General features: G+C 44.3%; 1 protein-coding gene across 2 annotated transcripts; it reads right to left on the bottom strand.

Moving 5' to 3' along the window:
* Window positions 1-108,098: 108,098 nt before the first annotated feature.
* On the bottom strand, window positions 108,099-471,614 carry RAF1 (Raf-1 proto-oncogene, serine/threonine kinase). Of its 2 annotated transcripts, XM_069206643.1 has the most exons (18): window positions 471,327-471,596; window positions 365,753-365,985; window positions 312,122-312,234; window positions 307,709-307,811; window positions 287,819-287,976; window positions 286,557-286,652; window positions 272,178-272,331; window positions 253,850-253,877; window positions 253,626-253,750; window positions 252,800-252,917; window positions 212,054-212,138; window positions 182,639-182,815; window positions 169,484-169,530; window positions 161,908-162,026; window positions 150,035-150,166; window positions 147,427-147,465; window positions 140,072-140,206; window positions 108,099-109,220 (listed from the first exon to the last, which is right to left on the bottom strand). In XM_069206643.1, exons 2-18 carry the CDS (start codon window positions 365,957-365,959, stop codon window positions 109,080-109,082), a joined length of 1,977 nt encoding a protein of 658 aa, XP_069062744.1. In that variant the 5' UTR covers window positions 365,960-365,985; window positions 471,327-471,596; the 3' UTR covers window positions 108,099-109,079. The 2 variants fall into 2 exon arrangements, with proteins under 2 accessions (XP_069062744.1, XP_069062745.1); XM_069206644.1 differs by lacking the exon at window positions 147,427-147,465 and having other exon boundaries at window positions 471,327-471,614.
* Window positions 471,615-501,493: the final 29,879 nt, after the last annotated feature.

Raw genomic sequence — 501,493 nt, 5'->3', positions numbered from 1 at the left:
GAAAAAGTAAGAAACATAGTGGGAGTATGGGCTCTGCCCTTTCGGATGATGTTTTGAGTGGTACCTTGTGTCTCAATGAGATAAAAAATTAGTGAAGAAACTGACTTGGGAAAGACTTCTCACCATATTGTATCTCATTAACAACAGGTTCCTGAATCTGGTTGGATCGTATTGCTCTGATTACTTGGTATGGTTTAATCCTTTTTCTCAAATAACCCTGAGCCTTTCCAAAAAGGCATGTATGCACCCAAATAAAGCTTTCAGTTTAGCTCTGCTGCTGACAACTGGTGCCAGTGCAAATCCTTTAGGGTCTGGGATACATGACACCTATTGTGAAGACTTGAACTTCATCATATTGAAAGATCTGCAGCTTACCAAAGTTCTTTCAATAAGACCTAAGAAGGAGGGCTCTTCTTAAATCTGCTTTTTGCTCCGTCTACTACTTGAGCAGTAACCACTTTTTTATATCCTTCCATGAGATTACTTGCCCCTCTTAGAAGCTATAGATGGTGGTTGGGCAATGAAATAATCAAGTTTAGATCATCCTTTGAAAAAATATGCCCTGGCTTTATGGTCTTCTATTTAGGATGGATTTTTATTCTATCTAAGGGAATGGTCAGTTCCGATAATGATAAAAGGTTTTGAGTCATTTAGGCTTGCCACTGGGCACTGATCCAAATTAGTATTGCTTTGAATGTTCCTTCGACATCACCTGTGTGCCATTAAAGTAACTGTTGAGTGAACTTCCAGGTGTCTGTAGCGGATCATGTAGGGGATTGATAAAATGTAAATGAATGGAGACAGACTAAACATGAGGAAGTCCATATGGAAGAGGTGTCTTCTCTGCCTTTGATAGCCAGATGTTTACCCTTGCTGATCTGCTATTAGGAAATGAGCAGAGCCGTGCCTTAGATACATCCAACATTCCCCTCACCCTATCCAAACCTTTTAGCAAGATTTGGTTGTCAAGGTTGGTAAAGGCAGCCAGTAAGTCCATCATCATTAAAGCTGTCTATATAGAATGTTGCCATTCACTTAGTAGGCTGCTACTCTCTGATCTTAGGGTGGACTGAGCATTGCTTTCTCCATACCTTTAAGGTGAAGAGGGGTTTTCAACTATGGTCCTTGGATCAATGGTAAGAATGTTCTTTTAATGAACAAGGTAGCACAGTTCCTTCTCAATTTAACTGGTGTCTTTCTTTATTGAAAAGACTGATAATTTAATGAAAAACAGATGCAATCATATCCACATGATCCTTAATTAACATGGGAAGGACATTGGTGTAATGTTGACTTTTAGTCATTTTTAGTAACACTGTCATTTTGTTAAATGTATTGAAGATAAATAGCTTTTAGTCATCCTTTGTCTCAATGCCTTTCAATATTTAGCTTTTACCTTTATCACCAGTTGGTGAAGAGGGTGCCCATTGGCAATGATATGGAATGCATAGAAGAAGAAGGCGGCTGAGGAATTCTGTCTGGAAAGAATTGAGATTTGGTAATTTAATAACTGGGGATGAGGCATACACTCTGGGTTAGACAAAGTTGCCCCAGTCGTACAGGTCTAAGGGTATCTGATGTATGGGCCTATCTCTAACCTCACAATTATTCTACTTACAACATTCAAAAGTTAGCATTTATAGTACTTTATTGTTGAGAGCCTTACTCAGTCGTAATGTTTATTTGGATCCTCAGGAAAGGGGGTTCTCAGTTCACCTGATCCTCTCTTCATAAATGGCTATTAGTTCTTGGACCTTTTCATTGAATTTTGTGTACTGCATTATTAAACAGTTTTTAAATGATTGCACTGAATATTGAAGGGTTCTAATCAATTGTATGTGATTGGTGCAACATCATACCCGTTGATACACATGAAAAATGGATAATAACAGCAATGAATACATCTCAAAATAAAGAGAGGTTGCTAACAAGAATATGATGAATTTTAGTCATTCAGTGAGGTTTGCTAGTGCAGCTCAACAGACAATAAGTGGCCTTTGAGAACTGTTATGGAACTGCAGAGGTGTTTCTGTTTTATTACTGTTGTGTTTCAAACTGTCTCAATACATTCATAGGCCATTAGCTAGTTAGTCGGAATGAAAATAGTCAGTGGGAGTCTCATTTTCCCATGTTTCTTGGGGACCTGGATGCCATCAGAATAAATTTAAAAAGGAATAGCCAAAAAATATTGGTCTTTGTTTTGTAGAATCTGAGTTTCCAGTAGAGGAATTGGACACAATACAATCCTTTAAGTTGGACTGTGACCCTGCAAGGTGTCAAAAGCTATTTGAATTTGATAGATTTTTGGTAAATTGATTAGTACAATACACAGATTTCAACAACACTGTTTTTTTTATTGATGTCTGACGATTTCAGAGGTCCATGGAGGTCCTATCTGGTGGTATCCATAGGAGTTCAGTTTGAGAACTTTTTTCTGCAGCATTCTTATAAAAAAAATGTAATGGGCTGCTGGTCTTAAATCACCCTGTTTGGACGTCCACCTAGGGACTTGCATACAATTTTAGTCCTGTTGAGCCTATGCCTCCAGTGATGTTAAACTAGTGATGTAGAACACTGAATGCTTCATTTTTCATAACAAGTAGCAGAAGTAGTCAACTGTTGTCCTTGTCCTCTGATGAATATAATATAATATATTACAGTAGTTCCTTGGGTTTGCTCTTGTTTTCTTACCATAGTTCCTCTCAGGCTTTCTTAAAAAGCAGGCATCTGCCTCTTCACGTTCTAAACTCTTTTGGGCTAACGAACACACACAACGTGAATTTTAGGGCTTTTAGATACTAATCTCTCGTGTGTTCCAAGATAAGTTTTAGCATAACCCAATCTCGCAGACCTAAAAACACTGTTGCCTCCTGCATTCTGATACAAGTTGAGTGGTCACCTTCCCCCTGAGGTTACTGATATTCGGTCAATGATCAAATGCAAGGTCAGCGGCTTTCCACCTTTATGTCCTGTTCGATGTATTCTGCAATGCTGCCAGCAGTACCGAGCCACATGACTTTTGTTGCCCTTGTGCTTTGAGAGTTCGCTTCACAGCAGTTACCTTTTTTGGCCAAGTCCCTGATTATGGTAGTTATATTCATTATTGTCTGGGGCAGGTGCGTTTTTGGTTACAACATGCACTTAGGTGCAAGTACACAATAGTGAGAGTAGTGATTCTTGTCATCCTAGTGTTGTGACCACTCTGCTGCTAGCCCAAACACTTTCAACAAGCCTCCTTGTGTAGTTTTGCTCTTGGCTGAAGTTGTGGAAGATTGTGTTTCATCTAGAATCCTAGATTTCCCATCTATTTGATTTCTGCCATACCTCCTGAGTAGCGATATCATCCTTTTTCATGCCAAGTAACAAGTGACATTTTAAAACAATCTTAGCACGTTGTTACTTGTTTTTGAGCTGCATCTGTCAGGTAATTAAAGAGGCAAAAAGAATACCCTAAAACATTAGCCCAGCACAAAATGAAAACATTCGGCCTTAACCTTGACATATGCTGTACATTTTCAGAAAGAGAACAGCACTTTGGCTGGGTTATGTTCAAAATATGGAGTAGTGGGAATTCACGAATTCCTGTCGGATTTTATGTAAAAGATGACCTATGAAGAGGAAGATGATTGATGACCGTGTTATGTGCTGCCCTATGCTTCGTTCATTGTCCTAATCATAATGATTGAATTTGTTTTTTTTAGAATTATGTTAAAGATCACAACAAATTGTTTTGTCATCTTTCTGAGACACTTATTGTTTCATAAATGTTCTTCTATAGGCCAGCGTTCTAGTTTCAAGTTAGAAATATGTCCGGCACTGCACTGTTGATGGACTAAGATGTTTGTAGGTGTGTAGGACACAAACAAGCAAATGGCTACAGAATTAGGAAAAATGAGGAAAGAATCCCAATGACCTAAAGCAAGAATTCAATTCTACTAAACAATTGATTTCCCTGTCCATTCGTAAATCTTCCATAAGAATATCAAGATATTATTTATTTTATCTGTAATGAGGACATGTTGGCAATTACTTTAATGTACTGACTCTGGGTTGTATTGCTTAATGGAATGCTCGTTAAAATTACCACAGTATGTAGTGGATGTTAAATTGGTTTCCAACATTTACATAGGTTAAAAACAGCAGTTGTGTTCATGCGAGTATTTTTCTGACACGTCAACATTTTATATTCTTGCAAACAGGGTAAATAACAGGACAAGTCGAACACTGGTGCTTTTTTATATATGTAGTTCATGTTGTATTAGGGCTTGTGACTGACTTAACGTGGAGTGTCATGCACTGGACTTGAATCCCCGTAGTTATGGCAGGCAACTTAATTTTGTAGTGATTTGTGTATTTTTCATTTTGCCTGTGCATGATATGGATGTAAGACTGTCTGGGCTGCTCAGAAATATACAGAATATGAAATAAATAAACATACCCAAGGTGCCACCCTTTCCGCTTCCACCGTGAACAAAGTTGGGCAGACAAAGGCACCATCCATGTACCTGTAGGGAAAGTAACCTCAGATATCAATAAATATAAATTTGGTTCCCTAAATCGTAAAATAGTACTTTACAAATGTGCATAAATAATCTTAGCTCGTATTTGCCTGTGCATGCTCTACCAATTATCTGTTGTTGAAAGCACTGACATAAGCTGTGCACTGAATATGCTGGAGAGTTGTTGGAACTGTCTTGATCATACACTGATGTAGTGGTAACCTTGTGTTGTAGTTTTCAGTCTGTTTAGTGGACTCTTGTACATTCAACAATGTCCTACCATTGTATTAAAGAACATAATGCAGGCAGCTAACAAAGAGACACTGTATTGTGTTGCTGAGGTGTCACACAATCTGTATGTGGGATAAGGTAAATGCTCTGTGGTATCTATACATGCATACTCCTTCGATGAATAGCAGCAGATATGGCCCATTTTTTCTCATGAACTCCTGTACCTTTATTTAAAATCTTTGTTGATGGAACTTTTGCCGATGTAGCCAGATCTAGTTAAATATAAATGTAAATGCATATATTTAAAACAGGAAATAAATCATGGATTGTGTGTACATATAATTTAGCTCTTAGTGCCTTGAACATAAAATGTAGGATATTTTTTGAGTTCTTCCTAATAAAGTTTTACAGATTGAATTATTGAAAGATGTTCTGGGCTCTGGTTTTACTTATAGTAAATGTCTTTACATATGTTAGCACCACAGAAAATTTGATAATGTTTGTTTCTCCCTGGCGTTTACTCATCTTGAGAAATATTTCAGACATCCGAAAAAAGCTGCCTATTTTTAACTGCTGCTTTCCAGGCAGCAGACAGACTCCAGGAGTGGAGTGGCATGACAGCACCCAAGAGGTATGCCCCTAGTCAGAGCGGACACTGCCGTGCATTCATGGAAGCTTTTTTTCATGCACTACAGACACAACTGATATAGAGGCCCATGTATATTTTTTGTCTCTTTTTGTGCCTCAGGATTTGTCATGCTGAGGGCTTGATATAATCCTGTAGGGAGTAGAGGTTCAAGATGCTGTTGGCACACCAACAGCATCAATGTAGGCCTTGTTTGGGCCATTGAGGGAAAAGCAGGACAGAGGCTTTGTACTTCGGCGCACTGACAATCCAATTGTGGGTCAGCCTCAAACCCCGTTCGAGACATAACTGCTGCATTCTGGAGAAAAATGGTGTTCCACTGCAAACCATCTAAACAGCATGCATTTCAAGTACCACTAAGGTTCGGCTAGGGTAAGTGTCAACAGCAGGCAGTAGTCATCTAGAGATCCAGTCTTAAGACACAGAGTCCATTCGTGAATATGTCTTACCCAGGTAAAGGACTTTTGACACTATGCAGCAACTTTGTAAGAACATGCTTTCCTTTCCTCTCAGATGCATACTGTTGCCTCTTCTCCTGTTGCCTTTACTCCGATTATTTCCTGCCTTACCTCTATTACCTTTATCTCAACAACCTATATTTAGCATTCATTTTACCATTACCGGGGAACCTTCTCCTTGTCATCACAATTATTACATAAATATTATCTAACTTTAGCAATGCATATTAAGATTTTTTCTTTTTTAGTATTGATGTATTATTAGTTGCTAGCTTTAATGAACGCTATAACCCTAATCCTTAATTTTTATGTGTACCAAAATCCTGTAATTTAATGAAATGAAATGAAATACATTTAAGCTTAATTTCTATGGGCCTCATTATGAGTTTGGCGGTCCATGGACCGCCACGGTGGCAGTGGCGGTCCGACCACAGTCAGGTTGGCGGTCAGACCGTTATATTACCAGTCATGTTGGCCTATAGAGCAAAGACTGCCACAGTCTTGCTGGCACCGTCTGTGGCACAGACCGCCACTGTCACGAGGCAGCACAAACAGGCAGGCAGAGCCTGTGTTGCCACCGGACCAATTCCAGGTTTGCACACCACTGATGTGACCGTGGCAGGCCAACCACCACTTCTCAGAAGGTGCAATGGACAGTATAAAGGGAGACACTCACCTCCAGGCAGTCTTACTCGTCAAATGCCACCATGGAGCCATCACACGCCTGTCGCTTTCTGATGGTTCTCAAAGATGAACAAAACCAACACCGCCGTCGATGCCACCGTTCACAAGTACACACACCTACCCTTATCAGAATGCTTAATAACAGATGATAGCGACATTATACACATCATGGGAGGGCACGCCGTGGGCACCAAGTACATGTCACATCCCGTACACAGTGTACATCAAGACGGACACATTCACAATACGCCCCCTTTACGTAGCTCAATCATACTGCATTGCAACACCACACAAAAATATGCTGCTACACATCTCTGTAACAGGGACAGTGAAGTCTACACAACATTCCCCCACACATCACAGACTACACACAAACATCGCATATACAAAAACAACCCACAAACTGACATTCCACGTAGGCCAGGGACTGTCGTCACATACAACATACAAATGTATCAATGTGTCATGGAACACAAGCAACACCATTTTGAAACAGCCCCACAGTGGACACACACATCAGAGCTCAACGGAAGCACAATGGCGTGCACAATAGACAAAGAGCACCATGCATACAATACTTGCACAATTGAGATAGGGGCACCAGGAACACTCAGGGAAGGATGCTGGATGGGACACATCACCTTGCAACTGCCCATAAAACATTTGCAGAGGAAAGGGCCCTACGTGTGTCTCAAGGACAAAAAGTACTAGACACAAATGCCATGCCCAACTGCACAAAGTGGAAGTGCAAACCAACAAGCGCAAACATCTCCAACTGCATTAGACATACCTCTACAGGAACTAGCTGCAAGGGGCACACATCTAAATGGACGCATACACAGGCAAATGCAAAAAAAAGCTAGCACAACTGAACACATTCCATGTCTGCACTAACAAAACCCAAGCTGACACACATCAGATAAATACATAAGCCATATCAAGGGACAAGTATGACACCATACACGCTCACAATGGACAACACAAGTTGAAATGATTACCATAACAAACAGAACACAATGCCATGACACCGCAATTGCATTCACACCCACATATCCATACACTCAACATATACCCTTCTCTTGGGGGACACAGCACTGCCCACAGAGTCACATACTGCAAATAGCAGAAAATGGAGCAGCAAGCAGACTGAAACACACACAACTGTAGCCACACAACAGAAGTTACTCAGAGACAACAGTAAGGTAGAAAAGGAATTGCAGGACAAATGTATATCCCAAAACAAATCTACTATTTGGGTTAATTAACTAGAAAAATATTAAAGTCCAAAGGCCATTGGCCAGTTTATATTCCAGTCCAATAATAGCACATTGTTGTGCCTAAACATGACTCTCAACTGCCATGTAACCTCCACAGGAAGGGGCATCAAGGGGGCAGGGGGGCACCTCTGGGATTATGAGGAGGGGATGTTGAGGGGTTCAGTTTTGGGAGGGAGGTTTGGGTTTGGGTTTGGATTTGAAAGGGGTGGTCACCTTCAGAGGGGTAGGTTTCTTCTTGGGAGGGTAATGGTATGGGTGCTTGCAGGGTGGCAGGGAAGGCCTTGGTGGTGGAAGGGACTTCCTGGAAAATGAGTGGGGGGGCCTCTTGGGTTTGGTGCAGGGGGTGGAGGAAATGGGGTAAAGGTTAAGGTCTAACAAAAAAAGTATCTTAGGGGCACTGGGACGGTCATCATAAGGGGGTGGGATTTGGAGGTTGAGGGAGTGGTCGTAGGCTGTGTCGGTGTGGATGTTTTGGGTGCATGCTCATGGGAAGTCTGCTTGTGTTTGGTGGGTGTCTGTTGTGTGGGTGTTTGTATTTCTTGTGGGGCTGGGAGGCAGAGGTGCTGGGGGATGCAGTGGTGCGTGGATGTATGGCTGTTGGGTGGTAACTGCAGGTATAGTGGATGTGGTAGATGTTTGTGTGTCTATATTTGTGGTGTCTGCAGGTGTGGTGCTTGTGGTGGATGTCTGCAGGTCTGCTGGGGTGGTGCTTTTGGGTTTGATGGATGTGGTGGGTGTGTCAGTGACTGTTGGTGTAGTTCCTGTGGGTATGCCCGATGTGATGTGTGATGCTGTGGGTGGTGGGAGTGTCATGGGAAGTTGTGACTGTTGCTGTGTCTATAGGTGGATGTTTGTGTGTGTCAGTGTGTTTTTTGGTGCTTGTGTTTGTGTGCACTCCTCTAGGATGTTGAGGTGAATGTCTGCAGATCGGTCTGTGTGCTTTGGGTAGGTAGGGGATGGGTGTGGTGGCCGTGGTGGATATGGTGGGTGAAATGCTGGGTGTGGTGGTGTTGAAGTAAGCCTCAGCAAGGCCTACTAGTGCAAGGGGTTCACCCACCTCATGGAACTTCTGTTTGATCCCTAATCCTTTCAGGACATACTTAATAACTTCCCCAACAAAATGGGGTCCGTTATCATTCCGTAAAAGTCTGCAAACACCAAACCTAGGGAAAAATTGCTTCAAAAGCACCTTCGCTGTGATAATGGCAGTATTATCCTCTGTGCTACGCGGTCTGCAAGAGCATTACCTTGCCCTATTTTATCGGTCACTTTCTTGTGTGCACTACATTTTTTTGGATATGTCAATGCAGTCAAGAGGTTATGCACTAATTCTCCGTGCATTATCTGCATCCTGTGGGATGTGAGAAAGCCTCTCTCCTTCCAAAGCAAACCAAAATCATGAGCCACTCCAAAAGCATAGCGGCTGTCTGTATAAATGTTCACACATAAGTCAGTACTAAGCTCACATGCTTGTGTCAAAGCTATTAGTTCAGCTGCTTGAGCTGACTTCTGTGGTATACGAGCTATCTCCACTACCGCGTGTATCGTGGTGATTGCATATGCAGCTGAGGTCATACCGTCTGGCAACTTCAAACAAGACCCATCAACCCACAATTCCCCGTCTACATCTGGAAGGGGCGTATCTTGTAAATCAATATGACCCTTTGTCTGTTCTTCGGTAAGGAATATACAATCATGTGTTTCTTCTGACTGAGGCTGAGTCACCAGATATGGCAACAAAGTGGCTGGATTTAGTGTTGCACATCTCTTCATTGTAATGTGAGGAGCCAGCAATGTCAATTCATATCCTGTCGGGTGAGCGCTAGTTAAATGTTGCGTCTTTGTTTGATTTAAAAGAGCATCAACCGCATGGGGTAGTAACACCAACAGCTTATGTGACAAAACTATCCCTTCACTCTGATGTATTGACACAGCTGTTGCGGCAACTGAACGAAAACACCCAGGCAACGCTCGAGCGACAGGATCAAGTATTGCTGAAAAATATGCACAGGGACGCTGCTTATCGCCATGTGTCTGTACTAAAACTGACAATGCACATCCATCTTTCTCATGTCCGTAAAGTGCAAAAGGCTTCGTGTAATCTGGAGTACTTAGCACTGGTGCTGAACAAAGGGCTTGTCGTAGCTGCCAGAAAGCAGTCTCACTTTCATCTGTCCATGGGAGGGGCATTGGAGTATCTTTAGTCAAATGTGCTAGCAAAGGTTTGACAATGTGTGAAAACCCTAATATCCATTGCCTACAAAAAGAAGTAAGACCAAGGAATGCACGAACATCTTTCTGAGTAGAGGGTACTGGTGTGTCTAAAATTGCTTGAATACGCTCTGATGTAAGTGCACGGCCCTCCTTAGACAAAAAGTGACCTAAATAGGTTACCTTTGGTCTACAATATTGCAATTTCTTTCGTGACACTTTATGATGGTGTGAAGCAAGAAAAGAAAGTAAGGACAAAGTGCACTTTTCACATTGCTCAGGGGTATCAGCTGCCAACAAAATATCATCGACATATTGTATGAGAGCCACACCTTCAGGCAAAACAAAAGAATCAAGTTGTCCAAAGTCATAGTACAAGAACTAATTGCTCCCTCAACTTCCTCATAAAAGGCGGGTGTATTTTTCCTCGGGTCAGTTAATGCTATTTTAAGTGCCATTACATCTGCCCTATTCCAAGGAGTGTACACCCAATTATAAATAAAATAACCCTTAGCATCAACAGAAGTTTTATCATCACTTGTACCCGATCCTTTAGGAGGAACATACAAAGGCGCGGCCTCCCGCATTGGTTTCGCGTGAACTATCATAATCTTATCTGTTCCAAAGATGGAAGCTTGCACCCCGCCGGTCTGAGATGTCCGTGCAACTACGGCCCTTTTCTCCTCTCGCAAACGGTCAGCTGCAACACATAATTTCATCAAACGCCTGATTGCATCAGCCACCTGGGAGAAAACAAAAAGACCGTCACACATTTGCTTATGATCAGCTGCTACATCATCGGGCTCTAACTCATCAGAATATTTCCGATATAGTTCAATAACTTCTGTGCCAAATGCCTCAGTAAAATATAGCTGCTCCTTTTCCATCCACCCTTTCATGTTGTCTAAAAGTTCAGAAGCAGAGACAACGCTACGAATTGTTTTACGAGCAATAGATCTAAGCTCAGACGCACGGTCAGCAGGCAACACAGAGCGACTGTCTCGTATCTTCTGTTGCTCCGAACCGGAGACCTCCGCTAACTCATGAGGGGCAGAAGGAACGACATACGGAGGTGAAGGGCGATCTAGTAATAAAAAAATCATCTTGCGGTTTATTAAGGATAGGATAGAGAGGTTGCCTAACAGTTTATTGGCCAGTTACCTGTAATTTACGTTCTTTCTCTTCTAGCTCCTTTAAGTCATTTATGTATTTCTTTCTCATTTCCAATGCTTTCACATATACATTCTTCCGCTGCTCTTTCTCAAGCAAGGCTTGCTCACGCTTCACTCGTCCACGCACTTATTTCTCCCATATTCATACACAGTCAAACATATCTTGCCTAGACTTTCGCTTACACATACATTGTTCCACATACTCAATCTTTCGCGAATCAAATGACCCATGCATAGGCCAACGTAACTCCGGATCCGCACAAGTGTATTTATTCCATAATGTGCTGTACATTATAGAAGAAAGACCATATTTAACATACATATCTCTATTGGGCGTCCCCCCTGGGGGTGCCGGTTGTGATTCTTCCAGTCTCAAATTGGTACCATTACAAAAGCAACACATCCTACGAAGTGCGCTAAAAAACAGGCATGCCAAAAATAGTGCAGAATATGCAATATTATAATCAAAGTAGCACTTAAGGTGCCGTTCAAATCAAAATTAAATTGGAGAAAATTCTCCTCATTACCTGCCTATATAAATTGCAATTTATATATCAATTCAAAGGACACAAATTGACTAGTCACCCAAAACACGAGAGCCACAGTAAGTAGTGCTAAACTTCATTACCAAACAAAGGCATCAAAACCCACAGCAAGTGCCGTAAAATGGCTCTTACCAATCACAGGGTGTCCAGGTTCCAACTCCCAAGTTCTAAAATCGACCAAATGGTCACTGCATGACGAATGAACAAAAAGGATCTCAGTCGAGGACCGGCGCCACCTGGATGGTCAAGTCAGAAGGAATGGAAAAACGCTGTGGTTGCCAAGACTCGGGTCTCCTCAGGCATTGATCGTCCACAGCGAGATCCCAATCCTTCGTCGCGAGCAATCCGTTGGGCGTCCAAGTCGCCGATGAGCCCCACGTTCGGGTGCCAATTTGTTGAAGTAAGCCTCAGCAAGGCCTACTTGTGCAAGGGGTTCACCCTTCTCTGCACAAAGTCCTCAGACCATATAGGAAGAAGTTGGCACAGAAACTGAAATAAAAGACAAAGTTTATTAAACCTCATGAGGTGGTACTACAGTTCAAACAGCACCCTTCGGTAATGTTTGAAGTAGCACACTGAACTGAGAGAGCATGGTCCTTTTATACCCACACAGGGGCTAAAAGGAGGTGGTTCAATTATAGAAGCAAGATGTACATACATGTAAGGTCATATGGAAATGCACAGTCGACAGGTAGGAGGGGCTAACAGTTTTCAAGGACTAACAGCTGCAGACCTTACTGGGCATGTGCGAAAGTGGGAGATGCTAAATATAACTTGTCACTAGGCAGATTTTCAAGAGTAGTTAACAGGAAGGTAGGACAGAGCACATGGCAGCATGTGGCAGAGATAATGGCTGCCTTGAATACAAAATGGATTCCGCCAAATGTTCACAATAGTTGCTAAATACAAGATGTCTTCTGCTAATGCTTAATCTAATCGCTATTAAGTTACAACAGTGGGGGTGTCTAGGAAAATGGTGACTGTATGTGTGCTGGTGTGTTTTGTGATGCTTGTGTGTGCTGCTCTTGTGTGTTGATGTCGGTACGTGCAAATGTGTCTGTGTGCTTTGGCTAGGTAGGGCAAGGGGGGTTTAGAGTGGAAATGTGGAGGGGGGGCAGAAGGTGACTGGCTGCCATCAGTGAGGACCCCAGTGCCTGAAAATAACTCTGTAGGCAAGACATTGCACCATGAACGCCATCCAGGAATGCATTGGTTTGCTGTAGTGGTGTTGCCAATCTGTGGATGACATTCACTATGGTTGTCTGACCCACTGAGATACTTCTCAGGAGGTCAATAGCTTCCTCACCGAGGGCAGTATGGCTAACAGGGGCTGGGGCAGAGGTGCCTGTGGCAAAGGAGACACCCACCATCTTGCTTAAGCAGCCATGGGGAGCAAAAGGGAGTGCGGTGATAGAACAGCAGGTGGCAGACAAGGATGGTACAGGTGGATGCCCCAATGGGTCCGCCAACACCAGGCAGTGTCCACTGGAGGAGGAATCTGAAAATGAGGATAAACTGGTCTCCCTCATGGCACTTCCCTCACCCTCTGGGCCGCTGGGTCCCTCTGTGTCTGTGGTGTCTTGACCTGAGGTCCCGTGGCTGGATGATTCCCCACTTGGCTCGTCCCAGTCTCCTTCACTTGCCTGTGCTGATGCTGCAAAGTCAAAGAGGAATAGGGTCATCACATGTCCATGAACACACTTGAACAACAGCGCCGACTAGCAAACAATCATGATGTCAAGTAGGCCCCAGGAACAATCTCCACCTAAGTGGACCATACATGTACCATATCATATGCATGCATGCCATCTGAACTGGCAACACTTGCCCATAAGTAAATCAGAATCTCACAATACTACAGTTGCATGGCTGAAGTTGTGCAATCACCATGACCTGTCATAGGTTTGGAGACAATATCACCCAAAAATAGTTGCCCCATGAAGCAAATCACAGTCACCTCTTGGCAGACAAATGTGAAACAATGCAAAGTCCATTACCACAGATCCCACACAAGGCCATGCACACATCCATTTATCACATACATCATCATTTTACAATAAGCAAATAATGGTCCAAACTTCAGACATGTTGATGGCAAAAGTACAATAGCCAGATAGGCCACACACTTGAACATTGCAGACATGTCCAATATGTCAGAGAGAGATGGCCCCAGAAAAACCATGCAATGAATCAGCAAGCCCCAGGATGATAACCACTAATGTTTGGCACCCCTTACAATGACATACCCTGATTGCTTCAGTAGAAGCCATCAGTCCTTTACATGTTGGAGAGACACAGAAGTATAAGGACTTCTAGGAGGCACACAACATGTTGCCCAATGGGAAGCTACATCACTGCCCCTATCATGGTTATGCAAACCCAGATGTCTGTTTGTGAATGTATGTCTGTACCCAAACATGTGTCTAGAACATAACTGCAAATCACTCCATTATGCATGTCATCAGTCAGGGCACATACCTTATCCTTTATAAATGTGCAGTGCATGTTTCATCATAAGGCAACATCAAGCTCAAAGATATTCACATTGTGGCTCTGAACTCTAGGCCTACCTATCATGTCCCTCATTGCTACTGGAGTAGAACATGCCAAATAGCATGCTATGATGCATGAGGGAATGTGTCAGCCAATGAACAGTAGTGACATACTCCTGTATGTAAAAAGAACAGATGATGGACGGAATGCTGAATAATGCAAACATTCAGCCCCCATCACAAAGATCTGGGTTTAATCCATTGGCTTTTTTTGCTCACCACGCCACCCCTGTTTGGACCCAGCCATATGCAAATCGATCTTGACCCTGTTCCTCATGGTCACAGTCCAGCCCGAACTGCCAAGCCAGGTCCTCCCTGGACTGGAAACAAGCATCCTAGGACCGGTTTCACCCTTCATCAGCTAGGCCAACTTGAATCCAGATCTCTGTACTGGGGGTGAATGTTTGACATTGTTCAGCATTCCGTCCATCACTTGTTCTTTTTTGCATTTGTCACCCTAGGTGGGAAGGGTATGCCCAGACGTGGGTCCCATGCTCCCCATGCCCCAGGATTCAAGCTAGCCTGGCTGAGGAGGGGTGATACCTGGCCTGGCAGTTCGGGCTGGACTGTTCCCCTGGGGAACAGGGTCAAGACGGATTTGCATATGGCTGCGTCCAAACTGAAATGGCATGGGCAGCAAAGAAATGTTGGATTTAGGCCCAGATCTCTGTACTGGGTGTGATTGTTTGACATTGTTCAGCATTCCGTCCATCACTTGCTCTTTTCACACTCCTGTATGTGGCACAAATAGAAATGTAAACCCATTGAAATTGACTATTCCACAAACAGTTTGACATACACAGATAGGTGAGGGAATACAGACATCATCCCGTCAACTTAGGTAGATCATCCATGAAACTTCAGCTTTTAAATCTTTCCTAAAGAGGAAGGGACAAGTAGGCACAAGGAATGCTGGCAACAGTGATGGCACATAAATGTCAATGGACATTCCCCACTTACCAAGAGAACGTAGTGATCCATAGCTGTACACAAAGAACAGTGTAAGTCCTGTCACATGTATGTTGGACACCTCCAACATTACAGACTGCAATGAGGCACCAGCAACCATCATACACGGAGAAAACAAGATTCTGGGTGGCAAATGCCAACCTATACATTTATACAGACACATGGCTGACTATAGTGATCCATTACCTACTTACCTGTGGCCTTTAACACTGAGTAGTGGTCTGTTGTTTAGAAATTACACACACTACAACAATAATCAGTACTTCAGTGAGCAATGTACACAGCCATATGTGTTTTTTTCAGAGCAAGTGGTGTGAGGATTCCAGTCATATGTTTTCCTAGATCCATGCTCCAATAGGCACGGCACAGCAGTATAAAACACATGACATGTCAACTCAAATAATCTCTTCTCCACAGTGTGCCACGTGGCTCATCCATAATAGGATAAACAGACAGAACCTCACTCAATCACTTGGCAACAGGACAGACAAGAATATGCCCTGTACGTACCTTCCCTTGTGGCAGCTGTGCGGGTCTTGGGCTCAATTCCCTTGGACCAGATAATTCTCGCCTCAGTGCCAAATCTAATTAATGGGTCCCACTCTGTAACTCTGGGCAATAGCCTGCTTAATCTCCACAATGGCCCTGACAGCACTTGGATGCCTGGCTTCACCCTGGGGGTTGCCCAGGAGTGGGTACCTCACAGGGAAAAGCCAGGAGGAGCTCCACAGCGGTATGCGTACAGTGTCTTGAGACCCTGACGGGTGAGTAGTGCACTATACAAGTGCGAAGTTTACGTTTACATATGCAACATTCATGAGGAAAGAGATGTCAGTGGATGGCTGTAATGCACCCTCACCTAGTTATGTGTATCCAATGAACACACACACACTACATTAGAACTGAAGTCAACATGTGGCACTGGCCACCACTACATGCAGATTGAGTCCCCCATTGATGGCACAGAAACCGCACCTACAGGCAAATGAGTACTCAATGTGCCACACATGGGGACATTTTAGCCTGTGAGGAGAGCAGGGATGGTTAAGTAAAGAGAAAACTGTGCACATGCGACAATTACCTACTCCTCTGGTGCACCATCAAGCTGTTCATTCAGGGGTAGGACCTCAGTCACTAGCTTCTCCAACTCCTCTGGTGAGAAGACAGGAGCCCTACAACCTGTTGGATGTGGCACGTTTACTCCCAGAGGCAATACACAGCAGTTTGGTAGTGGAGGTCTTGCTGGCAGCAGTGTCAGGAGTCGAGTGAGGGATTTAGCAGAAAATGGGGGTCACATCCGCCATGTACGTGATCATCTCTGCGGGCAGGCACAGCCATCAGCCCACAACCGCCACTGGCAACAATGTTAGCCTATGACTGCGTCCGCTGCGATTGCAACTGCCTACCGCCATGACGACTTCTGCTGCCGGTTGGGGGTGGTTCCTAATGTCCAGTGGAGGAGGTCAGTCAGCCGCCATTTTAGAGGGCTGAAATGTGGGATTGGGTTAATAGCTTTCCGGCACACATCAGAATTGTTTTTTTTTTTTGTACAAATACCTCCTGGTCCTATCATGTACGTCCTAATACTCAAACACTATTGCTGTATGTTGCAGGGCACAGATGGTAATTCACAGTGGGGCACAGTGTACACCCATTATTGGTAATTTTTGTGCTCCGTAGGTTTAGTCACATTCCAAGGGACATTTGTGATGCAAAATTTGGATTTAGGTCCAGTTACATGTTGTAGTGAATCCTAGTTTGTTTTAATGGTATACAGGAGTTAGCTTAGCCTTTGGCTTGCAGACTCGTGCCCCGTCACCTAGTGACTTTTACCCTACTTAGCTTGCTTGCTCTGTTTTAGCGCATTTATTTAAATCTTTCAAGATGCCTTCCTTGTTTTTACTTAGGCCCATGTTTTAGTTTTGCGTTATCAGTGCCACCTCGCTAAGGTGTCAATATCAAGTGACAAAGATACACAAACTCTAGGTGTTCACATGAGGTAATTTCCCTTTTCACACTTTCAAGGGAATTGTTTATGTAAATTACCATCCCAAGCATGTCTTGTTATCTTTTGTTTGGGAACAGACCTACGTCAGGGGTCAAAGCAGATCTGTATAAATACTCCTCACTTGAACAGATAGTCAGAGGGATTCTGGCCAGATGCCATCGCTGCTATCGATGCTGCTCATCGCCTTGACGCTGACCCAGTCTTCGTGTCTCTACAGAGTCTGAGCTAGAGACCTCATTCCAAGGTAGCAAGGGTTGGGGGGCTCTTCTCATGGACATGGCATTGGCAGATTAGGTTTAACACGCCTAGGTCTCTTTTAGGTTAGAGATTAGGTAGATGACATTAGGGTATTAGGACATATTTCTCATCTCATGTCATTAGTCATTGCAAGATTGTGGGGTTCTTTGTATTAATGACTCTTGTCTTTACCATTCTGTTTCTTGCACTGTTCATTATTCTAATCATTGAAGCCCATGCAACGTATTGCAGATCGCAGTTTTGCTAAATAAAACCTATTGAAACTTTACTGCTTCTTCTTCATTGCCTGTGTTTGATGGAGACATGTTGTCCATGTGAGAAAGGGGTAATCTCCGTTTAACCACGACACTCCCTGAGATGTCACACTCTTGAGTCTATGTGTAAAGGCTGCCACAAATCACATTTTACTGTTTGGATTTTTGGTGAGGTGCTGCTTGTGAGCCAGGGGGGTTGGGACAACAGTTGCAATTTGTTGTAGGATTGGCATAGTCACCTACAAACATAAGTACTATCGTCCTTAAACCAGCAGTCTTGCCTAGAGCAAGAGTCAAACTACGACAATGTGGTCTACACACGTGTGGCAAAACAAAGGGGTAACGTGAACCCTGTGTCATTGACAGCTGTGATGTGTATTGTTTGCCATGTCCATCTCTAATAATATGTCTTGTCACATGTTAACCTGTATGTTGCTGTGGACACAGTGACTAATGTCAGAACTAATTTCTTGTCATTTTTAGGTACCAAGGGAGGATATGACAACCACTGGTCTACCGTCCCCTGCCAGACTTACAGGCCATGGAAAAAAGACATATTATACTCCTGAATCGGCAAACAATAGTGGCTCTATGTCAGTTGGAGCCAGATCTGATGCCAGTTATTAGTCACCCAAACAGCATACCACCCATTGTATACGTCATGTAAATGTTGCACTTTCTAGCCACAGGGACCTTCTAACATGTAGTGGCCCAAACTGGTGGTATGTCCCAACCTATGTTCAGTCTGGTGTTGAGGGATGTCCTCTCAGCAATGTTTAAACAACTGGACAGCTACATCCAGTTTCCCCGACATGAGGATTTAGCCCATGTGAAGGCTGACTTTTATAGTTTTGCATGCATCCCACATGTGGTGGAGACACATGTGTTGGCTTGGTTGCACCACATTCAAAAAACAAAAAGTATACCACAACCGAAAGAATATCCATTCTATCAACATCCAAACTGTATGTTTGGCGGACCTCTACATCTGTGCCCATTTCCCGGGTTCAGTCCATGATGCCTTCACTATGCGAAACAGCACAATCCACCAGCTGATGTCACAACTGTACCCAGATAGGGCCTGGCCGGTTGGTAAATAAAATCTGTACTGTTTGTAAGTGTGTGCAATGTCTGGTGAGGATTTTCTGATGAGAGGGACTCATTGTTGCACATATGTCCCATTCCTCAACAGGAGCATATCAAAACTATTCTTGGTTGTTGACGCCGCTGAGGAATACAACTATGCCAGGGGAAGTTCGCTTCAATAAGGCCCATGTAAGAACAAGGAGGGTAGTGGAGCGGGCTTTTGGGCTCCTGAAGGCCATATTTAGGTGTCTGGACTGTACAGGTAGAGCTCACCCTGGAAAGTGTGTAAGATCTTTGTGGCCTGCTCCATGCTCCATAACCTTGCCCTAAGGAGGAACATCCTATACTTCCCAGAGGAAGGGAAGCCTGCAGTACCACCAGATGAGCCTCCTCAAATGCCACATGTGGATGACAGTGGTGAAGAGAAAGGAGCAAACTTGTGGCAGGGTCTCATACTACTTTTCTTTAAGTATGTCATGTGATGTAATGGGTGTGGCTGTATGCAGGACTGTAGTTGTCAGAAGATGTGGAGTTGAGTGTCTTGCCATTACACTGGGGAGCTGATGTTAGGCAATATTGAGCCGTTGGGTGCTTGAAGAGTTAGCCTCTGACATATTCCCACCTTGATGATGTTGCTTTGTTTGTGTCAGTGTCATTACATTGTAACTTCATTTCCAGATGCTGCTTGGTATGTGATTTGCGTAATAGGTATGTTTCCAAATCAATGCTCCTTTTTTTTTGCCTTTGTACAGGTTCCTTCACCCTGACGTTCTCATGTGGGCATTTCAGAGAGGTGACATGGGCAGGTATCTGATGCTGTGCCAACGTAGGAAGTGAAAATAGATTGTTCCAGGTAATGTGGGTCACAGATTTTCGGATGTATGAGATCTGTGCCAAACCAGGTTGGACTGTGTGCGGGTGGAAGGACTGAAATGCACATTGTACTTGTCTAGTGTGCTTTGGTGGACCCATTGCTACATGTGTGTGAACATATGGCCATGAAATATGTTGTCTGCGAGTGCAAGCAAGAAATTGACCCTTTACATAGGCTAAACACTATCCTTGCATGACTTTACCTTAGGTGTGTTTCATCATTGCAGGCAACTTTGCCTGTGCCACAACACTGACGTGTGTATCATACCAGCAGACACATGGTGATTGGATTATGGTGGACCAGGGATCAGAGACTGTTGTACTGCCCTCTGTCTGTATCTTGTATTATGTGATGTTGGATTACTTAGTTTTAGTATGTGATAAGGCCCAAGCTGGTGACACCATTCACTTATCTGTTTTGCCAATTCTACAGAACAATGTCTGACAAGGTCCTTCCTGTCTGGGGGACTGTACCTCTGTAGATCTCCCCTGACACAACATGAGTCAGCCATTCTTGCCTCTGACAGTCCAGATATATGGACAGCCTATTTGCTGCATGGTACAATAAAATGTTTGGTGTGACTAGACACTCGTAGGAATGTGTTGGTAGTAATCCTTAGCAGGACACTGTATCTGTAAGACATCCCTCCTTGCACTAGTGTCTTGCGTCTTCATCATTTGCTTCACATGCTCTTGCATCTCTACATAAATACAACGAAAACAGTAGCAAACAGACACACATTTTGTGATAGATGGATTTATTTAACATTTGTGCATAAACTGACATTGGGGCCTGATGGAAAAGGAAATTGAAGGGTTCAGTCATGGCTGATGAAATCATTGGAGTAGATGCCACAGCACTGTAAGTCTAAATTCCGGTGTACTCCCCCATAGGAAATGGAAGGTAGTTGAAGAACAGTCAACAGAGTGAAAATGTGGCACACAAAGGAGTTCATTCAGGCCACTTGTTGGAAGTGGTTGGTGTCTGGCCATCTGCACCTCCTGAATAATTTGCTGGATGTCCCTACTTGTGTAGGGGTTGAGCTAGAGCTACGGAGGCAGGGCTGTCTGTGGTGGGTTCTTCCCATGACAAGGCCTTTCTTTCTCTGGTTGGCATTGATGACGATGGGCCTGGTGTTGCTGTGCTAAAGGAAGGGGGAGAGTGTTGCTGACAGTCCCTGATTACGTACTGCTAATGACCCTCAACACCCCTGTTAGGGGGGCCAGTTTGGTATTGGTGCCCTCCCACTGCTCAAGCATATCCCTATGGATGTCCCTCTGCAGCTGCTTGATCTCAGAGTTTAGTAAGTACCTGGCCATTCACGCCTTAGGACTCTTGATAGACCCCCAAGACTTGGCTGATAGTGTCCTGGCTTGAAGCATCCCCAGTGGCCTCACTCTAGTGGCCAACAAAATTCCTCCCACGCACCCTAGCCCTCTCTGGCTAGTGGAAGCTCCACCTGTTGATGTGATAGATACATGTGCTATTGTGACATCTACCTCCAAATGTTATCGTAGATGGACTCTCCAGGCAAAACTGCTGGTTTAGGGATGAAATCACTTTTGTTTGTAGGTGACAAAGCCAATCCTACAGCAAGTTGCCCTAACCTTCCTGGCTCACAAGCAGTACCTCACTAAAAACCCAAACAGTAAAAGGTGATTTCTGATAGCCCTTACACATGGACTCTAGGGTACGACATCTCAAGGAAGTCATGGTTAAACGGAGAGTACCCTTTTCTCATATGAGCAACACGTCTCAGTCAAACACAGGCAATAAAGGAGATGCAGTGAAGTTTTAAATAGGTTTTATTAACAAGACTGTAATCTACTGTAAAATGCATGAGCTGCAACGATTAGGATAATGAACAATGCAAGAAGCAGAATTGTAAAGATGAGTCATAAATACAAAGACCCCCACCATCTTGCAATAAGATGAAATGTAAAAGATCCCTAAAACCCTAGCATAGAGAACCTAATCTCAATCCTGAAGAGAACTAGGTGTAATAAACCTAATCTGCCAGTCCCTTGTCCATGAGAAGCACCCCCCAACCCTCGTTATCATGAAATGAGGTCTCTAGAACAGACTCCACGGGGACATAAAGGCTGGGTCTGCATCAAGGCGACGTGTAGCATAGATAGAGTAGATGGAATCTGGTTGGAATCCCTCTGATAACCTTGTCTGCGTGAGATGTACTTATAGGGATCTTGTAGGACCCTGATGCAGGTATTTTCCCAAACAGGCATGCTTGGGACGGCAATTATATAAGCAATTCCTTCCAAAAGTACATTATGTTCCTGTCACACGTAAGTGGGGGAAATGGACATGATGTGAATACCTATGTATCTCACTTAACTTTGACGCTGATAGTGATGCCTTCACAGAGTGGCAATGGTAACCTAAAATCAAAACATCTCACTAACTATAAACAAGACAGCCATTTTGAAAGAAATAATTAAATAAATAGGCTAAGATAGAGCAAGCTAAGTAGGTTAAAAGTCACTAGGGGACGGAGGCACAGGCCTGCAAGCCAGAAGGCTGAGCTAAACTCATGATTCCCATTAAAACTAAATAGGATCCACTACAAAGCTAACAGTGACATTTTGCGCAGCCAGTGTAGATATTTGATTTGCAGGTGATACTATTGTGAAAGGTAACCATGCTATTGGTTGTATTGAGCTGACAATTGTGAAGCATGTCAGTTCCATTAAAGTCCAGCAGCTGCTGAATTTAGCAGTACATTTGCACTTGGGAGAATGGGCAGAGATTTACGTTTTGCCAGCAGTGGCTGGGTAGAATGTGACTTTGACCATTTTGCGGTGTAGTTGAATGTTATGCAGGCCGAAGCAGGAGTTTGTTGTATATGTGACTTGAGTCATGTGGTCAGTGCATTGTTAATGTGTCTGCAGCCAATACCATTTAGATGATGCATCTTGAGGCCTAGTTGATAATTTATGTTGCACCGTGTGAGCTGTCCTTCTTGTCCTCAATACTTTCATCTTGGCTTAGCAGTTCAAGGTAGAGCTCAGTGGACAGCCACATCTCCGAGTTGGACATGATATGTATCTTAGTCCCCCCCCGTGGAGTATACATGATTTGAGAGTGATCAGGCTAGGATATTTGAACCAGTGACCACTGTTCTGCTATTTGGAGTCACTTGAATAGTGCCTCCTGGTACTTGCATTTCTGGTCACTTTCCTAGTTCCCAACACCAGCCAAATATTATCCTCCCTGGTGAGTAAACGTCCTTTGGGAGTTCACTTGCAGATGCACTGGGGCAAGTGGACACTTGGCTGGTGATTGGAGTCAGTAAATCAGGGCCCATTCAGCTTAGCATTCAGGTCACTCCTAGTTTCCAATGCTAGCCAAATATCATCCTCCCAGGTGAGTAAATGTCCTTTGTGAGTTAATAAAGAAAGGTAGTTGGACAAGTGTGCATTGGGCTTGTGTTTGGAATTGGTGAGACAGAGCCTCCTGACCTTAGCACTCATGTCACTTCCTCTACAAGAATCTTTGGAGAAGAGGACACTGGACTGGTGGTTTTAGTGACAGTATGACCCAATTGTTCGTTACAGTCATGTAACACCCTGTACTACACGTTCTTTACAAATGTTTTCCTCCCATGTGAATAGGAGTATCCCTTATGTGATGGGTCAACTCCAGAGGCACCGTGTTTGGCTATTAGGTGAGCACATGGAAGTAAGTCAGTGGGAATGGTTGTCTGGGTCTGGGGTTATCCCTCCAGGTTAGTGTGCGTCTAACATTTGTTCCTCGCCATTTGCAGGTGACTCTGGTTACTCCAACCTGTCATGGCTACTGACCCCAGTGAGGAATCCCAGGACCAGGTCAGAGGAACGCTACAATGAGGCCCATTGGTGAAGTAGGAGAGTGATCGAGCGGACCTTCGGCCTCCTGAAGGCCAGGTTCAGGTGCCTCCATATGACAGGTGGATCCCTATTCTACTCACCAAAGAAGGTGTGCCAGATCATCATGGCCTGCTGTATGCTTCACAACTTGGCTTTGCTATGCCAGGTGCCTTTTCTGCAGGAGGATGGACCAGTTGCAGCTGTGGAGCCTGTGGACAGTGATGAGGAGGAAGCAGAGGAAGAAGACATGCACAACAGGGACTCAGTGATCCTGCAATATTTAGAGTGAGACACAGGTAGAAATCCAAACCTGCCTACTACATGTACTTTGACACTACTAACTCTCTCCTGTCTGTCGTTTTCACCCAGTGGATGGTCACTGAGTTGTCACTTTCCCTTACGATTTCACAGATGTGGGTCCCACTGTGTGACATCTGCTTAGATTCCTCATGGACTAGAGCTGTGTGACATAGGTATGTTGACATTACTATTTAAAAAACATTTTATCACTGTAATTGCTAATACCCTATTTCGAAATCACAGACAGACTCCAGATCATTTTGTGCTTTAGGTGTGTTTATTTAAATGCTCAAAATTGGCGGGGGTAGTGAAATGGTGAGGGGTGATGGCGGAGGAGTGTCCATGGCAGAGTCCAGTCTATTAGTCTCACAGGTGCATTGCCCATATGGGCATAGGAAGTGGAGCTGGGGTAGTTTAATTATGGACAGGGTGACAAAGTGGGACAGTAGGATGACAATCAGGGTGGTCTAATTTCTTGGCGGGGGTCTTGGCATCGTTCTCTGTCTTGTTCCTGGATCTCAGGGACCGTTTGCGGGGTGGTTCTCCCTCTGCAGGGGGTGGGGTGCTGGTGTGGTGGTCCTGTGGCGGGGCGTCCTGCCCACTAGCGCCGGCGGAGGTGGTGGGCAGTTCATCGTCCATGCTAGTGTCAGGGGCCCCTTGTTGTGCCACAGTGTCCCTCCGGGTGTTGAGTACTTCCTTCAGCACCCCTACAATGGTGCCCAGGGTGGAATTGATGGCTCCGAGTTCCTCCCTGAAGCCCAAATAGGGTTCCTCCTGCAGGCGCTGGGTCTCCTGAAACTTGGCCAGTACCGTTGCAATTGTCTCCTGGGAGTGGTGGTAGGCTCCCATGATGGAGGAGAGGGCCTTGTGGAGAGTGAGTTCCCTTGGCCTGTCTGCCCCCTGTCGCACAGCAGCCCTCCCAGTTCCCTTGTGTTCCTGGGCCTCCGTCCCCTGGACCGTGTGCCCACTACCACTGCCCCCAGGTCCCTGTTGTTGTTGGGGTGGTGGGTTAGCCTGGGTTCCCTGTAGTGGTGGACACACAGCTGATTGACGTGTCCTGGGGACGGAGGTATGGGCCTGCTGGGTGGGTGCTATGCTGGTGTTTCCAGAGGGGGGAAGGTCTGTGGTGGCCTGTGCCTGTGTGAGGGGAACCGACTGTCCAGAGGTCCCCGATGGTCCGGGCTGGTCATCTAGATCCAGTTGGACAGAGGTGCTGTTATCACTGTGGGCCTCTTCTGTTGGTGGTGTGGACATGTGTGGACCCTCCTGTCCGGTGACGTTGGGTAGGGGTCCTTCAGGGGTATAAAAGGATGTTTATTAAATCTGTGTGTGTAATGGTGTGCAATGGGTGGGTGACCATGTACCCCAGTGCCAGCATTCCTGTGTGGGAGCTTGTGTGATGATGGTTTAGGGGGGTGTATGGGTATGTGCAGTGGGCATGCTTTGGTGATGGGTGTCCATGCTTTGTTGTTGCATGCAGGGCTTGGTGTTGGATGTGTGGTTTGTGATGTTGGGACATATGTGAGGAGTTGGGGTGCTGGGGGTGAGGGTGAGGGTGGGGGTATGTGATAGCATGCAGGGAGGGTGGGGGATGTAATAGTAAAGCTTTGTCTTACCAGAGTCCATTCCTCCACCTACTCCTGCAAGGCCCTCAGGATGCAGAATCGCCAAGACCTGCTCCTCCCATGTTGTTAGTTGTGGGGGAGGGGGCGGGGGTTCGCCACCAGGCCGCTGAACCGCCAGGTGGTGTCTTGAGACCACAGAACGCACCTTCCCCCGTAGGTCGTTCCACCTCTTCCTGATGTCCTCCCGATTTCTTGGGTGTTGTCCCACTGCGTTGATCCTGTCCACTATTCTTCGCCATAGCTCCATCTTCCTAGCTATGGAGGTGTGCTGCACCTGTGCTCCGAATAGCTGTGGCTCTACTCAGACGATTTCCTCCACCATGACCCTGAGCTCCTCCGAGAACCTGGGGTGTCTTTGCCATGCCATGGGGTGGTCTAGGTGATGTGTGGGGTGGAGTGTGTGGTGATAAGTGTGGTGATATGTAGTGGTGTGTTGTGTGAGGTGCGTGGAAGTTGTGTGGGTGATGGTGTTGTGTGCCTGTGGATGCTGTTGTTCTTGCTGGTGGTGTCTCTCTCTGGCCTTCTTTCTGAATTTTTTGTCATGGGGGTTTGTGGGTGATGTGGGTGTGTGTTTTATATTGTAATGGGTGTGTGGGAGTGGTGTGTGTATGTGTATCAGGTGTGTGTATTTTGAATTGTCCAATCTGGCTGTGTTTTGTAAGAGTGTGTGTATTTTGAGCGCGCTGGTGTGTACCGCCAATGGAGTACCGCGGTTGAAAGACCGCCGCGTGGATTCGCGTGTCGTGATAGTGTGGGCGTATTTCTGTTGGCGTGACGGTGTCTGTTTTGTTTTCACCAGTTTATCACTGACCTTTGGTGTGGCGGACTTGTGTGGGTGTCTGACTTTTGGCGGATTCCGAGATGTGGGTCATAATAGCTGAGGCGGAATTCCACGGCGGTGTGTTGGCGGTCTTCTGCACAGCGGTAAGCGCCTTTTACTGCCAATGTTCTAATGACCGCTTTTACGTACCCACCATGGCAGTCTCTTCATTGTTACCCATGTGTAATGTAGAAGTTGGTATTCTGGCAGTTGCCTGTAGGGACTGTATGCAGAGAGTCATTCTTACATAGTGTGAATGTTTTGGTTCTTTCATGCCTAAGGAGTTTACCCTTCAGAAGCCACAGATGTGTGATGGGTCTCATAGTGGCTTACATCCCACTCAGGTTGCTAGAGCTTGGCCTGCATGATGTCAGTAAGATTGCTTAGTCATGGTAGCGCTTGAGCATGGTAGTGGGTTACTCTGCAGATGGAAAAATGTATGTCTGTCTTCATGTCCATGTACTTATTGGCTTGTATGTGTCACACTTGGGAAGTATTGACAAATAGGAAAATTCTAGCTTGATGTTACTGACATATATGTGACTCAGCCATTTGTGCTGAGACTTGTTTACATGATTTCTTGTTTTGTCCTTTGCCTCCATGCAGGTCAATGCCCATCATAAGAAGGGAATATGGAGAGCCATCACCAAGAAGGTGCGGACCCTGGGGTCCAAATCCGGCAGAGCCCACGCTGCAGAAAAAGGTGAGAGGACATGAGACGCTGGGCCCGGAAGATCGCGGAGGCCCAGCTGGTGCTGTCCTCCCAGCACAGTCGGGGTGGCCATTGGACAATGACCCCCCTTAATGGCCCACATTCTGGCGGTGGCCTATCCGGAGCTTGATGAATGTTTGAGGGCAGCACAGCAGCCACAAGGGATGAGTACAAGCATATTCCTGTCTGTCCCATTGCCAAGTGATTGACAGCTCCCATTGACAATTCGGGATGAGCCATGTGTCACACAGTAGATGAGTGATAGTTTGTGTAGACATGCCATGTGTTGCATACTAATGTGCCTTGCCTATTGGCTCGGGAACCGAGAACACACCTGGGTGGGAATCCACAAATCACTTGCTCTGCAGGGACGACATATGGCTATGTACATTGATCAATCAAGTACTGTTTGTTGTTGTAGTGGGAGTAAATTCTATGCAACAGATGACTACTCCTAAAGCTTCCAGGCCAACGGTAAGTAGGAGATGGATCACTGTCCTCTGCCACATGACTAGGTAAATGTGTATTTAGGCATCTGCCACCCAGAAGCTAGTTGTCCTCAGCATATGATCGGTGCTGGTGCCTCACTGCAGTCTGTACTGTGAAGATGTTTAACATACATGTGACAGGGCTTACATTGTTCTTTGGGTGCCTCTATAGATCACTACTTTCACGTGGAAAGTGAGGAATGTCCATTGACACGATTTATGTGCCATCACTGTTGCCCACATTCCTTGTACCTACATGTCAGCATGTGTCTCTTTCTCTTTAGAAAACATGTCTAAGCTGCAATTTCATGCATGATCTATCTATGTTGATGAGATGATGTCTGTATTTCTTCACATATATGTGCATATCAAACTGTTTGTGGAATAGTGAATTTATAATGGCGATACATTTCATGTTGTGCCACATACAGCAGTATGTCCCCATTGTTTATTGTCTGACACGTATCCTCACCCGTCATAGCATGTTATTTGGCATGAACAACTGCAGTATCAATGAGGGACATGACAGGTAGGCCTAGAGTATAGGGTCACAATGTGAATATCTATGCCCTTGATGTGGAATCATGTGGAAAAGTGCACTGCACGTGTGTAGTGGGTAAGGTTTGTGCCCTGACTATTGGCATGCATCATGGAGTCACTTGCAGTTATGTTGAAATCACATGTGATTGGGGACAAGCATTCAACCATATGCAGACAGCGGGGTCTGCGTGACCAAAATTGGGACAGTGATGTAGCATCCCACTGGGCAGCATGTTGAGGGCCTTCTTCAAGTACTTGTACATCTCTGTGACTCTCCAACATGCAAAGGACTAATGGCTTCTACTGATGCCCTCAGAGTATGTAATTGTAAGGGGTGCCAGACATTAGTGGTAATTACCCGGGGCTTTCTGACTCATTGTGGTGTGTATTTTGGGGACATCTCTCCCTGACATTTTGCACATGATGTCTGCAGTGTCCATTTCCATGCCACATGGGTGGCCTATCTGAGCAACATTAAAACTACCTCCATAACATTATTCTGGCAACTTTCACTTGGTGAAGTGTGCGTTGTTAATGTGTTCCCAGGGTGACATGGGTATTTCCATGTCACCTTCTCCAGGATATTGCACCAGTGCCATCAAGAAGGCATGATTTTGTTTCATCATGTCTTTTTGTTGGGTCATCATGTATGTGACAAATAGATGTCTGCATGACCTTGTGTGGGATCTGGGGGAATGCATTTTGCATTGGCCTACTATTGTATGCCAACAGGTGACAGAGGCCTGCTCCTTGGGACAAATCTTTTATGATGATGTGTCTCCTAAGGGTTGACTGGTTATTGTGATTGCACAGCCATGCAATTGTAGTTGTCTGAGATCTTGCTTTTCCTGTGGTCAACTGTTGACAGTTCATATGGCAAGCATGCATGCATATGGTATGGCACTTGTGTGGGCCATTAGGTGGAGTTTGTTGTTGGGGCCTACTTGACATCATGGTAATGTATGCTAATCAGATCTATTGTTCAAGTGTGATCATGGATACATGATGACCCTATTTCGTTATGTATTTGCAGCATCAGCACCGGCAAACGAGGGAGACTGGGCATAGCCTAGTGGGGAAACATCTGGCCATGGGACCTCGTGTCAAGATACCACAGACACAGTGGGACCCAGTGGCCTGGAGGGTGAGGGGAGTGCTATGGGGGAGACCACAACATCATCATCATCATCGGTTTCTTCCTTCAGTGGACACTCCCTAGTGGTGGCTGACCCATCGGGGCATCCGCCTCTACCACTCCCTGTTCTATCATCACCCTCCCTGTTGCTTCCCACCAAGTTGGCCGTGGCTGCTCACCCGGGGGGGGGGGGGAACATCTCCTTTGCCACAGCCACCTCTGCCCCAGCCCCTGTTACCCTCAGTGAGGAGGCTATTGGCCTCTTGAGGAATATCTCTGGTGGTCAGACAGCCATTGTGAATGCCATCCAGGGATTGGCAAATCAGCTACAACAGACCAAGGCATTCCTGGTGGAATGTCTGGCCTACAGAGATCTTTTCATGCTGTGGCCCCCACACTGACTGCAACCAGTCACCCCTACCTTCAGTACCCCCTCCACCTCCCTCTTCCCACTCCAAGTCCCCCCTTCCTCTACCTAGCCAAAGCGCACAGATACATTCCAATGCACCCACATCAACACACAAGAGTAACACACACAAGCACCACAAAACACACCAGCGCGCACACAAACAGCCACTCATAGACACAACAGTCCCCACTTCCCCAGACACCCCCACCACACCTGGCATTCCACCCACCATATCCAGCACACCCACCACACCCATCATGCCCAAAAGCAAAACAAGGCAACAGTGATTGAAGTTAGCCACACATTTCATAAAGTAATCAAAATATCAATAGATAGTGCTCAAACACTATAACACATCCGTTGCCACCATGTGTAACCTGGAATCACAATAAAGAAAACCAGTTAATAACGAAAGAGAGAAAATATAGTAGAGCACTCAAAATCTATATATGACCCTCATATAATAGTCAATAAAGTCTCTCATCACCCATCATACCCACAGACACCACTCCAGTAGACCCCCCGACATCCACAACAAGCACCATACCCACAGACACCACAACAGACACAGACATCCACCACATCCAGCATACTACAGACATCCACCATCCCCAGCACCTCCACCTCTCAGTCCCCCATGACATATAAACACACTCACTCACCAACCCTCGCAACAAACACCACCAAACAAAAGCATACCTCCCAGAAGCACACACCCATAACTTCCACACCTAAATAGCAATCACTCCCTCGACCTCCAAACCCTAACCCCGCTTCTGATCACCGTCCCTGTAGCCCTAAGACATTTTTTAAAGATTACCTTAACCTTTTTTCTATTTCTTCCACCCTGTTCCAAGCCTAAAAGGCCCCCACCCACCTCCTAGCCTCTCCCTTCTACCTCCAGTCTCCCCTGCTCCGCCTGCAAGCACCCATACCGCCCCAAGGAGAAGCCCATCCTTCTCAAAAAGCAGTTCTCTCCTCCCAAACCCAAGACCAACCTCCCCAAATCTGACCACCCAAGGATGATCCCTGAAGTGCCGGCCTTCCCACTTGATGCTCATTCCTGTGGAGGTTACATGGTAGTTAGGAGTCAGGTTTTGGCACAATATTGTGCTATTTTGAACCAGATAATGGACTGGCCAATGGCCTTTATGCTACTTCCATTGGTTATAATAAACCCAAACAGTTGTTTTATTTGGTACACCTTTGTCCTGCAATTCCCTTTTTACTGTTATATTGTTCCTGAGTGACTTGTGTTGTGTGCCTGCTTGCTGTTCCTTTTGCTGTTGTTTACAGAATGTGACTTTGTGGGCAGTGCTGTTGTACCCCACAACAAGGATATGCTCAGTGTGTGGAAATGTGGGTGTTCATGCAATGGTGGTGTCATGGCATTGTGTGCTGTATGTTGTGGTAGGTATTTCATCTTGTGTTCTCCACTGTGAGCATGTATGGTGTTAGACTTGCCCCCCTGATATGGGTCATGTGTTCATCTGATGTGTGTGAGCTTGAATTTTGTTTGTGCAGACATGTGTTCAGCTGTGCTAGTTTTGTTTGCATTTGAGTGTGCATGTGTCCATTTAGCTGTGTGTACCTTGCAGCTAGTTCCTGTAAATGTATGTCCCATGCAATTGAAGTTGTAGGTGCTTTGTGGACTTGCACCTCCGTTTCGTGCAGATAGACATGTCATTTGGGTCTAGTTTTGTTTGTCTCTGAGACAGATGTAGGGCTGTTTCCTGTGCAGATGTTGTTTTATGGGCATGTGCAAGTGTTGTGTCCCAGTGCAGCCTCCTTCCCCGAGTGCTACTGATGACCCCATCCCAAACGTCCAGATAGTATTGATTGCATAGTGATCTTTGTCTACTTTTCTTTCTGTATATTGTACATGCCATTGTCCTTCAATTGTGCTGTGATGTGTGTCCATTGCAGGGCTGTTTCATGGGAGTGTTGTTTGTGTTCCATGCCACATCCATACATATGTGTGTTGAATGTGACAGGAGTCAATGGCATGTGTGCAATGTTTGTGTGAGTTGGTTTGTATATGTGATTTTAGTTTGTTGGTGTTGTGTGAGAGAATGTTGTGTACCCTTCACTTTCCCTCTGCCTGAGATGAGCGGATGTGTGTTTCTGTACAGTGTTGCAATGTAGTGACCTGCCCAAAGGGGGTGTATTGTGAATGCGTCCATCCTTTTGTCTGTTTCCGACTGTGTAGACAATGAGACGTGTACTTGATACCTGTATCATGTGGATGACGGTGCAACGACCGGTAGTAACGGTTGATGAGACAGGTAGATGTGTGTACTTATGGTCATTTGGGCCAACGAGGACTTGGATTTTGGTCTCCAAGGATCAGCAGCAGGATGTGGATGATGGGCTCCATGGCGACATTGGACGTGTAAGGCTGCCTGCAGGTGAGTGTCTCCCTTTAGAGTCCCTGTTTCCGCCTGCTGGGATGTGGTGGTTGGACCGCCATGGTCACATTGGCAGTGTGCAGCCTCATAATATATCTGGCGGAAACAGTGTTTCCACCGGCCTGTTTGTGCTGCCTCTTGACTATGGTGGTCTGTGCTGCTTGGTGGTGCCAGCGGAACCGTGGTGGATTTCCTCCATAGGCCTTAGTGACTCGTAATACAGTGGTCCGACCGCCAACCTGTTGGTGGTCAGACCTCCACCGTTGCAGTTGACAGATCACCAAATTCATAATGAGTCCCTTAACCTTGTACATGTCTGCTCAATAAAAGAAAAATAAGGAATCCTCCAAATAGCATGGATCAGTGACAGTTTCATTTGTTGATTTTGGCCAAACTTGACAAGAATGGCAGATATAAGTCAAACTTTCTTGTGCTCAGAATCTGACCCTATAAATGTTTCTTCTAAAGGTGGATTCCTTACAACCCAAAATCACACCCCTCATTTCAGTTACACGACAGAGGCATGGGCAAAGTGGGCAGTTGCTCTGGCCCCCACTTTTAAAGGGGCCCCCTGAGAAAGTGATCTCTATAAATCACCATTATTTCCCTTTCCTAACCTCTTTTCCTCTTCATTACTGCCTCAAACTCAGACTATCTTTCTGCCAAGTGTAATTTGATGGACAAGCTATTTTCAAGCATTGTGACCCAGTTTCCGAAAATGTAACATATTATTCCATATTTTTGGCATCATGCAGGTTTGAATTCTCAGAAATATTCTAATATTCAAAGCCTTTCAGAACAGGGAACCCTAAAATAAGTTTTGCCTAGGGACTCAAAAATCCTTAAAATTATACTAATACTAATGGGCAAGTTCCATTAGTGCACCCTGATTGTGTACTCTTTATTGTCCTGTATATCCTGCAGCAGTTCTTCCTGTCTGTTCAGAGTTAACTAACCATCTGTATGCACCCAACAGATCCACAAAACCTCACCATCTTATTAAAGCAGCGCAGCTGGTACTTCTTGTGCGGACCTGCGTTTTTAAAACAAACGTCCTGGGTTTGGGTTGTGTTGTATTGCCTTGTTTGTCTGGAGATGCAGCAGCATAATCCGTTCTACCTATTTAAGAGTAACAGTCTAAGCCCTTGAAGTATAATGTAGGATTTTGTGATACTTTCCACCCAGGGATGGCGAATCTTTGCCAGACTATGCTCAGTGAACTGCTGAAGTTAAGGACTAGGGCTTATTGAGTTATTTGAATCACATTAGGAAACTGTCAGGAAAAGCCAGTTGGATAAAAGAGACTCACATTTAATTTCTGTTGAGAACTTTATTTTATTGGGGTTCTTTCTGTGGTATCTGTTAATCATCAGACAGTATTTGAGTACTTTACAAGAGGAGTAGGCAACCTGCAAGCATGAGTACCTGATGGTTGTGAAGATGTGACACAGCTCAAGGCAAAGAGACATCAACATGTAGGTGGGAAGGGGAGAGGTGGAGTCATAATCTGGATAAAAAGAGATGGGGGTTATATTTTTACTAACGTGTAGCACAAAAGGAACAGCCTAAGGTGCAAAGGAAGACTATGCCAAAACTTTGAGAATTTTCATTTTGCAACAGAAGTTCTGCAGATGGTGTGAAAATGTAACGTTTTCTTGTAAGCCACTCTTGTCATTCATAGTCTTTTGTATTTCACTTTGATGTAGTGCTTACTTACCTCTTACAGATGCTACAAACAACTTTTCAATTCATTGAGCAAGTATTTCCTCCCTCTACAGCGCATTGATAGAAGAAAGGTGTTGGTTCAGGTGTTGTCAAATAGTGCTGGATTTTGGTGTAGTGCTTGAGCTCCATACTTGGTGTGGCACCATTTAGGAGCATTTTACACATGTAGTGTTAGGCAAGAGGAATGTGAGGGATAGTTCTGTTTGTTGTTCATACACACCAGGCAGGGTTGAGGTTCAATTGTGGGATGGTTTTTGGAAGCACCCATGTTTTATTGATTTTCTGAATTCTATATGATTTTATGCTGTTTTCTAAGCTTATAAGCCTCTACTGAGAAGGTCCTTCCATCAAAGTAGGTCCTCTAAAAAGGGGGAATTATCAGGATGGTGTCTTTGGTTGTACAATGTGAGTTCTTATTATAGGACGCTTGCTCCCGTTTCAAGAAACCCCATTGTACAGTGCAAAGTGCTTTGAATGAGATTCATCTTACAATTGTTAACCATCGTAGAGCCTTGAGGCAGGATCAATGTGATCTCATCTGATAAGGTCTTGAGGTTGTCTAAATGAAGCATGGTGGATTATGTGTACTTGTCTATTGTCTACATGTTCTGAAGAAGACCACATTTGCATAGTTTTAGGTGACATCACAAGGACTGGTAATGCCTTTACTCAGCGAGAGAAAGATACATTCCAGTATTCCAATCCTGTAAAATGAATCTCTTGTTACTTTGGAACTGAAATGAGAAGTTTAAATTGTGTTCATACTAAGAGTTTTCACCTCATTCAATGAGACTTCCCTCTATCCCAGTGGTTCCCAACCTTTTGACTTCTGTGGACCCCCACTTTATCACTACTGGAACCCGGGGACCCCTAATGAATCATATTGGAATCCGGGTACCCCCACTGAATCATTACTGAAAGCTGGGGAGCTAATCTGTTATTATCACATTTATTGAGCAGTTGCGGACCCCCAAGGGTCCCCGGACCACAGGTTGGGAACCACTGCTCTATCCCGTTTAAAGAGACCAAGAACCTTAATGGATATGATTTTACAGAGATTCAAAGGAGGGCTACTCTGTAGGATTCATTTTTGGAGGGGTTAAGCTCAAGACCATTCTTTAACATCCATAATTCCACTGACTACAGTCCTTACGTTTTGACCGCTGTAGCTTTAATAAGGGTTCAGTGCCACCTGTGTGGTTGCACCTGGTAAACTTCAAGAACTTCACAAGATCAGGAAAAGGGCATAGGTACACACCGAACTGCAAAGTCGGTAATGAGGGGAGGGAGCACACTGCCAATCATACCAGCATGGTTCACCCCGTTGCATTATGGTAAATGCAGTACTCTTACTTCAAAGTTGCTGTAGTTTTTAATAAAAGTTGTTGCAAGTCGTGCTGTTATCTCTAGACACGGATTCTTGAGTTTAGCCCGTCATCAGTAGAGAGCAGAAGTAGTAGAGAGCAGAGAAAAGTGATCTGGCATTTCTGAAATGCTGCCCAAATCTATACTTTTAGGCCGATATTTATACCTTCTGACGCAAACCAGCGCCGGCGCTGTTTTGCATCAAAAATGTTACCGCCGGCTAATGCCATTCCTACAAGCCATGCGGGTGCCTTTTTTAAGGAATGACGTTAGCCGGCACTGCGGACTGGTCAGAGTAAAAAAAAAAAATGACTCAAACCAGGCAGCGCCGGCGTAGGGGAAAATGGGGGTTGTGCGTCAAAAAATGGTGCAAGTCAGGTTTGTAGCAAAAATCATGCCTCAAGCCGGACTTGCGCCATTTTTTGACACACAACCCCCATTGAAATGACTCCTGTCTTAGCAAAGACAGGAGTCATGCCCCGTTGCCCAATGGCCATGCCCAGGGGACTTATGTCCCCAGGGCATGGTTATTGGACACAGTGGCATTCAGGGGGGCCCAAATTAGGCCCCCCCATGCCACTTTAAAAATAAATAAAAATACTTACCTCAACTTACCTGGGATGGGTCCCCCCATCCATGGGTGCCCTCCGAGGGTGGCAGGGGGTGCCCCTGGGGGCAGGGAAGGGCACCTCTGGACTCCTTCCATGGTCAGAGACCATGGAAGTGAGCCCACTGGTCCCTTAACGCTTGCCCTCACCCAGGCGTTAAAAAACTGCGCACATCAGGCTGTGTGCCATTTTTTAAGGCCCGCCCCCTCCTGTGCGTCAAAATGACACAGGAGTATAAATAAGGCACACAGGCCTTAAAGTAATTTTTGGGACGGGAACGCCTACCTTGCATGCCATTAACGCAAGGTTGTTTCCCGCATCCAAAAAATTATGCACACTGAGTTTTTTTTACGTCCGCGGGGTCGGGCGTCATTGTATAAATATGGGGCAAGGTTTGCGCTGAATGTGTGTCAAACTTTTTGGCGCAAACAGAGTATAAATATGCCCCTCAATGTTTTGGGTCTAATTTGGATCATGTGGGAGGCACGCAGGTGCATCCCAGACTTGCTTGCTCAAAGGAGCCTTTTAAACATAAAGGGGGGAAGGTACACACTGCTTCTCATCCCAGCGTGGTTCACCCCATTGCTTTCTGGTAAAAGCAATACACTTCAAAGTTAGTGGTTTTATAATTTGTTATATGTACATCAAGGTGTGTATTATTTTATGTTTGGGACAATTCGAAATCATGTTAGAGGCACATAGGTGCATCCCAGGTGAGCTTTTTGGCTCAAAAGAGACTTTTCAACACAAGGTGGGAGGAAGCACACTGCTTCTCATCCCAGCACGGTTCACCCCATTGCATTCTGGTAAATGCAGGACACTTAGGGGCATATTTATACTCCGTCTGCGCCGAATGTGCGTCAAACATTTTGACGCACATTCGGCGCAAAACTTGCCCCATATTTAAACTTTGATGCCCGACCCCGCAGACGCCAAAATCCCGCCATGCGCGTAATTTTCTGGATGCGGGAAACCGCCTTGCGTTAATCATATGCAAGGTAGGCATTCCCGTCCAAAAAATGACAAATGGCCATGCGTCGTATTTATGGTTCCGGGCAAAAATCCTGCACGGCCGGGAGGCGGAGTCAGAAAATGACACACAGCCCAATTTGCGTCAAAAATTAATGCCTGGGTCAGGGCAGGCGTTAAAATGGGGCAAACACACCTGAATATAATCAGAACACACAGAAGCAACAGCAGAGCAGCAAAAGGGAGACATGGAGGTGCTTCTCATCCAGCATGCACGCAGACGCAGAGCCCAGCAACAACAACAGCAGCTACCACAACACCAGCAGGGACCCCAAAGGCAGAGCAGAAGTCAGGAGAGGATATTCCACACCAGGACAACCCTTCATGGCCTCAGGGAACATGACATCATCCAGAGGTACAGGTTGAATTGGCAGGCCATTCAGCAGCTGCTGCGCAACATAGAGCCACAGTTGGCACCCACCTTGCTGACACCCCGCACCATCCCAACAGAAACCAAGGTGCTAGCTGTACTTCACATGTTGGCAAGTGGCTCCTTTCAAAGCACTGGCGCCCTGGTTGCCGGAATATCACAGCCATCATTCTCTGCCTTCTTGCCAAAAGTACTGGATGCCATCATTGGACTCACACCCCGCCACATCTGCTTCCCAAACACACAGCAGAAGCAGCAGAAGACAAAACAGGGGTTTTACCTCATTAATGGATTCCCACTCGTCCTTGGTGCCATCGACTGCACACATGTACGCTTGTGCCACCTGGTGCAACTGAACACCTCTACCGCAACAGGAAGCACACACACTCCATCAATGTGCAGGCCATTGTCGATCACCAAGGATTATTCACCAACATCATGGCAAAGTATCCTGGGAGTGTCCATGACTCATTCATCTTCCGTCACTGTACCATCAATCAACACTTCCAGGATGGACGATATGGCAATGGACTACTTGTTGGTAAGTACAGAAACCTACTTATATACACACTGCACAGCAACCCTCTAGGACACACAACGCATACACCACGACAGCAACATGTGGACAGGAACACAATGAGGTTGTGACATCGCTAGCCATGTTTGATAGGTCTGCAGTGAGCCTGTCACACATCTGAAATTAGTGTACAGTCAAATGTTAAGACGTCAATGATCACAACGTATGGAGAGGTTTGGCCAATTGTCACCTTGCAAAATGTAAGCGTCTCAATGATGTTTAAATTAATCCATTGCATATGTCTAAAAGTATGGGATGTCCAGGGTACATAGATGTTAACGTGTTACCACCACTGTCAAATTGAATCTGTGTATGGAACTATCATCTCACCCCCAGTGAAGACACAGGGACACCTGTATCACAAGTCACAATGCTAGGGAGTGCACACTGTACTGCAAATACCGAAACATACTGCTGACAACCGGTCAGCAGGCAAACACTCATTCAGCCAAGGAAACAACCCAATGCAGATGGTACATCCTAGAAGCCTAGGAAGCAACACAATAACACAAAAGAGTCACAGACAACACAAGACAACTACTGCCGTGCAAGGTGATTTTAATGTGGCAATCTACATCAACATGATCCCAATCATTTTCTTTTTTTAGCTGATCAGGAGTATGGGATCCAGCCATGGATTATGACACCATTTGGCAACCCAAGCACTGCAGCAGAGCGTGCCTACAATGAGGCACATAGGAGGACACGCACCATTTTGGAGAGGACCTTCGGCATCCTCAAGTCGAGATTCAGGTGCCTCGACATCACTGGTGGCAGCCTCCTATATTCACCAGAAATGGTCTGTAAGATCATTTTAACATGTGCCATCCTGCACAACATTTGCATACGAAGGAACATTCCCCTATTAGAACCAGCTCCACAAATGCCTGAAGAGGAGGAAGAGGAGGATGCTGGCCTGCAACATGAGGGGGAACAACAAAACACAGCTGCTGGATTGCGTAGGCGCCAACATATTGTGAACAATTTATTTTAAAACAACTCACCATCACCACTGTAGCAACATATGTAAATAAACACCGATAATAATCACCATATCATGGTCTGGCTAATCATTTTTGCTCACCTTTATCTCTAACTATCAGAATAACAGTGTAGCCTCACCCAGCATTGCTGATATACGGATCAGGACACAGAACCTTTTTAAAGCAATTGTGATGCGTATTACACAACAGTCACATACACACACAATGTAAAAGACATATATCCTGTACATTTCACCTTTGAAGGGCAATTGCAGAGGACCACACCTATTTCACACATACATGTTGGCAACATGGTTCATCGCAGCATATGGCACACAACTAAGACACCATCAGTCAAAAAAATGCATCATACATGAGGCAGTGGATGTGCTATTGCAATGGTAGCAGGAATGTATGACCAGACCCTTGACAGCAGTAAGTCATACAGCACCTATCTTGGCAAGGTCTATCTGTGACTAGAGTTCCATATAAGTAGAACATAGACAGCACAAGTGCCACACCTATGACAAGCATTGCACACATGACATTCCATGTACATGTCAGCCCTTTTCCTAACTCCTGACACACCCATGCTCCTGGTCTCACCCCACCTGTTTGAAGAGGCCCCTGGAATGGTAATATGTGTCCCCAGATATTCCCTCCTCTCCACACACAGACTAACAATAGTAATCCAGTGTGCTACACCCTTTCCTATGGTATGCCATTGTCATAGTACATCTGACTGCATGGACGTCAGGTCAATTAATACACTGGCTTGTAGTTTCTAAGCCCTGTTATCACCTGTAGATTGCTTCCCATGTGAAAGGTACTGTTGGCCATTTGAACTGGAATCACACCTACAGGACTTGTGATAAACTGATGCAGCACACACCTGTGATCGCCTCCATGCAGACCACTCATTTGAACATGCACTGCCCCTGGAGATGCTTGGAACAGCATAGAAGTTGCCATTTTGTCAATTTTGTCAAATACACTGTAATGCATTGCTAGAAATTAAGCCGTGTAACACAGCCCTTGGGTTTATGTGTCACCTTCCAAAACACAGGACAAACGCAGTTTCCCATGTCAACTGTCTTGGTCTTCCTCCGACCAGTGTAAGTCAGACCACTGAGTATGTACCTTGTGAAATTGCTGGATCCTGATTGACCCTGCATCCCATCAGCCTGACTGGCACCTGTCTGTGCGTTACCCTAAAGGTTCCTTGTGGCTACATAAGTACCACACTTGCTTTCCCAAACCTCACATTCCTCAGGAGGTATTTTGTCAGGTGCTTCCTCAATGCATACCCAAATACATTGTATAGCATCATCTACATTTTAATTGTACCATAATTGTAAAATTGTCTTTGAATACCAAAATCATGGCCTATCCCTTGTTTGGGTCTCATGTATGCATGAAAGACAAAGTGTGACTGTACCAGAGCCGTATGCAGGGATTGGGTATGGTGCCGCCAGCAGAACGAGCAACCTCTGATAATGTGCATGAAAAGTCCACACATGTTAGGACCCTGACAGTTCACACGCTGAATCAGATTGCTCACTACATATTGATGGCATGTGCGTGCTGAATAGCTCCAAGATCAATCAACACAGAGGCTATGATGTTCCCAGATGCAGTGGGAACTTTACAGGCCAACCTGTGTACAAATGTTGTAATGACACCTGCCGGAACATGACTCCTGAGATATGATCTCACTCAGCACACCAAGGTTGCTCTGTTGACAGTCTCATAACACGTCTGCAGTGACAGGGTGGGACCATCCCCATGTAGGTTCTCATGTCCTCATCGACTTTACTTCCATTGATCTCCAAAGCATACTCAGTAGATACAGGAATAGCCGCCACTGACTCATGATGAGACCTGGACGTAACTGTGACAACATAGACCCCTAAAAATATACAGGATCAATATTGGACCACACACATGAACCAGACACCTCTGTGCAATTGATCATTGGAAATATGTGGCCACGTGCTGCCTCATCTGCTGGTCCACCACTGCCACAGGAGAGTTGTGGCTCAGTCATATGACCACAAATGTGGGGGGAAATTACAGTTGTCAGTCACCATTGGCTGTCTATGCCAATATCATGGTACCCACTTAGTCTGTACATGTGCCTGACTCACGGTGGGTTCACCAACAAGTGCCTAGGAAGCAGTTTCCAAATTTCCAGGACACGGGATGGGCAACTTTTGGACCATTGACATGAACTAGCATCTGCCATCTATCCAGTGCATGCTTTGTCATTTGTGGTGTCTACGTTACCCAAAATCTTGGAAGTGCACACAACAGATGTTGCTACATGTAAGACTGACACATGTCCACTTGCATCTAATGTTTGGACACATTGACTTCACATTCATACAAGCACATTTTCAATAATGCATCTTGGGATGCACACACACTGGGTCAACAACTACATTAGTAGCCAATGCACACACATTGAGCCATAGGCATTGAGGTATTGTACTTATGTGCGTCACCTTGCTATCCTCTCCTGACGCCAAACATGCCCAATTTGTGCAATACATATATGTAGGCCACACATATGGCCATCTAGTGCGTCAGCCAAGAGTGAAAATCCTGTTAAGGAAGTAGCGGATCAGGGTCCGCAGCAGTATGATGTCTTGCATGTGCCCATTCACCGTCAAGACCAAAGTGGGTGCAATCGGCCTATCTCAGTTGTGTCACAAATCTTACATAACATGAAAATGGCAAAATGACCCAAACCCGGTTAATGCCCTGAAATGTTGACGCATACGTGTCAAAAAATGACGCTTATGCCTGAAAAACGACGCATAATGCCCTGAAAACACCATTGACTCTTCCACACTGTACCTCAGAAAATTGGTTAAGTGTTGGCCTATTTCCAAATATATGGATGTGGGCTCATTTTTACTCCAGTGCATCAAACAAAATGACGCCCAGACTGTATGCGTCAAAAATGTTTGCCGCACGCATAACGATAAAAACGGCGGCCATTTTATGCAGGAAGTGATGTAATAGGATATCCTGTTTACAGATCATGTACAGTGGGTGTACTTTCACTGTCACTTTCACTTTGCAGTCTGTGATTCTTCTAGATTGTGTGGCTGTGTTCAGAGTTTTGTCTAGTGAAATTGTGCTTTTGTCTCCTGTGTGGTCCATTACTTGTCAGTTTGTGAATAAAATATTGTTGTTGTATCCTGTCTGAGTTTTTATTGTGTACTATTGTCCAGTATTGTATTGTCGTTGTTGTTTTTGGGAGTCTGTTGTGGGTAGTGATAGTTTGGGGATAGTTGGGCTCTTTCAGTTGTTTAGTTTACGTTTTTCTTATTCTACTTTCCCCCCTATTCTCCTTTGTTCTCCTTTATCCCCTACTCCCCTTTTTTTTGTGCTAAGATGTTGGGTAGGCCACGTCTTGGCAAGATGGGTGAGGAGGAGCTTGAGGGGTTCATATGGCTGTTGTGCCATTTCCTCCCCCTTATGATTGAGGCAGGTGGGCGGGTGATACAGGGGGTATCACACCGAGGCACGGAGGATCCAGTGGGGAAAGGTTCTGCATCACTTGCAACGTGTATATCGGAGCTAGAGGAATGACCACCAGCTGAAGCACCGCTGGGCTGACCTCATCTCCAGGGAGCAAGATCTGCTGGACCACCTGGGAATTGTGATTGGTGGCCCTGTTGGTGAGTAAAAATCATGTAAATGTGCACAATTAAATGCTCTGTAGTGACATCAGATGATTTGTACAATATCTGCTGGCTATGTTGTTGAGTGTGTGGAATGCTTTGGAAACATACAGGGTCATTGATGGACTATGTTAAGGACCGCAATTGCTAGCTGCCAGGAAGCAAGTGCTCTGCAAACTTACTGTATACGTTTGCTTAATGTGAGTTGGTGCCGCCTTTGTGTCAAACAGCAACACAAATCAGGAGCCAATTATGTTTATATAGGTCACATTTGCCTGTGAGGTATAGATTTTCAAAATCATTACCGACCTTTGTTGACGCAACAGCTAGACTGACTTTCGAAACACTATATGATGCAGAAAATGAGTGCAGGCTTCACGTCAATTGATGATAGCAATGTGGCCCAAACATATGTCTCATGTGTGTCTGGTGAGTGTGTAAGGAAAGCGATCACGGAAGTTCTATGAATGTTAGGGATTATTATGGTCCTTCATCATTTCGGATACATGTCAGATCTGTATTTGGAGACAGGGAAAAAGTGCAAGGTGCCCTCAGCTAACATCTTACACTGGTATTTGGTGTTTGTTGTTCCACCTTTCGTGTAGGGATGGCTGGCCAAAGGTATGCACATGGGTTCATATCTCTATGGTTGGTGCAACTCATCCTAGCTGGGCCACATCAAATGAAGAAACTGTAACAACGTGATGGCTTACAACTGTCCCTGCCCCTCTGTACATTGTACCTATGTGTCATAAATTTGTAATTTGGTTGAATGGTAATGCACTCCTCAGGGAAACTGGCTTGGGGTGTCTCTCTTGGATACACATGATGAGACGAATACACTCCATTATTATGTCTGCTCACTAATGAAGGAGCATGTTTGCCACCACATGATAGTTAGGGCCACTGCATGTGTTCAGATATATGTGTAATTGTCACAGGAGACCCATGCTATGTACATGTTAGCCGTGATATATCAGATGCAGTATCATCATGTCTGAATGGCTTTCATTACTTATGCCATCTTACACATTGTTTTTGTCTTTGGAATTGTTGGTCAGTGCACAGATTTTGAGCACATTTCTTCCTTCCATGCCGTACAGGTGGACCGGCACCCTACACTGTGGGAGAGGTGGCTACATTTGAGGACCCCAACCACTCCAGTAAGTGTTGATATGTCTGTTATGTGTTGTGTTTGCTGGTGATGTGTGATGGACTCCTGTGTGTTGAACACATAGCAAGGTGTGATGCGCTGGTCAATCATTTGTCTTGTTCCATGAGTGGGATTTCAGTTTCTCACCATTTTTTAGTTGGCCAATGCTTATCCTATTGTCTTATTTAGGGATTCTAGGTCAGTCATGTAGGCCCCACAATGTGAATGGGGAAGAGTCATGTGGATTACACTTGTATCAGCAAGAGTCGCACTGGACCTAATCTGTGATTTAGTCAGCCTGTCAGACCCACATTTTCCCAGAATGGGGCTGTAAAATGCTTATAAACAGACTTCTGCTTCCTTATTCACTAATGTACCGATTAGACTGTCGGTTGAACTTCCTAGCAGCATGTAGCTCCACATGTAGTGCTACGAGTATGTGGCACTTGAGTGCAGTTTTCTAGGTGTGCATGCAAATCATGGCCAGGGGTGTTCTTGCATCTCCGTGTTAGTTGTAAGTCATGGCTTACTGGAAGTATATGATGTGGACAAAGGTCTGCATTACCAGACATGTGTGGCGCTGGGATTGGTCAAAGGGTTTGCTGTCTCCTATTTGTATTTACACCTTACCTGTGGTGTGTGTGTGTTGAGCCAAACACATGTCCTGCTTTCATAAGCTTCCTGGGTGTCCATGTTGTTTGAAATTGTTAGTTGTTTCTCCACCCCCCACCCTCAAATACAGGCATGGGTTTGTGAATAGTGTACGTAGGACTGATGATACAAGTTTGGTACACAGACATGTAAATCAGTGAATCTTTGGTCTGAACCTAGTATACACACTCAGGTTTAGCACATGATGGCCCTAGATTTCCATCCCGTACAATGACATTTGTAGCCCTGGCATTGGCGAAGGATGTGCTGCATGATTGTTAGCTGACAACTGGCAGAACTCTGATGTTAAACCATGCCAGTTGTTACCCATCTTGTAGAGTTTGGATGTGCTATGTGTGATACGACCTTTGTAGGCTGGCCTGCCATGTACTTCTGCAGAGACATTCAATGATCTGTATGATGATATGAGCTGTTACAAGTACAGTAGATGTATTGTCTGATTTACTTCTTGTGCCATTTCACACAATGCAGTTCCTAATGTAATTTTTTTCATTTGTATTCACAGCTGTTAATATGACACCCATCCAGGTGTGTGAATTCCAGAGGCGTGCAATGCAGTACCAGCATATACTGCAGGTAGAGTCGGGGTACCGAAGAATGGCCCGCAGATACAGGACGAACGGGCCTCTGGAGCCTGGAGGGCTTTCCCACAGGGTGGCCCTTTTTTGCCCACCACAGCCACCACCAGCACCACCACCCAGGTGGCACCGCCAACAGCATTCACCGTTGTGGCAACAACATCAGGAAGTGCTCCAGACCCTAGCACTGGACCACCTGCCGGGCAGCCAACAGACATTGACCATACACGGCCCCACACTTCCTCAGCTGGCACACAGACCACCCCAGCTGCAACTATTGACCCTGCTGCTTTTGTGGACATGCAACACAAAATGGACAGTGTCCTCAGAAAAATGAGTTGCCTGCGGCAGGATGTTCGCCATATCAACCGGCGGGTGCGGTCCCTCCGGAGGGCCAACCTCAAGACATTTTTGATGGACATGATTCCCTCCCCTCCCTCATTCTTATACTTGTACTTAGGGGGCTTAGTGTTAGGTTAGTATAGGCTGTTAGTTTAGTTAGTGTTAGTGGGTGGGGGTCCGCATTATTTCAAATGTTTCTTTTTGAGTGTGTGGGTGGGTGTGTGTTTGGGGGGGCTATGTTGGGGTTCTCGTGTGTTTTGAGGGTTCCAAGGACCTCTTGGAGGGTCTGGTGGCTGATGTTTGTCAGCTCGTCATCCATGTCATCAGGGTAGTCCTGGACAGGCATATCCGCAGGAGATCCATCGTCCTCTGCAATGAAATAGGGTACAATTAGTGTGTCTGTGTTGTGGCATTGGTGATGTGACATGCCTGCCTTGTGATGATTTTCACATTGTGATCTTGTTTCCTGTTCATTGCTCCAGTCTTTCAGATGGGCATTCTCCCAGGCCTATGCCCCACCTGCATGTCACTTGTATTGTGGTAAGTTATTAGACTTGTCAGCATAATCTCCTCTAGGTGTAGGTTTAGGCCAAATAGTGATTTGCCACCTTCTTGTCCTACTCAACCCTCTGTCTACATCCATTCTCATGGCGAGACCTTTCACTGTCTGTGGGTGCTCTGATGGCACTAGCAGCACACTTAATAATCTGGACCTGCCCCAGTCTCTGATCTTTCACATCCACTTATATGTAGTTGAAATGTAGCGTATCCTATGCATAGCATTGTTATGGCACAATATGGATGTTAGCATTTGTAATGTGTACAGCTGATGTTGGGGAATGTGTGGACATTGGATTGCCCTGATAGTTGTAGCAGTGTACTATTTCCTCCTCTAACTGTGCAGTGTATTTCAGTGACCAGTTACATGTTGCCTGAGCAGTATAACATTTGGGATGTTGCATTGTGACCCAAGCACAGGATGGACCCTGGCATATGCTGCATGGGTGTGACCTTAGTGCTGTGTAGCTCCTACTGTTGATGACATTGGCTGATGTTTGCGGGAACTATGGGCATTCACAATTGACAGGACTGGAACATTTGTCTTGTTTCAGGGGATTGTTAAAGTTGTCATCCTCAACCCACTAATTTAGGTGTGTATGATCCATGGGGACGTTACTGCCATTGGCTACTTGACCAGCACACACAGCGGAGGTGGTAGTGGCAACTGTTGTCACTGTTACATTCCAGTTGTCGGTATGGCTAGAGGTTGTTAATTGGGCCCTAGTTAATGTAAGGTGGTATAGTGGCTGACGTGTGATGGGATGTCAGTTTGACATTGTGCCCTTCCCTCCTGGCGTGGCTTTACCTTTGCTCCATTGTTGGCATGGCAGCATAGCCCCATGGAACTTTTGTTGGTGTTGTGTTATGGTGTGCCCCAGCTTTTCTCTGTACAGGCCATGCCCCCATGCCATACCCCCTTACCCATGCCACTCCATGTATAAGATGACTTCTATGCATTTTGTGGTCGGTATCCCCCCCCCGGTTGTAGTTGACATAAGTGTATTTTAATTCCCCATGCGACTTACCCTGCATGTGTGTTGTCACCTGGTAGTCTGCGCTGTCCTGTCCTTGAATCCCTGTGACGATCTCCTCCGGGATGATGGCCGCGACCATCTCCTCCATGTGGTCCAGGGCCTCCTGTGGTGCTGGACTCCCACCTCCAGTCTGCAGTGCTGCCTTCCTGTTCCTGGCCATCTTTTCCTTGGTCCTGCGCTTGCAGTCATGCCAGCGTTTCTTGCACTCAATGACTGTTCTGCGTACTTCTGCCACACTGTTAATCTTGTCAACAATTTGTTGCCATATTGCATCTCTCCTACTGATTGGCAACTTTGAGGTGACAAACAGTTGGTGCTGGTGTTCCGTCACCTATTTAACCAGGATTTCCTGCTCCTCTGCACTGAAGCTACACTTTCTTTTCTTCTTCAAACTGTCCTGGGTCTTGTGTGGGTCCTCCTGGCTGGTTCCTGGTCTGTTGTCATCTTCCTGGGGTCTGTACAGGCATCTGGCTCTCCTCTGCTGAAATGGCTGTTTTTGTGGGGAATTTTGACGCTATTGCGTCAAAAAACTCTGCATATCCGGTTTGCGGTGTCGTAAATCGCCCCACAGTCATTTCCGCCACGTTAACGTCGTTTTGCTTTACGACTTGATGCTGCGGTGTGCGTAAAAAAAAATGACTTACACCTGTGGTTTGCGCCGCTGGGCGTCAAAGTATAAATATGACGCCCGCACGGCGCACCGAAATGGCGTCAGCCGGCGGTAATTTTTTTACGCAAAACTGCGCAAAAGTGAAATATGGGCCCTTGTTCAAAGTTGCTGTAGTTATTCACCAAAGTTGGTGCAGTTGTCTCTTGACACGTGTTTCTGGGTTTAGCTCTTAATTGTTAGAGAGCAGAGAAAAGTCCTCTGGGGTTGCTGAAATGATGCCCAAGACTTCACAGGCCACAGTACGACTCCACATGCACACAGGTGTATCCCAGGTGAGCTTGTTGGCTCAAAGGAGCCTTTAAACACAAGAGTGGAGGGAGCACACTGCTTCTCATCCCAGCATGGTTCACCCGATTTAAATCTGGTAAATGCAGTACACTTAATTCAAAGTTGCTGTAGTTTTTCACCAAAGTTGGTGCAGGCAGTGCTGTTATCTCTAGGCATGTGTTTCTGGTTTTAGCCCTTCATCAAGAGAGAGCATAAAAAAGCCATCTGGGGTCGCTAAGCTGTCCAAGACTTCACAGGTCACAGTACCACTCCACAGGCACACAGGTGCATCCCAGGTGATCTTGTCAGCTCATTGGCTCAAGGAAACCTTTTAAACACATGGGAAAGGGAGCACACTATCTCTCATCCCAGCACGATTCACCCATTGCATTCTGGTAAATCTTTTCATCAGGGTTACTCAAGCCTCATCAGGCAGGATTTCGATTTTTCACCAAACAAACTGTCTCTTTCCGAGGAGTTTCATCTCCTCCAGAGACATAAAGAACAGTCATACAGAAGTACGTAACAGAAAGGCAGAGGCAGAAAAAAAACAGAACAAAAACGATGGCAATGCAGAAAAAGGCAGCGAACAGTCATGGGGATGAGGACTCAGGAAACAATAATGGAATAAAAGTAACAACTGACAGTAATTAACCTTTCCAGGGTATTGACTGACGGGGAGGTGTTGAGATTGCGACTCTTCTTTTGTCCTGATGTCTTTATGACTATGCCCAATTGTGGGTAGATTTATGTAAGTTTGCCCGTAAGTTAAAACTGCATGGTATGATAAAGGACATTGTTGGGTCTACAAATACAATTCAAGTGGAACACACAAATGTATTAATTGATGACAGTGAAATGTTGCATTCTCTCCATGAAGTATGTAATCAAACAAAAGTGGATGTGACTAGTAATGTTGTTGGTCCTTTTGGCCCCACACTGTTGAAGGTTATCCCAAAATGGCATGGGGGTACATACAGATTTGACAGAGGAAACAAAATTTTGGCAAAATATATTACAGTTGCCAAAGGACAATATTGATGTGTTTTGTGATCTTGTTGCTATGGATATGTTGAATTTGCAGAGAAGTGGATTGAGGAAGCAATTTCAGTACGAGCCAATGGGAATCAGTTATATCTTTAAAAAATGATGATGGTATAGTCAACAAATCCTCTGACAAAGTGGGAAATGTGCTCATCATGTCAAGAGAAAATTATGTAGTAGAAGCCTATAGACAACTGAATGATAAATGATGTTACCAGAGGATTGATACAACATATTATGCAGCACTTGAACTCAGGTATTCAGATTGTCTTAAGAAATGGTATAATAGTAAACTTATTAGTCGAGATGAAATGCAGTTTCTGAAGAATGGGACACCAACTGCCCCATTATTAGACCTATTGCGTAAAATTCATAAAAATCATACACTCCCTTCCTGGATGACCAATTGTGTCATCAAAGAATAGTCTTTTTGAAAACACTTCTGTGAATGTAGATCATTTCCTATTCCCCTTTGTACAAAATTTAACATTATTTGTCAGGGAAACCAAGGATTTCATAACTAAGATACAGAACCTTCACTGGGAATAATAATACATCATGGTTTGTCTAGTTATTGAGAGTCTCTGTACAAGCATTAACCATGAAGATGGGCTCAAAGCTTGCAAATACTTTCTACAAACCAGGGGGATTAACTACCTTGAGCTTACACATATGTTATTACAAATGATCAGTATGTGTTTATCAGTAAATGTTTTTATGTTTGAAGATAAAAAAAAATTAAACAAATACAAGGTATGGCTATGGGCACCTATTTCACCCCCAGCTATGTCAGCTTGATGGTAGGCTGGTGGGAGGAACAGGTGCTCTGGAGTAGTGACTTGGAACATTGGACAACCAAGATTATCATCTGGTTCCACTACATCTATGCTGTATTTTGTATTTGGAGTAGCCTTCAATAGGAGCTGAATGAGTTTCTAAGAGCCCTGAAATGTAACCATTTAAACTTGAGGTTCACTATGAACTATAGTAGGAAAACTGTAGGATTTTTGGATTTAAGCCTAATAGTTCAAGAGGGGAACCAAGTGACAGAGATATTTAGTAAAGACACAGCTGGGAGCTCTCTTTTACACGTGTCTAACAACCATCCACCGAATTGTAAATGCAGTATTCCATTTAGTGACTGACATTTGTGCAAAACGCAATTGTAGTACAGAAAAGGCCTACTAAAAAAACAAAATTGCCATGAATTAAAAGATTTAAACAGCGGGGATAGCCAAATAAAATGCTTAATTTGGCAAGTACACAAGCTGATAATGTCAGAGAGGAATCCTATTCAAACCTACGCTTCCGGGAACTACATAGGAGAATGAACACATTAGGTTCATCACAAAATTCACACAAATTGAGACAAATACTAAGAGGTAGGACATTTTGGCAAAGGACCCCATTCTGAAACAAAAGGCGGGAGTACACCCCTCTATAACCTTCCAGAGAAACATGTCCTTGTAGGACATGTTGGTCCATAGTTTTCTGTCACTGTAGCAAAATATGTGGCTTAGGCAGGCAAGGGGGTTCAAGCACTGTGGCCAATGTAAGGCTTGAAAATTTAGCATCAATGTCCAGGAAAAAAAAACACTTGCATGCACACAAAGACAAAGGAAAATATCCAAGTTAATCATGTGTAAGACTGAGTTTGTTGCATATGTAAAGGTTTGACCGTATAACAAATGTTTTACATTGGATCTGCAACATTTCCACTGAAGAAAAATATATTGGAGCACTGGCATGCCATAATAAATAATTACCTCAATTATGGTGTGGCAAAACATTTTACTGAACACCATGAAGAGGACACGAAAAAAAGCCCAATTCTTTGGCATTGACTCAGTGCCCCAATGTCCAGGAGGGAGTAACAGGATAGCATCCCTTCGTAAATTAGAATCAAGATGTATCCTTGAAGCATGCTGTGCCTCACCCATGGGGATGAATGAGGCTGAAGAATAATTTACACTCCTTTGATCTGGAGGATAACATTTAATATGGTTTAATCTGATTAGACCTCTCGTAGCTACTTTGATGATTTAATCTGTAACTGGTATTATATTTTATATGCACGTTGTGATTTTTTAAAATTATTTTATGTTGCGGGACTATTTGGGATCATGTGGTTTTAACCTTTGTTCATGTATTGTGTATACACCAAAGAGGGTCCCCATGCATTGTTTTTGAAATGTCAAGCTACTTAAGCTATGAAAGGTTAATATGTCTCAAATTAATTATGTGACATTAATTTTATATATATATATATATATATAACCTGGGAAATGAATGTTGCACTTAAAATGGGACCTTATGATAAAGTAATGAATTTAAGTAATTTGTATTTTGCAATGAACCTTGGATATAATTTGTGTAGTCTTTTTTCACTTTTTTACTTTAACGCGATGACGTTAAATCCAGGGGAATGGGTCATGTGACCAAGACCATGTAGGTCAAAACATGTTGTCTTTGTTTTTTTGCCTCAAAAAATGGTGTTGGATGCACACTGCTGGCCGGAGTGGCTCATTTTATTCACCTTGCAGAAGGGTGGTGAGTTGGTGATTTATATGAACAAAGGTTACAGGGATGTTATAGTTAGGTTCAGATTTTAAACACACAAAGCTGTAGAAATTCAGCATTTATACTTATTTCAAGAAACTATAACTCATTCTCCAAGGTAACTATAACTTGTGCCCTTGCCTGGCGCAGTTTTCTCATCAATAATTGTATTGCAAATGTTGCAACGTTATCATCAATGATGTCATACAAGATGTCAGGACTGATGTAATATGTGGGTTAATTAGCAGTGCATGGTGAGGGCACAAGTTATAGTTAACTTGGGGCACAAAGAAATTTGTATATGTAGGGACACGGATCCACAGCGGTGGATAAGCAGATCCACGCACCAACAGCAATGCCGTGATTGGCTGGCCACTATTTTATCTGTCGAGACACAGGGCCTCAAAATGAAAGTTTAAAGTGATTGAAGGGATCAGGGTAGGGGTACTTGACCTACGGGTGTGATAGATGGGACCTCTGATGAGCAAGAAATTGCCAAAAAAACGTTTTTTTCCACTTGTGCAGAACCATCTGGGTGCTCAGCGCTGGCCCCATGTGAATCTGCGATGTAGCCACTGATTCAGACCCCAATTAAAAAAGAAAATACACCCACTCAAAACTCACACACTTTACCCACAAAACCACTCGCACCTAATCAGCCACTCACACACCCACTTACACAACTACACGCTGATACAGCCACTCATACACCCATTCACAAACCCAAAGCATGGGGTTGGCTGCATTAGGGGGTGTTGGCCACAGACTAGGCCCTGTGGCCAATGGCGACTGTGGATTAACATATGGTAATTAAATATTACTTTGTTTAAAAAAAAAGTTTAAATTCACTGAAAAAAAAAAAAAAAGTTACAGGGAAGTTATAGTCAGCAAAAAGAATTTAAAAAAAACTTACAAATTCTCTAAAAAAATAAAGGTTACAGGGACATTTTAATTAGGTTCTGATTTTACACACTCAAAACCATAAATATTCAGTAGTTATAGTTATGCCTATCTCAAGAAACTATAACTTGTGCCCTATGGTAACTATAACTCGCACTTTGCCATGCACAGTTTGCTCATCAATCATTTTATTGCAAATGTTGCAGTGATAATTTAAATGATGTCAAAGAAGATGTCATGTATGATGTATAATATGGGGTAATTAGCAGTGCATGGTGAGGGCGCAAGTTATTGTTACCTTAAAGCACGAGTTATAGTTACTTGAAATAAATAACTATAACTGCTGAATTTCTTTGGTTTTGTACGTTTGTAATGTGAGCGTAACTATAACGTCCCTGTAACCTTTGATTTTTTTCAGTTAATTTCTGTGGTTGTTTTGATTCTTTTTTTAACGTTAAGTAATTTTAATTACTTTACGTTAATCGAACTACCGCTGTGCGTGGCTGGGGTTGGTCGCACGGCCTGGCTGCATTAACCCCATTAAGCAGCCAACCCTGTACCATGCACACCATTCACAAAAAAGAAAAGGGGGCAGGGTAGGAATCCCCTGACCCTCTAGCCTTGATGCTAGGATTCCCCCTGGCACCCTGCCAGGGCACAAAAGCATTTAAATTTCACCAGGAAATCGCAGTGGATTTGTGAATATGCAAAAAAAAAAAAATGCTGCCTCCCACTCTTGTTTTCACTTTAGACCCTGGGTGGGTCAGGTTTCAGGGGCATTAGGGATTAAAGAAAAAAAAAAAAAGAGTGGGTGCACGGGGCCCTTGTTCTTGGGCTCATTGAGGACTGGGGACCACCACCTCCTGGGGCTTTTTTTTTTTTTTTTTAAATATAAACAAAGGAGGGGGCCAAGCAGACCGGGGCTAAATGTAAAAAATTTTGAAGGGTCCATGCGGACACCACCACCACCTCATTGAGGCCAGTAATGATTTACAACTGGAGGGTCCTAACTATAACTACCCACTGAGATAAATATATATATTTATATCAGTAGCCACTCCGGAGTTAGGATTCCAAAGGATAGGAGGTCCGCTGAATTTTGATTGGTAATAACTTTCCTACTGTTTGACGAATCTCTGTGAAACTATGCAGACCTATTCCTTTTTCTAGACTGGCTGAGGATGCAAAGTTTTGTGGTGTTAAGGTAAGGGAGCGCAAAGAACAAAAGGGTGTCTTTAAACACTTTTTTCCATCAATGCATTTTCTGTAGACTTCTTAGACAAAATAGCTGAACAGATTTTTATGAAATTTGGTAGGAATACTGATTAAGGTATGGAAAGGATCATTTTTCTGATTTGATATATGGGGGCATGGTAAACAGTGATGACAAAAATAACAAAGCACAATATTATTTGTTTATGAAAGCTGTTACAAAATAAAAAGGCAGTCTTGTTGTTTGGACCACACTTTGGCTGTGTTCTGAGTTTCTAAGTGAAATATAGTTTACTAATATTATTTAAACCTATAGGAAGAAATGAGGCATTAAAATCTGACTATTTAAGGAAAAGGTATTTTTAATAGTGTTTATATCTTTTTTTAAAGTTTACGGAGTTCCGCAGTACTTACTTGGAAGGAAGCCTTCTGTGGTACCTACCGAAAAAAAAAAAAAATTATGACAAAAGAGACTCAACTGATACCACACTCCAAGACATGCTAGCCCCCTCTCCAACAGGCTACTTCAATGTATAACATGCCACTCCACACACCTCCACTCTAAGACACTGTCACGCACCACTCATTCTACAACACGAGATTCTAAGACACCACGGCCACTCTGACACACCAATCTACTGTACGTCATTCAACTCCACAACATTCTGCTGTACGCCACAACACTGTATGCCACTCCACGAAACTGACACTTTACTCCACTCAATGCCACTCTAGGACACTGTACTCCACTCTACACAACTTTACTCCACTCTGTCACACTATTCCACTCAACCACACTCTGCAAATTCCATGACACTCCACTATAAAACACTGTACTCCACTATGACACTCTACTCCATTCTGTGTCACTTCACAGCACTCTACTTGGCAACATGTCACTCGTTGACACTCGACTCTACGACACCCCACTGTATGACATGTCGCTCCACTGTACAACATGCCACTCAAAAACATACCACTCCACTGTGCGGCACTCCACACCCCTGCATGCTTAACACACAGTACAACACACCACTCTACGACATGCCACTCAGGTCTATGCCACTCCAGTCTACTGTTCACAACAAGACACTATACGCCACTCTATGGCACTCTGCAAAATTCTACTTCACTCTACACAACTCCCTCTATGCCACTTTACTCCGCTATACCATAATCTACAACACGCAAGTCCACTTTGCCACTCCCCTCTATGATATTTTACTCCACTCTACAACACTCTGCACCACTTGATGATACTCGGTTTGATAACACTCCACTCAATGACACTTTATGACCCTATATGCCACTCCACTCTACCATAGGCTATGATGCACTACTCCGCAACACTCTACGCCACCGTATGCCCCTCAACGACACTGCACTCTATAATTTTGGCTGTCACCGAACTCACGCATACTTGTTTGATTACATGGACTCTTACTATCTCTGTATATTTTTTCATACTTTGCAATACTAAGGATTAAAGCATCTGTTACAAATTTACCCATCGTGGAGTGCCCTGGTTGCTCTTTCTAGGTTTTGCACTCTATAATTTGAAACACATTTTTATTTTAAATAAACTCCGACATTTAATGAAAAACACAAAAGGTTAAGGCTTAGTTAGGAAACCTTGATTTAGTATTTCTATGCAGAACCAACTTAAACTACATAAACATTAGAAATTCTAAATTTATCATTAGAGCTTTACAGTTCTAACTTAAGGTTAGAATTTGTGCCCCAACCAAAACTAACTATAATGCATGCACATCCATACAGTGTTGTCAACTTGCTAGCCAGACTAAATCAACTAAACTTGCACCTTCCCCATGCACTGCTTATACCCTATCATACTACATCACTTATGGCATGGTCAATCATAACATTCATAACAACACTCATGACATCTCACATGACATAATTTTTTAGACGAGTGTGTATGGTAGAGTGACAACAGTTAATTTAGGCAGATTAGTGAGTTGACAACACTCAGCCCCTCATTATGACATTGGCAGTCTTTTTGGAAGACTGCTGTGCTGGCGGCTGCAAAAAGACCGCCAGTGTTGGTAGTCTCACGACTGCCGTATTACGAGTCTGAGACCGAATACCGCCAGATTACAGCCACAAAACAGACACTGCCAGGCCAGCCGAGGGCGGGAGAGAGTTGGTTCTACCGCCAGCACCGCCACACCGCAAGGACTCTGCCCACCGTATTACGAGCAGTAATATGTCACGGCAGTCCTTGCAAAGTGGTGCAGCATTGATAGTGGAAGCGCTGACATCCACCCTCTCCTGGACGACCACCTTGATATAGGCTGCTGTGCGGCCCAGACAAGTAGGTGGAGTGACTGAAAGGGAGGTGGGTGTGGCAGGTACATGTATGGGGTGTGTGTATGTGTGTGTGACTGTATGTATGTATGTATGCTTGCATAGAGGGGGGAGTGTGAATGAATGAGGAGGGGGTGTGGGAGTGAATGAATGCGGAGGGGGGTGGAGGTGTATATGAATGCTGGGGGGGTGTGCATGTGTGCAAGCAAGTGGGGTGTTTGTATGTCAGTGTGAGAGAGAGTGGGGGTTTGTGTATGTCAGTGTGAAAGTGAGTGGGGATGCGTGTATTTAATTTGAGAATGAGTGGGGGTGTTTGTATGTCCATGTGAGAGCGAGTGGGGGCATTTGTATGTATGCCTTCGGTTGGGTGGGCGGGGTGTGTCTGCAAGTGTATGGACGGGTGGGGGTGTGTGTTTGCAAGTATGTGGATGGGTGGGGGGTGTTTGCAAGTGTGTGGATGGATGGGGGGTGTTTGCAAGTGTGTGGATGGGTGGGAGGGTGTTTGCAAGTGTGTAGACGTGTGGGAGTGCGTGTATGTCAGTGTGAGAGTGAGTGGAGGTTCGTGTATATCAGTGTGAGAGCAAGAGGGGGTGCGTGTATGTCAGTGTGAGAGCGAGTGGGGGAGTGTTTGTATGTCAGTGTGAGAGCAAGTGGGGGTGTTTGCATGCGGTCGGCGTGTCTGCAATTGTGTGGATGGGGCGGGGGTGTCTGCAAGTGGGTGGGGGGGTGTTTGCAAACTTGTGGGTGTGTGCCATCAGTAGGAATGGGGATTCCGGTCGCCGGGTGCATTACCGCTAGAGTTTTCGTGGCGGGGCAACCACCGCGAATAGCTTTGCAGTTTGCTGCCTCCTAATATGGCTGGCGGTCTTAGGCCTCGTGCCGGCCTGGAGGAGCTCATGGCCAGCTGCAGCTGTCCAGCATTTGGCGGCATTGTGGCGGTTTGGCTTCAGCCAAACCGCATGACTTGTAAAGCGGCGGTCTTAAGACTGCCATGCTCGTAGTGAGGGTCTCAGTATGGTGGTGTGTGAGTAACTTTGTGTAGCTGATATTAATGCAAATGGCTATCCACCTCAACAAGGTCCTCTTCTGTATATAGCCTTCCCTTTCTTCACTCCAGAGAACCGCACAAAAAGCAGATTGTCCACTCAATGATCCTTAATACAATTGTTGTAAAAGCTTAAAACTATTTTGGAGCCCAAACCAGTGCAGCCTCTACCCTTTAAAAGTGTTAAATTGTACAAAACACACTAGTAGAGTATTGGGTTGTACAACATTGATGGGAGACCCACCAGGTAAGATGGTGCACAAGACCTCAGCACCAATTTGTTCATTAAAAAATTGGTATAGAATGCACTGAAGTAGTTCACTTAAGTGGCGAGCTGACAATCACAATAAGGAAGCCAATCTTCAAGTTCAGGAGATACATCGAGCAGCTATACATTGGCTCAAAGGGTGAACATGAGTAATGTCAAGACCAATTTGAAGTGGAAACATCTGTTAAACCTTCACTAGATCTAATCACAACAGGTGATTTAAACAAGGATGGTTGGTCCAGTAAACATACAAATTCCTAACAAATAACCAATTACAGTGCCCACAACAAAGTCTTGCTGGGCTAAAGAGAAAACAAATGAAAGGACATCCAATAGCTTTGCCTGAATGGGGTTTGCATTCCAGGCACAACACCAGGTCACAAATGTTTCCGAGCCTCCAACGTAAATGGATTTAATGGAGGGGCTCCTAGTGGTGTAGATGACAACCACCACCTCAGTCAGCAGATCAAAAAAGATCAATTGCTGCTGCTTAATTCCCACGCATGGGAGTGTCTATTGGATAGATTCAGGTGGAAGACCTTGCTGAGAGAGGAGGTCCACCCAAAATGGTAGGGTGATGAAAAATCAGATGCTCATGCTTCTGGTATCACATTACAGTGGCTCATTCGTTCCCTATGGTCTTCAGAAACTGGGACAGGAGTGGAAGAGGTTAGAAGGTACAGGAGTCTCTGGTTTCATTCCTGCCAGAATGCTTCTCCTAGTGAGTGTTCTTGTGGAAACTCCAACATAAAACCTGTTGCCACTGTTCTTTTCCACCATGGGGAAAACATCTAGCCAGGATTCTCGCCACAGCTGGAGGAGTCCCAGCACCACATTGGGATGTAGACCTCACTTGTGACCAGCCAGATGACATCTGCTCAGTTTGTCTGTGCTGGCATTCAGAGATCCTGCCATGTGATTGGTGAGCAGAAAGATTCCCCGGTTCTCCAACCATTTCCAGAGATGCAAAGCCTCTTGGCACAGACCCCACTCCTCCTTCCCTTTTGCAGTACCTCATGGTGGTGTTCTCTGTGAGAATCTGCACCAGCCTCCCCTTGATGGCCAGTAGGATAGCCTTCAGGGCCAGATGAATGGTACACAGCTCCAGCATATCAATGTGGAGCGAGCCACCAATTGGAGACCAGAATCCTCTGATTTCTACATCATCCAGGTGACCCCTCAACAGTGATGCATCAATTTCATTTTCAGCTCTGAGCGGGGAAGGCAGTGAGGCTTGCCGCTGGACAAATTGTGGCTGATCAGCCACCATTGCAGATCTTGAGCTGTCTTCTCCGAGACACGGATGGTGTATAAAAGGGGGCTTTGATGCAGGCCTATCTGGGATTTCCTTTGACACAGAATCAGGTGAACCTTCAGCTTATTTATGGTGCAAACCAACAATTTCAAAAGGTCTGGTGTTGTCCGGATATGGCCCATGACTGACTGACTGTGTGTTGAACCTGCCTTCAACGTATGTAAACATACTTCCAAAGATGGACAGTGACCACTGACCTTACCTCTGTGAACATATGGGGTTTGCTGGTGGGGCTGAAAGGAAACACAGTAAACTGAAAATGCTCCTGGCCCACTTTGAACTGCAAGTAAAGCCTGTGGTACTACAGGACTGTTTTGTTAGTACGAGGATGCTGCACAGTTATTTGGGTCCAGAGCAGATAAGGTCTGGGCCAATGCGAGCACATTAATATGCTGCTGGGTCGATAACGGCCCAGGGAACTCTTACACCTCAGTGCCAGTGAAGAAACTGGCTCAATGAGTGGGAAACTCAGAGGAGCACGAATTATATATTGATGCTCTCATGTCTTGCCTTGGAGTTGGAATGGTGGGAGGGGGTTGAGTAGCTTTTTATACCAGGATGGAGTCAGGCTCCTTGACTTGTAGCAGGAGTGCAACCTGCTCGAAGGCCACAAGAGTTTCCTCCTCCCCCCCCCACCATATTAGACGCTTTGGATTCTGAACCAGAGGGGAATTCAGATTCTGAAGCAGTTCTTGTACTAGGTACCTCCTGTAAAACAAATCAAAGTCCCTCCTTAAGGGAGCAGAATATCGAGTGGGCTCAAACAAGGAACAGAGAGTGACAGCAAAGAGTAAATGGGAGCATTCAGCCAATAAGCAAGCATCTGCTGTTGTGTACAAAGTAGCTGATCCTTCTTCCCTAAAGAAACCCAATCCAGTGGTAACCTTCTCAAGAGTGGTAGACTTAGATTCCCAACCAACCCTTACCTCAATATGTGAATTACTCAGTGCGCATAGGGAGGAGTATTTCAAATATAGTTTACAATCAAAACAGGCAACCTTGAAAGAAAGAAAAAAAAAAGAATGCAGTGCGAAAAATGTCCATGATGGTCTTTTCCATTGGTGTGCGTCCAGTTGAAGCAGAAGAATGTACTAGCACCTTGGAAGACAAACCAGTCAGTATGCAGAAGTAATTCACACAGAACAGGAGCAGAGATTGAGAGATGTGGCTTGAAAACTCAAAGATATGGAGACTAGAAAGAGGTGTAACAAATTTTAAATTCTGCGCATTAATGAAGAAGCAGAAGGAGACGATCCCAGAACATTCACTGTCCAGCTATTTCAGATGGCCTTTTCTACATTGGCAGATTGGGATATAGATAGCCAAACCCAGCGGATGCATTGTTTACCCCTTCAGCAACCTAACGATGTGGATGGTATCCTTGGGAGATTTTAATAAAAGTCAGCCTCTTCATCTTTCAACAGATAATGTTCAAGCTGCACTGACTAGCAAACCAGTAAAGGTGGGAATGATTATTTTTTTTCATCCTCTCAGACTTCTGTTTTTCTTCAGTTGAGCAACACTGACATGCGCAACAAATGATTACCCCACTTAAGGATGCAAGGGCACAGATGTTCTTACAAGCACAAGCCAAATCAAAAACAATGAAGGCAAATGGGGCAATAAAACTGTACATCCGAGCAGAAAGTACAAAAAAAAAACTGTCAGACGTGTGGTAACAGAGGCATACCTCTGACACTGACTGATCAAAAGACATGCTTGGATAATGGTATTTGAAAAGCTTGAGGTAAATCACAAGGTCTTGGAGAGAAGTTGTGTGGTTGGCAAGTGTGTTTTTATATACTTTGTGTTGTATACTTTGCCTTATAGGTAGAAGTGGGGTCTAGAGCTCTGCAAGGAAGTGGTAGGTGGGAAGGTAGCATATGGTATGGGGGAGGAAGGGAAAGGGATGTAGCAGATAGTTTGTGAACATAGCGTGAAAGGTTACAAGGTCTTAAGTAAGGATCAGACTGGTTGGGAAAAGAATATAGTATAATGGTGTTTTCAAATAGAAGCTGAATGAACATAGATCAATGAACAAATGACTTACCTTTGGTAAGCATTATCTGGTAGAGACATATTTTAGTTGCAGATACCTCACCTTAGAATTCCCCCAGGTGTCAGTCTGGATCCAGATATTTTTCCTGACAAGTTCCCCTGGCACTGTCAGGTGGCGTTGTTGGGCTCTGCGTCTGTTGTCGGAATTGTGCGTGCCGGATATGACATTGCGGGACCTATATAGGTGCCACCCTGACGTGCTGGCGTCATTCACAACTTTCTACACCAGAAGCGCAGAGCCATGAAGGATACTGACACTGATGCCTCAGACAGGGAAGTCCTTGTCCCTAGAACTCAGTTTGCAGAGCGGGGAGGATGGGTGGGTCGGTAAGGAATCTGCAACCAGAATATGTCTCTACCAGATAATGCGTTACCGAAGGTAAGTAACTTGTTCATCTGATAGAGACTTCTAGTTGCAGATTCCTCACTTTAGAATAGATGCCCAAGCAATACCACCCCCGGAGGCGGGCCTGCAAACCAAAATAATACTAGGAAGTCTTGCAGGACCAGACAGGCAAAATACCCTCCCTTCAGACCTGACTGTCCTAGCAGTAGTGGTTGGTGAGCCTGTTCAATGTCGCCCACGTTGCTACTGGACAGATGTCCATGACTGGAACTCAGTGTGCTAATGCAGTGGTTGCAGCTATAGCTTTGGTAGGGTGTGCATGCAATCCCTCTGGTGGTTGCTTCTTAGCCAATGTGTAGCACATTTTAATGCAGAGAACGACCCATCTGCAGATGGTCCTATTCTGCACTGCCCGGCCTTTCTTCGCACCCACATATCCCACAAAGAGTTGATCATCCACCCGGAATGCTTTGGTACGATCAAGGTAGAACGCCAATGTTCTTTTTGGGTTCAGGTGGTGGAGTCTCTCCTTTTCCTTAGAGGGATGTGGGGGCGCATAAAAAGTGGGCAAGGTGATGGACTGGGCTACATAAGCAGGCATAACCACCTTTGGTAAGAAGGAAGCCTTGGTACAAAGCACCACCTTGTCAGGATGGATGAACAGGAAGGGTGGCTTTGAAGAAAGGGGCTGCATTTCATTCACCCTGCGGACAGAAGTGATGGCCACAAGGAAGGCTGTTTTTAAAGTTAAAATCCTGAGTGGGCAGTTATGAATTGGCACAAAAGGAGGAAATTAAGAACCAGATTAAAATCCCATTGGGGCATAATGAAGGGTGAAGGAGGAAACATATGGGTAAGACCCTTTAGGAATCTACTAACAATAGGAGATTTAAACGCGGAGTGTTGGCCAGGTAATCTCAGACAAGCTGAGATAAAAGACAAATAACCTTTGAGGGTGCACAACGCAGAGTTCTGCTGGGCTAAAGAAAGTATAAACAAGATGACCTCAGAGAGAGGGTCAAAAACGGGGGTCAACAGACCTGTCTGTGTACCATGCCACAAATGTATTCCGTTGATAAGCATATTTCATTTTGGTGGAGGGACGCCCGGCTGCCAAGATAACATTACAGACTTCCGGCGGAAGGTCAAAAGTTGTCAACTGCTGCCACTCAATCTCCAGAAGGTGGAGACCGGACAGGTTCGGGATGCGAACCGGACCCTGCAGCTATGACAGAAGATCCTCCGGAAGGGACAGTCTGATTGGAGGATTGTTGGCCATGCTCAAGAGCTCGGGATACCAGACTCTTCATGCCCAGTCCGGAGCCACAAGGATTACTTGGGCCCGGTAGTTCCTGATCTTCTTCAGAACTCTGGGCAGAAGTGGTATAGGTGGAAATCCATAGAGGCCTGAGTTCCACTCGAGACAAAAAGCATCGCAAGCGAGTGCCACCTTGGAAACTCCAAATGCGCAAAACAGCTGACATTGCCCATTTTCTACAGAGACGAACAGATCTAACCAAGACTCTCCCCACTGCTGAAGGAGACCTTGTGCCACCCCTGGATGGAGGCACCATCCATGATCAAACAGGCATTGATGGCTGAGTTTGTCTGTTCCGGCGTTCAGCGAGCCCACCAGGTATCGAGACACCAGGGAAATGCCCTGATGTTCCAGCCTTGTCCAGAGTCACAGAGCCTTCTGACCCCACCCTGACTGTTGAGGTTACCACATGGTGGTGGTGTTGTCTATGAATACCTGTACAACCTTCCCTTTGAGAGAGGGAAAGAATGCTTTCAATGCTAGCCATATTGCCCCAAGCTCCAAAATATTGATGTGGAGCCCGGACTCCACCGGAGACCAGACGCTTTTGATCTCTGTCTCTCCTATGTGACCGCCCCATCCCAGGAAGTGATACATCCGTCAATGCTGTCAGATGTAGTTGGGGAAGGGAAGAGGGATCTGCCTCTGACCCAATCGGGGTTCAAGAGCCAGCACTGCGGGTCTATTGCAGTTCCCTCTGAGATCTGGCCCATGTCAGAGAGATACCCCATATGCTGCGCCCACTGGAACTTCAGGTCTCACTGCAGAGCCCACGTATGCCATCTAGCATATGTCACCAACAGAATGCAGGAGGCCATGAGGCCCAGCAGCCTCAAAGTTATTCTGACCAAAATCTAGGATAGAGGCTGAGACATTTGTATAATAGCCTGAATATCCTGGACTTGCCATAACCTCAGCCGCTCTTCTCACCACCATGGAACAGGACTCTCCCTCCTCCATAGCCACAGTAGGGAGAGAAAGCATGCTAGCATCAGGGGATGTGTCCACACCACTGGCTTCACCCAGGTCTGCACGTCAGTCCATTGGGTCTTCAAGCTGGTATTTTAAAGAGTCCAGCGACCCCTCCCAATCCTCAAGTACTCCAACCCATAAGAATAAAGGTCAGGATCTGACCTAGGTAGCAAGAACTCCTCGGAAGTTGGAATCTGCTTTGCGCGATGCCGGTCCGGCTCCATGTTGGCGTTGACATTGAGGATGGGGTCGATGCCAACCATTGGCACGGCCGGCGTCAGGAGCATCGCAGTTAAAACCTTCCTCGAGGAAGGTTGAGATAGCATGGCCGACAGGTTCAGATCCGCGGATGGATTCCTGGGTGCCCTCCGAAGTCGAGGCTGAAGCCGCCAACCCCACGGGCCCAGAGGCACTCTAGCGTGGTCAGACTTCGCAAATTAGGCACACGGCCTCGTGGAACTCATGCAGTTGGGCAGAAGTGGCCCCGGCTCCTGGAAACTCAAGGAGGTGCAGAGCCGACCCAGAAGCCGGCTCTGAGGATGGAGGCCTAGAGCAAAAATGCTCCTTTTCATGCATCTCATCAGCTGACCGATGGGGCGGAGACGAAGAATGCTTGCTCTTCTTATACTTTTTCCTGTGCTCACCTAAACATCCAGAGGACTTGAGGGTGGGCTGCGTGACCCGTCTCGGGAACTTTCTCTCGACCGAGACTGGAAGCGACGTGGAGCTGAGCCCCGGGCCGCAAGTAGCTTTAGGGACTGCTCCATCAAAGCTTTCAGATTTTTGGCCTGGCACTCGAGCACGACTTCAGGTCGTGGTCGCACTTCAAACACCAGAGACACATGAGGTGTGGAGCCATCATGGACATCATCCAATGACAGGAGTCGGAAGGCATGAACCAGGTCTTCTGTGATGACATCTTGATGAACCAGAAGAGTAAAAAAAAAAAAAAGGCTTTGAAAAAAGTCAAACAGTCCAGTCAGGAAACGGCCATAGCGGTACATCTTCCTCCGATCTGCGGGCAGGGTATCACAGAAAGAAAAGAACTGAAGTCAGCACACTGGGGTGGCACCTGTATATGTCCCACAACGTTATATTCGCTGCGCACACAAAACCGATGACAGACTGCAACTAGAAGTTGCTATCAGATAACTGAAATACAAATTATGAGGGAAGACCTATTTCACATATGGGCTGAAATAGTGAACCTTCAAGAAACAAAACTCACTAAGAGACATGCTCATAAACTACAGTGGCTAGACTTTAGGTTATTAGGCACCACTGAACATGAAATGCTGGTTATAGGGGTCACTCAGTCAAATATCAGAATTGCGAAGTCAGCATATCATTAGGGATGAGATGGGCCGTTGGCTCTTGGCTGGTGTAAGGCATGGGAGCTTTCAGGTAACTTTGACTTTTTTTTTTTATATGGGACACATGAAGATGATCGTTTAATATTCAACCAGCTACTTTTAGAACTAGCAAACCAAGCCAGGACAGACCTATCATATTTTGCGCAATATTAATCTCCCTCTGATGCCAGGGGCAGACATTTCTGGAGGCCCTCAATATTCACATATGAGAAACTCTAGAGAAGCCATAATACACATACAGATTCCCCCATCACCTGAACGTCCAGTGGACTTGAGTGGGGTCTCTGTGACCTGTCTCGGGACCTTTCTCTCGACTGAGACTGGGAATGACGTGGAGCTGAGCCCCGGGCTGCAAGTAGCTTTAGGGACCGCTCCCTCAAAGTTTTCAGATTCATGGTCCGGCACTCAGAGCACGACTTCAGGTTGTGGTCGCACTTCAAACACCAGAGACACATGAGGTGTGGAACCATCACGGACATCATCCGATGACAGGAGTCGCAAGGCACGTACCTGGTCTTTCGTGATGACATCTTGACGAACCAGAAGTGTAAAAAAAGGCTTTGAAAAAAGTCAAAAACTCCAGTCAGAAAATGACCATAGGGGTAGATCTTCTTCTGATCTACGGGCAGGCTGTTGTGGAAAGAAAATAATTGAAGTCAGCACGCTGGGGTGGCACCTACATAGGTCCCGCAATGTCATATCTGGTGCTCACCATACCGACGACAGACTGTAACTAGAAGTTGCTATCAGATAACTGAAATACAAATTATGACGGAAGACCTATTTCACATTTGGGCTGAAATAGTGAACCTTCAAGAAACAAAACTCACTAAGAGACATGCTCATAAACTACAGTGGCTAGGCTTTAGGTGATTAGGCACCACTTAACATGAAATGCTGGTTAGAGGGGTCACTCAGTCAAATATCAGAATTGCGAAGTCAGCATATCATTAAGGATGAGATGGGCCGTTGGCTCTTGGCTGGTATAAGGCATGGGAGCTTTCAGGTAACTGACTTTTTTTTATATATGGGACTCATAAAGATGATCCTTTAATACTCAACCAGCTACTTTTAGAACTAGCAAACCAAGCCATGGCGGACCTATCATTTTGTGGGGTATTAATCTCCCTCTGATGCCAGGGGCAGACATTTCTGGAGGCCCTCATTATTCACATATGAGAAACTCTAGAGAAGCCATAGTACACATTCTGGAGAAGCAGAAGATTATCAATGGATGGAGACATCACCATCCTCTTTCTTGTTCCTGGATTCACTTATTCTGCTCCCACAAAATAGGTTATAGAATTTTTTTTTATCATTGTCTCTCAAAATATCGCCCCTTTAATACCCATTGGAATCCATACTAGAATTATATCGGACCATATTCTGCTGGTATTAAAATTTTCCGGATAATATTGACTTTTGGATAAAAACATAAGACGGGTGTATATATGGCAGATCACTTTTGAATAATGAACATTATGTATTACGTGTCAAAAGACCCGACTGATTTTAATCAAAGAAAATCTCTACCTCACCAATTAGCATGGTATGGGACTCATTGAAGGTTGTGATAAGGGGTGCCTCCACTTGGTTGTCAAAATTAAGTGGATAGTTAAGCTTTATTACGCGACTCTTTAATTCATTTAGAAACAACTCATTCCACAATAGCTGCACAGGGGTCCCTTTCTAGTCCTGAAGAACCCATGCACCAAAAACTTGTTATAACAAGAATGCAGCAGAAGAAAAAATATTGGATAAGGCCAATAGTCCTGCTTAAGAGGCATCTAAGATGCTTTGAAAATAAATGAATAATGAAAACATGGGACAAATTCTGGCACTCCGTATTAAGCAATGAGCAAATAACAATACTATGGTGGTCATTCTGACCTCGGCGGTAAAAGGCGCCTACCGCCGGTCAGAAATCCTCCAAAATTCCGCTGCGGTCGCGGTAACCCGCCACGGTCATTCTGACCCGCAGCAGCCAAACCTCCGAAAATCCGACAGCCACAACAGACCGCCAGACCAGCGGTCGGCGGAAAAGTGGAGGTGACCAAACCTCCACCGTCACGCCAACAGAAATACGCCCATGCCATTACGACCCATGAATCCACGCGGCGGTCATTCAAACGCGGTTTTCCATTGGCGGTACACACCGCCGCGGTCAGAATACACACAAACGAACAAAACTCAGCCACATTGGCCGATTCGAATTGCACACACCTGATACACATACACACACCACTCCCACACACACAATACAATATAAAACACACACCCACATCACCCACAAACCCCTACGACAAAAAATTCAGAAAGAAGCACCGAGAGACACATCATCGAACACAGAATACCATCACACAGAGGCACACTACACCATCACCCACACAATATCCACACACAAAACAACACACACCACCACACTCAACACACTTAACTACACATACTCCACCCCACACATCATACACACCACTCCATGGCACCCCAAAGACAGCCCCGCTTCTCAGACGAAGAACTCAGGGTCATGGTGGAGGAAATCGTTCGGGTAGAGCCCCAGCTCTTCGGCACACAGGTCCAATACACCAGCATTGCCCGGAGGACGGAGCTATGGCAGAGGATTGTCGACAGGGTCAACGCTGTGGGACAGCACCCCAGAAATCGGGAAGACATCAGGAAGCGATGGAACGACCTACGGGGGAAGGTGCGTTCCATGGTATCCCGGCACAACATTGCCGTGCAGAAGACTGGCGGAGGACCCCCACCTCAACCCCCACAATTTACAACATGGGAGGAGGAAGTCTTGAACATCCTGCATCCTGACGGCCTCGCAGGAGTCGGCGGAGGAATGGACACTGGTAAGTTGAAGCTTCACTACTGCTTCCCCCCCACCTGCATGCCAAATCATACCCCAACCCTCACCCCCATCCTCGAACCCCACCCTCACCCCCACCCCCATCCTCACCCCCACCCTCACCACCATCCTCACCCCCACCACCATCCTCACCCCCACCCCCAGCACACCTATTCCCTGCCAATGTCTCACCATCACAACCCACACATCCCAAAACCTAGGCCTGCATGCGTCCACTAAGCATGGACACCCATCACCAAAGCATGCCCAATGCATATACACATCCCCCCCACAAGCCACCCTCACCAAAGCCCCCACACACGAATGCCAGCACTTGGGGACACGGGAACCCACAGATACACCCATATGCCACACATTGAAACTATAACCATACCTCTATACCCCTGCAGGACCCGACCGCCAACACACCGCCACGGAGGGCCCAGAATTCTCCACACCCCCCACCCAAGAGGCCATCAGCGATGACAGCAGCTCTGTCGACCTGGACACCGATGACCAGCCCGGACCATCGGGGACCTCTGGACAGTCGGTTCCCCTCAGACAGCCACAGGCCACCACAGACCCAAACCCCTCTGGGAACACCAGCACAGCTCCCACCCAGCGGGCCCATGCCTCTGTCTCCAGGGCGCGTCAATCTGCGGTGTGTCTACCACTACAGGGCACCCAGGATAACCCACCACCCCAACAACAACAGGGACCTGGGGGCAGTGGTAGTGGGCACACCGGCCAGGGGGCAGAGGCCCAGGGAAACAGGGCAACTCGGAGGGCAGCTGTGCGACAAGGGGGGGACGGGCCCAGGGAACCCACTCTCCACGAGGCCCTCACCACCATCATGGGAGCATACAACCGCTCCCAGGAGACGATGGCGACGGTACTGGCCCGGTTCCAGGAGATCCAGGCACTGCAGGAGGAACACTATCGGGGGTACAGGGAGGACATCAGAGCCCTCACCTCCACCCTGGTTACCATGGTCGGGCTGCTGCAGGACCTCATCAACACCAGGACGGACACTCAACACCAACAAAGGGCCCCTGCCACTAGCCTGGACCAAGAACAGCCAACCAACTCCGCCGGCGCTAGTGGTCAGGAGGCCCCCGCACAACAGCAGCCCACCAGACCCCCACCTCCTGCAGGAGAAGAACCATCCCGCAAGAGGGCCCTGAGATCTCGCAAGAAGACAGAGTAGGATGTCAAGACCCCCGCCAGCAAAGGATACCAGCTGATGTCATCCCACTGTCCCACATTGTCACCCTGTCCATCCTTGAACTGCCCATGCTCCATCTCTCCACAGGCCTCTGGACAATGCACCTGTGTGACTGTTACTCTGGACTCTGCCATGGACATTCCTTCACGTTAGCCCCCACCCACTTGAAACCACCCATCCCATTTTGAGCACTTAAATAAACACCCATTTAGCACAAAACTATCTGGAGTCTGGCTGTGATTTCAAAATATTGTAATTGACATGACATTGCAAATATGTCCTTGTACATAGTGAAGTCAACAAACAGCTGCCACAAAGCTGTAGTCCATGGGGAAACGAAGCACAGGACTCGTAGTGGGGACCCCAGATCTGAAATAGGGAGGGAAAAGCCACAACTCAGTCATCATACACTGGGGCAAATAGACAGGCAGCAGAGATGCAGGAGAGTAGTTCACATTCACTAAATTATGTTTGAATTGTTACCTGTGTCCTATTGGAAGTACTGTTCAATGATTCTGTCCCTGTTGTCTGTTTCAGCCCCGTCGTCTTCCTCCTCGTCACTCTCCACAGGTTCCACAGCTGCCACTACACCACCGTCTCGACCATTCTCCTGCAGGAAAGGCACCTGGCGGCGCAAAGCCAGGTTGTGAAGCATGCAGCAGGCCACGATGATGTGACACACCTTCTTAGGTGAGTACATTAGGGATCCACCTGTCATATGCAGGCACCTAAACCTGGCCTTTAGGAGGCCAAAGGTGCGTTCGATCACCCTCCTAGTACGCCCATGGGCCTCATTGTACCGTTCCTCTGCCCTGGTCCGGGGATTCCTTACTGGGGTCAGTAGCCACGACAGGTTGGGGTACCCAGAGTCCCCCAATAGCCATACACGGTGTCTCTCTAGCTGTTCCATCACGTAAGGGATGCTGCTATTCCTCAGGATCAAGGCGTCATGCACTGACCCAGGGAACTTGGCATTTACATGCGAGATGTACTGGTCAGCCAAACACACCACCTGGATGTTCATGGAATGGTAACTTTTTCTGTTCCTGTACACCTGCTCTCTGTCTCTTGGGGGAACCAAAGCCACATGGTTCCCATCAATGGCACCAATGACGTTGGGAATATGTCCAAGGGCGTAGAAATCACCCTTCACTGTAGCCAATTCGCCCACCTCAGGGAAAATGATGTAGCTTCTCACGTATTTCATCAGGGCAGACAACACTCTGGATAACACCTTCGAAAACATGGGCTGAGACATCCCAGAAGCAATTCCCACTGTTGTCTGAAATGACCCACTTGCCAGGAAATGGAGTACTGACAGGACCTGCACCAGAGGGGGAATCCCTGTGGGTTGGCGGATGGGGGACATCAGGTCGGGCTCCAGCTGGGCACACAGTTCATGTATAGTGGCACGGTCAAGCCGGTAGGTCAGGATAATGTGGCGTTCTTCCATTGTCGACAGGTCCACCAGCGGTCGGTACACGCGAGGATTCATCCGTCTCCTCGCCAAACCCAGCGGACGGTGCCTAGGAAGGACAACATGGAGCACAGAGTCAAGCAACCCACAGGTACGTACTCACAGCTTGCACAGTAAACGATTCTCTATGCAGTGAATGGCGTGTCTGAGTGGCTATGCAAGGCCTAGGCCTGTGTGACGCAGTTGAAATTGAGCCATGTGGACCCTCGAAATGGCGGCTGCCTGACCTGTGAAGTGTGACAATGGGATGTGAGGTCAATGCGCTGGCGTGGCACACCGCGGCGGTCGGCGGGCGAAGACCGCGGCGCGAAGCCGCATTGGTTAACATTGAAGCCTATGGGTTTCAGGAGCCAATGGCGAAGGGCGCCGGCGGTGGCGGTACGCACCGCCGCGGTACGCACCGCCGCGGACGTGACCGCCATTTCCTATCTACTTATCCACTTGCGACTTGAACTTTCACAGGAGAGGACCTATACTGCAAGTGTTGCTGTGACCTCGGTCTGGAAGGGACAATGGCTGCTGCGACTGGGGAAAGGGCCCCTGCCTTCACTGGAGAGGAGTATGAGAAAATTGTGGATGGGGTCCTCCCCCAGTATGCGCCACTCTACGGTCCTCCAGACCAACAAGTGAGTTTATTTCAATATGGATTTGGGGCCACTGGCTGGCTTGGGGGCCTGGCGGGGGGCCTGGCGGGGATGGGGGGCATGTTGGGCCTGGCGGGGGGCCTGGCGGGGATGGGGGGCATGTTGGGCCTGGCGGGGGGCCTGGCGGGGATGGGGGTCATGTTGGGCCTGGCGGAGGGCCTGGCGGGGGGCCTGGCGGGGATGGGGGGCATGTTGGGCCTGGCGGGGGGGCCTGGCGGGGGGCCTGGCGGGGATGGGGGGCATGTTGGGCCTGGCGGGGGGCCTGGCGGGGATGGGGGGCATGTTGGGCCTGGCGGAGGGCCTGGCGGGGGGCCTGGCGGGGATGGGGGGCATGTTGGGCCTGGCGGGGGGCCTGGCGGGGATGGGGGCCATGTTGGGCCTGGCGGGGGGCCTGGCGGGGATGGGGGGCATGTTGGGCCTGGCGGGGGGCCTGGCGGGGGCCTGGCGGGGATGGGGGGCATGTTGGGCCTGGCGGGGGGCCTGGCGGGGGGCCTGGCGGGGATGGGGGGCGTTGGGCCACTGGCAACGATAATGCAGACAAACTTGAACGTGGTATTTCTCCCTCCCTGTACGTGTCACATAGGTCCGCGCCCATGAGAAGATCGGGATTTGGCGTGCCATCGCCAAGGAAGTCCGGACCCTAGGGGTCCACCATCGATGGGGCACCCACTGCCGCAAGAGGTGGGAGGACATCCGCCGCGGGACCAAGAAGACCGCTGAGTCTCTGCTGCGGATGGCCTCCCAACGTAGGCGGGGTGCCTGCCGTCAACTGACCCCCCTGATGTTCCGGATCCTGGCGGTGGCCTACCCTGATTTGGATGGGCGCGTGAGGGCAGCACAGCAGACACAAGGGGGTGAGTACAAGCATAATCTACTCTGTTGTCGCGAAGTGGAGGTGTCTGGGTGGGGGAGGAGGGCTGTGGGTCCCCCTAGGCCAGGGCGATATCTGTAGGCTGGGCACCCCCGTAAGCCCCTATGTCCCCAGCCACCACCCTCAGTAGTGTGTCAGTACAGCCATCCCTGGGCCGTGTCATCCATGGGTGCAGTTGTCAACTCTAGGCGTGTAGGGCATGTTCCACGGAATGCGTAGCGGACCCCAAGTGCGCAACTTAGTGCAGGGGGCATCTGTGTCTGTCATGTCCGCTAACTGTACCGGTGATCCATGTACTCAAAATCTCTTTATTTCTCTCTCCCCCCCCCCCTTTTTGTTTGTCCTTCTGTGCTTGTGTGCATCAGCATCATCAGGCGGAGGAGAAGTGGCATCGGGGCAGGAGGGAGCTGCATCTCACATGGCCCAGGAGGGCCATGCCACAGAGTCTGACTGGACCAGTGAGACGGAGGGCGAGGGGAGCTCCACGACGGGGACGACTGGACCCTGCAGCGACACGGACACGTCCTCGGAAGGGAGCTCCCTTGCGGGGGTGGCACCATCCGTGCCCCCCGCCATTACAGGTACAGCCGCCACCCAGCGCACCATCTCCGCCCTCCCAGCAGCCCCTCAGCGTTCGCCCCGTGCCCGCTCTGCCAGGAAGCCGGGCATCTCCTTCGCCCCAGGCACCTCAGGCCCTGCCCCTGTTACCCCCGCTGCCCTCAGTGAGGAGGTCATTGACCTCCTCCGAACGCTCATTGTTGGGCAGACTACCCTTTTGAATGCCATCCAGGGGGTGGAGAGGGAGGTTCATCGCAGCAATGCGTACCTGGAGGGCATTCATTCGGGTCAGGCTGCCCATCAGCGATCGTTCCAGGCTCTGGCCTCAGCACTGACGGCAGCCATTGTCCCTGTCTCCTGCCTCCCTCTACTAACTCCCTCCTCCCAGTCTCCTGTTCCTCTGCCTGTCCCACCCACACCATCAGACCAGCCTGCACACACCTCAACACCCAAGAGCAGCTCATCCAAACATAAGCACCACAGATCACGCAGACATTCACACAAGCAACATTCCGATGCAGACATGCCAACAGTCACTACCACCTCTGTGACCCCCACCTCCTCGTCTCCCTCCTCCCTCCCTGTGACGTCTACACTCACACCTTCATTCACCTCACCATCAGCCAGTGTTTCCATCACCAGCATACCCTCCACTCCAGTCCGCACACGTGCAGTCACCACCCCCACTGCCATTTACACGTCCCCTGTGTCCTCTCCCACTGTGTCTGTCACCCCCTCTTCCACACCACACAAACGCAGCCACCCACCCACCCAACAGCCATCCACCTCACGACAGCCTCCCGCTCCTGCACCTGCACCCAAAGACAGCAAACTTGTCTCGCCTACAACCACATCCTCTCCCTCCACTCCCATACCCACTGTACCTACCACTCTCCATTGTCCCAAGAAAATCTATCTCTCTACTGCTACCTTCTTTCCTGACCCTGAGCCCCCCCCTCCTTCTCGTCGGGGTAAAAAGAGCACCTCAGCCACCACCAGCCCTGCAGCCCCCTTGACAAGGGTGCAGGGGTATTGGAGCCCACCAGCCCGCAGGTCTGGATCTTCGCCCAGCAGCAAGGGGACAGCCAGCCCACCCCCTGGGAAGAGGAGCAGAAGGCGGAAGGGCCGCCGCCGGAGCCCGGATTCGATATCCCCCCAGGACACTAGCCAGCCACCGTCAACAGCCACAACTCCAAAGGGAGGAAAGGGCCACAGACTCCCGACTAAGGAGGGCAAGGGCAGCAAGGCGGAGAAGTCAGGCAGCAGGCCTGCTGCCCATGGAGGACCCGTCACAGCTGCCCAGGAGGAGCCCGCAACCCCCATAGCCGCTGCCCCGGGAGGAACCGGCACAGCTGCCCCGGGAGAGCCCACCACCCCCATAGCCGCTGCCCAGGGAGGACCCAGCCCAGCTGGCCAGGAGGGCCCCACCACCCACAGCCCAGGTGGGCATTGAAGGAGCACCATCCCCGCTGCCCAGGAGGGCACCACCAGGCAATGAGCAGTTGGCCATAGAATGGCCGCCGTCTCCAGCACCGCTCCGCTGGGGCCCGCCGTCTCAAGAACCGCTGAACTGGGCCCCGCCGTCTCCAGCACCGCTCCGCTGGGGCCCGCCGTCTCAAGAACCGCTGAACTGGGCCCGCCGTCTCCAGCACCGCTCCGCTGGGGCCCGCCGTCTCAAGAACCGCTGAACTGGGCCATTCAAGGCAAGAACCGCTGAACAGGGCCCCGCCGTCTCCAGCACCGCTCCGCTGGGGCCCGCCGTCTCAAGAACCGCTGAACTGGGCCCTTCAAGGCAAGAACCGCTGAACTGGGCCCTTCAAGGCAAGAACCGCTGAACTGGGCCCCGCCGTCTCCAGCACCGCTCCGCTGGGGCCCGCCGTCTCAAGAACCGCTGAACTGGGCCCTTCAAGGCAAGAACCGCTGAACTGGGCCCTTCAAGGCAAGAACCGCTGAACAGGGCCCCGCCGTCTCCAGCACCGCTCCGCTGGGGCCCGCCGTCTCAAGAACCGCTGAACTGGGCCCTTCAAGGCAAGAACCGCTGAACAGGGCCCGCCGTCTCCAGCACCGCTCCGCTGGGGCCCGCCGTCTCAAGAACCGCTGAACTGGGCCCTTCAAGGCAGGAACCGCTGGCCCTTTGGCAGACGTGGCAGGGCAGGATCTGTCTCGGGCAGGGCTGCAGGATGTCCTCTGGCCAACATGCCTCCTCCAGTGGCAGTGGAGTCTGTTATGGACTGCTTGGACTGTGGCTTTGCCCTCCCCAGGATGGCCCAGTGGGCAGGCCACCCACTGTATGGACTGTGGCTTTGCTCTCCCCAGGATGGCCCAGTGGGCAGGCCACCCACTGTATGGACTGTTTGGACTGTGGCTTTGCTCTCCCCAGGATGGCCCAGTGGGCAGGCCACCCACTGTATGGACTGTATGGACTGTGGCTTTGCTCTCCCCAGGATGGCCCAGTGGGCAGGCCACCCACTGTATGGACTGTGGCTTTGCTCTCCCCAGGATGGCCCAGTGGGCAGGCCACCCACTGTATGGACTGTTTGGACTGTGGCTTTGCTCTCCCCAGGATGGCCCAGTGGGCAGGCCACCCACTGTATGGACTGTTTGGACTGTGGCTTTGCTCTCCCCAGGATGGCCCAGTGGGCAGGCCACCCACTGTATGGACTGTATGGACTGTGGCTTTGCTCTCCCCAGGATGGCCCAGTGGGCAGGCCACCCACTGTATGGACTGTTTGGACTGTGGCTTTGCTCTCCCCAGGATGGCCCAGTGGGCAGGCCACCCACTGTATGGACTGTTTGGACTGTGGCTTTGCTCTCCCCAGGAAGGGCCAGTGGTCATGGAGTCCCCTCGTGGATCTGGCGTCGTGTACTCAAGTGGCTGAGGTGCCCCCCCTTCCCTTCCCCCTGAGGTGCCTGTCCTTTTTTCTTTCTGATGCCCCTGCAATGTTCTCTCCGTGGAGTTCTTGTCGTGGGACTGGGCCTTGCCCCTTTGCTCAGGACCCCTGTGGTCCACGGACAGTGGTTGGACTACATTTAGTGGCTGTATATATTTTGTACATAGTTTATTTATTTATTTGGATTACTGCTGTCCATTTTTCAATATATCTGCCCGTTTGAGATCTCTTCTTTTGGTCTTTGCATTATTTCGGAAGGGGGGGGTTTGTGGGTTGTGACAGTGATCTGTGGGAATGCATTGATGTGTGTGTTGTAGTGGGTGTGGGTGGGTGGGTGTGTGCCGGTAATCTTTGCCCTCCCCTGTGTCGTAGGTGCAGTACTCACCGATGTCTTCCGCGCCGCCGGGCGTGCTCCTGGTACAGGAGCAGGTATAGGAGTGCGGGGATGACCTGCAACTCGGGTTCCATACTGCCGGAATCTCGCGTGCTGTATGTGGAGGTGAGCGTTTTCCCGTTCGTAGTCTGTTTCCGCCGTGTTTTTATCGGCGGGGCTCCCGCCCCGGAAAAGGTGGCGGATTGGTGGGTCGTGATAGGGTGGGCGGTACATTGTCTGCCGCCTGGCTGTTGGCGGGGACCGCCGCGCTGTTTGTTTGTTCCGCCGTGGCGGGCGGAGTGTTAATGCGGCGGGCTGTGTTGGCGGTTCCCGCCAGGGTCAGAATTGCATATTTTGGACCGCCGGCCTGTTGGCGGGTTGGCCGCCGCTTTATCACCGACCGCCAGGGTCAGAATGAGGGCCAATATCTGCAATGACGTGCATATCCTGCAACGTGGTCAAAGGCCGATTTATATTAAGAAAACTGCACCACTTCTATAGAGGAGATTCAGTAATGTTTGAGAAAGTGTGTATTTATCAAATCTGCATGATGTGGGGGCCGCAATTAAGATTTCCCCATCACACAGATACAGCTAGCTAGAGTACTTTAAGGTGGTAGGGCCCGACTTATAGCCTCAAAACTCTATAGAAAAATAAGCTAACATTATTATCTCAGTCTTGCTCATATTAATGTACTTATTTGATCATGCTGGTTGGTTTACCGCAGTCATCAAAACACACTTCTAGAGTCATATGTGGCAGCACACAAGGGGTAATGTCCGGGATAATCCTGTGGGATCAGTGGGCCCTCTCAGCTCACAAGAGCTCCTGAGTAAGTTCGGAGGGGACCTCCATATACTTTGCAGCCCCCCCTCAAGTTTACTTACGCCACTGTATTGAATGCTTTAAATCTTGAGCATGGCATGGAATGACAAATTTCCTAGTAAACATGAAGGAAAATTTCAGTTCTATTAAGGACACGAAGGAGAGGATTATGCCTTGCTTTCTTCCTTTATTTTATACAGCAGCTTCAACATAAACCATAACAAAAAACTACTGTTCCCATCAAACCTAGGCAAAAGAATTGCAAGTCCCATGACCAATGAGCCAGTCCTCATTCAGTGCCATCCTTGTGACGTCCTCTTTCTTGGATGCATCAACCTTCCAGAGGGAGGTGGACTGCTGAAAGAGCCGACCTGTAAGAATTTATTGTTCTGTATGCTAACCCACAGGTTGCAAGGGATGGGGACCACTTGGCACCCCATGGGATTGTGGTTGTTTTGAACATACCAATGTAACCCACCTGAACCATGCTGACCTGTAACGTTTGTTTGTTTGTTCCGCCTGCCCATGCCGCTGCCAGCATGCTTTCAGCTTCCTCTGATAACTCTGTGACTCCCCAGCGTTGCCTGAAATCCGTAAGGCCATAAGCGGCAGTCAGCCTAGTTTCACCCATTGGTGGGACAGTTGCCCATGGGATCCTGGCAGAGATGCGGAACATGGGGTAGAAGGATTGGAGAATCCCAAGAAAGTTCCAGAAGTACCGGAAACCAGACTTGTGACCTCCAGCAAGGAGTGATCAGGACTACCTTGGCCTTCTGCCTTCAAACATGTGCTGTCAATCTTGTAATGAGGGGAAACTCATACCCTTGTTCCTTTGACCAATCCTGCAGAAATGCATCAGTCTCTGTCGCCAGAGGATCCGGCCTCCAACTGAAGAAACAAGGAACTTGGTGATCCAGCCTGGACGCAAACAGGTATATTGAGAATGGGCCCCAAAGTGCGTCCAAAAGTTGGGAAATTGTTTGAATCGAATTTTTTAAGAATTAATGCTTTCTAGCAAGCAACTAGCACTCAAAGGGTTAAAAAAAAAAGGTCACACTGGAAAGGTACAAAGACCAGAGTTCAGGCCACCCACAAGGTAACACTGCCACACTTACTTTCAGAAGTGTTTCTTGAAACAGGAAATTGGTCCACAGCACCAGCCAAGGGTTCAGAGGCTCTGATTTGCCTCTTGGGGTCTGGGACTACAGCTCCCACAGTGCACCTCTTCAACTTATGGAGTTGCTCCAAACAACTCCAAACTTCTGGAGGTCCAGAGGTCCTTTTTGGGTCATTGACATATCCACAACTTGATCCAAGGTTCCAGAAGCTGAGTTGCTCCATGGGAGTTGGGACTACAATTCCCAGAATGCACCTGGTCAGACTCCTCAGATGGCCACTGGACGATGGTCAGCTGGGCTCTGCTTGCAGGACTTGATGCAGGGGACTCTGGGCAGCTCCTTTGTATCTGTAGCAAATAGGGAGTCCCTTCTTGAAGCAGTAGAACACAGGCAAAGTCCTTTTAGGGGGAAGTCCAAGTGTGCAGCTGGTGCAGTCCTTTAGAGTGCAGTGTCCAGGTACAGGTCAGGGGTCCAGCAGGGCAGTCCTTTTTCTGATGTTCTTCCTTTTTGTGATCTGGTAGGGAACTGAGGTGTGGGTGCAGCTCTGCCATATTTATCCTTGCTCCTGGGTGAAAAACAGGAAACACAGGGGGTCCTGGTTCTCCAATCAGGTGCAGGGTCCTTACCCCTGTGATAACCACTTCCTGGGAAGTGTGGCAGAAATCCCAGGGAGCAACATTCCTTAAAAATCCATCATGGCTGAAAGTGATGTTTGGAGGTTACAACTGGTTAAGTCTAACCACTGGTGTGGCTAAAAATCCTAAACACACCCCTCTCCTAATCTAATCAGGGGGCACCAATTTGTCTGGGTTTGCAGGGTGTGAGGGAAGTGCCGGGTAACTCCAAATGTCCTTCCCTGCCTTTGAAGACTAGTTTGGCAGCCCTCCCCCTTCCTGCCTCTCCATCTGCTGAGGGAAGTTCTCCTCCCCCAGGCACATCTCTTTGTGTTCAGCCCAGGCTACTTCACACCTCATCAAGGCAGCCTGGCCAGGCTGCCAGAGGCTGGCCAATCAGAGCAAAGCACTAAAGGGCTGAAGTTGGCAACTTTTTAGATAAAGTTTAAAACTCTTTACCTGAACACGTTATATTAAATCCAACAATTGTAAGTTATGGGATGTATTATAACAATTAATTGTATACCAAACTTGAGGTATCTGACACTTAAGAGGACTTTATAAATTAAAATAAAGTCTCCCCATTCTAGCCTATCGAGGCCATTCATTACAATGGGGGAAACACAAATTTGGCTGTTTTACCTCACCAGGGCTTATAAAACTATTTTTCTAAGGTCCCTGCTTACTGGCACCCAGCCCTAGGGGCACATAAGGCACACCTTAGGGGTGACTTATTTGTACAAATAAGGTAGTTTAAGACTTTGGAAGTACTTTTAATTCAAAGTCATATTTGCATGTAACTTTAATTTAAAAGCAGCCAGCAAGGCAGACCTGCCTTTAAAATGACACTGGGCACCTCAGCAGTGCAAGCCAAGTAGCTTGGCATTAAATGAGGACTGGCTCATTGGCCATGGGACTTGTAGTTCTTTTCCCTAGGTTTCATGGGAAAAGTAGTTTTTTGTTATGGTTTATGTTGAAGCTGCTACATGAAATAAAGGAACAAATCAAGGCATAATCCTCTCCTCCAGTCCTGACATAGAATTCATTCACCCTTTATCTGGGACTGTCTACACATATCGTTAGTGTGGTTAATATGTCTGACAAAACTACACTCAAAAGGGGGAGTAGGCAGGACTGTCCCCTCTCAGCTCAGTTATTTGCTCTTTACTTAAAACCCTTTCTAAGACATATTAAAGCGTCCTGATATACCTACCATAATCTTGAATGGGACAGAAGTAAAAACAAATGCTGCCTACGCTGACGATGTGTCCATATACCAGACATAGCAATTACATCTATAGAGTTTGTAGCTGCCAAATTTGAGAACAGATCTGTTTTTTTTAATCACAATGGAAGTTGTATATGTTCATTTACATTACGTGCAAGAAACCACTTACTAAGAGTATGGAACTTACACCAAGGTTGGAAGAGATGTACAAATATATTAAGAACCATTAATTCAATCTTTCTTCTCAAGCATGCATAAGTGGCATTGAGTTCCTATTGTAATAATAGGTCTTTGTAACCTAGCCAAGATAAAAATGTCACCACAATTCTCATATCTATTTTGGCCACTTGTCTAATGTTACAGCAAGGTTTTCTTTAAAAGACTCGATTCATCTTACAATTGCTTTATTTAGGGGTACAAAACATCAAGAAGGGCAATTAGACTTGTACAGCTACCAACCAATAAGGGAGAAAAGGTCTCTTCTCTTGGGTCACTTTTGCCTCAAGTCTTTCTATTGTTCTGGTCGGACAAGTCCCTCCTGGCCTCTATCCAGAATTGTCCAGCCATATGGGCTTTGTTCAGCCCTCTAATTACTAAGAAACAAATTAGGGCACTGTCAGTAAAAGTTCACATTTGGCAGGTGTAGGAAGCTGGCTCTGTATATACTATATCAAAGTGAGGTATGGTGTGCACAGAGTCCAGGGGTTCCCCGGAGGCTTTACAGACGCTAAAGTGGATAATACTAATGCTCTCTTTTGTGGTAGTCTGGTCGAGTAGTTAGGCTTATCAGAGGGTAGTGCTAAGCATTTGTTGTTCACACACAGATAACAAATGAGGCACACAATTACTAAATCCAGTCCAATGTTTTAAGTATCAAAAATATACTTTGTTACTTTATTTTTAGAACGAAAAGGATCTTTGTTGCAGTTAAGTACAGTTTCAAGAATGTATCACTTTCACGTATCAAATGCACTTTGTAATTCACAGATATACAACAGAATTCAGGTAAATAATACATTTCAATATCAAAAGTAGTTATTACAATTTTCATTGAAGGCAATGCAGTCCTAGGGTGGAAAAAGTACATACACAGTTTACAGGTTAGTACGCGACTTACAGTCCCAGTCTTCAGCGGTTAAGGTGTCCGCAAAGTTTTGGAAGACACCAAGGATGCACCACCAGCAACACTGGGCGAGCTGGGTGCAGAGATCAAAGTTGGTGTCAAGTGCCTATTGGAATCCTATGGAGACTGGGGTACTTGGAAGTGAACAGGTTACAGGTAAGTACCTGCAGTCTCATGGCACGGAACCTGGGGGGTTTAGGTCAAGACGGGGGGAGCACAGGTAAGCACCAAACACACACCATCAACGGCACAGGGCCAGACAGGCGCAGGGTGCAAACACAGTGTAGGGCACTCAATACTTTCCTATGAGGAACTCAGGGTTCACAAAGAGGCTGCAGGCTTGGTCCAGGGGGTGGGTTGAAGAAGACCGACAGCTGGACAGGTAAGTTGAGGCCGATTCTGGATGTCGATGGACTGACAGCTGGGTTCCACAAGGCCAGGGTGCTGCGGGTGCAGCGGTACCATTAGGCATCGGGTATCTTCACCGGATCCAGTCGCGGTCAGGGGTGTCCTCTGAATTCAGGCTGCAGGCATCGTCGTGGTGGCCAGGAGGGGTCAACCCAGGGTGGATTCGAGATCGGAATTGCCTGGGGACTCTCTCTGGTCAGGTGGGCCACCTCAAATCGGCCCAGGGGAGTTAAGTGCAACGTGAGCAGGACTCGCAGATCTGGAGGGCTCTGGAGTACTTGTTGGAGGTTTCTTTGTGGACAGGGACACTGTCCTTGGGAGTTCTTGGTACTTAGGTAGGAAGGCAGTCCTCTAGGGATTTGCAGAGGCTGCTGGTACTGCAGGATGATTTGTCTTCTTGTAGCAGAAGTCGTAAAGCTGCAGACAGGCCGGTAGGGCTGGGGCATAGTCAGTTGTCATCTGGAGTCTTCACTGGTAGTGCAGTTCTTCAGTCCTTCTTTAAGGTCGCCAGGAATCTGAAGAGCAAGATTCAGGGGTGCCCCTAGATACTAGATTTAGGTGCGTTACAGAGGTTAGAGGTCAGTAGTCCATGGTTACTGACCATGAGGGTGGCTACACCCTTCCTGTGTCCACTCCCTTTGGGGAGGTGGGCACATTCCTAACCCTATTGGCTATCTCCCTCCAAAACAAGATGGAGGATTCTGCCAGGAAGGGTTCACCTCAGTTTTGGGCACCCTAGCAGTGGTACCTGCTGGGGTGGACACTTCTCCTGGTGTTTACTAATGTTCCTGCCGGACCTGCTGCCAAAAGAGGGGCTAGTGCAGGGGGTGGGCATCTTCACTAGCTTGAGTGCCGTGTAGCAGCAGAACAGAAGGCAGGAGCCTTTGAAGCTCACCACCAAGTGTTGCTGTTCCTGCAGAGGGGAGATGTGAAGTATCCCCACCCAGAGCAGGCTTTGTCCCCTACCTCAGAGAACACAAAGGCTCTCACCCCATGGGGTCAGAAACTTGTCTGTCAGTGGCAGGCTGGCATAGACCGATCAGCTACAAACATGAGAGTTGGGTAAATTTCAGTGGGGATCTCTAAGATGCCCTTTGTGTGCATTTTACAATAAATGCAACACTGACATCAGTATTGGTTTATTGAGCTGAGAAGTTTGATACCAAACTTCCCAGCATTCAGTGACGCCATCATGGAGCTGTGGAGTTTGTAATGACCAACCCCCAGCCCATGTACTCAATATGGCTACACTGCACTTACAAGGTCTAAAAATGGATGTAAACACTGTGGGGGCATATTGCTCATGCAGCTATGCCCTCACCTGTGATGTTGTGCACCCTGCCTTAGGGCTGTAAGGCCTGCTAGAGGGGTGACTTACCTATGCCAAAGGCAGTGGTTTGTGGGCATGGCACCCAATGTGGGATGCCATGTCGACTTTACCTTTTTCTCCCCACCAACACACAACACCAACACACATGGCATAGTGCATGTGTTTGGTGAGGGGTCCCTTAATGTGGCACAATACATGCTGCAGCCCTTAGGGACCCTCCATGGCTACAGGGCCCTTGGTACCAATGGTACCTTTTACAAGGGACCTAGCTGAGGTTTGCAGGATCCAGCATACACTCAGTCAAGTTAGCATCAGATAACAGGGGTGGGGGGGGGGGGGAGGGGGGGTGGTGACCATGCCAAAAGGGGCACTTTCCTACACAACCCCCTCCCGAACCTGGAAAGTCCATCTCCATTGGCATAGGCAGCCGCAGGTCTGTGTTCTACTGTAAAGTCCATTCCCTGTATGTAGAAAAATCACCTCAAAAGTTTAGAGTTCTGGCCTTTCATCTGCATAAACCACCTGAGAGGTCTGTGGTCAGTTTGAACAATGAAGTGAGTATCAAACAAGTGTGGTCTCTACTTATTCAGGGACCAAACCACAGCAAATGCCTCCCTCTCAATGGCACTCCAAGGCTGTTCTATAGGAAGGGAGTAACCTCCTGCTAATAAAAGCAACAGGCTGGTCATGGCCATCCTCATTGGTTTGGGACAGGACTGCTCCTATCCCATGTTCAGAGGCATCTGTCTGCACAATGAACTGCTGATAGTCTGGAACTTGTGCTGAGCACAGTGGCTCCTTCAGGGTGTCAAAGGCCTTTTGACAACTAACTGTCTTGTTTACGTTTCTGGGCATCTTCTTGGAGGTGAGTTTTGTGAGGGGGGGTCACAATGGACCCATATCACTTCACAAATCTCCTGTAATATCCAGTCAAGCCAAGGAATGTACTTACTTGAGCCTGGGTGGTAGGAGCTTCTCAGTCCAGAATTGTATGGATCTTGGGCTGTAATGGTTGAACATGGCCTCCATCTACAAGGTGGCCTAAGTATACAACAGTGCCCCGCCCTATCTGGCATTTGGATGCCCTAATAGTGAGGCCTGCAGATTGCAGGGTGTACAAAACCTTCACCAGGTGGACCAGAAGATCCTGCCAGGTGGAACTAAAGACAGCAATATCATCTAGATATGTTGCACTAAAGGTCTCCAATTCAACAAGGACCTGATTCACCAACCTTTTGGAAGATGGCAGGGGCATTCTTTAAACCAAAGGGCATAACAGTGAACTGATAATGCCCATCAGGTGTTGTGAATGCTGTCTTTTCTTTTGCTCCTGGCGCCACGTGAACTTGCCAGTACCCTGCAGTTAAGTCAAAGGTACTGAGAAACTTTGTTGCACCTAACTTGTCTATCAGCTTATCAGCCCTGGGTATGGGATGAGCCTCTGTTTTGGTGACATAGTTGAGACCTCTGTAATCCACACATAACCTCATTTCTTTCTTTCCACCCTGGGGTGGAGGCTTGGTGCTAGCCCAGGGGCTGTCAGAGGGTTCAATAACCCCTAAATCGAGCATCCTGTTGACTTCAACTTTGATGCGCTCCCTAACTTGGTAAGACTGCTGATAAATCTTAGATTTGACAGGCAAGCTGGCTCCAGTGTCCACATTATGGGTACACCAGTGTTGTCTGTCCAGGGGTTAAGGAGAAGAGCTCTGCAGTCAGCCTGCTGTTGGGCAGTGAGGGTGTCTAAGTAGACAACTCCAACAACTGATCCATCTTTAGGACTGCAATAGATGAGATCAGGGAAAGGTTCACTCTGTTTCCTGATCCTCATCAGTAACCATCAGCCCTGTCACAGGAAAGTTATAGGCAGTTCACATGGATCACCCTCTTGGGTGTCCTGCTAGTGCCCAGGTCTACCAAGTAGGTGACCTCACTTTTCTTTTCAAGGATAGGGTAAGGGCCACTCCATGTGTCCTGAAGTGCCCTTGGGGCTGCAGGTTCCAGAACCTACACCGTCTGCTCTTGTTTGAACTCTACTAGTGCAGCCTTTTGGTCGTACCACTGCTTCTGGACCTGTAGGCTGGCCTTAGGGTTGTTGGATGCTTTCTCCATGTACTCTGCCACCCTGGAATGTAGGCCCCTTACATAGTCCACCACATCCTGCTTAGGTTTGTGGAGAGGTCTCTCCCAACCCTCCTTCAGAAGATCAAGTGTTCTCCTAACAGGATGGCCAAACAGAAGCTCAAATGGGGAAACCCTACTCCCTTCTGAGGCACTGCTCTGTAGGTGAAAAACAGGCATGGCAAAAGGACATCCAATCTCCTTTTGAGCTTTTCAGGGAGTCCCCTGATCATACCTTTCAATGTCTTGTTGAACCTTTCAACAAATCCATTGGTTTGTGGGTGATAAGGTGTTGTGAACCTGTGGGTCACCCCACACTCATTCCACATGTTTTAAGTAAGCTGACATGAAGTTGGCGCCTCTGTCACAAACCACCTCCTTAGAAAACCCTACCCTGGTAAAGATACAATTGAGGGGCTTAGCTACTGCAGGGGCTGTAGTAGACCTAAGGAGAATTGCTTCAGGATACCTGGTATAATATGATCCACTACTACCAGTATATTTTGGTTTCCTGAGGCTGTGTCTGTGCTACTATGTCCACACCAACCCTATCAAAGGGAACCCCAACCACTGGTAGTGGAATTAAGGGGACCTTTTTGTGTTCACCTGCCTTGCCACTGGCTTGGCAGGTGACACAGGAGTTGCAAAACTCCTTCATCTTTTAAGACATGTTGGGCCAATAGAAATGGCTGACTAGCCAATTCCAAACTTTGGTTGGGCCCAAATTCCCAGCTAGGGGAGTGCCATGGGCTAAGGTGAGGATGAATTCCCTGAACTGCTAAAGCAGTACCACTCTCCTAGTGGCCCCAGGTTTGGGGTCTCTGGCCTCAGTGTACAAGCGTCCCTCTCCTTCTGTGCTGCAGCTTGCTGTCTCAGGCCTTCAAGAGTTGGACAGGTCCTCTGTACTTGGCAAAGCTGGTCCCTAGAGGGCCCACCCCGGGCCCGGGAGCTACAGTTCAAGTTCCATGGGCTCAGTTCCCTCTGAGGTTGGTAAGGCTTCTTCCTGAGAAGAGGAGTCTTGAGCGTTTTGCTGTTCAGTAGCTGGTCTCCCAGTCGTCATGCCCTTCCTCTTGGAAGGTTGGGCCATAATTCCAGGCTCCAACACATCTCTGCTTTGTGCTCCGGTTTTCACACACACCACCTGCATGGGTTTTGAGTTCTACCTCAGCCAACGCTGAGGACTCCAGGTCATTCCCTATCCTTTTGGGATTAAAGTTTTTACCTTTGTACCCGTGAGAAGATTGTGCAAGTTTTTTGGGACCTGTAGAAGACTTTAATTTTTAGTTGGCTCACCACCCTTCCCCTGGTGAGGCTTAGGGCCACATGTAGCAAAGTTCGACTTGCAACTCGAAAATTGCGAGTCAATGCGACTCGCAATTTGCGAGTCGCAAATCCAAATGCAGGGGTCCTTGACACTTATTGCGACTTGCAAGGGGATCGCAATTGCCCACCTCATGAATTTTCATGAGGTAGGTCGCAATTTGTGACCCTCTTGGGAAACGAGATGCATTACAAAAACAAAAAATGAAACGTTTTTGTTTCATTTTTTCATAGCAGGCAGTAGTCCGTAGAAAAAATGTTTTCTGTGACATTCACAAAGGGGAAGGGGCCCCAGGTGGACCCCTTCCCGTTTGCGAATGTGTTACCACCAGTGTGACACTGGTGGTAACTGCGATTGCTTTGCGACCGCGGTCACAAAACAACCCTACATCGCACTGCGAGTCACAATTAGGAAGGGAACACCCCTTCCTAATTGCGAGTCGCAAACTTGTTTTGCGATTCGGTAACAATGTTCCCGAATCGCACATCTGGGTTTGTGCATCGGGAAGTGCTTTTTGCACATTGCAAAAAGCCAGATTCGCTGTTTGCGAGGTGCAAAAAGCTTCGTTCATGTGGCCCTTAGTAACCCCTTTCTTTTTGTCAACCCCAGTGGAAGTCTTGGTCACCCTAGTTTTGACCCAGTGGTCTGCCTTCTTTCTCCATTCTTGGGGAGGAACTGGACCTAGATATACCAGGGATTGATGCAACGTTTCGTTAAAGCAGTTACTTAAGATGTGTTCTTTCATAAAGAAATTATAAAGCCCATCATAGTCATGCACTTCACTTCCAGTTAACTATCTAGTGTTTTCACTGAGTAGTCGAGGAAGTCAATCCAGGCTTGGCTCGAGGTTTTATGACCCCTCCCCCCGAACCCATTTCTGTACTCCTCAGTGGTGAGTCCAAAGCCCTCAATCAGGGTAGCCTTCATGATGTAATAGGACTCAGCATCTGCTCCAGTGAGTGTGAGGAGTGTATCCCTACACTTACCAGTGAACAGTTCCCAAAGGAGAGCTCCACAGTGAGACTTTTCACTTTTCTCATTCCACAAGCCCTCTCAAAGGGTGTGAACCATTCGGTAATGTCATCACCATACTCATACTTGGGGACAATCCCTTTGTAGATCTTATTGTCATACGATTGCTCTCTTTCCCTAGTTATTAAGTTGCTGCCTCCATTAATAGGCGCTAGACCCAATTCTACTCTCTCTCTTTGAATAGCTAGGAGTGTATCCTCCAAAGCTATTCTTTTGGCCAACCTTGCTTAAAAGCTGTCCTCTTCACTGAGGCTGTCCTCAGTGGACTCAGTAGAACCTGATCCACCTGTGTGAGACCTAAGTGCTGTGAGTACCATCCTTGGGGACAGGGGCACAGAGGCCCTGCCCTCCCTAGTTAGGGTAGGAGGTGGGGAGTTATCGTCTTTCCTAACTTCCTCTTCTGAGGGGAGGTCATCCTCCTCAGAAGGGTGGACCTTTGAATACTCTGCCAAGAGCTCCTAGAGCTGGACCTTGGTAGGGTCGGAACCAGTTGTATTTAATACCTCTGAGTCTGTAGAAAGACCTTAGCTCTCCCATCTTGAGATGAAATTAAGGGGTCAGGTTGAACTCCACAACCATGTTCTCTGAGTTAATCATTATCCACTAAAGTTGGGGATTTCATGTAGGAACTAAACCTACTTCTAGATACTCTACCTCTAATTATTGTAACTTTTTAAACTTTAAAAGAAATCCTAAATGGGTCTTAACCACTTGGAAAATTGTTAATTCAAAAATCAATTGAATCTAAATGCAGTTTTGGAACTAAGTCATGTGATCAGACGTCGGCAGAGTAGTCCAGCAAATGAAAGTCGTAGACCCCGCCAATGTAGGAATCTGGATCTGTATATACTATACTGAAGTGAGCTATAGTATTTGAAGAGTCCAGGAGTTCCCCAGAGGATTTACAGAGGCTAAAGCAGATATATCTAATGCTTTCTTCTGTAGCAGTGTGGTTGAGCAGTTAGGCTTATCAGAGGGTAGTGCTAAGCATTTGTTGTGTACACATAGTCAAGAAATGAGGCACACACTTAATGACTAACTCCAGTCCAATTTTGTATGTATCAAAAAAATATAATTTATTTTATTTCTAGAACCAAAAGGATCTTTGTTGCAGGTAAGTACAGTTTCAAGAATGTATCACTTTCAAGTATCAAATGCACTGTGTAATTCACAGATATGAGTTTTCAGGTAAGTGATACTTTTCAATATCAAAAGTAGTCAGTTTCAAGAATGTATCAAATGCACTTTGTGTGTAATTCACAGATAAAAGAGTTTTCAGGTAAGTAATACTTTTCAATATCAAAAGTAGACAGTGCAATTTTCATTGAAGGCAATGCAGTCCTGGGGGGGAATAAGTACAAACACCATGTACAGGTAAGTGCTAGACTTACAGTTCCAGTCCTCAGGGGTTAAGGTGTCTACAGGGCAAAGTTTAGGGAGTCACCAAGGGCACACCACCAGCAACATAGGACCGGCTGGGTGGAGAGGTCAAAGTTGGTGTTGAGCACCCAACTGAATCCTATGGCGCCTGGGGACACTTGGAAGTGAACGGGTTGCAGGTAAGTACCCACAGTCTCAGGGCACTGGCCCTGAGGGGTTATGTTAGCACCAGTGTGGGGACGCAAGTAAGCATCAAACACACACCCTCAGTGGCACAGAGTCAGCCAGGTGCAAACACAGCGTCAGGCACCCAATGCTTTCCTATGATGAACTCTGGGTTTACAAAGAGGTTGCAGGCTTGGTCCAGGGGATCAGCTGAAGAAGACTAGCGGCTAGACAGGTAAGATGAAGCTCCTCAGGACGTTGATGGACCATCAGCTGGGATCCCCAAGCGCCAGGGGGCTGTGGGGTAGGGGTACCTTTAGGTGTTGGGTATCTTCACCAGATCCCGTCACAGTTAGGTGTGTCCTCTGGATTCAGGCTGCAGGCATCTTGGTGGTGGCCAGGAGGGGTAAACCCGGGGTGGGCTCAAGGTCAGAATCACCTGGGCACTCTCTCTGGTTAGGTGGGCCACCTGGACTCGGGCCGTGGGTGTCGGTGCAGAGTGGGCAGGACTCACGGATCCGGAGTGCTCTGTAGCCCCTGTTGGAAGTTTCTTTGGAAGTTTCTTTGTGGACAGGGCCGCTGTCCTCTGCATTTCTTGGTCCATAGGTAGGCAGGCAGTCTTCTAGGGGTTTACAGAAGTCGCTGGACCTGAAAGACGAGTCTTCTTCTTGTAGCAGGAGTCTTGAAGCTGCAGACAGGCCGGTAGGGCTGGGGCCAAATCAGTTGTTGTCTGGAGTCTCCACTGCTGGTGCGACTTTTCAGTCCTTCTTCTTTAAGGCACCAGGAATCTGAAGAGCAAGGTTCAGGGGTGTCCCTAAATACTAGATTTAGGGACGTTACAAGGGTCAGAGGGCAGGAGCCAATGGCTACTGACCCTGAGGGTGGCCACACCCTTCCTATGCCCGCTCCCTTTGGGAAGGTGGGCACATTCCTAACCCTGTTGGCTATCTCCCTCCAAACAATATAAAGGATTCTGCCAGGAGGGGTTTGCCTCAGCTCTGGGTACCATAGGGGTAGTCACAGTTAAGGTGGACACTCCTCTTGGTGTTTAGTCATTTTCCTGCCTGCCGGACCTGCCACTAAAAGTGGGGCTTGGTCTGGGGGGCGGGCATCTCCACTAGCTGTAGTGCCCTGAGGCAGCAGAACAAAGGGCAAGAGCATTGGAGGCTCACCACAAAGTGTTGCTGTTCCTGCAGGGGGAAGGTGTGAAGTACCCCCACCTAGAGCAGGTTTTGTCCCCGACCCCGGAGAGCACATAGACTCTCACTCCATGCGGTCAGAAACATTTCTGGTGGTGACAGGCTGGCATAGACCGGTCAGCCACACACAAGAGTGTTGGGTACATTTCAGGGAGCATCTCTAAGATGGCCCCTGCGTGCACTTTACAATAAATCCAACACTGGCATCAGTGTGGGTTTATTGTGCTGAGAAGTTTGATACCAAACTTCCCACCATTCATTAAAGCCATCTTGTAGCTGTGGAGTTCGTAATGACCAACTCCCAGCCCTTGTACTCAATTTGGCTACTCTGCACTTACAATGTCTAACAATGGACTTAGACACTGTCAGGGCAAATTGCTTATGCAGCTATGCCCTCACCTGTGGTGTAGCGCCTGTAAGGCCTGCTAGAGGGGTGACTTACCTATGCCACAAGCAGTGGTTTGTGGGCATGGCACCCAGGTTAGGATGCCATGTTGACTCTCCCCACCAACACGCACAATCTGCAATGACAATGTGCATGTGTTTGGTGAGGGGTCCCCTTTGGATGGCACAATACATGCTGTAGCCCTTAGGGACCCTTGGTACCACTGATCCTTTTCACAAGGAACTCAGCTGTGGGCCAGAAGAACGAGTTACTTACCTTCGGTAACGACTTTTCTGGTGGATACATTAGCTACCTGTGGATTCCTCACCTAATGAATACTCCCATGGCGCCAGCATTCGACGGAAATCTTCTTACTAGTCTCTGCACGTCGACGAGGACGTCACTCTAGCCCACACGACGCCGTCTGACGTCATACAGGCAATAAGAGGTCCTCGACGACGTGCGGACGTCAGTACCAATCATTTTTTACGTGCATGAGAACAACCAGGCAATGCAATGAAAGAGCAAGGCAACATCCCATTATATTGTAAAAATACACAACATTGCATGAATAACTGTAAATCTTTTATATATATATAACTCTCTCTTTTTAAAAATATATACACACATCAAGTATATACACAAAGATATATACATATATACATATATATAAATATATTATATACAACATCTATTGCACCCTCAAAGACCAAGAGGAGCGCACTGAAGGATTACTTGGTAAGACCAGAAAGGCAACGGGGAGGCGGGTGGGACCGTGAGGAATCCACAGGTAGCTAATGTATCCACCAGAAAAGTCGTTACCGATGGTAAGTAACTCGTTCTTCTGATGGATACAACTACCTGTGGATTCCTCACCTAATGAATAGAGTCCCAAAGCAGTACCACGCCCGGCGGTGGGTGCCTAAATTGTCAAACCAAGAAATCCTGCAGCACTGACCGTGCAAAATGGCCGTCTCTTCTAACCTCAGAATCCAAACAGTAATGTTTTGCAAAAGTGTGAAGGGACGACCAAGTTGCGGCCTTGCAGATGTCGACCACAGGAACACCCCTGGCCAAGGCCGAAGTGGCAGACTTAGCTCTGGTGGAATGAGCTCTAATGCCCTCAGGAGGATCCTTCTTTGCCAAAGAGTAACAGATTTTAATGCAAAGAACAACCCACCTGGATAGTGTTCTCTTGTGGACTGCCTTTCCTCTCCTCTTGCCCACATATCCAATAAACAGCTGATCCTCCAGCCTGAAATCCTTTGTTCTATCAATAAAGAAGCTCAACGCTCTCTTTGGGTCCAGACGGTGCAGTCTTTCTTCCTCTTTGGAAGGATGAGGCGGAGGATAGAACGTGGACAAAGTAATTGCCTGAGCCAAATGAAAGGGTGAAACAACCTTCGGGAGGAAAGCAGCCTTGGTCCTCAACACCACCTTATCCCCATAAAAAGTTGTATAAGGGGGCTTTACTGATAAGGCCTGCAACTCACTCACTCTCCTTGCTGATGTTATAGCTATCAGGAAGACTGTTTTCAAAACCAAATACCATAAGGGGCAAGAATGCATAGGTTCAAAAGGGGACCCCAGAAGGAAAGTCAGGACCAAGGACAAATCCCATTGCGGCATATCGAATGGCTTTGGAGGATATTTATTTAGAAGACCTTTCAGGAATCTGATAACAATAGGGGATTTAAATAAAGATGGTTGGTCTGGAAGACATATGAAGGCTGACAAGGCCGATAAATAACCCTTAATGGTAGCCACTGCACAACCTTTCTGCGCTAGAGACAGAGCAAAAGACAAAACGTCCGATAGATGAGCATGCAAAGGATCAATCTGCCTCTCTCCACACCACGCAACAAATTTAGACCATCTATTAGTGTAGATAGATTTAGTGAAGTGTCGCCTGGCCGCTAATATAACATCCACTACCTCAGGCGGGACAGAGAAGGAACTCAGGTTGCCCCGTTCAATCTCCAGGCATGTAGGTGCAGACTCTGGAGGTTGGGGTGTAGAACCTGCCCCTGCGACTGCGAGAGGAGGTCTGCCCTGAAAGGGAGACGGAGCGGAGGGCACATTGAGAGTTGGAGAAGGTCGGAGTACCATACCCTCCTTGGCCAATCCGGAGCTATTAGGATGACTAGAGCCCGGTCCTGGCGAATCTTCCTCAATAGTCGAGGAATCAAGGGTATGGGAGGAAACGCGTAAAGCAACTGGCCGCACCAGGTTATTTGAAACGCGTCCCCCAACGCTCCCTGCATCGGATACTGGAGGCTGCAGAATAACGGACAATGCGCGTTCTCTCGAGTGGCAAACAGATCTACCCGAGGAAACCCCCACCTCTGGAAGATTAAACGGACTTGATCTGGATGGAGACGCCACTCATGGTCTGCCGAGAATTGGCGACTGAGACTGTCCGCACGCACGTTCAAGACTCCGGCCAGATGGTTTGCTATCAAGCAAATCTGATGGTCCTTTGCCCAGGACCATAGTCGAAGAGCTTCTCTGCAGAGAAGGTACGACCCCACTCCTCCCTGCTTGTTTATGTACCACATCGTGGTAGTATTGTCCGTTAGGACCTGTACCGACTGACCACGAAGGGAATGGAGGAAGGCCTTGAGAGCCAGACGCACAGCCCGTAACTCTAACAGATTGATGTGAAACATCTGTTCCTCTGGAGACCAAAGACCTTTGATCTCCAGATCCCCCAGATGAGCTCCCCACCCTAGAGTGGAAGCATCCGTTATGACTGTGGCCACTGGTGGCGACTGCTGGAACGGCTTTCCTTGTGAAAGATTGTTGCTTGCAATCCACCACTTCAAATCCACAGCAGCATCTCTGGAGATCTTGACAGTACTCTCTAGATCCCCTTTGTGTTGAGACCACTGCCTTCGGAGGCACCACTGAAGAGCCCTCGTGTGCCAGCGAGCATGCGTGACCAACAGAATGCAGGAGGCAAACAGACCGAGCAGACGAAGGACCTTGAGGACTGGAACTACCGCTCCATTTCGAAACATTGGAACCAAATCCTGAATATCTTGAATCCGCTGAGGCGGAGGAAAGGCCCGACCCAATGTTGTATCCAGTACTGCCCCTATGAACAGGAGGCGCTGAGAGGGCTCTAGGTGAGATTTGGGCTCGTTCACCGAAAAACCCAGGTCGAACAACAACTGGGTTGTTGACTGCAGATGATGCGACACAAGCTCCGGGGACTTGGCTTTGATCAACCAGTCGTCCAAGTAAGGGAATACTGCTATCCCCTTTCTTTCTGAGTTCTGCCGCAACCACCGACATCACCTTCGTGAAGACTCGAGGTGCTGAAGTAAGACCAAACGGAAGGACCGCAAACTGATAGTGTTGCGATCCCACCACAAACCGGAGATACTTCCTGTGTGACTTGAGTATCGGGATATGAAAGTAAGCATCCTGCAAGTCGACAGACACCATCCAGTCTTCCTTGTTCAACGCCAAAAGCACCTGTGCTAGGGTCAGCATCTTGAATTGTTCCTGCTTGAGGAATCAATTCAAGATCCTCAGGTCCAGAATTGGTCTCAAACGACCATCCTTCTTGGGAATCAGGAAATACCTTGAGTAACATCCTCGACCCCTTTCCTGCTCTGGGACCAACTCCACCGCGCCCTTGGAAAGGAGGGCTTGTACCTCCTGTTCTAGCAACAGGAGGTGTTCTTCTGAACAATAAGAAGGGCGGGGCGGGATGAGGGGCGGGAACTCCCGAAAGGGAAGGGTGTAGCCTTTTCCCACAATACTGAGAACCCAAGTGTCCGTTGTAACAGTCTTCCATTTGGTGAGAAAATGCTGTAATCTTCCCCCTACAGGAGAGGAGTGATTGGGAAATGGTGGAAGCCTAAGGCTGCTTCCCCTGCTGCACCCCGCCAGAGGACGAGGAAGAGGCAGAGTGCTGCTGAGAGGCTCCTCTGGTGCGGACCCTACCTCTCCGCCTGAAAGATCTATAGGGATGGGAAGAGGCAGGTTGCTGATATCTTCCCCGAAAGGAAGAGGAGGAAGAGCCACGCCCAAATCCTCGAAACCTCCTGAAAAATCTGGAAGAGGCCGTGGAAGAAGGAGCTTGGAGCCCTAACGACTTAGCCGTGGCCCTGCTTTCCTTAAAACGTTCCAAGGCCGAATCAGCCTTGGCTCCAAACAGTTTGTCCCCATCAAACGGGAGATCCAACAATGTGGACTGTACATCTGCAGAAAAGCCCGAGTTACGGAGCCAGGCCTGTCTCCTTGCCACCACAGTTGTGCCCATTGCTCTGGCTACCGAGTCGGTGGTATCCAGTCCCGTCTGGATAATCTGGGTCGCAGCAGCCTGGGCATTTGAGACAAGATCCAAAAGACCCTGGGGAAGCTCTGTAAACGATGAGGAAATGTCAGCCATCAGAGCATGAATATACCTCCCCAGGATACAGGTTGCATTGGTGGCTTTTAACGCCAGACTGCAGGACGAAAAAAATTTCTTCGACTGCGCTTCTAGCTTCTTTGAATCTCTGTCCCCAGGCACCGTCGGGAAAGAACCAGGCGCTGACTTGGATGAACAGGAGGCCTGCACCACCAAGCTCTCCGGCGTAGGGTGCCTAGATAGAAACCCAGGGTCAGTCGGAGCCGCCCGATACCTCCTGGCCACGGCTCTGTGAACTGCTGGGGAAGATGCCGGCCTCTTCCACACCTCTATCACCGGATCCAGCAGAGCGTCATTAAATGGCAACAGAGGCTCCGCCGCAGCTGAGGCCGGATGTAGCACCTCTGTTAAAAGGTTTTGTTTAGCCTCCACCACCGGCAAAGGCAGGTCCAAAAAACTAGCTGCCTTCCGTACCACTGCATGAAAGGAAGCAGCCTCCTCAGTATATTCCCCCGGGGACGAAAGATCCCACTCAGGGGAAGTGTCCAGCCCACTGGCCGACTCCAGTCCACGCAGCCCATCACCCGAGTCCTCTAGCTCTCCTTCCTCCAGGGCTCGTTGGTACTCCTGCTCTTCTAATACACGGAGAGCACGTCTCCTGGAATGAAGTCGCTGTTCAATACGCGGAGTCGACAATGCCTCCGCCGAAGTCGAAGATCGGCGCCGATCTTCAGAAGCCACCGACGCCGCGTCCGGCGCCACAGGTAACTTCGGCGCCGACAAAAGAGCAGCTGAAGCAGATGGACCCACCGGAGTCACAGGCCGAAATCCCGACTTCGACGTCGACGGGATGGAAATCCCCGGGGCCAATCCTTCTGAAGCCACCGGAGCGGCCACCGGCGCCGACACTGGCGCCGAGCCCACGTTCCCAAAAGGGAGAAAGGGCATAAAGGGTGCCGGCCGAAGAGGCGCAGGATCACCCAAAGAAAAGGCCAAAGGCCCAGCCGGAGCACCCCCTGGAGCCATCTGTTGGAAGATGGCATACATCGCATTCAAGAATGCGGAACTATCGGCTGCAGGGGTGGGAAAAGCCGGATACTGAGGTGCCTGTCTCGGAGGCGACCCCGACGCCGGCCTCGGCGTCTGCGCCGGAGAAAACACCTGAGGCTCCAATACCTCAATCACCGACGCCTGTCCAGGTGAAGTCGGAGACGCCGGAGAGGGCAACGGCGTCGAAGGATGCGGCGTAACCGTGGGACTGATCTCCCATGTCCTTCGGCGCCGATCCGAAGACCTGGAACGAGACTCCTTCGAATGACGCCGAGATTCTCTACGGCGCCGGGAGTCTCGATGACGCCGATGTCTTGGAGAAGAAGACTTCTTGTGATGCTTCTCCTTCGATTTAGCCATAAACAGCTTCGCCTCACGTTCCTTGAGGGCCTTTGGATTCATGTGCTGGCATGAATCACAAGTCGAGACGTCGTGGTCGGAGCTCAAACACCAAAGGCAATCGGAATGAGGATCCGTCACCGACATCTTGCCTCCACACTCACGACAAGGCTTAAATCCAGACTTTCTCTGCGACATTATTACCACAGCGAAAGACTACGCAGCAAAAATACACTGTAACCAAAAAAGTTACAGTTGCTCCCTCGAAGATAACCGTTTCGAATGCACGGAAAAAAGGGAACTGACGTCCGCACGTCGTCGAGGACCTCTTATTGCCTGTATGACGTCAGACGGCGTCGCGTGGGCTAGAGTGACGTCCTCGTCGACGTGCAGAGACTAGTAAGAAGATTTCCGTCGAATGCTGGCGCCATGGGAGTATTCATTAGGTGAGGAATCCACAGGTAGTTGTATCCATCAGAAGTGTGCCAATTGTGAAAGAAATGTTGCAGTTTAAGGAACAAACACAGGTGCTGGGGCCTGGTTAGAGGGATCCCGGCACACACACAGTCAAGTTAGCATCAGATATCTGGCAAAAAGTGGGGTGGGGGTGACCATGCCAAAAGGGGCACTTTCCTATATCAGGCCTTAAGCTATAGAATTAATTCCCAAACTATCACAAAATATATTACTCCATGGTTTAACCCTGGTTTCCTTAATTTTGCTTCAGACATGTATGACTGTCAATGGGCAAAATCTAAATTGCAGGTTGAGGAGCAACTTTTCAAGGAAGGGGTCATCCAGTAATTTGAAAATCTGGTAAAGTTATATGGTGTTCCAAAGTATGGATTCTTTACGTTTTTACAAATGAGACAGTTTTTAGGGTAAATTTCACTAAACGGTATTTGGTTAACAGGTATACCTTGTATGTTGAGAGAGGCTGATTTAGAGATTGGTGGATGGGATACTTTGTTACGAATGTGACATATATCCTGTCCACCGTATTACAAGTGCCGTAAAAAATAATGCACTTGTAATACTTTGGACTGGATATCTGTCATGTTTGTGATCGAATATCCCATCCTCCAACCTATAAATTGAGCCCTAAATCTTTAACTAAAGGCATATTCTTTAACATTTGCTCTGCTATTGCACATACAGCTGATGTACGTGCAATATATCTTACAGAAAATGGTTATCAGCACAGTTAAATACTATTATCAGATTAGCTGGTTCCACCTCATTTTAAAATTATACAAGCAGGCAGTCAAGATAAACTCAGAGGTGGTGTAGCAGTTATTTTCCTTGATTCTATCCATTAAAAAAAGCTGAACTTTCTAAATTGTCCATCATGAGGCCTCCTAGTGTTATTTATGCAAAATAACAATCATATATTACTTTTCTGTAGGTTTACCACCCTCCCCAAGCCTCACCAGTCTCACTAAATATGTTTTTTATGAAGACTTAAGTTTGTAAGGAAAACGTCATCCTCCAAGATGATTTACATGTATGGGTGAATACCACCATGTGCCAATCAGCTAATTTCAAACAAACAGTAAGCCTCTTCACATTTAAATTGATTTCAACAAACAAACTCACTCAGCATGCCATCTGACCCAATATTTTCAAATATCAAAGGCATTACAGTCAATAAACATACACTTTTAATATAGTCAGATCATATGGTGATTCCTATTAAATTTAAATAGTCTACTGATAACAAAAGAACCTCTCTAAAAACAACAGGAGAAAAACAAAGTGAGCCTGGAAATAATTTTCTGCCTGAGAATATAAAGAAATTCAAAGAATTTCAGAAAAATCTCACTGGCAAAGAAATATCTGAAGATACAAACTGACTGGTATCTGACCTTATAATTCCTATTTTGTTTTAGATCTTATCAATCAAAGTAAATTCAGTCATAAAATACATTTAACCCTTTGCTTTTTAAGAAACCTGTCTCCATTAAATAAGAGCTGCTCCAGATTGAGCGCAAATAGCGTAAAACATATGAACCGCGTTTAAAAACTGTATTCTCAAACAAAATTCTAAAGAGTACCACAAGCAGACCAAACAAGCTAAACGTTCCCTTTTCAGTTATTATATAATGTCCCTAATCTCTCTAAAGAAAATGTTACCCAGTAAAAGAAAGCTAATCTTCTGAATGGAACCAAGTACAAATTACTCAAAATACAATACCTATTCTGTGTGGTCATCTTTCATCTTGTTTCACCAAGATAGAAAACAATTAGACACAAAGCTTAGACGGACCCAATATTCAGATCTAATATTCCCTTGGTGGTAACACAGGATGAACTGGGTTTGGTTTCTGACAAGTTTTTTCCAACTTTAGAGTCCATACCGAGGGATACGATTATACTAAGGCATCCCTCTGGTTCCTCTTTTGGTATCCACCCTGCAAAATTTATGAAAGAATTATCACTTGGCACGATAAGGAAATATGTGTCATTTTCTGTAACTTACCTGAAATTGGTATAGTACCCAACATTTGGAAAATGGCTGTTCTTAAACCATTACTTAAACAAAATAAAAAAAATAAAACATTTTTTTGAACCCGGCCATTTTCCATCTTCCTTTTTCTAATTTGTTGTAGAAAATGGTCTCTTTACATCTCCTCAAATATGTTGAGCTAATCAACCTATCGGATATTGATCAAGCAAGATTCATAGTGGGCCACTGTACAGATCTTGTTGTAGTATCAGTGCTTGATGACCTATGAATGATAATGGATGCCAAAGGTCTAGGAGCCTTGGTTAACTTGGAACTCTTGGCCGTGATATGACCAGATCATATTTGAAAGACTATACATTATGGGGCTCAGAGGACCTTTCTCAGTTTGGTTTAAATAATTTCTATAAACAGAACACAAAAAGTCTTTCTTCCCCTTTTCTCATCCTTTGCAAAAGAAACTTGTTACTGCGCATTACAGGTATTAAGTTTATTTCAGTCACTTTTCAATATTTATATGTGCCCACTCACCTCGGTTACTGCATAGCCTTGGTATAATTTTTTTTTTTTTATGTACACAGATGACAGTCGATTTCTGGATTGTCTCCAGACACAAATCAATCTAACCTTTCAACTACAAGTCTTTAGGCAACCAGATGGTGGACGCCTACAAATTAATAAAATTAAATTCTGACAAAACTGAAATACTTCTAAAATCACCAAAAATCTGTATCAGGGACTTGATGTGGCCAACTATAATGGGGCAACCACCCCTAACACTTTCTTCAATATGTAATTGAGGAATCCACCTTGACTCTAGTCATAACTTCTCCGCTCTGGTAGCTTATGTGGCAAAGTCTGGCTTTTTTTCATTGCTTCAACCTATCTCACCGCTTTTAGATAAGGAATGAAAATGTCACTTACCCAGTGTGCATCTGTTCGTGGCATCAGTCGCTGGAGATTCACATGTTCTGCATAGCTCGCCATCTGGTGTTGGGTCGGAGTGTTACAAGTTGTTTTTCTTCGAAGAAGTCTTTCGAGTCACGGGACCGAGTGACTCCTCCTTCTGTCTCCATTGCGCATGGGCGTCGACTCCATCTTCGATTGTTTTCCCCGCAGAGGGTGAGGTAGGAGTTGTGTTGTAGTAATAGTGCCCATGCAATGGAGTGACTAAGTATGTACCTATTTAAGGTTAAAATAATATATATACAAATGTACAAAGTTGAAGCTAACTTCCAAACTGCTACAGGCTCCCGGGGAGGTGGGTGGGCACATGTGAATCTCCAGCGACTGATGCCACGAACAGATGTACACTGGGTAAGTGACATTTTCAGTTCGATGGCATCTGTCGCTGTAGATACACATGTTCTGCATAGACTAGTAAGCAGTTATCTCCCCAAAAGCAGTGGCTCAGCCTGTAGGAATGGAAGTGGTTTGAAATAATGTTCTTAACACGGCTTGACCTACTGTGGCTTGCTGTGCGGATAACACGTCTACACAGTAGTGCTTGGTGAACGTGTGTGGCGTAGACCATGTGGCTGCCTTACATATTTCTTGCATTGGGATGTTTCCTAGAAAGGCCATGGTAGCACCTTTTTTTCTGGTTGAGTGTGCCCTTGGTGTAATGGGCAGTTGTCGTTTTGCTTTAAGGTAGCAGATTTGGATGCATTTAACTATCCATCTGGCTATACCTTGTTTTGATATTGGGTTTCCTGCATGAGGTTTTTGGATCGCAATAAATAGTTGTTTAGTCTTTCTGATGTTTTTCGTTCTGTCAATGTAGTACATTAATGCTCTTTTGACATCTAATGTATGTGGTGCCCTCTCAGCTACGGAATCTGGCTGTGGGAAGAACACTGGTAGTTCCACTGTTTGATTTAGGTGGAACGGTGAAATAACCTTTGGTAAAAATTTAGGATTAGTCCTTAGGACGACTTTATTTTTGTGTAGTTGTATAAAAGGTTCTTGTATTGTAAACGCCTGAATTTCGCTTACTCTTCTTAGAGATGTAATGGCGATGAGAAATGCAACCTTACAGGTTAGGAACTGTATTTCGCAAGAGTGCATGGGTTCAAAAGGTGGACCCATGAGTCTTGTTAAAACAACATTTAAGTTCCATGAAGGAACAGGTGGTGTTCTTGGTGGTATAATTCTTTTAAGGCCTTCCATGAATGCTTCAATGACTGGTATCCTATATAGGGAAGTTGAATAGGTAGTCTGCAGGTATGCAGATATTGCCGCAAGGTGTATTTTAATGGAAGAGAAGGCTAGGTTAGATTTTTGTAAGTGAAGCAAGTAACCCACTACGTCCTTTGGAGTTGCGTGTAAAGGTTGGATCTGATTAGGATGGCAGTAGCAGACAAACCTCTTCCATTTACTTGCATAGCAGTGCCTAGTGGACGGCCTTCTGGCTTGCTTTATGACGTCCATACATTCTTGGGTAAGTTTAAGTGTCCGAATTCTAGGATTTCAGGAGCCAGATTGCTAGATTCAGAGATGCTGGATCTGGATGTCTGATCTGTTGGTTGTGTTGTGTTAACAGATCCGGCCTGTTGGGCAATTTGATGTGGGGTACTACTGATAGGTCTAGCAGTGTTGTGTACCAGGGTTGCCTTGCCCAAGTTGGTGCTATTAAAATGAGTTTGAGTTTGTTTTGACTCAATTTGTTTACCAGATAAGGAAGGAGAGGGAGAGGAGGAAAAGCGTAGGCAAATATCCCTGACCAGTTCATCCATAGGGCATTGCCTTGGGACTGCCTGTGTGGGTATCTGGATGCAAAGTTTTGGCATTTTGCGTTCTCTCTTGTTGCAAACAAGTCTATTTGAGGTGTTCCCCAGAGTCTGAAGTAAGTGTTTAGAATTTGGGGGTGAATTTCCCATTCGTGGACCTGTTGGTGATCTCGAGAGAGATTGTCTGCAAGTTGATTCTGGATCCCTGGAATAAACTGCGCTATTAGGCGAATGTGGTTGTGAATTGCCCATCGCCATATCTTCTGTGCTAGAAGGCTCAACTGCGTTGAGTGTGTCCCCCCCTGTTTGTTTAGATAATACATTGTTGTCATGTTGTCTGTTTTGACAAGAATGCATTTGTGAGTTATAATTGGTTGGAAAGCCCGTAATGCTTGAAAAACTGCTAGCATTTCTAGGTGATTTATATGCAGTTTTGTTTGATGTACGTTCCATTGTCCTTGTATGCTGTGTTGATCGAGGTGTGCTCCCCACCCTGTCATGGAAGCATCTGTTATTACGCATTGTGGCACTGGGTCTTGGAATGGCCGCCCTTTGTTTAAATTTATACTGTTCCACCATAGAAGCGAGAGGTAAGTTTGGCGGTCTAATAACACCAGATCTAGAAGGTGACCCTGTGCTTGTGACCATTGTGATGCTAGGCACTGTTGTAAGGGCCTCATGTGTAGTCTTGCGTTCGGGACAATGGCTATGCATGAAGACATCATGCCTAGGAGTTGTAATATCATCTTTGCTTGTATTGTTTGTGTTGGATACATGCGTTGTATGATCTTGTTGAAATTTTGAATTCTTTGTGGACTTGGAGTGGCTACTCCTTTTGTTGTGTCTATTATGGCTCCCAGGTATTGTTGTACCTTGCACGGCAAAATGTTGGATTTTGCAAAGTTGACGGTGAAACCTAGTTTGTAGAGGGTTTGTATGATTTGATTTGTGTGTTGTAAGCACTTTGTTAGTGAATTGGTTTTGATTAGCCAGTCGTCTAGATACGGGAATACATGTATTTGCTGCCTTCTGATGTGTGCAGCCACTACTGCTAGACATTTTGTAAAGACTCTTGGTGCGGTTGTTAAACCAAAAGGCAATACTTTGAATTGGTAATGTATTCCTTTGAATACGAACCGTAGGTATTTCCTGTGCGACGGATGTATTGGTATATGGAAATACGCGTCTTTGAGGTCTAAGGTTGTCATGTAGTCCTGTAGTTTTAGCAATGGTAACACTTCTTGTAGCGTGACCATGTGAAAGTGGTCTGATTTGATGTAGGTGTTTAGTATTCTGAGGTCTAGGATTGGTCTCAGTGTTTTGTCCTTTTTTGGTATTAAGAAGTACAGTGAATAGACTCCTGTGTTTGTTTGTGTGTTTGGTACTAATTCGATTGCATTCTTTTGCAATAGTGCTTGAACTTCTATTTCCAGAAGTTCGGAATGTTGTTTTGATAAATTCTGTGCTTTTGGTGGTATGTTTGGAGGGAATTGTAGGAATTCTATGCAATAACCATGTTGGATAATTGCTAAGACCCAAGTGTCTGTAGTTATTTCCTCCCATGCTTTGTAATAATGACCTATTCTTCCCCCCACTGGTGTTGTGTGGAGGGGGTGAGTGACATCTGAGTCACTGCTTGGTTGTAGGGGTTTTGGGGCTTTGAAATTTTCCTCTATTTCTAGGGAATTGCCCTCCTCTGTATTGGCCCCGAAAGCCTCCCCTGTACTGTCCCTGGTAGCTGGACGGTGTTGCCTGCGAGGTGCTGGCTTGTGTGGCCTGACCCCGAAACCCCCCTCTAAAGGGTGTCTTGCGGAAGGTGCTGTAGGTTCCTCTGCTCTGCGGGGAGTAGAGTGCGCCCATGGCTTTAGCAGTGTCAGTGTCTTTTTTAAGTTTTTCGATTGCCGTGTCCACTTCTGGTCCGAACAGTTGTTTTTCGTTGAATGGCATATTGAGCACTGCCTGCTGTATCTCTGGTTTGAACCCAGACGTTCTTAGCCATGCGTGCCTTCTAATGGTCACAGATGTATTAATTGTTCTTGCAGCTGTGTCTGCTGCGTCCATAGAAGATCGTATCTGGTTATTTGATATGTTCTGTCCTTCCTCAACCACCTGCTTTGCCCTCTTTTGTAGTTCCTTGGGAAGATGCTCGATGAGGTGTTGCATCTCATCCCAATGGGCTCTGTCATAGCGCGCAAGTAGTGCTTGAGAGTTAGCGATGCGCCACTGGTTTGCAGCTTGTACTGCGACTCTTTTCCCAGCTGCATCGAACTTGCGGCTCTCTTTATCTGGGGGTGGTGCATCCCCAGATGTGTGGGAGTTGGCTCTTTTCCGAGCTGCTCCTACTACGACGGAATCTGGTGGCAGCTGTGTGGTGATGAAAACAGGGTCTGTAGGAGGTGCCTTATACTTTTTTTCCACCCTTGGCGTTATTGCCCTACTTTTGACCGGCTCCTTGAAGATTTCCTTTGCGTGCCGAAGCATACCTGGCAGCATAGGCAGGCTTTGGTAGGAGCTGTGGGTGGAGGAGAGGGTGTTGAATAAAAAGTCATCCTCGACTTGTTCTGAGTGGAGGTTTACGTTGTGGAATTGTGCTGCTCTAGCCACCACTTGAGAGTATGCTGAGCTGTCTTCTGGTGGTGAGGGCTTTGTTGGATATGCCTCCGGACTGTTGTCCGACACTGGGGCGTCATATAAGTCCCAAGCGTCTTGATCCTGGTCACCTTGGCTCATGGTGGTGTGAGCCGGGGAATGTGACGGAGTTTGCGCTGGTGAGACGTTAATTACAGGTGGAGGAGAGGGTGGCGGAGTCACCTTTTTCACCATTTTTGTTTGTGGCGCCTGGTCTGTTTGAAACTCCAGTCTCCTTTTTCTCCTAATAGGGGGAAGGGTGCTTATTCTTCCCGTTCCCTGCTGTATGAAAATACGTTTTTGCGTATGGTCCACTTCGGTGGATTGCAGCTCTTCCTCAAACCTATGCTTTCGCATCTGAGAGGACAGTGATTGTTCCTCTGTATAAGAGCCTGGACCTGGGTCGGTTCCGGGTTGTTTTGGCACCGAAACCCTGCCTGTATCTCTTTTCGGCTCCGAGGTGGCTTTTTTCTTTTTTGGAGTCGAAACCTCTCGGCGTCGATCTTCGTCGGTGCCGCTGTCTCGGCGTCGAGCCGCTTCTACACCGCTATCTCAGTGTCGTTGCTTTTCTCCAGCACTTTCTCGATCCCGAGAAGGCTGCGTGCCGGTGTCTCGACCGGAGTCGGACGATCTCAGCACTGTTTTGGCCTTTTTCGGTGCCGATGGTCGGTCACCGAATTTATGGGTGGAGCCATGGCCTGGTGGCAGTGGCGTCCCCTGGGCCTTGTCACTTTTCTTCTGTGTTGTTTTCGACGTCTTACTCACGGTTCTTTGATCGTCGAATTCCTCGGAGTCCGATTCGTGGATCGAAAAGGTTTCTTCTTCCTCTTGTTCCTCGAACTCTCGGTGCGCTGTCGGCGTGGACGCCATCTGAAGTCTCCTGGCTCGACGGTCACGGAGTGTCTTTCGGGACCGGAACGCACGACAGGCCTTGCAAGTCTCTTCACTGTGCTCAGGTGACAGGCACAGGTTACAGACCAAATGTTGGTCTGTATACGGGTAGTTGTTGTGGCATTTGGGACAAAAACGGAACGGGGTCCGTTCCATCGACGTTGTTCGACACGCGGTCGGGCCGACCAGGCCCCGACGGGGGATCGAAAACTACCCCGAAGGGCACCGGAGCACGTCGATCTTCGATGCGGTGTTGAATCTAACTACGCCGATCCCGAACGCAACAATACCGACGAAAATCTTCCGATATTAACTAACTTTCCGTTCCGAAACTTTTGGGGAGATAACTGCTTACTAGTCTATGCAGAACATGTGTATCTACAGCGACAGGTGCCATCGAACTGAAAATGTCACTTACCCAGTGTACATCTGTTCGTGGCATCAGTCGCTGGAGATTCACATGTGCCCACCCACCTCCCCGGGAGCCTGTAGCAGTTTGGAAGTTAGCTTCAACTTTGTACATTTGTATATATATTATTTTAACCTTAAATAGGTACGTACTTAGTCACTCCATTGCATGGGCACTATTACTACAACACAACTCCTACCTCACCCTCTGCGGGGAAAACAATCGAAGATGGAGTCGACGCCCATGCGCAATGGAGACAGAAGGAGGAGTCACTCGGTCCCGTGACTCGAAAGACTTCTTCGAAGAAAAACAACTTGTAACACTCCGACCCAACACCAGATGGCGAGCTATGCAGAACATGTGTATCTACAGCACAGATGCCATCGAACTTAAGAATACCTGTAATCAATGCATTATACAGTCATGAATCATCTATGTCAACAGGGTCTTGCTGGTTGTGCCGAAAAAACATATTAGCAAATACAGTTGTTTGAAAACATTGCAATTCAACTACCTTGTGAATTGAAAAGGTTTGCCCTAGTTACCTTAGCTGGCAAGAAACTACACTGGCTTCCAGTGCAAGTCTGAATAATTTTTAAAGCTGCAACTACTGTACATAAAACTGTTTACTATAACATCCCTGCTTTTTATGGCCCAGAAATGTTTCTGATATTGCCCTTCCGGATCTCTATGCTCCAATGGGAAGTTCTTTTGTAAATTCCCTAAGGTCGGACTTCTACTTTCAGCAATCAAGCACTCTCAGTGACTGCAGCAAACCTTTTGATGTCCTACCTGTTCAGCTGTCAAAAAAATCCTCTCTTTTACTCTTCAGGAAATCTCTGAAAACACATCTTTTTAAATAATACCGATTTCACAGTCATCTTCTCAACCTCGACAGAAGCACCAAGATACCTTTTTGATGAATGATGTGATTAATAAATAAACTAAACATAAACCTATCCCCTTTATAGATGTATTATATGCCTTAAACCTTAATTCATATCCATTCTATGTTACTTAAGAGGCATATGAATAATTATCATCTGGTTACTTGTTGGGAAGACAGTGTTAGTGACAGGATTTATAGAGCGCATGGCTACTCAGGAGTGTCCCTGCGCTTAAGGCCTAGTCAGATGCAAAGACAATCGTTGTAGAAGTAGCCAGGGCTTAAGCTTTTTCTTAAAGCTTAAGCCCTGGCTATTTCTACAATGATTGTCTTTGCATCTGTTATATAACAGTTACAACAAAGGAAGTGTATCAAGTCATATCCTCAGTGATCGTATATGGAATGTCTCTAGACGCACAATACATCACTTTAAGTCAGCATCAAAAACATTAAATTATTGGGGTTTCCGATTCTGCATGTTTTCACTGCTCCCCAATGCAGGTGGATAACATACATATTTCTATTAACTGTAGTATGCCTGGATTTCTGGCCTTAAAGTTTAAAGTAAGCCACTAAATTGCTTCAGTTTAATGTTCCCTTTCCACATAAGCTCATACTAGTTGATTATCCCTCTGAAATTTTGTATGAACTGGTTGGTAGTATTTTTTCTTGTCATCATTACAGTTCGGTTCTACAATACTAGTGCATCCGTCATATGGTGGGCAGAATTCATAGATGTTTGTGGGATGGAAATATCTATTGTACGAAATAATCCAGATGACTAATATTGCATATATGGTCGCTAGTCTTAAAATGGGTGTGAACCTTACCTCTCGATTCTCAGATTCCATGAACAGATAATACTTGTAGGATTATTATGTTATAACTTTTTAATTGCATGTATTTCTGTGTACTGATAATGGTGCTACTCATATTGATAATTAATGTTGTGCTATCCTTTCACAGAACAAAATATATATTTTTTTAAAAGCAGGAAGATGTTACTATTTGCATCACTCAAAATTTAGGTTATTGAGGAATTCCTACCCGCCTTTACAGCTAAGATTTCTAGCTCTGCAAGTAACTGTTCCTCAATTCACCTGCATAAGTGTTGCATCGAGAGCTTGATGTTTTGGCTTAGTTACTTAATATGGTGTCCCCTAAGCAGAAAGGATCTGACATCTTTATGGAATGCTGCAAAAAAAGACCACAGAGCCTGATTTAGAGGTGGCCCAACCAAGTTTCTAAAAGAGTTCACAGTTTTAGGAGTGGAAGATGGCATATGGTAGTTAAGTAGAATAGTTGATGAAAACATGTTCCTTTAAGTTCTCGTTCCTTTTGAACGTGATACCTATAAGCAGTGTTTTAACTCTCCAAAGACTAAAGTTTAAGCGAAGTATCTACAGAAAGGAGAAGTACCAAATTTATTTAGAATTACCTGTGTGGCAAATCACAACGCTATGCTCTCCAGAAAGAGAATAAGCCAAACTGGAAGAAAAAAAAAAAATCAACAAAGAAGAAGATGAGTACTCTTACATAAATAGCTGTGCATCCATGATGCTGCTTCAAAGGGATACAAGAACTTCAAAAATTCAAGCCAGGCACGATCTACAGCACAGGAACGTTTGCTGACCACTTCATCTTCACTGTATTCTTTTGAGCATTCAGAGAGGATAGGAAATTTACAATATTGATGAGTCAACACCACAGGACTGTCAGTGACACCCCCTTACTGCATTCAATGTAGGGGGCTAATGGTTGATTCCCCTTCCCCTCAAGTGGATTATAATATAAATTCCAAGCTGAACATACTGCCTAAAGTTAAGGCAGTACTATGGCTGGCAAACAAAAGCAATGGGCGAACTGTTGGATCACATTAAGCTTACTCTTATACTTGATATTGCCTTGTTTAGAGCTGGCTTAATAAGTTGCACAAATGCAATCAGGGTACTCTTTCAATTCAGTCAACAGCTTTAGGATTGTTACATTTACCTTACGTGTATTGGAAAATAAAGCAATAAAGCAGGGGGTGGAGGATCCCCCATGGAAACAATGGATTGGTTGACTTCTCCATCCTTCCTGGTTGACTATATTAACACTGGCTTCCATTGCTTCAGGTGCAATGAGTACTGACTGCTTATGAACAGCAAGGGTGGGATGTGCCATTACCTTTAATTGACCATGCAGGGGTAGGACGTCTGTGCTTATTTGAACATTAGAAATTATGCTGGGCTGTATCTACTTACTCCTGGAGCTGTAGTTCCCTTTGTAATCTTGCCTCATTTACTACAAGGACTTGTGGGGACATTATATCACATATTGCACATTGGTATTTTAGATAAGAGACCTGAAATATATGTAGTCAGAATCAGATCCCTGCCCAACAAAATACTAAGTGGGAATAAAAAAACGAATGAAACCAGCATTTTTGTCTTTGCACCTATTATGTAAAACATGGTTCAGGAGAAAGTATGCCTACACCTTGAAACCTGATGAAGTTCCAAAAACACTTAAAACATACCTAAATGTTGTCCATCTTAAATTACATGTTAATCACTTTAAACCACTGGCACTCTTAAACAATATGGGCTATTCTATGGTTTTCTCAGTTCTCAACGTGTTTGGCCTGTATGCAGTGTTTAATGTAAAACACTCTGGTACCCTTGTGGTGAACAGCACGCTTTTCTTAAAGAGAGTATGCTTCTTTTGGGGTAAAGGTGTAGTCAGGAATTTCAATTGAGTTGAAAAAAGTGTACCAAACTATAATTGGCCTACTAATTGTGTGGAAAGAAATGCGATATGAAACAGTGGATAAAACTTTAACACAAATTTAATTTATTAAAATAGGATAATCAGGGGAACTATGGTTTACAATAAATGTATTTGCTCAGGAGCAATGAAAGAGCATTGTAACAAAATTAAAACCCAAATCAGCAACTAAAAAACTGTATATGTTCCCACAGTTCCCCCTTTATAGTGCATCTCTCTGAAGACAGCTCTAGACAATTGCTAAGGCAGTTCCAAGGCTCTGCTGACTGAGGAGAAACACTGCAAGGAAAACAGTTTTGCAGAGACTTGCATAGTCATAAGGGAGACATTCTGAGCAGGATTCCTCAGTGGGCAGCAGGAAACAAATCCATAGTACCAAAGTAAGTTCACTTGAGTTCTCCAAAGTTGGTCACACTCCACTTGGGCAAATTGTCTTCCTCTCTGGGCCCATACAGAGAAAACAGCATTACTTTTTTAGCAGAGTTCTGTCCCAATGTTTGTTATTTTTCTTTACCACTGTGCAAAATAATCTTCTTAAGCCCTTATAATTTGTTTAAAAGAAGTGGTGTATCATGTGCAGGTGCTGATTTCCCTTCCTTCCCTTGAATCTTCAACTGAGAGGCAGAAGCAATTGTGTTACAGATCACAGGTAAATGAGAATTTTGTGGATGTGCAGACGTGTTCCTCCAAAAATGTGACCATTCTAGGATATTCGTGAGTAGAATAGAGACTGGTGCCTGGAAAATATTGTACAAAATCACCTATCCACTAAGACAAAAATTACAGTTTTTGGGTTGTAGGCCTTCAGTGGTGTACCAATAAACAAGTTCTTGGTATAGGGCACAATGAACAATTTCTTTGGAGGTTTAGTACTGTAGAAGTATTCAGACTGAGTTTGGATTCAAAGAATAAAAAGCCAGTGTGGTGATTTTGCATCCAGGAGGAAACAGAACCAGAACCCTCCATGTACAGTCATGTTGTTCACCCCCAGATGAACTTTCATAAGAGGCTACATGATTTACACTTAAAACACTGGTAACCTTGTAGATGTTAATGTACAAGAATTGATGTCTTCTGTGTGAGAAGCGCGGTGCAGTGATGGCTCAGAAGCGCTGCGGTTGATTTTGGGTAAAGAGTGCTGCAGCAATTCAATTGAAGATAAAATCTGCAATAAAAGAAGAACAGATTTATTATTTTTTTAATATCAACTAATAAAGTCTCTACTTAATGTTTTCAAGTGAAATGCATAATGGGATTTATTACACTGATTTTTGTGTTCTCAGTCTTTGAAACTGACATTACATTAAAGGTGGCAGTCATTTAAATTCTAAAGCTTCCTTATCTTAAAAACTGTAGATGAGGTACAAGGAGATACCTTTTACTAACTCAACATCAACTTGTCTTAACCAGAGCACCATACAGTGCTCTGACGAGAGATCCAGGCCGACTAATGCTCTGCTGTACCACTTTTCCAAGCATTGCACTCATATCTAAGACTAGGTCAGGTCACGGGTAAACAAACCTTTTTTTTTAGTTCCTGTTCATCATAAACACGGTATAGCCATTCCTGTGTAAGCTCTGCATTGGGTACTGGGAGCCATAGTGAAGATATTCGGAAGATATTCACTATGGCTCCCAGTACCCAATGCAGGCTGGTATTACTTGCCTTGTCTTATCTTTCATTTAAAAGTAAGTATTATAGCATCAGCAAAGAGCATCATGGGAACTATGATCCAATGCACACATTTTTCAATCCTCTAGGAGACTCAATATGTTTTCATTTTATAGTTGTCCATATGAGCATTCGAAACAGAACATGCCACAGGAAACCAAGCAGCAAAGCATACAATAGCCTTATCAAGTCAGGAAAGAGTGTGAAGTCCAGGTCTCAACACTGTTCAATATCTACATTACACGAATAATTATTTATATTCATGCAGTGTAGTGCATATATCTCACACACACACACTCTCTCACTCTCACTCCCTCTATATATATATATATATACACACACACACACACACACACAAAATACTACTTCGCGTGTAGGGAACTGTTAGTAGTGTTTGTGTGTAATGTTGTAGATTCAGATGTTTAGCTTACTCCAGTGATCTAGTGTTGGGCTCAGAAGTTTGCAAGTTATGGTTTTCTAAAAAGTCTTGAGTGCCAATGTACATTATGCATAGGAACCGCCTCAATCTTAGATTGTTTTCTGCACAGCGGGTGTGAGGATATATATGGAGTGTTGGTGTGGTGCAGAAGCAAAATGTGGAGTAAGTATAGTGATTAGGAATAGATCTGTAAGAGGCACATACATCTGGGGAGGATTGTGGGTGAGTATGACTCTACACCACTGCACACTGTGAACAGATGCTTGCAGGGAAAGTAGCATTTTGCAAATGTCTGTAGATACACATTCCTAGCACAGACTGAACAGCAGTGCCCTCTAGCGTGTGGATGGTGCAGATATGTGGAACACTGTACTCAGAACAGCGATGATTAGTAAAAGAGTATCAGGTTGATCAGGTGGTTGCTTTACAAATATGTTGCCTAGGAAGGCGATAGTAGCCCGCTTTTTACGAGCGGTGTGCCCTAGGAGGGGTATGAAAGAATCTCTTTGCCTTGAAGCAGTAGGTCTGAATGCATTTGGCCACCTACCTGGCTATGCCAGCACTGGAGTACACTAAAATATACAAAAAAGTGATAGATGGAATGTTTGAATTAATCTCAGCCACTGGTAATTACTTGGGCAGCATCCCAATTCATTGTTATTTTATACATCAGATTATCTCACTCTGGATACAGCTGTATGCAAATCAGTCTTGAACCCTGCTCCATTTGTATCAGTCCAGCCCGAACTGGTTCACCTTGAACTGGGTCACAAGTGACCAAGGACCAGTTTAGCCCTAGTTATCTGCTTATCAGGCAGGCATAGCTTGCTTCCAGTGACACAGTGTGCACGGGGACCCACGTCTGGGAATACCCATACCACTCATGGCAACATACTGAACTATACAAAAAAGTGATGGATTAAATGCTTGAATTAATCTCGGCCACTGGTAATTACTTGGGGCCACACCCCAATCCATTGTAATTTGGCACATCATGGGCCCTCAGTTTGGAGCCAACTATATGCAAATCAGTCTTGACCCTGCTCCAATCAGAGCAGTTCAGCTCGAACTGCCAAGCTAGATCCTCCCTGAACCGGAACACAAGCAACCCAGGGCTGAATTCGCCCTGGATATGGGCACTTCAGTGCTTAGCTGAGGCAGGTCCTATGTTGGAACCTCCTTTGCCTCTGCCCCTATTGTTCCATCTGTAGTATCACCTACAGTATTCCTTTGGAGGCCCGATGGTAGTAAGTGTGTTGTTGCCTCTGGTCCGAGAGTAGCTCTTCCAGAAAGGCAGTATTGGCCCTACCTCTTGGTTGGTGCTTCCGAAAGGAGCACCTAAGTGTTGCAGCCTGGACAGCCACCATTGACTTGGCTGTCTGTATTTTTCATTTTTTTAAGCATCTCATCAACTTATAGCCCAAAAAGGTCTCCCGTTAAACAGGAGGTTGATGAGATGCTGCTGCACCTCCTGTTTAAACCAGAGATATGTAGCCAGAAGTAGCGCTGGTTTATGATGCTTGTGTTGACTCACCTAGAGGCTGTGCTGGTGGCATCTAACGAACAATGGATGTAGATGTTGGAGATGATTTTGTCCTCAGACAAAGGGGGTGATTCTCACCCTGGCGGGCGGCGGAGGCCGCCCGCCAGAGTTCCCCCCTCCAGAATATCGCACCGCGGTCATTAGACCGCTGCGGGTATTCTGGGTTTTACACTGGGCTGGCGGGCGACCGCCAAAAGGCCGCCCGCCAGTCCAGTGTAAAACAACCTTCCCACAAGGACGCCGGCTCCGAATGGAGCCGGCGGAGTGGGAAGGTTCGACGGGTGCAGTGGCACCCGTCGCGAATTTCACTGTCTGCAATGCAGACAGTGAAATTCATTGTGGGGCCCTCTTACGGGGGCCCCTGCAGTGCCCATGCCAGGGGCCCCACGACACCCCATACCGCCATCCTGTTCCTGGCGGGCGAACCGCCAGGAACAGGATGGCGGTATGGGGTGTCTGAATCCCCATTCAGAAGGGCAGCGGAAAACCGGCGGGAGACCGCCGGTTTTCCACTTCTGACCGCGGCCGAACCGCTGCGGTCAGAATGCCCTGCGGGGCACCGCCAGCCTGTTGGCGGTGCCCCCGTCATTTTAGCCCTGGCGGTCGACGACCGCCAGGGTTAGAATGACCCCCAAAGTCTCTTCTCCTCTATTCTAGAATTATTCCAGGAGGTGTTTAAGGAGGTCCTCCATCTCCTCTTATTGTGACTTGATAGGAGCGCAACCGAACTGGCTATGTACCAATGGGAAAGCTGCTCCCACCGCCACCCTCTAACCCACAGCATTGATCTTTTTACTATCCTTAGCAGAGGATATATCCAATGCCAGTAGAGGCTTGGGTGGCTCAGGGCTCGATGCCCTACTCCTGTGGGAGTGGTGTTCTGCCTCACTGTGAGGTCCTAGGGTCTTATGTTTTTCATGACTAGCTGAGATACTCATGGCACTATGCGTGGTCTACTCCAAAACCCACTCTTTGGTGCCAAATTAATGTCATTTGGCTGGTCTACTTTGGACTTGCTCCGCGAGGGCAAGCCCAGAGGGGCTGCCTTCCTCCTGTACTTGGGTGCAGAGAGATGCCCAACATGCTGCGAACCTAGCAATGTTTGCTCTGGTGCCAGAGGATCTTCTTAGACCACAAGGAGCAGGTGATATTGTCGTGATCAGTGGGGAGGCAAAGGCTGCTTACACTAGTTTTGACTGTCCCAGAATATTTCATGTGACACTGAGGACAGTACTGGAACTTGTGCGTTCCATCACCCATGGCGCTTTCTCAAGTGTCAAAGTCTGGAAGTGTGCAGGGTCCCGGAATGGGGCTGGGACACGGACGTTTTTCAACAATGACTATGGGCCTTAAGGTTGAGGGCTTCCCAGTGAAGTCCTTGATGACGGACCATGAGGCAGCCTGATGCAAGAGATAGATCAGGAAACCAATTGGAATGAGTAGATTACAGCAAACTCTGAGCCCACTCAGTGCACAGCCAAACCTGCTGCCAGGAAACAAAAATAAAAACTTTGAGCTAGGTGACAATGTGATGACTGTGATTATGAATTACAGAAAGCATATTTATATCAGGATTTTGTGCATAGAACGTTATAGAAAAATGATTTGGCATTATATTAAAAAAAAGAACTTGACTTTCTGAGATTTTGAATCCAGGACCTGGCATGTGTGACAAGATGATTAGGTGAACTGGAGTGGTGCATGAGCCCGTTATGATATGATCTGCACAATAAGATAGAAAATGTTACTCTGGAAATTACAATATTCGATCTTGTTATAATAATGTACATGTTAATTTAGCCATTTGGTCCTAGAATTATGAACATAACTGTAGCTCTGAGTCATGAGATAATAGATCTATACTAGGTTTTATTCTATAAGCATTTGCACTTTGAGACATAGTTCTACTAACAAAGTGGTGATTGTGATATATAACATTGGACTGATCATAGGCTTTGCAATTCACATATTTATACTTCAAGACATGGTTTCAATAAAGTGGAGACCGCAATTCCAATTAAACTATGGATTTATATTGAATGACAATTTAAAGGAAATAATATGATAAAAGAACTGAAGCTCTGAGATTTGAAATTGAGAACCTCAGCATATGTTACAAGATGATGAAATAATTTGAGCTATGCACTCATACTTTAAAGACAATCTCCAGGCAATATCATCTTACAAAATGATGAATGAATTTGAGTCATGCGTCTACGTTATGGTCATATAATATGAAAGAACGTTACTATGCTATGAACGGTGAGATTAGATCCATGATTCAGTGATGCACGTCACTTTTGGAAAAAGATCTTGCATTAACTGATTTGTTTTAATGTTGCTTATAACACAAATTATTGATAATTATCTACGTCACTTTTAATCACTACCGTATCAAGATGACGTAACCAGTGAGTGTTTATGATGAACAGATTTAACATCTGACTGTTTATCAATTGATATATTGTTTAGTAAGAGTTTGATAAATCATCATAATTAGGATTTTGTTCCCTGTTGTATCTGCACCGATTAACGAGGAGTTTAAAAATGTGTTTTATGTTCCATAAGGTAAAAATGATGACTGTTTTCTCTTGTTGCTGGTGAAACAGTAGCAGTCTAGTTGCTATATGTGATTAGCAGTGACAAAGAGCTTTCTTACTCTGGAAGACTGAGATAGTTGAAATGTACGAACTCAGGTACTAGATCTGGGTGTCTGAGCTGGCACTTGTGTCACATGAGAAGTCTGGCCTGTTTGAAAGCTTCTCGTGGGAACTGATTGACATTTCTAGGTGCATTAAATACGAGTACTCTCTTGCCCATGTTGGTGACGCTAAGATGAGGGTCATGGATCCCTAGCTTATATTGCTCACTACATAAGGGATGTTAGGAAGAGGTGAGAAAAAAATAATAAAAGAGTAGGAAAATATCCCTGACCAGTCGTCCATAGTGCATTGCCCATGGACTGTGGGTGGGGGTACCTGGAGGTGATAGTCTGGTATTTTGTGTTTTTGAGAGTGGCAACAGGTCTATGGACAGGGCCCCCACACTGCTGAAAGTACTTACCAAGGACTTGGGGTGGGACACCCATTCGTGGACTTGTTGATGTGCTATGTTCAGCAGGTCTGCAAAGTCATCCTCCACTCCCATCAAGTGCTCTGCCAACCAGCAACTGTTGTTGGAGGTTGCCCAGTACCAAATTTCCTCAGCTGGTTCAGACAGCTAAGGGGTGTGGGTGCCTCCCAGTTTCTGGATGCAGGACATGGCTGTCATGCTGTCCATCTTTAGTAGTACTGTCTTGCTTTGGTTGACTTTGAAAAAGGCTGAAGGATAGTTTGATGGTTAGCAGTGTCAGGTAGTTTATGCAATATCCCTGGTACAGAGGAGTCTACTCACCTTACGGAGGTGAGCGCTCCTCCCCAAGGGAGACACTTCGTGGTGGTGGTCACCTGCGGAAGGACATCTAGAAAGGGCCTGCTGAGAGACAGGTTGTTGCTGTTCCACTAAAGCAGAGTGCTCCGAGCCCTGGTTGTTACTAAAAAATAGATCCTCCGAAGCATTTATGCATGTCCGTATTTCCTCCAGAGGCATCCCTTGAGTGGAAACACATGTAACTTAACTTATGGCCTTCATCCCTCACAGTTTGCATGTGATGGGACAATGTGTCTGAAAAAGAGGCAGCAGCTGTTGAAATGCCATTACAATCTGTTCTTTGGGACGTGCTTTCCGTGTTATAGAGTGAAGCCCCAAAATAGCTGAACCTGCTGTGTTTGAAGGTGCAAGTTTTTCACACTGATAGTGAAATCTAGTCTGTTAGTGTGTGCTAGGCATTGAGGTTTGAGACTGCCCTTAATAAGCCAATTGTGTAAGTATGGAAAGACATATGGGGCATTTCTGCACAGGTGAGCTGCTACTAATGACACTTCGTAAACACCCTTAGAGGTGTAATGAATCAGAAGGGTAACATCTTGAACTGGTAGTGCCTTCCACATGCCATGCATCAAAGGTAGAGGTAGTACACTAGGTAGATCAGCGTGTGCATCTTTCAGATCCAGAGCTGAAATGTAGTCATCATGACAGAGGAGCTAAATGAGGTCATGCAGGGCGAGCATATGAAAATGTTCTCATGAGTTGAACCTGCTCAACAGCAGGAGTTCTAGAATCAGCTTCAGGGAGCTGTTCTATTTGGGAATGGGAAGTGGAAGAAGTACACTGTTGGAAGCACTTGAACTTCTTCCTCTGGAGGTAGTCTAAGCTTGGGACTTGCAAGAGGGTGTTATGTTTAGTGGGATGGTGTTGAAAATGTGGCAGTACCCTTCTTGCACAATGGAAAGGACCCACTGATCGGAGGTAATGGCCTTCCACTGAAGGAAGAAGTACCACAGCCTTCCCCTGGCAGGTGTTGTGTGATTAGGGAGAAGTGATAGGGAATCACTGTGCGCCAGCGGAGGTGCCTCTAGCGGAGTCCCCTCTGCTCTACCACAGTCTTTTCCTCTGCGGGCCCCTAGCTAGGAGGTGTTTGTTTTCTGGGTGTCCTGAAATGGCTGCCAGTTTTGCTGGCATGGAGATCTATGGCCCGAGCATGTCGATTTAACACTACTCCTGGTTTGCTATCTGCAAAAGGCAGACTTGGGGACTGCAGGGCACGCATGGACTTCCTAATGTCCGTTCACTTCTTGATTTTTCTTAAGCGTAAGGTCGACCTGGGCCACCAGCAAATAATCGCCAGGCATGCTTGCAGAGGAGAATGATAGCAGTAATCGCTTTAGCTGCAGCATCTGTTACATCAAGGGTGAATCAGATGTTAGCTTTGGTAATGGTTTTGCTCTCAGCAATTAACTCCTGTCCTCATTTGGAGTGGGTCTCTGTGAGGAGCTTCCCTGGCTCATCTGTGTGTTTAGACTCTTTATGAGGTGGAGGAGTGTCCCCTGTTGCTTGTGCAGATGTCCTATTATGGTCAGGTTACACAACTAGGAAGGCCGGCGTGACTTGCCCATGGATATATGCGGTGCCACTGAGGGCACCGCATATATATATTTTTTATTTTTACAGTGGGAATGACCACTTTAGTCTTTACAGGTTCCTTAAGAGTTGTCGTTGGCTAACCTAAGCATCCCCTTCAGCATAGGAGGTAATGCAGTATGCTCTGTTTTGCAGAGGGTCTGGACCAAGAAGTCATCCACATTCTGCATTGTGTAGTGGTGTTAGGTTGCCCCTTGTATAAGAACAAGGTAGGGTTCAAGGCTGGGATCTTCTGGAGTGTCAACTATGTAGTCCTTTCATAGGCGTTCTCCCTTCCAGGGCCTAAAGGGAATTTTCATGTGGATTCTGTAGGATATAAAGGCTCCCAGTATCTGAGTAAGTGTCCCTCATTGGAGGGAATTAAATTTGAAGGTCGTGGTAATAGTGGAGCAGGTGGTTTTGTAGGTAAGGGCGGGGGGAAATGGTGGCATGCTAGTTGCTGCATCCCTGAATCTTTTGGGTGAAGGCAACCTCAAAGCATAGTTTCTCTCCAAAAGCCAGCCTGTGTTTCTTTTGGATCCAGATAAGTCCTTGACTATGTGGTTTGGGAAGAATCTTACCACTGTCCGGAAAAATAACCAATTTTTTTGCTTTGCATCAAAGACCTCAGACTGTTTTTCGAAGACTGATGGCCTCTGTGTTATCCATCCTTGGCATTAAGGGGGGCTTCGGCACTGGTTTCAATGCTGGTTGTGGAGGAGCTTTCAGTGGCAATTTCTGATCAGGGTGCAGCTTTTTGGAGCCTCAGGGTCGAAGCAGAGTTTTTTTAACTGTTTTTTTTTTTTAGAGTTTTCTATAAAACAATACATGATGTGAAACACCACATCCATCAACAATACTACTTGGGATTCAACATAAAATAATACAGAATAGTGTTGGCGTAACTACCATGGTATAGCCAATATTGGCTAATATTTTCACGTTCACGTTTTTGTGTATGACAGTATACTGCATGTACATCGACAGCAAGGGGCCCATCCCCACCTCCTCTATATCAATGTCATAGTGTTTAAAAGACCCCAAACTCATAGAACTTTTTCAGGCAGCCTCTTGCCTTATAGGTGACATTTTCCACTATCATATAGAGGTCCATCCCTGGCCTCCATTCTCTGAGAGTGGGCAACTCAGGGAGCACCCCAATGTTTGGCCACATCTCGCTTCACCACTACAAGACCCAGGTTGCTAAAGAGAAGTTTGGATCTGGGTATGTCCACTTCCATGGGTATCCCCATACAGAACAAACTTAGGCTCCATTGGCAGGCATTCTCTCAGTCTTCCAGCATGCACATATTACAGGGCACACTGTATGATGAATGACCCATCTTCGTCGCCACATCTCAGGCAGCTAGGAGCCTCTGTCTTACCAAATCTATGCAAACAGACCCCATCATAATATATCCTGTGGATGACCTTGAACTGAATGAGTCGTAGGCATGATTTGTTTGTAACCTCCTTTGGGTGCATCAGGACTGCCTCCTAGACTGTGCCGTTCAGTTTCTGCACCTCCCGCACCCATGCTAATCTCAGTTTCTTTAGGGTGCCCGGGATGTTACTGAGAATAGTCTTGTATTTCCATGAGACCGCTTTCCCTGCTATCTCACCTTACAGGAGCCTCCCCTCCAGTGGTGCATATTCTGGAATATCTCCTATTTCGATCTTTTTTGCCTGCCAGTCGTGCTGTAGCTGCAGGTATTTAAAATACTGTGTATTATGTAAGCGATATTCCTGCAGTAGGGAACTAAAGGGGACCAGTGAGCCTTCCTCTATGAGGTCGCCCAACCTAGAAAACCTGATAGTGTTCCACTGTCCCAGATTCTTTCAACCGTGTTCCTACCCAAAGGGACATCACATTGGGCTATCCTTGTGCCCCATTTCGTCAGTCTCTCTACCTTTCCAAGCCTCAATGGTCATCTGGGTCACTGTCAGTAGGTTTGTTGACTCTTTCTCCCCATATAGTTAGTGTAGGTTTGGGCAGGTTTGGAACTCTGTCCTCTCCAGCGCATAGTAGGGTGGCCCAAGGGCATATACCGCCAGTTATTGACTATTAGGTGTGCTGCCCAGTAGTGCCCCTGGATATTGGAGAGGGAGATGCCCTTGCTGTATTGGTTCCTTTGCAGTGTCCCTGTGCCACCTTTGGGTGATCCCCATTCCACAGCAACGTCCGGACTTCACAGTCTATTTTAACAATGACGTAGTCTGGGATCTTATGACAAGTGTTTTGGAGGGTACACAAGAGTTTAAGGAGTGTAACCATCTTACATAGCTGCCCTTCATAGTAGAGTCAGGCACAGCGTCCTCCATCCTTTTTCATCCCCATGGAAGTCCGCGAGAACACTCCGGCTGTTGTGATCTAGGCTGACGTCTGTGTTTGAGGTCACATATATCCCCAGCTATTTGAATCCTTGCCTGTCAATCTGTAACTGCCCTGGGTAGTCTTGTTTGTCAAAATGACATCGAGCCGGGTATAGGCTTGTCTTATCCCAGGTGATTCGGTAGCCCGCATGGGCCCCATACTTTTCTAACATTTGGAAAGTGCTTGGGAGCGTCTGAGCCAGCCTAGTTACATAGAAGAGGATATTATCATTGGCATACACAAATATCCGTTCATCTCCCTTCTCTACCTCCCTCTCTCTGAATCCTGAAATGTCTGGAATTAATTCTAGTTATACAAGCTAAGGGCTCCAGCACAAGGGTGAATAGAATAAGGGATAGAGGGCCCCCTTGCCTCGTACCCTGTAGTGGACAGCTTGACATTTACCCTGACTATGGTGGCCAGGTTTTTGTAGGACAGGTCTATCCAGGCCATGAATTTGGGGCCAAACCTCATCAGAGCCTGTTGCAGGAATGGCCAGTGAACAGCATCAACTATCTTCTCAGCATCTAAAGACAGGATTATGTGGGGTTCTTTCCTGAACTGATCTGCCTCAAGCCAGTTGTAGAGCCTGAGGAGGTTGAGCCTGGTCGACCTTCTGGGAATAAAGCCTGATTGATCCCTATGTATTAAGTTGGTAATCACCGGTAAGAGTCTGGAGAAAAGTATTATGGACAATATTTTTGTCTCAATGGTCCGGAGTGAGATGGGGTGGTAGGAACTGTACTGTGTTGTGTACTTTCTTGGTTTGTGGATCACTACTATGGAAGCACTAGGGAGGTCTAGTGGGCAGGCGGCCCTCCTCCTTTGCATCTCTAAACATTTTGAGCAGATGAGGACCCAAGAGTCCCATGCTTTTTTTTCTTTAGTGTAAAGTTCCGCCAGTATGCCATTCGGGCCCAGTGTCTTCAAACTGTCTATTGCTGCCATCACCTCACGAAGGCCTACATCCTCCTCGAGGGCCTGTCTTTCTTCCCCTGTTAGGATTGGGACTGTCACTACTCTCAAGTAATCCCTCATCTGTTTGGTGTCTGCCAATGGCCGAGCCCTATAGAAGGTGGCATAGTTCTGCGCAATCTCCCTAGACATGATGCAGGAAGTTCCATCTTCCTTTAATATATTAGCCACCCACCTGGCCTCAGCTTCTCTTCTACCTAGCCAGGTAACAGCTGCCCTGCTTTGTCCCCAGTGTCATATAAGTGAACTTGCATGGATAGGATCAAGGCTCTGGCTTCTTGATGGGCCAGTGCCTGATATTCCCTAACGCATTATGGTGGGTTTGGATTCTGCCCCAGGTCAGCCCTCCAGACCCAAGAATGTCGATTTCCGGTCCCCCATTTCCTGCATTTCTTTCTTTCTCTTGTGAGCTATAATATTTTGCACACAGTCTCTAAGGACAACTTCATAAGCCTCACAAAAGACCACAGCTGATGTCCCAGAGTCTTTATTCTCCTTAAAATATAGAGCTGTATCCACACCAATATCTTGGCCACTGTCTATCCTTCAGCTCCCAAGCATTCAGTCTACAGGCCGGCGCCCCACCCCCTCTTGTGACGGCGCCTCAAAAGTTAGCCAGAGTGGCAAGTAGTCAGACAGTCCCCTGGCCAAGTACTCCATGTTTTCTATCCCTTTCACCTTCCCGGATGGTGCAAAGGTGTCTGTCTGGAGAACACCGTATGGGCTCCCGAAAAGTAGGAAGATGCACAGTTGTTGGGGTGATGTTGATGCCAGAGGTCCAAGAGCCCCATGGCCACTACAAAGCCTGGCAGTGCTGTCTCCTTTTGTAGTCCTCATGCCGGAATAGTGCGATCTAGGGTAGGGTTCATTACATCATTAAAGTCACCTCCTACAATGTGTGCAGAAAAGCCCGACACAAGCAGTATCCCTGCTACATAAGTGTTGGCTTTTGTAATCTTGGGGAGAGGAAGTGGTTATGGGGCGTATGCGCGGGCCAGGGTCACGTTTCTCTGGTCCCAGAGTCCCTTTGCCACCACATTGGTCCCATTTGGGTCTGCCCATTCCTTCCATATGTGGAAAGGGGGGTAACTAATCAGGATGGCCACTCCGGAACATCCTGCTGTGAAACCTGCATGGGCCAGAATCCTATATGCCCCTCTACCCCGGAAACAACAGTGGGACCCTTGCACTGTGTCTCCTGTAGAAGAATGATGTTGGTTTATGTCTCTTAATATACCTGGCTACCTACCCTCTTTTGATCTTGTTGCCATGCCCATTCACATTCCAAGACATTAGTGAGTGTCTCCCATCATCTTGCTCACCTGCCACTTTCATCATTCATGCTGCACATTGATGTCCAGCCTCCTCGCAGAGAAGCCCCGTCATCTGTATTTGCATAAGTCATAAACACATCCCACATGTAGCAACAACAACTTAACTTCTCTATCTAACTTTCCAACCCCTACCCTCCCCCACCTCCTGCGCATTTACCCCAATTTGTCAACATGACAAATGTGTCATGGTTCATGCCTGGGAGGTCTGCAGGCCTCTCAACCCAATCCTGAACTGCCCCATAAAACTCAATCCGGGGCCTATTGGGAAAAAACCCAACAGGTTAACAAAGAAGACACCCCTCTCACATTTCGTAGGTTTCTCTATGGGGGTGGTGGCAGGGGGGGTGTGTAGCGAGCTGCTCCTCCTCCTCCTGTACTCCACCAGCTCACTCAGTCTATCAGTCATGTTCCCTGTTGGATCTGTGGCAGGGTCTGGGGGGACCCTAGGTGGTGATTCCACCTCAAGACCACTGCGGCCTCTCCCTGACTTCTGAGTTTTGGGTCTCACTCCCTCCAGTGTTGCCCCCTGCTGCATCTCCCGGTTGCCTCTGTCCCTGTGTCAGGCAGGGCATTCTTCCAACCAGGCCCATGCCTCCTCAGGTGCCTGAAAGAAGTTCTTCTTGCCCTCAAAGATGAACTTAAGCTGAACTGGAACAACAACATATATATATGGTATGTTCAATGAACTAATATTCTGCTTGGCTGAGTCAAAGGTCTGCCTTTATTTCTGTATTTTTCTGGAGGAGCCTGGGAAGATTATGATTCTGGACTGAGCATGTCAGACCTCCCCCAGTCTTCGGATCTGTTTTAGTATCCTATCCCTGTCTTGGTAGTTTAGAAAGCGGGCAATGACAGGTAGCGGCGGCTCACCCACCAGGGTTTTTGCACTTAGGGCTCAGTGGACCCGTTCAATGACAAAACAGGAGGAGAATTTTGCTAGCGAGAGGGAGTCTCTCCACCACTGATCCAGAAATACGGCCCTCCACACACTCTGGGAAGCCCTTAAAGCACAGGTTGTTTCTTCCCACACAATTTAAAGCATCGCCCACCCTACAGGCCACATCTTTAAGGACAGTTCAAAGTTCTGCAACTTCTCGGGTGAGGTTCCGTGATGAATCCTCTAGTTCAGATATCCTACTTTTTGCATGCATGACCCTCTTTGAAAGGTTGTGAAGGTCTTGGCGAAGTAGAGGGACCTCCAAACTGATTTCTTAGATCCTCCCTTTCATGGTTTCTCATAAAATGTTTATGGCCTGCAGGAGTGCTGCATTATCGGGCATGCCTGTTGACCCTTCAGTAAGCCCCCTCAAACTTCTGTAGTCTCTCGTGTTCTGCGGAGGAGCCCCAGGCCGAGGCAATGGAGGCTCCGACTGCCTCTCCGATGCATCCAGGTTTCCTTTGCCCCTGCCAGTTCATCTCCTAGGGTAATCCTGGCCCAGTACGGCTCCCGGTCGGGTCAGTGCCACCAGGGCCACCCCTACCACCACCACCACGTCCGCCATCATTCCTGAACCCTCCTGGCACAGTGTCTCATCCAGCAGGTTCTCTACTTGCCCACACCTCCAGACCTCACATCAGTGGGTATCACGGCTCCTCACCTCCATATCAGGGTCACAGAGGGCTGCATCAGCTCAGTCCAGGGCCATCCCACACCAATGGTTGGAGATGGCAGCGGGTATAGGCGCCACCAGTCAGGACCCCAATACCCTGGCCCGGGTCTGGCACTGATCGGCAATCAGGACAGTTGTCGGTGGCATCCATGTTTACTGTTATCTTTTGTTGAAACATTGGGAAGCAGATTTCAGCCTAATTCCCTCACATAGTAAAATAGCTCAATTTGTACATTCCTCGTATTTTCCCAGATCAGTCTTCTTCCTACATTATTGTAGTGTTCTGCAAATGTTTAAGGCCCCTTTTGTAAATGTGCATCTTGGTAGTAAAATACAGCTGGGGCAGACATAAAAAAAAAAAGCTTCACAATCTTATTCTACTACCTTACATAGGTGGCATAATACTTACTGTCTCATGAGCTCTTTAATGCTGTGCCATAATCAGTGAAGGTTTTGTCATAAGACGTGATGTTCATCTACTGAAGCTATTTTTTATAGTGTAATATGTGAGGTCGTTGATAATATTCCTAGTGATGTATTTTTTTAAATGTCGTATGAGGTAAATATATGTATTGTTATGTATTAAAATTGCTTTTTAAACCTAATCGCAAATCAACTCGAAAAATACAGAGGTTAATGACAGATGTTGTAAAACAATAGTGTGTATAGAAATAAATGGTAGATATTAAAGTGTGTGCATATATATGGAAAATGTCACATATATCTGTTCATGGCATGTAGTGCTGCAGATTCACATGCTATGCATAGCTCTTCTGACATCTAGTGTTGGGCTCGGAGTGTTACAAGTTGTTTTTCTTCGAAGAATTATTTTCGGAGTCATGGGATCGAGTGACTCCTCCTCTCGGTTACAGTGCGCATGGGCATTGACTCCATTGTTAGACTGTTTTCAGCAAAGGGTGAATGAAAGAGTGATAGAGTATAAGAATATAAAGAGATGTCCATGCAAGTGTAAATGTATCTACATATGTACAAATGATAAACTTAAATGACTACAGGCATCCGGGAAGGAGGGAGGGTGCATGTGAATCTGCAGCACTACATGCCACGAACAGATGTACACTGGGTAAGTGACATTTTCCTTTCTATGGCATGTGTAGCTGCAGATACACATGCTATGCATCGACTACAAAGCAGTTAGTCCTCCCAAAAAATAGCGGTGTCTAGCCTGTAGGAGTTGAAGTTGTTTGAAATCGGGTTCTTAAGACAGCCTGGCCTACAGTGGTCTGTTGCTGTGAGAAAACATCAACACAATAGTGTTTTGTAAATGTATGAGGAGTAGACCATGTAGCAGCTTTACATATATCAGCCATTGATACGTTTCCTAAAAATGCAATTGACGCACCTTTCTTTCTTGTAGAATGTGCTCTAGGAGTGAGCAAAATTTGTCTTTTTGCTTTGATGTCGCATGTTTGTATGCATCTAACAATCCATCTTGCTAAGCCTTGTTTAGATATAGGATTGCCTTTACGTAGTTGTTGAAAAGCAACAAAACGTTGTTTTGTTTTCCTAAAATCTTTAGTTCTATTTATATAGTACATAAGAACTCTTTTGAGATCTAGAGTATGAAGAGCTCTTTCTGCAACTGAGTCTGGCTGTGGGAAGAAGACTGGCAATTCCAATGTTTGGTTGATGTGAAGAAGAGATACTACTATTGGTAGAGATTTTGGATTTGTCCTAAGTATAACTTTATGTTTGTGTGCTTGGAAAAAAGGTTCCTCAAGAGTGAACACTTGTATTTCACTAACTTTTCACAATGAAGTAATAGCTAAAAGGAAGACAACCTTCCATGTTAAAAAACTGAATTTCACAAGAGTGCATGGGTTCAAAAGGTGGGCCCACAAGTCTGGTAAGTACGATATTTAGATTCCAAGAAGGAACAAGTGGTGTTCTAGGTGGAATAATAAGTCTTAATCCTTCCATGAAAGGTTTAGTAACAGGAACTCTGAATAGAGAAGTGTGTTAAATAGTTTGTAAGTATGCAAATATTGCAGTAAGGTGGATTTTGATGGATGAGAAAGTTACATTTGATTTTTGCAAATGAAGTAGGTAGTATACAATATTTTTTATAGATGCTGTAAGTGGATCAGTGTTTTTAGATTGACAGTAGTAAACAAATCTTTTCCATTTGTTAGCATAACATTGTCTGGTAGTAGGTTTACGTGCCTGCTTAAGCACTTCCTTAAGTTCTGATGGAAGTTTTAGGTAACCAAATTCTATGACTTCAGGAGCCAAATCGCTAAATTGAGAGCATTGGGGTTTGGGGGCCTTTTGACCTTTGTTTTATGTTAACAAATCTAGTCTGTTTGTGAGTTTTGAATGAGGCACTACAGACAGGTCTAGGAGTGTTGTGTACCAATGTTGACGTGTCCATGTTGGGGCTATGAGTATCATGGTCAGAGATGTCTGATGTAGTTTGCTGACCAGAAAGGGAAGGAGTGGGAGAGGGGGAAAAGCGTAAGCAAATATCCCTGACCAATTGATCCATAGAACATTGACCTTGGATAGGGGATGTGGGTGTCTGGATGCGAAGTTTTGTCGTTTTGCCTTTTCACTTGTTGCGAATAGGTCTATTTCTGGTGTTCCCCACATTTGAAAGTACTTTTGAAGTACTTGGGAGTGAATCTCCCATGCATGAGTTTGTTAGTGATTCCTACTTAGGAGATCCGCTAGCCGATTGTGTATTCCTGGAATGTATTCTTCTAACAGATCAATGTGATTGTGAATTTCCCATTTCCATATAGTCTGGGCAGGCAGGGACAACTGAGATTAATGTGTCCGCCCTGTTTTTTGAGGTAATACATGGTTGTCATGTCTGTTTTTATCAGAACAGTCTTGTGTTTGAGAAGGGGTTGAAACGCTTTTAGGGCAGGAAACACAGCCAATAATTCTAGGTGTTTTATGTGAAATTGTTTCTGTTTGAGATCCCATTCCCCTTGAATGGTATGATTGTTGAGATGAGCTCCCCAACCTATCATTGATGCATCTGTTGTTATTATGGTCTGAGGCACAGGGTCTTGAAATGACCGCCCCTTCATTAGATTGCTGAGATTCCACCACTGAAGGGACGTGTGCGTTTGGTGGTCCATCAACACTAGATCTTTAAGTTGACCCTGTGCCTGAGACCATTGTTGTGAGAGGCATTGTTCTAAGGGCCTCATGGTTAATCTTGAATGTGGAACTATGGCTATGCAAGATGTCATCATCCCTAGAATTTTCATGATGAATCTTAAAGTGTATTGTTGATTTGGCTCTATGTGTGGTATGAGATTCTGGAAGCCTGTATCCTTTGTGTATCTGGATATGATAGGGACTTTTGAGTATTTAGAATAGCACTTAGGTAAGGTTGTACCTGTGTTGGTTGAAGGTGAGATGTCTGGTAATTTAGAGTGAAGCCTAATGTATGTAGGGTTTCTATTACATACGGAGTGTGTTGTTGGCATTGCGTAAAATTGCTTGATTTTATTAGCCAATCGTCTAGATATGGAAAGACATAAATGTGTTGCCTTCTTAAGTAGGCTGCTACTACTGTTAGACATTTCGAGAATACTCTTGGAGTTGTTGTTATGCCGAATGGCAAAACTTTGAACTGGTAATGTTTTCCTGCTATGACGAACCTGAGGTATTTTCTGTGAGCTGGATGGATGGGTATATGGAAATACGCATCTTTGAGGTCTAAAGCAGTCATGTAATCTTGTTTCTGTAGTAGTGGAATGACATGCTGCAGAGTTACCATGTGAAAATGTTCTGACAGGATGTATAGATTGAGAGGCCTGAGGTCTAGGATAGGCCTTAGAGTGCCATCGTTTTGGGGAATGAGGAAGTATAGTGAGTATACTCCTGTTCCTTGCTGAGAATGTGGGAACAATTATATTGCTTGTTTTAGTAGTAGAGATGGTACCTCCTGTTGCAACAGAACGTTGAGTTCTGGGGACAATTTGTGGTAGCGTGGTGGAATGTTTGGAGGGGTGGAGATTAATTCTAGGTAACAGCCATTGCGGATAATTGATAACAGCAAATTGTCTGTGGTGATATTTTGCCAATGAGAGTGGAATTGCTGTAGTCTTCCCACCACAGTAGATGTGTGTGGTGGAGGGGTAGGAAAGACGTCACTGTTTGGATGGTGTAGTGGCTTGTTTTGAGGCTTGAAACATGCCTCTGTTTCCAAAATATTGTCCTCTATAGGACCCTCTAAACCACCCTCTGATATTGTTGCTGCTGCTGTCCCTGCTTTGCCTGGGAGGTAGAAGCTTCAGAGGATTGTGGTTTGATTCCTCCCCTAAACTGTGACCTGCGAAAGGAGCCTCTGTACGGTGTTGTGTATAATGCTCCCATTGCTTTGGCAGTATCTGAGTCTTTCCTCAGATTTTCTATTAGTTGTATCGACCTTAGGCCCAAATAAGTGTTTTTTTTTTTTCATCAAAAGGCATGTTAGGTACTGTCTGTTGAATTTCTGGTTTAAAACCAGAAGAGCGTAACCATGCATGCCTTCTTATTGTAATGGCAGTATTTACACTCCTTGTGGCTGTATCGGTAGCATGGCGGGCAGACCTTATCTGTTTGTTACTTATGGCCTGTACCTCTTTTACAACCTGTTGTGCTCTCTTCTGATGCTCTTTTGGGAAGTGCTGTATGATGTCTTGCATCTCATCCCAGTGGGCTCTATCATATCTGGCAAGAAGTGCTTGCGAATTCGCAATTCGCCATTGGTTGGCCGCTTGCGTGGCTACTCTCTTGCCAGCAGCATCAAACTTCGTACTCTCCTTATCAGGTGAAGGAGCATCCACTGAGGATTGGCTGTTAGCTCTTTTCCTAGTCACACTCACCACTACTGAGTCTGGAGGAACTTGGTATGTGATGTAGTCTGGGTCTGTAGGAGCAGGTTTGTATTTTTTGTCAATCCTGGGAGTAATTACTCTAGCTTTGACCGGCTCACCAAACCTTTGGTCCACATGTTTGACCATTTCAGGCAACATGGGAAGGCACTGGTATCTAGAGTGAGTGGAAGACAGAGTGTTGAACAAGAAATCCTCGTCGAGGGGACCAGTATGCATAAGTCCCCATGATAAGCAGCTGCCCTAGAAACAACCTGAGTTTAGGCAGTAGTGTCCTCTGGTGGAGAAGGTTTGGAAGGGTATAGGTCAGGATCATTATCTGGAATAGGATCTGGGTCATATAGATCCCCAGGATCTACTGTATCTCCATGAGAGTATTGTGAGTGTGTTGGAGAAGGCAATGGTGGTGGACTATTGTGTGGAGGTGAAAACGAAAACTGTGGAGAATGAGGAGGAGAAGTAGGGACAGGTGCTGGTTTCTTCCTTTGCTTTTGGACTTTTGCTGGTGGTTGAACAAAGTCTAATTCCTCTTGAAAAGCCAGCTTACCTATAGTTTGCAAAGGAGGTGCAGTAATAATTCTGCCAGTCTCTTTTTTGTATATGGATTGTGGATTGTCTTTCATCCATAACCTCCAATATAGGCTGAATCTCAGTGTCCTCATCAGAAGGCCTGTAAGATTCTTGCATCAGCTTTGAGGTTTGTTTAAGTAGGCTCGAAAGTCCTTGTTCCTCTGTGTAAGAGGCTTTTTTCGGTTCAGAAGTCTGAATCTTTTTCGGTCCCAAAAATGTAGTCGGCTGTTTCGGCTCCAAAGCAGGGCGTCGAATCTTCAACTCTGAAGAGTGAGGAAGCTTACTGGAGTCAGAGGCGGAACTTTTAACCGACTTACTCGACACCGAAGTGGACGGAGGAGTGGTCTTTTTTGGCGCCAAACCAAAAGGTCGGTTGATATCAGTCTTTTTATGGCCCAAACCATGCCCTTCTGGCAGTGGGGTATCCAAGGCCTTCGGTACTTTTTTATATATAGGCGTAGGGGCAAACGTACTCATGTGCTGGCCAGCAGTGATAGGCCTATCTTCTTCCAATTCCTGCTCGGAGTCGGTATCTCGGATGGAGACTGCTGTTTGCGCCTGTTCTTCTTCCATGACGTCGAGATGCTCTGTTCTTTTCGACACCATTTCTAATCTTCGGGCTCTCCGATCTCTTAAGGTCTTCTTGGTGGTCCGGAGAAAGGCACAAATTACAAACCAGATGTTGGTCTGTGTAGGGAACCTTCACGTGGCACTGAGGGCAGAATCGAAATGGAGTCCAATCCATCAGGCTTCCACGCGGTTGGCCCAAACAGGCCTGAGTCGGGTGCACACGCCCAGAATGGCGAAATCTAGATTGCAACGCTACTATCGGTTCGAGGCTAGATGGAATACGCGATTGAAACAATACCAACGATTAAATACGTTTTCTAAGGTTTTCCGATTCAAAATCTCGGAGCAAGAGGAGACACGTCCGAACCCAACAGCGGAAAGAAAACAATCTAACAATGGAGTTGATGTCCATGCGCACTGTAACTGAGAGGAGGAGTCACTCGATCCCGTGACTCCGAAAATACTTCTTCATAGAAAACAACTTGTAACACTCCGAGCCCAACACTAGATGTTAGAAGAGCTATGTATAGCATGTGTATCTGCAGCTACACATGCCATTGAACATATATACGCACACATACACACACACACACACACACACACACACACACACACACACACACACACACACACACACACACACACACACACACATATATAGAGAGAGGGAGAAAGAGAAAGAGAGAGATGACTTGGGCTCTTCTGTTCCTGATCTTCATCTTCAGAACTCTGGGCAGGAGGGGCAGAGGTGGGAAGGCATACAGGAGAACCTAGGGTAGACCTTTATGGGAACTCTACTGTGCAAGTGTCTGGACACTGACCATTCTTGACAGTGGCAAAAGGGTCCAACCAGGGCTCTCTCCATTGTTGGAAGACACCCTGTGCGACTTCAGGTTGTAGCTGCCATTTGTGACCTGGCGTCATCCAAACTGGTGTTCAATGATTTTGCCAGGCGGTTCACAATCAAGGAGCTGCCCTAACAGGAAATCTACCTCCACAGTCAAAGAGCCTCCTGACACACTCCACTCTGCTTGCTGCAGTACCACATGGGGGTTGTGCTGTCTATGAAAACCCATACCTGCCGCCCCCTAATGGACAGTAGGGCGACGTTCAATGCCAGGTGAAGGGCCCACAACTCTGAAGATTGATTAGAAGATGGTTTATCACCAGAGACCAGAGTTCTCCACCTTTCCCAGATAACGTCCACAACACAGCAATCACACATCCATCACCATCGTCCGCTCTGGGTGGGAAAGGAAAAGGGTTTACAACTGGTTAGGTTGCGGTCTAGCAGTCACCACTGCAATTCTTGTGCAGCCTCCTTTGAAACTTGGATGACATCTACCAGGTTTCCTTGGTGCTGGGCCCTCTCAAGCTCCAGATCCCACTGCAGAGCCCACATATGCCACTTGGCAAAGTGAACAAGCAGGATGCATAAAGCAGACAGGCCAAAAAGCATCAGAGCTGCTCTCATTGAGACCCAGGTACAAACCTGAAACATCGAGGTCATAGCCCAAATGTCATGGACTCAGGATAGGTGTGCCTCTGAAAGCTGCTCTGATGTGGGACAAAGGTGCAGTGGGTGGGAAAGGAAGGGAATAGCCTCACTGGACATCTTGGAGCACCCATCTGTCTGATGAGATGGAATGCCTCCCACATAATGGGCATGCACTACTAAAGGTAAACTACAGCAGCTTGGAAGCTGATGCCACAGCGGAAGTGGATTGGGAAGATAGAAGCCCCTGGTGACCTAGTGTTACCTTCCTGATCCCCAACCCTGAATTCGAAAGGACCAGGGAGGCTGCAGGGGGGGTATGGGACCCATCAAAAGGCATATCCAAATGGGATGCCTGCACATCTCCAGAAAAACCTGTGGATTCAATTCACACATGATGACAAAGTGACAACTGCTCGCCCCAAATGACAGATAGTATGAATACTATCATGAATCACATATTTGACAGCATCCTGATTATCTTTAAAAGGTTTGAGCGAAGTAGGCCCTAAACTTTTCCTTGACTGCCTGCAAGATCTCAATGGCCATGTCCAAGAGGACTTCTGTATAAAGGCCAAGCAGGTGAACCACGTTGTCCGACCTCAAGGTCAGGTTTGCTGAAGAGAATGTTTTTTTATGGAACGCTACAGTCCTTCTTGACTCCCTGTCTAGGGGGGTCATGGGAAATACATTAAGATTCACCATGCTGGTGGAAGCTTTGATTACCAAACTCTCAGGAGTAGGATGCTGTATAGGAGAATCAGGATCGCCAGGCACCAGTCTGTGGTGTCTGGCCATCTGTCTGGCTACTGATGGGCAACAGCAAGGCTTAGCCCAAGTATCCATTACAGAGTCTGTCAGACCTTCGTTGAATAGGAGAATAGGCTCAGAGGAAGCAGTCCCAGGTTGCTGAGCGTCTGGAAGGATGTTTTGCTTAACTTCAGAGAAGGCTATTGTAGATCCAGAACTTCAAAAGGCATATCTATTTACGACAGGAAAGAAAGCACTTTCTTCAGCTGGCAGCCCATTGGAGAAAATGAAAATGAGTTACTTACCTGTAACTGCAGTTCTCCAGTATTGGTATCTTTCATAGATTCACATGCTTGAATCATCCCCGTCGTCGAGGTGGGAGCCTCAAGGTAAGTTTAAATACATAAAGCAGTAAGTCAGTAAGTTTAAAACCAGTAGGCCTTATAGGCTATTTTACAGTCTATCCACTTTGTTTTGTGAAAAGACCCAAACCTCAGTGTTAACCAATCAGGATTCAGCCCCTCCCAAACACTCCCAACAGAGGCTGAATTCCCTCAGATTTTCTAGTAGAAGTGCAAAGTTTAATATCTGTATAATAGGAGAGCCTCTGAGGGGAGGAGGGTGGGTCGCATGTGAATCTATGAAATATACCAATACTGGAGAACTGCAGTTACAGGTAAGTAACTCATTTTCTTCTCCAGTATTGGATCTTTCATAGATTCACATGCTTGAATCAGAATAACGAGCAGTAATGTTTGAGAATTAGCTAATTAATTTGACTGTCATTTTATCGTAATTCTCTAAGTGATCTCAATTACGTTAGTATACATTTATATCTATATAAGAATAATAGAAAAAACCTGTATGGCAGAAAATTATGACACAATGGGGGTGATTGGGCCAGGGTCGGCGGGAGCACCGCCAACAGGCTGGCGGTGCCCCGCAGGGCATTCTGACCGCGGCGGTTTGGCCGCGGTCAGATGTGGAAAACCGGCGGTCTCCCGCCGGTTTTCCGCTGCCCTGGGAATCCCCCGTGGCGCCCTAGCTTGCTGCGCCGCCACGGGGGATTCTGACAGCCCATACAGCCATCCTGTTCCTGGCGGTTCTCCCGCCAGGAACAGGATGGCGGTATGGGTTGTCGTGGGGCCCCTGGGGGCCCCTGCAGTGCCCATGCCAGTGGCATGGGCACTGCAGGGGCCCCCGTAAGAGGGCTCCACTTTGTATTTCAGTGTCTGCATTGCAGACACTGAAATACGCGACGGGTGCCACTGCACCCGTCGCACCTTCCCACTCCGCCGGCTCAATTCTGAGCCGGCGTCCTCGTGGGAAGGGGGTTTTACACTGGGCTGGCAGGCGGCCTTTTGGCGGTCGCCCGCCAGCCCAGTGTAAAACTAAGAATAGCCGCAGCGGTCTAACGACCGCGGTGCGGTATTCTGGAGGGAGGAAGTCTGGCGGGCGGCCTCTGCCGCCCGCCAGACTTAGAATGAGGGCCAATATGTGTTGTTGTTGTTTTGAGGTCTACAACATGTTAACAATATGAAAAAGCGTTGATATTACGACTAATTTGAAGAACAATCTTAGAGTAAACCACACTGTGATATAAAATTAGATATTAACAAGACTGAGAAACAATATCGAACATACCTTGAGTGTGGTGGTGGGATGTGTAAGAGGCTCACCTTACCGAAATAAATGTCTCAGCACTGCCTGTCCCACTGCTGTATCAACGTTACTAGTTTCCTCGAGACAATAGTGCTTTATAAACGTATGCTGGCTGGACCATGTGGCCGCTCTGCAGATGCAATGTAGTGGCACACCAGCAAAGAGTGCAGCTGAAGTGGCTACCAATCTTGTAGAATGGGCTCTCACCTTGCTGTGGAGCGGTTTACCGGCTTTTGCATGGCAGAATTGAATTGCCAGGCCAATCCATCTGGCTATAGTCTGTTTGGACACCGCATACCCCTTTCTCGTTCCGCCAAATGCAACAAATAATTGGTCAGACTGGCGGATGACTCGTGTTTTCTGTAAGTAAAACTTTAGACACCTTTTTATATCCAGGGAATGTAATGTCCTTTCAGCTACTGTTCGTGGATTTGGAAAAAAGGTTTTCAAGATGACTGGTTCATTCAAGTGAAACGTTGATGGAACTTTCGGGATGAACTTAGGATTTGTTCGTAGGATCACACCGGAATATGTAAATTGGAGGAAAGGCTGTTTGACAGTAAATGCCTGAATGTCGCTGACTCTTTTGGCTGAAGTAAGAGCTAGTAGTAACGCTGTTTTACATGAGATGAATTTTAGATCGGCTCTGTGGATCGGCTCAAAGGGAGCTTTCATGAGCTGCATTAATACAACATTCAGGGACCATAACGGCGGAGGTTTTCGAACTGGTGGGAAAACACGAAAAAGGCCCTTCATGAATTGTTTGACAATTCTTCTGGAGCATAATGAGACCATGTGTGGTGATCTACGGTACCTCGATATTGCTGCCAGATGCACTCGAATGGAGGAGTATGAAAGTCCTGACTTTGCCAAGAGCAAGAGATATGGAAGTATCTGCTCTGGAGGAGCGGAAAAGGGATGTATACCTTCTGCTGCACACCATATACAAAAACGTTTCCATTTAAGTCTATAGGTTTTGTTGGTAGTGTCAGCTCTAGAGTTTGCTAAGATGTCTCTACACTCCGAGGAAATGTTGAGATTTAGACACTCATTGTATTCAAGAGCCAAGCCGACAAATGAAGAGATGACAGATCTGGATGCCTGACTTGTCCCTGGTGCATCGTCAAGAGAGTCGGACTCTGTCTGAGTTGCACATGTGGCTGTTCGGAGAGCATTAGGAGCTCCGTGTACCAGACCTGTCTGGGCCATCTGGGAGCTATGAATAGGAGGCAACACTCCTCCGTCTTTAGTTTGTTGATGACTCTCGGAATGAGCGGGATCGGAGGAAAAGCGTAGGTATAGACCCCGGACCATCTCATCGAAAACGCATTCCCCCACGAACCTTTCTGGGGAAGCCACCTTGCGTAATACTGGCATTTCTTGTTCTCGAGTGTGGCAAATAGGTCGAGGTTCGGTTTGCCCCATAATAGAAAAAGTCGATTGAGAAGTTTCTGGTCTGGCTCCCACTCGTGATAAGGTATCACTGTCCTGCTCAGGGTGTCTGCCAGAACGTTGGTTTGTCCTGGCACATGCTCCGCTTTGAGTGAAATATTGTGCTTGATGGCCCATGTCCAGATTTCTTGAGCTAGCTGCGAGAGTTGTAGGGATCTCGTGCCTCCTTGCTTGTTTAGATAAAACATGCTGGTTGTGTTGTCCGTCCTGATTAAGACGCTTGAATTTTGTAGTTTTGGCAAGAAAGCTTTTAGAGCTAAGTGTATCGCTTTGAGTTCTAGGTAACTGATGTGGAGTTGAACCTCTTTTGCATTCCAGGATCCGCTGATTTGCAGGTCCTGGCAGTGTGCACCCCATCCTTCGAGAGAGGCATCCGTTGTTACTATGTAACTGGGTGTTTGATGAAGGAATGAAAGTCCGTTTGACAAATTGGTTAGTGTCGCCCACCAACTCATGGTGTTTTGCATTAGAGGTGTTATGTGAATCTTGTCTTCGAACGAACCGTTGACCTGGGCACATTGTATGTCCAATTGCTCTTGCAGGGGTCGCATATGGAGCCTGCAGTCTGGGACTAGCGGAATCAAGATGAGATCATCCCTAGCAATGATTTGTAGATGCGGACTGAAACAAACTTTTTTGTAGAGAGTCTGCGTGCTAAGGAGGTTAGTTTTTGTTTCCTCTCGTGAGACGGGTACGCTTTGTTGTGGACCGTGTCTAGTATTGCTCCTAAGAAGTTTAATACTTGTTTGGGGTGAAGCTGAGACTTTTGGTAGTTGACTACAAACCCCAGGCTGTTTAACAATTGAAGGCAATACGAAATCTGACGTATTACTTGCGGCTTTGAGGGTGCCTTTATGAGCCAGTCGCCCAAGTAAGGAAAAACCTGGATACCCGACTGGCGGAGATGCGCTGCTACCGGAGCCAACATTTTTGTGAAGATTCTGGGGGCCGATTTGAGACCGAATGGGAGAACTCGAAATTGGAGGTGCATACCACCCACTCTGAACCTGAGGAATTTGCGGTGGTTGCAATGTATGGGAATATGAAAGTAAGCATCCTGGAGGTCTAGGGATGCCATCAGATCTCCAGCATTTAAAAGACGCAGGACATCCTGAAGTGTTACCATCCTGAACGACTGTTTCTTTAGAAACTGGTTTAGTGCTCTTAAGTCCAGGATGGGGCGCCAGTCCCCGGAGGGTTTCTTTACGAGAAAGAAGCGGGAATAGAATCCTCTGTTCTTCTGAGAAAAAGGGACTGGCTTTATCCCTCCTTTGCCCAGCATCACTTTTACTTCCTTGAGGAGTTGGTTCATCCTCGGGGGTGGTGTGCCCGATGGAGGAACAGTTGGTGGTGTTTGCGTGAATTCTAGAGTATGACCTCTAGCCACTATATCGAGCACCCATCTGTCTGATGTTATAGCCGCCCATTGAAGGAAATAGGAAGTGATGCGACCTCTGACCCTCGATATTGGTGGGGGGGAGAATGCTGGAATGACTGGCGGGTCATTGTTTTCTGCCCGTGTCTCTTCCTCGGGCAGCTCCTCTTCCTCTAGTTGGATGTTTATAAGCTGCAGTCGGTGGTAACCTGTAATGCTGCTGTTGCTGGTGGTACTGGTGTTGTGATCCTGTGGAGGAAGACTGATACTGGGATCTGTACTGTTGGTATCCCCCTCGAAAGGAGTAACCTCCTCTTCCCCTTGCTCCACGAAAAGGTTGCTTTTTATATTGAAGGGTACCTAGAGATTTTGCCGTATCCGTATCCGTTTTGATGGCCTGTAACATGTCGTCGACATGCTTCCCAAACAAACTCTCACCATCAAAAGGCATGTCGAGAACGCGACTCTGGACCTCCGGTCGAAATGATGTAGCCTTTAGCCATCCTTGCCTTCGCAGGACTGCTGCGCTAGCCAATTGCCTGAACCCAGTTAGAGAAATGTCTATTGCGCGGTCTATAATCTCTGCGGCAACCCTTTCTCCCTCCTGCAACACCTTTTTTGCTTCCACCTTGACGTCCTCTGGCAGGAGATCCAAAAAAGCAGACATGTCTGCCCACATTTGGCGATCATATCTTCCCAGGATGGCAAGGGAGTTAGCCGCCTTAACTTTAACCGCTGCTACAGAGGAGATTTTTTTACCAATGTTGTCTAATCTCCTCCCCTCCTTGTCTGGGGGAGATGCTATAGGCGCGGAGGGGGTTTCTGGAACGTCGCTGCGCTGCCTGTGATATTACTGAATCAGGTTTTGGCTGTGACACTAAACAGGCTGGAGAATCATCCGGGGCCCTGTACTTCTTCTCTAGTCTTGGCATTTGTGAAGGCACTGTTGCAGGATTTTTCATTGCTTTCAAGCCTTCCTGCCATAAGAAATCTACTATGGGTATCGCTCTTACCGATCTCTTTGATGGCTCTTTGAAGTCGTACAGAAAACACTCTGTTTCATGGGAGACAATTGAAAGGCCAAAACGCTTTGCCGCTCTCTCTATCAGATTATGAAAACCTCCTATATCTTCTGGAGGCGAATCTACTGGACCTGCTGGAGGTGGAGATGGTGTGGGGACGAGATAATCATCCCATTCACTAGTCACAGAATCTCTTAGCTCACCCTCTTCTCTTTCGTCGTCTGACGAGGGATGAGCTTCCTGCGTTTGGCTAGTTAATGGTATGCTAGCCTGTGGTGTTTCCGGAAGACTAGTAGTCTGGGTTTGACGAGGTGTCTGGTAGCTTTCAGGTCTAGGTGGCGTGGTCTGCGTTGATGGTGGAAACCTTCTATAGTAGTCATTAAGCATATATTGTAGGTCCGCCACTAGTGTGCTAGGCATGGAGAGGGCCGATTGTTGCTCTGCCTGTGGGTAGGATGTTGAAGCATAACTAGGCTGGTAATGCTGTTCGTCTTCATCATCAAAATCCTGGCACTTGACATGGAGTTGAGACGGGCTACTCGCTGCCCCAAACATTCCCTCGTTTTGGGAGTATGCGTCATCATCATCATCATCTAAGAGATGTTGTGGGGGGTATGGCAATACCTTGCTTGGGGAGGTATGCATTCGCAGAATATGGGAAGCTTTGTCCCCCATGGTGATAAGTGAAAGAGGTAAGAACCTGGTTGAGTCGTCCTGAGGATAAGGCAGACTAGTTGACGATTGGTGCGGTGGAGTACCCAGGAGGGTCGATGGTCTAAACATTGGCAGTGCTGTGGACGATATGCTCGTCGACGGTTGGACGGATCCTTTGTCGGTGGTTCCTTCGTCGACGGTGTCTTCGTCGACCGTTGTTTCATCGACGTATCCTCTGTAGGTGCCGTCGGCGGCGGTGTCTTCTTAAACCTCATTGAGAGGTGCTTCATAGACGGGAGTGCCCTGGTCGATTGGTGGACCCAGGAGGCCTCCGCCATCGACGATGTGTTTGCCGACGAAGCCTTTTTAAATATTTTTGCCGTAATTATCGACAACACTGTAGTAGATGTCACCGTCGACACCGTCGTCAACGGGGTGGTCGTCAACGTTTTTTTCTTCTCCTGAAGAGACTTTTTCCGGCTCTTTCTGGGGTGACAGAGACAGGGATGTCTTTTTTTAGATACTTTTCCTATGTAAAGGCGTAGTAGCTCTGAATGAACCTTTTTTGGCAAATTTTTGTATGTCTCTGAATGGGAAATATCCTTATTTGTCTCAGTAGAGACTTAGTTTTATCTTTTTGGCCACCTTCCTTGGTGGCTCATCAGACACTCTCCCTCTCTCACCTGTTCTTTTCTGAGGGTGAGAAGCATGAGATGACGCTTCACTTTCGTCTGAGGAAGGATGTTCCATGGCTTTCTGCTTCTGCAGCCATAAGAGAAGTCTACCCTCACGGTCCTTGAGGGTTTTTTGACTAAAGGTGCGACAGATCTTGCAGTCTCTCACCTTGTGGTCTGGATGGAGGCAGTAGATGCATTTCTTGTGGGGGTCATCAACATGTAGTCTCTTCTTCCCACAACTGTCACAGTCTCTGAACAGACCCTTTTTTGTCTTTTCAGACATGATAAAGCTGTAAAGCTAGTTTCCTGACAGAAACAATTTTCAGTCAGAAATAAAGTAAACTGAGCAGAGCTCAGGGAGACTCCCTTCACACGACGTGCGGTAGAAAATCTGAGGGAATTCAGCCTCTGTTGGGAGTGTTTGGGAGGGGCTGAATCCTGATTGGTTGACACTAAGGTTTGGGTCTTTTCACAAAACAAAGTGGATAGACTGTAAAATAGCCTATAAGGCCTACTGAGGCTTACTGGTTTTAAACTTACTGACTTACTGCTTTATGTATTTAAACTTACCGTGAGGCTCCCACCTGGACGACGGGGATGATTCAAGCATGTGAATCTATGAAAGATCCAATACTGGAGAACAACCAGTTATCAGGGTAAGTATGAGGCCTACTGGCTCCTCCTAAATCCATGTATAAACTGTCATCATCGCAAGGTGGTAAATCATCCCCATCGCCACCACTGTCATCCTCGGGTGATGATAACCTCTGGTCAGAATCAGAACCAAAAAAGTTGACAGAGCTTCTGAGGATGGCTCTGCAGTAGAGGGAGTGTATTGATTGAGTAAGGTTGTACAGGAACTAGGTGAACTGCAGTGGAACAGGAGTGCAACCTCTGTTTCGGTCTAGACAAATTCAGCTCACTGATGGACAGCACTGGATCCCTCTCCAGCATCTGAGACATCACGACCAGTGATGATGAAAGAGGAACCAGCACAGGTCTCGGACCTAGAATTGAAGTCAGCACTTGAGTCACTGAGCAACCCAAGATAGGCTCCAGGGGCTCAGATGACACTGAGGAAGGGATCCACAAAGAGGTCCACTTGGAGGCCTCTGCAAGTGCTTGGGGCCAGAAGGCATGTCAGACTGAGCCAAAAGTGTGCAAAAAATACACAGCACGATCTCCATAAAGACCTTCATTTGTTACAGGGTACCGGATAGTCAAAGGAACTCAGGGCACATCAAGATCAACTGCAGAATTGGATCCTCAATCAGGACCCGGGAGCGAAATTGACTGGCATCTTGACACCCTTGCAACTCCTATTTCGATACAGAGTGGTGGCATGAAGCTGAGTTCCACTTCGACTTATGTTTCCTCATTGATTGGGATGACAACTTATTGGATGACTTGGCAAAGAAAACCTGCCACAGGATCAGGTCTGCACCCTCGACTTGGAGCAGGTCTCGAGTGAGAACTTCTTTCAATGTTCGGTGACATAAACCTTTGCTTTTTGGTCACAGGTCTCGTTTGAGTGAATGAGGGCACACTGTTCGTATGGCTTGGAGTTGTGCCCCAAGACCAAACACCAAAGGCACACCTTGTGTGGGTCCGTTAACAACATCAGTTTTTGACTTGCACAGCATACTGTGGGCCCTGTAGTTTTAGCTGGGGACGTCATTCAATTGCATACTGCATTTCAATTTGAAAAACTCCTCAAAACATACCAAAAAAGAGATGGATCTGGATCCGCACTTGAAGGCACGGAAAGGAACTGACATTAGAGCCAGGGATGGCGCTTAAATGCAGCTCCACTTCCCTTCAAACATAGCCAGTGTGGAGCCATGCAACGTTACCTAGCAGGGTGTGGAAACACTGCTGTGAAAGTCTTCTGATTCTATTATGCCACCTGGGAAATAACTGAAGGTGGGGAATCTGAGGTAGAAATAGTCATCAGAAATCATTAGTAATTGAGCTGTTTTGATTGCACTTGCCTGTGGAAAGAGAGGTCTCTCCTCCTTTACTTTTTTCAAACAGTCTGCTACAAGTCTCTTCATAGCTTTGGGACAGTTTTTGTACAGTTTGCTCAGGTCCGGAGAAGCATATCCCCGGCCAACCATGAAGATTATCTAGACAGGGAGGCAAAAAATATGAAAATAAGCTACACACTCTAAACACATTCATATCCAGATGTTTTACGCATATATTTTTTATGGCACATTAGGCACTTTTTCTGATAGAAGATCGAGTAAAATAAATACTTCATGAATTGCATGTGTGAAAAATAAAGCAAACATCCATTTTAGTACAAAGAAGCATATATTTATATTAATTTCAATTGCTTATGAACTGGATGATATGCAAACAGAAACGAAGTAAAGGTGGAGAATTGTGTAATATTTTTTCCACTAGTGCCTCAAAAAGGGGAGCGGGAAGGCCCATATGTTCCCGGAAAGATCATTACTGGCATAGCAGAAAGGCAGGCTTTTAAGCAAGACGTGGTGTGTCAACTGAATGAAGCATGGAACTGGTATCAAACCATATTTATTGAAACATCATGGTATATTATGAAGCTAAATGGCAAAATGTATGCTGTCAAGGTTACTGTCTTGCTTGAAATTAATTTGTGAAGAAAGAGTGATCAAAGGATTTTGACAAAAAGTTTGGATTAAGAAACAGAATGCAGCTGTCCACCCAAACCCACGCAAGATAGAAATGCCGCAGCAAGTTGGGCACATCAGTTTAAAATAGTCTCTCGTCTTGGAAAATCCCCAAGAACTATTAAATGATGCATCCTCAATTTGCAGTCCTTGAACGCCAGCAGACACAAGCTGGATCCACATGCCAACTGCCAATCTAGTCACAGTGGCAGGCAGAGAATCGATTACGTTGGGGCTTTCACCAATCCCACCTCCCATACATGGGTGAAAATAGCTGGAAACTATTTCCTGTGTGAGTGACATACAACATATACAAACATGCTTGGAAACAGTTTATCAAACTTATGACATATTAAAGCTAACCATAAAGCCTTTTCCCGTATGGTGGCACACAATTCTGTGACAACTGTAGGAAACGGTTTACATCTACTTAATCCCCTTGAATTTTCGTGTTTGGACTACCTGGATTTTAGGGGCGAACGCAAAGTGTGCCGTCCCTGTTGTAATCTCTCTTTGGGCTTCTAACCACGCTCATGTCATGTCAGTCACTTCCACTGGTTCGTGGGCTTGCCTTTTAAAATCTGCTTGCTTTCATCAGTGAAAGGCATGCATACGGCATGCCTTTACCCGTGTTTATCTCTCCTCGAGCCCATTAACTAACTACTGAAAAACATAAAAGACTCAATGTTTTCCGTATGGTTTCTGGACTACTTTTTCCTTTTTTTTTCGCATCACGATCTCGCTGGGCAGTAGTTGAGTGCTTTGCATGACATTGATCCTGTTACATATGTAATTGCACTTTTGACGGTTATATAGATAATTTCACTTTTGCCAGTTACAAGGATAATTGGACTTTTGCTGATAGGTTTCACTGCGAGCAAACTTTTATTTCCCTTTGTGTGTCTGCTTTGCACTGATGCCTGCCGTTGGCTCGCTTATGTGAAACTTTTACTTTTCAGTTTATATGTCAAGAAAAGTCCAGTTAGTTATGGGAAACTGTTTCACTTTTCATTTTCAATTTATGTGGCACTAAAAGTCCGGTTAGGAGTTTACAATGCTAATATCTGTAACTCGAGCAAACACGGGGCCCATTGCATTGCAAATGCTTGTTTAATTTTACTGTGAGCGAGTCTCTCAATAAATTCTGGGAAACTGGATTGATAACCACCTGCGTCTACTTTTTAAAATAAGGTTGCTGCTGCAGAGCTAGAGGTTCGGGGCTGGTCAGACGAGATGCAAGGTGAATTCAATCTAGCTCTTCAGGGATTGAATTAAATTGTGAGTGGGCATTCATAGTGCAGGACTGTAGTGCTCCCTGAAAAGGATGGGTGCTCATTGCATTATACCTTATGTGCAAAAATCTGTGCAACCACACTTTTTTGCCCTAATCAGGCCAATAAATTCTGGTCAGGTATCAACTTTAGGGAAAACATATACAGTGACTGTTGATACACTGTCACCTTTGAGATAACTGTGTCTTGTGGCACTTTAAAAACTGTCATAGCCATAATCAAATTCAGGCCATTTTCTCCCCTAGTGGGTTAATTACGTTAAATAATCTGCTCCTCAGCACGAAGAACAAAACCCACCCTACACAATGGAGCCATTAACAGTTCTTTGTCCTGTTCCTGGGAGTTGAAGGGTTGGGAAGGAAATCTATATGTGCTGCTTATCTCCACACACTACCCCTGGCAAGGGCAAGTCCAGCCCACAGAAACAAAAAAGGAAGGCCAGACTTCTGTAGCCACACACGAGGGGCTCCCCACTAAAGTTGTGATGGGAAGGAGTCAGCCAGCTGTGTCAGTTGGGGTGGTCTTTTCATAGACCACTTGAAGTAGCCATCTTAAAATGCCCCACAATGTTGAGCAGGAGGGCTGGGGCAGGGATGGAGTGATGTGGCTCTCTCAGACTGGGCAATGGTGGGCAGAATTTTCCACCTCCCCTTGAGAACCCATGCACAATTGAGTGGGACTTGGGAAGACACTTGAACTGGGTGTGTGACACAGGAGTAATGCCCATCGGGAAAAAGCTGCCACTTCACTCCAACTGGCACGCAGGACTAGGATGGATCTATCCTGGCCAGTGGTGCCAGTCCTTTTATGCACCTAAGATGCAGCTGGGCTAATGGACTTACTGAGGAACCCTTGAGGGCTCTCCTGAGATGTCTGTGGACTAGCCCTTTACTCCGCTGACAGACAGCTGCTATTCAATTAGCCAGGAGGCTGTGAGACCTGGGGAACACGGCATGATCCATCCAGAGATGGTTTGTTTGTGAACTGCCTTGCCTTTCTTCACACCCGCAAAACCAACAAAAGTTGATCGTCCTCCCGATCGATGTAAAATTATAGCACTTTTTTCGGGTTCAGATGGTGGAGTCTCTCCTCTTCCTTGATAGGATAGGGAGCAGTTTGAGGGGCAAAAAAAGAAGGCAATGTGATGGTCTGCCTGACATGAAAAGATGTGACTATCTTTGGTAGAAAAGAGGCACAGGTCCTAAGGACCAATTTGTCTGAGAAAATATTTGTGTACAGGGGATGAACCTTAAAGTGCCTGCAACTCACTAACTCACTTCTGATGGTCAGCAGTCTGAGGGCAGCTGTGCATCGGCTCAAATGGTGAACACATGAGAAATGTGAGAGCTAAATTAAGATCCCATTGGGGCATAATAGAGGGTGTAGGGACGAAATATGCTGCAAACCTTTTGGCAGCCAAAACATGGAGGGACGCCTGACTGCCAAGATAAAGATAAAGATAAAAACACTATTTCAAACCACTTCAACTCCTACAGGCTAACCACCGCTTATTTGGGGGGAGAACTGGTTTTTAGTCTATGCACAGCATGTGTATCTGCAGCTACACATGCCATCGAGCGGAAAATGTCACTTACCTAGGGTACATCTGTTAGTGGCATGTAGTGCTGCAGATTCACATGCGCCCTCCCTCCTCCCCGGGAGCCTGTAGTTGTTGTAGTGCTCACTTCTACATATGTGTATATATATATATATATATTTGCATGGACATCTTATTTACTTCTTATATATCTATAGTTGTACATGCACAATCTTTCACTCCTTGCTTCACCCTTCTGCGGGAAAACAACCTAACAAAGGAGTTGATGCCCATGCGCACTATCACCGAGAGGAGGAGTCAACTCGATCCCATGACTCAAAATAAGACTTCTTTGAAGAAAAACAACTTGTAACACTCCGAGCCCAACACTAGATGGCAGACTGTGCACCACAGCATGTGTATCTGCAGCTACACATACCATTGAACATATATATATATATATATATATGTAATATATATATATAGCAGTATTTCTATAGCACGGATCAACATCAGGGGGCTAGTCCTTTCAGATTACTTAAAGGTAAAAAGACTTGTGCATGTGTTGTGTCTTTGGTGGCTGTTAACTTCAGGACAGCGATAGTGGCAGAGGATAAATAACAAGCAAAATGAGGCAAGACCTCGAATATGATGAGCTACGTTTTAAAGTGGAACATACAGCTAGACTGTGTGTTTCGTGGAGCGTTGCTGTAGGTAATTCCTACTACAATGAGCCTGACAGTGAAGTGATGGCTAACATTAATGCTGTGAATAAGGGCCTGATTACAACTTTGGAGGAGGTGTTAATCCGTCCCAAAAGTGACGTTAAAGTGACAGATATACCACCAGCCGTATTACGAGTCCATTATATCCTATGGAACTCGTAATACGGCTGGTGGTATATCCGTCACATTTGGGACGGATTAACACCTCCTCCAAAGTTGTAATCAGGCCCTAAATCTCTTGGTAAATTGGTGAAAGATGAGAATGGTAAACGTCAGGCTCGACATTGCTCTAAAATGGGATTTCGAAAGGGTTACAAAAGTTACCATTAATGATCGATATTTAACACAATAGACCACCCCAGATGCTGCTGGAATGATAGTTGAAACAGTTGGGGTTACATGCATGAATGGGATTGTATTGCAGCAAGAGTTAAAAGTGGTCTTACTTCTTGGTATGTGACAGAGTCTGTGTGTTGTTTCAAGCAGTGGGGTGATCCAATATTTTGGGGATCATACTTGAATAATAAGAGATGCTCAAAAAGCTTCAGCCTGAAACATTCCGAAATGGTCATCATATCCCCTGGCCAAATATACACCACTCCATCAACAACATCCTTCTTTGGCAGCGATTCAAAGTTCCCTTGAAAGTATAATAAAGTATAATTCTTGTTGAGCTTATAATCACCTATCCCCCCACCCAGTGCTGTGGCAAAAGCAAAAATAAATCCATGACCAATTAAAATAAATAAAAGTAGAGATTATTCTTCACCCCACAGAATACCTGGGAGACATGACAGGATGAGCAACCCACTGAAGCCTGACTGCTAATCGCTTTGTTTATTTAACCATGACACTCAAAAAAAAAAACAAAAAAAAAAAAAGAATACTTTACGTACCTCAGACAAAAAGATAGCTGTACCAGACTACTGGATCTGCTTCATCAACTTCCCATATTTGTGCACACAGCTTATTTATTGTCAGGCAGCTGCTTCATAATACTTTATTGGCAATTATGTGAATGCCCATAAATCTGGAGATCTGTCTCTACACCTACATTCTGCCTCACAGTAAAAGTCCTTAATAATGAAACACAATGTCCCCCTGACATTCCCCCAAACCTGTTGTAGGTCGATCATTCAAAAAGGCTCTCATTATAAAATAGGGATTAGCAAACCCATCGGGTCGCACTACCTATATGGAGTGCCGTGTGGAGCGCCAGCTTCACAACAATCCATCGAATAAAGTGAATTACTGACGCATCTATAACACAAACCTCAAGGTAATGGTCTTTTATTAGGTGGGTCTTTAGCTGTGCTGGCCATTTCACCACCTGCATCGCAACAATGATAAAATAAAGAAACATATACCCGCTATACAAAAGAAAAAAAAATTAACAGGATGTGTGCACCCTCTAAGTTTAAAATAAAAAAAGAAATGCACAACAAATGGGAGGCGGGCATGTACTGTGCATATCGACATGATTATTCATGCTGTGTTATGCCCAGGATTGTGTTGCTTATGTTAAAATAATAAAATGTTGTTAAAAAAAGGGGGAGGGGGAGGGGGATGGGCGGGTCAAAAATACCATCAAAAAGGAAAACGTCCAGATTGTTACCTGCCCCAAATTATCAAAAGGAAGGTGCAGTGTTGCCCTTTTCCAAAATCAAAGAGTAAAGGAGAAGAGCAGCATGAAAAAAGGTCACAGAGCAGAGAAACGGAAAACGCATGTGCTGCTATTATCAACCCTATTGGTGGACTACCTATCTAGCCGACATCTGATGTTTTAATGGACAATCAAAATACCACAAAGCATGGCCATTGGTATCCAACAAATTGGGAAACTGGGGAAAAAATGTAGACTAAGTAATGCTACTTAGAAGTGAGAGAAAGAACATTTATATAGTTTTACAAGTGTCAGATAAAATTGAGCATTTAATGTTTGAAGGAAGGTATTCTAGTGTTGTGCAAGCAAACACTACAGTATCTATATTTAGCACCATTATTATAATAATACTTAAAAAGTATATAAATTAAAAAAAGAATGAAATTATAAAAAAGAAACCACAAACTAAGATCAGACCTATACAAAAGCATAAAATAAACATGAACACTTCGAAATAGTTGGGAATGAAAAGAGGTGGTCAAGTCAACAGAAACCAAAAGACCATGAGAACAACAAGTGAAAAAAGCAATATGCATTAAGGACAATTAAAAACATTTTTGGGGAACAAGATGATTATACCACACTTTTGGAAGGCACATCAGTCATTATGAAGCAGTCACACCAGGAACCTGGCCTTTCATACCACAATAACATACTTTGAGTGTGTTAGATGTGCTTACTCTGCTTTGTGTTTCTGAAATTGACAGATTAGCACCGTTGGAATTTCTTATCAGTCTTAAAAAACACACACAGTGTTAATACACACCATCTCAGACTACTTGCTTGGTTGCTTGCTATGCACATACATTACAGAAAGGCGCAGTAATGTACATTTTGTCCATTCAGGATGAGTAATTTTTGACCAGAGGGTTAACACTGCACGAGAAGAGAATCGCTGATCACTTTTTATCACATGGACTGCTGACTGTTACGTTTCATTAAAAGTTGCATTTTATCTCCTACATTGAGTATGTAAATTAATCTAATGCACGGAACATCTTACATGCTAGGCAAAACCTTTACTCTTACTCAGAAACATAAACCATGTCCATCCCTACAAAGAAGTGTCCATCTATTTAAAATGAATCCCCAGGCCTCAAATAGAAAGGAAGAACTTTACCAACCTGTGTAGGATAGACCAAGTAACAAAAACATGTTTCAATCCATGAGATTTTACCACCTGCAACTACACCATCTTTTATTGATTAATATCAACAATTATGGACTTGTGATAACCCGTGTTTGCACTACAGCAGGTAAAACTGTAGACTACAAATTTTATAACCCATGCATATGTAAACTAAAAACCACGTGCTCAAGAAAGAAAAAACAAAGCATTGCAAGGAGGTAAAACGTGCTAAAAAAAGTAAACTGAAACTTGTAAAATAGAATCCCGAAGCAAGGGTGGAGAGAGCCAACCAAAAAAAGGCACAATAAATGAATATGGTAAAGACAATGGAAAGAGGGTATACCTGCGACTCAGAGCAAGTAGGTGATGCGGTCAACCAACGCTGCAGAAAAAAGGAATTCAGGGTTGAGTGAAAGGATGAGTAGCAACAGGAACTGTATTACACATGTATACAATGAAAGTTGTAGGGGCCATGTGCACAGAAAATATCAAAGTTGCCTTGGTGCACTCACAACATGTGATTTGACACCAGTGGACGCACACAAAATGCAAATTTAGGTTTAGACTATGGGTGTGCTAGTTTTTTGGGATCCCCTTCACAAACCGCTGTTTGTACAGCAGTTAGAATTCCGCATTGTGGGCAGTTTATCGTTTCCGAAATTAACAGGTATGATAATGCCTGCACCCTTCCGTAAGTATTATGTTTCCTGTGACATCCAAATGTTTGTGTGGTAAACACAGAACCTGTAATAGGTGCAATTTATCGAGCATAATACATTACAAAAATGTTTCATTTTCAATAGATATCCTTTTATCCCTCCTGGGCACTTGTAATCAGTGCCTTCTCGAAACCACGTTAACCCCGCCCTTGAGCTTTGCAGAGTGGAAGCTGAAAGACAAATTCCTGTTTTAGCGCAATGAGCACTGCGTGCACAGATGTAAATATACATACAATGCGTTTATACTGAAAGAAAGATAATCACACTTATGAACACTGCTTCACTATAAAGTGTATATTTCTTTAAATAATTATTTCAAAGTACTAAGCAAAAATTGTTTTCATTAAGACATGCAATACAAACAAAAAACAGTAAAACTCACAGACTGAAAACAAATGCCCAGAGCAAAAAAAAAAGGTATTATTACACTGTTAGCCAAAATTATTTAATTAAGCTATTTTTAAGCTCACAAACAACCCTGTAGTCTACTAAGCTCCAATTTTTAAACGGTCAATAGTTTTGAGCAGGGAGGCCCTCAGTAGCACTGATGTTCCAACACCTCTTGAGCTTTTTCCTATACTTATAGACAATGAATTGTGTCCTCTATGGAAGGAGCGCATTCCATTGGGCAAGAATCATAGCCTCTACGGGACTTAAGGAATCAGAGGAACGTGAAACTGGCCTTGATCAAGAGACCGAAGGATAGTACCATTCTAACTTTCCAGCTAATGAACCTGGGAGCACTTCAATAAATGAATCGATGCAACATACACATGGCTTAAGACGACTCTCAGCTCAATGTGCCGCTAGTGCAACTTTCCTTCAGTAAAGTAAGGACAGAATCAAACTTCTGGCACCTTGATCAAGAATTCGGAATAATGTTGATATAGGTGACAATACCAATTTCATAATGCTAAGTCTGCCTTGGGCAGAACAGATTCTGTAAGATCAGTAAGGTTCACAGTTTGTCCTTTCATTTGAGTATACAGAGTGCTACAATGGCAGATTCAGTTTCATGAGGGCAACAAAAACACACTTGGAAATCATGGAGAAAAATATTCTCTAAAAGGTATCTTCGCAGATGGTTTGGAAAGAGATCATTGAAGGTATGCTTGAAACTGTCAGGGGTTGCTGCAGGTTCTAGTAAATAGTTCAAGATGGCCATTTTGTATAGATCACTGTGTCTGCAAGTTTGCCCTTGTATTAATTTGTTTTCAGTATGAATTACCATGAATTGTCTTCTGCTACCTAGACACAGAAGCCTTTTATTCATAAATGAAACATTTCCCTCCAGTATTTCTTTTACATTAAATGTGTTAAGTGAAACTTCTCTACTGTATAGATCCAGACAGCTATGCAGAAAGACACATTGGCTATTTCCCTTCTATCACACTGCAGGTGTGCTTCTAACACTTAAAGACCGGTGTAGTGCATAAAACAGTGTTCTGATTTAATTGATTCTTGAGCGTTGGCACTGGCTGAAAATATGTACAGGCACCTACCCTTTGTAAACTACTTTGAGTCTGGCCACAAGTAACACCACTTTTTCTATTTTCAACACAATATCTCCATTGCAAATAAAACGAAAAACTTTTTTTGTAATGGTGAAAATAGGAAATCATGAACATAAGATTTGTGACTACTGTAAAGGAGCAATTATTGGTCGCAAGAAAGAGTTGACCAGGTGTATGCAATTTAAATTAGAAACAAAAATCCAAACTTAAGAAACTCCCAGATTAGCACAAAGATCTTCACTATTCAGTTGGATGCTAAGAAAGGAACCATGATAAACACTGCCAGAAAAACCACTGAGAATCCCATAAATTCCACTGTCATAAGACAGTAGTACGCCAAGGAAGACGGAATTTTAGTGACCAAAACATTGCTATGGACTGCTTCTGAAATTACGGAAATATACAAATTTGTTTAGTGTCCAACCAGGGTTCTAAAGATCAATCAACAGGACAATCCATTTATGTACTGCACAAACACAAATAAACTCTTTATTCTGGTACCCTTATTTGAAAGAAGTATACATTTAAACAGATGGCAGTGGGATGTTCCAATGCAACATGAATTAAGAGCCCATGTTTAAATGATGCAGACAAGAACAGGACTTCAGGTTCTAATGAAAGTACATAATTGAAAAATAAATCATGGATTTAGCTTATTTAAGTATAAACCAAACATTATGCAAAAATTGACAATTTAATCTCTCACAGAATAGCTCACCTGATCTCGGTTTCTGATATGTGAGTATGGTAACTCTCCAGTCATCAGTTCAAATAACACAATACCATAGGAGTAGACATCTGATTGAAAGCTGAACGGGTTGTTATCCTGCATCCGGATAACCTCTGGTGCCTAACATGAAGTAGGAAAAGTAGTAAAGCTAAGTATATAATAGGTCATCAAATGAGGTAAGGAGTAACATTCAACCTGTTCAACAGTCATTGGTATTGAACAGAAATAAAGGTGTCTATGTAAATTTGCCAGATATCAAGTTAAATATATACATACTTATATATTAAATGATGAAAATAAATAGTTAAAGAGGTTCTAAAGACACCTGATAGGGATTTTTGCTCAGCAATGTAGAGTGTGTGGAATTATGTTACAATGCAGAACCTAACAAGTCTCCAAATTCCCCAGAAGTTATGTAAACACCACTCTTGCCTTTGTGCACTTATTCAGCACCAACAATTCACCTCAAAGCTACTTCACAGAAAGAGTGCCTTAGACAACTGAAACTACTCGGTACTTACCATTTCACTCAGAAAACATATGTCAGTACATTCAACTGAAACAAATGAAAATTGGTCAGAGTACCTACGTGACTTCATTATTGACCATAAAAGTATTTTAAAGGGGGTCTTCAAGCGCCATCTGACAGCCACTGCAGAAACTTAACAAACAAAGTAAGCCACCATACACTTAGATTTTCTTTTGGAAAACTTCCAGTGCTTTGGTCTGGTGCACATGAAAGTCCACTGCAGAACAACTGGACTTCATTACTGAACAAGGTGCAAAAATCTCTTTTACAAATATTAATACATGCCTCACAGTAACCATAATTAACAATAGTAAGTATACAATTGTTGAATTTCCATCTTACTGTTAGTAGACAACTATACACTTAAATGTCTATAAAGGCTTTCTAATCCTTGTTGTTAGAACATATTTAGGTCAATGAAGTCAGAAAGTGCTATACCATTTGGAAGAGGCTATTTAAAACTGTGAAATCATAGTTGTATATGGATCTTCTCTCTGTAGGTCACTGTTTTCTACAATTGTTAAAACATCTTAGCAAGCTGTACCTTAATTCAATATGGAACGTGCAGAGAAAGCCCACACATACTGCAAATACACATTAGTGATCATTAGGCCCCAAAACTTCAGAATGGCACTCTCGTCAAACTCAGGAGGCAAATATTTGAGCACAGCTTACTTGAGGTAATTTAAACAGATGGTTGGAATAAAAAGATAAGGTCAACCAGCGGGAACTTAAAAAACAATCAAAGAAAGTCCAACATACACAAAAAAAAGAAATAAATGCCTAAGATCAACTTAAGTCAAACAGGAGACTCGAATTAGTCAGTTGATCATTTCTTTAAAAGTAGTGTAGCAAGGTGAAAAATGTATCTGATATTGTTTTATCATCCAAAGGTTTTCACATAAGCCTTGTGGAGTAGCAGAGTCATGTACATCATATGCATTGCTCCCTATTTGCAATAGTTGTAACTGGTCACTGATCATTCAAGATCAAATACACTGTTTTGTATGCCTTTTAATTCACTTCTGTGGATGTGTTACCAGAATTTTATATATACAATTTATTCAAAAGAACGCTGAAAAACTGATGTTAGGCGTCCCTCGATGTCAATCCATTTCCAAATATTTCCAGGCTTCACACTGGCTTCCGGTGCAAAAGAAAAAAAATACTTACCTTCAATATCAATATTTCTGGTGGATGCTCTACCTGCAGATTCCTCAATGCTTGAATACTCCCCGAGGCTCCAGAATGGTTTGGAAAATGTTTCTTCATAGCTCTTCCTGGATACCAAACGTGACATCCCTATGACGTCGTCAACACCATAAAGTACCCCATCTTTATGCCAGTGTCAGTTTCTCACCTGTTTTTTTCCACACTACAATCCCTAGTAAAGTGCAGTATATGTGCCCAGGTCCTGTAAATTAAATGCTACTAGAGGATCTGTAGCACTGATTGTGCCACACACTACAGTAGCCTTTCAAACATGTCTCAGGCCGGCCACTGCAGAGCCTGTCTGTGCAGTTTTAAACTGCCATTTCAACCTGGAAAGTGTACCCACTTGCCAGGCCCAAACCTTCCTTTTTATTACATGGAAGTCACCCTTAGGCAGACCCTAGTTACCCACGAGAGCAGGGTGCATTGTATTTAAAGGGACATGTACTTTTGAGTTTAACATTTCCATGTCTAACATGTTCATGTAGTGAAAAACTCTTAATTTTTTTTTTTTCTCTCTATTGCAAGGCCTATCTTTCGCATTGGATAATCTTAAAGCATCTTTTAAGTGCAATTTCCAATTGGTACAAGATACAAATTTGGAGTCTGGTGTCTTTGGACTCACAATTTAAAAATCATGACTTATGGTGAAGTCGGATTTTAAATTGTAAGTCTGAAAACAGCGCTTTTAGAAAGTTAACATTTTCTTACTTTAACAATTCTGTGCCTCTGCCTGTCTCTGAATATACATTTGGGTTTGGTGATGGCTGAGCTTTGTGCATTCCCTCTAGACGATGGGTATCCACAAACACTTCACCAAGGGCCAAAAGTTTGGTCTGTGGTGTGACCAAGGGCAGCATTAATGCCATTAGAGTGGCTGTGGACTGTAAGGTCGTTATGGGAGAAGTGAAACATGTACATCTGGTGGCTGCACTGCACAATGTGATACTGTATATGATTTAATAAACTATAATGTTATCCATGTATAAAAGCAATCTACGCCACCCAAACAGTACACATAACAAGTGACTTGCTCAGCTCACTATTGCGATTAACAACAGTGTGGATGGAAGGAAGCATGAATGTTTCTTTAATTCATGATTAAAAAATATAATTTTAAAAATAAAAACACTTCTCAATGCACTGATACACTCTGATGTACTAAGTTCAAACGGTTCTGCATATTAATGAAATATACTTTTTGAATTTTTAATTGACTTTATCATATTTCCATACGTTTGTTGCAAGAGGTCTTAAAAAATGTAAGTGTTCCTAAGTAAAGTGGTGCAGAAAACCTTAGTTACTTCCTTTCTGTACCTTCAATTAACCTGAAAACAAATGCTTGCCTGTTTATTTAACATCTTGTTTTGTTAGGGGTGATTCAAGTAAAGAGCAGCCCAGTACTGCGGTTATCCTAGGGCCACATCTAAAGGTCAGAAGGGCTGCATGCACATTGAGAGAGAAACCTGAGCTGTGAAGCAGGGATGCTATTGATGGGCAAGTTACTTAACTTCGGGAACACCATATCTAGTAGAGACTATATCTAGCTGTAGATTCCTTATCTTTGAATTCTTCCCAGTCATCAGACTGGATCCAGAAGGTTTTTGTGAGCAGTACCACTGTGCGCCGTTAGGTGGCATCGATTAGCTCCTTGTCCATCCCCGGAGGCGTCCAGGCCAGATGCGACATCGTGGATGGTAAATAGGCACCACCCAGACGCCCTGGCCTCAGTTTCTTCTCACAGCTTTCCATACCGGAAGCACAGAGCCACGAAGAACACTGATTACTGGTGCATCAAAACTAAAGCCCTGCCCCTAGAAATCATTTAGCACAGTGGAGAGGACATGTGGGTCAGTAAGGAATATGTAGATAAATATAGGGCCTGATTATGACCTTGGCAGAGGGGATCCTTCTTCACAAACATGACGGATATCCTGACTGCCGTATTACAAGTTCCATTATATCCTATGGAACTTGTAAAACGGCTGGCGGGATATCGGTCACGTTTGTGATGGAGTATCTCATCAGCCATGGTCGTAATCAGGCCCATAGGCTCTACGAGATAAGGCATTGCTAAAGGTAAGTACCTTGTATATCAGATTGAGAGTTCAAGCTGCAGATTCCTTACCTTTGAATAGATAACCAAGCAATACCATCCCCGGAGGTGGGTCTGCGAACCAAGTTCAGACTAAAAAGTCCGGCAAGACCGAATAGGCAAAATGCCTGTCCCTACAGACCTGACTATTCAGGCAGTAGTGTTTGGTAAACGTGTGCGGAGGTGCCCACTTTGCCACCTGACAGATATCAAGGACTGGAAATCCTTGGTCTAACACTGTGGTTGCAGCTTTAGCTCGGGTAGAATGAGCCCTCAGGGAGTTGCTTTTTGGCCAGTGCGTAGCAGATCTTAATGCAGAGTAGTACCCATCTGGAGATGGTCCGCTTCTGTATAGCCCGACCTTTCTTTGCACCCACATACCCTACAAAGAGTTGGTCATCCACCCGCAACTCTTTTGTACAATCAAGTTAGAACACCAACGCTATTTTGGGTCGGACAGTGGAGTCCCTCCTCTTCCTTAGAACAGTGGTTCCCAACCTGTGGTCTGCGGACCCCCATGTGTCCATGACAGATTCCTAGGGGGTCTGCAGGCCGGGGCCTGCAGGAAAGCACTTCTCCACCTGGGGCCTCTCGACAGAAACATGTGTGTGTTTTTATATTTATTATTTAATTTGTGCAGCAGTTTTAAAAGCACTGCAAAGTTCCTTGTACATCTGGCAACTTTCTAGCAAAAATAAAAACGTCAAGATAACTTTGATGATTAATGTGCCTAATGGACAAAAATGGGAGTTTTGCCTAGTGGTCGTTTTGACTCATCTAAGGGAGCGTAGATGGTTAATATTCCCGCTGCAAAAAGCATGTATCATGCAAAGAAGAGTATTTTATGTGCATAACACAGGGGGTTACTGCTTTTGTCACAGAGTTGCTTTTATTACTGTGCAGTTCATAGGTTACAATTGTAATCTGGCACAGTAAGCTATGAACTGCCATCAAAGGGCAGCATGGAAACCACATGGCATAAATTAAAAAGATATTCCCACCCACCCGTCTTTCATTTTCCTTATACTGCTAACAAAGGTTTCCTCACGTAGAAATACATTCTTATTATTAAAGTCAATGCTAAACACTGTGTTATCTCCTGAATACTGAGTTTGTGCTTCTCTAGATCAAGCACTCTTAGAATATGGCTACCATTTTGGATGCAATGTGAATCCTACACCTTGTAGTCCCCTGTAAAGTGCTCCGACACCCAACACAGGTAAGAGAGGTGCACAAAAACAAATACATTACATGTGACAAGGAGGCTATGGAGAGATGAGAGGCCCTTATAGTTTTACTTCCTTTCCCCATCACATAATTATGTGAAAAAGCTTTCTCAGATTTTATGTACCTAAACAATAAAAACCGAAATCACTTGGGAAAGGTAGAATCTGACCTGAGGATTCAGCTTCTCTAAATAAAACCTAACAGTGAAAAGTTAGTCGCCGAGTCGCAGTGCCAACCCTTCCTATTAAAATGTTTATATTTTTTGTATATTTTTTCAATATAAAATAATTATATCTTTACTAATTCAAGTATTTGCTTGTTTGTGTTTTTTTGCGAATTACTGTCAATGTTTGAAACTGAATTCTTACAAATTGCTTGGGGGTCAGCGGATCGCGTCTTTTAGTACTGATTCAGTGGGGGTCCTCAGGAGCGAGAAGGTTGGGAACCACAACCTTAGAACGATGGTAGGTTACATAAAAAGTATATGTAAGGGTGTGACCGCTATTGGCAGAAAAGAGGCTCTAGTGTGAAGCTCCACTTTGTCAGGATAGATAGAAAGGTAGGGCAGCTTAGATGACAATGCCTGCAGCTCACTCACACTGTGGGCAGATGTGATCGTCACAAAGAAGGTAGTTTTTTTAACATGAGAAGCCTAAATGGACAATTGTGGAGAGGCCTGAAAGGCGCACACATTAGAAAGGTCAAAACCAATTTCAGATCCCACTGGGGCATAATGAATGGGGATGGAGGAAAAGATGTGTAAGACCTTTGCGGAAACTATGTACAATAGGGGACTTAAATAGGATTGATCAGGCTACCTCAAAAAAGCAGTAGTAGCAAACAAATATTGCTTAAAAGTGCCCAGAGCAGAGCCCTGCTAGGTAAGGGAAAGAATAACCCATAGGACCTCAGAGAAAGGGGCAGAAAGTGGGTCAACAGATTTGTCTGTGCACCACACCACAAATATCTTCCAACAGGCATATACCATCTTCAGGAGAAAGATCAAAGGGTGTCAACTGCTGCTCTCAATCTCCACACAAGAATGTGGAGAGTGGACAGATTCGGGTGCAGAACCCTCCCCTGCTGCTGCAACAGAAGATCGTCCTGAAGGGGCAGTCTGATCGGAGGATCGATGGACATGCTCAACACCTCGGGATACCTGACTCTCCATGCCCAGACCGGAGCCACAAGAATTACTTGGGCCTGGTTGTTCTTGATCTTCTTGGGAACTCTGGGTAGGAATGGTATGGGTAGAAAGGTGTACAGAAAGCCTGAACTCCACTTGAGATGAAAAGCATCTCCAAGCGATTGCCACTTTTGAAACTCCAGTGTGCGAAACAGCTGACATTGCGCGTTCTCTGCAGAGGCAAACAGATCAAACCAAGGCACTCCTCACTGTTGAAAGAGACCTTGCGCCAACTCCGGATGAAGACACCGTTTGTGATCCGCTAGGCATTTTCGGCTGAATTTATCTGCCCTGGGGTTCAGAGAGCCCACTAGATGTTGAATCACCAGGGATATGCCCTGCTGTTCCAGAGAGGTCCAGAGGCACAAAGCCTCTTGACAAAGGGTCCACAAACTAACCCTGACCTACTGGTTGCAGTACCACATGGTGGTGGTGTTGTCTGTGAACACCTGCACCATCTTTCCCTTGCTAGAGGGAAGAAAGTATTTCAATGCCAGCCGAATCACACGCAGCTCCAATAGGTTGATGTGAAGGCCCGTTTCCACCAGAGGCCAGATGCATCTGATAGCCACTTCTCCCAGATGGCCGCCCCATCCCAGGAATGACGCACCTGTCACTTCTGTCAGATCTGGTTGGGGAAGGGAAAGGGATCTACCTCTGACCCAATCACGGTTCTTAACCACCACTACAGATCTTTTGCAGTTCCTTCTAAGATCTGGACCTAGTCAGAGAAATTTCCCTGATGCTGCGACCACTGGAACTTCAGGTCCTACTGCAGTGCTCACATATGCCATCTGGCATGTGTCACCACTAGGATGCAGGAGGCCCAGCAGCCTTAGAGTCATTCTCACCGAATTCCAGGTCACAGGCCGAAATATCGGTATCATAACCTGAATACCCTGGACTTGGATAGGTCCGAAACTGCACTATGTCCAGAACAGCTCTGATAAAAGGAACTCTCTGAGAGGGAGTCAGGTGTGACTTCAGCACATTTATACTGAACCCCAGCGAATGCAGAAGGTCCACTGTAATCTGGAGGTGGGAATTGACTGCCAAGGGCGAGCCTGCCTTCAACAGCCAGTCATTGAGATAGGGGAAGACTGAAACCCCTGATCTCCGCAGTTGAGCTGCAACCACCACCATAACCTTGGTGAACACTCTAGGGATACTGGTAAGCCAAAGGGGAGCACAGTGAACTGAAAGTGCTTGTAGCCTACCGTGAACGGCAGTAACATCTGTGGGCAGGCAGGACGGGGATATAAAGATAAGCGCCCTGTAAGACCAACTCTATCATCCAGTCTCCTTGGTTCCCGGGCAGTTAGTGCCTGAGCCAAAGTGAGCATCTTGAACTCCTCCTTCTTGAGGAAGAGATTGAGGGACTGAAGTATTGTATACGGCGAAGACCCTTGCCCTTTTTGGGAAGCAGAAAGTAGTAGCAATAGCAACCACAGCCTACTTCTGGCACAGGTTCCACAGAACGAAACATAGAAGCAAGATGCTCCCTCGTCTCGTCTGCTGACAGGTGAGGAGGAGTCAAAGAGCAATTCAACTTCTTTGATTTTTTTTTTTTGTGCCTCAACTTCTCAGATCGTCCCAAGGACCTGGAGTGAGACGACGACTCCTCCTGACTCCACGACCGATCCCAGGAACTTCATCTCGACCAGGATCTCTACTTGCGTTTAGTTGAGTACCTGGACACCACCAACTTCAGCGACCGCCTCCTCAAAGCCTTCAGATTCATAGCCTGGCACTCGGAGTGCAACTTTGGGTCGTGGTCGTGCTCTATGCACCAAAGACATAGTAGGTGCGGATCCGTCATGGACATCGTCCAATGACAGGACCCGCAGGGTTTGAATTCTATCTTTCTAGAAGACATCCCTCGACGCACCAGAAGCAAAACTCCAAAAATTTAAAAAAATAAATACAATCCAGTTAGAAACTCACTAAGGGGTAGCTCTCTTCGTACAGGGCTTAGTTGGTGTGGAAAGAAAAGGATTGATGTTAGCACGCCTGGGTGCCCCTAATAAAGGACATGTGACGTCATATCCTGCCCAGACAACAGATGTGAAGCCGATCAATGTCACCTAATGGAGCGCAGGAGTAGTGTTCACACATTTTTTCCGGATCCAATCTGACACCAGGGGAGAATTCAAAGTTAAGTAATCTGCAGCTAGAAGTCTCTATCAGATTGCAGATGTTACTGCACTGTCTCCAGAGTCCTGGCCTTCAAAAGCCAATCATCCAGGCAAGGAAATCTGGAATCCTTGACATGCTGAGATGGGTCAATACAAGCACCCTCACCTTTGTGAAGACTTGCAGTGCCAATGTCTGACCGAAAGGAAGGGCACCAAATTGGTAGTGATTCGAGCCTACTACAAAATGCAAGTACTTCCTGTTGGGACTTAGAACAGTATATGGAAATACGTCATGTTAGCCGAGTGACACCATCCAGACTAGGATCGAGCACTAACAGAACCTGTGCAAGAGACAGAATTTTGAACTTTGCTTTGCAGAGAAAGAGGTTTGACACCTTTCAATCCATGATCAGATGAAGACAACTGTTCTTTTTTAACAAGAAAATATTGAAAATAGCATCACTGACCAACTGAAAAGGCCCACTAGTCCCATTACTCTCACCTTCTACACAGATATTGACCACCACTGCGTCCACTTTTCCTTCACGAAACCTCCCACCCAATACCAGCAAGACACCACGCCCTACCGAATGTGGGACAAGATCCCCATAGAACACCTGAACGCCAAGCTCACACAAAACCCATCCCCCTTCACAAACGACCCCAACATCGCTGATCACAACCTCACGCACTGGCTAACAACCTGCGCAGAGTCCCTCGCCCCACTGAAAAGTAACAACAACACCCACAACATCAAGACCGCCCCCTGGTTCACCACTGAACTCCAAGCCTCCAAGTGTGAATGCCGCAAAACTGAGAAAGAATGTAGCCAAGAGCCCTCCACGAACAACTTCTCCACCCTCAAAACTGCCATACGCAAACACCACCAACTCATCCGGACCACCAAAAGGGCTTACTACAAAGAACGCATAGATAGTAACTCGTATAACAGCAAGGAACTCTTTACCATCATCAAAAAGCTCACCAAACCTAAATCCTGCACCATCGACCCCCCCACACACACAAATCCTCTGCAACTCCCTCTCCAACTACTTCCACCACAAAATCTTAGACATACACAACAGTTTCACACCATCCGCTCCCACCATCCTCACCAAAGACATGACTGACAACACAACACCCCCCACCACACCCTAATCCTCACCTGGACCCCCTACCAACGACTAAGAAACTGAAAAAAACATGAACTCCATCAACTCAGGCTCCCCCACAGACCCCTGCCCCCACCACATCTTCAACAAAGCAAGCCCAATCATCCCTCCCCAGTTCCGAGCCGTAATCAACAGCTCCCTCGACGCCGCAACCTTCCCAGACACCTGGAAGCATGCCGAAGTCACCGCACTCCTCAAAAACCCCAAAGCAGACCCGGAAGACCCCACCAACTACTGCCCCATCTCTCTTCTCCCCTTCCACGCCAAGGTCGCTGAGAAGATAGTGAACGCCCAACTTTCTCACTTCCTAGAGGAAAACAACGCGCTCAACGCCTCCCAGTCTGGATTTCTCAAAAACCACAGCACTGAGACCGCCCTCATCGCCTGCACCGACGACATCAGAACCAGAGTCGACAAGGGCGAGACCGTCGCTCTCATCCTCCTGTACCTCTCCGCAGCCTTCGACACTGTTTGCCACCAAATCCTCCGCGCACGCCTTTCTGACACAGGAATCCGGCACAAGGCCCTAGACTGGCTCACCTCCTTCCTTGCCAAAAGAACCCAGAAAGTCTGCCTCCCGCCCTTCCAGTCCCCAGCAACCAAGATCATCTGCGGGATCCACCAAGGGTCCTCCCTCAGCCCTACCCTCTTCAACATTTACATGGCCCCGCTCGCCAACATCCTCCGCCCCCACGGAATCACCATCATCTCGTACGCAGACGACACCCAGCTCGTCATCTCCCTCACCAGGAACCCTTCCACCGCCAAGACAAACCTCCACGCCGGACTCCTCGACACCGCCAAATGGATGACAGCAAGCCACCTCAAACTCAACTCCAACAAAACAGAGATCATCATCTTCGGCTCCAACAAGACTGTATGAGACGACTCCTGGTGGCCCACCTCTCTCAGATCACCCCCAACACCCTCCACCCATGCACGCAACCTCAGCATCATCCTAGACTCATCTCTCTCCATGGCTCAGCAAATCAACACAATATCATCCGCCTGTTTCAACACCCTTCGCATGCTACGGAAGACCTTCAAATGGATTCCCATAGAAACCAGAAAAACTGTCACCCAGGCACTCATCAGCCGCAGATTAGACTACGGAAACGCCCTCTATGCTGGTACCACAGCGAAGCTTCAGCAGAAACTCCAGCGTATCCAGAACGCAGCCGCACATCTCATCCTCACCGTCCCTCGCCACAAACACATCTCCGCTCACCTCAGATCTCTTCACTGGCTGCCCATCAGAAAAAGGATCGTCTTCGAAGTCCTCATCCATGCTCACAAATCCCTCCACAACACTGGACCAACCTACCTCAACGAACGAGTGAACTTCCACACACCCACTCGTCTCCTCCGCTCTGCTGACCTCACCCTCGCCACAGTCCCACGCATGTAAAGTACCACCTCCGGAGGCAGATCCTTCTCCTACCTCACACTTCCAAGACCTGGAACTCCCTCCCCACCAACCTACGCAAGACCCAGGACCTCCTGACCTTCAGAAAGCTGCTAAATACATGGCTTTTTGAACAGTAATACGGCATCCCCTCCACAGCGCCTTGAGACCCTCCCCGGGTGAGTAGCGCGCTTAATACATTTTTTGATTGATTGATAAATCTGGCAGCCTACCAGCAGTTAATTACCTCAAACAAGGTGTAAGCAATTTGGCAAGCAAGGGTGCTGCAAGGAAAAATAAATGAAGTAGTAAAGGAAAAGATAAAGTCTGTTTAGTAAACACAGAAACCTGTGACAACAGGGGCTAAAATATAGCCTCTTCTACTTCTTAATATTCTGCTGATCAATAAGTGTGATGCCATTAAACGTTTAAAGGCAATACATCAAATAAATGCTATGGCAAAATGTGAAAAAACATTAGAAAGCGTGAGCTAAACTTAAGTAGCATGAGTTGTAGGAAGTCCGACCAAAGAGAATACACAATGCTTCCTGGGTGCTTAGGTAGCAACTAACCAAGTGCTTCTTAATGAGCAGTTACAAGGATGGAACAGTGATGTTATCATACATGTAATCAATAAACAAACACATAAAATACTTTGCGTAAAAAGAGGAAAAGCAGTGTAGGTACTAAACCACATGAAAAAAGAATCCCCGACTACTGCACGAGGTAAAACAAGAGGTTTTACTGTTGATGTTGTGCCAGAATTGCCATCTTAGTAGCTTTCAAAACTTTGAAGGACACATGAACAAAAGAAACATATTGATTAAACCAAGGAGGCTTTGTTTTCTCAAGGAAAATAACTCTATGCTTTTCAAATTGTTTTTAATCATGCACTCTTACCATCCACAATATTGATCCTGTAGGCTGCTCTACTTGCTGTGATCCACTCCATCTGGATTTTACCGTTGCTAAACCAAAATCTCCTATTTTTACAGTGAGACCCTCATGAAGGAATATATCTAAACGCCTGTTAAGGAATGTTCCAGGAAAGCATTCAAGATCATTTTTTAACTAGCATGGAGAGCATATTTATGAAATAAAAATCGCAGTTCATCAAAATGTCATAGAAATGTATGAAGAGAGGAAACACAACTTTCCTGTAACTTTAGATCTTGGGAGCATTGAAGACAGTTCACTACAATGTTGAAACCTGGTAAAAGGATTGATTTTATTACATTTAAAAGGGCTTCTTTGAGAGACAGCAATCTTTTCTCCTTGTAAACATCAGCTGCTTCAACACTTTCGACATTGAGTTCCAATCATCAAAGTTACACAGAAATGCAAGAGGAAACTCCTAAAGATAGATGGAAAGTTCCTCAATATTTTATTTTATTTATAAAGCGCACAGATCATCCCCATGGGGACAAATGGGAGCTATGGTCGCCCTATCCATTAAGATTCATATTCCTGACATCAATGTGCATGTAAATATGCATCATGATTGTACCAACGTTATAAACCACAATATAGATTACCTCCAACAAGGATTCAGAAAATAGTGACATAGTGAGAGAGTTGCTTAAAAGGCACAATGTAACTTATTTCCAAGTAACAAGGAGTAAAACCCTTTCCCCAAGCAACTCCTGCCCGCCAGTTTCTGATAATAGCAGCTGAAGGAGTCTCACTCCACAATCTTTCCACTGCACGTAAAGTTAGGAGGCTGCTTCCGGGGCTGGTGTTACATGTACCATTTAAAAGACCTATGTTTGGAAACTATAACAAAAGTGTGGTTTCTGACAGTTATTGTAAATCTGGAAAGAGCACTGTACATTAGTGAGGTAGCAGGGTTGGGAAATGATCAACAAGAGCGTGTACATCAAGTGGGGATTACACAAAGGCATTTACTTTATCTTATATTTCGCGATTTTATTTAGGCACCGGGAAATTAAATGATTTGTAATATCCACACGATGTTGAGTCAAGCACAGAAGCCGGAATTTGAACCTGACTCCCCAGGTGTCGAAGGTGGCAGATCTACACACTAAACCACATCTCCTTCCAAATGGGCTGTGAATGTTCTTTAAATTAGGGGTGTGTGAAATTCACGAAATTTGTTTTCACACAATTCCGCAAAATGTTGGCAAAATTATGTTCAAATATGTGAAATGAAAATTCATCATTTTGTGCAATAACTTACAGTCAAATGTATCACTTTTTGATGCAGTGAGGCATTTAAACAAGAGCACATTGATAAACTCTCGCATTCTGTTGTTACTGTGGGCTTGTGTCAAATTTTTACCTCAAATTGAATGTTTTTTTAGTGTTCTGGAATCTCAATTGGGGTTGTTGAATGTTTCCCTAATACTGGCGGTGGAAGATTTTATCCAGTGGCTTTCTCCAACTTGGGCAGATAAATTTATATTGCGAAATGTTAGAGACTTACATAAATAGGAAGGCTGGTAAAGAGTTGCAGCTAATTTTATAAATAACAAAGTTAGATTTTATGTCTAAATTGGTGTTTTATGGATGACACTCGTGCAACACAAACCTTTGTGCATGGAAACCAGAGATGCCCAATAGATTTTATGTTCCTACAAGTAAGGTGTTTTGAGCTTTGTCAGAAGTTCTGTGTTTTAAAGAATACGGGAAGCGATCATTGGGGTTTGAAAACGACTTTTAATTTCTCCCCCATCAAAGAGAAGCTGTGATTCCTTTGTAACTAACATTTCTCAAACAGTTTCTGCTGGAATAAATGATAGATATATCGTAGCATTAAGGCAATACCAAGTAAGGAAGCCTCTCTTGATAGGGGAGGAAGCGGATGTTGAGGTTTTAAAATGGGACAGTCAGATAATTACCGAGACTACAGATTGTTCAATTCCATTACTGAAAAAGTGTAATTCTATTAATAAAAGCTCTAAATCGCCCCACACCGTAAACAAATAGCTGGGGTTTGACAGAGAATGTCAATTGTTGAAAAGGAGGCTGATGAAAGTGAGAAAAAGGAAACAGTTCCCGCTGGGTACGAGGGAGAGAGCGCTGCTTAATAGGGTGAAGGAGGAGTATCAGGATCTGATAAATAATAAACTCAATCATTATAGAGAAAATTGGGAGGAAATGGTCAGAGTCTTACGAGAAAAAGTCAGGAAACAATTTTGTAAACTAGTACAGGTGGATAGGAAGAAGTTAACAGAACCAATAAGGTGTATGGTTTCAGGGAATGAGTGGGTCTCCTACTTATGAAACAATTACAAATCCTCTGAGCTGATATACAGAAGTATTTGGGAGCACCCCGAAAAGGACTTGTTAAAGCTACTAACACAGGAGTCTTTAAGTAAATTATTAACTTCTATAAAGCTGAAAAGAGTCACAGAGCCATATAACCTACTAGATATTATTTTATAAGCAAATCCAAAATGATGAACTAACATTTTTTCAAAAACCTTTAGTTCTATAACTGTGTCACGAATCTTTCTGGATAGCTGAAAATGGGCTATAATGAAGCCTATATTTCTTTTAAAAAGAATCATGTTGATCTCAGCAATTTCTGCTTGATTATTTTGATTGACCTTGGGGCCAAGTTATTCTCTAAATCCATCTTATTATTTATGGAGGAGTGAACAAGGAGTTTTTAGGAAGGGAACTCAACCATAGATCACTGCTTCAGTTTGTGAAGAATGGGATAGAGGGCGGTAGAGACAATTGGAAAACTTTTTGTTGTCTCGTAGATTTTTGTTCCGCTTTCGGCCCTGTCAACCAGAAAATCCTGTGGGCTACACTGAGGAATATGGGTATCTCAAAAGATTTTTAGAAGAACCCCATGGGGAAAATTGGGCACAAGTGCTGCTGGATTTAAGTGGCTCACTTTCAAAGATCTTCTTTAAAATTGGGATAAGGCAGAGGTCTATTTTGGTCTCCACTCTGTTTTCTTTGTAGCTAGCCGACCACCCTCAATGCTTCACACATGTTGTGTCTTCTATATGCGCACGATTTGGCAATCATTGACCTGACATAGCTGGGCTGCTAAGGAAACTTGATGCATTCAGTATATATCGTGCAGCTAATAATCTTGCCATCAATATGGATAAAACAAAAATTGTTAAACATGGTAAGAAATCTAAAATGTACACACGGATAATGGGAGACAAACAAGTAGAGGTTGTAAAGGCTTAAAAGTAATTAGGCATCATTTTTAATGAGAAATTAAATTGGGCCCAGCATAAGGAAGCAGGGGAAGCCTCGGTTTTGTCAATGGCAGGAGAGCTAGTTAATTTACAAAAAAAGATTATTGAGGGCCTTCAGTGACTCCTGTACTAATAGCATGTAAAGCTATGATTTCCCCCTCTCAGAAAAACGTGTATTGGGCAGACGTTCTTTGTCTTAGCTCCAACGCTAATTAGGATAACTGTGAAGTGAAATGTTTGAAAGAATTATTAGGATTACCCAAGGGCACTATAAGTTTGGCTGTAAGAATCGAAATAGAAGTACATTCACGGAATTTCCTAGCTTGGAAATCCACTTTGTGCTTTTGGGAATAACTCTGGGATGTGAAGAAAGCAAGAATTGTTTCCTTTTGTGACAAATACATTTCTAGTAGTGAACGTGTTTGGGATGGGAAGGTCAGGAATAGATTAGTAAAAATGGCAGCTAAGCTCAAAATTAAGAATTTCTAAAGATGGCATGAGAACGAGAATCAAGACTCAACAATCTCTGTTATTTATCCTTGAAACATTCTGCTAGCTATATGTTGGAACTTTAGTGGAAGAATTGTGTGTACCTATATATATTCTCATTAGCAGACCCTTAATTGTGCCAGTTGTTATTGAGATTTAGGGTTTAATTGCATGTTTTTAAATTATGATAAATTTAAATCCTTCCTGGAAGGGGAAGGGAAGCGTACATTTCGCTTATGTAGTGATAAATGTAATGTGCATTTATTACTTGATTGTTTACATTTCTCTATAATTAGGTGCCTGATTTTAAAGTATAACATCACTCACCGTAGTGGGACACTGATGGAGTTCTTTGATGTAATGTATACAATGAGATGGTTTTTAAAGGCGATCTTAGCTTAGATGTGGTGATTTTAGAACTTTATTCCATTTTAATCATAATACATTTATTTGGTTTTATAGACTATAGTCTAAACAAACTACTATTTTGACTGCACATTTTGCAGTAAATATTTGCTGTGAAAGGCACGTAATTATGCAAAATGACAGTGCTGTAGCAGTGAGAAGTTTGCTTAACAAGCATAACATTAAATTACACATAGCATGATATTATACAAATTACTCGGGCAATATGTAATGTCCAGGCCTTCTTTAAATGCACCGAAAAGTTTGGAGATTAAACGATCATGTTTTTTAAAGCAGTTACAACAAGCATTTGCAATGCAACAGGGCTCGCATTACGTCGAGTTAGAGCTATTAGCGTTGTAAACTCCTAACTGGACTTTTCTTGCCACATTAAATGGGGAACAAAACTGAGCGCTGTGAAATAAAGAGAAAAAGTAGTCCAGAAACCACAGGGAATACATGGAGCCTTGTGTGTTTTCAGTAGTTGGTCGGTGCGCTCGAGGAGGGCTAAACACCGGAAAAGGCATGACGTATGCATGCCTTTCACTAATGAAAGCAAGCGGATTTTAAAAGGGAAGCCCACAAACCAATGAAAGTGACTGCTGTAGCATCGGCGTGGTTAAAATCCCCCTAAAGAGAGATTAGAAGAGGGACAGAGCGCTTTGCGCTCGCCCCTAGAAACAGCATGGCTGTCCGATTCAGACTGAGAACACAGCCAGCAGCAGTACGGTGATTTTTGTGTGAAGATTAAAACATAAATCAGTGTGGTTAGTGTGAGGCATTACACTGTTCTGACTAAAGTTAGTAAAGAAAATATAATGGATGAATCTTTTCAGTTTTCGTTGGAGAAGCATTAATAACCAAGAAGATAGTCTTCAAGGACGCAACTGCACAGAAGCTCTTTAACGGTTTGACAAACCAAGAGCTGAAGAAAAAAAAAAGGTAGCAGCCAACCAGAAAGGTAGGATTGAGTCAGTTACCTAAAGGTAAAATAAGACAGTATTAAAATATCAGGAGGTTGAAGTAAAGAAAGAAAAATGAAAACTGTGGCATTCGAGACAGCTCTTGAATCTCAACCTTTGTCCACCAGACTATATTACACCCCTGAACCTTAACCAGGAGATAATACAGAGTTTTTTCGGGGTGCTGAAAATGCATGCTACATCTGATGCACTACGAGAGACCACTAAACATGGGCTGGTGTCTGTATGACCTGCTAAATGATTTGCAAATTATTTCCTTCATATTATGGAGGAAAAACAAAAACATATTGACCACACCCACTTATCGAACTCTTTTCTGGACAAGCGCAGATATCCAGATTTAGCAACAGATTATAAATAAAGCTTTTGCTCTTTTCACAGTTGCCAAGGGGCGATCTTGCTGTGATACAGGAAACCAGTTGCGGATGGCCGTTACGCGGGCATGTGCCTATGGTAACTTCTCTGTGCAAAAGCGTTAAGAAGCTACCCTTGAAATAAGAAAACGTGAAAAGAAAACATGAAAAATACACTAACAAAATCGTAGTTTTTTTGGAAAGCAACAGAAACTGCACCCTGCACTGCATCAGTTGGACCTTCGTATGGCAAGTCCTCCTGTCCTGGGACCCTTGATCACAGACCAGGTACAATTAAACACCAACAACAACCGAGAAGGGCTTTAAAGGGAATGGTCTTTTTGGCAGGCCGACCAGGCCAGGGAAAAGAGGCTTGAACTGAGTGGAAAGGCTCCACAGTGCCCAGTGATCTTGTTTATCCACAAAGCATCCATGGCAAATTCTAATGCGTACACCCAGCCTGCTCCTCCTCTTATAGATGAGCAAAAACAACCTAGCAGGGCCCGTTTGTTTATAGAACAGTTAACGCTGGCAGAGCTTCTGTCATGACCTGCAAGGAGCACCCTTCTCTCCAAATTCCAGACAGTCAAGTTTTAGTTTGTTGCTGTGCCAACTCAATCCACGTTCATCGCTGGAGATTCAAAAGTTAAGATTTGCAAGAGGGTAATGTTGAAAAAATCCACGACTGTCTCCTGAAAAAAAACATCTGACGCTTCCTTAAAATGGTCAGGAGAGTCCTGCACAGGTGGCTAGGTGCTGAGAACACGAACAGTGACATATGCAGCCCGTGCAAAATGTTCCAATGTTATCTTCAGGAACCATCTATATTTAAGAGACACTATTTCGTCTCACAGAACAGTACTTCAAAAGGGCAACACAGTTTTTATGGCTTGGCAAACGTGGCGAACATATTTGCTCCTATTAGGGAGCGAGCGAGAGAAGGAAGGGCAGTCTTATTAAACACCCGCATGGCGCGTGAACAGGCATGGAAAAAAGACTACGGCAACAATATCACACTGTTAATACCGGATGTAACCAAATGAAACAGATGTTTGTTTTTTAAATATATGTGATAACGTTGGGCAGTCAAAACTGCCCGTAGTCTTTCCAAACGCAAAACTATTGTTCAGGTCGTTAATTAATAACAAACATAACATCTGTGCGTCATGTGTCGCTGCTTCTAGGGAACATCTGCCACCTTATGAAGGTAACTTGAAAACCAATCATCCTAGAACCCCAAAAAGTCTGACTGGCTCTGTCAAAGCCGTCTGACCTTCACTGTCACCAAATTGCTATTTCCCGCACCAAAACTTTGAGTAAAGCATTATAGCTCACTGCTGAGAGTTATATCGGTTGTTAAAGGCCACGAGCCCGAATTACAGTAAACCATAAACGGACGAAAGGGAAGTGAGCCAGTCCGGGAGGTGGCCCACAGTACTATCCTGGCTACATTTCAGGGTCACGGGTCATCATGAGTATGCGGCTAGTCAAGATTACCCCTGCTAGGTAGTCATCTAACTAGTCTTCTACTCTTACTAAAAAATGTGAGCTAATACTGGGAGGAAGGCAGCAGGCAAAGATGCAGGAAATCTTGGAGGTGGGTACAGTAACAAAAGGACCTGCCCTTTCCTGGGTGTAGGAGACCCCCCCCAGGCACAAAAAGGAAGCGAGGAATTCACCAGAGGGAGTTACTGGCAGAGTTTTCCACTGTGAGCTTCTTGCCGTGCAATCACATTACACCTTGGGCGACTCAACTATATTCCATGCTATTCACCTCGTTCAAACAATCTAACTAAATAAAAAATAAGAATAAATTAATATTATAAATTTGACTTTAAGGAATTGCACTGGTCAATAAACACAGGCCAGGATATTAGTTGGAGGAAAGCATTTCGTCATAAAATAAACTAAAAACAGAATCACTTTAAATGAAGAACACATGCCAGGCTAGAAGTATGATTAACGTGATATTTACTATCTGCTCATTTTTACAATGCAGGCGTTTAAATAGCTTATTTGACCAAAATGGAGAAAACATAAGCATTAGCGGAAAAAAGGATACTATTCGATTTCATGTCTCTGTGGATGATGTTCTTTGCATGTAAGTAGCTGTAAAAAAAAAAAAAAAAAAAAAAAAAGAATTAGGCCTCAGTTAATGTTATGAAGTAAAAGCAGCCAAGCCATTAAAACACAATCATGACTTTTCAAAGAGCGATGTGGAAGATGCTGTTTGAGAAGTATGACTCATAAGAGCACGCACGCACGCAAATCCATAGGTATTAACATCTTAAAGTAATGTAAAGCGTGCAGAATAAATATTTATTTTATAGAATCACATTCATCAGCATCGCAAGAAGATATAACTTAAAAAAAAAAATAGATTGGACAAGCATTTGCACAGAGTGCTAGAAGAATGGAAAGCGTTTTAAATCCTCAAAAAATTAGGGCCCACGGAGAGCCTAACATGTCTCCGAAACCCCCACAAATAAAAATATGGAGCATTCGTGAAGGGAATGCAATGCAACCTCTAGTTCAAAATGCCAGATACAAATAAGGATATTGTGAAGCACACCAGGTACTTTATTCATTTAACATTAAACGTAAAAGGAGGCACACGTCCTTTGAGATTTCTTCTACTTGAGCAAATTTTGGAAATATTTAGAAGACTTATTAACATTTTAACTAACAATTCTTATGAATAAATAATGTCACAGAACACAAATATTTAGAGAATTTACAATAAGAGGTGTGACTGAACAAAATGGTTACTTACCAGTAGGAATGGTTTTGCAGCCTGAAGAGTTTTCTGGATTCACATGCTGTGCATCATTCTGCCATCTAGTGCTTGGGTCCGGAATTGTCTTTTTCTGTTATCTTTTTTTTCTTTCTTTTGGGCGTCATCGACCACCAATTGGTGTTAGGTTTGTCCCCGCATGACATCAGACGGCGTCCCGGAAGTTCATGTGCGTGGTTGCCATCTTCGGATTCTTTTTACTGTTGTTTTTGCTTTCTGTTTTTGCCCCTTTCCTTCCCTTCTCTTTTCTTTTTTTGTGACCACTTCCTCACCTGTTTGTCCTAGTCTCCTTTGTGGGGAAGCTGATGAGTCACATGTGAATCCTGAAAAATCTTTGGGCTGCAAAACTACTCCTACTAGTAAGCGACTATTTCGTTTTGCAGCATGAATCCTTTTCTGGATTCGCATGCTATGCATCAGATTGTGTAGTAGTTTCTCCCCTTCAATTGGGTTTGCTGGGTTGAAATGATGAATTTGCAAATAGGTGTTGTAGTACCTTCTATCCCACCTGGGCTTCTTTGTGCATTTGAATGTCCATACAATAGTATTTTGTGAATGTGTGAGGGGATGCCCACGTTGCTGCTGCGCAAATAATGTCTATGGGCATGTTTGCTATCAGTGCTAGTATTGTACCTTTTTTCTTTGTTGAGTGTGCTTTTGAGCGGTATGGGCAGTTGTTTGCCTGCTACTGCATAGCATGTTTGGATTGTCTTCACGATCCATTGTGCAATGGTCCCTTTGTGACGGGGATTCCTTTGTTGGATTTAGCATATGCAACAAATAATTGGTTACCCTTGCGGAGTCGCTTTGTCTCCTCCAACTAGTTTATTAGTGCACTTCTTACATCCAGTGTATGTAGCTTTTTCTCCATTTTGGTGTGCAGGTTTTTGATGAAAACTGGTAACTGTATGGTCTGATTGACATGAAATTTGGTAATCACTTTGGTTAGGAACTGCGGGTTTGTTCGGAGAACTACTTTGTCCTTGTGGATTTGCATGTATGGTTCTTCTATTGTTAAAGCTTGGATCTTGCTTACTCTCCCTAGCGATGTGATCGCTATTAGGAAGGCTGTTTTAAATTTGAGAAACCACAATTCAACCATGTGCATGGGTTAGAATGGTTTTGTCGTGAGTTGTGTTAGCACTGTGTTTAAGCTCCACATTGGGGCTGGCGCCTTTCTTGGAGGGGCAATTCTTTTACATCCTTCCAGGAATATCTTTTATCACGGGTGCTGTGAAGAGACTTTTACATAATGCTCCTCTGGTGTAGGCCAGGTGTACCTTGAGTGAAGAGTAGTAGCTTTCGCTGTCCAGGAGGTATGTGAGATAAGTTATCACTGTCTCCTGACTAGATGTTGTTTGTTGGGTATTGTTTCCTGTGCACCACAAGAGGTATTTTTTCCATTTTGATGGGTAGCATCTCCTTGTTGTTGGCTTCCTAGCTTACTTTAATATCTCCATGGTTCTGTATGGTAGGTGTCACAGTTCGATGTATTCAGGTGCCATGCTGTTAAGATTGAGTGATTCTGGTTGGTTCTGGGTGGAACACTTGCCCCCCTTGTATTGCGAGTAGGTCTTGTTCGGGTTTGATCTTTATCTTCTGTCCCTGGACAGTTTGAGTAGTTCCAAGTACCATGCTTGTCTGGCCCATTGAGGGGCTATAAGGATGAGGTTCGTTCCTGGTCTCCTGACCTTTTCCAGTACCTTTTGTATTAGGGGAATTAGGGGAAAGGCGTAGGCAAATGTCCCTGACCAGTTTAGAGACAGGGCATTCCCTTCTGATTAGTGGTGTGGAAATCTTCCTGGAGCTGAAGCATTGGAATTTTCTGTTCTCTGCTGATGCGAACAGGTCAGCCACAGAACAGGTTGGTGTGCCTCAGATTGTGAAAATGTTTGAGGCTCCCTTGTTTTATCTCCCATTCATGTGTGCTGTTTTCTTGTCTGCTTAGTTTGTCTGCTTCTATGTTGTCATTTCCTAGTAAGTGTATCATTTGTAGGTTGATCCCTTGAGGTATCTCCCATCTCTATATTTCTTGGGCCAATCTGCTTAGCATGAAAGATTTTGTACCCCCTTGCTTGTTCAGATGGAAAATTGCTGCTGTGTTGACTGTCTGTATTAGTACTGTTTTCCCTGCTATCTGCGATTGGAATGCTTTCAGGGCCAGTAATACAGTTTTCAGTTCTAGGAAATTGATGTGTTTTACTCCATCTGTTTTGTTCCATAGCCCTCGGATTCTTAGATTGTCTGTGTGTGCTCACCACCCTTTGTGGGATGCATCCATGGTGATGGTCGCATAGGGAGTTGTGTTGAAAGGCCTTAATTTTGTTATGTGCTTGGAAGCCCACCGTTGTATCTCCTTTTGTATTTTCCCTGTTACAACCACTAGATCCTCCCAACTCTCTGTGATTTGTGACCAACCGTTAGTTAGCCATTCTTGGAATGGTTGCATGTGTAGTCTCGCATTTGGTATGAGAGGGATGCAGGATGCAATCATGCCCATCAACTTCACAACTGTCCTCACTGTCAGAGATTGTACCTTCTGGTAAAGGCAAGTTTGCTCTGTGATTGCCTGTATCCTCTTTTGGGCAGGGTAAGCATGTACTCTCCTGGAATTGAGTCTGGCTCCTAGGAAGATCTTTTCTTGCTGAGGTTGTGGTGATGATTTTTTGTGGGTTATGCTGAACCCGAGCTTTTGGTAGTGTTGTGATGACTGTTTTGGTGCCCCTTTGACATTACTCCTTTGTATGCGCTCTTATAAGCCAGTCGTCTAAGTAGGGGTGCACATGAACTCCCTTTCTTCTTAGGGATGCTGCGACTGTAGCTAGGCATTTTGTGAAAAGCCTTGGTGCCGATTATATTCTGAATGGTAAGACCTTGAATTGAATGTGCACTCCTTTTAACACAAATCTGAGATATTTCTTGTGTGCCTGATGTACTGGTATGTGTAGATAGGTGTCATGAAGGTCTATGGTTCCCATGTAATCGCCTCTTTGCAGGAGTAGTATCACCTCTTGAAGCTTTGTCATCTTGAAATGTTGAGAGTAAATGAATTTGTTTACGAACCTGAGGTCTAAGAACGGTCTTAGTGAAAGGTCTTGTTTTGGCACCAAGAAGTAGGGTGAGTAATTTCCTTTGTTTAATTCACTCTTTGGTACCTTTTCTATTGCCTGAGTTCTTTTACTTCCCTTTTTAGTTGAGAAAGCTCTGCTGAGTGATACCCCTTCTTCCTTGGTGGGATGGTCGGTGGGATCTTTGAGAATTGTATACAGTATCTGTGGGGTACCATGTCTAGTACCCAATTGTCTGGGGCTGTCTGGCAGGGTGTTGCCACTGTTGGTATCCAGTCTGTTGGCTGCCCTGCAATTTATACTCTGGGTTGCATTCTGTTGCTGGCCAGAGATAAAGGCTCCCCTTCCTGTAGGCCTTCTGATGTTGTTCCGTCTCCTGAAGCTACCTCTGAATTGTAGTGCCCCCACTGCCTTTGTTGTCTCGCTGTCCTTCTTGATCTGTTGTAAGGACTCACCCACTTCTTGGCTGAATAAGGTCTCTCCAATGAAGGGTTTGTTGATTATGGAGGCCTGCACTTCCGGTTCTAAACCGGATATCCTAAGCCATGCGTCCCTTCTTGGAGTTGTTCCTGTGCACATTTGCCTGCTCGCTGTTTGGTGGCGTCTAGAGCGGATTTTAAACATGCACTGGCAATGATTTTCCCCCTCTTGTATGATGGCTTTTGCCCTCTTTTTATCGGCTTCTGGGAGCTTTTTCATGAGCTCTTCTATTTTGTCCCACTGCTGGTGACCATACCTGTTCAGGAGGGCACTGGAGTTGGCTATATGCCACTGTGTTGCAGCTTCTCTTCCTACTTTCCTCCCCCACAATATCCAGTCTTTTGCTTTCTTTTCTGGAAATCTTTACTTTAATTTTTTAGTGTCCTCTGTCCAAAACTTCAGAGCTCCTTTCCTTCTAGGTCCAACATCGGAAAAAAGAATCTGAAGATGGCTACCACGCACAGGAACTTCTGAGGCGCCGTCTGATGTCATGCAGGGACAGACCTAACACCAAATGGTGGTTGACAATGCCCAAAAGAAGAAAACAAAAAAAGAAAGCGACAATTCAAGACCCAACAACTAGATGGCAGAATGATGCACAGCATGTGAATCCAGAAAAGGATTCATTCTGTAAAAATAAGTAGTAAACAACTATAGCAATTTACTATTAATCAAACTAGCCAGAATGTTAGAAAGACTGGGCAATTACTAATAGTAAATATGGACACTGTTTACCAATCATTGCAACCAACCTGATCTCGGCCAATTCACATTGAGTCAACTGAAGGATTTATACAGTGAGGCCAGAAAAAAGTCATGGGGTGAACAACAAGAGCTCCCTTTTTTTTTTTTGTAGTAACTGGGTATCATGATCATGCTAGAATCTATTGCTGAGAGCATGCTGCAAAATAATCAATCCCTGGTTAATTTCAAAACAAAATAACCTTTTTTAACGTGAACTTCCAACTTTCAAACTGCCACAGGGTTTCTCAGCTCAGCACATAATACATATAATACTCTGCAATGAAGTTAGGCAGGATAACTTTCAAGATGGATGTTCGCTTCTCTGCTCCTGGAGCCATGGATCTAATATCCGTGTATGCCTGATTTGCCACGACTATACATGAAAGGTCCCTCCTCAAGAAGAATGCTGACCACTTGGCTCCAGGGTGAAGAATCTGATATCCTTGCTATAACCTTGACTTGTGTCCAGCAGTCCATGGAATCTCAAACTATATCTTCTTGAATTTCAAGCATAAACTCAGTTTACTTGATTTTGCCTATTTCACCTTTTGTTAGTAATGTGATTACTGCCCTGAGGACCATTCGGGATCGCTGCCTCCATCTGGGGCGGGTGTGACTGCATAAGTTCCAGGAGGTGTGTGAGTTCTACTGTGAACCTTCTGCTGCAACCAATCCTTGCATTCACAAGCTGAGGGACAAGGATTTTTCAGCACTGGCATTGCTTAACAGGCTGTAAATGTGCCCTCGCCCTACGGCTAGAAACTTGCAGACAGTGTCTGTTATTCTGTTGTTCTATCTTGTAGCCCAGAAGAGAGAGCAGAATGTGGGGAGGGTTTAGCCCAATATACCCAGCACAGCAAGGTAAACAATTTGAGTAGCACTGAGAATGGATGAATCCACCAGCAACGACCTGAGAGAATTATCAGTTAGGCTATTTGCATAGCATTGCAGCCCCAAATCAGGCAAACAGTTCCAAGCAAAATCCAACTGTGTCTAAACGGCCTTTTTCTGCAAGGCTGCTAGGGCCATACTCTCAGGGACCACTCTGGCTACTAGGTCTTTTATGTTGAGGCAAAATGGAGCAGATCACTCTTGTGATGTCTGGCTCTTCACAGAGTGCTTCAATCACACTACTGCCCTGAAATGCTCCCATTAGGGGGTTGTGGGTGAACTCTCCACCTCAGGGCTCTAGCAACTAGGCCTATCTTGCAAAGGTTAGAGATGGCACGTCCTCCTTAATATTTAGAGCTGCTTGGTGCCCATCTAGAGCCATTTCTACTTTCAAAACAGTCTGGATGAGCCTGCCAGCCCTAAATGTGCATGACAGATTAGGTGATTTATTCTCTTAGCTAGCTAATGCGTTTTCCATAGCACTGCATGACCCTGGCGTGAATTAAGAATGGTGTGTGATCCCTGGAGGAAGTCCACTCGCCCTCTAGGTGTGATCATTTGATCCTGGACAGTTCTTCACAGTTGTCTCCAAATGTATTGTGTAGGCCGATCTATGCTAACTATATTCTGGAAGAGGAGCAGTTACAGGCTCCATTGACGTATATGGTACGTTGACACTAGTTTTACTTTGAAACTTTTTATGTTGATCAAACTACTGCATACACTGCCCCCCTTCAAAAGGTCGCAATCTGTTCCATCATTTTTTAAAATCATTTTCGACACCCCAGGGTTGGTTCCTTCCATTACCTTTCCCTTTCCCACTATCCTTTACATCGTTTTTAAATTGGTCGTGTGCTTATCTCAAACATACCCTGATCTCCTTTAGAGTAAATCACAGTCTACCTGCCTTTGCCAGCCTTTCTGTCCTTTTTACCCCTTTAAGGTAGCTATGCTTGTTGAGTCTCTGATAATTGCAGAGCATCACTAAAATGTATGGGTAGCAAATATCTGCAACTTATCTGGTATCTTCCATTTTAAGTTGTATTTCTACACTTAATGACCCACAAAACAACAAACTGCATTTTAATTACCCACCCACTTGTTACAAAACTTTACGTTTGATTTTTTTATGCACTTTACCATGGCGTAAATTATGCTTCAATGTATTCTTCCTTCAAAAAGAAAGCGTTGTCACTCTTATCTGAATATATTCAAATCCAGTATTTTTCTATATCACTGTTTTCAGATTGTATTGGTCTCTACATATATTATTTTGATACTGGACCATAATGGGATGTCTTTAGCCATTTTCTGCCAACATTACATTAACTTTTCTTAATGTGGTTACACTATTGATTAATCTTCTCTCTTTAATAGAAGAGCTACATCAGAGAAAATGTTTTTTGCATGTCTGATTTAGCTAGTCTCATGACTCAATTATATGAGTTTTTCTACTTATGTGCACAGGTGAATGTGCATTGTAATATTCTACCCTTAATTTAATGCTCTCACTATTTTATTATGACCTCAACCTAGATTCTATTTTCCTAATTACACTTGCTCCTAAATAACAGGCTTCAAAATCTACCTGATAGATATTTGTTTCTATTTGATAGTTGAGTTATTTCCAACTATTCGCTTCTTCACTCTTATAGTTCTTTCCCAAATCTGCTACAAGCCCTATGACAAAGTCTTTCTGGCTGCTTAACTTTTATCTTCACTTCTTAGCAAAGCCATAATCTACTTCACAAGAGTATATATAACAATGTTTTCCTCCTCTTCACCTGCTACCCCTTCACTTCCAGCATCTTGCCCACCTTAAGCACGTAACTAGATTCACAAACAAAATCAGGCCCTCACTCATTCAAAATTAATTATCGTCCCATTTCATGCAAATATGGCCAAGTCTTTTTGAACATACACTTGTTAAAAAACAAAAACAAACGAAGCAGACACAAAAGGACACAGAAGTTCGCTTGCAGTCAAACATATTGGCATAAGTACAATTATCCTTGTAACCAGCAAAAATTCAAGTGTTCATGTAACCGGCAAAAGTGCAATTATCCATGTAACAGGACTGATGTCATGCAAAGCGCACGACTACTGCCCAATAAGATCACGCTGCCTACGAATAAAAAGAAAAAGTAGTCCAGAAAACATACGGAAAACATGGAGCCTTGTATTTTTTAAGTAGTCGGCCGGTGCGCTTGAAGAAACACCAGAAAAGGCATGACGTATGCATGCCTTTCATTAATGAAATAAAGCAAATTTTAAAAGGCAAGCCCACGAACCAACCAAAGTGATTGCGAACTCGACTCTAAAAATGTACACTGAGATGCTGTTATCAGATCAATATCATTAGCTCTGAAAAGGGCGTTTTAAGACTGACATCTTTACCAACAAAACAGATTGCTGCCTTGATTTCAAATTGTGATCTATCTGCACACCACGGAAATTGAAAACCCTTGTTAAACTGAAACCCTCTCACTTCTTTAACGCTGAACATACATTTTCTCATTTCAGTGCGCACAAATTATGGTCCAAAGATACAACATAAAAACATAAATCATTCTGAAGTTCTAACAGATCACTACCCCAATCAGCTTCTCTATTTTCTCTCCCCCTTGGAGACAAACCCTTGCATTCTCCAACTCATCGCTTTCTTCATCCAACTCCTATCTTCCATTGAGACAAGCCAGTGTAAACCTTTACTATCTCATGTGCACACAATTCTAAACAAGAGCATCTTTTTAAGAGCTCGACTAGGCTCACCTCTCAAGTCATACGGATTTAGACCTTCACTGAAGGTCTAGAAATACCTGGTCATAGTAGTATATGGAACCAAAACCAAACATCAAACTTAATTTTCTCCCAACTAACTAGCCTTCATATAGATCTTATTCCAACAAATGCCACCTGAACTCAAACTCACTTCTACACTGTCAACGTTCACCACTCATGAGGTGTTGACTGGAGATTGGGGGCATGAACAGCTGATAGATGAAGGACACGATGATTGTAAGACACAATGACATTTCACATGGAGGCGATGAAACGAGCTGATGGGAAATAGAGTCGTGCCAGAGACATGCAGGACATCAAGTCCTAATAAGATTGGTGGCAATTGGCTCCTGGCTGGGTTTTTGAGGGGTAAGTCTTAGGAACCATCTTGTAAAAAACCTGCAACCTGAAATTTTAGAGGAAATGTGAACATTAAACAGATCAGCAGGCTCACTTCTACTGAACTTCACAACTGACTGTTTTTCAAACTAACCACACATTTTGTGGCATGATCGAAATAAAAAATAAAAAGTGTTATTTCACTTTCACAAATATCCAGATACGCAGACCCTGAAGACTGGTAAAGGCTATTTGTTTGGTGGACACAACTGTGAAAGCCGAAACTAAAGAGCAGCAAATCTACACTGAATCTAAACTCACTGCAGAATGAATAACCAGAGAAGATAACACTATGGGTAAACCAACACCAAGAGGATCATGGGTGCAGCCATATGTCAATTTCAGGGGGGGGGAGTAGGACGTACATTTAACAAATTATTATTTTATCTAATTTTTCCAAAGGATACTGTTCTTATGACAGCTACAAAACTGATGGAAGGGGCAGCTGGTAATTTGTGGATCTACTGGATTCTAAGATTTTCTATATCTATTATCATTCATCACAACCAGCCATCTATAATTTGGCCATTTCATGGCACTGAAGGGTAAGGTAGTTTCCGTCTTAACTAATCACCGTAACTAAATGAGATCTCTAATTGTTGCTGGAGTCCTTATTTCCAACAAATCCATCAAAGGAGTTGGGCGAGGTGTTGGTTATACTGATTTATTAAGCCAGAGAGGGCTTGCTCATACATACCTTCTAGTCAAGGTGGGGGGGCGGGGAGAAAGTGAGAGAGAGAGCATATTAAAAAAAAGCTGGATATACAGTCTGAAGAAAGGCATACAGAGGTATGCAAAAGAATAAAAAAAAGTCTGATCACTTACCTTACGGCAAATGCTGTGTTATACATGCTACGTAAGCTAAAGGTGTCATACTCAAAAAGAATGAGCATTTACATGATGTGAAACAGATTTAGCAGTCCACATTTGGGTGTAAACTCCTATTTCTAAAACCCACCACATACACTAAAGCTAATTTGAACCTAAGGTTGCCTCCTTGTAACACAAAAGACGTTTCTTGAGAAATATCATGCACTGAGTGAGTGAGATAGTGGCTGGGGTAAGTAGCCACTCCTCCAGTAGGACATCAGCTTCAATCTTTTTTCCCCTGGTGTAATCTACCTGTGAGCCCCTTTTTAGCGTCTAGGTTGATGACATCCAACCCCAAAGCAGCATTCACTACCTCGAAGATGCAACTATATCAGTAAGCCTCATCCAGCCTGCCATCTTTAAAATGGAAAGGTCAATAAGTATACTGTAGTGATGCATTGACTGCACATATGAATTCATGTGGCTATTAGTTTCAGACCTGCACTGCATTTTCAGCAAACTCTCCATGGCATCCTTCCCAACTTACAGTTCAGATGGAGAGGGCCCATTCTGTCCAGAAAGCTCTCAAGCAGTAGCCTTTTTTAGTGAGCCGGTTTGTGATAATCCACTCAAAAATTCAACAGAATCACTAAAATTGCTGAAGATACTGTGGTTCACTTGTTTCATACTCATGAAGCAACTCAAATTGTTTTTTTAGAGTCTTACATATCTCTGCTTTTGGTGTAAGAAAGGGCGGACGGAAGGATGAGTATCCATCTTAAAATGTGTTCTTCACTGCGCTTTAAAAAAAAAAAAAAACTTGCTTGACCATCTTATGTGATCGTATATAATCAAATGATTGTGATCCACTACAGAGTGACAGGTATCAAAAATGTGATTCTTGCTTAGACAACATTACATACAAAATCTAAGAAGCATTGTCAAACCAAAATACCTTGACTTTGGGACCTACAAGCTATGCAAGTGTTTTTGATGATGCTGTACAGAAATAATGCTTTTTTGGCGCTAGAAAAAAAGTCAAGAAAAAATGCATCATCGATGTGCACATATGTGTCATAACCTTACTATTGTTTGAGTGAATCAGTAGGTGCACAGAATAGAGATTTTATAGACACAGGTATGCATCCCCTTACTAAATGACGTAGGCCCGTTTTATTGCTTAATGGTGGTGGATGCCACCTGGCACAGTAAATAATAATAATAAACAAAACAATTACACTAAAGTGCTTTGTAGTAAACGGAGCAGACAGGCAGCAAATGGGAGCTGGTACACCTTCCAAGAAATGGAAAGAAAATGTTTTGAAAGGACTGTGAGCAATGGGGAGGGGTAGAGGGAAGTAAAGGGTAGTGGGCTGGGGGTGGGGTGTGGGGGAAGGAAGGGCAATATTTAAAAAAATTAAATACATCCAGGTGGGGAGTAGAGGGCACAGCAGAGGGCAAAAGATGCATACAAAGCAGAGAGCAAGAGGGAGCTGGGAGGGGTTTGGGGGATGGAGGCGATTCGAAGTGTGGAAGGGTGTGCTGAAGAGCAGCACATAAGGGAGAGAGCACCATGGAGCACAGAGGAGGCGGATATTTGCGGGGGGTGGGCCACAAAAGGAAGCAATCTTGAAAACATATGCACTCTCATAAAATGCTTAACAGAAAAGAATTAAAATAGTTCCCTAGAAGTAAGACGTGGAAGGATACAGGCCAACCAATAAAGAGTATGCGTAACTGGCTAGACTCCAGGAGAGGGACAAACACAAGAACAGGAAGGAAAACCATCAAATAAAAGGGAAGGAAATGACAATAAATCCAACCAATGGAAACAACAAGCAGGCTCTAAGCCCACTGTAAGTTTTAGGGATTTTCAAAAGTGTCTTTTGTATGCAGACTCCAAGAGGTGTCTGGTAGGAGAGACATAAAACCGCACATAAATTAAAAATCTGTACTCTTGCTATAAAGCCCTCTTATTGTCATGTGGCATGAGCAGCAGAGCACTCCAATGTGGAGTAAGACTACAAATACCACCAGATCTGGACAAAGCTGATGAAACATCTACGATGGTGAGAAAGCAGAGACCTCATGTTGGTTGCTCTTTTTTCTGTTTGGTAGAATCCCCAGCCCAAATCACATTGTGATATCTTAATCTAAAGCTACGCAAATATTTGCCTTTTACAACATGGGGCTTATTTTATTATCTTTCTTACAGTTTTCATGAGTAATGCCTACTGTGTTGATTGAATTGTACAGATACCTTTATATCACTGACAAAACCCCTGATGAGTGCATTCTAGACTAAGTAAGGAGCTACAAGTATGCATATTTTGCACAGCTCTTCATGGCTTCTGCACATTCATAAAGCACTCTGAAGTGTGCACGATAGCCTAAATATGCTTTTCCATTCACATAACAAAACACAGATAGTGCATGCAAATCATCCTATTCTGTTCTTCAAATCTTTAGTACTAATCACAACCTTTTTGTGGTTAGGATCGCAAATCAGAAGGGGTGCTAGAATGTATTAATGTTGCTATAAAGTAACCATTTGCTACCCATTAATAATTGCTGCAGCACAGAGCCACTTTCATTGAAGACTGAAGAATGTAATTTTCTAAATGACATAATGATTATTCCAAATGGGAATTTCTCATGTATGCAACTCTTCTTGAACCCCGGTAACCGATCAAGTAAGTTTCTTGAAAAATATCTCTTTGAAAGTCGCTTTTTCATTTCTCAAGGTGTGTAGTGCACTGTGATTTTGAAACGCAGATAAGACAAGGACAGAGTTATTCCTGAATTTTCAAATGTGTAATGATGCTCCTTTCTGGTTTATTTGTCATACTTTTGCAATAGACTGTCACGACTCACATAGCATGAGTTGTCGGAAAGGGTTCAGTAAAAAAAATACTAATCCTCTTGGATCAAACGATTATCCAATAAGGGATCTTGGAGGAGACTGCTTCCAAAACAGGAACATGATCTAATTTGTTTCCTCTTGTCCTCACGTTCCTTCTTTCAATGCTCTGTAAGGTCTTTAAAAGTGCAAAGTTCTGAAAAGACCCAATCTGTGGGAGGGCTCTACACATGTTGACGATGGGGAGATTCAATCTTTCTCAGGGTGGTATTTATGTATTGAGGGAGAGCACATCCAATCTCTATCAGGGTGGTAGGTGTGTGAATAGAGGGTACTACAAGAATTTGTTTTTGGACCCATGTCACCACAGGCACACGCTGGGGTACTTACTCCATTCCTTGAGCTGTTTGCCTTGCAATGTCGATGAGCTGGAACATCTGGAACTTAGTCTCCTGAACATGTAAATGTTTGTAGAGACTGCTCCCCTCACACCATTGCGTAACAATTGCCAGGTTATCTTTTGTCATATAGCCCATGAACAGCAAAATGTTGACGTGACGCGTTTTCCTAAAACAAGAGATTCAGAAACAGAAAAAGAATAAATAGTGCAGTGCTGCCTGATTATTCAAATTGCATTTTTGAGTTAACATAAGTTACACTTAAATGAAACAAGCACACAGTAAAGCACAAGTACAGACAAAGGGGTCTCTTGACGCTAAGATTCTTTTCTTTATACCTCATTGCAAACGATGAGTAGATCCTCTGAGATTGGAAATTATGTCCATTTGATAAAACACAGACCACTTCAATTGATGCACTAGTTAATTGAGCCATCATAGTTGGATAAACGTACAGTTAAGCCTCGTACTAAGCACGAATGCTGGAATATTTGGATCATTTAACCATTTGAAAACCCAAAACATCCCCAATAAATAACTATGTTTTGGTGGTGTTGTACTATAATTTATAGGTTTAATTAGCATTGCTTTTGCTATGCAAATTTGAGCACATGTAGCTCTTGTTCTGTTTGCACAATGTTACAGGACTGTTGATGTTGCTTATCAAGTGTAAGAAACTGGGTATGTTGCAGGGGTAAGTACCAACCTCAAAAAATAATTAAAATTCTTGTCAGGGTGAACACAACGTCACTAAATTAACCTGAGCACCACCCCCTAGTAACTGTGGCACAGAGGAGAGAGGCTTAACTTAAAGGTAATGTGTAAAGTATTTATGCACTACTTAAACAGTGATAAAGTCCAGACACAAAACAATAACAATCATAAAAACTAATTAGAAAAATAGAGTAAAATGTAATAAAATAACAGCAAAATGACAAAAATCGAATAAGACTAAGCAGTGAAATGAAATTTTAAAGTTTTAAGTAGAAATGGCACCAAGCAGCACAAAGTGCCAATGATAGTCAATGGTTGCAGTAGAACAGGACCTAGGCACAATTTGATGCTAACTGCGAAGTAACACGGGACAGATACACTAACCAGGTTCGTCCTGGTCAAACATTTTACTTTCTGACTTTAGTCCTTTAAGTCCCAATCCACCACAGGAATATACCTCTAACATCCTCACAGGACTTCAGGAGAGGCACTTAGAGACTTTTAGGGTGGCAGGCAGGGACCAACAGTAGGGCCCAGTCCATTTGCCAGTGGTCAGTGGGACAGTTGCAGGAAAAAGCCTCTTGTAGCTTGCTGTGCCACTAAAGACCCTTGGAATCTCTTCTTCGATCTAGGTACAAGAGAGCACATCTAGTCTTCCAGGGCTCTTCGCAAGTTGAAAACAGCAGGCTCAGTCCTCTTCTGATCTTCCTCTGGTCTAGGAGTTTTCTGAAGTTGGTCCGTGGCGATGCTATATTTATGCCTGACAAAGGCTAGTGGGACAGAATTACTCCTGTGAATGCCCTATTCAATGATATAAAGGTTCCCAGAGTTAACCGGACCCGCTTTGGGCATTTTCGAAGATGTCCAAAGTCTTCAGCCCCAATAACCTGGGCTCTGAGAGTTGGTGGAGAGTGTACTATGGCAACCCCAGTGTCCTCTCGCATCTAACATCAAAATCCAATTTTAGGCAGTCCTTGAACCCATTACAAACTCTTAGAAAGAAACCTGGTAGGACAAAGCTGAGGTTCCAGCAACTAGACAGTAGATACACACACATTGTTTTGGCATTCTGTTTCCATCCTTTAAAATCCACCGCAAATGTCATGTGAAGTAGGTTTTGAGACTCCAGCCAGATCTGACACTGTGATGTCAACAAGAGAACCCCTTTGATGGAGGCCAGTTTGGCTGAGGGAACACTAAAACGGTAGAGGCCTGGGTGGTAGCTACATCTGCTTGTGACAGGGAAGGCCTCTTTGAGTATAATCATGTCTTTGGGCTCAGACCACTGTCCGTCGTGCCAAGGGCACAGCAACATCTCCCATACCTAAGCTCTTTGTTCATTGTCCTGGGAGAAATTTTAGAGCTCATTCATGCTGCCCAATGATATGCTATTTACTGGCTGGCAGAAGGGAAAGTGTAAAATGCAGATTTAGCTTCCAGGCACTTTTCAAAAATCTTCTTTGAAAATATAACAAATCTCCAGTGAACTCGACCTGTAATTTGACTTGTAATAAATATTTAAAAAATATATTTTAAAAAGTCAACAAAATAATTTGCAGTTGTTTCCTACGTGGAAATAACATTTATTAACATTACAAGAAATGTAACATAATGCTTTCCTATGGCACAGCTAACCCTGCCAAGGTGAAAATGATTTATAGGCCTTTTCACAATAAAAACGTGTTTAATATTAAACCATTACATGTCCTATTTTTAAATGCTATGCACGCTGCCTTGGTGTGCAGCAAGGCTTACTTAGGGGATACTTATTAACAGTTAAATAGAGGGTTTAGGCCTGTCATAAGAGGTTAATTTGACAAGGCGAATTTGCAGTTAAAACCTGCACAGCCAGGCTACTGGTTACATGCCTGCAGTCATGTTTACATTGTCACAGCAATGGGTAGCACAATGAGCTATGTACTAACTAGGTACTTCTAGATAAGTTAGAGTTCTAAAGCCAGCAAAAATAGGGTTCGGCAAAAAGAAGGCAAACAAATTTGTGGTGAGACTGCAGAAAGGGCATATTTTTCAACTTCAAGCCAGTCATTTATTTCCATAGCTGAAAGTGACAAGGTTACCAGCCTTAGGAAGTCTTAGTGTTATGCTAATTGTTTCTACTTGAGCTTATCATTAACATCCTTTTTATATTTTCACAGATTAAAGCATGTTACAGAAACATTTTACTTCCTATGACAGAGAGCTCCAATGTGTAGCATGACACCATAGCTTACCTTTCCCTCACAACGCAGGTTCTTTTGCGTGCTTGCATTGTACCTGGTGAGCGCATCTTGGAGGCTTGGCTTAAAAGCCGACCTACAGGTTAACTATGTGATAGTCATTGTTCTGACAGATGTCTCTCAATATAGCCTATGTGGGTGTCTAATTTCTATGTCTCATGGTGTCAATTGTCTCATTTCAAATTGCAAGGGATAAGAAGAGCGTTCCTATTCGGGATAGTGTTGGACTTGGCCTTCTCTGCAGGTCCATCCCTGAACATTTTGCCTTCACCCCTCCTGTTTTCTGAACCCACTGTTGTTGGGTTTTAGGACTCTGAGCACTTTAGTGCAAAGTGCTTGTGCTGTCTTCCTTTAAATATGGTGAAATTGGCTTACACCCAAATTGGCAAATTCAATGTACTTGTAAGTCCCTAGAAATGCGGTAATACAGGTAACCAGGGCCTGTAAATTAAATGCTACCAGTGGGTCTGCAGCACCAACTGTGCCAGCCACTTAAGTAGGCCTTTAAAACATGTCCTAGGCTCTCCATTGCAGCCTGTGTGGGCAGCTTTACTCTGCCATTTTGACCTGGCAAAATAAAGCTACTACCAGGCCTAAACCTTCCTTTTTAATATATTGGAGTCATTCCAAGGGCAGGCCCTAAACAGCCCACAAGGCTGGGTGCGCTGTATTTAAAAAGCTGGACATTTACTTTTAAGTTTTGCATGTCCTAGTACTGAAATTATTTCAAATTCGTTATTCCGTATTGCAAGGCCTGCCTCTCCCATACAATAATGATGGGTTACCTTATTAAATTTAATAAGTGATAACTTTTGTGTGGGAATTTCATGTTTAGATTCTGAGGAAATGCAATTTAAAACTCTCTTTGGTGGTAACGTTGGATTTTAAGCCACAATTCTGAAAATGTAATTTTTAGGAGGTTTTGCACCCCTAGCTAGACTGGGACCAGGACAGGGAGGGAGGAAATTCCAGACACCTTTGTAGGGGAAGCTCCAGAAGCTTCTCCCACTTCAAAGAGAGCTCCAAGTATAAAAAGGGGTTCCTCAGACCTACTCTTCAGTACACCCCTAGACCTCTGGATACTACTGAAGAACACCCTGCTGCTTCATGCCTCCCCTGCTTACAGAGAAGGAAGATTAGACCTGCACCCTTCATCCCAGCATGAAGTGACCACAAGGATCAGCTGACTGACTTCTTGTTCTGAGCTACAGGGACATGCTCCAGAGGGCTCCCTGTAACTGCCTAGCTGACCTGCTGCATTGGACCTGCAACTGGACATACCTGAGCCCTGGTGGCCCCTGCTGGAGTGAGTTACTGACTCCCAAGAGGTGCCCTATTACTGTACCCTTGGTATGGCATCAGTTGAGCTCCTCCCTAAAGAAAAGTAGAAATCCTGAAGTTCTGGGCTCTTTGCAACCAGTAACAGGACTGCTTGCATCAAGATCTTGCTGACCACCAACGCAGAGCTCCAGTGAACCTCACTCTTTGTGACAGAGGAACCGTAAGCGGCGACTGGCAACGTGAGAGCTCCACTTCGTCCTACAATATCGACAGCTCACAGTGACTGCCAACGCAAATCTTCAGCAACAACCATCTGTGACCCTGGACAGCATCTTCCAGCTACAGAAATTAATCGTTCAAAACACGTGGCTGCTCTTGGCGCTACAATGACGGCCACCTGTGACACATTACCCACTCCTCTCTGTCTCCTCCACCACAAATTGAACTCATTGAGTTGTACTTTACAAGGTAACTTTTTCAGAGGGTGTTAACCTAGCCCCTGTATTGGCCCGCACTCCATTGCAGTCAACCTAAACTTGTGATTTTCTCACAATCAGATAGCTGCGAGTGGTGCTTTCTACTTTTAGGTGCTGTACTTATCTTTAATCTTTGAAACTGCATATCCCTAGTTCTTCTATTTGGATTTTTGTGGTTTTGGTGTTAAACAATTTCTTAAATTTTACTTTTTTTTTTTCTAAATTAGTGTGGGATTTTTTCTTGTGTTGCGTCTTCACTTTATTACTGTTTGTGTGCTGTATAAATACTTTACACATTGCCTTTCAGCTAAGTATGACTGCTTTTGTGCCATCCTACCAGAGGGTTAAGCACAGGTTGATTTACTGACTTTTGGCGGTTCACCCTGACGAGGATGGTGGCTGTTGCTTGCGAAGGGCTCACACTCCCCTCAACCAACAACCCAATTACACACAGATTGCATAGGCCAAACTCTTGATCCTGATGCTGCCAAGTTCATGATTCCTACGGAGAAAGGATGCTGCTTCAGGCCATAGGAGTTTTCTGCTTTTATTAGCGGGTCATTGTACTTTTTAAGGAAGTACAAGCCTGTGCTGAATGGAAGAAAGACTAGAAGAGTGGACACCACGAGAAAATGGTCTGTGTTGGGAAGAGGGTGCAGGTTTGTGCTAGACTGAAGATGACGGGTGCACTACTGAGGTAGACTGTTGTAGTACTAGACCAATTACACAGAACAATGGTACATGATAAGCACACTTGACTCCTGTCATGGCAATACTGCTGAAGCTTAAAGAAAGGGAGTGCATAATACCTCCCCCTAAGAAATAAATGAAGCAGTCGACTTTCAATAATTCTAGTTTGCTTTCAACATAATAGGAGCAACTATAAATACCAACATACACTGAACTATTGTGCTCCACATTCAGAACTCAGCTTGACACACCCACAATTTTCTCCTCTGCTTTTATTGACTTAACAGTAGCCTTAATGTTTCTCTGTGCTCCTGCCAGGGTCCACATCAAGGGTGATGGAGCAGAGTAGATATTTTTTGTCATTGGTGAGGTCTGGATTGTAGAGATCTCCATATCCCTCTGTTACCAGCTGAGAGCTAAAATGCAACTTAAAAAACTCTTACCTTTCTTCTCCACCACATCAGGGTGTGCCCCACAACTCTGAGTATCTCAAGCCAATCTTGAGGGGGAAAGGAACTTCCATTCAGTCAAAACTAATTTCAGGGTGAATCTTATGAAGTGTAGAGTATAGAAAGACTACTTTCTACATTTGCCACTCCCAAAACATTGATGGAGACACGGGTGATGGGTCATATTAGCAAAATGTCACAGCCAGTTAGAATACTGAATTGGGAAGTCGGTGTATTTACTGTTCATAGACAACAAGTAATTGGTGCTGCCCTCATAATCAGATTTACTTTCACAAGAGCAACCTGAAAAGCTTCAGTCAGGGTAAGAACCACAGCCTTCCGATTCAACATGCCTTAGATATACCAATATTAATCTACTGCTCTATAAGTTGTCTACCTGAAAGATATTCCCAGAAGTGGAAATTTAAGATGTCTGTTCCATGAGCCATCAAGAGGGCTGTGGGATAACAGAGCAAGATATGAAGCAACAAACTATTTCAAACCATAATTTCCCATCTGAAATGTGGGCATTGGAACTGAATAGTTTTGTAACATATGAACAACATGGGTTCTCCAAATTTCTACAACGGAGGAGTTTGATGAGTTTATGGAAGAGAAGCCCTCTTTATTTAACGGCATACAAAATCACTCATATTGCTCAACAATTGAGGCTTTCCCATCAAAATCACCATTACCAAGATAAGAAATTCATAGATTAGAAGCATTTTATCATTTATTGAGTTTTATAAAGCACAAAACTCATCCAGTGGCTATCTTGGAGTTATTACCACTAAGCAATATCAAGCCATGCCTCACCAAAGAGGAACTTAGAATCACCTAGAAAGTTAGTTCTGAAGCACTGCTTTCTAGCATTGCTGACACTACCCTGACCCTACAGAGGTGTGCCCTCAGTATACCTGACTGAAGATACTTTAATACTTCATGTTACTTTGAACCCCAGAAATATATTTAGAATGGAATAAATAAGTTAGAGACTATTCAATTTAAGAATGTACTACAGTAAATGCGTACTTTTCAGGAATGATGCAAATGAAATTGTTTTAAGCTGATATGCACTGAGACACAAAAGTTTTAGAGGTTAAGTTGCACTGCGTGAAGTGCAAAGCACTTATGTTTGATCCAAGGGAGGTTCATGCAAGGTGGAAAAGGGACTTGGCAGGGGATAGAGTGGGGGAGACTAAGCATGCCTCACAATTTCCCATTCGCATTCACCTTAAAATAGAAATTTCTGGTTTAAATATGTATCAATAGGACAAAACGACACAAAACTAGAATCAGACGTTTGTGCCTGATCCAAATTGCAATTCCTCTTTGATACAAATCTATCAAGTGATTTTCAGGAAAAAAACAGAAGAGGGTTGGAAAAATGTACAGCTATTTTTCGTGCAAGTTGTAACCCTATTCTGTGCTGTGGAACCAATATAAATTGGTACATTCCAAAACTGGTTTACAGAAACACGTTTTTTGAATAACTTTTAATATGAGCCCCTGCTGATGAATCTGCACAAAAACAAGATTCGGTCAGTCTTGGAATGCTTTCTGCGGGCAGTTCAAGAGAAAAGGCTGAGTGTTGTGGGGTATGTAGTGTCTTAATAGACATTATCCAATTAAACCCCCAGTGGGAATACTGGTACTCATTAGTGCAAAGCCTGCTGTATTTGTGTATATTTGGGTTGTTAAAGTGCAAGTGCAACAGAGCCTTGAATGGAGTGGGCAGTAGTGTGTTGAAAGGGAGGATGGTTGGCTGCTGGTTACAAGGGAGAAAATGAGGAAGGTGCATGGATGAGAGAAAAGGGTTTCAGGGGACTGTGAGCAACACAGCACTGCCCTACAAACATAGCATGTGTCCACAGGTTACTTTAGAGATAGGTACTTGACCTAGGGCCATGCTTTGTGCCCACCACAGACTAGACTTGACCTTCAGAGATGGCATGAAGATATTCCAGGAATGAGTACTGACTATACAACATGGACAAAAGCTTTGCTATGTCCTGTACTTACTGGGCATATCTGGAAGCCAAGTCTTGTGGATCCTGTGAGCATGGGTACTAGGAATAAGGATTGACCAATGGGCATGGAGTGTAAGCAGAAAAGGCATTCATGCTAACTTTTGCCAATGGCTGTGCCCCGTGCACACCACCCAAAGATCAAGGTCAATATCAAACCCTGCAGGTATTGTTGGCATGGTTACGAGGGATAGGGTGCTGGGCACAATTTCAGGATTGTCCAGTGGGGAGTCAACTTCTTAAAAAAAAAAAAAAAAGATAAAGTCCTAAGTCCGTCCCTTTTTGGATTAGGAACTGAAAACTAATTTAAAACTAATTTAAAACATTTTCATTTTCAGCCTTTCACCAGGACCAATCCACTTGGAGTATCTGAACAGGGCTGCATCGCGGTCAGCCTCAATTTGTCTGTGTCCATTGACTATTGTTGGCGCTTTGTGTTTTCTGGTTCTACTTTCACTTAAATCTTTAAAAATTCACATCTCTAGCTCTCCTTATTGAATTTTTATCATTTTGGTTTAACTCATCATTCTTCTCGGTATTCTGAAATTGGTGCTTGAATGTTGTTGTGTGACTTTTTTTTTTCTTCATTTTTTTTTTTACAGAGTAAGCACTGCTTAAATACTTTACACATTGCCTTTGATTTAAGCCTGACTGCGCTGTGTCATATAATCTGGGGTTGAGGGTAGGTTTATTGTATATAATTTTTGTGGAATCTAACAGGTGGAGGCCTTATCCTGTAAAGTTGACAGTTGTTAATCCCAAATAAATCTCCACTTTCATAAAGGCATGTTTGCAGGCAGAGGGGGCATGACATGTGGGTATAGAGGATACAGTACAGGGCATGGGACATGGCCAAGGGTCACATCCTGGGTCTAACACCCACAATGCATGCCTAAGGATCGCATCCTGCAGCCACTGCTGGCGGGCATAATGGGGGCAGTGTTGCCAGATTGGGCATTTTTCCCATTTGTGCGAGAAAATAGTAATTTGGCGGGTGGCTATTTTTTTGTCTAATCTTTTAATGTTGTGCGGATTTTTTTTCGCCTCAGGCGGCGCCTCCGCTCCAGTCCAAGTTCGACCATGAACTTGCACTTTGGACGGGTCACTCACGTCACTCTGTCCGTCACTGACGGTCACGAGTCTCAGACTTTTGCGACTGTGCGCCTGAGCAGCAGCGCAGCGCGGAGCCACGCTGAGATGACTGACAGGTAACACACTGCCTTCCTCTGCGGCAGCACGGGCTGCGCCTGCACGGCACAGACAGTGGCGGCCACAGCCTGTGTCAGCCAGGCAGAGCTGCGCACTGTGAAGTTGTTGAGTGGGTGGGGTCACACGACGACTCACGTCATGTGCGTCACTCAATCTCTGATGCGAGAGACAGTCGGTGTTGTGACTGACGGTGAGTCTATGTGATCATGGAAACTGATGTTGGAGCAGAGGGCCGTTAATCTAGGAGCGAGCAAAAGCGCTACCAATTGATGGACCTGCCAAAAATTACTGGCCTGCCCCCGCAGCATTATTTAAAATGCTGGTTGCGACGTGCTGTCTCTCACTGGCGGCGCACGTGCCACGTGGTGGTGTCTGGTGTGTGTGGCTCTTCTCTTGGGCCCCGCCGTGAGCCTCAGCCTGCACAAGTGTGGTGGCGGGCCCCCTCCCGGAAAAGTCTCTTCTCGAATTAACACCAGCCCCACAGTGTGAGACTGGGGCCCGAGAAAGGGGAGACACCCCCCTGGCTCCTTCCTGTTGTGTAGGTGCTACCTACGGCCCCTACCTACACTGACGTGCAGCCGGTTGGTCGCAGCTGTGGAAGACAAGGTAAGTGTACTTCAATTTGTGCCTTTGTGAATTGTGAGTAGATGTATTCATTATTTTTAATATTCAGGGGCTAATTGTGGATTGAGAGTGCATAGGATGTAAAGCATGGCAGGACTGAAAAAGAATGAGTGGCATCCAGGGTGGCATAACCAGTGCTCAATTTGTAAATAAAAACGTGCTGGTGTCCAAAGCTCTCCTCTTAAACATGCGGCTGCTGCAATTAAATGTGCAAACATGGAATACTAGGGCAGCGTAATCCTGAAGCCATGTTGGGCCTCTTTAGTCCATTTTAAGCCAGTCCCTGCCATTTTCACCTCACTCCTGCAGCTTTCTGGTCTCTCCCATTCTGACGCTTTTTTTCATTTTTGCATTCCTCCGTCTTTCCCATATGTGTCTTTTGCTCGCAGTAAATGCTTGAGGCAGGAAAAAGGAGTGCCGTCCCTCAAAAATAAGTGCTGGTGCTCCGCACCGGAAACAACAAGCACAAATTAAGCACTGGATGGAATCACATGAAGGTTGGTGATGACAAAGAGTTATTGTTTTCGACTCGTAATGGAAGGGGGTTACCAGCTGAGTGTGTGCTTTGCAGGGCAGTGAAATATAAATAAATCATTCAGTTTGGGTATTGCTTAAACCATTTTACCTGAAACATTTTTGCATGTTTGGTAGCAGTCTATCAATTATACTGCCAGTAATGCAAGTTTAACCTAATGACTTACATTTGCACAACACACAATTCTCCATTGCAGCAACGAAGATTTAATTCTGTGGCTTTTTGGTTACACACAGACCTTTCAGTGCATTAACTAATAGAGGTTTCATAATATACAGTGATTAACTTAACTTTTTTTTTTTTTAGTTTAAGGCATGAGTTATGTATGTGGCTACCTGAAAGAGAATATATATATATTTTTTTAGCCACACGCCCCGTCCCATTGCATGCAGCATCACTGTTCCCATACTTTTTTAATGCACTTTGAGCTGTGTGCTCATCTGATTTATTAATTTATGTAATTCCAGTTGCAGGCAGTGAAAGCACAAATGTGGTCTCATTGGCTGAGCTAAACAAAATAAGGGTACATGGTCAGTGTTCAGCCTCACTGCATGGTTCTGTTCGTGATCTTAGTACCTAAATTATTTACATCACTTGTTGTCATGCTCTGTTCAGCATAGCCATTGCTTGCATTTGACTCAAAACACTAGCATTTAGCAATAATTTAAGTTCAAGTTCACTGAGTTTGGGTCACTGTGTTCTGGCCTCTGGTAGCAATTTGCAGAAGGGTGTCTATCGCCTCAGACAAACAGCCTTTTTCACCTCACACAAGGATGTATTTTTCTGCAGGGCCCTGTTGACCTCCTAATTCCAGGGTAGAGGTAGCCTGCTAATACAAGTGTAGGGGTAGTGCCTGAGTACTTATGAAGGAGGCAGGAAATGAGTGAAATGCTGGTCTGCTGCAAATTTAGGGAACATTTCAGAAAGTAGAACAGTAGTAGAGCAGGCTACAGATTCACACTGGGAATGCTAGATGGCTACTTGCATTTCACCTTTATCTACTGTGTGCATCTGAAAGGCAGTGAAAAGAACAAAGGTTGTGCTTTGAATCCATTTGGTGGGGTGTTGATTATCATAGGTTAATGACAGAGCTAATGTAGCAAATGTTACCTTGGCATGTTGGGGCGGACATTATATTGGGATTAACAGGACTTGAACTGCAAAATGCAAAGGGAAAACATGATTGGGTCTGCTTTCCACAAATTTGAGTTTGGCATGAAAAGTTGAGTAAGTATGAGAGGTAGTCCATTAAGATGTATTACCTTTTGCTGTTATGAGTGAGTTGTTGTTGCTTTATTATAAAACCAGTTTGAAAGCTAGAGCATACCTCTTATTTAACCTTGAATACAAGAGAGTTGCCATCCTTTGGCTCATTCTCCATTTCAAAACATGACAAATCCAAAGAGTCAATTGTCTGCCCTGAAACAAATCACTTGCCCCAGCGCAGAGTCACCACCACTTAAAATCTCCATTGAATTCACTGGTGTTGTACCCCAAAGAAAGCACATGACATCCTTGGACACCTAAAGTAGAGGTATGCTCAATAAGCATTGGCAATTCTAGATATTGTTTTTTTATTGCTTTGCACCTGATTGTCAGTGAACTAGGGACAATGATTGCAATTTCTTTTGCAGTCTCAGGTAGTCCCCTGGGCCCTCATCTTGACATAGTTCATCATTGATCAGCTCCCAGCTGACCTGGCAGTTTAATTGTTGGACCATGGGCAAGTGGGCATAATATAAAAAAATATACAGAAAAGAGTGAGAGTTGGATCCTGAATTAAACAGATGGATTGCCCCTGTCAAATCGGATAATTCCAAAGTGGCCTGCAAGTACTGCCATATAGACCCGCGTGCCCATTAAAAAGATTTGAAGCAACATGCAGCAACCACAAAACACCGCTCTCGCTGTAATTCAGCAAGTGCTTTCATGGCATCCTTTGTACAACCCATTCCTTCAATTCCTAATGACCAGAAAATAAGAGAAATTAGGTTTGCCATACGAACTGCTTGTTGCACAAAATGTGCAGCACTAATTACTTCTGCGTTGGGCCCATACTTCAAAGACAAAATACTGAAAGATATCGAAACATCACCTTACTCCTTATTAATTGATGAATCAACAGACATTGAAGTAAAAAAACTGCTTTGCATTTGTGTTAAGTATTTCAGCATAAAGCATAAAAAAATAGTAAGCACCTTCCTTGGAATGCTAGAATTACATCAGGCCTGTGCCGAAGATATAGCAAATGCAGTGCTAGGCTTGCCTGAAAGTTGTAACTTTGAGACTTAAAATTTAATAGGCATAGGCACAGATGGAGCAAGCGTCATGTGCGGAAAGCATCACTCAGCATTCACCCTGTTGCGAGATAAGCAACCTTCCTTTCAACTTGTGCGCTGCATTTGTCACTCCCGGGACATCATTGCAAAGAAAGCAATGAGGAGCATTCCAAGCAATGTAGAATTCGTGATCAGAGAAACATACAACTGGTTTTCCCACTCCCCAAAACGCCAGGCCGACTACAGGGAATTGTATCTGACAATGGACGGAGGCATGCCCCTCAAATTAATTTCACCTTGTGAAACATGGTGGCTCGTGATGGCAGATTGTTTAGAGCGTTTATTAGAACAATATGATACCTTAAGCTTACACTTTAGCACAGCATCCTATGTGGAACACTGCTATGCAGCAAGGATGCTCCAAGAAATGTATCACGATGAGACCAACCTACTTTACCTTACTTTCTTAAGCCTATTCTTCAAGATATAAAGGTTGCTCATAAAATCTTTCAGCTAGAATCTGGAGATGCACTCCACATCTTTCGCAACCTATATACTCTGTACGTGTCCACACTGAAAAAGATACTTAAACCAAGTGTTTTCACCAGTCATCATCAAGAACAGTTGCAGAGCCTAGATTTACAAAGTAGTTCTGCCACTTATCTTTCTTAAGAGGATGTGGATCTTGGACTTGCTTTCCATAAGAAGTTGGAAGAAAGTAAACTCACCTCCGTTTCAAAGGATGGCATTGTGAAAAGGTGCCAGGAGTTCTTGAAAGTATTGGCATGTGAATATAAATTTCGCCTTCTAGAGTCAGTAAGCATACGTTAGAAGTTTTGAGTCCCCAACAAGTGCTTGCAGATTACAAACCTCCTGTAACTGACTTACCACATACATTTTTCACATACCCATTGGAAGTACTAGAGTCTCAATGGAGAACTATATCCTCATGTTCATTACCTGGGACTTCTAACATGGAATCCTTCTGGATGGAAGGGTATAACTACACTGATGCTGCTGGCAAACATTGCTTTCACGAGCTTGCAATGGGTGCTATAAACATGTTGACACTCCCGATATCCAATGCTCATGTTGAAAGGGTACTTTCCCAAATGATGCTGCTGAAAAATGATAGATGAAATAGAATGGGCCTAAAACTACTATAAAATATTCTCTACATAAAGTTTGGACTGAAACGCATTGGAACTGAGTCCTATTCGTTTGTGCCCCCCTGCAATTGCTTGCAAAATTCAACAGCAGTATGTATGATTAAAGTTGCGAAATTCAGCCCTTCCCCCAACGAATGCATGCAGCTCGGACCTGCCCTTGCCACTATTGGCTGCAGAAGGAGCCATGCCTGCCAGCCCTCTAGTGACAGGACCAGAAGAGTACTTCCTCGGACCTGCCCTCACCACTGTTAGCTGCAGAAGGAGCCCTGCCTGCCAGCCCTCTAGTGACAGGACCAGAAGAATACTTTCTCAGACCTGCTCTTGACACTGTCAATCCCAGATCACTACATGACAATCCTGCTGGTGGTGCCAAGCCCAGAAGAGCACCATACTCCAGTTTCTCCTACTTTAAGCTACGGACATTGAAGTAAAGAACTTGCTTGTAGCTTGTAGGCTTGAGATTGGAAATGTAATAGGCATAGATGGGGCAAGCATCATGTGTGGAAAGCATCACTCAGCATTCACCTTGTAGAAAGATAAGCAACCTTCCTTGCAACTTGTGTGCTCCATTTACCAGTTCTTTAAGATCATTGCTGAGAAAGCAATAAGGAGCATTCCAAGTAATATAGAATTGATGATCAGAGAAACTTACAACTAGTTTTTCCACTCACCAAAACGTTGGGCCGACTACAGGTATTTGTATCTCACATTGGATGGAGGCCTGTCCCTGACAATCAATCAATCAATCAAAAAAATGTATAGAGCGCTCTACTCACCCATGAGGGTCTCAAGGCGCTAGTGGGGGGAAGGGGCGAGGGGGGGTTTACTGTTCGAACAGCCATGTCTTGAGGTTTTTTCTGAAGAGTAGGAGGTCTTTGGTTTTGCGGAAGTTGGTTGGGAGGGAGTTCCAGGTTGTGGGGGTGAGGTAGGAGAAGGCCATGCCTCCTGTGGTGGTTAGATGGGTGCGGGAGACTGTAGCTAGTGCAAGGTCGGCTGATCAGAGGTTGCGGGTGGGAGTGTGGAAGTTCACTCTTTCGCTGAGGTAGGTCGGGCCGGTGTTGTGGAGGGATTTGTGTGCGTGGATGAGGATCTTGAAAGTGATTCTCTTGTCAATGGGGAGCCAGTGAAGAGATTTGAGGTGTGGTGAGATTTGATTGTGGCGGGGGAGGCCAAGGACGAGGCGTGCGGCTGTGTTCTGGATTCTCTGGAGTTTGCGTTTGAGTTTGAGTGTGGTGCCCGCGTAGAGGGCGTTACCGTAGTCAAGTCTGCTGCTGGTGATGAGTGCATGGGTGACTGTGTTCCTGGTCTCTGGGGAAATCCATTTGAAGGATTTTTTTAAAAAAAATTTTTTTTTTAGAGTGCAGAGTGTGTGGAAGCAGGAAGAGGTTAGTGCATTGATTTGTTGTGTCATGGAGAGGGAGGGGTCCAGGATGATGCTGAGGTTGCGTGCGTAGTTTGCGGGGGTGGGTGTGGGCCTAGGGCAGTGGGCCACCAGGAGTCGTCCCATATGGTTTTGTTGGGGCCGAAGATGATGATCTCGGTTTTGTTGGAGTTAAGCTTGAGGTGGTTAGTTGTCATCGAACTGGCGGTGTCGAGGAGAGCAGCGTGTAGGTTGGTTTTGGCGGTGGTGGGGTTGCGGGTGAGGGAGAGGATGAGTTGGGTGTCATCTGCGTAGGAGAGGATAGTGATTCCGTGTGGTCAGAGGATGTTGGCTAGGGGGATCATGTAAATGTTGAAGAGTGTGGGGCTGAGGGAGGACCCTTGGGGGACTCCGCAGATGATCTTGGTAGCGGTGGAGTGGAAAGGTGGAAGGCGGACTCTCTGGTTCCGGTCGGTGAGGAAGGAGGTGAGCCAGTCTAAGGCTTTGTGGCGAATTCCTATGTTGTGGAGGAGTGCGTGGTGGCAGACAGTGTCAAAGGCTGCAGAGAGGTCTAGGAGGATGAGTGCGACGGTCTCGCCTTTGTCGACTTTGGTACTGATGTCGTCAGTGCATGCAATGAGGGTGGTTTCCGTGCTGTGGTTCTTGCAGAACCCGGATTGTGAGGGGTCAAGAGTGTTGTTTTCTTCGAGGAAGTGGGATAGGCGAGCGTTGACTAGTTTCTCTGCAACCTTGGCGGGGAAAGGGAGGAGGGAGATGGGGCGATAGTTGGAGAGGATCTCCGGGTCGGCTTTGTTTTTTTTAGGGGAGCGGTAATTTCCGTGTGCTTCCAGGGGTCTGGGTAGGTGGCGGAGTCGAAAGAGGAGTTGATTATGTCACGGAGTATGGGGGCGATGGTTGGGCTGGCTTTGTTGTAGGTGCGATGTGGACAGGGGTCGGAGGGGGATCCGGAGTGGATGGAGTTAATGGTTTTTTCGGTTTCTTCGTGTGTGGTGGGGGCCCAGGTGGTGAGTGTGTGTGTGGGGTCTATGTTGCTGGCTTTGGGTTTGGATAGCTCTTTAATGATGGTGAAGAGTTCTTTGCTGTTTTTAGAGTTGTTGTCAAGGCGTGTCTTGTAGTGATCTCTTTTGGCGGTGCGTATGAGTTGGTGATGGGTGCGGATGGTGGCTTTGAGGGTGGAGAAGTTGGTTGTAGAGGGTTCTTTTCGCCATATTTTCTCCGCTTGGTGGCATTTGCACTTGGAGTCTTGGAGTTCGGGGGTGAGTTCTTGACGTTGCGGGTGGCGATGTGTTTTCTGAGGGGGGCTAGTGTGTCTGCGCAGGTAGTGATCCATTTAGAGAGGTTGTGTGCTCCTCTGTTGGGGTCGTTGGTGTGGGGGGGGGGGGGGGAGGTTGTGAGCCAGTTGGGAGTTCAGATGTTCGGTGGGGATCTTGTCCCACATGCGGTAGGGTGTAGTGTGTTGATGGTGGTGTGTGGGGGAGTTGATGAAGGAGAAGTGGACGCAGTGGTGGTCAGTCCAGAGGAGTTCTGTGGTGTGGGTGTAGGCTATTTGTTGGCTTGAGGTGAACATTGCATTGAGCATGTGTCCTGCTGAGTGGGTGGGTGCAGTGACCAGTTGTTTGAGTCCGAGGTTGTCTATGAGGGAGGTAGAGTTGTTGTCTTGAAGGTTCTCCAAGTGAAAGTTTAAATCACAGAGGAGGATGTAGTCTGTGGAGGTGAGGGCGTGCGAGCTGATGGTGTCAGCGATGGTGTCGCAGAAGGTGGGGCGTGGTCCTGGTGGTCTGTAGATTAGTGTACCTCTGAGGGTGGAGTTGTTGTTAATATGGATTAGGAAGTGCATGTGTTCTGTGTTGTCGATAGTGTCTTGGGAGCTGGTGGTGACTTTGATGGTGTCCTAGTGTAGGATGGCGATGCCACCATTAATTTTGCCTTGCGAAACGCAGGACTAGTGATGGCAGATTGTGTAGAGCGTTTAATAGAACAATGATGCCTTAAAATTACACTTTAGCACAATATCCTGCAGGAAAGATGCTCCAGAAATGTGCCATGATATCTTAAAATTACACTTTTGTATGGTGCCCTATGTCTAGCACTGGTATACATCAAGAATGCACAATAACATTTATCATGAGCCGACAAACCTATTTTTCCTTACATCGATGAAGACCGTGCCATTGCCATGTATTTGCTCTAGGACTACCACAGTTATGCCAGTATAAATGTAGAGATGATCTACGGTTGAAGCTACAAAGGGCTCCAATGCCAAAACTGGTGTCAAAATGATTGCTGTGAAGTTGATAAAAGCGATGCTCAGCCAAAAGCTGTGAATCCTAGAAAGCGCCAAACCGTATGTGACTGAATGTTCACTTAACCATCCATGTTTACTTACCGGTGCATGCCATTGCCAAAACTAGTGTCAAAGGGACTGCTGAGCACTTGATCAAAGCGATGTTCATATTTCTGTCTCCAAACAAAAGAAAATAAAGTAGCTTCTACAGGCTTCAATGTCAAAAGGTTTGTCAAAGAAGGACTGCTGTGCACACAATCAAAGATTTACGTGTCTCACCATGTCTAGATTTACTACTTTTTTACCAGTTTCCTTCTCATCATAAGAAGTGAGTGACCATTTTTCCATGTTTATTTCCATTTTTAGTGTGTAATGCAATTAATAATTTAGGCACAGTAAGTTTCACACATTTGCTTACAATAGAAATGTGATTTATGCTTTAAAATGTTTGCTTCAGCCTACAATTGCATTAGTTCAGTGTTAAATGTTTGGGCTAGTTTTTGGGCTGGGACCGGTTCATTTGGGCTTACTTTGGGCTGGTCGTTGTGAGAAGGTAGCCTCTTTCTAGCCTTGTTACCCCCACTTTTGGCCTGTTTGTGAGTGTATGTCAGGGTGTTTGTCACTGTTTTCACTGTCTCACTGGGATCCTGATAGCCAGGCCTCAGTGCTCATAGTGAAAACACCATGTTTTCAGTATGGTTGTTATGTGTCACTGGGATCCTGCTAGTCAGGACCCCAGTGCTCATAGGTTTGTGGCCTATATGTATGTGTCACTGGGACCCTGTCACACAGGGCCCCAGTGCTCATAGGTGTGCATGTATATGTTCCCTGTGTGGTGCCTAACTGTCTCACTGAGGCTCTGCTAACCAGAACCTCAGTGGTTATGCTCTCTCATTACTTTCAAATTGTCACTAACAGGCTAGTGACCAATTTTACCAATTTACATTGGCTTACTGGAACACCCTTATAATTCCCTAGTATATGGTACTGAGGTACCCAGGGTATTGGGGTTCCAGGAGATCCCTATGGGCTGCAGCATTTCTTTTGCCACCCATAGGGAGCTCTGACAATTCTTACACAGGCCTGCCACTGCAGCCTGAGTGAAATAACGTCCACGTTATTTCACAGCCATTTTACACTGCACTTAAGTAACTTATAAGTCACCTATATGTCTAACCTTTACCTGGTAAAGGTTAGGTGCAAAGTTACTTAGTGTGTGGGCACCCTGGCACTAGCCAAGGTGCCCCCACATTGTTCAGAGCCAATTCACTGAACTTTGTGAGTGCGGGGACACCATTACACGCGTGCACTACATATAGGTCACTACCTATATGTAGCTTCACCATGGTAACTCCGAATATGGCCATGTAACATGTCTATGATCATGGAATTGCCCCCTCTATGCCATCCTGGCATTGTTGGTACAATTCCATGATCCCAGTGGTCTGTAGCACAGACCCTGGTACTGCCAGACTGCCCTTCCTGGGGTTTCTCTGCAGCTGCTGCTGCTGCCAACCCCTCAGACAGGCATCTGCCCTCCTGGGGTCCAGCCAGGCCTGGCCCAGGATGGCAGAACAAAGAACTTCCTCTGAGAGAGGGTGTGACACCCTCTCCCTTTGGAAAATGGTGTGAAGGCAGGGGAGGAGTAGCCTCCCCCAGCCTCTGGAAATGCTTTGTTGGGCACAGAGGTGCCCAATTCTGCATAAGCCAGTCTACACCGGTTCAGGGACCCCTTAGCCCCTGCTCTGGCGCGAAACTGGACAAAGGAAAGGGGAGTGACCACTCCCCTGACCTGCACCTCCCCTGGGAGGTGTCCAGAGCTCCTCCAGTGTGCTCCAGACCTCTGCCATCTTGGAAACAGAGGTGCTGCTGGCACACTGGACTGCTCTGAGTGGCCAGTGCCACCAGGTGACGTCAGAGACTCCTTGTGATAGGCTCCTTCAGGTGTTAGTAGCCTTTCCTCTCTCCTAGGTAGCCAAACCCTCTTTTCTGGCTATTTAGGGTCTCTGTCTCTGGGGAAACTTCAGATAACGAATGCATGAGCTCAGCCGAGTTCCTCTGCATCTCCCTCTTCACCTTCTGATAAGGAATCGACCGCTGACCGCGCTGGAAGCCTGCAAACCTGCAACATAGTAGCAAAGACGACTACTGCAACTCTGTAACGCTGATCCTGCCGCCTTCTCGACTGTTTTCCTGCTTGTGCATGCTGTGGGGGTAGTCTGCCTCCTCTCTGCACCAGAAGCTCCGAAGAAATCTCCCGTGGGTCGACGGAATCTTCCCCCTGCAACCGCAGGCACCAAAAAGCTGCATCTCCGGTCCCTTGGGTCTCCTCTCAGCACGACGAGCGAGGTCCCTCGAATCCAGCGACACCGTCCAAGTGACCCCCACAGTCCAGTGACTCTTCAGCCCAAGTTTGGTGGAGGTAAGTCCTTGCCTCACCTCGCTGGGCTGCATTGCTGGGAACCGCGACTTTGCAAGCTACCCCGGCCCCTGTGCACTTCCGGCGGAAATCCTTCGTGCACAGCCAAGCCTGGGTCCACGGCACTCTAACCTGCATTGCACGACTTTCTAAGTTGGTCTCCGGCGACGTGGGACTCCTTTGTGCAACTTCGGCGAGCACCGTTTCACACATCCTCGTAGTGCCTGTTTCTGGCACTTCTCCGGGTGCTACCTGCTTCAGTGAGGGCTCTTTGTCTTGCTCGACGTCCCCTCTCTCTGCAGGTCCAATTTGCGACCTCCTGGTCCCTCCTGGGCCCCAGCAGCGTCCAAAAAACGCCAAACGCACGATTTGCATGTAGCAAGGCTTGTTGGCGTCCATCCGGCGGGAAAACACTTCTGCACGACTCTCCAAGGCGTGGGGGATTTATCCTCCAAAGGAGAAGTCTCTAGCCCTTGTCGTTCCTGCAGTATTCACAGTTCTTCAGCCTAGTAAGAGCTTCTTTGCACCAACCGCTGGCATTTCTTGGGCATCTGCCCATCTCCGAGCTGCTTGTGACTTTTGGACTTGGTCCCCTTGTTCCACAGGTACCCTCAGTCAGGAATCCATCGTTGTTGCATTGCTGATTTGTGTTTTCCTTGCATTTTCCCTCTAACACGACTATTTTGTCCTTAGGGGAACTTTGGTGCACTTTGCACTCACTTTTCAGGGTCTTGGGGAGGGTTATTTTTCTAACTCTCACTATTTTCTAATAGTCCCAGCGACCCTCTACAAGGTCACATAGGTTTGGGGTCCATTCGTGGTTCGCATTCCACTTTTGGAGTATATGGTTTGTGTTGCCCCTATCCCTATGTTTCCCCATTGCATCCTATTGTAACTATACATTGTTTGCACTGTTTTCTAAGACTATACAGCATATTTTTGCTATTGTGTATATATATCTTGTGTATATTTCCTATCCTCTCACTGAGGGTACACTCTAAGATACTTTGGCATATTGTCATAAAAATAAAGTACCTTTATTTTTAGTATAACTGTGTATTGTGTTTTCTCATGATATTGTGCATATGACACTAAGTGGTACTGTAGTAGCTTCACACGTCTCCTAGTTCAGCCTGAGCTGCTCTGCTAAGCTACCATTATCTATCAGCCTAAGCTGCTAGACACCCTATACACTAATAAGGGATAACTGGGCCTGGTGCAAGGTGCAAGTACCCCTTGGTACTCACTACAAGCCAGTCCAGCCTCCTACATTGGTTGTGCAGCGGTGGGATAAGTGCTTTGAGACTACTTACCACTCTTGTCATTGTACTTTTCATAAGAGAAAAATATACAAAACAAGGTCAGTGTATATACACATAGCCAAAAAGTTTTGCATTTCCTCTTTTCACTCTTTTCTAAGTGCTGAAAAGTACTTCTAAACTTTCAAAAAGTTCTTAAAAGTTTAAAAAGTTTTTTTCTGTCTTTCCAAAAAGTTCTGAAAACTTTTTTCTCTTTGTCTATCACTTTAACTCTCTCTAAAAATGTCTGGCACAGGCCAAAAAGTTGAACTGTCCAAACTTGCATATGATCACCTTAGCTGGAAAGGAGCAAGGAGTCTCTGCATAGAGAGAGGTTTGAGTGTAGGGAAGAATCCTTCCTTAGAACTGTTAATTAATATGCTTAGAGTACAGGATAAGGCCATAAGTGCCCAATCTGTAGAAAAAGTAGCTAATGGTTCTCAATCTGATCCAGGGACTCCCCCAGGAAAAGGTTCAGGAAAGAAACTTCTCAGCCTGCCCATTACTAGACAGTCTAGCATAGTTGGTACAGAGGTTGAATCACACCATACTGATGGTGTGCTCTCACATTATACTGGTAGCCAAGCTGTTAGGGTGCCCTCTGTAAGGGACAGGTCTCCTTCTGTTCATTCCCATCATACCTCTGTATCTAGAAATGTCCCTCCCACCCACCCTGATGACAGATTGTTAGAAAGGGAGCTCAATAGATTGAGAGTGGAGCAAACCAGACTGAAGCTCAAGAAGCAACAGCTGGATTTGGATAGACAGTCTTTAGAAATAGAGAGGGAAAGACAGAAAATGGGTTTAGATACCCATGGTGGCAGCAGCAGTATTCCCCATAGTCATCCTGCAAAAGAGCATGATTCCAGGAATCTGCATAAGATAGTTCCCCCTTACAAGGAGGGGGATGACATTAACAAGTGGTTTGCTGCACTTGAGAGGGCCTGTGTTGTACAGGATGTCCCTCAAAAGCAGTGGGCTGCTATCCTATGGCTATCATTTACTGGAAAAGGTAGGGATAGGCTCCTTACTGTAAAAGAAAATGATGCTAACAATTTCCAAGTTCTTAAGAATGCACTCCTGGATGGTTATGGCTTAACCACTGAACAGTACAGGATAAAGTTCAGAGATACCAAAAAGGAGTCTTCACAAGACTGGGTTGATTTCATTGACCAGGCAGTGAAGGCCTTGGAGGGGTGGTTACATGGCAGTAAAATTACTGATTATGACAGCCTGTATAACTTGATCCTGAGAGAGCATATTCTTAATAATTGTGTGTCTGATTTGTTGCACCAGTACTTGGTGGACTCTGATCTGACCTCTCCCCAAGAATTGGGAAAGAAGGCAGACAAATGGGTCAGAACAAGAGTGAACAGAAAAGTTCATACAGGGGGTGACAAAGATGGCAATAAGAAGAAAGATGGTGAAAAATCTCAAGATAAGCATGGGGATAAGGGTAAAACCAAAGATCCCACTTCAAATCTTAAACACTCTTCAGAGGGTGGGGATAAAACAAAGTCTTCCTCTTCTTCCCAACCTGCACACATTAAAAAGCCTTGGTGCTTTCTGTGTAAAAACAGAGGCCATAGGCCAGGGGATAAGTCCTGTCCAGGTAAACCCCCTGAGCCTACCACCACTAATACATCAAGCTCTAGTGCCCCTAGCAGTAGTGGTACTAGTGGTGGGACTGCTGGCAACAGTCAAGCAAAGGGTGTAGTTGGGTTCACTTATGGGTCCATAGTGGAAACTGATGTAATCAGTCCCAAGACAGTTTCTGTCACACCTAGTGGCACTGGCCTTGCCACACTGGCTGCTTGTCCCCTTACAATGGATAAGTACAGGCAGACAGTTGCAATAAATGGTGTTGAGGCCTTGGCCTACAGGGACACAGGTGCCAGTTTCACTTTGGTGACTGAAAACCTAGTGCCTCCTGAACAACACATCATTGGACAACAGTATAAGATTATTGATGTCCATAACTCCACTAAGTTTCTTCCCTTAGCTATAATTCAGTTTAGTTGGGGTGGAGTTACTGGCCCTAAGCAGGTGGTGGTATCACCTAGCTTACCTGTAGACTGTCTCTTAGGTAATGACCTAGAGGCCTCAGGTTGGGCTGATGTAGAGTTGTATGCCCATGCAGCCATGCTGGGCATCCCTGAGGAATTGTTCCCTCTCATTTCTACTGAAATGAAAAAGCAAAGGAGAGAAGGCCTGAAAACTCAGGATCCCTCTCCATCAACAGGTAAAAAGGGTATCACAGTATCCCCTAACCACCCTACCATTCAGGATACCATTCCTGTGGTGGGAGAAACCTCTCCTGGGGTGGCACCTGTTCCAAGGGAATCATCAGCTGGCATAGCTGGACTCCCTGAGGTAGAAGTACCTCTCTGTGGGATAACTAACATTGGTGACAAAAAGAACACCATTTTAGTTAACATGGAGCATCCCTCCAACCCTCCCAGAGAAACTTTAGTGCAGAAACCCTGTACTGCCTCACAACACTTAGGACAGCATCCCTGCCCTAGTGTGGAGCTCATAGGACAGCATCCCTGCCCTGCTCCAACTCAAGAGAAACAGCATCCCTGTTCCCTCTTCCAGCCAAATGGACAAAGTTTTTGCCCAGCTATGGCTTTACTGAGACAGCATCCCTGTCTGGCATTTCCATCATTACAAATAGGTTCAGTGGATAATTCCCACTGCTCTAAAGTAAAACTTACTGATAGAAACTCTGAAAATACATCTTCACATTGTTGGTTAGCTAAAAAACTTCAAACAGGGTGGTTTACATCCCCACAGGGAAGTAACCATATAGTGGATGATAAAGGGAGTAACCAGTCTATTGCAGAGCTACTCTCTACTTATCACCACTTAGACAATAAAGTCTCAACTGGCCAAGGTTAGCCTTATTGTCCTTCGTTTGGGGGGGGGTTGTGTGAGAAGGTAGCCTCTTTCTAGCCTTGTTACCCCCACTTTTGGCCTGTTTGTGAGTGTATGTCAGGGTGTTTGTCACTGTTTTCACTGTCTCACTGGGATCCTGATAGCCAGGCCTCAGTGCTCATAGTGAAAACACCATGTTTTCAGTATGGTTGTTATGTGTCACTGGGATCCTGCTAGTCAGGACCCCAGTGCTCATAGGTTTGTGGCCTATATGTATGTGTCACTGGGACCCTGTCACACAGGGCCCCAGTGCTCATAGGTGTGCATGTATATGTTCCCTGTGTGGTGCCTAACTGTCTCACTGAGGCTCTGCTAACCAGAACCTCAGTGGTTATGCTCTCTCATTACTTTCAAATTGTCACTAACAGGCTAGTGACCAATTTTACCAATTTACATTGGCTTACTGGAACACCCTTATAATTCCCTAGTATATGGTACTGAGGTACCCAGGGTATTGGGGTTCCAGGAGATCCCTATGGGCTGCAGCATTTCTTTTGCCACCCATAGGGAGCTCTGACAATTCTTACACAGGCCTGCCACTGCAGCCTGAGTGAAATAACGTCCACGTTATTTCACAGCCATTTTACACTGCACTTAAGTAACTTATAAGTCACCTATATGTCTAACCTTTACCTGGTAAAGGTTAGGTGCAAAGTTACTTAGTGTGTGGGCACCCTGGCACTAGCCAAGGTGCCCCCACATTGTTCAGAGCCAATTCACTGAACTTTGTGAGTGCGGGGACACCATTACACGCGTGCACTACATATAGGTCACTACCTATATGTAGCTTCACCATGGTAACTCCGAATATGGCCATGTAACATGTCTATGATCATGGAATTGCCCCCTCTATGCCATCCTGGCATTGTTGGTACAATTCCATGATCCCAGTGGTCTGTAGCACAGACCCTGGTACTGCCAGACTGCCCTTCCTGGGGTTTCTCTGCAGCTGCTGCTGCTGCCAACCCCTCAGACAGGCATCTGCCCTCCTGGGGTCCAGCCAGGCCTGGCCCAGGATGGCAGAACAAAGAACTTCCTCTGAGAGAGGGTGTGACACCCTCTCCCTTTGGAAAATGGTGTGAAGGCAGGGGAGGAGTAGCCTCCCCCAGCCTCTGGAAATGCTTTGTTGGGCACAGAGGTGCCCAATTCTGCATAAGCCAGTCTACACCGGTTCAGGGACCCCTTAGCCCCTGCTCTGGCGCGAAACTGGACAAAGGAAAGGGGAGTGACCACTCCCCTGACCTGCACCTCCCCTGGGAGGTGTCCAGAGCTCCTCCAGTGTGCTCCAGACCTCTGCCATCTTGGAAACAGAGGTGCTGCTGGCACACTGGACTGCTCTGAGTGGCCAGTGCCACCAGGTGACGTCAGAGACTCCTTGTGATAGGCTCCTTCAGGTGTTAGTAGCCTTTCCTCTCTCCTAGGTAGCCAAACCCTCTTTTCTGGCTATTTAGGGTCTCTGTCTCTGGGGAAACTTCAGATAACGAATGCATGAGCTCAGCCGAGTTCCTCTGCATCTCCCTCTTCACCTTCTGATAAGGAATCGACCGCTGACCGCGCTGGAAGCCTGCAAACCTGCAACATAGTAGCAAAGACGACTACTGCAACTCTGTAACGCTGATCCTGCCGCCTTCTCGACTGTTTTCCTGCTTGTGCATGCTGTGGGGGTAGTCTGCCTCCTCTCTGCACCAGAAGCTCCGAAGAAATCTCCCGTGGGTCGACGGAATCTTCCCCCTGCAACCGCAGGCACCAAAAAGCTGCATCTCCGGTCCCTTGGGTCTCCTCTCAGCACGACGAGCGAGGTCCCTCGAATCCAGCGACACCGTCCAAGTGACCCCCACAGTCCAGTGACTCTTCAGCCCAAGTTTGGTGGAGGTAAGTCCTTGCCTCACCTCGCTGGGCTGCATTGCTGGGAACCGCGACTTTGCAAGCTACCCCGGCCCCTGTGCACTTCCGGCGGAAATCCTTCGTGCACAGCCAAGCCTGGGTCCACGGCACTCTAACCTGCATTGCACGACTTTCTAAGTTGGTCTCCGGCGACGTGGGACTCCTTTGTGCAACTTCGGCGAGCACCGTTTCACACATCCTCGTAGTGCCTGTTTCTGGCACTTCTCCGGGTGCTACCTGCTTCAGTGAGGGCTCTTTGTCTTGCTCGACGTCCCCTCTCTCTGCAGGTCCAATTTGCGACCTCCTGGTCCCTCCTGGGCCCCAGCAGCGTCCAAAAAACGCCAAACGCACGATTTGCATGTAGCAAGGCTTGTTGGCGTCCATCCGGCGGGAAAACACTTCTGCACGACTCTCCAAGGCGTGGGGGATTTATCCTCCAAAGGAGAAGTCTCTAGCCCTTGTCGTTCCTGCAGTATTCACAGTTCTTCAGCCTAGTAAGAGCTTCTTTGCACCAACCGCTGGCATTTCTTGGGCATCTGCCCATCTCCGAGCTGCTTGTGACTTTTGGACTTGGTCCCCTTGTTCCACAGGTACCCTCAGTCAGGAATCCATCGTTGTTGCATTGCTGATTTGTGTTTTCCTTGCATTTTCCCTCTAACACGACTATTTTGTCCTTAGGGGAACTTTGGTGCACTTTGCACTCACTTTTCAGGGTCTTGGGGAGGGTTATTTTTCTAACTCTCACTATTTTCTAATAGTCCCAGCGACCCTCTACAAGGTCACATAGGTTTGGGGTCCATTCGTGGTTCGCATTCCACTTTTGGAGTATATGGTTTGTGTTGCCCCTATCCCTATGTTTCCCCATTGCATCCTATTGTAACTATACATTGTTTGCACTGTTTTCTAAGACTATACAGCATATTTTTGCTATTGTGTATATATATCTTGTGTATATTTCCTATCCTCTCACTGAGGGTACACTCTAAGATACTTTGGCATATTGTCATAAAAATAAAGTACCTTTATTTTTAGTATAACTGTGTATTGTGTTTTCTCATGATATTGTGCATATGACACTAAGTGGTACTGTAGTAGCTTCACACGTCTCCTAGTTCAGCCTGAGCTGCTCTGCTAAGCTACCATTATCTATCAGCCTAAGCTGCTAGACACCCTATACACTAATAAGGGATAACTGGGCCTGGTGCAAGGTGCAAGTACCCCTTGGTACTCACTACAAGCCAGTCCAGCCTCCTACAGTCGTTCAACAGCTTTGGGCTATAGAAGGCTTTTAAAATCTGGCAACACTGAACTGAATGGGGGCACAGAACTGAAAATAGGGCCTGCTGTCCAGTATACATACAGGTCAGAACTGTGGGCAGCAGACAAAGTATATAATTACAAAATTCAAGTATGGAACAGTTTTGCTAATGGAGTGTTACTCTTCTTTACTGACATCACACACTACCTTATGTTTTAAGAAAAACAGACCGTGAAAAAACGTAATTGAAGGAATGTTATGGTTACAATAGAGACTTTAAAAATAAAACAGAGGAAGTTGGCAACTTTGATGATATCATTGATGATACACTCCATGACCTATATGCCTAATGGCCTTGTAGCACATCTAGGCAACAGCCTGAGGTCACAGATTTCCAGCACTAAGCACTAGGGTACATTAAAACACTGTATCTGGTGATCACATGGCACAGTCAAACACCACAATCTATATTTGAAACACATGGCACAGTCAAAGACCACGTATGGTGTGTTCTAATACAACTGTGCCTAATTAACATGTACATAGCATACGTAAGGCACCAACAATGGCCTTTTGGTGAAAAATGTGCCCCCTCACCTGTAGCTAACAAACACACTGCAGAATCAGAAGTTGTGTTCTATGTTTTCTATAGTGACGACATGGGCACATCATCCTTTCCGAGCCAACTGCTTTGTATGAAGCCCCAGTTATATTAATTATTTTACTGTGGTTTCATATCTGGTCAGTGTCTGGAGGTAAATTTATGGTTGTGTAGTTAACCATAATTGGCAAATTTCAGTAATATTTAGGTTCTGGTTCTAGCCATGCCATCCCTTCAACTGCAGGTTTATCAAGGAAACGCGAACAATACATTAGATTAAAAAACAGCTTTATTGTTTATGTAGTTCTACTCGAAAAAAACAAGCCCACATAAAAAGCATGGTTTTCATTTCACTGGCTCACTTCAATCATGGTCAATCATTATCAAGCAAGTGTCTCCCGCTCAGCCCTTTACAAGCCATGTGGTTGGTCTGTGGGAATTTCCAGTATCTATATCTTTCAATTTTTCTGTTTTATGATTGATGCCTACCTCTCTATCTATGGAGAATTCTAAAGCGCAACAGCTACTCAATGATTGTCCCAGCGCAGTCTGGGAAACTGATCCCGATTGGCATGGAATTAAAACGTCCAAACAGCCAAGTTTTGAGAATGTGCTTGAAGGCCTAGATATCCACTTTGGTGCGGAGGTGCTGCGGGAGATATGCTAATAGGCCCCAATAAAGAGAGCTGGCATAATCTAACCATGAGGGGATCAGGATCTGAATCACTGTTTTCTGCTGTGGTAGAGGGAGAACGTAGAGAAACTTATTAAATTCTCTTTATAAGTTCAAAACAGGAGCCTAATACACTGGCCGCAGGTGGCCTACCGCTGTCAGTGTAGCTACATTTGTTCAGAATTTTTAACATTTCTTAAAATAGAATACAAATCCAAAAATCACCACAGAATGTCTTCAGGAAGACAACCAAACCTTGCTGAAGCCAAAACCTGTTAAAATATGGATGTCGTTTTTTGAGGTCCTAAACTTTATGATAATATCAACTCACAGTTCATTCTCCATGCAACTTCTATACTAACCTCATTAAGGTATTGTCCAATTATTCTCCTTATTGGGTGATTCAATGTGGAATCTTTATTGGCAACATCCTTTTCTTGATATTTAGTGCCTTTTTTCATCATGCAGATGTCAAACTGAAATCCATCACTTTAAGCATGACAAAATCATATGTCACAAGTGACAGTAATTAATATGTCTTGATTAGACCTATTTAAAATACCATATCTGAGCTTCCCCAAATTACCATTTAGAGATTAAGGAGTGAAAAATACTGTGGATAAAACTACATACTAAGGAAAGAAATGGGAGTATGTTTCTCACTGGTGATCGAAGTTTCATAAAGGCTACTCTTTTCCAGAGTAAACTTTCACCCCAATTAGGCCACAGTACTTATTGAGCAACTGTAATTTTACATTTATGCCAAACCAGATGTGGAGCTTAGTTCTTTCAGGCAGCCAGAAACTAGAATGCTCTGGTTCAATCTGTCCATGACAAAATGTTTGGGTGAGGCACACGTAGCTGCAAAGGTTACTGGAGCCATTTTATGGTATACTACATACTGATATTGTGTCTTCGGTCATTCTAACAAAAATAAATATCAAATGCAATTTCAATATACTTCATTGCTACATGGGCTTACCTGAGCACAGCCACTTCATTTCTGAAGGCCTGAAACTGTTCAGGGGTAGGATCTGTGACTTTTAGAATCTTCACTGCAACATCTCCTGTAAATGCAATAATCAACGATTTTAGGAATTGTTCCATACTGAACATCTCACAGATTGAGATTTCCATAAAATATAGCACAAACGTTATGTCACGTAGATCAATTTCTAATTAATTATTTTGTCTCAAAACTGTACAGGTAAGGGGTGGTTGTAATATACCAATTTGAACAAGAGAATGTAACATGCATATTGTCTGTGAGGCAGTCAGTAGAGGATTTAGAAAGACCAAATAATCCCTTCAGGATTACCATGGAATTTAATTTGCAGTTTTGGAGGGGCTGCATATCAAGCGTCTCGTGTTGTACCTACTCTCAAAGCCCACTTGCTGTTCCCTACATCACCCTTCGAAAAATGTGTAGTTCAACTGACTCTCCCACTTCAGGAAGAATGTATTCCTTTGTAAGCTGATCTGAACTTTTCTCCTTTTTAAACTGTTAAAATCATAATTAGTTATCCAACCTAATGAAATGTAATATATAAACTGTGTAAGCTTTGCACCAACATTGTTCTTGAAATCAGATGAAGGATTTACTTGCAGTTTGGTTTGCTTTTAAGCCTTACCAAAATAAAGATGAGTTCAAGGGTGAAAGTGAAGTATTTTCACTGAATGCAACACTTTGATTTAGTTTATTTTCTTAAGGTTCTCTCATAGTGAGAAAGCTCTCTCTTTTGGGTTTGGGAGAGTTGGGCAGCAGGTTAATGTAACGGAATGTAGAAAAAGATTAAATACAGATACATGTATGGATAAAACAGTGATGCTGAATTGGCACACTATGCAACATGCTGTATAAAACAGCAGATCTTAAATGCAAGAAAAGGTGAGTTTCTCGCAATGAAAGAAAGGGTTATTAGTTTGCAGGAATACAATGATCTGACGTCACTTGAAGATTCACAAATGAGGGCCTTGTACCACTCTTTACCGAAGTTAGGTTTAAACTCCTCGCTGCCAAAAAAGGTTTTATATGTTGTTTTAGTAAAATAACATTATTGGACATTTAACTCAAAATTTGCGCAGCGGCCCAACGAGTGAATATTTCATTATTAAAAATGTTATGTAAATATGCATTTGTAAATTTGGCAGCCAAGCAGGGTGAGGACAGCATTACTTGCCTATCAGTGAGGCTGCAAATATAAAACTTCAGCTTAATAGAGGAAGCATAATTGCATTATCTAACCTTTCACATATATATTACAAATCACTGACAAAGTCAAATCAAATGAATTTATTGTATAATATTTAAAAACCATCATAATGATATATACTATTAATTTCGTTATAAAATCAACTTTAAAATTCCATTCTTAAATTGCTATCGGATTGAGCGCAATACAGATAAAATGCAGTGCATCAGTTCATGGCTTTGGTACAAAAAAATATATATATATATGTTAGTCATGCATCGCTTAAAATTAAAAACAAATAGTACTAAAAAAGCATTGTCAATTATTAATCTATGAGCAGATTAGAAACGAAAAGTCAATAAGTGGTTGTTCTTGTTGAGAAGCTTTTGTGTAATGAGCTTTGAAGCACTGTTTGCTTTCAATTGTTGTGTACCGTGCCTCTCAACAGCAGTACAACACATGGTAATAAGCTCGATATCGAGTTTATTACAGGAAAGGTCGATTGCTAGGAGGAAGGGAGAAGCGAAGGCAAGACTAGCTTGAGAAAAAATACACGATTTTCGGATTTAGTGTCTGAAGGAACTTTAATAAATTAATAAAGTTCTGAAGTGGGAGGAGGAAGATATGAACTTTCAGTAGTTTCTCTCACCATTTGAGGAACTTGCGGAACTGTAGAAAAGAACACTTTCCTTATGCAGTCTAAAAAAAGCTGGACATATATGTGTATTCACATACAGCTCCCGTAATTTCCTTACATCCTGACATGCGAAAGCCCAGATAACTCACATAAAAAATGTAGCATTTCCATACACCAATCCACAATCCAGAAATATATTATTCGCTTTTTTTTAAGTAGGTCAGGGTATAGAGATGTGCGAAATTCATGCATTTTTCTTTTAATTATTCAAATTTTCGGGAATATTACGTACATCACAAAACGGACATAAGACACATTTTTAGTGCTTGATGGTGCCAATGCATTTTGCCTGAAAAAAATGATAACTCACATATGTCGCAGACAGCAGCCGCTCCTGTTCTGTTCATTCACCTTGATTGGTCAAATTATTGTTTAGTTGCTAATGAACCAACCATTTTGTGTGAAATCAGAGGGGGATAGAGTGAAGATGTACATTGCTGAAGCCAGACAGTTCAACAACACAAAACACCCCGCAGTTGCCAAGATACTTAATTGACGTTGTCAAATCAATGGTGGTTCATTGCATGGTGCAACTCAAGGTCTACAACTGGTCCAACACAGGTAGCACTTTAGAAGTGCTTTCTTCAGGATAGCCGTAACTCTTGTGGTACCACTGCAATGTAATCCTGTTGCACAAAATATTTCTGGGAAATAAACAAATAGCATTATGATAGTTTAAACAGAGGCTATCCTGTTTATATCTGTTTAAAAGGGTCTATTAATAACCAGAATATATTTTTGTGTCAATAGAAATGTTAATGAATGGTGATGTTAGGTTTGGTGCGTAACAATAACACTGCCCCCAGCCGGTTTAGGTATGACACAGACGGAAAAATATCAAAACGCTTTGCAACTCTGTTTATGGAAAAAACAGAAGGTCACTTTGACCTAAACAAATTTTGAGAGATGGGCTGTCAAAGCTTTGCACTTGATTTTGTTACAAGCTGACTAACATGTTGTATGTACTGTATTGCATCGTCTTGCATCCTAGTATTTATATAGCGCTTTATTTCCACAACAAGGATGTAAAACGCTCTGAGGGTGGAGTGTGCACAACAATCCATGTAATTACTATCACGGTTCCATTTGTGTTTGAGGATAGTTCCCTACAAGTCATAGTAAGGATGAGGTTTGAAAGGCTCTCAGAGGAACAAGGATACAGTAAGATGCTGTGCCACAATGTGTTTGTTTAAACCATGTATTAGGGTTTTCAGTCCATAATTCTACTCACTTTCTTTATACTGAAATACCTTTTCAATGTTGGTATTCCAAATATTTCGTCTCACTTTTTCTATGACCAGTTAATGTCATGCTCAGACATCTTTGAGAAATTCACAACCAAGGGGTGTTGCAATATATCCTACAAGTGTTCTGGTAGGCTGGTGTGCTTTTTTACAACTTAATGCCAGCTCTTGGAAATTTAGAAGTAGCCTTCTTTTAGTTTTTAGTTTGTAGACTTTATTACTATGGCTCCCAAAACTGGTAAACACAGACTTTACCATGCAATACTTGCTTCACTTTTGAGTTCCAGGAGTAAACCAAACACTCATGCTTGATCAACTAGGTGTCTCATGTGACCTCTCTCATTAGGCTTAAAGCACAGATTTTCAGATATCATTTTTGTAGCAATTTCTTTTCAACATTAACACCGATTCCGAGGGCTAAAATAACCCTGTCATGTATATGTTTTTGGATGATTTGCAAACTTTTACTGCAGAGGGATTTAATTTACTTTGAGACAGATGGGTTAGCCAGTGCATGGTTGTTTGGGCATTTGTTCTCAACCTTCTAACCTTGTCCAGTGCTCATTAAATATTCATACATCTTCAAATGTTTTTTCTTCCCCAAATGAACTGCCAGCGAACGGGTGAAATATATATAACACAGTAGCATTTTCTTGTCAATAAAAACACGGGTTGAAATGAAGTGAAAGCATAAATGAGTCACTTAATAGCTACAAATGAGTTCTATTTCAATTCTGCCTTGGTTCTTCTTACAAAAAATACACATGGGTTAGAGGGGCAGGTATCAGAGCTAGAGAGTTGTGATGCCCACTGGACTCACCCTAGCTTCTCCTCTCACAGTAAACACCAGCAGATCAGTAAGTTCTGCAGCTAGTCAGAGATGAGAAATACTAAAGGAAAGTCTCAGGATGGAAGGTCGAGATTCCATCCTTCTAAAACAATTTCTGGATTTAGAAGAGATTTCAGGAAAACACAACATGAGAAACTTAGGCATATGCAAACAATGGAATAGGGAGGCCATGCAGTCTGTTTACACTGGGCAGCCCAGCAGTATGATGGATAGGTTGTAGAAGGTGGATTTTGTCTTTTGCACCTTTCCCGTATTTTCTAGAAATAATTGTGCCCTCTATTCAGTAATGTGCATTCCAGTGATGTCAAGCATTGCATTCTAACATCTGAATAATGCTTTGGACCTCTGTTGAGGCCATGACTAATAAGTTACTTTCTTTGGGTAACACACTTTTTGTGGAATACACTATCTAACCACATATTCCTCACCTTAAAATACTCCCCCCATGCGCTAGACTGCTTCTGGAAACTTCTCTCCAGCAACACTCCTGCATGCCGCTAGTTGACACCTGTGAAAGTGATGGAGCAAAGCCCCATATAAGTGACACGGCTGCAAGATGATGTCAATTCTTCCCTTTCTGCGTCCGCCGATGTGGAGTGTGAATAGTTGTTGATACCAGTGTGCTGATTCCTAATGTAGAACATTTGAAAATGTTGAAAAGAAGCTACTCTACAGAATAGGGACACGGGAAAGCGATGAGGAATTTGGAGTTAGAGTATACACCAGGAAGAGTGCTCCCAAAGGTAAGTAACATTTTCTTCTGAAGTATATTTCTAACCGCAGATTCCTGACCTTAGAACAGATACCTGAGCAGTACCTTCCCAGTTGGAGGTCTGAGGAGTAACTCAGACCAGTCCTACAACTGATGAAGCTTCTCCTCCTTTTTTGAGAGATTAGGGGGCATAGAACTCTGGCAGAGTGATGTATTGCCCAATGTGGAAAGGAGTCATGACTTTAGGAAAGAAGGCAACCTGAGTTTTTAGTACCAGTTTGTCTGGGAAAAGGGTGGTGTAAGGTAGTTGTACCCGCAGTGCCAGAAGCGCACTCATGCAACAAGCTTAAGTAATCGCAATAAGGAAGACCATCTTTTAATTTAGGAGATGCAGCAAGCAGCTATGCATCGCTCAAAGGGTGTACACATGAGAAATGTCAAGACCAAATTAACATCCCACTGTGGCATCATAACGGTCTGGGAGGAAACATGTGTGAAATCTTTTATAAACCTCATCCCCATGGGTGATTTAAACAAGGACAGTTGGCCAAGCCAATGTAGAAATACCAAAAGGGCAGACAAATCACCTGTAATATTGTCCACTACGAAGCCTTGCTTGTCCGAAGGCAAAACAAACAAAAGAAAATACAAAAGCTTGACTTGTAAAAGGTCAATCTTGCACATGCTACAACATGCAACAACTGCCCAGTATAAATGGACGTTTTGGAAGGGCACCTGGCAGTGAGGATGACATCTACCACTGCAGACAGCAGATCAAACGTTGTTTAATGGCTGCCGTTCAGTCTTCAAACAAGGAAATGTAGACAGCATAGATTCAGGTGAAGCACCCTGCCCTGCTGCTGCAGCAGAAAATCCACCCGGAGCAGTAGCCTTATCGGAGGACAGATGCTCATTCTGAAAAGTTCTGAGTACCATACACTCCTGTCCCAATTCAAAGTAATTAGGATAGCTTTGGCTTGCTTGTTCCTGATCTTTTCCAGAACTTGCAGAAGAAGGAGCAGAGACAGGAAGGCATACAGGAATTCTGTATTCCATTTCAACCGAAATGCATCTCCTAGTGGAAGCTCCAACACACAAACGTTCAACATTGCGAGTTCTGGACAGTGGCAAAAAAGATCTAGCCAGGGTTCTCCCCAATGCTGGAAGATGCCCTGTGCCACCTCAGGAAAACGATGCCATTTGTGATCCGCTAGAGGCCGCTTGCTTAGTTTGCCGGCTCTGTAATTCACAGATCTTGCCAGAATCGAGATCAGGGAAATGTCCTGATGCCCCAACAAACTCCACAGATGCAGAACCTCCTGGCACAGGACCTAATTCTGTACACCTTGTTGCAATACCATAAGGCAGAGGTGTTGGCCTTGAGAACCTTCACCAGCCTCCCCTTAATGTGTGGCAGGAAAGTGTTCAAAGCTAGACGAGTGGCTTGCAACTCCAAACAGATTAACCCAGGCTTCTGTCGGAGACCAGAGTCCTCTGATCTGTACTTCCCCCAAATGACCTCCCTAACCCAGCCCAATGCATCCGTCAACACAGTCTGCTGTGTGTGTGAAAGAAAGAGAGGCCTGCTGCTAGGCCAATTTCAGCAGCCACCACGACAGACCCTGTATTGTCCCCGTCAAAATTTGGATGGCATCCAATACATTTCCTTGATTCTAGGCCCACCGGAACTCACATTCTAATGTACAGGCTGCCTTTGCCAACTGGTGTGATTGACAAGGAGGATGCAGGAGGCTAAGAGGCCAAGACGCTTTAAAGCTACTCTCACTGAGATTTGGGACAAGGGCTGAACAAATATCCTGCACTTGTTGTAGTGGACGAAAGGCCTTGAACTGTACTGAATCGAACATATCTCCAATGATTGGAAGCATCTGTGAAGCAGTCAAGGGAGACTTTGGCACGTAGATTGTGAACCCCAACGATATCAGGAGGTTCACCATTCTCTAGAGATGATTTAGGACTGACTGTGGCAAGCCCGCCTTCAACAGCCAGTTGTTGAGAGGTAGGGGGACACTAGTATCCCCTACCTCTGAAGGTAGGCAGTGACACCGCCATCACCTTTGTGAACCCAAGAGGATTGTGTTTGAGGCCAAATTGGTGAGCAGCAAACCGAAAGTGCTCCTGGTCTACCTTGAACCACATGTAACAGTGGAACTGCAGGACGGGTATTTGCAAATACACGTCCAGCAGGTTCAAGGAAACAATTAGACCCCCAAATATGGAGCAGACAGTATCTGAGCCAGCATGACTATTATGAATATGTACTCCAGAAAGAAGCCATTCATAGACCAAAGGTCCAAATTAGGCTGGAGCCCCCCCAATCTTCTTCAGCCCAAGGAAACCACAAGAATAACAACATTCTCCTCTTTCTGAGTCTGGAACTTTATCAATAGCACCTTTGGTGAGGAACTCTCACACCTCTTGTAACAGAATAGAGAGGAGCTCCTCTAAAATTTGTTCTGATGTGGGGGGGAAGAGATGGGGCAGGGCAAAAAGAAAGAGTACCGCATAGGCATAAATTAATGATTTATAGGACCTATCAGTTTTGTGATGGGTCGTCACCATGGCAAAAATGCTGAGTTCTGGTCCCCTAAAGGATGGGTGTGAGCCACTAAGTGCAAACTAAAGTACCTTGGTGGCTGTTGCCGCAGGAAAGGGGGACTGGGAAAACTGGTGCCCATGTCAACCTGCACAATGTCTATCAGACCCACATCTGTGGCTTCTGCAGTGGCTGCCTATATGCCAATCTCCTAGATTAGCCTCTAAATTCTCTGAACTGATGAGGGAATGGCTTTTTAGGGATCAAAGCCCCAGGGAGTGCACTGGGGCTGCACTTTAGTTAAAACGATTCAAGGCAGCGTAAGCTTTTTCATTTAAAAGGCATGAGCCAGCACAGCGTGCATCCACAAGAGAGGCTTGTACATCTCCAAAAAATACTGTGGAACACATCCACATGTGTCTGTGAAGCACAGCACTGGTGCCAACCGACCTTCCCAGGCGATTAGTAGTATTTAGGCCAGCACGAGTCCCATATTTGGCCAGGTCTTGTCTGTTACGAGTTATCTTAGCCATAAGGATTTTTCGACTCCAGGCAGGTTCTTGTAGCCCATGTCCCATAGGGAATGTGTAAACAAACAGCAGTGACTGATCTCAATGCCACGCTAGCAGATGAGAACATAGATTTTCCAAACATTTCGATCCTCCTACACTCCTATGCATAGAGATGAACTGGGAACCATCTCGCTGATTGCGGCTGAACCACCAGACTCTCTGGAATAGGATGTTTAGTGAGAAAATCCTGACCTCATAGTCAAGCTGGCAGAAGAGAACATACGTTTTCTAAACACTTTAATCCTCTTGGACTCCCATTTGTGAGGAATGAACTGGGAATCACCTTGCTGGTTTAGGCCTGAACCACCAGGCTTTCTGCAGTAGGATGCTTAGGGGGAAAATCACAAGCGAGATCGCCTTGGCCTCCTTGAAGGCTTCAATCTGCTGCGGTTGCACTTATGGCCCTGGAAATCCCGGGCACACTGGAATAATTTGAGGAATTAGCTCTTCTTTCAGGGACCTACATGGAGACTGACATTTTGAAGCCATTTCGCCCTCTCTTTGGATACAGAGTGGCAGGGCAGGATGGGCCTGAGTTACATTCACTTTTTTTGATTTGCGTTTAGACTTAAACTTGGACCTACTGCAGGGCTTCAATGGCAAAGTAGACCTCTTGTAGGAATGGCCTGGTGATGGAAATGGCTCTTTTTGCAAGGTTATCCCCAAATTCGTGCCTTTCTTCTTCTATTTATGGGACCCTCTTTTTGTTGTCTTTAGGACTCTGGGCACTTTACCACTGCTAATCAGTGCTAAAGTGCATGTGCTGTCTCCCTTAGAACTCGGTATAATTGGCTTACACCTGTTTGGCTTATTTATTTTACCAGTAAGTCCCTTGTAACGTGGTATACCATATAATCAGGATCTGTAAATTAAATGTTACTAGTGGGCCTGCAGCACTGACTGCGGCACCGACAAAGTAGCCTTTCAAACGTGTATCAGGCCTGCCAGTGCAGGGCCTGCTAGTGCAGTTTGCTGCCACATTGACTTGGAATTCAAACTACTTGCCAAGACCTAAACTATCTTTTCACTACACCAAAGTCACTCCTAGGGCAGGCCCTAGATGGCCCTATGGGCAGGGTGATGTGTATGTAAAAGGAAGAGGAAGGGTTATTCACACCTTACATGTCAATAGACTGTGTCCTGCCCTCTCATAATGAACTGATTACCCCCTACTGATGTCTGTAGACAGGGCTGGGTTGAAAGAAGGTTGTGTTTCACTTGAAAGGGTTCCTTTGAAGTCACACCCTGAAAAAACATTTTTTGGGGTATAAGTATAGGGGTTCTGACCCCATGATTTCAGAGCACGTTTGAGAACTGGGACTTCATCTTTGCCAGAAGGACTGCTGAGCTGTAAAAGGATTCATCTGGCCTGCTCTTCTGTTCTTGGACGGGGACCTACTGCTACTGGGTGGCTCACTGGATTGCTTTTCTGTTTGTAGGCCTGCTGCGAGCTGCTCAATGACTTTGGATAACCCAGGCACTATAAGGACTGCCAGAAGGAACAGCCATTCATTGTTTTAATGTGCTGGCTTGTCTGCACCTTTGTGCCCTTGAGTGCATCTCAAGGACCTCAGCGCAGAAAGAGTGCTGTGACCTGCTCCTTGGCTCTCCTAATCTAGCGCAGGGCAAGCTCTGTACACTTTCAGGCACTAGCGCATAGTGGGCGCTGACTTCAATCCTTCCCCTCACTACCAGTGGGGGACAAGCGCTTCATCTCCTCCTAGCGCTAGAGGAACGCTCCCTTCTTCGAATAAAGGACAAGTACCCGTGAGCCTCACAGCGGATGAGGAGCAAGGATTCGCTAAATTTGGCTATGTGCTACTCTCCTGTGTGGAGCGAGCACTGCCTTCAGGTCTTACAATTAGCATGAAGGGGTGCTTTCAACTTGGGCAGGAGTGTTTCTCTCTTCCATGGGTACCGCGAGGGGAAACACAACGTGCAGGTTTCAGGGGAGGAAGGTGCTGGTCCCAGACACTATTCTCCTCCCCCGCACCTCATTCCGTAAGGATTTCACCTGCTGCTGCCCTGCGCACTCGTGGGCAGAGGCCCCACTGCATGTCTGCACATGAGGAAACCCGAGGAGGATCCCAGCCCCCCTTGCTCGTGTCCCACCCCCTCTACCTGGGTGCCTTGCTATTGGGGCACTGAAACAGCACAAGCCGTCCGGGGTGAAACCTCCTCAGACATCCCCCTACGCCGCTCAGTTTTGCCACACCAAGCCGAGAAGATCATTGTGATGGCACGGAAGGTTGCGCTGGTGCTTCCGCGTCCTCCGCTCTGTCGGTGAGAATCCACAGTACCACACTGTATGTAATAGACATGAATGGGTTCCTGTTCTCACCAGTGTATATATGAAACCAGGCCCTTTAAAGATCACTGTAACCCTGAGAACAGAAGTACTGGGGGGGTTCCCGTATCTGTGTGGGATTATGATTACGGGTACTCCGCTTATGACACTGGGTGGCTTATGTACGTATGCTGGTAACTGGACACATCTTTTACCTGACACTTTTTATGCCTTGATGTGGTAGTGTGTGTCTTCTTGGTTCTGGACTAACAAGATAATAACTATTCTTCAGCAATGGCATGATATGCACAATTATCTTGTTTCCTGCATTTATGGCGATCTATAGCAGTTCAGGTTTTTAGTCCCAAGTTGGTTGTGTTTGATGTTGTGCATAACCACCAATACTGGGTTGCATGTCATGGGTGATTACTATATGACTCAGGACCAGAGGGACCATTATTTAGTAGTGATTTCATAAGCACACTTTTTATGATTCATGTCGCTTTGGCCTGCAACTATACATATAATATACTATACATATTTCTATATAATCCTGTGAGGAGTCTCTTTTGTTGTGTATTCATTGTGTCGCTGGTGTGAGAGTGGTGCACAAATGCTTTACACACACGATCTCTGGACATAACCCTGATTGCTCTGTGCCAAGCTACCAGCAAAAGTGATCTTTGGTGTGTAACTTACCGGCCCTGACTAGAGTGGTGGGTTGTACCAGGCTAAGTGCATATCCTAGCCAACCAGAAGCCCCTTTTCTAATAACTGGGGAGTGAGATACAATCCATGTCAGTGACTTGGATTAGGACTCCTGCAAGGGCTGCAACTTCTTTTTATGTTCTGCAACATATAGCTTTGCTTCTTGATCCCGGATCGCCTTCAGGTGCGTTAGGGTGCATATGTAACGCAAATCTGAGTGGACAACTGAGCGCAAACACCAGAAACATACCTTGTGCGGGTCAATGACAAATCTGCTTTCTAGATTCATGGCACAATTTGAATCCTGTGATTTTTGGAAGGAATATTAGTTGGGTGAGGAGCTTTGGATCCGCATTGGAAGGTGAGGAAGGAAAGTAACTGATGTCAGTGTGTAGGAGTGGCCTAAGATGCAGCTCGGTTTCACCACTTTTCATGCAGGATGGAGCCAACGTGGCGCTGCCTGGCGCCACATAGCAGTTCACAGGATTATTGCTGGAAAAAGTTTCTAGATACAGCCTTGGTAGTATTCTAAAGTGAGGAATCTGCGGGAAAGATACAACTTTATGTGTGGTGTGTAGAATGTGAGCTTCAGGAAGAGTATGGGTGATGTGTGTGTGGTTCGAAAGAGTGCTCCAGCAGTGTCAGAGTCAACTAGAGGTTGAGTTTTAGTGTGGAATAAAGCAGAATGGGATCAGAGAAATAGGGCTTTTTGAAGTGCCTGCAGGAAGGTCTGTATAAGGCTGCATGTCCCAACACAGAGGTAGACAACTTGGTTCCCACCATCCTTGTTAGTATCCACTATGTGCCATCACTGTGCATTTCCTAATGTCATCAACAGGTCCAAGCTTATCATTGCAAGGTGGAAGGAGAGGTTAAAAAGCAAGAATATTTAGAGGTTCTCATTATAATTATGACTGTGGAGGACAGAAGTCTGAACTCTTTAGGGTAGGAAATTCAGTCACTTTATTTGGACAAAGGAGTAGGATGTTCCCTTTTGGAGTCATTCTAAGTTGACCTCTCACTGGAAAATAGGCTACATACAGACAGTATTTTAGCTACTCTTTGGGGATGTACCTCCTTGTCCAGGTTCACATTCTGAGCAAAGAACTGGACCACATAGTCACAAGTGCAAAGCTGCCTTTCACCTGGCCATACTGTATACAGGCTGATGAGGAGAGGGTAGACATGCTTCCGCAGGCTTATTTGCTTCTTGGTGTACTACCCTCTGCCACACTTTATTTGCCACTCACAAGCAAAGGTGGGTTTCGGCAAGCTGCTCATGGACCAGCTTCTTTCTCTACCCTGGCTCCCAACAGAGCAGCTGAAGGAACTGCTGCAGGCCAACACTTGAGGGTACACCATAATGCTAAAGAGGAGTTTGCCACCTCGGTATAGTAATGAGGCTCATCCCATTAGATAGAGTTGTAAGAACTCTTCAAGCAGCGGGGCATTTCTAGCGTTGGTTTGTTGATCATCATGCTGGAGAGAGAGGTGGGCTTCATGTCACCCTGTTTCAACACTTAGATTCACTGTGTGCACACATACTGAAGTTCTTGGTTTCATCCTCTGAACAAGAACTACTAAAGAATCGAGAGAACAAGGCCCTATTGGAGCTTGGGACAAAACAACAGTCAGCAGCCACAAAATGAACAGGATTAAATAGGAGAAATGCTTAATCTCTTGCTGCTGGGTACAAGTGACCATACTACACTACAACAGAAGCACACACTGCCCTCAGCCCCAATCGTCGACAATGCTATACTTTTTCTTGGCAGGGATAAAGATGCACCATGCAGAAACTAAAAAATAAGTGATGACAGTCCGAAATGGAACAGTTTTAATTTCAAAACCTCTGTGATGTAAGAAAACAATTGTGTCAACAAAGAAAAATACTAATATGACAAAGTGTTCAAATATGAGAAATGTATAAAAATGTGGTCCTTCCTAGATTTCAGGAACAATTATATGGAACTGTTACCGTGTACACAATATAAATGAACAATTATTTAATCTGCTAAACTTACCTGGCCTTATCTCTAGCACTACAAAGAGTGCAACAATGGAAAAACAAATAAAGTATTTGCGACCTGTAATGGTTCTCTTGAGAGCTTTTTTCACTGCATAGTTTTGCTCAAGCAACAGTAAGGTAAATGCCACATAGACAATCCAGGACACAGTCATATATTTAAAACTTCAAACAAGGGAGAGACACTGTCTGCATGGAGAGGCATGATGCCAGTGTCAAGTAGATATGCAAAGTTTTTGGCCTTAGATCCCTCAATTGCAAATAAAACGAAAATCATGTGAATGGGGTTATAGATAAATCTTGGTAATCTGGGGAGAAATTCAGGACTGGGGAAAACCTGCAGAGAGATGGGAGTAGTTTTCTTGTGCTTTTCTCCATCGTCACTTGCATATTTCTTATTAATTACCTACAGATACCAACAGAAAATGGAGAGGGCTCAAGTTTGCAAGATTATCAATGCAATATTTTGACCAGGTGACCAAGTTATTAGGTGAAACCCTGATGCAGCCAACTGGCAACAGGGTCAGGATGGGTTGTAGTGCATCCAGTAGTCAGCTTACCTCTGCTCAATTACATGACAATGACAGAAATGAGGCTTCGTTTTTAAAACATTCGCTCAGAATAGCATACAAATATATGGACCAACAGAATGGTATTACACGGTCTGAAAAGAAGACCTTATTAATTAGAATATAGCTTGTTCCACATCACTCTTTTCTTCAACCAGCTAGAAAGCCTTGTGAAATGTTTGAAGAGTAACTCAGTTCCAGAGTAGTGTACTCATTATAGGTTTGAAACCTACTGGCCTAAGAAAGCAAACATGGGTACAACTGGTCGAATTCCCTTATAATATGAAATCATCTATGCAGGATTCCTTGTGCAGAAGATCTGTGGGCCATTTCCTACATCCCTTCCCAGTCATACAGAGCATTTGTTTCTACTAACGTGGCTTTAATCTTGCTGCATGCTTCATGTTTGAACTCTGAGGTGGCACTTTGTGCAGCTTCTTACAAAACACATGGAAATAAATAGATACATGAATAAAAAGCAGGAAGGAGAGAAGGTTTATAAGAAAGGATCTCACAGGAAATGAGATAGTTAGCCTCAGTTTAATTCACCCAATTCACTAATTTCCTTTTCTTGGGCACATCTTTCATTGGGATTCAGGATTTTGGGGCCTCCTGCCTGTGGAATGTACAGAAAAGCCAAAGGTTTCTAAAATGTTAAGATCGTGTGCTGAGGAAATGGACTGCGACCAAACGAGTGCAGCAGAAGTAGGTTATACTGTTTTCTATGGCCAACATAGGTTTGAGAAGATACAAGCAATCCGAAAAACAGTGTCCAACTTAATTCGAGCAGGGCCTGATCCATGTTAGATTTTCAGAAAATTCTCTAAAGATAAATTTACATACAATACGTTTGCATAGAGACACTTAAAGTAGTTAATTGTTGTCCTTGAAAACCTGGCATGGATGTTGCCATTCTGAACTTATGACAGGTAGAAAGAGACCCAGAAACAGAACCAACCCAGCACAGAGGTAAAGTGAAACTGCATTTCTAAAAAACAAAATAAGTCAACATTTGCAGCAACAGGCATTTACACAAAGTGAACGCTGTCAGCGTAAACCTAAATCAGCTAATTGTAGGATGGCAGCCATTTTAGAAATGCCAAGGCTAAATTTATTTGATATAGAATGTCGCTGTATCTGTTTGAGGCATGTAGCATGTATTAGAGTGATAGCAGTCTAGCAAACCCTTCCATGCCAGGCTTGGATGGAGCTTTATTCAACAGTGAATGACACCTACAACAACCTTCACCCACAAATCCAAAAGGCAATTTTACATCTGAAACTGGGGAGTATCTGCTAAGTCTCTGTCTTCCAGCTGGCTACTGACATAAGAATATCGCATAACTAGTAAGCTTAATTGTCGTGGCCCAAACTGAAAAGGGAGAGGAGCTTGCAGGAGTAAGGATTTAGTTTGCCTCTTTTAACAACATCAATTTTTATGAACATGATGCACATTTTCTGAACTGGTCAGATTGTGGGTCAAAACAAAGTACACTATTAATGTTGTCAAGTAAGTGTATTGTTTTATTGCATATACCATCTTAGCCCGCTAAAACTGTACAGACATTGAAGCACAATAACTGAGCTGCACCTTGCAATGGGTTTTCATTTTATACCGCATATACAGTAATTAATTTGGTAAAATATAAAGAGTGAAAAATAGGCATCAAGGAAACATCCAAAATGGGCACAAGATATGGATTTTAGAAGTAGGGGTTATTTGTAAAAATCAGAATTTGGGGATACCCATACAAGCATGTGAATTGGAGGGAATTTCTCAAAACAACTTCTTTCTCATCCACTGTCTTACATTTGGAAGGCACAAATGCAGAGAATGACAATTGGTAATAACACTTGTGCTCTATTCTATGCCCCCCTAAGCCTCCGATACAAATGGTACCTCACTTGTGTGGGTAGACCTAGTGCCCGCAACAGGAAACGGCCCAGAACACAACATGAACATAGCACGTTTTTCAGATAGACAGGGAGTGCGAAAGAGGGAGGAAGAGGAAAAGGCAGAAAGGAGGGGAGAGGAGCGCGACAGAAGCGAGTGACAGAGAAGAACGAGAGAATGAAAGGGAAAAACGAAACACGACGCAAGAGATTTGAGAGACAGCAGAATAACAGGCCCCGCACCAGTTGGATACCCCTTCAGCTCCTAACACGATGAGTCAGGATTAACTTATGCCCCTGAGCACTTGCTCTTTGCGAATCAAACCTTTTCCTGCTCCATTAGGAGGACCATTCTGCCCTGAAGAAGCCCTTTTTGTGTCGGGCCAAACGCGTTGGCTGTTCCTTTGCTGTATCAAGTTCCCTACACTAAATAAAAAATCTTCGGGAAGAAATCCACAAAAGCCTTGCATGGTTACTTACCGTATACTATTGAACTTTCTACTTTGACTTGCTTTTAATTGGATAACTTGGAGTGGTGCACCCCCTTATGTCCTACATAGCACATTTTTCCACTAATATCTGACCCTTTTTTTTTTTGCAATGTGCCTATCTATGGATTTTGGGTCCTAGCTCAGCTGGCACCTAGGGAACCCTAGAAAACCTGTACATTTTTTAAAACTAGACACAGAGGGGAATACAGGATGGAGTGACTTCTGTGGCTCTCACCAGGTTCTATTACCCCGAATTCGTTGCAAACCTCAAAACTTGTCTAAAAAACACATTAAACTCACATTTGTGTTATGGAAAGTTATGGAATCTGAGGGGAGCCACAAACTTCTTTCCTGTCCTGCCAGCATTCCCCCAAAGCTTGCGATAAAAATTGTACCTCCCTTCTGTGGTTAGGCCTAGTGCTCACAACAGGAAACGGCCCAAAACGCAACATGGACATGGTACATTTTTCCACGAAAAACTGACCCCTTTTTTGCAATGTGCCTAGCTGTGGATTTTGGGTCCTAGCTCAGCCGCCACCTAGGAAAACCTAGCAAACCTGTACATGTTTGAAAACTAGATAAGCAGGGGAATCCAGGATGGAGTGACTTGTGTAGCTCTCACCAGGTTCTATTACCTGGAATCCCTTGCAAACCTCAAAATTTGTCTAAAAAACACATTTTACCTCGCATTTCTGTGATGGAACATTCTGGAATCTGAGGGTGGCCACAAATATCCTACCACCCAGGGTGCCACTTGGTCTCCTGATAAAAATGATACCTCACTTGTGTACGTGGGCCAAGTGCCTGCAACTGGGAAGGGCCAAAAAACATGTAGAAATTGAATGGGAACCAAAGCGGGTCCAAAAGGGCAGTTTTTTTCCATACGTTTTTTAGGCTGACTGCTTTGGGCACCCATACAAGTGGGGTAGAATTTTTATCTGTACAGGTGAGGCAATGCTGGGTGGTAGAACTTTAGTGGATTCCTGTGGATTCCAGAAGATTCCATCAAACAAATGTCGGGAAAAGGGAAAGTGTGTGATTTCAGGCAAAGTTGGAGGTTTGCAGGGCATTGTGGGTAAGAAGATGGTGTGGGGTGCATGTGAAGCACACCACCCTTGACTCCCTCAGATAGTTTTCAAAAGTGTTTAAGTCTGGTAGGTACCCAAGCTCAAAAAGTGTTACCACTCACTATTGCAAGTGGGACGATATTGGGAGTTATCCAAGTTCTCCTGGCCCATATTAAAATCAGCACCCAAAACAGTCAAATGTCTTCTTGCTTGCCATTGGGATGAGATTCTTTAGTCCCTACGTGAGAGGGGATGGGCAGAAAAAGACTACTGCCACGTTCAGTTGGGGTGGTGGCATAGCTATGCAGAGGGTGGCGGGCAACCCCGACCCCCCCTTTTTTTTTTTTTTTATTCCCTGGTATCTAGAGGGCTGTCTAATCCTCCCATCGCCCTGTAGGCTGATTGGAGATCATTACCTCCATCTGCCACCCAGGGAGGCAAAAGACTGTCTGCCTATTTATTTGGGGTGGGGAGGAATGGCCATGCCCATGGTGTACAGCCCCAACCCTTCTTTTTTATTTTAAAAACAAAACACAATATTCCCTGCATCTAGTGGGCTATTCCTCACCACCCCTCCGGGGAGGAATGGGGGCTCCCCCAGGGGGACGGAAACACTTTGGTCCCTATTTGTGTGGGGTGGGGACATGGCCATGCCTAGGGCGGTTAGCCCGTTACACCTATTATAAAAAATAAAAAATAAAAATCCTGGTGTCTAGGGAGCTTTCTGTCCCCCTGGGGGGTAGATTCAGGGTAATACCCAGGGCAGAAAGACTGTGCCTAGTTTTCAGGGGAGGGGTGGGGGGTGCATTGCTGTGCCCATTATGGGCAGCCCCCATCCCATCTGCCACCTGGAGGTGGGGAGGATGGAGGGCAGTGTTGACAGGAAGACTATGGTGCAAAAGAATTAAGGGGCAGCAAAAGCCCTTGCCCATAGGGCTGCTCCTCCCTCCCGGGTGGCCTAGTGGAGTGGATCCCTGCTTGGGGATCGCCCGCCTGAGACGAACCCCAAGCAGAGATCCACTAGAGAAAGGTACATTTTGAAAGGGGTGACTCTCCCCTTTCAAATGGTACCTCTCCTGTTGAAATCGGTGCCGCCGAGAACCTAAGAAAATGAAAGCACATGTGCCGATCGGCTGATTTTACTTTCATTTTCTCCTGTAATGACGTTGGTGTGCACAGCGCGCCAATCATCAAGCAGGGGATATTTTTAGCATTGGTTGCTGGGGAACCTTTTCCCCAGCAACCAAGGCCAAAAACATCCAAATGAAATCCCTCACCACAGAGATTTTAAATATTGTATACGCGGACGGCTAGGAGCTGTCTGACCACATGAGCACCGTGGCGTCAGACAGCTTCCGACTGTCCAACACACAGAACTAGTTAAATCCATTTGAGCCCACAAGTGATCTGTGAACAAAGCTAGCCACAGTCTTGTTCCTACGTCTTAGGGTTGTGGTGGGTGGGTCAACATTTTAGAACAGGAGAGTGGAAGATTTTGGGGAAAAAAACTTGGGGGAATGTATTTTCCCCATTGATTTCTATTTAAGCAGTGGCAATTTCCGTCTGGAGGCCGCTAAAATAAAGCCATTTTTAGCTCCAAAAATCCTCAGTCTCCTGTCTGAATCGGGTATGTTGGCATGTATGGGAGAGGGGCACCCACTCCCACAGATGGAACCCCACAATCCTCTCTGATGCCATCAGGGGCAGTTTCATTAGCAGTGGTACTAAGGAGAATGAGCCCTAAATTATGTTATTCAGTTGTTCTCCTCTTCCTGACCGGAGACTGTGCAATTACCTGTTGCACCGAGTGCCAAGTTGGACAGGGTCCATTCCTGCGTAATGATTTCCCATATTTTCATTGGAAGTCTCAGATTAGAGAGTGAAACCTTTGTATGTATGGGAATTCAGTGACCTCAATTCCTGGTGGACACTTCATTCCAATGGAATAGGACCAATTGGCAAAGTAAATTAGAATGCTGTCCTTTTTTGGGGACTGGTTACAAGTATTTGTCTTCAACAAAATAAGTTCAAGCTTCTATTTGAATTAAAAAAACAACTTCATTTGAAAATTACAAACTCTGTCACACAAATCTATAACTCTGCTCGTTAATTCCACAGCCACTGAACGGAAGAAGTGTAAGTGTCCAATCAGATTTCAGCCTGAACTATGGAACATCAAGTGTCTCCGCTAACCTTAAGCGCTGATCCCAGATTAAATGGTTTATTAATTTCATTGAACTGCTGTAGATTCTCATTCTGTACTTTTGCAGGAACACATAACAGAAAAGCGAAAGATATCTTATGGGAAAATTGTCAGTAGTTAAGGGTTTTTGGGTCTGGCTTGACAACTCAAACGCTGTATGCCCTTATGAGATCAGCTGTTAAGGATGGTTAAGTAGTAATGAGAGGGGAGGCTGTAGCCTGCAGTTTGCCATCAGGCTTATGATCTCCATTTTGGCATTTCATATATAGGTGGTTATAAACTAAGAGGCCTTGTAATCTATGACTTACAGGCTACTGTGCCCTAGGCTGGTGCCTACACTTATCTAACAAGGAAAGGGTGAGTAAATGAGTGTCTACATGCTGATAGTAACAGGAGAAGTTTCAAGGCTTCCAGGCAGGTTTTTACCCTAAATGGCTGTTTCAAGCAAAGTTTTCTTAAATTACTCAGTATCTTCCACAGATCAAAACATAATGCTTATAAACATTGAATCCAACTCTCAAGACTTACTATTCAAGAGGAAAAAACTACCATGTTTTTGTAAACTTAGCAATAGGATTTCTAGGGTGCGACTTATCACCAGAAGGATATCCTGGCTCTGGAGAAGGTGTGTAGGTCGTATTTTGGGGGGTTCGTTGAAGAGTCAGGTCTTCAGCCTCTTGCAGAATTCAAGAAGAGAAGAGGAGTCCCTGACGTGTAGAGTGAGGCTGTTCTATGTTTTTAGTGTGATTATAGGAGACGGCCACGCCACCTGTTCTACTTTTGTGGATACAGGGGTGGGAAATGAGAGAAGGAGTGAGGCGGAGTGTTGGTGTATGGTGGGTGGGTGAAAATTAAGATGCCACTTGAGATGAGCTGGTCCAGTGTTGTGTAGTGCCTTGTATACATGTGTGAGGAGTTTAAATTGGCAAAGTTTGAGAATAGGTAATCGGTGGCTTCTTTGAATCTTTTTAAAATACAAGTATGTAAATAATATCAATTCTACAGTACTGTATTGTAAATTTATGGTCCAAAAAGAGATTGACAGACAACCCCTGCCCCTTTAAGAGTAATGCAAGTGCCACTACACAAACCATTACTGCACTCCAAAGGTGATGCAAGTCAGACAGACTATCCGTGACATCATTCACACTTTTAGTAAGGAATCTGATTTTATATACCAAGGGTGCAAAAAGTACATTACTTAATTGTGCTTTTAATTGTCCATCATAAGTAATTTTCACAAATTCATGAACTTTTAAGTACTGCTGCTCACCTGAGGAATCCCTGAACAGATTTTACTTAGTTAAAAGTTTCTTTTTGGAAACTTATTTGGAAAGAAGAGAGACAAAACTTGTAAATTCTTAATTTTTATCATTTTAGTTTGCAAAGGAGCATGATAAGTTACAATACACTGAGAATAAATAAATTCACCAAAAATAAAAACATGAAGGGTATAGTGCCATTAGTGCTGCTTTACATAAGAGGAAAACCTTTCTATGTTCTTGTCAATATGCCAGTACATGATGCATCTCAATGGGCATTGCATAGCAGCTTAGCCAGTTCATCTACTAAATGATGGGCTGGGCAAAGATATGTACCAATTCAAGTTTGTCACCCCGCTCACAGTATAAGAGGGGTAGGGAGAGTGGTTTATTAATTCAAATGATATACACATAATGGGGAACTTGGATAACAAGTAACATTTTAAGACCAAGGGATTATCTTTGATATCCACAAAGAGTAGAAAAGAATAGTAAGCTTGTTGCCAAATGATGGTGGCGCAGAAGCCAATTGGTAATGAAATGCACCCATAAATAATTTTAGGTAAATAAATTTCGTAAAGAGGCTTACTCTACAATAGCATTACCCCAGTAAACAGCGTCAGTACAGTATTGCCTGGCAAAAGTATGAGCCAATCTCCAAATTGCCACTTACATAATTCAGAAATACGGACATTTCCCAGGTGAGTAGCACTGCCTTCTTTTTCTTTACCAGAAAGGGATTGCCTCAAACAGGGCTGTTTGCTGTTGATAAACAGCCGGTCAGAATACTAACTTACAATGAATTGCATTAAGGATGCAAGCATGCAAGCTCAATGTACTAATTCACTAATGTTATTCATATTGATTTTCAAATCTCTTTAATCATATCTTGGTATTAGTCTCACAGCCTTCTTTACACACAATGTGTGAAGTTTCCTCTGTTGAAGGTGTTGGGAAAGAATGGAGGCAATTGGGTGGTGTGGTTAATATTATATATGATATTACATTAAGTGAAAATGAGCCAGGAATCCTTTGTGATGATTTAAGGTGAAATATTATGTAAGGCTACAGGCTCAAGGGACCTGAACCTTACTCATCATCCTAGATGGGGTAATGGCAACCAAGGCTACCTTCCATGAAATGTCCTGTTTCAAAGGAAGTGCATAGTATTTTTAATCACAGCAAATGTGCAAAATCAGACCAATCAATCAAACAGTTATAGAGCGCTGCTCCTCACTCCTGAGGGTATCCTGGTGCTGAGGTTACGCCGGTCTCAGTCGAATATCCAGGCCTTGAGTCCCATTCTGAATTCCACCAGGGAGGGCGATGTTCACAGGTGGAGAGGTAGGTCGTTCTAGGCGTTGGCGGTGAGGTAGGAGAAGGAGAGACCTCCGCTGTGGCATCAGCAAATGTAGGAGGTGTGTGCGAGGGCTAAGAAGGCAGAGCACAGGTATCTGGCAGGTTGGTGAAAGGTCAGGGGGTGGTTGATCTATGCTGGTCCCTGGTTGTGTACAGCCTTGGAGGCATGTGCCATTATTTTGAACTGGCAACTCTTCTGGATGGGGAGCCAAAGGAGGTTCCTGAGGTGGGGGTGATGTGGATCCCTTTGGGGAGGTTGAGGATGAGACAGGCCACTGCTTCTGCATGGTCTAGAGTCTCTGGAGAAGTTGGGCAGTAACTGGAGATGAGAGCCTCGGTGACAGTCTTTCTGGTGTTGATGGGGATCCACCTGAAGATTTGTCAAAGCATGCAGAGGGTGTGGAAACATGAGGCGAATGCATTGATTTGGTGCTTCATGGTGAGTTTTCTGTCAAAGATAATGGCAGAGGTTGCGAGTATGCTCTGAGCTAATGGGGCCACCAGGTGTTGTCCCAAGCGGCGGTGTTTTTCCCAAAGATCCATCTGTGTTGAGTTCCAGGCAGTTAGTTCTCATCCAGTTGGTGACACTGGTCATGGGATCCATGCTCCATGTAGTAACATATGCCAAATGTTTTATAGATCGAAATTGCAAACAGATGTAACCAATTCATGTAAGATAACTCTACTTAGCATAGTATTGTGGTCGCCTGTTTTTCACAACATCAATACAGAACCTCTTCCACTTGAAGGCTCAAGGTGCTCCCCCAAAACCAAAACAAAAATGTCATTGCTGTATGGAAGTAGATTTGGAGCATGTATTCATAAGTCAAGAATTTAAGTCCAGCAATGGGAGGCTGGAATGAAAGATCTCGATTGGCACTGCAGAGAGGAGATCTGGCAGGTGTTACAGCTTCCGGTGAAGTGCCTGAGATGTAAGAAAGAAATCTTGATACACTGAGGCAGCTATCCTATACCAACATAGAGCATTCTTGTTTTGTGCCGTTTCAGCTTCAGTATTACTTTGTGATTCAGAAGATTTCACAGAAAAGTGTACAAATATTACAGTGCATGGTTAATCAACAGATCAATTCCTTGGACTTGGGATGTGTGAATCTTTATGCAAAGTACGTTGATATCCAGTGTTCACCATGCAGAGAAGTTCTTTTGAGAAACTATTTAGGACTACTTCAAGATCCTCTTGCAGAAATCTGTAAGGCTCATCTGCTTTAGATCTGTAAAGTGTCACTATGATGTGGCTGTTCAAACCAGAGATGAATTCCAGATCCATGTTCCTTCTTATTTGATTATGTAATATCCTGGTAAGGTATTGTCCATTTGGATTAGTCTCAGTATGTTTTGCTAGGTCTTGCCATTTCCCCTGCTTGGTCAGATCACCCACATGCATATTGAGGATTCTGTAATGATGAACTGGGCTTGCATCAACCTTTAAAACAGCACCATGGCTCATGTTTTATTTCTTTAGCACCACCATATAAATGACTGGAGTGTCAACAGTTTGCTTGTCATCGCAGTTTTACCTGTTTTGGCACCACTAATTACACGGACATTCTTGCAGTACCCCTAAAGTGGACTATGGCATTTTGGTACAACGCTGATATAGGATGAAATGGATTCCAGCAGCAAGACCCTTTCCAGAATACGAACTGTGTAGCCGCTCATAGTTGCAAACTTTGAGGACCATCTGTTTTATCACACTTGAGTGCTTCAAATATGGTACTAAATGAGGTGGAGTTCGAGACGATTTTTCAACACCAACTCAGAATGTCTGAAGGCCTTCGTCTACTTTCTGTCAAGGCCGGTCCACATGTAGTCTCGAAATAAAAAGACAAAGCCTGCTGTTGCCTTAATTACAATGCTACTCCTGCCACACACTCAAGATAACATGAGAGTTGACTTTAGAACGAACTGTGGGATGCTGAACCAGTTAATATGGGCCAGCACATGGTATCTCTTGACATAGGCCACAAGCTTCACTGTAGCAAGAGTCTCCACCGCCGGGGGCGCACTTGTAGAAGAAAGACGAAATAGTGGCTGAAAACGTGAGAAAAGAATCACGAGGTCTAGAAAAAACGAATTGAAGCCGCCTCCATTCCTGAAAGATTAATACTGTGACCTGAGGTTAAACTGATGCCCAAATAAAGAGTTGCGTGTTCAGGGATCCTTGCTCTATAAAGTGGAACAATTAAAAGTTATCTTACCTTCAAGGTCGCGCTGACACAGGAAAACGTCTGGAATCTTTAGGGTGAACATATTATCACCTCCTTATTGTTTTTTATTCAAATATTTTTCTCAGCCAGATGTAATTTAAAGTGCTAATCAGTAAATTGCAATTTGTTTTAAAGAAGCAGAAAAATATTGCCTCTTTTTGGCACGTGTTCTTCCAAAATGTATTTTAAAAATGAACCTTTTCAACTTAAATTGAATTTCGGAATCCTACATGCAGGCAGAGAGATTGTAATATGTATGAATATAAAAGTTCATCCCACATGGAGACGATCATACAACAGCTAAAATGATTTTGAAAAACATACCTGTAATATTTTTTTACGAGAAATGGTAATATGTTATGATAAATAAGTCTCATTTTCTAACATATTACACAAAGAACTTTCTGAATTTGTCTCCCAATGACCAATTTCATTAGGCTACTACATTAGTCAGGACCACTGGAAAAGTCTATAACGAGGATAATAATAATAAAAAAAACAATAACAAAAACAATAACAACTTATGAATGGATGGGGTGATTTTGAAAACATATTGTGTTTTTAAATGTTATTTTGTTAATAAAAATATATACTAAAAACAGAAAAAAACAATACTAACTTGGAAAATGCTTCGTGGCTGTGAAATGTCATTATTAACCGAGGTAAAAATCTAGTCTGACATGACGTCCAAAACGAAACAAAGCAGGGTACAAGTGCCAAACATTGAGCAACGTGCAGGGAGACAGGAGGCAAAGAAAACATCAGCTGATGTACTTAACCGCCTGGTGGACAACGCCTGGTGGAGTGAACGCTGAGCTCATAACCAAAACACTCCTAATTACTGTGCTCGACGAACTAGCAAATATGTAGAAATTACCAACTGTATCCCTACAGACTAGACTGCTTCACATTTTTCCTTCACACTTAACGACCAAAACTCACATCAGCAGCATCTATGCTTTGAAAAAACGGAGTCATAAATACTTTAGCTTGCCCTCTCTTTTCAAAATGCGGGTTCCATTATGTTTTTGTTCATTTTCCATTTCCCCCGATACTTTTTTTTAAACTTTATTAATAATAAAATATTATGTAAATCATGATCACTTTTACACGAAATACCAGTGCCTTACAGTGAGAACGGAAGCAACTCTCCCGCATCAGTGCTACGTTTAGGTAATTTGACATTCAGGGTTCCTGGCTGTAAGTTGTTTATCTGTGTTTTTTTGCAGTACGCTTTGGGGAAAGTACAGCTTAAGCATTACATCTCCCAGAAGGACTGAAGAATTAAGTTTTATTAAGTGGATGGCCAGAGCTGTGGAGGGAGTGGCATCCTCTTGTATATGTTTCAGCTAAGTGGAAGAGGAGGCCCAAATAAAGAGCTTTGGGCACCATGCAGGTCAGTTTAAAATGGCTTCTACCTCCTATGGGAAGCTGGCTGAGGACTGACAGAACTGGAGTGATATGCTTATTCCTTTTGGTTCTAGTTGCATTGAATACTGACAACTGTACTATGGGGATACAGATGGGAAGGGAGCTTCGGTAGTCAGTCCTGGAGAGAACCAGGGATATCGCAATGGTTTTAAAGTTGGCTACTGGGATGAAACGCTGAATTTGGTGTTGAACGTTGTAAGCTAGAGAATTTATAGGACTACATCGATTTAGGTTCTGATCCAACATTAAGCCTGAAGGGAGAGGAGATGTGGCTAGAGCTGCCAACCATGGGAACAGGGAACACAGGTTTAAATCCCAGCCTCTGCGCTCAGCTCAACATAGTGTGAATTATTTGCTCACCTGTTAAACTATGGCCTTGTCTTACATTGAACCTTATGGCCTCTGAACGTAGAGCTCAGAATAAATACTGACTGTGTTTGAGTCTGGTGACAGAGTTGGATATTCTCCATCCATTATTTGGAAGCTCCTTGGTGCATCTAGGAAAAATGTGTATTCAATTATTACCTGAGAAGAGTGTTTTCTTCCACATTAACTAGGAACCTAGGTCAGTCCTTCAACTACCTTCTGAAGTCAGGCCCACAATAAATCATCCGACCTAGATCATTTTGATTCTGTCAGACAAGCTGAAAATATAATTCATTCTAGTGTCCTGCATGCCCCTATGGTACACTTTCCACAAATGGCATCCCGAGTTCAGATTCCAGATAATGTCATCTTGGTCGTTGCTTCTGTCCCAAGACCTGCTGTTTTAAGTAAAACCGAAGCTGCAGGTCCCACAGAGAAGATTCCTAAAAGGGAAACTCAAACAAACCCCGAAAAGCAGCTGTATCCCTTGGACAAACAAGGAAGGTTCTTAATTATAAGAAGAAAACATGCTGGCTGTTAAAAACCAGAAGCTAAGATCATCACTTAATGATACATGTCACACTGTTATCATAATGCCCCCAAGGTTTCAAGTAAGGAACCTTGGGAGGCACACTGAAATGTTACTTACCCAATTCAGGGTCAAGGAAGGTCCTAGAATGGCATGCACCAGGTTTTAAATATATTGAACAGATTGCATATCCCAGGATCGTCAGACAATTATTCTGCCATCATTGGAAGCAGTTTAGACAATCTGTAAAATGTTTGTACCAGACTTTAAAATGGGAAGAGAGAGCTCGGACATGCAGCTTGCTACTTATCCTTTACTATGAGCTTCAACCAACTTATGGGGGTTGCTGAAGAGAGGAATATAACTCTTACTTGTTATCTAAATACTCTTTTGAACTCCTGAAACTCAAATACTAATTATTCTTGGTAATTAATTGATTAAGTTGGGATTAAATATAGCACTCTAAGATTTCAGCAAGGCAGAGTAGATTGAATATGGATTGGAAGTCATTATGATAAATTCATCTTTGGGTATTTTTCTAACAAAGACCAGCTGATAGATGAATTTCAGTGAGTGGTATGACCGGGGGCGAAATAAGGAAGTCTCACAGAAATTTCAATGTTCTTTATTGTTCTATTTCTCTCTTCTAAGAATTAGACATGTTTGTTGCAGTGTTCAATAGCAGGTTTGAGAGTGGAAGTACAAGGTTACAATTTTGTTTCTCAATCTTTAAGCGCTTCTTTGGGCGTTCTTGGCTGTATTTATCTTGCATCTCAGGAAGGTTGCTTTTGCTGCAAAATGTGTTTCATATACTCCTTTCGTGCCCTGTGTAGTGATTCCAGAGCCCCCTGAGAAGGATTCTGGAGCCAGAATTATTTTTTTGATCTGAGGGACTTCCTTTCTCCATTAAGGTCTTTCAAGAACCATTTGGTGTTTTTTTTGTCTCTACGGTTTGAGTGGAGCAAGGTTGTTTCATGGTGCCATTTTAATACTCAGTGAGTTGGTTCATGCCAGTCTCGCCAGGAGTTCTTACAGGGTGGCAGAGATATATGCTCCATGGGTTAGGGTGTTGATGTCGTCTTAGACCAACTGTTTGGGATTTACTGGATGGCTGAATGTTGTTGATTTGGATAGGCGACGAGAAAAGGAGACAAGAAAGTGATCATACTAGTCCACCGCAATCAGAGAAGTAATTTCAAGGAGGACTATTGAAAGGTACAGGATGGCTCCCTTAGAGGGAGTGGGAGAGCTGGAGAGCATTGTGAGCAGTGGTGCAACGAAACTGGAGCCCCCCGCAAAGTACATGGAGGTGTCCCCCTCTGGACTTATTCAGGTGCCCTCAGGCCTGGCTACTACGCTAAGGAGGCCCCCAGGAGCATGCCCCTCCTTCCACTGCACTGCGGGGGCTGTGGAGGCCTTTGTTACGCCACTGACGGTGAGGTGATTATTGAGTAGGTATAGCAATACTTCAGCGATAGCAGAGTTTTGGGGATCTATCCATTTGAAAGTGAATTGTCACAGGAAAGTGTTGTTGGGTGTGTTAGAGGTTTCTAGCAAGAGCTCCATATGTTCAATGAACAGAAGGTTTTTTGCCCAAAGAGTAGTGGATGAGGTGGAGTTTTGAATGGTTTGAGGCAGAGGGTTTTATTTCTAGTAACATGTATTCCAATAAGAAGAGCTATTCCAATTTCAAGAACGGAAAGACTGAAGGGGCGGGCCTAGACTAAGGTTAGTATTGTTTTGTTATTATATTTCATATGTCCTGGATGGATATCATTGTCATTAAACACACAAGATGTACTATATGCACCATTTGCTAATGTAGAGTTACAGAACACCAAAGCAGGGAAGCAGAAGTATTTCCTTTTCTCCTCCCCATGATGCAATCATTAGGAAGGGTAAAACGAACGAGTTACTTACCTTCGGTAACGACTTTTCTGGTGGATACATTAGCTACCTGTGGATTCCTCACCTGATGAATACTCCCATGGCGCCAGCATTTGACGGAAATCTTCTTACTAGTCTCTGCACGTCGACGAGGACGTCACTCTAGCCCACGCGACGCCGTCTGACGTCATACAGGCAATAAGAAGTCCTCGCCGACGTGCCGATGACAGTACCAACATTTTTTACGTGCATGAGAATAATAATAACCCCATGCAATGAAAGAGCAAAGCAACATCTCTTAATATTGTAAATCACACAACATTGCAATAAAATAGCTGTAGATTTAATATAACCTTTTTTTTTTTTTTTTTTTTTTAAACAAATAAATATATTTATACATACAAATCATGTATATACCCAATATATATATAGATTTATATATAAATATACACATATATACAAATATCATACATGCAAAATGTATTGCAACTTTGAAGACCAAAAGGAGCACACTCAAGGATTGCTTGGAGAGACCAAAAAGGCAACGGGGAGGCGGGTGGGACCGTGAGGAATCCACAGGTAGCTAATGTATCCACCAGAAAAGTCGTTACCGAAGGTAAGTAACTCGTTCTTCTGATGGATACAACTACCTGTGGATTCCTCACCTGATGAATAGAGTCCCAAAGCAGTACCACGCCCGGCGGTGGGTGCCTAAATGGTCAAACCAAGAAATCCTGCAGCACTGACCGTGCAAAATGACCGTCCCTTCTGACCTCAGAGTCCAAACAGTAATGTTTCACAAAAGTGTGAAGGGACGACCAAGTTGCGGCCTTGCAGATGTCACCACAGGGACACCCCTGGCCAAGGCCGAAGAGGCCGACTTAGCTCTGGTGGAGTGAGCTCTAATGCCCTCAGGCGGATCCTTCTTTGCCAAAGAGTAACAGATTTTAATGCAAAGAACAACCCAGCTGGAGAGTGTTCTCTTGTGGACTGCCTTTCCTCTCCTCTTGCCCACGTATCCGACAAACAGCTGATCCTCCAGCCTGATATCCTTCATTCTGTCGATATAGAAGCTCAACGCCCTTTTTGGGTCCAGGCGATGTAGTCTTTCTTCCTCCTTTGAAGGATGAGGCGGAGGATAAAACGTGGACAAAGTGATTGTCTGAGCCAAATGGAAGGGTGAAACAACCTTCGGAAGGAAAGCAGCCTTGGTCCTCAACACCACCTTATCCCCATAAAACGTTATATAAGGGGGTTTAACCGATAAGGCCTGCAACTCACTCACTCTCCTTGCAGATGTTATAGCTACCAGGAATACTGTTTTAATAACCAAATACCTTAAGGGGCAAGAATGCATAGGCTCAAAAGGGGACCCCATAAGGAAAGTCAGGACCAAGGACAAATCCCATTGAGGCATAACGAATGGTTTTGGAGGATATTGATTCAGAAGACCTTTCAAGAATCTGAGAACAATAGGGGATTTAAATAACGATGGTTGGTCTGGAAGACAAATGAAGGCTGACAAGGCCGACAAATAACCCTTAATGGTAGCTACTGCACAACCTTTCTGCACTAGAGACAGTGCAAAAGACAAAACATGTGACAGATGAGCATGTAAGGGATCAATCTGTCTCTCTCCACACCACATAACAAATTTAGACCACCTATTAGCGTAGATAGATTTAGTGGAGTGTCGCCTGGCCGCTAAGATAACATCCACTACATCAGGCGGGAGAGAGAAGGAACTCAGGTTGCCCCGTTCAATCTCCAAGCATGTAGGTGCAGACTCTGGAGGTTGGGGTGTAAAACCTGCCCCTGCGACTGCGAGAGGAGGTCTGCCCTGAGAGGGAGACGGAGCGGAGGGCACAGTGAGAGTTGGAGAAGGTCGGAGTACCATACCCTCCTTGGCCAATCCGGAGCTATTAAGATGACTTGGGCCCGGTCTTGGCGAATTTTCCTCAACACTCGAGGAATCAAGGGTATGGGGGGAAACGCGTAAAGCAACTGGTCGCACCAGGTTATCTGAAACGCGTCCCCCAACGCTCCCTGCATCGGATACTGGAGGCTGCAGAATAACGGGCAATGCGCGTTCTCCCGAGTGGCAAACAGATCTATCCGAGGAAACCCCCACATCTGGAAGATTAAACAGACTTGATCTGGATGGAGACGCCACTCGTGGTCTGCCGAGAATTGGCGACTGAGACTGTCCGCACGTACATTCAAGACCCCGGCCAGATGATTTGCCACCAAGCAAATCTGATGGTCCTTTGCCCAGGACCATAGCCGAAGAGCTTCTCTGCAGAGAAGGTACGACCCTACTCCTCCCTGTTTGTTTATGTACCACATCGTGGTAGTATTGTCCGTCAGGACCTGTACCGACTGACCACGAAGGGATGGGAGGAAGGCCTTGAGAGCCAAACGTACAGCCCGTAACTCCAACAGATTGATATGAAACACCTGTTCCTCTGGAGACCAAAGCCCTTTGATCTCCAGATCCCCCAGATGAGCTCCCCATCCTAGGGTGGAGGCATCCGTTATTACCGTGGCCACTGGTGGCGACTGCGCGAACGGCTTCCCCTGTGAAAGATTGTTGCCCGCAATCCACCACTTCAATTCCACAGCAGCATCTCTGGAGATCTTGACAGTACCTTCTAAATCTCCCTTGTGTTGAGACCACTGCCTTCGGAGGCACCACTGAAGAGCCCTCATGTGCCAGCGAGCATGCGTGACCAACAGAATGCAGGAGGCGAACAGACCGAGCAGACGAAGGACCTTGAGGACTGGAACTACCGCTCCATTTCGAAACATTGGAACCAATTCCTGAATATCTTGAATCCGCTGAGGCGGAGGAAAGGCTCGACTCAATGTTGTATCCAGTACTGCCCCTATGAACAGGAGGCGCTGAGAGGGCTCCAGGTGAGATTTGGGCACGTTCACCGAAAAGCCCAGGTCGAACAACAACTGGGTTGTTGACTGCAGATGATGCGACACAAGCTCCGGGGACTTGGCTTTGATCAACCAGTCGTCCAAGTAAGGGAATACTGCTATCCCCTTCCTTCTGAGCTCCGCCGCAACCACTGACATCACCTTTGTGAAGACTCGAGGTGCTGAAGTAAGACCAAACGGGAGGACCGCAAACTGATAGTGCTGCGACCCTACCACAAACCGGAGATACTTCCTGTGCGACTTGAGTATCGGGATATGAAAGAAGGCATCCTGCAAGTCGACAGACACCATCCAATCTTCCTTGTTCAACGCCAAAAGCACCTGTGCTAGGGTCAGCATCTTGAACTTTTCCTGTTTGAGGAACCAATTCAAGATCCTCAGATCCAGGATTGGTCTCAACTGACCATCCTTTTTGGGAATCAGGAAGTATCTTGAGTAACAACCTCGACCCTTTTCCTGCTCTGGGACCAACTCTACCGCGCCCTTTGAAAGGAGGACTTGAACCTCCTGTTCTAGCAACAGGAGGTGTTCTTCTGAACAATAAGATGGGCGGGGCGGGATGAGGGGCGGGAACTCCCGAAAGGGAAGGGCGTAGCCTTTTCCCACAATGCCGAGAACCCAAGTGTCCGTTGTGATAGACTTCCACTTGTGGAGAAAACGCTGTAATCTTCCCCCTACAGGAGAGGAGTGAGTGGGAAACGGTGGAAGCCTAAGGCTGCTTCCCCTGCTGCACCCCTCCAGAGGACGAGGAAGAGGCAGAGTGCTGTTGAGAGGCTCCTCTGGTACGGACCCCACCCCTCCCCCTCCCTCTAAATGACCTATAGGGGAGGGAAGAGGCGGGTTGCTGGAACCTCCCCCGAAAGGAAGAGGAATAAGAGCCACGCCCAAATCCCCGAAACCTCCTGAAAATTCTAGAAGAGGCAGAGGAAGAAGGAGCTTGCAGTCCTAACGATTTGGCTGTGGCTCTGCTCTCCTTAAATCGTTCCAAGGCTGAATCTGCCTTGGCTCCAAACAGTCTGTCCCCATCAAACGGGAGGTCCAGCAGGGTCGACTGCACATCCGCAGAGAACCCTGAGTTTCGGAGCCAGGCCTGTCTTCTTGCCACCACAGCCGTGCCCATCGCCCTGGCCACCGAGTCGGTCGTGTCCAGCCCAGACTGGATAATCTGGGTCGCGGCAGCCTGGGCGTCCGAGACCACATCCAAAAGACCCTGGGGAAGCTCCGTGAATGAAGACGAAATATCATCCATCAGCACATGGATGTACCTCCCCAGAATGCACGTGGCGTTGGTGGCCTTCAACGCCAAACTGCATGACGAAAATATTTTCTTGGACTGCGCATCCAGTTTCTTGGAGTCTCTGTCTCCAGGCACCGTCGGGAAGGAACCAGGCGCTGACTTTGAGGAACAGGAGGCTTGCACCACCAAGCTCTCCGGCGTAGGGTGTCTAGAGAGAAAGCCAGGGTCAGATGGTGCAGCTCGATACCTCCTGGCCACAGCCCTATGAACGGCCGAGGAAGACACCGGCTTCTTCCACACCTCCAACACCGGATCCAGCAAAGCCTCATTAAATGGCAAGAGAGGCTCAGCTGCAGCAGAGGCCGGATGCAATACCTCTGTCAGCAAATTCTGCTTTGCCTCTGCCACCGGCAAAGGCAGGTCCAAAAAGCTCGCTGCCTTCCTCACCACAGCATGAAAGGAAGCAGCCTCCTCCGTATATTCCCCTGGAGATGAAAGGTCCCACTCAGGGGAAGTGTCCAGCCCACTGGCTGTATCCATACCATGCAGTCCGTCTCCAGAGTCCTCAATCTCTCCCTCCTCTAGGACTCGCTGGTACTCTTGCTCTTCTAAAAGACGGAGAGCACGCCTCCTCGAATGAAGTCTCTCCTCGATACGCGGAGTCGACATGGCCTCCGCCGACGTCGAAGAACGGCGCCGATCTCCAGAAGCATCTGACGCCGCGTCCGGCGCCACAGGCAGCTTCGGCGCCGAGGCAGGAGCCGGAGGACGAGGTCTTGGAGCCGATGGACCAACCGGAGTCACAGGGCAAAATCCTGACTTCGACGGAGGGGCAACCTCCGGGGCCGAAACATCCGAAGCCACCGGAGCGGCCACCGACGCCGGCACCGGCGCCGAGCCCACATTCCCAAAAGGGAGAAAGGGCATAAAGGGTGCCGGCCGAAGAGGCGCAGGATCACCCAACGAAAAGGCCAAGGGCCCGAAGGACCAGCCGGAGCAGCTCCTGGAGCCATCTGCTGAAAGATGGTATACATCGCATTAAGAAACGCGGTACTATCGGCTCCAGGAGTGGGAAAAGCCGGATACTGGGGTGCCTGGATCGAGGGCGACCCCGACGCCGGCCTCGACGTCTGCGACGCCGGAGAAAACACAAGAGGCTGCACCACCTCAATCACTGACGCCTGACCAGGCGAAGTCGGTGACGCCGGAGAGGGCAACGGCGTCGATGGATGCGGCGTGACCGTGGGGCTGACCTCCCAAGTCCTCCGACGCCGAGCCGAAGGTGACCTCGAACGAGACTCCTTGCTGGAGTGACGTCGTGAGTCTCTACGGCGCCGGGAGTCTCGATGACGCCGGTGAGACCTTGGCGAAGAAGACTTCTTATGATGTTTCTCCTTCTTCTTTGACTTTGCCATGAATAACTTGGCCTCGCGCTCTTTGAGGGCCTTCGGATTCATGTGTTGACATGAATCGCAAGTCGAGACGTCGTGGTCGGAGCTCAAACACCATAGACAGTCGGAGTGAGGATCTGTAACTGACATCTTGCCCCCACACTCTCGACAGGGCTTGAAACCCGACTTCCTCTGAGACATTGTTACCGCAGAGAAGACTACGCAGCAGACAATACACTGTAACCACGAAGGTAACAGTAACTCCCTCGAAGATAACCGTTTCGAATGCACGGAAAAAAGGGAACTGTCATCGGCACGTCGGCGAGGACTTCTTATTGCCTGTATGACGTCAGACGGCGTCGCGTGGGCTAGAGTGACGTCCTCGTCGACGTGCAGAGACTAGTAAGAAGATTTCCGTCAAATGCTGGCGCCATGGGAGTATTCATCAGGTGAGGAATCCACAGGTAGTTGTATCCATCAGAAACAGGGGATACCTTCCTTTTCAACACTGTAATTGATCCCTTAACCTCTCGCTGGGCTTAAAGTCCTTCCCTGCAGTGGCAGCTCTTTGCTGCCATTAGTTCCAGGTCCTCACGGTGCTCACTAGTGTTAACTTTTCACACTTCTAACTAGTGCCTGCCCTTCACAGTACAAAACTTCTTAACTCTGCCACTAGCGTCAGTTTCCTAAATAATCTATCACTGCCCTCTTCGCAGACTGCCTGCTCCTGACACAGCCATGAGTGCAACCATATTACAAAGCACGTCACTCTTTATTCTGCACACGTGTTAATTCTGCTAATTTTTGCCATCGCCAAAATCCACTACTCACACTTCACACCAGTGCTTCTTTCTTGCTTCGGGCATCAATGCTAGCTTCACTCACTAGCACCAATGCCAACATCAAATGCTGCCTGCAGTGACAGACACTCACCCTACTTGATAGTACTGGACACTCCTCAAACTGCCTCCGTATGCTGATAGAGAAGTTTAAATTCTATAACCAGCCGGATTCTGGCCTCTCATATAGGGTGAAATCCATATTGTCAAATCGGTCTTTTATATGTTTTAACATAAGTGCCATTGGACATAAAATAGATATACATTTTGTCTCCAACCTTAAAGTCATTTACAATATGGTACTATAAACATCCAAAGCAAATAGGCTGCTCAAGAGGCAAGTAGTTTTTGGAGGAAAAGCACTGAGTAAGCCTAGAAATAAAGACAGGTTAAAAGATAATGAAAAAAAGCACGGGAAAGGGAAAATCGACCATGCAATAAAATGTCTCCAACCCTAACATTCTAGTGGGATCCAGAACGTTAAACCAAAATTGCTGAAATCTCCATAGTATTTTCAGCTCTGTAGGCAGTTTTCTCTAGGCATGCCCAAAATACCATATTCTCAAGTCACATTTCTTCCTAATTTCACAAAGTGACTTTCCCCACAACATATACTCTCATCTTAATATTAATTTATTACTTTTATATTTATCTTGTTACTTAGTATAGGGATTCAAACTGCACTTCTGTCTTTTTGAATCACTCTAAATAACAGATACTACAGTTATCTAATTTATGGTCCACAACTTACCAACCTCAGTAGGATGAAACACTGAATCTGCTTTGCCATGATTCCAACTCCTGACCTTCAGTTTACAGCATTTGTCAATACCACCCATTCAGCCGTTCTTACACCAGATTCAACTACACTTGCACACCCACACGTAGCAAAACCCGTGTCTACCATTACTTACTTACCAAACATCATTGCTATTTTTTCTTTCACTGCTTTCCGAGGAACAATAACACAACATATATTTTAAAGTACCATCTTCCAACTTTAAACTCCACAGACACCTAAGGGAGCGTATGTTTGTGTATAAATATATACATTTGTGTGCGTATGTATATCTGTCAAAAGGAGATGGTGGAGGAGTGGTCAAAGACGTGACATTTGCCATTTTAAATTCAATAGAATTCTTTGCTTTGACTTAATGGAATCATTTAAAACTTAGTGCGAAAGTAAAACTTTACTCAAAGACGTGCAGCTGCATGGGGCATGAGTTCTGCATACCTGGAAAACAAAAGGGGCAGAAGAGAATCCTGTGACCCCCTCCAGGCTCTTGTTAAACGTTTGTGCTTTGGGGTCTGAGGTCCACAGCAAGGATCCAAGTTCCATAAATTCAGCAAGGGGTCTGAGAATCCCCAAGCAAGGGCTCCAGGGCCCATGTTGGAGCTCATGTCGCCTCAAAGACTAAGCTCCACCAAGATCCTGGCCTCTACCAGAATACAATAATAATAAAATCATTTAAAAAAGTAAAATAAAAGGGGGCATGGCCGGGTTGGTTGCTGTCTACCCATGGTGTGTCATTAACTACACTTAAAAGCAAAATAACAACAGTTTAGTCCACCATCTTTGTATAATACAGTTGATTGGAGATAAGTAGCAGATGCTAGGATTGCTTTTTAACCCCTAGGGTGCCTGGGGCGAGCTGGTCTCGTCCTTGGCCACATTTTCCGTGTGCTGGGGATGAAACCAGCTCATCCTGCTCCCGGCCCACACCCCCCGTCAGGGACAGAAGGGGAATCGCTTCCACTTCCACCCCAAAGCCGTCTCCCGCCCTGTGACGTCTGATGACATCAGTGCGCAAAGGTACGCTGAACTCATCAGAGGCCACCTCCCACCGCACTGGAAGCTCAGCTTCCAGATCGGAAGAGAAATGCAAAAGCATTTCTCTTCCGATCACGGGCTGGGGGTGGGGGGAGGGGGGGGGAAGAGATGCATCAAAGGAAATGACAGGCCTTTCCTTTGATGTCTCTGAGCATTTCTGCAGCCCGATCATGAAGCCATCGGGCTGCAGAAATGCCCACTAGACACCAGGGATTTTGTTATTTTATATATTTATGCATAAGGGGAGCGGCCCCTTAGGCAAGGGTCGCTCCCCTGGGGACAAATTATTTTTGGGCCATTTCTTAGTGGGGTGGTGGCTACCAACCAGTATGGGCATTGTTATGCCCCCATCGCAACTGAAGGGGGTAACAGTCTTTCAGCTCTCCCCTCGCACACTAAAACATCTTATCCCATGGCAGGCAAGAGGACATTTAATTATTTTGGGTTTTGGTTTTACATTTGGGCCATAAGAGCTTGGCTAACTCTCAAAATCATCCCACTTGGAATGGTGAGGGCTGCATGTTTTGGACTTTGGGACGCTGCCATGTAGAAAAGTCTACGAGACCTAGACACATCTGAAAACTAAAGATCTGGGTGAGTCCAGGGTGGTGTGCTTCACATGTACCCTTAACCATTTTCTTACCCACAATGCCCTGCAAACCTTCAACTTTGCTTGAAATCACACATTTTCCCACATTTTTGTGAAGGAACCTTCCCGAATCTGCGTGAATACACAAAATTCCTACCAACCAGCATTGTCGCATCTATACCGATAATAATTCTGCCCCACTTGTCAGCCTAAAAACGTTTTTTTTTCAAACTGCCCTTTTGGACCAGCTTTGGTTCCCCCTCATTTTCAACATGTTTTTGGCTCTTCCGTCAAAGGCACTTGGCCCACCTACACAAGTGAGGTATCATTTTTACCGGGAGACTGAGTGGAATGTTGGATGGTAGGAAATTTGTCCCGGTGCGGTGATCCCACACAGAAATGTGGGAAAAATTCGATTTTGTTTAGCTAAATTTCAGGTTTGCTGAGGATACTGGGTAAGAAAACACTGGGGGATTCACACAAGTCACACCTCCCCAGACTCCCTCGGGTGTCTAGTTTTAAAAAATGTTTGGGTTTGGTAGGATTTCCTAGATGGCTGCTGAACCCAGGACCAAAAACGCAGGTGGCCCCGCCGCTAAAACAGGTAGTTTTGTATTTGATAATTTTGATGTATCCACATAGTGTTTTGGGGCATTTCCTGTCACTGGCACAAGGCCTACCCACACAAGTGAGGTACCATTTTTATCGGGTGACCTGGGGGAACTCTGGATAGATGGAAGTTTATGACTCCCCTCAGATTCCAGAACTTTGCAGCACCGAAATATGAGGAAAAAGTGTTTTTTTTGGTCACATTTTGAGGTTTGCTAAGAATTCTGGGTAACAGAACCTGGTGAGAGCCCCACAAGTCAACTGATCCTGGATTCCCCACGTTTTAAAAAATGTACAGGTTTGGTAGGTTTTCCTAGGTGCCAGCTGAGCCAAAGGCCAAAATCCACAGCTAGGCACTTTGCAAAAAACACGTCAGATTTCAATGTAAAAATGTGATGTGCCCATGTTGCGTTTCCTGTCACGGGCACCAGGTCTACCCAGACAAGTGAGGTACCATTTTTATCAGGAGACTTGGGGGAACACAGAATAGCAGAACAAGTGTTATTGCCCCTTGTCTTTCTCTACATTTTTTCCTTCCAAGTGTAGGAAGGTGTGTAAAAAAGGACATTTATTTGAGAAATGCCCTGCAATTCACATGCTAGTATGGGGACTGCAGAATTCACAGCTGTGCAAATAACCACTGTTTCTCAACACCTTATCTTGTGCCCATTTTGGAAATACAAAGGTTTCCTTGATACCTATTTTTCACTCTTTATAATTCACCAAATGAATTGCTGTATACCGGGTATACAATGAAAACCCATTGTAAGGTGCAGCCCATTTAATGGCTCTGGGTATCCAGGGTTCTCGGTGAACCTACAAGTCCTATATATCCCCGCAACCAGAAGAGTCCAGCTAACGTAAAGAGTTATTGCTTTTGAAAATCTGACATCGCTGGAAAAAGTTACAGAGTAAAACGTGGATTTCAATTTTTTTTTTTTATGTCAGCTTTTATTTTCTGTAGGAAAACCTTGTAGGATCTACACAAATGACCCTTTGCTGAATTGAGAATGTTGTCTACTTTTCAGAAATGTTTAGCTTTCCGGGATCCAGCATTGGTTTCATACCCATTTCTGTCACTAACTGGAAGGAGGCTGAAAGCACAAAAAAATAGTAAAAATGGGGTATGTCCCAGTAAAATGCCAAAAGTGTGTTGAAAAATGTGGTTTTCGGAATCAAGTCTGCCTGTTCCTGAAAGGTGGGAAGATGGTGATTTTAGCACCGCAAAACCCTTTGTTGATGCCATTTTTCGAGAAAAAAAACAAGCTTTTTACTGCAGCCCTTTTTTCCCCATTTAAAAAAAAAATGTCGCTGTTTTTTGGCTACTTTTTTGGTCTCCTCCAGGGGAACCCACAAACTCCAGGGGAACCCTAGGATGTTGGAATAAATGACGCAAATTTGGCATGGGTAGCTTATGTAGACAAAAAGGGCCTAAGCGCGAACTGCCCCAAATAGCCAAAAAAAGGCCTGGAACCTGAGGGGGAAAAGGCCTGGCAGCGAAGGGGTTGAACGCCTGGCTATTTATGTACATATGCAGCTAAAAGCGATGGTATTTGTGTGCGTATGTACAAACTGTGTTTTTAAATGTAACTATTTTCATGTATAAGGTGTTTTGCAATTACTTTTATTCACATTTTTCCTTTAGATGCCTTCCAGAGATTGACTTAAAAACTAGGTTAGATATTTTCTGTGACTGATGGATGGAAAGATGCCCTCATTTATAACAGCAGTGCGCTCTAGCTACACACACCTAATTTGTCTATACTTAGGCTAATTTAATAGCTTGGTATTCAGGTCATTCAGTTAGTAAATATTTGCTTAGGTCTAAATTTACTTTCGGACAATTTACAGCTGTAAACAAATATAGAATACTGTTGTGGTCAAAGTGAAGAGTTCTACCGACACGCAGGATTTATTTATTTACGTTTTCGAAAAGCTAGTTCCAATCTCCTTTCAAATATTTCTAATTGTGCATAACTGAAGTCCTGCATTAATAATTTAAATAAAAGATATATTCACTTGCTGCTATACTTGACTTCAGAACACTAAGACAATTATCTTTCTTTCATTTTAACTGGATGTGTAAAATATATGAAAACAGTTCACCCCACTTTGTTTACATTTTTCTCAAATTACCTACCGTCACCTGGGACCATGACAGATTTTGTTTTCTTTTTTCAATGAAGACAAAACTAACAACTAAGGATAGAAGCACCACGTTTTGCCCTGGATTCATTAGACAACATATAGGGGAGCTGTTTAATTAAAAACTAACTACTGCAAGGGCAGAAGCTACTAAGAAATAGTCAACAAAGCAAACCTCGAAGTTCAGATATCTGTGGACATGCTAGATACCCTGTAAGTGGTTCACAACTACCGAAACTTCACTACATCATTGTATAATTACACAAAATGGCACTTCGGAGATTACCACTACTGTGAATGCTACACTGAATAAAGTCGGAATAAACAGAAGCGTCATAGGTCGGGTATGGGAAACTAAGAGTAGAGTCTGATTTGGGATAAAGGGAAGATTATGGTAGAGTCAGAATCAGTGTAAGGGTTAGAGTAGTACTATATTTAGAGATAAGTGGAGGGTTAGAGTGTGAGCATTGAGAAGGGTCTGGATGGGCTTAAACAGTACTATATTTAGGAGCAGACTAAAAGTTAATTTTAAGAACAGAGTGAACCTTATGATTAGAGATAGATGTACCGGGAGAATAAAGTTAAGTCTTAGGGTAAGAGCTAAAGCTAATATTATGTTAAGCACTCCCACCGCTGTATGTACCTTATTTGATCTAGTGCTACTGTGAGTAGGGATAATTATCACAATCATTGTCATACCTGAATGGCTTTTTTTATATTTACATCGGAATAAAAGTCTTTAGAATTGAATCCCTAACAAATACTAGACAATTTCAAATACTGACAGCTAATGATCTGCATAAAACACCACTGAACTTGGTTTCTAATCTGTCAATAGAACCACCCTTATACACTATATCTAACCTGTTAATCATCACTGATGTCCTGTGTTCAAGTGAAATACATAAATATGGATAATATTAAAACATATGGCATTAAGTCATGAACATGCTTTCCAATTCTGCTTGTAATCAGATTTTACAGCTTGGAGACAACAGAACTGCTACTCACCGTGCCATTTCCCTTTGTATACTGTCCCAAAGGATCCAGATCCTATTCTATTGGACAGCATAACTTCGCTTGCTTCTATTTCCCAATAAATACTTGAATCTCTTTGACCCCGGGCCCTCTGGAACAGAAAAGATTCGAAGTGACAGACAATTAGTTGTAGCAATAATTCAAAGTACCATTCTGAAGGCCCAGAAGCCAAAAGGGTTGAAGCTTGTATGCACTTCCGCACTTTATGCATTTACAGCAGGCTCCTGAGTGCTGTGCCTTCCCTGGATGGAGTGGAAGATTTGAGAAGTTCAAATGCTGTGGCGGCAACGCTACCTTTAGCACACTGTTGGCATTCAGGGGCCTGCTGGCAGCAGCCACTAATGATATATATATATACACACACACACACACATACACACACACACACGTTAGGAGGAGACAGGATATAGCAAAGCACTGGATATCCTCTTTGTCATGTCCCTTAAGTGGAGTGTGCTTAATAATAACCCTACCATTCGTCAGTGCTACAAGAAAAAAAAATCACTTTACAAATAGGTATTGCTGCTTCTCATAAAACTATGGGTTCCATATCCGTAAAGCGAGTCCCTTTTCTTCTGGGAAGAGCAGCCTTATTAATTTAGTTTGATTAGATGCTGCTAAAATCACAGCATCAATTTTCTATGGTCTACCTCCTACTTTAACATGTGACAGGAATAGTGTCATATCACCAAAAAGAAACTCCCATGTAGCTCTAAACTGTCCCTATGGAACCTCAGAAGACATTACCTAGGATCAACAAGGTGACTACAAAAAACTGTTGTCTCAGTGCTATACTTACAATTTTCATTCCTTGGTTACTGGATCCAGGAGCCTTTTCTCTCTGGGCAGGTACTGGGGTTTTAGGCTGAGACCAACCAGTGGGACTTAAATTGTTGGGGCTACTAGACCGGGCTGTAGGGGAGGCTATATAAATAAGGAAAAAATAATTAATTATGGAAGAAAATATAGAGAAGAGAAAATGTACTCACAAATAATTGTGCTTCGATAGTAAAACACTTGTACCTGATTCACTGTGAATTCGGATTGCATCCTGGAAAGGAAAAAAAAACATGTTAACGCTTATAAATAAATCAAAGATTATGTCGGAAGCACTGAATGCCACAAATTCACATCCACACTGTATATCGTTCATATGTTTTCAATGCTACATTGAAATAAGTCAAAACATTTCACTGCATGTCCAAGTGCCTCACAGCCAATAAACAGCAGACACATGATTCAGAGGGTTTATCAGCATTTTTATTTATGTTATTTCATACAGATTAAAACTATCTATGTATGGAAAATGTCACTTACCCAGTGTACATCTGTTCGTGGCTTGAGACGCTGCAGATTCACATGCTTTGCACATCCCGCCATCTAGTGTTGGGCTCGGAGTGTTACAAGTTGTTTTTCTTCAAAGAAGTATTTTCGAGTCACGAGATCGAGGGACTCCTCCCCTTTCGGCTCCATTGCGCATGGGCGTCAACTCCATCTTAGATTGTTTTCCCCGCAGAGGGTGAGGTAGGAGTTGTGTATTATAGTAATAGTGCCCATGCAATGGAGTAAATATGTATGTACATAATGGTGTTTAAAGTGATATATTTCCAAATTTACAAATGTTCAAGATCAAATTCGAAACGGCTACAGGCTCCCGGGGAGGCGGGTGGGCGCATGTGAATCTGCAGCGTGTCATGCCACGAACAGATGTACACTGGGTAAGTGACATTTTCCGTTCAATGGCATGTGTAGCTGCAGATACACATGCTTTGCATAGACTAGTAAGCAGTTATCTCCCCAAAAGCGGTGGCTCAGCCTGTAGCAGTTGAAGTTGTTTGAAATAAAGTTCATAGTACTGCTTGTCCTACTGTGGCTTGTTGTGTTGTTAACACATCCACGCAGTAATGTTTGGTGAATGTATGAGGCGTAGACCATGTGGCTGCCTTACATATTTCAGTCATTGGAATGTTCCCTTGAAAGGCCATAGTAGCACCTTTCTTCCTAGTTGAATGTGCCTTTGGTGTTATAGGCAGTTCTCTTTTAGCTTTGAGATAACAGGTTTGAATACATTTAACTATCCATCTGGCAATGCCTTGTTTGGATATTGGATTCCCTGTATGAGGTTTTTGAAAAGCAATGAACAGTTGTTTTGTTTTCCTTATTTGTTTTGTTCTATCAATGTAGTATATTAAAGCTCTTTTGATGTCTAATGTATGTAGTGCTCTTTCAGCTACAGAATCTGGTTCTGGAAAAAACACTGGTAGTTCTACTGTTTGATTTAAGTGAAACGGTGATATGACTTTTGGTAAGAACTTTGGGTTAGTTCCTAAAACTACTTTATGCTTGTGTATCTGAATAAAGGGTTCTTGTATGGTAAATGCCTGTATTTCACTTACTCGTCTTAGAGATGTGATGGCAATGAGAAACGCTACTTTCCATGTTAAATATTGTATCTCACATGAGTGCATGGGTTCAAAAGGTGGGCCCATGAGTCGTGTTAAGACAATGTTAAGGTTCCACGAAGGAACTGGTGGCGTTCTTGGTTGAATAATTCTCTTTAGGCCCTCCATAAATGCTTTTATGACTGGGATCCTAAATAATGAAGTTGAGTGCGTAATTTGCAGATAAGCTGAAATTGCGGTAAGATGTATTTTAATGGATGAAAAAGCTAGCTTTGACTTTTGTAAATGCAGTAAGTAGCTTACGATGTCTTTAGCAGATGCGTGTAATGGTTGAATTTGATTATTATGGCAATAATAAACAAATCTTTTCCACTTATTTTCATAGCAATGTCTTGTGGTTGGTTTCCTTGCTTGTTTTATGACCTCCATACATTCCTGTGTAAGGTCTAGATGTCCGAATTCTAAGACTTCAGGAGCCAAATTGCTAGATTCAGTGATGCTGGATTTGGATGCCTGATCTGTTGTTTGTGTTGAGTTAACAGATCTGGTCTGTTTGGAAGCTTGATATGAGGCACTACTGAGAGGTCTAGTAGTGTGTGTACCAAGGTTGTCTTGCCCAGGTTGGTGCTATTAGTATGAGTTTGAGTTTGTTTGGACTCAATTTGTTTATTAGATACGGAAGGAGTGGGAGAGGGGGAAAAGCGTATGCATATATCCCTGACCAGCTCATCCATAACGCATTGCCCTGAGATTGATCTTGTGGGTACCTGGATGCGAAGTTTTGGCATTTTGCGTTTTCTTTTGTTGCAAATAGGTCTATTTGTGGTGTTCCCCATCTTTGGAAGTAAGTGTTTAGTATTTGGGGGTGAATCTCCCATTCGTGGATTTGCTGGTGATCCCGAGAGAGATTGTCTGCTAACTGATTCTGAATCCCTGGAATAAACTGTGCTATTAGACGAATGTGGTTGTGAATCGCCCAATGCCATATTCTCTGTGCCAGGAGACACAACTGTGTCGATTGTGTTCCTCCCTGTTTGTTCAGATAATACATCGTTGTCATGTTGTCTGTTTTGACAAGAATGTGTTTGTGGCTTATTATGGGTTGAAATGCCTTCAACGCTAGAAATACTGCCAGTAGTTCTAAGTGATTTATGTGAAACTGTCTCTGCTGAGTGTCCCATTGTCCTTGGATGCTGTGTTGATTGAGGTGTGCTCTCCACCCTATCATGGAGGCATCTGTAGTTATTACGTATTGAGGCACTGGGTCTTGGAAAGGCCGCCCTTGGTTTAAATTTATATTGTTCCACCATTGAAGCGAGGTGTATGTTTGGCGGTTTATCAACACTAGATCTAGAAGTTGACCCTGTGCCTGTGACCATTGTGATGCTAGACACTGTTGTAAGGTCCGCATGTGCAACCTTGCGTTTGGGACAATGGCTATGCATGAGGACATCATGCCTAGTAGTTTCATCACCATCTTGACTTGTATCTTCTGTTTTGGATACATGGCCTGTATTACATTGTGAAATGCCTGTACCCTTTGTGGACTTGGAGTGGCAATCCCCTTTGTTGTGTTGATTGTCGCTCCTAAGTATTGCTGTGTTTGACACGGCTGAAGGTGTAACTTTGTGTAGTTGAGTGAGAAACCTAGTTTGTGGAGGGTTTCTATGACATACTTTGTGTGTTGTGAACACCGTTCTTGCGTGTTGGTTTTGATTAACCAATTATCTAGGTACTGGAACACATGTATTTGCTGCCTCCTGATATGTGTAGCGACTACTGCCAGGCATTTTGTAAAAACTCTTGGCGCAGTTGTTATCCCGAATGGCAACACTTTGAATTGGTAATGTACCCCTTGGAATACAAACCTTAAGTACTTTCTGTGTGAAGGATGTATCAGTATATGGAAGTATGCATCCTTTAGGTCTAGTGTTGTCATGTAGTCTTGTTGTTTGAGCAATGGGATTACGTCCTGTAATGTCACCATGTGAAAGTGATCTGATTTGATGTAGGTATTTAATGTTCTGAGATCTAATATAGGTCTTAGAGTTTTGTCCTTTTTGGGTATGAGAAAGTACAGCGAGTAAACTCCTGTTCCTCTCTGATGAATTGGTACCAGTTCTATTGCATCTTTTTGTAACAACGCTTGGATTTCTAGTTCTAGAAGATCCATGTGTTGTTTTGACATATTGTGTGTTTTCGGTGGGACATTTGGAGGGAATTTGAGAAATTCCATGCAATAACCATGCTGGATAATTGCTAGGACCCAAGTGTCTGTTATTTCCTCCCAATGTTTGTAGAACTTGGTTAGTCTCCCCCCCACAGGTGTTATGTTTTGGGGATTTGTGACGTCGAAGTCACTGCTTGTTTTGAGGAGTTTTGGGACTTTGGAACTTCCCTCTACTCTTTTGGAATTGGCCCCCCTCTATATTGTCCCCGAAAACTTCCCCGCTGATATTGGCTCTGATAAGTGGGCCTTGTTTGTGAGGTTGTGGGTTCTGTGCTTTGTCCTCGAAACCCCCCTCGAAACTGTGTTTTACGAAATGTGCCTCTGCTCTGTGAGGAGTAGAGTGCGCCCATGGCTTTGGCCGTATCAGTGTCTTTTTAAAGTTTTTCGATAGCAGTGTCCACCTCCGGCCCAAACAACTGCTGTCCGTTAAATGGCATATTGAGCACGGCTTGTTGTATTTCCGGCTTGAATCCTGATGTACGTAGCCATGCGTGTCTCCTTATGGTCACTAATGTATTGACTGTTCTAGTAGCTGTATCTGCTGCATCCATTGCCGAGCGTATCTGATTGTTCGAGATACTCTCTCCTTCCTCCACCACCTGTTGTGCCCTTTTTGGAACTCTTTGGGTAAGTGTTCAATGAAATGTTGCATTTCGTCCCAATGAGCCCTATCATATCTCGCCAGCAATGCCTGCGAGTTGGCAATGCGCCATTGGTTGGCCGCTTGTGCTGCAACCCTTTTCCCCGCAGCGTCGAACTTGCGACTCTCCTTGTCTGGAGGTGGTGCGTCTCCCGAGGTGTGTGAGTTCGCTCTCTTGCGAGCTGCCCCTACTACCACAGAGTCTGGTGTTAATTGCTGCGTGATGTATACAGGGTCTGTTGGCGGTGGCTTGTATTTCTTCTCCAACCTTGGAGTTATGGCCCTGCCCTTCACAGGCTCCTGAAACACCTGTTTGGAGTGTTTTAGCATTCCAGGTAGCATAGGGAGACTTTGGTATTGGCTATGTGTGGAGGATAGTGTGTTAAATAAAAAGTCATCCTCAATAGGCTCTGCATGCAGGGTGACATTATGAAACGCCGCTGCTCTTGACACCACCTGTGTGTAGGCTGTACTGTCCTCAGGTGGCGACGGTCTCGCTGGATAACAGTCTGGGCTGTTATCTGATACTGGCGCATCATAAAGATCCCATGTGTTGGGATCATCCTGACTCATTCCAGTATGAGTTGGGGACTGCATCAGTGGTGGAGTGGCTACCGGTGATGTGTGCGTTGAGCGTGGTGGAGATGGTGGCGGTGTTACTTGTCTTGCCACCTTTGCCTGTGGCTGCTTGTCTTTTTCTTGAAAGGCAAGTCTTCTTTTCATCCTAATTGGGGTAAGAGTACTTATCTTCCCTGTGTCCTTTCGGATGTGGAGCCTTCTCTGAGTGTAGTCTGGCTCCATTGACTCTAGTTCTTGTCCGAATCTATGTCCTTGCATTTGTGAGGACAGTCCCTCTTCCTCTGTGTAGGAACTTGTTTTCGGTTCCGAGGCCGGATGTTTCGGGATGGAAACTTTTTCGGCAGTCTTTTTCGGCTCCGACGACACTTTTTAAATTTTCGGCGTTCCGGTCTCTTGGTGCTGACTCGTTTCAGTGCCGCCCTCTCGGTGCCGAACTTGCTCTGACCCGCTGTCTCGGGGTCGAGTCTGCTCTGTGCCGGTATCTCGACCGGAGTCGGATGTCTTCGACACATGCGTGCCCTTTTTCGGTGCCGATGATCGGTCACCTATTTTTCGGGTTAAGCCATGGCCTGCTGGCGGTGGCGTCCCCTGGGCTTTAGTGGTCTTTCCGTGAGTTTTGTGTGTCGACGTCTTACTCACGTTTTTTTTGGCGTCTGTTCGGGATCGACCTCGTCCGAGTCCAAATCCTCGATGGAGAAGGTTTCTTCTTCCTCCTCCAAGTGTTTTTGTCCTGTCGGCGCCGACGCCATCTGTAGTCTTCTTGCTCTTCGGTCTCTTAATGTCTTTCTCGACCGAAACGCTCGACAGGCTTCAGAAGTATCTTCTTTGTGTTCTGGAGACAAACACAAGTTACAGACCAGATGCTGATCTGTATAAGGATACTTGTAGTGACATTTGGGGCAGAAGCGGAATGGGGTCCGTTCCATTAGCCTTGAAGAGACGTGGTCGGGCCGACCAGGCCCCGACGGGGATGGAAAACCCCAAAGGGCCACCGGAGCTCTTCAAAATTCGGTGTCGATCTGTTGTAACTAACCCGAAACCGAACGCAACAATACCGTTGAATTTTCCGAGATTCTAATGATCTTTCCGAACCGAAACGCGGAGCGAAAAGGAACACGTCCGAACCCGATGGCGGATAGAAAACAATCTAAGATGGAGTCGACGCCCATGCGCAATGGAGCCGAAAGGGGAGGGGTCCCTCGATCTCGTGACTCGAAAAGACTTCTTCGAAGAAAAACAACTTGTAACACTCCGAGCCCAACACTAGATGGCGGGATGTGCAAAGCATGTGTATCTGCAGCTACACATGCCATCGAACATATATATATATATATATATATATATATATATATATATATATATATATATATATATATATATATATATGGAAAATGTCACTTACCCAGTGTACATCTGTTCGTGGCATTAGTCGCTGCAGATTCACATGCTGTGCACATCCCGCCATCTGGTGTTGGGCTCGGAGTGTTACAAGTTGTTTTTCTTCGAAGAAGTCTTTTTTCGAGTCACGAGACCGAGGGACTCCTCCCATTTCGACTCCATTGCGCATGGGCGTGGACTCCATCTTAGATTGTTTTCACCGCAGAGGGTGAGGTAGGAGTTGTATATGCTAGTAATAGTGCCCATGCAATGGAGTGAATACGTATGTACATAATGAAGTTTAAAGTAATATATTTACAAATTTACAAATGTTCAAGATCAACTTCTAAACGGCTACAGGCTCCCGGGGAGGCGGGTGGGCGCATGTGACTCTGCAGCGACTAATGCCACGAACAGATGTACACTGGGTAAGTGACATTTTCCGTTCAATGGCATGTGTAGCTGCAGATACACATGCTGTGCATAGACTAGTAAGCAGTTATCTCCCCAAAAGCGGTGGTTCAGCCTGTAGGAGTTGAAGTTGTTTGAAATAATGTTCGTAGTACAGCTTGACCTACTGTGGCTTGTTGTGCCGTTAACACATCTACACAGCAGTGTTTGGTAAATGTATGAGGCGTAGACCATGTTGCTGCCTTACATATTTCGTTCATTGGAATATTTCCTAGAAAGGCCATGGTAGCACCTTTTTTTCTGGTTGAGTGTGCCTTTGGTGTAATAGGCAGCTCTCTCTTTGCTTTAAGATAGCAGGTTTGAATACACTTAACTATCCATCTAGCAATGCCTTGTTTAGAAATTGGATTCCCTGTATGAGGTTTTTGGAAAGCAATAAATAGTTGTTTTGTTTTTCGAATTAGTTTTGTTCTGTCAATGTAGTACATTAGTGCTCTTTTGATGTCTAATGTATGCAGTGCTCTTTCAGCTACAGAATCTGGCTGTGGGAAGAACACTGGTAATTCTACCGTTTGATTCAAGTGGAACGGTGAGATCACTTTTGGTAAAAAATGTGGATTTGTCCGTAGAACTACTTTATGCTTGTGTATTTGAATAAATGGTTCTTGTAGGTAAATGCTTGAATTTCACTCACTCTTCTTAGAGATGTGATGGCAATCAAAAATGCAACTTTCCATGTTAAATATTGCATTTCACAAGAGTGCATGGGCTCAAAAGGTGGACCCATGAGTCGTGTTAAGACAATGGTGAGGTTCCATGAAGGAACTGGTGGTGTTCGTGGTGGTATAATTCTCTTTAGGCCTTCCATAAATGCTTTTATGACTGGTATCCTAAATAATGAAGTTGAGTGCGTAATTTGCAGGTAGGCTGAAATTGCGGTCAGATGTATCTTTATTGAAGAGAAAGCTAGCTTTGACTTTTGCAATTGTAGTAAGTATCCTACTATATCTTTGGCAGATGCGTGTAAGGGTTTAATTTGATTATTATGGCAGTAATAAACAAATCTTTTCCACTTATTTGCATAGCAGTGTCTAGTGGTAGGTTTCCTAGCTTGTCTTATGACCTCCATACATTCTTGTGTGAGGTCTAAGTGTCCGAATTCCAGGATTTCAGGAGCCAAATTGCTATTTTCAGCGATGGTGGATTTGGATGTCTGATCTGTTGTTTGTGTTGTGTTAACAGATCTGGTCTGTTTGGTAGTTTGACATGAGGTACTACTGAGAGGTCTAGTAGTGTTGTGTACCAAGGTTGTCTTGCCCATGTCGGTGCTATTAGTATGAGTTTGAGTTTGTTTTGACTCAATTTGTTTACTAGATATGGAAGGAGTGGGATAGGGGGAAAAGCGTAAGCAAATATCCCTGACCAGCTCATCCATAACGCATTGCCCTGAGACTGATCTTGTGGGTACCTGGATGCGAAGTTTTGGCATTTTGAGTTTTCTTTTGTTGCAAATAGATCTATTTGTGGTGTTCCCCACATTTGGAAGTAAGTGTTTAGTATTTGGGGGTGAATCTCCCATTCGTGAATCTGTTGGTGATCCCGAGAGAGATTGTCTGCTAACTGGTTCTGAATTCCTGGAATAAATTGTGCTATTAGGCGAATGTGGTTGTGAATCGCCCAATGCCATATTTTCTGTGTTAGGAGACACAACTGTGTCGAGTGTGTGCCTCCGTTTGTTTAGGTAATACATTGTTGTCATGTCATGATATGTGCAGCTACTACTGCTAGGCATTTTGTAAAAACTCTTGGTGCAGTTGTTATTCCGAATGGCAACACTTTGAATTGGTAATGTATCCCTTGGAATACAAACCTTAGGTACTTTCTGTGTGAAGGATGTATTGGTATATGGAAATATGCATCCTTTAGGTCTAGTGTTGTCATGTAGTCTGTTTTGACAAGAATGTGTTTGTGTCTTATTATGGGTTGAAATGCTTTGAGCGCTAGAAATACCGCTAACAGTTCTAAGTGATTTATGTGAAACTGTTTTTGCTGTATGTCCCATTGTCCTTGGATGCTGTGTTGATTGAGGTGTGCTCCCCACCCTATCATGGAAGCATCTGTTGTTATTACGTATTGTGGCACTGGGTCTTGGAAAGGCCGCCCTTGGTTTAAATTTATAATGTTCCACCATTGAAGCGAGATGTATGTTTGGCGGTCTATCAACACCAGATCTAGAAGCTGACCCTGTGCTTGTGACCATTGTGATGCTAGGCACTGTTGTAAGGGCCGCATGTGCAACCTTGCGTTTGGGACAATGGCTATGCATGAAGACATCATGCCTAGTAGTTTCATCACCAGTTTGACTTGTATCTTTTGATTTGGATACATGGTCTGTATCACATTGTGAAATGTGTGAACTCTTTGCGAACTTGGAGTGGCAATCCCTTTTGCTGTGTTGATTGTTGCTCCTAAGTATTGCTGTGTTTGACACGGCAGAAGGTGTGACTTTGTGTAATTGACTGAGAAACCTAGTTTGTGGAGGATTTTTATGACATATTTTGTGTGTTGTGAACACCGTCTTAGCGTGTTGGTTTTGATTAACCAATCGTCTAGGTACGGGAACACATGTATTTGCTGCCTTCTGATATGTGCAGCTACTACTGCTAGGCATTTTGTAAAAACTCTTGGTGCAGTTGTTATTCCGAATGGCAACACTTTGAATTGGTAATGTATCCCTTGGAATACAAACCTTAGGTACTTTCTGTGTGAAGGATGTATTGGTATATGGAAATATGCATCCTTTAGGTCTAGTGTTGTCATGTAGTCTTGTTGTTTGAGCAGTGGGATTACGTCTTATAATGTAACCATGTGAAAGTGATCTGATTTGATGTAGGTATTTAATGTTCTAAGATCTAGTATAGGTCTCAGACTTTTGTCTTTTTTGGGTATCAGAAAGTACAGGGAGTAAACTCCTGTGTTTATTTGTTGTTTTGGTACTAACTCTATTGCTTCTTTTTGTAGCAATGCCTGAACTTCTAGTCCTAGAAGATCTATATGTTGTTTTGACATATTGTGTGTTTTCGGTGGAATGTTTGGAGGGAATTTGAGAAATTCTATGCAATAACCATGCTGGATAATTGGAAAGACCCAAGTGTCTATTGTTATTTCCTCCCAATGTTTGTAAAACTTGGTTAGTCTCCCCCCCATAGGTGTTATGTGTTGGGGATTTGTGACCTTGAAGTCACTGCTTGTTTGGAGGAGTTTTGGGGCTTTGGAACTTTCCTCTATTCCTTTGAAATTGTCCCCCTCTATATTGTCCCCAAAAACCTCCCCGCTGATACTGGCTCTGGTAAGTGGGCTTTGTTTGTGAGGTTGTGGCTTCTGTGGTTTGCCCTCGAAACGCCCTCGAAATTGTGTCTTTCGAAATGTGCCTCTGCTCTGTGGGGAGTAGAGTGCGCCCATGGCTTTGGCCGTGTCAGTGTCTTTCTTAAGTTTTTCGATCGCAGTGTCCACCTCCGGCCCAAACAACTGCTGTCCGTTGAATGGCATATTCAGCACAGCTTGCTGTATCTCTGGTTTAAATCCTGATGTACGCAGCCATGCATGTCTCCTTATTGTTACAGCTGTGTTGACAGTTCTAGCAGCTGTGTCTGCAGCATCCATTGCTGACCGTATCTGATTATTGGAGATACCCTGTCCTTCTTCTACTACTTGCTGCGCTCTTTTTTGGAACTCCTTGGGTAAATGTTCAATAAGGTGTTGCATCTCATCCCAATGGGCCCTATCATATCTGGCTAGCAAAGCTTGCAAATTTGCAATACGCCACTGGTTTGCTGCCTGTGCCACCACCCTTTTACCTGCAGCATCGAATTTTCGACTTTCTTTATCTGGAGGTGGTGCATCTCCTGAAGTATGAGAGTTGGCTCTTTTGCGCGCTGCTCCCACTACAACAGAGTCTGGTGTTAGCTGTTGTGTAATGTACACTGGGTCTGTTGGTGGCGGTTTATATTTTTTATCTACTCTTGGAGTAATGGCTCTCCCTTTAACAGGCTCCTCAAACACTTGTTTGGAGTGTTTTAGCATTCCGGGTAGCATAGGAAGACTCTGATATTGGCTGTGTGTGGACGACAGTGTATTAAAAAGAAAGTCGTCTTCAATGGGCTCTGAATGAAGGCTGACATTATGAAATGCAGCTGCTCTTCACACCACCTGTGCGTAGCCTGTACTATCCTCTGGTGGCGATGGTTTAGCTGGATAGCATTCTGGACTATTATCTGACACTGGTGCGTCATAAAGGTCCCATGCGTCAGGGTCATCTTGACTTATTCCTGTATGAGTTGGGGATTGCATCATTGGTGGAGTGGCTATCGGTGATGGTTGCGGAGAGTGATGTGGGGAAGGTGGCGGTGTTACTTGTTTAGCCACCTATGCGTGTGGCTGTTTGTCTTTGTCTTGGAAGGCAAGCTTGCGTTTCATTTTGACTGGAGGAAGAGTGCTGACCTTCCCTGTATCTTTTTGAATAAAGAGCCGTCTTTGTGTGTGATCTGGCTCTATTGCCTGTAATTCCTGTCCAAATCTATGTGTCTTCATTTGTGTGGACAGTCCTTGTTCCTCAGTGTAGGAACTTGTTTTCGGTTCCGAGGCCGGATATTTTGGTACCGAAACCTTTTCGGCTGCTTTTTTCGGCTCCGACTAAACCTTTTTTACTTTCGGCGTCGTGCTCTCTTGGTGCCGACCCGTTTCGGTGCCGGTGTCTCGGTGCCGAATCTTCTCTGAGCCACTATCTCAGGCCCGAGATTGCTGTGTGCCGGTATCTTGACCGGAGTCGGTTGACTTCGACACCAGCTCGCCCTTTTTCGGTGCCGATGAACGGTCACCTACTTTTCGGGTTAAGCCATGGCCTGTTGGCGGTGGCGTCCCCTGGGCTTTAGCGCTTTTCTCGTGAGTTCTTGGTTTCGACGTCTTACTCACGGTTTTCGGCGTTTCCTCGGGATCGATCTCCTCAGAGTCTGACTCCTGGGTGGAGAATGTTTCTTCCTCCTCCTCGAAACGCTCTTGTCCTGTTGGCGCCGACGCCATTTGCAGTCTTCTTGCTCTTCGGTCCCTGAGTGTCTTCCTGGACCGAAACGCTCAACAGGCCTCACAAGTATCCTCCTTGTGTTCTGGTGACAAACACAAGTTACAGACCAGATGTTGATCTGTATATGGATACTTGTTATGGCATTTTGGACAGAAGCGGAATGGGGTCCGTTCCATCAGCCTTGAAGAAACACGTGGCCGGGCCGACCAGGCCCCGACGGGGATGGAAGAAAACCCCAAAGGGCCACCGGAGCTCTTCTTAATTCGGTGTCGATCTGTTGTAACTAACCCGATACCGAACGCAAACAATACCGATGATTTTTCCGAGATTCTAACTAACTTTCCGACCCGAAACACGGAGCGAAAAGGAACACGTCCGAACCCGATGGCGGAAAAAAAACAATCTAAGATGGAGTCCACGCCCATGCGCAATGGAGTCGAAATGGGAGGAGTCCCTCGGTCTCGTGACTCGAAAAAAGACTTCTTAGAAGAAAAACAACTTGTAACACTCCGAGCCCAACACCAGATGGCGGGATGTGCACAGCATGTGTATCTGCAGCTACACATGCCATCGAACATATATATACACATATATGTATACACATATATATCATGTCTTAACATCCAATTTGTCACCAGTGTACATTATAAACAGATTGTTTCTGTAACTGTTCCACACGAGAATTTGTACATTAACATTAGACTACCGCAGGCACAAATAAATCAAACAAAATAAAATACATTTAATAGGTAGTAAAGCTATAGTTCAAGAGCAGCAGTATAAATAACCGGTGAAATAAAGCAAGAACACAAAATAGCTGCAGGCATACATCCATCCTTCTCAAACTTGATAGCAGAGAAAGAAATGGCTGGCCAGAACAATACAATGAACCTTTTAAAAGCCTCACAAAAGCCTGACATGGCTGATGTTAGAGTACAGACCGTCATGCAAAGCATTAGCTGAGCTGTCTCCATTTGCTCTTAGTTATTGCTGGACATTTTCCTTCCACATATGTGTGAAACAGGATATTGTTCCAGAAATAAACATAGAAAACGTACTTTTCCTTCTCTGTCAAAGTCTACTTTTTTTTATAAAGTTCATATTGGCCTTTTATTTGAAGTGTGATCCTTATGTCCATGCTCACCAGGTACATGACACTGGTATCACAGTGGAGTTTCACAACTGATAGAGAACATTTATCCTCTTTGTGCCACACAAGCTGCAGAATTGGATGTCTGTTGTAGGACCCCACTGAAGGAATTGCTAATATCCTACCCACTTAACTATTGTGGTCTAGTCTACAACCTAAATACCGCTATCACAGAATCTTTAGTTCTAAGGATGTGGCCTCAACGACCAAATCAAGGGATCTCTTCAGCAGTATGCCGCCTGAAAACTTCAGAAGTCTTTGGCATTGAAATCCAACAGAGGGGCAAGTTGAAGTCTGCCATGCAAAGCAAATGACCAATGTCTGGATACACAAACCTGTCAATTAATGCAGGCAGGGTTTTTTAAAATATTTTAATTCACAGAGCTACCTGCTTTTGAAACCAAATCGTTTGTGCTACTAATTTAGACATCATCATATAGGCATCACCAGGCAAGCTAAAGTAAGCCTCTCCACTGTGAAATAAAAAATGTGTCTGTGAACTGAGATCAGACAAATGTTCAACTTCACAGTTCCCAGTGGTTCTGAAGATAACACTTTGCAATTTCAAGGCATTTTTGGAGCCAGCGTTGAAGATTCAAATAGGAAAAAAATATCAAAAAATCTAACAGGCCAATTGACATCTTCACCTTCAGGAATTAAGCTTCTGATGTACAACCCTTGTAAAATGATCTTCCTCTGCTCCAGATGCATGTCCCCATCTTAATTTAGAAGTGTTTGTTTCTGTAGGAGTCTTTTCAGTTATGATGTACTGGTATATTTTTATATGCCACTCAGTACTTAGAAATCGTTGGTCACCCAAGGTTTCCTAACTCATTTTAACCAGAATGTGTACAAGATTGTTTTATATCGTCATGCCCTCCTAAGAACCTTCAGCCAGACCTACATAAAAGTCAACAGCACAATGAGATGTTCTGTTTGCTCTCCCATTTTAAGTATGGGTGTACATGTTGCAGCACGCAGAGGGGTGCAGGTTAATAGCAAAAACATTGAGCTTGCTAAACGTGAAATTGGTGCCAGAAGGTTGGCAGCAGCCCTGTTTGTCCCTTAATAAATGCACAGGAATGATTTAAACATGCAGAGTTTAAAAAAAACAGTCCTTATGCCAAACAGTGTATTTATTGGATTAATGCACCTCAAAATAACAGAGAAAAATAGTAAAAAAATAATAGGATCGAGTAAAATATATACTGCACCTTCCCACTACAACTGAGAGACAACTGTTAGCACACCAGGGGCAGACAAACCAGTTGCACTAGAACAATGTTTAATATAACAGGTGTGACAGCTTTTACTTTGACATTAAAATCTTGCCAAACCAGTTATTTAAAGCAACCAAACGTCATGTCGGAGAAATACCTACTCTTCCACTCAGACAAAACCGCCTGCACCAGGGCCTGGGAGAAGTATTCAGGCTGTTATTCTAGTCCAAAACAATAAAAGACAAGGAGAAAAGTAAAGAACAAAGAAAAAAGAGAACAACTGAGGAGGAAACAGGTGAAAAGTATAGGAAAAAGTGGTAATGAAAACGGGAAAGAAGTAATGATAGTGACAGGCACTCTGTTCATAACGTACCAAGCACATGGGAAAAGCAAAGTGAGCTGCGCCGTCATCTGCATATTTTTAATAATTCTCAGATTTTTTCTGTTCATTCTTGAGAAAACAAATTCATGTATAGAGGGCTCAGAGCCCGCTTTTCTGTCCCAGTTTTTTTGTTTATGTATTCAAACATGGGCGTCGCTAACATTGGTGCAAAAGGTGCTGTGGCACTGGGGCCAAAAGCTCCGAGGGGCCCACTAAACCTTCACAATGTTGTATTTTACTAACCCAACAGCAGACACAGGAGCCCTTGCTTGCACCAGGGCCCATGGTATTCTTGCTGCACAACTGTATGCAAGCAAGGATGGATACGTGCATTCTACCAAAAGATTTCGAATTAAAGGGTATCCTTCACCACACTGGTTTGGGAAAATAAATTCACAGAAGTACAAAAGGGTGGAAGTCAAGGGGATATACCTCAGGTAGTATGCTAGCAAACAGCGAATTATTTACTCACCACCACCCATACTACCTACCAACAGATGTTTTAAAGAGGTGCTGGTCCAGAAGAGGTCAGCTTCACAGGTCATATTTCTAATTTCAATGCCAGTCCACAATATTGCAGAAATCCCAGTATTTGTGTACATGAACAAATGGTGAATATTTTCTCAGTCGCAGGGGGGTTGAAATAAATAGAATGCAATTCTTTAATCTGACCCGGACAACCCAAGTGAGCAGACAGAACAAAGAAATGTCTTCCAGCTAATCCTGCAACTCGCACCCAGCTCATATCAATGTGGCTCTCACAGCTCCTTCTGTCTTCTACAGGACTGGCTTAACCCCGGCACTATCAGGACCGCGGCACTTTCAAGAGTTAAGGGAGTCGATAAACCTATTTGAAGCAGCAGTTCTTTTTTCATTTGTTGTTTAAAACTATTGCGTTTTTTGTAAGTAGGACTAGTCATACATCCTGGCAGCTGAACTGTCTGCCGTGGCCCTTCCCATCCAAAGCGCAGCACCCATGCAGGATTTTCTATCTGGTAAACTGCTCCGCCCCTTGGCTGACCCTCCTGCAGTCGGGGGGAGCTGCGGTACTTGCTGCTTAGGATGGGACACCCGACACTGCCTGGCTTCTCTAACCCGCTACGCACTGGGCCCCAGAGCACTGACCAGGATGAAGGTGCCAGTGAACACCTAACCCAATTACTATTGGTTCTACCAGTCTTCTAGTATACAGTGTCACCGATACTGAAAGAGTGAAGAGTTAACATATTCTTGATGCCCTGCAGGCAGTGCTTAATTTGAGTGGGTGCTTGCCAGTGGGGGGCACGAGCACTTAGTTTTGGGAATTAGCATTCATTTTTCCCCATTAGATATTTACTGAGCGCAAGAGGGGGAAACAGACAGATCGGAAAGATGGAGGAAGAAAAAGATGGTTAAATCGTCACAGACAGAAAGCCGGAACTTGCAAAAGCAAAAACAGAGGGCAGGGGGTGGCTGGTAGTGGATTAAACACTACTAGCCTTGATATTCAGCGCACGATGTTTAATTGCTCCGGTGGCTGGCTTCTGAGCAAAGCTTCGGGCATAGGTACTCACTCTTTCACAAACTAAGCATTGCCTGCAGGTGGCCTGCCCAGAGGCTGTGATCCAGATCTCTGCCCAAATACTGTGTGTGTTCGTGCAGGCGGCACTTCATTCGGTTCAGGAAGACTTTAGACCAGTATCTAGGGGAGATGACTCTCTATTTTGCCTTAGTATATGTCATTGTAAGAGGAGGATTCTTACAGATAAACTCTACATTTTACGCAAGCAAAGCTAACATCACTTCTCCAGCCTTACACTTGCATCTGAGCTATATGATGACGAGTAAGCCAAAAGCCCAGTGTTAAGGTCAGTTTGCTTATAATGTGTAAATATACCATTTACCAATTGTTGCCAATAAAGTTTCTCCAAGCTAGAGGTGAAGAAGCACCTGGGAGCATGTTATCTCTGGAATACTAGTTCACCTCAGGTTCTCTCGTCAGCAGATAATTGCTGTTTTAATATGTTACTCTGCTCTTGTACATGCCCGCACCCACTGTTTTTAATGGTCACTTGCTGTTCTTCGATGCCTCTTGGCGCATTGCCCTTACTTTAATAATACCATCCAAGCCTGAGAGTCTTACATCCCTTTACCCAGAAGTGTGCTTCCTTGAATATGTCCTCATGGGAGGTTGTTCAGTCTCGGTCTCATCCTTCAAGTTCTCCTAAACCCGGGCAGATCATCCTTCTGACTGTGGATTATCACCACTGATTATCACCAAGAGAATGGTACAGTGATAGGTAGCCTTGCCTCCAACCCATCCACGAGAGCAGCTGAGGTGTATCTGTATTTCGCTGTCACCAGCTCGATGCTTCTTAAGTCTCCTTTTACTCAGTCACAATCCTCATGCCTGGGTACCCTGACCCCTATCATCATCATGCACGTGTCACCCATGCTGATGTCTGTGTACCTGTATCTCAGAGTCTGTGTCTAGGTCACAGACTGGCGTTCTTGCTTTTGTGATCCGTCGTCCATAGGGAAGTCTCTCCACCTGGAGTCTGCATCGTTTCTTCAACTCCCTGTTGTGATTTCCAACCTCACATCTGCATCATTTATTCAAGGGTGCGTGACTCCATCCCTGATGTGGATTGTCTGATTCTTCAAATCTGCCTATTTCTACCTAGCTTCAAGTCTTTCATCCTGAAACGTGGCCTATTTTTTTATGGGTATGTCTTATGCATGTTTGCCCTATTCTTGAGGCTATTTTTAACTGCTTCGTTACCAGTGTTTCCCAGTACTTATGTCAGTTGCTCACTGCAGCTCCACCTCTCTTGTACCATTAACACCGTCCCTCCAGGTCACGGGTAATCTCACCATGCCAGGGTGTTAGTCAGACTCTCTGTACCTATTTCTATGACTTGCAAACCCTGGGACTCTGTCTTCCTGTCCATGACTGCGTGTGTGGTCCTGTCTCTGGGGACCTCTGAACATTTCCCTGTCCAGGTGGAAAGTCTCATGCCCCCACCCACAACTTAAGTCATGTCAACTACATTGATCATTTATTTCGGGGCAGTGCCTCCCTATGTCCACTCTCAGACCACAATGGCAGACAGCAGGTTACAGAAAAGTCGAAAAGCACCACAAAGGCATGATGTGATGTAGACTGCTATGTACCAAAACGTTGTAAAATAGAGTCAATAATGACACCCAAGCCATTTCAGTCTATTTAGAACTGACAACAAAATGTATGATTTGCAAAGCGGTTCGCAATAAATGCATCTGGGAGACATTCTAATTGAGTTGCGTAAAACACAAGTCACAGTGGGCATAATATGTTGGATCATCTTGAGGACATCTACAGTTCTGAGTTTTGTGTTGGAGAAAAGTTCAAGCTCACTTTAAGGTAGCACTGGTTTTCAGGTTGGGTGGAGGCTAAGCTAAGCGTCCTACCAACAAACACTCAATAAGCAGAAAACGTATTGTAAATACACAGTACGTAAATGGTCTACTTTACAATACTCTCAGACAGTGCTTAATTTGTGGATATGCTGTACATTCACACTCATTTTTGTGGACTAGGTCTTTTTCATCATCAGAGTTTAACCTCATCGAGGAGAGAATATCAGAAAAGGAAGAACGAAGGAGGAAGAGAAATGTAGAAAAACAATGAAAGGAAGAAGAGGGAATGAAATGAGCCTGCAAGAGTGAGATATAGAGACGTAAGTCTAGGGTGGTGGACGAAAGAGGCTGGTGGTGAAATCAAGGCTAGTCAGCAGTGGTTTATGGTGACCCTGGCAAATGGAACTGGTTTCTAAGAAAAAGATTAGTCCTCTGCACTTTCATTCTTTTTTACAAATTAAGCACTGCAAGCCCCAGAGAAGCACAACGTGTCGATCTTTACCTCGATGATTCTACTGTCCACAGGCATCGTCGTGCTCACCATGTGAACATTGGGGGTGGAGGTGGACCTCTGTCTTTGGGAGAGGGAGCACTCTGACGAAGGATTTGAAGAGTTGAACGTGAAGGCATGAGGAGTAGAATACCTGTGCTGAGAACTAGGGGAGAAAAAAAGATCAATTATTGTGAATAGAAATCACAAATCATCAAAAAAACAAGCCTCTTTTAACCTACAGCAGCTGGCAGTGAAACAGTGCAGTTGTTCGCTGGCTAAAAAACAAACATTTAGCAAGCTGGCAGTCATCCAGTTAAGTTAATTACTGCTTCAGTAGGTTTTAAGCTTGATCTTAATGGCTGGCAAGACATGTCTGGCATGGTTAGGAACAGTCAACTCGAACTTTCGCATTACACCCCCGCCCCTGTCAACAAATTATTTTAGCCTGTAACTTTTAAGCTGCTGCTAAATTCGGTTAAAATGCAAGGCTGCAAAAAGCTAAGTGAAATCTGTGTTAACAGACAAATTCTAAAGGTCTTATGCGTGCCATGTCACTTTAGTTTATCAGATTGAACCTACTATAATCATGGCATTTGCTACTAGAAACAAGGACACGAGAAGATCTCTGCAGTCCAAATATTGATGTTATGAAGTCACTTGGCAGTCGTTAGTCTTCCAACAGTTCCCTTTACCCATGCTCTTCATAAACCAATGTCCCAAAATAGAAGGCTCCTTGGCTGTCCCAAAACAGCACTAATCCCCCATGAATAATTCCAAAATAACCCACCACATGTAAAAAACATAAGTAGTGCTCCCATTAAGAGTGCTTTTCCACGAATCATGCACTCATCGGGGAAAGAGTAGAGCTGTTTGAAGACAAGGTGAAGTACCACAGCATCATATAAAGCTCTTAAATACATAAGTAATTATGTAAGTAGTCTCTCAAATGTAGTTCAAAATCAATACCTAAAAAAAAAAAAAGATGCACCTTCGTTTGTAAATCTATAATAAAAATCTGAATTTTGTCTCTTTCAAACGGCACAAGTCCTTTCTTAGGTATTTTTTCATGAAGGTGGGCTTTATCGTAAATTGATGGGATATTACTAAATATGGCCCAGCTTCTCCAAATGCCTTCCTGCTCTTCGGGGAATATGCCGAACTGATCCTCCACTGCCGAGCTGCCCCCCTAGGAAGTACGACCTCATTATGGTCATCGGGGTATTTTCCCCTGCCACGCCTTGACGCATGATCTGGTGGTTCAAGTCTCCCGGTGACTGTTCTTCGTGAACCGTGTCTCCCTGTGGCTCATGTGTTTTTTACCTTAGTTTTGTGCGCATTGTGACTTGAGGGTGGGTCTCTGTTTTTGAGTCCATGTTTAACTGAGTCTCGATGATGATCCTGTATTTACAATAGGATCAAAACGTCACTGACTTGCACGCAGCCCCATTCCAATGTTCATTACAATTCATAGGCTGTGCTCTGTAGCGCACTTTGATCACCTTTATCCCACGTGTGCATTATACTTCAAAGTGCACCAAGCACATTTGTCAGTAGCACCCACTCCGTTACATATTTGCTTTTTTGTTAATTCTATTTGTACATTGCATTACCATTTGGCTTTGAAGATAGTTTTCTTGAATTACTCCATTAGGGACCACTGTTCATGCAATAAATTGTTATTGAAGCCCGTCACCTGCGCATCAATTGAGGCTCATTACACATCCATTTACTTAAAAGCCCCAGGAAAGAGACATCTTGCTATATGAGCTAAAGTTCGGAGTACTAGAACTGAGACAATCAATGGCAGAATACTACCGTTTTTTGAACACACACGCCGTATTCCCCTCTGTAGTATCTCACACACACTTACTTAGCTAGAAACTCATTTTATTAATAATTACCAGATACTAAAAACGTCTGTACTTTCGCAGTAAATTGCACCAAGACTTTAAGAAGCATCAAGTAACTACCACTGGGTGCGATTAATTCAAACATTTTACCCATTCTGAAGATGAGGGGTATGCCACAGCATGGGTGTATCCCTGTGCTATAAGCTGCACATCAATGATGAAGCCAAACAAGGCTGAAACCAGACTGTTATGCTTGTGTTCCTGTCAAGCAGCTGGGCTGAACTGTTTCCTTTGAAGCAGGATAATGCTTAATTTTCTTATGACTGGTCCCTGTCTGGAGTGGCACCGTGAACAAAAAAAAACCATTGGACTGAAATGCAGCCAAGTAATTACACGTGACTGAGATTCATTCAAGAAGTCCACCCATCACTTTATTCTTTTCGAACCCAAGCTTAAAAGCAGCATTCCAGTAGAAAGGGATGTGATTAGCTATGTGAAATTGGGGTAAATGACCATGGTGCATAGGTTGGAGTCAAGAAGTTCAAGAGGTGGAAATTAACCAATTTAAGGTTATCATTACTGTTACAAGAGTACTCTGCATGAAAGAAGTATAGTGTCTTAAATCAGATCATGGCTTGTACTCCCTGTCAGTGGGAAGTTCTGCAGTACGATTGGACATACTCCTTGTGGCATGGTAATGTTAAGGGGCTTGTATGGTGGAGCAGGATGTGCATGTATCAGCTGGACTGTGGACACTGCTGCTGCTTGAGACTCATCCTTTGCTACTACCGTCACTCACATCCCCGAAGTCTCGTTAGTATTTGCAACAGTAATAACCCCATCAAATGAGAAATAATCCAAGACCAACTTCTGTCATATATCCTACAGCTATAGGTGCAAGTTGAGACCAGGCTGCTAAACACCGCCATCAATTCAAGAAAGGAATTTGAACTTTAAAATGTTTCTCCACTACACTCAATGGCCCCTTCATCCATGATCTCACTGAAGAAAAAACACTGATTCTTCCTGGTAGTAACTTGGCTTTTCCATACAAACATGCCATCTGCTTCAACCACACATAGCAACTACAAAGCTATCACCTCAAAATGAACAATCTTTTGCGAAGGAGAAAGCATAGACACCATCCAATAAGTACTGCATCACTTTATTCCACGATAAAAATTCCAGCTTTAAATATAACCCAGTCTTCAATTGTCAACATATAGAGGGTTCCTGTGCAAGTACTATCGTTCAATCAATTATTTGACACAAAATGACAAAAATCCAATTGGTAAAACTGGCATTATGGATTTTTAAAGTTTACAGTAAAAGCTAGTACATAAAAGATCAAAGGGCCTGTCTGCTTTGTTGCACTGGGCAGATACAAAAAGTGGACTAAACCCAGTCGGCGCTGACCTTTGGACTTAGAGGAAATTTCAACAAAAATCTTCTGAGAAGGTAGAAGTTCAGCGGGGCAAGGCTGTAGGTGGTGTCTGAGGAGGCGTCGTCATCGTGGAGCAGCTGGACCGAGTCGCGAAGAAGATTCTACGTAGGGACTTCATATCTTTTTCGGAAGCCAAAAATCTCGAACGGGACAAGGCTAGAGAATGTGGACAAGGAGAGTTCCACGAGACAGGGTACCCTTTTGGCGAAGAACCATTGAACATGATTTGCTGCTGCGGAGAGGGACATAGCAGGAGTTGCCACAAAGTCAGGCTGACCAGCGATGCACCTTGGGTGGATAGACTAGCATGATGGTCCTGGCCTCCTATTGGTTATCAGAGTAGTTTTTAGCTAAAAAAGAAACTAAGTTCCAAGTTTTGACCTTTGGTTATCTTGGCTCCTTTCCCACCACCAAGGGTCCAGTACAGGAGGGGCACCACTTAGGGAGTTAGGACTCATGTAGGCTGTGTCCAGGGGTGGGTTCAAGATGGTTGAGCATTTTCTGCCCCTGAGGTTCTGATCAGGAGGCCAGGCAACCAGCCCTTAGAGTCTCGGTGGTAGTCCTGGGTTCAAGCATGGAACAGGGCTCAAGCAGCACAGCAGAATTCTGAGGGTTCAAAGCAGGCTTCAGACAGCAGGGCAGTTCTTCTAGATGCAGCAAAGCAGTGTTCTGAAGTACACAGCAGGCAACCGCGGCAGACAATCCTCACAGTCCTTCTGCAGGTACATAGAGTGAACTGAATAGTGGCTCTTAGGGTCCTATTTTTATAACTGGCGCCTTGTTTGAAGGAGGAAAGGTTCTAGGGAATTACCCTTTAAGTGCTTGAAGTTTTCTGGAACCCCTGCCCTGGTTTCAAACCCTTTGAGAGAAGGCAGGGCTCATCCTATTCACTTGCAAGTACTCTCCTGTCAGTTGATGGCCCATCAAGGCACACCTAATCCCTCTATTGTGTGGCTGTCTGTGAGAAATATACCAAGATCAACTGCCAGCTACATCCAGTCATGTGACCCAATAACAGTCTCCAGGCAACAAATAGTTAGGGCAGGAACAATGCCAACTTTCCAAAAATTGCATTTTCAGAATTGTAATTCAAAACCTGACTTTACCATTAAAGAGGTTTTTAATTACAAAATCTTAGACACCAAATAGGAAAGGTTTGCCTCTTCCCAATCAAACATTAGCACTTAATAAATATAATAAGGCAACCCAATGTTATCTTGTTATCTTATGGGAGATGTAGGCCTCACAGTAATGGAAAATAAATGTATGTTTTTTAAACTATCAGGACATGTAAAACTTAAAATGTATGTGCCCAAAATCTATTAACAATGTACCCTGCCCCAATGGCTACCTAGGGCCTACCTTAGGGGTGATGTGTGCAATACAAGGGGAGTTTAAGGCTTGGGGTTATATTGCCAAGCCAAAGTGGCAGTTTAAAACTGTATTCAGGCAGCAATGGCAGGTTTGGGACATGTTTTAAGGTGCGACTTAAGTGGGTGGCATAACTAGCACTGCAGGCCCACTAGCCTGGGTATAAGGTATACCACTTTACTAGGGACTTACATAAGGACATTAAAAATGCCAATCAGGTGTAAGCCAATTTTTCCATGTTTTAGGGAGTGAGCGCAAGCACTTTAGCACTGGTTAGGAGTGGGAAAGAGCACAGAGTCCCAAAGCCAACAAAAACAAATTCAGAAAAATAGGAGGGGTGAAGGCAAAAAATTTGGGAGTGACCCTGCAGAGACGGCCAAGTCCAACACCTTCTGACCAAGAACTCCAGGACCTAGCCAGGTCAATCTCAGTTATTTTATTCTTGATCCTTCCTACCTAGTGACAAATAAATAAATTAAAAAATAAATGTTAAAGAAAATAAAAAAAACAGACCCCCAACTAAAAGAACACCAACATCACCACGTACCATAACCCTGCACCCTCTAAAAACTGCAAGCCAAAATACCCAAGGCATCTGTTCCCCTTCAACAGTGCTTAATTTAGGCTGGTGGCTGCGAGTGAGGCCCACCGGCACTCATTTTTTGGAGACATGTACTTACTTTTTCTCATCAGACTTTGACCCAGAGCAAGAAAGGGAAAAACATAGGAGAAAAGGAGGATGAAGAGGAAGTAGGTAAAAAAACTGACAAAGGGAAAAAGCAAGGGTGAAAAAGAACCTGCGAAAGTAAGATAAATGGGCAACCACTGTCTGGTGGTGGCTGAAAGAGGCATGAGGTGAAATTACGACAGCACAATCTTGGAATTCAGCACACCAAACCTGATAGTACCAACCACGGGATTTGAGCAAAACTTTGTGCCCAGGCACTTATTCTTTAACAAATTAAGCACTGCCTGTCCTGCTCCTTGATATACACACGAGCATCACACAAACATCTCTACATGGTTCAAGATGAACTTCTCAACACATAATTCACCTGCTGCCAAATCAACCTCGGGCAAACGGCTCTAAAACAACCCTAAACCGTAGACCATACAGCACTTTATCACAACAGAATTCTTAGGCCAATCTGCCCCCAAGGGTGGCAGAAACCACTAGACACCAGGGATTTTTTTAAATCTTTTTAATGAAGGTGCGCGACCCATTGGCAAATTGTATTTAGGCCATCCTTGCCTATTTTTACTAGGCTGATCTGCCCCCAAGGGAGGCAGAAACCAATAGGCACCAGAGATTTTTTTTCGCTCCCCTGTGGGGCAAATTTATTTTAGGTCATTTCTGCCCCCCCCCCCCCCCTCCTTCTTGGGGGCAGATCAGCATATTTCGATTAGGCCGATTTGCCCCCGGGTGGGGCAGAAACCACTTAGGCACCAGGAATTGGTGAGTGTGTGTGTGTTGCTTGGGGTGGGGGGCAGCCCTTTGGCCAGGGGTCGCTCCCCATGGGTGCACTTTACTGTTAGCCACTGGCCTATTTTGGAAGGCCCATCTGCCCTCAAGGGGGGGGGGGCAGGAAGCCAGCAGAGACCAGGGAAGATTTTCTTTTTTTTTTTTTAAAAGAGGGTGGGGGGTATGACAAAGTTGTTCTGACCACTGATGGGCAGATGGGGCCCCCGATTCACACCCTGAGAGGGAAGGGGGTGGCAGAAAACCTAATAGATGCCAGGGAATAAAAAAAAAAATATATAAGAATAGTGGGGTGTTGGCTACCAACCAGTATGGGCATTGTTATGGCCCACCCCCAACTGAAGGGGGTAACAATCTATCAGCTCTCTCCCCGCACACTAAAACATCTTATCCCACGACAAGCAAGAGGACATTTGGTTATTTTGGGGTTACATTTGGGCCATGAGAGCTTGTCTACCTCTCAAAATCGTCTCACTTGGATTGGTGACGGCTGCACTTTTTGGACTTTTGGACTCTGCCATGTAGAAAAATCTACAAGATCTGGACACATCTGAAAACTAAACATCTGGATGAGTCCAGGGTGGTGTGATTCACATGAACTGCACCACTTTCTTACCCACAATGCCCTGCAAACCTACAACTTTGCCGGAAAGCACACATTTTTCTCACATTTATGTGATGGAACCTTCCATAATCTGCAGGAATCCACAAAAAACCTACCACCCAGCATTGTCGCATCAATACCGATAAAAATTTTGCCCCACTTGTCAGCCTAAAAATGTTTTTTTTCAAACTGCCCTTCTGGACTCGCTTTGGTTCTCCCTCATTTTCGACACGTTTTTGGCTCTTCCCTGTCATAGGCACTTGACCCACCTACACAAGTGAGGTATCATTTCTACCGGGAGGGGAACGCTGGTTGGTAGGAAATTTGTGCCAATGCAGTGATCCCAGACAGAAATGTGGGATTTTTTTTTATATTTTAGCAAAATTTGCGGTTTGTTGAGGATTCTGGGTAAGAAAACACTTGGGGATCCACGCAAGTCATACCTCCCTGGACTCCCTCGGGTGTCTAGTTTTCAGAAATGTTTGGGTTTGGCAGTTTTCCCTATATGGCTGCTGAGCCCAGGACCAAAAACGCAGGTGCCCCGCCACCCCCCCTTCAAAACCGGTAGTTTTGTATTTGATAATTTTGATGTGTCCACATAGTGTTTTTGGGCATTTCCTTTCACGAGCACTAGGCCTACCCACAAAAGTGAGGTACCATTTTTATTGTGAGACTTGGGGGAACACAAAATAGCAGAACAAGTGTTAGCGTCTCTTGTGTTTCTCTACATTTTTTCCTTCCAAATGTAAGACTGTGTGTAAAAAAGAAGTCTATTTGAGAAATGCCCTGTAATTCACATGCTAGTATGGGCACCCCAGAATTTAAATAACCACTGCTTCTCAACACTTTATCTTGTGCCCATTTTGGAAGTATAAAGGTTTCCTAGATACCTATTTTTCACTCTTCATATTTCACCAAATGAATTGCTGTATACCTGGTATAGAATGAAAACCCATTGCAAGGTGCAGCTCCTTTAATGGCTCTGGGTACCTAGGGTTCTTGATGAACCTACAAGCCCAATATATCCACGCAACCAGAAGAGTCCTGCAGACGTAATGGTATATTACTTTTGAAAATATGACATCGCAGGAAAACGTTACAGAGTAAAACGTGGAGAAAAATTGCTTTTTTTCACCTCAATTTCTAGTTTTTCATTTCAGCTGTTATTTTCTACTGGAAAACCTTGTAGAATCTACACATATGACCCCTTGGTGAATTCAGAATTTTGTCTACTTTTCAGACATGTTTAGTTTCCTCGGATCCAGCATTGGTTTCACACCCATTTCTGTCACTAACTGGAAGGGGACTAAAAGCACAAAAAATAGTACAAATGGGGTATGTCCCAGTAAAATGCCAAAACTGTGTTGGAAAATGTAGTTTTCTAATTCAAGTCTGTCTTTCCTGAAAGGTGGGAATATGGTGATTTTAGCACTGCAAACTCTTTGTTGATACCATTTTCAGGGACAAAAACTAAAAGCCTTCTTCTGCAGCCCTTTCTTCCAATAAAAAAAAATAATAATAATAATTGTTGCTGTATTTTGGCTAATTTCTTGGTCTCCTCCAGGGGAACCCACAAACTCTGGGTATCCCTAGAATCCCTAGGATGTTGGGGAAAAAAGGACGCAAATTTAGCGTGGGTAGCTTATGTGGACATAAAGTTATGAGGGCCTTAGCGTGAACTGCCCAAACTAGCCAAAAAAAGGCCTGGCATCTGAGGGGGAAAATGCCTGGCAGGGAAGGGGTTAATAAACCTCGACATTGTAAGTCTGTTTTCCTGTCTTATAACCCTTACTAGGTATGGTATTATCAAAGGCCAGTCCTGGTCACCTACAAGGTAGCACTTGTTAGCGGTACTTGCACATCCTAAGGTATTTGCAATGGTATCTATTTTTGAGTTTCAAATTAAATGCTCCAAGCATTCCTACTTTGGTTTCTCAGCCTTAAAGCTTCTTTCTGTTATCTGCAAAAATGTATCCTGACTAGCTTTGAATCTAGTAGCGATTTAGGATTCTCCATAAAAGCCCTGACTTATATACAGACAGACGGCCCGCTGTTCCACAATGGAGTAAATTACTCCGTCCCTATGACAGGGGGACCCGCCCACCAAATTTATAAACAACTGCCAAGCAGGTGGTTCCTGTAAATGCCTTTTACTCCTTGCTTCAGGGCTGCGCTAGCAGGATACAACCCTGTAGCAAAGAGTATTCTTTTTTATTTACACAAAAAGAAACTCCCAAAACGGGATTTGTGAATAAAAACAAATTATGTTCCCCTCGCCATGGAAGTCATCTCCCAAAGAGGAGGGAGGCTTATTCGCATTTTACAGTCCTTAACTGCCAGAGTTTGCCACAGGGGAGACAGAATAGTCTCCATCTTGGTCAAACTTATATAGATCAATGGGGGTAGGGAGAGAGAACTCCACCACAGCGGCAACAAAGTTTCCTCCCCGCCAACATATAAATCACACCCAAAGTCTCTCACTGCTCCAACAAGTACACTCTGTGAACAGCTTTGTAGTTCAGACTAATTTCAAAGACTCTGATTATTGTTACATTCTAGTCATGTTCAAATATTTAATCACAACCAATGTACAAGACACAGACTCTAAGGGATGGGGTGTTGGGTCAGGGAACTTAGGTCCCCAGGTGCGGGGCAATGGTGGTGGGCAATCATCCTATTCTTAGGAGGCCCTGTGCTGGGTTTGGACCAGGTACCCAGAAGGACGTGTGTGAGGGCATCACTGAACGTGAGCAGGGGTTTGGAGGTGGAAGTTCCTGGTTGCAGCACCCCTGGCAAGAGACTCGTCTTGATGGCCACTGAGGGTAGCTGAAGGTCCAGGACCTCAGCCGCCTTCCTCCCCACCATAGCATAAGAGGCTCCCTCCACCGTAGCCATTGTAGTGGGGAGAAAGCATACTAATAGCTGGATGTGTGTCTAGTCTACTGGCTTTACCCAAGTCCTCACGTCAGTCTATTTCTTCTTTGTATTGCTGGTATTCTAAGTGGTCATTCAACCCCTCCCATTCTTTTCTGAGGTCTAGCCCAGCAGAATCGGTCTCAGGACCTGAACTAGGAGGCAAAGCTCCTGACGAAGTCAGCGTCGGGCGACACCCATCCGGCTCAGTGTCGGGGATGACAATGGGGATGGCACTGCCGGTGGGCACTGACCGCATGGGGAGAATCAGAATCGAGAACAGTGTCAGGGAAGGGTGAGGTTGTACATACCGCGCCAGTCCGGATCCAGGGCTGGATCCCTGAGAGCCCATGGGCACTGAAGCCTTTGGCATGGAACTCAATAGTGCCCCCTCTGACCCCACAGGGGTCCCCTCTAACCCCAAAGATGCTCTAGCAGTATCGGATTGCCTAAAAATGAGGCACATGGCCACATAAAATTCTTTCAGTTGGGCAGGGGTCGCTCTGGCTTCTTGAAATTTGGGGAGGCGCAGAGTCAGACTAGGCAAAGATCCTGAAGAACGAGGCCTAGAAGGGTGGCGCTCCGTTGTGGGTCGGCCAACGGACGAGGAGAAGTTGAAAAGTACTTTGACTTCTTACTTTTTATTCTTAAGCCTCGACTTACCCGAGTGCCCAATGGACGACGAAGACTTTGGACTCGGAGACTGGCCCCAGGACCTTCCTCTCAACCGAGACCTCGACTTGCATGGAGTTGCGTGCCTGGTCACTATCAGCTTTAGGGAACGGTACCCCAAAGCCTTTGGATGCATGGCCTGGGACTCGAAGCACAACTTTGAGTCATGGTCACGCTCCAGACACCACAAGCACACAAGGTGCAGATCTGAAATGGACATCATCAAATGACAGAAAACGCAGGACTTGAAACCCTTCTTCCTGGATAACATCCCTTGATACAGGAGGAGTGATCTAAAAAAAGAATTTGACAAAAAAATTCAAAAAGACCAATCCAAAAGCGACTGAGGGGTAGCTCTCTTCTCATCAGCGCTGACTGGAGCGGAAAGAAAAGAACTGAGGTTGGCACACATGGGTGGCGCTTATATAGGAACCAGGACGTAATTTCTGGTGCAGACAACCAGCGCGTAGAGGTACTGCTCATGAAAATCTTCCGGATCCAGTTTGACACCTGGGGAGAATTCAAAGGTAAGGAATCTGCAACTAGAAGTCTCTATCAGCTATCATAGGCAATCAACTCCATTTTATTCTGATAATTCTTCACCTTATATTTCCCATTGCTACCAATATACACAAGATCCAATTCAACAGGTAGATACCCTTGTATTGATATTATTGCAGTTGATTTTATAAATTTTCAGGCATAGGGCCAATAGTTGCCTTGTTCCATACAACCTTACCTATCGTCCCCTGGGACCTGAATACCTTTTTCCAGAAATGAAGAATGACGAGGGACTAGCCAACTTCATCCTAAGCGGCACTCTCATCTATACATCACAAAGGGCTGTGCACCTACTTTGACACTATCATGGACTTTGACAAACCAATTGCGCTCGATGTTAGTAATTACAACCTACTCGGAGACCTAAGCTTCCACCTGAAAGACCACTCTAACCCCAAATCAAAACACTACTCGAAGAATTTGGAAGCCTGAGCCTTACCCAACAAGTAAAAGGACCTGCCCACAACACTGGACACCTCCTGGACTCACATCACTCTCCTGGACATACCACGCCTTTGTCAAGTTCAGGATTCCCATCCCGATCACCTCCTGCACTGACTCCCTGGCTCCACTCAAACACAGCAATACAAAATAATCTATGGACCCCAGGCCAGCTGGTACATGGAGGAACTTAGACTGATGAAACACCAGTCCAAACAACTGAAGAGTAAATCGAGGTTGACCCAGGATAACGCAGAGAGGAGCGGGTTCAAATTGGACTTGAGATGCTACCACCAAATGATCCAGACCACCAAAATGACCTGCTCTGGCAGAATGCATAGATGCCAGCATCAACAGAAGCAAAGAAATCTTTGCCATTGTAAAGGATTTCACCTCACCAGCGGCCTCCTCCAACTCGATCACCCCATCACCGAACTTCTGTAAAAATCTCTGTCAACCCTTCAACAACAAACATTTTGTCCTTTACAACAACTTCAGCTCAAAACTGGACATGACAGACCTTTCCAAACACCTCCTGATCTTATCCAAAGAACTAATGCTAATCACATAACCCCCACCACACCTACTACAGAGGACTGCAACCCATAACCGCCATTCTCATAACCATTCTCAATGCCTCCACCTCTTCCGAGACCTTCAGAGATGCCTGGAAACTTGCTCCTCTCCTCCAATTGCAGAAGAAACCCTCTGCGGACCCCTCAACACTTGCCAACTACAGATCGATTTCCCTACTACCATTCCCAGCCAAGGTCCTAGAGAAAATCATCCACAGTTGTCTCTCAAATACTTCAATGGCCACCAACTCCTCAACATCACCCAGGCCCTCATTTTGACTTTGGCGTGCGGCAACATCACTACGTCCCTTATTTTGACTCTGGCAGGTGGCGGACACTGCCTGCCAAAGTCCTGCGTTGGGATGACGCATATGTGGACGTCCCCCGGCAGTACCTATTAAGTGTCTACTTCTGGGCCGGCAGGAAACACCACAACACTAAAACCAGCTCGTAATCGCTGCCATGGGGGATTTAGACCACTGGCATCGCCACGCTGGCAGCAACCTGGTAGTGGCGGCGGTCGGACCGTGGCAGTCGTACGCCATTGTCGCAATGTGGAGGCCGGACTGCTGCTTTGGTAGCAGTCCGACCTCCACCGCGGCCCTGGCGGGCTCATGACCACCAGGGTCGCAATGAGGGCCTCAGTATGGTTTCAGACTTAACCACAGCACAGAAATTTCCTTAATGGCCATCACTGCTGATATCTGAATGACACTGGACGGAGAAGACACAGTAGCCCTCATCTGCCTGGACCTCTCTCCGCAGCATTCAACAAGATCTCCCACCCCATCTCATCCAATGCCTACGAGACATCAGAATTCAACGACATCTATGTTGATGGATCTGCTCTTTCCTGACTGAAATGACCCTGTCAGTCAGCCCGGTACTGTCCACCTAAGACGCCTACAACCTCATCTGAGGAGTTCTGCAAGTGTATTCCTTGAACCTCTTCAATGCATACATAATCCCTCTAGCAAGCATCATTCGCTCTCACAAATTCAACGCCCTCTCCTATGCCGATGACAAGCCACTCATTCTCTTCATCACAGACAAGATGCCAAGAACTGGGATGAAGTTCTATGTCTGCATGCCTGAATTTTGCCACTGGATGAAGACCAACTGTCTGAAGCAGAACACCGACAAGACCAAAATCATGATCCTCGCAATGAGTATTTCACTGCAGGATTCCACCTCGCGGCTAACAGAGCTAGGACCGACATCAGCCCCTCCCTCCCCCCCACACCAACCACCAGTAACTCAGAATTGTTATCAACAGCAAACTCAACAAGACCACCCAAGTCAATGCTGTAAACGCAGAATGCTTCCATATGCTGAGGAAGATTAAAAAAAAAAATGGCTCCCAGTCAGTGCCTGGATAAACGTCACACACACCTCATCACAAGCAAGCTGGAATACAGGAACACCTTCTATGCCAGGATCAACAAGAAACTTACCAAAAGAATGGAGCCCATTCAGAGCTCGTTAGCCAGAATTACGCTCAATCTCTCACGCTGCACTCCATCACACCACACCTGAAAGAACTCCATGAGCTTCATATATACCAACAAATGCAATACAATCTCCTCACCCACACTTTCAAGGCACTTCCTAACACTGGCATAGCATACCTAAACATTCACATTTGCTTTCACAAACCTTAGACTCCTCCACTTGTCCATACTCCTACTTGCACAGATCTCATGCATAAGGAAAAATAGGTTTGGGGTAATCTCACTAGGCGCTAAGTTTGGCTATGCTCACACCTGCGGAGCGCCAACATCCTTCCCAGGTGCTATGGTGCTCTCTAAATTTGCATAGCATAACAGCAATGTTGACTTTGCTATTCTCGGTTTTCTACAGAGCTATTCAAACAGTTTTCTTTCAAAAGTTCATTTACCTCAACTCTCAACTTACAACAGAGGCATTTAAAAATGCAGAAATATATCTCTAAATGACTCAGTAACTGCATTTAATGAAAAATATTTGTATCAATTTAAAAATCTGATTTAACAATTTGATGTTTTCTCTAGTTACATACACTGCTGTTCGAAATATCATCCAAAACAAACAATAAACAAACAGAGGACAGAACTTACAGTTTCTCTAAATCGGAACACAGTGAAACAGCCAACTATGGTCAGAAAGCATCCCAAATCCATAAAGGGTCATAGTCTCAAAAGGCATGAGTGAACATATAAATGGTAGAAGTGCAAAAAACAAATGCTACTTACATAACATGTTTAGACCGACAACAGATCACTGAAGGTAATAAGGAAAGCTTTATATTCGGTTTTATTTGCCTACATTGGTTTTAAACTACTTGCCACTAGTTAAGATAAGATATTCAAACGCCCTGACAACTGCCCTGATTGGCGTATTCTACAAACATCTACTAGACAGAATAAATAAAAGGTAAAATTAAATCACAGTGATGTATATTGTAGTGCTATTAAGATCTAGCGCAAAATATTGTTTACCTAACAGGTATTCGAGAAACTGACTCCCGCATCCGCCGCATGGTCATAGATGGTAGCGTATGAACGCCATCACCAATGTTCGAATTTGGAAACAGTCTGAAAAAGAAATAATTAAATCAATGAATTGCTCTTCTGTGCCTTGTACACTCACTTGTACTGTGGACCGAACACCGCTAATCTGAAATAACTGCATTCAAAGAATACTCCCTCTCTGCACAGAAAACACATTCTCAAAGCAGAAAAGAGCAGTCAGGATGGACTTGCCCAGCCCTGAAGAAGGCCCAAATCACATCTCCTCAACAAGCAACACAATTGTTTACAACTTCAGCCACCTCTTCACTGTAAATAAACTGGTCAACAACCAATTTTGCTTATAAATTAATCTGTTTGTTAGATAATTCTGTACAGTTGGTAAGAAGATATCCAGCAATTTATTTTTGTCTGTTTTGTTGTTTTAATTTGATTTCTGCTTTTTTAATGGAATCCAACAGTTAAGACTCCAATAAACATTTCTTGCATCACAGTTTCTTCAGTACAACACTTTAACTCTCATTATATGTAATCTTAACATCCCTAACTTCTAAATTCTTCTGACAATCAATGCACTGTTTCAATGTAATTGACTTTACTGAGGTTTTGTTCTTAGTGTTTCTTATTGAATATTCACACTATTTGCGTAATTGTCAATTGTTTATTTCTCGAGCATAACACTATAACGTAAAATATCCCCCTGGTAACATTATATATTATAGGTCTATCGCCTATCTATCACAGGGTTACAAGGCTACCCTTCCAAGCAAACCCAATTTTACGCAGTGTTCTGGTTGGCCATGATATTTCTCTGTGACTAAACTGCCAATGCAGCCAACTATAAAGGCAGACTATCCTATCACACACCAGCAATGTCATCTTTACCTAATATGGTAAAAAGGGGGTTGAGCTGCCTTATTACTGTGTAGCATGCGATAAATCTATTAACACATCTGATCCATTTGATTACTCAGTATATTGACAAATCCACCCCAGTTCTCGCTCCATTTTTTCCAGGTAACTGAGCTTTCACTGTCTATACAATACTTATATTCAACTTTATTCCAAAGAAAACATCAATAAGGAAGGCAAAAGGCTCAGAGATAGAGTGGCTAATTAAAATAAAAATGTGCCACTTTATTACCCAGTTCGTATAGCACAAACATCTTTTTTCATTTTCATTAGGAATACTAGCCAGTCTTCTTTCATAGCCCTAAAAAAAGTTAACTTACAAGAGTTGCCGGATGTTGCTCCAGTCAACACACATGGTTGGGACTTTAGTGCTGCAGTGTTCATGGAACTTGTAGCCACATGTCTGACATCGAAAGCCATTCAACAAGAACTTCTGGCATATGTCGCAGAAGGCAAGCTTTAAAAATGTCTTCCGAACCTGTGGAACGATATTAGGGAACAGGTCATTCAAGTGACTAACACTTGATATCAACAGAATACCCATGCATCAAAGGCGAATATCAGCAGACTAGTCCGCACATTATCTAAATAGTAATCCTTTAGAAAACGCTGAAAGTTAAAAGACATGCACAACAAGAGTGTAAGTCACTTGCAGTAGTCGCTTGCAGTACACAATTTAATCTGCATATACTAACGCCAAAATTATTCAGCATATAACTACTAAATTTGAATGTCATTCAATACCATAAAAAATGTATACCACTAATATTAATAAAAGTATCGTAATAAACACCCACAGGAAATCTGCAATTATGTGGTCCATTTTTGGTAGCACACTCTCCATACTTAGTGTGTGCCATGGTGGGACCAAAAGCACTCAAACTGAAATGCATTTTTTTTAGACCTGTCAGCTCTTGACAAGGTTTCCCTTGTCTTTTGGCTTCTGACCTGCTGTTTTTGATCAAGTGCTGAATTTCGTTTTTGCTGGATTTAGGATTCTGGGCACTTTACCACTGCTGAACAGTGCTAAAGTGCAAGTGCTCTCTGCCTAAATGGTATTGGTTATTGGTACATCCATGATTGGCATATTTGATTTACTAGTAAGTCCCTAGTATAGTGCACCATGTGTGCCCAGGGCCTATAAATCAAATGCTACTAGTGGGCCTGTAGCACTGATTGTGCCACCCACATGAGAAGCCCTGTAAACATGTCTCAGGCCTGCCACTGCAGTGTCCGTGTGGCAAGTTTTAAGGCCATTTCGACCTGGCAAGTGCACCCACTTGCCATGCCCAAACCTTCCTTTTTACTACATGTATTTCACCCCTAAGGTAGGCCCAAGGCAGCCCCATGGATAGGGTGCAGTATATTTAAAAGGTAGGAAATATACTGGTGTGTTTTACATGTCTTGATGGTGAAATACTGCTAAATTCACTCTTCACTATTGCAAGGACTATCCCCCCCTTAGGGTAAAAAGGGGATTGTCTTGAAATATCTTTTAATTGTAATTCCCCATTGGGAGCCGATAGAGATATAGAGTTTGGGGTCTCTGACTCACAATTTAAAAATACATCTCTTGGTGAAGTTGTTTTTTAAATTGTAAGTTTGAAAATGCCACTTTTAGAAAGCGGGCATTTTCTTGCTTAACCATTCTGTGCCTCGGCCTGGCTGTGGAACACACGTCTGGTTAAGGCTGAAAGTTGAGCTGTTTGTGAATTCACTCTAGACAGTCACATAACGGGAGCCGAGGTGTGCCCTGTAAATCCTGATGGGTCTTCCTGAGCTAGAGTGGTGGGAGAAGCTGACACCTGCACACCTGAATAGGTCTGTGCCTGTCCTTACACAAAGCAGTCTCCAACCCCCCAGCCCACTGGAGTGTGCCTGGGGCCAGGGCAGGGAAGGTAGGGTCTTGTGCACTACAAAGACTTTTCTCAGAAGTTTGCCTACTTCAAGTGCAGAAATGGGTATAAGTACTGGACCTCTGACCCCACAAAGTTAGAATCCTTCTGCACTGAGGACATTCTGCCAAGACGAAGAGCTGGATGCTGGAGAAGGGACTACCACTTTGCCGGCTGGTTTCCTGTGCTGGCCTGCTTCTTGCAGCTTCTGTCCTGGGAGTGAACAGAATGGACTTTGGTTTCTACATCCTGCTTCCTAAGGTTCTTCAAGGGCATGGACTGAATTTTCCTCCTGATAAGAAGTCTCATGGGCCTCAAAGACTTAATCTGCCAGCATCTGGGTTCTCTTGCTGAGAGTCCTGACTTGCCAACTGGTGCCAAATACAGTTCTTGGGCCCTTGGGAGTGATTACAGGTGTAACCAAGAAGAAACAAGCACCTAGACCGCAGATCGACTTCGGAACTAGCACCGCAGTCCGAATCTGCGCCTCTGCCTGCACCTGAGCTTTGTTACCCGATGAGTGCAAAGTCTGTGACCGACACCGCAGGTCCGATACCGCCACAATGCCTCCAAAGCCCTGCCACAGCACGAGTCCCAAGTGCCTTGTCACCGACGTCTGTGCCACCTGACTCCAGCACAGCATCTGTGACCCTGTGGTGTGATAACTACACCTCGAAGAGAACGCCTCACGTCTTTGACCTGCTGGATTCACTGACCCAGTTGTGTCGTAAGGAACCAGTGCCTCGCCACCGATGCCGCATCGCCTCCCCTACAACTGTAAGGAACCAACACCTCACCTCCCCTGCCTAGCAATAAGGAACCGACGCCTCACCTCCCGGGTAGCAGTAAGGAACTGACACCGCAATGGCTCCAGCGACGCCTCACCTCCCCAACTCCATGCAACGTCTTTGTTTCCTCATTTTCCAGATACTGTACATGGGGTCCGTGTAAATCCGTGACCATCCCGCACTCTCTCGCGAATGGCGTCGGCCTGTTCGGAACATCTTCATCAAGACGTCATGATAGCCCCAGTTGGAGCTACTGCATTTCTAAGTGCTATACTAAGATTTTATCTTTGAAAATTCGTATCCTTGCTTGTGTATGTTGGATTTTTGTTGTTATGATCTTGTTTCACTCGGGTAAATATTGGTTATTTTTCTGAACTGGAGTGGAGTACTTTTGTGGTGTTTTCAGGGTGGGTGTGTGTGTGTGTGTGTGTGTGTGTGTGTGTGTGTGTGTGTGTGTATATATATGAATACTTTACACATGGCCGCCAAGATGAGCCTGACTTCTCGAGCCAAGCTACCAAGGGAGTGAGAAAGGGTTAACTTAGCTGTGTGACCCCTTTACCCTGACTAGAGTGAGGGGCACTACTTGAACAGGGTGGCAACCACTGCCAACTACAAACCCCATTTTTATCAATTTTAATTGCCTTCTATCGACACTTGTAGTAGTATGCATCCCAGAATAGATTAACTGACCATCGCACCTGAACAAGCATTGGTCCCATTACTGGATTTTCATTATTTAAAACCTCCTGCATCCCAATTTCAGTGCCTCATGGAGGCTACAAGCACACAAGAGTGTTAAAGGGTGTAGTCTGACTGCTTTGAAGAAATGTGGTTGTTAACCTATTTCTATGTTTCAGACTATTGTTTTGATCCATGCAGCTTCCCCTTTCCCCATCTCCCTTATCGCAGAGGTCAGGACAAATGGTACTATTTGCTTTAAATCGCTTTAAATGTCCATATTTTGGATTTCAGTGCTTTATTTTCAACAATTACATCCCATTACAGTCAGATATTAACAGTACAAAATGAGGATCAGAAAAACCACTAAAGACAACTGAAACACAGTTACAATTTCTTAGTATGTGGTAACTCAGACATGTTTTTTTATAGTGACTTCCCGTACGTGTCTTATTTTTCTAAACCTATTTGTTCCCATCTCTGCCTAATCATAGAGAGGTTCCCTCCCCTTCTCAGATATCACAAACAGTACTACCTAGTACTCGTAACCACTTACAAGTTGTGTCATTAATTCCAACTCTCTCAGTTATATAGAATTAAATGGTATTAAGTAGCTTGAGGACATTGTTTTTTTACCAGTCTTCAACTGTCTGGAGTTAATTTTGGTTCAGTGCTGCTAATGTATTCATTCACACTAGGGTCAATCAAGCTTCAAGTCTCTCATGTGACTATTCCATGTTGCTTGTTATTTTGTTATCCCTATCAACCTCACTAAATGTCCATGTTGATAAGAAGATGTTTATTTGGAAGAAGCGTCTGCTTCACATTCAAAAACATTTGCACTATTTGAAATTAGCTTCTATAATGTCAGTAGCTTTGACAATGTGATTGTTTTACTCCTTTAACTTGCAATGTATGGAGAAGTTGATACAAGAGATACATTTGTCATAAAAATAAGTACCAACAGAGAAAGGATGGGCTGATTTGCTAGTGCATACTTCTTTTACTACTAATTAGAACTGTGTAACCCTTTTTTAGGTCGAGCACAGCAGCGTGCAAGCACCGCTTTTCCAACGTGTTGGCATGTATCTGGGATTTTAACAACACCCACCTCACACCCATCACTATCACTCATTCATGGGCTTGCCCTTTAAAAATCCTTTGGTGACATTGGTAGATGGTTTACCTTTGTCCCTCCTTGGGAGGTTTTGTTACCGCCTTCACCATTGCCCTTGTTACATGGATAATTTCACTTTTGCCGATAAGTTTGATTGCGAGTGAACTTGTTTTTCCTTTTGTGTCTCTTCACGCTGATGTTCAACGCGGCCATGGCGCTGTGAATCGGCTCGCTTATGTGAAACTGTTTTACTTTTAATTTTCAATTTTTGTGGCAAGAAATGTCCGGTTAGGCGTTTACAACGCTAATAGCTCTAACTCAAGCAAATGTGTGACCTATTGCATTGCAAATGCTTGTTTTTATTAGTTCTTCTACAGCAAAGGTTGTCCGAGGAGAATAGCCAGCGCTAAACAATAAAGGTCCAGTTTACTTACTTCTTTTCATCAGGCAGCACAAACATTTTACGACTTATCAAGATCATGTCCACCGGGAATACTCATTTACTCTTCAGTATTTGGCAAAACAACCCATTATCCTTGCTTTTTCTAGATGTTGTTCATCTTGCAACATTTCTGGGACATTACACTGTACATAAACTTTCACCTTGAGAAAGTCTTGTTGACGAAACACGTCGGCTGATGTTCATTGGATTCATGATGCATTGGATGAATAAAACTTCTACTGCGTACAGACATATATTTTTAACTTTGATTGATACAGTGTACCAAGAAATGGACTTAATGGACGACTGCGGTCTCCCTTGGTAGAACAGTAGTGAATCTCTTCGTGTTGATTGATCCCTCAACCGACACCAACTGCACCCGTGGTGGTGGGGTGTTTTACCAGTTTGGCACCCTCGGAGCACTATATGTGACATATGGACAATATTTCCAAAATATGTTATACACACATATGGGATGTGCGAACCTGCAGCAAAGCCACTTTTTTCTTTAGCCCAAACAATAAAGGTCCATTTAGAAAATAGGAAGATTATTTGTAGGCAGTATGGCTATACGTACTGTGTCCAATCATAAGGCATGATATACACAAAAACAAAACAAAGATTAAAGTGACAGCATAGTCAGGTAAACATGTCAATTCAATTTCATAATTCTTTATTCAGTTTAAAAATAAACCATAAAAGCTTACACAAATAAATGCATATGCACATATGGCTGATTAGAATCACATACTTGGCCTTGATCGTCATGATCTGTGCCAACAGTATGTTCGATATTTGTATCTTAATACAAAGGTAATACCAAATAATAACAACATTAATTAAAAACAGGATCAATAAAAATATGTTCACGCTGCATAATTATTAACATACTCAAACAAAACAAAAACACGAATTCAAGTTTATTCATGTAAGTGCTTGTGCATTGAAGTGCCAAATATGTCCGGTTTAAATCCCACAGACCGTGCACCATGTAGTTGTTTCTGCTAAAAAGTATCATTAATCCAATTATCTGAGAAGGCTAAATCGTTTAACAAAGAACATAATCAAATTGCGATCACTCACACATAAACGCTGTACTACCAAACGCATGTGCATGAACACAACATGTGTTCAAATAAAGTGCCTATGCAATTCTGACAAACATTATTCAACCAAAAAGGTGTCCTAGGAGCACAGATTAGCGAACTATACAGTACAAAGACACACATCAGTTCATATTTTATTGGTAACCTCAATTAAAAAAAATCCACCACTTAGGACTGGATAGAAATGTATATAGGGCTTGCAGGTCAAATCATATATCTGCTTAATTAAATACCCTTGGTTGATTTTCTGATGCGAAACACATTTTTCAAGTAACAGGTGAAAGTGTCAGTTAAAACATACCGTTTTAAACGAGCTAAACCCCTGAAATTTCACCAGTTATAGTAATCTCTGAGAACTATAACTTGTGCCCTAAAGTAACTACAACTTGTGCCCCTGCCATGCACACTGATTTCTCTACTATGATGTAATTTTTTAAGTTGCAGTCATGTTATCAATGATATCACAGAACATGTCATGAGATGTAATATGCAGAGTAATCAGCAGTGCATGCCAGGGCGTGAGTTATAATAACTTTAGGGCACAAGCTATAGTTAGTTTAAGTCTAACTAGGGAACTTCAGTGCTTTTGTTCTTTCAAACGGTATGCTTTAACTGACATTTTCACCTAACTGTGAGATCCCTTAGTCCTTTGTCTTTTTCCAATGAATTCCTATTTTTGTTTTTTTAATAAAGTAAGATGTTCATCTCGGTGTGTGGTGTGGGATTGCCTGCCCTGTGGCGAGGCCCTTTGTCCACCCCACTGTTGCGCACAGTGGACAATGTCATGCAACAATATAAAGAGTGTAATTTTAAGTAAGGCAGACATATTGGCTTTGTCAAATGGTCAGGGTACTTATTGGCTTTATCAAGGGTTCTGCACATCAATTTATATAAACAGACCTATTGGCATTCTCAAAAGGTCCATCATGACAATCAAATGTGTATTTCATAAATCGATGCATCGCAATGTTTGCTATTAGTGATATTTTCAATAAAGCATTATTGAAAATAAAACATTAAACATGTTTTTGAGTCATTTTTAAACATTTTTCAGGCCACAATGTGCAACCATAGAACCAACAATAAGACGTCCCTACACTCCAGCTGAAGAGCATCCAGCTGCAGCTCTGAGTGCTTTAAAAAATGGATTCATTGACCCAAGAGACTTACTATTTGTTTTTAACGTTGCTAGGGACAGCTGCGCTTCAAGACGTTTTCTAAAGGGATCATGAAAGGGGGTGAGATAAGGATGTGAAAGAGAAGAATGAAGATGGCAGGAAGAGGAAAAGAGTAAAGACTGGATATAAATGGAAGAAAGGAATGCAGGGCATAGACACGGCTACAGCATTGGCTCCCAAACTGTGTGTGGCAACCCTGGCTAGTTTTGATGGCGCACTGGGGAGCCGCAGTGCAAACATATTTGGGAACCACTGCCCTAGAACATTAACAAAGAAGCTTGGTGGTGCCCCTGCCTCTTCTAGCGGCACCAAAAAGATCTAAAAATATTATTGAATATTAATATTATATATCATTATTATTAGGGGGTGCTTCTTGCAAGGAGCAGTGAATAACTCAGCATCTCCTGCTGCTCATTTATTATTCTTTCTATATTTTATAATTCATTTTGGGTGCCCACCCACAGCACTGCCAGAGCTGCGAGAGGAGTGGGAGGGGGTGGCAATAAGTGGTCCCTAAGACTCCCCTGGCCACTGCTGGCTCCCCAGCTAGCAGCCATGCTGGGTGTGGGTGGGAGCCTGCAATTTTCTTTTTAAGTGTGTGCCCTGGCACCCACATCATCCAAATCATAGGGATACATAGGGAAGTCCCAATGCCCCTGCGGCCATTCTGTATCCCCAGTCAGCATCCTTTGGGGGTTTCAGAGGGAGCTGGCTTCTTACCTGTACTCATGACCAGCCGAGAGGGAACAAAGATGTGTTCCCTGCCCAGGACAGTGCAGGCAAGGAATAAAATTCATAATCAATGACCACACTCTCCTGAGAAATGAGCACCAGTATCCCAGGGGATGGGGTCCCTGGGACACTGCACAAGTCATTGGACCCCGGAGGGGGGGTGCCTGGGACTGATCTACGACTCAGGGAGGGGCCTGCATGCCTCCCTCCCCATAAAGAAACAATCGGCCCCAGGGATGGGTTCCTCAGGCCTTAAAAAGGTATGGTCATGGGGCCCCCAGATGGATAGTGGAGGTCATTAAGACAACTTACAGGATGAGAAATGGGACCAAGACACAAAACAAATGAGAGAGGAGAGACATGCACATTGGATGTGAGTGAGGAGTTTGGCCCAATACAGATGAGAGAGGGGAAAAATAACAAGGGGTTGTGAGAGACGGATATGCTAGAAGATCAAGGCACAAAACAGGTGAGAGAAGACGGAGACTCCAGACTGATGAGCAATAGGAGATACAGAATGCTAGGTTGGGCTCTGGAGAAAGGCGAAAGCCAAATAATTGAGAGGATCATGGCAAGAGATGGATGAGATAGCAGAACAAGGTATGAGGTTAATGAGAGAGGAGAGTGAGGCAGAAGATGTATGAGGCACAGGAGTTGACCGTAAAATGAATGAGAGAGGGAAGCACAGCATACAGAGGAGACAAGTGTTGATAAATGCTCAATAAGGATGAAAGGGTAGATCAAGACACATGAAAGGATGAGAATGGGGTATTTGAAAAAAGATACATGAGTAAAGAAGGGCAAGGGTCTAATTCAATGACAGTGAATGAGGCATATGTCTAATGAGAGAGGCTAGGAAATGTATAAGATGAGATTAATGTACAAAAGCAATGGGAGAATAGATTACAATTGACAATGTAACATCTGTGTCCTCCCAGGCTGAAGCATGGCAGTGGCTCACACTGTAGCGCTGGACACATTTACCCACAGGGGCGTTGTTGCTGTCTACACTGGACCTCTGCGCTTCTTTCCCGGACCATTCCTTGGGCGAAATTTCATTGACGAAGAGCATCTGCCTAGGGAAGTCAGACGCGCTGAACTTCTGATGGGTACTACATATCCCAGACTGTTTTGAGGACCCAGGAGGTGGCCATTTTCAACCCCACCTGCATCCACTTAACGAGACCAACGAGCGCTATAAAGCGCGTAGGGGCACTTCGCAGAGTGGTATGTGTGCAGGCTGTGCCCAGGCAAAGCCAGGGCCAAGGGCGGACCCGTCCACGCCCATCGGAGCTCGGATGAGGCTGGGCCACCCCCCTAACATCTATCTCCAAGTAGGCCTCGCGGACTCTCTTTCTTTTAGTTATTGTATCCTCCTGCAGGTTGTAGCATTGAACTAACCTTCTATAGAACACATATCCACTAATCACAGTTCTTTAATGGGTAAAACGAAACCAACAGAGGGTGTGGCAGGGGTGGTGCTAAAAACCAATGTAAAAGGCATAAGCATGCAGCTAATAAACTGTGTTATGGACAGAACTGACAACCGTCTGGGAGAATGTGAAGAAATTGTAATCTCTTCCCAATGAAACAGGGGGCAAGACCCTAGTCAGGAAGGGGGCGGGTCACAAGAAAATTGCTGACATATTTGTAAAACATGGTCAACAGGTTACAGCTACTATAGGGCAAGGGGAGGGTAGGAATGTCATCACCCACACTCCCTCATTACCAGTGTTTGAGCCATCACTAGATCTTAGTGACACTCTTCAGTGTACCAATCGCATTACCCCCTTAACTGACATTTCAGACCCACATGACGACCGCGACCCAGGCATTAGGGTGGATGGGTCGGAAGTTGTAAATGTGAATTTAGCTCAGGCAAATGCACAGTACATCCTATGCATAAAAGATTTAAAGAGCGAGGTGTCGGAACCCAAGTCTGTGGTTAATTCCTTAATCGCTAAAGTCAAACAGCTAATTCCCTCAGACACCACGGCCACCATGAACCACATCTGTAGCCCAATGGCAAATCCATCAGGTACCCCGATTAAGTTGCACAAATTGCCAGCAACTAGTTGTGCTGGCCAACCTTCAGCGGGTGTCAAGTTCAAGAACTCTTATCAGCCTCCCTCACACAACAGCTTAGGCACAGGGAAGGCATCTGGTGTCTCATCAAATCCCCAAATCTACGAGCGATACTGTCCCTAAATACACTGCACAGCCTGCCATTGACCGGTCCCACTATAGTAATACTGTTCTAATGGTCAATGTTCCCAAATTACATCCATTGGCACAACGGGAAAGGGGAAATTCTATCAGAAATAAGGTAATTCATTGGATTCTCCATGTGAGAGGCTGCTTCTCTGTAGTACGTGAGGATATAATCGATGCAGTCAAAAAGTCTGATCCAGACACACACTTTGATATGTTACGCTTCACATTTAGGGACAGGAGCATAGTGGGCAATCTGGTGGCCCTAGATGCAAGGACAAGTGTTCCAGGGCAATCCTCTATCCAGTTCTGGTCCTTGGCAGCGCGCGTTCCAGAAAACAGTGCACTGAACATTACAACTAATATTGCTCCAAAGGACTGGGGGGTAAACCATTTTTTTTTGGTTTGTACTCCTATGACCATGACAGTATAACCTCTGAACATACGGACTCTTGCTCAAATATTACTCTAACACCCCCCCCCCAGCACCGCAATTGTTCTCCCATGCGGATATAGCATACTCATTAGGCACTCTAAAGCATGGTAGGGCATCTGGTTCGGATGGTGTACCAGCAGACCTATTCCTAACCAACATTGAAATCTGGTCAAGATATATCACCATCATATCAAATGCAATAGCATCTGGGGCGCCAATTCCTGAGTCCTGGAAGGGTGCTATTGTAGTCCTGATTTTTAAAAAGGGTGACAGGACCCTCCCCTGCAATTACAGGCCAATTAGCTTAATAGGCTGTGTGCAAAAAAGTGTTTTGTCACTGCCTTTTAGGCAAGATCAAAGACTGGATGGCTGAACACGATATCCTTAGTCCTCTTCGGGCAAGCTTTCGTAAAAAAAATATCCACTATTGAGCAAGCTTTCGGGTTTTTGCTTCTATATTGGTTTTTATTGGCAAAGGGAATCTGTATGTTGCTTTTGTGGACCTGAAATCTGCATTCGATCTAGTGCCCCGTAACAAGCTGTGGGAAGTTCTTTCCCTAATGGGAATCCCCAAGCATATTCTTGCATTATTAATTCCGCTCCATGAAGATAATTATGCATGTGTTAGGTGGGGTGACAATGGGCAGCTAACTGACAGAATCCAGGTGGCAAGGGGAGTACAGCAAGGGTGTGTCCTTGTCCACACCTTGTTCTCTATGTAAATTAATGATATTGTTCTCTCTTTACTCAGAGTGGAGGCTGATGCACCATCGTTAGGCACACAAAAATTCCGGTCCTGCTCTTTGCAGATAATACACTCCTAATTTCCAAGACCCCAAGCGGGTTACGGAAACACCTCACGTGCTTCAAGGGAATTTTGTTCCATGCAGAGACTTGAAATCATTGCCTCCAAAACTAAGCTAATGACGTCCAATCCCCACAGAACCTTCAGAGGGAAGTTTATGCTCGAGGGTACCCCACTCAAAAAAAGTGGGCACATTTAGTTATCTGGGCCTACTGTTAACAGAAAAAATGTCTTGGAAAACACATATTGTAAAGCAGGCACTAAAATTAAAACAAACAGAGGATTAAACAAAGTATTTTAATCTTTCGCACACCAAACAGATAAGCCCTGCACTCCAGATATATGAAGCCAAGGCTTTGAGATCGCCTCTCTACAGGGCTGAATTATGGGGCTATGCCAAAGCCCAACAGATAACGATGTCTGAAAATAATTTCCTAAGAAATCTTGTGTGCCTCCCGCCAAACAGTCCACTGTTCCCCCTTTTTAAGGATCTAAGCATGAAACGTATTGGCCACAAGGCCCAACTACGTCCCCTCTTGTTCTGGTGGCGTTTCTTGACCACCCCAGAGCTTGGTTCCTTCAGGGTACCCCTGCAGGTCATCTTAGGAACTGACAGCTCTCACAGTATCCCCTGGGTTGGATACATCAAGGGGTTACTTTATTCCCTTGGGCTTAGAGAACTTTGGAACTCTCCAACTACTGCCTCCTTTCCATCACAAATCGACCTAAAAAACTGTATTGGCAAATGGTAGACTCTGAAGGTCTGGGGGCTGCGCTTCACTGCACGCTATCATGTGAACTTGCCAACCTAAAGGAGATGTGCAAATACGAGGCATTCTGGATCATAATCACGGTGCCTAGAGAAATAAAATTGTACTTCCAGTTCCGTAAAGGCACCTTGCCACCAGTTGCTGGTCATCTGAAGGGCCAACCATCTGCCCGGCTTATAAAGCCCTTATTGAAAACATCCCTCATGTTTTACTTATCTGCCTTGCTTATGCTGCCTCTCGTAGGAAATGGTTGGCCCCGGCTTGTAGACTGCTGGGAGTCCGCAGGTCCGGCATAGCCCTTCGAATTCTCAGATCAAACACTCGCTCAACATTAGTGATTGCTGTTGCCAAGTTCCTTGGGGCTAGTTGGATTGCCAGAGGTAAACTTTTATCTGCATAATGGTTTTAGTAAGAATGTATCAATTTACTCTGGAAGTGCACTTAATTTTATTATTTAGTTACATGTACTGTACCTATTCTATGTAAATTTCTGTATTTATTTATTGCTGCTATGTGCTTTTATGGCCCTTGTGGCCAAAATAAAGTTCTCGAAATGGAAATGGACAATGGAGATCAAAGCACTCAGAGGCCACAAGGCAAACGAGAAAGGGGTCTGAGTCACCAGACCATTACACAATGGATAAGAGAAGACGCTAAGGCACTTGATGCGAAAAGGGAGAAAGAAACAAGATGGATAAGAGGAGTGGAGAGTGGGAAGAACCAAATCAACGAGGACAGTCTATGGCACAGGATACATAAAAGGAAACTAAGACATGTCAGGAAAAAGAGGCGGAAGAAAGAGCAGTGCTAAACACAAGTATAATGACAGAGAGAGAGAGAGACAAGGTGCAAACCATGAGAGTGAAGGCAGAGTCAAATGTTGTTTGAAAAATGATAATGGGGCAGGTGATGAATCACAGAAGAGACGAAGGCACACGACAGATGGAAGAAATGTGCAAGGCTGATGTATGATCAGCAATGAGACGAACACCCAAGAAAGAGGGGTGAAGCAGAAAGCAGATCTGTAGGAGGCGGTAAACGGGAAAAGAAAGAATAAACAAAAGCAACAGTGGATGAGTGGTGGGACTGTGCCACATAACAGATTAAAGAGAGAAGAAAGTTATATGTCAATGAGGCAGGCTGACAGATAAAAGGGTGATGAAAGGAGTGATGCACAAGCCAGGTAAGTAAAGTGACAAATGAACTAGGTGGGTGAGAGGGAACCGGCATGATGAGAGAGCAAAGCAAGGAGCAAAATCATGAGAGATGGGAATGAACGTATGCATGAATGTGGTATTTCATAGCGCAAACCTAGCCAAAAGGCAGCACAATGTTGTACTGGATCAAATACAATAATACATTCAGTGGATGAGGAAAGAGAACAAGGCACTTGAAGGGTGAAAGAGGGAAGTGAGTCATAGGATGAATGACAGGAAAAACCAAAAGGACAAGACTGGTGAAAGGGGGGATCAAGCTCCAAAGCAGAAGGGAAAGGGAACCGAGGAACAGACAGCAGCAAAGTGCTAACCAGATGTGAGGATTCTATGGCACACAGTAGAGTGGAGTAAAGAAACAGATTAAAGAAATGCTAAAAACAGATAAAAGAGCGAACAGAAGATGTAAAAGGAGTGAGATGCAGAATATCTGAGAGGTGAGATTATGCACACTATGGAAGAAAAAGATGACGAAGGCCACCAAAGGGGGTGAGAAAGGGAAGCAAGGTGAAAGATAGATGAGACATACTTAAGAAAAATGTGCAACGGGCACAGCACAAAAGATACCTGAGAAAGGAAACCAGAACCCAGGGTGCATATGAGAGGGCACTAGGATACAAAACGGATAAGAGATGAGACCAAGGCATTAGCTGGGACAGAGATATGAAGCAGGCAGAAGATCAGACAAATGAGCAATATCAATGAGGCAAAAGCAGAAAGAGAGGAGATGGGCCCATATGACATATCAGAAAGATGACCAATTCACTATAGTAGATGAGAAAAAGGACTAAGCCAAAATGTGGATGGGACGAGAGCATAGCACAAGATGGGAACAACAGGGAAGTAACAAACTCAGTTTTCTCTTCTGCCCCTTGGTTCTGGGGGCCAGCAGTTTTGGTCAGCACACATGTTGGGCGGGCCTTCAACATGGTAAGTATTATTGCAGTACTCCTACAGGTATGTGTGCAGCTGTATTTGCGAGACTCATGTTCTTGCAAGAAAATCTGGCTTATGAAGTTAGTGTTTTTTCTTTTTTTAATTTGGAGGTCACGGTTTGGTTCTGCTTTCCCCGCAGTATGATGCGTTCTCACAGGTTTTAAACTTTTACTACTCTGCACTCAGTATGTTGGAATGATTATTTGAAGGGCACTGCCATACTCTATGTGTAAGTTAACCTGTAATATGTAAGCTGGCATGTGTGACTTCTGCAATTAGGTGCTTTTGTGAAGGAATCAAAGGGATTTTTAGGCATTTCCGTTGGGGGAAGACTGTGTAATATGTCTCATATATGTGTTGAGGTCTGGGTCACATGACTGATTTTCTGAATAAGATGAGGGTATAGAGGTGTGACACAAGGTCACTTATTACAAGAAGCGGTTGTGGAATCTGGACCTCCATATCTGGTTTGGACACACAACTTTATAGGCTAGTGTGCACTATTTAAGATTCCACTCTTCGTGGATATGCACAGGTTTAAAAATTGGTTACTGTTTTGTATGACTGAGTTATATCTTAATCTGCTAAACCTATGATTGCAATTAGTGGCAGCATGACCCCAAGAGACACATGAGAGGTTTGACAAATATATTAATGAGGTGAGGGGAGAACCTTCTGTTCCAAATGTGTTGTTAAGTGTGGACATTATAGAAGATGCCATGCAATACAACTTGATCCTTCACACATGAGGTAATCTCCAAAAGCAAACTATTTACAATGCACATTGGATCTGATCAAGTACAAAAACAAAAATAACAGGTTCTCAAGTGCTAAGATGGACACTGGTCTCTTTTCTTTGACTACAGCCCATCAATGGAAGAATTTTTCTTAGGTTAAATGCGGGGTGTGATGTGAACGTTCAGAGAAATCTTGTTCATCAAAGGAGAGTTGATTCACTATTTAGTTCAATGACTGTTATTTCTTGTGATGTATGAACGAACACTGGAAACAGCAATTAATGGCTATTTGTTACATGCTAAATGGGCAGAGGAAGTATGTGAATCGGTTAGGTTAAATACTTCAAAATATAAATTAAAAATGTTTCAACCACAAAAATAAGATGCTCGTGCTGCAATGAACAACAGTTGTAGATTGATTCACTAACTAGTAAGGGTCCAAGCAGCCACAGCAACAATTAAAGGATTTAAAGTGCTTGTCATTTCCATTACTTTATACAGGTTCAATTTAATAGACCACAGGAACTGACGCTTATTGAGAGTTAAAGAAAAATCAGTTTAAAAAAAATGATCAAGTAGTAGTAGTTTATATGCAAGTGGAATTGGACAATACAAATTCCAAGGCACAATACAAATTCCACACTCTCTGGGAGCGACTGTGGAACATCTTGTTGCGTGCTGAGATTACTGAGTGACAGTGATTTTTCTTTGGTTGGGTTTAGTATGAGAACTACTAACAAGGAGTGGTCTTCTAAACTGACTGATATTAATTGCCTGACTAAGCATCACTATCCACCTTAAGACTGGCATCAATGCTATTTAGTTGTACAAGATGAAAGTGTTAAATACCTTCGCGGTACGATATTTTTCAGCCAAGACCTTTTTTTGTTCGAATTTTATTCAACCAGCCTTTTGTAGCTTCTTCTACTTTAAAATATATTTCGGCAAATAAACAATTGTATCTACTACTGTGAGTGGGGTATAGGAAGGTTATGCTTGCATGGATTATGAATGACCTTCTTCAAAATCGCAAAGGAAAGCTTTAGACAGGTTGCGTTATCATACCCTGTGTATAATACCCATTGGTCTTTACCCACCCTCTGCAGGACTGGAGGCATGTAAGTGGTATTAACCACATCTAAGTTTAAAAGGAATGCCTGAAGAGAAGAGGGTCTAATCATAGTTAGAGAACACAAATTATAAGAATGCCTTATATTCAAATTTTGTATAAAATGCGTAGCTAGAGATGCACCAACAGAACGGAAGGCGTTATTTTTCATCTTTAAACATAGTCACTCTTATATAGCCATAACAAAATTCCTAATCATACTGTGCCCACAAAATGTCTGCATGCATTGAAATTTTGACTAGAATTATTCTCAAGTTGAGTAATCATACAGAACTATCAGGGTCTCATTTCTTGTTCATCTTCACAAACAGGTCTGTAAACAGAATAGCAATTAGAATTATAGTGTGATTATTAACATCATATTGTACAACATCAGGATCTGAATCTCATTAAAATTTATTAATTGTAGGATGTAAAGCGATCATAAATGATGCCTTTGTGACAAATATGACCACCTCCAACCCCAGTTATCCAGGTGGCATAGTTCGATTTCTTCTTAAATAAAAAATGTGATACTATTTTTAAAAAATGTATATTTGTTTTTTCCATGATGTACAGTTGTTTTTGCTTTGTTGTGAAATATAATTATGTATTGAATATTTTTATGGAATATTGGATCAAACGTAACTGAATTAATGTATATCGGAGGGATGCATTGATAATGTGCAGGGTAAAGCAAGGGAACTAATAAGCCACTCTGCATAGTAGGTATTGCAACACACAGATTATCCAACAGATTAAATGCGTGCACCCATCCGAACAGCACACAATTTCCTGGATTTCAGCACTTGAAAGACTAAGGCCAAGGAGAAACATAAGTAAATTCAAAGTGATCTCCCTGCTAACCATACAGAGTGAGTGTGATCTTGTATTCAGTAATAAATTACTTAAGGACTGCAAATAAGGGAAAGATACGGTTCTGAGATATTTCTTTACTGCTTAAGTGCTGATTATCTACGAACCACAAGCAGTTGTCTCAAACCAATATGCCCCTTTATTTGCTTCAAAGGTTTTTCGCTGTATCTAGCTTAGATCCTTTGAGGTCTCTGAACTATGAAAACGAATATGTGCCTGGTATCCCTAACACTCATGAGAAAAAGGAGAACACATATGAAAGTCGGCAGTCATTTTACCGTATGAGTAAGACAAAGGTTTGATTGTTCAGTGTGGGACTTATGGTGCTTTGGCTTCAGGAAAGTGTATAATGTATAACCTTAAAATGTTAAGGTTATGAACTGTTTTTTCAATTTATCATTGAGTTAGACTGGAACCATATTTCTTTGCTTCAGTTTAGACTTAGACCCTATTCCTTGAAATTGACTGGAACTGACTAATAGATGCCGACTATTTTAGGAACTTACAAAAAGCTCATGGGTGAAGAGAAACTGGAAAAGTATTTAATATAAGTGAAACGACAGAGAGATTATATGGATATAGACAATTTTACTACTTAACTACTTTAAAACAGCAGGGTGAGACACATGAACATTATATGAAATAAAAAAAAATACTTTAATAGAAGCACAAGTAAAGATGTAGAATATGTGGTTAAAATAAAACATGGAACACCACCCATAATGGTAGCGATAACACGCAACACCACCTTAAAAATAGTGGGAGTTAAATGGAGGTTAAATTAAACAAAAAATGTAAGGTGAGTCGAAGATATGAAAATAGACAAAAAGGCACTGGTAGAGTGGGGGACAAACTCACAATTGACAGTAAAATATATTTAAAAAGAGTTAGTTTCAGACGGTAGGTTGTGCATATTAATTGGAAATGTCAGTTTATAGTAAAGTTTATTATGTTCCTAGTGAGAGGGCTAGAATGTCATGAAATTAAAAATGAGCCTTTTAAAAAAAAAAGTCAAATGAGTAAGACAAATAAAAAGTAATAAAAAATAGAATGGTAATCACTTATGAATGACAATGTATACTTGTTGTAGTTGCCTGGCGTTGGTATTTGTCAACATATGAAAAATGCACAATAACCTGTGAACCACAAACTTACTGGTAAATGCTAGTACTACCCAAGTGACGTGGTGTCCAAGACTTCTATGAAATTCCACACAAATGCAGGCTTGACACAATCTGACACGCTGGACAACATTTGTTTTGCATGCGTTCTTGAAGAAATTCAGCATACAATTAGATTTTGATTCAAGGGGCATCAATAAATAGATGTGAAAAGGCCAACTTAAAACATGTACTTTGCTTTTGGCGCAAAATTAGAGTTTTAAAAAACAGTAGCCTGGTCCACACTCCTGTAGTGAAGAGGCTACATTTAACAAGAACAGTCTACAGTTAAAAGAAAGGATATACCCGTGAAAATGACAGAAATCCAGAACACAATTAGTGGTATGCAGGGTGACAATCTAGTAAGTAAGAATAAACATAATACACAAAAACGAAAAACCAAGTATTTGCTAACTTATGCAAATGTGAACATTTTCACTAATATTATGAACAACAGATTGAAGAAGGCCTCAGCGAATATTGAAAAATCATGTGGGACAATCGTGAAAACATGTAGGACAAAATGGAAGAACTGCACATCACCAGCAACCTATTTACTGGCACGTTGGAGCCAAAATCTCAAGTTCAAACCAAAGTAACACTAGCACCAATATCATTTCATATGAAAGAGCACTCGGTTAGGCAAACCAAAGGTGCACATAATGGGGATCAGAAAGCATGTTCCGTTACCACAGATTCTTATGTTTATAGTACTATATAAAGAAACCTGATCATGCAGACTACCAATGGAATTAGGATATAGTTCTTTAAATTAGAGATAGGAGCAAGGCACTTGCTACCACTCTGCTGATTTGCCTTTATTGTCACAGCAAAAAGATAAACAAATAGAAGGGTGGATGATAAAATTGGGAGTCCCTGAAATCGACCACTCACCCAGGCCCCAAACTTTTTAAACTGCAATTCCAAACTCCAGCTCTTCCTTGAATGCCACAGATCCAGTTGACAGATACTCCCTTACCACCTCTTTACTCGTTTGCAGAACTTGAACTTGTACATTGCTCTGCTGAACTATGGAATTATGGTGTCAACATGAACCAGACTCAGGTACAGAGGCATGTGGACCTTAAGCTAGCAGCAGTGAAGTGGCAGATACAACTGGCCAGTGACAAATGCTTGATCAGCTTGAAGATGGGGACAACGTCATTCTAGTGGTTGCAGACCACACCGTACTACTCACAAACACAGCTGCAGCCCTCCCTGCAGTAAACTGTTCAGCAATTCCAGACCTCTGCCTACCATTCCCAAGGCTGCCTTCTGAGGACATGTTAACCCATACCGTATCTTCTTGCCTAACATAGCCAGACACTACCTGAAAGTCTGGATGAACAGGTTTGCTCAGGCACCAAGTGCAAAATACACAAGCAAACTATAATGACACACACCTGTTTCATACCTCTAGATGATGAACTGCCCTCTTATTATTTTCGTGAGTGAACACTAATGAATGCGAAAATGTAGACTATACTGTCATGTAGAATCAAGGAACGGGACAGCACAAAATCCTACAAACAACATACAGTCTACTAAAGGCACGATCAACCCAAAGTAGAGCAATATGAAGTTGAAGAGTCAAGGGCTTAAAATAAAGCCAATTAGTCAAAAATAGATAATAAAAACTCATTTTGACTATTCTTCAATTAAGCATGCCCTGGAAGCAGTGGGTGCAGAGATCGCCACATATTATTTTCTGTATGCTAAGGTAGAAATGAAAATTCATTTATAACTGGAAACCCTTTGAAAGTGCCCCTACTCTGTCTGACATGGCAAATGGCCCATGAAATGTACAGTCTTATTTAGAAACAAGACCAAAACATTTGTAAGCATTCCCCACTCATTATTTCCTTGTTGCTGGACAGAATAAAAATGCCACATTATGGGAGAATTGCACTCTGGTATGTTGCAAGTTTAAAAAACAAAGGTAATCTCCTCAGGGAAATATATCAAACTCCAGCAATAAGGCGTACTTAAATGGCAATACATTATAAAGGTTGACTTACGAAATTATGTGTGGTGAGGGGAACATGGTCCAGGAAATCCACTTGGAGCTCTTCTCCGATCAACGACGCAGCATCAGTATTCCAATCCAAGCGAGATTTCTTGCTGAAATAGAAGAAAAACTCATTAGCAGAATAAAAAACAGAGACTGTAGCAAAGGTCCATAATGACTCAACAACTCAATCTATGCAATTTTGGTATGCAACATTTGAAGAATGGGTCTGGTACATAATGTGTGTTTGCCCACATGCAGCTTTATTACCAAGTGCTGTTGTAAGTAGTTTGAATAGTGCAATTACATTCTATCTCACTGCGATGATGATTTAAGATTTCAGGTAAACAAATAATTACTACCGTCGAGTAAGGGGGTACCAGTGAGGGGATATAGATTTGAGATTATCCAATAATTTATCTAAGATTTAATGTAAGATTTACGTACAAAAACTTTAAAGCAAATCTATTTAGACAGTAAATTTGGCTTGGATCGGGCCCTTCTAGATCTACGCTGGAGATGAAAGGCATTAGACACCTAGTTACAAATGCCACACACTGCCAGACCAGCTCTATGAATTGGAAGGCCTTTAAAACATTTCTGCAAAAATCGCCTCAACCACATAGCATCTCCTTATTTGCTTGAACAGTTTTAAACATGTGAAATCAATTACATAAAGTTAATTGTAAGTAATTAACAAAACAACAACTTTACCCAGGGAAGCCTGTAATGAAGAATGTGCTCAACTGGCATTGGAATATTAGTTCATTTTTAGGGTCTCTGACTAAAGGCCATCTTTGCAGTTATGTTTACTGATGGTGAACAAACATTTAAACTGTTTAGAGAATCCATGTTTAAGTCTTTGCAAATCTCATGTGTTTCATTCCACTTTATTTTTTTATAACAAGAATCTATGAACATTCCAGAATTGCAGATTTTTCTGTGAATAACAATTCTCACAAATATCAACACTATGTTTGGACAAAACCTGATTAAGCTATCTTGTCTAATCTTCTCTACCTGCCCATTTTCAGTCACAAAATTATACCCCTCCTGTGAACAAGGGAAACGCTATGAAATCCTGTAATCCTGCCCCGTTTGTGAATCAGTCCTGTTTGCAGCAAACATAAAGCACTTACAACTAATTAAGGCCAAATGCATTTTACAGATTTTCCAATATTAATCCAAATGTTATTAAAAGCAACTGAAGAAAACATCATTACATTTATCCTCTGTAAAGGTAAAAACCCTTTATAGTACTGTAGAGTATACTAGGTACACTAAATCCATGTATATTCACCCACATAAAGGAATTTTGTTAGGTGGACACTGGTTGGCTTCAAATGACATTTATGGATTTTTACCCTTTCAGCCATGTCCCTCTTGCTTATTAAAAGAATTTAATTTAATTGCAAATGATTGCAACAAACTGTAAACAATTGTTTCACTAATTCCCGCAACGATCTTGTTTTGGGCCAGGACAATTTATTTCATTGTGGTTAAAGTGATCAGGCTGTTTAGCCCCATATTAATTTATGTCCAGTGGATATGAAGGCTGTCTGTGAGGGAGAACTTTGGGAGTCCTTTACCTGCTATCAAACATGGTCTTCATACTGTTTTAATGAAATGTAGAAAGATTTGCTTGATTCCTGGAGTCATGAAAACCCCCTTCCTCTCATCAAATCTTTGCCTTTTGTTGCAGATTTGACAATATTTTTGTGTTACATGTCATTGCCATGCACAACAGTTGTATTTTTTTTTTAATAGCAATGCAGTAGTCTTTACAAGCTAATGACTACAAGCGGAGCTTTCATACCACTCACTGAAGGAGACAGTGAGTACTAGCTAGAGATAATAATAAAGGGGCATTCCATGTAACCTTCTCCCAGAATTCAGCGATACAACAGTAATGACAGTTTCAGCACAGAGGCTAATCATACCCAGCCTCCACAATATTCCACACTGTGTTCAAGGGTCACTGTTTCCCTGTGTAGCGATGCAAGAACTCTCATTAGAACATTGGAATGCTGGGGGCTCCATTGAAAACAATGGAGTGCTGCGGGCTTTTACTGGCCGGTAAAAGCCCGCAGCGCCAGCATTCCAATGTTCGCTTTGTTCACAGCAGCAGCTGTGAACAAAGCCTCACGGATCCTGAGGCGATTTGAATCCCCTCGGGCTCCGTGATTTTTTTTTTTTAATAGAACATTCTGCCCTGAGTGGCAGAATGTTCTAATAGCCTTCGGCTCGGGCATTTAACGCGGGGAGCGGGCCTTTAATAGCCGGTAGAGCCCGCTACGGCGGGTTCTAAGGCTCTATTAGAACATTGGAACGTTGGCAGCTCCATTGAAAACGATGGAGTGCTCCAGGCTTTTACTGGCCGGTAAAAGCCTGCAGCGCCAACATTCCAATGTTCTCTTTGTTCACAGCAAGAGCTGTGAACAAAGCCTCACGGAGACCGAGGGGATTTTAATCCCCTCAGACTCTGTGAGGACTTTGTTTTATTTAGGAGAACATTCTGCCGTCTAATGGCAGAATGTTCTAATAGCCTTAGAACCCGCCATAGCGGGCTCTACCGGCTATTAAAGGCCTTCTCCCTTGTTAAAGGCCCTCGCCTTCGGCTCGGGCCTTTAACCCGGAAGCGGGCCTTTAATAGCTGGTAGAGCCCGCTACGGCGCGTTCTAAGGCTATAATGATTCAGTGATATTGGTGAATTAACTAGGTGCATATTAATAAATTTACAACTGTGAGCACAAGAGGTTAGTCTCACTCCACGTTATGGTCTAATCTGCAGTGACTGTAAGTAGTTCAGGTACTTAACCAGTTAATCACAGTATTGCAGGGTTAACATTACAGGACTTGTCTTTCAAGTGAATTCGAGAATCTTGCTTAACTCAGACACTAATAGACTCTAAGTGCAAAAGAGTAAGTTCATTACGCCACAGCACAGGGTATAGCTTGCCACTTGGTGTACAGACTTATAAAACAGAGTTCTTAATGGGTTCCCTTTATTTGGGGAGATTAACTGAAATTGTCTAACCACTATTTTGATAAGGTATTTCAAACCCAATGCAAAAATGCCATAGATCTTTTAGCAAATATGTACTCCTGTGGAGGACAACTGCATGTCTGCACACTGAGAATTACTTTCCACTAAAGAAACGAGCAGAAAGGATCTCTGTGAAACCCAAAGGGGGAAGCTCTAGGGGATACCGGCCCTGACGGTGATAGAGTGGACTGTTAGGAGCCCAGCAAGAGATGGATTAATTTCGCTAGTTGGCTTATGTGACTAACTCTTCCAAGAGCCCATCATCGCCTAAAATAAGTCCAGCCCCTAGTCCAGCTACAGTTATCCCAAAGCCTAGCTGAAGCAGCACTGACCAGATTCATGGTCGGGGCACAATCATTCCTAAGACCCACAGATTTAAGCTCATGCGAGTGCCTCCCTACTCCCGAGCATTTAACCTACCCATAAAAAACTGGACTTATCATGGCCCATAAGAAAAGATGCAGGGTCTACCCGGGTGAACGAGTCACCTCTTATCGGGTCATGAACCAAAACTGAGCATTCACCAGCCTCTCTCTCGCCTTTAAATCCATCCAAGAGGAAGGGATACTGGTGTAAATGAACGTGCGTAACACCCGTTTTCTAGTGTACAGGCTTAGTAAACTTTTCACAAAAATCCAAAATACACAAGTTTTTGCAATGCTCGCTTTCTGTTGAGGGGGCCCAGTAAGATCAATGTTTTGCATTTGTAAATGTTTACCACCTTTTCACTAACTTTTGTAGCTACTGCACATGCCAGATGGTAACCTTGGAAATCTGACAACCCTCTGCACGTCTATGCCTTAGTCATTCTCACGCCTTCTTTAACCCCTACACTCGAACGGAACCAAACACCTCATTGTGTTTAGTAAAATCTACAATATTTGAACCAATATGCTTTTGCATTAAGTGGAATCAAATTATCAAGCAATGTGCTAGATCAGTGATTCCCAACCTTTTGACTTCTGTGGACCCCCACTTTATCATTACTGGAGCCCAGGGACCCCCACTGAATCTTTATTGGAAACCGGGTTCCCCCACTGAGTCATTACTGAAAGCTGGGGACCTAATCTGTTAATATTATTTAATTTTTTAAGCAGTCGCGGACCCCCTGTGGAGGGCTCTGCGGACCACCAGTAGTCCCCGAACCACAGGTTGGCAACCACTGTGCTAGATGCAATGGAAGGGAAAGGGCAGGGAACGATGATACAATAGTGAGGTACAACGGGTTCTTCTCTTGTAGAATTGTAATACCGAAAAAAGAAGCCAGCTCCGTGTAGAAGAAAGGGATAGATATATCTTCCAAAACCATCTTAGCCACAACAGAGACGAAGCATGATATTAAACCACCTTCACTTAATAAAGACTTCAGGATCTTACCCTTTCTGCTCGTGAAGTAACCGGAACACTGCACAACATTCTGGCTGTAGACCTCGTACTTTAAGTGCCTTCATGAGGCAATCGTGTAAGCTCATCCCGTTCCGCACGCTGACCTGAAAAACAAGAGAGAATGCAAGATCACAATGCAGTATCTACCTAGGCATAACAGTGTAATAAAATATTAGTGAAGATGTAATTCATAAGGCACCTGCAACAACTAGTACATTTAGGATGATCTAGTGACAAACCTGTTTTGTTGACCCTGGCTGCTCCTAAAGTTAATAGGTAACCGGTGGGCATAAACTTATAGTAAAATCATTTGTAGAAATGAAAGGAAGAAAACAAAAACTAAGCATCAAATAAAACAAAGGAGAGTAACTTGAACATATGCCTATTCCTTCCTTTCCATTTTATTCTCACTTTTCATGAAGGACTGGGCAGAGCCTGGATTTGTTTTTGTAACATGAAGTTGCAGCAGTTTCAGGATACTCATACTGAGGTTTTTTGTATACACTCTAATACCTATTACACACGCTAGCAGTAAATTTTGTACTAATGCTAACATGATGTGTAGATGAGTTTCCATATACTAAAAGCTTGCATCAAACTACTGGAAGTTCCTTTGTAAAGATATTGTCTTAGGCTTCCAAACGTCCACACGCTGAAGCAAGTTTTAAGATGAGAGATAGATATGCACTCCAGTTGGCCAACATGCTTGCAGCAATTGTTGGGATAGTTTCTTTGTTGCCAAAATCCTCTGTCATCATCTTGTCTGTGCTGATTTATTGACAAATGACCAGTCGCGGTCGCAGCAAATATCAAGGGAGAGCCAGGGGGACCACGAGGACGGGAGAAAACACACAAAAAAAGGAATACATTTTTTTTTTAAACGTACCTTTTTGGCCGTTCGTATTGCCTCCTTCCTCTTCTGGTGTCCTAGCATTTGCTGGGACACCAGCAAAGGCTCCTCAGCAATCCTGGTGCTGCTTTCATGCAAAACCTTCCATGAAAGCAGTGTCAGGATTGGTCTGAGCTGCAATGACTGCTGCGCAGACACAGCTCTGGGGTCTGTGCATGTTTCCCCAGTCCGACCATTCAACACAGCCGGGCTGGAGAAACTTAAGTGCCCATTTGTGTTTGACAGGCCTCAGATGGCCGGCCAAACACACATGCGCACTTAGGTGCACTCTTCCCTCCAACCTCCCATGAACCAGTCCAATCCCTCCCTGTACTCCTGGCTGAGCCAGCAGATGAAAAATAAAATGATAGTCTAACTATAGTTTTATTTGATATCTTCTTGCTCTTGGCCGGGTGGGGGGAAGGAGGAGGAGGAGGAGGAGGGGTGACGACACTCCGCCATTGCAGAGGAGCCGCCCCTGCAAATGACTAAGTGCAAATCGAATACTTAAGAATCCTACTTGACAGTTTGTGAAAACTGGATGAGCACATCATGGGTTCAAGGCTTCTTTTTGTGACCCTACCTTTATTTATTAGAAAGAGCTGAGTGCAAAGCAAGCTATATTGATTTCCTTTTAGATAAAAATATCTTGCTGTTTAGGTACGGTATTTTACCAACTTTACAGCTGATGGTTTCTGCTTCAGTCTCTGAGAGATGAGCAAACCTGTCAGATCAGATACAGATATAAGTCGATGTGTAAACTGCAAAGTTTCGACACTGAACCAGGCATCACGGTGCTTGGAGTGAGTACCACTGACGTCTGTGACCCCATTCTTCACACAAACCTAGGCAACACTGCTGTGTCTTATGTGTGCTTTAAGGTGCCTGTAAATCCCAGGTAAATTAACTCACTGCTCACAGTCAATAAAAGATACTTGCAGAGCACACATTAGAATTCCTGCTGTACAGTTAAGTATGCCATATGACTAGTACCTACAATTAAATGAAACGATATGTACTTTGTGATAATCAGTTCCACTAAATTCGGAGATGAAGTGCTCACCAAATTCTTGCAAACACTTTTAATGAGAATGTTTTGAACTTTTTGGGATATGAAGATACTGGACAGCAATACCTCTTGCAACCAGTAAGCAGTTTCAGCTTGGTAAGGGATATTCTGGCAATCTTTAATATTCGTTGTGCTTTAAGTGGTGAAACAAATCAGTAGAGCTTGAGAAGAGTAAGCATAAGGATGACGTGGGTAGCAAGCAGCATAACTAGTAATAAAATGAAACTTTGTTGCTAATTTGTGCTCAATGTGTGCACTAGTTACATAAAAAAGGTATCTAGTATAAGACCACTACTAATCAAATAACCTCTTTTCATGTAAGCATTAGGTATTAATGCTACCCCAAAAAAAGAAATTCTCATTCTATCGACCTATAATGGCAAGTCTGCCCTTTTAAGATTCGAGCCAATGAGCTGCACCTCACTAGGAGGTACTACTAAGCAATTTCACAGACTAAATACCATGGCACATTTTGGGAAGAGTACGCCTAAAGATGGGGAAAACAGCATACCATATAAAAAGACGCTATGCTAAGTTACATGACCACCATAGGAATATTTGCATAAAAATTATCAATTAGATAATGTGTACTATACATTTTTCAGCTCTATGCACTTCAATAGGTTTTATTATCCAACTATATAGGACTAACAGTATTGACTTCAGAGGTACAAAATACTGACTTTTTAAGATTCAAGTCTATTGTCTAAAGGACTTTGGTTGGGCGCTTAGCCTACAGATCTTTTTCACTGGCTCATGGTTCTTGAGGGTATATCAGCAGTAAAATAAGTTGTGGTAAGTTTTGTGAGTTTTTTTTTTATTTTTACCAGCCTTTGAGGTGCTGTTTTTTAGGTCTGTGTGATGACTGTGCTGCTCTCCAACAGACCTATAGATTTGGCTTTGTGTTTGCCCCTTTCAAACGTTTGCCATTTTTTGACCAGCAGCTTTAAGCATTGGCACAAGACTATCATTCATTTCTTGGTTTGGCCCAGTGGAGTATTCTTCTCTCCCCTAATACTATTGGCTGTTCCAGTGTGACAACCCGCTTCCATTTGAGTGTTTGCATTGAACAGCATCAGGGACTACTTTACTAAGTATAACCCTCCCGGTCCTCTCATGCTTCCTCCCTCCCACGAGTGATGCTCTAAAGTGCTAACTCTCCATGTATGAGTACACTAAACACAGGTCGGTTTTCTTTGCCAATGTCTGTTCAATGTTTCACCAAAATGATGTGCACAGGATCTTGCCCTCTCTGCTTTCATTATTCTTAGTTTTGTTTTTAGTGTTTGTATCTTAGAGTTGTTGTGTTCCAAAGCCTTACTAGGTTTCACACAAGTTGAATGGTTTTTACTGTCATTGTCTAAGTGTTCTCAGACCAATGTTAGTTTTCAGGATTAAAAACAAGGTTAGAGTTAGCCCTGACAGAGAGGCATTCAACATAGTGCTTTGATTCTACCAAGGCAAGCGAGAGTCCTCTGACAGTATTCTACTCCACCAAGGTCTTATAAAGAGAGCCACTGGAGGGAAATAGGGAGAGGAGAATGATGGAGACATTCAAAATCTCAATGGCAAATTTTCTTTTACAAGTGCCTAGTGGTATCAGTAAGTGTGCATCTTGTGATTTTTGTTTCAGTATATATGACACTATTTATATTTATAGTTAAAGGCTAGTTGCAAAATATGACATCTGAAAATTTGCCATATTGAAAAACAGTATATAATATCCATACAAACACAAAAACATGCAACAATCATTTATGCAGATAAGAACAAAACATCAATTCCTAATACAGACGGCTCCTAATTACGTATACGCTGGTTTTTAGTCATTGTTGCATTTACAACATTTTTGCTCTCTGCCTTTAAACCATCCAGATGAAATTTGCACGATGTTGGACTATCATATTAAAGCGATCCTTATATACGCCGCGTAACATGCACAAAAATGTAACAAATGTGATTTGCTGTCCCTGCCTCCTACACACAGGCTGGGAACCTGGCATATTTTACCCAATTTTGATTTAAAGCTCTGTAATCTTAATATTAAGATCCCCAATCAAATTACTACGCAAGTAGATCTCAGGAAAAATGGGAAAGTGTTATTTAATGTTAGAATGTCAATACTGTAGTGTTTTGTTGTGTGTGCTGGTGTGTCAGTGGAGGTTCCATGTTTAGATAGTTGCACTGCTGTCTGAGCCTGGAGTGGCTGCTGAGGAGACTGGTGCTGACCAACTTGGAATAAACGTATCTTCATCAGGACTACTGCTGCCTTATGTGTGTTATTCAACACAATATAAATTGACAACGAGGGGTAGCAGCAGTCAGCACCGTCCTACGAACTTGCTTGTGCGTGCTTCAATTTAATGTGTCTCGGCAGGCCGACCAGACTTTTGCTCAGCTAACTGTTGCTTAAGATATGGTAAGGCGACGTTAATTTGGACGTCATTAAGGCATTGGTTGCTTCAGGGACTCAAGTGGGGCATTGTGGGGATCTGTGCGCAAGGCGAGCGCATTGTTAATGTCTTACTGGATTTGACTTTCAACATATTCAGGCCGCTTGTTCTTGGAATTTGAGCGCTCAGTTACATTAAAGATTTAGCGAGAGTATTTTGGAGCCTCTGTGTACAGAATCTATTATTGTTTTAACGAGGGAAGGTGCATTGTGTACTTTTAAAGTTGAAATCGCTGAGGCACACAAGTCAGTTTCTGACATCCGTGGAGACAGGTGTATTTTGTACTTTTAAAATTTAAACCGCTGAGGCACGAGTCCCCTTCTGATATCCTTGGAGACAGTGAGGCTGAAGTTGACTCATGCGCGTCAAAGAGACTCGGTGCTCGCGTTATTGAAATGCACATTGTGTTTATTTTAATCCTCACATGTCGCAAAACGGAGACTTCCTTTAGTTGACACAGCGCAAGTAGGATTGAATTTATCATGCGCACTTGGGAGAATCAACAGCAGGGTTACAAGTGTGCAGTGACAGGCCGCGCTTCACAAAGTAAAGCAAGTTCTGTTTCAGTGACTTGCACACTTAAATCGAGCACAGCGACTCGCACTCTATGTTTCAACGTGAGTTCTGACTACATGTGAGTAATAACAAGGAGTGCTTCACATGTAAAGTACAGTGAATCACACACTTAATAGTTCAACACGAGTTCTGTTTCAGTGAATTTGGATTCTGTCCATACATTATGTGGACCAAGACAAACCTGGTTGCCCTTCATAAATGATAACCATGGTTGGGGGTAAGAATTACCTACCCCTGGGGTATCTCTAAAGCCACCCTGAAATACCTCTGAAGTCAGATAGGACCATAGCCCAATTAATAAAATGAGTGGTCTAATAGCAGCACAGCGGCTGATAAATCTTTCTCCTTATTCTTTTGAGTAAAATAACCAGTGTTGATTGCAGAAAACGGCAGCATTTATACAGGAATTGATTTTGTTAAACCTTATATAACTCCACAATGAAGTGCCCTGTAACTCAGCCATACAGGTCATTTATCTCAATTTTGGCGCAATAATTTCAGTGGTGCAGACAACAGGCTTCCCAGAGATTTAAAATTATTCAGTAATAAAACATGTACTGTGTTAGAAAAGGTTGGTACACTTGCAAGAGCAACACTCCCTTCTACTGCAAAGTCCTAAACCCAGGTAACTAAAAGTTTCTAACTGTTCAAGTTTAATGACATTAGGATACGAATTGTGCTGCCTAGGCTTTTTTTTTTTTAATAAACAGGATGCTGCATTTCCTTGCATTGATCTTAAATTTCTTTTGGGTATATACATTTCAAAAGTGAGAAGTAGTTTAGGAAAGCCCGGATGCCACCAAGTTTAAACAAGTCATTCATAAAGAAGTTGCAAAAAATAAAGTTAATGTACACCCCCATGTCAGGCCACTTTGCTAACTTCAAAATCAGCTAAGCACCCTCTGCTGCTAAATCGACACACATGAAATTATTTTAACTGACTAAATATTAAAGAGATTTGTGCCACATTCTCAATTGCCACATCTTAACAAATAAAAATCTAAATAAAACAAATAACCATTGAGTATAATTTTAGTACACCAGTACAGGTGCTTCCTAGCATGCAGGTGTATTTACAACAGTTATATAAAATCTTTATAGTTTTAAATTAGATCACAGGAAATACGACTATTATTTGAAGCAAAGATGTTGCGAATTGCTGTAAAAAAGAGCCATAGTACACATGTGCAAAATGCTTTCACTAAGTATTTAGGAGAACCAGTGGTTGAAGTGGCCTATCTATCTATCTATCCACCCATCCATCCATTCATCTATCTAAAACCTAGTGACGGTGACAACTAGGTAGTTTTAGTTAGGGCCAAGTTTCTATAGAAAAAGCAGTGTTTTACTTGCCTATATCTTTAGCGCTGCTTGACAATTCGTCATGAAATTTTCTCTAAATATTTGGCAGTCATGTGAGCTGCTTTCTGGAAGGTTTCGGGGTGATCCGTCAAGTGGGGGCCAAGAAAAAGGGGGGTCAAAATTAGAGCATTTCCAATGTTAATTCCCATAGGCAAATTTGAAAAGCCAAAACCACTGGACGGAATCGTACAAAATAAGGCACAAAGGTAGCTCTTGGTCCAGAAAAAGCCCTTTTAGTTGTTTGGTGTAAATCCATCCAGCAGTTTTTTGAGACATTAAAGAAAATCCAAATTTGTATATATAGGGATGCAAAGGATTCACAACCACTCCTGATCTCGTACAGGTATCTGATTAGCTGGCAACACTTCAAGGAAGTGGTGGAAGCCATGTTGGGACTCGGCTGAAACAGAGTCCCAAAAAAAAATATATATATTAAAAGTAAGAAAAGGGGCCAGGGTACAGACACCCTGACACCTTAGTGCTGGTGGTGGAGTCCAAGAGGGATCCCTCCATGGCAAAAAAGCATTTTTGTTTACATTTTCAATAGATGTCGCAGTGGATCTGCAGAAAATAAAAAACAAGCACAGGCTCTCGCACTTGTTTTTTTATTTTTTTAACAAGCCCCCAGGTGGGCCAGGTGCTGCCCCAGGGACCAACACCTCCTCGTGGCATAAAGCAAATATGAAGGGGGGGTCATGTACTCCCCTCCCCCCACACTCCCTGCAGCCCCGGGGAACACCACCTCCCCGGGGCAAGGTGTAAAAACTAGAAAGGGTGTCCGGAACGGACCCTCCCAGCCCCGGGGACCAACAGCTCCCTGGGGCTGTTCTATGTTGGAGGGGGGCCGCACAGCTCCCCTTCAGGAGCCACTGATGGCCCTGGGAACCGCCACCCCACAGGGCCAGCTCTTGCTATGTCCCATGATGCCCACCTCCGGACATAGCTGTTTGCTATGACTTAGCAGCAGCTTTGAAGTTGGCGCCAAGTCATAGCAAACACTCTAGTCCGATGAAGGGAGAGCTGTCAACCAGCTCTCCTTTCATCGGATCAGTTTTTACTCTGTCTGCCTGCCCGCGGAGATGCATGCAGGCTCACAGAGGAAACTGTTCTCACAGAGAGGGAGCTACTTTAGCAGCTCCCTCTCTGTGACAGCAATGCTGGGTCCCACAGGAGGTGGGGAGCTAGCTGGGACCGTGGGTGGTGGCCTAAAGAGGCATGAGGTGGAATCAACTATGCAGTCTTGGTTATTGGTAAACAGACCTTTAACAGCACTAGGCAAAACTCTGGGCCCTGGCACATATTGTGTAACAAAATAAGCACTAGATATAGATGGGACAACATATTAAGAGTAGACTCAATAAGCACTGGAAGCCTGCCACGTTTTGAAAAGGTGTAGCACTGAGGTTGAGATTGCACCGGATGTGGTGCATACACATTCAAAACCATTTCAAAGAGGTTGGCTCCTGGGTGCATATCTAGAGCACAGCTATTTAGGCTGCAGTGAGGCAGCTCCAAATAACAATGACCTAGTAGGTAAATGTCTACTTCTCATTACGTGGAACACCAAAAAAAATCAAAACAAACAGCAAGCCTCCAAGTGAAAGCAGCAAGACTTTCTGGAAAGTGACCCCGGAATATTACATAAGTAAAGAATTTGTCAGAACTCACTCATCCACCTGCACATGTTTCTCAGTGAGTTAGGCACCCACTTCAGAGATCTGTCTGTAACCTACTATTTACTCATGTCTGATCTGTACTGGTTACTGTTCTGTGAGTGATTTAAGTTTGCACAAATCTGCCCTGCTGGATCTGTTTTGGAGGGAATGGAATGTTGTACTTGCTACCGTCTGAGAAAGAAGGGGGCTGGCTATGCTACTGTGATGCTGTACCTGTTGTGGGGGGAAGCACAGGTTGCTCAATCGCTGCTCGATGTGTACATGTCCTGTGATGGGAAAGGCTTGCACTGCTGCTGCCCTAGCTCTATCTGAACTTTGAAGGAGGAACGCTTGGATACCTGCTCTAAGAAGGAGTGTTTCTACTGCTATTGCCCCAATTTTATTTAAAAAAATCATCTTGGGGAGACAACAGTAAAAAACAATGTTTTATCTTACCTACATACAACTATGTGTGACTGTTTAATTAAGGGAGAACATGAATGCTGGCATAAGGGAGAAAACATTACCCAAACCAAGAAACCCATAACTAGAAGACGTAGAGTCTCATAAGTAGTGCTCTCAGATGCAGACTAGTAATAGATGCGGAACTCATTGATGAAGTACACCACACTAGGTATGCGAGGGGTCATCCTCCTATATGAGAACATGATTGCACAGTCATTCTGCAAGTAGTTTGGTTCAACTCTCACAAAATATGTGATCAGAGTTAAATTTTTATTTTACATGTGAAACTGTTTTTTTTTTAATGGAGCTAGTGACTTTTTAAAAAAAACAAAAAAAACAAAAGCTGACATTTGCCTCCACATCATGTACGACAACAGAGCAATTTCTATAATTATATAAATGTTTTATTTTCATGTGACATCAATATGTAACACACAAACCTACTTTGTGTATATTCTTCACGTTTAGATTTACCATAGCTAATGTAGGCCTGTATTTTTAAAATGGCTAGCATTTAACATTTGGTTGCCATCTTGCATTCATAACATATTTATTTTATAATGAGAAGCCAACTCCATGTGCACCATCTCAATGTGCCCCTGGCTTTCAGTTCTCAAGTGAAAATATTTTATTTTGTACAATCCTTGTAGAATGTGTTAACAAGCTGTTGCAATACACCTGCAGAGTACAGCTTGATCCAATGTATCTCCTTATGTTGAAAGAAATCTAAGTTTGAAGAATGTTTAGAATAGCTTAACTGTGTAGTAATGTATTATCTTGCCATAACCTGACTAGCTTGTTTTATGGGAACCCTGGGTAGGTGTATCAAATGTCAGTATTGGTAATGCCAAGAGGAGAAGAACTCAATAGATTCTGTACCAGCTTCTTTGCCTGACTCTCAATGAGAATTCCCCCTTCTGACTTGTGTAGCGGAACGTTTCCTTGACGTAAGAGTAGGGTGCTCTCTTTATGGGAGAACTGATGTTGACTTATCTCACCTTCGAGACATCTGTATAGTAATTTGTCTTTGCTCAATGACTTTTGGATTGCTTCAAATTAATACACTGACAAATGCATTCAGATATTGACTATTGGTTTGCAACTAATTTGAAGAATTAAGTATTTAGGCTTGTAACTTTACTGGTCTGTTAGTACAGTTGTACTGGTTGAAACCTAACCACTTTCGGTCTTTCTTGTGGATCCTAATGTGCTTCATGTTATCAAAATGTATTGCATCTTATCTTTAGCCTCAGTTGGAATTAAAGATTCATCGGAGAGAGCTTCATGAACCTTAATGTGCACAAGAATTTATACGAAGCAAAAAGCACCTACAGCAAATTCTGCCATTTTAGTCAACACCACTTTGCATCCTGTTTTTTTTTTTAGGCGATAATAAGCGTATTCAAGGCAAACCTACAAACCCCACACTGCAAAACACAGTCGGCTAAAAAAATAAAAATAGATGATGGTGCCTTATTTCATAGTACAAAGCGCAAATTTGTGAAATGTAGAATAAAATTTTGTTCTTAGCTTTTTTTCAGGTAGGCAATTGAGGGTTGTAGGAGACTGGCTCTCTATATGGGGTATAGAGATGATGTGCAGCTCCCCGTTTTGGCCGGAGCAGCTGCTGAAACGTCCTTGGAGCTGGTGCAAGGCCACTGTGGTGAACCACTTGGAAAAGCACTGCACAGGCAGACTTCAAGGTGAGACCAGTGGGTCACCTTGGAGTGTAGAGGTTGCAAGGGGTTGGGGACCCTTAGAGCACCCTTGGTTCTCCAGTGCAGGGCCCAGGGAGGCCGGGTGCAGAGCAGATAGATGAGCCAAGAGCTGTACACAAAGGTCCCCTTGGAACCAAGAGGTAGGTCACTGAGGGTGGATTGAAGGTCAGCAGGGGCCACTCTGGTGGGTGGTTCTTACATGTCCTGAAGTCCCTCGACTCGAGCTTGCTTCTGGTCCTCAGAGAGTTCAGAGTGGACTTTTCTTTTGAGTGTCCAACCCCAGGCTGCCTGCACAGTTCAGCCACTGGAGGTCGCAGTGCCACCAAACTTGGCACACTTGCAGGGTTTTTCCTCCAGGTCCGTCGGGTGGAATTTGGTTCAGCAGCAGTCCTTGATCAGGGGCCGGTCAGTGATCTGGACTTCACTGGTCTTTGCTTTTTTTGTTGCAGGGAGTGATGCCTTTACTTTGGAGGGAGATCTTTGTTGATTTTCAGAATGGTGGATGTGCTCTGGGGTTTTGCATAGTTCGTCCAATGTTCATGCAACCCCTCAGAGGCGACAGTAGGATCCTGGGTGCAGCTGGCAGGGCCTGGTGCCTTTTGTTTGTATAACAGGATTGCAGTTCTCAAGCCTTGGGGTTTCTTTGTTGCTGGCCTTCTTGTGCCCTCAGAATCTGATCTGCAGGTCTAGGGCTGCCCACTGAACAATGACTTTAGTGGGCGTTTAAGAGAGTCCTTAGTGGTGACCAATGGGTCATCTACCTTTGGGTGGCTACATCCAATATGTAGCCACTTCCTGTGAGCAGAGGTCACTACCCCATCCCTGGTAGGATATTTTCCTACTATGTAAGATGGAGGAAAATGAAATGCGGAGGAGGGGTCACCTCACATGCAACACATTAGGGGTGGTGCAGGATTGGGGTGGCCACTCCTCCAGTCCTTTGTGCAATTTTCCATTGTTGCTCCTGCCAAAAGTGGGGGTTTGCAATGGAGGTGGCCAGCTGCTGCTAGCAGCAGGGCTTGGGGTCGAGTTTCAAGGATGGCAAGCCCTTTGAAGCTTGCTGGAAGGGCAGTGCCCATTCCTGGGGGAGGAGGTGTAACACCTCTGCCCAGGACATCCTTTGTTTTCTGAACCCAGAGAGCAAAGGCTCTCACCCCAGGGTTCCAGAATCTTGTCTGGTTGTGACAGGCTGGTTGTGACTGGCCAGCAACCATGCCAAGGTTAGTTAGCTTTTGCTGGGGTCCCCTCTAAGGTGGCTCCTGGTTACCTTTTGCAATAAATCCAATACTGGTACCAGTTTGGATTTATTGTTTTGAGTTGTTTGATATCAAACAACCCAGGATTCAGAGTGGCCATCATGTAGCTGTGGAACTCATACTGACAAACGGACAGCACATGCATTTAAAACGGCTAGTCTGTTCACTTACTATGTCCCGGGTTTGGCAAGGACACTATAGGGGCTTACTGCTCATGCATCTATACCCAGACCTGCAATATAGTGCACCCTCCATTAGGGCCTAAAGGGTGGCTTACCTGTATTGCATGGAGTGTTTAGTGGACAGGTCACAAAGGCTGTGTGTCATGTCAGTTTTGAATTTTAGGATTGCCCAGGACACTCAGCCTGCAATGGCAGTGCTGGGTGCACCTGCATGGTCCCTGAGAGTGGCACAATCTGTGCTGCTGCCCTTAGGGACCTACCCTTAGTACCCCTATGGCCTGGATACCTAAATGCCATTTTCTACGGATGTATAGTGGCAGTTAAATGTGTTGCCAATTGTGCCAATGCATCACAACAGTTTTGGGAAAGAGATCTGGCCCAGGGAACCTGGTTAGCAGGGGGCCTGGGCACTAACAACTTTGAAACCACATCAAATACCAGGCAAAATGTTGGGGGCTAACCATGTCAAAAGAGGCACTTGCTCACAAGGGTCAAACAGCCCACTGGGTGAGAGGGCAGAGAAAGTCTTCAGATGCAGATTCCAGCATCTCGCTGTTAATGGGCCTACATTAACACTCCTTAACAAACTGGCAAAAAAAGTTGCTTGCCAGAACAAATCGAAGCATAAGCGATTAAATGTTTCTCGAGACGGAGAAAAGGGAAATATAATGTCCTGTCTTCCCTCTTACAGGGAGTGCAGAATTATTAGGCAAGTTGTATTTTTGAGGATTAATTTTATTATTGAATAACAACCATGTTCTCAATGAACCCAAAAAACTCATTAATATCAAAGCTGAATATTTTTGGAAGTAGTTTTTAGTTTGTTTTTAGTTTTAGCTATGTTAGGGGGATATCTGTGTGTGCAGGTGACTATTACTGTGCATAATTATTAGGCAACTTAACAAAACAAAAAAATACCCATTTCAATTATTTATTATTACCAGTGAAACCAATATAACATCTCAACATTCACAAATATACATTTCTGACATTCAAAAACAAAACAAAAACAAATCAGTGACCAATATAGCCACCTTTCTTTGCAAGGACACTCAAAAGCCTGCCATCCATGGATTCTGTCAGTGTTTTGATCTGTTCACCATCAACATTGCGTGCAGCAGCAACCACAGCCTCCCAGACACTGTTCAGAGAGGTGTACTGTTTTCCCTCCTTGTAAATCTCACATTTGATGATGGACCACAGGTTCTCAATGGGGTTCAGATCAGGTGAACAAGGAGGCCATGTCATTAGATTTCCTTCTTTTATACCCTTTCTTGCCAGCCACGCTGTGGAGTACTTGGACGCGTGTGATGGAGCATTGTCCTGCATGAAAATCATGTTTTTCTTGAAGGATGCAGACTTCTTCCTGTACCACTGCTTGAAGAAGGTGTCTTCCAGGAACTGGCAGTAGGACTGGGAGTTGAGCTTGACTCCATCCTCAACCCGAAAAGGCCCCACAAGCTCATCTTTGATGATACCAGCCCAAACCAGTACTCCACCTCCACCTTGCTGGCGTCTGAGTCGGACTGGAGCTCTCTGCCCTTTACCAATCCAGCCACGGGCCCATCCATCTGGCCCATCAAGACTCACTCTCATTTCATCAGTCCATAAAACCTTAGAAAAATCAGTCTTGAGATATTTCTTGGCCCAGTCTTGACGTTTCAGCTTGTGTGTCTTGTTCAGTGGTGGTCGTCTTTCAGCCTTTCTTACCTTGGCCATGTCTCTGAGTATTGCACACCTTGTGCTTTTGGGCACTCCAGTGATGTTGCAGCTCTGAAATATGGCAAAACTGGTGGCAAGTGGCATCGTGGCAGCTGCACGCTTGACTTTTCTCAGTTCATGGGCAGTTATTTTGCGCCTTGGTTTTTCCACACGCTTCTTGCGACCCTGTTGACTATTTTGAATGAAACGCTTGATTGTTTGATGATCACGCTTCAGAAGCTTTGCAATTTTAAGAGTGCTGCATCCCTCTGCAAGATATCTCACTATTTTTGACTTTTCGGAGCCTGTCAAGTCCTTCTTTTGACCCATTTTGCCAAAGGAAAGGAAGTTGCCTAATAATTATGCACACCTGATATAGGGTGTTGATGTCATTAGACCACACCCCTTCTCATTACAGAGATGCACATCACCTAATATGCTTAATTGGTAGTAGGCTTTCGAGCCTATACAGCTTGGAGTAAGACAACATGCATAAAGAGGATGATGTGGTCAAAATACTCATTTGCCTAATAATTCTGCACTCCCTGTATAGAGCGCAACCTTAGGGTTGGAATTTGGTAGTCCATTAAACTAGTACAGCACGTGCTGCAGGCGCTGTCCCACTAGGGCCACTGGTGTCTATAAAAAGCAAATCATGCAAAAAAAGAAAAGAAAAGTCACCCGTGAAGGAATAAAGTAATGGAAACTACTACAGGCAACCATGGGATGTCACTGAGTAAGATCATGATCGGTAATTGAAAGGGGCGGTCTCACCATTAAAGTGTGCAGGACTCACCAACGGCATACTCGGCAACATGCTGTGCCCAAAAAATAGAGGTCGAAGTTTGTGGGTTTCAAAACAACTAATTGGCTTAATGGTCACATCATCATACGTGACACTACATGACATTCGATCTAACAAAGCACTCCCAGAAAAAAAAAAAAAAATTCTCTTGTTGTTTAACCCCTTCGCTGCCAGGCCTTTTCCCCCTCAGGTGCCAAGCCTCTTTTTGGCTATTTGGGGCAGTTTGCGCTTAGGCCCTCATAACTTTTTGTCCACATAAGCTAGCCAAGCCAAATTTGCGTCCTTTTTTTCCCCAACATCCTAGGGATTCTAGAGGGACCCAGACTTTGGGGGTTCCCCAGAAGGAGGCCAAGAAATTAGCCAAAATACAGTGAAAATTTCGTTTTTTTAAAACAAAATGGGAAAAAGGGCCTGCAGAAGAAGGCTTGTGTTTTTTTCCCTGAAAAGGGCATCAACAAAGGGTTTGCGGTGCTAAAATCACCAGCTTCCCAGCTTTCAGGAACAGGCAGACTTGAATCAGAAAACCCAATTTTTCAACACAATTGTGGCATTTTACTGGGACATACCCCATTTTTACGATTTTTTATCCTTTCAGCTTCCTTCCAGTCAGTGACAGAAATGGGCATGAAACCAACGCTGGATCCCAGAAACCGCAACATTTCTAAAAAGTAGACAAAATTCTGAATTCAGCAAGGGGTAATATGTGTAGATCCTACAAGGGTTTCCTACAGAAAATAACAACTGAAAAAGAAAAATATTGAAATCGAGGTGAAGAAAACATCAATTTTTCTCTACGTTTTACTCTGTAACTTTTTCCTGCAATGTCAGATTTTCGAAAGCAATATACCGTTATGTCTGCTGGACTCTTCTGGTTGCGGGGATATATAGGGCTTGTAGGTTCATCAAGAACTCTAGGTACCCAGAGCCAATAAATGACCTGCACCCTGCAGTGGGTTTTCATTCTATACCGGGTATACAGCAATTCATTTGCTGAAATATAAACAGTAAAAAATAGCTATCATGAAAACCGTTCTATTTCCAAAATGGGCACACGATAAGGTGTTGAGAAGCAGTGGTTATTTGCACATCTCTGAATTCCGGGGTGCCCATACTAGCATGTGAATTACATGGCATTTCTCAAATAGACGTCTTTTTTACACACTGTCTTACATTTGGAAGGGAAAACTGTAGAGAAAGACAAGGGGCAATAACACTTGTTTTGCTATTCTATGTTCCCCCAAGTCTCCCGATAAAAATGATACCTCACTTGTGTGGGTAGACCTAGCGCCCGCGAAAGGATATGCCTCAAAACACAACGTGGACACATCACAGAAAACAGAGCTGTTTTTTGCAAAGTGCCTACCTGTAGATTTTGGCCTCTAGCTCAGCCGGCACCTAGGGAAACCTACCAAACCTGTGCATTTTTGAAAACTAGAGACCTAGGGGAATCCAAGATGGGGTGACTTGTGGTGCTCTGACCAGGTTCTGTTACCCAGAATCCTTTGCAAACCTCAAAAATGTGCTAAAAAAACATATTTTCCTCACATTTCGGTGACAGAAAGTTCTGGAATCTGAGAGGAGCCACAAATTTCCTTCCACCCAGCATTCCCCCAAGTCTCCCGATAACAATGGTACCTCACTTGTGTGGGTAGGCCTAGCGTCCGCGACAGGATATGCCCCAAAACACAACATGTACACATCACAGAAAACAGAGCTGTTTTTTGCAAAGTGCCTACCTGTAGATTTTGGCCTTTCGCTCAGCCGACACCTAGGGAAACCTACCAAACCTGTGCATTTTTGAAAACTAGAGACCTAGGGGAATCCAAGATGGGGTGACTTGTGGGGCTCTGACCAGGTTCTGTTACCCAGAATCCTTTGCAAACCTCACATTTTGGCTAAAAAAACAAATTTTCCTCACATTTTGGTGACAGAAAGTTCTCGAATCTGAGAGGAGCCACAAATTTCCTCCCACCCAGCATTTCCCCAAGTCTCCCAATAAAAATGATACCTCACTTGTGTGGGTAGGCCTAGTGCCCGCGACAGGAAATGGCCCAAAAAACAACATGGACACATCACATTTTTTATAGAAAACAGTGCCTTCCTGTGGATTTTGGCCTCTAGCTCAGGCGGCACCTGGGGAAACCTAGCAAACCAGTGCATTTTTTTAAACTAGAATCCCAGGGGAATCCAAGATGGGGTGAATTGTGGGGCTCTGACCTGGTTCTGTTACCCAGAATCCTTTGCAAACCTCAAAATTTGGCTACAAAAACACGTTTTCCTCATATTTCGGTGACAGAAAGTTCTGGAATCTGAGAGGAGCCACAAATTTCCTTCCACCCAGCGTTCCCCCAAGTCTCCCGATAAAAATGGTACCTCAATTGTGTGGGTAGGCCTAGCGCCCGTGACAGGAAATGCCCCAAAACGCAACGTGGACACATCCCTTTTTTTGAAAGAAAACAGAGCCGTTTTTTGCAAAGTGCCTACCTGTAGATTTTGGCCTCTAGCTCAGCCGGCACCTAGGGAAACTTACCAAACCGGTGCATTTTTGAAAACTAGAGACCTAGGGGAATCCAAGATGGGGTGACCTGTGGGGCTCTGACCAGGTTCTGTTACCCAGAATCCTTTGCAAACCTCAAAATTTGGCTTAAAAAAACACATTTTCCTCACATTTTGGTGACAGAAAGTTCTGGAATCTGAGAGGAGCCACAAATTTCCTTCCACCCAGCGTACCCCCAAGTCTCCCAATAAAAATGATACCTCACTTGTGTGGATTCCCCTTTCAGCCCTGACCTGGGGCGGCCCTCGGAGGGAGCGCTAGCGCTTCTCCCGAGGGCAGCATGCAGGACGTCATGGTTACGTCCATGGCGCCACACGGGCGCTGCCATGGACGTAACCATTACGTCCGTGGCGGGGAAGGGGTTAAGGAACTGGGGTTTGCGTGTTTACAATTACAATCCACACTAATCAGATGACTGTTAAAGCTGAAGGATCCAGTGGCGCTAAAAAGCTGTATTCGACTGACTAAAGCGGAAGGTTTGGATTGTATGCTTCTGCCAGCTTGTACCCTGAGGGGGCACTGGATGCTTTATATTATAAGGGGGAAAAGCCGTGGAGTAACACTTCAACACAGTGAAAACCGTTACAAGTCTTCTACTGCCTACCCATGACCACTTGGCATACATGTGAACCTCACAGACACTGAAAGAAGGCTACACACCGAAATGATGCACTCTCAACACAGAAAGGACTGTTTACATTTTTTTTTAAAAACACGCCATGATGAAGCCAGTAACTAGTGCGGGTTTCAAGGAACGTCTTAACACTTAGGTGAAAGCCAGACCTTATTCCTGCATTAATGAAACATTGTGCACAGTTCTTTGACATGGCGTGCATGCATAAATTAAGGTTAGTGTGTCAACATAACATGATTCTAACAGTAGTTCCAAAGACAGTGACTCGGTTTCTCATTGGTGGTTGGCAAAGTCTGTCCACGAGAAAAGAGTGCCAATGTTTATACCGGACATTCTTTTGACCCGAGCCACAAGGAGTACAGACAACAGCACTGCAAATGTATGCTGGCACCGGCAGTGCCCCAGGAGCAGGGACTCAAAGCGAGGATCAATTCTAGGATATGAAATGTAATGAGTTCTACAGTGAAAGCGCGGAGGAAGCAACCTCTGTTGTGCACACTTGTGAACCCCTACTTTTGCACAAGATCGGGCCACTGGAATTATGCAGCAAGGGAAGACCCATGTGTGCAGCAGGGTTGAGTAATTATGTGGCAAGAAAGGCCAAATTATGTGGCAGAAAACGGTACAACATATTATAGTATTATTTTGTCCTCTTTACAAGTTAACACTCTCTTGATAAAGGTGTTGTTCAATCATCAATCATGCTGTTTTTGTATAGCGTGACTTATCACCCGTGAGCGTATCCAGGCGCTGTGATGCAGTTTTCAGTTGAAGAGCCAGGTCTTGAGCTTCCTCCTGAAGTCTGTTAGCAAGGACGATGTTCGGAGGTGTGGGGTAGGGAAGGCGTTCCAGGACTTGGCCACAAGGTAGGAGAAGGAGCGTCCTCCACTGTGGCAGTGGTGGATGCGTGGTGTCTGTGCGAGGGAGAGGTGGGCGGTTGGAGGTTCCTGGCAGGTCGGTGGAAGTTCAGGCAGTGGTTCAGGTATGTAGCTCTAGGTCGTGAGGGTTTTTTTTGGAGGCGATGGTCAGGAGTTTGAAAAGGCATCTTTTAAGGATGGGGAGCCAGTGGGATTCTCTCAGGTGCTGGGTGATGTGGGTCTTTTGGGCAGGTTGAGGGTCAGTCTGGCTGCTGTGTTCTGTATCAACTGTAGCCTGTATGGAGTGTGTTGCCGTAATCCAGGCAGCTGGTGATGATGGCCTGTGTCACTGTTTTCCTGGTGCTGATGGGAAGCCATTTTAAGATTCCAAGTACCATGCAGAGAGTGTGGAACCAGGCTGAGGAGACTGCACTGAAATATCGCTTCGTGGAGAGTTTGCTGTCCAGAATGATGCAGAGGTTGCGGGTGTGGTCTTTCGGTGTGGGGGTGGGGCGGAGTTCTGATGACCATCAGGAGTCATTTCAGAAGTTGGTGTGGCTGCCGAAAATCAGCACCTCAGTCTTATCTGTGTTGAGCTTCAGGTGTAACCTCTTTAGTACCTCCTTAACAATGAAATACCACAATAAGGAACTGAAAGGTGATCAGTCAACCTTTCTGAAGGGTTTTCAAGTGCACAGCAAAACGTTGCCACGTTTTTAGTAACTTTTGGTCTCTTTCAGCTAGAAATAACACTTTTTGGTTGACATCTGCCAAAGATGTTGCAGATAATGGATTAATTGGCAAATGCATAATAATCTGAAAAAAAACGCACCCGCAAAATCACATTTTGCCAGTGTAATGGATATGATGTTTCTATGACAGCGCTTACTATTGCACTTTTGCCTTATGTATCTGTTGTAACTGACAGATCTAGTTATTTAAGGATGCTCAATTTTTACACCTATGAAGAATGGAAGACTGAGTCTCTCTTGACAGCATTTGCACTTGTGAGCTCCACATCACTGCATATGTTGGTGGCAAGAGTTATCAACTCACAACTTGCGGGTGCTGGAAGAAGGGGCACAAAGGGTGAGGTTGTGTGTATGTGCAATGCCCACTTACATGTCTCAATCCTCACATGTAATTCATGTGCATGCGTTGTAATAATGTAGCAAGGGGATTTTACGCAAGCATACTTTACTAATTTTTCAGTGTGTAAATAAAGTTGCAATAGAAAAAAATTGGTGAATTGGCAATCACAAATAGAATACCGCACTTTTGTGACCGAGTTGGTTGGTCTTGTTAAACTTGACAAAAATGTAAAATACATCAATGGAGAGCCCTTGTTCCAATCACTGAGATTAAAAACACTTTGGGAGAAGAAATCAGGCAACTTAAGTCCTCGGCGTTGATTCAAAATGAAGTAAATGCAAACCAGGTTAGTATTCTTTCATGTAAATAATATAGATTTTGTGCATTATTGCTTTTTTGCATCGAGATTGTTTTCTAAGTGCAGATACCAGGTGGCACCAAGATACGGACTAGCCTGCACCCCTAGGAACAAGCGATTGCAATAGCAACATTTCCCCTGGGAATGAGCAAAACTTGCTCAAGTGCCAAATGTCATGGGCCCGACAAACTGACAAAGTTACAGCCTTATTCATGTGCACGAATAGCAGCTAACAGGTTGTTTTTACAGAATAAGGACTTCTCCACATCTGCATCCTGCACAGGGCCACAACACGCGGACTACAAACTCCATGTGAGCCATTGCCGGGAGCATTTTGTAAACATAAGTTGATGGCCATGGTCTTATCATCCTGCGGCAATGCTTTGGGTTAAGGCTCGATGTAAATAAAATGGCATATACGGCTGCACCTTTATTTCCGAACATGTTTTTTCCTACTTCACGTGTTGCCGACGAAGGCCAAAGTCTGGACCGTTTCGGTGCATTCTCCCATCACTGAAGGATCTAAGGGGAGGGGAAGCAAGCCTTCCAAGGTTTACTCACTCACTAATCACCAGTATATTTTCTCAGAAGTCTTTCCATTTGCTCGCTGGGATTTTTTTACCTTAGATAGCTCCATAGCACTTCTTTTACAACCTTAAACAGAACGACTGATTCTCGTAGCTCATTATTCTGTCTTTTTTCATGGTGGGCGCAATGATGGCTTAAAGCCCCGTTTCAGTAGTGTGCGTTTTCCCTTGGGTCCTGGATAACCCAGCTTTGAAAAACCGGCTTACACATAAAGCGAACAACAAAAGCCTTCACTGCCTCCCATCAAGTGAAGAAATACGAGTTTAATCTACTGCCAAATACACTAGCAGAACGGCCTTTTTACAAATAAGGCAAGGCACGCAAGACGTGGCGAGTCTTTCCTCTGTTGTAAGAGAGTTAGCCACGTTTTGTCTCGGCTGCAAGAGAGTTAAAGTCAAACTTATGTCTTTCGATCCGCAGATTCAACTCCGAAAGGTAGTTCGGACTACGTAAAGTAGTAGTTGCCTACTACTCTTACATACCTTTGGGTTGGGCCCAAGACATCGAAGTTGGCAATAAATTGAGAATATGCAGGCAATTTTCGTATGGAGTTAGTACAAACAGGAAGGACCTTAGACTCTGCACTTTTACTAATAAGGAGTTTGACGTTTCCAGCAAGATACAAAGACATAAAACAACACATACGAGTACTCCTCCTATAATGCTTCTTCCTGTACTCAAATAGTTTGAATAAGGGTCACATAAAGTCAAAAAAAGTGACACCGTAAAGTACTCCCAGGTTTTGTACAACTTTCCGGATTTTTAGGGATTCTCAATCGATTCCTAAAACACTGCAGGAAATATTAAACAGCTATACATTTTCTCCAGTACCCCAACGTGCAACCTTTCTTCAAGCACATTTTTCATCTGATTGACAATTCAGCATTAGCAAATGTGGTGCAAACGTGTTTCTACTTCTACATATTTCTGTTCCCCACTTTGTGACCCCTTCTACTGTAGCTCCATTAAGTATGTGGCAGTGGTCTTCAAACTTTTTAATACCGTGCCACACCACGCGCCTTCAACCCCGCGACCCCCATCTAAAAAAACATATTTGGGCACACCAAAGAATGACAACATATTTTTCACAATTATGCTATAAAACTATCTGGCAGCTCCAAACATATTAAATAATTCAAACAGTGCTTTTAAAAATACTATCAGCTAAATGGCTGTCAAAATGCTATGTAAAGCCTGGCCTCCCTAAAGTGAGATCACATGAGGACAAGGTATTTTGAGAGTTATTTAGAGACCTTTTCCCTTTGACACCAACTCCCAGCCAGGACGCTGGTGAAGAAAATATATTACTGATGGATCCTTACAGAGTGGTTCAGTGCTTTTTTGTTGTTGCTTTTTTCTACTAACCAACAGCACCCCTGCCCACAATGAATTCATGCTCCCTCATAGGGGACCACCGCCTAGTTTGAACACCTCTGGTCTAGAGGCATGCACTTTCCATTCCAAACCTGAAAATGCACTTACTTTTTATGACAGGAGAATATTCGCAATTGTTTCCAGGGTGGAAAACCACCATTTCGCATTTCAGGAGTTTGATATTACAAGGGAGAGCCTTCATGGCCCAGGAAAAAAAGGTCTGGACTGACCTCTCATTGAAATAAGAGCGGGGAACAGATCATCTCCTTCTCAGCAGAAAAGTTAAACATTGAATTTGTGGGTCAGTTCACTAAGACGAAATCTTTAAGAGATCCATGTTGAGTGATACAAATTACTGTGACATACCATAATTCTGCAATCTGCCTATCCAACAAGTGTCAGTCACAAAACTTGCATTTTTCTATTTTTTCTGTTTAGAAACAGACATCGAGTAAGCAGTTTAGCAACTGGATATATTGCAAGCTTTGGTTTACAGACTTATGAATTGAGTCAGAAGGGGAATCTAGCAAGGAGAATCAATCTGATCTGTCTACACAGAGGACAAGCAAATCAGTCTCACCTTCTGAAAGCAACGCAGACCTATTTGCCTTTCTAATGCTTGTTGCAAGTACTAGTAATCATCAGCAGAAAAGACAAAAAAAAAGAAAAAAAAGCATTTCGATGAAAAACGTGACAGGGAAGGGTAGTTGGTAGAGGAGGTCATCACCAATGAGTTGCAAGAACAAATTTACGGGGTGGGAAGGAGAAGCAAAGGTGTAGCAAACTGCAAATTAGAAATAAAAAAAAACGCTGGGGGGAAAGCAATGGAACAGCTGTGAAGGAGTGCTGGAGTCTTGAGGGGGAAGAAGGACAGGAGGGACAGATCAAGATAACAAATGCTAGGCAAATAACCAGTTGTCCAGAGCCCATTATAGTTCACCAAGATCAGATACGCACGATGAGCTGATTGCGGAGGTTGTGATCCCATGTAGGAGGTACATGGCAACCATCCAGCTGAACGTTTAATAAAAACAATGGAGGATATGTTGAAAGGGCTGCATGTGGGGACATTTATTAGTCCTGCCCCTAAGCTCTAATGTTACTGTGAGGAGGTGCAGATTTAGTCTGGCTACAGATAAAGCTAACTCTTCAGGTCACAGGGAAATAATTATTCAGCAACCTTCATAACAACTTCATCCTCTGTTTAGTGACAAAGAAATGTTGACCACAGAGATGTTGCTAGCCATTAATATACTGGCAGAGACCAAATAGAGACCGGACAATGCTTTGACAACTCTTGTGCCTGGTGAGGATGTTAAAATCATTGATCAATGATAAACTGACCCACAACATTAATGATTCTTATATAGATGGTGCTGATGAACACGTTACTTACCACCAATAAAGCCTCATCTAGGACAGTCTATATCCAGCTGCAGATTCCTTACTTTAGAATTATCCCAGGCATCAGACCAGATCCGGAAGATTTTTCATGAGCAGTACCCCTTCACGCTAGTTGGTGACGACGATTGGCTCCTTGAGCGTCATTGGCGCTGTCCGCGCCAGAAGTGACATCCACAGTACCTATTTAGGCGCCACCCTGGCGAGCCAACGGTAGTTTCTTTTCACGATGCACCACGCCAGATGGGTGGAGTGATGAAGAACACTGATCGGAGGTGTGAAAAACTGGGGCCCTGAAAGGTATACAGCCCCATCCCTAGAAATACGTTCCCAGAGCAGGGAGGATGGGTGGGTCAGTAAGAAATTTGCAGCTAGATACAGTCTCTACCAGATAAGGAATTACCGAAGGTAAGTAACTTGTTCTAACTTCTAGCTGCAGGCTCCTTACATCAGAATAGATACCCAAGCAATACCATCCCAGGAGGTGGGTCTGCAGACCAATTTCAGACAATGAAGTCCTGCAAGATCGAACAGGCAAAACACCCACCGCAACAGACCTGACTGTCCAGGAAGTCATTTTTGGTAAACGTGTGCAGGGAAGCCCATGTTGTTGCCAGGCAGATATCCAGGACTGGAACTCCGCAAGCTAACGCAGTGGTCACAGTTTTGCATGCGTAGAAGAGTTTAATGCAGAGCATGACCAATCTGGAGATGATCCTTTTCTGCACAGCAAGACCCTTTTTAGCTCCGACATACCCCACAAATTTTCATCATCCACCGGAATTTCCACGTGCAGTGAAGGTAGAACAATGCTGGTTTGAGGTCCAGACGATGGAGATGCTCCTCATCCATGGAAAGGTGAGGTGAAGCATGGAAAGTAGGTAATGTGAAGGACTGACCAACATGAAAGGGCATGACTACCTTTGGAAGAAAAGAGGCCCATGTGTGAAACAGCGCTTTGTCAGGATGAATAGATAAATAGGATGGCTTATATGACAAGGCCCGTAGCTCACTAACTCGTAGGGCAAATGTTATAGCCACAAGGAAAGCCATTCTGATGATGTGCAAGCACAGGTGACAATTGAGAAGTGGCTCAAAGGTAGCACATCAAGAATGTGAGAACCAGATTCAAGTCCCACTGAGGCATAATAAAGGGAGAAGGCGAAAAAATATGGATTAACCTTTCCAAAATCTATGTAAATAGGAGAAAAGAAGAGAGGGTTGATCAGGGAATCCTAGGAACGCAGAGACAGCAGAAAGATAAACTTTAAGAGTGCCCAGAGCAGAGACCTTCTGAGCAAGAGATAGAATAAAGAAAAGAACCTGAGAAAGGGGTGCAGAAAGGGGGATCAACGTTTCTGCCAGAACACCAGGGCACAAATTTCTTCCAAGGGCAGGAGTAGACCATCTTGGAGGAGCAATGCCTGGCTGCCATGATGACACTGCGAACTTTGGGAGGAAGGTCAAAGGCTGTCAACTGCCGCCACTTAATCTCCATGCCAGAAGGCAGAGACTGGACAGGTTTGGGTGGAGAACCCTCCCCTGCTGCTGCGACAGCTGATTCTCCAGAAGCGGAAGCCTGATCAGAAGATCGACGGCTATGCTCAGTAGCTGGGGATACCAGATGTGAAAATATGCATCCTGCAAGCCCAACAATACCATCCAGTCTCCTGGGTCCAGGGCAGAGAGAACCTGAGTCAATGTGAGCATCTTCAATTTCTCTTTCTTGAGGAAGTAGTTGAGGTACCGCAGGCCTAGGATAAGACAAAGGCCTCCATCTTTCTTTAGCACCAGAAAGTAGCGGGAATAGCAACCACAACCTGCAAAACCCACCTGTACAATGGTATGGACAGCAAGTGGGGCAGGTGATGGTGAATCCTGTTGCCAACTGGTCGCCCGTGATGGCATAAGAGCAGATCAGGAGGATTTGGAGGCTGGATCTGTGGGGGAGGGGGGGGGGAAGGGTAGACTGACCTGACCAATGGCTGCCTGATCCACAAGGCCTGTGGATACTGCGCCCTCAGCCACATAGGGGCTGTGGAGCGTGCGGAGCAGGCCCTCAACCTCGCTGTGGCTGGGTGGGTATTGGCACAGTTGGTAGCACATTTTGCAGCTGTGAAAGGGGCAAAACGTGGACTCGGGTGGTGCAGGCCTGAAGATAATCTGAAGTGTCCTTGAAACATTTGCACGCCGAGTCCGCTTTGTCTCCATCGAAGGACATTTCCATCAAGGTAGATGTGATATCCCCCGAAAAACCAATAGTACGAAGTCAGATGTGGTGCCTAAGGGCCACCATCGACGAAACCCCTCTGCCTAGCGAGTCGGTCGTGACGAGTCCACATCGAATTGTGAACTTTACCCCATTCCTCAAGTCTGCCACAGCTTGTGAGATCATGGCCCGGGCCTCCTCTGGGACTGTAGACAGCACGTGCGCAACCGTATGCCACAGAACGTGGGAGTAGCGGCCCAAAAGGTATGCGGTGTTCACAGACTGCATTGCCAGGCTGGCAGAAAAAAACAACTTCTAACCCAGGTGTCTCCAACCTCTTGGATTCACTGTCCGGTGGAGCGGTGTGGAACGCACCAGGGTTAACATGTGAGGTGGAAGCCTGGACCACCAAACTCTCAGGGGTGGGGAGTTGAGTGAGGAAGCTTGGGTCCCCCCTGGGGTGGGGTGGTGTTGACAAGTGATTGTCCTATTCATAGAAGCCCCTGTGCTGGCCCAGCCCAGGTACCTAAAAGGACATCTGTAAGGGCTTTACTGAATGGGAGGAGCTGTTCAGATAGGGAGACTTCTGGCTGAAGTACCTCTGTCAAGACATTGGTCCTGACCGCCACCAAGGGCAACTGAAGATCGAGGACCTTCACAGCCCTCTGCACCACCATTGCAAAAGACGCTCTATCCTGCGCAGCCATGGGAGGAGGAGAAAGAATGGCAGCATCTAGGAAAGTTTCCAGACCACGAGCTTCACCCAGTTCCTTACATCAGTCGATATCTCAATCATAAGGCTGGATTTCCTCAGGGTTCAGTGACCCCTCCCATTCCTCCTCGAGTACTAGCCTATGGGACTTGGGCTCAGGATATGACATGGAAGGCAAGGCTCCTGGTGGGCGCCGAATAGGGAGCCGAGCGATGCCCCTCTGGCTCTATATCGGAGTCAGGATTAAAATCAGGATGGTGCCCGCAGCAGCATCATCACCGGCGCCAGGGAGAAAGGTATCCTAGGGGCCACACTGGTGCTGGAGTCAGAGCTGTCAGCGCAGACTCAGAATGGGACCTTGCCGACCCCACGGGGCCCAAAGGCACAACAGAGTGGTCAACCGGCCCAAACTTAAGGCAAATGGTGTTATAAAATTCTTTAAGTTGTGCATTGGTCGCTCTGGCTCCCTAAAATTTGGCAAAGCAAGGAGTGGGCCGAGGAACAGGCTAACCCGAGAGCAAAGCCTAGAATGCAGACACTCCTGTGTCTCGTTGGCCAATGGGCACGGAGAAATCAAAGCATGTTTTGACTTCTTCTTATGCCAGGACTTACCCAAATGTACTAACGATTTGAAGTGGGATGACGACCTCGGACTCAATGGGCACAGCGTCGTAAGACAGGCTGCCATCAGCTTGAGGGTGTGCTCCCTCAAAGCCTTGGGATTATTGGTGCGTCAGTCAGGGTAGAGCTTCAAGTCATAGTCGCACTCGAGGCACCACAGGTAAACAAGATGAGGGGCGGTGACAGCCTTGCGCGGCTTGAAGCTGACCTTTGATGACATCCTCTCATACCTGGAGGACAACCTCAACAAAGTCTGAACAAAACATTGAAGAAAACCTCAGTCAAAGAGTGATTGAAGGGGTAGCTCTTCCCGAATCTGCACTGGCTGGCACGGAAGAAAAAGAACTGATGAGTCAGTGCACCTGGGTGCCGTAGACATCACTTCACCACAGACAACACCGATGATGCACACGGAGCCGATCAATGCCACCTACCATAGGGTTACAGCTCACAAAAAATCTTCCAGGTCCAGCCCGAAGACTGAGATAATTCTACGATAAGGAATCTGCAGCTAGAAGTCTCTATCAGATATTTGACACACTTCAATGAGCAAAAGAAAGCAAAGCTTGTATGCCCCAAAACACTTCTTTAATCCATTTGTCTGTAAAGTGAAGGACAGGACTGCTACCAAGCGAGCTGTGGTGTTCACATGAAGTACACAACTAAATCACAGACCTCGGGGGCGTCTTTAGATGTCATTTTTAGAGGGGGGTACAAAAGGGCCCACAGAAAAACCTGGCAGGGCCACAACCTAACAGCATTCATGAAGACTGTGTGCGTGAGTGTTACATATACAAGGATATTTAAACTTTTTAAGCAGACTGTGAATTAAAGGGAACGGTGATCTGTGGAAGGGACAAAGTTTTGGAATGTCCCAATCACTCCCTTCTCCTCTTTACACTACTCTCTACAGCTGTCTCTTTGTTAGACATTTACACTCCTTTTTTCCTCATATATTTCTGAAACACTCAATCTGCCTATCTCACACCGCATCTCTTTCATCATCAGCACTCTATTTTCACTCTCTCCACATATTTCCTTGCATCTTCACCAATCCCCACCACACACACACCTGCATGCACAGCATTGCCACTATGTTCACAACTGTGCAACTCCTTCACACATGTTTGCATAAAATCACAATTGGCAAACCTAACCATTGCTCCGTGCACTCCGCAGAGAGGCCACTGACTGATGAGCATGTATTTCAAACCTCTTTATGACCCACTGACACAAACTGTGAGAAATTCACTCTGCGTTCAGCCTCAACTCCACAGCTCTCAATCATGGCCCACCCAGAACTTGAACTCACATAGTTAGCAACATAGGAGCAACACTTTTCATTATGCACTGTACATGAGTAACGTCTTGCATGAAAAAGACACACAGAAACACACCAGCCTGAAAAAAGCAAACAATCTTAAAGAATGCAAGAGTAAGTAAAATGTGAAATGTAAACAGGAACAACATCGCTGTTCCCAGGCCTTTGAGGGCAGAGTCTGTTTTTGCTGGCGTCCCCACTAGTGAGGCAAATGGGGGCAGGGATAAGATATTTTCAGGTGTGGCACTGGCCTCGCCACCTTCTTCCAACACCTATCTCCCCCGCCTCCTCCTCCTCCCTCCCGAATCCAAGAAAAGCCGCAGCAGTGCTTTGTTACGCTCATTCCACAAGAACCTCGACAACAGGAAGCCATCATTCACTCAGCACGGGACTCTTTCGCATGAAGCTCAGGCCCAATAGTGGACTGTAGTGTCAGCTCAGTTTCCGGCTAATGCAAAATCCTCCCCCGGATGTCCAGTTTTGGGCAAGCCATCAGTATTGTATCCCAGGAGGGCAAAATCGGGACCTTCTGCACTCCTCTAATCTCCTCCCAATGTAGTACCACCATCTCACAGTATGCTCATTTAGTCAATTCTTTACTACATTTTCCCAAATTGAGTTCAGTGGCAGACTTCCAGCTCATCGTCAGTTGCCGCCTGGAAAGTATAAGTGCTAAATCCGTGAACCTGTCCATCGTCTTTCCTGGCCATACTATGTGCAAGCAAACCCAGCAAACACAGCTGGGGGAAGAATAAAATTGTCTGCCAGGAGCCCGATAAACATTACTGTACAGTGGCCCAGTATGGGGCCAGAACCAGGCAAGTCCATACCATATGGAAGAACCCCCTCTTCAGTCACATGGCAGAGGGGACACTCTGACAAAGCCCCATGGAACATAACATGAAATCACAGAGTGGTGAGGCAGGCCCAGTGCAAGAAATAAAACGGAATGAGTTTAAATCTAGCTTTTCAGGACATTTCAGGGGTAAACGCCAGGATTTTCTTCCTGGTAGAGTCACTAAGCGCGGGTCCCAGATATGCGTCCCACCAGAGGTACAGCTATGACAGGTCCATCTGCACCCCTATTAACAAGGCACAATAAAGCAATGTGCTCGCCCTCATCGTCCCCGTGATACGGAACAGGTAATGGAGGCACTCATGCTCAGAGGAGCCCGCCCTCTACCAGGCATGGATCCTGCCCATCAAGGCTTCATGCAGTAAAAACTGTACTGCCGGAATGCCATATGTCTCCCACAGAACTAGGAAAGAGCTAAGCATTCTCACCTCAAACCATCGAGGCAGGATTGGGGCGCAGCAGAATTCGACTGAGAAGAGTCCTGAAGGAGTCCTGCCCTCCTGTGTGCTCACCACTTCCCAAAGCTACTTAAACTTTGCTTGATTTGTGTTTTTTCACCACTTCTCAAATTACAATTAGGGATCAACTCCTTAAGCTAAAGTGCAGATGCTCTTAATTTCTGTCTCACTCCATAAGCCCATTGGCCTTATTTACACCTCCCGATGAAGATATGTATGTAACTGAATATATTCACTACCAATATAAACTTTGTACCAAACCCAGTATGTTCCATATTGTTATCACCTGAATTGCTAATGATTTTACGCACTGAATTCCTGTTCCATGTACAGCATCTTGTTGAAAACTTATTGACCCTCACAACAGGTAGATAAAATGTATGAAATAATTCTTTATAATAAATGTTGGTTTGGGTAAGGCAGTTATACCCAAGATCTGCCATATTTAATCATGACTCCAGTATTCAGCACTACGTTAGCAGTGACTTGAGACCATAAAGTGTCAGATGGTTTCTATTCATGAAAAGATAAACAGTGCTTACACCTCCTGTGGAAGGTCTAATGATGACACCCTACAGAAGTCCATGACCCCACCAAAGTCACCACACATTTCTGTGCCTCTTCACAATCCACGCACCATGCACTGGCAAACTGCATCCAATTCCCGGAAGAGGACACTAAGAAACAGTTCTAGTACAGCAGCTTCGAACCCTTCTTACTGGTTTCATTATCCTCCAAGAAATGTATGCTTGTGAACTGGAAATTTACAATTAACAGATACTCTAGCTGTATAACAATGTATACTAGAGGGCGGGACGTTAGAGAGTCAGAATTCAATATGACCACATAGTTGAACAGCTCTTGAGGTTGGAAACTGAGTCTGCCGAATTCCTCCAATAAAATTGTGTAAGTACAGTAGATATTACTTGCTCACACTGGTGAAGGCATCTTTCGCTGTAAAAGGGGCTTGCATTACCTAGAAAATATTAACGTGCGAGCACTGGCCTATGAGAGTGTGGCGTGATAAGAGGCCTCGAGCTTGCATAGCTGCGGCTGCCTGGGGAACGATGAGTGGTGCAGAGGGACTGCTATGACACATGCAGGAAACTCTGAGCAACCTGGACTCCTGTTCGACTACATGAGGGCTGGATAATCTATCCATTTGAGCGGTCGGGAGGCGGGGGTGGTGGCCAATCCGAAAGAGATCGCAGAGCTCAGCACTGTAACCTGAAAGGGGAGGAGAGTACCAGGCCACCATTAGATGAGTGGTAAGGGGCACACATGCCACATGGCCTATGTAGAAGGCAACTTGTGACTGTGAAGTGCTTACTCACAGCAGGATATCGCACAACTTTATCTGCATTTCTAGTTTTAGAAGAAAATACTGCAACACATTGGCCAGTACAAGCATGTTACACAAGCTCAAATAAGGTTATAGCACCAAATGGCAGAAATGATGTAGGCAATGTTTTACTTTGTATAACTATAACTCTACAAGGATCCCCTCAAACTCCACCATCAAAGTTCTGTAAGGGTGCTTTGAGACTAACACGGTCTACTAAACAGGAAACTGAAGGGCTAATCTCTTAATTAATATGCTAGTACTAATGGGGAGACCAGCTGGGGCCTAAGAAGGACAGCCTATGCCTCACTTGGGCATGTAAGAGAGCCAAGCGGTACATAACAAGCCTCAAGGCCCAATGTTGTTGACTATAAGCAAGGAGACATTGAGCATAGTACCAAAGTGCACCACCTGGTGACCGGCACTCAGAAGGCAAGAGCTGGAGGTGCACAATATGAACAAATCGGTGTGCATAAAAATGGAAAAAGCAGACATTAAACCAAAGATTAAGCATGCAAGTAAAACTTTGGAACAAGAACCACAAAAAGACGACATTAGAGCGTCTCTGCCCCCAGGAAAATGGCGAGTCGCTGGATTTAATCTTTCTGATTTCTACAATGTAGCAAAGTCTCATATATTGACAACAAAATAGATATCCTGAGACATAGGATGGAACTGATTGACACGAAACTCAACAAACAAGATTAGGGCCTAACAACACTGGAGCAACAAATATGTGACATTTGAGGATGGAGGATGGTATGCAAGAGGATTCCGAAAAAGTATTCAAAAAGAAAAAGCACTCTCTGCTGTTAAAGCTAAACATCAAGTCTTGGAAGCAAGATCAAGGCAAAATAACCTGTGAATATTGGAAATACCAGACTCCACAAAATTGGCAAATTTGCTAATTATACTGTTTGGGGCAGACGGTTTTTCCAAATTAATGTCAGTGGAGCGTGCTCGTCCATTACTTGCACAACACTCTCCTCTGGGCATCCTAGCACGTCCAATAATTAATCTCCTCCTTAACTTCAGAGATAGAGGCACAGTTCTAAGCCTTGCAAGAGACAAAGGGAACCGTCACCATAATAGACGTATGCCCAGATCCTTCCCGGATTTCACCATTGGAGTCCAAGACGATAAGCGAGGAGTCCAACCAATAAAAAAAGAAGTTGCTACAAGCGGGGTAGACTATGCAAAATTATACCTAGCTAGACTGAAGGTTACTCTCAAAGGGGCAAGCATCATGTATTTCAATCACCACAAACTGCTACAGCGTTCGTGAAGCAAGAGGGTGCCAAGTCGAAAAGTATGCAAGATAGGACGTGCCAGGGTCCTCCATCTAGCACAAATAGCCACAGTGACTCAGACTGAACCTGCATGACACAAGTCTGTTCATGGACCCAATACGAGACAGGAAATATCCAGTAATTAAAATCAGAAATTAAGAATTTAAACAAGGCGAGACACTAAGTAACTTTCATTTGTAAAGATACCTGTATTAATCTCCACCTAGGCGTATAAGACACAACCGCACATATTCTTTATTTCCGTCCACCTGCACAGGTGGTGGAATTAAAATTATATTCCTTTGAGCAGCAAAGTGGAGGAAGATGTGGAATTGTTTATGGCTATACCTGTCGTCCATAGTTAAGTTTAGGAGTGGTGCTACCCATTAATATATTTGGAATGCTTATGTGGGTAGGAGGGGGCAGGTTGGGAAAAGATTAAATGGCACTTATCTATGCAATCTAACAGCACATGTGAACTGCTACACCAATGGTGAAGAACAGGCAAGTAACAGCAGAGAGGATGTAAAAAAAGGTATGTAAAAAGCTATATTTATACAAACACATAAAATAACAGAACACTCGGATAAACAAGACGCAAGCACAATATCCATAGTATCCCGGAACGTGATAGGGCTAAATGTTCCTTGGAAGATCAGGATGGTTTTAGTATGCATCGATAGTCACAATGTATAGTGAGCATATGCACAAAAGACTTATTTGAATAACACTCGGTCAGCACTGTGGCCAGGTAATGGGCTGGTCAGAAATATGCATCATCATGCTCAACTTATTCAAATGGAGTCATGATCTTACTAAAGAAAGAAATACAATTTCAGCACTTGTACACAAGTAAAGATACACACAGGGTATATATAATTGTAGAGGGCATCCTTTATTGCACACGTCACACTGGTCAATACTTATGGACCCAATAATGCTGACCCGTAATTGTATGAAGCAATGTTGAATAAACCTTTATCCTCGATGCCCCGTGCAGTCCTCTGGGGCAGTGATTTAAATACTTACCTTGATCCAGCCATGGAGAAATAAATACATATGGGTTGGCAAAGTGAGGCGGCAGCTAAACTCATAGAAGGCATGAGGTAACCTGGCCTTGTAGACTTGTGGAAAGAGAGAAATCCCTTTAAACGGGAAGGCATCTTTGTCTCATTGGTGCATGGTTTGTGGTTCAGACTCTGTTACTGGCTAGTCTCCAAAGTTACATATATTTGGGTGAAATCTGTCACACACCTACCGCGCACACTGCCAGATCATGCTCCTCGGATGCTGATGATGACACTATCACCAAATTCCCCACCCCTTCCACATAGACACTTCCTTCAGTTGCTCTATCTGCTCTACCTGACAGAATAGTCTGTGGAAAGCCTCAATTATAAAATACTTGTATATCAATACTGAATCAGTGAACAGTATGGCACCATATGAGAGGCAGTCAAGGAGGTACAAGCATAGCGAAACAAAATGGTGTGCTGAAAACCGTCCACACACGTGAGGAAATTACAACATGAATTATAGGGCCTAGAACATGAGTACACAGACCATCCAGCACATGGAGAGGGGGGCAGACCAGGCAGAGATTTGGCATCCTGGCTAAGAACAACATGGGCTCAAAACCATATTACAAACATAAAAGCGAATTCATAAAGAGGAGAATGGAAACTGATAATATATTGGTCACATTTGTTAACTTCTATTCTTATCTATGGCCTTCCAAGACTGCAATGCCTGCAGCAGCGACTGAACAAAACTTGAATGACATCGCGCTGGTGTGGCTAAGTGAATGTCAACGAGAGTTTCTAGGCCAGCCAATAACAGTAGATGAGCTCAAAATTGTTATACAAACCCATGACCGCTGGTTCTGATGGTCTGACAAATGAGTCCTGTAAAGAATATGCATCCCTCTTAACGCCACACCTGCATGCGGTAATGCGGTATATAAGAAAGCTAGAGAGACCCGTAAACTACCACCATCCACAAAACGAAGGACAGATGTGAACCCTACCACCCCCTGTCATTGAAAACACAGACGCCAAGATCCTTCCTAAAATGCTAGCGAGTACACTGCTGCCGCCCATGTTACTGGACGTGGTCCTACCCGGCCAGTAGGGTTTTGCACCCAGCCGTTCCACAGCCTATAATTTATGGACATTACTTGGTTTGTTTCATCAAGAAGACATGGGGTTGGAACCACTAGCGGTACTGCTCGAAGTGGACAATGCTTTCAACGCATTCAAATGAACATATGTGTTCACACTATTGGCGAGGACAGATTTGCCAACCTATTTCTAGACTGGACACGGCTGCTTTACAGATGTCTCACTGCACAGCTAGTAATCAGAGTAAATGGTTTAATTTGAGAACCATTCCATATACAAAAGGTCACTAGACGAGGATGCTCACTATTGCCTATCCTTTTTGCCCTATCAGTGGTGCCATTGGCATGCATATTGCAGCAGTCTTATTCAGACTCTGCACTTAATGTCACATCTCGCATAATGTTTATATTCATGTATGTGGATGATATAATGATATATGTACAAATTTCTGAAACTAACCTGGCTCCAATGATTACAGAATGCATTAGACTTGGAGAACACTCAGGCTACTAACAAACTGGAGTAAATCCCATATTTTACCCCTAACCCAAGCAACTAAGTGCATAATGTTGGACTATCCACTTGACTGATGTGATGATTCTGTAAAAAAATGTAGGAGTATGGCTACAGAACGATCCAGAAATCATAATGAGGAAATATATTTGGCCTTTGTCTCTTAATGCATAGCAAATGTGACAAGGTAAGATTTCAAGGCATGTTTACTGACAGGAGCACTGGTGGAAGAATACAAGGGGCCTTGTAAGCACGATTTGCTCCACAAAAGAGAGACAAACTCAAGCTGGACAGCCTAAAAGAAATAAAGCTAGCAAATAGAAAGCAAACAAATGTGAGGTACGAACCACAAGGCCAATGGTAAGCAATGGGCAGAATACATTCCCAGGGAAGTTTTCCGAATGCCACAAAGATGTCTTTAGCAAACCAAACAGATGCGCTGTCTGGTAGGCATCAACTTAAATTCTGACACAGCAGACCAAAAAACAGGCCCACAAACGGCTAAAACAATGGCCCACACACAGACTCGTCAGACCAGCCTGCCTGGTCACTGTCTGATTGACCTATAGGTAAGTCCGACTCCGCTAGGCCACTCTATGACACTCCATTTCACAATACTCAACTCTGACATCCTACTCCATTAAAATCTACTCCACTCTATGACATTCTACTCCACTCTATGTCCCTCCACCCTACACCACCCCACTCTATGCCCCTCCACCGTATGGCACTTTAATCCACTAAACACTATGCCATTACACTATATACCAGCCTACTCTGACAATTTACTCCATTCTATGCGACTCTACAACACTTTACACTACTTTAAGCCCCTCCACTCTACAACACTATACTCCACTATATGTCACTCTACTCTACGATGCTCTACACAACTACCTTTAAGCCACTCTGAAACTCCACTCTACAACAGTCCACTCTATGCCACTCCACACTACTCCACTATATGACACTCTACAACACTCTTCTCTACTGTATGCCATTCTACCCTACTACACTACGCCACTGTATGCCACTCCACTCTACAACAATCTACTATGCTCTATGCAACTCTCTACATGCCACTCCATGTTACTTTACTCCACTCTATGCTACTCCATTCTGCTCTACACCACTCCATTCTACAGTACTCTATGCCACTCCACTCTGACACACACACTATGCCACTCTACTCAACTCTATGCCCTTACACTCTACAGCCTCCACGACACTCCATGCATTCCACAGCAATCCACTCTAATCTACGCCACTCCACAACATTCTATGCTACTCCCCTCAACTCCATGCCACTCTCCTTTATGCCACTAACTTTAAGCCATGATGAACAGTATCCACGCTGGTGTATAAAATGGCTGAAACACATTGGCAAAACCAATAGCACCTGCATATTGGCTTTGTCAATGCTTGTGATTGTTAATTTTCCTGATCTTTCCAAAGGCATTGCCTGCAGCAAGGCCAAATACATTTAGTCTCCCTTAGCTTTCAAAACATCTACACAGCAAGTTCAATAATGTCATGATTTGCAAACGTGTGCCCCTTTATTCGTTCTTTGGTTCGCTAATAGGGGCCACTTTTACTTTGGTGCCCGGTCCTATTTTCTGTCCAAGTCCGACCCTGTGCATTAGAGAAAGGTAAAGAATAGACAGAGCAGCCAGCCATGCTCCAGGCAAATGTGGGCGCAAAGGTGGTGAAACACTACCTCAGCCTCCCACTCCAGAACTGCTGAGTGAATAATGAGAGCCCGTAAACCATCCAACATTAAAGAAATATAAACTTATTGGGTAAGTAATCCATGTTCTAGCAACATAAGAGAGTAATGTTTCGAAACACCAAAAAGTTCGATACTGAAATGTTTTCAGCCTTGTTTTACCCCACATTAATGTCATACTGTTTGTGCTGTACTTATGTGCATGCGATCCGCACAATCGTATTTACTATAAACAGCAGCAATAATAAACGCCTGCCTGCCAACTGTGCTACTTTCTGCCTTGAAGGTCAAATGAGCAGTTTCTGGGAAGTGATTTATATAAAGCCGATTTGCGCACACTCCTAAAGATGAAGAAATAAATGACTCCTTGTAAAGCGACAGCTGATGCGTGTAACAACATCTCGCCATCATTATGTGCTCCAGCTAGAAGTACTGGAATATCATTCTTTCTGGTGATTCTGTGGCTGAAGAACAGCGTTTTAAATCTCTCTTTATTAAGTGATGTATTGCTCTCCGAATCTTTCTTCTTCGTGTGTTAGAGTCGGTGCACAGCAGAGATAAAGCTAAAATGTGCCTTCTGCAATGTTGCACAACACGTTATGTTGGCATTTGAACGTTCAGCCAACTACTGGTTGAGTTGTTTTTGGAAGCATCAATATGTGGGAGAATGTGGAAATACCAAAAAGCAGAAACAAATACAAATATAGCACAAGCAGCTGTAACAAGAAGCAGACCATATAACAATTCAGGATTCTTTACGTTCTAGGAGCACAACACTACTTAACTTGACAACGACGCAACATGGATATGATGATGTTAATGACAATTAGACCTGGCCTTGTCCATGAACTAAATAGAATAGAAACCTTGTTAGCACCTCTCCTACTAATGATTTTCAGAGCTTACGCCCATTCAGAACCATTTTTCATAACTTTGCTTCAAGGAGCTAATCATTTTCTAAGTACATTTTCAAACTCTGATCGACTAAGAAGCACCTGACGAGGTCCAACAAAGCAGCCACAGGTCTGGGGTGGCATTTGTTTCTGTTCTGGGGCACGGGGTTGGGGGGGGAAGGGGGGTAGCAAGGGAAGCATGGGTTTTCGCATTGTAGTGTTATTATGTAAACAGGACCAAGACTGACTTACATGAGGTTGGTCACGCTCTGTGGTGGCACAATGAGAAATAAAAACGAAAGAATGGAATGCAGACCAGAGTAATTACAGGTGACTGAGATTAATTCAAGCATTCCATCCATCTAATTTTTACACTTTAACCATTCTGTTGCCGTTTCCACCTCGAGTTCACAAGACATGATTGAAACTGCGTTTTACCCTGCCCTACCTCCTCTCCATAATTCATGCTCCTTGTTCCTTAACCACTCCAAATTTGCATCTTTTTTCCAGCATCCTAGGGATTCTAGAGGTACCAAGAGTTTGTGAGTTTCCCTGGAGGAGACCAAGAAATTAGCCAAAATACAGCAAAAAGTTAGATTTTTTGTTTTATATGGGAAAAAAGGGTTGCAAAAGAAGGCTTGTGTTTTTTCCCCTGAAAATGGCATCAACAAAGGGTTTGCTGTGCTGAAATCACCATCTTACCGGCTTTCAGGAACAGGCAGACTAGAATTAGAAAACCACATTTTCAACACAATTTTGGCATTTTACTGGGACAACCTCATTTTTACTATTTTTTTGTATTTTTAGCCTCCTTCCAGTTAGTGACAGAAATGGGGGTGAAACCAATGCTGGATCCCGGAAAGCTAAACATTTCTGAAAAGTGGACAAAATTCTGAATTCAGGAAGGGGTCGGTCAGTTGTGAAGATCCTACAAGGATTTCCTACAGAAAATAACAGCTGAAATAAAAGAAATATTGAAATTGAGGTGAAAAAAACAGCAATTTTTCTCCACAATTTACTCTGTAACTTTTTCCTGAAATGTCAGATTTTTTAAAGCATATACCGTTATGTCTGCTGGACTCTTCTAGTTGCGGGGATATATAGGGCTTGTAGGTTCATTAAGAACCCTAGGTACCCAGAGCCAATAAAGGAGCTGCACCTTGCAATGGGTTTTCATTGTATACTGGGTATACAGCAATTCATTTGGTGAAATATAGAGAGTGAAAAATAGGTATCAAGGAAACCTTTTTATTTCCAAAATGGGCTCTTCCCCAAGTCTACCGATAAAAATGGTACCTAACTTGTGTGGGTAGGCCTAATGCCCGTGACAGGAAATGCCCCAAAACACAACATGGACATATCACATTTTCCCAAAGAAAACTGACTTTTTTTTTTTTTTTTTTGCAAAGCGCCTAGCTGTGGATTTTGGCCTCTAGTTCAGCCGGCACCTAGGAAAACATAGGAAATCTGGACATTTCTGAAAACTGGCCACCTAGGGGAACCCAGGATGGGGTAACTTGTGGTGTTCTCACCAGGTTCTGTTACCCAGAATCCTTAGCAAACCTCCAAATGTGGCTGCAAAGTTCTGGAATTTAAGGGAAGCCACAAACTTCTGTTCACCCACCGTTCCCTCCCAGGTCTCTGAAACAAATGGTACTCCCTTGTGTGGGTAGGCCCCAACACACTATGTAGACACATCAAAATTATCAAATACATAAATACCTGTTTTTGCCGGGGGCACCTGCATTTTTGGTCCTGGGCTCAGCAGCCATCTAGGGAAACATACCAAACTCAAACATTTCTGAAAACTAGACACCCGAGGGAGTCCAGTGAGATGTGGCTTGCGTGAATCCCCCAGTGTTTTTACCCAGAATCCTCAGAAAACCTCAAATTTAGCTAAAAAAACTCAAATTATTCCCACATTTCTTTGTGGGATTTACACACCGGGACAAATTTCCTACCACCCAACGTTCCCCTCAGTCTCCCGGTAAAAATTATACCTCACTTGTGTAGGTGGGCCAAGTGCTTGTGAGAGGGAAGAGCAAAAAACATGTTGAAAATGAGGGGGAACCAAAGCGGGTCTAAAACAGCAGTTTGGAAAAAACATTTTTAGGCTGACAACAGGAGCAGAATTGTTATCGGTATAGATGAGACAATGCTGGGTGGTAGGAATTTTGTGGATTCCTGCAGATTCTGGAAGGTTCCATCACAAAAATGTGGGGAAAGATGTGAGATTTCAAGCAAAGTTGAAGGTTTGCAGGGTATTATAGGTAAGGTGCGAGGTGCATGTAAAGCACACCACCATGGACTCACCCAGATGTTTAGTTTTCAGATGTGTCTAGCTCTCGTAGATTTTTCTACAAGGCAGCGTCCCAAAGTCCAAAAAGTGCTGCCCTCACCATTCCAAGTGGGACGATTAGGAGAGTTAGCCAAGCTCTCATGGCCCAAATGTAAAACCAAAACCCCAAATAATCAAATGTCCTCTGGCTTGTCGTGGGATAAGATGTTCCAGTGTGTGAGGGGGAGCTGAAAGACTGTTACCCTCATCATTTGGGGTGGGGGGCATAACCATGCCCATACTGTTCGGTAGCCACCACACCACTATTTTTTTCATTTCTGGCATCTAGTAGGCTTTCTGCCCCCCAAGGGAGTGGATCGGGGGTAATTGCCCCATCTGCCCACAGGTGAGCAGAACAACTTTGTCCCAATTTCTATGGGTTGGGGGTATGGTTATACCCCCACCCTCTTTTTTTGAAAAAAAAATCTTCCCTGGTCTTTGGTGGGCTTTCTGCCCCCCTTGGGGGCAGACGGGCCTTACAAAAATAGCCCGATCTGCCCCCAAGAGGGGCAGAAATGGCCAACAGTAATGTGCCCTTATGGGGAGTGACCCATGCCCAAGGGGCTCCCCCCCAAACAAAATACACACACACACCTAATAGAAATAGGCCGATCTGCCCTCAAGGGGGACAGAAATGGCCTAAAATAAGTTTGACCTACCAGGGGAGGGACCCTTGCCTAAGGGGCCACTTCCCTTGCGTGAAACTGACGTAAAAAAAATAATCCCTGGTGTCTAGTGGTTTCTGCCCCTCCTTAGGCTGATTTGCCTGGGAGGTGGACAGAAATGGCCTAAAATAAAATTGTCCCCCAGGGGAGTGACACTTGCCTAAAGGGGTCACTTTCCTCCTGTGAAAAATAAGTAAACAATCCCTGTAGTCTACAGGTTTCTGCCCCCCCCTCCCCTCCCCAGGGGCAGACCGGCCTAATTACAGTAGGCAAATCAGCCCCCGGGGGGAAGGAGAGGGGCAGAAAAGGCCTTAAAAAAAAAATGTGCCCCCCCCCCCCTGGGGATCGGCCCTTGCCAAAGGGGCCTCTCCCCTTTTAGATAAATATGCAACAACAACAAAAAAATCCCTGGTGTCTAGTGGGCATTTCTGCAGCCCGATAGCTTCATGATCGGGCTGCAGAAATGCTCAGAGAGACATCAAAGGAAAGGCCTGTCATTTCCTTTGATGCCTCTCCCACCCCCAGCCCCTTCTCAGAAAGAGAAATGCTTTCATTTCTCTTTCTGATCCACGCTGGTGGTGGGAGGCGACCTCTGATGAGGTCAGCGCGTCATTACACGCTGATGTCATCAGACATCACGGGTGAAAGGGGAAGCGATTCCCCTTCCATCTCTGACGGGGTGTGGCTGGGAGGCCCACAGGGGAGCGCAGTGGGCCAGATGCAGGACGAGCTGGTCTCGTCCCCGGCACACAGGAACGGTGGCCGAGGACATCTCACCCCAGGCACCTAGGGGGTTAAAACACAATCTCAGCTCTTTTCCTGGTCAGTTCGGATTTTGCTAGTGATAACACCTGTTTAAAAATAATCTTTTCGTATTGTGAAATCACAGTCGAAAAGCCAACAGAACTGAATGCAATTGTGAAATGATCTTGCTCAGTGACCAATAATTTTATTAACATTTGTTCTACAAGATTGTTCATTAGTATTCAAGAGACATTGAGCTGTCCGATTAAAATCTGCCAGCTTTGTCAGCACAAGCAAATCAGCATTGCCAATTGCAGCACAATTTAGCCTTTCCATGCCGAAGAAACAAGCATTTGCAGTGCAATGGGTCTCGCATTTGATCTAGTTGGAGCTTTTAGCGTTGTAAATTCCTAACTGGACTTTTCTTGCCACATAAATTAAAAATGAAAAGTAAAACAGTTGACATAAGCAAGCCAATTCAAAGCGCTACGGCCGCCGTGAGCAAAAGAAAAACATGGCAAACATGCAATTATCCATGTAACAGGGTTGATGGCCAAGGCGGTAACAAAACTGCCCCAAGGAGGGGCAAAAGTAAAGCGTTTACCAATCATGATAAAAGATTTTTGAAAGGCAAGCCCATGAACGAGTTATAGTGATGGATGATGAAGCCCAGAAGATGTACAACATGTAAGAGCGATTTCGCACTGGACCTAAAAACGTCACTGTTGATATAACAATTGTGGCACAAAGACTGTGATATTATTGATTCCTTTCAAACATGGGTGCAGAGCGTACAGAATATGTAGTAAGAGTGGATGACATTACGGGTGCATCAGCAGCCTTTACGAAGCCATTATTTTTTTGCTGGGTAAAAATGGAATTGCCAGAGTTGATTCTCAGTTAAAGCAATGTATTAATTAACACGCTTTCACTTCTACTTAATGGTCCTGGCCCAGCTCCTGCAGAACTTTAAAGGGCACGGATGCCCCAGGCCAATTCAAGCTGTTGAGTTTACAATTTGCGTTTTACCAGGACCTGCTAACTTCTTCTTAAGATGCTGAAAAACTCTGTATGCCTGTCCCAAGACGTACTGCCATTAAATTTCCACTTGACCCAATTATGTTAAAAGTCACCATCTTGGTCTTTCAAGTGCACCAATATAAAAACTACCTAAAGTGTGGAGTGGTGCAGTGCAATGTCCTCCTAAAGGTGGATGTTATTTAAAAACCTTGATTCCCTTCCGCTGGTTGATAGAGCGCTGATGAGTCTTATATGTCACCACACTGAGATTACTTGACTTCACAAGGATCCTCCCTTTCAAACTGATAAGCTCAGCTAACATAGGATGCAGCTATATATATATGGAAAATGTCACTTACCCAGTGTACATCTGTTCGTGGCATGAGACGCTGCAGATTCACATGCTGTGCATTATCCTGCCATCTAGTGTTGGGCTCGGAGTGTTACAAGTTGTTTTTCTTCGAAGAAGTCTTTTCGAGTCACAAGACCGAGGGACTCCTCCCTTTCGGCTCCATTGCGCATGGGCGTCGACTCCATCTTAGATTGTTTTCCCCGCAGAGGGTGAGGTAGGAGTTGTGTATATAGTAAAAGTGCCCATGCAATGGAGTGAGTATGTATGTACATAATGTGTATAAAAAATAGTATATATTTAAAAATTTACAAATGTACAAGTTTCATCAACTTATAACGGCTACAGGCTGCCGGGGAGGCAGGAGGGCGCATGTGAATCTGCAGCGTCTCATGCCACAAACAGATGTACACTGGGTAAGTGACATTTTCCGTTCAATGGCATGTGTAGCTGCAGATACACATGCTGTGCATAGACTAGTAAGCAGTTATCTCCCAAAAGCGGTGGCTTAGCCTGTAGGTGTTGAAGTTGTCTGAAATAATGTTCGTAATACAGCCTGTCCTGCTGTGGCTTGTTGTGTCGTTAACACATCTACACAGTAATGTTTTGTGGATGTATGAGGTGTAGACCATGTGGCTGCCTTACAGATTTCTGTCATAGGTATATTTCCTAGAAAGGCCATTGTGTCACCTTTCTTCCTAGTGGAGTGCACCTTTGGCGTAACAGGTAGATCTCTTTTTGCTTTAACATAGCAGGTTTGAATACATTTCACTATCCATCTGGCAATGCCTTGTTTGGATATTGGATTTCCTGCATGAGGTTTTTGGAAGGCTACAAACAATTGCTTTGTTTTGCGAAACTGTTTTGTTCTATCAATATAATACATTAGTGCTCTTTTAATGTCTAACGTATGTAAGGCTTTTTCAGCTACTGAGTCAGGTTGTGGAAAAAAGACTGGGAGTTCCACTGTTTGGTTTAGGTGAAACGGTGATATAACGTTTGGTAAGAACTTGGGATTTGTACGGAGAACCACTTTATGTTTGTGTATTTGTATAAAGGGTTCTTGTATAGTAAATGCTTGTATTTCACTTACTCTTCTAAGAGATGTGATAGCTATTAGGAAGGCTACTTTCCAGGTTAAGTATTGCATCTCACAAGAGTGCATGGGTTTAAATGGTGGACCCATGAGTCGTGTTAATACAATATTGAGGTTCCACGAGGGAACTGGTGGTGTTCTTGGGGGTATGATTCTTTTTAAACCCTCCATAAATGCTTTGATGACTGGGATTCTAAAGAGTGATGTTGAATGTGTAATCTGCAGATAGGCAGATATTGCTGTGAGATGTATTTTAATGGAAGAAAAAGCTAGATTAGATTTTTGTAAGTGTAATAAGTAGCTTACTATGTTTTTTGCGGAAGCATGTAGTGGTTGAATTTGATTATTATGGCAGTAATAGACAAATCTTTTCCATTTATTTGCGTAACAATGTCTTGTAGTTGGTTTTCTAGCTTGTTTAATGACCTCCGTACATTCTTGTGTAAGGTCTAAATGCCCAAATTCTAAGACTTCCGGAGCCAGATTGCTAGATTGAGCGATGCTGGATTCGGGTGTCTGATCTGTTGTTTGTGTTGAGTTAACAGATCTGGTCTGTTTGGTAGTTTGATATGAGGTGCTACTGACTGGTCTAGTAGTGTTGTATACCATGGTTGGCGAGCCCAGGTTGGTGCTATTAGTATTAGTTTGAGTTTGTTTTGACTCAACTTGTTTACCAGATACGGAAGGAGTGGGAGAGGGGGAAAAGCGTAAGCAAATATCCCTGACCAACTCATCCACAACGTATTGCCCTTGGAGTGAGGGTGTGGATACCTGGACGCGAAGTTTTGGCATTTTGTGTTTTCTTTTGTTGCGAATAGGTTTATTTGTGGTGTTCCCCAGCTTCGAAAGTAAGTTTGTAGTATCTGGGGATGAATTTCCCATTCGTGTGTTTGTTGGTGATCTCGACTGAGATTGTCGGCTAACTGGTTTTGAATTCCCGGGATGTACTGTGCTATTAGGCGAATGTGATTGTGAATCGCCCAATGCCAAATCTTTTGTGCTAAGAGACACAGTTGTGATGAGTGTGTCCCTCCCTGTTTGTTTAGGTAATACATTGTTGTCATGTTGTCTGTTTTGACAAGAATGTGTTTGTGGGCTATTAGCGGTTGAAATGCTTTTAATGCTAGAAACACCGCTAACAGCTCTAAATGGTTTATATGCAATTGCCTTTGTTGAACGTCCCATTGTCCCTGTATGCTGTGCTGGTTGAGGTGTGCTCCCCAACCTATCATGGAAGCATCTGTTGTGATCACATATTGAGGCACTAGGTCTTGGAATGGCCACCCTTGGTTTAAATTTATAGGATTCCACCATTGAAGCGAGGAGTGTGTTTGGCGGTCTATCAACACTAGATCTTGAAGTTGACCCTGTGCTTGTGTCCATTGGGTTGCTAGGCACTGTTGTAAGGGCCGCATGTGTAGTCTTGCGTTTGGGACAATGGCTATGCATGAAGACTTCATGCCTAGGAGTTTCATTACAAACCTCACTTGATAGTGTTGTTTGGGTGCATTTTTAGTATTACATTTTGGAAGGCTTGTACCCTTTGTGGACTTGGAGTGGCAATCCCTTTTTGTGTGTTGATTGTTGCTCCTAGGTATTGTTGTATTTGACACGGATGTAGATGTGACTTTTGGTAGTTTATAGAGAACCCTAACTTGTGAAGGGTTTCTATGACGTAGTTTGTGTGTAGAAGACACTTTTGCTGAGTGCTGGTTTTTATTAACCAATCGTCCAAGTAAGGGAATACATGCATGTGCTGTCTTCCGATGTGAGCAGCTACTACTGCAAGACATTTTGTGAATACCCTTGGGGCTGTTATGATGCCGAATGGTAGCACTTTGAATTGGTAATGCACGCCTTGGATTACGAACCTCAAGTATTTCCTGTGGGAAGGATGTATGGGTATGTGGAAATAAGCATCTTTGAGATCTAATGTTGACATGTAGTCCTGTTGTTTGAGCAAGGGAATCACGTCTTGGAGTGTTACCATGTGAAAATGATCTGATTTGATGTAACGATTTAGTGTTCTGAGGTCTAATATGGGTCTCAGTGTTTTGTCCTTTTTTGGAATTAGGAAATACAGGGAGTAAACACCTGTTCCTTTTTGATGGTTGGGTACTAGTTCTATTGCTTCCTTTTGTAACAATGCTTGGACTTCTAGTTGTAACAGATCTAAGTGTTGTTTGGACATGCTGTGTGCTCTTGGAGGCACATCTGGTGGCAAATGTAGGAATTCTATGCAATAACCATGTTGGATAATGGCTAGGACCCACGCGTCCGTAGTTATGTGTTCCCAGTTTTGGTAATAATCTGTGAGCCTCCCCCCCACTGGTGTTGTGTGTTGGGGGTTTGTGACGTTGGAGTCACTGTTTAGTTTGTGGGGTTTTGGGGCTTTGGAATTTCCCTCGTTTTAGGGAAATGTCCACCCCTATATTGTCCCCGAAAACCTCCTCTCTGATATTGGCCCTGGTATGTGGGTCTGGCTTGTGAGGTGGAAGGCTCTGTGGTCTGGGCCCGAAGCCCCCTCTAAAGTGCGGCTTCCTAAAAGTGCCTCTGCTCTGTGGGGAGTAGAGCGCGCCCATGGCTTTGGCCGTGTCAGTGTCTTTCTTCAGTTTGTCTATCGCTGTATCCACCTCCGGCCCAAACAATTGTTGTCCGTTGAAAGGCATATTCAGCACAGCCTGCTGGATTTCTGGCTTAAATCCGGAGGTACGTAGCCACGCGTGTCTCCGAATGGTTACCGCCGTGTTTATTGTCCTGGCCGCCGTGTCTGCTGAGTCCATAGCCGATCTTATTTGGTTGTTGGAGATAGTTTGGCCCTCCTCGACAACCTGTTGGGTACGTTTCTGGAACTCTTTGGGAAGGTGTTGAATGAAATTTTGCATTTCGTCCCAATGTGCCTTGTTGTATCTTGCCAGTCGATCGAGTTCTGTCTTAAGAACAATGTATTCATCTTTGATGGTCATCTGTACAAACAGCTTTAAGGGACAGCTATGGGCACCTGTTTTGCCCCCAGCTATGCAAATTTGTTTATGGGCTGGTGGGAGGAACAGGTGTCAGAAGAAATTACCCAATTCGATACCAATGTGGTCCTGTGGTGTCGTTTTATTGATGACATTTTTGTAATTTGGAGGGGTAATGAAGAAGCAGCTATGCAATTTGTGCGAGATCTGAACACCAACGAGTGCAACCTAAGATTTACTGAGCATTTGGATTCAAAATGTATAGAGTTCCTCGATGTGGAAATTTCTGTGAAGGGTAGTAGATTAGTGTCCAAATTGTATAGGAAGGCAACAGCCGGTTATAGTCTACTAAGTGCTCACAGTGCACACCCGGGGACTCTAATACGAAGTATTCCGTTTGGAGAATTGTTGAGAGCCCGGAGGAACTGTAGCGAAGAAGCTGATTTTCACCAAGAGTGTAATGTGATGTGTGAAAGGTTCAGGAACAGAGGCTATGGGGCTAAAGTGATCGATCAAGCCAAACGCAAAGTGGTGACATTAAGTAGAGATGATGTTTTGTATGGAACTAACAGAAGGCAAGAGAAGGAAAGTGAGTCCATTAGATTCATTACAACCTATAGTAATCAGTCGTACAAAATACGCTCACTACTTAGTAAGAGTTGGCATATTTTGCAGACGGACCCTGTTTTGGCAGACTGGATCAGTGATAATCCCCAAATAACTTTTAGGAGAAATAGATCTCTCAAGGACAACTTGTGTCGCAACGAGATAACATCAGTAGGACGGATACAGAATACGGGAATGGAAGGTTTCTTCTGTTGTATGAAGTGCAAAGCCTGCAAGACTAGTAACAGTTGCAGGACATTATATGTTCCAGGAAGGTTAGACAGCTTTGTAATTAGAGGTAATTACAATTGCAATACATCTTACTGTGTGTACTGTCTGATATGCCCATGTGAAAAATTGTATGTGGGCAGTACGATACACAATGCAAAGAAAAGAGTTTTAGAACACAGACGAGCCATTAGAAATCAGGATAAAAACTATCCAGTAGCTAGGCATTTCTTCAGCCATCATTTTGGCAATGAGAATCTGCTGAAGTTTGTAGTTATAGACCAAGTAAGGATGAGTAAAAGGGGAGGCGATAGAGAGAGATTGTTACGTGTGTTAGAGTCTAAATATATAATAGACTTCGAAACGTTGGAACCTGTAGGGCTAAATTCGAGTGAGGAGCTGAGCATCCATCTAGGGTAATCGATACTTTGTTTGGTGGGTGGTCATCTGATAGAGAATGTGAAGTAGGGGTGATTTTTTGAATCCTATTTGATTCTTAGTAGAAGGGTACAGGTGTTGGGTTCTATAAGGTTTCTACAGTAGAAGAATTTGTTTGTCTACCCACTTGGGTAGAGAAGCTCCATATACCAATATGAGATCCCCCAAAAATATGAGACCCCCCAAAAGTTTTGTGTAGGTGTATAGGTCTATTTGGATGGTATAGGATGATATGTAATTAATTTAAGCATAGTTAATAATGTTCAGGATTTAAGTGATATATTGAATTTTAAATTTTGAAAACATTCATAGTTAACAAACTTTTATAATGCAATGAATTATTCTATTTACAATTTTTGTATTTTGGCAATTGAATTTTACTCTATTTATTGTGCGAAATAGGATATCACATTAATTTAAAGATTCTGATGGATTTGAACAATAATTTGAGTTGTATTTTGATAGGACTATGGTACAAACTACTGTGAAACTTATTTATAGATGCACTTTAAGATGGCCGCCACATTTTGTGTCTTTTGGTGGGGATTTGAGATTTTGTCTGTTTTTTATGTCTAGGATTGCATGGTTTTTTAAACTTGGGGCACTGTAACAATGATGTATCCATGAGTAAGGCTGCTGCCGAAACGCGTTGGATTTGTGTGCTGAAATAAATTGATTTGCACCTTGGAGGTGTCCTGGGTCTCCTGTGATTTGGAGGAGAGTTGGAGGATATATATATATATATATATATATATATATATATATATATATATATATACACACACACATACTCGGCTGCCGGTCTATTCGCTATAGTAACTTTTTCCCATGAAGCATGCAAAGGAAAACAGGACCATTCCACTGTGCTACCAACCCTCTATCTCCTTGAAGTACACCACATGCAAAAAGTGGCCATTTCAAACCCGGGAGGCAAATTAAGGCAAGCAACCTTCAGAAATCCATGCGCCTGTAAAAATCCCATCCGTCATGCATCCTGCAGCAGGAGCTATAAATGCACATAAAAATAATGTGCTAGAAAACTAACTTTGCCAGAATTCCTCCTCTAGAGAATATAGTAACTGGAATTCCATCCCTACTCCTACACCCATTTACGTTATTCTAACGAAAGGGTAGTGTGGTGATAGTGTCTTGTATTAATATGTAATATACAAATCGATAGCCAAATAAATACACAAATATCTCAAACATATTAAATGTGGCCAGAGAATATACAGTTATGGTGCCACAGAACGCCTGTCTGTAGTCTGCACTATCTAGAATGAATGACCAATAAACATTTTATTATATTGCTTATACACCCTCAGTTTTGTAACTCCAAGAAGCATTTTTATTGTACATTGAATGGCACACAATAATAAAATATCCAAGAATTATTTAGCTAGGTTATTTTTTTCCAATGTAGCTTCTGTCACATTATTTCACTTTTGAGATGAGTGTGTGTTTGTTTTGCTATTCCCGCACGAGTGCCGCATATAGAGTAGCAAAGTAACACTGAAAAAAATGGAATAGGATATAAGAACAAGAATGCCTTCCATGATGTATAAAATTAAATGTTATCAATGTCAGAAGACCTATGCTTTAAGCATAGGTTGCTTTAAGCACGAGGTTCTCAGGAAATTATGATAATGACGAGATAGCACACAGAGCAAACTCAAAAGATGCAATGCATGTGAACCAAGCACTGGCAAAGCCAATAGGTCTTGGCAATCCAAGAGCTATTGGTGTGGTCCATGGTATTGTCTTACATAAGTGGATCGCAATTACAAAAAATCCCAAATAAGCAGATTGCAAATGCTTTGGGAGGCTACCTCTGCTTTATATGACTAAGATTAGGGAGTGATGAGTGAATACTGCACACCAGACAAAAGCTGGTTTCTCAAAAGGGTGCAACTGCAGAGTAGTCCACCTCTAGCTCTGGCCCTCAGCAGGACCTTCTCTGGCTAAGGGGTCCATGGCGTATTGGCTGCACATGAACTCTTCTGTCGTCAGTGGATGTTAAGGATGAAACCTTGGTTCCCACCTAAGTGAAAGTAGACCATTTCTATATCCCATTTTAAGAGTGTTCCTAAAGTCACATCCCATCACAATAAAGTTAAGTTGTTGCATGTCGCTTCGAGGCCACTGGCACTGGAATGTGGGTTGTTGAAGGCGTTGTGCAGCAGGTGCAGTGGACCCATTGAACCCTACTTAATTCCGTATTTTTTCATCCAAACAGCAGAACGTGCTTTAACAGGTTTTGTAGATTTACACAGCGCTAGGTAAATGTTGAAACACAATTAAATGAGATCTAAAAGCACTGTGTTTTTGGTTATTCTTCAGGGTTTAGACTATTTCATTAAGCTTCTCATATTTATGTTACACTGATTTCTTGAAAATATATAAAATGTAAACCGTGAGTCAGATCGCTCCTGGTTCAATATTTACTTTCTAATCACAGCCCCAACGCCAGAGCGTTGTGATTCTAGACAGATAACTTCACCTCCTCATGCTTCATTTTCCTATATCTTCCAAACAGTGACAGCTTTGACACTGGCTGAATGAGCCTATAAATCGATGTATAAATAAGTGGGTGCTTCATGGCTTGAATGCACTCTGCGATAATGCATGACGTGGCACTGGTCATCTAACTCCGGTTCTAGAAGTGGTTAATTGGAGACTACACTCAACAGCTCTGGCTGAGTCACATGACACAAACTCATTGAAAACTGCTTTTTTCCCTTTAATTGTTCAACAAATGTTCCTCAAGCCATCACCATGGAAACGACTGGACCTAATAGCTTAACTAGGTTCACAAGAAGATATAACTTCTGTTCTCTGCCCCTTGGAGCAGAATCAAATGGCAGGTTCCGCCTCAAAACATTTCACAGGGCATGTTATTTACGTGTACTTCGGCTAAGGTCTTTTAGTGAATTCATCTGAGCTTCTTTGTTAACTAGTAGTACACTGAAGCCATTAGCACGTAATGTCACTAGGTGGCATTCCAGTTTGCACTGCTTCTCATACTTCCTTTATTAAGAAGCATTAAAACACACACATTCTTATGGAGTGCTCTAAAACAAAGAAGAAAGTAGCTTCTAAAATGAGAGCAGTGGATGGACATAAGTACTTGGTCCATGCTCTGGGGAGGGGTTAAACACAAGAACAGGCATGATGCATGCATGCCATGGACAAATGCGGACAAAGGATATAAGAGCGACGATGGAGCAAGCAAATGGCAAGTCTATGGGTGGGCTGAAGCCCACAGATTGAACACAACACGTCTCTTCAAGACAGCGCATGAGCTGCGTAGCCGAAACCTAAAAAAAAAGTTAATGCCCAACTTGACACATGTTCTTTCAATCTAATAAGAATGAGAAGTTGAGTTACTCTAGTGGAATTCAAACATACAGTCATCGATTTGGATGGGGTCTCCACCCACTGAGCTCACACCCAAGCTTTAGAAGCATTGGCAATGCCAATAGATGTGGCTTTAAAGAAATACTGTAGGGTAATGTGACGCTTTACACGTAAATATCATGGAAATGGGTATGTATTTGTGTTGAAGAAAAGAACTGCAGAATAATATTGGGATAGGTTAAAAGGTCACGTGAGTTGCACTGTTGAGCCAGACCTAAAAATGTATATGGGTTAATGGCTGCCCTCTTCTCACCTGTGCTGTTGCTAAAGAAAAACAACACAAATTATCTAGTTATCTGAGACACTGTAATGTCATGTGTGCCCCTGAAAGTTCATGCTCAGGCAGATGAAGAAACAAATTGATCACAGTTGCATGGAGAGCAAGCACATTCTGTGAAAGTACACAAGTTATGCCCAATCAAATCATGTACTCCTGGCTCCCAACATGTGGGTGGAGCCAAAGCCTCTACACGGATTGTTTGGATAAAAGTAGCTTAATCTAAACTAGGCTGATCTGTAAACAAACAGTGATTCAATCAATAAAACAAAAATACAATTAATGTATATTATGGGCTTACAAGAATCCACTAGCTGAAACTAATGCTATGTTCAATATATCCTATTCACAAGCCATTTGTAGTCTGCTTAGGGCAATTATTAAGGCCTGGTTAAGTTAACGTAGTGCTGTAAATAGAAATAATGGTCTCCGAGAACTCACAAAAGTGATAGCAGAAAGGGGGCAGTGTCATGAAGAGCAGAGCCTGTAACATTTGAAGTATGATGTACCCTAATTTAGGCACTATTTTTTAAAGAAATTCTGGAAACCAAAGGAACATACATCAATGAAAATATGATAGTAAAGCTGATCTTACTGAATAACGGTTCCAAAAGTTAAAACAGCTTACAGCAGTATAACACCTGATGTAGACGTCTACATGCTTCCAGCAAATTTCAGGCTCTAACAGTAGTAAGGAAGCTCAGATTTGCACATAAAGCCAGGTCTGAAACACAAAGCTGCTTAGAGGATTAATGTGACTGCTGCATAGAATAAAGTACAACTTGTAGATCACAGGCTTGTTTTCTGTGCATTCTGGTGAGTAGGTTAATGTGTTTGTTGAATAGGTCCTTTTGTAATCTGCACCTGACTAGTTTCAATCATGGAAAAAGTAGGGCAGTGGATTATGCAGTAGCAACAAACAAACACACGAATGAAAACTACAAGTGGGCAATTACATCCTTGCATGTTTTAACACAATCTTTCATTCTTATGAGGTTTACGTAATGAGTTCCATTAAGCTGGGCAGTAATAAATTATTGGTAGTAAATATCAATTACACTTCAGTCTGTATTACGTGCTACATAAATGTTTTGTAGTCCGTATACCCGCAAAGACCAATAAGCCTTCCATACGTACACAATGCATGCAAACGTAAATACGGTACATACACATTGTGAGAAAGTAAAAGGCTTTTAAATCTCAATGTATCTCTTGACCAGCTTGTGCAGTGGCACACTGAGTTTCTCTTTTTTAGGTTCTGACAGCAAGATGCGGTATTGAACTCTGTTCCACTGGACCTCTGACACCTGCTCTCAAACAACTTTGGCAAAAAAATTGACGACTGTCAATGAAGTGAGGCATTTTGGTGCAATGAGTACATTGAATGTGTAGAAGAAATGATGTGAGTGTCTCGATGTGGGAACTGCACTGGGAATAGTTGTGCCGAATCAGCAAGGCCGGCTCAGTTTGAAGGCCTGTTCATGTTTTTAATGTGAACATGGTGGCAAAGAAGCTACCTTCTAGCTATTAGTAACTAATACACTTTAATGTCACTAGATGTTTTGAGCACCATTTCCCTGCATAATACACCTTCGCCTCATACCTCCATCTGCTACAGATTTTATTTTCAGAAACAAATGGTTTCCTAAAAGTCAATTAAGTCTTTGCCTACCTTCGACACTAATAAATATTAGCCATGATTCACTGCTGCAGAATCTCACCCACCCATCCAGAAGAATCACAGCGCTAAGTGTAAGAGACCCCTGGTTATGAATTGCTTGGACTATAGCAACATCCTCAACACTGGGCTCCTGAAGGAAACCATCAGCATCTCCCAAAACCAGGCTGCCAGAATGTGCCTGAAGAGGAGAGAGCACAAAAAAAAGACCTGCCCAGAAAGCACTCCACCAGCTCCAACTGAATGCTGGGTTCAAACGTAAGATTTGTCTCTCTGTACATAATGTTTAGTGCAGTCAAACAGGGCTCTCTGTCCAACGACTGCACAGCTGACCACGCACAAAACCTTTACGCAGTTAAAACAAGAAGACTAGGCACAGGAGTTTAGGTTCACGATCTCCTAAGGCTAAGTCTGAGGGCAGAACCCTATCAAGAAGAGCATTGAGAAGGGTCTGAAAACCTTACTGTTCATCTCAAATCACTTGGGGGTCGTGAGTTCAGAATAAGAAACTTCGTATATTACTCTAACTTCCGCTCATGAAAATGTACTTTTTCTGAATTGTAACTTTATAAAATGACTTAAAATATTTTAGGAACAATACAACTACATACATTTCTGTAGCACACCCCTAATCAAACAGCAAAGGTCTCAAAATGGAAACAATCATGTACTTGGATTACAAAATATATTGTAAAATGGTATTAAGGGTTACTACTTGTATTACCCATCTGTGGATTCGTTTTACACTTACCACTGTGCGTTGCTTGTTAGGTAAGTTGACTCGAATTCTGTTGCTCGTTTTGGAAGCGTCAGCGAGCTTGCCATCGTCAGATGCCCTGCGCTGGTAGCCGAACTGCTCGCCGATTGTCGGAGACATGCAGTTTGGGCCATCGAAGACTGAATCCTTAAATCCAAACCCATTGCTGAGAGTTTTCCAGGCTCCCTGAAAGTGCTCCATTGACAGCTTTTACTGAACGGAGAAATCTGAAAGAAACAGAGCTGTGATTACAACAGGTACAGCACCCCAACACTACTTCATACATCATTTAATAACATTGAAATGAATATTTATTGTCTTACACTGCTTTTAGTACATATGTATGTAATAATTGAGGGCTCCATGCAGTACTATTTTGAAAACAAACAGACTGGTTTGAGTTAAGTGTTTATTTGCATGTACGTCATGTGTATAAAGATTTATTGTATGATACTATCATGTAGGGCGTAAATATTAAAGTCTTAAAGAAAAAGATACAGTGCACATTAACTGCATAAGTAATTTTTGCTTTCCTTGCTCACTTGCTTACAGTACCTTTAAGAGAACTTACGCGCCTGATCACGTGCATACATATAGTAGTAATATTTATCAACAAAGCCGGGGATTTTCAACAAAATAAGAGGTTTGCTATCTCCATTACTCTACACATACCTCACTGAGGCCCTCATTACAACTGTGACGTAAATCCTCATAAAGGCAGAAATGTAAGTTTATGCTTGAATTAGGATTACGCGATATACAGAAATAAACACCACCTGTAGATTTTTCCTGGACACGTTTTGCGATTGAATATATCTGGTAAAAAGGGCCCAGGACAAGGGGGAAAACCTGTAGGGAGTGGAGTGGAAACACACATTTTCATGTGAATTTTTAATGTATGTGTCACAACTACAGCGATATTTCAGCGGTAGTAACTAAGGTACTGTAGTCGTTATTCCAGGTGTGCTATTACTACATTGGATTTGCCCAACATCATCTTATAAGCACCACACACTCTTAAATCATAGTCTGCCTGCAATGAAGTGATAGCAGATTTTCTGTGTGGAATGGTGGGTACTTGGCACGTTTGAAACCACATAAAACCATGAAATGTCTCATTAGCTCAATGGGGATTGCCAGTAACATTCAATAAAGCGGTACCGTGATAGTCAAAGATGAACAAAACTAGCATAAGGCAAAGCTTCCCATCGTTGACTCAGGTGGCTGGGTGACAGACCGATGGATTCAAACAGGACAAAGAAACCAAAGGAGAGGAAGTGAATGGAGATGGCAAAAGAAGATTTCAAAACGTATAATGGGATCTTGCACAAGAAAGAAAAAACGGTCACATGGAGAGAACGCAAAAACGGTAAGAGATGTTGCGTACCAGGGAGTGCAAGTATGTGTGGCGAAGAAGGACTTTAACTGGATCTCCAGAAAGAACGTACAATGCAATCCAAGGGACACGAATAAAGCTAGAAACAGGGCAAAAGGCCAAGCCTACTCCACAGTGCAGTAAACACCGGTATTAACATGTAAGGAGCATAATTTGGACACACCAAAAAGCATTGGAAATTGATGACATTGGGCGTCGTTCCTAAATTTAGAGTTCCAAAAGTAGATACACCATTAATTCACACATTTAATGCCAAGTTTTGCCTTCCTCAATACCGACAAAAAACAACTCGTGTGTGTATCTTAAGTGACCTTATCAAACCCCATTGCACCAAGATGCTCTATTTTTACCCTCACAAGCCTTTGAAAAAATCTAAAAACATATCTCTGATGGCAGAGTGCCTCGATGTGCTGTACCATGAAGGGACCACATACTACCACATTTCAATTCAGATTTATATGCCTGAAGTGATCAAGCATGCAGCCTTGAAGACTAAACGGGCTGAATGCCTTCAACGTATTCACAGGTAGCTTTTATCCCCCATTTCCTCTTCCCCATTTATTCTTCGCCATTTATCTTCACTCTAAATGCAAGCTGTAGACACTATAAAGGGCAGGGTTCAATCAAAACAACAGGTAAGGAAAGGTCTGTGGGTGTCACTTTACAACTACAATTTGGCTTAAAACCATATACATCTGTTCTGTACAGTCCGCCAATGACCACTCCGCCACTTCTGAAAAGCCTTCTTGGTAACAAAAAGATATCCAGTTTGAATGCAAATGTACATTTTAGGTCTGGCTGCAGACAGCTTTAGCTCTCTAAAACCTTAAAGTTACCAATTCTTCAACAATGCGAGATAATAAGTAATGGAAATACAGAGTGGACCTTGGGTCCCAACCCCTTCTGTCTTTGATTAAATATGTTTTTCATGGTTTGTCAATGCATACATGAGCCGCCCATTAAGCCCATGGCATTTTGTGGGTGTTTACGCTGTGGCATGTATGTTCCTATTAGGTTTCACCATTGATACATCAAATAGTCCTCTGTAAGTCTGTGGAGTCAACATGGCATATAACTTGCAATTGAGTGCCACTCTGTGTTCTTGTAAGTATTTACAAAACGGCTCACTTATGGCTTTTCTGTTTAAAAGTGCTGGCTCTTTAGATTTTAGCCTCTCATTAAGATACAGTTATGTTGCAATTATCATCCTTGCCTGTTCATTTTGTTTTACTGTGCTCACGGACTAAACACCTGTGCGCACACATGCTTTCTTAAAGATGCAACAAAAAGATCTGCTACTAATCAAAAGTATCTGCTATAGGATATTTTGTTGTGAATGACTCCTAGTTTCACCAATTACAATCCAAACTTCATATCTGCATTTACTTTTCGTAGCACTGTTCTTTGAGTGTAGCCTCTACCTCGGCTAATGCAGTCTGTTCTGAAAAGAGGCCCAGCTGCAACTTAAATATTGTTGCAGCCCAAGCTGTTGCTTTATAAAGACTTGTGGAGGCAATATGCACAAAGTCACCCAAAACCGAACATTTATCCTAGAAAGAGTGAGATCGATTGACTTTGCCTGTGCTTCTTTCATAACTGTTAAGAAATAATCCAGATTGGGACCATTACAAATTGGGATCATACAACGTACAGATTTCTTAGCTCGTGTGCAATACGGGTGACAATTCCCTGGTATTACAATCCGGATAGGGTAACATTCATTTGAGTTATTGGTTAGGTTTACCAACTTTTGCTGTACCAACTTCTGCTGTAACCGAGAGAGGACGTCTTAAGTCAGTTACCAAGAAAATATCTGCAGGACTTTCTCGAAATTCACTGAAAAGGAGTCAAAACATGATAATCATCTAACCTGTTCAGAAGCTGCTTAGAGAGATTTCTTGAACCGTTAAACAAATTAAAATCAAATATACATTCACCCAGAAAGGTCTGTCCATCCCTGTTAGAATGCCAGTACAGTATGGCGCAACAAAACAGTACATTCAAAATATTCAGAGTTCACCATCAGCAGCAGACCGGGAAGCCCAGAGTCCTTAGTTACAGACTTGATTCCTCTCTGTGCCTCTGCGCATAGCATTGCATTCTCTTAGTACATTTTATTTTTAGGTCTTGGTACCAGACAGCACAGGCTCTTGGTTTGTTTAAAAAAAAAAAAAAAAAAAGACCTACTGTCAGTTTTCATGGTGGGATTAGAGCCTGCCAAAGGATTTTCACTGGTTGATTATATTGTCAATCTTGCTTATTATTTATTATCCTGTGTGGGCTTTCCTTCCTCCGTCTGTCCTGCCCCTGGAGCATGGACTCATTGCCGATGTCCTTCCACTGCTCATTTTTCAGGCGCTACCTTTTTTCTGTTTATGTAATCGACGAGAGTGTGTATGTCTTCTAGCCATCTCCCTTGTGTACTTCTTCCCCTTCATGATACTCTTTCTCACCCACCTTACTTTTTACCATTCTCACTTCCTCCCTGCCCACATTCCTTTGCCATTCTTGCTTTCACACAGCCCACGTTTCCATTTGCTCCTGTAGCCCTTCTCATTCACCCCTTGTCACGGTTTGCTCCCCCAGTCCCACCCACCCATCTTCCGTTGTCCATGTTTCCCTAGCCCGCACTCCACTGTCAGCTTGCTCTCGCAGGTCCTACCACACACCCTCAGGCATCCACTTGCTTCCCGAGCCTCTCCTGCTCACCTTCCTTTGTCAGTTGGCTGACCCATCCCCTCCTGCCCACCATACATTGTTGACTTGCTTCCTCATTCCCTCTCATGCACCTTCTGTTGTCACCTTGCTTCCTCTGCCTCTCATGCCCACCCACCATCATCCGCTTGCTTCCCCAGTCCCTTTTTCTCTGCCCTTCCTTGTCTTTATGCTTCCTTTCATGCATGTTCTCTCCACCCACCTGCGTCTTTCTTTCCCATCCTCTTTGTCTTGTGCCCCCCCAACTCACTGCCCCGTTTGTTAAGCACATCAACACTTGCCTTGAAATAGCACTTTTTCTGAAAATTATTTTTAGCTGTGCTGCATACAGCATGGTTTGTCTGCTTCCATGTTTCTTCTAATTTTACTTTTGTGACGTACCATTTTACTTATCTACTTTATTTCTACAAACACAGGTATGCCACCTTTGGACAGCAGAATTGTTACTTTTCATTACTTTTAAACTTTTACTGCCGTATTCCGACGTTTACAAAAAATAAATAAAAAAAAAGCATTTGCAGGCTTTCCAGAACCAAACCTATTTGTTTTTCGTCTCAACCTTAGACAATCATTGACAAAACCAAGTGTAAGGTCGGACTCAGATCACATCTTCAATTCAATGGTTGTATGCTGCCAATCAATCTTTTCACTGCTCCCATGATTAGTCCTGTGTTCAATGAAAGATGCATTGTAACAAGGAGCCTTCAATAGTAAGTTGTCCAGAGAAAGGTCATGAGAATTTTTCTCCTTGCCAGCTGCCCACGGAGTGACTCACTTTCTTTGACACTGTTTCTCCAAACCATTAAAACACACATTTTCTGTGAGAGCGTCTCTCTCCAATCCATTAGACGATCCATTTTCTCTTACAGTTTCTATCTACAATCCATGAAGACTTCTGGTTTGTGTCCAGTGTTCTTCCCCCTAAGCACATATATGATGTATCGTTCTGACCCATAAAGTGCAGAACAGTAACAGAGTGCGAGGACAATCAACTCAGACTTTAAGTGCCAGAATGCAGTAGGGTGTCAAATGATAGCCTAGGACTGGAAACACGGTCATTTGTCAAAATGCTGCAAGGAGTAAAATATATCGAAACCTGTATGCACACTTAGTTAAGTTATGTTTCTATGTGAAACATTCAATCAGACCACCTTCATCGCCTGCACAGACGATATCAGGACCAGAGTGGACAAGGGCGAGACCATCGCCGTCATCCTCCTAGACCTCTCTGCAGCTTTTGACACTGTAAGCCACCAAACCCTCCGCGCACGCCTTTTTGACGCTGGAATTCGCCACAAGGCCCTGGACTGGCTCACCTCCTTCCTCTCTGAAAGAACCCAAAGAGTTCGCCTTCCTCCTTTCCGACCTACAGCCACCAAGATCATCTATGGGGTCCCCCAAGGATCCTCCCTCAGCCCCACCCTCTTCAACATCTACATGGCTCCTCTCCCCAACATCCTCCGCCCCCACGGCAGCACCATCATTTCATACGCCGACAACACCCAGCTCATCATCTCCCTCACCAGGAACCCAGCCACCGCCAGGATTAACCTGCACGCCGGACTCCTCGACATCGCTAAATGGATGACAGCAAGCCACCTCAAATTAAACTCAAACAAAACAGAGATCCTCATCTTCGGCCCCAACCAGGCAACATGGAACGACTCCTGGTGGCCCACCACCCTCGGACCACCCCCAACACCCACCACCCACGTTCGCAACCTTGGCAATGTTCTGGACTCATCTCTCTCTATGACCCAGCAAATCAATGCCATATCATCCTCCTGCTTCAACACCCTTCGCATGCTACGCAAGACTTTCAAATGGATTCCTTTAGAAACAAGAAGAACAGTCACCCACGCCCTCATTAGCAGCAGACTGGACTACGGCAATGCCCTCTACGCAGGGACCACAGCCAAGCTTCAAAGAAAACTCCAGCAAATCCAGAACACAGCCGCATGTCTCATCCTCAACCTCCCTCGCCATCAACACATATCCACCCACCTCAGATCCCTATACTGGTTGCTCATCAACAAAAGGATCATTTTCAAAGTCTACCTCAACGAACGGGAAAACTTCCACATACCAACCTGACAGCTCCGCCGACCTCGCTACAGCCCCCCACATCCAACGCACCAACTCTGGCTGCAGATCCTTCTCCTACCTTGCCGCCAAGACCTGGAATTCCCTCCCCACCAAACTACGCAAGATCCAGGACCTCCTTACCTTCAGAAAGCAGCTTAAAACATGGCTTATGAGCAGTAACCGGAACCCCTTCTCCCCTCCCCCCCACACCCAGTGCCTTAAGACCCTACCGGGTGAATAGTGCGCTTAAGAAATTATTTGATTGATTGATTAAAAATGCTGCAGGATAAAAAGTGCTTATCCCACACACTGTACCTTAGGGAAAAAAAGCCAACAAAAAACAGTTTAAAACATGGTGGAAGAGAGAAATTACTACCAAATTGTATACCATAATGCCATCAGTATACAAATATCGCAGGATGTTGCAAATCACTGCTTTTGGTACATATTTACATAGCAATAACATACGCTGGTGGGAATTTAAATTTACAGAAACTAAAACAGTGCTAATCACCCACCAAACAAAAACACTCGAAACATCACCGATTCACTTGAACTTTTTTACAGGTATTTTACAATAATTGTTTAAGACCTTCCAACTAAAATGTCCTTTTACAGTTTATTAGAACATTGGAGCGGACCAGGTGATATCTGGCTATGTGCCTTGTGCTACAGCATTCCAATGTTTGCCCTTCTCCCTGTTTATTAATTTAGAACATTCTACTCCCAGTGAGTAGATAAAAGCGTTATAGCCCTTCTGCCCAGGGCTGTACTGGTTGTTAAAGGTGCTCGCCTTGCCTATAGGCTCTCACCTGTGCCCAAGGTCTATAGCTCAGGTTCAGGGCCTTAAGCACAGTTTTTACCCCTCTGCAGCAGGCTATAATACGAAAGTAATGTCACCCTAAGCCAGTGGGAAACAGCAGACTTACTCTTCTGGGACAACATTTCAAAACAATTTATCAGCTTGTGTTAAAATTGCAACCACATAATATCCCTTTCTGACTGTAGCTCAGAGAAGGCATTGACGTTACAGAATATACACGATATAACCCTCTACCTTATGTGCATATTAATACACCTGCTCAATTTCAGTAAACAATAAATATGTATGATAATTCTACGGATTGTTGGCTAGGATGATATAATCTTAAACTAAGTGTTTTGGATAATGTAGCTGGTAGATCTTAAAATACGTTCACCAACATACTGATCTTACTTTAATGTAGCATTCAGGTTCATAGCACGTCGTATTTTTCATAATGTTTCTTTTCGGTCCAGATTTTAACAGTTTCTGAAAGGCTTTTAAAAATCAAGACAATACTCTTCCTTTTAAAATATACTGTACACAAATCAGTAATTTTCTCAATCCTATCGATCATGGTTATCACAATAATTTCTTAATTTATTTGCTCAATCCATGGATTAAAGTACTGCTAGGCAGACTAAATGTATATTTACCAATGACCCTTCCAGTTTTTGGCAAATAAATATTTTTTTTAACCAAATTTCTATGCACTGAATTATTTGCCATACAGCATTTTGTGAATAAACTTTGATGCCTGGAATTAAACTAGGCTACCTCAAATTCTTTTAATAAAAAAATCCTAAAACCTTAGAGTTAACCCTGAAGTACATCTAATACAAACCATACATTTTATCCAATATGAATGAAATACATAAAAATAAAATACATGTAATATTGTTTGCTTATTGTGCACTGCTGAGAAACAACTCATTACCCTTCACTGTCTACCTCAGTAGCAGTAGATGAGCAAACCATTAGCTTTTACAGTAAGCCCAGGGGTGTTCAATTAGTGTAGAACTGTGATTATTAGGAGACTAGACACTAGACTAGACACTGAAGGCTCCTCGCTAAATCTGCCCTGCGGAGTTCGTGAGGGCATCCCTTAAATAAAAGAGTACAGAATTAACTATACAAAACGACTACTGGAGCAGCAGACAGCAAATCATTTATTACATCAACATTCACGGACATCAGACGTGTGAGAGAAGGTCGAACTTCATGTTATGTCCTCTGAGGCCAAGGTGGCTATTAATAGAGTTTTATGAGCTCAGACCTGACACTGCCCTGCTGTGCAGTGGCACTTTCTGCCAGGATGAGCCTACATTTGGGGTCAACTTACTTTCCAAGTCTCTCACCCAGGGCGAACCAAAAGCAGCCCTGGCAAAAAAGCTAAAACCTGTCTGCTCCCTTCATCTCCACGCATGCTTTCTCTTTTTCCATCTATCCATTCTCTTCTCTCTTCTCCCTCTCATAGCTTTCTCTTTACCGCCTGCTCCCCTCCTTTTCTCTATGTCTTGAAGGTTCTCCTTGCCTGCTGCAATTAACAAAAGGGAGCCGGAAAGTGACAGGGGCATCAGGGGCCGCCCTTGGGCTATTACAAATGGCCCCTAAAGGCCCCAGCCCACTAGGGAATTGGTCGGTGGAATAAAAGACCTGTCCAGCCCTGCTTTTACTCTCTATACTCAGCTTCATCTTCCTAACACAGCCTCCATGGAATCTTTCAAGCAGTCCAGAACAACAGCATTCAGAGGAGTTTCAGTTAGGAGACAGTTTTCACTCACAGCACACAAGTAATTCCATCACACATTGACTTAAATAAGCAATTGCGAAGCAGTCAAACAGCCCTGGTGACAACATAAGCAGAAAGCTTTCCTGCAAATGATGTGCAAATAAGGAGGAGGGTAGGGCTGATTTCATGTGTACACATTATGCTTTTAAAGCACCTTGTTGTACCAGGAACCCTGGAAATAAGGAGTCTTGCCCTTCTTTTCCCAAATTACATAAATGTTATGTATGGCTTCCACTGGAAGCCTTTAGTGTGACTAACTAGATTCTATATCTGCTATGACCTAACACCAGGGTGTGATAGAAGTTGTTTCTCCCTGTTGCTACATTATTATGGAATTTCAGGATGCTCTGAAAGGGCTCTCTGGGAGTTGTGCTATTTCATACTCCGAGCCTATTCAGATGATACAAGAGTATTTTATAACCCACTGAATAAAGCATATGTTTCCAAGAAAGCAATCCCATAATTGAGTTTGATAGTATTAAGGATTAGAAACACCCAATTCAGCTCTTCACCATGAGACAATTATCTAGTCTTTGCAGTGATTATCCTATGCCATGTGAAAAGTGTTTTGTAAAAAAACAAATCTTCAAATTTGCAATAAAGGAAGGCTCTCATGGAAGCTTGATTTATAGTTTGTGTAAAAGGTTATGCTCTTCGTCTTTTTTTTCCAGCATTCGCGCCCATGATGCTGGGATTTCTGATGACTTAGTATGGGCAATATGTGTCCACAAACAAATCCAGCCAAAGGGATGATTTGGGACCTAATGGGCTCAAATATCTACCTATTCTAAGCCTTCAGAGCCACTCAGTAAATCAGTGGCAGGGCTCCGTTACATTCCCATTTCGGTTCAGAGACTGACACAGTGGTGGTTGGAATAACGGTGATAGTATAATCAATGCTGAAGACATTCAGTTTGTGCTTTTCTTAATGTTCCAAGCGCTAGCACACACACACATATATAAATATATATATAATCCGCAACCAAACAATTAAAACATGCTCACGCAGAAGACACTGCCTTCTGAGTGAGCGTGTTTTGAACTGATTGGTTGCAGATTGATGTATCGAAGCCGGGGTGCTACACTGGCACACGCTCCACCCCCCTCAGGTATCGGGCACCACTGGAAGCACTTTGATATGGATTTTTATATATACCGAAAAAAAATATAGTTAGGAAATAGAATTTAAAAAACCTTAGAAATTCACTTAAGAGATGTCATCAGTGATGTCACTGACCATGCCATGAGTGATGTATTAACGTGAGGTAATAAGCAGTGCATTACAGGGGTGCAACTTATACTTAGCTCAGGTAACTTTAACAGCTACATTTCTATGGTTTTCTATCTGTCAAATGGCAGCCTAAGTATAATGTCACTCTAACCTTTGGTTTATTAAGTGAATCTGTAAGTTGTTTTTTTAAATTATATGTAAGTCACTCAAAATATTAATTCCCTCTTATACATACAAAAATAAAGCTTTGAAAATACTTATCTGTGTGTATGAGAAACAACAAATGAGGATAAACAGCTGCAGGTTCTAAGTATGCACGTTCAAGAATGTTTTAGAGTTTGATTCTAGGATAGTGTTCTTTTGTTGCTGCTGTGTATGAGTGAAATAAAGGAACTATTCGTAATATTGGCCTACGTGTCTCGACATAAAATCATGCAAAGCACCAAATCAAAACTGTTCCAATACAATCATACAATGCTCTCCAGCATAATCCTTCCTTAATCTAACTTCCATTTAAACATTTTTACCATGAACCTCATTTAATTTCTAAAACTCAGAGGTGGGAACAGTGCTATAGAAGAGAGAAGTGGCCACCCAAACATTCCTCAAAAGTATAAATGTCCAAACGCAGAAATGCCACCTTCGAGCACTCAAAAGAACAAGTACAACACACTATTTTGTTATTAGAAGCCTGTCTCCTCTTTATTTTCATCGTCTGTTCCTATCGCCATTAACTCCTTCAGGGCTAGAAATCAGGATACAACATTAATCTAATCATTCCAGCACTAGCATATCCACCTTCACTAAGATTACACCAACCATGTGTAAAGTGTGATCAAAGGGGACTCATGAATGCAGGAAAATCACAGTGTTTAAAAACGCAATCGTTAAGTGATAATAAGTGCTAAAAAAAGAAAACAAACCTCTTCATAGAACCGGAAGTTACATTCATGAACACCTCATGTGACCAAACAAAAAACATTCACTTTTTGAGCCATCTTAATTACAATGTTTGTTATGCGAAAAGAGTGCACATTATCAGATGGATCCCAATTGCAAGCAATAAATATAGCCGCTGCCCTACTGCATTCAAGCATTGTGTATTTTGAAGATTAAAACCCCTAGTTATTATATATGCTCGTAAAATCATGTATTCCAAGTGCAGCCACCAAGTCAATATTTGCAAACATAAAAAGTGTGACATTTTCTACCTTCTCTGACTTACATAGAAAGTTGACCTAGCGTTTAGTATTGTATTCCAGATTTAGACAGAAAAAGGAAACCCACAACCCCTCGCTGTAAACTATGCAGATAAGTAGGTAAGTATGAGCCACCATTAGCCCTGACTTACATTTAGTACATCACAGTAACAAGCCACTATATTTAACACGTATTCTGAATGAGAAATATAAACTTATAAAAACAAGCAGAAGTTTGTATTTAATCACAGTCACATCAAGAACCATAATTAACTATCAATACTGGTTCTGAAATATCAGGTTCACCAAGAATGTCAACCCAGTATGTATAGTCTTTTAAAATCAGGAAGTGAGTTTAGCAGGTTGCAGTACTACCCCGAGATAATGCTAGTGGTTAGACTTATTGCAAGCAACCTCCCATCCCTGTTTGTGAGTTTCATGTACTGCCCAAAAGGGCCTGGGTTGCCCAGAAGTGGGTCCCATGCTCAATGCGTCACAACCAAGCTGCACCCGGCTGATGACCCGATAGTCAGGGCGAAACCGGCCCTGGGTTGCTTGTGTTCCGTTTCAGGGAGGACCTGGCTTGGCAGTTTGGGCTGGCTTGTTCCCAATGGAGCAGGCTGAAGAAAGATTTGCATATAACTGGGTCCAAACTGAGGTGGTATGGTGAGCAAAAGAACAATGGGTTAGTGTGCTACTTGGAGCTAGTGCCAGTGGTAAGACTTACTTCAACTAGCCTCCCATCATCCTTTGAGTATTTCACTGAATTGAGTTCCTTACTGTGGCCTTCCGAGAGGACCTACATTTATGCTTGCAACTAGCTGCCTCATTAAGGGTAACTGCATTAAGTTTATATTTGTGGTTATTTTTAGTTGCCCAGTTTTTAATCAAGAATTCTGATGTCACTGTATACATACTTTCCACATTATGTGGTAACCACCTGTGTCACCAGTTTTTTTAAATCTTGTAATAACAAGCTTCTGTGAGTAATTAATCAGTGGCAGATAAAACGAATAGCTGAGCATTGTCGGTGGAATATAATTAGAAGAAAATTGTCAGAGGTCATTACATAGTATTGAGAGTCAGGGAGTGTGTGAAATGGATCACTCTCTTGCCCTGCAAAGTACGAGCTACCCCAGTTCCCCCGGGGTACTGCTAAGCAAGTCTGGGTGAGCTTCTCTTTGATTTCTTTTAGACTGTGGCGAGGAAGCCTGCACACAAATGGTCACAATCCCTATTCTGGTGATACACACCAAAATGACTGAACTTTGCTAAGAAGCTCCTTCCTCCACGTTGATTCACCAGCTCCATTTTTATGGTCTGGTTTGAGAGTGCAACTGTTGCCAGACATTTATGTGAGAATCTGCAGGAGAGGGGCTTTGGCTCTGCCCGTTTGTTGGGAGCCACGAGTGCATGTTTGATTGGGCAGAAATTGTGTCCGTTGTCCGTGACTGATGTTTCAACGGACAGCATTTGCCTGTAATTTTAGCCTTTGGGCTAAAAGACAGAGGTTAATTCCAAGAGTCAAAATGCCTCAGCTATAGTGGAATGGCGGAGGTGTCCTGTGCCTTGAGGTTGAGAGAGGGGCAGACAACTGAACAAGAATAAAACCTTCTTGCTAGGGTGCCACTTGCCTGAAAGAAATGTAAACGTGTGCATCTGGTTAATTTGCAGATGTAAAGGCTGCTTGGATGCCAATGTAGGTGTTAACCGATAGAGTCACTCAAAGCTTCCAGGTGCCAAAAAATTATTTTTGAGAAGTATTGTAAGGGCATTCCAAGACGAACTGTGGAGTTTGTGCTTTTAATTGACAGCTATAAAATGTTTGCACTAGGTACAATCTGCACATTTCTAAAATCTATACTTTAGAATCACGTTTTTATCTTTAAACTAAATTTATTTGAGCATTTTGTGCCAGCCTTTCCTACACTGTGTGTAATACACGTTTAAAATAATGGCTTGCACATGCACAGTGCTTTTTATGACAGACGGGCCTCCTAACACTAAAAATACACACATCACTATTCCCTGCTGCACTAGACGGGATTCAATTCTATGTGCCAATGTTTTGTGACATAAAGCAGTACACTTCCCAATGATTAGTTTAACTTGCATTTATTTTTCATGTAAGGTGTACATTATTTTGTAAGCAGTTACCTAAGGGTGAAAAAGCAACAAAATAGTTACAGAATATTTTATTGTTTTTGGCCACGGTTTTTAATCTGCCTTCATGCTTACTGACCCCGTCCCCACTGCACTCAGGATCACAATATCCATACTTTTCTAGCGCACTCCGATTGCGGCACTGAATAGCTATGTAAAATCTGCAATAAACAGAGTTATTAGCATATGGTTCCCCAGGGGTGTGGAATGCATATAGCCCGACACCCAGGACATATTGTTTGGGGTCATGGACAGAAAGTTTTCATGCTTATTTCGTCCTTGGTACAAGTAGACCCAAACGCCTGCAATACACACGCTTTCGCTGCCAATTTACAGTACCACATTACAAAGCAGAAAAAGAATTGACTGCAGTTGAGGTAATATTTTTGTCCATATGTTAATGCTATTTAAACTTGTATTGATGGTTCATCAATGCAAAGTCTTTATTATTAGGGTGAGGGCTCTAAATAAACGTAAGCTCGAACTGCACTAATGACAGTGTTACAGTAAAAAAACATGTACACTTTTGGAAAGTTTAAAATATGAGGCTCCGTATAATGTTCCCAGAATGCTCTCTGATTAGATGCAAGTATTTACAGAAGCTTGAATGCAAGATTGGTGATTTTTTGCTTTCAAAATAAAACATTCACAAAAAATGCAACAAAGAAAAAGACAGTTTTGCTAAACTACATTGCCCCAGGAGTTCATGGCCATGAACAAAACTACTTTGTGTGCCAATATGCTCCTTGTGAAAGAGCAGATTGTAATGTAATGTAACATGGCTTTGTAGAGTGTGCAACTTGTCACAAGTGAGTGTATCCAGGCACTGAGTAGGAGCGGGTTCTGCAAGTAGAATCAGTCACAGTGAAACCAGCAGATAGTTGGGAGGTATATTTTTAATAAAACAAAAAGTCTTGGTTAACACCAACCCTAATTAGGGAACCAATTCTTAAAGAAAGTCACAAAAGTGCATTAGTGCATATTTGCGTATTTTATGAATTCACAAAAATTAACTGAAGTAGACCAGTAAATCATAGTCCTAGAAACCATTTGTGAACTGTATTTTAGCACAAGCAAATATACAGGTGTACATTCACGCATGTGAAAATCTGTTGAGCGGTTACAAGTTCACTTTCCAATTAACCATTTTCTTTCCCAACTCTGGAAGATGTTTTACTTCTGACCCTTGTTAGGAGTAAATTTCCAACCTTTCTCAGTATGGGAAATGATTTTAGAAGAGTCAGTGAAAACACTTAAAACATGCAATATGTGTTACCAGGAAACCTGGATTAAAATCCCAACTTCATCACATGACTAAATTGTGTGATCTAAGTCAAATTAATTTACTTCATGTGTTTAATTTCCCCAGTAGTGACATTTGAGAGCACTTTTAAATAATTCAGTTCAAATTGGATCCTGTACAAAAACCTCGGCCTGTAATGTTGCACCATTCATACCAATAATATTGGCCATGAAGTAAGGGACACCAGACAATTGGTTTACTTTTTTCACTCATTGCATTGTCAGGAGAGAGGGTTAATAAATGTTCTAAAGTTCATATTTAGAAACTTTCACCTAAAATAAATCTCAATGCAGGACTGTGATTTAATGTACTAAAGTGAAACACTTCCATGTTGTATAAACACTATCCACATTTAAAAGTCTTTATCCTGTTCTTAAATTGTGTTTTTGTAATTTACAACCCAAATTTTTTGATGATTACTCATGTTCTTTGACACTTATGTATAGGGCCACTGGAATTATGTGATTGTGCGGCGGCAGCAACTGTCACATAATTATAGATTTGCATCATAATCCATCATCTGCCAGGCAATCTGAAAGTTTCAACAAAAAAATGATTTTAGGTCAAACGGTTTAAAGGTTAGTAAAAATGCAGCAAGACATGTTGCTGCAAAGTGAAAGGCCTTTGTAAATGTCGACTAGTCACCATCCTGTTGCTTATTGTTATATCTGGGTGTCAAACCGGTACTAATGAGGTGCAACCAGTGCCCAGACAGTGTTCCCAAATTCAAAAATGACAAAATAATGAAGCAATACTATTGCAAAATGTGCTGCATTATAATTTACCCTTTCTTGCTGCATAATTTACATAATTTGGCCCTCTCCTGCCGCATAATTGCAGTGGCCCTGCTTATGAACGAGCCAGACCACCGGGTCAGCCTTTGTTGCACTGCAAAGCCATTGTACGACATGGACAGAGAGGGTAAATGCCCAGGCCCCAATCTTCCAAGGGGCTGGTTCCTGCCTGCCCTCCACAAGCATAAACAACAGACCACGGAACCAGTAGAGTGTGCCTGGATTTGGGGTGCTGCTTTTTCAACCCCTGGACAGTGCCACTTGTGTTTCTGGACTCTGTTGAGACTACTCTCCAGGTATGCAATACTTTCCATACTCATAGCAGACCTATTTGGTCTGATTTTAGAATTGACCCACCTTGTTTTTCTCTTTCTTATATTTCCAGTCCTTCGCAACAACCCTTTGAATCAGTTGCTATGGAACTCCCATCTGATCTCAAACTCACCCCACTCTTCCATTCTCTCTGGTGGTTCGGGGTCCCTGTTCTGAGATAAACGTAGAGTCCCTGACGCACACTCTAATACAGGTGCTGTGAGACTGCAGACAAAGTGTGGAAACCTCAGACCCTGATATTAGGTATGAGATTGTCCCCACGCCATCTCCTCTGCCTCATTCATTTTTTTGGATCTGACCTCTAGTGGAGGGTAGGGTGAGCCAGATGTTTATGTTCAACTTGTCGAAAGTAGCAGAAGGTGAAAAAGTCAGGTACCTTAATGTTTCCCAAACTGTTTGCCATGGGTTTTTAAAATGCTTAGAAATAAGCTTTTGTTGTTGTTTTTTCTTAAAGAAATGGTTGGTAGATTTGTGTAGGGTTGATGCCTTTGACACTGAGCACAAGTGCAGCAATTTATAATTGAACAAGCACATAATACTCTCCCTGAATGTAGCGTACCTAGAGGCAATCACAAACAAATCACAATGTATAACTAGTGCAATATAGAAAAATGCAGTGGGTCATGGTCTCTCCTCGGATGTGTCCATAAAATTGACCTTTTGTCCTGATTTTTTATAGACCTACCATAAATTTACCTCTATGCCACGTGGTGAACCTAGGCCTAATGTGAGAAATGAATACTGCACTGTGCAGAGCCAGGATGTGATTGACAAAGTCTCAAGCCCTGGGAGAAAGAGCCTTATTGCAGAAAGCGATTAGTTAAAAGGGGTGGATCATAAGCCTCATATGTGTATAGTGTTACCAATAGGTTGCTTAACAGATGCACACTCAAAACCTAGACCTAAAAGGGATTTGAGTGACAAAGAAGAGGTGATGGGGTCCTAAAACGGGTGTGATATGAGAAGTCTTTACATGAGGCATGGCTTATGTAATGAATACATCTGAAATGGTATCCTATGTTTTACAGATTCATAACTGGGGTCTCGTTGGATAAAGCATAATCAATATCAGCAAAGGATATTTAATTCTCCAGTTTATAAACAGCACCTTTATTCAAGGCCAAAAGCATTCACAAACCTCGCCAAGCATGTTTAAAGGTAATGGCAATAATTGTCTAATCCAGCTGAAATTAAATAATGCTTTAGTCCCTGAACCCCAATGGGGAACAGCATTAGCCACCTGTCAATCAAGGTGTCGCAAAAGGGACTTTGCAGCACAGGGATGTGACAGGTAGTTTTTTTTTTCCTTCAGTCAGTGTTGGACAGATATAGAGCCCTCACAGGGCATTTTTGTTTGCTTTGCCAGATCCCGGCAGGTCATGGCCCACTTAGAGCAATAGGGATGCTCAATCATGCATTGAACATGACGTAGAAGGATTTAAATGATCTGCATTACTTGGAATATTAATTTATGAACGAAGAAGGGCTGGTAAATAGTTGGTTACAAGTAAATTGTGGTCAAAGATCGTTGCTATAAGTATTACAATCAAGAACTCTACAACTGTAAGTTAATTATGACTTCCAAGAAACTAATCTATTCGTGGCTTAGCTCCCTTGCAGCTGAATTTACTAAACCACGGAGTCAATATGGCATGGAAGTCAGCATACAGAAGAGGTGATCAACTGCGTATTTCTGCAATAACACCACCAGGCGTCTCGGTTACTTCTCCCAAAGAAAAACCACAACCCATTTCTCAAAACAACAGTTTCTGCAACATAGCTCTTCCTATTACGATAGTGTTATCAGCTGTTGCACAGTTCCCTATCTCTAGCGTCAAGCTTAAATACAGACCACAAAAAACAGTCGATGCAAACAAAGTGCAATGCAACCTCATCAACTGACCCGCTACGACTCTGCTCCCTGAAGTCTAGTACTAAGGAGGTCTCGTGATCTGGCCTTCCGCACTGTGACTACCTTGTCTGCAGGAGCCCTTTTATCCACCGCACTCAAATCATTTGAAGTGATGTAACTCCCAAATTACAAAGATTATCTACAATTCACAAAGTACAAAATTCGCATGTATCACCTCGGCATGCTTCAGAAACTCATGAAAAGATGGGAATTCTGAGTCCTGCTGGGGCACGAGGCAGATAGGTCTTCAACACAGAATTTCAATATATAACTGTTAATACTGGAAGATCCTGCAGATAAAAAAGTGGGTTGGTCCCTCGTCATTAAATCCCAATGCCATCGTAGTTGACACTGGCACACATTTAAATGAACAATTACACACTGAACCTGAGAATCAGAACTAATGCAGCAAAAATATATTGGCAGAAATGCACAGGATGAATTTAGGCGGTACACTGAAATTACAAGCATTGACAATACCAATAGGTCTGGCTTTAATGGCATGTTGCATGATAATGTGAAGTATTAGATGTAGATAGTATGGGAAATGATATGCATTTGTGTGGAAGCAAAGAACTACAGATCGATACTGGTGTAGATTAAACGGTCAGATGGCAGTTGCACTTTCATGCCAGACGTAAAAATCCATACCAGCTAATGACTCCCATCTGTGGTGCTGCCAGAGAAAACCCCCATAAATTAAATACTTATCTAAAGCACTTTTTAGAATTACAATGCGACATGGGTGAAAATGAAAGTTCAAGTTCAAGAAGCTGGATCAATACACAAAATGAACACAGCTGTGTGGAAGGCAAGCACTTTTTTGTGGAAGCACTCAACTTGTGTCCAATCAAAACACGTACTACTGGCTTCCAACATGTGTGTGGAGGAGCCAAAACCCCTCTTTCGGTGATTCTCACGTCTTTGTCCGGCGACAGCTGCTCTGTCAAGACAGACCATAGAAATGGAGCATTCCCCTGGCTGTGGAAACAATCGCTGATGCTATTTCTTCACAATTTTAACAAGTGACATGTTTGCACTATTGGCCTAGAGCAGTCCAGCATCAGTCAATATCCAACATTTGGTTTAGGAATTCCAGATCTTCTCTGTCTTGCTGTTCCTTAATGCGAGTTCTTTATGATGCCTAGGTAGGCAGCCAGACCCCATCACTGCAGGCTACCAAGCTCAGTTCTCCAAGGGAACTGATAGAGGGTGGGAGACACTTCTTGAAACCGTATCACACAAAGATAGCACTCCCTTCTTATAAACAGGTCAATTTTGAAAACCTACCTGTAATATGACGAAGTAGCCCTCCCTTTTACTGAACCCATTCCTTGCGAGGACATCTTAATCAAAATGCTAAAGGAGAGAAAACAAGAGAAAGAACTGTACCTTAGCCATGCTACGTTGTAATCTTTATGGGACTTACAGACTGGCAGTGCCTACAAAGCAGCAAGGGATGGAAGAGACATGTTTTCTCCATTGTCTATGAGTGATGGCCCTAAAATAAATAATTCAATAGATGTGAAAGCTTAGCTATGCAAACTCCCTTGGATACAGCCCTTGAGGATGTCAGCACAGCCCACAATCCCTGCATTATATATGTCTGTCAGAGTGAAAAGGGGTGGGTGGCGAGTGGAGATGAGAGATGGAAGCGGGAGGCTAAAGATGGAAACAGAAGAGTGAACTCACTGGGACAGAAAGGTGGAAGACCCTTATTTAGGAGAGGAGTGAGAGCTCTGAGACGGAGCCTGGAGATCTGAGATGGTGGTGGTAGCCTAGGGAGGAAAAAGTGGGGCTTGAAGGAGTTTGAGAACTTTATAGGAAGCCCAGACACAGAAGTGGGGAAAGCTGGAGGGTGGCCTGTGGGAAAATAGAAAAGAAAGCACAAGCTTGAGTTGGACGAATAAGAGCATGAGTGTGAGACTGGGAAGTGCAGGCTTGAATTGTTATTTATACACAGTACAGCATTTAGAACTGAAAAGAGGATCTCGGCTCAGCCTCTAACTATTATTGTTTTTAGAGGCAAGGAAAGCCTGGAAAGGAAAGGTTCAATTAAAGGTACCACAAGAAGGGTCATGAAGCGAATTTGGCTAGCACAGTTCTTCAAGAAACATTTTCATTGTAAACAACATGAAAAACTGGATGGTCCAGAAGTCACAAATTATTCTACGATATAGTTGATGCAAAGGTCAAGGAAATGTGAAGGAGCCAACTTACACTTGTATGACCTCCGAAAAGCATTCTTTTATTTTCTATCCCTTCCATTCCACTACAGAAGCTGACCAAGCATATGCTAAATCAATTCAATTCTGCAGCAAAGGGCAAAGATGGCCTTAAAACGCGTGGGCATGTCCACTCTGGATGAAATGAATAACCACAGACTCTATGCCTTACTTGATGGCGTCTAGAAAAAAACAAAAGGTGTTTTATGTCTGGCTATACCTCCTCTACTTGGCAAATCTCGGAGAACACAAACCATGATTTATTGCTCAAATCAAGACTTCTGAATTATGAGCGCTTCAAGGCAACCTGGTTGTGGTTGCTGTCTAAAAACTCAATATTAATGCTAATACTAACAACAGGCCTGATGTCTCAGCTGGCTAATAAATATATTGCAGGATCTGAGTTGGATCCTATGGTAACAGGATTAAATTCTAGAAGATCTACTCAGCCTTTTATCCTCCTTCATAGTATGGGTTGGGTAATTATAAACCTCTTATTCGGTATAAAGGATACCAATGGTGAATGTGCACTTTGCAAATGCACGTTATGCTAAATAAAAGTACATTTATGCCCTCCATGTCAGCATTTCAACTTTTCTTAGTATTACAATGCTATTTCAAGTGGGAACACATCACATGCAAATTGGTCAAATATGGCCCCAACAGAACCTTGTGGCCGAAACAGCTGAGCTACACTGATGGAAGGCAACCTGAGAAGCATTCTAACCATTTTGCCTTTGACAGATAGATGTAGCTTAAGCCTTGAGGCGCAGGAGTGCAGAACCACTGGAATAAACAATAACACTTACATTCTTTGCTCTTTGTCTCTCCAATAGGAATGTTGTCCTTGGGTATCCAAAATAAAGATCTCTTCAATATTCAGGTGACTATATACTTATGTCACACTGTACTCCCTGGGCATTCAGTAATCATTTTGTGGTACACAATGTTCCATCACTTTGGACAAAAACATCAACGCAGATTGACTTATTAATTCCTCCTCTCTTCATCCTTTTATCATTTGTAGAGACAGTACCAAAGCCAATGTCTATGCAATACAGGTAAAGATAATGCAGCAGATGGTGTACAGGTTTAAGGCTTCAAAACACGTCAAAAACATCACCGTTTTGAAGATTTAATCAAGTATTGATGTGGTATGACATGCTACATCCACAAGGTTTGCAGAACGATTCCCTGCGCACTGTATTTGTAGCCTGCAATTAAGTGTTTCACATTTCATCAATAATGGCTTAAGGTTAGGATGATAATAGGGATGAGAAGGGAGGGGGTGATGAAGAGAACAATTGAGAGGTGGATTACGAGGGTCATTAGCTGGAGCAGGATGAATAGTAGGATGAGGAGAGTGATGGGGAAGGTGAGGGGCAGGATGAGATGGGGGGGAAGAGGAAAAAGAGAAGGAGGAAGAGGAAAATGAGGAGAAAGATGATGAAGACAAGGGAGAGGTGACGGAGAAGGGTGAGGAAGGTTTGTGGTTCACAGTCGTTACAATAAGATCACTAAAGTACCATGAAATAATCCATTGGTCACGCTGGAAACCCTATCTAATCAATGAGATAAAGAAAGACAATTCAATCATAATCATTGAACCATAATATTCAATAAATATGAAAGTCCCCTCTGGAATTATGACTTCTCTATAAATGCTACAAGACTTCACAATGTCTGTCCAACTAATAAATGCGCTGAAAGCAGGGTCACTGAAATTATGCGGCAAGAAAGGGCAAATTATGCAGCAGAAATAATAATAGTATTACTTCATTATTTTGTCATTTTTACACATAGCGACACTGTTTGGGCCGAGATTTCAACAACTAAATACAGAAATAGGCAACTGAAAGATTACCAGTTTACATTTGTGAAGGACCTTCCACTGCGTGCAAATAAATGTTGCCACATTCTTGGTAACTTTTGATCTGTTAGAGTTAGAGGCAACTATTAAAGTCTGCAGATTATGCAGCATTCGATGGATTATGCAGCAAAGGCATAATTATGGGAAAAAAATCGGCTGCTGCAGATTCGCATAAATCCAGTGTCCCTGACAGGAAGTAAGCCCTACCCATAATGCTCCAAGACATTTAGATATATTCCACCATTAAAGCCCAGTTGACGCTTTTCTACACTGGAGAATCTTCACAGTCAAGACAGTTTGAGAAGCGGGTTACATATTCAGATTATTGCATGCCCCCTTGAAATACTTTCTTGACACCACATGACAGGGCCTCGAAGCTATGCACACATTCTTAGAAAGTTCTAAAATTAATAATCTAAGGGCTTCCTGCCACATTAAATCATTGGCAACAACATATCACATAAATTGTATTGTGCAGTGTAGCGTGTATGCACTGAAAAGACTAGACTGCTGAGCGCCTAGACAAATATTTCTAGCTCCTCAACTTCGTTATTTTTAAGTACTCTAGATACACAGGATTAAAGGAGTTTCAGACAGACTGCGTTTCGCAGACAACGAATAAGATTAAAAGGTTGGAGCTCGGGGCAGGCTTGTGCCTGAAAGGTCATTAGGTTTTGTACTTGACCCTATTTAACTCACCGTTGCTGAGTCACATACTAGACCCGCCCGTCATTTGAATAGTTTAGCCTTAAAATACTCCAAAGTACTTCATAAACAAGGCACACAATTGCGTTAACGCCTTTTGGTAATGTTAACCAATCTCGGGATGACTCGACAATAGAGCATCTAAGAGCTGTGCACATTTCCTTTCGAAGTTTCTTCAGGAGACTAAATATAGACACCTTTGTGGGGCTGTAAAATGTCTAAGGCTCTGAAAGGGTTGCTCTCACTTAACTCCCGCCTAAACATCACACTGTACCTGTAATCACTGATACAAACTACCTACCACAATATTTGTTCCAGTTAGAAGTACTAGTCTTAGCCACTTGACTATTTTGTTTGCCCCTCATATATTCCATTTAAGGAATGTTAAAGTGAGTTTCCCACTACGCCCCACCCGAAAACGGTCCTAGCTTCCATTGGTGTGGAAAGGTCATCCACTAACTTAGAATTTTGGCTCAACAGATTCTTCTTAGGTCAGTGCGCAGTAAGTGTTCAGTACAACACAGAAGCCACATCCGGGGAGGCACCAACAGCTGCGGTGTTGTTCCTTCAGGCTTAGCTAATAAAGTACCTGCAAGGGTGCAGAAAAGCTCCCTGTCTCTGCGACACTAGCAGTACCTTTGACATGCAAGAGAGTAACTTCATAGTATCATTAAGACAAGCTTGTGCTATTTGATTCCTCGCATAGACTGTCCTTCCATCCCCAAGAACCGAAGTCAGCGATAGAGCAGCAGAAGCAATTTCAAATGAAAACTCCATCTAAAAACCAGTGCACTCGGAGCACAATGTTAAAGCTAAAAAAAAAAGTCCCTTCAACTAAATAAAAAAGAAATCCCCATCATTGCCAAACCTCAGAGAACCAACATCTAATATCTTTTATAAACCCTTTGTTGCAAGAGGGCCAGAAGAACCAATCCTAGAGCAAATGGGCTAATGAACAGCAAAAGGAGGTTGACACCAAATAACTACAACAGAAAAACAAAGAAAAGAGGCAATCGCAAGTATTCAACTATCAGAGAGACTGAAGAAAGTCAAACGCCTCCAGTCTTTGCGAAATTAAAAAAAAAAAAATCCCTTTATGCTTCACATTCAAGTTCATCTTTCTAAAATTTTCTAAAGCTCCTGTCTTCTTTGGACTGCTGTGCTGCTCATATCAGAAAACCCATGCACGAAGACACCCTTCTTTCTTAGTTCATACTTCTTGGCTGCTGCTTGAATTATCAACCCAATGTGGCATGGATTGTAAAGTTTCACCAGGTACTATTCCACTTCTTTACTCAACGCCCAGTGCCCCCCACCACACAGCGATTCCTGGTCCTCACCACCTCAATATACATACACAGCATCATATGCCACCGTTTCAATCTAACCGCCATCACCCTGGGTTTACCAGGTTTTCACACATCCCAGCAGAGGACAAATCAAGTATTCAGAGGCGGGGAGCCCTTACTTCATTTCCTTCTCCCGCTCCTCCAGGCTCTCGCATCCATTTGAGGTTTTGGAATCCGAATCATCGCCATTTATCTTTAAATCCTGGCGTGCATGGAGACAGAACTGTGTCGGACCCTGAGTATACCAACAGGTGCAGAGTAAGGCTAGTGGACTGCCTCGTCCACCACCAAAACACATGGCATCCCAGCACGAGAACCTTATCGATGCCAGTAAGAAAGACAACCATCTCACCTCAGGCTCTAGTCCCAGTGTGTTAATCTTTTCATTTAAAAGCTAAGCAATCTGCTTAGACAAATATATTGTGGGTAAAACCGGATGTTGAATACACCTTTTTAGTACAGAACAGCGGCTGAGCCTTAGAAAGCTACTGGGACAACTGCTGCCCAGTTGAGCTAGTGCTTCTCACTAACGCTAATTTCACTACAGGTGTGTATTTTTATAATTTAAACTTTCAGTGCAAATGTTCAGCGTAGAATAGATAGACATATTTAGTGCCATGTCTTCCATGCCATCGAGCAAGGAACATTTTATCAACATTTTGATTAAGGTAATCCGAAGTCTTCTAGTTGTACACGCCATAGACCAGGATACATTCATTTTTCAACAGAGAAACACAGATATTACATTCATAATCGCTGCAATAGGGATTTTTATTTAGGGGCAGGGAAAGAGCAACAATGAAACGTAGTTCCTTGCATACACCTGTTATAAGACAGTGAGTTTATGTTACCCATAAAGTTTTGAATAGTTTAACCTGTTCAATCTACCACTTTTTCAAAAAATCTCTGTTAAATGAATCCTTAATGTGTGGCATTATTAATATTTAATCACTCTGATATTTGTATACATTTTAGCTCAAGTTTATTTTGATGGTAGAAAAAATTCCAAGAAAAACTTCAAATATATAATTAGGTTTTCCCACGCTTATTTTATATTGCATTGCACAAGGGAGGATAGCATTTAAGATAGCCTTCCTTGAACACTGATTATAGGGCCCTTGATTCTTGGAAAGAGTAAACCTATGTAATCACAGTTTAGTGACGACAGAAGCAATCCACAAAGACGCAGAATTTAAAAGACGACTGTCAGTGCAGTTAAAGAGCTCGTTGTGTATCACCCTTAAGGGCCTTATCCATAAACCTGTCCGATTACGACTCTCGGCTTCAGCTAATGGTATATCTGAACGAAAAGCCTCAGCAGAGACGCTAGAACACATTTATTAGAAAGCTGAGTCTTAATCAGTAACTATAAATAACCATATCTTAGAACATGACTCATGACTGAATAAGAGAAAGGAAAGAAAAAAACACAACAGCTATCATGCCATGAATCATATCACAGCTGCCAATCACAAGTCTGGAGGGAAAGGATTCCAGCGCCAACTGCTATGAGGCATCTACAGAGTTATAATCACAAACCATGACAACAGGCCATTTTCCATAAATTGTAACTTTTTGGGGCCCAACCCAAGAAGCGTTTAAGAAACAAGTTTGTTATTCAACGCTTCGCGGTCATGCCCTTACAACAGAAATCCCCTTTATCATAAACGGCTCCGGTCCACCGGGCTATGCAGTGCTTGCTTCTACTCCCTTTGAAAGCATTTGCCATGTGCGTCTCTAGAGATGCTCTCCTGCAAAGGCTGCAGGAATCGAGGGCTGATGACTGCAGGTAGGCAGAGAGAGAGAGAGGTCACAGCCATTGGCTGCTGTGTCTGCAGAGGCCTGGATAATTTCGAAAGGGGAGGTGAGGGTGGATTAAACAATCAGTAGTTTGGGAGAAGCTGTTTTAGCAACATATTTAACAAATACACTGTCAAACACAGGCCTAAACATGCATTGGCAGATCCTACAGGTTTTGCTAAAATGTTTTAGCAATGCTTTACAGCATTGTGCTCGTTGGGCATGACGGCAACAAAATATATACATTTTTTAAAGTGCAACGTGGCTGCAGATGCGTCAGTCAACCAAAATACACTTTAAAAAAAAAAAAAAAAAATTACCGACCTGGAATGGATCTGTAAATAAAAAAAAAGGTGGCCAAAGGCATTGTTTTTTATTGTAGCGCGAAAAAACGTTTTTTTGTTAAATAAATAAATAATGGGTGAAAGGGATAAGACGTTTACAGTAGAAGTTTGCATCAGCAACTTGTGGAAGGGGCAGGTGGTTAAGCATCAAAAAGGGTATCAGGAGAGCAACATGAGGAGTGAGGGGAGAAGCATCACTCCAGCTGGCAGAGTAGCAACCGGAGAAAACACAGGCAATGCGTTTCCCAGAGCACAACATGAGTGCAACACATGGACAAGGAGACAGCGGGGGGGTTGCACACGAGGGTGAAAGCTGCAAAATAGACACTCTTGGCAAGTGCTTACACTAAAAGAAAAAAAAAATCCTAAAAGACAGCAGCAGAAGCACAGAGGGGCTAGCCAGTCACAGAGATGGCTAAAAGGGAATTATCCATGAGGGGTGGGGGTCAAACACCTTGTAGACAACAAAACGCCATCAAATAAGAAGCAGCCAAAAGACAGTAACAGGAAAGCCAACCAATGTTAAGCAGTGAGCGAGCTCTAAGCCCCAGTATGTTTTTGCTAAGCCCACAATATCTCATTCTCTTCCAGACAGCTTGTGCTGTCTGGTTGACTTTACTCAAAAAGGAGGTACAAAATAACATCTCTTTACCAGACACTTGCAGCAAGCAAAAAGGCAAGACTGGCATGACTTCAAAGATAGGAAGATCTCATGAGCAGTTATATTAAAAAAGCCTTAAAGACGTTGCCATGCACTTGTGCCAGCATTGAACAAATGAGCCAAAGAGATACAACAATTGCTTAGAACACTCCACTTCAGGAGTGTGCAAGGCACTTACTTTCTTTGCCTGTCAGACTACAATCTAGAGTTGCCATAATGCAGCAATGCATTACATAGTGTATGCCAAGAATAAGCACTTTACTGGAGTTCACTTCTTTCTGTTGAAGCTTTCTGGCTTTTCGCCATTGGCTGGTACCATATGAATCCATGCAGGTGAACTCATATAAGACAATAATTACTATGTGAAATGCATTTTTCCAATGGGCACACATTTATCATAGTCTTCAGGTTTCAGGCCACACTGCCAAATCCTTACCTTGCAGCAGCAGTTAATGGCTCTCCGCCACCCCTGATTATCTTGCTGGAAGCTTCTGTTCAAATCCCAGACTTTCTGAAGAGCTCAGCTCTGACTCTGCAACCTTCGGTTTACTCTGGACTCTTACTGAGACCTTGTCTCACTTGTCTTTATGCTCCAATTGCAGGTGTACCTCTCCAGTCACACAGGCAATGGTGGACTCAGGGAAGATGGGCTTCCAGTCAAAAACTTTACTCCTTTCTTTGTGGATACCTACTTTCCTCTCCCAGGACCTTAGCGCTATACCGTCTTGCTCTCCTTGCTTGCATTCTCTTGTCATCCCTACTGCCTTCACTCAATCAGTCCCACCTCAAGTTCAAGCTGAGCCTTCAGCTAACATGTCTTTCTGCAGCAAGCCTTTATCATACCACCAGTAATTCTGTCCACATCTAGCCTTCAATCCATCACCAGCACTACTACCTAACAATTGCACTCAGTCTACATATGTCTGTAAATGGTATTTCTATACTCAACTGAGCCAACAGGCAATGGAGCACTGCACATGGTGAACAGAAGCATAAAATCAAAAGCGGCAGGAGAAGTAGCTGGGTTGTGGGAGGTTAATGCATTGTGATGTTGTGGCTGCAGGTGTGCAGAGAACCACAAGAAATGGTGAGCTTGTCTGCAAGATAAGTGGGGTTTTTGGTTGTGATAGCTTTGTAAATGACATAGCTGGTTTTGAAGAAGTTGCGGACTGGCAAGGAGAGCCAAAGCAATTTTCATCAAGATGGGTGTTAGTTGATAGCATTTCTTCAGACCCTTGATGAGACATGCTGCAATGTGTATAACCCCTTTAAGCTGAGCCAGTGTGGAGTCTGGTTAGTCACTGAGCAGGGTGTTACCACCATCTGAATGTGAGAGTACGAGGGCTTGAACAGCAATTCCGAAGTCACTTTCTTGAAGAAATGGTTTTCCTTTCTTAAGATAACAAAGCTGGCATCAGGCTGCCTTTGTTTTCTTAGCAATGTACTCCTTCACATTGAGGCTTGTGTCAAGGGTGAAACTAAGTAACTTGGCATTCGGTAAAAGTTAGTGTTCAAAACCATGAAGGTTCTTGTCAGTGAGTAGGGTGTGTACTCTTTCTTATTAGTTGTTTTTGGCAAATAAATTCTGTCTTTGTTGGGTTGAGCTTCAGGTAGGTGCTAGACATCAAGGTCTGAATGGTGTACAACCATTGTTTGAGGCACTGGATGTATAAAGCAGATGAGACTTTTAAGGAAAGTTGTGTATCATCAGCATATTGGTGAATCTTGATGCTGTTATTTGTGAGTATAGCACCAATCGGCTTCATGTAGTGGCTCAAGGTGACAGGAAACAGTATGGAACCATGGGGGACTCTGCATTGGGATGTGAACGTTTGTCATCTGGAGGTGTCCATGTGGACAAACTGGTGCAGGTTGGAATGGTAGAAGGAGAACCAGTGAAGAACATTGCCTGTGAGAACTCATTCTAGACTCTAGGATGTGTATGAAGGTGACATGGTCAACTGGGTCAAATGCAACTGAGAAGTCCAGCAAAATCAGGAGTCAAGGGCCATCCTCACCTGTGATCAAGAGGCTTTTGTTTATGATGTGCAAGTTAGTGGTCTCCGTGCTGAGGTGTGAGCTGAAGCTTGACTGATAAGCGTGTGTGAAATGGTTAGCATTGATGTAATCCATTCCCCTATCTACAGCTGCAGGCACATCAGTTTACCATGGGTACTCTATTCAGTAACCTGTTGCATAATCCAACTGGATCATTTGCGAGTGAGACTGTTGTGAACAAGGGATAGTGATAACGGAGAGTTGTTTGTATGTGGCTGGCTCAACATTTGCTTACTTTTCATGGTACATATTGTCAAAAAGTTAAGTAATAAGACATACATAGAGGAGTATAATCAAAATTGCAGGAAAATTAATTCAGATGATGACACATTAATGTTGGTGGGGAATACCAGCTTCTAAAAAGGAAACTGATAGAGATAAAAACACGATGTACGATTTAGACGGAAAGAGGAACGTTACAGAAATGGCAACAAGCTAAGAAATGCCTAATTTAAGACACAGGAAGAAATAATATTATTTTGAAAAGTTAACAGGGAGAGAACTAATTCGATAATGTACGAGTATGGTGTACTCAGACCTCTATACCATTAAAAAAATAACCAAACGGTGGCTATAAGACAATTTGAGATATTAGCATTAGGAGACACAATGCATTGAGATGGCAAGGCATGCAGCGGGATACAGTTCTGAAAGCCTATAAGTAAGCTCCTCACAATTTTTTTTGACCAATAATTGGAGTAAGCTATGTATGTCAGACTGAAGCCTAGAAGCTGATGTTTGTACAGCTCAGGAAGCACTAAACTGAACCCTCACCTACCTTTAGTGGCCTCTCCACATGGCTGGCCCCTAAGAGCACCCAGAAATATTACACAAAACAAATCAAATAAACTGTCTAACTGCCGTCTTTGAGGGCTTCCTACAGGATAAGGATAAAAACATAACCTGATTCATATCACCACAAACTGTTTACAGCTTGTTTGATCTAAAAAGTTGATAACGCTGGACACCTCATCCAGGCAGGGTGTAAATCAAATAAGCGGCTAACATTGAGGAACATTAGTGGACGGGACCTTATATGTCTAAGAAATAGTTTATTGCAGTAGGGGTTTTGCGCAAAATAATGCACAAGAAATATACAATTCTGAAAACACATTTGCACTGATTCCCGGAAAAAAACCTTTAAAGTATGGCCAGAAATTTACCTCTCTGCCAGAATAAGCCTTTACTTTTAACAATTCACAAACATTCCCTCACCTATAACAGTAAGTCTATTACCTGGCATACAACTGGGAATGTCATGTGACAATCTAACAGAAAGTTATATAGTGTTGGTTTGTTTTAAAACTCTCTTTATTGGCATTTGTATCAGAGAGACAACAAACTACAACAAATAAACAGTACAACTCACTTTCGGGGATCGTTACATATTTGTCCGTCAAGCCGTCCACATGCATGACACAACCCTTAAATCGACCCTGCCCTCTCCAATCCTCAATCTCCTGGACCTTCAACACCCACCCCACATCATCGCCCCCCTTGAGGATCGGATTTTTTGGTATTTTGCGTGGCACCCCTACTGAGGTATATCCGTTCCTCAGCTGTAGCACAAAAGTGTATGGCCTTGGGCCAGTCAGAGATCGTGAGGTCGGATGTAGATCTCCAGCTACGGGCTAGTTCTCTGTTGGTGAACATCGTTCCCGGGGCAACTAGCTTCTTCCCGACCCAATTACCATCCCCGCCCTAGCATTATTCACAGTATTGCCATCCTAGGATTTGTGTGGGTGGGTATGCCCAGAGCCTTAGTTAGGGTTGCCCGTACTTTGTTCCAATATTTAGACACATGTGGGCATTCTCAAACCATGTGTTTAAGAGTGCCCCAATGTAGGCACATAGTGCAAACCAGTGCAGGGATGCTCCCCATTAAGCATAGCTGCACCTGTTTGAGGCAGACCAGGTGAATGTAATAAAAGTGATAGTACAAAGTCTCACTGGGATCATGAGTTCACTGGCTGCCATATTTGCTTCAACCCAGTCCTCCTCCGTCAGTTTCCCATTTGTCTTCGAGTGTGCATAGAGGGTCAAGCATATTCACTATCACTTTTCTGTATGCCTGCAAAATTGCTCTTTTTCCTGGCGTTCCATGGTCGGCAGGCCTCGAGCGGGTCTCATGGAGGCATTCAGAGGATTGCATTATGGCGAGCCAAAGATGGTGGTAGCGAAAAAACTGCATTCTGTAAGGTTGAAAGTTTTCTTTTATCTGGGCGAAGGATTTAATATAGGATGCTTCTCATATATCTCTCGTCTTACAGATTCCGATGACATTCCATTTCCCGAAGACACTCAGTTTTGGGACCTCTGACAGCCACGTTTCGTATCAGAGGAGCGATTACCTCACGAGTCTTCCATGCCTTTTGATATCACGCAGTGCACGACACGAACAGTCAATCATGAAGCGGGTCACCATCGGTAGGTCTCTACTTGTTTTATGACTATCTAATTCTGACAGGAGTGCTGCGAAACCTAAATGGAGCAATTCCAACGTAATGGGAGAGTTTGCCCTGTCAGTGAAAAGGCAGACATTTTTGGGCAGTAGGTGGGAGGCGTGGTAATATAACCTGAATATCTGCCACTCCAGCCCCCCTTCATAATGGTTTTGTATGCGTTTATTGAAGGCCACTTAGGGTTGGTTCCTGTCCCAGAGAAAGCTGGTAGTGTTAGCTTGTAAAGATGTAAGAAGATATGGGTAGTTTTGAAGGGGATATAGCCATTGTGGCACGGCACTCATCTTCCCTCAGCCCATCAGTGTTATTAGGCGCTTGCCCCATGATTAGAGTTAGGTGTGCAGGTGAGGTGGCTAAGTCCCTGATTTACGTTCAGTTCCCAGCTCTGTGTAGGGTCTAGGGAGACATGTTAAGGATTTATGCACATTGAATGGAGCCTGCAATGCAAATGCGTTTGTTTTCTTTAACAGGAAATTCCCCCTTTCCTCCACCCCTCCACCAAATGTGGGGCTGATCCGCACCAGTACTCCAGGCAGTGGCTGGAATAAATTTCCAGCCCTTTCCAAGGTGAAAGAAAGTTATATATCTGCGGGCATTCATAAATTTACAAGGTGTACCATGACTTCAAACGTCCACTTCCTATCATGTTTGTGGCATTTACTGCTCCAGATTCTCCACACTCATCCTGAAGATATTTGCTGTAGTAAATCCAGTTACACCTGCCGGGAAACCATTTGTGTATTCCTGGCAGGAAGATATGCAGTATTTGAAGTTGTAACATATGACTAGAGTCGAAAATATTTTGTGTGAACCTAGCCCTTTTTATGGTTTAATTTTTAATTTCAAGGAGGTTGGTGTTACCAGGAAGCATCCTAACTGCGCCTTTGGTCCACCTTCCAAAAACCTTTATATAAAGTTTTTATTTTTTTTATATGCATTACTCATTTTAGGAACTACAGACTGGGGACTTAAACATCGCATGTGAATACAGAATAGGCTGAGACAGTAAAACAAAATAGCTGAAGACACCATGGAATTTCCCAGCAACAAGAACTTCTAGATATTTATCTACACTTAAAGCAAGCCACCAAAATAGAAAAGAGAGGTTTGGTTTTTTAGCTTAAGCACAGTTTTCGCTTTTGTAATGTAAAAAATATGCCTCAAGTATCAGTCTGGACCTTTATGGTAAACATTAAACAATTCTGTACACATTTCAACCAATAACGCAAGTAGACTGATTCAAGTGAAAACAGGGTCATAATGGTTTGTTTGGTTGTTATTTGTAATTCACAAATAACACTAGTAACCAAACTTCAAGGCGCAGCAAACAATACATTTTGTGTTTCAAGTAGAGTGCAAGGTTCCAACTCCTCACTTAAGATGGCAGAGGTTGTCTGGAATCTTAAGGCTTTTCCAATGACAGGTTTCCAACTCAAACTTAAGGACCACAGTTGGATTTGATATCCTATGGTCATAACTGTATTCTAATGCCAGACTCCTGGTACGTTTTTCTTAAACCAAAAAGTATGCTAACTGTTCATCTGGAAACAACTGAAGCTTCCGATTAGTTTTTTAGGGATACCAAAATACATGTTCATATAGTACTGAAGTAAGCAGGACACCGCTGCTTGGATTAGTTATTTACAATGCCTCTTTGTCAACCAATGTCACATAGGTGGGAATTAGCCTGGAACAAAAGTTTAAAGGATAACTGAAACCCAGAGCACACCCAAATTATAGGCCAGCTACATATAGGGCTAGTGTCAAACATAGCCAAGAAGGCCGGCGCCTAGTTAATGAGATTCTGTAATATTTGTCTAACACCAGAATCTCTTTTTTGTTGCTGTTCAGGCACAGTCTCCTCAACCTTACACATTTTTTCTTGCCAAAAGAGGAATCAGACGTTATGGTTGTTTAGTTGGAACTGCAAATAAGATTAATTAGTAGGTGGTGGTCGTCAGCATCTCTTTGAAAGCAATGTACCTTTTCTTCTAGTAACCACACCACACGTAGCACAAATTTGTTCAAAGAAGAGGTAACACGGCAGAGCCCTGTGTAACTCTGCAGTCTAGTGTGAGTAGTTCGAATATTATACTGACCATCAACCTAGGAATAATCCTTTAGTCCCTCATGCTTTCCTGGAGATTTTTAGATGGCACATAAGTACTTCATAGATCACAGTAGCAAAGGCTGACTATATGGTGCACTGCTCCGGAACACTGATGTTCGCCTAGGTTTAAAGCATTTATCCTGATGTCTACGTTAGCTGTTTTTGACCCTTTAGAGGTTGGAAGCCTGACTGAGCATCAAAAAGTTGACTGTTTCCACATAGTTCTGAAGAGGATCCACAACTGCTGCTTCCAACAACTTAGTGCAGCTGAAAATGGCAAGGGCCTAGCACTGCTCCTTTCCAATAGTGAGAGAATTATCAGTTGTTTGAGGTTGTATGGATACTGACAGCTCTACTGGGAGGTGCACCGATGATGCAAGTAATGTCCTTTGCAACAGCTGCTATGTTTTAGTTCCCTAGGGCAGCTGGTTAAGTCGCTTAAAGATCAGGATGGTGTCATATTTGCAATGCAAACAGTTACATTGCTGTTTAGTTGCACTGTAACACAACATAGGTTAGCAGACAGGGGATGTGAGCTATAGAAGAGCAAAATTAATGCTTGCCCTTAAAACAGGGAGGGGCTTAGGAGTTTAGCCTAGAATTGGAATGACCCCTACGTCATACGTCATTTATATGGTCTGGCTTGACAGTGCAGCTGTCGCCAGACAATTATGTGAGTACCGCTAGAGAAGAGATTTGGCTCCACCCACATGTTGGGAGCCAGCAGTACACGTTTTGATTGAGCAGAAGTGGTGTGCTTCCACAAAAAACAAGCATTTGCAATTCAATGGGTCTCACATTTGCTCGAGTTGGAGCTATTAGCGTTGTAAATTCCTAACTGGACTTTTCTTGTCACATAAATTGAAAATGAAAAGTAACAAACCTGTCCCAAGGAGGGACAAACGCAAAGCATTTACCAATGATAAAGGATTTTTGAAAGGCAAGCCCACGAGCGAGTGAAAGTGATGGGCGTTGTCAAAAGCCCACAATACTTACAACAGGTCAAAACGCTTGCGCGCTCAACCTAAAGAACGAGTTACTTACCTTCGGTAACGACTTTTCTGGTGGATACATTAGCTACCTGTGGATTCCTCACCTAATGAATACTCCCATGGCGCCAGCATTCGACGGAAATCTTCTTACTAGTCTCTGCACGTCGACGAGGACGTCACTCTAGCCCACGCGACGCCGTCTGACGTCATACAGGCAATAAGAGGTCCTCGCCGACGTGCCGATGACAGTACCAACATTTTTTACGTGCATGAGAATAATAATAACCCAATGTAATGAAAGAGCAAAGCAACATCTCTTAATATTGTAAATCACACAACATTGCAATAAAATAGCTGTAGATTTAATATAACCTTCTTTTTTTTTTTTTTAAACAAATAAATATATTTATACATACGAATCATGTATATACACCATATATATAGATTTATATATAAATATACACATATATACAAATATCATATATGCAAAATGTATTGCAACTTTGAAGACCAAAAGGAGCACACTCAAGGATTGCTTGGAGAGACCAAAAAGGCAACGGGGAGGCGGGTGGGACCGTGAGGAATCCACAGGTAGCTAATGTATCCACCAGAAAAGTCGTTACCGAAGCTAAGTAACTCGTTCTTCTGATGGATACAACTACCTGTGGATTCCTCACCTAATGAATAGAGTCCCAAAGCAGTACCACGCCCGGCGGTGGGTGCCTAAATGGTCAAACCAAGAAATCCTGCAGCACTGACCGTGCAAAATGACCATCCCTTCTGACCTCAGAGTCCAAACAGTAATGTTTCACAAAAGTGTGAAGGGACGACCAAGTTGCGGCCTTGCAGATGTCGACCACAGGAACACCCTTGGCCAAGGCCGAAGAGGCCGACTTAGCTCTGGTGGAGTGAGCTCTAATGCCCTCAGGCGGATCCTTCTTTGCCAAAGAGTAACAGATTTTAATGCAAAGAACAACCCACCTGGAGAGTGTTCTCTTGTGGACTGCCTTTCCTCTCCTCTTGCCCACGTATCCAACAAACAGCTGATCCTCCAGCCTGATATCCTTCATTCTGTCGATATAGAAGCTCAACGCCCTTTTTGGCTCCAGGCGATGTAGTCTTTCTTCCTCCTTTGAAGGATGAGGCGGAGGATAAAACGTGGACAAAGTGATTGTCTGAGCCAAATGGAAGGGTGAAACAACCTTCGGAAGGAAAGCAGCCTTGGTCCTCAACACCACCTTATCCCCATAAAACGTTATATAAGGGGGTTTAACCGATAAGGCCTGCAACTCACTCACTCTCCTTGCAGATGTTATAGCTACCAGGAATACTGTTTTAATAACCAAATACCTTAAGGGGCAAGAATGCATAGGCTCAAAAGGGGACCCCATAAGGAAAGTCAGGACCAAGGACAAATCCCATTGAGGCATAACGAATGGTTTTGGAGGATATTGATTCAGAAGACCTTTCAAGAATCTGAGAACAATAGGGGATTTAAATAACGATGGTTGGTCTGGAAGACAAATGAAGGCTGACAAGGCCGACAAATAACCCTTAATGGTAGCCACTGCACAACCTTTCTGCGCTAGAGACAGTGCAAAAGACAAAACATGTGACAGATGAGCATGTAAGGGATCAATCTGTCTCTCTCCACACCACATAACAAATTTAGACCACCTATTAGCGTAGATAGATTTAGTGGAGTGTCGCCTGGCCGCTAAGATAACATCCACTACATCAGGCGGGAGAGAGAAGGAACTCAGGTTGCCCCGTTCAATCTCCAAGCATGTAGGTGCAGACTCTGGAGGTTGGGGTGTAAAACCTGCCCCTGCGACTGCGAGAGGAGGTCTGCCCTGAGAGGGAGACGGAGCGGAGGGCACATTGAGAGTTGGAGAAGGTCGGAGTACCATACCCTCCTTGGCCAATCCGGAGCTATTAAGATGACTTGGGCCCGGTCTTGGCGAATTTTCCTCAACACTCGAGGAATCAAGGGTATGGGGGGAAACGCGTAAAGCAACTGGTCGCACCAGGTTATCTGAAACGCGTCCCCCAACGCTCCCTGCATCGGATACTGGAGGCTGCAGAATAACGGGCAATGCGCGTTCTCCCGAGTGGCAAACAGATCTATCCGAGGAAACCCCCACATCTGGAAGATTAAACAGACTTGATCTGGATGGAGACGCCACTCGTGGTCTGCCGAGAATTGGCGACTGAGACTGTCCGCACGTACATTCAAGACCCCGGCCAGATGATTTGCCACCAAGCAAATCTGATGGTCCTTTGCCCAGGACCATAGCCGAAGAGCTTCTCTGCAGAGAAGGTACGACCCTACTCCTCCCTGTTTGTTTATGTACCACATCGTGGTAGTATTGTCCGTCAGGACCTGTACCGACTGACCACGAAGGGATGGGAGGAAGGCCTTGAGAGCCAGACGTACAGCCCGTAACTCCAACAGATTGATATGAAACACCTGTTCCTCTGGAGACCAAAGCCCTTTGATCTCCAGATCCCCCAGATGAGCTCCCCATCCTAGGGTGGAAGCATCCGTTATGACCGTGGCCACTGGTGGCGACTGCGCGAACGGCTTTCCCTGTGAAAGATTGTTGCCCGCAATCCACCACTTCAATTCCACAGCAGCATCTCTGGAGATCTTGACAGTACCTTCTAAATCTCCCTTGTGTTGAGACCACTGCCTTCGGAGGCACCACTGAAGAGCCCTCATGTGCCAGCGAGCATGCGTGACCAACAGAATGCAGGAGGCGAACAGACCGAGCAGACGAAGGACCTTGAGGACTGGAACTACCGCTCCATTTCGAAACATTGGAACCAATTCCTGAATATCTTGAATCCGCTGAGGCGGAGGAAAGGCTCGACTCAATGTTGTATCCAGTACTGCCCCTATGAACAGGAGGCGCTGAGAGGGCTCCAGGTGAGATTTGGGCACGTTCACCGAAAAGCCCAGGTCGAACAACAACTGGGTTGTTGACTGCAGATGATGCGACACAAGCTCCGGGGACTTGGCTTTGATCAACCAGTCGTCCAAGTAAGGGAATACTGCTATCCCCTTCCTTCTGAGCTCCGCCGCAACCACTGACATCACCTTTGTGAAGACTCGAGGTGCTGAAGTAAGACCAAACGGGAGGACCGCAAACTGATAGTGCTGCGACCCTACCACAAACCGGAGATACTTCCTGTGCGACTTGAGTATCGGGATATGAAAGTACGCATCCTGCAAGTCGACAGACACCATCCAATCTTCCTTGTTCAACGCCAAAAGCACCTGTGCTAGGGTCAGCATCTTGAACTTTTCCTGTTTGAGGAACCAATTCAAGATCCTCAGATCCAGGATTGGTCTCAACTGACCATCCTTTTTGGGAATCAGGAAGTATCTTGAGTAACAACCTCGACCCTTTTCCTGCTCTGGGACCAACTCTACCGCGCCCTTTGAAAGGAGGACTTGAACCTCCTGTTCTAGCAACAGGAGGTGTTCTTCTGAACAATAAGATGGGCGGGGCGGGATGAGGGGCGGGAACTCCCGAAAGGGAAGGGCGTAGCCTTTCCCCACAATGCCGAGAACCCAAGTGTCCGTTGTGATAGAGTTCCACTTGTGGAGAAAATGCTGTAATCTTCCCCCTACAGGAGAGGAGTGAGTGGGAAACGGTGGAAGCCTAAGGCTGCTTCCCCTGCTGCACCCCTCCAGAGGACGAGGAAGAGGCAGAGTGCTGTTGAGAGGCTCCTCTGGTACGGGCCCCACCCCTCCCTCTAAATGACCTATAGGGGAGGGAAGAGGCGGGTTGCTGGAACCTCCCCCGAAAGGAAGAGGAAGAAGAGCCACGCCCAAATGCCCGAAACCTCCTGAAAAATCTAGAAGAGGCAGAGGAAGAAGGAGCTTGCAGTCCTAACGATTTGGCTGTGGCTCTGCTCTCCTTAAATCATTCCAAGGCCGAATCTGCCTTGGCTCCAAACAGTCTGTCCCCATCAAACGGGAGGTCCAGCAGGGTCGACTGCACATCCGCAGAAAACCCTGAGTTTCGGAGCCAGGCCTGTCTTCTTGCCACCACAGCCGTGCCCATCGCCCTGGCCACCGAGTCGGTCGTGTCCAGCCCAGACTGGATAATCTGGGTCGCGGCAGCCTGGGCGTCCGAGACCACATCCAATAGACCCTGGGGGAGCTCCGTAAATGAAGACGAAATATCATCCATCAGAGCATGGATGTACCTCCCCAGAATGCACGTTGCGTTGGTGGCCTTCAACGCCAAACTGCATGACGAAAATATTTTCTTGGACTGCGCATCCAGTTTCTTGGAGTCTCTGTCTCCAGGCACCGTCGGGAAGGAACCAGGCGCTGACTTTGAGGAACAGGAGGCTTGCACCACCAAGCTCTCCGGCGTAGGGTGTCTAGAGAGAAAGCCAGGGTCAGATGGTGCAGCTCGATACCTCCTGGCCACAGCCCTATGAACGGCCGAGGAAGACACCGGCTTCTTCCACACCTCCAACACCGGATCCAGCAAAGCCTCATTAAATGGCAAGAGAGGCTCAGCTGCCGCAGAGGCCGGATGCAATACCTCTGTCACCGGCAAAGGCAGGTCCAAAAAGCTCGCTGCCTTCCTCACCACAGCATGAAAGGAAGCAGCCTCCTCCGTATATTCCCCTGGAGATGAAAGGTCCCACTCAGGGGAAGTGTCCAGCCCACTGGCTGTATCCAGACCATGTAGTCCGTCTCCAGAGTCCTCAATCTCTCCCTCCTCTAAGACTCGCTGGTACTCCTGCTCTTCTAAAAGACGGAGAGCACGCCTCCTCGAATGAAGTCTCTCCTCGATACGCGGAGTCGACATGGCCTCCGCCGACGTCAAAGAACGGCGCCGATCTCCAGAAGCATCTGACGCCGCGTCCGGCGCCACAGGCAGCTTCGGCGCCGAGGCAGGAGCCAGAGGACGAGGTCTTGGAGCCGATGGACCAACCGGAGTCACAGGGCAAAATCCTGACTTCGACGGAAGGGCAACCTCCGGGGCCGAAACATCTGAAGCCACCGGAGCGGCCACCGGCGCCGAGCCCACATTCCCAAAAGGGAGAAAGGGCATAAAGGGTGCCGGCCGAAGAGGCGCAGGATCACCCAACGAAAAGGCCAAGGGCCCCGAAGGACCAGCCGGAGCAGCTCCTGGAGCCATCTGCTGAAAGATGGTATACATCGCATTAAGAAACGCGGTACTATCGGCTCCAGGAGTGGGAAAAGCCGGATACTGGGGTGCCTGGATCAAGGGCGACCCCGACGCCGGCCTCGACGTCTGCGACGCCGGAGAAAACACAAGAGGCTGCACCACCTCAATCACCGACGCCTGACCAGGCGAAGTCGGTGACGCCGGAGAGGGCAACGGCGTCGATGGATGCGGCGTGACCGTGGGGCTGACCTCCCAAGTCCTCCGACGCCGAGCCGAAGGTGACCTCGAACGAGACTCCTTGCTGGAATGACGTCGTGAGTCTCTACGGCGCCGGGAGTCTCGATGACGCCGGTGAGACCTTGGCGAAGAAGACTTCTTATGATGTTTCTCCTTCTTCTTTGACTTTGCCATGAATAACTTGGCCTCACGCTCTTTGAGGGCCTTCGGATTCATGTGTTGACATGAATCGCAAGTCGAGACGTCGTGGTCGGAGCTCAAACACCATAGACAGTCGGAGTGAGGATCTGTAACTGACATCTTGCCCCCACACTCTCGACAGGGCTTGAAACCCGACTTCCTCTGAGACATTATTACCGCAGAGAAGACTACGCAGCAGACAATACACTGTAACCACGAAGGTAACAGTAGCTCCCTCGAAGATAACCGTTTCGAATGCACGGAAAAAAGGGAACTGTCATCGGCACGTCGGCGAGGACCTCTTATTGCCTGTATGACGTCAGACGGCGTCGCGTGGGCTAGAGTGACGTCCTCGTCGACGTGCAGAGACTAGTAAGAAGATTTCCGTCGAATGCTGGCGCCATGGGAGTATCCATTAGGTGAGGAATCCACAGGTAGTTGTATCCATCAGAAAAGTGCTATCCCTCTACCAGCTGAGATCATTTTGTTTATTTATGCAGCTGTTTGAGGTTGAACTTTCAGGAGCACACATCTGACATTGCAATGCTGCAAAAGTGTCTTTGATAACTAGTTAATTTATAGTGTTTGTCTTTCTCTGGCAGCAGCACAGATAAGAAGAGGGACAATTATTAACCTACATGGATTTTTAGGTCTGGCATAACAGTGCAATTGACCTTTTAATCTACATGAATATTATTCTACAGTTATTTGCTTCCACACAAATACATATGCTATTTACTTGTAATGCTTGACATTACCATAAAACTTTTCTTTGAAGCCAGACCTACTGGGATTGCCAATGCTTGTGTTTTTTGTTGTTGTTTTTTTTTTTTTTTTTTACATCAACTGAGCTTTTTAGGGAGGAAAATACAGAACCATATCCCCATTTAGTATCTGTACTACATTTGCGTAATGTAATATACCAATTTCATTCTGTCCGTTCTTTAACAAGGAAGTGAAATTCATTTGCGGTCTTTTTTCCAATTCTCAGTGGGTTGGTGTCCGTAAAATATATAGGTCACAAGTAACCCACTCCATGCGTGAATTTGAGTAAACGGTGTTTTGCATTTTGCACATTGAAATTTTGAAGGAAACACTTCACGCCCCTCACTCAATTTTAAGTACTTTGGCTATCAAGCAAGATTGGCTTAGGATGGCACCCGTGATATGGGCTACTTGGTTGGCAGCTATAAAACCACATTGCCACCAACATCATTATGCAACCTTCTTGGAAGCATTATAACAGTTATCAATGTAGAAAATAATCATAAAAAATCATCGAAGGTTTCATTTGTTATCAAAAAGACATTTACTAACCTCATTCCTATATAACAGTATTCAATTGAAAGTTGTTTATAATACAAAAAAGAAAGCAATGCCTTATGTTAAAGATATTTTATACGTGATAACACGCCACTGTTCACTTCCTACAGCAACTTGTTTCTGATGCAATAACAGTTTTTAGATTACATATGAAATGCATCACAAAAAAGTCTATCATTACTAAGAGGATTTTTATGAAAAAAAAATATATTTGTTCCAACAAGAAAGATGCATTTGTGGGTAGTGGCAGACACTCTCAATGCTTAATGGCACTATCTGGTCCCCAATATTGGTTTTAACAGACATCATTACCCCTATCACAATAACCACACTGTGCTATCAATGTTCTCATGTGATTTGTACAATGGCAAACTTTCGGGACTGCAATCGCCAAGTCCCAGATGAACCGTCTAACACACAACAAGCAGACACAATCTATGGCAAAATAGGACTGGCTTGTGCTTTGTACTAAATGTAAGGTGGTGCGTTTCCACGAACAGATGCACATTTAACTCTTTCATGAAGTTTGCAAAGAAAACGATCAGCCAAGTGTAACTCAAAGTCTGCAGATTTTCAATTGGAAAAGATGAACTGCAAAAGCTACGGTATTTTTAACCATTGACTGAGCAGAGGCGGAGTGGCGCATGAGTTGAACGTGCAGCAATTTGGTAGCATTTTTTCTAAACAGCACGTGAGCCCTTGCTAAACCATGATGCATTTTGGCAATATCCAAACTCCTCCAATTGTCCTTTAACCACTTCTATATAATTCAAAAGAAATGTTATGTTTCTTTGGGCTTGTGGAGATATTTATAAGTCTGTGAAAACTAAGCCACACCAATGTAGGAGGAACCCCTATGCTAATTTGAAGTTGAATTATGTGGTAAGACTGGGCAGACCTTTAAAGAACACTACATCATGATGCAGTGAGAGTCCACAAACTAGCTACCCTTCATAAAACATCTGAAAACTCTTTGGCCCTGTAGAGCGTACCACTGCTTTTCAGATAAGTTTGCGCTACACAAATTACCGCCTACATAGATACATGAAAATATTGCGATTAAAGTGTCAAAAGCATCAAGCTCTGTCAGAGATCAAAGGCAAGACAAGGTGGAGTGATTGCTTTATAGTGAGATGATGCTTAGTAACCAAGGAATGAGGGAAACCCTGATTAAAGACCTTTCTACAAACTGTGCACTGGTACAAGCGTCCGCATTAATACAGTGTAGGGTAAACTGTAACACTTACAGAGGCTTCATGCCTTCTGCTTGCTATAGTCACACTGGGGGGTAGACATTTTACTAAAGTTTTTTCTCTTTTTTTGAAGGCCCATTACTCACCATTGGAGCAGAAAATTAAAACAATAAGCTTTCAAAGGTCCAATGACTCAAATGTTCACATTCATCTGTATCTATCATAACACATTTTTTAAAATTATTTTTGATGATGCTATTCGCATTGGATATCCATCTTTTTGTTTTAACCAATGCTGAACAGCATCAGCACCTAACGTTGCCATAGCCAATCGATTTGTATGGCAAAAATGCAAAACCATTTGCCTTTGCCATAGTTGTTTCCTGTAGGGTGCTGTTGCCCTTTATAAGTCGAGCCTGTGCTGATGTGGAGATCAATTATAGTGGCTCAGTCTTTAATCTTCTGCTACAGAGAGTACTATTGGGGCATTTCAAAGTGTATTGTGATATACTCGTGCACTTTGAAGTGCATGCATGTCCTAAACTGCAGAGATGAGGCCAAGCAATATTTCATTTAGAATTATAAATATATTTTTGTCGAGAATGCTGCGTTGCACTTTGCCAGAGTTAATTGTTGCATTTTGCCTCAATTATACCCACAGGCACCAGAGAAAATGTGCGTGTATATGAATTACTTTTTAGCCATAACCATGCAGACTTTAGACGGTTTTCTTTTTGTGGACTTCCAAGCAGGGGTCTCATAGGTCTTTGGCAGTAACTGAAGACAATTCAATTCTGCACTGACGTTGTTCACATTTGAATGCCAGGAGAAAGGCGACGTCATTTCTTTCCGTTTTTCGTGAGGATCATTTTAAATGTAACGGGAGTATTTGTTAGTTGTAAAAAGTATGTTCAATTTTGAAGACAAATTTTGATGGTCAATATTTGCAATTAAAATTTTATATCCAGTGAAACTTTTAACCACGCCTGCTTTGGTATTGATCTTTCGACTGCACACTAATTGATGGCAGGGTCATTGTGAAATAAGTTTGCCTTTATGATGCCAGCAAATCAGGATAACCAGGTTTGTCTAACTTTCGTAATCCCCGGTTCACCTTAACACCATATATTTTACCTTGGATCGGTTTGCTTTCACGCAGTGATTAAAATCACATTATGTTTCAAGCCTTTGGCCACTCTGACTGTAAAGTACTTCCTTGTGTTACTTCCGAGCAATCCTCAATACATTTTCTCTCTATACACTGTGCTTGGTATTCTTTGACCCTCTCCCGTGATCTGTGCACTTACAGGTTAGGGGCGCACACATGACAGAGTCTGAAATTGGAAGGTAGTGGATTCAATGTCGACTAGTGGTTTGTCTTTATTTAAAGAAAAGGGTCAAAGTCGATCTCTTCTGATAGCATTTTTCATTAATTTATGTAAAATAAATAGCCCATGCTCTTAAGGCCCTCCACAAATAAAACCAAGGATGACTTTCAACAATCCGAGGGTGTGCAGTTCACAAACATGTGTGGATACCCATACTTTGAAGATGATGCTCACATTTTAAAAAAACAATGAAGAAGCACTTGATCTAGTGTGAGAAACTGTAGCGGTTGGCATTGCATCTTGGGAAAGACCTGGTAAGCTTTCCATGGGTGCAAAAGGGAGTATGTTCTCGTCCTTCTTCAATGGAATTGGTATGTTTACATCTGTAGTCACTGGTAAACCATCTAAAATGTAAAACTGGGTTTGTCTGATCTAGACTGTACACTTTACATGCTTTCAATTGTAAACCAAAGCCATCTTCGAGATACCAGAGCCCACTGGCAGGAGTGAGTGACCTAAATTAACCACTACAGAAAATGAACCCCTACTAGGAATGAAGGCAAGCACAGCAAGCTAGGGCGGGGTTGTGCTGCAGCTCAGATTTCCCTCCCAAGATGTGCTGAGTTTAACAGTTTATCACACTAAGTCTGCAGCTCTATTAAGAATGCAGTCACCATTGCACTTCACCATATTCAGTTTTATTTGGGATTTTGTTATATGCTTCTAACCACTTCAAGGTGGCCTCAGAGTACTTTGGGAGTGTGGGTGTATATTTAGGAGGAAACAGCAAGTAGATTATCGAGTATGATCCTCAACTGGGGGCCAAAGCCTTGAATGAACAATCACCCTGAGAGCCTGGCTGAAGGGGTAAAGCCAATTGTAGGTGTATGGTCCAGCAGCACGTAGGACAATTGTGGCTAGCTATCACTGAGAAGGTATGGTTATCTAAATGTCAAGAAAAAGAGGAGAGTCTTTAAGGAGCCTCTGGATCCCTGATGTGGAGAGATCGACTGCCATATATCTTGTAGCACAATGGTTGGGTCACCAGTGTGTGTTTTTTTAGTGAACCTAAGGCTTCAGGCCCGTTTGGTAGGGGGCAGTTTTGAGAGGTAGCTTGGAGTGTGGCCATAATTCACCTCACATACAAGGAAAATTGTATTGATGGTCACTCTTTATTATGCTGAGAGCCAACGCAGTGATTCACGGATATGTTTATCTTTTGCCTCCGCCTCCGCACTCAACCCATCCCTCGTCGACAGTGGAACAAAATCCCCGAAGAACTGCTTTTCTCCACGCTCATCGACAACCAACCTACCTTCACCACCGACCCCAATGACGCAGCCCTCAGCCTCACGAACTGGATCACCAACTGCGCAGACAACCTTGCTCCCCTCAGACGCCTTTCAAGACAGGCCAACACCAAAAAACCTCTCTGGTTCTCTGACACCCTTAAAGAATCAAAGAAAACCTGTTGCGCCCTCGAGAAAGCGTGGCGTAAGGACCACACCGCTGACAACATGACCGCCCTCAAGAACGCCACCCGCGAACACCACCACCTGATCCGCGCAGCCAAAAGGAATTTCTTCACTGATAGACTGGACAAAAACAGCCACAACAGCAGAGAACTCTTCAGCATCGTAAAAGAGTTCTCCAACGCCAACGCCATCACGCCCTCACAAGACCTGTGCAACTCCCTCGCCACCTTCTTCCATTGTAAGATTACCGACCTTCACGACAGCTTCGGACACCAGACCCAGCCGACCAACACTGAACCCACACCCCCAGCCATCACCCTCAACGCCTAGACCCACATCAACACAGAAGAAACCAAAACCACCATGAACTCAATCCAATCCGGCACCCCCTCGGACCCCTGCCCACACTTCATCTTCAACAAAGCCGACGACATCATCGCCCCGCACCTCCAGACAATCATCAACTCCTCTTTTTCGTCTGCTACCTTCCGCGAAAGCTGGAAACACGCCGAAGTCAACGCCCTACTAAAGAAACCTACGGCTGACCCAAGCGACCTGAAGAACTTCCGCCCCATCTCGCTCCTCCCCTTCCCTGCCAAAGTCATAGAGAAGACCGTCAACAAGCAGCTTACCAACTTCCTTGAAGACAACAACCTTCTCGACCCCTCACAATCCGGATTCCGAGCCAACCACAGCACTGAAACCGCCCTCATCTCAGTCACAGACGACATCAGAACCCTGATGGACAACGGTGAAACAGTCGCCCTCATCCTCCTCGACCTCTCGGCTGCCTTCGACACCGTCTGTCACCACACCCTAATAACCCACCTCCGCTCCACCGGGATCTAAGGACAGGCCCTGGACTGGATCGCCTCCTTCCTCTCCAACCGCTCTCAAAGAGTCTACCTCCCACCTTTTCGCTCAGACCCCACCGAGATCATCTGCGGCGTCCCTCAAGGCTCCTCGCTCAGCCCGACACTCTTCAATGTCTACATAAGCCCCCTCGCCGACATCGTACGCAAGCACAGCATCATCATCACCTCCTACGCCGACGACACTCAACTTATACTCTCCCTCACCAAGGACCCCGCCAGCACAAAGACCAACCTGCAAGATGGTATGAAGGACGTCGCAGATTGGATGAGGCTCAGCCGTCTGAAACTGAACTCAGACAAAACGGAAGTCCTCATCCTCGGCAACACCCCGACCGCATGGGACGACTACTGGTGGCCCACGGCCCTTGGCACCGCACCAACCCCCTCAGACCACGCTCGCAACCATGGCTTCATCTTGGACCCTCTTCTCACCATGTCCAAACAAGTCAACGCTGTGTCCTCCTCCTACTTCCTCACCCTCCGCATGCTCCGTAAGATCTTCCGCTGGATCCCCGCCGATACCAGAAAGACCGTGACCCACGCCCTCGTCACCAGCCGCCTGGACTACGGCAACACCCTTTATGCTGGGACCACCGCAAAACTCCAGAAACGTCTGCAACGTATTCAAAACGCCTCCGCCCGCCTCATCCTCGACATACCCCGCAATAGCCACATCTCCGCCCACCTGAGACACCTGCATTGGCTCCCCGTCAGCAAAAGGATCACCTTCTGACTTCTCACCCACGCACACAAAGCCCTCCACAACAAGGGATTAGAATACCTCAACCGACTCCTCAGCTTCTACGCCCCCACCCGTCTCCTCCGCTCCACCAGCCTCGCTCTCGCCGCCGTCCCTCGCATCCGCCGCTCCACAGCGGGTGGGAGGTCCTTCTCCTACCTGGCAGCCAAGACTTGGAACACCCTCCCCACCAGCCTCAGGACCACCCAGGACCACTCCGTATTCCGGAGACTCCTCAAGACCTGGCTCTTCGAGCAGCAGTAAGCCCCTTCCCCCTAGCGCCTTGAGACCCGCACGGGTGAGTAGCGCGCTTTATAAATGTTAATGATTTGATTTGATTTGATTTTACGCTGCACTAAGGGATCTAGTAACTGTCATTAAATCTGTGAGAATTCTCGCAGCAGCCAAAATGAGCCCATTTGTGTCAAGTCTTGAATGAATGCTGTGTCACAAAGTGTCAGCTGTGACGTCCAATGGTGCTCTCTCCGAATACGTCCACAATGCATGCAAAGCTATATCACACATTGTCATTTTCATTCATGTAATGCAGCTCTAAAATGTTTTTTAAACAGCACTCTGGCAAGGCCTCTCTTAGCCATCACAGCACGTCTATTAATGTGTATTGTACTGGGCCACTATCTTCTGATGGCCATCAAGTGACCTCAGGCCTGTGGTGCTCTTTGGCTGACAGGGTTTTAATTATGGACTCTGCTGCTACATTTTTACCACCAATGTAGTTAAATGTCTTGTCAAAGACTCTTCTATCATTAATTTAAATTAATCCTCAAAATGAAATATATCCTCAACGAGTAGATTGCACCATAAAACAATAATTAATTTCTATCACACTAAATGCAATTTCTTGTCTAACATTTTTGAGTCACAACATAAGATAATTCAACATACCACCCAGTAGCATGTCATTCATCTTGTATATCTTCTGAGTCATTGCAGAGGATATCCATTGCCACTTTTCTGATCCCTCTTAAATTTCTCATATATGTCTCTTTTTTGCTATTTCCCTGTTAGTGATCAACTTAGTGGCAGATCTCAACTTAAAAATACACCCTGCCTTCTAGTCGTCCTGATAAGTCCCTTGACAAATGCAGTACAAATGGGTCCTAGTACTACTTCTTGATTAGCCAACTGGCCACCCTATGTCCAACAGTCAATGTAATTCACCAGCAAATTGTTTTCATAAACGTGGACAGTTCCTTTTATAGTTTACCACCCTGGGACAGACAACACAGCTACTTCACTTCTGTACGGACTGTGGTGTATTATATGGTATGGTTGTGTGACCTTACTGTGTAATAAATTCATGAAACTGTCTTGGGTCCAGTCAGGCTTATTTGTACAACCTCTAACTCAACCTGGCTACCTGTGGCTTCGAACAGTAAGGCTCAAACAAACAAAATAGTGTAACGTATTTAGAAGCATCAAACAATGAAATAAGAAAGTGACATAACACTAAGGAAAGCCAAAACCAATTTATAAAAACAGATGATATTCTTATGGATTTTTAGACACCAAGATGAGCAAAATCTACCTGAGGGTTCCACATACATAAATTTTTCAAGAAAACATAAATATCAGCTTTTTAGACCAAAGCACAAACAAGCATTGGTAACAGGTTAAGTTCGCAAACTTTTGAAAAGTTAGAAACAGTTGTGATCAGGTACGCCGGCCAGCCTGGGTGACCAACACCGAGAGGGAGAAGGTAAAGGGGGCCAAAAAGGAGTATTTGGACAGTTACCTGGTCACCACCAAAGCAGTGTCAAGTCCACACTTTACATCGAGACCGCACTAGTCTTCAATGGAGTGGTCCTGATGCTGGGGGATGAAGGATGTGGAGGATGCTGAAAGATGCTCTGCGGTCGACTGGGGTCTTCCTGGAGTTATTCCTCGATCGACAGATAAACTTTGGCCATAGGGGTTGGAGTCCCTCATAGTCTTTTTCGAGGCAGTAGGAGTCCAGCACAGGGCTACATAGCTCCAGACACAACTGGTCCAGTAATACCCTTTGGTGAGGGCTAGTGTCAGTCTTTGGTGACCAGTCCATGGCCTCATGACTCTCCCGAGTCCGGCAGCTACAGGTGCAATTTTTGAATCCGGGGTGGAGGCTGTCTTGGTGGTCAGCGGCAAATCATTACAACTGGCTACTGGCTGGCCAGAACAGTCAACTTTAGCTTTTATGGCCCTGGTGCTGGAACAGGGGGTTAGCTGACTGACCCTAGAGTCGTGACTTTGGTCTGGGCCTCAGGAGCAACTTTTCCTCGAGCAAGGCACCAAAGGCACATTCTTCTCTTTGGTAGCTAAATGAGCAGCAGGTGCAGTCCAACGGTTGGTGAATCCTCTCTTGCCAGGACCAGGGGTCACAGGGCAGTCCTTCTTTGGTCCTTTCTTCAGTTCAGATGTGATTTGAGGTTTAGGGTGAAGTCCTTCTTTAGTTTTCTCTCCAGTCCAGTTGTGATCTGAAGCACAGGGTGCCAAGGGTGTTACATGTATGCCCAGAAAGTGCCCAAGGAGATTATAAAGTCACCAACCAGTGGATCTCTCCCACCATAAGAGGACTGTATGTGGCAACCAGCAATCCCACAGTGCACTATTCCGCCCACTCTCAGAACTTCTGAAATCTTCCTTGGATGTTAAGAACTTGGTAGCCCACCCAAGAGATGTTGCTTCTTGTGGGCTACATGGCCACACACAAACTGGTTTAGCAACTGGTTTACCTTTTCTGTTCCTGATAGCCAGTCTGTCAACCTGAACCAAGGACCAACCCTACATGAGTGTGATCACCATTTGCCCACCAAAGGAGTCTTCCCCCTTGAAGCTCGCCTTTTGGGCCAACATCATGTTTGGCTTTCTGGAAGGGGGAGATAGCACCTCCCTCTGTGGCAGGCCTCTATTGTTCCTGAGCCTGGGAGTCAGTCACACAGAAGGCTGTCTGGTGGCCAGCAACTGTGAAAGACCACCAGATAAAATAGGCCATAGAGTGGCAACTTTCTAAAAGTTGCTTTCCTTAAAAGTGCCATTAAATTAGAAGTGAGCATCAAGTCAGGTTTAATGCCATGATTAATTTGATACCTTGATTTACCCTTTTGAATAGTCCCATTGAGAAGTTAGCAGGACTGAGATGGCAGTCTGTAATTCTGTATTAGCTAATTGGGCTACTAACATTTCCACAACGAAAATGACAATTTCGAAGTTATGCTATTAAGACATATTAAAGTATATGTCCTACTTACTAATATAGAGCTCCCTGTCTTAGAGCTCGGTAGGCCTTCCTTAGGTGAGGCCTACATATATTGCTAAAGGAAGTGGGAGCCTTGCCATTGTTTTAAATGCAAAGTCAAACTAGCAGTTTTAAAACTGCTTCTCTAAGCTGGAGCCGTTTTGTACTTTGTCCCACACAGTATGGCGCAATCAGTGCTGCAGCCCTGGGTAGGCATTCTAATTTATATGCCATGGGTACTCTTGTTACCATATACTAGGGACTTTTACGTAAGTCACCTTATGCCAATTGGGGGTAGAAAATTCTACATAGATTTTGTGATGGGTTACAACACTGGCAATTAGGTCTGAATGACAAGCCTCAACGCAGTCTCAGAGTCAAAAAACTAGCAGCATCAGTTAAAAACTTTGGTTTCCCTTTGAATATTCAAGGTAGAACAATGCCAAAGGCTTTGGTGATCTCTATGTACTTCACATTGTTGCTCTTCTTTATTCAAGGTCCTAATACACGAAGCTAAATAAAACAAATCTCTAAAATCTGCCAGGATTGTAGTGTTAATGGGCTTTGTTTCCATTGATTTAAGCAGATCTGTACACATATACAGCTGAACACACAAATTCATAGGGACACTCAAACACATGCACACATAAATATGTTCTCCCACATGAGCCAGCAAAATAGGGCTAGAGGGTAAATAATAGTGAAACAAGGTAAAAGGTCCACATACAAAAGTAAAAGGATGCAGAATGTTTTCTTTGATGAAATGTCTCTGATGATTTTGTCCAACAATTTTGGTTGTATTCTACCTCCAAGCCAGGTGTATTCTGACCAGGTGCAAGGGTGGTTCTCAAACCTAAATTAGCTAGGACTCTCTTGGCTGTGTGCCAGAGATTTTGGTAGCTGCTCTGTGACGAATTCAAAGGTAAAATGAACTGGCAAAGCCAGGATTTCTCAGCAGTCATTTGTAGATAAACCTTTGTCTTAATGGTATCTCAAGAGATATAAGGGTTGGCTTATCGAATTTTGGGTCTTATACGTTGAGGAACCTGCCCTGTATTTCTGTCTCCTGATCTCTGGATGACGCATATTGTATGCTTTGCAGAAAGAACACCCCTGGTCAGCATACAGTGTGGGAAACCCTACTGCATGCAACAGGAGCCCTATTTTCCAATTATAAATCTTTCACATGATCCTATTACGGTGTGCCAGACCTCCTATCGCCAGGTCATGAGCAGGCTTCACTAGAATCTGGATTAGTATAGTCCCTACGGGAAGTCCTACAAGTTTCCAATTCTAGCTAGAGAGCAACCTGAAACACTCCAATCAACATCAGTCAGATTAAACCATTCCAAAACCAGGAGTTCGCATTGTCTGTTGATCTCCCTATCACATGATGGCATTAATTGAAGGTTTTAGCAACTAATTCCTCATTTATGTGCATTAAATTAAGCGGTGCAGTTTGTTACTAAGATTTGTCTTCTGCTCTCACGGTCATCATTGTCAAATGTCTTCATGTTTTATCTTTTATATAATATGCGACCATTTTGGGTTATATTATAATCATACTTGATTGTGAGTGTGTTTGAGTGTTCAGTCCAGATCTTTCACATTACTCCTGGCTTAACATATGAGCACTGTAGATACTGTTGTAGCAGTAGGGACATTTTGACTGAATGCTATGGTGTCTGTGACATAAAGCCAAGATTTAGCGTATGCTGGCAATGCAAATGCCAATAATAACTTTGAGAAACTGTCTCGTCTCAGTACTTCCGTAAAAGATTTCCCCTTCTGAGGTAACTACTATCCATCACTTCACTGCAAGCCTGAACTGCAAAGATATGTTTGGTGAACATGAATGGTGGTTTGCTACGTTGGTAGAGACATCCACACACGTTGAGATAAGTTTGCTACAGTGCCTCTAGGTGCAGTAGCCAATGTGACCTCCAGGGTCAGTGTTTGTGGACAGAACTGAATTTGGTGAACAGTTACTCTACACCTTCAAACAGCTGCAGTTTTGTTTTTTTACTTTAGATTGTAAAGCTACGTGGATACCAAATATATAAGTTTTCACTTATGTGGGCACAAACCGCACAACGCAAATTCAAAAGCAAATAATGTATTGGTTTGAGCATAAAACAGGGAATAACGGGAAACCACTTTTGAAAAATAAAATACCAAATCAAAATCAAAGCGTTGTATTTCCAGAAAAAGAATTTTGGTTTAAAAAACATTCTCCCATTGTGCAAAAACTACATGTTTAACCAACCTACAACCAAAGTATACATTCTTTTTATGCTCTATTTTTTCAGCTATCCTTGTGTGTTCAAACTATGTATTGAGGTTATAGCAATTCACAGAAATGGCACATTTTCTTTGAGTCAATAGGAATAATTTTTTTGAGGTGTTCATTAAAACTATAATGGGTTTCTGTGGCTGTTCTAAGGGCACCTTCCTGCTACGTAATAGATTAATCATTCTATTAAAATGACATTTGATGTTTTTTCAATTTAAATTTATTACAAAAGAGGAGTGACCACATTTATGCTGCATTTCTTTTTTGTTCTTTTATCTTTATGGCACATACTTGCAATAAAAATGCTAAAAAGAATTACCATTGCAACAGCTTGCCAAGGCAATACCTTGGTTTTGCCACTCCCTATGTTTTTTTTAATAGTTCTGAAAAACAGGTAACTAAAGTCTCCAATATCGTAAATGTGGTTGGGAAGGGAAGAGCATTCCATCAGGAGCAAGGTTATTAGTACTGAAGCTAAAATCCCAATACATAACTCAGTGTTTAGGTCCACATTGCAAAGAGCACAGCCTTGCGTCATCCTAATTCTTTTCGTGGAATGGCTTTCACATCTGAACTAAAGTGTCTTCTCCTAAACTGTACACAAAAACATACTGCTCTGTAGGGTCCTGGTCATATCACAGTTTTTGTGTTTTCATAATTTGGCTTCACGGGGCAGATGTCATCAGACAGTAGGCTGAGAATCACAAAGAGAGGGGATTTGGCGCCACCCACATGTTGGGAGCGAGGTGTGTATGTTTTGATTGGGAAGATGGGCAGAAATTATTGGCTTCCACAAATAAGTGTTTGCACTCCACACACCTCTGATCATTTAGTTTATTTATCCAGCTACCTGAGCTTGAACATTTGGAGGCACACATGGTATTGTAATGTTGTTAGGTGCCTTAGATAGCTAGATAATTTGTGTTGTTCTTCTCAGGTAGCAGGACAGATGGAGGGAGGGCAGTAATGAACTGACAAGGACTTTTAGGTGAGCGTTGACAGTGCAACTGTCACCTTATCTTTTAACCTACACAAATAATATTCTACAATTCTTTGCTTCCACACAAATAGTATTAATTCTCATGCTATTTACTTGCAATGCTTCACGTTAAATGCAACTTTCCTTTAAAGCCAGACCTATTGGTATTGCCAATGCATGTTTGAAATGTGCTTCATTTCAAGATGTGCATCAGTACAACTCTAAGTCAGAATCAGAGTTTTCTGATTTTATGTTTCTGAAAAATCCCACCTACATTGTTTCCTGTTGGTTTCACTGGTTGATCCTCTAATTTTTAACCTGTGTGTGCTGTTAGACCTGCTATTAAGCCACTAGTAATCTGGATTCCCTTTTAAAACGGACTTGTTTCTCTCTCAGCAGAGGCCAAGTAATAGGAGGATGGAATAAACATTGGACAAGCCACTAGGCTGTTACTGAGCATTGTCAAATATTAATGACTAATACGGAGTAATTTAAATCTACTAGCACTGGATCCGCAGTCCAGTAATCCGTGTGTCTTGGTGTGTGGCTTTTGAGCAAGATACTCTTTTGCGCAGTTAAACGTGACTCAGGTGAAGGGAGGGCAATTTCAACAGAATTCTCAGATCTACCCTCAGCTCTCTGACGTTTTGGAGCTCGCTCACTCTATCCCATATGGGCTGGGTAGCCATAGCCAAAATGCTTATCCTTCCGAGGTTCTGATATTATTTCACCGCGCCCCCGATACTCTTGCCACATTCGTTTTTTCACACGCTGCACTCCTTGCTGACTGACCTGCTCTGGGGCAAAGACAGGCGCAAAGTAGCTTTATGCACAACACAATACCCAGAAGATGCAGTGCAGCTGCAATGGCCAACCATGTGGCTTAGTGAGCCCCCTTTAAAAGTAAGCAAAGCATTGCGAGAACATACAGCACCACTGTCGATTCTAACCTCGCTATAAGCTAGCCCTCCCCGCCCACAGAAAAAGTTTATATTGTTGGATGTAGTCAGATCTTGCTGGCATAGATATGTCCAAGGCAAGACCCCCACGCCTCCTTACTTCCCCTTGCTGCCGCTGACAACTGCCAGGAACCCAAAAACCTTCACTACCTCACAATACACATGACAATGGACTATTAAACGGAGGAGACTGTTATTCAAGCTCCACAATGTGCACTTTAGAGGAACTAGTGAACGATGGGGTTACTCATACCGGGGCCTTTCTGACATACAGCGCAGTCAAAATTCTATTCAACAACCTATGGGGGCTCGGCAATGCTGAGCCACAAGAATCCCAACTGCTCACAGTAATTCTCACTATAGGCAACACAAAAGGCATCATAACTAAAATATATAAATTGCTCCTAGCAGAGGCTTGCTCTGGCTTGGCACAAGCTAAGTCCTGCTGGGACGCCACCCTCTCCTCACCATTATCTCAGAAAACTTGGGCCGCAGCACTCTCTATGATCAAGAACGTATCCCGTAATACTAGACTGCGTTACACCCAATTCAACTACATTCATCACTCCTATCTATCTCCGGCCCGCATTAACAAAATATATCCAAACTCAAACCCAGTATGCCCCAGATGCGCTACCCCTGCAGCAGACTTCTATCATATGGTTTGGAGCTGCTACCCAGTGAATACGGCCTGGCAACATATTACTGATGCCACAGCGGACATCGCCGCTCACACACTAGCACCCACGCCGGAATCATGCTTACTTGGCAAACGCCATCGCGATAAGGGAGGCAAACACCTTCATAAATTCATAGACCTTGCCTTCGTAGTTTACAAGCGCTTGATTGCCACGCACTGGAAGGCCCCACCATATGCCGCCTACAAGCAGAGGCTCAGACATTACGCCGTATACAATATAAGGGACTGATCCAGAGCGGTGCAGAAATCTGGGATAACTTTGTGGTAAGCATAGAAGCCAGAGACGATACATACCCCCCCCCCCGAACACCGTGGAATCCGGGTGTTATACTCCATGTCTAACCTCCACACTGCACAACCCCCTGAAGTCCTACATAAAATTAGCCCAGACACCATCATATCCACCAGAAGCGCAACAATATTAAGTTAAATAAGTTTCCCCTAACAGTGACCCCCTGAGTTATCATGTGGACTTGACACCACTACTCTTGGCGATGCGCGCACTGCGGCCTACCTCCAGTCCCTGTTTCACAGTTCACACACACAACAGATGTGCCACCCCCACCCCACAGGCAAGCACTGCCCGAACCACATCATATGCCTGCTCATATATTCTCGGAACTCAAATGTGACCTTAATCATAAGTTGTACAGTCATATGTTGCATTACAGTACGTCAAAATACAAACTGCATTGTACAAGATAACATATGCGTGTAAACAGAATGCAAAATCTTTAACGGTGAAATGTACTGCTGCTTGTTTATCATATTTAATAAACAGATAAAAAAAAAAAAAAAACATGAGACAAGTGCGTGGCAGGAAGGAACCCTTGAGAATAGTGCTTACCAATCTACAGTGTTCCATTTATGAGAGAGGGATAACCCTCCCTAATGTGAAAAGATATTATAAAGCTACACAATTATCAACAATTAACGACTGGGCTTTTGTACCACTCGCTCACTCAACGTTTCAAATGGATAGGGAAATCATGGGAGAAAAAGGGTATCTGCATGTCTTATATTAAGGGAAATTGAGGCAGGACGCTCCCTCGGCCACAAAATCACCAGTGGAATTATGGCATGAGTTACATAAAGCAATGGGTTGGAAAGGTAGACTGACTACAGGGACCCCAGTATGGTTGGGCACAAGGCTCTAAGACATCACATCACTAAAAGAAGTTTCAAACAATGGGATTTAATAGGAATAAGTACATTGGCAGATGTGTGGGACGCGGAATGGCACCATTCTCCCAATTTCAAACAGCATATCAAATACTACCCTCTCAAATATTTAAATATCCCCAGATGTGTCACGCTTTGAAAGCTCGGAAGGAGATGAAACTATGGAGTCCTCTCCACTAGAATATAGGTCATTAGATGGCCCCCTAGAAAGGAAAATGATATCACTCACTTTTCAGACTCTCATGAGAAACACCCAGAAAGATTTAGTCACACTGACAAATAAACAGCAGATGGATATTGGAGAGATAGAAGATGACGACTGGATAGAGGCATTTCAATAACCCAAGCCGGTAGCGATTACAGCCCATTATAAATTAAAACAACTGAAAGTCCTATATAGAATCTATTATACTAGAGCACATTTACATACAATCGGGAAAATACCTGATCCCTCCTGCTTAGGATACTGTGGTCAACTGGGTCCTTCTTCCACACTATTTGGGACTGCTCAGTATTAACGATTTTCTGGGAGAAGGTATTTAATAGGCTAGAGATAGCTACTAGAGTGGCGATTGAGAGAAAGGAGCCCCCAGGCTTTATTGGGAATATGGACTGATTCTGATGCTGCTTCGTACCAACGTATACTTGTTAATGTAGGGTTCTTCCTGGCAAAAAGGGAGACTGCATGCAGATGGGGAGATGCTGGGTCACCAAAGATTGGGAAAGGAAGTGGACCTGAGGTATGTACAGGAAAAAGGACTATATAAGGGCCGAGGATGTCCCAAGAAATATGACAAAGTATGCAAAGGATGGACTTGTAATATATTAATAATTTGATTGTCGGCAACTGGGGGAGGGTGGAAGGGGGAATGCAGGGGAGTGAGAAGGTTGGGTTTGATTTGTTGTTGCTGTATGTTATGCGATTCAAAATTAACAAAATGATTTACAAAAACAAAAAACAAGACTCGTGTGGCTGGTGTGTCACACTGAAAGCACAGTCTTGCTGCATCCCTCCCACAAGAAAATCAGATTTTGCCATTAAATGGGACTGGTGGTATATACTCAGGCCTGCTGGTAGATACCAACTTCATGTCTCATGTGTCTGTAATTTCTAACTAATCAGAAATAAATGACCTCCTAATGTTTTTGAGATGTGAATTATGTGATATTAGGTACATTTTCCACCACAGACTAATCAAGAATAACTCAGGTAGGAATTAATCACATTTACTCATTAACATGAACATATAGTGACCATCTGGGTCCTTCACATATTTAAAGACTTTCTACAAAAAAAATAGATCATGGGATAAGTATTGTGGGCTGACAATTTAGCTAGCAAAAAGATGCAAGGCCCTTTCCATCTCCTTGCACCTTTGTTGAGGAGAGAAGCCACAGTGATTAGGAAGAGGTGGTTTAAGCTTTACAAAGAGTTTGTTTTTGGCAACAGATTCTTACACTCTTAAGGATTGTCCTAAAATGGACTTTGGGAGATTGTTCTTTCTTTTGGCAAGCCTTCCAGATTAGGAAACATATTACTATTTAGGGAAAGTAAAAATGGGGTCCCTGGGGACTGCCAGAAATTGGTCCAAAATTACTTATTAGCCTTATCCTTTTCATAACCCAAGCAGATCCCATTGTTTCTTAGACCAATACTCGAAAAAGAGAAGTGAAGACTTCCAAGCTTTGCTGAAGAAACCCTGATTTTGAAAACTGGGACATTTCTCCCAGCCTCTAGCCCAGTAGTGTCCAGTGTAGTCCAGAAAGAACACACCCTGGTCAGATTCTCTAGACAACCACAGACTTCCTGAATGAGTTATACGGAAGTTAATGGAATACACGCATATCGTATGTAGTTATACTGAATTTTGACATGGATCTGGCCATTCTAGAACTGCTCTGGACGGCCTGCTCTCCTCTGAATCACTGTCTCAGATTACTGACGCAACCTGCTGGGGAACTAGCGGCACAAGACTACTGTCCAAATTAAGAATTCCCATTTAACTGATGGGGCCGTGAGGCCTTGTTACGATTTTGTCCTGAGATATTTTCGTAATGGTAATGGATACACTGAACCCAATCACAAATAAACCAGAAGCATTCTTTCCTTAAATCCTGCAACATTAGCAACAAGAAATACCCCACAAACAACACTGTAACTGACTTTACCCCAGCCCCATCTGCCTCTTATTGATGCGAAGCTGCCTAGTGGTTGACATTTTTTTAATCACATACTTTTTAGATCTTGCATCAAAAGAACTATATTTCTCCCTATAGTAAGGGCAAGTGGATTGTCTACAGAGGTGTGTAAAATTGCTAGTCTGAAGTCATACTACAGTGTTTTCTTCACTTTCTTCAAGTGCTACTTGGTACTCTTCAGACTTGTGGTTCCACAACACGCAATTCGCATTAAAAAATATTTCTCTACCTAGTGACTAGAATCCTCCCAAGAATAGTATACTGACACCAAGACTGTCTTCAGCTTATGCTCAGGGAGTGGACAGGTAAAATCCAGCTCTAGACTTTGGGTAGAAATGAATGCACAAAACGTGAGATTTAGATTTATAACTTAAACCATGCAATAGCTCTTTGTAGGTGGTTAGTGGTGGGGTTGGCACCAATAAAAGGAATGGCAACGACGAAAAGTTAGTGATAGAAAAGTAAAACAAACAGAAGCAGGGCTGCTAAATACGTGGAATCACAGGCATGTACAGAACAGGGCTTCTCTGTTCAAGCTGCAGACTAGACCTCTGTGCTGTATGTTAGATGTTTTTAAAAGTAATTTGCCGGATTCTGAACTAGTTCCCTGTGCTAGTCATTTCATCGTTTAAAAATAACATGTTCAAAGAAGCTGAATAAAGTATTTATAAATGGCTCACTAAACTGGGGGTGTAGTTTGATTCTGTATAACTTCAAGGCAGAAGGTAGCACAGTTGTCACGCCTGCCTGTATTCTATAACCAAACATTTGCAATGAGTCTCCCATTTGCTCGAGTTAGAGCTATCAGCGTTGTAAATTCCTAACTGTACTTTTCTTGCCACATAAATTGAAAATGAAAAGTAAAACGTTGACATAAGCGAGCCAATTCAAAGCGTGATGGCCGCCATGAGCAGGAGCACAAAGGAGAGACAAAAAAGGAAAAAGAAAATTGCTCACAGTCAAACGTATCTGCAATTGAGCAACTATCCACGTAACAGGTGAAGTCTGCAAAGGTGGTAACAAAACTGCCCCAAAGAAGGGAAAACATAAAGCATTTACCAATGATAACAAAGTATTGTTGAAAGGCAAGCCCACGAACGAGTGAAAGTGATGGGTGTGCGGTGGGAATGGTTAAAAGTCCACAATACTTACAACAGGTCAAAGCACTTGTGCACTCGAACTAACAAGCTGAAGATCTCAGGGGCAGCCAATCCCTATGAAGTGTTGGCTACCTCTTGCTGCAGCCACTGAGATTCAGGAAAAAGAAGACCTACCCTGCATTTTCTCAAGGATCAGCAACGAGAAAATTTAACACTCTTCGGCGGTGAGTTCAGTCAAACCCATCGACTAACGGTTTCAAGAAAGAGTTTAAGAGGATTTCACTAGACAGACTCTTAACATAACACAATTCTAACCCAGTTGTTTATCACAGGAGTCATTTATCCCACCTAGATGCAGATATCCCTGGAACCGGCACAATACCACAAGGGCTATATTGGACCACAAACTGTCTCTTGTGGTTATTATGGTTTATGTTTATGGGATACTATGTATTGTGTACTGGATTGTGGGGGTTGCTCAGTACAGTGCTCTGGTACCACAGGGTCATGTGACTGCTTTATTAAACAATTTAAATACATTATTGAAACGTATTCAAAAATATCACGCAGTCACAAAGTATTACATGAAATGCAAAATCAGCATTTAGCACTACAATTTCATGTGAAATGCACCCTTTCTTCCATTATGGGTGCAAAGATGCATTCTGAGATTAAAAAAGTGCAATAACTACAAAGCCCAATCGCTGCTTGTAGTCTGGTTGTTCACGTCATTCCTGTGCTTGTGTGCTAACATTTTGGCAGAGGGTGTAATTTCACAAGATTACCCCTGAGTAATGGAAATTTCAACTGGGCCTACTCTAAACTCATCCTTCAAGAAGACTAGAGGACGAAATGTAAAGCAGTAAACTTATCATCCACAATGATTACACCTCAGCCTATATCAACACTATGTACATGTAGTAATACAAGTTATCCCCATCTAGTTTTCAAAAGCTTCTCCTGAAGGGCAATGCCTGCTGTGCTGTTGTGCTCTTTAGTTTAAAGATTACAGAAACATTAAATACATTGAAAATCAAAAAAATTCAAATATACGTTTTCATGCAGCTTGCTAAAACTTTTGCTAATGAAGAAAGCACCTCTAGCATTTTGGTAAAAGGTATCCAACAAATGATGAGCTATATCAAATCACGCATAACTTATACTTTGAGTTGTTCAATAACGAAAAAACTGTAGGAATACCTTGCTACAATTACACTGAGGATGTATGGAATGAAAAGAGGTATTGGCATACATTCATAATAAAATATATCAGTTATGGCTCTAGTCTACAAAAGCACAAACATAAAAAGCCAAAGGAAGGTGCCTGCAACTTCCAAATTAATCAGATTATAGCTAGTTCTAAAACAAGAAGCCAAAATGGACGTCTCATTCCCAACTCATAATCTCCCTCATAGACAAGCCCCTCAACACAAGAAAAAAGTTCACCAACTGCATGACCGAAGTCGCTAACTGGATGAAAGCCAATTTCCTCAATTTCAACACCAACAGGACAGAAGCTGTGATCTTCAGCAAGACCTCCTAACCATGGGACTCTAACTGGATACCGGCTGAACTTGAACCCACACACAGAACCCACGCCAGGAACCTCAAAATAATCATCTACAACAAACTGGACATGACCGCCCAATTCAGCGCTGTCACTGCATTACTCTTCCACACACTGAAGATGCTGAGGGAGATCTTCAGATAGCGCCCTACCTAGCAACACTAAAATACTTTCACTGATGCCCTAGTCACCAGCAAGTTTGGCCTACAGGAACTCCCTCTATGCCACGATCACCAAGCAACTCACTAGAAGACTACAAACCATCAGGAACTCAGTAGCCAGATTCACCCAGAGTCTCCCACACAGAAATCACATCACACCACAACTCAGGGAATTACACAGGCTCCCGATTCACAAATGTGCTCAATTTAAAACTTCTCTCACACAAATTCAAGGCACTACACAGGTCAGAGCCCCACCTACCTGAACAGTCACATTCCTTTCCACCATCCACTTCCACTAAGCAGGACTCCTATGCACACACTTCCGAGGCATACACAGAAACTGTGCAGGATGACGGACTTTCTCTTACAACGCTCCTGAAGTGTGGAACGACCTACCACTCCACATCAGAGCCTCCTCCTCCTCCTCGCTTATTGAATTCCGCAAGAAGCTGAAGACCTGTTTTTTTAATTAACCAACCTACCATCGGTTGGTCTAGGCACACACACCTGCTCAGTGTCAGGATGCCCTTGCGGGTGATAGTGCACTTTACAAATACATACCATTTCAGTCTTTGCCACTACATAATGCTTGCAAGCAAAGCATAAGGAGTTCTACTCCTACAAAAAGGTGCTTGCAAACGGCAGGCCTCATTTGTACCATGTCAATGAAATAGCACTTTCTCTATGCACTTAAAATTGTGGTTGATTGCGCTCTCAAAGATGCTGCAGAATCAAAATGTCTGTCACAAAGGTCTCTTCTGTAACATCAGGCTTGGGCTCAAACTCTTTGTACAAACGACTATTCCTTGAAAACTACACACAGGACTGCAATGATCTGGGAGTGACGGGGAATGAAAGAGGATGTAGTCGTTTAATGAGAGCCAAACAACAAAAGTAGAATAGTCAACAGAATTGAAGATAAAACATTATTGCTGCAAACAGAAGCGGCCACACCTGCAATGCTGCAATCGATGTGGGTATGGTGTCCTTAAGTGATGGATGCCTTTGTTGTGTTTGTGTGGCGTCTTAAATGGCTATTGCAGTAAACAGCACAATCATAGTTCAGTTCATGTCGTATTTATGATTTGCTGGATATATGTGAAGTGTTTTGTTAATGCATTGCCCAAGTTTCTGTTCGAGAGAGATGAGATATGTTGTGTTGTGTTGTGTTTCTGCGATGTATATTTTCAAAGCTGGTACTGTGGGATCAAGAAGAGGCTGCCAAAAGGCCACTTCATAACTGTTTTGGAAATATTCTCTTTATTACATTCTGTTAAATTTTGGTATGTGGTGCACCTTGGTAGCATGAGGTGTTTGGAGGACGTTGATAGTAGACTATAAGGTCAACTGTGCTTAGCTTTATCCGTGTGAGGTGTTTGGTTTTAAAGTCTTCTTTGGAATGTTTGTAGCATGCTTTTTTTTTTTAATCTGCTGCATTGCCAGCAATCACCAAAAATAATGAATTAGGAACAATCTTCTAATGAGGCCCAGGTGGTATTTGATGCCGTCATCAATCAGCAGAAGATTCTCTAGAACTTAATTTCAACATTGGTATTCAATATAACAAAATACAACTGCACTGCGGAGCACTTTCTCGATGATCTCATTGCAGAACACTCTGTTAGCCTTAAGGGGTCTTATTAACACAATCACCCTTCAATTACCACATTCACAGAAGTTAATGGCATTATACAGTAGGAAAAAAGCTCAGGCGTCTTTGGGTAAGGCAAACACTGCTCCCTTCAAGGAGCATTTTGTGAGCTTGGGAGAGAAATAAAAGCCGAGATAGGGAGAGGTGGCATATAGTTTGAAACTCTATAAAATAAATAGATTCGTGTAGAGCAGAATAATAATTTATTATTATATAATCTGAATGTCTTAACAGTCACTTAGACAGGAAAGTGAAGATTATAGATCCTGGAAAGCCAGGCTAATATAACCTCGTCTTATCGAGGAAAAGGGAATATATATTTGGGACTACACATTTCTGTGTACATTGGTTAGACAGAATAATCTTCCATTTTTTATAATCCAGACGGGACACGTGATATGGCTTGCACCACAATCACAGGAAGTATCAAGAAAGAACAGAACAAAGAAATTAGCAAAAGGAGTTTTTTTTTTCTTGTATCAGTTACAGAAGTGTAATCAATATTTCGACGCTTCTCCAACTGGTACGATTTAATGCAGTTCTCCTTTCTACACGAGTTTTACTTAGCTTTCTTCGATTCCCACTGTACCCCTTAATTATTTGTTGTGTCACAAAAGATGCTATGAGATTTTATTCAGGCACAGTGAAAAATGGAAAATAACATTGCATTTATTTATGTGCCCATTATCTGCTGTTTGGCAAGGTGTAGTTCGACAGTGGAGGAAAGGTCCTGTCCTCATAGCAAAGTCTTGTGAGCAAATCCAGACAGCCAAACCATTCAAGTCAGAATTCTCCTTTCCTTTCAAGCAAATCTTGTTTTACTATCAATGCCTAGCTCTCCTATCCCTTCAATACAGAAGCAGTCTACCTTCAAAAAAGAAAGCTCCTTTCCGTTCAATACAGACTGCATATCACTCTTCGATATAGAATGTCCCTTTCCCGTCAATACAAATAGAACCTTTCCATTCAATACATAATGTTCCTTTCAATACATAACACATTTTTCCATTCAATACAGATCATCCCCTTTCCTTCAATACAGAATGTCCCTTTGCCATCAATCAAGAATGAACCTTTCCACTTAATCGATAATGTTCTCTTCCTTTCAAGGCACAACACATCTTTCCATTCAATACCAAATGCCCCTATTCCTTTAATATAGAACCCTTCAATATGCAATGCCCACCATCCTTCTTTGCACATTGTTCTTTTGCCTTCAATACAAATGCTCCTCCCACTTCAATAAAGAATGTTAATTCCCCTTCAATACACATTGCACCTCCCCTTCAATAAATAATTTTCCTTCAAGTGTCCACCACACTCCAATACAGAACGCTCCTCACCCTTCAATACAGAATGTTACTTTGGACCATGTATTTTGTGTGGCGGATGACAGAGCTGTGAGTGACAGCAATGCACTATGAGTCGTAGTTACGGTGGTAACTATGGCAAATGGAACGGAATGCAGATTGAGAGTAGCCCTTCGCCCAGAGAGGGAGTAAAATCTGCAGTTAACACCTGAGATAGACATTGGCTAATTAACAATATGATCCATCAACTCGGGTGCCGTTCACCCTCCGAATGTGCATCAGGGATGTATTCCGAGTCCACAGTATAGCGCCCCTCAGCTCCCTGTTCAACAAAATATGCTCTTGAAGTGTATGCATAGAAATAAAATTAATTCAATAGGAGTCAAATTGCCTTGAAAAACAAGCCATGATGGTCACGTGGGACAATGTGAGCTTGAAAACAAGAATGAAAACTGAATGTATAAATCAAAATATCCAATATAAAATACAAAGAGTTAATGCAATTCAAACCCAGGATAAAATATAATAAAGAGTTAATGCTATTCAAACCTCAGTTATACATGCCACAAAAGGGTCTCCCGGATCCATATGAAAGTTTTAGATTTTGAGTATGAAGGGAGAGGGGGAGGAGCGAGGACAATAACATGATTTGGGGTGACATTGATCAGTGTCATTTGTCAGGCCAGTAGCCTACCAACAGTTTCAAGTTTCACTCTGGCATGTGCAACCTGACAGGCCAGCTGGTGCACGAAGCATGACCCCAACCACTTGGCCCGGCTATAGGTAGTCTGACACTTAGAGGTTTCGGGATCATGAGAAGTGCTTGGGGAATGAACTACTCAAATGTGGGTTCTGCTTGGAAAAAAGGTTGTATTTGTAAACTGCTTAAAAAAGCAGTGACTAGGTTCTGCTCATGTCACCAAAGGGTCTACAGTAACTGCAGTTTTCACACTCTTGTGGTGTGGGGATGAAGTGATCTACTGGCCTCCGTTTAAGCAACATATGCACATATATATGGGAACACTTGCGATTAATTATCAATGACTTTACAATACAGATGGCAACAAATAACCCCACTTGGCAAGAAACACCAGAGCTCATCTTAGGTGCACCAACTCCACACCTTTTCACAACCACCAGAAGTCAAGACGGGCAGTATTTTACTCTTCAACTTCCAAACTACATAATGTTAATGCAAGGGACAGCCTACATGCAAGGGACTAATCAATGGGCAAGCGTCCACTACATTCTCAAGCCCAAAGGCCTGTCCTCGCGGGCTTCACTGGCAGCACCTTAATTGGGCCCTACACAGCCGTAAACCTGATCCACTGGAAAAGGCATAAACCAATCAACGTTACAGAGCACCACAACAAGTAGGATCATACTTCAAAGTCCAAATGATGTGGCTTCAAACCTTTTTTACGCAAAGATGATACTCAATCTGCCCACAGTGAGAATTAGTTTGTTGCCGAAAACAGATACTGGGCTGCCAATGCAAACATCATGACCAACCCCAGAGACAGTCTTACCAAAACAAGGATCCAAATTTAGATCTGCACCTCAAACACACCCTTCTGTGACAGATCGTGGAGCACTACTTCAACCATTACAAATTTGCACACTCCAATGAATCACCTCTAGCTGGTGTGCTTCCTCTCATGCGACCGGAGTGGAGGAAATTAGGAGGGACATCATTTGCACCAATACACTTAGAAATCAAGTCTGACCACAGAAGAGGAGCAGTACATCCAGGATAATCTACTGTTATTGTGCAACTTTATCTGAAACGGCCCTTCGGCTAACTGAGAAATTAATCATCGATGCACTTACTACATGCCAGCTGTTTGTTAACAAATCACAAGGTATGCCTGCAACTGGCAAACGTGCAGGTTTACAAACACCCACACCGGTTCAAACTGGTGAAGAGGGCTCTGACCTTAAAACTACAGAAATACATTGAGAGCAAAGACATGCTTCCTGTGTTTCCTACATTACAGTGCTTAGTCAGTGTTTTAATCTATAGTGGAACCTCAAAAAGTGCTGGTTAAAGACAGTGATGCTCCTGCAATGGTAATAATAAAGCTGTTAATGGCTTTTGACACAGTCAACTAGACCATCATCTTGACTAGCCTGTTCCACACAGACTCAGAGAAAGGAACCGTTGACAGTTCAGTCAATGAATACCACTGCCCTTTTCCACCAATCCACTTCTGTGGTGTACCACAGAGTTCAACACTCATGGAAATACTCTTCAACAGATACCTTCAATACCGGATACCATAGATGTTACTTGGCCCACATCCTCCTGGACTCCCCAGGCATTGTTAGCTTTCAGACAAAAGCTCAGTTTCATTCCGAGATTTGCAATTTCACATAATCAAAAGAGACATTCACTGTCTGTTTGCCTTTTAATTGATCTGAAAGCTTCTTTATAAAAAATAAAAAAATAAAAAAATATGGGTTTTAGAGTACTTTAATCAGATCTATTTTGCTTTTACTTCTATTTGGGTAGAGCATGGTAACTCATCTTCCAAATCTTTACTGGCTGAATAATCATATGCTAACTTGATAACGACTTTGGGAAATTGATATATGATTTTTCCATTCTCGGTGCTTCATACATTAATACTTTGTCCTGATTATGGCCCTTTTGAATGAATTTCATTGCTTTTGGGACGAAACGTCAACATAAAATCTGAATGTGGATTGGACTTTGCAAAGTGCCAGTAGATTCTGGACACCTTCACCAGGGGTGTTCAGAGGAGGCTAGCTACAAGATTTTTAGTCACATTTGTTTTTATTGTCATGTAAATTGCACTGATGCACTTTACTAACACATAATTAACTTGCACTGCATCACTACCATCTTGGAGCACTAATACATTACCCTGCTTTAAGTTGTTCAATTTTAATATAATTTTTCCTAAAAAATTGGAAAAAATACTGAATGACCCTCACTGATTCAGAGAGATTTAGTGGTACAACCACTGCCGTGGACGTTGATAAGTACACTTCCCCCAGGGGGACCATTGTTTGTACTTAACTAAACAAATAGAGGGGAAGTGGAGTAAATACTGCTCTAAGGCAAACTTACACATGTATAAAGCACAACTAAAAAGTTACAAAACTCTATTGTGAAGGCTGAATCAACATTCTTCAAAAAAAGAAGGAAAAAACTGAATGTGAAAGCATTCAACATTCCAAAAATATTATTTCATTTTTTAATAACCAACTTTCATCGATTTTTGCACACACTGACAACACACAACCAAGCCCACAGCCCACCAATTCCGTACAAAGCAAATTCAAAACTTAATTCCCATTTCCAGTTGGAGGTAGGTCCACCACTTGCCCTATATCTTCTCAGGGTTCAGTGGCAACCCGAGCCCTCTAAATGGGCCGTTAGTGTTGAGAACACCAGTCCATCCCAATATGTCATAGCACCATGGAAGGGGAAATCTGAGACTTCCATTTGCAGGACTCCAATAAAGATACGTTCCATTCTCTGTCACCTCACCCACCACCCCCCAGCAACCCTAGGAATGCAACCCTGGGAGTAAGTACAAACTACTGGTCCAAGACTGGTGAAAGTACTCTCTCATGTCCCCTCCCAGTAGAGAACCAGCCTTGGGCAGAACCAAACTACATGAAAGAAATCTGCACCTGACATGGAACACTGGGGGCAGTTGGCTTGGGGGATCCTGCCAACTCGGTGAAGCAGCAGTGGGGTCATGAAAGTAATATGCAAATAATTAAGTTGAACCAGCTGGAGAAACATGGAGATAGCCAACATTCTAGCCTTGCGCCACTCAGTGTCTTCAAGCTCACCGACCCGAGTCACCCATTTCCGTTTCAGCCTGGGGAAATGGTCTCGGGCATTAATCACAAGGGAGCTGTAAATCTGTGAAATGACACCCTATGTAGCTTCCCCATCAATAATTTAGTCTCAAGGGGACTGAATTCCGGGACCTGTATGTTGGGGGAATATTGCATGGCAGGGTGTGTCGCAATTGCAAGTATATGGAACCGGGTACAGGAGAGGTAATAATGCTCCTACAGCTACTGAAACACCTATACACAAGTACCTGCCCAGACATCTCCGAGGTGAGTGATGCCTATCTTATCCCACTTCACAAAGCACCCCCCGGCCCTGCAATGTGATGCAACCATGTCCCCTGCCAGAAAGGGATCGACCCTGTGAGTTTGTGATCCCAAACCACAAAACAGAGCGTCGTCCTCCAGCAGCACAAACCCCGCCAGGGTGTTCTCTAGAAGGGATGGATCAATCATGCCCCCTAGAGCAGGTCTATCAGCCTATCAAGACCAAGCAAAGTCAGCTCTACCCGAATATTTCATATTTTAAACTCTCTAATCAACCATACATGTGAACCTCTTACAACCACTCCAACACAGAACTTCTGTATCAGCTGCTTAGCTATTTTTTTCCATTCAAATTGTAAAAGATTCACACAGTTATTTTGCTGGCCTAACAGGTCTTAAACGTCTCTCAAGGCACAGAAGACAACAAGCATTTGCAATGCAACGGGTCTCGCATTTGCTCATGTTAGAGCTGATAGCGTTGTAAACTCCTAACCCGACTTTTCACCTATCGGCAAAAGTGCATTTATGTACGTAACCCGAAAAAGTGCAATTACCTATGTAAAGCCCTCGACTTCTGCCAAGCGAAATCGCGCTAGCAAATTAGAGAAAAAGTAGTCCACGAGCCAGACAGAAAACAGCGAGCCTCCCATGTTTTCTGAACTTGGTCGATGCGCTCAAGGAGGGCTAGCCACCGGAAAAGGCATGACGTATGCTTGCCTTCGACTAATGAAAGCAAGCAGATTTTATTAGATAAGCCCACGAACCAATGAAAAACACTGACGTGAGGTCGACAGTCCCTTTTCTAAACCCTAAAGCGTCTCGCTGCGATACACATGCGCGAGCGCAGGCAACGCAGGCTCGACCCTAAAAAGGATACAGAACCTTATTTGCAGTTCTTTTGGACTTCCTTTATCACACTCAAAAAACAAACAATAGAGACGTTTTTATAAGCCCAAAATCTGGACTGCCATTGGACACGTGCCAAGTCCATAGAGGGCCTATACAAACAAGGTCAGGCCATTGCAGTACATAGTTCAGTCTATCACACATTACATCTGCTGAGAAGGTAATTCTGTTTTCACCTGGACAATATGCAGTCTTTGGTGGTCTCCACAAAGAAGACCTCTGATTCCAAACTGTTAAATAAGCCTTTGCTTTGGTCTCACAGTTGAAATTTGGTTGAAACCGCAGAGGTTACAAAATGCAGCAGTCAGTCTATTCTGTTATATGAGAAAATACAATAAAGATGGAAGCAAGGAGGATGCTTCATTAACTACCTGGAGATCAGAAAATTCAATTCAAATTTCCCCTGAAAGTTCTTGCATGAATGTTCTTATTACTCCGTAGACTCTTCTTCCTTTGCTTCAACCAGAGAAACTTCCAATCCTGCACGTTTCCACAGTAAAATCTTGCAGAAATGTTGGTCGCTCTTTCAGGACCTTAAGAGACAAATTATAAAACCAATTTCTGCGATATTTAAGAAAGATCTCTCAGTTCCTTACACTTACAAAGGCGCTTAGACCCATCTTTCCTCATAGTGAGCACTATCTCAGGCATGTTTGTTCAAGGTTTTTCAGAGCCAGAGAGCCTTTTTGTGTCAACATGGTGCAAAAAAATTAAAATCAAATTAAGTACTTTTACCTGCTTACAAAATCCCAGTATGCAAAGGGCCACTGGGTATAAAGCTGGAATTGGCTAAATGAATCACATATGACATTAGGGAACGTCACAGCTCTTACACTTATACATGTGTACAGCTTAAATATCTACTATCATGCAGACACAATAGTCCATCTCCTAGCAATAAACAACACCCCCCACACGCACACACATTTTAAGTGTTTATTGAGTTCCTCCAAGCAATAATCATTTGGACATGCAAAAATATTCTGAAGCTAAATTAAAATTAAATTACTGATAATCAGTTCAGTAGCTGATGTATCAGTCTAGCAGTCCTACATCTGTGCCATCAAAACTCACATGTACCTTAAGAAAGCCATTACCAAGTGGGCCTGATTGAGTCACAGTGTCAGCCCACCAGTGACGTGAAAAAAGACAAGTCTTGCATTTTAGAGATGAGTAGCAGAAGTCTTACCGTTTAGGGTGTGGTGTTAAAAAAATAGTACAAGCTAGCAAATGTGTTTTTCCACCTGACTTACATGATTTTGATGCAATATTTAGTAGGCTAAATACATCAGAAACCAGCTTCCTTGTGTGTAGGATGGCTGCTGATGTACTGTGGAAAAGCTGGATAATTGGTATCTCATTTCCAATTTTCTTCAAAAAGATTTTCAAAAGGACAACTTTAATAGACACATAATCAAATTTTGCTTATAAAGTAGCATCCACTTCATTTCGTGCCAGTTCTCATCATGCTGAATCAATTTTCCACTGCGATAAGAGGCCCCATTCAAAATAAACAAATAAAACAAATTACAGAACCATGGGGTAGATATATCAAAGGATTTTTCCTATTTTGTGCCTATGGGAAAATCTGCTAATACATATGGGATTTTTTTTTTTTTTTTTAGGGCACGGGGGGCTGCTCCCTTGCCAGCTCAGATCCCAAGAAAACATCACCAAACTGATTTTTAGACAAGCATCTAATGGCTTAACCAGTTAAAACGATACTCGCCGGTTTAAGAATAGATCACTGGGACAGTGTTGTCTATCCTGCAATCTACTTTCACTAAACTAGAAACAAGCTAAAAATATACTTTAGGCAAGTAACTTTAATTCCTTGTTTCCTCTACCCAAAACAATATCAGGGACTTAACTGAGATCAAGCCTGCTAACATTCAGCTGATTCTTGTGGTTTTGCAAATCATTCAGTCAGACGCCACTAGGCTACTGGAGACATCTCAAGCCGGTTAATACCTAATAAGCCAGAGTTTAAGCCAAGAATGTTCACTCAACATCAGCTGTGAAAAGTGATGTTGGTAGAAATTATAGTTAGGAAGCAATGTTAAATCAGGTCACATTTACTCAATGCTTCTTCAAGCCACACGACCTGGTAATTTTAATCACCTGTTTTCAACCAGCATCAGGAAGGTCACCTTTGTACTCAACCATCATCCTATTTATTCCTTTCAGTGGCCATGATAAATTGATGATCATATTTGTATGAACCCCAAAAAAACAGTGGATTGGGAAGTGAAGGTCATTCTTATTCCCGTTACACAGGATGTTCTAGGGAATATCATGGTCTATTTTCTCTGCAGTACTGTTGTCCTCGTCAGTGAAGAGCCTACAATTTCCAAATCACATACATATTCTCATCCTCCTCTCCGCCTATGGTGTATTAGGGGTGCTGAGCAGGAAGGACTCTGCTTATGAAAAGTAAATTTGGAGTAGATATTCCATTCTACAGTAGCAGCTTCTCTTTCATTCAAAGATTTTGTGAGTGGACACCCTATACTCTGAAAGAGGAGCTGCTTATTAAGAGTCATTCTTTCTGTCTGGACTATGGTGACAGAGGTAATAAAAGACGGCACTCCAAAATCAATCCTTCGGAGTGGAGTGTTTTTGATGACAAAGATTTACAGGACGCACTAGGATTTGCAGTATTCCCTACCTAGACAACATTATAACTATTTGCATCAATGTCTTTGTGAGATAAGAAATAAAATGCAAAAAATAAAATGTGACCACAATGCTTCACTCAGGAGAGCAATTCTATCAGGGAAAGATACAGCCGTAGTATTCTGAGGAAGGCCTTTCATAAAAAAAACACCTTGAACAAGAAGTAATCCTCACAGAGGAAAACTGACAAAAGATATTGGCACTCTAACTCGTCCAAACATTAACAGAGAAAAAATAATTGGCAGCTGAGAGAGCCTTCTCTCAAAGCATCTCTTCATAAATGAGGAAGAAGACACGCTATATTCTGCAATTAGCAGTTCTCATGTTTTCAGAAGCCAAGCTCATACATACGAGGATGCCAGGCTGCAATAATTTCTGTTAGTGTCACAACATAATGTAACCTGTTATTGCTCATTTTTGCAACATTTAATTCTATTAGACAAGATCACTGAAAATATACAACATTTATTCTCCCATGTGCTAACGTGTTTCTCTTTGCATCTACCAAACTGAAAAAGGCAAACCCACAAGCAAAAAGTCCATCTCAACAACACAGTTATACACCTCACAACCCTAGGTACAAAACCCTCACCACACACTCAAGAAAAGATGTTCATAATAACCTGCTTGGGTACACGCATCCAACATTACATGCAGTGTTCCGCACATTGCTACAGGCCTATGGCACTATGCAGGGGTGTGGAATTTTATAAAATATCTACTTGTCCATGGGACAAGTTGCTTCATAAATCTACTTGGCCTGTTAAAAAAAAAAACATAAATCCACTTGTCCTGCTCGTACCATCAATCTCATTACATTAGAGCTTGGATAATAGCCTTTCTGATTATGCCAGGACTCATACTACGGTAGGGTTTGAATACTAGCAATTGCCTTATTTTGCACCTTTCAGCAGATCTACACACTGGAGCTGCTGGAGATAGGGGTAAGCAATAGTTCAACGGTTAGCACGCCCTTTTGAGTCTGTACAAACCTGCTAACTTGCATGTTTAGAGGTCTTCACCAGCTCTTCTCTAATCTTTTCCCATACTGCGAAAGGTTGGAACTTTTCTCCTGAAGTGGGCAGAAGTAAAACTTCTCACGGGGTTGGGAAAAAGTGATTGGAGAGAAAGTGAACCTGTAAATGCTCAACAGGTTTTTGCATGAGCAAATGTACACATACTTATTTGCTTGTGATAAAATGTAGTTCACAAATGTTTTCTAGGAGTATGATATCCTAACCTACGTCTGTAAATTCTTGAATTTGTGAATTCATGAAAGTTGTAAATCTGCATTAATGCAAGGACATATACCATTGGTGCACCTTTGTGATTTTCTTTAAGATTTGGGCACCTAATTGTTATACAAGACCTTTTGTTTTTATTAAAATACTCTATCTCTCTCTCTGGCTTCACTGTGAGTGACAGCATTCTCCTCTTTTGCAAGAGCATATTGGCCCATGAAATTGTTTTAATCAGTACCAGGAACTACTATGGGAATGTGTGCCTTTTGAGACCAAAAAGAATGTTTGCTTTTTGCCAATGTTTGTTATGATAGCGAGGGCACAACTAACATTTTACAAAAATCCCATCGAAACAAGACACGCATTGACAAAACACAAAGACTGACCATCAATGTCAGACCTATTGGTTTTGCCAATGCTTGTTTATTTTCATGTTTCCCATAATCTTGTTGAAATTGGTTACACTGATTTTTCCATTATGAATATTTTTTGGGAAATACTAGCATGCATCAACACATTTTACTAAATTATGCTTCAATGAAATGTGACCTAAAGTTTCACAGTAGGTTAGCAAAATGTTTTTTCCTACTTCATTTTTAATGAGCATTTTATTTTGAAATCAAAGAATCTCTCTTCCTTTCAAGCTTCTGCAAATATTTGCATCTACCCAGAGAGAATTCTGGGAGCATACATAGGCTCTGATTGTTAAACTTTGCAAACGTGTCTACACATTTTTATGCTGAAACCACTGTCAGTAGTGCAGTCCGAGCTTACAATATTTTCATAGAGTCCTTACCCCAATAATGAAGGCTTTGCATTAATGAACCATAAGTACAAGTTTGAACAGCATTAACATATGGTCACAAATATTAACTTAACTGCAGACAATGCCCTCTCCTGATCCATATTGTGGTACTGTAAACATGCAGCCAAAGAGTTGGTGCCGCAGGGGGTTGGGCCTACTTGTCACTAGGACAAAATAAACATGAAAACATGTTGTCCTTGACCCCAAACAATATGTCCTGGGCTATAGGAATTCCAACCCCTGACTATGCCATCTGTTTCGGAGTGGTTTGAGACCCTTCCAGAGCTGTGCAGAAATGTACACTCAGACACAGCCCAGATACATGTAGCAATGCATTCTCCAGACTGCACTTAACAAATTAGGCTATGCACACCCAGATAACCCTCTTATCTTTAAAAGGACACTCTAGAGTAGGGATCTTCAAACTGGGAGGGTAGACCCCCTAAGGGTGGCCTCAAGTGTTCCCAGGGGGTGCTGAGCTCTGGCCAAAAGAAGCATTATGCTAATAACAAGGATTTGTTTTAAGCTGAAAAAATGAGCAGCAGCAACCCCTTCTGTAATGGGCCATTACTGACATGTATTGTCATTGACATTCAAGCTGTGTCAAAAGGGAAGGGACTCCAAGTTCTCTTCAAACCCCCATCCCTACGTCTAATAATCGCACTGTGGATACTTTTACATGTTAGTAACGCCTGTCTGACCAGAATAGTATGTTTGGCATCATGTATTTGATTGCATTTTTAAAACAGTAACAAAACTTAAGTGCAATGTTTAAATAAGTGTAGACATATTTAAACATTGCCAATTGAATAGTATAATTATAAAAAATTCAGAGGGGAGCCCTGATGTTTTTTTTTTTCCTCACTGGGGTTGGCAGCATTAAAAAGTCTGAAGTCGCTGCTCTACAGGCAAACACTTGTTATACAGATTCCTGCACAAACAACAAACTTGAAACAACATAACATAGCGCAATAACAGTGCTGCCATGTAGAGCATATATCTCGGCTCTTAGGTGGTTGGAGAAAACTTCCATTTGAGCTTACTGGCTAGCAGAAATTTGTTGTTTAATTCAATAACTTTTTCAAATGAAACTGCATTACATCGGTGAAATCCAGGCTCTCCACAACTTTTCCGTACACTATGTTCCAACAGTATAAAGTGGTATTCCAGATAATTTTCTTATAGCTTCACATCCCCAAAGAAAAAAGATCAAACATCCCTTTCTGGCTCACAGTTATAACAATCTTGCCATCAGCCCTTGGTAATTACAAGCAAAAGGCGAGTCACTGCTTATGGCATTCTATACAAATGCATTCAATGTGGCACTGATGAAAGGTGCAAGGATAACACTTGAAGGGAGTCTCTGTTACAGGGTATCAGTGGATACTAAACACCCTTCTTTTTTTGGGATACTTGTTTAAGCTAAGCCCATCCCACTTTAATGGGAACCTACATATTTACTCAACTGATCTTACAACTGAGAATTTAACCTGTCTTCATTTATGTTTTAATTGGTTTATAACTATTAAACCTTGATGATGTGTCAGGGCCTTCAATTTCCTTCAGTTTTAGGGCCTTTAATTTTCAAGTTAAAACAGGTCAACTTAATCCTAGTCACTTTCTCTCAGGGAAAACACCACCAAATGGTAGTGTCTTGTCTCAGACCCTGAATCTTCCTGCATTGTAACTATGTGGCCTTTTTCCACCTCACAAATGCAATTTTTGGGTCCGGCCCTACCATCAGCTTTAGCTGCATTGTCAGCTTTGGGCCATCAAAACAAAAAACAAAAAACTCTTAGATAAATATTGAATATATTATACATGCGTAGAAGGACTTTAGGTCAAAACTATTCTTCCAGTGATCTAATCAGTGGTCATTCATACGGTATTTTCCTACCTCCCACCACAGCATAGATCATGGGCCACTAAACAAGCCCACTTCAGACATTGGCTCTCTTGCACTGAGCGCAATGGCATTTTCACCTGATCACATGTGCACATCTGCTTAAAAAGAGGTGCACTTAAGTCCCAGGTTAAAGTGAATAATATACTTTGCTTATGGTTTTGTTCAAACGATGTTTTTAGGCTACAGTAATTCATAGCCAATAGTACCCTTTTTGCTTCAATAATTGCAAGCATATGATCACCACGTTTAGGCAGCTGAACGTTTTCATTTTTTTCTCCTTTTCATTTATGCAACTGAATACACGGTTATTCTCCTATTACAGTGTTAATTCATGCTTAGCTTGAGTAAAAGCACTTATTCCTTTTCCCTACTTTCTATATTTCGGATTTACAGTGTTGCACTGTGTTATAGTTACAGCGCAAGTGCTGAACCATGCCCTTGTAGAGATTAAACCTCAGCACTGGCCTACCCAAGGGTTCCCCTTTGTTCTTTTCTGTGCTTACTATTCTAATTTAGCAAAAGCAAAGATTGAAGCACCCAGTTTAACCACGATTGATAAGGTCCATCAAATTGGACTCAATACCATTTGCCTTCTGCAGCACTCATAAGCAAGGCCCAGAACGTTGCACCTTTGAAGCAACAGATGTTAGTGTTTTAATGGTCTTCAGTTGCAAAGTTAGAACTGCACACCCTATAGGATAAATATTAACTGCGCCCACACTACTGAAGATGCAACAAACATTCATTGGGAAAGGCAGTAGCTCTGGGTTTGTGGTGCTAATGCATGGGTTAGCATAATTAGAGCAAGACACAGGAGGAAGCCAGAAGTAGCTGACAGAAAGGATGATAGTCGTAAAGTAGTCCTTCATGTAACTTAATGAAAGCACTCAAATGGAGATAGAACAATACACCAAACAGCCAATAGCATTAGAAGAGAAATTAATACTCCACTGTGCTGTGCCAAGACGTGAATGACAAAGTCGCAAGCCAATAACTGAAAGAGGCTGATTAATTAAAGCCCGTAGTTGAAAGGGGTGGACCCAAAGCCCCCCTACGTATTTGTTAGAAGTATTTCACGGCTACCTTGTCAGAACCCAGCCCTAAAAGAGACTCCTGTCTGAGGCAGAACCTTCAAGACCAGAGCGCAAACGCACCCTAGCGTAATTATTGGGCCATTCTTATGGTAATACAGAGACTTACAAATCTCTGTTAACATAACAAGATATAATATGATGCCTTGAGCTTTTCGTGCAGGTGACAAACATCGTTTGAGGGCCTGGTCCACTACATTGAACAACTGAGGAATGTAACATTTGACGGTCTATTCAGGGTATTTATTACAACAAAAAGATATGAAGGAATCAAAAACTACAACATTTCTGTAGTACCCTCGAAACGAACGGCTCCGCACAATAACAATGTTAACGTAACTGAAATAAGAATTAACACCCAAAATCAGGAAGCTTGATGTAGGGTGAGGTTTAAATATATATATATATATATATATATCTATCTTTTTATTAAAACAAAATAGGGATTACATTTCAACAATAGCCCCTTTTAGAACACGACTGATATTCTGTTCTCAGGCGGAGCAAGACATTTTAAAGAGAAGAAACGGTCTGCAATCTCAATTGGGATTAAACTGAATATTTAATAATTAACCAACGGCCATAAAAATAAGAACAATAAACTAACAATTCATTTTCTAGCTGGACTGTTTAACTGTCATCCTGAGAACTGTCACATCTATCTAGTGGCTGAATGAGATGTGAATATGCTCAACAGCATTTGCATTGATTTCAACTGAAATGTGGCACAACTTTCAAGTGATAGCGCCCCAGAATAAAAATGCATTTCCTGAGTCCTAAAATAAAATACCAGCAGCCTGTGACCGACAAACCCTTACATTACAATTCACCTGCCAAACCGGAAAGGAAGGAAGTGAGCTGTTCAGTTCAAAACAGAGGCATATTACACTATGGAGTTGCAAGCTTTTGCTGTTGAGGCCAGTGTGTAACTTGTAAAAGAAGGAGTTACAATGCCCTGGGCTCTGCTCAGAAGCCCGCGCTGGTGCGACTGAATGTCAACTCGCCAAATACCAAGGCTATGTAGTCCTAAATCCACCATATGCCTCTTTAATCCACTACCAGCCCTCCCTGCCCACTTATCTCACTCTTGCAGGTTCCTGCTTTCCCACTTTGTGACAGTTTGTCGCTCTTTCTCTTCCTCGGTCTTTCTGTTGTGTGTCTTTTTCTCTCTCTTGCAAATGTATGATGCAGAAAAATAAGTGCCGTTCCCCAAAAATGAGTGCCTGCGGCCCCCATCACAAGCATGGGATCAAATTAAGTGCTAGTTGGATTGTACCCTGTAGCACTGCAATCAAACTAAAAAGTACAGTGTCCTGCTCCAAGAAGTCTATCTATTAATGCCCAATTGCATAACTTGCACTTCTGAACAACCGTACAATGGAGATGTTTTCAGATCTAATCCAATCAAGAGCAAGAGTTAATACAACTTTAGATTTGGAATGGACTGAACACTCCCCATATTTCGCTTGGAATTCTAGTGAAGGGTTCCTCTCCATAAAGAGCAAAAAAAAAAATAATACCCAAAAGGTACTTGCATTAAATATATGCATGTAGAACTGTAGACCAGGTCAATATTGTGTAGGTGGAAACTTTGTGTGTAAAAGTATGCTTTCCTCGACTATTTCTCAAATTCTTTGAAAACAGCAAAAAGTTGGAAATTCCTGTCAAAAGTAGCAGTAATCCTAATGTCCGATAACAAATGAAAAGCAGGCAATATTCTTTATGAAGAGACGTTTATTCTCGTAGAGTCAACACTGATGTCCTCAACAGCCACCCTAGGTCAAGACAGCCCATGAACTGCCAATACTAGAACGCCTGCCTCAGGTATCGGAATTCTCATGTAAAGTCAGAACATAACAACTGGCAACCTTCTATAAATAACATAGGACACAACACACATCTTCCCCCTTAACAACACATATAATTAAATACACCATTTGATTTACAGCAAATACTTCACAACATATGCCTACACGAGTTAAGACATTACATACTCATTTAAATATTTGGGTCTAACAATATTTCTCCTGGGTCTGCGAACGCTTGCCCCATGGTCTTCCCCACTATACACCTGTATATTATCGCCATCCAGCTCACCAGTTTCACCCACACATATATTCCTACGCTCATGTTGCCCTAAACTACTCTTAACACTCTCACCAGAACGCACATCCCAGGCATTCTCATTTCCAACCGATCCTGGAATAAACCTGTACTCGATTATTCCCACTTCTTCCAAAATGCACACCAAAACTGAACCCACTTCCAGAATGAACTCCTGCATGTGGATTGCTAGAAACAACTTTAGGCCAACCAGTAACTTTTACCACATCTCTTTTGTTCCACCACTTTCCAGTCTCCACCATGATTGAGTGCTTGGAAACTCTGACCACCTTAGTAACAGGATAACATCTTGACCCCCCACTTCCTTTGCCTTGCGGTCTCCTCACGTTAACCCTTACCCCCACACAAAATTGCATGTCCAAAACACTGTTGAGATTGTCATATCTCATTTTTCTCATAGCTTGCAATCTCTCCACTCTTGCTTTTACTTGTCTGATATCTGGATTAGACTTGTTCTTCATGGTTTCTTGCACTACCCACCTAGTAATCTACCGTCTCAACCATAAATTTGAAATGATCTGCCAAGGCTTCTAGCACTTTTGTAAGCGTATGTAAATGTTCCTGAACTGACTCAGAGCCAATTAGAATATCATCCTGATAGGCCGACACCCTGCTTTCACCCCCAAGGAGTTCATACATGAGTTTCTGAAAAACGGATGCCGCTGAAGCCAACCCAAACGGCATTCGTAAAAAGCGGAATGTTCCAAATGGCATAACAAAGGTCGTGGGAGAACGAGATTCCCTGCTCAGTTCAACTTGATGATAGGCCGATTTGACATCAATTGAGGAAAATATTTTCATCGTCCCATCCTGGATTCTTGGCAATGGGAAAGAGTCCACCAAAATGTTCTTATTCAAAGATTTCAAATCCACACATGATCTGAAATCTCCTGCCTTCTTAATAGGTGATACCCATTGAGACGAGACGACTGGTTCGTTGATCCCCTCAACACAGATGTCATGTAGATGTTCTTTAACTTTCCCTCCGATACTTAGTGGCACATTACGTACCTTGTGCACTACAGGAACAGCCTCAGGTTTAAGTACTATTTTGTGCTCACACCCTTTTACCAAACCCAGTTTGCCTCTGAAGATGGCTTCATGCTTGTTTAGAATGTTTTGCAAAGACTAACTTTATCTTGACCTTTTCGACTAAAGCAATTGTGTGGTCCGCACGAGGTCTATGTACCATCCCATATTGTCCTTGGTCTCTCCTCGCCAAAATATTATAACCTCTATTATCCACATATATTTTGGTACTGATGGTTTTGTGCTGATATCTGATCTTCTCATGAAAATAACCCATCATATCTTTCTCTTGACCATCAAAAGCAAAGTTTTTTATATCAGGCGCTAATAGTGTAACCATCTTCCAGTTCACATAATAAATCTCATCTGATATTACAGTAATAAGTGAACCATAATCCATTGTAACATCCAAAATAACTTCCCCAATCCTAACTTTACAAATGGGAACTTTAGACGATTTAGAAAAAGTGTCTGGGGTTAGAAGGGGCATCAATCACCAATACACACCTCTTCATAAAATCAGTATCATCCAGTAGCCGCTCGCGGAAGGGGTGGGGCAGGGAGGGGATACATAGTTTATTTAATTAACAAACAAAAAAAAACACTTACCTCCTCCGCCGCTCCTCCGTCCCTCAACCCTTATCGCTGCAGGCACAGGCTCCCAGCCTGCCCTGCGCCGATCCTGTTGCTACTCAGAGCAGAGTCAGGATTGGCTGGGAGCGCCCAGCCAGGGCGCTCCCAGGCAGACTGGGAGCCTGTGCAGGCTCTCTCTACCCAGTAACACTGTTGCTGGCCTGGAGAGAGCCTACAGCGCATGTGTGTCTTGCCGGCCCAAGACGCTCAGCACTCCCCCTCAGTGCACGTCACCCCTGTGACCCCGTCCCTTTTAAAGAAAATTATATTTTCTTTGAAAGGCTTTGCAGCTGCTGGCATGGGGGCGTGCTCCTCCGCCGAAGCGGAGGAGCTGTCACTGTTATTAATCGCCATCTTCCTGCCATAAAGGTTGTTGTTGCTTGACTAACATGAGCTTTTGTGTCTGCTTACACACCCGTGCAAAATGACTTTTTTCCCCTACATTTCATACACAGCTTTCCAATTGCAGGACAATTGGTTGCATTAGCTACATGTGACTTAGATCCACACCAAAAACATATTGTACTCTTATTCTTTTATATCATTCAATGTAGACGTAGATCCTTACATTTTTGGCATCGCAACGCTCACATTCTCTGGTTGCGCCTTTTTCATTTTACTCAATTTCTTTGATGATATTAGGGACCGTTCAATGCCCCTTGCTATTTCCAGCCTTTCATTCAATGTCAGATTCCTGCAACATAAGATTTTGTCTTGAATTCTTGTGTCATAACAATTCACTAGTAACTGATTTCTAAGATATTGGTCTAATATTCACAAGTATAAGCTAAAACCCTGAGCTCTACTATAAAGTTGTGGATTGATTCATGTTGAAATTGTTTCTGTGTGAAGAATGTATGCCTTTCAACAATGATACTAAGATCATCCTTGAAATGATTTTCTAGTCTATTGACCACCTCCGTAAAAACATTCCATTGGTCAGATGATGACGGTTGTGCTTGTGGGTGATGATCAAAAATTCTTTGTCCTTCTGTTCCAAGGCAATTATATAAGATTGCTTCTTTCCTAATGGCTGAAAAGTTCAATCCATCAATGGCAACTAAAGATCTTTCAAAGGACTTGTACCAATGGTGCCATTTAACAGTAGGAATTCCTTAATCAGGAAGAAACACCACTGGCAAATTTGCAGTTTGCATGGCAACAAGTTAACTATTACTAGTAAGTAGGGCAATCTGAGAGTGAAAACAGTGAATTTTGCATACAACTACTGATCAGTGAATGACCATATGGTCAACTCGTCCATTAGACCTCAATAAGCAATCAGGGATTATAAATAGATTCAGAATGTTCAACCAATCTGCAAATGTTACAATCTGAGCAATTGCCAATAAGAGGCAAGGTAATAATTCAATGCAAACAACGTAAGATTACTAAACACGGTGCAGAATAAATGGAAAAGAAAAAACATAAAATACTTTATGTTTATAGTAATTTAGTGTGCGAGTCACTGAAGTGAGACTTGCTAGGGAGAACAATAAAGCCAGTTTTCAAGTGTGGAGGCTGTAAGTGTCCAAGTCACCGTTGAATGGACAAGCTGGACAATGATGAGGAGTTACCGATGATAACAAAGTTGTTAAAACCGCTGCTAATCAAGACTCGCATCGAGGAGTAAAGTGTGCGAGTCACTGTAACATTACCTTTCATATGAACAGCGAAACAAAGCTTTCAACGCGTGCACGTCTCGAATTCCTTGGCGTGTGAAATAACTTGTAAATCATAAAATCATTTAACTTCACCTTCAGTTGCAAGTACAAATCAGTGTGCGAATCACTGAAAATCAGACTCGCTTTAAAGATTTAAGTGTGCGAGTCACTGTACACATCAATGTCAGTAGGGAAGCACTGTTTTCACTTGCATGCGCACAGCCAATTACTTTTGAACTAACTCAGAGCCAACGTCTAAAGCGTATCGTTGTTTCCACTTGTACGTGCACAGCCAATTACTACAGAAGAAATGTGAAATAGCTTCGACCAGTCATACTTCGCCAGACAGGCTTGTCGCTCCAACAAATGAATGGAAAATGTCACCTTACCAACACAAAGCGAAGAATTAACATGCAAATGTCAGGTCAGGCTGCAAGGACACTCAAAATATGAGCAGTCAAAATGCGTGGGTTCAGGAAAGGTGTTGATAGCTGCTCCCGCTCGTTGCCAATTCATGTGGTATCTGATAATAGATGAACAGCAGGCAATATTCCTTATAAAGAGACATTTATCCTTGTAGAGTCAACACCAATGTCCTCGGCAGCCACCCTAGGTCAAGACAGCCCGTAAACTGCCAATAGTGGAACGCCCGCCTTGGGCATCGGAATTCTCATGTAAAGTCAGAACATAACAACTGGCAACCTTCTATAAAGGTGCACTTTAACATAGGATACAACACCTAAGTAAAAACTTCAACTTTTTCCTGATGATTTTGACAATAAGGAGTCTTAGACAGTTGATAGTGTTATAATTATCTAGATATGAAATGTGTTGGGTAACTAAATGCTTCTACCTTACTGGTACACCGGAGGCTCTCTTATTCATTTATCATAGGTTGGAGACACTAAATTAAGTCTGGGACCGTTGTTCCAATTGTTCTCAGAAAGAGGAGACAACTTCATCATTCCATGAAGGAGACATCTCACAGGAGCTACCCGAGGCAGCAGAGAGAGATTTTGTGTTGTGGTGTTCCAGGATTCTCATCATTGGTCCAGTCTATGTTGTTGGTGACCCTTGCTAGGAATTGGCTGAACATTACTGAGGTTTACCCAACCGGTGTGTATTGGTGTAATGCTGAGTTATGAGGGGTCTACTATGCCACTACAAAGCCTAAGGGAACTACTGACTACTTGTAGGTGGTTCACGCACCAGATGTGTGTGGGTCCTCATTAAGAACAGACATGAATGTGCCCTTCAGCTAAAACATGCCCAAGGATCACTTCATATATTTATTGGTTGTTTTTCTTAGCTCATATTTAAGGCATGGTAGAGGTTTTGCTCTTTAGCAACAGGTTGACATGCTTCACTGGCTATCACATTGATGCCGGCCGTTTCTTCAGGACCGAAGGACCACAGCCATAGATAAGGGTGTCTCTGGAGTACTGGAATTACTCCACTTATCACTTCTCCTTGCAAAGAAAACCATAAAAAACTGTTTATCATTGTCCATAGTATTATTGTCCATTAGTTTACACCCTTAAGTTGCGCCAAATATATTTTCAATATTGTATTATCTGTGTCATACTGAATAATCACCGACCTGTGATATCATTTTTATTTGTATGGTTTCTATACAGTAAGAGTGATGTGTCTCTTGAAGGACTGCTCATATCCAGAGTCAAGTGTGGAGATCGCCTCCATTTCACCCCTATTTTAGCTGTTTAGGGACACATCGCACCAATAACCCCAATAGTGTTTATTATTTGCCGTAAGTAAATTTGCTTCACATATATCCATCAATTCAGGTCTATACAAGGCGCATGCACTTTGGTTCAAAAGGATACAAAACATTTTCCTCTACACTGACAATGTACCACCATCTCCGGGGAGCCCTGAAACTGTTGCTTGACTTTTTTTTTTTTTTTTTTTATAAACAGATTTGGTGTCAAGGACTGGATGCTGCATGACCAAGTCCCCCTTTTAGATGCCCAAAGAAAGGGCAGCTCCTACCAGTAGCCATAATACCACCCTGCACAGAATATTAGTCATAGAAGGTGTCAAGTATCTCCTTGAGAGAGCGAACCAGTGGGCAAAAATCCTCTTTGATCACAAGTTACAACGATGGCAGAGATTATTTCTGAAGTGATTAGCAAGGCACCAACATCACCCTTGCAACTCTGAAATGAGCCAGGCGTAATATATCATAGCAAAATCCAGGAGAAGTTCTAATTGCAAGAAGCACAAATCGTAGAAGAAAATAGTAGCAAAGGGGCAAAGAACAAGACGAAATATGAGGGAACTAATGCGTTGTGCCTCATCTTCCTTTGGTGACTGCCTTCATATATGGTTCAAAAGTACCTAACATCTGAGGATAAGACTCAACTTCATCTTGGATTGAGAATGTTGGATAACACCCAATCAACAGACCACCGTCTTGGAATGAGCAGTTTATAAGACGTGTTTATGCCTCTTCCCTGGAAATCATGGCATTTGTTTTGCAAGCAAAGAAGCCCAAGTTTGACATCCTGCTCCCACTGCTAAATTCTGCAGTCTCACCTCCGCCAATCATGTCTACTGCTCCAATTGGCTCAAATTCCCTCTCTGAGTGCTGTGGGCACGGAGACGATGGAACACACCAAGTGGCAAGGAGCAGCACCATGCGCAGGACTCAGTGTCCAACAACGTGCTGTTTGGCAGCTGGACAGCTGGGCAGCATGTCAATCACTTTTTCCTCCTCTGAATGAATGTAGTCTCTTGTAAGCTCTTCTGCTCTTATCACAAATGAGACAAAGTCACACAAACAATGCCATCTACTAACAACATTCAACTAAAAAATTCATCCCGCCCATATTCCACAAGTTTTCTTTAAATATTTGTCCTTAACTATATCACTATCATCTTAAAACTTGGATATGTTAACTGGCGTTTATATGGAATGCCTCGGAAAATAATTAAAGTAGGACGTTAAAGAAACAAATTTACGAAACAAAAGATAAAACATACACTCGAATTAAAAATAAAAATAAATCTTGCAACAAGAACCCACTTGCGACAGCTGATGGCTATATTGTTTCTTCTATAAACTACAAATCAAATGCAGAAAAACAGATACGTACTGGCATTATTCCTGTTTAATGTTTTTGGGGTTGAGAGAATGTGGAGACTGGATGGCGTTCACTGGGTTAGTGCTAACTTCACACTGGAAAAGGCTAGAAGGTAACAAAGGTAATCCAACTAAAATGTGTACACAGAAGTAGAAAACCATGCATTAAAGACTGCATGGTCTATTACAGGAGAAGGTGGTGAAGGGGAAATAAAACACACTGCACACAGTTACTTAGTAGAACGTATGGACAATAGAAGTGATGCATATGTTTGCACCTGCATCAGGAGCTGGTAGTCAGAGTGGATGGTGATGCATGTCTTTTGTCTTCTTGGCTCGTCCACCTGCATTTGCATGGACTTCAGAGGCAGAGGTCTCAGTGGCAGCAGGCGAGTGGCATGCTGTAGATGGAAAAATGAAATTAGGCTGATCTCCTACCTCAGCATAACTATATGCTGTACAGTCCCTGATCTCATGAACCTCCAACATTTCCGGCTACAGATAAGTAATCCTTTTTCTCTCACACACCCCATCTTCGCTGCATGCCATGCAGATCCTGGTATCCCAACCCCTTCCGCTCCTCAGCTTAGCTTGATGAACATGCATGCTTCTCTTGCCTTGCTCTCTTCCTTCGTTCTGAATTATGTGGTCTTAATAAGTATCATCTCAGAATAAATAGATAACATCCTGCCACGTCACATCAGGCCTGCATGGTGCCTTGTGCCCTGTCCTGTAACTCTCTCAGGCTACACTGAGGCCAAAAATGTTTTAATCTTTTGACCTTTAAATAAACCAACATGGGCCAACCACTGCCCATCAGAGTACCTCCACTTCAGCATGTTCCCATTGCAAGACGTTTAGGTGTCCACTGGGGGCCTATTCTCAAAGTATCAGGCCAAACCACGACTACAGCTCTTATAGTACCACACAGTCAGGACTTGGCTCTGTCTGCCTCATTATATCCCTTAAATGATCCTGCTACAGGAGTGGCCGCATTCTCCCTCACAGGACAGATCATATGTGAGCGGAGAAAACAAGGGTAGAACATATGTATGTAAATGGCTGTATCTAAAGAAAAGCTGATGGGCGGTATGACAAAAGCAGCATAAAGAAGTATCATTACTGGTGGCTCCCTGCTCAAAGATTACTCAGCAAGCTGTGCTAGTACACAGATTGGATTCACCATTTATGCATCAGTCGAATTTCCATGAGTGGCTACAATGTGACTACACAAATTATAGTAACTAATGATCTGAGCTAATGCGACTAGAACCAAAGGTGCAGTCTGTATGGAGCACACTGCCATTTGTAGCAAAAACTGTGAATTCTAGCCACAGTGAGTGGAAGACAGTGCTTGGAAATTTGGAGCAGGCAGAAATGAGAAGGCTAAGGCGACATGTAGAGCAAATGGCAACCATGCACACAGCGCAATTCAAGAAACCAAAATACAGTTGTACAAACATTAATAAGAATTGCTGCCACGGGTCAAACAAAACTACATGCTTTTCAGTGCCCCAATGTCTGATCAGTATTGAACAAACGTTTATTCTCTCTTATTGGGCAAAGCCCTCAGCTGCTCTACTCACAACCTTGTACTGACAAACAGGCCCCCAGGATCTCAAACATCAGCCTCAACTGGGAGCCGGCAGCCTAAACTGGGAGCTCATTGTAGTGCTTCCAAAATCCATAATTATGCACAGTGTATGTGCCTCAAAGATTTCACATGGTAGGCAATTTAAATACCTTTTAGAAGCACACACAGCAAAAGCCCACTCCCACCTTCTGCTTCCAATTTATAGCTCACAACCAAAGACTAAGACCTACTGTATTTCAAGTGAAACAGAATGAAAGAAGTAACTGATACAGATCACCTTGTTTTTAGCAAAATCGAACAGTTTCGTCTATTACAACAATATTTCCTATCAGGTTTGAAATCCTGCTAGCCTAGAGGCAACAAAACAGAGCGATACTACTCCTTCTTAAGCCAAAAAAGACCCTTTATGCATCACTGCATGGGTCACGTTAATCCAGATTCGGTCAAAAACATGAGTTTCTATCCTGAAACATGATTACCGGACAGGCGGTAAAAAACACTGTGGAACTTGGTGCACAAACCGTTTCCAGTTCACAGGCCAACACCGTTAACAGTGCTGTAATATTACACACGGAAATGACTGCACCTTGCATGCCCAGTAATTCCAGGTATGTTATTACTGCATTGCTTTCCCCCCAAAAAACACAGCAATCGGGGTCTTTGTGTAAATAAAATATGATTTAAACCTACACTGTATCCATTAAACACTATTATGATTAGGAACTATTTCCAACGCACTCTGCAGCAGAACACGATTCCAGTTGCAAAAAACAGTATAAACCAACAAACAAATCGATTTAGGGTGTTATTTTACTCAGGGACAGCGTGGGCATTTTGAGAACAATACATTCAGTGGTGTTAATGTCACAGAAAGGTTACTGAGGGAGATTTCAAGCTGGCTGAATGGAAATGGTAGGATCAAAGGTCATGTACGATGCGAAAGGACAAAAAGTTCTATTTGTGTTTAAAGGAATTCCTAGTAAAAAGAACCAGTTATCCATCCACAGATAATGTAACTCATGGGCAAAACAATGGCCAGAAATTCATTAAAATCTACTATAATGTGGTTAAACCTCGTCTTTTACACCCCTTTTATGTAAACATGCTCTACCTTCCTGTACATTTTTTTCTTAGATTGAAAAAACAGAAATATTTTTCAAAACGATCATAAAGCTGAAAAGGGGACAAACTCTATTGTTTTTATTGTGAAAATGCGACTGCTCAGGTCAGTTTTAAACGTACTTATTAATTTAATGTATTTATTTACGGAACTGTAATGGTTTTATATTAACCTGCAGATCCATAAAATACTAGTACACCTAAATTACACACTTTTCTAATGCACAAATAAATTTTATTTAGTGTGGTGTACAATTGCACATTTTCTGTACTATGCAGTAATCATAGACACGTTCTCAGGATTAGCATCACAAAGCAAGAATTTTAGAAAAGAGTGAAGCCAGTGTTTGTTTGCAGATTCAGTGTCTCTGGTTTAAGAACTTGTCTTGCACCTACTCGTTATTTAACACCAATTTATTACTGTGTTTTTTGTGTGTTCTCACGTTATTTAACACCAATTTATTACTCTGTTTTTATGTGTGTTCTCACTTGCATTTACTTGTATTGCAAAAAAACAGTACAACAAGCATTTACAATGCAATAGGTCTCGCATTTGCTTCAGTTAACGCTATTAGCATTGTAAATTCATAACTGGATTTTTCTTCCACATAATTTTGTTTTTTCCAGCCATATGCCAGTGGTCCTGCATATAACTAAAGCACTTCCATTTACCTTCTTCCTCTATCTTCAGCAAAAATTAAAATGTTGTCATTTAGCATCATAATTTAAATATTTGAATCTATATTTAAGCAGTAGATGCACACAAAAATCAAACAATGGGAAAAATGTAAATCACGGTCAAGAAGCTACAAATCGTGGTTTTCCTTAAATACACGCACACAAATGTGCATGTCTAAAATATATATACTCAAATCATATTAATTCACATGCACACACAGGTGAATATGCGGTCACAGAAAGTCTACCTTCAATGATGGTTCAAAACAGATGTACAGCCACACTTCCTTTAAATGCATTAGTTGCTCATATAAATATACTTAATCCTTTTACGCGGAAGATACAGTAAGTATTACAATGCCCACCGGGATTACCCCCTTAAAATGGTACAAAGGGCGTCCACAGGAATAAGACAAAAAGCCTTACCTGACACACAAAACAGTGAAGACAGTGGGGTAACACAAGGCATCTAAGCACAATTACTGAAAATAAACAAATACAACTTAGCTGGCAGGCAAACCTCTGCCCTTGCTATTAGGCAACAAAGATCCTTTTGGAGCTTCCCCCCCAAAAAAGACTTTAAGGAGAGATGAGTGACTGCACTACCTCGAGTTGTGTAAACATCTGAACAGAAATTGGAAAGTAAGGATGGAACAGTATTTTCTTGTTAAAAGAATGAAACGTTTTGCAAGCATTATTGCCTCTGCCTCACATTTCAACAAAGCTCTAATGAAGTTAACTACATCAGAGCAGTCTGAGAAGATTAATGGCCCCAATAAAGTAGATAAGGAATGTCCTCTGTGCTGATGTGAGGAGGGGCCCTGGAGAGACTCCAGATGCTAGGGTCCACACGTTTCACATCATTGCTTCTAGGTTTAGCTGCTACATTCTATGAGAAAGGCCATTAGGCAGTGGTAAAAAAAACATTAAAACAAGCATCTGCAATGCAATGGGTCTCGCATTTTCCCGAGTTAGAGCTATTAGTGTTGTAAACTCCTAACCAGACTTTACCACATAAATTGAAAATAAAAAGTAATACAGTTTCACATAAGCAAGCCGATTTAAAGTGCTACGCCATGAGCATGAAGGAGACACACAAAAGAAAAAAGAAGTTCGCTTGCAGTAAAATGTATCAGCAAAAGTGCAAATATCCATGTAACAGGGTTGGTGTCCAAGGCGGTAACTGAACCGCCCCAGGAAGGGACACACATAAAGCATTTACCAATGATAACAAAGGATTTTTGAAGGGCAAGCCCATGAACGAGTGATAGTGATGGGTGTGGTTAAAAGCCCAAATAGATAACAACATGTCAGAAAAGCAGCACTTGCATGCTGCTATGCTCAACATAAAACAAAGCCTAGGAGCTACCTTTTATTAAAGTTTTAAAGATGGAGCAAATGTTCCAGGAGCCAGCAGAAGACAGCACTGGAATAAAGCCAAAACAAATGTCAGTGACATGGGAGGAAGTGGGAGGAACAGAATGCTGCAATAAAACACAAGCAGCTACCAGCCTAGAACACTCACAGTGGAAAGGCAGCAACAAAGAAATGCCAAAGTAGTCTGTCACAGCAACCGATAAAGAAACCAAAGTGGATTAATACAGTAGTTGGACACTGTTCCGAAACAGAAAAGGGAGGAAGAAAAAGCCAGAACTGACCAAGAGCGAGGAACAATTTTTAAAGGACACTGCAAACAACAAATGAAATCACTTTAAGCCATAGTAAGTATACTAAATGTATACACAAGGTCGAAAGCTTATGCTTGACCTACAAAAAGTCACTGAATACAAAGATTTAGCAACATAAGTTGTAAAAGATTGAGGCCGGAAAATTTGGCCCATTGCAATTTTTGCATTAAACATATATTAGATTTTATAGATTATCTGGATTGTTTTGTTTTCTTTTAAACCCTGTAAATTTTAATGCCCAACTAGATTTCACCCTACAACTCCACCTTATGTACTCACAAAACATAGCTGCCCACCATGCTAGTGTTTCATGTGCTGGACTAAGACATCTGCAACTACCACGTTGAACACAATGAAACTAGCATTGGGTAACACTGAACTACGCTAACAGCTTTCATTACAGCGCGGAAGAGTATAATTTGAGCATACCGATTGAAGAGTGCACTTCAGTGGATAGAATTCTTCTAATGCCAGAGACAAAAAAAAGAATACTTCCAGCCAGCTTCGCTGAGGCTGATAGCATGACCCAAGAATTGTTCCCCCGTCTACAAGGCGATGGGATTCCATAGCTTACTGTCCAGCCTCTGGGTGCTTTCGGACGACCTTTGTAACAGAACTCTTTCCTTGTCCAACAAAATTGCTATCTTAAGAGAAAATGTCTCATGTACTGTCCAACATCTGAAAGATTCTCACTAACCTGAACGTTCCTGCTCTTCCCCATTACTTGAATTCACTTGTCACTTATTGTGACATATGGAAAATTCGGAGGTCCTTCAAAAAGTCCCACTTTGTCATGGGATCTACGTAATGCTAACGTGGTTACCGCGGCCTCATGGAACAGTTGCCTCCTACAACTAAGCTAACACCCTCACTCTTTAGCAGGTCAACACCACAAACCTTCAATCATGCCATTAACACCCATATTCTAAAGAATTCTTTGGTGGACTTGAAAATCATTATTGACTGCTCTCTAACTCAGGCCTACTTTATGCTGCAAAGTCCTCGAAACAAGTATCACTCATAAACTTTTCTCAATTTTGGAATCAAACACTTTTCTCAGTGGCTGTAAATTCAGTTTGGGACCACAGCACCCACTGTCCATTTATCTAATAAGAGGTCATGGATGCCCTTGACACCATCGACCATCAGGTGCTTCTCAGCAGGCTGTCATACGCAGAAGAGATCAGGGATACATCATTAATTTGTTTTGTTTTTCTGTTTCCTTCAATGCTACAACAACCAGATTAAATTGAGACCATTCCTCTCCATATATGTCAACATTATATGCAGGGTATTCCACCCCCAATGCTCAGCATTTTCAACAAGTCTCTGCCACATCTATATCGCCCTGCTTGCAAACTTCTGGAATTCATAAGACCAGCTATTACATTTAGATGTGCAGTACTCAGATTCACTTCTAATTTGAAGACACTACAGAAAACCCTCAGAAGGTATCACTTAGCCTAACACATTCACCAACGGATGAAGAAAAGGTGTCTTTGCTCGAATAGCTGAAAAATAGAAATCCTTTATTTAGGGCCAGGGAGTTCAGTCGAACTGACTTTACCTTGCCTTTATATTGGCCACCACCCGTGGGATCTGCCTCAGACCACATGGATACAATCAAGGGTCTTGGTGTGTTGTTTGACAGTGAGCCATCCTTCAAAGTACAAATAAATGTGGTCTAAAATACTGCTATCCACTAGTTACATTTGGTCAGGTATATTATACGATTTCTTTTTTATCTGCTAGAAATGTATTTTAATCCTTTCTGTGGCCACTTCCTGCCTTCTTATTGCAACCATCTCTTAACTGAACTCCACAAAAATAAACAATTTTTCAAGGTCCAGTGCCAGTCCAGAGCCATGCTGCTCATCTTCAGTTTGCCGGCTCTGAAATCTCTCTATTAGCCACCAGTAAAGAGAAGAGCTCATTCCAAATCCATGAGTCTCATCCATAAAGCCTTACAAGCCAGAGCGGTAAAGTACAAACATTGTTCATCTCTCCATTATCCTCCTGTGTGATGCCAAAAGTCCACCAAACATAGCTTACTGTCCATCTGGTCGACTTGTTAAAAGAAAGCCTGAGCATGGAACCTATGTACAAGGCTTATCCCTGTGGAACTATCACTCTTCTCAAAAGCTTTATCACCTTTTTATCAATGTACATGGTTGCAGGATTTTATCATTGGATAACAGCATTGCAACTGTTTATTATTACCATAACTTGATCAATTCTCTCTTTTCAGTGTATCTGATCTAAAGTGACGTGATGCTATTGTGAAATTAAAATAAATAATAAAATGTGTGGTGCTAAGATAGCTGTAAATTTACAACCTTTTAGATAAGTTATTTTAATGGTTAATATCCCAGTACATTTCAAGGGTGCTGGTGCCCCCTGCTTGCGGCAGCATTTCCACTAGCTCTATTATGAGCAGGTGGAAATGCTGCAGCACCTTTCCCACTGGGCTGACAGGTGGAAACCTTGGTTTCCGCCTGTCAGCCCAGTGGGAAAGTTGTAAATGGTCTGGCAGGAAAGTCGCCAGCACCACGTCGACCTCCCGAACGGGAGTTTGGCGAACAGATGTTTCCATCCACCAAACTCATAATCAGCCCCTAAATGTTTAACAGACTGAACTGTATTCTCTTAAAAACAATGAAGGATAAGAAATCTCTACAGATTTCAGAACTCACTCCATTGGCTAAAAATAGAGGGTTGCTTCAAATCCCTAAATCGTAAAACTCAAAAGCAGCTTTAAAATTGGGGCAATCATTATCTTCGCAGCATCGGACACATGAGGCTTGAAAAGCCAGACTCTTTCCCTGGGACAGATAAAGCACTATCAGTTCTGTAACAAAATGAAAGGCATCCTGTGTTGCCGGCTAGACTAGACAGACTGAACGTTCAACTTGAAAGTACCAAATCCTACCAAATAAAAAATCTAAATTTAGTGACTAGTGATACATGGTCACTGCCATAAACCTTAATTGGTCTTGACAGAATACTACTGAGCTTCAGGGGAAAATAGGTATATTGAGTCCTTCATTCTCCTTCACTTCAACTGCTTAAACTCCTGCAGTCCTATCTACTACATGATACTGTAGACCTAGCCCATAGTACTTTTATAATTAAGATTAGAGGTGGTCACACAGAAAGTTGATTCATAAGAACCAGCCAACACTTTTTCCAGCACTGCACTCATTCTCCATGGCTATAAGTACACCCATCTAAAAGTTTTAGAGTAGAAGGTTTTCTAGTATCATTCAATATGATACATTATGTATTGATAATGGCAGTAAACAACCCTTGTCATTAACTTTGTCATTTTTCTGTGCTTGAACTTCCACCCAAATCAAGGTGCTCATAGGGGAAGAAGCGAGAGCTACTCTTGTGCCAAATAATTATCCACAGCAATAAATCATCAGGAACATCCATATAATGGCCTTACACTTAGATAGCTTTGGAAACTGGGCTTCCATGAAGAATAAAAGGTGCAGACAGAATGCTTCCAAGCCTCACAAAGATACACACTATAGAAAGCATGACCTGCCAGGGGACAAAGAAAAGATGGCCAAATTATCAAGAAAGGAAGATACAAAAACACAATGACATTAGCTTCCTGTGGCTCTGCTTATACCATTGGTGGTTTAGCCCCATGGCGTTTGAGCTCCAAAAACACAGCATGCACATAGCTTTTGTCCCAGGAACTGAGTGAGTTATTGGACCCTATTCTGAGTCATGGGGTGAAAATGAAGAATAACAGGAACATTATTTTGGCAACCAATTTGGATCACTGGTAGACCTACATCCCAATTTTGTTTTCTCTGAATTCTCAAAGCTCTTCTGTTCTATTCTAGCTAAGCTTCTCAGTGGACCCTTAGATCAGCCACCATGCATGACATTTGAAAAACACATGAATGTTCTTCCTCTTCTCAAATAAAAAAAAAAACCTACTGTCGACCCTTGGTCCCTTAGAAGCTATGAACTCATATCCTTACTGTCTTACCCAAAGTGTTAGAAAAGTTAACTAATTCCCAACTCACTCAATACCTTGAAGCCAACTCTATTATTAACCATTCACAATTAGTTTTGACAGGAGCCCACTGCACTGAAACAGCACTTATAGCTGCAGCAGATGACATTTGCCGCCATTTGGATCAAGGTACTTCTTCAACGCTGATCTTTCTACACCTTACGCACCTTCAATTCGGTCTCCTGTACAATTCTGCTCAATCACATAATTTTGGAGTCTACTCCAAAGCTCCGAAATGGATTTATCCTTCTTATTACTCAGAACTCAAACTGTCAGTCTAGCATCACTTACGCCTAAATCACCAGAAACATTTGTGGTGATCCTCAGGGGTCCTTACCGAGTTCTATCCTTTTTAATATCTATATTGTCCCTTGGCTGGGATAATCAAATCTTTCAGTATCAACATTGTCTCTTACACCAATGATACTCAGCTCCTTGTTTCCATTACTGAAAACGCCTCAGAAACTAGAGTCAAATTTCAGTGCCTGCCTGTCCTAAGCAGCATCCTTGATGAAAGAAATCTATCTGAAACTCAGTGGAGTTAAGACAGAGGTGATCCTCTCTGGCAAGTTGACCTTGGTTGTAGTAACCTTAACTCTCTGTACCTACTAACTCAGCAGGGAACCTAGAGATAATTTGGGATAGCAATCTCTCTATAATGATAGCAGATGAACTGCCTCCTCTACTGGTGTCAAAATACAACAGATGATGGACGGAATGCAGAACAAATCAAACATTCACCCCCAGTCACAGATCTTGGTTTAATCCATCAGTTTTTTTGCTTGCCATGCCATTCCAGTTTGGACCCAGCCATATACAAATCAGTCTTGACCCAACAAATCAAACATTCACCCCCAGTCACAGATCTTGGTTTAATCCATCAGTTTTTTTGCTTGCCATGCCATTCCAGTTTGGACCCAGCCATATACAAATCAGTCTTGACCCTGTTCCCCATGGGAACAGTCCAGCCCGAACTGCCAGGCCAGGTCCTCCCTGGACCAGAAACAACCATCCTGGGACCGGTTTCAGGGTATCACCCTTCATAAACCAGGCTAGCTTGAATCTGGTGGCAAAGCAAGCATTGGACCCACGTCTGGGCATACCCTTCTCACTTGGGGCAACAAATGCAAAATACAACAGATGATGGGCGGAATGCAAAACAAATCAAAGATTCACCCCCCCAGTCATAGATCTCGGGGTTTAATCCAGCAGTTTTTATCTTGCCATGCCATTCTAGTTTGGATCCAGCCTTATGCAAATCAGTCTTGTGTCAGCACCCTCGGAATGCTTCACAGAATATTCAAGTGGCTTGCAATCAGCACCTGCAAGACCATTATCCAAGCCTTGATCCTCAGCCATCTTTATTTTCACAGTGCTCCCTGTGCAGGCATTCCTGATTAGTTAATAGGGAGACTGCAGGTTCTATGTCTGGTTCTCAATCACCCCGCTGGCAACTTGATGGCTCCCCAATCTCAAGGCTACACATATACTACCTATCCACAAACGTGCAACTTTTTTGTTCCTCTGTCACACACCAAACATTTTACGGCACTGACCCTCCCTGAGTAGCAGGGTCACCCTATACAACCAGTTTAGAGCTCCCCAGTACACTTCATCTTGTGGTTATTCCAATCATCTGGAAATGTTAACTGGAGGACATTCTTTGTTTTTGTATCTAACAGCTCACAACTGGAACATCCCTCATGCAATCTCCCTTTTACTTTCATAAAGAAACATGAGACCACGCTGTTTTAACAACTGACATGGTTGTCCTTTCTTGTGAACCAACTGGTAATTCTACAATTGATGCAGATATTTAGCGATGTATAAATAATGCATCAACTCACAGATCCTTCTTAAGTAGTTATCACCAGCAAACGCCTTTTAGAAACAAAGTGCTGAGGAAAAATGGTGTAAATGTTGTCAATGCTGCTAACCTTTTTGCACAAAAACGCAGTCCACTGAAGTATAGTGAGGTAACATCATTAGGGGCCATCACGCCTGGATTCTGCCTGTGCCTCCTAATGACCATGTGTCTGAAGATGTTGGGGTATGTTTACGGAAGACAATTTTCCAGGGCACTTTAGATTCTCAGGGCTACAGGCTGGAGAGGCACTTTTCACTGGACTTAGAAATAGCTGCAGGTCGTTAAAAGGGGACCATCTCAGGGGTAAATGTAGAGAAGTTGGATTTTAAAAGATTTAGCTATCAATTCATACATTTAATCTCAAATCGAGGGGGAGGGCAAGTTGAGACTCTGTAGCAAGCTAGGGTTCTGCAAGCCCACACCATAAGGACATGTGAGAAAATGGGGTAGCTACACAAATACCTGTGGTCTCAAATCTACTCACTCCTACCTCCCACTAACTTACTCAGGTAATACAGCCTTCCTGAAGCCAAAGGCCAGAAGGTGGAGCCAGCAGGCCATGGCCCCACATCAACAAGATCTGTATAACCTGCCCACCCTCCTTCAGTAATCCCCAAAGAAGAGACGCACCAGCTCTGCCGCATGCACCCCTCCCAGTGCATGGATGATGCAAGACTAGGAGGGTAAACAGACACACTGTCATGCTGACCCCACTGTTGAGCTGCAGCAAAAAACGCAATGGGTGGCCATGCCCCAGGAGCCCAAACTACCTTGGGTGCACTCATCCATCCATACATGAGGGTGGCAAGGACCATCAACATATTTTTTAATCAAGTTACCACGCATGTGGAGCCAACATTACTCATATGCAGGAAGAATGGCCAAGTACCATTCTTCTGAAGCAACTGGTGAAGTCTCAAGAGGCATTAGCATTTTTTAACAATTTTTGTGTTTCTCCTAGTGGTAATTAAAGTTGTCCTTTTAGGTGAATGAATGAATCGTTTGGGACTATTCAGTTGACACTGGTGCACTTTTGAAGGTACAGACAACAGCATTTAAGGCCTGTGAATCAGGATTGGGCTGAACAAGCTATCGAAGAATTCAAGAGTACTGTGAATGACATACCACTTAAACTTCAGTGCTACTTTCATGCCTACGCCAGAATATTTTGTAGGAACATATTCTTGGCAGGACTGGTCCCCTGCAAACGTAGGAATGGATTATTGTATGACGTGCTGTAGTGTACTGGCAACAGCAAAATGTAAAAAAAACATGTGGGCTCAAACGTGAGGGCAATCAGAAGACAATCGTCCCCGGGGTCTCGTCTTGACACTGCTCTGGGTGGGACAGCTGCTGAGTACGTGGTAGAGGGTGAGGAGGGGCATCCTAAGAAACAATTATTCTGTTACTCGCTTTGGGGTTCACCATGAAATCTCAAACTCAGCATACGCAAAATTCTGTAAAAAGCTAAGAAGATTTGTTTTCACTATGGGTCTGCATTCCTAACTCTTCTTGTCGCTTCCAGTCGCTCCTTAACACCAACACGCCAGAATTTACTCAGACAATTAGTTTCCTAATCACTTAGCATTATGGGGCATCATAAGGATCGAGGATGTCCATGGCTATATGGAGTGACAGAGCGTAAGGAACAGTGTTTTTATAATGACACACAACTCCAGGGTGATTTGCTATATTCTTTTAATGCACCTAGTTGAGGGGGTGGTATTGCATACAATAAATTTTGCATGCCTTGAAGGGCCTACCAGTGACTGTTCTTTTACGAGCGGTCGGCGTCTTTCAAACTGCAGGTCCCAACGCCACCTGCACTGGGGTGTTCAGCCAGCCTGGCGAAGGCATGTGCACCCTTCTAAACCCATCGATAGGCTGCTTTCCTATTTTAACAAGGCTCCCTCCTCCATGGTTGAGATTGCGAGGAGGGTCCCATCAAATTTGCGGCTAGATCGTACGGGTGGTGGGATGTTACTACTAACTTGTAATAAGTTATTACAAGAGAGTGGTGACACAACTTTTTTATTAGACACTTGCCCCGAGATCAGAATGCACATACAATAACAAAATAGTCTACTTTACTTTATATGGTTAATTGCATCGCCCACTTCGCTTATTATATTTTAATATTCGTAACTTTTTCTCCTTCTACTTTTGCTTCAATATCAGTCATTCTGGAACTGCTGAATAAACTCTTGTTTACCTTGAAACTTTGCATTGGTTTACCAAAAGCCATTCTATCTTTAGTTTATTACCGGTAAAAGCACACTGGCACCTAATATGGGGAAGAGCCACCCTTGATAAAAATCTTAAATACATATTTGCATTGCATGTCCTATGAGGTGGTAGGCGCATATTTGTTAATAACAAAACCAGTGTTTACACTACGACTGCCAACAATATATCGGTTACGGCGACACCTCCAAATGAGCTTCAGAATTAGAAAGGGACGAATGAAATAGCGGAAGAGTGATCGGGGATAATTGTAGGTTCTTTGGTAGGAGGGCTGTGTCACATTGCTTCCGCAGATCCTCGTGGGCCCATTGCGTTTTAAGTAACAATTGCAGAGGCTCTTCACCTTTTGACTGATGTGCCCCCCTCTGAATCATTATTGGAATCCGAGGACCCCCACTGAAACATTATTGTAAGCCAGTGACCCCCCAGCCTAAGCAAGTTCTATAATGTGTACCTCAAAACAATAGACAAAAACATGTATACGCTAAACAAAAGCCCCAAAATTAGAATATTTTGTGTAATTCCCTAACAAATTTGGAAAATTTCAACTTTTAATGTTGCTCCTTTGTTTGCATATATTGTATTCATTTAAATGTATTAATTGTAATAGTATTCAGTTTAAAAACATTTGCGGGCCCTCGCAGCACAGGTTAAAAACCACTGTGCTATTGAATGCCTCAACACTCAGGTACCTGCATTTTCGGGGTGTACTGGGTGTATATTCAGAGTTCTGTCATGAAGTGTGCTGTGGTAAAGGTAGTGTGTGGTACGTGTTAGTGGGCAGTGCTGTAGTGAGTTAGAATATGGACATCGGACTATAAGGAACGTCCATAAAGCCAGATTTACCGGAGAGCTTCTTGGTGCAGCATGAAAGAGGTTTACTGTGACCCTACAGTACTTATTTTCTCGACCTCAGAAGGGTAAGAGGCTGAGCCAGTCCCCTAAGAATGTAAATGCATAGTTATGGTGTTGGAAGCTAAGTCATGCAGTGGTCGCTTGTATAGTGGGTGGGAAGACCCACTATGATGAGCGGGCGGGTTGCAAGTTTTGGCATCGTGGGTTAGACATATGCATAGAGAAATAATGATGGATGAGGTCAAAGAATATCAACTAGGGCAATTTTGTTATGCTTCTTTGACAGAAAACAAAACATGAACCCTTTGTTTTTTTGCTCAACACAGGCTGTGACTTTGGTGTTTACACATTCCAGAGGGCAGACTGTGCCTTATCCTCACAAGCCTCAAAGCACCTGATGTTTTGGTAAACAGTGGCCTGGCCAACCCGGGAATGTTCCTGCTTCAACTCTTTCACAGCAAGTTATAAAACAACCGAGCAAGCGAAGGCAAGATGTCCCCCCCACGAGGGTTTGAAAATCTCCACGTTTCACTGTGCGGCGCTTGTGATCTCTGTGTACTTAGCGACTAGAGGCTGTACACTGCGTCCTGTATGCGCTGCATTACGTTGTGTTTGTTCTTCAGTTAAGTCAAAGGCTTTCATCTCACAGCACACTGTCACTCAGGCTGGCTTTTATCTGAGGTAATGAACAGGAATGCCTCAGTTCGGAGTCACGTGGTGCAGTGCGTAAATTAACTGTTTTCATACCGAATTAAGGGCCATATGTACAAACACATTTTCACATTGACACAGAGTGGGAAAAACCCTTTGGTACATCTAGCCCTAAGTTCCTGTTAGCTCGTCGTGTTACTAAGCACTATTTTCTGACAACTCGAGGCGCTTTCAAACGACTGATATTTTTCCAAAATGTGAAGTTATTACAAGCTACTACTCACCCCTATGTTGCCTGGAAGTGCTACGGGGGCAGGGAGGGAGTATTCCACTTCCACATCGTTATTTTATAGGCAGTATTTGTAATTAAACTTCAAACTCAATTACTATTTGTAGGGCATCTTAACAAACCGTGCACGCACTTTGAGCCCTGGGAACGTTCGAGCACAGTTGAAAAATAAAATAAAAAAATATATCTATAATATATATATATATATATATATATATATATATATATATATATATATATATATTTGAACAGCTGGACTTTTATGAGTCATGAATGTAGCCCCAATGTTTAAAATCGCTCAATATAATATTAGTATAGTATCTTGACACGTTTACAATTCTTCAGAATTTATTGTCCATGGTGTTAATAGAAACGAACTTCTAACGTTATTGTGGGACAGTACGATGTAGCAATGTAATCAATCTGTATTGTGTTACTACATAAGCATATATTTCATTAACAAATTTACATAATAATAGTAAAAGCAATTTCAAGGATCACTGTAAAAAAGTATGAACCACAAAAACAATTAGAAACTGTTAGAAATGGGGTATTTGGTTGGCAGTCAGGTTACCCCCTGTCCAAGCAAGGACCCTCACTCTAGTCAAGGAAAAGGAGAATCACACTCAGTTAACCCGCGCTTACCCCCTTGGTAGCTTGGCACGAGCAGGCAGGCTTAACTTCAAAGACCAGGTGTAAAGAATTTGTACCAAAAAAAAAAAAACACACAGTAACTCAATAAAAACACTACAAAATGACAAAACACAGATTTAGAAAAATACACAATATTTATCTAAACAAAACAAAACCAAAACGACCAAAAATCCGATTTACACAAGTCAGTTTTCAATTTTTAAAGATTAAACTAAAAAATAGCGCTTAGAAACACAAAATGCTTGTGGTGTTAACACGGTGTTGTGATGGAGTCGTTCCCAACAATCCAACGACAATGGCACCGGGCACGGAGTCACGCAGACCCCCAGGTACAGTACCTCAGTAAAGTGTAAAAACAAGCTGGTGCGCGAAGTTGGAGATCGTGGCATCGAGGAGGCGTTGGTTCCGGTGTTGTGGGGCGAATGAGCTAAGGCGTCACAAAGAGGCATCGGGTCCTTGCTGAGGAGCGGTGGAGGTGAGGCGGCATCAGTGCGAAGTCGATATCCGGCAGACACGACATGGTGGGGCGACTTCCACGGAGTTGCGGACTTCGTTTGGTCTGCAGCGGTGTCGGACCTGCGAGAGTCGTCGCACTCCAGCAAGGACCATGGAGTCGCTTGCAGGCGGCGTCACAGGATTCGGCAGCTTCTCCTTTCAAGGGCCTAGGTACTGGATAGGGCACCACTTGTCAGGTCAGGAGCCTCAGCAGAGAGTCCAGGTGCTGATAGGGGAAGTCTTTGATGGCTCTAAGACTTCAGAACAGGGGGCAAGCTCAGTCCAAGCCCTTGAAGATTCTTATCAACCAGGAATATACCACAAAGTCCAGTCTTTGTCCCCTTTCACAGGCAGAAGCAGCAACTGCAGGATAGCTCTACAAAGCACAGTCACAAGCAGAGCAGCACTTCTCCTCAGCTCAGGTTCCTCTTCATTCCAGGAGTGATCCACTTTTCAGGGGTTTTGGGGTCTCTTCTTATACCCCTTTCTGCCTATGAAGTAGGCCTACTACAAATGAAAGTCTTTCTTGTTTGTGAGATCCTGCCTTGCCCAGGCCAGACCCCAGACACACAACAGGGGGTTGAAGACTGCTTTGTGTGAGGGCAGACATAGCCCTTTCAGGTGTGAGTGTCCACTCCTCCCCTCCCTCCAAGCACAGATGGCTCATCAGGATATGCAGGCCATACCCCAGCTCCTTCTGTGTCACTGTCTAGACAGAGTTGCAAACAGCCCAACTGTCAAACTGACCCAGACAGAATGGTTCAAGCAAGAACACGTCTACTTTCTTAAAGTGGCATTTTCACACACACAAGTCTAAAAAACAACTTCACCAAAAGATGTATTTTTAAATTGTGAGTTCAGAGACCCCAAACTCAAGGTCTATCTGCTCCCAAAGGAAATCTGCTCTTTAATAATATTTAAAGGCAGTCCCCCATGTTAACCTATCAGAGAGATAGGCCTTGCAACAGTGAAAAATGAATTTGGCAGTATTTCACTCTCAGGACATGTAAAACACATAAGTACATGCCCCACCTTTAACATACACTGCACCCTGCTCATGGTGCTCCCTAGGGCCTACGTTAGGGGTGTCTTACATATATAAAAAGGGAAGAGTTAGACCTGGGAAGTGGGTACACTTGCCAAGTCGAATTGGCAGTTTAAAACTGCACACACACACACTGCAATGGCAGGTCTGAGCCATGATTACAGGGCTACTAATGTGGGTGGCATAACCAGTGCTGCAGGCCCACTAGCAGCATTTGATGTACATGCCCTTGGCACCTCTAGTGCACTGTACTAAGGACTTACTAGTGAGTCAAATATGCCAATCATGGAAAGTCAATTACACATACATTTTACATAGGACCACTTGCACTTTAGCACTGGATAGTAGTGGTAAAGAGCCCAGAGTAACAAAAACAGAGTCCAGCATACATCAACAACCTGGGAAACAAGCCAAGAGTTAGGGGAGACCACGCTAAGGATGCCAAGTCTAACAGAAACCCCATATAATTTAAGCACTATACAAAAATGACCACTATCTAAGCCGTCTCTGTTTCTACCTCATTCACTTATTACTGTCAAAACAAATTCATTTACTCCCTCCAGCTCTCGGGGGCCGGATGACGCATGCTTTCAACTATACAAAATGGTGAAAGTACGTCTTCAGAATTCACGTATTTGCACTTCTAGCGCTGGATAACTTTGTTGAAGGCTCGCACAGGACATCGCTTCTTACAAGACCTAGTCAGCTCGATGTTCTTTAAGAGGCAGCTGGTAACAGGGGGGCTACAGTTCTACAAGCTTCCAAGAGCGCTCACGAGCTACTTCAAGATAAAGAAGATGATAATAATAATGATAATAGTGCGGGTTTACCATAACGCTTATACCCGGAGACTGCAATCCTAAGGGCTGTACATAACAGGCGTCACCTATTACATAACGTAACGGCACTCAACTGACGACCTCGGAAGGATAAAGTTCGGAGTCGGTCCCTGCTAGGATTTGACCTTGTGACCTGCAGGTCACGCCCGAGGTCGCCTCACAAGCCGAGCTACACCGCCGGCTGACCAATTAAACTCCGTGACGACATTTCAGCTGTAACCATACACACGTGAGGGGGTAACGTTGCGAAATATAACAGAAAAACACGAGCTGTAAAGTATCATGGAAGGTAGTGCACGTCAAAAAATTCACATTATGGCCAAAAACAATAAAGCATGTGCGCTGGAAACACTTAAGGAATTAGGGTCACCGACCACAAAGCAACATACCGCGGCCACTCCAGGCACATACATGAAAACATGGGCACGTCAATACGTTTACAGCACTTCATCAGCAGTTTATTACAATGTGAAGAACAAGGGGCTTTTTATTATTATTAAAGAATGTGACAATGAAACCACGCTAGTGTTGGGGAGGAGCTGGAAACGCATGCAGCAGGTGTGGTGAAGTCAGAGTTTCAGCTGTAGGGCTTACTGCAGCTGGGAAAGAGCCAGGGGGCACAGACGGGTGATGAAAACACAGGGCAAGGAGAGGGATGACTAGGCGGCAGGACAGCAAGGGTGATGGAAACAGAGCAAGAAGGTGGGGGCAAGGGGCAGCGAGGAGTGGCACACAGAGTGGAACACAGGGAACAGCAGGGGGTGATGTAAACATGGCAAGGAGAGGAGTGCAGGGGGCAGCGAGCAGTGGCAGAGGAGCTGGCAGAGGAGCACACAGAGCGGGAGACAGCGAGGGGTGATGAAAACACAGGGCAAGGAGATGAGTGGAGGGGGCAGCGAGAACAGAGTGGAATATTGGCGACAGCAAGGGGAGATGAAAACAACTCGCAAGGAGAGGGGTGAGACCAAAAGGGTGCAGGGAGGAGTGGCAAAGGAGCACACAGAGTGGAGGACAGCAAGGGGTGATGAAAACACATGGCAAGGAGAGAAGTGCAGGGGGCAGCGAGGAGTGGCAGAGGAGCACTCAGTAGAATACAGAGAGGCAGCAAGGGGTGATGAAAACAGGGAAAGAGAGGAATGCAGGGACAGCGAGGAGTGGCAGAGGAGCACACAGAGTGGAAGACTGGGCGCCGAGAATGGTGATGAAAACAGGTCAATGCGACTTATGAGAATGTAGGGATATGAGGGCGGCAGAGAAGCACACAGAGGGCTGGAATACAGGGGGCAGTATGGGGCGAGAGAAAAACACACGGGGAGGAAGAAGCAAAGCAGCACTAGGAGAGGAAAATGTAGCATGCAGAGTAAGGGGAGCAGAAGACTCAGGAGGAAACAAAAAGAGACCGATCCTTAAAAAGCTATGGACTGCATATCACACAGCTGGTAAGGGCAACCATGAGTAAGGGGGGAGGAAACACTCGGAGGGTAAGGAGAAGCTAAGCCACAGGGGGCACAGATAAAGGGCAGTAGTAGGCGCAGCGAATAATGACAGTAGTAGGCACAGCAGGTAAGGGCAGCAGAATACACAGAAGGTAAGGGGAAAACAAGTCACAGGGGACACGCCACAGGTAAGGGCAGTAGTAGGCACGGAGGGTAAGGGCCGCATCAGGTAAAGGCAGGATGTATAGTGTGTAGGGGCTGCAGAAGCCCCAGAAAGTGAGGTCCACAAATAGCAGAGAGTAAAAAGCACAGAGGGAATAAAGAGGAGATGGCTCCTTAAAAGGAATGGATAGGATACAACACTTAAGGGTAAGAGACAGCTAGTGCATACAGACAACAGGAGGCACAACGACTAAAGGTACAGCAGCCATTTCTGTAGATCCTGCCCGCGGCGGTTCCCGGCAGAAGTTGCCTTGCTCTGCCCCGGGGGAGCCGGAGCAGCAGTGGACGGGGTGTCGGGCCCCGGGGTGTAGGCTCCGGCCGGCCCAGGAGAAGGAGTCGGGGAATCTCAGAGGGAGGTTCACCAGCCAAGGGGCTGGCACTCGGATCTCTATCCCCGGAGCTCTGGAGGGGGCTGGGCCTCGATAACTCACCTCTCTCCGCGGGACAGTCCAGTCCCCTGGGTGCCTGGGGCGAGCAGCGGCCGAGGGCAGCGGACCAACAACAGCCAGACGGGCCGGGAGGCGCACAAAGTCCCGTCCTCGGCGCCCGCAGCTCCTCACAGACGGCGCTCCCCGGTTCCACAGCGCCTCACTCGGACGGAGCTCGGCTGTCTCCGGCGGGCCCCACACTCCCTGGGCGGCCAGTCACAGTCCCGGGGCCACCGCGCCTCCTCCTCCTCCAGCCGACGCCGCGGCGCAGGCAAGCACCGCCCGCTCTCCTCCCCTCCCCCGCCCGCCCAGCCTGCCGTCTGAAGCGGGAGGAGGGTCCGGCGCTGGCACTCAACTCCGGCTCCTCGGGAAAGCTTTTCTTCTTCAGAAAATGACTGGGAGTGGATGGACCTCCCAGCCCCAGCTGCCCGGTGCCTGGCGGGGAGCCACAGAGCGCCTGAAGGAGGGCCGGGGTGTGTCGGTGCACTGTGAGGTGGAGCTCAACTTGAGCGAACCTCTTTCTTTCTGCAGTACAACCACTTGTACCTCTCACTGACAGCATAAACCACGACAGCTAACCTTCTTCGATGTAGCGAGCCGGCGTCCACCACCAGCCAGCGCCAACCACAACAGTTAAACTTCGCAACACAGGCAGAGACCACATCCACACCTAGCCTTCACAACGCAGTCAGCTTGTAACATAGCAGCTGGCCTCGACTACCACAAGTAACAACCTCCGGTGCCATAGCCAGACTCAGCCACCAGAGCCAGCTTCCAGCATTCACCACCGTTCCTACTCGCGTCTCTCACCCCTTCAGCAGCATTGCTAGCCCTGCAATAAAGGCTCATCTCTGCAGCCCTTCGGTAGTATCACAACCACCTGCTAGCACAAAGGTTGCTCAATTCCACCCCAGCCTTCCTCAGTCATCACTGTATGATTCCAAAGCTACTTGCGTCGTATACTGCCATCAACACGACACCCCGCCTAGCCACCGCCACCTTGCGCACCTCGATAGTAGCCATAATCCCAACAACATAGACCTCCACCACAGGTAGTCCCCATCAACACAGCCCTGAATACTGCTTTCGACTACCATACTCGCTCTGAACCAGACTCGGCCTCAATAGTCGCTATTTCTAGCCATACACCACCACAGCCAACTTTTCCACAGAAAGCATTCACTACATAATAATTTTCACCTCTATAACTAGCATTCAGTCCGGCACAGTTTTCCCTGCACATTCGGATTTCACTGCCTGCTTTAAAAACCACAAGCCTCCATCACTACAGCCTTCCCCTGCCATCGTTGTCAGCCTACAAAGTCACAATCGTGTTCTTCCACCACAACCAATATGCATCACAAAAGCCAAACATAACTAATTTCAACAGCGAGCCTCCACTATAATAGGCAGCATCAATATAGCTAACTTCAGTCAACAAAGCCAGCTTCTAAAACCACAGTTAATATCTACTCCCTCAGTCATCCTCCACTGCCAAATATATCCTTCTCATCCATTGTGGTTAGCCTTTGTCCATCACAGCTAGTTTCAGCCACCACAGACATCTTTCATTCACCACATTCTACTTCCACTACCGCCAGCACCAGAGTCAGCTTTAGATGGAAGTTCCATCCACACAACGAGCCCCGATACCTGCGACTTTTTCATCAAAGTCCACCATACTTTTTCACAATCAGTCGAACTAGCCACAGAGGCTGCTTACAAACAGTCATTTGTTAGCTTCACAAACACCCAGAATAGTTCCCACTGCCAATCTCCGTGATGGCAGCAACCTTTCATAGTGACAGTCAGCTTCCATCACTAAAGCCAGGCTCCTGTTATCGCCCCCGGTGCTGCAGCCATTTTCTAGAACAAATCTTTGCCGTCATAGGTTTATTTTCCTAATCACACTATCCTCTTTTGCTACACGTACAGCTATTCTCAAAGATATCTTCCATCTGCAGATCAACTCTAACACAATAGTAGCCTCCACCACCCTAGGTAGTGACTCTACAAGCACATGCAGTGCCTATTGGGATCCCTTACCCTCTTCCAACACAGTCCCAGACTCTTTCACTGCTAAGGGCAGGAAGAGCGAGAAAGAGTTGTCTGACTGAAGAGGCCAGGTTTCGGTTCTGACCATCCTGCATACTAGGTTGGGGCGTCTATTAATTTGTTCAGAAATCATGCACGTGGCCTTTGTTCAAATCCACACCCAACGTTATTTCCATGGGTTTTCTGGTATCATTTTTTGGCTCCTATTTGTTCCATACTGCTGATTTGTTCTCCTTTTTTCCTTTTCAGCTATCATCTCCGTTTGTTTGATTGCTCGCAGGCATGTGCCGCCCTTCCTTTAACCATCCAAATGGCTCATGCATCTTGTATTCTCTTTCATCTTACTAGCTGTTTATGTTTTGGAAAGTCTCCTGATTGGTCTATTGCAGGGATCTCCAAACGTTTCTTCCATGAGAGCTAATTCCAATTAAGGAAGGCCATCCTAGGGTGTTAAAGAATGGTAAAATTATACTACTGACCACTTCCATGAAAATTTAAATAATGACTCCTTTCGTTAAAAATGCAGTAGTGGGCACCCTATGCAGGATTATCATCATTAGGTACCACTCCACAGCATTAGGTGGGGTGAACAATAGACGATGTCAGGAAACGCTTTATCAAGATGAAATGCTTAAACATGACTAATGAAATTGCAGCCATAGATACAAAGGACTCAATCACTTTAAAGAAGAGGAATAACGCTTATCAAATGTTTGTCTTCTTCAATTTGCCCTTCTCCCTCATCTAGGGCCAGATGTAGCAACTTGGCAATTTGCGACTTGCAAATTGCGAGTCCCTGCGACTCGCAATTTGCAAGTCGCAAATTGCTATGCAGTACGGTGTCTCAGACACCGACTGCGACTCGCAATGGGGTCGCAGTGACCCACCTCATCAATATTCATGAGGTGGGTCGCAAATTGCGGCCCCATTGCGAGTATAGGCACTCGCTAACATGGAGGCCTGCTGACGTCAGCAGACCTCCATGTTCGCGACCTGCTTTTAAATAAAGCAGTTTTTTTTTTTTGAAGTGTAGCCCGTTTTCCTGACAGGAAAACGAGCTGCACTGCAAAAAAAAACGAAACCTTTTGTTTCGGTATTTTTTCAGGGCAGGGAGTGGTCCCTTGGACCACTCCCTGCCCTGAAAAAATATTTTTGGGTCCATTCACAAAGTGGAAGGGGTCCCATGGGGACCCCTTCCAATTTGCGAGTGGGTTACCATCCACTTGAAGTGGATGGTAACTGCGACTCCAAATGGAATTGCATCCCACTGCGAGTCGCAAATAGGAAGGGAACACCCCTTCCTATTTGTGAGTCGGAAATGCATTTTGCGAGTCGGAGCCGACTCGCAAAATGCATTTCTGAATAGCAAAGTGGCTTTTGCGCCTCGCAAACGGCGATTTTCGCCGTTTGCGAGGCGCAAACACTTTGCTACATCTGGCCCCTAGTTCCCAGCTTTTCCTCCATTCGTCCTGCCTCCCTTTGTCTATACCATCTATTAATGGCTCACTCTCTCCACCTTCGACCTCCTATTGCCCAGCCCATCAAATGACCTGTCTGCTGATCAGTGCATGTTTAATGAATCAGAATATGGCCAGTATCCAATGCAACAGACAGGTCTAATGAAAGAAATGAACAGGTGCTATGTCTGTCCACTATTGTGTTTAAGTATTGTGTTCCCATCATTGAGGACCAGACACAGTGGGGGTCATTACAAGTTTGGCGGTTCCATGACCGCCATGTTGGCAGTGGTGGTCATACCGCCAACATGCTGCCGGTGAAGACCCCCAAATTATGACCATGACGGTCTTCACAACAGAACACAGCCAATTCACCGCCAGTGCAGTCAGGCTACCACGGAGGCACCTTCAGGTTGGCAGAGACCTTGTTTCCCCCGGATAGATTATGAAGTTGCACACCACCAAGGTTTCCGTCGCGGTCACACCACCACGGAAACCAACAGTATAAATGGAGACACTCACCTTCAGGAAGCTGTACCCGTGTGGAGCCACCATGGAACCTGAACTAGATGTCTTCCTGCTACTCCTGCTCGCCCAACGACACCGGAACCAGCGACGACGGCAGCAATTGTGAGTACACACACTTACCTGTCACTGTCCCATAATGGCAAGGAAGCAACGCACACACAACATACACATGAGGTACGGGTGACGATGGCATCACCTACACGTACACCAACAATGACATGCACATTCCCACAAAGCAACATATACACAGACTGAGTACACACACCACGGCCAACACACACTACCAAAACACCCACGAGCCGCAGACACACCGCACCGTCACTGTCAAACACATCAACACACAGCACCAGCAAAGTACACAACAACCGCAACACCTCATATGTACCGTCAACTCTCCACAACACACACCCCTGCCTGACAATACATACAAACAACACAACGTAACAACACCATTTTACCAATACACACAATCACACAGCCATACAATGAGGCAAACGTCACACCACGCAAACACACCACACAGCAGTTCTGACATGCCAATCACCACACACACGCACGCAGACAGTACAACTACACAAAAGCACAGCACACTCCAAATAACAAATGCCAACACTGTCAATACACACAATATCAACATAAATAAATGTCCCAAACACATACATGCCCAACACCCCATACCCAGCCATCACCGCGGGACAAATGCAAAGCACACACCCACACAAGCAGTCCAGACACAACTGGTAGTACAATCACGACACAATCAAAACACACACACAGAAGAAAGCAGGCAAGACCATAACAGCCATGAGGAATGAAAGGCAGGACAAATATGTAGCTTTTGGACCAAAAACTGGTTGGCTCAGATGTATGTATATAAATAAATATATATAAATAATGCACTATGTACAATACAAAATAGCCCTTAGGCCAGTCCAAACAAGATAGTGCACAGATGGCATATCAGAGTGCCACAATATGACTTCTGACTGCTAAATTACCTCTATGGGTAGGGGCATAAAGGAGGCAGGCAGGCAGCTTAGATTTTGGGGGGGGGGCAGAAAGGGGTGTTTGGACTTAGTTTTGGGAGGGGGTCCTTGGGCTTGGGAGGGGGTGGCTTTAGACGTGGCTTAGGAGAGCGCTGGGAACACTTTGGAGGGGTCAACTTCTTGGCGGGGAGGCACATGGGTAGTAGCAGGGGAGGACTTGGAGGTGGTAGGGCTGGACTTGGCAAGGGAAACTGATCTCTTGGGCGGTCACGTGGGATAGGAGAGGAGTAGGGAAAAGGGACAACTTTGAGAGGAAAAACTTTGACACACGGGGACGATCATGGCAAAAGGGTTTGAGAGTGGAGGGAGAGGGAGTGCTTGTATGAGGTGTCTTGGTGGATGTTTTGGGGGCATGTGTGTTGGAGGAATGATTGTGTGTGCTGGGTGTCTGTTGGGTGGGTGAGTGTGGGCATTTATGTGTCTTGGGAGGAGGGGGGTGGAGGAGTTGGGAGTTGCCATGCTGGATGGGTGACTGTTGGGGTGGTGACTGCAGGTTTAGTGGATGTGCTGCATGTGGGTGTGTCTGTGATTGTGGTGTCTGTGAGTCTGCTATTGTGCTCACTGGGCGTAGGATAGGAGTCGTTTCTGTATCTGAATGTCGGTGTGGTGTCTGAGGGTGTGTGTAGTGTCTGTGAAGGTGTGGGTGGTGGGGTAGTCTGTGCAGGTAGTAGGTGTTGGTGTGTCTGCGGGTGGTGGTGTTTGTGTGCATGCCAGTGGTGGGTCCTGTTGCGCTTGGGTTTGTCTGCGGAACCCTTGGCTGTGGAGGTGGATGCATGCTTTTCTGTCTGTGTGCTCTGGCTGGGACGGGGAAGTGGAGTGTGGAATTGGGAAGAGGAAGATGGATGAGGAACGGAAGACAAAGGGTGACTGACTGCAATCAGTGCAGAGGCCAGAGCCTGAAATGATCTCTGTAGGCCAGCCTGTGCATCATGAATGCCTTCCAGGAACTCATTGATCTGTTATACTTGAGTTGCAAGTCCCTGGAGGGCATTCATGATGGTCGACTGACCCACAGAGATGGACCTCAGGAAGTCAATCGCCTCCTCACTGAGGGCAGCAGGGCTGACTGGGGCAGGGACAGAGGTGCCTACTGCAAAGGTGACGCCCACCCTCTTGGGTGAGCGGGCACGGACAACTGGGTGTGAGGAGCTACAGGGAGGGTGGTGGTACTAATGGGGGTGGGGGACAAAGCTGGTGCTAGGGTGGCCCGAGGTGGGCCTGCCACCGCCAGGGAGAGTCCACTGGAGGAGGGTTCCAAAGATGATGATGGGGAAGATCCGGTATTCCCTGTGGCACTCCCCTCGCCCTCCAGACCCCTGGGTTCCTTGCTGTCAGTGGTCGCAGCACTCCCAATCCCATGGCCAGCAGCATCCCCACTCGCTTGTGCCCCGTCTCCTTTGCCTGCTAATGCTTATGCACACAAATAGAGAGACAGGGAGGGAGAGACGGAGAGGGAGAGAAAGTTTAGTTTAGTTTAGTTTAAAGATTTGTAGAGCACAGAGCTACCCTAAGGCTTCCCAGTGCTGAGGTACAAGAGAGGTCACGAGAGAAGGTGAGGCAGAAGAATTAAAAGAGAGAGTTGCCAGCAAATAGAATGGTTTTTAGTTTCTTCCTAAATTAAAAGTTCAGAAGTCTCATATCGAAGCTGAAGAGAGAGGGAGTTCCATAGCCGAGCGGCTTTCACAGTGAAGGAATTCCCACCCCAGGATTTATTAGGGCCTCTATCATGCAAGGCTTTGTGGACTATACATAGGGGGTCATTACGACCCTGGCGGTCTGTGGTAAAGCGGCGGTAAGACCGCAAACAGGCCGGCGAAAAAAAAAATGGAATTATGACACTTCACCTTTCCGACCGCCATGGCGGTGAAGACCGCTGGGCTGGAGATTGCGGTCTCCAGCCCGGTGGTCGTCACTAGACAGCCAACGGTATCAGGACCCTGCATACCGCCATGGATCTCGGGTGGTTGGGAACCGCCATGAGATCCATGGGGGTAGGCACTATCAGTGCCAGGGAATTCCTTCCCTGGCACTGATAGGGATCTCCCCCACCCCCTGCCAACCCCCAAAGGTGGCACAACCCCCCTCTCCACTCCGACCCCGAACATGCACATATACACACCCCTACATGCACACACCCCCAACATGCACATATACACACCCCTACAAGCACACACCCCCAACATGCACATATACACACCCCTACACGCACACACCCCCACATGCACATATATACACCCCTACACGCACACATACACCCCGACAACACATACCCGCACACATACAAACAGACATGCACACCGCCCGACCCGCACACATTTCCCATACACACAACACCCCCCCCGCACGCACACAACACACAACACCCCCCCACCCCATTCCCTAACGGACGATCAACTTACCTTGTCCGTTGATCCTCTGGGAGGGGACGGGATCCATGGGGGCAGCTCCGCCACCAGAACACCGCCACACCAAATCATGGGACGTGATTCTGTGGGCGGTGTTCTGTTGACGTGGCGGTGGAGGTTGAGCAACCTCCACTTTCCCGCCGTCCGCCAGTATGGCTGCTGGCGGCTTTCCGTCCGAAAAAGGACGGGCTGCCAGCGGTCATAATAGGCGGCGCGGAAGACCGCCACCACTGGCGGTCTTCAGCACGGTGGTACCTCAGCGGTCTTGCGAAAAGACCGCCGAGGTTGTAATGACCCCCATAATGCCTTAAATTGGATGCGTTGTTTTATGGGTAGCCAATGAAGCTTTACAAGCGCCGGCTTAGCAGAGAGCTTCCTGGGTAGATTAGTAAGCAATCTAGCTGCGGCATTCTGCACCACTTGAAGTTTCTTTTTAACATAGTCTGTAGAGCTGAGGAACAGGGAGTTGCCATAGTCCAGGCGGGACAAAATCAACGCCTGAACAAGGATCCTTTGTGCCTTAGATGGAAGAAGAATCAGAATCTTCCTGAGAGATCTCAAAAAACCAAAGCACGTAGATGACAGTTTTTTGGACTGAGTTTCCATGGTATGACGTGGCTCGAGCCAGAAGCCCAGGCTCTTAATATGGATCGTTGGAGACGGAAGGTTGTTAAAAGCATTTGAATAAGATGATAAAGGAAGTGCAGGTGGGGCGTTGCCTAGAATCATAACTTCGGACTTCCCATCATTGAATTTAAGTTTAGATTAATTCATCCAACTAGCAATATCTGCAAGACAGCCCATGAGACTGGAAGAAGGAGACTGCTTCATGTTGGAGAGGGATACAACTAACTGGGTATCATCAGCATAGGTAACCACAGACAAGTTATATGGAGAAATGACATTAGCCGGGGAGGATAAATAAACATTAAAAAGCGTAGGACTCAGGGAAGAGCCCTGTGGCACACCACAGGTCAGAGGATAAGTGTCCGACAGGAAAGAACGATCTGAGACTTGAAAGGATCTTTCTGTAAGAAAAGAGAAAAGCCACAACAAGGCAGTGCCTCCTATCCCCATTTTAGAAAGTCTGTGGGTAAGAAGATTATAATCAACTGTATTGGATGCTGCGCTAAGATCAAGTAATATGATCGAAGCATGACCACCTTGGTCTAAAAGATGCCTCGCAGATTCAGTAACTGCTAAAGGAGCAGACTCCGTACTATGCTGAGCTCTAAAACCCATCTGAGAAGGATCCAAAAGTTTCTGGTTTTCCAGATAGTTTGTCAGCTGAAGGTTAACATGTTTTTCCAGGACTTTAGATAAAATGGGAAGAAGAGCGATAGGCCTATAATTGTCTAACAAAGCGGGGTCCAGATTAGTTTCTTAAGTAGGGGTTTGATAATAGCCCGTTTAAGTGATCGAGGCAAGGAACCTGAAGATAGAGAGCAGTTTAATATTTTTGTCAAAGGGGGGACAATAATATCCGAAGCTAGTAGCAGAATGGGGGGAGGAGCCAGATCAAGGGGAGAACCAGATTTAATATCCTGAAGAAAATTAATAACCAAGGTGTCGGTAAGAGGTTGGAAATCATTTAGAGTCGAGCCTGAGGGAACTGTCTCGGGTGATTGAAGATCCATGGGTATTGGAAGGGTGGGTGAGGAAAATGAGGAGTAGATTTTGGTAACTTTATCCCGAAAGTGAGCGGCCAATAAATTGCTCTGTTTAATAGAGGCTTCTATAGGGGGGTCACTTTGGGGGGGCCATCGTTAAATCCTTAAAAATCTGGAAGATTGCTTTATGTGAATTGGAGGATTCTTCAATCTTCCTGCTATAAAATGTCGGCTGTGCAGTTTTAATGTTCTGGTGGTAAAGTCTAATAGCTTGCCTATAGGCTGCCTTAGAGGGTAGACTATAGTCCTTTCTCCAGATTCTTTCAAGCCTTTTGCAATCTTTTTGAAGTTGTAATAGACAAGATAAAAAACATGGGTTAGCTTTATGGGTAGGCCTATTTCATCTGTTCTTGATGGGAAGGACAGAATCTAGAGAGATAGATATCCAGTTATTAAATGCATTGACAGTGGTTGGAGAGGCACTAGAAAAGGTACTGAGTGCTTCCTGCCAGTCTTTAGAAACTAACTTGGACCAGGGACGTCCAGATGTTATGGTCTTGCTAGGAGGTTCTGAGATGTAGTTATAAGTGAAAGAGAAGGAAAAAAGGTAATGGTCTGTCCAGATAAGGGGCAAAGGGGCAAAGGTCCTCAGGGTAGGAATATTACTAAAGATAAGATCAATAGTGTGCCCTTTAGAGTGAGCAGGGGCTGTGAGATATTGTATAAAATTAAAAGCTGTTAAAGACGCTAATAGAGATTTGGCTGCTGAGCATTCACCATTCTCCAAGTGGATATTGAAATCTCCGAGAATGGTAAAGTTGGGTGATTTACAGATAAGGCTAGCAGCCACATCGGGTAGAGAGTCTAAAAAATTGACACAGGACCCAGGAGGACGATAAAAAAGGATACCTGAGAAAGTAAAAGTAGATGATAAATATAGGGAGAAAGTCATACTTTCACAGCCTAGGATATCTAGTGGTGAAATAACAGATTTAATTGTCGATTTGTCGATAATAGCGATACCACCCCCCTTTGTCAGGGGCCTGTCTACATGTCTTAGAGAATAGGAGGGTGGTAAGGAACAACAAATGTCAGCAGAGGAATGATCAGTGAGCCATGTTTCAGTAAGGAAAAGCACATCCGTTTGAAGGTCAGTTAGCAATGAAAAAATATGTAAAGAATGCGCTGGAAGAGAGCGGCAGTTAAGCAAAAACATTGCCGTGAGGCTGAGGGGTGTCCGTAGGAGTTTGAGAATTACCAGGTAGAGAGAGGTTTACAGAGGAAAAGGAATTATGGGAGGTCCCCAAACAAATAGGAACACTCAAGGCGCTGGAAGGACAATTACCAGTCCTGTAGGACTCTAAAAATGGCAGAGATAGAGGGGAATAAGTGGGTATTTTACATTCTAAAAGAGCAGCATTTCTGGGCTCTGGGCTTGTCAGGGCGCAGACGGGCTTGCCTCTGGCGCGCCAGAGCGTGTCCGCTGCGCGGCCGGTGACCAGCAGGCTTTAAATCCCCCCATCCGGGAAGCCTGAATCACTGACACGTGTAGCCGCTAGACCACTAACCAAGATGGCGGCCGCCAAATTGCCGGTTCAAAAAACAATAGGAAAAGAAATGGAGACGACCGGCCCACTGAACACGGGTGCTGGAGGCTCCAGAAAAAATAAACAACCCAGAAGGGATTTCTGCCCCCAAAAGTAAAAAAACATGCCCTATTCAAAAGATTAAAAACAAGAATTAAATAAGACACACTTTGTTAAAAAGATAAAAACCTTGTGGGTTAACTTATTCCTTATATACACACATGTAAACATGCACAACTGTAGGTAAACATCTGCAGGCTAGGCTATTTCTGTTGTCATTACACATATCCTACATCATGTCACAACATGTTACAACTATCCATCGCTGTATATGATCCCTCACACCCACATCAGATTCCAAGTAAGTTAGCACAACTGGAGTAATCCAATTGAACACCTGTAAAGCCATGTCAGCATGCTATGCATGCCCTGGAAGAAGTAGATATATCAAGCATATTCCAGATCATATCTCTCCATACTCCCATCACCTATTGGAAGAGCAGGTGACCGATCACAACACATCATGTATGTCCTGAAACAATACCTGACCAGTCCACCTCAATTTGTAATGTCCCTTGATAGTGTAGACTACCCTTTTCACAGACTACACAGCACCTGCCATACATATCACATGGCTGGCTGACCCCCTATACATACCTAACAACATGGGTACCTGAACCGATGAAGCCAAAACAAATGGGACTCCCATACAGTTGACAACTGATATGTAGAATACATGTCTGGAGTACAGGCATAACATGACATTCACACTGCTGACACAAAATGCATGTGCAGCTACAATGGTCTACATAGCACACAAGATACATCAATTGGCAATCACTGAGTGCAGTGTCACAACAACTACACTTCAGGCAGCCACAATAGACATCATAGGCCACCTACCATTCCACCTGACATGCAGTTACAGTTTCAGGACTTGACAACCTGAGTAAACCAACATCACTAGCACCGTACCTGACATGTGATTACCTGTTCCTAACTCCAGACGACACAAATTGCAAATGGAAATGACATGTACCCATGGTGTACACATGGACCTACACGACTGCCAGTGCATTAACAACAATAACCTGCTTTAGAAATCGTGGAACAACAAAACCATTACTTCATGATCACATAAGTGATGCAATACTTAATCCTCATCAAACTGAACACATAAGCTAAGCCAAGGGTAGCAAAGATTGTCCCACTTCAAATGTTGTGCTCCCAAGTAACCATTGAGGCATGATGTAGGCAGCATATAACCAAGTTTGCTAAGGAATTGGTAGGGGGTTGCCAAATATAGTATATTGTAAAAAAAGGCTAGCTCTGCCAAGGCAATTACCTCCTCTAGAACCAACCCATTGGGCCAGAGATGATATGCCAACATGTCAATCACATGGAAAAGCATGATGAGTCTAAATACACAAATCAGACTCCCAAAGTAGAATATCCTTTTGTTGCAACATTCACATACCACATAGAATGGAGATGAATGGTCAATGGGAGTACAACAATAAACGCAGATATGTACTGTCCTACACAGGCCATATCTGTGGTGTAAATGAGATGGCAGCCTCACATGGAGGCCATACCTGTACCAGTACTAGTTATGTTTGGACCCTGATGGCAGCCTCACATGGAGGCCATGCCTGTACCAGTACTAGTTATGTTTGGACCCTGTACCAAACAGTTGATACAAGTGATCAGCACAGATGAGAGTGGTCAGACACCTTAGAGCCACTAACGCGCATATGCATATCGATGTGGGTATGGTGAAACACCAGCTCACATCCATAGGAATGGCAGGATGGGGAAACACATGTGGCATTGACATTTGAGCATCTCCACATGCAGTCAGAATGATGTATTGATACAGGAGTCCAAAATGTACACATAGCTAACCATGATTCCAGATCCACATCTCATGCAAGGTAGTACAAACATTCATCACTTACTACATTGTCACAGAAGCTACAGTGAGACAGCAACCACCATACAACCAGATCCCAGTACAAGGAAACAGTCAGTACCTACCCCCTTGTGGCTGCTGTGCTGCCCTCAAATGCCCATCCACCTCAGGGTAGGTCACTGCCAAAATGCGGGCCATTAGTGAGGTTAGGGTCTGACAGCCACCCCGTCCTCATTGGGAGGACATCCCCAGCTAGGCCTCCGCGATCTTCCGGGCTCAGTGTATCTGGTTGTCCCACCACTTCCAACAATGGGTGCTCTGCCAGCTGTGGACCCCCAGGGTCCGCACTTGCTTGGCGATGGAAAGCCAGATCCCCTTCTTCTGATGGGAGTTTACCTGCATGGATGACACAGAAAAAAGGATAATGTCATGTACACATGCCCCATACCAACAGGAGTTGACACTACACAACTGTAACAGCAAGTGAGCACACATACCCATCCTCTCAGCCCACAAGCCTGTACGGTATGCCACAGGCATGCATCTACTCCAACTACAGTTCACATGGCTGGCTCACTGTCACACACGACACCAAGCACACGTGGCTGGGCCGTTGGACCCACCTGTTCCTCTGGTGCCCCATATAGTGGTCCATACAGGGGTAGGACCTCCTCCACCAGCTTCTCCAGCTCATCCTGTGTGAAGGCAGGGGCCCTATCGCTTGCAAGACATGGCATGATGGCTCCCAGAGGCAGTACACAGCAGCTCACATAGTGGAGGTCTTGTTAGCAACAGTGTCAGGAGTCAAGTGAGCAAGACTGAAGAAAATGTCAGTCACCGCCGGTCACAGCCACCATGTACACAACCGTCATCTACACAGCCGTCACCGCCAGCGGCCATTGCTATTGGCCCCAGTCCACAATAGGCAGTAATGTTAACCTATGACCAGTTGCACAGCGGTTCCGACCACCTACCACCATGATGACTTCCGCTGGTGGACTAGGTCACTTCCAACTGTCCAGAACAGAAGAATAGGCGCCTGCCATTTTGGGCACATGTACTCAATGCATGTGCTTAAATAAGTGCGTCAGACACCTAATTGTCCAAATCTCTGGCACCAAATGTTGTGATTTCATGGTTGTGCTACATAATGGGCCAATCATGAGAATATGACGTGTTGAGCTAGTATATATATGGATAGTTCTGTGTAGCTACTCTTTCGGTACATAGGCGTCGGATACCTATAGGTTCATTTAATCACATATGTGTGATCTGTGCAGGACTGCACAGTCACCCACACATTTTCTTATACATATGTGTCATATGTCCTATCCGACTTACAGTTCAGCCAATGTACTGCAATGACGGTGTATGATGTGCATTTCTATGGTCTGTAATGTTTATGTCAGCACTGCTAATCATTTCCTACACATGTTAGGTGTCTGCTACTATACCATGTGCTTCTGACGTGTGCCTACTGCATGACTTATTGTACATCCTCTATCTCAACATAGATATCTTGCCATGAGGGAAATGAGACAACCACCAGTGTACCTGGTAGACATGTCAACCATGAAGGGCAGGCCTGTCATCCAGACCTATTGTTTGACTCGCCAGACCATCGTGGATCTATGTGGACAGTTGGAGCCAGATCTGATGGCAGGCAATCGCAATCCCTATTGCATACCTCCCATCATTGAAATATTGTCAGTGCTATACTTCCTGGGCACAGCGTCATTCCAGAATACTGCCGGCTTAACAGCAGGGATGTCTCAGCCCATGTTCAGTCAGGTGCTGAGGAATGCACTGTGTGCTTTCTTGAAACACCTAGACAGCAGGGCATCAGGTTTCTTTCTTGAAACACCTGGACACCTGACCATCAGATTTCCCCAAAGAGTGGATATGATCTATGTGAAGGCTGACTTTTATCAGCTGGGACAGATTCCTCATGTGGTAGGGGCCATTGATGGCACCCATGTATCCCTGGTCCCTCCCAGTGTCAACAAATAGGTGTATAGGAACAGGAAGAACTACCACTCTATCAAACGTGCAAGTGGTGTGTCTAGCCAACCAATACATCTCCCAAGTGATAGCCAAGTTTTCTGTATCAGTGCATGACTCCTACATTATGTGAAACAGCAATGCTTCACACATGATGGCACGACTACACACAGAGAGGGCATGGCTGTTTGCTAAGTATGCATTGTAATGTGTTTTTTTTAATGTAATGTGACCTGTCATCACAATCTGCAAACTCGCTGAACCCTCAATTTAAATAGTTCTATCATTGTGTTCACAGGTGACTCTGGTGATCCAAACCTTCCTTGGCTGTTGACACCTGTGAGGTACCCACCCACTCCAGGGGAACTCCGTTTCAGTGAGGTCCAAGGAAGGACAAGGCATGTAATCGAATGAACTTTCGGCCTCCTGGTAAGATTCAGGTGCCTGGACCTATCTGGAGGTTCCCTCCTAGACTCGCCCCACAAGGTTTGCCAAATCATCATTGCCTGCTGCATGCTCCTCAGTCTATCCCTGAGGCGTTTGATACCATTGCTAGCTGATGACGGTGAGGCAGCTGTACTTGTGGCTCCACATGGTGTTATGGAAAGTGATGAAGAGCCAGAAGAAGAAGAGCAGCTGACTGTAAGACCTTTAGCATATGCGATGGAGTAATGATGTCCAATGCCTATGTGTGAGTTGTGAAAGCAGACAGATAGAATGCAAGGTGTACAGTATTAGTGGTTGACCTCTAACGTGTTATAATAACTGATTCCAATGTTCAGTTATCTCATGGACTGACCAGTTTTGAGCTGGATTTCCTGCATTCTCCCGTTCCCATCTCCTCCCACACACTGGATGTGGATTTAATCTTTGGGTCTGCTACCTAAGGCTTGAGGTATACATTGTCAGTAGTCAGTGGTGATTGAGTACAGTACTGAGAGGTGTACATGACAGCCTGTTAAATGGATCTTGTGATGGGCCTGTGCCTGGTGCTGTATAGGTCCAATCTGGGTGCCCAAGATTTTGAGTTATATTACACTAGGCATGCAGCCGATTACCTGTATATGTGCTTACTGTGTCATCATGCATTCCATCCTGATGGTACTCCCTGTCTTGCTCAAATTACAGATGGCTCAACAGACTAGACCTTGGTGTTACTGTGGATTTCAATCTGACTCTCTGACATCTATCCAGTGACATTACTGTTGTCATGTGTGTCCTGCTAAGGGAGCCTCCGTCTGATCACCATTACACTGCCTATTCGAATCAGGGGGGCTTTACCTGACCACAGTTGGGTAGAAGGACAATTGTTGTTGTATCATTAAACACACTTATACAGTAGCTGTTTCTGAAAGGGATTTATTTAGCATTTAAGTAACAAACAGGTGATGAGTGGAGTCATGGTAGATGAATTGATCAGAGTGGCTGCTACAACCTTTGGTCACACAGGTCCAGTGTCCTTGTACCATGGGAAAATGAAGTTTTGTCTCAGAACAGTCAACAGGTTATATCAGTGGCACACAAGGGTGTCAAAGCAGGAGAGGTTCACTTCCTGGCAATGGGTTTGGTCTTGACATCTAGTCCAGCTAAATCTCTGGATGGAAGACCATGTTTGTGTGGGGGGGGCCTTCAACTACAGAGGGAGGGGTGTCTGAGGCTTGTGGTTCCCCTGGCAGGGCCTCCATTCCACTAGTTGCCTCTAATGTAGAGGGGGCAGATGTCATGTTGCTAATGGAAGGGGCCTGATGGTGGGTTGCTAAACCACGCAGGGTGCTGGTCATGTCCCTCAGCAACCCTGCTATGGATGCCATGGTGGCATTGTGTGCCTGCCACTGCTGCATGACCTCTTGGTGGTATTCTTTCTGCAGCCTTTGATTTTTTTCCCCAACATGGTGATGATCTGCTCCACCCTGTCCTGGGAAGTTTGGTATGCTCCCAGGACTTGGGAGATGGTATCCTGGTCAGTGGTGTCCCTTGGGTGCCCCAGCCTCTGGCCTATAGCATCCCTCCCACGCCCCCTGCCCCCAGGTGCCTGTGCTCCTGGCACAGTGTACACACTCTCAGTGTTAGCAGGACCATCATTGTCTGGGGTCTGAAGATCCGACTCGGGTCCCTGACTGTGGGGCACACAATAGATTGAACAGTCCTTGGTACACAGGTTTGGGGGCACTTGCTTGGCTGTGATGTAGGAGAAACAGGGGATTGATGAGGACAAGGTGAGGTTGGGAGTTGTCAACTGACCAGGTGACCCGGATAGGTGAGGTTGGTCGTCTCTGTCCAGACATCCAGGCATGTTGTCCTCACTGGGGCCTTCATCCTGAGGAGGGATGGCAGTGTCTGGTATCCTGACAATGGCAGAGTTACCTGTGGATGGAGTGCGACACATATTACAGTTAAGAAAGTGTGTTTGGTTCCCTCTTTGTGAGATGCAGACAGTGGCTTACCATGATTCCCTGCAATGACAATGACAGATGCTACACAGCATAGCTTGGTAATACATACAAGTCTGTGACAGGAGTACCATACTCCATGTTGGGTGCTGTCATCAATGATTTGTACAGTTGGCACTGCTGATGGGTTCTGTTGCTATTTGATACTTGACATGACTTTTCAACTTTGCTACCTAGTGAGTAGTCAGGCTTGGTAGTTGTCATACAACATGGCTGCGCATTGAACCATGATGTCACATTGGGAACACAATATGTGGGTATGCAAGGGTAATTTTCCTGTCTCTGGATTTTGTGCATTTGCATCTTACTTTCCAACCCATGGTCAGTCCATTACAGGCTTGGGGATATGGGTCAGTGTCCATTTGGAATTGGCACTGAGCTGCAGCCGTGTTTTGTCTTGCTTGCTATTGTGGTGTGCCATTGCATTGCTGTCATTGCCATGTACTGGTCCGCAGACATACATTATAGTTGGTGTAGGTAGAACAATAGTCATACATGCATGAAATGTGACGTGATGTGCACATTGCAGGTTTCCGCATTAATGGATTGATGCATTGTGGGAGTCATAGTGATAGGATTAGCCTGTGGTATCTGTGCCCTTGCCAAGGGCTGTGTGGGCAGTAGGACTGTGTGGGGTGGTGGTGTGCAGGACAGGGGTATTGGGTGATTGGCAAGTAGGTGTAGTTGGACATTCAGTGAATTGGGGGTATTTGGATGGTGAGGAAGCACGCAGCACACAACAATTGTGTGACATTGATGTTGTGGGTTCTTATCAGACTCCAGTCCCCCAGGTATTCCAGTCAGGACCTCAGGATGCAGTATAGCCAAGACTGTCTCCTCCCACTGCCAGTCTTCTGCATGGCTATCTGGTGCCTCAATGCAGTGGAATGCATTTTCCCCTGTAGGTCGTTCCACCTCTTCCTGATGTCATCCTTTCTGCGTGGGTGGCTGCCCACTGAGTTGACCCTGTTGACTATTCTTTGCCATAACTCTATTTTCCTGGCAGCTCTTCATCTGTGTTTCTCTGCAGCTCTCTGTTTACAGCGTTTCATGACATTTCTTCTGCAACATCAAAAACAAAGAAATTCCTTGCATCCTAGGAACTGTTAGACTACTCCCATCTTTCTCTTGAAAGGCTTCAGGTTAGTGACATCTAGGGAGAGTTAGATATTAGTTGTGTGTATTGTAGGAAACATGTAGGGCCACTCTTTTGTCTCCTTCCCAGGTGCGGCTCCTCTGCTATAGTGGAGGAGAGTTGCCCCCTTCCAGCCGCAAGCTGCTGCAAAACTTTTACACTAAAACAATAATAAACTATTATTATTGTTTTATTGTAAAAGAGGCAGGGCCACGGGCTATGACGAGCACGGAGGGGGAAGTGCACAGCACTTCCCTCAGTGCGCATGAATGTTTGGCCGGCCGTCTCGGGCCGGCCAAACACACATGGGCACTGTGCTCTCTCCAAACCGGCATTGTGTTGCACGGTTGGAGACAGCAGGCAGAGACTCCCTCCCTGCCTCGAAGTGCCCTCTCTTGGCACCCCGACCAGCAAGACAGCAGCTTTCGGATTGCCCTCAGGGCAGGCTGGGAGCCTGTGCCTGCAGCTGCAGTGGAGGCAGAGGAGCGATGTGGTGGTGGTGGCGGGGAATCAGGTAAGTGTTTTTTTTAATTAATTCCCCTTGCGCTGCCCCACACCTTTAACGCGCCGCAAGCTGCCCCTGCTCCTTCTACTATTTGTTACACATTCAAAACCCTGCTGAAACAACAGTCTGTTGGCCCTCAGCAATGTTTTAATCTGGTCCTTTGTGACCCTTTGTTTCTGATTGATGTCTCAGGATGTGAAGCACCAACAGCAAGTATAAGGCATAAGAAGACTAGCCTCATGACATACCTTTTGGCTCTAACAATATTGAGTGACTGAGCCTTTGATACGCTGAATGTTTACCTTAGTATGTCTGTTGCTAGATTAAATCTTGTATATGTACCATTTATATTTGGGGAAGCCTGGGAAGTTGGTAAAATTAATCTCCAAAAATAATTTGTGTGTGAGAAGTGTGTTTGTAAAGTTAGATGTATATGTAGTTAATGTTATGCCAAGCGCTGAATGGAGAAGTATTTAAAACTTTGGCCAAGTGTCTTAATAATATCCACAGGTCATTGAATAGTGCTGAGGCTACTCAAGTATGGTTTTTGTTTTGGGAGATTTCAGTGATAAAATGGGAGAGGAATGACAATGGAAGTTGAAGAGGGTCTAACAATAAGAGAAATCTAAGGTGTTAAACCTTTTTAGTGCGTACAGACTGTAAGGAATGACCAAGGTCGGGTCATTATACATTTAATGGTAAAAATGCTGATTGAGGCCTTTTAAATAGGAGATTTCTGGTAGTCATGCCAGAGCACTGCACCCTCCATGGACAAGGAAAAGGAAGTTTTGATAGATTGCATTGTAATTAAAATGGAGATGCGATGGTTGATAAGAAACTTCAAAATGATACAGAAGCAGGAAAATGATAATGACTCATTAGTGTGTAAAATAGTTTGATAGTTACAAAAGGGGGTCTAATATGTGCAATTACTAAGAACAGAAAGGACTTTGTCTAAGAAACAATGCTGAGAGTCAAATATTCAAGAATTCTTAGCAATTAAATTCCCTGCTCTCAAAATTATTTGATTGTAAAATAATAATACACACAGGACAGAAAGTTGAAGTATCCAAACTGCCAGTTATACTTATGTCAGTCACATATAACTAGCAAATTTCAGTGTTTTTTTGGTTGTAAACTAGTACATTTTCAGTAAAGGTCTATGCTTTTTTCAACACATTTACTACCTTCCCCATGTATATCTCCATTTCACTTTAAACTTTGCCTGGGGCTCTCACCACTGGGTAGTTATAGTTAGGATTGTGTTGTGTTTCCATAGAAAATAGCTTTATGTTGCTAATAACTTTGGTGCTATTTGACAAATCTCCACTAAACGTTTTTTTTAAAGTGCTACTTTTTGACTAGTTTGGACATGGAAAGTTTTGGGGTCATCTGTCAAGTGGGGGTCAAGGAAAAGGGGGGGGGGGACCCAAAATGCTGAGGTGAAAAAGAAGGGAAGGGAGTGTGCAGATCCTAAAATGCCATACAGATCCCACCTCCCAGGCCCGAGTGATTACATAAAAGGAGTGGGTGCATGCCCCCTTCCTCGAGCCTACTTAGGCCCTTGTGACCTCATCCCCTGAGTCTGAAATGTGAATAAAAGGGGAGGACCTTAAAAAGACCATGAGGACCTCCATTCCTTGGGGCCACAATACTAATTAAAGGGAGAGGGACTGTGTGACCCCCACCCCCTTCCTGAGCCTTCAAGAGCCCCGGGGGCAGGCTCAGTTACTGTGGTCTAGGAAGCCCACCACTGGGACACAATAATTTCCCTGCCTACACTACCGCAGGCAATGACACATGCATCTGCTCCCATCTGGCAGAAGCATTTTTCAAAATCTCTCACCAATCAAGAGCAAAGATGTCTTCCTTGCCTGAGATGTAAACATGTTTCAACTGGCTGGGAGTAGACTTCTGTTCTATTTTCCTGCCTGCACTCATGGGGCAAAGAAACAGAATAGATATAGCTCCTGCCGGAAGGGAGGAAGCAGAGAGCAGCTCTGCTGAGCAGTGCTGGCTCCCGCACTATGGGCTCCTTGGGGCTTCCCTCTTGGACCCAGCATAATACTTGGCGTGGGTGGGCACGGGGACAACCTACCTATATCTAAGGCAAGCCCTAGGGGATGGGGTCTTCAGGGCCATAATAGGCTGGGGGAGGAGGCCTGCTTTGCCCCCTCCCCTTTTTGATAAGATACAGCCCCAGGGGATGGGGTCCTTAGGGTCTCTTGTATGTGATTTTGGTCACTTGACTGGAAACACCTGTAATAAATATCGAGTGTCACCTGCTTGCCGGACGTTGATTCAATTCCTGAAGTATCGCTTGGATCAACCATACGAAGTTACATTTTGGGTGTTCCCTGGCCTTTTGTTCTAATTATACAGGTTGTCACTCACTGATTTCAGTGGGTGTCCCTTTGACACCTGAGGTGGCAGGTGCACGGCTAGCCTAGCACCCACTACCAGCTATTGCTCGAAAAAGACAATTACAAACGAACTTTTGATAAACCTAGGTCGATGTGCGAACGTCTGTGGCATTCCCCACCTGTTCTTTGCTATAAGCTCAGGGACGGGGGGCGCTGCCCCCTACTCCTTTGAATAACTTACAGGCCCGGTGGATGTTTTCCCCGGCGGCTTAATAATGGTCGGGGGATGGGAGCCTCATGACCCCCTCAACTTTTTTATTGGCTTTGGCCTCAGGGGATGGGGTCCCCTGCGCCTGATAAGGCTTGGAGAGGGGAGCTGCACAGTCCCTTCCCTTTTTTCCTGAAAATCGACCCTGGGGGATGGGGGCCGCGCAGCCTCTTAAAAGCTTGGGTGGCTGCAAGACCCCTCCCCTTAATATATATGATATTGCCTTGGGGAATGGAGTCTTTGGGATTCGAAGGCCAACACTATATCGTGTCGCCAAAGGTTGTGCCTGCGTAATGGGATTGTCCACGAGGCCTGGCCGCAGGCCAGATCTGTTGGCCAACACCCATTGCATATGGCTGAAGGCCGTTTGCAGTGTGGAGTTGGCCGCCTGTGGGGGCCCTGCAGCCAACATCTTGCTGCAAAATGGCCAAAGGCTGTGCACAGTTGGAGATGGACTTCTGCCCATAGGTTGGCCGTAGGGCAGGCCCTGTGGCTACATTTTTGTTGCCAATGAGGTTGGCTGCCTGTGTGGGTGGGGGAGGAGGTTAGACACTGGGCCTGGCCACAGCACAGGACCCATGGCCGGCCTCGTAGTGTGGTGTTGGCTGCCACAGGCCTGACCCTGTGGCCAACACCCATTGAGAACGGCCACAGGCTGTCTACAGTGTGGCGTTGGCTGCCTGTGGCCAACCTCTTACTGCTCACAGGCAAAGGCCATCGCAGTGTGGGGTTGGCTGCTCAGCATGCTGCTTAGAATGGGATTGGCTGCCTGTGGGGGTGGTTAGCCAGAGGGCTTGCAACCAACCTCACAGTGTGGGGTTGGCTGCCAATGGCCAACCTCCCACCACGTGCTATTGGCTTTAAATGGTGTTGGCTTTACATATTGTCACAAAATATTAATTAATGTAAAGAAAACTAGAAATTCACAGGAAAAAACAAAGGTTAAAGTAACATTACAATTAGGCAAAATGTTCAGTAACAACATAGGGGGTAAAAGCCGCTTACCGCCGTGCAGAAGACCGCCAACACACCGCCGCCACCGCGGAATTCCGCCACAGCTATTATGACCCACATCTCGGAATCCGACAAAATTCAGACACCCACACAAGTCCGCCACACCAAAGGTCAGTGATAAACTGGCGATAACAAAACCTCCACCGTCACGCCAACAGAAATACGCCCACACTATCATGACACACGAATCCATGCCGCGGTCTTTCAACCGCGGTATTCCATTGGCGGTACACACCGCCGCGCTCAAAATACACACACTTCTACAAAACACCGCCACATTGGACAATTTGAAATACACACACCTGATACACATACACACACCACTCCCACACACCCAATACAATATAAAACACACACCCACATCACCCACAAACCCCTACGACCACTATTACAGAGAGAAGGCCAGAGAGAGACACCACCATCCACAAACTAGCAGCCACAGGCACACAACACCATCACCCACACAACTTCCACGCACAAAACACCACACACCACTACATGTCACCACACTTATCACCACACTCACCACCCCACACATCACCTACACCACCCCATGGCACGGCAAGGACACCCCAGGTTCTCGGAGGAGGAGCTCAGGGTCATGGTGGAGGAAATCGTCCGGGTAGAGCCACAGCTATTTGAAGCACAGATGCAGCACACCTCAATTGCAAGGAAGATGGAGCTATGGCGAAGAATACTCGACAGGGTCAACGCAGTGGGACAACACCCAAGAAATCGGGACGACATCAGAAAGAGGTGGAACGACCTACGGGGGAAGGTGCGTTCCGTGGTCTCAAGACACCACCAGGCGGTTCAGCGGACTGGCGGCGGACCCCCACCTCCTCACCCACAACTAACAACATTGGAGGAGCAGGTCTTGGTGATTCTGCATCCTGAGGCCCTCGCAGGAGTCGGTGGAGGAATGGACTGTGGTAAGTCAAAGCTTTACTATTACATCCCCCACCCTACCTGCATGCTATCACATACCCCCACCCTCGCCCCCACCCCTATCACTCCAACTCCTCACAAATGTACCAATATCACAAACCACCCATCCCAACACCAAGCCCTGCATGCAACAACAAAGCATGGACACCCATCACTAAAGCATGCCCATTGCACATACCCATACACCCCCCTAAACCATTATCACACAAGCCCCCACACAGGAATGCCAGCACTGGGGTACACGGTCACCCACCCATTGCACACCATGACACACACAGATGCAATAATCATGCTTTTCCACCCCTGCAGGACCACTACCCAACGTCACCAGACAGGAGGGTCCAGACATCTCCACCCCACCCACAGAAGAGGCCCACAGTGATGACAGCAGCTCTGTCCAACTGGATCTAGATGACCAGCCCGGCCCATCGTGGGCCTCGGGACAGTCGGTTCCCCTCGCACAGGCACAGGCCACCACAGACCTTACCCCCTCTGGTAACACCAGCACAGCACCCACCCAGCGGGCCCATACCTCCGTCCCCAGGACACGTCAATCAGCTGTGTGTCCACCACTACAGGGAACCCAGGATAACCCACCACCCCAACAACAACAGGGACCTAGGGGTAGTGGTAGTGGGCACACGGTCCAGGGGACGGAGGCCCAGGAACACAGGGGAACTGGGAGGGCTGCTGTGCGACGGGACGGACAGGCCAAGGGAACCCACTCTCCACGAGGCCCTCTCCTCCATCATGGGAGCATACCACCACTCCCAGGAGACGATGGCAACGGTCCTGGCCAAGTTTCAGGAGACCCAGCGCATGCAGGAGGAACAGTATTTGGGGTTCAGGGAGGAACTCAGAACCATCAGCTCTGCCCTGAGCACCATCGTAGGGGTGCTGAAGGAAATACTCAACACCAGGAGGGACACTGTGGCACTACAAGGGGCCCCTGACACTAGCATGGACGATGAACTGCCCACCACCTCCGCCGGCACTAGTGGACAGGAGGCATCGCCACAGGACCACCACACCAGCACCCCACCCCCTGCAGACGGAGAACCACCCCGCAAACGGTCCCTGAGATCCAGGAACAAGACAGAGCACGATGCCAAGACCCCCGCCAAGAAATGAGACCACCCTGATTGTCAACCCACTGTCCCACTTTGTCACCCTGTCCATATTGAAACTGCCCCAGCTCCACTTCCTATGCCCATATGGGCAAGGCACCTATGAGACAAATAGACTGGACTCTGCCATGGACACTCCTCCGCCATCACCCCTCACCATTTAACTTCCCCCTCCAATATTGTTTATGTAAATAAACACACCTAAAGCACCAAAAGATCTGGAGTCTGTCTGTGATTTTGAAATAGTGTATTTGCAATTACAGTGACAACATTTTCAGGAAATAGTAATGTCAACATACCTATGTCACACAGTTCTAGTCCCTGAGGAATCTAAGCAGATGACACACGTTGGGACCTACACCTGTGAAACCGTAAGGGAAAGTGACAACTCAGTGACCATACACTGGGTGAAATCGACAGACAGGATAGAGGTAGAAGTGTAAAAGTACTTGTAGTAGGCAGGAATGTATTCTCACCTGTGTTTCACTGGAAATATTGCTGGATGACTGAGTCCCTGTTGTCAATGTCTTCTTCCTCTGCTTCCTCCTCATCACTGTCCACAGGCTCCACAGCTGCCACAACACCGCCATCTGGACCATCCTCCTGTAGAAAAGGCACCTGTCGTCGCAAAGCCAAGTTGTGAAGCATACAGCAGGCCACAATGATCTGGCACACCTTCTTTGGTGAGTAGAAATGGGATCCACCTGTCATATGGAGGCACCTGAACCTGGCCTTCAGGAGGCCGCAGGTCCGCTCGATCACCCTCCTAGTACGCCCTTGGGCCTCATTGTAGCGTTCCTCTGCCCTGGGCCTGGGATTCCTCACTGGGGTCAGTAGCCATGACAGGTTGGGGTAACCAGAGTCACCTAATAGCCACACACGGTGCCTCTGGAGTTGACCCATCACATAAGGGATGCTGCTATTCCGCAGGATGTAGGCGTCATGCACTGAGCCAGGGAACATGGCATTCAAATAGGAGATGAACTGGTCGTCCAAACATACCATCTGTACATTCATGGAATGATAACTCTTCCGGTTCCTGTACACCTGTTCACTCCTGTGGGGGGGGACCAAAGCCACATGGGTCCAATCAATGGCACCTATGATGTTGGGGATATGTCCAAGGGCATAGAAGTCACCTTTCACTGTATGCAAGTCCTTCACCTGAGGGAAAACAATGTAGCTCCGCATGTGTTTCAGCAGGGCAGACAACACTCTGGACAATATGTTGGAAAACATAGGCTGGGACATCCCTGATGCCATTGCAACAGTTGTTTGAAAAGACCCACTTGCAAGGAAATGGAGCACTAATAGCACCTGCACTTGAGGGGGGATTCCTGTGGGATGGCGGATTGCTGACATCAGGTCAGGCTCCAACTGGGTACACAGTTCCTGGATTGTGGCACGGTCAAACCTGTAGGTGATTATCAGATTTCTTTCCTCCATTGTCGACAGGTCCACCAGCGGTCGGTACACCAGAGGATTCCGCCATCTCCTCACATATCCCAGCGGACGGTGCCTATGAAGGACAACAGCGACCAGAGAGTCAGACAAGTCAGAGGTATGTACCCACTGTCTACACAGAACACGATTCATACACAAAATCTGTCCTGTATGTGTGTTGAGAGTAGGCCTAGGAAAGTGTGACACAGTTGGTAATTAGGCCATGTGGGCCCCTGAAATGGCGGCTGCCTGACCTCTAAAGTGGGACAATGGGATGTGAGGTAACTGCGCTGGCGTTGTACACCGTCGCGGTAGGCGGTCGAAGACCGCGGCGCAGTGCTGCATTGGTTAACATTGGACCCTATGGGTCCCAGGAGCCAATGAGGATGTACGACAGTGGGTGCATGTGCCACATGGCAAGGGTAGGGATGGGGGCCACTCACTTTGACGGCGCAGTTGGTAATGACTTCTCTTCTTCCCCTGTACATTTCATGTAGGTCAGCGCCCACCAGGAAAAGGATATTTGGCGTGCCATCGCCAAGGACGTCTGGACCCTGGGGGTCCACCACAGACGGAGCACCCACTGCCGGAAGAGATGGGAGGACATTCGCCGCCCGAGCAAGAAGACGGCGGAGGCTCAGCTGGGGATGGCCTCCCAACGTGGGAGGGGTGCCTGTCGAACCATGACCCCTCTGATGTTCAGGATCCTGGCGGTGGCCTACCCGGAGTTGGATGGGCGCTTGAGGGCATCACAGCAGACACAAGGGGGTGAGTACACTATCATTCAGCTGACTTCGCACGCAGTGGAGGGGTCTGGGTGGGGAAGGAGGGCTGTGGGTTTCCCTAGGCCAGGGCGAGTTCCGTAGGCTAGGCCCCTTCGTAAGGCATGGCCCTGTGGCCCTCCACCCCACCTCTGTAGAGTGCCACATACAGGTATTCATGCACCTGTGTCATCTATGTGTGCAGATGTCGTCCATAGCCTTGTAGGCCATTTCCCAGGAATTGCACTGTAGAGCCCAACAGCGCGACGTAGTGCAGGGGGCTGCTGTGTCTGTCTTGTCTGCCAACGGTAGCGGTAAGCCATGCACTCAACCTGTCTTTCTTCTGTTCCCCCCCCTTTTTTTCGGTCTCCCTGTTCTTGTGTGCATTAGCATCATCAGGCGGAGGAGCAGTGGCACCGGAGCACGAGGGAGCTGCGTCCCACATAGCGGTGGAGGGCCACACTACGGACTCTGAATACACCAGTGGGACGGAGGGCGAGGGGAGCACCACGGCGGTGACAGGAGCTGAAACCAGCGACACGGACTCGTCCTCCGATGGGAGCTCCCTTGTGGTGGCGGCAACATCTGTGCCCCCCACTACTACAGGTACAGCCGCCACCCCCCCACCAGCACCGCCCTCCCAGCAGCCCCTCAGCGTGTGCCCCGTGCCCGCTCACCCAGGAGGGTGGGCATCACCTTCGCCCCAGGCACCTCAGCCCCTGTCACCTCTGCTGCCCTCAGTGAGGAGGCCATTGACCTCCTCAGGTCCCTTACTGTTGGGCAGTCTACCATTTTGAATGCCAACCAGGGTGTAGAAAGGGAGTTGCAACAAACCAATGCATTCCTTGAGGGCATTCATTCTGGTCAGGCTGCCCTTCATCGAACCTTTCAAACTCTGGCCTATGCACTGATGGCAGCCATTGTCCTTGTGTCTAGCCTCCCCACTCCAACTTCCTCCACCCAGACCCAATCCCCTGTACCTCTGCCTATCCCAAGCACACCATCAGACCATCCTGCACACACCTCACCACACAAGGGAAGCTCAGGCAAACATAAGCACCACACATCCCACAGGCACTCACGCAAGCATCACACACATACAGACACACCAACATCCACTGCCTCCACTGTGTCCCCCTCCTCCTCCTCGTCTCCCTCCTCCCTCCCAGTCTCATCTACACTCACACCTGCATGCACTACCACTACAGCCACTACATCCCGCACCAGCACACCCACCACAACACCCCGCTCACATGCAGTCACCACCCCACTACCATTCACACATCCCCTGTGTCCACTCCCAGTGTGTCTGTGACACCCCCTCCCAAGATACACAAATGCAGGCACACACCCACCCAACATACATCCACCTCACAACAGCCTTCAGCGCATGCACCTGAACCCGAAGCCACAAAAGTTACACCTCCTACACCACCAGCTCTTCCTCCACTCCCAAACCCCTCCAGCTACCCGTCCCAGTGTCTCCAAACAACTTTTCCTGTCCACCCTTAACCTATTTCCCACCACCCCCGTCCAACTCATAGATCCCGTACTAGCACCTCAGCCACAAAATCTCTGGGACCAGTGGTGCCTATTGTCATGGGTATGTGGAGTGCACCGGCCACCAGGCCAGCCAGTGTATCACAGAGCCAGAGCACAGCCAGTCCCCCCCCTGTGAAGCACCAGAAGTTGGCCAGTGTCCGGCGGGAGAGGGAGAAGACTCCAGCCACCCAAGCCACTCACAGGGGTCCCGGGGGGAGTGTGGACTCAGCTGTGACTCCTCCCAAGGTGGGGAAGGGGCAGAAGAAACCCGCAAAGTCTGGGAGGAGCAGCACAGCGGAGAAGACCGCCGTCATCCCCGCTGGGCCGGAGGACTGCCAAGTCAAGCACCGCTGAACAGGGCAAGGACCGCCAAGTCAAGCATCGCTGAACAGGGCAAGGACCGCCAACTCAAGCACCGCTGAACAGGGCAAGCACCGCTGAACAGGGCAAGGACTGCCAAGTCAAGCTCCGCTGAACAGGGCAAGGACCGCCAAGTCAAGCACCGCTGAACAGGGCAAGCACCGCCAGCTCAAGCACCGCTAGCCCATGAGCGGCTGGGGCAGTGACGCAACTGGGACCGTCACGGGGTGAGTGATGCACTCTGGGTACCAGTCCCCCTCCAGAACCAGTGGAGACATGCATCCACTCCGTCTGTCCTGCACAGGATGAAGCACTCTGGGCACCAGTCCCCCTCCAGAACCAGTGGAGACATGCATCCACTCCGTCTGTCCTGCACAGGATGCAGCACTCTGGGCACCAGTCCCCCTCCAGAACCAGTGGAGACATGCATCCACTCCATCTGTCCTGCAGAGGATGAAGCACTCTGGGCACCAGTCCCCCTCCAGAACCAGTGGAGACTGTTATCCACTTGAGAGACTGTGGCTTTGCACTACCCAGGATGGTACAGTGGGCAAACCACCCACTGGAGAGACTTGAGAGACTGTGGCTTTGCACTCCCCAGGATGGTACAGTGGGCAAACCACCCACTGTAGAGACTTGAGAGACAGTGGCTTTGCACTCCCCAGGATACATCAATGGGCATGGAGCACCCTCGTGGATCTGGCGTCGTGCACTCATCTGGCTGAGGTGCCCCCCCTTTCCTTCCCCCTGAGGTGCCTGTTGTATTTCTATCTGATGCCCCAGCAGTGTTCTCTCCGTCATGCCAATTATAGTTACCTTTGGGCACGAGTTAAACTCAAAATTGAACACTATAGGCCCTCATTACAACATTGGCGGTAAAATCCGCTTACCACGTGCAGAAGACCGCCAACACACCGCGGAATTCCGCCACAGCTATTATGACCCACAGCACAGAATCCGCCAAAATTCAGACACGCACACAAGTCCGCCACACCAAAGGTCAGTGATAAACTGGCGAAAACAAAACCTCCACCGTCACGCCAACAGAAATACGCCCACACTATCACGACACACAAATCCACGTGGCGGTCTTTCAACCGCGGTATTCCATTGGCGGTACACACCACCGCGCTCAAAATACACACACATTTACAAAACACAGCCACATTGGACAATTCGAAACACACACACCTGATACACATACACACACCACACCCACACACACAATACAATATAAAACACACACCCACATCACCCACAAACCTGTATGACCAAAATCCCGAACGAAGGCCAGAGAGAGACACCACAAACAACTACCAAGCATCCACAGGCACACAATACCATCACCCACAGAACTTCCATGCACCTCACACAACACACCACTAAATATCACCCCACTTATCACTACACACACCACCCCACACATCACCCACACCACCCCATGGCACGGCAAAGAGGAGGAGCTCAGGGTCATGGTGGAGGAAATCGTCTGGGTAGAGCCACAGCTATTCGGATCACAGGTGCAGCACACCTCCATAGCTAGGAAGATGGAGCTATGGCGCAGAATAGTGGACTGGGTCAACGCAGTGGGACAGCACCCAAGAAATCAGGATGACATCAGGAAGAGGTGGAATGACCCACGGGGGAAGGTGCG

The sequence above is a fragment of the Pleurodeles waltl genome, chromosome 9 (assembly GCF_031143425.1).
Source record: "Pleurodeles waltl isolate 20211129_DDA chromosome 9, aPleWal1.hap1.20221129, whole genome shotgun sequence".
Classification (NCBI taxonomy): Eukaryota; Metazoa; Chordata; class Amphibia; order Caudata; family Salamandridae; genus Pleurodeles; species Pleurodeles waltl.
The sequence above is the reverse complement of the archived record's forward strand: the minus strand, read 5'-3'. Positions and strand labels throughout refer to the sequence as shown.

What these genes read in the sequence shown, in the direction of transcription:
- RAF1 (XM_069206643.1), bottom strand. Translation starts at nt 365,959, where the DNA reads ATGGAGCACTTTCAGGGAGCCTGGAAAACTCTCAGCAATGGGTTTGGA. An exon ending in GTTTCTCGAATACCTGTTAG is followed by an intron (nt 272,332 to 286,556) that starts GTAAACAATATT and finishes TTTCTCCCCTAG; the next exon opens with TTCTCAGCACAGGTATTCTA. An exon ending in CTACTTGCTCTGAGTCGCAG is followed by an intron (nt 140,207 to 147,426) that starts GTATACCCTCTT and finishes CTCCCTGTCTAG; the next exon opens with ATAATCTTCATGGTTGGCCG.